The sequence below is a fragment of the Mauremys mutica genome, chromosome 4 (genome assembly GCF_020497125.1).
Source record: "Mauremys mutica isolate MM-2020 ecotype Southern chromosome 4, ASM2049712v1, whole genome shotgun sequence".
Lineage (NCBI taxonomy): Eukaryota > Metazoa > Chordata > Testudines > Geoemydidae > Mauremys > Mauremys mutica.
In genome coordinates this window covers 104229372-104806087 of record NC_059075.1, presented here as the reverse complement: position 1 = coordinate 104806087, position 576716 = coordinate 104229372, and the positions used below count along the sequence as shown (strand labels likewise).

Below are 576716 nucleotides of genomic sequence, written 5' to 3'. Positions count from 1 at the left end.
AATGATATCTCTTTTTGATGAGTTTACAAGTTTGGCTGATAAAGGTAATAATGTTGACATAATATACTTTGACTTCTGTACGGCAGTTCATGTGACATTTTGATTAAAACTAGGCTGATATAAAATTAACATGGCACACAGTAAATGTATTATAAGCTATCTAACTGATAGGTCCCAAATTGTAATTGTAAGTGGGGAATTGTCATTGAGCAGGTGTGTTTCCAGTGAGGTGCAACAGGCATCAGTTCTTGGCCCTAGGCCATTTAACATTTTTATCAATGACCTGGAATAAAACATAAAATCATCACTGATAAAGTTTGCAGAGTACCCAAATATTGGGGGACTTGTCAATACTGACGAGAACAGGTCACTAATTCAGAGCAATCAGGATCTCTTGGTAAACTGGGTGCAAGCAAACAATATGCATTTAAATATGGCTAAAGATAAATGTATTCATCTAGGAACAAAAAATATAGGCCATACTTACAGGTTGGGATGCTCTATCCTCAGAAGCAGTGACTCTGAAAAAGATTTGGGGATCATGGTGGATAATCAACTGAACATGAGCTCCCAATGCAAAACTGGCCAAAAGGGATGCAATCCTGGGATGCATAAACAGAGGAATCTCAAGTAAGGATAGAGAGATTATTTTACCTCTGTGTTTGGCGCTGATATGACTGCTACTGGAATACTGTCCAGTTCTGTTGCCCACAATTCATGAAGGATGTTGATAAATTGCAGATGGTTCAGAGAAGAGCTATGAGAATGGTTAAAGGATTAGAAAACATTATAGTGACTGAGCTCTTTGATTCTATTTATTTAGCTTAACAAAGAGAAGGTTAAGGGGTGACTTGATTAATCTATAAATACCTACACGGCGAACAAATATTTAATAATGACTCTTCAATCTAGCAGAGAAAGGCATAACATGATCTAATGGCTGGAAGTTGAAGCTAGACAAATTCAGACTGGAAACGAGTGACGTTAGTTAACCATTGGAACAATTTTCCATCACTGACAATTTTTAAATCAAGATTGGATGTTTTTTCCTAAAATATATACTCTAGGAATTAGGTTTGGTGGCCTCAGTAATACAGAAGGTCAGACTAGGTGATCACAAGGGGCCTTCTGGCCTTGGAATCTATGAACCTGTGCACTGACAGAAGAATAGACCTCAAATTACCCTCAGTAATATGCTTCAGAACATGGCTGTTAAATGCTTAAGGCTTCATACACAAACCAGTTCAAATCTACTTCATGACATTCAGGGCTCATTACAGCTCCAAGCATGCTGAACTCACGTCATCTTTCCACTTATTGTGACTGGTGCCTATTTTAAACTTTCTGTTTAACGGGATTTTTCAGAGTAAAATTGGAGACTGTCTATCTCCGACTTCATTTAGTAGATACTTTTCACAGTTTAGTTTGACTTAATGGACATTTTACCCTATATTTTGTATCTCTGAGACAACCACAAATTGTTTTTATTTGTATTTATTTTTTTAAATACTAAGCTTCATATTGGATTGACTGGCAAATAGTTGGGACTGTGCTCAGAACTCATGGAACAACCAGTCCTCTGCCTGCAGAGGAGATTGCCCAGCATAATTTAATGTACTTGAAGTAATATATTATTTTAATGGTTTGTGAATATGGATGGTGCTGGCAAGCCATAATACTTTCATTTGAAATACCTTGCCCAGTAGGTGTAATTTTATTGTGATAACATCTCCTGGGTCAAACCCTCAGCTGCTATAATTCAGATTACTTCAGTGGAGTTATGTAGTTTCTACCAGCTGAAAATCTACCCCACTGTTTGCAGAGAAGTTAACGGAGATGATGCCAGGTGGAAATGGTTGTCTCCTTTGAGGTTTTCTAATGACCCATTCACAACAAGCTGCTGTGAACACGCAGAATGAAACACACAGGAGAAATCATTAGAAACATGGGATTTTCCATAAATGGATCAGACCACTGGTCTGGTTCAGTGTTGGTCTTGAGGCCAAGAACATATCAAGATTCAAAAAGAGGTTGGACATCTATATGGATAACAAGAATTTCCAAATTTCTACTATTCATTTATTGCAAACAAAAACTCTACAAGTGACATTATAGCTCATGCTTCAGGATTAAGATAATCTCTAACTACTAGTATCAGAGGGGTAGCCGTGTTAGTCTGGATCTGTAAAAGCAACAAAGAATCCTGTGGCACCTTATAGACTAACAGACGTTTTGCAGCATGAGCTTTCGTGGGTGAATACCCACTTCTTCAGATGCAAGAAGTGGGTGCATCTGAAGAAGTGGGTATTCACCCACGAAAGCTCATGCTGCAAAACGTCTGTTAGTCTATAAGGTGCCACAGGATTCTTTGTTGCTCTAACTATTAGAGCTCAGATGAGCCCTAATGTGGGGAGGCAGGTTAACTTACAGATGCCTACTGCAGGGTTCTTACCCCTTCCTCTGAAGCATCTGGTGCTGATCACTGTCAGAGACAGGATACCAGAATGGATGGACCTTGGGTCTGATCCAGTATGGCAATTCCTGTACTCCTATGTCCATCTAGTCAAGTGTCCAGCCACCAACAGCAGCCAGACCTAACTGCTTCAGAGGAAGAATCTCTACAGGAAGCAGTTATGGGATAACTTGAGTATAAACAGAGATTGCTTAGCTTCTTGGGCAGGAGCCATGTTTCCTTCTCTTGCTTGTACAGTGGCAAGCACACTGTCAGTGCTTAACAATGACTAAATAATAATCACTTCTAGTTATTGCAAACAAGGGATAAAGTGCTTCACCATAACTCTGAGAGATTAACTTTGATGAACAAATCATCATTTTATTACATGTTGATGTAGGGTATGGAGGTGTCATAGTAAAATATGGCTAGTAAGATGTGTGAGAAAACTGTTGACAATTCAATTATTTATGAATTGCAGTTGCATAGTCAATGAAGAATTTTAATGGACCAGATCCTCAGCTGGTATAGGTCTGTCTAGCTCCATTGACTTATCCACAAAGTTATTAGAAATTATCTTATAGAATTTACATTTACCTGACATACATATTGAACCAGATCCTCAGATGGTGTAAACTGGCAGAGTTCCATTTCAATAAAGACTGTTTGAAACTCTAAGCTTTCAAGTTATAAAAGCATGCTAGATTCAGGATAAATTGCTGAGTGCTGAAGAATAGTCACCTTATCACCTTATTAAAAATACAAAGACCAAGAGGTAAATCAGGAAATCATTTCTTAAGGACCAATTCTTAGGTTCTTATGTTTCCTGCCCACATAAAAGCATGTGGAATAGAAGAAAATAATGAAAAACTCTGCACTGATTTTGGCACGCTGTGGTTGGGCCACATTCATTCCATTAGTAATAATAATATAATAATCCAAGGGATAAGTGGGAATGGATTGAACACAAGGCCTGAAAAAGTTATGGAGGCTGGGGAACCTGTGAGGAAAACCAGCTCCAAAAATGAGGCTCTCTGGCAAAGATGGTCCTTTCTGGCCCACCCTCAGTAATGGCAGCACTCCTGGTCTTGCCGCTATTGACTCTGTTAGTGCATGTTCTCTGTGATTCCTCTGATGGAGATCACATTGTGCAGAGGAAAACTCATTGCTGTTTCAGGCAGCATTAACTAATACCCTGCTTTATAAGTCATGGAAGAAAGGGAATATATTACGCAGAATGGTTGTTTGACTTCTGACCCCTGCCTTGCCATGTCACTTTATTCCACATAACCCATAGGTTTCATGGTGTTTTGGTAGAGGACAGAGTTGACTATGGAAGGAGAAGAGGGACATTTTGTGTCCCCTGTCATGCCACCCTCCATTTTCTCCTTGGCATCGTGCAGGAATGGGAAGAAGCTTAGCACCAGGACTTCAGAAATTATCTGAAAGGATATGTTGAGACACACACAATATGGTTAAAATTGCTTTCATGGACCCTGGCAGGGGAAGTCATGCTTAGGTGACCTGCAAGAATTCTTTGATGATACTGCTGCTATAATAAATAAGGGAATCTCAGTGGATATGATACATTTAGATTTTCAAAATGCATTTGCCAAGATTCCACATCAGAGATTAATGGGTGAGACAAAGAGTTGTGGAATGTGAAGCAAAATAGCTGCTGGATATGAAACACTCTCAGGAGTAATGTAAAAGTGTAGTTATAAGTGGAACATGTTCAATATAGACTATTTGTGTATGTTATTTTGATGCAGGTGTTGGGAAGAGATCCTTAAATTTGAAGCTTAATATTTCTTCCTCCTCTAACTTTGTAAAGAGGCAAGATCATATAACGAAGAATGTAGGCCATACTTACAGAAGGTGGTACTCTAGCCTGGAAACTAGAGACTCAACAAAAGAATGTGGGGGTCATGGTGGATAATCAGCTGAGCATGAGCTCCCAGGGAGATACTGTGGCCAAAAGGGCTCATGAAATCCTGGGATGCATAACCAGAGGAATCTGGAGTAGGAGTAGAGAGGTTATTTTACTGTTGTATTTGGCACTGGTGTGACTGCTGCTGGTATACTGTGTCCAGGTCTAGTGCCCATAATTCAAGAAGCATGTTGATTAAAATGGACAGGGTTCAGAGATGAGCCACGAGAATGATTAAAGGATTAGAAAACATGCCTTATTGTGATAGATTAAAAGAACTCCATCTATTTATCTTAACAAAGAGAAAGTGAAGGTGTGATTGATTAGTTTATTTATAAGTATCTATATGGGGGAACAGGTATATGGGGAACAAAGGCTCTTCAATCTAGCAGAGAAAGGGAGAACATGAGCCAATGGCTAGAAGTTAAAGCTAGACAAATTCAGACTGGAAATTAGGCGTAATTTTTTACAGTGAGGTTAGTTAGCCACTGGAACAATTTTTCCAAGGGTCGTAGTGGATTCTTCATCACTAGCAATTTTAAAATCAAGATTGGATGTTTTTCTAAAAGATCTGCTCTAGGAATTATTTTGGAGAAGTTCTATTGCCTCTGTTATATAGGAGGTTAGATTAGCTTATCACAATGGTCCCTTTTTCCAACCTTGGAATCAATGAATTCCTAGTACACTGGTCTGGGGGAACTGAATGACTTAGGCTATCTCCTTTGTGATTGTATACAAAGACTTTTGTTTGTACTGTAGGTCAGAGCTTGGGATTCAGTTCAGTTGGGTAGTGACTGACAGTGTTATCATCCAATGAGCATTTGGTGACATGTAAAATGAACATGTGGTGTCAGTCCAGTTGCTAGTGGACAGGTATCTGCATCACTAAAAGTTAACTTTAAACATGTGATTAAGTCCCATAGAAGTCAAAGGGACTATCATGGCTTAAAGTTAAGTACAGGTGTAGGTACTTTGCTGGATCAGGGCCTATTGCTGCCATTAGACTTGAAGGCCTCTTTGCGAGTCTCAGTGGAGAGCCACGAGATCAAAAGGGCATGAAGAATGAGCTACCCTCTCAGCCCTGTATGTGGTTCCTCCAGGAGAGCATTGGGGCATTAAAGGGAAGTTTGAGCTGCCTGCTTTGCTGAACCCTGAAGAAGACTTAATTCTTCTGGTCTGCTAACCCAGCATCTTTCACAATTTGTAAAATCATTTTTTAAAAATAAAATGATTGAGTTTGTGTTAGTGGCTGAGCCTCAAGATGACAAACATAAAAATTATAAGTGATGGAGCAAAGGAATAGTAGGGAATATGACCTAATGGAACAATTACCAAGCATGCTGATTAGAAAAATGATTCAGTGAAACAATCACTGACATTGTCAGCCAAAATATCAAAAATGTACCAGGTTGTATTAGTAGAGGAATAGACTATGAATCCAAGTGGTGATGCTATTACTGTGAACAGCATTTGTTAGAGCTCCATCTAGAATAGGGTTTATCTATCACAGGATATTATTCCCTTGGGGAGTTGAAACATAGGGCAACAAAGATGATACCAAGTCTCAAGATACAAAAGTGAACAAAGTGCTTACTCTTCCTGCTTCATCAGAACGTTGGAGACATGGAGGTGACTAACAGGACAAATTAGGTAACGCATTGACAACTTATTCTATTGTATAGAGGGTTTTTAATATTATGACAGAATCCAGGTATTAAAACTGAACTTGTCCAGTCATTAATGAGAATGTGCTTCAGCACAGCAATTAAGCACGTTTAGCATTAAGCACACAATCAGGTCCATTGAAGCCAAGGGGACTGATCAGATGCTTAAAGTTAAGCACATGTGTAAATCTTCTGTTGCATGGGGAGCCTAATTACATAGGGGGACACAGACAGATCTTAGATCTATGAACAGATCTAAACTCTACCAACTACTTTGTCCCGTCCCTCCTCCTCCTTTTAAGCATTGAAATTGTTGGATACAACAAAATGTCTCCTGAAATTAGAGAATCAACTCTCTGAAACTAAATCTTCTTCCAAGGTTAATGTATTTCTTTGTTTTGAGAGTTCCTGATGATATTACCTGGTGCTGTGTTACAATCCCACCTGCAAACAGATCATGAACTAAATCTGGCTCAACAAAAAAATGAAATAAGAATGGAATTCCACCACTCACAGAGGATTATCACTTCCAAAACTGCCTTTGCTCTATCTCGCCACCAGAGTGAAAAGGAACAGAGGAATCCACAGAAAAACTGGATATCCCCTGAGCAGAACCAGCTTACACTAAGTCCTCCCTGTCTAGCAAATTCAGGTTGTAGAGGAAAACAACAAATAAAGGTATATATATATATGGATATAAAGAAACAATTGCTAAAGGGACATAAATCTCCTCTCACTTATCTCAATGTACATCAAGAATAATGCATCTGAGTCAATGGAGTTATACTAATGTGAATGAAGGGAGAATCAGGCCCAAGACCTTGCTTCTGCATTTTACTGCCTTTTTCTCTGTCTAAAAGCTCCACAAGTATTAGAAGACACAAAAGAGGGACATCACTATTTCCAAACCACAAATACTGGAATTAGATATTTCCGAATGTAGCAAAGTCATTGAGCTGCACACTTCTAACCTCCATACACAATTATATCCCAAATTATTACACCCCTGAAAGGCTCCATAAAATGGGGACAGTTAGTTAAGACATGTGCTGGAGGCTTGCTGTGTGAGATGGCAGATCCTTAAGGGGTGCGGTTCTGAGGACAGAACACAGTCCTCTGAAATGTTCAGTGTGGAACCCAAACTAGATATTGCTGCAATTCCATTAGGGTTCAGTAGAGGGGGAAACAGGCCACTCTGCAACACAGGAGTTATTGAACTCTTTTTACCAGGTGGCCAAGTTATCAGTTTTTGTCCAAAACAAAACAAAATCTTTGACCAGCTCTATCAAATTAATTACAGCAGCAATGATATTCATGAGAGATGAGTTATTGAGAAGACAGAGACTTTATTTGCAATAAAAGTAAGAATGCAATAAAAGAACAAACTCAAAATATTTTGGAGTTAGCTGCACATGGTGGGAGAGAACAAGCTATGGATACAAGCTATAGAGTTGCTCTCTCTCTGAGTTATAATCTCAAAACAAAAGAGAGCCGGTCAGAACACTAGTCTTGCAAATGTGTTTATACTGTAATTCAATCTGTGTCCTACTTTACTGTTTGTCAATTACATCATGCTGAGAATTGCTGTTAATACTGATTCTTGTAACCATTCCGTTTAAGGTCTTGTGATGGAAGACTGTGATACACTTTAGCACATACTGTACTCTGTATATTCCTGAAACTATCATTTAAAACCAAACAAAGTCATTCTTTTATATACGGGAGTCCAAAAGGCTATTGCTTTTCTGAAAGGCTAGACATACCACTTCACACTGATCTTGTTAGATCTCACAAATTAAACAAGATGGGACCTACCCCTTGGCTGAGAGCTTTCTATGGATAAACCTAAGGTGCAAGGTGTTGGTGAGTCAGTAGGTGACACAAATCTTTAGGCAAGGCATTGAGCTACTTTGGGGTGTTGTCTTTCTGAAGAGATGTGAAGCTAAGCCTGATCTTTAGTGGTCATGTAAGTTTTTTACAAGGGCAGGCATGTGATCAAAAGTGCCCTAATCAAATTCCAGCTCCAATATTCTGCCTATCTAGGTTTCTCTTCTTTTCCTAATGGCCTAAGTTTTGATGGGCTATAGAATCCTTCACTTCCTGTCTTAAACTGTTGCATAGTGTTGCCGTGCACTGTTAAACATTTGCTACAATCTACCCTAGAGGGTTGCATATCATTCATTATATCACGCCATCCATTCATAATGGGCTGCATTCTTCGACTGTTGTTATCTATCTTGCAAAGCCCTTTTCTGCTTCTTCATGATGAATGGCAATATAGAACTGTTAGTGTTGTACAGATGCAAATTAAAATATCAGATAACAAAATTACTTTGGAAAAGGATGACCATAATAGTGTTTTATTAGGGAATCTCTAAGTACAGTTAGATAAATGCAGGCCACGGCATCTGATGCTTAAAAAAGCCCCAAAACAACCAAAAGCATATTTCCTGTGGGCCATATGCAGAGTTGTTTAGTTTTCGTTCAGTCCTGATTCAGGCAAACGCCCACTGAAGCCCATTCAGTAAATACATAGGGCCAGACTGGGAACTTTTTTTTTTTAAACTGATATAGTTACACTGGTGCTACCCCTAGAGCAGATGCATTTATGTTAGTAGAAAGGTGCCTTAGAGTACGTCTACAGTACAAAATTAATTCAAACTTATTTTATTTGAATTTTTGGAAGCGATTTTATACATTCGGTGTTGTGTGTCCCCACTAAAGCACGTGAATTCGGCGGAGTGCGTCCACAGTACCGAGGCTAGCATCGAATGTCGGAGCGGTGCACTGTGGTAGCTATCCCACAGTGCCCGCAGTCTCTGCCGCCCATTGGAATTGTGGGTTAAGCTCCCAGTGCATGATGAGGCAAAAACATTCTCATGGGTGTTTCTGGGTGTGTGCTGTCACTCGCTCCTCCCTCCATGAAAGCTACAGCAGACGCCATACTGCCAGCAGACGGTGCAGCACAGTGCGCCGCCTGTCTCCTGGTACTATGAATCCACCTCGCATGTCCTCTTGTCCTCTCGTCTTTCTATCTACTCTTTCATCTAACCATTTCCCACCTTTTTTCGGCTACCAGGAACAGAGCTGCACAGCTTCCGCCGCTTTTTCCATGTTGTCTGTCCTGGGCTCCCATGGAAGCTACAGAAGGCAACAATTCCCCGCCGTTTTTCGACCATTGTGAACAGAGCTGCACAGCTTCCGCCGCAAACTCTGCTCATGTTTCCGCCGCAAACTCTGCTCTCCCACTGTTGAAGCTCTAATGAGCTTCCCGACTCCGTGAAAGCTACAGAAGACAACCATTTACCGCCTTTTATCGGCCATCTTGAACCAAACAGCTTGTTTCGCGCCCTTTTTCCAGGATTACCTGTGCAGGCACCATAGTGCAGCAAGCATGGACCCTGCTCATATCTCTGCTGCAGTTTTGACCACTGTAAATACCTTGCGCATTATCCAGGACTATGTGCAGTACCTGCAAAACCGGGCAAGGAGGCGATGACAACGCAATTACTATACTGATGAGGACATGGACACAGAAATTCCTAGAAGCATGGCATGTGGCGATTGGGCAATCATGGTGGCATTGGGCCTGGTTCATGCTGTGGAACGCCGATTCTGGGCCCGGGAAACAAGCACAGACTGGTGGGACCACATAGTGTTGCAGGTCTGGGATAATTCCCAGTGGCTGCAAAACTTTTGTATGCGTAGGGCCACTTTCATGGAACTTTGTGATTTGCTGTCCCGTGCCCTGAAGCGCAAAGACACCAAAATGAGAGCAGCCCTCACAGTTGAGAAGCGAGTGGCCATAGCACTGTGGAAGCTTGCAATGCTTGACAGCTACCAGTCACTTGGGAATCAGTTTGGCGTGGGCAAACCTACTATGGGGGCTGCAGTGCTGCAAGTAGCCAACGCAATCATTGACCAGCTGCTATCAAGGGTAGTGACTCTGGTAAATGTGCAGACCATGGTGGATGGCTTTAATGCGCTGGGGTTCCCTAACTGCGGCGGGGCGATAGATGGAACGCATAGCCCTATCTTGGCCTCGGCACACCGTGGTGGCCAGTACATAAACCGCAAGGGGTACTTTTCCATGGTGCTGCAAACACTGGTAGATCACAAGGGACATTTCACCGACATCAGCATGGAATATCTGGGAAAGGTGCATGACGCTTGCATCTTCAGGAACTTTGGTCTGTTTGAACAGCTGCAGGAAGGGACTTACTTCCCAGACCAGAAAATAACTTTTGGGGATGTTGAAATGCCTATAGTTATCCTTGGGGACCCAGCCTACCCCTTAATGCCATGGCTCATGAAGCTGTTCACAGGCACCCTGGACAGTAGTAAGGAGCAGTTCAGCTATAGGCTAAGCAAGTGCAGAATGGTGGTAGAATGTGATTTTGGATGTTTGAAGTGAATTGGCGCAGTTTACTGACTCGGTTAGATCTCAGCACAACCAATATTCCAACTGTAATTGCTGCTTGTTGTGTGCGCCACAATCTCTGTGAGAGTAAGGGGGAGACATTTATGGCAGCGTGGGAGGTTGAGGCAACTCACCTGGCAGCCAATTTCGCACAGCCAGACAACAGGGCGATTAGAAGAGCGCAGCAGGGCACGCTGTGCATCAGAGAAGTTTTGAAAGCCAGTTTCATGACTGGCCAGGGTACGGTGTGACAGTTGTGTTTGTTTCTCTTGAAGTTACCCGCCCCCTATATATCTGAAAGGAAATAAAGTCAAAATTGTTTAAAAACTGTTCTTTATTATTTGTTGCACAACACATTGAGAGAAATCAGATTCGGGGAGGCAGGAGGTTGTGTTAGGGGGGTGGAGGAGGAGGGAAGGACAAGTCGAGAAACCAAATCAAAAGTTCGCATATCCCAGCTTTCTGGTGCTTGGGCGATCCTCTGGGGTTGAGTGTGTGGGCCCCCATAGCTACCCCACCTCGTGTTCTTGGGCATCTGGGTGAGGAGGCTATGGAACCTGGGGAGGAGGGAGGGCAGTTATACAGGGGCTGCAGCGGCAATCTGTGGTCTTGCTGCCTTCCCCGCATTAGATCCACCATACAGTGGAGCATGTCAGTTTGCTCCCGCCATGAGCTTGACCATAGCATCCTGCCTGCTCTCATCACGTGCATCCCTCCTCTCTTCGTGTTCCTGTAATGCTTTACAGGACTCCGCAATTGTTTGCCTCCACGCGTTCAGTGGGGCCCTATCAGTGCGGGAGGACTGCATGAGCTCAGCGAACATGTCATCCTGAGTTTGTTTTTTCCGCCTTTTAATCTGAACCAGCCTCTGGGACGGAGTAGATAGGGGCCATGTTGAAACATTTGCGCCTGCGGGAGGAGAAAAAGGGAGGGTAGTATTTTAAAATATACATTTCAGAGAATAAAGGGGACACTTTGGTGTGAGTAAGCCATCACACACGGCTGGGCAAAGAATTCAGTTTGAAGGCAGCTTAGGGCTCTGCTTCTTCTACATTCATTTCAACGCTTTCAAACTGCTGGGCCCCCTTTCCCATAGCAAGCAATGCCTGGTGGGTTTGCCATCAAGGAGGTCCTGCGGGCTCTCTGGGATGATCGCTTCACACAACACCCAACCCCCTACCCCACCCCCTGCACCCACCGCATGGCCCTGATGAGGCTCTGAGCAGCGATGAGCCCTTTAAACTATACAGGAATAGCCCAGCGCGGCTGGGTTCCCGCCCTGCCCCCCACCGCGTGGCTCCGTTCAGGCTCTCACTCCCCAGAAGTACCTTCTCCAGGGTCAAGGTCTGGGAGCCCACACTGGAAGTGGCGGGAGGCTATTGGCTCCAGCGTTAAGCATAGTTCCTGGCTAGGGGGGAAAACGGATTCCCCATTTGCTGCCTGTGCACTGTCCTCCTCCTCCTCTTTGTCCTCCAGTGACTCTTCCTCCTCGCTCCGTGCAACCTCCCCCTTGCAGATGTCCACGGACCGTGGTGGGGTAGTGGTGGCGTCACCCCCCATAATTGCATGGAGCTCGCAGTAGAAGCGGAATGTATGGGGCTCTGACCCAGAGCGCCCGTTCGCCTCCCTGGCTTTTTGGTACGCTTGCCTGAGCTTGATTTTTGTACGACACTGCTCTGTGTCCCTGGAGTAGCCTCTTTCCGTCATGGCCCTGGAGACTTTAGAGTACTTATTTGCATTCCTTTTTTTGGGAACGTAGTTCTCCCATCACAGACTCGTCTCCCCAACATGTGATGAGATCCAGTACCTCCCGTTTGGACCATGCTGGAGCTCGTCTGTGAATCCGTGACTGCGTGATTTCTTGTGATGGTGGACTCTGCATGGTCGCCTGTGATGGTGATGGTGGACTGTGCTGATAGTTACCTGTGCTGATGGTGACTAAACAGGAAATGAAATTCTAAAGTTCCTGGGGCTTTTCCTGCCCGCCTGGCTAATGCATTGGAGTTGAAAGTGTCATCCAGAGAGGTCACAAGGGAGCATTCTGGGATAGCTCCTGGAGGCCAATAAAGTTGAATTCCGCCCACAATACCTTTAACCCGGGATTGCGATCTCTATTTAAGCGCTACTCCACTTGCTGAGGTGGAGTACAGAAATTGATTTAAAGAGTCCTTTAAATCGAAAAAGCCGGTTTGGTCATGTGGACGGAATCATTTTTTTTTCGAATTAACTCGGCTTATACCATCATAGCTTATTTCCTTTCCCTTTATACATGCATGACTGCATCCATACTAGGGCAGTTGTACTGCTTTAACTATACCACTATAGTTAAAACAGTATAGCTTTCAGAGTGTTGACAAGGCCTTAGTAAGTTCCTCAGGGTTTGGCCCTGGATAAGCATTCCCAGACAGAGAAGTGATCATTCCCAGGAAATGTTGTAACTAAACACAGCAAAATATTAAAGAATCCAGTCAATTATCTGCAATACAGAGTACAATTTGTCTAAGACCTTGGTTTGCATTCAAGGGTGGACATAATGGTAATGCAGATTTTTAGCCCGTCTCCAGCTGTTCTGGATTTGATTTAAGTTCAGTGAGACAAGACAGGAAAAATTCAACATATAAAATTGGAGGCTTACTGCTGATACATAAAGAATTCATGCTGCTGAGATCCGACAAAGAAGTCATGGCACCACTAGCAAGGTATGAATATTTCTACGGCTTTAAAAAAGGGTCTTTGGAAAAGCATGCTGAGGAGCACATTGAATTAAGCCTTGGAGCTCCTATAGTGTATTATGGCCTAGATTTTCAAAAGTGACTAGTGATTTGGGGTTCCTCAGTTTTGAAGGTACCCACTTTGATTTACGTAAAGGGGCCTGATTTTTCAGAGGGTGAACGCTCAGCACTTTCTGAAAATCAGGACCCTTTAAGTTGTCTCAAGCTGGACACTCAAAAATTGAGGTAACCAAAATGATTAGTCACTTTTTAAAAAATCTTGTGTGTGTGTGTGTGATTATATACACACAACTGAACAGGGCCACTAATCGTTTCTTGACTTGTCCAGGCATTTATTTCAACCCTTCAAATATTTTCATTCATTTACGCATGGAAAAGTTTAGGGTCTATGTTTCTGGCTGTATACAGTGGAATATGTTATATTTTGTAAAATGGGGATGTTTGGCTATCGACTGAATATTTTTCTCGTAAATCAACATGATTAAATTTTTTCCCTCCTTGGTGTATTTATATTGCATCCAGAGCTGTATTTTTGTTGACTAAATCACCTCCTACAGCTGTTACTGTTCCACCAACCTACCCTGAGGTCGCAACAGTGATTGATATGTACTCAGACAAGCAGATGGGAAAACTACTTGTAAATCATTATAACTAAAACCGTATGCAGAACTTTGGACTTTGAAAGGCAAGAACACTGCGAGCAAATCTCAGCAATGTTGATTTAAATAATTAAAGCATTAAGAATAAACCTCTTGATTAATCCCGCTTCCCAATATGTGACAAATCAATAACTCTGTAATTTGTTTCCTGGGATCTACCTGAGTAAATATTTACCAAGCCAGTCACATGGAATGGGCCCATATTTAATCATGTTTAAGTAATTGTTTTGGACACTGCATATGAAGGGATATGAAGCATAATCGTTCCAGCAGAGGTAGCTAAATTGTTGGCATCGAAGGCAAAATCCATTTCTTTCACAAAGAGCCCAAGTAATGGGGGTTAATATGGGAGAAGGGGTGGGTTGGTAGGTGGGAAAGGCAAAATCTACCCCCTCTTTCCAGCCTGGGCCCAATTTCTGGGGGTGCAATGAAGACTCACTGGTTCCATACTGCTATTCCAGCCTATGGATCAGAAAGCACCAGTGGATCAGAAAGCACCAGCAGCTCCTTTGTACCACGTCAATTGGGTAGTTGGAGCGTCTCGATCTTGGTAAATATGGATAGTATAGCCCTTCCTCTAGCCTGTCCCTAACCTGTCCACACTGAAACCCTCTTCACTGTCCTATGCAGACTAATGGGCAGCTTGTTGAAGACTCTCTGCTGGTTCTGCACAGCATGGGAGAATTTCCTTCTAAGCTCTGAGGTTTGCAGGAGGCTTATATTTAAACAGTTCATTTGCTTGTGAAGCGCAGTGATATGCTTGTTCCTAAGACACCACATGTTTAGTCACTACTTACTGCTGTAGAGTCTGATTCATCTCTGGATTCTGCCAGATCCCACTCAGCTAGCACATGCCACTGGGCCTCCCAGCAGTAGAAAAAAGCCTCCCAGAGCAGCATGTGGGAGGCAGCTGCAGTGACACAAGGTGCCCAGAGTTGGCCAGTACAGCCACAAAAGTGGGTAGCATGAGCCAGGGAGTCCTGCTTGCAGGCATGATCCTGCCTGATTTCCCCCACCTGACAGATCCTTGGCCTGTGGGGAGGACTCTGGGAGAGTGTGCCATGGAGTGAAGACTAGGGGAAATGTGTGCACAGATGTCAAAGACACAGTCAGGGATTTCTCCTGGTGGAATACCACAGGAAACACTATAAAATGTAATTAAATGTCTCTAAGTTTTTAGAGCCATTCTCTAGAACTTAATAGAGAATTACATCTCTGCTATAGAATTCCACAGGATAGTATAAAGCATGGGGGGGGGTCTCATTCTCTGTTATATTTTTAGAATTATTTAGCACCTTATTTGCATCATCCCCACTAAATCCCAAAGGACTCTTCAATAAGGGAGAATAGTGCAGATGAATGTCTCCCAGGGGACAGTAAACCTCAGGGGTGCAGGGAGGCGTAATTTACATGTTCTTGCATAAGTGAGTGTGAATCCAGACAGTAACATTAATTCTGCCATCTTAGAACCTAGTTAACTGATTTATTCTGAATGTTATGAGGCACCTAGCTTTATTTTTTTAAATACATGGATTTCTGTAACACAAACAAACAAAATTGGCCTACTGAAAGCAGCCATTCCAAAAATCCATTGAAACAGGCAAAAAATAAAATAAAATAAATGGAGCCCCTTAGGAAGAATTAATGAAAAGGAGAAGTTAGAACTGGCAAGGATTGACTGATCCGAGAAGGTAGGCCTTACATTGAGCCTTGAATACAGCAACACAGCACCTCTGGCAGATATCCTTTAGGAAAGATTTCTGCACATTTGAGAATTGAAAAGACCTTGCTTTTCAAGAGGATTGAGATGGAATCTCAAAATAAACCGCAATGGCAGCCTTTATCTTGTAACTTGATTCATAAAGGAAAACGGTATTTATTTCTGATGTTAGATAACTGTATTCATAAGTGGAAAGACCCAAACTTGGATTTTCCTTTAATAAAACAGTGTAAGCTATTTCAAAAGAACATATGATTTACAACATGTTGGCTGGCAGCAACATACAACAAATCCGTGTTTCTGTGAATATACCCAAAGCAGTACTTCTATGAATATATGTAGATCAGTTCCAGTTCTATATGAGTCAAGCAGTGGAGCATATGTTCAAAAGGCTGGGCCCTAAATGCGAATGGTGATGTGACCAGTAGGAGGATACTCTGCACTGAAGTGCATGCATCTCTTTCCCCCAACTCTGCGCCGACGATTTTGTTTTTAGGTTTTGTGAAAATAAGAGACTAATAATCCTATTTAGAGTCAGTCAAATTGCAGGTATGTCCTTTGAACACTTCCTGCAGAGCTGGGCCAGGCCACCTCAGACTTGCAGCATCCCCATTATTCTAGTCCTGTGGATCTTCTGGTAAGTGACTGTCAATTGTGCAAAAGTATATGGTGATTTTTATCATGTGGACAGTCACAAGCATCTCCTGGAGGCTAAACCTCTAAACACACTACATTGAGGTACAAAACTGAAGTCCTAATGATAAACTTAAAAAGAATGCCCTGGCAGAGTTTGCAAAAGTACAGAGAGTCAGCCCTGTAGCTGGGACAAAATTGGGATAATTACTTGTGGTCATTTAAATTCATCTTGCAGCTTCCTTGGAATCTTCTTTTCCACATTATGTTGCTCTGCTTTGCTTATTGACTTCAATGAGATCCCCCCCCCACCCCCCGAGTTCAGACTGAGTCAGGACTGCAAAATTTGAGTCATAGTTAAAGATGTACATTGGGATCCTTTGGAATGAAAGACATTATATAAATATAAGGCTGTGAATGTTCACTTACACCCCTTTTAAGGCCTCTTTATATTGACACCACAGTGCAAAGGGGCCTTAGCTTAACTGAGAATCAGACCCAAAATATTATTATTAAATTTTATTTATTTTATTCTATATTTGCATCCAGACTTACCAGCGGTGAAAAGGTGAAAATGTATGTACTGCCCTACTTATTCCACTGAGCAAAATATTTTAATTAATTTCAACCTACTAGAACAGATGCATGTGACTTACTGGCCTATATTGGTTTTATACATCACTCGGGGATGTGAAAAAATCCACACCCCTGAGCACTGTATTTATACTGACCTAACCCCCTGCATAGACAGTGCTACGGACATGCGAGAGCTTCTCCCACAGCTACCGCCACTTGGGAAGGTGGATTAACTATGCTGATAGAAGAAGCTCTCCCACTGGTGTAGGAAGTCTTCACTAAAGCACCTCAGTGGCACAGCTGTACATGAAGACAAGCCCTTAGTTCACAGTGCATTTTGTGTGTGTGTGGGGGGGGAGGAATCTTCATGCACAGTAGATCTAGTAGCTCAGGGTATGTCTACACTTCGAAATTAGGTCAAATTTATAGAAGTCGTTTTTTTAGAAATTGTTTTTATAGTCGATTGTGCATGTCCTCACACAAAATGCTCTAAGTGCATTAAGTCAGCAGACTGCGTCCACAGTGCCGAGGCTCGTGTCGACTTCCAGAACGTTGCACTGTGGGTACCTGTGGGTAGCTATCCCACAATTCCTGCAGTCTCCGCTGCCCATTGGAATTCTGGGTTGAGATCCCAATGCCTGATGGGGCAAAAACAGTGTCACGAGTGGTTCTGGGTACATGTCGTCAGGCCTCCCTCACCGTCCCTCCCTCCCTCCGTGAAAGCAATGGCACACAATCATTTTGTGCCTTTTTTCCTGGGTTACCTGAGCAGACGCCATACCACGGCAAGCATGGAGCCCGCTCAGCTCACTGTCACCATACATCTCCTGGGTGCTGGCAGACGTGGGACTGCATTGCTACACAGCAGCAGTTCATTGCCTTTTGGCAGCAGATGGTGCATTATGATTGGTAGCCATCGTCGTCGTACTCATGGGTGCTCTTTTAGCCAACCTTGGTGACGTCGGTCAGGGGCGCCTGGGCAGACATGGGAGTGACTCAGCCAGGTCATTCCCATCTTCTGCTGAGCACCCAGGAGATGACGATGGCTAGCACTCGTACTGCATCGTCTGCTGCCAACCTAAGATGTAAAAGATAGATGGAGTGGATCAAAACAAGAAATTGACCCGGTTTTTTGTGTGAAATCAACGGCCTGCTAAACCCAGGATTCTGAGTTCAATCCTTGAGGGGGACATTCTGTGTGGCAGTTGTTTGTGTTTCTCCTTCATGCAAAGCCACCCCTTTTGTTGATTTTAATTCCCTGTAAGCCATGTCGTCAGTCACCCCTCCCTCCATCAGAGCAATGGCAGACAATTGTTTCGCGCCTTTTTTCAGCACAGAACCAGAAGCTGCAAAAGCAAAACCATGCAAGGAGGTGACGGCAGCGCGGTGATGAGAGTGATGAGGCCATAGACATGGACATAGACTTCTCACAAAGTACAGGCTGGGCAATGTGCCCCGGCAATGTGCACATTATGCTGATGAGCTCTGCGTGAGCTCTGCAAACACGCTGGCCAAACAGGAAATGAAATTCAAAAGTTCACGGGGCTTTTCCTGTCTACCTGGCCAGTGCATCTGAGTTGAGAGCGCTGTCCAGAGCGGTCACAATGGAGCACTCTGGGCTAGCTCCCAGAGGCCAATACCGTCGAATTGCATCCACACTACCCCAAATTCGACCCGGCAAGGCCAATTTTAGCACTAATCCCTTCGTTGGAGGTGGAGTAAAGAAATCGATTTAAAGAGCCCTTTAAGTCAAAAAAAGGGCTTCGTCATGTGGACGGGTCTAGGCTTCAATCGAGGTTAACGCTGCTAAATTCAACCTAAAATCGTAATGTAGATGAGGCCTCAGTTTCAGTCCACAACTGTGACAGTATTTCCTTCAAGAAGTTCTGCTAAGCTATTAAAGATTGTGCCGCTATTATTGAAGTATGGTTTTAGCTGCTGTGTGCCACTGAGGAACTGAATCCCTTGGAATTATGGGCATGTGTCCATGTCCAACATCCTCCAGAAGTAGTGAGCAGGATTTAGAGATTAATTTAACAGAGAATACATCTCATAACTGCAAAAATGAATGTATTTGGTGTAAACAAATCAGCGTGGCTTTGAATATGATATGAAATGAGCATACAAGGCTGCTGCAGCAGACTTCAAAATACAGGCTCTGGAGCAACTGTTTCTGCATGAAAAGCAGCACCAGGAGCTGGGAAATGGGAAACAATAAGAAATCCCCCTCATGAGCATTTCATCAAATCTTTCTTTTGGGGGTGGGTTGCACCCTGTGTTGAATGGGAAGGAGCTCTGTGCCAGAGCCCCCTGGATGCACAGAGTCATCTAGCTGGAGACCAGGTGCTCCTGCACCAGCTCTCAGAGCCTTATCATATTCCTGTTGCTGCCTAGCAAGGCTGCTACAATAGAGCTACGCTACCAGCGGTGTCCTTCTATCCTGGCCATTGGGGCCAGTGGCACCAGCAACCTCCCTTCATGGAGTTTCAAAAGCATACAGGGGAGCCATGGTAAATTTAGTACATGCTCAGGTTAAATTGGATATGCCCCACTTTGCTGACTCCCAGGTTCCTCCCTGCTCATAGATCCCTGGTGTGTGGAGGGCCTGTAGAGTACAGACCTGGAGAAATCAGAGTGCACACATATCCAGGGCACAATCAGGCCAACAGTTAGTTAATAATAAATACATTATTATCCTTTCCTAGTATAAACATTGGGGAACCCCTCTAGATGCAGAGTGATGTATAGGAAAAAACACAGGGTTCTGAGAGAGACAAAGTAGCTGAGAGAGACAAAGTAGCTGACGTAATAGCTCTCACCGGACCATCTACATAACAGGGTTAAGAGTCAGGAATTCCTGACACCTAATCCCAGCTCTGTCTCTGACTAAGGGTAAAACATTGGGAGCAACTTGTCTGCCTCTATTCCCCCATCTGTAAAATGGGGGTAATAATGCCTACCTCATAAAGGAATGATGGTGATTAATTTGTGACTATCTGGAAAGCTCTTTGACCATATAGAGAGCTATACATATCCTATGTACTGTTCTCTAGTGGCTACACTTGATATGAATGTTATAAGTTATTTCTGATGTGACATTGGTAATGGAATATGGATCTTTTCACCTCTAAGAGCTGGTTCAAATTCAACCTACTCAAGCAGAGATTAGAAGTTGTTATCATCAATCAAGGTCCTAGTGGCTGGATTTTTACAAGATAAAAGGTGTCATTAGTGTTTACATCCTTGCTGGTTGTCTAAGCTGCAGGGTCAAGTACTGTACAAAAATGGAGACTGAACTAATATATGGCTTCCAACTTCACTGATACAGTTTTGTTTGGAGAAATGGTGTATTGTTAACTTTGTGGTACAGTTCTTTGGCAGGGGGCAGGGGAGAGGGGAGCTGTTGAAAACAGCAGGAAATCTGGTGTCTGCCTTAATCACTCCATCCAGAGTTAATTCCTGAGGAGGAGTTGCTTCCTGGGAACCGAGCATTAGTATTTGGGCTGAGATTTCTGAAAGAAGGGATAACCTGGATGCTGTCTCTGCCCACTTCTGTTCAAATACTAGTGTATATAATGTAGATGAACAAGTTGCACTGGCTCCACATCACTGATTTATCCTCCCATCGGAAGCCAACCTGTTTTGGTTTCCCTGATATGTGTTACTGCTAGGTAGAGGGTAAGAATAGTATTAATTCCTTTGAGGCTCTCTTTTCTAAAGACACATCTGTATTTGTATGCCTCTGCTTTAGGTACCAGATTTTAGAGCCAATGAGCACCAGATATTTTTCTTGTTATTATTTCTATTGCTGTCATGCACAGGGTCTCATTGTACAAGATACAAAAAATAACACAATCACTCTCTCACTGGCTCCAAAAGCTTGCTATCTAGGAGTCAGATAATATGCAATAGGTTAATAAATAGGCAAATAGGGTTTGGTGGCTATGACCAGGGTAATAGTACAGACAGCTATGGCTACATAAGTTAATACTCAGAGGTGTCCGCCAGCCCAGCCAAAGTTCCTATTTGCTTCAATTGCAGTTGCAAGTGGTGAGCATGTCTGAAAATTAGTGTCTGAAGTTGGGGACCCAAACTGAGAGGCCATTTTTGAAAAGCTGATCCTTAATATATGTTTTACAATAACATGCAAATCCTTGGATACCAGTCAGAGTCACACACATTTTTAAATGGAATACTCCTTCTCTTATTGCTTATTTTAAAGCAGCAACATGTAGAAAATATCCAGTGTGAACAAGAAAACATATTGTAGAGAATACTGCACTGGCAGGTGGATGCACTTAATGACCTAATCAATCTTTTCCATCTCTAGTTTTAAGATCCCGTGTCTCTAAAAGATTAAGGAATAATGTGTCTCCATACGCATCCTTTAGTCCCTTACAAGGCAATAGAACACACAGCTCCTACTGCAAAAGGAGGCCACAGAACAGATGACACAGGGTGACAGATTCAGGTAAAACATGAACAGCCGGCTCACAACAAACAGGTCCAGTGTGTGACTATCTTCCTGCTCTTCCCCAGAGGTCATGCAGAATCATTCAGGAAGAATGGATAAGAACAGTTGCAGACGATGGGTACTAGAAAAGCTTCAAGACGGCTTCTTAATAGTACTTGAGAGGTTTGAAAGCCCTGGGTTCAACCAAAGTCTGTAATAAGGAAAGACGCCACCAGTCAGCTTCTAGGCATGAGCTATAGAAACAGCCACAGAACTAAAGAAGTGCTGTGGAGCATTCTCACTAATGTTTGCAATTTCCATGTGAGGAAATAAACTATGTCCTGAACCTTAACCCCACTGAACAAATGTACGGGAATGTCCAGCTTCAGGATAAAGATCTCATCATCAATATTAGTGGCCATCTCACCTGGGAATCTTCTTTTTATTCGTAGACGTATTAAATACATTAAATCCATGCTGGCAATCTGTGTGTCTTTGTCCCACCTGGATTGCATGGAGATTTAGGAGTCTGCTACTGCCACTAAACCAATTGACCTTAGCCCTTCATCTTAGACAGTAGGCACTCATGCCTTTAGGCTCAGAGGTCCAGGTTCAATCCATGCAGACAATCCAAGCAGAGGCATCGCATAGTCTGAGCTTCTTTTTAATTCAAATCCATCTCATGAGACAGAAGATGCATAATGCAGATGCAAGGTGCTCAGTTATGCCCTCACTTACACAGTTACAACTTCATTGAGCAGAACTGAGGGCACAAAAGAGCTATCTACTGAACATGTGCTGTTAACAGCTGTTTGCTCCCTTCATTGGCTTTCAACCTTAGGATAAAGGATAAAAGAGTTTCCAGATCTTCTGTTTGAATAAGATTATACATATAAGAAGCTTGTGAAGCAAGTAGGCTTCCCACCTCCAAACAACAGCAAAGCCACTCCAAAAGGCCAAGGTATAGAAGGCTTCCGCATGTGCACAAGAGATTTGCCTGAACAAATAGCGCTACATTTGGAGTCATCAGCAGAGAAGGCCTATGGTGGGAAGATTCTCCAGGACGTGGTTGCTCATGGTACTAAAAATAGTAAAACCTCACTAGTTTGTCCTTCATGCATCTGCCCACCTCATCACATATGCCCACAAAATGGCTGCCTCTCTAGATCGCTCAGCCAGGATCTAACAGCTGAGGGCACACAGCATTTAGAAGCAGCTCTCTAGTGTAGTAACATATGTTACTAAGACTTCGTGACTTGTATGAAACATGCTACAGCATGTTTTCTAGCATGCTATCGAGAATAATAAATGGCAAAAACTAAACTGTCCTTGTCAATCAAATAAACAAAACACCAGAGTGTAAGGCTTTACCTTTGCTTTTTTTCCACTGTTTGCTCACAGAGGACTAGATTGTAATGTTATGATCTGTCCTAGGTAGCTGCTCCGCCTCAGGAGCAGGCCAAGGAATGAATTGTGACATCTGGAGTGGGAGTAAGTTACCTTACATCTTGTTGTAGAGCAGCTTACTCCCACCTACGAGCCTAGGTGATAAGTAGGGAGCCAGGACTCACGTCCTTCTCTGCCTCCCACCTGCCCACTTACTTACAGATGAGAGCATTGGGGAGCAGCCCCTGGTCTCCAGCACTCTGTGCCTTGGAGTCCCAGTCTGAGCAAAGCCAAGCAGAGGAGTCTGTGGAGTCACGATCAGTGTTGTATAAGTATGTTGGGTGCAGGTTCAGAGACCAAAGGCCAGCTTCATTTCGGAAGGCAGGGCTCTAGACTGCAGGGCCATGCAGGCTTCAGTCAGCAGCAATTGCTGTTGTGTTTGTTACATAAAGTTTAAATACAAACAATATCACTGTTAAACACAAGCTCCCTGTGTTGTAAGAAGAACAATTCAGGGTAGCAGTGCTCTCCCCTTCCTCCTTACACACCTGTGTGGAAGCCTGTGATGATCTAACCCTTAGTCAATAATTTCCCAGGTGGGATTGAGTGAGATTCTATTATGCTGGCTGAGGTGCTGTGCCTTGTTTGGCTCCCTATGTTGCTAGCTCCTTCTCTGGAGTGGGGGGAAGATGTGAATGCTGAAAAGAGCATTAGCCTGCAAGTTAACTTCTTTTCTCAGAGTTGTCCTATTCTAACACCTCGCTAGGAAATATTTCAAACAAAGCTGCTGGTTTCATCATTAGTTGGACTCATTACGTTGATAGTTTGACATATTGTTAATGTAATGGGCATTTGTACAATTTTGGAAGAGCACATTTGGGGCTGAATTTTGTAGAGGTGGCTCTGATCAGAGGCCTATCTCCTAGTAAGAGTTTCAACCACCTCTGGATCTCCAATAAGGCAGACCGTGACAGAGCGCAGGGGCGGCTCCAGGCCCCAGCACGCCAAGCGTGTGCTTGGGGCGGCAAGCCGCGGGGGGCGCTCTGCCCGTCCCCGGGAGGGCAGCAGGCAGGCCGCCTTCTGCGCAGGGGCGGCTCTAGGAATTGCGCTGCCCGAAGCAGGGCGGCACGCTGCTGGGGGTGCTCTGGCAGTCGCCGGTCCCGCGGCTCCAGTGGACCTCCTGCAGACGTGCCTGCGGAGGGTCCGCTGGTCCCGCGGCTCCGGTGGACCTCCCGCAGACACGCCTGCGGATGCTCCACCAAAGCCACGGGACCAACGGACCCTCCGCAGGCACACCTGCGGGAGGTCCACCGAAGCCGCCTGCCGCCCTCCCGCGGCACACCGCCCCAAGCGCGCGCTTGGCACGCTGGGGTCTGGAGCCGGCCCTGCTTCTGCGGCATGCCTGCGGAGGGTCCTCTGGTCCCGTGGCTCCGGTGGACCTCCCGCAGGCATGCCTGTGGAGGGTCCACCGGAGCCACGGGACCGGCGGCCGGCAGAGTGCCCCCCACGGCATGCCACCGTGCTTGGGGCAGCAAACTGTCTAGAGCTGCCCCTGAGAGAGCGGGGCACTCATGCCCAGAGAATCCCTAAGAAAATTAATGAACAGGTAGGACAAATGTTCCTTCTTTTATCAGATTGCCATTATAATAGTGACATACATGTTATGGGCCAGATTAATCCCCGGTGCAACATCATCATCATTATTATTATTTTGTTTGCATTATTGTAGCACCTCAGCGCCTCAGTCGTGGATCAGGACCCCATTGTGTTAGGCCCTGTACAAACACAGAACAAAAAGGTGGTCCCCACCTCAAAAAGGTTAAAGTCACTCCTAGGAATAATTTCACATACATGCAAACACACACGTGAGTTCACATGCACAAACACTACTTCATGCACACTCACCAGCCAGAATGTTAATACCTATAGACAAGGTTGAAAACGTTGAGTCAAATTCCTCTCCGCCTTAATCGCTGAGGGGGTTACTCTATGGAGGAATTTGGCCCATTAACTTGAAGTAATTGTTTTGGAGTGAATGATATGTTATGGCTGAACAATGAAGACATACGATTAGGGTTAAATGAATATTTTTTTTAAAACTAAAGGGACGGGTCTAATACCTCTCTTTTTCATAGTAATACTGCCCTCTAGTGTTTTTTCTGAAAACAGCAATTGCATATACTATTATCAATGAACAGCGTAGAATTTATGCTCATATTACAGCATACAGCACCAGAATAGACCTCTGAGCAGCCTAAATCTTTTAACAGCACAGCCCTACAACCAGAATAAACATCTAAGCAGTGTGTTCACAGACCCTAGAATTGGCTCAGTTCCTTCTTCCAATGTGAGTAAGCTGTAAAAGTACATAGATGATAGCAATATTTGTATTACTTCAGTGCCTACGTGACCCAACAAGGATTGGGTCCCATTGCACTAGGTAAATAAATTCACATAGCAAGAGAGAGTCCTTGCCCTGCAGCATTTGCAGTCTAAATAGACAAGAGAGACAAGGGATGGGGAAAATGCAGTATTATTTTCTCTATTTTACAGATAGAGAACTGACACCCAGAGAGATTGAGTGATTTACCCAAGGTCATATAGGGAAGTCTGTGGCAGAGCTGGGAATTGTACCTAGATCTCTTGAGTCCCCATTCAGTGCCTCATTGCTCTAGGACTAAACATATTATGCTAAATGCTCTCCAAGAGTGAAATGCCGTCACCAAACAAGCAAAAATCTATGTTCCACACTATCAGAAACGTGTAACACTTCCAGACCAATGCTGTTATTGTTCTTTATTAGTTTATGTTTATTGCACTGGCACCTAGAGGCACCAACCAGGTTCAGGGTACTGTTGTGCTAGGTGCTGTACAGACACAAGCACACAGTCTCCACCCTAAAGAGCTCATCGTTCAGGCACTGGCTCACAGACTCTCATGTGACCCCCCCAAAACCCAAAGCAACATCACCACCAACAAAATCCAAACACCTCCCTCCCCCGACACACCCATCAAAGAAATGCACAGAAATGCCAGCCAATAATTCTGACCAGGAGATGTGACAACTGAAAAACCCAATAACTGCACAAAGGGGCAGAATGTGTCTCCCTGACTCACACTGGTGAGCAGTTATGCAGAACTGTAGCCCACTCACTTCAGTTAGGACCACTCAGCTGCGTAAATGCTCACCAATGTGAAGAAGGGGTTTGCAATCTGGCCAGACTATTTATGTCCCAAATAGCATCTCATTAGCAGAATAACATGTCACTCAGTATCCTAATCCCACCCACTAATCAAGAAAAAAACAAACCCATGTCCCAGACGTCACACATGCCAGTCTAACACAGAAGTCTGATTGCACCCACTTTGCTGACAGAGACATGACTGCATGTCAGTAAGGTGAGTTTGTCCCCAAGGTTTATGTATCCCAATCCACTAACAAAATCAAGTAAACGCACAGTTGTGCTGCAGTCAACAAAGTTCTGGCAACTGAATCCTTTTAGCTAATGATTAAGAAATCAAAGCAGGTATTTAAAAAGAAAGGACTGTTGTATTACAAAATATACACTCATGGGTGGTGTGGTAAGTGATACATCACTTATTAGGGATGACCTACCATAAACCTTCAGCATCTCTACTTAACTCTGGCTCCCGTGTCTTTAGGAAAGGTCATTCCTACCATTTGAAAATACTTCTCATACCACGCTGCTCGCTATTGTGATCCACATATAATATAACACATATCATATCCCACATATGTGGAGGCAATCTCCCTGTGACACATTGCTAAACTTTGTATCGGATTGCGGAACGTTGAATTTCAGTTGCCATGCATGTTTGACTGGTTCACCTGCACGCTTGCTCAGGAATCCATCTCCCCCAGGACCACAGCTCATGTCCCACATCCCTCAGCATCCTCATGCACATGCCCTTTTCTCTTTATAAATCAACCAGCCAGAGAAATGTAGAATGTGCCCCCTTCACAATTTACACACTAATAAAATAATACTAAATCCTTTTTACTGCTCTATGGCTACTTAGATGTAAAAAAATACTTCAGAGTAGTGCCTGGGTTGTCTTCATAGGTGTTTTTTTTTAACTGTGCCTAGCACAATAGGGTCCTGATCCCAATTGTGACCCCTGAACTGGACTCTAGTACAATAATGATAATACTCTTCCCCCCATCTAGCTATTTTTTTCACCAACAAAAACTGAGAGAGAAAAAAGAACGTTTGATTAAAAACACAGTGTATTTGGGGAAACAAATGCAGTTTACATTTTCTCCTGCAGATGCTGCTCTTGGACAGTTGTTCTCATCAGTCACAAAAAAATATTTCAAGGTCTGTTGAAATGGTCAGTGCTGATATCGGTAGCGTCATGCTCTAAGTCTTAGTTCAGTGTGCTAAACAACAGCATCTGTTCCTTCAGCGTGGGAGGGAGAAGGTGAGGGAGTATTGATTTTATAACGTAAAGTCTTATTACTAAAATAATACTTATACCAAGGATACAGAAATACAGTAGGGGAAATCCTGACCCTTCTGACATCAGTAGGAGTTTTACATTTGATTTCAGTAGGGCCAAGATTTCTTCCAGTATCTGCAGAGTCAGACACCTAGCTTGTGGTAATCTGAAGGCCCATTTTAACCACTGTGCACTGTTTTTCACCACTCTGGTTACACTACACAAACCGAGTGTACCAGTGATTCTGGCCCTGAGATTTTGAGAAAAGATCTAGTCTATTTACAAACCGGCTGGCTGACTTCTTTGATACATTTTGCTATTAATCTTGCAGAGCCTTAATTCATGTCTAGCATTTGGTAGCCTATTAGTGCTACATTTCAGCAACACTGGTCTAATTTGTTGAGGCTTACATAAAATAACCCATTAGTTTGGGCTGCTAACATGGCTATACAGAAAATTACAGCGTTATTATTGACCTTTTGTGAACATGTGAGCTAAAACCTATACTAATCCTGTTACCAGGAGAGCTCTGCGTGATACTGTGTTAAACACATAGGTCATTATTCAGAAATGACTCCATATACAGTGGGCCAGCTCCATCCCCTTTGTAGCACAAAGGAGCCACCTTAATAAGTAAATCTCCAGGTAGCATAAAACTGGCATAGAGGCGTCTACACCTCTCACTCAGCATAGGCGGCATTGCTGGGTAGACTGGGGGTGGGAAGAGACTGCCTCAGGTGGCATAATGTAGAGCTGCTTTGTTACACTTGGGTCCCATTCAGTCTCTGGTTAGCCCTAATATCAGGGGAGGTGAAAGGTTGCTTAGAAACACACTCCTGTCCCCTTACACCCCATGCCAGGTCCTGCACCAAATATTTTGAGGAGGGAACACAATTCACACTTAGGGGGAAAGAAAGTAATGTTTTTGTGACAGTTCCTCTCTCTGTTGTAAATAATATGGTGATTGTTGAAAAGCAACTAGTAGATTTGAAAGATTAGAAATAAATTAGCTCTGGCTGTGAAGCATTAGTGAGAAGAGTCCAGGTGAGGTAGGCAAATATATGACATAAATGTGATTTATCACAAGACTGTCACTGTGATGTGAGGAGGGGTGTGTGTGTGTGTGTGTGTGTGTGTGTAAGTAAAACACACACATACACACACACACATTTATGGAATACAGGATGGTGCTGTATAAACGACCATGTCATGAGTTTGGGAAGGCTGCTTTACTTACAACTAGCAAAGCCTTGAGAGGTTATTCCAAAAGACCTTTCTATCACCCACACCAACATGTATTCTGTAGATGCCACATATGTTTCAGAAAAAGTAGTTCAGAAATGTTTTAGATTGTGATAAACATTTTGATTGGAGCTATTTCTGTTTCCTGCATTTTTTTTCCAGGCATGTTGATCTTTAAAAAACAGCAGCTTGTTTGAAGTTGCAGAGGGATTTGGATTAGAGGCAGTCATGGTAAAGATGGATTAGTGAAGAGAGTGCAGGTAAAATAGGGAAAGGGGCATGATAAAGGCAGTTTATTACACGTCTCTGCAATTTATCCTATGGACATCACCATCACAAATGTGATCTATAGGAAATTACTGATTGTGCTTCCACTGAAGTTAAGAGGTTTGTCATTGCTGTCCAAGTAAGCAGGACCAAGTTAATAATGATGTATAGAGCAAAGCAGATACACATTATATTATTTCTCCTATTAGTAATGTCCAAATTGTACCCAATAACACATATTTGATTAGTTTACAACTTAATATTTCCTCCATGTACTCATATGTGTAGTCATATTGACGACTGTAGTACAACTTCACTGAGTAAAGTGAGCAGTATGTGCCCCTTAGTTTTTTCTGCAAAATGTTCAGAGCTTTACATATCTCCCCAGGAGCAGGATATATTATTTCCAAAGGTGTCATTTAAAACAAAAATGCTCTACAAGTTCAAATAGCCAGGGTCCAGCTTAATACATTTCTTATTTTCTATTTTTAGGAGTAACCACACACTATTCATATATCAGAGGGGTAGCCGTGTTAGTCTGGATCTGTAAAAGTAGCAAAGAGTCCTGTGGCACCTTATAGACTAACAGACATTTTGGAGCATGAGCTTTCATGAGTGAATACCCACTTCGTCGGATGCATGTCACTATTCATATATTTTTATATCTATAGTGGTCTTAATCATTTATTTCAAATGACAAGCCATTTTCCAAAAGGAGCATCTGTTATAAAACAGATTCTAAGTTGATAGTTTTGCGTTCTTTAATGTTTCTGATTAGAGCTGATTGAAATTTTTTCAAAAAAAATCTATACAAAATTTGGACATTAATATTTCACAGTACGAAATTGACCCATTTTTCTTTTTAATTTTTTGCATTTTAATTTAATTGGTTATTTACATTTTTTTACCCAAAATAATAGTTTTAGTAAGTGAAAATTTTCTATAACTATTTTGATTTAAAAAACAAGTCATGAAAATTTGTGTATGAAATCAAAAATTTTGAAAAAATCAACAGTTTTTGTGATCTGTTTTCATTTTCTAAACTGAATGAAAAAAATTCAACCAATTCTACTTCAGGTATTTGTTTACACTGTAAACATCATCACATCATACATACTTCAATGTCCAAAACACTGGGTGGGGATCTTAATAAATATAAATAAATAAAATATAGATTTGTTGTATTGTACTTTACCCATAACAACAATCTGAATAAAATAAACTATCATGTCACATTTGGCTTCAATATAACACTCATGGGTTATACAGTCAACCCTGATTCAAGAAAATGAAATGTTCCTGGTTCACATATTTATCTTTACATATCCTTAGGCCACTGAACAGCCAAAAACCACAGGCTTCCTTTAATTTTTCATATGTATGTGAGTTTCCTTAGAGGAGTTAAATTCCATGAGAAATGTTGGTGCTTTCTAAAATCCATGCCTGAAGTTAGCCTCTTAAATCTATATGCAAGCAGTTCAGATAATAGTTTGGCCTGCTTCCCACAAATCCCATGGAAGTCAATGGGAGCTACAAGTGCTCAACACCTTCGAAAAATCAGGTCATTTTTCTGTAGGGGGCTCAATCCTGCAAGATGCTGAACACGCTAACCTGATTGAGTGAAACAGTTGAGTTCATTTTTAACTTTAGGCATGTGAATAATCCCATTGACTTCAGTGGAACTAATCATGTGTTTAAGCATGTGCTTAAGTGATTCACTGGTTCAAGTGCTCTGTATATTACAAGATGCAGCCCTAAGATGTAGATTTAGGAGCCTAAATTTAGGCATTCACGTTTGAAAATGTTGGACCACATGTTTAATCTGTTTCACTTTTGCTTATGTCCCCTCTCTCATGGGCTAACTAAACCCTGAGACTTAAACAGCCATAACTTTGAGGTGTTTGAAATCCAGATCTGAAACCTCTGATAAAGTCTATTTCACTCAATTACACTGGTGACCCGATGTAACACGGAGCACTATTGGACCCATGAGCATTTTATTTAAGTGTATTACTGTTCAAAATGGAGAGGGAGAAATTACACTGTCTTCAACAGTCTTTATTTAAATTTAAAATTGAACATAAAATTAACCTTAGTGTGTATATTTACATGCGTCAGTGCCCTATTGACCTCATCCCAGCTCCCATTAAGTCGACTGGCCTTTCCCTATTGACGTCAGTGGAGAAAAAGATGGGGCCTTGCATAGTAAAGGTGTGAATAATTTTTCTTTTTTATCCGTCTGTCTATTTTGGGACGTGTTAAGTGCTTGTTCTCTGTTGTAACATTAACGTCAGTATGTGGAAACTTGGGTTACTAAAATAAATAAGTGAAATGTAATATACAAGACTAAACACAGAACTGTGTGCACACTGTCCAACACAAATGACCTGCTTCACCACTGTGCTGCTCCAGCTTTCCATCCGGGTAACTCTGTTGTGTTGAATGGACCCCGGTGTAAAGCTAGACCAACACAGTGGTGAATCAGGCCCAAACTTTATAACAATAATTTATGCAGTCCTGTATTTCCTGAGCAGGCAAAACATCCACTGGCCTCAATGTACATGAGCATAAAATTACATCCATGATACTTTTACCAGTGGGAAGAGATGAGACTATACCATCATGCAAGGTATCTTTATCGCTATGGGCCTGATCCATAGTCCAGTGAAGGCAATGTCTGATCATTGACTTCAGTGGGCATTGGATCAGTCCTTAAACCAATGTATTTGCTCTTTATAAATTAGGGCTTGATTCTGATCAAACTTACACTGGTGCCATTCTGCTGCTTAAATGGTTTATACCGATGTAAATGAGAGCAGTCTGAGGTCCATTTATTTTTAAAGGAAAAACTTATTAGATAGAGGGGCAGTATTAACTTCTGCGAGCTGGATCACCCTTTCCCACCGTAAAGCCAATGGGAGGCAGCAGTGTGGAGGAAAACTTCCTGAGGATCCTCTCCCAAAGTTGCTTTCTGATCGTTGGGTTATGGAACCGGGCCATAAGGCCTGAGAATCACCTAAGATCAGTGGGAGGCTAGGGCAATCCATGCAGAGGCTGTGCGCCTCCTCCCTGGTTTAATATCACCACTGTCTAAGCCATGCTTCCAGGAATTTCCCCTGGCTGCTGCTGTCCCCAGGAGTCCTTAAAGAGGGATCCCCACTTTAGGTGGGAGGCGGTTCCGAACACACCTCTTCTGGGTAGGCTCCACAGGGCTGGAGGGGGTGGGCGGTGGGGTGATGCAGCGCTCCATCCAACATGGGGCTACCCACTTCCCCGTCTGAGATGTGATCCCTACAGGGAACCCCTCAGTGGAGGTCAGGGGGGCAGGAAGTGGGAGGCAGTTAGTGGCAATGGCTGTTCCCCACATTCCTGCAGAAGAGATGAGGTCTGCACACTTCACCTTTATGCGATTCTCAGAGAATGTAATAGCTGCACCATTACCGAATTATTTGGAACATCAGTCACTTGCTTATGGGATTTTCTTAAGGTTTATTTTTTTAATGTTTAAATAAATGCATAAATCACAGTGATGTGAAAAGAATGGGCTGTTTCGTTGTGTCAGAGCAGCCAGTTATTCTCGCATAAACATTCACGTATGGACTAAGGGTAATTTATTGATGTAAATCTGTATTCAGGGCATACAAATTTCATGGCAAGATCACAAGATTACATATGTTGAAGGATATTTAGTTCGCTGGTTATTTTTAGAGAGGGCTCCAAACCAGACCAGATCCCTGGATTGTAGCACCTCCAAAAGACAGCGAAAGCTCAAATCCAAACTTCACTTCTTAGGCTTTTCTCTAATTGTGTGAAAGCTGGACCCTCAAACATGAACATCCCTGACCTTAGGGAAAGCTGAGGTGCAGGTCTGAACCTAGGCAGGGACCTGAACTCCATAGCTCTAACGGAGCTCCATTTATTTTCTGGTGTCCAGGAATATTCAAATACCGAATGTCAGTTTAGAGTTAGAACATAATTTCTTATCTAAACAGTCATTTGCTAATTTGGTTCCTGATCCTGCATGATGCTGAGCACCTCCAGCAGGGTGCTGAATGACCTTGACTCTCCATTAAGTGCAAGGGGAATTGAGGATTCTCATAATAATACTTAGCTCTTATGCAGTGCCTTATGAGATTGAACCATTATACTGTAAACTCCTTGGGACAGAGAACGAGTCTTTATGCTTGTAAAGTGCCAAGTATGTCTGGCTCTACATAGATTTCATAATAATCTCAGATTATTAAGACAGAAATAGGTAAGAAAGCACCTCAGAAGGATACCAAAAAAATGGACCCCACTTCAGCAAAGCACTTTAGCACAATAACTGGACTCTGCGAGACACGGCTGGATTGCTGTGCTGTATCAGAGCCTGAATCTTCCTCCTGCCAAGTGCAGCACTCGGAGCACCACTCCAAAATGTGGTAGTAATTCTAGAAGCCCTAAGGAAAGTCAGGGTAACACCACCGATTTTATAAATAAGGATCTTTATTTAGAATATTGTTGAAAACATTCTTGGCAACCACATTGTATAAATATATAAAGTTAAAGTTTGGCACAACAAACCAAGCAACATTAAATATTTAATTCCTTTTTTTTTGTATTTTTGTTTGGGTTTTTTTTTTTTTGCAAAGCAACTCTTATTTACAATTATACAAAAAAGTATTATAAAAAATGGTCCACAACCTTATTTTGGGCAGGATTGGGGGTAACAGTAAGGAAGTCGCATGACATTACTCCTGAGATTCATCTAGTTTTCTTCTTTTCAAAAGTGTTACCAGAACTCAAGAGCCAGGTTCCCATTCCCCAAAGCACAGATTATAAACATTGGCCATGTTGTGCTATGCAATTTTACCTCTAGACATGTTAAATAGCTTTAGTTCAACAACCAATAAATAAGTGTATTTTGAAGTAATATAGACTTGAAAAATTATATATTTGAAGGAATTTTCAAAGATATTTTAGAACTGGAAAAAGAAATACTTAGTCTTTTCAAGGCAGGTCTTTGAGCTTGCAGCATATAGCAGTTTGTGTTTGCATAACAGTGCAGCTGGACCTGACTTTATAACACTTGGTAGATGGGATTGCTGGTGTCATGGGGAATCTGGGTGCAGTTGGTAGGTGAGGGAATTTGGGCACCACTCTCACTCAGGGTAGCTCCTTCTTGGGGTGAGCAGGGGTTGCCCTCAGCTCCACCTTCCACTGTAGGCAGCACTGGGCAGGTGGAGTTATCTGTGGAAATCCTCTCCACAATGCTTGATAGACAGTCCAGGCTGGAGACAACTGAACTCTTCCCATGTTTTGGATCTAAGGATAGAGGGAAAAGGAGATCAATAAACCCAATGAGTAGTTGGGGAAGTAGTTCTTCTAGAGGACCCAAAAAAACAACCAGCCTTGCATGGCTCTGAGCACATAAAGGTTCAGTGGAAATGTATACGAAATAAATATTATTGAAAGATGCCAATCAGTCAAAATCAGAGACAATATTAGAACTTGCAAAGTAGCAAAGGGCCCAAGCATCAAAGTTTGGATGTGAACTACCACCAGTCTGAAGGAATTTGGAGCCAGGGTTTTGGTTCGATACAGAAAGGGGGTTAGTTGCTTTGGATTCAGCTGAGAACTTCTCCAAAGTTTGGATCCAAGGTTTTGGGTGGGTCAGTTTCTGTTGCAAAGCAGTTTAAAATCTGAAGCCTGTTTTCAGAGATGAATATGCATGCCAAAGCACAATGTAAGGAATATAATTGTTACATGAAATGCACGTACAAGATGTCCCCACATTTGCAAACAGAATCATGGAAACTATTGGGGGAGGGGGATGTCCTGTATCAGTGCCCACAGCTTGCTGGCTGAGCACAAGTGGTGACAGAAGGGGCAGGGGAAGTTTGCTCTGGTGACAGTCTCCACTTCCACACACTTGTCTTTGGCATTAAGGCAAATACTCACCATTTGGTGATTCTGTGTAGTAGTTGCTGTCATAGCTATTCCTCCTGCGAGAGCTGCAAGAGGGCCCACTGTACTCCATCTGGAAACCAAAAGAATGGATGCATATCACTAGCTCAGAAACAGAATTTTCACCAAGTCTTCAATAACCATCTAATTTCATATTCCAATCTCTGATCTGCACCATAGCCCCAGTCCTTGCTGAAATAGGGTAAATTTTTAGCTTCCCAGAATGAGGGGAAAAAACCTTCCTGGGAAGATATTAAATCCAGAATATTTTATATTACTGAATTATTCCAAGGATTTTTTGCCACACACAAAGAAAAATTTCTTTGTACACACAAAGATAAATTCATAACATTGTAATCAGTGATTATGCTGACTCTTTGAATTACAGTAGAGAACATTTGGGCCTTGATTTGTTAATGGAGTTGGTGGGGAAAGCACTTAATTGTCATAATATTTTAAAAGTGTTTCCCCCATCAGTAGTCTTTCTTCTTAGAGCTCTTTCTATTACCATTTCATACAGAAAAACAGCCTACCAGATATGGTTTATACTTTGATACTTTCACACCCAATAGCAGGGATTCTACCACCAAAAGAAAAGAGAATGCTGTCTTTTGAGGAGGGGTTAGTTACATAAAGCTTCCCTCAGCTCTGCTAACTCTATTATCCTCCCAAACATTCAGCTCCAGTAATGACCATCCCCTTCAGGGAACAGCCCTCTGTCCCAGTGGCTCTCAACCCTTTATTGTGCTTCCCATCTCAGAGGTACTCTGTGTTTGAGGAGTGGGGGCCAGGGACAGCGAGGCTGCAGCCCTAGCTGCACAATGAGATGAAGAGATTTCCCCTTGCTTCCTTACTCCAGGGGATCAGGAGCTCCCCTCCCCTCGGGTTCCCCTTATAAGGATCAGAGACTGTGGAACCCAAGCAAGACTTCTCCAGAGCTGCACTACAGGTGAGCTGGAACGTCAGTTCCCCTATTTAGCTGCACTATGATCGCAGAGGGAACCCCTTCCTAAGGGGTGCGGGCCCCAGCTCTCCTCACTGAAATCAAAGCGTGATAGCACCCACTGTAACTGAGGCAAGAAAACTAAGTGTATCTCTCACCAGCCCTCCTGTGACTCCCACGTTTATTTCAGGAGGATATAGCTAGGATCCCCTAGCTACTCTGCCCCAGGTCTGTCCTTGAAGGGTTCAGAGATAAGGGCAGCAGGCATATCGGAATGGGGATCCCTACCTTTCCTAGGGATCAGCCACTCCCCTCCTTACACGCAGGGGGGGTTCAAAGACGGGCTCCCCGATCAGGGTATGTAAGTGACCCCATCTCCCTTCACAGGCAGGGGCCAGGATACATAGGAGCCCACTCCCCGATCAGGGTAGAAATGGGGACCACATCTCCCATCCCAGGGTCCGGGAACACGCTGGGACTTCCAGTGTCTTTCCCAGGGATCATGATGGGGGGTAGCGGGGCTCCCCTCCTGCCTCCCGAGGATCAGGGTACAGGAGGGGGGCCTCATTTCCCATCTCATGGGCCGAAGACCCCGGAAGCCGCCCCGCACTCACCATGCCGTCGGAGCAGTTGGAGCTGGGGCTGGAGGCGTCCGACTCGCCGCTGTAGTGCTCCAGCCCCGGGTAGTAGCTGTCCTCCTGCTCCCGCAGCAGCGCCTGCAGGCTCTCGATGTAGCGGATGGCGTTGCGCAGGATCTCCACCTTGGGCAGGCGCTGGTTGGGGTTGGTGGAGGTGCAGCGCTTGAGCGTCTCGAACGCCTCGTTCACCTTGCTGAGCCGCCGCCGCTCCCGCATGGTGGCCGCCTTCCGCCGGTCGGCGTTGGTGGTCTTCCGCTTGCAGGCTTTGCAAGCCCACAGCAGGCAGCGGCCGGCCTGGTGGTGGCCGCTGGGCGCCCTGATGTGCTCGTCCTCGTGGTGGTGCGCGTGGTGGTGGGGGTGCTCCTCCGGCTTCAGCAAGCCACCCACGTGCACCAGCCGCGGGTCCAGGTCCTCGAAGAAGTGCATGTCCGAGGTGTTGAAGCAGGGGTCATCGTAAAAGTCATCGGCCGCCGAGAAGGAGCAGAGGGAGCCATCCGTTATCTCCATGGGGCCTAGCAAGTCCATGGGGGCAGCAAAGGGTGGGGTGGGCAGGAATAAAAGCAGGGGCAGAAGCCACAAGAGCCCAGCCGATCACTGCAAAGCAAAAATGCTTTAATCGGGGAGTTTATTTTCCAGACACCAGATTAATCTAGTTTAACTTTCCCCCCAGACTTTTAATGGAGTCGCTCTCACACTACTGGCTCCAATTAATTGGGAGAGAGACACTTTCCTAGGCTTAGACAAAATCGTTCTTTAGCTTTGGCTGGTGATTGTCTCTCTTCCCCAGTTCAGAGCTGTCTTGGCATGACACTGAAATACCCTCCCCTGATGCCCATGCAGATAGCACAATTTGTGACTCTATTTATCCCAAAACCTTGCTTGAGGGCGGGTGGGGATTCCTGCAGGACGAGCTCCCTTTCACCTGCCGGCCAATCCCTTAGTCCCAAGGAGGCAGCGGCTGGGGTCTTGGAGGGGGTGGGCAGGGAAGGGGTCGCGTCTGATTGGAGGGCAGCTGGAGCCCTTGTCAGGCAAAAGTTGTAGGAAACTTTTTGCAAATGTCAAACTGCAGCCAGAAAATAAGCGTCACAGTGGGATCATCTTTATTTTAACTCTTTTCTGCATGAGCGCTCCTGTTCTCACCCTTGTTCAAATGGTATTTTAGGCTTTTGTATTTATGTAAATGGTTTGGGATATTATTTTTATGTAAAGGCTTCCTGATTAATAATATTGCAAAGAAAATAAAAACAACTATATTCAGGTTGTGATCTGTGCTACTCCTACTGAGTCTTTTGCTACGTGCAAAAGATTTCTGCTGTTAAACTGAACTATTGGCTATTGCAGATGAGATAGAGCTAGCTAGCTAGCTAAAATAGATATTTCTTTTCTTTTATTGCACTTTGCAAAAGTTCTCTTCTGTTCAGCGATTAAGAAACAATAACATAAAACGATAGAATCAAATGATTCACAAAGATATGCATATACATTCCTTTAATGATAGCTTTAAAATGTTTCTTCACGGTGCTTGATATATTGAGTGGTATCGCTTGTAAGGGAACATTGGCCCTTCTTGTAAACATAGGAATCGCAACTTTTTCGTTCAGACGAAAATATAGCTTCGCATTGCAGGTTGATTTTTTCCCTTCCTATTGTAATTTGTCTTTTCAGGAAATGCGAGTGAGCTGGATGCTGTTTTTAGGATCACACAGATGCATTTTATGTTTTTTTCCCCTCTCTCCAGCTTTTAGTTTCTCTCCTAGGAACCTAACATTTTCTCATACAATGATTTGCAAAAGTGAAAAAAAATAATGCTGTGTAACTTTTGTAACTAGGAATAAGGTTCAGTTGATTTTCAAGGAGTCCGGGAAGCAGTCTGAAGGCGAAAAGGACTACTGTATTTTCGGTGTTTTCCCCTCTAAATCATTTTCTTTGATTGACTAAATCAGTTTGTGGTCTGATAGGAGAAAACATTGAATGGTTCGAAAACTTTCCACGTAGACTTCACATCACTTTGAATAGACGTGACTCCGTTGTAACAGTAATGCCATGTCTCTGGCCAGATAATAGTACTCTTGAGTTTGATTTGTAAAAGAAACCCCTAAAATAATTCGAAATCAAGCTGGAGAGCGTCCCAGCCTTTTCCTGCCCACTTGCCAGCTCCCCATTTGGAAAGGAGGGGACACTGACATTGATCGCCGGCTTCTCGATGAAGATGCGATTGATTTGTTTGTTATTATCTCTGGTTTGTTTTTTACTGTATGCAAAACTGTGAGAATAGGGACCAAGAAGAAAAGGGGGGGAAAGCGTGTTTAAGAGAAAACTGGAGAGGTGGCACCTTTAAATAAAGGAAATGAGTTTTAAAGTGGGTGTGGGGAGAATGGCTCCTGAAAAGCAATCATTGCCGTAGATTATCTAGAAATATATTCAACCTTCACGTCACGCGTCAGCCTTTCGGTTGACAGGGAAAGGTATTACGTGGGGTTTGTGGTAATGCTGAGTCTAAAATGAAAGAAGCAGCTTGTAATCACGTATCGCTGCAATTCTCTGCTGTGGACTTGCTTTGCAGAAAGAGGAGGAGGCCACCCAGCCATTTCTCCCCTTCCCGTCCTCCCAGTGGGTTTATTCCAGCACTCGTTGAGTTTTGGGCTGTCTCGGGCACAGAAATAGTGTTTGATCAGCCTGCCCGGATTTGTGCTCCTCTCTTCCAAATCTGTTCCAGGCTGATAACGTGTGGTGGCTGGGCTGGAGGGGTGGGGGTGGGGGGTCTTTCTAACACGACGGAGAAATCAGCTGTAAATCTAGACGAGGGAGGACATGTTGGGGTGGGGGGCAGGAGAGCGTGGCCTAGCGGTGTGTTCAAAGGGCATCCCGCGCGGCCCCCGCGTGGCAGCCCCCGTTAGAGCCCTCGGGGCTGGCGCATGGCGGGACGCAGCGCGAGCGATAGCAGCGGGCCCGAGCAACGAGCCCCTCACGAGTCCTGAGTAACGAACACGCCGCCCAAGGCCCACGGAAGCCGTCTGGACGCCGCCTCCTGGGGGACTGCTACGGGTCTCGGTAGCCGGGGCTGGGGAACGGGCTAGGTGGGGGCTGGGGGAAGAGGGGGAGGCAGGAGCAAGGGGCGGGCGGGGGGGAGAATACACGGGAGTCAGTCGCTAGCGAAGGTTACACAAGCGCGGGGCCAGTAGGGGGCGATAAAGCCTTGCCCAGCCGCTCTTCGCTGCTCCATAGGCGGCTGCGCGCGGCCGTGCAAGCTTAGCCGGTCCAGCCCCGCCCAGCGCGGCGCTGAGCCGCGGGGCGCCGCTGGAATCCCGCGGGGGGCTTTGGTTAGACACTTACACCGAGTCCCACCCGTCTAATATGGGAGGAGGGGGGCGGTATTTTAATCTTCTAAACGCGCCGAATCAGGAAAGCTAGACGCCCCCCCCCGCTCGCACACGTTGCACAACTCGCCCGCTAGGGGACGCCCCCTCACTCTCTAAAACTGCGTAGTTCACGCAGCTGACAGAGCTTCACAGAAACCCCGTTGGTCTCCGCCCGCCTCAGGCTCACGCTGTCTCTTTAACTATTACTCCGAAGGGTCTTATTGTAGTGGTGCCACCTGCTGCAAGGAGCACCTGGGGCAACTTCTTAGGTGAGCAAGTGTAATGAGGACTGGATTGAACCTGGAACCTCTGGAGCCTCTACCGCCTGAGCTAAAAGCCAACTGCCTGTTAGCTAAGGCTGTGGAGCAGACTCATTTTTACTCTCTCTTTAAGTGCTCTCTGTGCCACTAGATGGGCCAGAACACCACACCCAGGAGGTGTGGGGGTTACACAAGCAGCCTTACCTGGCTATTGCACCAATTTCACTGGGTTGGCGGGACTTGCGGTGCCTCAACCCTGCTGGAGCCAGGCAGCGGGAAAAGGTATGTGTTGAGGCTGGAGGAGGCGTGGCAAGCCCAAGCAGAGCTATTGCAAGCCTGGCCAGTTTGGGGCTACGTTTTGACCTTATAGAAAACAAGTGTGTGGGGGTGGGTGGCTACTGGAGCAGCACTTGTTGGTTTAGGAGACATGACCTAACACTGCTTAATTGCAGTCATGTATTTTGGGGACAAGTTGATTCCTCTAAAAAAACAATGGATTAATGCATTAGTAACGAAGCCCCGTAGGAGAACTGAGTTCACAACTATTTGTAGCTATCACCTCAGTGCAGCAGAGCAATAGCGGGTTTGATGTGGCCTACTATGTCATTTTGATTGAGAGTTACCCCTTCACGTAAGAGCATCTGTTTGTAAAACGCTTGAATGTTTCTTTTGTGGTCGCAGCACAAAACCCCCCACCTCAACAAGAGGCATAGCTACCAGTGCTGGTGCACTGTCTACACTGGTGCTTTACAGCGCTGAAACTTGCTGTGCTATTGGGGGGGGGGTGTTTTTTCACACCCCTGAGCCAGAAAGTTGCAGCACTGTAAGTTGCCAGTGTAGACAAGCCCTTAGAGATGGACTCTGACACCCGTCCTCACTCATCCTGAGTACTCTCTTGCTGTGCATGCACTCACATACATTTCAGCTTCTGGAGTAAGGGTGCTGTTGAAGTGAGCAGGGGAGACAGAATTTGTCCCTTAGAAAAAAAATGTCAGCACCAAACAAATGCCGGGACCCTCCCTTTACAGAGTTCACATATAATGTTTAGAAGGCTTTGCTCACGGTTTAGAATATCACTTATTTCCAGCGTTTTAGCTGATAATTCTCTTTGTTGCTGATTTAGAAGTGTTTGAACAATTTTTGCTTCTGTTTTAAAGGGGCCGATCCTGCAAAGACTTATGTATGCAATTAACTTCCCATGGATAAGATTACCCACAGGAGTAGGGATACTTGCATGTGTGTTTGCAGTTAGCATGAACTGGACTTTCATAACCTTTAATCCCAAATCTATGATCGGTGATTAGTTGTTTTAATAAATAAAACAAAACAATAATAATTAAATTATAAATGGGGTTTTAAAACTACTTAGAAGCTTCTGCTTGGAAGGGTGCAACAGTATATGTGTGTGTTTTCCAGCACTCTAACATTGTTCATGACATAAAGCAATAACAAATATTTGAAATGAACATCTCCCCAGTTCAACTCAGAACTTACTTTGCTAGTTTCATGGCACGGTTAGTTCTTTTCCTTCTGGGTACAAAAATCAAGTAAGAAATTGTTGAGTTTATGTTTGCACTAACAAACTCAGCAATGTTATGAGAGACGTTTTGCAGCATGAGCTTTCGTGGGTGAATACCCACTTCTTCGGATGCAAGTCACCCACGAAAGCTCATGCTTCAAAACGTCTGTTAGTCTATAAGGTGCCACAGGATTCTTTGCTGCTTTTACAGAACCAGACTAACACGGCTGCCCCTCTGATACTTGACACAATGTTATGAGAGACTGTTATATTTAATGTATCTGTGCCCATTTCAGAAGAATTGTAAGAATGTAAAAAAAAATCACAAAAAGGACAATCATTTTTTATCTAAGTAAATTGTTAATTTAATTCATCTGGTGTAGTGCTCACACCATAGTGGACCTGGTTGTGTACGCGGTGTACATCTGCAACTCCCATTGACTTCAATGGAGGTTCTGGGTGGCCAAGGTGTTCAGGGTTAGACCCACAGTGAGCACTGGAACAAGGATTGTAACTACAGGCAGGAGGTGCCACAATAGAGTAATAATCAAATAAAAATTTTTTTTTTAATCTAATCTGGCCTACAATTAGTTTCCCTGCTGCAGTTATAAACATGGTTTGAAATTCTGGCTCCATTGTAGTCAAGGGCAAAGCTCACGTTGACTTCACTGGGGGCCTCTATTTCATTCATAGTCCATAAAATTAAAATATTTACTGTGGTCCAATCCTGAATTCCTATTCATACAACAGTTCAATTAGATTATTTATTAATGATTAATTCTTTTAAATGGAAAATTGGGAACTGTTGAAAAATGAAATTACATCTAAAAAGTCCTTATGCCTTCTCTGATAGAGTCAAAGCTGAGCCCTGTTGGTCACATTATACCATTGCCCCCCCCCCCAATCAATTTTGTTTTAAACAGAAAACTGACTAGATTTAATATCATTCTGACTCTCCACTACCTCTTTCTTTCACTTTGTCCCCAGCGCTGAAAAGCGATATGTCCCAATGAGATCAGCTATTGACCACCCTAACACATTCATAATTATATATCCCAGCTGTTCCTGAGAGGTAAAGTAGCAAACTTGTGGAACTTTTCTTGTTTCAACCCTTTGCTATTCTAACAGTGATTCTTGAGCACAAAAAAGAAATAGACTTTCCTTTTTCCTTGTGAAGTATTTCCCTAGCAACTAAACAAAGTAAAATATATATTTTTAATATAAGATGTGTAATAAACCATATTTATGTTGAATGAGAAATTGTGAAGAACGGTGGCATATTACAATTGTTAAGAGCGTGAGATGGAGATAGGGCTGCTTGGTTCTACCTCTGGCTACGTCACAGGCTTACTATATGACCTTGTCAAGCCATTTAACTTTTCTTTAATTGTAGTTGTCCCATTTGCAGAATGGGAATAATTTATAACTATAAATAGCAGTGTTATCTGGCCCTTTAAGAGGGATTCTAAGATCAGCTCTAAACCTGTTCCTGAGTCAGCCTACAAATAAGGCATTCTGGAACTTGGGCAGCTAGACTATTGTAGTTGTAGGCTAGGCAGCAATGAATCCTGGGAAAGGGAGTAGAGCTATAAAGAGTTCCCTTTGCCCAGTAAGGCAGAAACTAGGGAGGTAGCAACTCTTTATGGGGTATTCCTCCTGAACAGATTTTACACTTGATCTCTCCAATCAAAAGGTCTTGAAGTATTTTGGAAGAATCTTGGGAAAAAGTATAAATGGAGTGCCAAGGAGCTGGTTAAAGTACTGCGCATTTGGTAGTGTTTGGGGTTATTGAGCCTGGGGGAAACCTGGAAAGAGCAGAAGCTACTTGTTGGTGGCTGCCAAAGACCTGTGGCAGAAGTCTAGTGGTAAAGGATGACATGAGAGTCCTTGCACTGTAAATATTGGATTCATTTTGGACTATTTGTTTTGTTGGACTTCCCTTTAGCCTGCAAGGGGAGAAGTTTTGGGAGTAGGCTAGGAGACTAAATTAGCCTTCCATGATGAAAACTGAGTGAGCCTACACCAGATTCTGGAAAGGTAAACAACTCAAATAGCATGGTGGAGAGGTATTGTGAGAATTGTTCGCAAACTACTTGAATGTGTTTGTTTTTTGTGTGTGTGTGTTTTTCTTTTTTTTTAACTGCAATGTGTTATTAGAGGAGTAGTTTGGTTGCATTCACAACTAACTACTGTACCAGCATTTTGGTATTTACAAAGGACTGAAGTCTGTAGAAGGAATTTCTGGTACACTGGTTCACTACTGATTCAGAGGGGGTTGAGCTATCTACCAAATAACCTTTCTGAGTGCAAGCAAAGCAGATAACTAGCCCAACAGTCAGAAACAGTGGAATGCCATGTTCATACAAATAAGCACTCATAACTGTGTACAAAAACATTAATATCCTTCATCTTTGAGAAGTGAAGAACTAGAAATAACTTGGATAGAAAAGTTTATTGAATTACTCTATTATAATTGCTACAAAATTTATAAGAATATCATGGAAGTCCTCCTCATTTTAAGAACAAGTCTCTTAAAAATATCCATGTAATATTTACCAAGACAGTAAAAATGTTTAAGAATGATTACATAGTACAATCTGTATTGATATAATATGGAACTAGGATACTGCCACATCCCTTGACTTGTAGTGGTAACAACCCAAATACATGGTTTCCATCTTCAGCACCCTCCACTATAAAAATAGTTCCAGCACCACTGTATATTATCTTATTTGTTTAATAATATAAAAAGCTATAGTTTCTCCATCATAGAAATTACTCTGTATTAAAAAGGTGTTTTCTTTAAAAAGCCTTATATACTTAAAAAACCTCTTTTGCACTAAATAATCCAATCAACCATTTAAGACAAGAAAGAAACCTAGAGGTCTGGTAGTTTCCAAATAAAGAAATGTTATTTATGGGTAAGAGACTCTGAAAGGTTAAATTAATGTTGACATTCTCTATATCTAGCAGCCTTAATACCTATGATACGAGGTGGTATATTACAGATTAGATACTGTGTTGCACTTTGGAGGAGGCACGGCACAGAAAGCACAGCCCAGGAGGAAGAGTGTAAAGGGGGAGGGAGGCGGAGTCATGGGGCTTTAAACCATCACTTCATCTCCTGGATTTCAGACTCAATTTGGAGCCAAAGCATCCTCAGGGCTGACAACTTACATCAGCCTCCCCTGTGGCTGCCTATAGGTTTCTCCATGGCCAAGAATGGGCATAGTGCTCCAACTATTCCTTCTCTTGCCTCCGTTTTGCCCCTGGCATATCCTTGCACAGAGACTGGGAGGAGGGACAGCACTGGTTTGCATGAATTGGCCCTATGCTACTGCTCTTCTGGGAGAATTCTTTTGGGGGCCGTTGCAACCCCTTTGCAGTCCCTCTACATTGCTGAAGAGATGTACAGGGGGTGCAGTGGTGCCTAGAATCGGTCTCTATGCCTGTTTTTAGCTCTTCCTGTAACCGTTCCATAAGGTAGTCTCCAAGGTTGTCTCTGCCATCTTGGGAACACACAAGCCTGTGAGCATTGGTAAGGAGGTCTCCCATCAACTTGATCTTCCGGATCTTGGGTTCAACAAATTGTTTCTTAATAGTACTTGCACTATGAGGGTCTGCATTTTCAATGCTCAGGGCATACAGCTCTTCAAAATATCCTGTCATTGTTTTCCATTGAACCAATGCAACTTCAAGGGCCTTCACCACATTGGATACATGTTCACAGTTTGGTCTCTGGAAACATAAAGCAAGATAGCAATGACTAACAATTCTATTTCCCTGAAACCCCTGGTCTTCCAAACAAGAAATGCATTGCAGAAGGATGCTAAGGTTTTGCAACAGCTCCTTCCATTTCTGTGCATTTACTAAATCTTTTCTGAGTCAGTGGTCAGATTCTGCCACTTCCAGTATACTTACTAACAACAAAATGTTTCAATTCAGACAGTAAGGATTCAGATAGCTGCAGCTATAACTGAGGTTCATTCTCAAAAAAACAACAAAAAACCCCAAACAAAATACCAGCCCCGCCAAAAACAAACAAACAAACAAAACAACCCTCTCTCTACAATATGGAAACTGAATGTGTTACAGTTACTTAAGGGCAACTTTTTTACTCATGGCTGCTATAAATGAATGCTGTGAAGGGCAGACAGTAGTATTACACATTTAACTGTTTATAGGACACTACTTTGATACAGAAGTCTGAGGAGCCTGATTCTCCTATAAGAGTTTACACACAATTTCACTGATTTCAAGTTACTCATGATTTATACTTGTGTAACGAGATTAAAATTTGGCTTAATCTCTGGGCCAAGTTCTATTATACCAGTGTAAAACTGAAGTAACTCTACTAAGATCAAGGGATTTGCACCACAGAGAACTGAGGCCAGAATCCGGCCCTCAGTATCAGAGTCCGTGGGCAAAAGTTCTGCATAGCTACCTCTACCATAGCAACAAACACCAGATTGACTAGGGTAGCAAAATGTTAGAGAAAAATATGAATGAGTGCCCTCATTTTATCTTTGGCTAGAAAAATGCAAACCCTAGAGTCAGGATTGCATGTCTAATAAAAAAAAAAGTCCCTAAAGAAGAACAAGTGAATATGATTGGGGAATTAAAGTATTTGGAAAGCTAACAGTGCATACACCCAAAGCTTGGAGTGATAGATGTGCACAACAGATGTTTAGATGAGTTTGCTGATTATGGAAGAGCATATTTGTCTGCTGCACACCTGGATGATTCTGGTACAGTAACGGCCTCCTCTCTCTTGTAGGTATTTCAGCATGGCCTCTGCAGCTTCCTTCTCTTCTTTAGCCTGCTGCCGGAAAAACTTTGAAAAGTTTGGTAGAGCCACATCAGACTGATCAAAAACTTCACCCTACATATTTAAACAACAAAAATTGCTGTTAAAGTATGAAAGCCTGGAGTTAGGAGGAAAGAAGGGAGAAATTAATATCCAGCAGAACACAGGTCAATCAGATCTAATATTTAAAGAACAAAGGAGAAAATTATTCTCAATAGTGCTTGTGCTTCTAACTGCCTTCGGAACCTCTAAAAACTTCTACCCCAATTATTACAAATGAAGTAAGTCAAATGTTCCTCCAGATCAGGGCCGCCGAGAGGCGGGGGCAAGTGGGGCAATTTGCCCCAGGCCCCGCAGAGGCCCCCACGAGAGTCTTTTGGGGCCCCTGGAGCAGGGTCCTTCACCTTCTCCTGGGGCCCCTGAAAACTCTCGCGGGGCATGGGCCCCCGGAGCTGCTTCTGCTCCAGGTCTTCAGCCGCAATTTGGCAGCAGGGGGTCCTTCTGCCCCGGAACCCGCCACCAAAGTGCTCTGAAGACCCGGCGCAGGGGGTCCTTCTGCCCCGGGACCTGCCGCCAAAATGCCGGGTCTTCGGCGGTGGGGCCCCCCTGCCGCCAAAGACCCCAGGCCCCCTGAATCCTCTGGGCAGCCCTGCTCCAGATCAGGTAGTTTGCATCTTTTTAAGAATACATACACACACCCCAGTCCACTGAACATTAGACATGAGACTATTGTATTGGTGATACTGTTTGCTTTGAGTGATAATCTCCTATGACTTCTAGCTTCAAATGGGTTTTTGATTTGGGGAAAAAATTAAACAGCTATCAGAAACTGATGACTGTCTTTATCTGTAGGGAAAAGTATCCAGATCCTTTTACCATCACCACTAGCAGACCCAGAGGGACCCACTTAGGGCACCAAAATCATCAGCTTCCTCTCCCTCTCCACCAGAGGCAACGTGTAGGGGGGAAAAGTGCCCCCCTTAGACTGGCCTGCCAGGGGTGGGGAGGGAGAGGAGCTCTGAGGGGTCGCCCCTGCCTCCCAAACAGGCTCTCTCAGTTAGAAGCGGCTCTGTCCTATTCCCCACCTAGCTGCCAGGGAGAACAGCCAAACATGGTGGGAGAGGGGCAGGTAGAGGAGGACAGACCTCACCCTGCCCCTCCCTGCAGGTAATGTGGGGCTGGGCACAGAGGGCAGTGGGGGGGGGGTCACTGGGCAGGGGAGACATGTGGGAAGTAACATGTCCTCCCCTTTAGATTGTGCCCCCAGTATCGGGAGGCACCAGTCATCTATGGTCTCCACAGATACCAGCAGCCAGGAAGAACCATCTCAGCCTCCTGACATCATTGTTCACTCCATTCTGAAACCGTAACTCTGGATTTTTTTCTCTCCTTTACTGCGTTGCTGTTGGTTGCTGATACACTTTCATCTCACCCCTTTCCTATCTACACTTTAGCTGCCCAGTCTCACTCTTCTTACCCTTATGTTTGACCCTACTTCTCTCCTTTCCCTTCTTCTGCCTAATCCTTCGTACTGAATGCCCTCACCCCCCCGACCCCAAATCAACTTACCCAGATTTCCATTTTGAAGAACAACTCCAAAAGACACAGGGTTATTTAAAAAAATAAAAATAAAAGTATATTGAAACTGCTAAGGGCCCAATCCTGCATTCCTTGCATACCCAAAATTCCTATTGACTTAACTGGAAATGCTGGGTGCATTAGGAATATAGGATTGGCCCCTTTAAGAGACAGGACTCAGCTAAAACTAACTTTAAGATGTGTAAATTTGGAAATATGAAAGAGATAAAAAAAGTTACAACAGATTTGGGTCACACAAGAAAAACAGACTGCCTCAGTTTAATCAACTTCCTTATAGACAATGCTGACTAGTTATTTTCCAAGGGAAATATTACTAGTAATACATAACTATACTATGTATACATACATATATACACCGCCCCCCACCTCAAGGGTACCACTTAGATCTATTATAAATATATTATAGGCAAAATTCTGCTCCTCTGAATTAATGGCTTTGCAGAGAAGTACAGTAACTTCAGACACTCCAAGATTTAAACCAGGGGTCCCCAACGCAGTGTCCACAGGTGCCATGGTGCCCGCGGGGGCATCTAAATGCGCCTGCATCCTGGCCGGCAGTGGAGCATCTGCCGAAATGCCGCTGAATTTCTCCGGCGTTTTGGCGTCACCGCCTCTCGATGACGTCACTTGTCGATGGCAAGTGACGTCATTGAGAGGTGTCGCCGCAGAAATTCGGCAGGTGCTCCACTGCTGTCCCGGTCCTTCGTCTGGCACCTGCCAGACAAAAAGGTTGGGGACCACTGATTTAAACTATGCTCAACTGTCAGTTTTATTCGTATTGTTTGGAATGCACCCAGGGTGTTGAAAACTAGTACCAAGATCTCTTCACCATTTAAGTTCCATAACAAGAAGGTGCAAGGTAGACCACAGCACATGAGGGCCTCTGCACTGCGGAAGAGGATTCTGCATTGGTCCTGCACAGGCTGATATGAAGAATGGTGAAAGGGTAGCATTGGGGGCCAGTCAGACAAGGAGACAAAGGATCTACAACTACATCGATCCAGTGGTTCTATCAGCCTACATAGGAGATGTAGAGTTGCCACTAGTGCAGACTATTCATTGGAGTAGTCTGCTGAGGGACTGTTGCAGCCCTATGACCTACCTATGTATTGTGGCAGAGAAAGGTGTATGTTTGGGGGTATGCATATTTCTTAGTGTTTTCTACCTTCTTCTGTTCCCCAACCTCTCATTTACAAATGTGCACAAACCCTAAGTAATTAAATTTGACACACAGTACCCATCTACCAAAACATGCCAAGAACTTATTCAATATAACATGTCCACCCCCCAAAAAGAACCAACCAAACCTGTAACACACTACTAAAGGACTGTAAAGAGTTTATAAGAAGTCAACCTATATTCCTCAGTAGCAATGTGCTATACCACTTCAAATAGAAACAGAATAATCAAATGCATAACAGCGTCTCTTGAATCACTAGAGCTCAAGAGAATAGAAAAGTATTAAAATTACATATTTTCTCATTATATGATTTAAGATTTTATCTGAATATCCGTGTGTAGGTTGTGAACTATATTATCAATCAAATTTATTAGAACTGACTTGTCTGCTACCAATTTGATAAAAAAAATTTCAACCAGCCCCAGTTATAAGTGCCAAGTATTATAATAAATCTACAAAAAACCCTCTGCCTTAACAGGTGGATGTTTATCAGTTATACTTTTTATTGGATTGATGCTTTACACCAAAGCTGATCAAAGGGTCTCACAGATACACTGAGGGTCAGATCCTGAAATCAATCAATGGACATTTTGTCTAAGGAATGCAGCATGGGGCATGAGATGTAGGGTGCTGATCATCCTTGTTCCCCAACAACTGATTAATAGCTTTTTTGTAAAGTGCACATTTAATATTTGCTATTTCAGCCTAATGTATTGTTATTGTTTGATCTGTCTGTTGTGGGCTTTTGTTACTCAGAGTAAAACTAAAGACTTGTCTGCTGAAATCCAAGCATTAGTGTAAACAGTTTTGTTTTGTCTTTTTAAGTCCATGTAAGATTAAGCTCTTGCTGGTCTTCACTTCAAATATCAGTGATGTTCATAGGAAAACAAACTGATCTTTCACTGATTCACAAACACAACTAGTTTTCACCACACACAACCTCCAATGCTTCCAAGCAACTTATCCCAAAGCTGCTAGGATTCCTTATTCTTGTCCCCTCTTGTAAACTGGTCTCATACACTCAGTTTTCCACACGAGCTTTACAGAATATACATGGCACTGATTTGTTACTGTGTTATTACAGTTTTGTCAGTGTATCTCTAGTGATTTTAGTGGAGTTGCACTAGTGTAAAATTGGAGTAACACAGTGGTGGAGCAGTCCCATGAATTTTTAAATTTAAGCATTCTCTCTTAAATCCCTTAGTACAAAAAGATCTATTCAAACTACTGCTTTGAAGCCTACAATCAGCCCTCGAACAGTTGTCAATATTAGGACAAATAACTAGTAAGATTAAATTAACAGAAGCTTCGAATTTATCATTCTTTTGCTTCTACTGATGGATTCGTTCTTCTGGGAATAATGTTAATTTCAGCTGAAACCACAGGGAGAGAGCAGATTCTGGCCTACTGTGAACATTCAAGGTATATATTTAACACTCACTCTAGTAATGAAAAATACCGAGCCAGATCCTCAGCTGCTGCAAACTGGTATACGCTGAATTGCAAAGTTAAACTGCTGTGAGAACATATAAATTGCATGTCTCTGGCCCAAAGTGGTCTTTCCATTCCCCACCCTCAACCAATCTTCATTCAAACTGGAAAGACAACCTAAACACTGATGTGCTGAAAAAAAAATTGGGGATTTTGATGCTACTACACATGCTAAAACTTGAACTCCATACTTCCATTATACCCCAGCAGTGAGATTGGTGCCTGAGTGAAACTGGGAGTGAGGAATTTAGGATCTGGTCCTATCAATGGAGTTTCATTATAACTGATCTCACTGTAAGTGGGTTTCCCATTTGTGTCTTTAAGACACAGGAGGGCAAACTATGGTCTGCGGGCTGAATCCATCTTGTCAGAGCTTTCAATTTGGCCCGCAGGATTGCCAGCTCTGGCGCAGCAGGGCTAAGGCAAGCTCCCTGCCTGTCCTGGCCCTGCACCACTCCCGGAAGCAGCCGGCACCACGTCCCTGTGGCCCCTGGGGGAAGGGAGGGCACCCTGTGCTGCCCTTGCCTGCAGGTACCACCCCCACAACTCCCATTGTCTAGGAACAGGGAACCATGGCCTATGGGAGCTTCGGGGTGATACCCATAGGCGAGGGAAGCACATGGTGGAGCCGCTTGCCCCAACCCACCCCACCCCCAGGAGCCACTACTGGACATGCTGGCCACTTCCAGGAGTGACATGGGGCCAAGGCAAGCAGGGAGCCTGCCTTAGCCCCACTGCCACCCTGGAGCCGCTCGAGGTAAACAGTGTTGGGCTGCACCCCACAACCCAACCCCCTGCCCTGAGCCTCCTAACCTCCTGCCTTGAGCCACCTGCCTCACCCCTCCTGCAGCCCAACCCTTTGCCCTGACCCCTTCCTGCACACCACACACCCTCCCCCTCCATTCATAGCCCTGCATACAATTTCCCCACTCAGATGTGGCCCCTGGGCCAAAAAGTTTGCCTACCCCTGTTTTAAGAGGGCTCTCATAAATTTAGCACAACACAGGGACTGCCAACTATAGCTCCAAGGCACTCATCACCTTGGTGCCTGGGCATGCTGTACAGCTGTTGGAACACACAGACTATCAGGGTTGGAAGGGACCTCAGGTGGTCATCTAGTCCAAAGCAGGGCCAACACCAACTAAATCATCCCAGCCAGGGCTTTGTCAAGCCTGACCTTAAAAACTGCTAAGGAAGGAGATTCCACCCCCCCCCCCCCAGGTAACCGGTTCCAGTGCTTCACCGCCCTCCTAGTGAAAAACTTTTTCCTAATATCCAACCTAACCCTCCCCCACTGCAACTGGAGACCATTGCTCCTTGTTCTGTCATCTGCCACGTGCCACCAGCCGAGCTCCATCCTCTTTGGAACCCCCTTCAGGTAGTTGAAAGCAGCTATCAAATCCCCCCTCCCTCTCCCTGTCCCCCCGCCCCGTGGACGCGAGGGAGGTGAACGGAAGCAGCCACGATATCTAGATTCAAGAGGTCGCTTCTGGGGGAGGGGGGATTTCTGAGGCCGGGCCTGGCCCTCTTTTGCGGGGGAAGGGGCGAGCCGGAGGGAAGCAGAGATGGGGGCCGCCGGGGGAAGGGCCGAGCGGGAGGGGAGGCAGAAGGCGGCATGAAAGCGGAGCCCGGCGGGAGGCGGGCAGGAGGCAGCAGCGGCGGGGCGGGCGGGAGCGCCCGCCGCCTTACCAGCGCCTGGAGGCGGTAGGCGAGCTCCAGCAGGGCGCTGGTGACCCCGCACAGGCCTTCCTCCACCGCCGCCGGGAAGTTCTGCCTCGCCCGGCTGCCAACCGCGAGCTGGTGGCCGGGGCACACGGGCAGGCTGCCCCGGCGCTTCTTCAGGCGGGGCTCGGCCATGGCGGCGGGAGGAGCCCCCCCGCCACGCGGCGAGACGAGGCGGGCGCTCCTCGCAGGGCTTCTGGCGCGGCCAAGTTCCCCTGCTACGACACAAAGAGCTGCGCGCCGCGGGCTGCCCCGGCTGCGCTCGCTCTATATAGCCGGCGCGCAGGGCCCGGCAGCAGCCGCTGGCCTCTGGGTGGGGCGCACCTTGCTGCACACCCACGGCGGTACCTGACACGCCTCATCGGCGGTTTTCTGCCCCCAATGCAACCCCTCCCGCTCCCTCCTTCGCCTGCAGCGCGGGGACCCGTCCAGACCTGCCGTAGCCCGGGGAGACGGTCACCGCTGCACCACGTTGGCCTGCATGAAGAATAAGGCGTTGCTGCAAGGCACCCAGAAGCGAGCCTGCTGGGCCTTACAGAGCAAAGAGACCAGCATGAGCCCCAGCTGCTCTGCTTGCTTTGTGGGGGGTAACAGACCCCAGCGTAAAGCCCGTGTGGGGTGCTACCCTTCCTGTTGGAGAGTGCTGTATTGCACTCCCGAGGATGGCTGCACAAGGTGCAAGGCAATGGATCAAAAGGCCTTGGCAACCCTGACCCAAGAGTTCGCAGTCTGAAAAGAGTTCTCCCTTTCCCGAATGCATGGTGCAAGTATTAATAACTTTTACAACGTTTGAACTCAAGATGGGGCCTGAACCAAATTCCCCAGATATGGGCTCAGTTTTGATTTTTTTTCCAGCTCAATCCTGTTTCTGTAATGGACCAGATGAAAACAGAACGTACATTAGGAAAGTTTGGATTCTGATGCATCCTTTGAATCTCCAAGTTTGACTACTTTTACACTAACCAGAATGTGAAGATTTTGACTGCAATATATTGACTCATTTGAGTTTGTTATAAAATGCACATTTTCTAACATGCTGAATATATATGTTTAAAATAAACTCCACAAATTTACAGTGATAAAATAAACAAGAAAACTGAACATCAAACAAACAAACCAAGAAACAAAACAAACAAATAAGGTTTTAATCAAGTGTGTGATAGATTTGGGCCGGATTTTCAAGTCGTGTAAACTGGCATGGTCTCACTGATCTCAACTGAGTTATGCTGATTTACACCAGTTGAATATCTGCCTCATTACATCTGAGGTTCTGGTTCAAGCCCATCTCCAACTCTTATACAATTGAAATAGTGTGCATGCTTATACCTACAGCTGTGAGTTTACAATAGCAAATGTTGCAAGAGTCAGCAGAATCAACATTCAAAATGTTCTCAGCTTCAAGTCATGCCAAGATCATGCACACACACATTTGTATTGGATATGTGTCTGTTAAACCATCTGCAGGATCCAGTCTATGTTTAATTACTTTACATTTAAAACTTTAGCAAAGTGGATAGCAGAATTGCTAAAGACAGCAGTGCCAACTGAAGAGACACTTTAGGACATTATCCTTTGTACATTCCTCCACTGAAGCACGCATGTACATGCTTCCCTTTAATATCAATGGATATTAAACACAGCATGTATTGCTAGAACTGAAAACAGCTGATCATAACTTGTGCAATCAAATATATTACCAGGGACAGAGGTGATTTCCAAAAATTCTGGGAACCAATTGATTTATTCCAATATGTGTTTTGTCATCAGAATTAGTCCTTTTGTCTTTGATAATTCTCAAACTATTGTCTGTTAAGGTAACCCTATCTGGCCAGATTAAAATATCACTGTTTTTTTAATAAAAGTCTAATCCTCTCCTTTCTAGAATAACTTTAAAATAGACTCATAAAGTTCTAGGGTAACTTCTTGAGTTACTTTATCATATATAATGATAACTGCATCTCTGTACATTATTAAAGGTAAACCCTTAATTAATAATGTGCAGAAATCAATGAACTTGAAGCACAGTTAATCCCAGCACCTTTCAAATTTGATAATTTTCTGTTCAGTGATTTTCTGTTCAGTAAGCTTAATGTCACATTTTATTCTATGGAATATTTTTTCAAGCAAATCAGGTGATAGATTAAATAAAATACTACTCCCCCAAAGTCTATTCATACATTTTCCATTGGTGTGAATCTTTATTCCATTGCACATTCTAATTGTTATTAGATGTGACTACATAAGGCAGATCAGACATAATTTGAGAATATTCACATAAAAAGGAAACGTGGGAAAAATGTGAATCTAAAACATATGCTGGTAGTTCAGTATTTACAGCTTTTTAAGATATTTAAATAGTCTTTATTCAGACTTCCAAGGGGTGACCTCAGATTCTTCAATTTTTATTTAAATTAAATAAAAGGTTCCAACAAGCAGAATGTGAATTAGTATGTCAGACCCTCATCCTGCAAACACTTAAGCACATACTTAATTATAAGCACTTGATTAGTCCTACTGAAGTCAATAGAACTATATACAAGTAAAGTAAGTATGTGTTTAAACGTTTGCTGAGTCTGAGTACAGCCTGGTACATACTTAAAAACTTTCTTCAATGTAGAAGCACCCCCCTGATTGCTGTAGCTATGGCGACCTGACCCCCAGTGTAGACGCAGTTAGATCGACAGAAGCATTGACCTAGCTACCGTCGCTCAGGGAGATGGTGTTCCTATAGCGACAGAAAAACCTCTTCCATCTCTGTAGGCTGTGTCTACACTATGGGATTATGCCAGCATGGCTGTGGTTCTGTAGTAAATACATTACTTAATAAGTTATAGTAATTTCAAAAGAAAAGTGGGTTTATGGCAAAAAAGAGAAATGTCACAGTATACCACAATTTTTAAAAGTTCCTGGTGGAGAAGTGCGTGTTCCCTCTAATGGTCAGAGCAGGGTTCTGAGAGTTAGGACTCTTAGGATCTATTCCAGGGTCTGCCACTGACTTTCTGTGGTACCTTGCGCAAGTCACTTGAGATCTCTGTGTTTCAGTCAAGGACTGAAATGGGATAGCAGGGAAGGGGGAGATGGGAGTGGTACTCTTCTAAATTCCTACATTAAGCCAATTTGACAGCACTTGCAGTAGACTCTGCATGCTCAGCTTGGTTTCTCAGACTGGCTCCCCTTTGGTAGTGTTCATTCCATTGGTCTTCCCTCTTCAGCTGTGAAATAAGTGTCAGTATTGCTATAGAATCATAGAAATGTAGGGCTGGGAGGGACCTTGAGAAGTCATCAAGTCCAGCCCCCTGTGCTGAGGCAGGACGAAGTAAAGCTAGACCATCCCTGACAGGTGTTTGTCTAACCCGTTCTTAAAAACCTCCAATGACGGAGATTCTACAACCTCTTTTGGAAGTGTGTTCCAGCGCTTAACTACCCTTCTAGTTAAAAAGTTTTTCTTAATAGCTAACCTTAATTTCTTTTGCTGTAAATTAAGCCCATTACTTCTTGACCTATGGTCAGTGAACATGAATGATAGATTGCCCTCCTCTTTATAACAGCTCTTAACATATTTGAAGACTATCATCAGGACCCTCTTCAGTCTTCTTTTCTCAAAACTAAACACGCTCAGTTTTTTTAGCCTTTCCTCATAGGTCAGGTTTTCTAAAACTTTTATCATTTTTTTATCTCCTTTGGACGCTGTTCACTTTGTCTATATCTCTCCTGAAGTTTGGCACCCAAAATTGGACACAGTACTTCAGCTGAGGCATCACCAGTGCAGAGCAGAGTGGAACAATTATCTTTTGTGTCTCACATACAGGACTCCCGTTGATACATTCCAGAATGCTATTAGCTTTTTTAGCCACTGCATCGCATTTTTGACATATTCAATTTGTGATCCACTATAGCCTCCAGATCATCTCATGATGAGCATTCAGAATATTTAAGGCCCCAGCTGCTGAATCTTATTATATGAGAAGCTTTTCTTCCATTTAAAAAAAAAAGTTTTTAGCCTTCCTGGTTGCAGAGAAAAGCCTATAAATGTGAACCCTAAAATCTTCAGAACCAGAAAGCAAATAAAAAGAACCAAAATATGTTATAAAATCTCATGATTTTCAAGTCAGGGTCATGATTTCTGGGGGACTCATACATGATTTTTAAATGCTTGGGATTGGTGGGAGAGTATTGCAATATGATCCCAAGTGTAAGCACCAGAATGAGATGTCACTAAAGTAGATTGTGCAGATCTTCCTGTTATGTTTGTCCCTATCCTTTCTAATCCGCTTTGATCAATAGTAAAATAATTAACAATGTTGATTCTTCAGCTATCATATTGTTAAATTGTATAGTCAATTGCTTGACCGCACTTTGGTTTGTTATGAAATATACTCAAGAGACAAAATAACCAATATCAGTTAGGTTTATTGCTGTGAGCCATTAATTATATAGTGTGGAAAAAACATTCTATACCAAGGGTGGGCAAACTATGGCCCGTGGGCTGGATCTGGCCTGCGAGCCATTTTAAGCCAACCCATGAGCTCCCGCTGGGGAGCCGGGTCGTGGGCCACACTGGTGCTCCAGCTGGGGCACCGGGTCGGTGGGCCGCATCATACAGCTCCCGGAAACTGTGACATGGCCCGGCTCTGAATGCTGGGGGCCACTCCATGCGTAGGAGCTGGAGAAGGGACATGCCACTGCTTCCAGGAGCCACTTGAGGTAGGTGCCGCTCGGACCCTGCACCCCGAGCCTCTCCCCACACCCCAACCCTTGCCCCAGCCCTGATCCCCCTCCCGCTCTCCAACCCCCTTGATCCCAGCATGGAGCACCCTCTCGCACCCCAAACCTCTCATCCCCAACCCCACCTCAGAGCCCGCACCCCCAGCCGGAACCTGCACCCCTGCCCCAGCCCTGATCCCCCTCCAAACCCCTTGGTCCCAACCCAGAGCACCCTCCTACACCCCAAACTCCTCATCCCCAGTCCCACCCTAGAGCACGCATCCCCAACCAAAGCCCTCACCCCCTCCCACAACCCAACCCCAATTGTGTGAACATTCATGGCCTGCCATACAATTTCTATTCCCCAGTGTGGCCCCAGGCCAAAAAGTTTGCCCACCCCTGTTCTATACGATACCAATCTCCAGGATGCCATCTTATGCAGTGTTGTTATATTCACCTCATGTGAAAGGTTGCTCCCAAAGTTACACTCCTAATGCATCTTTTTATATAGAACCTGTTTACAAGTGCAAGATTCTGTGTGCGCCATCTGAAACTACCTTTAATAAATCAGCTTTCTACCTTATTTTTCTGATTCCTAGGTCTACCCTTTGTGTCTTTGTTCTGAACACATGCATTCCAAATACCATGAGATGTGAAGGCACCTCCTAGGTTTGTACTAGGGTAGAGCAATCATGTTTTGTCCTCTTCCTTTGCAGGGGCGGTTCTAAGAATCCTGCCGCCCCAAGCAGGGCGGCGCACCGCGGGGCGCGCTCTGGCGGTGCCGGTCCCGCGGCTCCGGGATACCTCTGGCAGATGTGCCTGTGGAGGTTCCGCTGGTCCCGCGGCTCCGGTGGAGCTTCCGCAGGCATGACTGCGGGAGGTCCACCCGAGCTGCGGGACCAGCGAACCCTCCGCAGTCATGCCTGCGGGAGGTCCCCCGAAGCCGCTGCTCCGCTGGACCTCCCGCAGGCATGATTGCGGAAGGTCCGCCGGAGCCGGCTGCCGCCCTGCCGGCAAAATGCCGCCCCAAGCGCACGCTTGGCGCGCTGGGGTCTGGAGCCGGCCCTGTTCCTTTGGGACATTCCAGTACCAACCTATGAGAATAACTCCCTACCAGGTGCTATGGTAAAAGAATCATGTATCATGAGCCTGACAACTTTCCTCTCTACTTAAGCCAAAGCTTACTTCAGCTAATGCAAGGTGTTATGGGATACTTCATATAAATGAACAGGATTATAGAGAAAGTAAAGGCCAATTTAGGTTATATAACTGCTATAATATTTGTGCTAAATGCTATCTATGCTTAATGCATATTAGTGTGTGTGTGCGCGTGCATGCGTTAACCAGCATATATTGGTCAACAATATTTAAAACTGGTTGGCAAATGACTTTTCTCATGCAAAAAAAGTCCATGAAAATTTAAATTTTTTCATAGTTTTCATCTAAATATTTCTTTAAAAAATTAAAAGTTTTCATAGAAAAACCAAAAAAATTATTTTTAAAACAGTTTTTTGTTTTTTAAAACCCCAAGATATCTTGGTTTTTTTAACGAAAACCCAAATATTTTAAATGAGAGATTCCATTTAGTCAAAAAAGCCATTTTCCATTGCATGTTTCAGTGCAAATTACAATGAACAGGGGCAGCTTACACCTTTCAGTGCTCTTGTCTCAGGCAGACCTCACTACAAATTACATTCAGCTTATATTTTGAAATTTATCTTCATGACAAGATTTCTTTCCCCCTTCTTTTTTTAAAAATGGCAGCTGAAATTTTGGAGCACTAGACAGCAGCTAAGGAGATGTGGTATCACATGTACATGCTGCCTCCTCCAATTGAAGCTCCTCTGGTTACCTGTCTGTAAAATAGATATAACCATTTCACAATAATACTTTGAAATCTTCTGATAAAAGATATATACTCTGCATTTATATCAACGAAGCAGTGTTCCTTTAGGTCAGTAATACAGAGGGTTAAAATATAAAGTGTTGATATTACAGGATAATGCAACCTGGCTAGTTTCTCAGAAGAAAAGTCGCCCTTTCTTTCTTGGTCTTTTTTTATGGCAGTACGTTACATATATTAGTGAATTAATTATCCTACACCACTCCTGTGAGGAAGGGAAGTATTATTATCCCAATTTAATGATTGGGAACTGAGGCCCAATAAATTATATGACTTGCTCAGGGTCACCTAGAAAGCCTATGGCTGATCTGGACACAAATCCAGATTTCTTAAGTCCCAGTTCACTGTCTTAACAAGACCATCCTTTAGTAGAACTCCCAATACCTATTAAGAAAAGTTAAACCAAGTAAATTGCACTGCAATCAAAATCAATATGGAAAAAGCTCCATTTCAGAATAACCTCAGGACTAACTGCACAGGATGCTGTGGGTGTCAAAGAGTTGATGCTATTCATATCCGGAAGGGGGAAGAGAGAGCTTGCAACACTCCTCCAAACACTCTTATGATCTTATGGCTTGGTTTTCAAGTAGTGCTGTATCCTGTTTGTTTTCTTAGTTACAGTATTTCCACTTGGCACAAAATAAGTGCAGCTGTTCTGTGAAGTTGGGCTTTTAGAGGAAGAGAAAGTCCACCCTCCAAAATTGAAGGGAAGGATGAAAATCTTAGGAATCCCAATATCTGTATTCCTCACTTTGGGAAAGTTCCCATAATCTGGGGCTATTTACAGTCTCAAAATTAAGCACATGCCCAAGTGTTTTACTGAATTAGGGCCCTTGAGGCTAGATCCGCCCGTGCCCCGCCTTCCCAGAAAAACAAAACAAAACCAACAAAACTAAACAAAACACACCCAACCCCCCAGAACATAGGCTCAGTATTGCAATATCTAATTTTAAGCACTCTGCTGCCTACTAGAAACCACAGCCCATGGTTAGGTGCCCAGGCTTCCTATAAAATGCTTGGGGAGTGTTAAGTGCCCAAGAATGAGATTCACAAATGCCTTCATGTTGAGTGGGGAGCCACCCAAACTAGCCAAAAAAGAAATGTTGAAGCACTTGGTGTGGCCTAAGCCTCATCTCGCAAGGGAGTTAGGCGTCCATCTCTGGGCTGGAGGGAGATGCCTCCCTCTGCTCATGTTTACAGCCATGAATCCTCTGCTGGAGTTATGGCCAGTGTGATGGATTGGGTCACAGAAACCTCCTTGGGACTGCCACCTGATGTGCTGAGACTGCCTCTAAGCCCATTTTGCCTGGCAGCTTGGGACTTCAGTTCCTTGCCTGGTTGTTCCAGACACGTTAGCCTGCTACAAACACAGACCCAGGTCTGAACCACATCCCCCAAAAGCTTCAGGCTTAATTGAAAGCAGCTTAAGAAGTTCTCCTGTCTCCAACACCCAGATACCCAGTTCCTAATGGGATCCAAACCCCAAATAAATCCGTTTTACTCTGTATAAAGCTTATACAGGGTAAAATCATAAATTGTTCGCCCCCGCAAAAGTCACACACCCTTATTCCCACCACCTAGACTGTGGTGCAATACACAGGGAAACTGAGGCACACACCGCATTCATGCAAAATAGTGAGACTCACATAGGCTCACATACAGCATAACAAGGGAAAATCCCCACTATGTCACAGGTGGCATCCCCAGAAACCCTAGTTTCAGCACCTATGATGATAAGCTAATATGTACTCAAAAGGTATGCATATATAACCCACACACTTTCTGGGTGTGGTGTTCTGTCCCATCTAGTGGCACTGAGACCCCTTAGAGAGAGAGAAAATGAGTCTGCTCTACAGCTTTAGCTAACAGTGAGTTGGCTTTTAGTTCATGTGGTAAAGGCTTATGCACTACGCTCCAGAGGTCCCCGGTTCAATCCTACCCGCTGATGACTGGAGATGTGTCGGCGTTACACATACGCTATTCTTGCCCCATTTTCTCTGTGTTTGCTTTCCTTTGTGCAGCAGAGAATAAATTAACAGACTACACTTCCAAGTTGTTTCTTTAACTGATTACATTATATGTCATGACATGAAAAGCACCTTGGAATCTGAGGGGATTACTGCCTAGCAAAACATAAGGAAAGAATTTCAGTCCTCTTTAAAGTAAAAGTGGTCATCAGCAAAATATGGTATGATAATGAGATGACCAGACCGGTGTGACTAAGGCTTCAAGTGGAACCTACTGAGAAATATTTTTCTGTTGTGTCATCTAAACTTTTGGGAAATGCAAAAAGTTCAGAAAAGTTAACACCATATGTTTGGAATGCTGCAAACATCAGTATGTGTTAGCAATGGTAAAGAAAATTATGATGGCTTCTTTATGTTAGATCCTGATCCTTTTGAAACCAGTGCCTTTACTCTCATTGGATCAATGGAAGCTGGTTTGTGCCCCAACTTTTGGGCTGAAATTTGTTGAAACTCAGGGCTGATTGATTGTACGGGTGCAAACACACAAGTAGCCCTTACTTAAGTATGTTTAGAAGCTCTCAATTTCTTTATGATGGCATATAAAATATCTTTACTTTTCCCAGTCCTCCTCTGAAATTAGGCACAGATCTGTTACTGAAGGTCTTCATTAACCCTTCAAAAGTTTAATTTATCATATTTTCATCTCCTTTTCTAGAGGATGTTAGAAGTTCTTCTGTTCCCTGATGGTCATTGATTTTTTTGCATGCCCACAGCGTACATTGTCCTAGTAAGTAATGAGACTCAAGACTACATAAACATGTTCTTCTTTCGTCCTAAATTCTTCATTGTCATTATTAAAAACTGAGGCAAAGTATTTGTTTAGGTGTGGGGCCATGCCTAGATTATCTTTAATCTTCACCCCATCCTCAGTGCTTAGCAATTCCACTTCTTCTTTCTTTGTTTTCTTTTTATTTATATAGTTATAGAACCTTTTACTATTCATTAATTCCCTTTGCAACGTCCAACTCTGCTTGGTTTTTGGCAGTTCTCACTTTATCCTTATACTTTCTGACCTCCAAGAGGTAGCTTTCCTTGCTGACTTTCTGATTTCTCTTAATCACGTGTTTGAGATGCTTGGTCTGCAACCCTTCCCTCCAATTTTTTCCCCTTGCTTAGGATGCAGGCTTCAGACAGTTTATGCAACTTTGACTTAAAATAATTCCAAGCCTCCTCCACCTACGGATCTTTGAGTTCTTCAGTTCAGTCCACTTCCCTAACTAATTCCCTTAATTTTTTTAAGTTTGCTGTTTGGATATCAAGGGCCCTAGTTGCAGATCTATTTTTGTTTATCCTTCCATTTAGTTTAAACTGAATTAGCTCATGATAACGTGAATCAAGGTTCTTTTATGAGGTGCTCACTACTCACACTGACCTCTCCAGAGACTGATGCACATACTTCTCCTTGGGAGGTAGTGCATCCCTGCCTGCACAGGCTTTTGCACATGTATGATGGTGATTGCACAAGGGCCAGAGGAGCCTGTGGCCTGTGGGTGATTCTTGGGCATCCCAGGGACCAGTGTAAACCAGTGTAAAGCCAAACAGAGAATGGCCCACCATTTTTGCTTTCTGTTCAAAACATTTCTCTCAATCCATCCTTTGTGGTACATTATACTTTAAAGTTCAGGTATAGTGAATCCCAAATCCACCCTGTACTGGGATTATATACAGTGAGAGCAATACATTGTTAAGTGTTGATAACCAAGTTACTTCAATATGCTTTAAAGACAGCACCTGAAGGTGAACGCTGAGTTGTAAGTTCCAATTAAAGACCTCTGAGATACTCTGCCCAGTCAGAAACAGAATCACTGCCTTGACTTTGATGACTTCTACTGTAACCATGGGCCAAATTTTGCTCCTTTACATTGCATTGATTTCAGTGGAATTCCAAGGTACAACTGAGAGCAGACTTTGGCCTCATGTCTGTTGGGAAGTTGTCAGCTACTGTACTGTTGTCACTAGGACAATGTTTATTACATTTCACCACCCATAGTGGTACTGTATAATACTTTACTTTTTAATTTTTAAATTACTGACCTAGTCTAGAAAGCATCTATCTCTAAATCCTAAAAAGCTAAGAGTCTTTCTATCTGAGCCAGCAGCATTTGCACCACTTCGGAAGAACATATGTGTATTTAGATGCTTATTAAGTACTTGGAAAATATTTTTCTGGAGGCCTTGCATACAGTGCCTGTTGATAGTAGAGTTGGGAGATTAGCTAGATATCCACCTGTATTTTAGTCTAAGACTATGTCTACGTGGGGATGAAAAACCTATGGTTGGCCCAGGTCAGCAAACTCAGGCTCATAGGGCTCGGGTTCCGAGGCTGAAAAAATTGCTGTACAGAAGTTTAGGCTCAGGCTGGTGCCTGAGCTCTGGGATCCTGTGAGGGTGGAGCGTCCCAGAGCTTGGGCTCCAGCCTGAATCTGAGCTTCTACACAGCAAATTTTAACCCCCTAGCCTGAGTCCCGCAAGTCTGAGTCAGCTGACCTGGGCCAGTCGTGGCATGGCTGTGGGGCTTTTACCCTGGCCACCCTGTTTTGAAACTATCCCACCCAATCTGTGTGTGAGAAACCCATTTTTAACATGTAGTAATTTTGGGCAGATTTGCACAGGCATCTCACTGTCATTTGTGCCTTTGCAAATCTCCCTCTTGATCTTTTGCATTTTTCCCTCAAAACAGCAAAAGCAGTTTGTCCACACCATTTTTTGAAAGGCCTTTTGGAGTTGAGTGCAATAATAAAAGCATTTTAAACCACTAACTCCAGTTGTTAGCATTCTTATAACTCAAAAGTGGCCAAGCTGAGTCTTTGCAATACAAATCGCTCAGAGCAGTTTGCTCTCTGATTTAAACCTTGCATACCAAAGTCCACCTGGAGAGGAGGCAGAAGAGGAGAAGAAGAAGGGGAAAAAAGGTTGAATAACTCAGACACAACTGGTTTGCAGGAAGTGTGCATGTCAACTGGCAGTAGTAGGAAGAATTCTGCTAAGCAATTTTTGCTCTGTTGTCTTTATATTGTCTTCCAAATCAGAGTACTGCATTTCACAGACTGAACTTTCAACTGTGCGTACAACAGGTGCACCTGCAAACAATGCACACACACTTGTTGCTCACACAGAACCCTTGGGGCTAGGTTGTGCCTGTAGGCGTATGTGGCTCCAACAGTCCCTCATTGCCAGCCGGCAATAGGTTCGCTGTCATGTATAAGCAACTCTTATCAGGCCTGACCAACTCACAACACCTAACACATTATAGACAAATACTATGACAGCACATAGTGCCTTGTAAGGTATCAAATGAAACACAGTAACACACTGCTCATTAATATCATTATGAAATGTATGTATTAATACTATATGAGGAATTATGGATACTTACTGATATTATGCTTTAATGCCTGTAACCAAAGGGAGAAATCAGTTTTCTCCCAGAGAGGACGGAGGGTCGTTTTAAATGTAAATTGAGCATTTTGGAGCCAAATACAATGTGAGCTGCATTTGCACAGAAGTCAACAGGAAAAGCCAGGTTGATGGGTGGCATGTGAAATCAGCATGGAGTCTGAATCCCAGGGGTTCATCTTGTTTCTGGAAACAAAGACAATAAAGTTTGGGCAATATAAGAAGATGCAAAAGTCCATTTTGTTATCCATTTACTGAGGAGACCTCTGGCAGGGCATAGTGGAGTCATAAAAATCTGGATCCTGATTTGACTGAAAATTAGCAAGCTCTACACAAAAACTTTGAGGATGAGAAAACTGCTTTAGCCAAAGTAGTGTAGCTTGCTAAAGTTATGTTTAGTTTCTCTGAAGCAAGTTATACTTCTGTTTTTGTAACTGATTCTGTTTTCCCTAGCCTTATTCAATATCACTTAAAACTCTGTCTTTGTGAATAAGTGTCTCTTTATTTTATCATAGGTAGATCTTAGTGCTGTAATAATAAACAAAGTATGAATTCTTAGTTGAATCAAACAACCTTGTGTGTACACTGTCTCTTTGGACATAGTGGACTTGCTAGTTTCTGTGAGTATCCAATTACAGGGATGGATGTTTCAGAGGAATGCTCTTCCTGGTGGATCAGGAACTGGAGTGCCCCAAGTGCTATCTGCAAGGCAAAGTAAGGGCTGGCAGTGACCTGAGCAGTTTGTCTGAGGTGAGAGGGAGTTGTCACCCAATTTAGCAGGGGGGTAATACACTCATGTGAAGTTTTGGGCCTTGAGAAAGTGCCAGAGCAAAGCCCTGAGCAAGGGGCAGTGCATAAGGACTCCAGGCTAAGGGCTGCATTTTATTATATACTTGTATATCTATCAAAATGGAGCCCAAACTGGTCGTGGCCTACACATGCTACCTCAATATAAAGGTTTAATAATAATAAGCTTCACTGCCCCAACAGATACTGTGCCTCAGAGACACCCAAGTGACTCACAGTTCTCTCCCTGCTTCCCCCTTGCTCTAAGAACAGTAATCTAATGCTCTCTATGAGCTCAGTTGCACTGGCAGGCACACCTAAAGTCTGGATAGGCTGCTCAGGAGTGGAAAGGAGGGGACATGTAGTCCAAGTCACAACTTAATCCTTCATTTGGGCACAGATTGGATAACTGAAAACTCGTACTTGGGCTTGCAATCCTCCTGATGTGCATTTGCACAAATTTGGCGGTTTGTGGGCACAACAGGTGCATGACTAAACAATTTAGCCTTCTCTGTACATCTGCAAAATGCCACTTGCTGCTCTGATTCCTGACTTAGCACTGTGGTCAGCATTACAGTCAGAGCTTCCAATGGAATTCAGAAGTCTAGAGACGCTAAGGACAATCTCCCAACAGTTGTATTTATGAATTTGAAGAATCCTTGGGTTTCGTCAGCTGAGAAGCCTGCTAATGCACTCTGTACTCCTTCATCATGTTTGCTTGAGTTCCTCATTCATTCTGTAAAACTGAGCTCTATATTTTTAGAGAATACATTTATGCAACATTTTTGTGCCAAATTAGTTCTTCAGTTCTCTGAACCCCTCTGGTAAAGTATCAGGTCTTCCTAGTACATACCACAGAGTTTAGTAAATAAAATGCTTGAAGACACAGTATAATGGGAAAACAAATACAGTACAATTTCTGAATGTATGTACCTGTATGTAAAAATATCAGTGCTTTCTATGACTCTCATATTAAAATAGTGGTCCATAGCAATTTCACATTGTGTTAATTTGGCTGCAAACTTCACTAGTGCAAAACTCTTTGGTTTGCTTTCTTGCCTTTTCCTCTTATAGTTTTATAACTCAAATGATTGTAAGCAAAGCTAGGTTACACATAATCATTAAGGAAAAGATGAAGGGCCGGATGGCTGAGGATATTGGTACTGGAATGTGGGGCTAGATTTGCTGTTGTGGCCGAGATTGCGGCAGCAGAGAAAATAAGTTGGAAAGCTGGTTATGGCTTCCTGATTTTCTGTTTGTCTCCACTTTAATCCCCATCTTAGTGTATGTTAAAACAGTCTGGGGGCTGCTTTAACTTACACTAGCTGGTAATAGTCCTCAAAAGGCCATCCACCAGCTAGCGATAGCTGGGGCAGTGTACACTCTCTCCCCTACACTGGGGCTGCAGGGGGAGGTGTAAGAGCTGAACTACATCAGTTCTGTGCCTTTGAGTGGTGCAAAAGAAGAAGTGCAGGGCAGTGAATCTGGCTCATGCACCCTTTCAGCTCTGTGTAACTAAATCTGAATCCAGCACAGACAGGGCCGGCTCTACAGTTTTTGCCGCCCCAAGCAGTGCACCGAATTTCCGCCGCGGATGGCGGGGGAAATCCGTGTGCCCTAACGGCGGCAGGCGCGTTTCCATGGCGGCGACAATTCGGTGGCAGCTTCTATGTTTAGCTGAAGCCGCCGAGTTGCCGTCCGCAGTGGCAATTCGGCGCACTGCTTGGGGGCAAAACAACAGGGACTGCCGCCCCTTGCAGACTGCCGCCCCAAGCACCAGCTTGGAATGCTGGTGCCTGGAGCCGGCCCTGAGCACAGATCAGCTGTGGGCATCTGGAAGCAGATAAGTGGTGTATCTGAAATGAGCTGAAACCTCAGTCCACTTCTGAGAGTACAGGTGTCTGTGGCATTGCAGCCACCACCACATTTGGCACTTTTGTTAGAGGTCATGGTAGCAAGACAAGAAATTAAATGGGCATGAAGACTGGATTACCCACTTTCTCACCCTTAGAAGTGATCCCTCTGAAAGCAGGTTGAGGCAGATAGCCAGGAGTCTTGATCCTGCTGCTGTTTTTTTGCTGTGCCTATTCCACAGGTGTAGTTTCCAGTGCTCATAACCTGGTACTTTCCATGATCACGACATTTACTTTATTTAAACACAAAAATCTTTGTCTGCTGAGAGATGCAGGGGATGGAAGAAGAAAAGGAGCTAGGGCCCGACCTAAAGTCCATTGAAGTGAATGGAAAGACTCCTGTTGAGGTGAATGGATTTTGGATCAAGCCCCTAATTAACAGGTGTGTAAAGTGGATAGGATACATGGTGTAATACCACTCCCCTAGAGGGTCATTAGCAGCAGGGATTGAATCTGGGACCTGTGGATATAAAACCATGAGTCTGTACTGACTAAGCTAAAAGAGCAACTCTGTTACCCACCCATGCTACAGCCGTGGCTCTGTCTAGACTGCAAAGAAAAAGCAGTGGCACCAAGTCTCAAAACCCAGGTCAACTGACTCAGGCTTCTGGGCTCAGGCTGCAGGGTTAAAAATAGCATAGATATTCCCACCCAGGGCTCTGAAACCTGGCTCCAGTCAGAGCAGGAACATCTACACTGCTATTTTTAGCCCCAAGTCAATTGACGCAGGCTCTGACACTCAGCACTGCAGGTTTTTCTTTGCAGTGTGGACATGTCCTGAATGGCCTGTTCACCACTCCCGGGGGAGACAGAGCACCACAATGAGCGGGTGGATGTTACAATGGGATTGGAGGCAGGAGCACATTTCCTCCTGGCAATAAATGAGTGTGACAGGGTGGATTCTAATGGCTTATTCTGAATGTTCATCTTAGAGATGAGTGCTCTGGACAGATTCTAAACAATGAAATCTTTTTGAGCTAGGCTAGGCGTTCAGACACGGCAATGCTGACAGCTCTATAAGTACCTAGCTAGTTCCAGGTTGTGATATTCTGGTAGCCTATTGACGTGGAAAATTGCATAAGTGGAGGGTCTTGGATCAAATCTGTGGAATTAGACCAGTGGTTCTCAAACTATTGTACTGGTGACCCCTTTCACATACCAAGTCTCTGAGTCTGACCCCCCTTGTAAATTAAAAACACTTGTTTATATATTTAACACCATTATGAATGCTGGAGGCAAAGCGGGGTTTGGGGTGGAGGCTGACAGCTCATGACACCCCAATGTAAAACCTCATGATCCCCTGAGGGGTCTCAACCCCCAGTTTGAGAACCCCTGAATTAGACTGTGGAACTCAAGGTACCTGTGGGGCCAATAATTTAGCAGGATTAAAAAATACAGACAAAACAAACAAGCAAACAAAACCTGGAGGCTTCACTAGGTATTGGAAATATCCAGAGATGATATACCCATAGATAAAATATCCAAAGCAATGCCTGAATTGTCCAGAATAATTTCTCTTGAAGAGACATACCTCAGGGGACATCAACTGTGCTGGATTATAGAATGTTTACGAATGAGAAATTCTTTCCATCCCAAAGGATGAATATAAGCAAACAACACAGGAATGCAGGGGCAAGATTAGAAAGGCAAAGGCACAAAATGAGCTCAAACTAGCTATGGGAATAAAGGGAAACAAGAAGACTTTTTATCAATACATTAGAAGCAAGAGGAAGACCAAGGACAGGGTAGGCCCACTGCTCAGTGAGGAGGGAGAAACAGTAAGAGGAAACTTGGAAATGGCAGAGATGCTTAATGACTTCCTTGTTTCGGTCTTCAACAAGAAGTCTGAAGGATTGCCTAATATAGTGAATGCTAATGGGAAGGGGATAGGTTTAGAAGATGAAATAAAAAAAGAACAAGTTAAAAATCACTTAGAAAAGTTAAATGCCTGCAAGTCACCAGGGCCTGATGAAATGCATCCTAGAATACTCAAGGAACTATTAGAGGAGGTATCTGAGCCTCTAGCTATTATCTTTGGAAAATCATGGGAGACAGGAGAGATTCCAGAAGACTGGAAAAGGGCAAATATAGTGCCCATCTATAAAAAGGGAAATAAAAACAACCCAGGAAGCTACAGACCAGTTAGTTTAACTTCTGTGCCAGGGAAGATAATGGAGCAAGTAATTAAGGAAATCATCTGCAAACACTTGGAAGGTGGTAAGGTGATAGGGAATAGCCAGCATGGATTTGTAAAGAACAAATCGTGTCAAATCAATCTGATAGCTTTCTTTGATAGGATAATGAGTCTTGTGGATAAGGGAGAAGCGGTGGATGTCTAGGTATAGATGTCTATAGAAAGTACGCTTATTAAGTTTGCAGATGATACCAAACTGGGAGGGATTGTAACTGCTTTGGAGGACAGGGTCATAATTTAAAATGATCTGGACAAATTGGAGAAATGGTCTGAGGTAAACCGGATGAAGTTTAATAAAGACAAATGCAAAGTGCTCCTAAATCAGTTTCACACATACAGAATGGGAAGAGACTGTCTAGGAAGGAGTACGGCAGAAAGGGATTTAGGGGTTATAGTGGACCACAAGCTAAATATGAGTCAACAGTGTGATGCTGTTGCAAAAAAAGCAAACGTGATTCTGGGATGCATTAACAGGTGTGTTGTGAGCAAGACACGAGAAGTCATTCTTCTGCTCTACTCTGCGCTGGTTAGGCCTCAACTGGAGTATTGTGTCCAGTTCTGGGCACCGCATTTCAAGAAAGATGTGGAGAAATTGGAGAGGGTCCAGAGAAGAGCAACAAGAATGATTAAAGGTCTTGAGAACATGACCTACGAAGGAAGGCTGAAAGAATTGGGTTTGTTTAGTTTGGAAAAGAGAAGACTGAGAGGGGACATGATAGCAGTTTTTAGGTATCTAAAAGGGTGTCTTCAGGAGGAGGGAGAAAACTTGTTCACCTTAGCCTCTAAGGATAGAACAAGAAGCAATGGGCTTAAACTGCAGCAAGGGAGGTTTAGGTTGGACATTAGGAAAAAGTTCCTAACTGTCAGGGTGGTTAAACACTGGAATAAATTGCCTAGGGAGGTTGTGGAATCTCCATCTCTGGAGATATTTAAGGGTAGGTTAGATAAATATCTATCAGGGATAGTCTAGACAGTATTTGGTCCTGCCATGAGGGCAGGGGACTGGACTCGACCTCTCGAGGTCCCTTCCAGTCCTAGAGTCTATGAATCTATGAATCTATATCCAATTACCACACCATTGTGGTTTGTGCATCAGGGCACACCCGGTGGAATTGTGGGGGACATCCTGTGAGGGATGAGGAAAGGGGGCAACAGTAACAGAATTTAGTTGGTGGGAAGGAGGAGCTGACAATGTGACATGTATAGCCAATGACTCTGAGCCAGTAATTCTAAAGAAAAGGGTAGAAAGTTTAAAGAAAAAAAGTTTAGAAAAAAAAAACAAGTCAGAGTAAAAAGAAAAAAGAACAAGGAGGGAAAAAACCAGCAAACAAAAACTCCCCACAATCTCTTGGGAAAATGGAAAACCAAGAAAAGCACTATGAAGCGAGTGGACCGGACACACAGCTGGTGTAAATAGCTCCCTGGAAGTCAATTGCACTGTGCTGATTTACACCAGATGAGGATCTGGCCCATAGTGTCCTTTATAAAGCTATGCTTCTCCCCAGATATTTGTACCTCCTCTCTTCAAAGAGGCACCTGTTGTTGGTGGAGGTGGCAGTGGGGCTGGATTAATGCACATGCAGTCAGTCTGCTTGGCCCCAGCCCTTTGGACCCAAACTGAACCCCAGCTGCTGCTCACCACAGCAGGTGCTTCATGTAGGCCCGAACAGCTGTTTGAATGCACACTGTTATGACCAATAGGACAGAGGAAGACCCTGAAAAGTGTACATCACATTAGCTGTCTTTTGGCTACCTCACTGTTCAGCCCAGCCTGAGGGAAGAGACAAGGGTATGCAGAGGAGTTCAGATTTGGGAACCCGGCACACAGAATAGAACACAATATTCTAGCATCTCCTCATGGAAATGAATGCTAGAAGAAGATATAAATAGAGGCAGTCATACTGTTCAGAGCATGCCAGCTAGGCACAGCCTAGAGTAAGGGGCAGTGCAGAGCTGCACAACTCTGTGGAGAGCTTTAGGAGGCTTCCTATGAAACCCTCCTTGAACACCCTGGCCTGCAGGGGATGGGGTTTCCACTACACTCCATTCTAGTGTGCAGCCAGTTCCCCTATTTCCTCTTCTAATCCCCCCCTTCCCTTCCAGTCCACCCTAGATCCCCTGCGATTTGACTTCTACCCTCTTCATGCTACTGAAACAGCTCTCTCCTAAACTGCTCTGACCTCTTCATGCTCTATCCAGACTGTATCCAAACCTTGTTGCTTCTGATGCTTCCATCACATCGCCAAGAGCCAGGCTATTCTATCGGTTTGCACCACAAAACTCTCACATACTTCAAGTGCTTAGAGCTAAATCCTGAGGCCCTTACTTTTTTTTTGGTTCTGTGTATACTCAGTTCTTACTCAAGCCAGTTCCCGCTGAAGCCTCTATAAGGACTGAGGAAATGCTGAGCAAGGACTTTTCCCAGTGTCCTGATGGCAGATGATTGTAAGAGGTGATTATTCGGGCCATATTTCATTACAGCATGGCCCAGCCTGAATCAAGGAGAAAAACATTAATATTGGAGGCCGCTATTCATCAGGAAATAGGATTTCCGCAGGTGCCAAGTCGCAAATGCTCTGCGTGCCTTTCAGGCTTGGCACACAGCATTGCTAAATCCTGATTCAGGATGCAAGAATGTCTTGCGACCCCTGCCATGTAAACCACTGTTCGACTATGTTTGGATGTTGGCCGTCAGTGCTGACAGCATGCAAGCATGGATGAAATGAGCAGCTTCTCTTCCAGGCTAAATAAGCCATATTAAACATCCTAAGTATCCTAACTCAGTTCATATCTTCTGTAACAAATACAATAGGTTTTTTTGTAATGAGAGCTGACACGCAGTTGGTAAGAACCTGGACTTTCTTTTCTTGCCCCAGCCACAAGATCTAGGGTCTGGTGACAAAGGACTAGAGTCAGTAGCCTTATTCTTCATGTAGGATTACATAGAAATGTATCAATCTGAGATAATATCATATACCAGCAAGGCCACAACACACCCCATAAGGGGTAGACAGTGTTATCTCCATTTTGTTTGTTCCACCTCTTGTCCATAGTCTTATATTTGGATTATAAGATTTTTGAGGCAAGGACTGTCCCTTTGTTATGAGTCTGTACAGTGCACAATGCACCTTGGCCTCCAAACACAACAGCATTATTATTGGTATTGATGATGATATTATAAATAGGGAAACTGAGGTAGAGAAACTAAGGGAATTAATTGCTCAAGGCCTTTGAGGGAATCTGTGTCAGAGTCCAGATTGGCGCTCAGGAATTCTTGGCTCTCATACCTGTGCTCAGGCCTCTAGACCATACCACTCTTTATACAGTTATCCACCTGGAAGTGACACCACACACCTATCTGCTTCTTTATGTATCTACAAATCTTTGGTCCCTAAATATCTAAGACATGTTTGAAAATGGGACTTTAATGCCTAAATTACACAGGCACTTTTATCCATGGTCAAAAGGAGTGGGGGGAATGACAAATACACTTTCTGGTGAGGAACAAAAGAGAGGAGCATTTTTGGAATATCAGCTCACATGTTATTACTTACTGGTCTGAAGGTAGAAAATGCAGGACTCTGTAGCAGCTGCACATGTTTTCAGGGATCTGCACCAGAGAGACTTCTACTTTGTCTGAGATCCTTGTTAGGCTACGAGGAATTCCCAATCCAGTACCAAAAATATTAAAGGTGCCCTTTACTGTATTGCCTACAATTAGCTTGCTGCCACTTGCAAAAACAATCATTAAGTGGTGAGTAAAAGCCGTGTCAGAAATGGAACTTGACAAAGTGGTAACACATAATTACACCGAGTGACATTCTTCACACCTGCTGTGGAGCATAACAGTAGCTGGCTGACTTAACCCGTGGCACTACAAGCAAAGCATTGTACTGGGACACAGCCCGGACACCGATTAAATTACACACTGATTAGGTCTTCAGCTTCTCTCTGTCAGTGCGGACAATGAAGAATCAGAGAAGGACATTAGAGCTTTAGCAGACCTTGCGCTCTCCAACTAAGGAGGATTAGTTTGTAAATGGTAAATTGTGTTGGGGCCAACAGTCACAAAGCTGCTGTGTGCTTTGCCCTTCTGCTGGCTCGAAGTGGGAGGTTTTGTGAGGAAAGAAACTCACCGGCATGATCTGCATAGAAAATAAAGGTCAGCCCGTTTCTTTCTCGTACAAGAGTAGGAATAAAGCTGTGCTGATGTGCTTTTCGGAATCACTCTCAGCACTATATACCATTCTTTTATACCAGGGGTGGCCAACCTGAGCCCGAGAAGGAGCCAGAATTTACCAATGTACATTGCCAAAGAGCCACAGTAATACGTCAGCAGCCCCCCATCAGCTTCCCTGCCCTGCTCCCAGCGCCTCCTGCCCACCAGCAGCCCCCGCAATCAGCGCCTCTCCCTCCCTCCCTGCACCTCCCAATCAGCTGTTTTGTGGCGAGCAGGAGGCTCTGGGTGGAGGAGCGAGGGCACTGCAGGCTGAGGCAAGCGGGCAGGAAGGGGTGGCGTAGGGGCAGGGTCTGTGGCAGAGCCAGGGGTTGAGCAGTGAGCATCCCCCGGCACATTGGAAAGTTGATGCCTGTAGCTCCAGCCGCAGAGTCGGTGCCTATACAAGGAGACACATATTAACTTCTGAAGAGCCGCCATGTGGCTCCGGAGCTAGAGGTTGGCCATCTCTGTTTTATACAAAGGGTTTGGGGACAGATTCATCCCTGTGCAGCTGTTGACAGAGGGACAAAAGGGTTGCAGCTTTTGCCTCCCATATACTGGGGCTGCTGGAGGCTGGTCCAGTCCCTGGCATAGGCTAGGTCAGCCCTCAGGGCTACTCTAAATGGTACCCCTCCCACAACGGCTTCTGTGGGCCATTGGAAAGCTGCAGAATTATGTGGGTCCCATCAATTCCTGTCACACCAATGCTCTACCTGTACCCAGCCTGGAATACTCCCTGCAAAGGAGACTTGTTTGGTTACCCTGTGCTTGTGCTAGTCACTGGAGTTGGAGTGAGGGCTTTATTCCTGCCTAATATCCCATTTGGGACCAGCCTAACTGTGAAAAGGGAGTGTAGGGTGACAATGAATCTGTATCTTTCTGTGACACTCAATCTAAGGGGTACATCCCATTAAATATCCTTTGGGCTATTTTTTTATAGGGAGGTCAAATTCCAGGGGGAAGCACAATTGCGCTTGATTTCTTCCCTTGGTACATGAATGCAACACAGCTTCTTTGCTTGTACTATATATCCATTGTCTTTACATTTCCACTCCCTGCTCATTGGAAGTACAACAGTTGTTAAACAAGAATCTAGACCAAGGGCTGGACTAAGCCAGTACTCAATACCATCCATTGATCAGGTGGTCCCAACAGGTTCTATAGAATTGAAGCTTTCTTTAAAGTAAGGCTGAGATTTTCAAAGCAGCATGGGGAATGTGGACATCCAATTCCCATTAGGCTGAATTGGCCTTGGGAATTCAAATACTATTGCAGCTTTGAACAGCTCAGCCTAAAAAAGGCAAAGGCAACCATCTGAATGTGACCCAGTGTAATGTTGCCTTTCCAAATCTGCAAATACAAACAGAATCAATTGCCATGGGAGGTGTGACCACTCTCTATTCATCCTAATATATGTTGACTCTGAAACTTAACGCTAGCATTTACATTGACAGTATTCTTAGTTATCTCATTGGTGGCTATTTCAGCAGAAATATCTAGATACTGTAGGACTGTGGGTAGGGCTTGGTTAGAGTACCACTTTTTTTTTTTTAAATTCACCATGTTCTGACTCCTAATCTCAATTAAGAAAAAATTGCCTGCGTTCCTTACTCCTAAATGCCAGGTCAGTTTTGCTACAAAATACCGGTTATTAGCATAACTAGCACATAGTGTGTCATTTCTCCAAAAATACCAAGAGTTTCCAAAATCTAGTTTAATCCCTGCAGTTTCACAATGCTGTACAAGGTGTGACTTTTTACAAAAGTTCAGTTAAAAACGACTCAATTGCAAATAAATTTAGCAGCTGCTTGACATAAAGTAACTATGGCTTAGAGTGTGGTTGGTCCTAAACTGTGAAAAATTAGAACTACTTTGAACATCCAGTGCCATGTTTAATTCTGTGGATGCTTTCAAAAACATATTTTAAGAAAAAACGTTTAAAAATAGTTATCCACAGGTACCAATACAGGATTGACAGGGGTTAACATCACTGACATCATGTCAGAACTTCATATTGTTTTAATGGTTATTAATGCCCTGCTGTTGGAAGACAGACGGTGCCAGCTGTCAATTAGAATGCTACCTCTCCACTGGTGAGCCGAGGCCTACACTTGGAGTGGGGGGGCTGTTAGATTCTCCACCCTGCCTGAGCTCCAACTCAGATGCAGTGTGTGTGTGGGTGTGGGTGGGGAGTTGTATTGAGCCAGTTACAGTTCCCTGATCCCAGGCCACCTGGCCCCAGAATGAGCCAAGTAGCCATCTGCTCTAGAGCCATGTTCTGAAGACAAGGGCAGTTTCGCCTGAGCCTGATTTCCATACTAGGCCCACATAGTGAAAAGTTTGGAAGAAAACAGGACAGGAAATGCAAACAAACACATTCTCCCATTGACTTCAATGGGCTTTAGATCGGTCCCAGATCACTGTTAACAGCACCAGCCCTGAGTAGTACATGCTTTGCTTTCAATAGTGAGCGTCTCTGGGCACCAATAGGGGAAAGCAGAAATGGCAGACAGCAAAGAGGAAAACTGTTGAGAGGAGAGGGGGAGGCAAAGCAACTTTGCAATGTCAGGATGATGATGAATATGGAGCAGTTAATTAGCTTTGACTACATGATATTCATTATTCATCCAGATGTGCTTGTCCAGCGGCCCCACATGGGGATGGCTATTACTTTGCATAATACCCTTTGAGTTACATCCACCATTAAGGGAGTGAAACAGATACCCAAAGGTGCAACACATCAGTGTATTGTATCAAATTAAGAGAGGCACTTTTTGGCAGGCTGTGATAAACTCACGTTTAAGGTGGCATTAGATTAGGCTTTAAATGTATTATTGTTTTGAACAGAATAACACAACTAAAAAGCATTTCATCTGGTAAAAAAATAAAACAAAACTCTACTTCCTTTCCTGCAGCCTGGAACCAAAACAGGATTGCACATCCTGGATAAAATGGCATTGGCCCACAAGGGGAGGAATTGATTGGATCATGCCAGTACTGGAACATGCTGAGAACAGTTTTGATTCATTGGGCTTGGAATGGCTTTAGGCTCTCATTTGTCAAAGGGTATTTTTAAATGACCTATGTTGGTTGGGATTGGAAAATAGCTCTGGTCTCTTCACCAGAAGAACTCTCAACACCAATGATGTCTCTTATTGTGCTTGCTTTATGGAGAATAGTTTGTCTTGGCATAACAGGTATTCAAAGAAAACACCATATATATTCATCTAGCATCCTACAAAACCTGGTTAGTGATGTGATCTTGTCAAAGGAACAGGTTTATTTTTATCCATTCCCTTCTAGCAAAAAGACCCGGGAATATATTATATTCAGACAACTAACTGAAGTTTCCTGATGACAGGCCCTGGTTCTTGGGGCCTTCAATCACCCTGACATCTGCTGGGAGAGCAATACAGCAATACACAGACAATCCAGGAAGTTTTTTGAGAGTGTTGGGGACAACTTTCTGGTACAAGTGCTGGAGGAACCAACTAGGAGCCATGGTCTTTTTGACCTGCTGCTCATAAACAGAGAAGAATTGGTAGGGGAAGTAGAAGTGGATGGCAACCTAGGCAGCAGTGACCATGAGATGGTTGAGTTCAGGATCCTGACAAAAGGAAGAAAGGAGAGTAGAAAAATACTTCAGAAAAGCAGACTTTGTCTCCCTTAGGGAACTGATGGGCAGGATCCCCTGGGAGGTTAATATGAGGGGGAAAGGAATCCAGGAGAACTGGCTGTTTTTAAAGAAGCCTTATTGAGGGTGCAGGAACAAACCATCCTGATGTGCAGAAAGAATAGGTAATAATTGGAGATATACCAATCTAGAACTGGAAGGGACCTTAAAAGGTCATTGAGTCCAGCCCCCTGCCTTCACTAGCAGGACCAATTTTTGCCTCAGATCCCTAAGTGGCCTCCTCAAGGATTGAACTCACAACCCTGGGTTTAGCAGGCCAATGCTCAAACCACTGAGCTATCCCTCCCCCCCATAGCAAATATGGCAGGTGACCAGCTTGGCTTAACAGTGAAATCTTCAGTGAGCTTAAACTCAAAAAGGAAGCTTACAAGAAGTGGAAATTTGGACAGATGATTAGGGAGGAGCATAAAAATATTGCTAGAGTATGCAGGGGTGTAATCAGGAAGGCCAAGGCACAACTGGAGTTGCAGCTAGCAAGGGATGTGAAGTGTAACAAGAAGGGTTTCTACAGGTATATTAGTAACAAGAAGTTGTTCAGGGAAAGTGTAGGACCCCTACTGAATGGGGGAGGCAACATAGTGACAGATGATGTGGAAAAAGCTGAAGTACTCAATGGTTTTATTGCCTCGGTCTTCACAGACAAGGTCAGCTCCCAGTCTGCTGCACTAGGAAACACAGTATGGGGAGGAGGTGAACAGCTCTCAGTGGTGAAAGAACAGGTTAAGGACTATTAGGAAAACTGGACATGCACAAGTCCATGGGTCCCAATCAAATGCATCCAGGGGTGATGAGGGAGTTGGATGATGTGATTGCAAAGCCATTGTCCATTATCTTTGAAAATTCGTGGTGATCAGGGGAGGTCCTGGAGGATTGGAAAAAGGCAAATATAGTGCCTATATTTAAAAAAGGGAAGAAAGAGAACCTGGAGAACTACAGATGGGTCAGCCTCACTTCAGTCCCCGATAAAATCATGGAGCAGGTCCTCAAGGAATCCATGTTGAAGCAGTTGGAGGAGAGGAAGGTGATCAGGAACAGTCAACATGGATTCGCCAAGGGCAAGTCATGCCTGACCAACCTGATTGCCTTCTATGATGAGATAACTGGCTCTGTGGATATGGGGAAAGCAGTGGATGTGAAATATCTTGACTTTAGCAAAGCTTTTGATACGGTCTCCCAGAGTATTCTTGCCAGCAAGTTAAAGAGTATGGATTGGATGAATGGACTATAAGGTGGATAGAAAGCTGGCTAGATTGTCGGGCTCAACAGGTAGTGATCAACGGCTCGATGTCTAGTTGGCAGCAGGTATCAAGCGAAGTGCCCCAGGGGTTGGTCCTGGGGCTGGTTTTGTTCACTATCTTTATGAATGATCTGGAAGGTGGGATGAATTGCACCCTCAGCAAGTTCGCAGATGACACTAACCTGGGGCGAGAGGTAGATACGCTGGAGTGACCTAGACAAATTGGAGGATTGGGCCAAAAGAAATCTGATGAGTTTCAACAAGGACAAGTGCAGAGTCCTGAACTTAGGAAGGAAGAATCCCACACACTGCTACAGGCTGGGGACTGACTGGCTAAGCATCAGTTCTGAAGAAAAAGACCTGGGGATTACAGTGGGCGAGAAGCTGGATATGAGTCAGCAGTGTGCCCTTGTTGCCAAGAAGGCCAACAGCATATTGTGCTGAATTAGTAGGAACATTGAGGGAAGTGATTATTCCCCTCTATTCGGCACTGGTGAGGCCACACCTGGAGTATTGTGTCCAGTTTTGGTCCTCCCACTACAGAAGGGATGTGGACAAATTGGAGAGAGAGACCAGCGGAGGGCAATGAAAATGATTGGGGGCTGAGGCACATGACTTACAAGGAGAGGCTGATGGAACTGGGTTTATTTAGTCTGCAGAAGAGAAAAGTGAGGGGGGATTTGATATCAGCCTTCAACTACCTGAAGGGGCTTCCAAAGAGGATCGAACTAGACTGTTCTCAGTGGTGGCAGATGACAGAAGAAGCAGCAATGGTCTCATGTTGCAGTGGGAGAGGTCTAGGTTGGATATTAGCAGGGGTGAGCTGCAGACGGTTCGCAACGGTTCGCGCGAACCGTTTGCTAAAATTAGACGCCGGACAGAGAACCGGATGCTAAAGTTCTCTGTCCGGCGTCTAATTTTAGCAAACGGTTCGCACGAACCGTTGCGAATTCTGCCTCCACCTCCTGCCATGAAGCTCCTCCTTGCTTCTCCTCCCCCACGGCTTCCCGCGAATCAGATGTTCGCGCGGGAAGCCTGGGAGGGCTGAGAAGCAAGCAGGCTTCCCCGGCCCAGGAAGAGGACGCTGAGGTAGGAAACGGGGGGGGGGGGGGGCGTGTGCCCCGGCCGGTCCCCGGCCGCGACCGGTCCCCGCCTCCCCGGCCGCGACCCTGCCCGGCCACCCGTCCCCCCCCCGTCCCCGGGTCCCCCCACGTTCCCGGCCCCGCGTTCCCGGCCGCGACCCTGCCCGGCCCCCCCCCCGGCCCCGGGTCCCCGCCCGACCCTCACCGGCTGCGGCACGGCCCCGCGTCCCGTCCCCGGCCGCGACCCTCCCCGGCCCCGCGTCCCCGACTCCCCCCCTCCCCGTCGCCGGCCGGGGGGCTCGGGCCGCCCCCTCCCCGGGCCCCCGCCCAACCCGCCCGGGGCGCGCGCCCCCCCCCGCGTTCCCGGCCCCGCGTTCCTGGCCGCGACCCTGACCGCCCCCCCCCTGTCCCCGGGTCCCCGTCCGACCCTCACCGGCTGCGCCCCCCCCCCGCGTTCCCGGCCGCGACCCTGCCTGGCCCCCCCCGTCCCCGGGTCCCCGCCCGACCCTCACCGGCTGCGGCACGGCCCCGCGTCCCCGACCCCCCCTGAACCCCTCCCCGGCCGCCCGGCTCCGGCCGCAACCCCCCCCCCGGCCCTGCCGTGCCCCCACCTACCGGGATGCTCGGCTCTGGACACGGCCCCCCACCTCCAGCCCGGCCTGGTCCCGTGGCTCCAGCCGCCCCTGCTGTTTTGCCAGGGGGCCGGGCTCCGGCAGCGCGGGTCTGGGCGTGGCGGCGGCCCCGGCTGCCCGGCTCCAGCTCTGGCCGCAGCCCTCCCTGGCTCCACCCAGCCAGCCACCTGGCTCCGGCCGCTGGGCTCCCGCCGCATCCTCCGGCTCCGGCCGCGCGACTCCTGTCCCGGCCCAGCCACGTCCAGGCAGCGCGGTAAGGGGGCAGGGAGGGGGTGTTGGAGAGAGGGTAGGGGGTGGGGGGGGTCAGAGGGCAGGGAACAGGGGCATTGAATGGGGGCAAGGGTCCCGGGGAGCAGTCAGGAAAGAGCAGGGTTGGATGAGGTGGTGGGGGCACTCAGGGACAGAGAGAAGGGGTAGTTGTATGGGGTAGGGGTTCTGGGGGGCCATTGAGAATGAGAGGAGGGGTTGGGTGGGGCGGCAAGGGGCAGTCAGGGGACAGGGAAGGGGGGGATGGGTCAGGGGTCTCGGAGTGTGTGTGTCAAGGAACATGAGGGGTTGGATGGGGCACGACCCCCCCCCGGAGGGGGGGGGGAAGGAGGGAACCCGTTGTTAAAATTTTGGAGGGAGGAGGGAACCGGTTGTTAAAAATTTGGCAGCTCATCACTGGATATTAGGAAACACTATTTCACTAGGAGGGTGGTGAAACAGTGGAATGGGTTACCTAGGGAGGTGGTGGAATCTCCATCCTTGGAGGTTTTTAAGGCCCGGCTTGACAAAGCGCTGGCTGGGATGATTTAGTTGGGGTTGGTCCTGCTTTGAGCAGGGGGTTGGACTGGATGACCTCCTGAGGTCTCTTCCAACCCTGATATTCTGTGATTCTATATTGGTGATGGGCCATGGCAACTGTGGGCCTGGGTTTTACACAGTTTTTTTAATCAATGTAACTCAGTGGAGTTCTTCCTGATTTACACTTCAAAAGAGAATTGGATATTTTATATGGAAGCCAAGAATATCCAAAGTTATCATAATTACTTATAACAAGTTTTGGAAGGAGTGTTAAATCTCATGTTATAGTCAGTCTTTAAGTATTAGAGACCAGGAGGCAGATCATCCCACATCTGCCTACTGCAGAGTTCTCGTACATTCTTCTGAAGAATCTGGTGCTGGCCATAGTAAGATACAGGATATTGGAATAGATATCTGAGTCTGATTCCAGTCTTTAAATGGCTATGTTCCCATGTACGCTGGGGTAAACGAGAGTAGAATCAGGGCTTAGGTAGGCCAAGGCTTTGGTTTCTGTTTGGAGCTAAATCAGGGTCATTGTTCACGTTTAGATTTAAGATTTTGGCTGTTAGAAACTTGTACAGAAAAAGAAGCCCCTTTTGATTTTTGATATAACTTGCAACCCATGTCACGCAGATGGATTCTGATTCAGAGATTCAAATCACACTCCTCCAAAATTCAAGCAGTTTAAAATCTAGGTTACAGTGTTCACCCAACTGTATATATTTAATACTATTTACAATTTGATAGCATAACAATGAGAATAAATTAGTTATTTTCCACACATAAAACATATATACAATAGGAACTTATTGAGTTGGAGGTACCATGAAATGCCTGATAGTACTTTGTAATCACTCTGCAATAATAATTTTTCATAGTCGTAATTTTTAGTAACTTCAGACTGACTTGCCATATGGACTATTTTTTAAAATTATTTTGTGGTGGTGAGGCAAGTAATTTGTATCACTACTGAGGAATACATTTTAAAAGGGAAGACACAGCAGGTCTGGCCACATGAAGCCCACTAACTTTGGGACACTTTTAAAAAAAATGTGCACCCACAATTGTAATTTAATAATTAATGGAGATATCCTATCTCCTAGAACTGGAAGGGACTTTGAAAGGTCATCAAGTCCAGTCCCCTGCCTTCACTAGCAGGACCAAGTACTGATTTTGCCCCAGATCCCTAAGTGGCCCCCTCAAGGATTGAGCTCACAACCCTGGGTTTAACAGGCCAATGCTCAAACCACTGAGCTATCCCTCTCCCCAATAATAAAATAATAATAATAATAATAATAATAATAAATAACCATTATGACATCTAACATCATGACTGTACAGTCCGGGCAGGTGATTAGATGCCTTAGCTGAATTGTTTTCAGTCAGATTTTGTTAAGTTCTGGCGTGAAACACTGATTATGGAACCAGTACTACAAGTGGAGACAGTTAACTATCCTTTTATATTTAATTTTAGAAGTCTTTTTTTCAGCTGTTAAGCTTAAGTATCTTAAATATAATATACTTGGAACAGCAGAAATTTTAATTTAACCTTTTCTGTTCCCATAATGGTGAGATTTATAAGGTTTGAATATGGAGGATTTTTCAGGAATCATTTTAAAACTAACTAATCAAATTAACCTTCTTTATCGTCAATCTAGAAAAAAAGTATTTATTTCGCAACATTAACATTTGTTTTATTGACAAAACCTGTATTTGAAACTGAGTTATGACCCAAATGTATGCAATATAATTTTTTAATCCACATACATTAGTTCAGTTTCATGTGGTTTGCTACAAGACAGGAACGTGTTCTTTGTTTTGTTGAATCATTATTTGTGGATCTAGGTATTGCTACTAGGTACACTTCAAAAGGTTTATTATACTTTAATGAGATGTTGCTGCAGATTACCTGAAAATGAATTTTAAAGCTACCGGGTCAGATTGTATAAAAGTTGTTTTGGTTCTACTTTAGAAGAAATAATTTAGGATGTTCTAATTTAGAAGAAATAAATAACCACATACTTACTTTCTGGGTACATGCCATATACAGCAAGCTGTTACAAAAAACATGACATTATTATTTGTACCATGTCAAATAAAATGGTATGAAAAAAATCTTTTGAGCTATCATCTGATTTAGTTTTAAAATAAAATGAGCTATTTTTTATACCTTTTGATATAAATGCCAATATAATGAGAAATGATTTTCCGCCCATGTATATTGTATATCATGTTTTATAGGCAGGTGACACAGGTATTATTGGCATTTAAAGTTTGATAACTGATAATGAAAAAACTATACAACTTCATTTCCAAAACTTGTTTATATTCTTAGGGCCAAACTCAAGCCATAGGCTCAAAGAATGCACCTGCAAATGTGTACACATCCTATTGTGGCCTATTCCTGCAACTGCACCTCCAGACCCACATATTTACAGCTGCAAATAGACATCTGTGCTGTGCCAACATCTGTCTTGTTTGCACATGTGTTTGTCTGGGTTTGTATATGAATGAGTGTTCAACTGGGAATTTGGCCCTTAGTGTGTTTATTCAAGCACGAATATACTTGTGCTTATTTCTGACTAACTGTAATAGTCACAAAATTTACTTGAGTACCATCACATCTCCTCATATGTGCATGACTATGCCAGCCTCTTATACACAGTGTATAAGACGTAATACTACTACACACCACACAACAAAAACACTAACCCAGGAACCAATCCCTACAACAAAACCTGTTGCCAACTCTGTCCGCATATCTATTCAATGGACACCATCATAGGACCTAACCACATCAGCCACACCATCAGGGGCTTGTTCACTTGCACATCTACCAATGTGATATATGCCATCATGTGTCAGCAATGCCCCTCTGCCATGTACATTGGCCAAACCAGACAGTCTCTACACAAAAGAATAAATGGACACAAATCAGACATCAAGAATTGTAACATTCAAAAACCAGTCGGAGAACACGTCAATCTCCCTGGTCACTCAATAACAGACTTAAAAGTGGCAATTCTTCAACAGAAAAACTTCAAAAACAGACTTTAACGAGAAACTGCAGAACTGGAATTAATTTGTTCCACAACCTTTAATTTTTGATGAAATGGAAAAGTCAGAGCAAGACATCCAAGTAGCAACTTCTGCATCACACTTGGTTTTGATTAAAAGAGAAACCATTCAATTCATTTGAATATAATTAAAAATCTTTTAATCTGTATACATTTCCGATAAAATTGACTTTATCAGTCAAGTTAACCTTGCTGTTTTTACTAGTTTTGTCATGTTTAGAATAAAAAATAATCCTCTCCATTGTTTCTAATGGCATATTATGTTGTATAGCATTATTCAAGTTTAGATGTGACCCTTTTCTCTAAAGCTAGCCCTAAGGAAAAAAGAATTGTACATTGACAAAGGACTAACCAGTGTCATGTCCCCATTTATAATATGAGACCCAAGGAACTGGCTGAATCATACATTTGAAAGCTGAGTTAGTTTTCCAAATTGAATGGTCAAGTTGAAAAGCTTCAATCCCAAACCCTTCTCATTTGAACAGGAAAATGTGGATCAAGAAATACACCACTGGTGGCAGAAAGTCTACAGTTATCTAAGCAGGACTTCATGAAAACTACTAGTTGTAGTTTACAAGGTTCTGGTGAACTGAGCTGGTGGCAATTTTTATAACAAAGGGGTTTTTTGAAATCGCTTTTTTTTCTGTGCAAATTAATCACTTTTTGTGAAATATTTCATCTCCTTTTCAGGATTTTTATCAAAACATTATCCAGAGTTTCCTTTCCCTGAAAACTCTTTCAGGAAATGTCAATTTTATAAGGTTTTTGATTGCAAAAATCTAAAAATGTGTAAAATAATGAAAATTAGGTCCATTTCAAACACTTTGAAATGACAACTTTAGAATTGTGTGTTTTTTCAGGAAAATATGCTTTCATTTTTTGACCACATCTGCTAGTGAATAATACTTGGCAGGTTTGCATTGCAGGATCATGTGATCACAGGGCTTCACTTGGATTTTCACATTTGTAGGAGTTCCAAATGAAACCAGAATGAATTGCAGTGAAGCTCACTCACTGCCTAACAAAACCAGTGCATTTCTCCAGAACCTACCATCCCCCCACCAACTCCATGCTCACTGCTTACCTTTAAGTATCTTCAAGGATGAGGAGAGAATGTGGCAGCTTGCAAGCTCTCCCCTGCCTGTCTCTACTCTTCCTCCTGCAGCTTTTTTGAAGTCTGGCTGGTAACTCCATACCCCTCACATCCAACATCTTTTGGGTGATAGGCAGACTTTGTTTCACTGCTGACTTTACTTCATGCTGAGTCATGGAAATATGAATGAACTCTATTGTCACAGTGGATTCTGGGGTGTGTCAGCCCCAGAATGAGGGCAAAGAGCAGTAGCAATGAAACCAAAAGATCATCCCCTGGCTTCACTGCTGCAGAAGAGAGGATGAGTAAGCTTCAGGAAGATTCTTACTTTATTTGGATCAGTTTGCCCATTCCTAACTGAGTTAGAAATGAACATGTACCTGGCTCCTTATTGTAGTGAGATATCCTTTTCACTTTGAAAATGGCAACCATTGCTGCTTGGTCTGAGAGAGCATATATGGTCTCTTTTTAAGGAAGACATCAGTGGCTATTTTATTTTTAAATAATTGGCTGTAGACGATTCCTTCCTTTACCTCTCCCTGCTGTCCAAGTGAGTCATACCCATTGTGCACCTGAACCTCACTGGCCTGGGGAGCCAGAGTCTAGAGGCAATCCCCAAACCTAGTGTTTGTTATATCAACTGGCTGTGGTTCTGTAATGGTAGCAGTAAAGGACAGTGGACACATCAAGAGATACAAATTCAGCTCAGTGCTCTCTTACAAAGAACTCTAACGGATGTTTTATTCCTAACAGTTTATCTCATAATGCACTCTGCATGGGAAAGTATTATGAGCATGCTTAGTCTTGGAGCAGGGCCGGATTAAGACCTTTAGAGGCCCTAAGCACTGAAAAGATTATGGTGCCGCCCCCACCATATGTAATTAAAAATAAAAACAATACTATACCGTAAAATAAAATTGTATTTTTCGAAATGACACAAAACTTACATGTATGCTGAAATTAAAATAGTTTCTTTCTAGATTTTCTGATTGCAAAATTCTGGATAAGTTCATCAAAGCTGACTCAACGATGTCATACACAATAGGGAAAGTGAATCAAGTCTGCCCGACACGTTGTTCTCTGAGGGGTTTTTATTCTTTTCAGCTGAGAAAAAGAGTGTTCTGCAGAGCAGTTAGTAATCATCAATGTTAGAAAAATACATAGTGCGATCTCTACATTTGGAAATACACATTGTATTCCATCTTTCAATATTGTGTCATGAAGATCAATGTGACTGAATTTCATTTTTCCTGTTTCATTAAACTTTGCACGCATATAACAGTGGAACTGCCATACTTCTCCACAGAGATTCATGTTCAAGTCAACAAGGTATGAGTCAACTAGCTTTTGGGAACCTTGTGAATATTGTTCATCAGATAAGTCCATATTGTTTAGAAAAGAAAATCTACTTGATACTTCTTTGTACACTTCACCTCTCCTCTTCATATGAGCTTCAAGTGTATCAATTATAGCGTAGTAAGAAGATACGTGAAATTTGTCTCTAGGATTCAGTGCTGTTTCTGTTGCACTGCTATCATTTGCTTGTTTTTTTCCTGATTCACTTGCGGGACTGGGCTTCTTTGTAGTTAGTATCAGGCAAAATATCTTTTGATACGTCTTCAAATCTTTTGAAATCATTCCTCAAAGTGTGTAAGTGGTCTGCTAATGATTGACAGAGGTCTGCACATGTTTTCAAATCCAATTCTTTTTCTTGGAGAGCTTGACTTGTGTGGTAAAATTTCATTCCACATGGTCAACATGAATACAAACTCTAGTTCTTACATCTTGTTTGCAATGTTTTCTGCCTCTTGTATAGTTTCTCCCTTTTGTGATGATCTTCAGCTATACTTTCTAATGCATCCACAATCTTTGAGTAGGACTCCAGAATTGCACTTGTTGCCACTGCATGTGCCTCCCAGTGAGTATTAGAAAGAGATTTCAACACACGACCATTGCCCAAATATGTTTTAAGAACTGCCCATCGGTGTGTTGAGGCAGAGAAGAATGTATAAAGTAACTGGACTGTTGAGAAAAACCTTACCGCCACTGGACAACAATCAACAGCACTGCGGCCAACAAGATTGAGAGAGTGTGTAGCACATGGTATGAATATGGCATATTTGTTCTGTTCTAAAAGCTTCTTCTGCATTCCTTGATAACACCCTGACATGTTGGCAGCGTTGTCATAAGATTGACCTCTGCACTTTGAGAAATCTATTTTGCAAACTTGGCACAAATAATGCAGTACTTGATTTGCCATTTCTTCACCAGTGCGGCTTTTCAAATTGAGGAATGTTATAAATCGTTCAACTGGTTTTCCATCTGTGGGAGACACATATCTTAGTACAATACTCAACTGATCAATATGTGAAAGATCAAGTGTAGAGTCGACAGATAAACGGAAGTACCCAGCAGTACTTATTTCATCCAGAATAGCTGAACGAACTTTGTCACTCATTAGACCAATGAGTTCATCACATATTGTCTTGGATAAGTATGATGGGTTACTTTTGCCAGCATTCCCATATTTTGAGATATAGCCTGCTAAAAATGGGTCAAACTGAGCCACAAGCTCCAACAAATCCAAGAAATTTCCATTCTGCAATGATCCAAATGTGTCATTTGATCCCTGGAAAGGCAGACCACATTCAGCTAATGTTTGAATAATAGCTATAACATGCTGCAAGACATGTTGCCAGTATTCACGCTCCCCTTTAATTTGTTCTTCCAATTTTAAACCAGTGTTCCGCCAGTCACTAAAACCATCTGCAACAAACCCGGATGTTGAAGGTTTATATGCAAAAACTTTGCAAACAAAACAGTACACAGACCCTGTTGATGGTGAATACAGTAGCCATTCTTGAGTGTATTTCTCACCATTTGCTTTCATGCCAAAAATATTTTTTGTGGACAATATCTTGTTTGTTTGCCATTGGTAAAAGTCCGACGTGATTTCTCAAATGGCCCAGTGTGGTGTTGACGGTCATTTGGTCCACGATCTATCCAGTAAGCTACATCATCGGTACTGAAATCAACCCACATACCAGGATCTTTTCTCCTATTATTTACAGCATGAGCAGGTTCAATCTCTGACACATCCACACCTTCTAGAACAATGTCTGTTTTACCACCAGAAGTAGGATGATCAGTTAGTCTCTGATTTCCTCACATTATTTCGATCTACATTAGTACTAAACCCCCTGGTTTAGGTGGGGATAAGTAATAAAAAGAGAACAGAAAAATGGGGGAAGAGTGGGTAGTGGAGTGTAAGGAAGTCTAACAAAGTTCTGATTTTGCCCATGATGACTACTTCAATGCTTTTTTTTAAAATATAAAATATAATTTTTTTTTAAATCTCATTTTTTCGGTGCCCCCTGCTTTGCTGGTGCCCTAAGCACGTGCTTAGTCTGCCTATTGGGTAATCCAGCCCTGTTTGGAGGTAAGTTGTATGAGGTGTCACTCAGCAACAATGCCTCCTTCTAATTAAAGAGCAGTGTAGGCATGTGAGTACAATCCTCCTTGTGTGGAAAAATGATGGTTAGAGTAGATAGCTTTGGAGAAGAGGGCATAGGGGGACCCCACAGCTCTTCCAGGTATTTAGAAAGATGAATCCTCCTTATCCCAAGTAAAAAAAAAAAAGTAGCAGTTCATTTTAAGATAGAAAAATGGCAGTTAAGCCTTTAATTCTGAATTTAAGGAATTAAGGAAATAGTCTCAGATTCATTTTTCTTTCTTGTAATGGCTATTAACTAACTCCCAAGGCTTGATTTATTCTCTGAAATTGCATGTGGTGAAAGAAGAGATAAGAAAAAAAAATCCAAAATCCAATTTATAATATCTGGACTGTTCTTTTGTAATAGGTCCCTCTACATCTTAGCATACAGAAACTTTGATTTTTCTCCCATGAGTCTTGTCTGATAGATTCATTAAGCATTGAGTCTGTCTCAGGTTGCAGGCATGCTGGTATTTCTTTCCAAAACTAGAAAGCCACATGAACATTAATTAATAATCCTTTACTATGGTAAATATAAGCAGTTTGTCTAGAAATTTCAGTTAAGTGACCAAAATAATCTGGTTAGGATTTATTTAGCAGCATATGCAATACAAGTGCACATAAGAGATATGCTAGATCTTTTTTATATGTCTAGGGCTAAATCCTGAGGCCCTTAGTTACTGAATTTCAGTTCTTCAGCTGAAGATGGTGGAGTTTTCCTCAGTAAAGACTAAATAAAAATTGAGTAAGGATGTCATAATTTGACCTATTAGGAATATTCAAAGCAAGACAACAATCCAGTGATGTCATACAATAACAACGGCGTATTTCCAATACTCTATCCTCATTACCTATACACCAAGCAGAAGAGTATGTTTTTTCGAACAGTGAGGGTGGGATTTTCAAAAAGCACCTTAGTTAAGCTTGTCAAAAAAAATCAGTCAAATAAAAATTATCACGGAAAACTTTTTATTACTTTCTAAATTGAAAACTAAAAAAATAGTCTTTTCCCAAGGAAAATTTTTGAGAAAAAAATGTTTTTTCTTTCAAAAATTTTAATGGAAGAGACTCTAACTATTTTCCTTCCAGCTCTATGGGAGACTTGTGTTCCTCACTTACTATGGTGATTTTGAGAATGTCACCCAAAATGTCCATGCTTACTTATCAAATTATTGGGAAAAACTAAGAGTGGAGACAGGTATAAGTACCACCGGCTGGAAGTTAAAGCCAGACAAATTGAAATTAGAAATAAGGCTCAATTTTTTAACAGTGAGGGTGATTAACCATTTGGGTCAAACTACCAAGGGAAGCAGTGAATGCTCCATCTCTTGACACCTTCAAATCAAGACTTTCAGGAAGATATACTTCAGTCTCAATACAAGGTTGTGCTTTAAGATCAATGTTTTAGAATATGCTTTAGGTACAATACAGGGATAACTGAATGAAGTTCTATGGCTAACGTTGTACAGGAGGTCAGACTAGATGATCATAATGGTATCTTATGGCCTTAAATCTATTAATCTAATGATCCTGGAGGAACAGTTTCCTAATATATTGTGCACACAGCAAACTGCTACTGCTTTGTTTCAACACAGATCATGGCTAGCTTCCTTTCCCTGTTCTCAAGCATGTGCACACAACCTGTTCAACTTTTAAGTGTGCTCACTATCAGGAGAGGATCCTTTTGAAATGCTAACATACCCTCACTCACGTTTCCTTCCAATGACCACAGTATTAGGACCAATAACTTCTTAATAGGTGCCAATGAATCTTTAAGCATTTGATGTCTGTTGGCCAAATTCTGCTATATTGTAGGCATACTTGCTCTGTTGGCCTCTGTCTGTCTACATGCATCTGAGGACAGAATTTGACCCATAATTGATTACAAAATCATACATATCGTAGGAAATTTATCAAATGGGTTGGGTGAGGGAGAGAATCCCTTTTACAGTATTTCGAGCAAATGTCTTTGGAAAGACTGAATTGGACTTGAGAATTTCTGGCTACCTGTTTGGTTATGCCAAGACTGCCAGATTTGCGGGCCAGTATGAGTGTCTTCTGTTGTTGTTTTGAATCTGCATGTACTGGATTATCAGATGGCAGTAAAAGACTCATAAAACAGACAGTACGTGATCTTGGCTTGCAAAGGTCAAGGAGGAGGCGGCTCATATTCTTCAGAGACCTCTTTTTGATTTTAAGTCCTGGCAGCAGAAACTAAACCTTCTTTAACCACCCTCTAGCCAACAGTACCACTCCAGCCTGATCTATTGAACTTAAAACACATTTGATATGTATGATGGGGCTTACTACAAGGTCCTGCCACTCCACCTGAATAACTATAATGTGCTCATAAATCAGAGGAGAACATTCCTCTGTGACACTCTTCTGAATGGCCTACTGAGCTTACGCCTGTGTTAGCCATCAACGCCTCTTACATAAACACACATAGTACTCTAAAGTAGGGTCTTAGAAAAGCACAAACAATACATTGGCACGGAGAGGCCACACAAATTCAAGAGCTGCCAAGTGGAAACAAAAAAGCTCTTGCAGATAAAATATATTCCTAACAGATATATGCAGAGAGTAAATAATTCATCCTGGATTTCATTCCTCACAACATGCAAAGGCCAAATGCAGAAACAATTCCCTCTCTTCTCCCTCCCTCTGCCCCCACCCACCCAAAAAAAGAAAAGAAAAATGAAAATAAGGGACTTCAGCAAAATGATGGTGCAGGAAACTTCAAATTACGTGACATTCATTTTAAGCGTAACTAACATTTTGTATAAACCTCAGTTTGTACAGTTCAGCATTTCTAATTTAAGTAATTTAAAACCAAAGAACACCTCATTTGCATGCAACAGAGGTTATTGTTCATTTAAATTAAAAAATGGGGCAGTTGAGACTCCTGATGGAATTGATCCAAATGGAAGACCGGGGATCTAATCGAGCAAAGCACTTAAGCATGTGCTTAAAGTTAAGCATGTGCATAGACCCACAGAAGTCAACAGGGCTATTCAGATATTTAAAGTTAAATGTATGCTTTGGTGGATCAGGGGCCAGATGAATTAAGTCTTTATTCTTGAGTAGAAAAGCTTGTTACATTTATTGATCTATTTAAATCTGAGAGAAGGATGTGCATCTGATTATGTGATAATGATGGACCAGATGCACACAGCTTTTACTCTAAACTGTGTAAGGTTGCCATGACTTGGCCTTAAAATGATAAACATTCAAACTTACTTATGAAATAATCTCACTTACATAGTCACCTCTCAAAGGAGTTATAGTCCCTGCCTTTCCAGCTACCTGCTCTTTATTTTAAACGTAGGCTTGTGCGTGGGCTAGAGAAATGTAATACGAAGCTCAGCTCAGCAAGAGAGATGTTAAAGAGCATCCCCATCACACACATACTGGGCTGTCCCACTATTACTCTTATAAAATCAGTGTGCTCACACTGGCCTGGGCTTTGATCTTAGTCAATAAGGAAAATGCTCCAAACAATAGCAGATGGAACACACACAGTCAAAAGCGACAACAGGCCATGAACAACAGACGTGCCTGCTGTATCTTTCATGTGTGTTACAAATCACTGGAGACTGACAAAGTTAACAGGTGCCCTGAGAGATACGCCCCACCAGCCGAATATCGACATGTTGTAGAGGTGGCCAATGTTTGGAGGAGCAGGTAGGAAAAGAAACAAGGAACAACCTTTGTATGGTGGGTGGTCTGCTTGTTATCTTGTTACAAATGGCAATGTCTTAGTGCACAACTGGGTGCCATAACATAAGCATTTGAACACATGAAAATCGGGCCCACAGTTGAGACTAGCCAGTAGTAGGACTTGGCATTGCTGTGCACCTGCATTGCAAACCTTCTGACTCTCTACTCCCATTGAAGTCAATGTGCTCAGCACCTTGCAGGATCCAGCCCCAGATGACCAGTGATATTGTTCTGAATATAATTTTTGTACATGCAATGGATTGCAATGCCATTTTCCTCTAAGTACTTTCCCTAGTAAATATAACTGATCAAGTCCTGAGCTCCTTATTCAGATTTACTCAGTCCTTAGAGGTAAATTCCTATCAGTGTCAAACATTTTATGATAATTCAAAGTGACAGTATATTTCAGAGGATGATAAACTAAGCGGGGTGCAGAAGGAAATCTGGGTGTAGTATTTATTTACTTTTCAAAACTTATTTTGATTTTTTAAACCATTCGAAGAGTGCCCAACCTATGCTCAGGATGCCCCATCCAATGTTTAGATCAACAATTATAATGACCTCTAAAATGGACTGTTTACCACCTGATACAAGCATAATTCATTCCACTCCATTCTACCACATGTCATATACCCCCCGCATCTCTCACCTCCTCCCCTATGCTCACAAGAAAAGGAGATAATGGCATTGAGCTGAGCTCTCATAGATGGGTCTGATGTCTCTGAACTGAACTCTTATGGCCGACTACAAAATAGAGGCTTTTCATTCTTTGATGAAAATGTTGGCAACTTGGATTTAGGTCTTGTCATGGATATTTGCTTTCTACTTCTGTTGTGGTGTTTTGTTGTTGTTTTTTGTTCAATTTACCTCGCCAAAGAATGGGAATAGCATTCTTCCTGAATAAAATCTAAATAAGGACCTCAGGAGCTAATCCAAAGAAACCAATATGGATAGTTTCATTTTTAATTTCAGTAGTGTTACCTTTAGATTATGTTAATTGAAGGCAGCAGACATTTTAAACAAAAAGCAATGCAGCGGGCCTAGCACTGGGTTGCTGATTTGATGTCATGGTCTCTACTGCGGTGGACAAACCTTTGGTCTGAGTAAATATTACTAAAAGATTTTTACATCCACAAAAGCAAAGGCTGAAACAGCAACTTGAGACATGTGATGCCCTTGGTAGTGGCTCATCGCTGTGGTGCAGCTGTCACCTTACCAGTGACAGCATCTGCTGCAATAGAAAAGTGACATTTAGGCTTAGAAGCCTTTGAAAACTGACAATCCTGTTTATAAAAAAATCAACCTCTATTTACACAATGTTTTCCAAATAGTAATTTACTTAGAGTTCAATCCTGCAAGTGCTGAGCACTGTGGCTGATCTGGTAAAACACTTAAGCATGTGCTTAACCTTTTTTGTTAGTGGGACTGCTTATGTGCTTAAAGTTAAACACGTGCTTAAGTGCTTTGCTGGATTGGAACCAGTATGCTCAATACCGCATAGATTTTCTTAGTTTCTCAGTTCATAGCCAGTCTTCAAAATGGTTTAATTGCAGCTGTTGGATCTGCATAATCATTGAGCTCTGACAGATACACATGCATTAAAAATTTCTTAGAAATAAACTCTCCAGGAGCAATTTTAAAATAAGTAACTTCATGGGCATTTCCATAATTGCATGTTACATGGTTTACTTGTTATAGTCTACAGACTACAATGATCCTTGACTAGTTCTTTGGCAGAGGGGGAAAAAAAATCAACAGACAGTAGAAGCAAAATATCCACTACAAAACAAAAACAATTTGCTCGTCTTTTCTTTTCAGAATAAAAAGCCTCCCTACTTTAGACATTACCCTCAAAATGAAAAGTTCAATCCTACCTCACTCCAACTGGACTGCGCTCTCCAGGCCAGCACTCTGTTACAGGAAGCATACTGCTATTACCTTTAGTTACTGCTAAATGTTCCAGAAATAGAACTGGAATAATTTCTGTTAACAAGATCTGAAGGAATTCTACTTATTTATCTTGGACCTCTTTTACTTAACAAACAAATCAATAAATCTCAGTTTTACCCATAATGCCACTGTCCAGACTAATTGACACCTGCTGGGGTTGTGACAGTAGCATGCACCTGTCTCAATCAGCAGGGCACATTTTATTTTTCGCTGGAGATGATGGCCATGATAATCACCAAGAATGACTCTCCCCCTCATGCTTGTATGATAGACCTAGAAACCTACTACAGTGTCATGAGTTTAGATACACAGCTGGTTCTCAAATTATAACACTTAAGTTCAGGGGTCAGTGCAGTAAAAGCAGATGCAATTATGCTTTTAGCCGTCATGACTGCATCACAATGGCTATTTCTATGGCAAAAGAACTTTGTTCATTGTATACCAGGTCTGGCAATAATCTATTTCTCTGCTCTATAGTACACATGGGCTTTTTATCCCTTAAAGCCAACCTTGGATTAACAGTAGCCTCCTTAAAATCAGAAAGGATTTTCCCCTCCTTTAATTCAAACTTTGAGTAATTTTAAGCAGGCTTTTTGTCCCATCCAGTTGTCCACCACTTTCTCAGCACTATAAATAGAGAAATACAGAAACCATTTAGAGTTCATACAGAGTGGAGTAAAATCAAATTGGGACAAAGGAGATGCCACAATTCCGAGGTTTGGCTCCAAGAGTCCAATAGTATGGCTAAGGGTGTGTGTCCAGATTGCTACGCCCACACAGAGCCATTGACTTCATTTGCATTCTGCAGGGTGCAGCAGTCACATGCTATCCATTGCAGGGCTGGAACTTGAATCTCAGTTATGTACAGATGGTTCTACTACAATTTGTCTCCTTACAATAAGTTAACTATTTTAAACATAATAATGTGGCCAATGAAAATGTTGGCCATATTTTCTCTCTCTGTCTTTACATTTGGCTACTGCTTTCTCTCATTGCCCAGGTGAAATTATTTTTTATCGTAGATGCATCTTTTCATTTTTCCAATCTGAATTTCATTCCATTATTTTCTGCCTGTGTTTCCAGTCTCATTCAGTCTCTTTGTATTATTTCTTTGTCTTTGCTGGTGTTTGCAACTCTTTCTAGATTAATGGAATTTGCAGATAAACCTAATGTCTATTATCTTTCTCAAATTACTCATGAAGGAACTCATGATACTTTTATGCAAGTCAGGTAGCACTTTACTTGACAAGTCATCTTATTGATTCCACTGGGACTAATTGTGACGCGAGATAAAATTCAGCATAAGTAAGGGCATTAGAATGTGCCCTAAAGATGTTAAACAAGACCATATCTATCACCAATCTACAGTAGTTGTATCCAGCTAGACACCACTCTCAACACATTGCTGTTATTTATTACCCTTTTTTAAAGCTTTTAAAGCAACTGTTTATTCTTATGAGAGCGTGAGACCCATCTCAAATTCGTTACTGTATGTCGATATAGCGCCATTGTTCTGTGACCCTTGTATGCTATAGGCCATTCCTACTCAGCAAAGCATTTAAGCACGTGCCTATCTTTAGGAATGTGCTTAAGTACTCAACTGAATAGAGACGTTTAAAAGCTTTTCTGCATTGTGGCCTAATTTTGTAATTTTATTTTAAAACGAGACTTTTTAAAAAAAAACCTCTAATTTCTTTTTTGAAATATTATTAGGGTAATTACATTAAATAAATCCAACAACCTCTGTGACACTGGAAATAAACAATATGAATACGTCTTTAGGAATCTATTGTCCTTTTAACCTCTAAAAGTTTAATCAGCTATAAAGGTTTAAAGGTGCCACACAACTGGAAGACAATCTGTGTAACAATATTTACACAGTATTCACAAAGAATAGTGCAAATACGATGCAAGTTACAGGTATGGAAAGTCATTCTAGTGCAGCCCAGTGGCACAGCAGCAGCAAAATGCAATACCATAGACCAACTCTAAGTCTAGGTTTCCAGTCTGGATGAGAGAGAGATGACACACTCTAAAAAGAAGAATGAGATGAAGAGTATTAGCTGGTGGAAAACCAACCTGAAATTAACAGGCGTCTGAATGTTGATGGCAGGGTCAGAGAGAATAGGGGAGAAGGCAAGAGGAGTTTGAAATAATCAGATCAGAAGCAGGGAGCTGTGTTGACAGATTGTGAAAACTCAAGAATACCAAGAGGGAAAAGAAATTAGAAGTGAATTGGGTGGGAGGGGTCACTGACATCCATAATAAAGTTTCCAGTTATAAGAAAAATAGGGACCTGAATCAAAGCACATGGGATTCAATGGAAAGACTCCCAGTTGCTTCAGTGGGCTGTGGACAGGGCTTGGAAAAGCAAATCCAAATATAAGGAAATAAAATCAAGTAATTTGCATTACGTGGACTATAGATTCCCCACCATTCAGCCAGCACATTGGGATAGAAAGACAGACGTGTAGGAAGGATTCATTATTGTCTGCAAGGGGAAAATTTAAAATTAAGTTTGGTGATGCCACCTGCCCTTTCAAACTGTAGCAGCAAATGAGCGAGGAATTTTGAAAGATTCTTAAGCCATGGTTGGAGGAGAGATAGCAGCATGTGGGATGGAAGTGAACCCTCCTCAGATCGGGATCAGGGGAAAAAACCAAAGATGCCAGGATTCATGTCCCATGCTGCTAAATGTTTGGTGTTTTGTTGAGGTGATGACATTAGTCTGTAGTCTTAAAGAAGGCAGCTAGGGGACTTTGGTTCCCCTCACGTATGTCTACCACATGGTGGCCACAGATGAAGAAATGCTAGAACCATGACAAGCCTCTCATTATGTGCCTAGCACAGTGGGAAAATATAGAACATTTCAGTTTGGTCTTAAAGAGAATATTGTCTAGTAAAATGAACTTGAAAGACAGCAACAGAGCTATGTCCTATGTCTGTCATTTTCAATCATGTTTTTCCCCCAATATCTAATATTTTAATATACAGCTCAGTCATAAATTTCTGAATGGAAGATACCTCCAGCAAGTGATGATACTTACATGAAATTATATTTGGACTAATAGCTAAAACATGTTAGAAAAATACAAGAAATCAAATATGATTAGGGGTATACAATAGATTCTCCAAGTTTCTGGTTTTGTGATTTTTTTATTGAGCCACTTTTTTATTGTGAACTGCCAGTTAATTTTTTGTTGTTGTTAAATTCTTTGTTTAACCATAACTGTGACCAAAGAGAGGAATGCACTTGACAAGTGCAATAAAGCAACTGCTCAATGTTTATGGCAAGTGCTATACTTTTACACTATTAATTCAAATTGCCTGGAATCTTATAAAACTGTGAACAGTATAGGATTACCTACCTTGCTAGAACACACTTGAAATGGATCATACTACAAAGTAGCACACGTTTCCCTATCAAATTTTAGGGGAAATATTCTTGAGGATATTCTTGGAGCACAAATACTATACTTAAATTAATTCTGCATTGATCCTAAAACTATTTAGACAAAACAATGTAACAAAATGATGTTTTTAAGTGGAATATACAATATTTCAGAGATGGACTGAAGTGTCAAGTGCATAATAACCTTTTGTTCTGGAGTTCTTTTAAACTGATGAATTTATCCCACTGGATGTAGCAGCCTTTGCTATAGCATTAACCTTATCCTTAACACTTCTATAAGTGAACACAACCAAAGACACTTGAACCTATTAGAAGGTGTTGCAATGAGGAGGAAGTAATCCAGAACCAAAAAGGACTAATATTTTCTCAAGCTTATGAAAGATTGTATAGGAAATTTTACTACTCAAGGCTAATTGGTGAAAATTGCTTTGAGCTGGTTGTTCTACAGATTTTCGCTGAAAACTAACATTTTCATTTCACTATTCAAAGGGTTGCATCTGCAGATAAATTATTTATGTTGGTATTGCAAATTAAAGCCCAGATTCAGCAAAGTACTTAAACACATGCTTAAGTTTTATAGACTTCAGTGGGATTTAAGCATGCACTTAAGTGATTGCTGAGTAGGAGTGGACTGAAGCACATGCTTAACTGCTCTACTGAATCTGGGCCTAAAATTCCAATATTAATGCTGAGTACTAAAAATCAGTCCTAGACTTTAAACTATAGTTCAGTCAGTATTCTTTAACTGAGGTTCTGACATAAATAGTGGTTGTGTAATGGGGCATCTTTGTGTTCCATTTGTTTTTTTCTGCTCAGTGACTGCCATAGCAAATTTGGGGGCAAATTTTGCTCATCATCTTCTTGCAAGTAATTCAACTGAAAAACACCAGGAATAGTCACATGATAAGAATAGACTCTTAGGCGCTGAACTGGGACTGTGGAGATCTGTATTCCATAGGCTGCTTCCTATTTGACTCCTGGCAAGTTGCTTAATTACACTGTCCTTCACCTCCCCATCTATAAATGAGGATATGAGAACCTCCTTTGTCTGCCAACCTTATTTAGATAATTGTCTTTGTGGAGCAGGGACTGTCTTTCATTGTATATCTGCATAGTGTCTAGCACAGGGGTAGGCAACCTATGGCATGCGTGCCAAAGGCAGCACGTGAGCTGATTTTCAGTGGCACTCACACTGCCCGGGTCCTGGCCACCGGTCTGGGGGGCTCTGCATTTTAATTTCATTTTAAATGAAGCGTCTTAAACCTTATTTACTTTACATACAACAATAGTTTAGTTACATATTATAGATTTATAGAAAGAGACCTTCTAACAATGTTAAAATGTATGACTGACACGCAAAACCTTAGAGTGAATAAATAAAGACTCGTCTCAGCACTTCTGAAAGGTTGCCAACCCCTGGTCTAGCACATTGGGGTACCTATCTCAGCTGGAGCTTCTAGGCATTATTATGATACACATACTTAATAACAATGAGGGTGAATAAAATTAGTCTTTACTCAAGCTGAAACCTGATTTTTCTAAATGCAATCACAGCAAGTCAACTCAGATATTTGAAACATTTCCTTTTCTTTTAAGTTCTGCCCATCACCACCAAATTCATATTCTTCACTCAGAACTCATCCACTACTACAGGTATTCTAGACCCAAATAAGACTTTATTCTCTTCAATGGTATTGATTCTGCAGGGCTAACAATACTGAAAACTAGTGTTTTGTTAATAAACTAAGGAAATATGACTTGGATGACATGTGAGGCCAAATTTAATCCTTCTGTAGCTCTGTTGTCCTTATGGGATGGAGGTAAGAGTTCATTATAACAGAGGCAATTTTCTGACTATTCTCCCACATTAAATATTATTTGTTTTCATTCAGTGATTTAGGTAAAATTTGTAATTATCTAAGATACGACCACCATTCTACTTGCCATCAAGAGTCTGTGCCAGCCCCCATTGAAGCCAATTGGAGTTTTGCTTCTGACTTCAGTGGTAGAAGAATCTGGCCCATAGGTGCCTTCCAAAAATTGGTTGCCTTTGGTTTCACAGAAAGGTCATTGTGTTTTTGAATGCACTCTAGGGATGATGTTGACATTTTCCAGCTGTCTTGCTACATTATCCCCATGAATGTGGGAGGTAGATTTGTATTCTGGTTTTCAACTGCACTATTCTTCAAAAACAAATCACATCCCTAGTGAGGTTTGGTAACTTTCATCCTTTAAGCGGATCCAAACTATACTTTCATTTTTTAGAGGATTTCTTTTGGGAGGGTAGGGCTTGAAATTATATAAAAGAAAGAACTGTGTTTAAGTCTGAGTGCAGATTCCTTTACCTCTACATGTGCTTTTCCCCTTCCCAAGTTCATTGTAAGATGCTCTGCAGAGCGCAGGAGGAGAAGTTTATCACATGCTGTACATTATTCTGTGGCTAATGCCGGCTATAATTTCTTGCGCTCCGCTCACTAATCTCTTCCTCTCATGCATTATTTCCTGGTACAGCATTAGCAAACCACATGCTGATCCACTGGTCCTTCATGGATTTGGAAAATAATCCGTGAGCCCACAATGATGTAAAACATTAAATATTGTTTTAAGTATTGGAGGCGCCATCCTGCCTGCACGGTACTTAAGGTGGGCAGTGCGCCAGCATGTCTGCTGGCATACAGCTGAGAATCAGAGCATGCCCACTCGCAGCGAACAAAGCAAAGCCCAGGACAATAAGGCAAGCATGATGACAGACAGAAAGGGGCTGGTATGTTCATGTGCCGTTTGACCATTATATCAGCTTTGGAAATTATACTGTCTAGAGGGCTAAGAGTTTCTTTCTACACTCCTGCCTTACTGCCTGCACCTGCACATCTAAGGGGAGGCAAGAATGAAAGAACACTTTATTGCTCTTCCAAGGGCTCTTCAAAGTTATTTATCACATACCATTTTTGTACTAACTTTTTAATACTTTGCAGTTGCAAAGTGAAAAAGGAACAGAACCAAGAAAAGACACATACAACCTGGTGTTATTTGACAGGGCCATGAGGCAAAAAGCAAAGAGGTTTCAGCTCTGTGTGTGTGTGTGAGTTTAAAATGCCTTCTTACTGAATGGCTGCTGACTTTGATACAACAGAAGTGGCCAATAGAAACCAGAGGTGGTTTGATCACAGGACTGGGAGCTGGGAATTCCTGAATTCTAACCTTGCAACCTCGGTGACCTAGGGCAAGTCACTCAGGCCCAGATTGTGCTTTTACACCCAGCCCTGAGCAAGAGGTGGTGAGTAAGCTGCACCATCCTAGACCAGCCCCTGGGGACACTGTAAATCAGAGCCACTCCCATGAGTCACAACTTCTCCCTGTGCCCTGGAGGAAAAGTAAGTTACTTCATCTGTTCATCCCCATTGTGTACCTAGGCAGCTATTCTGTCTGGCAAACAGAGGCAGAGACAACACCCCTCCCCACCCACTTGCTTACAGAAAGGACTATTGGGAAAGTAGTCCTGACTCTCTCCACTATGGTAAGAGTCACAGTTTGAGTAGATGGGCCAACTAGGGACCTAAGGGAGGAGGGGATACGCCCTCTTCTGCATCCATGCTACAGAGTCAGGATTGTGACAATCTAGACCCTAGTCTCTCCACATGTAGGATGCAAGCTAGCAATTCTTAACTACCTCTCACGGGTGCTGTGATGATGAGCCTGAAAAGAGGCTTTGAAAATGATGTGTAGTGAGTGTTATTTCTTGAGGTGGGGCTGGGTACTATAGGTGTTTGCAGGATCAGACTGAGAATTTTTGAGCTCAAGGGATAATTGAGCTTCCTTGGCCCCGCTACTCCATCTGTTCATGTTCCTTGCTCTCTCCCTTATGTCCTTTTCCCTGCACACGGCATAAACCATATTTAAAGGACGTGTTGCACCCTTCTGGCAGCATTCTGTCAACTCAACCTCCTTCAAAGTCATCCTGATTGGTGAGACCACTGGTGGTGCTCCTTGGATGCCGACTGGCCAATGCTGCTGTTTGCCTCTTCTCTCTGGTGTACGTATTCTATATTCAGAGCATATACAGACAGCGGTGAGAATCAGCAGCTCAGCTCGGAAGCATCTCAAAATCTAGGCTTGAGAAATAGGAGCTCAAGGAGGCACTGTGGAGTATTTCCTGGGAAGCTAAAAGTGTTTCAGATTATAGTCATTTGTAAAGGGTAGCTCATCCAATCAGGGAATAGAAACAAAACCATGTAACTGACATTACCAGTCACTTAGCTCAAATACCAAATTGTGAATATTGATATTCAAAGGAGTACTTCCCGGGAACAGTTCTCAAGTAACCCACATCAAACAAAAATAGGTAAAATTACAATCTCTCTTTGCAGGAAAGGTCAGGAAAAGAGCTATATTCACAAAACTGTTTGTTGTGAATTTTGTCCACTTCTACTAAGTACTATAATTAACACAACAAAAGTCATCTACACCTATGTAGAGTTGATATCTTTGTGATAAACTGCAGAGATATAAGATGGATCATCTCACCTGCCCTAGACCACTGATTCATCTGTACCAGGATTCATTTCAACAGCTTCAAACAGCTATCATTGTTTAAAAATCCACCAATCATAAAAGTGTTTTCCCTTCCTCCTTCCCTTAAAATAGCCTGGCTCAGGGCCCTGGATGGACAAGATTCAGTGCTGGGCCAGTGACAGATTTTCAGGATATAAAGTAGTGTTGCAGTTTAAGGTGCAATATGTCAAGATCCACCTGGGCTAGAAACAGGATTTTAATCCCTTTGGGAATGGGAGATTTTTCAGTTTCCTAATGGGACTCAGCACCTGCTTCTAGCCCTGCAAGAGCTCTAGAGTAAGGAACATAAAAGTTATTACTAGTAATTGAGCCCCATTAAAGGCATATGCTCTTATTTCAGTTATGCCAACACTTAAGTGAATGTCACATCCCATGCCCTTGGGAAGTTATTTTGCCTTAACATGGCTGAGGTAACCCTTAAGGTTTTCTGTTGGAGTGCAAGTTTGATGAAGTTGGGCTATGTATTGCTCTTTTGCCAGAAGCTGGGAATGGGCGACAGGGGATGGATCACTTAATGATTCCCTGTTCTGTTCATTCTCTCTGGGGCACCTGGCATTGGTCACTGTCGGTAGACAGCACACTGGGCTAGATGGACCTTTGGTCTGACCCAGTAGGGCCGTTCTTATGTTGGCATCTGTTGGAGCTGGATGTGAGCCTGGTGTGGAGGGCATTATCAATAGCACTGTAGGCAATGTGAAGGAGAGAGAAATGCTGGTGTCTTTCCCTTTAACTTCCTATTTCCATACTGATGTAAGCTTAACTGTCACTAAATATAGGTTTTTGCCTGTTAATATTCATTATACGTGTCAACTCACCAGCATTTTGCAAGTAGCATGTGCAAATCAGTTGTCTCCTCCCTTCACACCTTGCTTGATCACTGCTGTTCAACCTGATTGGCTCAGCTTGCAGGTGAACAGGTTCAGGACCCCCTTTTAGCTTGATTGCTAAAAAAGGTAACACAGGTATGTGTCTGGTGGATGTATAACCCACTGGTCCTTGTGTGTTGTGTGTCCCCTTTTGCACCTGATCTATAGGGGATGTCAGTCTGTTACAGCTCCCAAATACAGGCTGGCAATTTAGCTTCAGCTGTGGAGATTTGTGCTTCTAGTTTTGGAGTTCCCTAGTGTTTTGTCCACAATGGCAGCTTTCATGTCTGTAGCTATCTAAAGGTAAGGGAGATAGTTATGATTCCATTTTCTGTGTATGTTACCTTTTAAATGTAAAGTATCAGTTTTGTCATCTCTGGGCTGTGAGTCATCTCAAGACAGATATTCTTGGGGAGTAAGAGACTCACATTATACCATTCCTTCTGGAGAGCTTGTACCTTTTTCTGGGCCCATTGTTTTTTCCAGACTGACAATACATTTTTGCCTTTGTTGTACTGGAAAACATGACAATGTGTATAACTTGAAATGATGTGGGAAAAATGTGAAGAAGGGTGAGATGATGAAATTCCACAGGGTCAATGTGCTGTATAATGTTAAATGAACCAGGGAAATTCTCATCAATAAATATCATTTTAATGTGGTTTAATTTTTTTCCATTGTTCATTGTAATAGGAAAGTACAGATTTCCCACATAACAACAGGAAACTTAGTTCCACCAACAGCAAGCAACCTTGAACTGGAGTGTGCTGGATTACTCACAGCAGAAACATGGCTGTTATGTGCTCATTTTTCTGTGTCCTGCCAAGGTCCGTTTGTGGGGGTGAGATGAAAATTTGTGTGTCAAACTATGAAAAAGATCTAGGGTGTACACAGTCTTATGGAATGTCTAGAGGTTTTATGGATTCCCTCTTCTCTGCTTTCAGTTCCCTGACTCCTCTATTAGGCAGTGAAAACAAGAGGCACGAATTAGTGGTTGTTTATGAACTGTGTCATTCTTGCAAGATTTACTCATTCTTTTTATAGGACTAGGTTTGTATGTGTGTGTGAGAGAGCAAGAGAGAGAGAGATTTTTTCCCCTTCACACAGAGAGAAAATCAATTTTTTACTGTTTTCCATTTTAAATTGATTTTGTTGTTTTTCCCCTTGTTTCTATTTTATTTGCTTTTCATCTGCCTCCAAAAGTGGCATTCTTACAGTGATGACATCAGCTCTGCTGGCAACTAGGATGTTAGGGAACAGAACCTATAGGTCTAATCCAATGCCCAATAGAGTCAATGTGAGTCTTTTAATGGGTGTTGGATAAAACCCACAGTGGATGTCAGGGGGCATGGAATAGGGTTAGTATCAGTTCTCATTAATATTTTCCTAGCTAGCATTGGCCTAAGTTTGGATCCATGAAGTCAATGGGAATTTTGCTGTTGACTTCATTGTATGCAGGTGTAAACTACATGTTTTTGTATACAGCATTTTATATTTAAGACCAAAGAGTGGCAGAGCACCAATCAGGGAGGAGAAAGGGATTTGTTTTAGTTAGGTGTGCAGAGCAGACCAGGGAGCCCGCTACAAGTGACCAGGAAAAAACCAACAAGAGGATATTGGTAATTACTGAGCAAAAAAGCAATAGCTGATTAAGTCAGTGTAGAAGCCATCGTTAATGGCAGGCAAATGTACATGTCTTGATATATTCTCAGCTCAGGGGCTGAGCCAATCGGAGTGGAGAGAAGTGTGATATAAGATCTGATGAGCATTCTCATTGGGCTCAGCTGGGTGATGGAAGATAGAAGGCCAGGAAATGTGGCTTCTGTCAGGATTAGCTCTCAAAACCTGCTTGGCAACAGGTGACTCTTATTCCCATCTTTACCTACTAGGAAAGCTCTTATTAAAACTAATGTCTAGGCCGTGCTGGAGTGCCATGTGGACCTAGAGAGTGCACTGGAAGGGAGGCTTCCAAGAGACTTATCAGAACAGAGAAACTAAAGAAAGTGAGTCTTCTGCATTTATGTAGGAGGCACGGCTACGGACTATAAAAGCATGCAGTTTCATTCCTGTTTCTGAAGATTCAGGTGATACACTCTATCTTTTAGGCCACACTACAGACTAAGAACAGTCTCTGGGGAAGATCTGTAGGAAACAAGGATGTGTACAGACATATGGATTAAGACAAAGAGTATAAGTGTTCTCCTGATGCACTACAGTGATGATGCAGATGTTCAGATCAAGCTAATGTTTCATGAATATCCTTAGCATAAGTGGCAGAGAGTGAAAGTTTGTATAAGAAGGATTATGCCGATCACCCTACCATCTCTAGCCAACAGATTTCAAGTGATGTTTAAAATGCTTTGCTTGCTGCTTGTATTAAATGTGAATATTTATATACTAAATAATTATGTGTTGTTTCTCTTGGACAGTTATTGGGAGCTATTAATAAGATCCAAGTTCAGGGTGTCAATACACCGGCCTGGGGTTTGACTCCCTCTTTAATGCTTTCTGAATAGTGCTGAAATGACAGAAATCTGGCTTTTGCTCCAGCTGAAAGTTCTGCTGAAGGGAAGGAGGTTGGTCAAGTAGACAAGGCACTACACTGGAACTGTGTTCTGTTCCTGACTCTGGTACTAATCTGCTGTGTAACCTTAGGTAAGTCACTCCTGCCCTCTGCGTGTTTTGTAAACTTTCAACTGTTAGCTTGTAAGTATCAACTGTTATCACATAGGGAATGAGAGGTCCTGGAGATCAAATTTAGGCTGCTAGGGAAGAGATTGAAGTCCAAACCTCCATGGTAACGTTCTGTGACATGCTTCCAATTCCATGCACAGAGCCAGTTAGACAGGCAGAACTGCAGGGTCTGAATGAATGGATGAGATAATGGTGTTCAGAGGAGAAATTTAGGGTTATCAGGAACTGGAGAAACTCTTGGGAAAGGAGGAGCCTGTACAGGAAGGATGGGCTCCACCTAAACCAAAACAGAACCAGACTGTTGGCTTGTAAAATTAAAAAGGTTGTAAAGGAGTTTTTAAACTAAGGGCTGGGGGAAAGCCAATAGATGCAAAGGAGCACGTGGTTTGGACACAGAAATCCCTGGAGAATTCTCTGCAGCTTGAGGTCTTCAAACCACAATTTGAGGACTTAAATAACTCAGACATAGGTTAGGGCAGGGGTCGGCAACCGGTGGCTCGCGGCTCGCCAGGGTAAGCACCCTGGTGGGCCAGCCTGGTTTGTTTATCTGCCGCGTTGGCAAGTTCGGCCGATCGCGGCTCCCACTGGCCGCGGTTCGTGGTCCCAGGCCAATGCGGGAGGCAGGAAGCGGCGCGAACCGAGGGATGTTCTGGCCGCGGCTTCCTGCCTCCCGCATTGGCCTGGGACCACGAACCGCAGCCAGTGGGAGCCGTGATCGGCCCAACTTGCCGACGCGGCAGATAAACAAACCGGGCCGGCCCGCCAGGGTGCTTACCCTGGCGAGCCATGAGCCACCGGTTGCCGACCCCTGGGTTAGGGGTTTGTTATAGAAGTGGATGGGTGAGATTCTGTGGCCTGCATTGTTCAGGAGGTCAGACTAGATGATCATAATGGTCCCTTCTGACCTTAAAGTCTATGAGTCTATAAAAGGGGATATTCTATATTCTAGTGAAAAGGAGAGAATAGACGTTGATAACCTATAGGTAGGAAATCAAGAGAAACAGTCAAATGAAAAAGAGTCTCATTCAATTTCATCACGCAAAGGCAAGCAACTGAATATTGACAAATTTTATAACTGCTTGTATACAAATGCAAGAAGTCTAAATACTAAGACAGGTGAACTTGAGTGCCTGAAATTAAATAATGATATTAATACAAGTAGGCATCACAGAAATTTGGTGGAATGATTATAATCAATAGGATACGATAATACTAGGGTACAAGATATATAGGAATGACAGAATAGGTCACACTGGTGGTGGAGTGGCACTGTATGAAAGAGAAAGCATAGAGTCAAATATAGTAAAAATCTTAAGATGAATCAAACAGTATCATAGAATCTCTATGAATAGAAATTCCATGCTTAAATGATAATAATAAGAGTATAGCAGTAGGAATATACTGTCAACCACCTGACCAGGATGCTGATAGTGATTTTGAAATGCTCAGGGAGATTAGACAGGCTACACAAACAGAAAACCCAATAATAATGGGGGATTTCAGCTATCCCCATATTGACTGTGAACATGTCTCCTTTCTCCTCAGGATGGGATGCAGAGATAAAATTTCTAGACACCATTAATGACTGCTTCTTGGAGCAGTTTGTCCTAAAACCCACAAGGGGACAGACAATTCTTGATTTAGTGGTAAGCGATGCACAGGAACTGTTCCAGGAGGTGATTATAGCTGAACTGTTCAGTAACAGCAACCATAATGTAATTAAATCTAACATCTTTGTAGGGGGGAAATACCAAAGAAACCCATTACAGTAGCATTTAACTTAAAAAAGGGGAACTACATAAATATGAGGAGGCTAGTTAAATGGAAATTAAAAAGGAACAGTCACAAGAGTGAAATGTCTGCAAGCTGCATGGAAACTTTTTAAAAACACCATAACAGAAGCTCAAACTATATGTGTGCCCCAAATAAAAAAATACCCAGAGGATCCAAAAAATGCTACCATGGCTAAACAAACAGGCAGAGACAAAAATACATTTTTTTAAAATTGGAGGTCAAATCCTATAGAAGAATATAGAAAGGAGCATAAACTCTGGCAAGTCAAGTGTAAAAATATAATTAGGCAGACCAAAGAAGAATTTGAAGACCAACTAGCAAAAGATACAAAAACGAGGTTCATTAGAAGCTGGACAAATACCAAACAATTGGTGGGGCTACTGGACGATCAAGGTGCTAAAGGAGCACTCAAGGAAGACAAGGCCAAGGTGGAGAAGCTAAATGAATTCATTCTATTGGATATGGGGGAGATCTCCACACCTGAGCCATTCTTTTAAAGTGACAGATCTGAGGGACAGTCCCAGATTGAGCTGTCAATAGAAGAGGTTTGGGAACAAGCTGATAAATTTACAGTAATAAGTCACCAGGACCAGATGGTATTCACCCAAGACTTCTGAAGGAACTCAAATATGAAATTTCAGAACTACTATTTGTGTTATGTAATCTATTGCTTAAATCAGCCTCTGTATCAGATGACATGTGGATTGTTGATGTAATGCCAATTTTTTAAAATGGCTCTACAGGTAATCCTGGCAACTACAGGCCAGTAAATTTAACTTCAGTACCAGGTAAATTGGTTGAAACTATAGCAAAGAACAGAATTATCAGACACACAGATAAACACAATTTGTTGGGGGAAGCATCAACACAGCTTTTGTAAAGGGAAACCATGCCTTACCAATCTATTAGAATTTTTGAGAGTCAACAAACATGAGGACAAGAGTGATCCAATGGATATAGTGTACTTGGACTTTCAGAAAGCCTTTGACTAGATCCCTCATCAAAATATCTTAAGCAAAGTAGGCAATCTTGGGATAAGAGGGAAGGTCTTCTTATAGATCAGTAACTAGTTAAAAATTAGTAAAGAAAGGGTAGGAATAAATGGTCAGTTCTCACAGTGGAGAGAGGTAAATAGCAGGGTTCCCCAAGGATCTGTGCTGCGACCAGTGCTGTTCAACATATTCATAAATGATCTTGAAAAAGGGGTAAACAAGGAGGTGGTAAAAGTTGCAGACGATACAAAATTCCTCGACATATTTAAGTCCAAAGCTGATGGCAGATGAAGTTCAATGCTGATAATGCACAAAGTAATGCACAATGGAAAACATAATTCCAACTATATATGCAAAATGAAGGAGTATAAATTAGCTGTTGCTACTCAAGAAAGAGATCTTGGAGTTATTGTGAAAATGTGCTCAATGTGCAGCAGCACTCAAAAAGGCTAATTGAATATTAGGAATCATTAGGAAAGGGATAGATAATGAGACAGAAAATATCATAATGCTACTCTGTAAATCCATTGTATGTCCACACCTTGAATACTGTGTGCCGTTCTAGTAGCCCTATCTCAAAAAAAATATAGGGAAAAAAGACAAAGAAAGGCAACAAAAATGATTAGGGGTATGGAACAGTTTTCATCTGAGGAGAAATTAAAAAGACTGGGAGTATTCATTTTAGAAAAGAGATGTCTAAATTGAGATATGATCAAATCATGAGTGAGTGGAGAAAGTGAGTAAGGAAGTGTTATTTACCCCTTCACATAACATAAGAACCAGGTGTTGCCCAATGAAATTAATGCTCAGCAAGTTTAAACCAAACAAAAGGAAGTACTTTCTCACAGAACATACAGTCAACCTGTGGAGGTCATTGCCAAGGGATGTTGTGAAGGCCAAAAGTATAACTGGGTTAAAAAAAGAATTAGATAAGTTCATGGAGGATAGATCGATCAATGGCTATTAGCCAAGATAGTCAGGGATGCAACCCCATGCTCTGGGTGACCCTAAACTGCTAGAAAGTTGGGACTTGACCATGGGGATGGATCACTCAATAAATTGCCTTGTTCTGTTCATTCCCTCTGAAGCATCTGGCACCAGCCACTGTTGGAAGACAGAATATTGGACTAGGTGGACCATTGCTCTGACCCAGTATGACCATTATTATGTTCTTAAGCTCGGTGGGGCCTGGACTGTCTCTTATCATGTGTTTGTACAATGACAAACACAATGGGGACCCAGTCACAGTAGCATTATGAGGGGTCACCTAAAATACAAATAAATAATAATGAAAGGAAGAGGAGTGTCATAGTAGTTGCACGTGACTTGCCTCAATATACTTTTACATAGGCTCAGATTCTTCGGGGCTGGCTGAAATGAGTGTTTCAAGAGAGAAAAACATAAAACTTCATGAACTCCTTTTAGTATGTAACTGTGAGCCCTAGTGATCTAAAATATGGCTGGAGTACATCTGTCTGGTGAATAGATACACAATAAATATATCTACCTGACATCTCAACAGAAGTCCTTTCTGAATTAACTGCCACTAGTCTGGGTCACACAGGCATTGGCCAAAATGAAAGACAGAAGAATAAAGATAGCCCAGAAGCATGGACTGATTTTTAACATCAGAAAAGTTCCCCATAATCTCTGTTCCATGATTCAGAATTTTGTAAGTGCAGTAAATTGATGAGAACACACCAGATTTCTGCAGATGGAAGAGGAAAGAACAGAGCATATACAATGTGTGCATTTACACAGTTTGGAGCTAAGAGGATTCAGCCAAAGGTTAATCATAACCCACCCTAAACTGTTGTGCTGTGTGGTGTTAAACAGCTGTTGTGTTCTACCCCAGAGTTGGTGGCTGGATTTTTGTGGTGGGTGACATGAGCCCATTTCTCTTACGAACTACAAGCAGGGTGTGATGAGGCGTATTTAGTTAATATTTGTAAAGTATGTTTAAGATCCTTGGATATAAGGTACAATGGCAGTGCCAAATAATAATAATCAATCAGCCATTCTGTCTCCTCACTTCTCATACACTGGGAGAAATGTAAAAAGAAATTAGTAGTACATTCTTGAAACATGAGTCAGTCTGTGCTGAGATGTCCAAGAAGAAAAGCTGTAAAAAAAAAAAAAGAGTAGATGTGGGGGAACAATGGACTCCTCCAAGAGGGGATGAATCTTTGGCCACCTGTCATATCCTATGGCAAGCCAGCCTGTTGTCCCTTTACCAACAAGCATCCACAAGAGTCTGGCTATACATAGGAAAAGAAGACAAAGCTTTGAGCACTAGCCTTAACTTGCAAAGACCCAGCTCAATGTACTCTTCACCTACACCCATTGAGAAAGAGTGAGGTAAGCAAGGGGGGATGTGAAGACAAGAGACCTATAACATTGGTGCTCTGCAAGGACTGCGAACTATAGCAGAAGACTAGAATCATGCTGGCCTAGAAGAGCTAGCTACTCAAGGGAAGGACGAGCAACCATAAAGCATTTTGAGTAAGCTATCAGTGAGTGAAAACAGGAAGCTTTGGGTGAAAGCTGACCTGAAACCTTAACTATAAACATTCCAAGCAGCATCCTGAGACATGTAGATATCTAATATACATACAGCATGACTGTGCTTACATAGCTTCATCACATGTATAGCATGAGGCTTCTCCTCTAATCACTGTCTCCCAGCAATGCAGGAAGGAAGCTGTGTACACTGTGAAGAATTTACTTTATTTTACTAGGGCTATGCATGTGACACTGTTTCTAATGATGTGCAAGGAACTCTTCATCCCTCCACCCACCCCTGTTTGCATGTAGTCTTTGGTTTCAATGATTCATCAGCCTGTTTTCTCATGGGCCTTTATTGGCTTGTCCACTCCATTATTTTATCTTCAGCTCTTACCCTTAATTCCTCCTAGGATGCAATGGGAAGGCATAGAGAATGACAGTCCAACAGAGATCCATACTGGAATATGCCAGTGAATGACAAGAATCATGGAAGGTGTGAAATATTGTTTTGTTTTTTACCCTGGGTAGTGGTGTAAGCCAAAGAGAATCCACACATCTGTAAAATGGCAGAAATTGTAAGGGATACTAAAACAATCCTCCAGGAGTAAAGTCCATCTGGTCTAACATTCCAAACTTTGTCAGGGTAGCAATTTTAAGTGGCATTTACATAAAGATTTGAGAATGATATGGCATATATTCTATACTTGCCTGCCCAACATGCTGAAAGATCATCAAGACCCATCTCTGAAATACCTACCCACCATGGCCCTGAGGATGAGCTTGCTGGCAGGCCCAGAAAACTTGGGATAGCTTTGGGTCCTTCTTGGAATCATCGCTTGATATGCTAGGGACTGCATCCTAAAAATATTTAAAGCTTTTCTTACATATATGGATTTCTTGGAAGTTCAGAGCCTAACAATTATGAGAGTGTCTCTTTAACTCATTAGAAACGATCACAAAATTTCTGAAGATGAAAACTTAAGAAAAATCTCTTGGCTTGTAGAAAATGAACATTGATGTTAGCTTTATTGTATGTGTACCATCTACACCCCTTTTCAGAGTGATTGGATCTATAGTTGTGGGTTTTTAAAAAAAAATGCATGTTTTTGGAATTATTCACTTCCCCAAAAGTTTCATTTAAAAGTAATTTATTTTAAATATTTTTTAAAAAGTATTGCTCCAGTGTAGATCATTGGGGTGTTACAGCACATTTGGAAGACTTTATTATCTATAAAAGTTCCTCATGGTTCATAATAGCTGCTCTTTGCATTAAACTATGGTCAACAGACCTGAAGATGAGAATCAAATGGTCAATGTGATCATAATCTTACCTTTGACTCTCAGCCAACACTCCTTGTGTGAACTTAGTTCTAATGCTCAAATCTGCTTCTTCCTAAGAGTCTATTTTTCCATGTTCAATCCCATCTGTCATGCAACTTTCACACTCTGCTTCCAACTACTTCCAACAATAAAATCATTTTCCACTGGATTAAGACTGTTGTGACAGCTTGGAAGCCTCCTGCTGGTTGGTGGGAAACCAAAACACTTAAAAAACCCAGGAAGGTGGACTCTGAAGAGAACATAGAGAGAAATTATGTTTCAAACAGATGTACAGACAAACAGCCACACCGTCTTGTGGTGTGGACTGTTTTCCTGCCCCAGGGTTTAACCTAGGGAAGAGAATCAAAATGTGCAAGTTTAGCGTGCAAAAGCAGAAGGAGATCCTCCGTTTGTGTATGAAGGGTTCAATCCTGCATCCACTGATGTCAGTCTCAGAGCTCCCATTGACTTCTGTGGTGTAGGATCAGATCCCAAGATGATAGACTATTTTGCAGAAGTCACTGCTACTAATGATTGGTGGGTATTTTCTGTGTCCTATCATTCTGGCCCATTCCTGTCCTGTTATTGCTGCTGATCTCTTCACTGGCTTGCACTTGCATTTCTAGCATCCAACAGCTCAAAACCCACAGTAATTAGAGTCTGCTGATGCTGTGTCAGTGGAGGCTCATTACATCTATAACTGATTAGGCAGAACTGACAGACGAAAGTGTTCGCTGAGCTCTGTTGCTGATCCAGAAACAGAGAAGGCAAGGCCTGAACACAGGGACGCCTTTTTGGAGCTGAGAGGTACCACCGGGTGCTGTAGCCAAGCCCCTGCCTCGTGCTCAGTGAAATGATAGGTCACCATTCTGCTTCCTGCATGGGGGTGGCAGTTAGATCAGAGACTCCCTGCATCTTCAAACTCTCTGTGAGTCTGATCCATGACCTATGTGACCTAATGGAGGTCTTTCCGTCGACTTATATGGGTTTAGGCTCAGGACCCTAATGTGCCCATTCAAAATGAAGTAGAATTTAGTCCATAGTGTGGGTAGGGCTTAAGAGCATCATGTTCACAATATTATATCCTCCATGCATGCAGGAAACAGAGCTAGCCTAGTCCTGCTCTCATTGGAGTCAGTAGCAGGCCCTATGTGGTAAGATACGTTTTTTCCAAAAGAGTTCCGCACTATGAAAAAACTGCTTCTTTGAGAACTTCCAGTGTGGACTATGGTTAATGCTTTGCCTTGAATAAAAAGAAGTATCATTGCAAAATTCTCTTTACGTCAAAATCTAGCTAGGCCTGCTAACAATGGATGCTTAAACATTATGCAGTCTCACTAGCATTTTTGTATGAAACTCGGTGCTAACAAAAGCACTCAGCCTAGTGCTAATTAGCCTGGCAAATAGTTGTTTCAAGACAATAAAAGCAATGAAGAGCTCAACTGTCTATCTCTATAGCTGTCACAGTACAGTGCTGGTAAGGTGGAGACTGGCTCTTCTTCAGCATTTCTCCTGTGAGTCTTATACTTAATGACAAGCTGGTCTGAGAAAGCCCTTAAGGTCTCACCATTGCCAACAACATTCTTCTTGTCTCATTTCATCTTTGACATGTATTCAGGGTTCATTCTGGAATGTTGCATACCTGGATTGGTTCTCCACCCGACTATAAGAAGGCAGTGTTAGGGATTCACCACGTTGGAAAGAGATTTAGCAAATATTTAGAATCAAATTTAGTCTGTGAAAAGGGTAAAAAAAAAAACAGGGCCCAACTACAGACAAAACATGCACAAGTGTATTCTGGAGCTATCAGACACTTGCCCTTCTTTGCAGGCTCAGTATAAGGTTTATTTTTGAAGTGTGCAGCCAGACAAGCTGCAAAGTAGGCCAAAACAGTGCATGGCTGCTCACACAGATTTTAGGCATACACATAGCAGTGAAATTCTCAAAAGAGGCTTCTGTGTATCATTCATGCCATCACTGATTAGAGCAGTGGTTCATCTACTCCAGTAGCTCTTCACTGACCAGAACCAGATGCTTCAGAGGCAAGTGCAAGAAACCCTGCAGTTGGCGGATATGGGATAATCTGCCCTTAGTGAATTTACCTGCTAACCCCCCAAAAAGCTTAGATTATGCTCTGAAGCATGATGGGTTTATATCCCTTCCACATTTTTAAAAGTATTTATTATTGTAATTCCTGGATATTAGCCATATAAATGTCTAATGTCTTGGTCTCAATGAGATCTTGTGGCAACGAGTTCCACTGGTTTGAATGTATCATCCTCAATCCATGAGCCCCAAGAATAGAATGATTTCCCAGTTTATTTGATGTTCAAGACAAGGTTAAACATATATGCAGCAAGGCTGTGGAGACACAACATTGTCTGGTGGCAAAGTTGGGTAATTAAGACTCAGGGTTAGAGGTATGTGAGACCTACAGAAGTAGTTTGTGACGGTTGCCCAACCTGAACCTTACAGATTTAGTTTGCAAAGGCTGAAAACTAATCCACCTCTGCATGGTCTCTTTGAGGTAGAGGGAATGACAGTTGGGGAGAAGGGAGATTTAACTGCCATTCATCAGGTGCAGCTGCAAACCTCAGGCCATGAACATGAACCACTGAACATGGACTGACATTGTTGACTCTTCAAACCTCATACCCAAGGTCATGTTTGAATGGATTCAGTATGAACACTTTGCACAGTTCTAGTCATGACTCATGGCTGTCACAAACTTGCTTTGCACCATTGGGCAAATCATGTATATTCTCTGGTTGAAATCCAGACCCCATTGAAGTCAATGGGAGTTTCACCATTGACTTCAAAAGGGCCAGGATTTCACTGTCTGTGCCTCAGTTTAACTGACTGTAAAGTGGGCATAACAACATCTACTCCCACTGGTATGATCATACTTAGTGATTATATTTGTAAAATGCATAGAAATCTTCTGAAGAAAGGCACAATATAACTGCAAAGTATTTTTAACACTACTGAATAATGTTCTTCCTGCTTTATGCGTGGACTTGTCGTGCATTATCCAGTTGGATATTTCCAACTCTATTATTTGGTAGAGAAGATGTTGGCTAAATCTTCTGGACTGCTTTGAAAATATCAGCTAATGTTTGCTGGTGTAAGTTGTTTTCCAAGAACAAAAAAAACTGAATCAGTTAAAAGTCTCTGCTAATGAGCAGCAAGATAGATGCCATTATATAAAATACAGGGATACTAAGCCTTTTTATAAAACACACACTTATACACACGCACACAGTGTGTGTAGAATATGTATATTCTAGGGTATGAACCAATTAAAGGAGCTGAAGCTAACATACTCACCAAATGAAACATTCATAGTCACTGGAGAATTTTCAGTATGATTTGGTCAGAAGAACAGCCATACTGGGTCAGACCAAATGTCTATCTAGCCGAGTACTTGTTTTCCGACAGTGGTCAATGCCAAGTGCCCCAGAGGAAGTGAACAGAACAGGTAATCATCAAGTGATCCAGGTGTGAATTTATTTGCATGGATTTCTTATTAGTGACATGTAGCTTTTCTCTTAGTAAGGGTGACACAGCCATCAATCAGGTAATTTCTATGTACCTGCAGTTACTGTGCAGTTCTTAAGTAATACTTTGAGATACTTCATGGTGGCAGTGCAAATAAAACAATGGGTATGTCCCCAAGCTCAACATTCACTGACGTTACTTAAAAGTATTGGATCTTGGCAATGGAATTTGTGGGAAATTTGAATGATTCTATAGGATTTGAGATAATTCTATAGCGTTGTGACAGAACTATGAATAATTTGCAAACTCTGTCACCTTAATTTCATGTGAAACCATTGCTCCCTTAAAGAAAACATGAATTCAAACCATAATTATAATTATCTATATGAAATTACGAAAAGCAAACATACACCCAACTGCCTAGTTAATTTATACTGGAAGTAATTGGACACACCCAATAGGAAGCGTAATGGAATTTTACCATGAATTGCAATGTTCTCTTCAAGTCAATAGTCTTTTCCATTAGATAATCCTCATAATAGAGTCGCTCAGGGGGGCAGGGGTTGGGAATTGGATTACTTAAAGTTTAAGAAAGTCATGAAATAAACCTTAGTAGCTTCTGTGTTTGCTTGTTCTTTACTGTTATTTACAACATGTTGAATGGCCTCTCACTAGCCTCTCACATGACTTGTCATTTACAGAATATACAGCAGGATCTCATTGGAATTATTAACTATTTATTACTTGTATAGGAATGGCTTCTAGAGGCCCCAGACAATTATTAGCGCCCCAATTGTGCCATGTGCTGTACACACATAATGAAAAGACTGTCCCTCCTCCAGAGAGCTTATCCATCTGGAATTTAAAAAAAAAAGAATAATTCAGGTGGGGGTACCTAGTTTTCCATCTTGTACAAAACAAACATGCCTCTGATTGAATAACAGACAATGGTGTATGCATGGACCTCCTCAGGCACTGTAATGGAGATATGGCCCTACCACTACCTTTTATTCTAATGGCAAGTCACTACGTTATTCAACCATAAAGACAACCACTGCCATCTACTGGATAGAATCACAAGTGCTCATCTGTACCTGCCTTTCAGGTCCTAATCCAGCAAATTGCTCTGCTATGCATTTACAGAGGGATCTGTCTGCATGGGGCAGGGTTCAGAATTGGGGCCATCTTTCTAACAGCTAGTGGAGGTTCTCCTCTAGTGGAAGTAGAAGGTGCTTGTACTCTTAGAAGTTCCAAGCAGCCAGGATATTCAGCACAGTGACAACCATGAATTCTATAGATAGCCGGCTGGGTTACAATACTTTGCATTACTCTAGGACTTTCCATTCAAGGATCTCAAAGTGCTTTACAAAGTTTAATTAATTAAGTCCCAGAGTGCCCCATGAGGTACAGCAGGGAAGTATTATCTCCATTTTACACATGGGAAAACTCAATCACAAAGTTATTGTGTTCGCGGCTGAGTCTATATGGGACTAAGACCCTACATCAGTCCACCTCACCTACATGGCTGCATTTGACCTGACTTAATCACAGCACTGAGTACAAGGGAAAAGCAAGGGCAGCACAGCTGGTGTTGGCTCCTGTGAACAAGCCGGTGGAACCACAGCTCTGCACCCGGAACATGTTACATGCCAATCAGGGGAGCTGGGTGGACACAGATGAAGAGTATTGGCTGGGCCCTGTAGTAATAGATCACTTCCCCACCCCCTGCCCCCAATCCAAGAGTGCACTGAAGCAATTGCATCTCAGAGGGCTGCCTTGTGGCACAATCTCTCCCAGGGCACCCTTGCAGCTTACACACTGCTCCTTACTCAGGCTTGTGCCTCAAGGCACAATCATTTGCAAATTTGACACCATCAGCTCAGGATTAAACACAAACTGTGAATGGCTATCCAACTACAAAAGCAGTTTCTCCTCCCTTGGTTTTCACACCTCAACTGCTAGAAAAGGGCCTCATCCTCCCTGATTGAACTGACCTCATTATCTCCAGACTGATTCTGGCCTGCATATTTATACCTGCCTCTGGAAATTTCCACCACATGCGTCTGATGAAGTGGGTATTCACCCACGAAAGCTTATGCTCCAATACGTCTGTTAGTCTATAAGATGCCACAGGACTCTTCGTTGCTTTTTACAGTTCCAACTCGGTCACTCAAGATGTTTGTGCATTTCTAGGACCAGAGCCTAGATCTTCTGACTCCCATGCTTTAAACATAACTAACTGTCTACTTACAAGGCATTCGAAATGATGAGTTATATCTTAAAAGGAAATACCTTAAAATCAGTTCCTCCCTCACTGATCTTACCGAGATGTGAGTTCAGAATCCTGTGTTTCCCTTCTAAAGGCTGCTAGTATGTCCCTGGCAAGGCATAAGTTTAGGATCTTCCCTCATAAGTGCTGACAGCTGAAAGAAGCTCATGCAGCATGGAGAAATAGCTTCATGGGTTTCTGATCTCATTACCCCAACTCCTGCAAAGGAAACAAAGAATGCTAAAATCAGCTCCTGACAGGCAAATATAGGGAGGAACTGAATTCCCTGAAACCTGCTTTAAACATCTACATATGTATTTTCATTAGATACATAAGGGCAACAATCTAATCAGCTGGTGTAAACTGAAGCCAATTTCCATGATCTCAGGATCTGGCCACAGAGGGGCATAGCTTGTAGGTATTCTGGCTGCCTCATTGCTGGGGCTACCTTCAGAAGCAGACCATGCCGAGGGGGAGCATTCCCACCTTCTGTCCCCCTGCTGGAACATGGTTCCTGGCCTACCTGTGTAAGAGCAACCACAGTGAAGCCCAGGCATTATTCCTGATGGAAATATTCGCAGTTGTACTTAATGGGCTTGCAGAAACTTTTCAGTGTTTGTTTTAGCAGGGATTCGGGGTGGAATTCTGTGCCAATAGCTTTCAGATTAGTAGTGTGCAATACATGAGTCCACTTCACAAGCTTTTACTTCACACTAACAGCTGCTGTAGCACTGCAGAAATAAACTTTACAGCTTTGGCACTGTTCAGCACATTATTAATATACCAGCAGCTTGCTGTGTTAGTTTCCCATGAAATGCTGGTTTAAAATACGGTTGGTTCTGGGTTGGATCCCTTTCCATTACATCCCATTCACCTGAAGCTCTCCTTCTCCCACACCCAGTACTTAAACTAAAATCTGCATCTCAAGGAGCTTTCTTTGCAAATGTCTAATGAAATATTAGCTGGCCCCACCAAAGAGAGAAATTGGATCAGATGTGAAAGAATCAAGTTGACGTTCACCAGGTATATTTAGCTGCTGTGTCATCTAACACAATTTTATTGGCGAGAACTAGTGTCTTTCTGCTTCCATAACAAACACCTGTAATGCTGGAAGTAATTTATTGCTTCCAAAGAAACAGCTGTTGAGAGGCTCTTCCCCTTTAGTGAGAAACTACATGGAGAGGGATAGATCTATCCTTAAATATTATTTATTCACTTTGCTAAAAAGGAGCACTGGGCACTGTTGGGCTTGACTGAAAATGTACCAGACCTTATGTTGTATCACAGCAAAGTCTGGCAAATACATATCTTCCTGGGTGAGAAACTACTGCGCAGCAAGTAGCAACAAGATAGATGCTTTATCAAATGGATATTTTAGTCGGTGACTCATTACACCATTCTCAGAACTACAAATTAACATATTGCCTAAGGAGGTTTTAGATTAATGAAACATTTAGCCTTTAAATTTCAGCTCATGCTAGTTGAGCTGCAAGTTCAATTGTACCTTAATACACTGGGGTTCAGGTCCATTTTTAGTATATTTGTTCTGATGAAACAGTTCTTTTAGAAAATCCCGTTCCTACTTACAGTAGTGCTATTTGCTGGGTGCTACATTTGGAGGAGGCTGTATGTCTAGGTTGTGTTCTGAAGTGTAGCTCTTAGATATGAGGAGCCAGAAGGCTCTTGCCTAGGCCAGTTTGCTGATGATTAGAACTGATGCAGAAAAGACCTGAACTCTAGCACTTGACCTGTTTTTTCAGCACAGCAAACTATTTTGTTGAGAAGTTACTTCCTGAAGCTCTGTCTTGATCAGACGCAGGCAATGCTGTTAAGTTGAGGAAAGCAACTGAAAGATCTGGTCAGGTATATATCTGCCCCTTTAATTGAGAGTGCATGTTTGTCATTTGCCTCTAGAATTAACAGTATGGGATACTGGCATCCAGGTGGAGCTGAAGGTGCTGATTTTGACTTAAAGCCCCAAATGGCTTGGATTTCAGACACACCTATCTAGCCACGACATCCTATCTGAGCTGTGATCAGCAGAAGCACTCATGCTATTTCTGTGCTATAATAGTGATGAGGCTGGTGGGAAGATGTTCTCTGTGAGGGCCCCAGGGCTCTGGAATGGCCTCCTGTCCCAGTCCAAAGTAGCCTGATTTTGTCAATCTTTATGGCACGTGACTGGCCTTTGAGGAGATCTAGGGGAGTCTGAGCTACTGTCTGGCAATATTGGGGTGTTAATATATTTATATTAAAGTTGCTGCTTTGTAGAACAGACAAGGCTGGCTGAGTGTGTGTTGATTTTTATTAGTTGTCAGGTCACTCAGAACTTGTGCATGGGCATCTTTGGTTACTAGAAATCAAAATAAGCAAACATAGAGGGAGATGGTAGCAGGGCATTTCCCATGAGGGGCCTTCAATTCTGGAATTTACTCCCTAACTCTTGGTATGAAATAGCCTGAATCTGTTGGCCTTCAGACCATGCTGCAAATCCTATGCATTCACATAGGAGTAGACATTCAAATACCCAGAGAGAAGTTAGGTCCCAAACTCCCATTGAAAGTCAATGAGAACTGAGTGCCTAATTTGCATTTTGTGCCTTTTGAAAATCTCCACCTGTTCCCCACCCCCCCAAACAAACAAACAAGCCTTTTTATATACCCTTCCCTAAGGGCTGATATTTGGGAGTGATTTCATATCTAGTTGGTTATTTTCTTATTTACTGGTTTTGGGGTGTGGGGCAGCTGCTGGCTTTACTTTTATGCCATTGTCCTTTGATTGTGTCAAATGCATCTAGAGCCCATGAGAGATGTTTCTTCAGAATTGGTTAGATATTGAAATAATAAATAAAAACTAAACATTAAACAACAGACTATGAGGGAGGGAACTTTAAGGAAGGCAAATTAGAAGGGGATGTGGAGTGGATCACTTCCAAAACCCATCCTTGTTTTTTCTTTGTGGAATGACAATAAAGAACCATAGATACAAGTTGGGTGAGGTAATATTTTTTACTGGATCAATTTCTGTTGGTAAGAGAGACAAGCTTTCAAGCTTACATAGAGCTCTTCTTCAGGTCTGGGCAACCTGATAGCATGTCACAGCTAAATAAAGGCTGGAACAGATTGTTCAGTAATAAGTAGTTACCACATATTTCAAGGGACTCTTCAAGGTGAAGTGGCCCATTAACATCCCTCCAGTTGGGGGGGGGGGGGGGAAGAGAAAGTGAGAGAGGAAAGTCAGTTGGGGTTGGGGAGTTATAGATTATTGTAATAAGCCATAAATCCAGTGTCTCTATTCCATCCATGAATGTTACTGTCTAGCACAGTTATGAATTTAAAGTCCCAGGTTCATCTTTTGAAAGTTTTGTGCAGGTTTCCTTTGAAGATGAGGACCAATAGGTTAGAGATAGTGATCACCCACAGGTGACAGGGTGTTTCTGTCCTTTATCATTTTCCTGTGCAAGTTCATTTGAGAGTGCAGTGATTGTCAGGTTTCACCCACATATCTATTATTGGAGCATTAGGTGCACTGGATGAGGCACACACATGTCGTAATAGACATTGTTAAGCATTTCTCAGGTAACCAGAGGATTACAAAGTCACATGGAAAACAGCCTAAGGCCCCAGTCCAATGGAAAATGCCTATCTAGACAACCCCTTGGAAACCATAGCTTCTGTGGCCTTGAGTAGGTCTCTGAGGTCCAGAAATCAGTCAACTGGTTCCAATTTGTGCCTCAAAATAGCAGAAGATAAGTGCTTCTTCAAGGGATGCTGGAACTAGGGTTGTCAGCTCTCTGGTTTTTGACCGGAACTCCAGTCAAAAAGGGACCCTGGCGACTCCGGTTAGCACCGCTGACTGGGCCATTAAACATCTGGTCGGCGGTGCACTGGGGCTAAGGCGGGCTCCCTGCCTCCCATGGCTCCGTGTGGCTCCCGGAAGCAACGGCATGTCCCCCCCTCTGGCTCCTAGGCCCAGGGATAGCCAGAGGACTCTTCATGCTGCCCTCGACCCAAGTGCCAGCTCCTCAGCTCCCACTGGCCAGGAACAGTGGCCAATGGAAGCTGCGGGAGCGGCACCTGCAGATGGGGAAGCGCACAGATCCAACTGTCTGTGCCTCCATGTAGGAGCTGGAGGGGGGACATGCCGCTGCTTCCAGGAGCTGCTTGAGGTAAGTGCCTCCTGGAGCCTGCATCCCTAACCCCCTCCTGCACCCCAACCCCCTGCCCCAGCCCTGATCCCCCTCCTGCCCTCCAAACCCCTCGATCCCAGCCCAGAGCACCATCCTGCACCCCAAACTCCTCATACCCAGCCCCACCCCAGACCCTGCACCCCCGGCTGGAGCCCTCCCACACCTCAACCCCCTGTTCCAGCCCTCCTGCACTCCAGAACCCTGAGCCCCAGCCTGGAGCCCCCTCCTGTACCCCAAATCTCTGGTTCCTGGCCCCACACCCCCAGACAGAGCCCTCACCCACCCACACCCCAACATGGAGACCCCTCCCACACCATGAACCCCTCAGCCCCAGCCCAGAACCCCCAGCCCAGAATCTGTACCACCTCCCACACCCCAACCCCCTGCCTATCCAGGAGTCCCCTCCCATACTCCAAACCCCTCGGCTCCACCCCTCAGCCTTCAGCCCTCTCCGGCACCCCAAACCTGTCATCCCCAGCCCCACCCCAGAGCCCGCACCCCCAGCTGGAGACCTCACCCCTCCCACATCCCAGAGCCCCCTCCCGCACCCTGAATGCCTCATTTCTGGTCCCACCCCAGACCTCATACCCCCAGCCAGAGCCCTCACCCCCAGCCGCATCCCAACCCACTGAGCTAGCCTGGTGAAAATGAGTGAGTGAGTGAGGGTGGGGAGAACGAGCGACAGAAAGATGGATGAAGTGAGTGGGGGCGAGGGCTCAGAGAAGAGGCATGGCCTCAGAGGAGGAGGGGTGAGGCAGGGAGCGGGGCAAGGGTGTTCGGTTTAGTGTGAGTAGAAAGTTGGCATCCCTGGCTGGAATTTATTTATCCCACTGAACTCAGTGGGAGCTGAGATGGCTCAACTTTTCTCAAGAGATGCCTGACACGTCATGGCATCAGGCCATAATAAAACTGATAGCTTTGTTCTACAATTAACAACTGCAGGCCAGATTCTGCAGTCAGGCCTGGTCTACACTAGGGAGGGGATCGATCTAAGATATGCAACTTCAGCTATGAGAATAGCATAGCTGAAGTCGACGTATCTTAGATTGACTTAGAATCACTTACTTCGCATCCTTGTGGCGCAGGATCAACAGCCGCCACTCCCCTGTTGACTTTGCTTCTGCCTCTTGCTGAGCTGGAGTCCAGCAGTCAACAGGAGAGCGATCGGGGATCGATTTATTGCATCTACACTACACTATACAGGATAAATCGATCCCCGATAGATCGATCGCTACCCATCGATTCAGTGGGTAGTGTAGACATACCCTCAGTTACATGTGGATAAATCCAGAGTAGCTCATTTTACTTTAATACAGATATTTCAGATTTACTCTGGTGTAACTGAGATCAGACTCTGTCTCCATTTTAAAAGTAGATAGTGTACATTAGTGCAGTATAATACTAGCTCCTGATTTCCTTTAGTGTTTGCTCTTTCACCCCGGGGAATTGTACACCCCCTTATCCCTCCCCAGTCCACTTTATGAACATTTATTTTAGGATTAGAATTGATTTAGGGCCCAGTCTTCACAACAAGCATCCACTGTGGCAAACAGGAGTGTTCTCTCTGTGAGGACTGCAGGATCAGAACTTGAATCCTTTAGCAATGAACTCTACACCTTTTTTGTCAATAATTTACTAATGCTATTTATTATGGGCCTTATTGTCATTGCCTTACAGTTGCTAACTCGTGCCTCCATTCAAGAGTTTGTACTTCAGAATATACTCCTTAGGTATGGGGCTTTCAACAGAGCCTAAGGAGCTGAATTTCAATGGGATTTGGGATCCTAACTCCCTAAGGCTCTGTTGAAAATCTTGGCTTAGTTTTACACCTTGTGCATTTTGCTTGTTCTACCATATTTTTTACATGCTTAACATTTTTTTTTTGGTGGCAAATCTTTCCATACCTTTTTTTGTTCTTAGTGTATTTATTGTTTGATCTAGATGCATATCCAGAGGCTTGGTCTACACTACACTAAAATGTTGCTCCTGCCAATGTAACTCGCCCGCTATGCTGACTTAACTCAACCTCCATGAGAGGCATACCACTTAGGCTGACATAGTTAGGTCAATGCAGTTTCTTACATTGATTGTTGCTGGCTCTCAGAAGCCTTCCCACAAAGCCCCACACTGACTGTTAAATTGGTGCAAGCGCTTGTGGTGAGGACACGCTGACACAGGGAACGTAGTGTAGACATGCAAAAGTGATTTAATTACTGCGGTGACTGTACGTCAACATAACTTAGGTTGCCTTAATTTTGTAGTGTAGACTTGCCCTTCGCTATACAGAAGTTTGCCCACCCATTCACCAATTTCTTTCCTTCTGTTATGTTTGCCCTCATTAATATTATGCAGACAGAGATGATTTTAGTGAAATGGTTTGATTTCAATATTTTCTTAGCAACAAGAAAATATTACCAATATTAACTTAAAAATCATAGAAATTACAGATAAGCCAAATTACAGATATCTCACTTTGACAATTCACTTGCCAGGTGTTGTAAGCGACCGCATCTCTATTCATTTCAGGAAAAAAATCCATAGATTGCAGTATCATTTTATTCGACTATATTATTATATAGACTGCAAAAGGAAAAGGAGAACTTCCCAGTCTGTATTGTCTCAAAGTCTTGAAGAGCCAGAATGTATAAGAAAATCCTAAAAGGTTACAGGAAAATAAAGATGAAGGAAAAATAGAAACTAAAGAAAAGTGTTTTAAAAGAAGAATTTGTCTTTTTAAACACATAAAAAAATACCTTTCTGTTACTGTCTTTTTCCAGAGCAGTATAATGTTCCTTTTATAAATCAAATCAGCATAGTGATAGGCAGATCATTATATATCTTTGGCGTGTGTTTTGTCTGTGTTTGATTTCCACCATGAGGAACAGGTGTAGAGATGCCTTAAGTAGCAAGGCAGCTAATATATGCAGCAAGTTCCTCACAGCCTCTAAATTACAATTTTGCTTCCTGTGCCATGACCTTAGGTCCCTGACCCACAACTGCAGCATATTTTCTGTGACTAACAGCTGTAATTCCCTAATTATCATGCTGTGGTCGCCTGCTGTGCTGTAGGTTTTGTTACCAAGGAAGCAAACCAGGTTTTCCCCCATTTTCCTACCCCTTGCTCTATACATTTCCAACTGCTGTAAATCCACCATTTGATGCAGCCCATAAAGACAATCAATTGTAACTCTTATTCCAAGGCTCCAAACTCTCTAAAACACACTATCAACACAAACATTTGTAGAGAGAGTGGAAAATAGATTACATTAAGATAGTTAATCTTTTTTTTTTAACCGTTAAGCATCTAGTTCAAAATTATCCAGGACTGGAAAGTGAATAATTATATAATGGAGTGAATTTCAAACTTTAGGCCTGAGTGATACTGCAGGCCTGATTGTGATGTAACTCATATGTAGTCTTACTGAACACAGTGTAACTAAGCACACACTATTTCTGAGACATTGGCTGTAGAACCACCTTCCTGGAAAAATAATCGGTACTCTCACATTAGGCAAGCAACAGCACATCTTGCAAGCTGTTAAGTAGGGGCATGTGGGTGGAGTGAGGGTATGAATGTAATTGTTCAGAGGATGATTGACAAGGTAATGGGATGGATGTGTCATTTCTCCTAGTCTTCTCAATTCTTTGAGCTCTATAAGAATGATCACTTTTCCAGATGGAGGTGAGAACAGATCGGCACTAATCTACAGGATTAGACTAATACAGTCAATCTATAAAGTGACAGATAACAGTAACTAATCAGAAACTGTCATGGAAATACTGTGAGCACTGCAGCAAAATGCTTCATAACCTGTCTGTTTTTAAGGAAAATATATCTTTAAATTATAATGCTTAACACTTATGTAACACACACACTTTCAGAGCCATTCACTAAGTAATCTTCACAACAGCCTTGTGAGATAGGCTCCCAGCTAGGCCCTGGTGCATTCAGAATTTGGTTCATAATGTGAATGTGTTTCTGAAGATTCCAGTGTGTCAGTAAATAACATAAAGGGTCTGACACTTACCCGAGGTCCTTGCTCAGGAAAAATTCCCATTGCACTCAGTGGGAGCTTTTAATGACTGTGCAGTTCTTCCAGCTGGCCCAAAGGAATTTGTGTCTCAGTTCTGCCTCCAGCAATTGACACCCATGTTTCTCCACCTCCTTAAAGCAAATATAGAGCTTTAAGTGATGTGATATTGGGAGGCCGGAGAACTATTTTCTACTCGATACTGTGCCATGGACTTGCTGCTTGACCTTGATCAAGTCACTTTAATCAACCTGTGCCTCAGTTTCTCTGGCTGTAAATTGGAGATAATAATGCTTACCCACGTGAGAACTATGGATGGAGAATGCTAAATAAGTGCTAAGTGTTATTATTACACTCAGTGCTATATATGTGCTGAGTATTATTATCATTACATTTAACACATGTGAGATATCTACAATCTGAGTACTATTAATGGTGCAATGGGTACTCACGCTCTTCTGATCTAAGTCAGTGAAGCTCTGATCACACTTTACAGAAGTTCAAATCCTGTTGTCTTTATAGTTAGTGGGGGTTTAGTCATTGCCTTCACTGGGGCCATGATGTGATTCAACACATTTGTGAAGATAAACCCATCATACTGGATGCAGTTACAGTTTCTGTTCTGTTCCTACATTGCCATGGTTTGTTTGAACATAATTTTAGTAGCACTTGTCAAAATCTTTTAAAATTTCAACCAAACTTTTGAAAATTCCTAAAAAACACAACCCTAATTGTTTTGCATTTTTTGTGAAAATTTAGTTTTTGTTTTTCAACTGGCTTTAGTTTCATGTTTTTATGATGATTAATACAAATATAGCATACATAAAAACATAAATATAATAAAGACCTGCACGTCAGTGTTGGATTTTGTAGAAGTCGTACTTGGAAAAAAAATTGGTTTAATCATAAACTGGATAATGCCTCTGATCCATGGTGTCCTGTGATATATTCCAATAATCTAAATCACTCTTTTGGTTTAACAACAGGATATGTGATGGATAGAAGAGATAAAAAAATCAGACCCCAATTCTGCAACTAGAATCATGTGCATGGACTTTTGCTGAGACCAGTTGGGTTATGCCTGGTTGCAGGGGTCTGTCTGCATAGTTCTCTTTGAAGGATGATGGCCTGATTAATTTCAGCTGCTGTTTCGCTAAAAGGGGAAATCCATTATGATCCTGCTACTTTTTTACACCTGAGCCAACAGAAACCAAAAGGGACTTCTTCATGAGTAAGAACCACTTGCATTAGTAAAGGCTGCAAGATCAGCCTTTCCTTAATTTCCTGTGGTCTTTCTTCTGGAGTAATCATATAGAGTATTTACTTAAAGAAAAATCTGAGGCTGTGTCCTCCTTTGATTCTTCATGAAAGGGGTTTTTTTTAAGTTGTTTGTAAAGAGTTTATTTTGCTTATTATTTATATTAGAAATTCAGGTTCTGTCTAGTTTGGAAAAGTCTATGATAATTGGAAAACTAGTGAAATAACAGCATCACAAGAGTTAAGAGAGTAAATGTTGAACTATTCAGAGGGAATTTTAAATAGACAATAACCCTGGGGTTTTGTGTTTATTTTTTTTAACACCTATTAACATCAATGACTAATTAACATGTTAGAGAAAGGGCAACTTTGGTGAAGATTCCTTCCACACTCTCTCCCCTTTAATCAAAGGTGTGAGAGATCACAGCCCACGTGCTCTGAGATTTCCAAAAAGTTCTCCAACACCACTAGGGAAGATGAGATGTGATGTTCCTGATATTTCTGAGGCAAAAAACAAGCAGGAAGAGGAAACCCTAACACCTTTTTAAAAAACAAAATCCCTTTAAGCACACTAAAGCAACAAAAATTGGGTGCATACCCAATTTTAAAAAAGCATTTGCAAGTCATCTTTACCTTGTATTGTATCTAAAAAAACAAAGAAAAAACCTATAGTGGAATTACTTCTATAGTGTTACAGTAATTAGCACTACTGGTCCTATGATAATAGTTCCTTCATAGAAATGTGTCAATACATAAGGTAGCTTCTTACGGCAGAATTTGCTATTTGATGACTTTTAGACTCACATTTCTTCTAATCACAATTGGAATGACATACATTTTTTAAAAAAATCCAAATTAATGAGACTTGTTTTGGTCACCAAGGTCTCCATGGATCAGTGCTGATGGGGCAGAAATGCTTGAAGATAGTTTGCCTGGATTACATCCAAAAAGATGTAAGTCATCACTTCCGCAGACCACTTTTGTTGCATCTGTTTGTCTAGATCAGGGGTCGGCAACCTGCGGCATGCGTGCCAAAGGCAGCACGATTTTTAGTGGCAGCCAGGGTCCCGGGCCCCACTCAGCCCGCTGCCTGCATGGATGAACAGAACCCCAGGCCAGCAGCGGGCTGAGCGGGGCCAGTGGACGGGATGCCAGCCGGCAGCGGACTCAGCAGCTCAGCCCGATGCTGGTCTGGGGTTCCATCTGCCGCCCCCGCTGCCGCCCCCACTGCCAGTCTGGGGTTCCATCTGCCGCCCCCACTGCTGCCCCCGCTGCCGGTCTGGGGTCCTGGCCACCGGCCCCGCTCAGCCCACCGCCAGTCTGGGGTTCCATCCACCGGCTCCTGTAAATGTAAAATGTATGACTGGCACACAAAACCTGAAATTACAGTAAATAAATGAAGACTTGGCACACCACTTCTCAAAGGTTGCTGACTCCTGGTCTAGATAAACTCGACAGGTGCGGGAGAAAATGTGAAGCACAATAGGAGAAAAGTTATTGCTGGGATGATGAATCGGACAATAAAATCCTTCACCCTAGCTATTGCCCACTGAGAGGGAAATGTAGTAACATGTTCAGACATAGAGGTAGAAGAGCTGAAGTAGTCAACGTTTTTTTTTATACACAACACAGAGAAAGGAATTAAACCCATTTTGCAAATATTTTTCCATAGGCATTAATAACTATGTACTGCTTAATGAGGACATGAATATTAGTTTAGAGGTAAGACTTTGCATTCTAGAGACCCTGGGCCAAATCCTGTAGTCTCTACTCAAGGACAGAGGCTACTCTTGTGTGGCTCTCACGGACTTCAAGGGGAGCCATGTACATACTTCTGAGGTCATAATTTGGCTCTTAGCTCTTAATCAAGGAAAACACCAGTTGGCTTTAATGACAGTTTTTCATGATGTCAGAACTGAAGCCCAGATCTGAGGGTCTTGCCAAACTGTGCTTGGTGCAGGACCTGGGGAGAGGTTTGGGGTAGAGGATGGCGACTCTAAAAGTTACCTTTCCTCTCCACTGAGCCTCAGCCTGACCATGGAAGGAACTCAGAATAGCCTAAGGGTTCTTTTAAATTACACCAGCTAATGCAGTCCCCTGTGGTGGTTAGGAATTGATGGGGAGCAGTGCACTCCAGTTCCACTCCAAACTCACCCAGGAATGGCCCCTGCACCTGAGACAGCTGGCTATGCTGTCTTTTTCACCACCAGACTTTCCCTCTGTATCCTGGGCTGCCCCCTCAGAGCAGCTCTCCATCCTCTTTGTATTAGTCTAGCAGTCCAAAGGAATAGAGCCAAGGGGTCAGGGTATATCCCTGAGTAAACACTTAGCAGGATTTTGCCCAATTTTTTTTATTACTGTACTGTAGAAAGCCCAGAACATATAACATTATAAAGTTCCTTCTGGGCAGGAGCTATGTAGGGGGTCATAATAATGTCTACATATTTTAAATAGTCTCTCATGTAAATTTCTCATAGAAAACAACCTTCATATATTGTCTTGTACAGATCAATAAGATTGACTCTATATTGTGAAATCTAAGCAAAACCTTGATATTATTGGCTGCTCCTGTATAGAAAGTTCTTTATCCACTGTCGTCTGACAAAATATGCTAAATGCCACGTAGCAGAACTAGTGATGGAGCTACCAACTTTATCTTGCATCCGAAGAAGTGGGTATTCACCCACGAAAGCTCATGCTGCAAAAACATCTGTTAGTCTATAAGGTGCCACAGGATTCTTTGCTGCTTCTACAGAACCAGACTAACACGGCTACCCCTCTGATACTTTATATTTTATGATCATACCTGACTCCTTACACTATATATCAGGAGCATGAAATTGATTTCAGTGAACATAGATGGATGTATTTAATGTCAGGGGTGAATTTAGCCATGGTATATTACCCCTTCCCTCCTGGGTAGTCTCTTTTCCTCCTCAGTACTGTGCTATCTTTTAGAGTGCACTGTACTCAAACACTAATTTCAGAATGCCTAGAGCAAGCATGTTACTGATGAAATGAGAGAGCTAGCAAACGTCTGTAGTTCTTGAGCTTCAAGGGGAATGAAGTCTTTAAAAATAATTAAAGATCATTCTGGGTAAGCAAACTCCCCTGCTGCTTTGAGAACAGTGTGGAGTTCTAACAGAGTAGCAGGTCGGTTTATTTGCTGTCCTGACTTAGCAATAATCAGGAAGCCCTAAGCCCCAAACTCATTTTTCTTACTCACACTGTAGAAATCCTGGGTTTGCCTTGAAGGGAACAGCAAAGATGCTTCATCCCACACCACATCAGGGAACTATTTTTCCTTTCTGACTGGTGCAAAGAGAGAGTGTACCAAAGACCATGACTTTCGAAGGAGCATGAATTTCAATAGGATTTGAAGTACCTAGCTCCCTTAAGCGTCTTGGAAAATTCCCACCAAAATGTAGCTGGTATTTACAGAACATGAGTCAATATACCTCACTGACCACTTAGAAGCTGTGCCTTGTAACCAGTCAAAAGCAGCCCAACTTGACAGGAGAAAAAGGTCATGTGAAAATCCTCTCTGAATTCTCAGGCATTCAGATGGACACCTCAGACATTGTCACTGATCAGTTTCCAGATTTCAGAAACTTACCTCCCATTGGTCCAAACTCCAAAAATAGACCCATTTTGATTTTTAAAAACATCTACATGAATGATTCACTCAAGTCTACTCAGCCCGAGTCTGCTCCCTCCTAAACTGTTCATGGATATCAAGGATGTAACATGGCTGTTAAGGAGACCACAATCAGGTCTTATTCTCCCGGTATTAGAGCAAGAGAACTGGGTGTTAGGTGCCTAAATGCCTCTGAGGATCTGGGCCTGAGTGCCTCAGCCTCAAATTGCCTGAACCCGTGCAGAGCTGCTAGTAGACCTAGGTGTCCCTTCCTTGCACTAAGAGCTTGCAAGCACTGTGGTTGCCTCCTGCTTGGGTGTTTTGATGTCTCCCCCCTAGCCTATGAGTACTCACGCAGGAACAGCTATAACTTGACTTCATTATTTTGTGAAATATTTTTTTTGTATCTCATTTAACTGGAGACAATACAAACAAAATGGACACACTCTCTCTTTCTTTCTCTCTCTCTCTCTGTTAGGAGACCTGCTGTATTCAGGTTTTCCATGGAGACTATTATTAGCAGGAATTGGAATGATGGAACTCATGGCTGGTAAGTTGTATTCATAACTGAGATATTCAAGCTGTGTCAGCTGGAGTAAAGTTACATGGGGATATTTTTACTTCTTAGTGGTTGGGCATCTGCTGCTCCACTAAAAAAGCACACAATCAACTGTTGTCTGGGTCCCCTTAGTTACTTCTCCTCCTCCTGCAAAGATGCTACATTAGTTTTGAACAAGTACATGATTATTACACACCTAAGTATCAGACATACTGCCTTTGTATGGCAACTAATATATTGACTGGACAGAAGATGAAAAGAAGTCCACACTTTAAAATGCAGGCATGTTGCTAGTCTGCTTTTTACTGCCTGCATCTCAGAAGTGTGGATTCATATGGTGTGGTACACAGAACAAAACTTTAATTGTGAAGATCATTGGCTTGGCCCATGAGTGATTTTGACCCTAACGTGGCATGGAATTTTTCCTAAGTTGGGATACACATTGCTAGTTGGTTCACATCTGGTACTCGGGGAAAAGACCTCATTACTTGAAGAAGACTACAGGTACTCATTTGTTACTTGCTACTGGATGACGGTAGTTCATATGAATTAATTTTCACTCATAAAAGATGACCCAAAATAACCACCTTATGGCTCTGTCAATCATGACTATTCCTAAACTCATGAAAATAAACTGATTATCCACTCCACTACCCTCATGTATTTATTGAATTTCTGCTATATACAACATGCCTATCAGGGTCTTCAGCTCCACGTACAAAATATAAAGTCACATATATTATTGTTGATTCAATGTATTTATCCAACATCCACTTCAAAATACTACAGCACATACATTTATAGAGTTTTATTGTTTCAGTGTGTTTTAATTTACTCTTTGATGTAATCAACAAATAGATGTCAATTTTAAATGTCTGACCCAGCATCTGCTTTAAGTGAATTTATTTGATTGTGTGGGGGGGGATACTTTGTTCTCATTTATGGTATCTTCTCTTGTTTGTGATGATAAAGACTGCATTGTGGTGAGACCTCATTGTTCAGGAAAAATGGGGAATAAATGAGAGAAGCCATTAGCTTACTTTCTGCATCATGGGATCCATGACCCAATAGTCAGGGGTAGCACTATAGAACATGCATGCAACCACAGATAACCATGTTCAAATATGTCACAAATCTGACTTAAGTACTAATATGAAAGGAAATTCAAAGGCCAAGTTGAAACTTATCTTTACATCTATTAGGGCTAGTTGAAAATTTGCCAGTGGAAACTTTTCTGCCACAAATGGCCAATTAGTCAAAAAGGACTCTTTTTGCAGAAATATATCACTTTTGATGAAGTTTTCTTTTATTTTATCTTAACTTTTTGATAAGGTCAAAATGTGCTCTTTCGACCTTTGCAAAATAGAATGGTTTGGTTTTTTTCAATTTTGAAACTACTTTTTGTTTCAATTTTTAAAAAAATATATAAATATAAAATTTTCAAAGTCAGAATTGAAATGAAACTTTTTTTATTCAGATTGAAGCATTTTGATCAACCTCAAACATTATTTTTCCAGAATTCTGTGGAAAATATCAAAAATGTTTGATTTTGTTCTGATTTGGAATGAAAATAAATCTTGAAATGTCAGAATTTCCTATGGAAAAGCAATTCTGAGTTTCATTCCGTTCTAACCTCTATTGAGGGCTTATAAGATTAACTATTGAAGCACGTACAGGATGCAAAATTGTCCATTATGTGTTCCCCACAATATCCTGTCACATTTAAATGGCTGTTTCTATAAGTATAGTAGAAGCCTCTCTAATTGGCACAGCAGGAAAAAGCAAAGAGGCCATTTAAAAAAAGTTTGAGAAGAGTTTTAAATGATGTAAAATACACAGCTGACCATTTTTATTATTATTTTCATTGTGGAAGAGTCTAGAGGCCCTGATCAGCAATCAGGGCACCATTGTACAAGCTCTGTATCCACATAACAAAAAAAAATCCCTTTCCCTAAAGAGCTTACTGTCTAACTACTGGTACAAGATAAAAAATGACACTCATTGCATTTCTTCTTTCTCTTTATTTAGTGCCTGATATATTAATAGAAGATCTTAGAATTTCTTTTCTATTTCTATTTACTGCCTGGTTAAACATCACTGAAACCCTTGGTACTGTCTGAATCAGGGGTAGGCAACCTATGGCACGCGAGCTGATTTTCAGTGGCACTCACACTGCCTGGGTCCTGGCCACCTGTCCATGGGCTCTGCATTTTAATTTAATTTTAAATGAAGCTTCTTAAACATTTAAAAAACCTTATTTACTTTACATTCAACAAAAGTTTAGTTATATATTATAGACTTATAGAAAGAGACTTTCTAAAAACGTTAAATGTATTACTGGCACGCAAAACCTTAAATTAGAGTGAATAAATGAAGACTCGGCAAACCACTTCTGAAAGGTTGCTGACCCCTGGTCTGAATGCATCCCCACCAAGCAGAATTTTTGCTAATCTTATACCTATTAAACAGTACAATCATTGGCCTTCACTATCATTAGGTTACAATAAGCCCCCTGGAAGGCAACCCAATAAATCAAACACTGTGTTTAAGCACAGAGCTGGCATGCAGTTGGAGCCAATGGGGAAAAAACTCCCACTGATTTCAATGGGAACAACATTGGACTCTGAAATCACCCTTTTAAAGGTACTGCATCACACTTGAGATAGTTTGGATCAACAGTAGGATAAAAATATAGGACCAAATCCTCAGTTAGTGTAACTTGTGCTAGTTCAACTGAAGTCAATGGATCTGTGACAGATTTACACCAGCTGAGGATCTGACCACAGAGCTCTTCCCTTTTCTGGAAAATTTGCTACGTCTCCCAGAGTGATACATTTTAGCTGTAAATCATTGTGACCAGTTGTGAGTCGGGTAAGAAAAGCCAGGGAATGAAAAAGTTCAGGATGTATTTACTCTCACTAAACAGGAAAGAGAAATGTTTTCCCTTTCAGAAACAGAAGCAGAAATGAACTTGGTCCCAAAGCTAAAAAAATTAATGACTGCACCAAGAGATAGGATGCTAATGCCATTTGTGTCAGTCTGCCCCAGTGGAAAACTACCCTTTTCTACTATTTCTGTGTTTTGCAATATTTGTCTTGCAAACGTAATGTTTTGATGCCATCTTCCTGGTGAACATTGAGTTTTTCCTAGACTTCATTGTGACTTTGAGATAAATGCCTAAAAGATCCTTTTTGCCTATAACTGATATCTGAATCTGGGTGAAAATGGTTAATATAATTTCTTACTTAGCTAGCACTGAAGATGTGCACGACACTTTACAAAATAGCCAAACATGCCCCAATGCCAAGTCAAGATCAGGTTCTAGGGCTTATCTAAACGGTGTTGTAGTCTGCCCCAGGGGTGTGTAAATTTTAGTATGTACTAATGTGTTGTGCACTAACTGGCCCTTGTGGACCCTGCTTGTGTGAACGAAGAGTTCCCTAGAGCGCATTAATGTAGTGCTATGTTAATGCGCACTGTGTTCAAACAGTACTATGTTTGCAGGCCACACTATTGGGCACTAAAACGTACATGTCTCTGGGGCGGACTAAAACACTTCTTTGACAAGCTGCTAGTGTTATGGTTGGTCAGATTCAGACCTTACACTTTAAAGGACAGATTTTCAGCATCTGGTTTTGTACCTGTAAATTATTTATTTGCAGATGCAAATTAGGTCACTTGAACATCTAAGCATCTGAGTGTCACCCCAAAATCAGGGATATAGATGAACAACTGGCCTAAATTGTGGGTGCAAATAATTCCAGGTGAAAACTGGTGTAAGTTACAGGCACAAAAATGGGGACTTGGTTAGAGTAACACTCAATGTTTGGCCCTTATGGTGAAACCTTGCTCCTGTCGTGGTTCTAACTTTTTGCACAAGGAATTACTGCAGTTATAGTGTATGCTAATTTATCCCGGGAACACTGCTTATATAAGGCTGGAGTGCGCATCCTTTTTCTGAAAGGGGTTTTAAGTCCATTGTATTCTTTTAAAAATTGTATGTACTGTTTTCTAATTTTACATTAACTTAAGGGCTGATCCAAAGCCCTCTGAAGCCATCAGGTCCTCATTGATTATAGATGATGTCAGATTTATAAAACTGAAAATGCAATGGGCAAGAACCTCATCTAATGTAAATCAGCATTGCTCAAATGAAGTCAATGGAATGAAACAGGTTTATACCAGTGGATGATCTGGCCCAAGCTCTCTATAGTCTAGCTTTTGAAAATAGCTCAGCATCCACTATCAAAGTCAAATTTTCAAGAGAGTTCAGCTCCTGTTTATACAACCAGTGTGTGGCCAGTTTTTTTCTATAGAAATCAGCAACAAATCTGGCCACAAGTGTCACAAAGAGAGCTGGTTAGGGCTGAGCACTATTGAGAATCTGGCCCTTATTTACAGATGCCTACATGGGAGATGAGATCTTGAAAATCTAGCCCCAGTTGTGGGTGCTGAGCTTTTGAAAATCTGACTCTGTTTGTCTATGAAACAGGCACAGCACAGGTAGCAAAAGCGTACACTTGCCCCATGCTGCTGCACCAATGTGCTTCAGTCCTGACATGGAGAGACCACCTCTAGGGTCAAACAGTAAATCAGCCAGCAAGAGTTCCTGTTATGATAGTAAGCTTTTCTTAAATATAGGAACCTGTCCACTTGGAACTGAACTGACACCAAGACAGACAACAGACAGTAACAAATTTCAGCCACTAGGAACCTGCTCTGTATTGTAACTAGTGACTTAGGGAATATCAGCACAGAAATCGGAGGGGTGATTGTAGCAGTGGAAACATACCTGGGCTAGCTTTGATTTAGCTAGCTTGAATAACAATGGCAGTGAGCTAGCTGCTTGAGTACTTACCCAGAGTCCTGGGCAGGTTTGTATAGTCCATGCTGCCACCCAGGCTGCGCTGACTGTTACATCCTTGGGGGCAGCCGGTTTAGGAAGAAATCACTTGAGGCCAGAGAGCAGACAGCTAACAAAACCACCATTTTATTTACAGACACAGAGAGCTCACTCAGCCGGCTGAAGCTGGCTGAGCTAACCCATAATAATCTAACTCAGTTGCCATAGCAACAAAAACCATGACAACCAAATACACAACATATTCCTCCCCCCCTTATAAGAACATCCCCTAAATAAAACACACACTAGACTAGAGAAGGAGGGTAGACTGCCTCCATTCCCGGCTAAACCCTGGGGATTATTTTGCCCCATAACCGTGGGTTCGCCCTAGCTAAAGATCCAGCCGATGAGGAGGCAATCTGTCTCTAGGTGGATTATGGCGAACTTCTGGTGTTATTGCACCTGAAAGCACTAGGGGCTCAGGGTCCGCAGCACGAACGGGTGAGGAGGTGGTATCAGCTCGTGCTGGGCAAAGGGGTATCTCAGCCGCCGGCAGTAATGGAGGAGAACAGTCAGGAACAGGTGACTCGTGATTCGGTGCCTCACCAGAAGAGGTGAAGTCAGACCCCTCAACTGCAGATGGGTCCTGAGAACTGGCAACAGCTGATCTACATGTCGCTGCCAGGTAAGATTCTCTGCAGTCCGGACTGTGTAGGAAACAGGTCCTGTTTGAGTGATGACTGTGGCCGGGACCCATTTAGCTCTGGAAGTATAATTCCGAGCCAAAACTGGCTGTCCTGGGCTAAAGGTTCGGTCTTTTGCTCTGGGTGCCCATCTGATGACTTGATATTGCTGCTGATGTTGCACAGTTTGTCGGGGTTCAGAAGGTTTCAGCAGATCAAAGCAAGTGCACAGCTGTCGTCCCAACATTAGAAAGGCTGGGGATGCCTGGGTCGTAGCATGAGGTGTGTTTCTGTAGGAAAGTAAGAAGGTATCCAGACGCTTTTGAATCGAGTGTTGTCCCCTTGCCGATTTCAAAGCGTTTTTCATTGTCTGCACAAATCTTTCAGCTAATCCGTTGGTGGACGGATGATATGGTGCTGACGTGATGTGGTGTATCCCATTTGCCTTCATAAAATTTTGAAACTCCTGAGAAACGAACTGCGGTCTGTTGTTGCTCACAAGTTGTTCTGGCAGACCAAAACGACTAAAGAGTCCTCGTAGTTTTTGGATAGTACTCTCTGCAGAAGTGGACTGCATTATAGAAACTTCTGGCCATTTAGAATGGGCATCTATTGCCACCAAGAACATGCTTCCTTCAAGGGGGCCAGCAAAGTCAACGTGAATATGTTGCCACGGGTTTTCAGGCCAGTCCCATGGGTGTAGGGGTGCCCACTGGGGTGCATTCCTCACACCCTGACATGACATACAAGCTTTTGCCTTCTCTTCAATAGCGCTGTCCAATCCAGGCCACCATAAATAGCTTCGTGCAATTTCCTTCATGCGCACTATTCCACAGTGACCGGAATGTAGCTGTTCTAACATCTGTGATCTCAGTGGTGGTGGAATAATGACACGTCTCCCCCACAACAAACAACCAGATTGGACCGATAACTCCGTCCGCTTGGACATGTAGGGAACAAGGTCGGATGAGACCGGAGAGGTTTGTCGAGATTTTCCATGCATCACCAGGTCCATAACTTGGGACAATACTGGGTCAACGCGAGTTGCCTTCTTTATCTGAGTAGCAGTGATGGGTGTATTCTCTACCTGTTCAAAGTAGAAGATTTCCTTTTGGGCACTATCTTGATGTTTGACCGGCAAAGGCAGCCTTGAGAGGCCATCTGCATTGCCGTGCAGAGTGGATTTCCGATATTTGATTTCATATGTGTGTGCTGAAAGTAACAATGCCCAACGTTGCATACGACTAGCAGCTAATGGGGGAATGCCTGTGTAGGGTCCAAAAATTGACGTCAGAGGTCGATGGTCTGTAAGAAGAGTAAACTTTCGCCCAAACAGGTACTGATGAAACTTCCGAATTCCAAAAGCAATTCCTAATGCCTCACGTTCGATTTGGGCGTAGTTAGTTTCTGCTTTGCTTAGAGTGCGTGAAGCAAAAGCAATAGGTCTCTCTTCTCCCGAAGGCATAATGTGTGACACAACTGCTCCCACTCCATAAGGGGAAGCATCGCGGCCAATTGCAGGGGTAAGGATGGATCAAAGTGCGTTAGAACTTCAGAATTTAACAATGCATCCTTAGCTTTGTTAAATGCAACATCACAGGCTTCAGTCCACTTCCAGGCCTTGTTCTGCCCAAGGAGCTCGTGAAGTGGTTTTAGCAGTGTGGCTAACTGTGAGATGAACTTTCCATAATAGTTCAGTAGTCCTAGAAACGAGCGCAGCTGGCTTACATTTCGTGGTGGTGGAGCCTCCACAATAGCTTTAACTTTTGCAGGGGCCTTATGAAGACCTGCAGAATCGATGATGTGTCCCAAATATTCAACAGAGGGCTTGAAGAATTCACACTTGTCTTTGCGAACTCGTAGGCCATACTCTTCCAATCTTTGTAGGGTAGCCTCTAAATTCTTTAAGTGATCCTCTTCATTTCTTCCAGTGACCAGGATATCATCCAGATAGCACTGAACTCCTGGCAAGCCACACAAGATCTGGTCCATAGCTCTCTGGAACAGGGCGGGAGCCGATGTTATTCCGAAGGGTAGGCGACAGTATCGATAAAGCCCCTTATGAGTCACAATAGTCAACAGCTCTTGGGACTTTTCATCGACGTGCATCTGTAAATATGCTTGACTCAGATCAATCTTACTGAACTTTTGTCCCCCAGCCAGGCCTGCGAAGAGGTCATCGATGCGGGGAAGCGGGTATTGCTCTGCACACAACACTGGGTTGACAGTGACTTTAAAATCACCGCAAATCCGGAGAGAGCCATCTTTCTTCACTATTGGAACGATAGGAGTGGCCCATGAGCTATGGGTAACTGGTATTAGGACTCCATTGGTGACCAGGTGCTCCAGGTCTGCTTCAACCTTTGGCCTGATGGCATATGGCACAGTTTGGGCTTTCAGATATTTTGGTGGACTGTCAGGTTTAATGTTCAATGTCACAGTGATTCCCTTCATACTTCCCAAATCATCTCCAAAAACAGCAGCATGTTTCCTTAATATAGGGGTTAGACTGGTTTCTTCTTTAGTCATCCGGTGCACTTCTGCCCAGTTCAGTTGAATCTTCCCAAGCCAAGACCTACCCATTAAGGCTGGGTAGTTACCTCTCACCACAAACAGTGGCAATCTAGCCGCCTGTCCATTGAGCTCCACCTTAACATCAATAGTGCCCACCATGGGCACAGCTTCTCCCGTATACGTCTTCAGAACAGTTTTTGTTGCCTTAAGCGGAAGATGCTGTAGCTTTTCTTTATACACAGTCTCAGAGACCAGCGAGACAGCTGCACCGGTGTCCAGTTCCATGCGTATAGGTTTGCCCTCCAATAAGGGGGTTACCCAGTAGTCATGTGAGCCCGCTGCCAAAGACAAAACATGCAGTGGCACTTCCTCTTGCGATGAGGTGTCTCCTTGATCATCCTGGGTCTGCTCTAGGATATGCAAGGTTCCTCTTTTTGTCGGCCAGACCACAGGCCTCTTTTTCTTTTGTTTACAGGCACACTCAATGTGTCCCTTTTTGCCACAGTGTCGACACACCAGGTCCTTACACCAGCATTCTGATGCCTGGTGACCCGGCTTACCACAGCGGTAACATTCTTGACTCTGCACAGTTTTGTGGGTCGGTTCTTGTGACACTTTTTGCACCCTAGGGGATGCACCGATGTATTGCGCCTCCCTTGTAGCCACTTCCATGGAGAGAGCCATATCAACAGCCTTCTGTAAGGTAAGCTGAGTCTCTGTCAGTAGGCGCTTCCGTATAGCTTCACTGTAGAGGCCACACACTAACCTGTCACGCAGGGCATCATTTAACATTTCTTTAAATTCACAGTGTTCTGCTAGCTTTTTTAAAATGGCTACAAATTGTACAACCGTTTCATCTTCCTTTTGGTCTCTTTTGTGGAACCTATATCTTTCAGCAATTACCAGTGGTTTGGGGGAAAAATGGGACCCCAGGATTTCCACAATGTCACTGTAAGATTTAGTTGCTGGCTTAATAGGGTGTAGTAAGCTGCGTAGCAGGGAGTAGGTTTTAGCCCCTACAACACTTAAGAATATTGGCACCTTCTTCGCTTCTGTAATGTCATTTGCAATAAAAAAAAGCTCAAAACGCTCAGTATACACATGCCATTGCTCTATATTCTCATCAAAAGGTTCCAGTGGCCTGGTCAGAGTAGCCATGATTTTAGTTTCACTTTCACAGTCAGTGCAAACAAGCAGCTTTTTTGTTTGTTTGTTCTTTACCTTGACTTCTACTTCCTTCTATTACTGGAGCAGCACCGGAATCTCACCCTCGTCGCCACTTGTTATATCCTTGGGGGCAGCCGGTTTAGGAAGAAATCACTTGAGCCCAGAGAGCAGACAGCTAACAAAACCACCATTTTATTTACAGACACAGAGAGCTCACTCAGCCGGCTGAAGCTGGCTGAGCTAACCCATAATAATCTAACTCAGTTGCCATAGCAACAAAAACCATGACAACCAAATACACAACACTGACTTCATTGTAATTCAAACTAGCTAAATCCAAGCTAGCTCAGGTATGTCCACACATTTCTACATGTGCTGCAATCACACCTCTGGCTGCAGTGTTGACATACTCTTAGACATGAAAGGGTTTTCATCCCCTGTATCAGCCAATGTTTCTGCCTTTTTACCCACCAAATTCCTTCTGAGTTTTGGCTCCTTTTATAGAAGGGGTTTTGAGCTTATATATTTTACACCATGAATCCATCATAGCTATCGAGTTTCTTACTTTTAAAAACATCTACTTTCCTCCCCTATCATAGCTGATACTAGATAATGCATTTCTTGTTGGAGATGTTTGAGCACCCAACAGAGTTACATTAATGGACTCAAACAGTCTATAAAAAAAACCAAACAAACAGAAGTGTTGACATTAAAAAAATCTTAAACCCAATTATTAGGTGCCTGAAGACCCTTGAGGAGCTTGGCCGTTATCCCTATTTTACAAATGGGGAAACTGAGGCATGGAGCAGTGATGTGTTTTGCCCAAGGTCACCCAGCAAGTCAGCAGCAGAACTGGGAATAGAACTCAAGTTTCCTGCATTGCAGGCCCTATCCACTAGACCACACTGCCTCCTATAAGCACATCCTCATCCAGTATAATGCAGTTTTTAAAAATCTCCCTCATTACAATGGGCCAAATTTGAACCCCTTTACTCACATTGAACTGCGTCGTATTAGTTTCAATGAGATTTCTTAAACATCAACTAATAAGCACAAGTCTGGATATCAGAATCTTGTCCCAAATAATGGTTTTCCCTGCATCATTTAATGCCATCCATGTTTAACTAGAGTTCCTCATTGACTTCAGTGGGAAGTTCTGCTTAAAAACTGATAGAAAAAGAGGATAACATGCTAACAAATGCAATCAGAATATTTCTCAGCCCCAGGTATAAAGTTCCCATATCATCTATTTGGAAAATTTAGAGGCATTCAATTGAAGTTTCATCTCTGGGCTTTGAATACCCTGATCATCATGCAATCTCCTGTAACGCCTGGAACAAGCTGTACTCTGCATAATGTTTTTGGACTTTGGCTGCAGTCTCATCATTCCAGACTGGCTCAATGAGAGATGGGAATGGCAGGAATCTGGTGAAAGGATATGTGCTCTCCACCAGACTTCTTGCTGGCATCTCTGCAGGGACATTGTTTCTGAATGTTTCATGAGGATAAACAGAGCTTAACTAATATTTTTCGATGATGTACAAGATAAGCAAAGAACATATTTAATGTAACAGCTATTTGCATATAGTAACTAGAGTGCTGGTGTCGAGGTGAGTCAAATAATAGCGAGAAGATTACCTAGACCAGGCCTGCACAACTCGTAAAGAAAACAGCTGAGGGCCGAACCTCCACCCAGTGCCGCCGAAACACCACCCCTCCAGCCCCCCACAAACACAACACTCCCCTGCCCCTGAACTCCCCTGGAGAGTGCACAGCCCCCCCGTGAGTCCTCCTCACCCCATCTCGGCAGCCCCAGCCCCGAGTTCAATCACTGGCTTTGCAGGGCTTGGGCTGCTGCAGCAGTTCGGCAGGAAGGAGCTGCCTTCCAGAGGCACCAGAGAGTCCCACTTGTGGTGGCAGTGAGCGCCAGCCATGGAGGAGTCGGCGCGGTGCAGGGGGGCAGCAGCCCTGCAAAGGCGGCGGCGTGGCTAGTGGGGAGCAGCCCCGCCCCCTGCCCCACCTGCCTAGGCTGCGGCCCAGCACCTCCCCCCAACAGGGGCTCCTGCAAGCTGCAATGGATGCCTGTGGGCGCCAGCCCCCCATGCGCTCCCCCACCGTGCTTGGGCTCTGCAGCTCCTGGGAGTGTGAAGCACCGCCGCCGCTGCCCCTTCCGGAGCAGGCTCAGGGCCCCGCGTCCCAGTGGCTCACATGCCCGGAAGCTGCAAAGCCCAAGCGTAGTGAGGGGGGACCTGGGGGGTGCACAGGGGCCGCTGACCGCATGTATCTGCTGCAGCCAGCAGGAGCCCCTGGGGGGGGGCGTGGATGCTCCCCACTGGCAGTGCTGTCACCTTTGCAGGGCTGCTGCCCCCCTGTGCCACACTGGCTCCTCCATGGCTGGGGCTCGCTGCCCCTGCAAGTCAACGCTTTGGCTCTCCAGTGCCTCCGGAAGGCGGCTCCTCCCTGCCAAGCCAGGGCACTGCTTTTTTAGGGTTACCATATTTCAGCAATCAAAAAAGAGGATGGGCCGAGAGCCCCGCCCCCATCCACTCCCTCCCACTTCCCACGCCCCCCAGAATCCCCACCCCCCCACGCTCCTTGTCCCCTGACTGCTCCCTCCTGAGACCCCCCCCACCCTAACTGCCCCCCTAGGACCTTACCCTCTACCTGTCCCCTGGCTGCCCCAACCCTTATCCACACCCCCACACCCAGACAGACCCCTGGGACTCCCACGCCCCATCCAACCACTCCCCACCCCCTGACAGAACTCCCAACCCATCCAACCTTCCCCCTGCTCCCTGTCCCCTGACTGCTCCCATCCCTCTCCACACCCCCGCCCCCTGACAGCCCTCCCAGAACTCCCAACCCATCCAACCATCCCCCTGTCCCCTGACAGCCCCCCCAGGACTCCCACCCCATCCAACCCTCCCCCCCACCCCCAGAACTCCGGACCCATCCAACCATCCTCCTGCTCCCTGACTGCTCCCCAGGACTCCCCTTACCCCACGCCGCTCCAGCCGCTGGCTCCATGTGGAGCCAGCCAAGCTGCCGAGCACCTAACCCCTCCCCTGCAGAGTGCTGCGACATGACTCTGAGGTGGGGGGGGCGGGGGAGGGACTCTGCCTGCTGGAGGCCAATGGGAGCAGCTAAATCAGACCCCGGCGCCCAATAAGCCATGCCACACTCTGTGTGAGGGGAAGGGAGGGGAGGGAGGAAAAATCCCAGATGGTTGCACTGGCCCTGGGTGAACCCGACAGCCCCACCCCACCGCTTGCCCACGGGCCGCACAGTGAGCCCACGCAGACCATACTTGGGACCACAATGTGGAAATAGTGCAAGTAGCCTCTCCCTCATGCCCTTGCATGGCTCAGATCATAGATACATACTCCTGAGAATTGGAGGCAGGGCACTGTGAGTGATGGGACCTAGACTACAGAACCTGCTGTTCTGGCACTCTAGTAGAGCCCGATTGTTAACTTTAATAGCAAAGTGCAAGGGTCATGTTTTTAATTGCACCTTTGCTGCGTCTTTTCTTACTTTTCCAGTTTCCCAATTATAAACTGATGTTTGTTTTCACCTTTGCCGTGGCCAGGCACACTGTGGATTAATGACACAAATAAGGTTTAAATAAATTTTAACTTTAAAATGAACAAACTCTTCATCTTCCATTTCAAATTCACAAAACTTCACTTGCAGAATATACGGTAACTGCAATTCGTGGAGCCCTAGAGATCAAAACTCAGAGGCTAAAATATGGCATCCCCGGCACTGATGGCTACTTTACACCATGGAAAAATAAAACATTATAATTAGAACGAGGGCCCCATCAAACACATGTGGCCAAACAATTGCTATAGAGAGGTAGTGGCATTGGAATAACTTAACCAATGTTTTAATGTGTCCTGATTTAGCATGTCCATCTTGTTGTTTTTGTATTCTGCAGTCAGAAGCTATCTTAAGAATGTGTGTTAATTCAATTTGTTTCTTTCATGTAGAAACATGGTAAAACTAGCAAAATACTGCTTCTTTCTTTTCTTCTGAGTTACATTTGTGCTTAGCCATACCTTTAGACACATTACAAAATCAATTGCTAGCCTATCAAAAAGATGGCCTTGATAGCATGCCTGGAAGGCTAATAAATCCACACTGTTGAACTACAGGGAGAAAGTAAATTTGAGAGCCAAAAACCTTTAATAGGCATTGCCCCTTCCCAGTGAATACAAAGTGCCTCCATTGGAGCAGTATTTCAGAGGGAGAAAGCTGTATTATACACTAAACCCATTATTTGCCACGCAAAGAAAGAAGGTGAATTGATATGCCAACAGCAGTTTTGCCAACTCTTGCAATTTTATTCCAAATATCTTGCTATTTGGTGTTCTCCTTAAGGTCCCAACTCCTGGAGTCATGTGATTATGTGAGAATCTCAGCTTTCATTCTAAAGACAAAATAAGTTTCTAGCCCTCCTGGTTGTAAAGAAAAGCTTGAAAAAATGTGTCCCCAAGGCCCCCAAACACAGAAGATAAATAAAAAGAACTATATCTCTCTATATAAATGATTTTAAGCCAATCATGATTTTTAAATACCTGGGGTTGGCAATATTGCATCAGAGTTAGAAATTATGATATTTAATGGCCTACATATGCCTAATGAAAAATGTTGAAAATCACTAGTCAAAGACACAGTTAAAGATATAGAGGGCTTGATTCTTAGACCTGTCATGGCCCCTTTATGCCATGGCTGTACAGCTGACCTAGCTGGCCTCTGAGGGCTCCTTTGGGATAGAGGAATCCCCAGTGGCACGATGGTTGTATATGCAGCCAACAACAACTCAGCCTCCAGCCTAGGGGACATGGCAAAGGAAAGCAGTGTGCAATACACAGTGGCTTCAATGTACCATCAGCTAGCCCCAGAATAACAGAGCAAAGGCATTTTACAGCCACCTTTACAAACCCTTCTTCCCCTTGGGTCCTGCACCCAGGGCAGCCAGTATGACCCAAACATAGGACCCATATTTCCTGATTTCTCATCCATCAACTTTTATTACTCAGGTTATTTACATGAAAACAGGATTGTTTTTAGCTGAAGAGATGATACCTATCTACTTGCTGTTCTTCCTCATTAATTGCCATTTCTCTGTGACATCACTTAGTGGTTGATCTGGGGATTATTATGATGACACAATGAGGAAGTTCTGTGCTCTTTAGTTTCGCGATGGGGAGCTTTAAGAAAGGATCAGGCCTAGTTAGTAATTTAAATAGTATTTTGGGGTCTTAATGGAAATGTTTTAACTTAAATGGAGGAGGCAAACAAAAATACACAGTTTGTATAGTTACACAGTGTGTATGCATATAAAAGTGTATGTATGGCAGCATGTGTTGCGATAAACTGCATTTAGGGATTAATCTTCATCCATTTTATACCTCAGATTTGAAAACTCCCTAAACTGCCAGGACCCAAGTCTAACTAGCTAACCAGCAGAGCTGGTTATGTGAACAATATTTCCTTGCCCCACAATCACACTCATTCCTCATAAATCCTAAAAGACAATGAAGGCATAATGAGCATAAATTAAAGTCATGTTAACTGACTCTTTTAGAAGGAGAAGGATGAATTAGTGACCTTTCAGATCTCTCTGACTCATGACTGATGTATTAGTGACCTTTCAGATCTCTCCATTGATGGCCAAGAGTGTTTAAAGTGACTGTTGTCCACCTTTTTCTTTTACTTGACCTGTAATAATATCTGACAATAGTAAGAAACTATTAGATTTTGTTGCCAAGTGATGCATGGTAGATAAAGTAATCTGAAGGGTCATTGGAGTTGTAACCAGAGCTTTCATACTTTCTGTATGATTTGCAACTGTATTTGTAGCTTTTAGAAAGTGTTGCAATTATTGTTCCAGTCATGGTCTATAATCTAGATGGTGAGTCATGTAAATGCCTTTCCATTCTGTTTTGAAGTAGCATACTCTATAAAATGGAACAAAAATGAACAGGGGGCTAATAAATAGCCATTTACATGGTGCGCCTCCATATTGCACTCCCTATTATAGAGCTTTTAACACTTGGCAGAAAAGGCTAAAGAATTACTTTGCAAATAAGTCTGGTTGCCTTTTTTTTTGTTTTTTAAAAAGGTCCTCTGGATCTCTTCAAATGGGATACAGCCTGATATTTTTGACAGTATGTCTGTGAATTCCACTTCATTTCTCTTTTGCAAGGCTTCCGGATCTGAAGGTAGAAAGGGAGAGGCTGAGGATACAGATTTTGTCAATGAAAGTCTGGGAAGCGTGTTATTTTCCCCAAAAAGTCTTAGTGTATATTTTTATTCTATTTTTTTTACTTACCGTAACAAAAGGCATATAATCTTCAATTTTTTTAAGTGTTGGGATGTTAATACATTTTCAAATGTACAGCTATTTGGTAATGTTTTTTTCCCCATGCGTTTCAGAACATAGATCTGACTCTCTGATGTAGCAAGGGAAGTTAAAAATGTACAGTAGTTGTTACCAGTGAGGTATCTGAGCATTGTACATCAAGAAGCTCAGATGTGCATACATTGACTTGTCTATCACCATACACAGGGTTTCAGCCCTCTGCTACTGTTTAAAATTAATTATGATCATAAGTGGAAATACTGTAATGATTAGCACCTGGCTTATCAGTGACTGTCAAGAAGCTGAAGTACCTTTGGATTTCCAAACCATTTGGATTTAGTAATAGTAATAATTGGAGATATACCAATCTCCTAGAACTGGAAGGGACCTTGAAAGATCATTGAGTCCAGCCCTCTGCCTTCACTAGCAGGACCAAGTACTGATTTTTGCCCCAGATCCCTAAGTGGCCCCCTCAAGGATTGAACTCACAAGCCTGGGTTTAGCAGGCCAATGCTCAAACCACTGAGCTATCCCTTCCCCCATCAGAACAACCCAACATCCATTGGAACAACACATTTCTGCCTAATGTAAACCATTTTCTAAGTGTAATTTTAAATAGATTTTAAGGACTTCCTCTCCACAGATCCAACAGTAAACAAGGACAATGTCCATTAGTCAAAAGAGAGTAAAGAACGAAAACAGTGAGAGTCTAATTCTTGGACAGGTTCCATGCTAGTGGAAATCCACCAAAGGTAGTGGAATCACGCCAGTGTTAAAAGGTGTAATAATTGAGTGGTTAAATCAGGCCTACAATGTTTTTATAACATTCTTCCATTTTTTCTTTTAATTTTGACTCAGTTATCAACTTGTAAAAGTATAAAGGGTACCATTCCTCTGGGGTTAGAGGCCTGCAGCTGGCTGATTAGCCACACCACCTGCACCTGAGAAACAGCTGGAACTTAATTAATGATCTTTATTAAAAAGGGCAACAGGAAGTAGAGAAGGGGACTGCAACACTCCCCAAAAAGCTGAGGGGTGATGGAGCCTGCTCCCAATGGACTGTTACTTGGACTACTGCAGAGAGGAATTGCTGCAGAAACTGAATGGATAGAAGAGAGACTGTGTGAAGTCCTTTATTACTGAGGCTCTGAGTTAAGAGCCAGGGCATTTTGGTTACTGGCATGAGGGACAGACTTGGAAAAGGGGCTACTGGGTGTGCACAGACTTTCAGGGAAAAGTATGCAAGATTTTGATTGATTGTTAAAAAGGGTCAAAATAAAACAATTATCCATGCTGGAAACTGCTTCTCTGGATTCCTTGAGAAAGCTCAAACAGAATAACCCAGTGAGTGAGCTGACTCAGTAAGAGCAAAACCTGCTCCTGTAGGAGAAGGGTGCTATAAGATAGTAGTGTAAAAGGAGTTGCCCCCCCCCCTTTTTTTAAGTCCTCTTACATCTGAATTTTGGTTGAGGTTGAGATGCTTATACCCTATTTTCCAGTATTCTAATTTTTTTATTTAGCATAGCCAGTCTTAAAAACAAACACTTCCCAGTGTCTATTTATTAATATTAGCACTGAAGAATCTATACAACCTGCTCCAAATGAATGGTCTGATGTTGCACAGAACCACCAGAAAGATGGGCTGTGACCAGGGCCGGCTCTACAGTTTTCGCCGCCCCAAACAGCGCACCGAATTGCCGCCGCGGGCAGTGGGGGCAGTCCGTGCGCTGTTAGGGCAGCAGGCGCGTTTCCGCGGCGGTGGCAATTCGGCGTCAGCTTCTATGTTTAGCGGCAGCCGCCGCGGACAGCTAAACAGAGAAGCTGCTGCTGAACTGCCGCCAGCATGGAAACGCGCCTGCCATCCTAATGGCACACGGACTGCCCCTGTTGTCTGCGGCAGCAATTCGGCGCGCTGCTTGGGGGCAAAACAACAGGGACTGCCGCCCCTTGCAGGTTGCCACCCCAAGCACCAGCTTGGAATGCTGGTGCCTGGAGCCGGCCCTGGCTGTGACAAGGGGCGGAGGTGCTAGGCAGAGTTCCTGACTGAGGGCAATCAACAACTATGAGCACAAAATACCCTTGGGAAAGGGGGTGGGGAAGAGGCTAAGAAGGTGGCTTTATATCATCTTTGAGTCCTCTGGATTCTGGACTTCTGTGGCCCTAAAATGGGCCCCAGCCTATGTTGGTGCAACCAAGAGCCAAGTTAGAGCAAGAGAAGATGTTCTAACCTAAGGCAGTCTTTTCAGGGCTGCTTGTGGGCTGTGCAGCAGTCCAATATCCCAGGAATATCTGGTTTCTGGACACATATCCTTCCACTTCTTCTTGTTTCACCCTGGCACTCTGCTTATACTGTCATTTGCATTGGGGAGCAGCAGAAGGCACCTTACATTGGGGTGACATTGCTCCTGCACTGGGAAAATTCTTCCCCAGCCCTTTGTTTTTCTAACAGCCTCTATATGTCACCACCACAGCAGCATATAGGTAAAGAGAGTTTGGTGGAGGAGGAGTAGAATCAGCCTCTAAATGCTTATTTTAGGAAACCATGTAAATATACTGTAGTTCACTGATGGACAGAGAAGTAACCTCCCTGTTTAGGAAGGAACTGACTAAGCTATTAGTCTGAGGAGTAAAATTGCTGTCCCTGATTATAAGGGAATAATTATAGTTGTAGTTCATAGAGGGCCTTTTGGCATCTCTGTTTAAATTAAAAAAATTTAAACTCAAGCTCTTGAAAATATATGAGAGAGAAAATCCCTCTGTGAAAGACACCTGCTGATGAAACTTAATGGCTAACTCTCCCATTTGACATGGACTTTAAAAATTTAAAATAAAATCTCTCTTATACCTCATTGGTGTCCAACAATATAACTTTGTTGGGTTTTATGCTGGACTTTGACTTTCATGATTATATTCCTTAATATTCTGTTATGTTGATCTGTACTGCTTTATGTTAGGGAACAGTAAAACCTAATGCAATACAATAAAGATGGCTTTGCATATACTGATAAGTTGCAGCAAACAGCAAAGCAAACATTTGAGGATGTTGTTTGGGCCAGGCAATAGGCCCCTGACTTTTCAGCCTGAAGGTGAGTGACTTACTTGAAAATAAATTCTCTTGAATACACTAGTAAGGGAAAAAAACAATATCACACATTGGAAAAATTGGACCTTTCTACTTTAGATTTTTTTCCTCGCTGTTCTCATGTACCTGTCTGCTCTGCTGATATTTTTTCACTTGTGTATGTTTCAGCAGGAGTGGCAGCTCAGGCTAGCCATGCAAGTTCAAGCCTGCCTCACCCATTGCATCCAAGCCCATGCTGCCCCCCATGCTGCAACAGCCACCACGCTATTTTTAGTGTGCTGCCTCAAGCAGAGCTAACGTGAGTCTGTCTACCCAAGCTGGGAGGCATGCCAATGTAGACCTAGAGGGTCCTCTTGCAGTGGAATGAATTTGGTCGCACATTACAAGGACAGGATTTGGCTAGACGTGCAAACTTCCAGTGCACTGAGTGGTGCAGAGTATAGCTCCACAAGAGGCAGGAGAGAATCAGGCTCCAGGGTAGAGTTGAGACCAAAGAACCTGCCAGTGCATAGAATCTTCAGTTGCTTGCCCTCAGCAGGGGTACGTAAGAAACACACCGAGCCACTTCAGCCAATAGACTGATGCAATCCTCACAGAATGGCTCTGTAACGGTTGTATAGCTATGGAAGGGGGTAATCCCTCCTTCCATCCCTCCCATGCACCTGCCTGTTGCCTAACCTAGTTCAACTACTGTTCAGACTAAACCAAAAGACATGTAGCAAGTCCCTGGCAGAGCTATGTAGAGAACTGATTTACAACATCTTAAGTTAGCCAAAGAAAATTTATGAGAAAATCTATTAAAAGAATAAAAGAAAATGGTACATTAAAAAACAAGAAAACTAATTTTCAGTATTTTCAATAGAAGATCCCAGCACACTTCCAACTAGTTTTTGTTTATTTAGTATTCAGGGCCATGGGGATTTGAGAACATGGATTGTATCTTCCTGGTGAGAGAATTATTATGAAATGATGGACATCCATGTGAATTCAGTTTTGTGTTACCCATAGATAATCTCTACTGAGGGCACATTATGAATGGTTCAGACAGCCTGATAAATAGCAAAAAAAGTTATAATAACAGGAGTCATATTAACTCCCTCCAACTATAAGACAGTGATACTTCAGAAAGTGGTGAATCAGAGGTTACAAGTGACTTGGGAAGGTCAGACTGTCAGTCAAAATACAGACTCCAGGAACCAAGCAGAAGATCTGGACTATACAACAGCATAGCCAAAAGCCACTAGCCCTCAGTTTGATACATGATCAAGCTGCTTGACTTATATAAGAAGCGCAAATTATACAGATGTCTTAAAATTATTTAGTTTGCTCAAGCTTGTGAGAAATTAAGGAAGGATTTAGCTAAAACAGATGATTAGGAAACATGGTAGCTGGATTTTAATTTGCAAAAATGCAGCATGCTGTAAGGAGCAATTTTAATTATATATATATATATAAATCAGCTCTAAATTTACTGCAGTATTTATGAAAATAATTGTCGAAGAAAAACTTAGTTCTCGCTTTTTGTTTGGGTGCAGCAAGATTAAATACTTTATTATTTCTCCAGTAATTACCATGGAGGGAGAGAGTGCCATAGGACACAGGGTCCTGGACAGGTCTCTCAACTGGTAAACAATTACATCAAGCCTTTATACCTTTGTTACAGACAATTTCTAGCAATCATGGAGACAGTAAAAAGCAGCAAATACATTTTGTTTATACATAAGCTTTTCTGATATCTCACTAGAAAAACAAGACTGCAAGACTGCATATTGCAAGGTCGTAATAACTTTCACACAATTCACTCTGTCTTACATTATCTTGCTTCCTCACGTCACCAGGGTCACAGTTAGCCTAACTCATGCTAACTAACATTCATTAAGGTCTCTTCAAAACCTTGTTAATTATTTACTGGCTTCCACATTATCTAGGTTTCACTGTGCATGGCCCTATGAACATTTTTGCTCAATGTCTAGTGGGTCTTTAGAAAAAATATATTAGATTGTGTTAAAGGGATAAAAAATAACACTGGAGTATTATAGTCCAAGTTATAGAGTTTAAAGCCAGAAAGGCAAACCAGATTATCTAGTCTGACCTCCCGTATATTATAGGCCACCACCTCCACCCAGCATCTGCACACTAAACCCAACAAAGTATTACAGCCCATGAGAGACAGAGGGATGGAGCTGCACCAGTGCCTAAGGCCCCCACGATAGCAGGGAAATGACTAAATGAGAGAGCTCGATAATCCTGGCAAGTGCCCTGCACCCCCATGCTGCGGAGAAAGGTGAACTGCACTGTCCCACACCACCTCCAAGGGCACTGCGAATGTGATCTGGGGGGAAATTCCTTCCTGACCCCACATATGTTGATCAGTTAGACCCTGCATGTGAGCAAGAACCAGCCAGCCAAGCACCTAAGAGAGAGAATGATCTTTGCTACCTCAGAGCCTGCCCTTCCTTGTCCAACGTCCTATCTCCAGCCAGGGCCCATCCTTCCTGCTTCATAGGAAGGAGATAAAACCCTCTCCCAGAATACAGTGGAAGGGAGAGTCCCTTCCTGACCCCTGCAGGTGGCCAGCTGAAACCCTGAAGTTTGGGCATTTAGGAGCATAGATGCAAATTAGAAGCAAGACCCAGGGCTGTTGAGCCATGTCCCCTATTATCACAAGCAACCCCATCAGACCATCACACTCATAAATTTGTCCAGTTCTCTCAAAACTAATTTAGCTGTTTCCCCCGACAACTCCTAGCTGTACCAGATCCTCACTTCTCTGATGGCTAGAAAAACTTTCTTCAAATTTCCAAGTCTGAATTTGTTTATATCCTTTTGTTCGTGTGCCAACATTGTCCATTAGCTTAACTAGCTCTTTACCTTACCTGGTATTTACCTCCCTAATGTGTTGATAAAGAGTAATCATATCCCATCAGCCTAAGCAAGCTGAGCTCTTCCAGTGTCCTCTCATGATATAGGCCCTTACAATGGGGTGGATGAGCTCCACACTGGTGAACAGCTCTGGGCTCAGAAGACCCTGGCCAGCCATACTTGCAAAGCATGCTCACATTAGAGGAGGGGGCTCCAAAGGGAGCAGCTCAGCTCAGTCTGGGTTGATGGAGCAGGGGAGCAGTCGAACTCTGCAAACTCTGCAGAGAAGCTGCTGGGGCCAGGCCCACTGCCAAATTACCAAAGGCCCTTCACTCCATGGGGGCCGGGAATGACAGGCCATGGCTGATAGAGGAAGACCCTCCCCCTGAGCACAATCAGAGAGAACTGAATTAAAAAAAACTGACCAGTGGCACTGACGGAGGTGCCGAAGATGGGATAGGAAGTGGCCCAAGGGACAAGCATAAGTGCACCTGCAGGTCCTGGGCTGAAACCCAATGGTGCAGGGAGGGACCTAGGTCCCCTTATCCCCAGCCACTGACTCTCACCACTGGGTACTATGGCCATTGACTCTTGCCACTGGGTGGAGCTGCCAGGTTCAGACTTCAACCCCCCAACAGCCCTCCAGTTCCCTGATCATCCCAGTAGTTCTTCCCTGCACCTGTTTATTTACATTCCTCTTTCTTGTACATGGGTGACCAGCACTGTACACAGTATTCCAAATGAGGTCCTACCAGTGCCTTGCACATTGGCATTAATACTTCTCTATCTTTACTGGAAATGCTTCACCTAATATATCCTAGGTTCCCATTTGCCTTTTTTCACAGCCACCTCACACTGGTGGTGCACAGTCTTCCTGTGATTGACCCACACACCCATGTCTCTCTCCTCCTCTGTCTCTTCCAAATGATGAGCACCCAGCTTATAGCAGAAATTCTTATGGTTAGTAAGTGCATGACCTTGCACTTTGTGCTATTGAATTTTATCCTATTTCTATCACTCCAATCTTCAAGGTCATCCAGATCTTCCTGTATACTCTTCCAATCCTCTTCTGTATTGACTGTCTCCCATCTTTGTATTATCAGCAAATTTAATTAGCACACTTAGATTTTATGCCAAGGTCATTAATAAAAATACTCAGTCAGATTTGGTCCCAAGACTGATCCTTGAGGAACTCCACTAATAACCTCCCTCCACTCTGATAATTCACCTTTCAGCACAACAATTTGCCTTCTCCCCCTTAGCCATACCTTATTCACTGTACAATGCTTGTACTAGTACCCATCTTCCCTCATTTAACTAATAATTTCCCATGTGGTACTATGTCAAATGCTTTACTGAAGTCCAAGTATATTAGATCTACTGCACTTCCCTTATCTAAAAAATCAGTTATTTTCTCAAAAAAGGAAATCGGATTAGTCTGGCATGATTAGTCTACCTTTGGTACACCCATATTGCATTAAAATCCCTTTTACCACTTTCCTCTATGAACTTAATTATTCTTTCCTTCACCATTTGTTCTAAAGCCTTGCATACTACTGAGGAGAAACTAATGGGTCTGTAGTTACCCAGATCACTTTCCCCCCTCGTTTCTTAAATATAGGTATGACATTAACTATTCTCCAGTCAACTATTCTCAGTACAACCCCTGAATTCCTTGCTACTGGACTAGCACTCACATGCCAATTGTTTCAGTATTCTAGGATAGAAATGATCTGGTCCCTCTGATTTGAGCATATTAAGCTCTTTAAATTATTCTTTCACCTCAGATGTGGTAGCTTCCATTTCTAGACACTCATTTCCATCAGCCATACTGCCTTCATGCACAGGTTCCATATTTTCATCCTTATTGAAAATTGAGGCAAAGTATTCATTTAATTTTTGGACCATGCCTAGATTAGCTTTAATCTCCTTCCCATCCACATTGTATAGCGGCCCGACCTCATCCTTTCTCATTCTTTTTTTTTTATATAACTAAAATATCTCCTTATTTTAATTTCCTTGGCAAGAGCTAATTCAACTTGACTCTTAGCAATTCTCACTTTATTCCTATATTATCGGACCTCTATGATGTAGCTTTCTTTGCTAACCAGACCCTTTAATGCACTCCCCATAGGTTCTCTACTTACTCCTAATAACTTTTTTGAGGTGGTTATTCATCCAACTGTGTCTGGAGCCTTTCCCTACAAGTTGTTTCCCCTTGCTTGGGATGCAAATTTCAGACAATTTTCATACAGTTGAGGAAATCCAAGCCTCCTCTGCATTTAAATCCTTGAGCTCTTCAGTCCAGTTGCCTGCTTTAAATAATTCCCTTAATTTCCCCAAGTGTGCCCTTTTGAAATAAAATATCATAGTTGCCAGCCTAGTTTTGATTATCTTTCCATTTCATTTAAACTGAAATCAAGTCATGATCATTTGATCCAAGGTCACTTCCTAGGACTAGCTCTTTTATGACGTCCTCACTACTTACCAAAACCAAATCTAAATTTGCTTCGCCTCTTGTTGGTTCAGTTGGTTTGATGAAGAAAACTGTCATTTATCACATCTAGGAGTAAGTGGACCTTATCAGTATTAGTAGAATTTATTCTCCAATCTATATCCAGGAAGTTAGTCTCCCATTATGACAATTCCCAAAAATGATTTCTCTAACAGAGATCACTATCCATATCAGAGTCAGACTCTGGGAGCCTATATCAGACCCCCTAGCCCTATCCCAACAGAACCTCTTTTACAATCCTTCCCCAAAGTGATTTTGGCCCAGACAGATTCTGTTTTGTCCATACAAAATTATAGTGTTTCTCTACAGTTTACCAATTCATTGGTGTACAAAGCAATCCCACTACCTTTCTTTTATTCCCATCTCTCCTGAATAGCACTTACCCTTCAATACCTCTAGTCCAGTCATGAGTGCTATTTCACTATGTTACTGTAATATTGTACCTGCTTTGACCTGGAATTCCACCAGTTCCTCCATTTTAATGCCCAGGTTCCTTGCATTATGTACAAGCATTTCAGCTGTATCCCTCCGATCCCAACCAGTTTTCTATCCAGATTAGGTATAGTCTTTTCACTAAGTGTAACACATACCTGACTACTACTACAACCAATGTTTGTATTTTCTTCTCCTTTCTGTCCATATTCTCATCTTGTGGTGTTCCATTTTCCTTCCTATATCTTAATTTAGCTGATTTTCCTCCTCCTGTGTATTGAAGCCAGGCATGGTGATTTCAGGAGTCTCTCACAACCTTCTCCCCTCATTTCCTAGTTCAAACCCTTATCATGACAGCCTTGATCCCAGAAAATTAATATCCCAGGTACTCAAGTCAAGTTTATCAGTTGAGAAGAATCTTTTCTGTGAATGCTTCCCAGTGGTTGATTATCCCAAAACCTTCCTCATAGTATCAATCTTTGAGCCATCTTATGATCTTCATAGTCCTGTCACACCTTCACACCCTTTCTCTAGGGACTGTAAGTATTCCACTGAAATAACATTATATGAACTGATTGTGCGGCCTCACCCTGAATAATATGTTCTGGTCAGCCCACCTCAGAAAGAATGTATCGGGGGAGAAAGGGGTGGGGGTCCAGAGAAGGGCAACAAAAATATTAGAGGCACGGAAGGATTTCAATATGAGAAGTGGAAAAAGATTAGGATTTAGAGAGGAGACAAATCAGAGGTGACATGGAAGAGGTCAATAAAATAAAATAGGGAATGTATATCAAGAGGTTCTATTTATCTTTTTTAGGACAAGGGGAGTCCCAATTAAATGAAAAGAAAACAAAATATATATTTTAAAAGGAAATAATTTTCAAACCATGTGAAATTAACTTGTGGAACACTTTGCCACATGAAACTGAACCCAAGGGTGTAATCCATATTTATATTAAATAGGATAAAAATGTACAAGGGCAATAAACCCTTATGCTCAGGGGAAGGGAATAATTACTAACTTCCTGAGGTTAGGAAGAACCTTCCCATATTGCAAATGTATTCTATAATTGTCCAATGTGGGGTTTCCTGTACCTTTCCTTGAAGCCTCTGGCCTTCAGCCCCTTCCTTCCTATTTCTGGACTAGATGGCCCACTGATATGATCCAGTGTGATAATTCCTATGATTGCAACAATAATGCTTAACAAATAACAATATGCCACTTCACATAATTTGGTGCCTATTACAATTTTACTTATTAAGATGATTAAACCACTCATAGTGCAACAATTCTGCAAGTGCATATAAGATCACATGAGCTATGAATTTATTCCTTAAAACCAGTATTAAAGTGACCTACTGTGTTGGGACACTTGAACTAAAAGGTTTCTTACTAAGCTTTTCACAAAGGCAGCAAAAGAAGTTCATAAGGCCGAAATGGATATGTGGTCAGGCAAACTCATATATTTACCCAACTGCTGGAGTTAAACTTAATGCTGATAGATAGGCTCAGTGGATGAACCATGTAAATGTGGATTAATGGTTTTAAAACAAGGAACCTAGAGATTTAGGAAGGCAGTCAAAATATGTAATTTAACCATGAAGAATATTTATTTTTAATGATGTGATCTGTGGGAAGGAGAGAGACAATGTTCGTCTTAGAGTTCATGTTCAGTGGGAGGCAGTGACATGTCATGTGCATGTTCATGAACGTGACAATATGCCATCCACATATTTCAGGGATAAAACTCCCAGTGCAAGACACTCCAGGGCACTAAATAATGGACAACTTCCAACAGTCTGCCGTCTCCAAGAACACACACTTTATGATTGAGAAACCTGCTTTTTACTTGCTGCACCCCATATGTTGCACAGCTATCTGAAGGATTGCATTTCTGGTTACTCTTCAAATATCCAACCAATACAAAACACTAGTTCTTCTAGTTCTCATTTAGGGTCTGATCGAACTCCCGTTCAAGTCACATTGATTTTAGGGAGGGGGAGGGGTGAATTGGATCCCTATTTGCCCAGAGTTAAATTCACCCTTCTGCAGACAGCCGGCTCAAGGCAAGCACTACTTAAGCCCTCAAAAAATAGAAGTAGGGATTAACTAGTGCATAGGTTTTGTGACAGTCCCTCTGCACAGAGGTGAATTTCCCTTATTGACTAGAGCTAGGAGGAAATTTGGCAATTCAGGAAGACATTCCAGGGGAGGAAGAATTGTCTGTTTGTGTGGTTGAAAGGCATAGGGTTAGTAGGTGGAAGAATGGTGAAACAGGCCTGAATTTTGACAATGCAGTGAAAAATCAGATTCAGGTTTGCTGCACACATTGACATCCTGAGGGCCTAATCTTACCCCTGGGTCCCAGTGTGCAGATTTTGCTTCCGTCCTTGCCCCACCACCCCACAAAGCTCGGCGAATGACGTATAGCCTTTGGGAATCCCATTGACTTCAACAGGATTGTGTGAGGTGTAAATCAGCACTGCCTTTGGCCCTGTTTTTTAAATAACAGGGATTGGAGTGGCAACCATGTAGCTGCTGGATGTAGACAAATATTCACATTGCACTCTCTCATTAAGGAACAAATCCAGAAGAGATTTGTGTGCATGGTTGGTATGTTTTAACAGAGCTTAAAAAAAAAATCTGAGCAGTTTTTAAGACTTTTCCTCTCCCCATGGAATGGAGATGTTTTCATAGTTCTAAGCCGCTTTCAGACATTGTTATTCATGCTGCTGAAAGCTAAGGTTACACAGATGAATTGTCAGAACCAAAGCATTTCCACAGCACACAAGCTGGGAACAGCGAAAATTTTTACAAGTTTTGTTTTGTTTTTTAAATGGAAAACACTAGTTTTCCTGTGGATGTTGCCTTTATTTAATGGAAATTAAGTCACTGAATAGTTCTAACTACCAAAACTGATTATGTACAATTGATTTGTTTCACGGGCCCCATTAAATGGTTTTAATGGAGACATAAACGGCCATTTGAGGCATAATTCCGCCTGAATAAACTTCATAGCACAAATTTATAAAACATTGTGGCTAATTCTTTGGCAACGTAAGAAAGTACTATTACTAATCTTGCATACTACACAACTGCTAGATTTATCCATTGGCCAAGTAACCCATCTTTGTTTATTTCCCTCTGGGAAGTTCCTGAGCATGGTTAGCCAATCACTGTTTTTTAACAACCAGAGATGAACACTGAATCTCAATCTCTCTCTCTCTCTCTCTCTCCAGCTTTACTTAGAGGATTTTACATCCCTGTAAAGTAGTAGTCCGGACAAATAAACTAGCTGTGCTCCCTGGCCCAAACTCATGCTGGCCCAAGGCCCTCCACAACACCCGACCCTAATGTAGGGGTTACGTGAGGGCACAGCTGTTTAGGCAGTTGCACAGGGGTGCATGTGCACAACAGAAGTGTCTTCTGCAAGCCTGTTGCAGCAGGTCTATTTTGGGGTGAGCCAGGGTAGTCCAGAGACAGGTCAGAAGAGGGGCCATGGAACTGTACTTATGCACATCCATTGCCTTATGCAACCAACACAAGAGAGCTGCAGATGCTACTACATCCTGGAGAAATAAAAGCCTCAACTGGGGAGAGAGCTGGTCTGTGAAGTAGCCCCACACCCTGATGCTGGATTGAGGGGGTGAATTCATATCAAGCCTCAGACTCTCTGTACTCAGGCACTATGTGGGTGGTGCATTTCACCCTCTGTACCCAATTTTGTTCAAGAAAACTTTTTTTGTTCAAGATCTGTTTCTGAGAACAGAAGCCTTTCTGCAAACTTATCCAATTCCTACTTTTACTTTCCAAAACTTGTTCTTATTAGAACAAACAAACCTGCAGCTGATTACAGTGACAGCACAAAGCACTATAATAACCTATCCTATCCTGCAGTATTTGGGGCTTTTACAGCAGTTTTCAAATAAAAGAGTTGTTTAAACAATGGTTTTTGAGGTTGCAGGCAGCACAAGTGATTGATTGAGATTTGGTTCACTACTAGCTGTCCCAGATTCTCTCTAGACCGAGCTCTGCTTTGAATTCATAACCCTGCCATTTGAGTAATTTTGACTTTGCACCAATGCCCTTGAGTCCTTTTATTGTGTATTTATGCTCACCCCAGCTCCTCCATATCATACCTTCCCCCACTCTCAAAAAGCAAGTTACTATTGCTAATAAAAAGTAGTGGTGCTCATCTCCATATTTTGGGGATAAGTTACATTCCAGTCTGGAACATGGATATCCCAGAGCATAGCTGGATGTGCTGACTGCACAGCTGATCTGTATACCACCAGGAGGGGCTTTCATTGATTAAATTGTATATAATTGGACTGAGATTTTCAAAGGGGTCCATGGGAGTAAGGTGCTCAGTTCCCATTAAATAACAATATAAGTTGTGTACCTAACTTCTTTAAGCCCCTTTGAAAATACTAGCCCTGATAGCAAGAGTTTCCCATTATCTGCCCATCGTTTCTGTTGCTGCACCTACCAGACATGTTCAGTAGAAGGATTTTCCATGGGACAACAGATAAGTAAATTGCACTCCTTTTCCCATGCATTATGTGCATCGGCTTTTCCTGGACAGCCTTATGGGATGACTGGGTCTGCATGCTGTTGTTGGTTTCTCTTCAGTCATTCACCCAGTATTCAAGGTTCTCATTCTTACCCTCTTCTCACGGCCATTCTGTGCTTCGGGTCACCCTCCAACTATTGCTGCTACTTTTTCCTTCTGCTGATTCTAGAGAGCTACTGCTGACTTTGAATAGCTGCTACCATTCACCCATACAGCTCTGCACATTCTTGCTGTTCCCCATTTATCTCCTTTCCTGTGCTCTGTGGTTTCCCAGCTTTCCATCTTATTAGCCACCCGTGGGGAGGGAAATTGTGACTTATTTTAATACCTAATTCTTGTATTGCCTTTTTCATTAGTACACCCCAAATCACTTCCCATAATACATTAATAACCCCCACAACACCCCTCAGAGGTAGGGATGTGCTATTCTCCCCCATTTTGCAGATAGGAACTAAGGCATGGAAAGGCTGAATGACTTGCCCAGGGTCACATAGGAAATCTGTAGCTGAGTTTGGAGTTAAACCTGGGTCTCCCATTGCCCTAACCACTGGACCATCCTTCCTTTCTGAACATTCCTTCTGTGTGTTCTTGGCTCACCTTGGATTAGGGAGAAGAACCAATCCAGCTTTTTTTTTTTGGTGGGGCTGGGGTGAGATGACTTTGATTATCAGACCCAAAGTTGCTTACACAGCCTCTGTTTACTTTGATGTTAAGATGTCCTCAGCTCAGAATGCAATAGGTTGGATTTCTCCACTTCTCCTGGGTGTTTCATTCATATTTACATGTTTCAAAGGGTTTTGTTAGGTCACATGGCTTTACACTCTGCCTCACCTCAAGGACACCAGATATGTAGTAAATCTTCCAAACAGAGAGGTAAGTAATACTTTCTATATGGACACTCCCTACACTTACTGGATTTCCTCTGAGATATGTTTAATAAAACTGTTGATGGATATGGCCCAAATAATTGGACTGAAATTTACCACCTTTCTCTCAACAAAAGTTTTCATACCTAATTAAGATTTTTTATGCTTCTTTTTGGACAGTCTAAAACACTGCAGTGGTTCAATGGTTACTTTGATCTATAACAAACAATTCAAAGTGAGAATTATGGAATGCTAAGAATGTCAGGCACCCTGTGTTTATTATGACACTTTAGAGATGTCCAGTACTTTCCTCCCCCAAGTCCCCAATGGCTAAATTAGGCTTTGTACAAGTCTTTAAGAGTTGCCATGCTTCTGCAGACAACAGTGTGCATCAGGTTTCACATAATAACTTGCAAGAGGCATTGTGACTGCCCACTGTGTGCCTGATTCACCACTGTTAATCTAGTTTTACACCAGGTGTTAACTCTCTCTATTCACGGTTGTGGGGAACAAAAAATCTTCCAACTGGAGGTTTATGAAGTTCTATCTTTCTGAGTCTATGGACAGCGCTAGTGTCCGCCCTTTTATTCATACTTTTTGCCAAGCTTTTGCAGAAGGAAATGAGTAGAAACAGGGTAAGTTTCTAATTCAGCAAACAGGTGTTCACATCATTTAACCAGCAAGGGGAAAATTACATTTTAAAACCTGTTTTAAATAGAAAATTGATTGACAGTGTTAATTATACAATATGCAGTGCACAAAAAATAGCTTGCAATGTTTTATTCCTTTAAAATGCAGGCGCTGTGCCTTGTGGACAATTCAGGGAGCATGACAGAACAAATGGTTTTCACCCTGGGTAGTACTCTTAGTCCTTGTGCTAATAGGGACTTATCAGGGTTCTACACTGTGCTTGCAGTGCTGGAATTTCCCCCCAGTCCCTTGTGGTGCATTAATGTCCCATAAACATTGCCAGACCAGTGTATTGAGGCAGTATCAGGGGACAAAATTTGTCCCTGGTTTGTTAAGGAGAAACATCTCTATCAATAGTGAGAGCAATGGATATAGAGAAAGTCACCAGCCAAGTCAATTTATTTTTGAATAAACATTCCCTTCTTCAAGTTTGCTCTGCTGTGATAGACCGTTACATCTCTTGGATACACTGTTTTCATGAGGTCCACATGAGGCAGTTGGTGTTATGAAGTCGTGAGTTTGTAGACAAATGCACTGGCATTCTTTTCAATCCTAAGAAGGAAGCACACTTTAGGAGCCCTACCAAGTGGCTGTATTTTTCTGCCCTGGTTGTTTAGGATATTTGGCTAGCAGATTATTATATATCTATATATCACAACAGCATCTTTACAACAGGAGAACGCACAGTGGAAGAGAGTTGGTGCAACAAAAGATTAGTGTTCTGCTGTTGCTACAGAACTTGTCTAAATTCAAGAGATGAAATTGAAAATGTTCACAATTTCAAATACTACTTTGTTTCAGCAGAGAACAATCATCCACTGTAAAGAACATGCAAGAATAGATAGGCTTGGAGTGTGTTCTGTACACTTGAGAAGTTCTGGAGGACAGTCGATACTTCATTGGTCTTAAAGCTAAACATTTTCAAGGCATCTTGCCTAGATGTACTTTTGTATGGTTATGAGTCATGGATTTTAACCAGAGCACTCTGAGAGATTAAACAGCTTTGCAACCAGCTGCTATAGGCTGATACTTGGCATAAAGAAAGAGGATAAAGTTACAGTCTTAGAAGTTTATAGGAAAGCCAATAAATGCCCTCTAACAACAATGATGCAATGGCAACTGAGATGCTTAGAACATGCCTTTAAGAAAGGATTCAGAAGGGGCTATAAACAAATATGCTTTGTATACTGCTATTCATACAAAATGCTGGAGGGGGATACCCTGCTTATTTTACTGGCATTACACTGCATCTGTCATCAAGCTGGAATGTCCACCATTTGTGCAACAGATCAAAGGAACTGCTACCAACAAAGAACATGGAGAATTGTTGCCTTCTCTAAATAACCTGTAGTTTGGTATATAACTAATGTGAATACTAAATATATAGTATAACAATGGCTGGGCGGGCAGAGGATCAGCATGAAGGATTAATATAAAGAGGATTACTATAACCCATGATATATACAGCATCGGGGAATTATGTATAATCAGATCCCTATCCTAAAATTTCAAAAAAACACAGTTACAAGAAATCCATTAATGAAGGTAACATTTTTAAAAATCCCCCAGGACCGCAGAAGTGATCCACATGTTCCCCACCACTATTAAATGGCACATTGTTGAGGAAAATGTCCAAGGTACCTGAAGATAGGGAGGACAACCCTGTACATAATTACTGTACCTGAAATTTTGCACAAGTAGGCAGCAGATGTTTGGTCTCAATCTTTCGCTGTGTGTTTTTACAGGGTCATATATCTTCCTCCCCCCCAGCAGTTACTGGTTTTCAGAATCCAAACCTGGAAGAATAGGGAGACTTATCATATATAGCAAAAAGAGCAAAATGTTGATTTTTGCTGAACTCCTTTGTCCTCATAACTGATCGCTCAGTTAAGAAAATAAGAACTTTTCTAATTATGTTCAGGATCTTTTATCTCTGGATCAAGGGAGGTTTCCATTCAAAGACGACATGTGTTTGCATTCGGTGCCTGAAGGATAAAAGGATTTTTGTGAAATATTGGCTCTATTTATAGTCTTTGTAATATAAGAGCTAGAGGAATCCTACATTATGCCCATCATCCCAGTATCAGAGTATTGTATTGTTTTAAACACTATATTTGTCTCAATTGAAATATTAGAACTAAAGGCAACATACACCCAGTATTGCCAAACACAAACATTCAAAAACTACGAGTTAGGACCAAAAAAACCAAACCAAAACCAAAAACAAAAAGCATATGTGACTGACTGGCTTAAAAAGTGTGACAATTTAAAAAACAAATTTGGGGTTCTTTCTGTTTTCTTGCTGGTTTGAGTATTTGGGGATCATGTTTTTAAACTTTCTCCAAAATCATGACAGCTAGATGTTCCCATAATCACCTGACTCCAGGATATGGGCCTTTAAGAAAGACACCAAATAATATTAGGCTTGCAATAAAATTTCTTTTTTCACACACTTTCTTTTTTAAAGACAGGAAATGTAATAAGTGGTTCATGCTTGTCTACTTCTCCACAGAGTTCCTAATTTTAGTTTCCTTGAGGACAAGATATGTTATTGCCTGAATTACTGATTTCCTGTTCTTTTTGGAGTTCAGGTACAATACTATCCTTTTTCTCTCTTCTTTCTGGTTAGCATTGCATCCTACACAAGCCCCTTCCTGCTATCACTGATCATTCAGAAAAATATTTTATAAACAATGAAATTTAAATTCCAAACATGATTGATTTAGGGCATGAAATAAATGTAATCTATTCAATAGCACTGGGGTGAGGGGGAGAGAAAGTCTTATATCAGGGTGTAATCCTCGCAACTTCAATAGTGTGGAAAAGAATTCCTCATGTCTTTAGTTGTATGCTTGAATTTTAATATACCTCACATCAAACCTAGGGCATTAACTCCCATTGACTTCAGTGGGCTTTGGATCATGGTCCAAGTTGGTGCATAATGTTCAATGTTCTGTGGATACAAGATCCATTAAAATATAATGGAAGGAGAGGACTCTTTAGCATCAATCTCCAGTATGATTAAGGATGCTTAAATGAATTGTTGTGCTGTGGCAAACTGAAATCTCAGCTGCAAAGCAGTCTCTGCAGAAGGCATTGAAGTTCAGACAAGTTAATTCAAGCAGCCTTAGTTGCATTTGGTATTTATACAGGGATTTTTCACATACAGTAGCTCACAGAGAAGGAATGAATGGCAGCCTTTACCTGAGTAAGTTACAGACAATCAATATGCATCTGTAGTAAATGGGCTACTTAATTTTTAATGCCTCAGTTTTTGGGTGCCCAACTTGAGACAAATAATAAGAGTCTGGTTTTCAGGAAGCATCTGACCCCATTATCTGACAATTGTGCCCCTTTAAAATGTTTCAAGTTGGGCACCTGTAACTTTATGGCTTATCCATTCCTAACAGAGGTTTGGGAAACCAAAATATGACCCACCACCCAGTGCACCAATAGCACAGGATGGTGAATAAGTACAAGTGCAGCATCTGCATGGCAGACCCTTAAGACTGTTCTCTTGCACCCTAATACACATGAAGCAAAAAGTAGTTCTCCAGGCTGCTCTTGATGGTCCCACCCTGGAGAAGTACCAGACCCAGGACTGACTCCTGCAGGACCCCACTAGAGACACACTCCCAGTTTGTCAGGCAATCATTGATAACTACTCTTCGAATATAATCTTTCAATCAGTTGAACATCCACCTTATAATTTCATTTAAATTACTTTTCCCTAATTGGTGTCTGAGAATATCATGTGGGACTGTGTCAAAGCCTTACTAAAATCAAGATATCACATCGACTGCTTCCCCCCATCCACTAGGCCAGTGAACCTGTCAAAGAAGGAAATTAGGTTGGTTTGGCATGATTTGATCTTGACAAATCCATATTGGCTATTACTTATAACCCTATTCTCCTTAAAGTGATTGTTTAAGGAATTAGTTCCAATAGTTTACCAAGTATTGAAGTTAGGCTAGTCTATAATTCCCTGGGTCTTCTTATTCCCTTTTTTTAAGATAGGTGCTATATTTGCTCTTCTCCAGTCCTTTAAGACCTGACCTGTCCTCCATGTGTTCTCAAAGATAACTGGCAATGGTTCTGAGATTTCTTCAGGTAGTTCCCCAGGTACCCTAGCATTAATTTCATCAGGCCCTCTTGACTTGAATACATCTAACTTATCCAAATGTTTCGACTTGTTCTTTTTCTATCCTGGATTGCATTCCTTCCCCCTTGTTGTTAATGTTAATTGTGTTGTGTATCTGGTCACCAACAACCTTTTTAGCAAAGGCATTAAACACCTCATCTTTTGTGACATCATCTGTTATTAGCTCTCCTTCCTTGCTAAGTAGGGGACCCACAGTTTACTTTGTCTCTCTAGCTCCTAATGTATTTAAAGAATATCTCATTGCCTCTTATGACCCTTTCTAGGTGTAGCTAATTTTGTGCCTTAGCCTTTCTGATCCTGTCCCTACATGTTTGCACTAGTCTTTTGCACTCCTTAGCAATTTGTCCATGTTTCTGCTTTTTGTGGATTCCTTTCCTTTCAGTCATTAAAGAGCTCCTGATGGTGCCATATTGGCCTCTTCTGACGGACAGTGAGGAAGAATAATATCCGGATAATATTAGAGACACAATTGTAAACTGGCTCCTTGAGAAAATGCCAGTGCCCCTGAACTCCTTTATCCCTTAGGATTTTCTCCCCATGGGACCTTATCTAGGAGTTCTGAGTCTGTTATCCAACATTATTATTATTATTTACAGTTGTGGCTGCTACTACTGCACAAACTTCTAGTTGCAGATAGAGTTCTAGAATCACAAAGAAACAATTTCCATTTTTCCTTTTTTTTTAAAAACTACCTTGTCCAATACCCCTTAATAAATAAACAAAAAATTGGCAAAAAGTGGCCCAGATTTTGCCATCCATCGAAACCAGTGGAACTATTCAGAGTGAGATACTAGACAACATGAGTAAAGGTGTCAGAATCTAACCTAATTAGTTCTGTCATCTGTGCTTATATGAACAGAAAGTGCTACATAGCAGTTCTACACAGAAGAGGGAAGGGAGTGGATAGTGCAGAGAATTGGTTATGGGCAACAGAGCCTGTAACTCACAGGTCACTTTGAAACTGGCTCAGGTCATTAATGACTGAAAGATGTTGCCATCTGACAACCGTCTAAAGGGCTATGTGAAATTAATTGTTTTCCCACTGAAAGTTGTAGTGGACAGGTGTCCACATCACAAAAATTACCACCACCACTGGCACTGATACCCTTGCTGGTGGTCTCATTACTGCAGAGAAGTGTAGACTAGAATGGTCGTGGAGACTGCAACACCCTCTCAGTCTTAGTAATAGACTGGTGTGAGAAAGCGCCCATTGCTATCAGGCTGCTTATCCCCATTTTGTGGTTAAAAGATAAATGTATTTGCCTCTCCCATCAATTTAACACCTAACCTCACTAACAAATGACTTTTCAATAGAAAACTGAGGCAACAGTGTTCACCAAAGTTGAAAACCAGCAAACTTTGATATCAGAGAGAGAAGAAACAGCAGGATGCTGAAGAGAGAAGAGAGAATGTATTAGGGAATTGGGCAGAGGACAAGTTTTTGATCTTTTGGAAAGTGACCATTTGAAATGATGCTGAACTTGCTGAGAAGATGAGACAGTCTAATGCATGAACGTTAGAAAGAATGACAGGTTTCAGAGGGGTAGCCGTGTTAATCTGTATCAGTAAAAACAACGAGGAGTTGTTTTCATGTGCTGTATATTTATACCTTCTTACTGTATTTTCTACTCCATGCATCTGATAAAGTGGATTATATCCCACAAAAGCTTATGCCCAAATACATTTGTTAATCTCTAAGGTGCCACAAGGACTCCTCGTTGTTAGCATGAATGATTGTTTGGCCAGAGATTTATACCTGAAGTGCATTGTTTGTCTCTGTCTATAGTTCCACTCATCCACTCAGGCAGCAGAAACTATTGCATGACTGGAAGGTGCTCATATGCCACGCTGGTAAACAGAATAGGAAGGACAGTTTTAGGATTAAGGCACTGGGTTGAGTTCAGGAAATCTATGCTATGCTGAAGACTTCCTGTGTAACATCGGACAAATCACTTAGGGCTATATCCTTGAAACTGGATCTGTGTGGGTTCTCCCCTTCACAGGGAGGCTGCAGCAGGAAATGGAGCTAGTGGGAGACAGATTGGGAAATTACAGTCTCCCCTTGGGCTCAGATTCACAAAAGTATTTTGGTGCCTAACTCAGATTGACTTTAATGGCAGTTGGGGCCTAAGAATCTTTGTTAATTTGGGCCTTGGTGCCTGGCCTGGCCCTAGTCCAGCTTCTTAACCAGCCAACCATCCTTTTCTCTCCTACACACTATTGTACTGACAAAGTGGTCACACATCTCATTTCAAAACTGCATGTATAATAAAGTGAATTTTAAATTCTAGCACCAAGTATTCATGCCCAGAATCCTTGCATATTCATCGGAACAAAGAACAGAATCAGTTCTATGCAATTGACATGACCAGTTACGGTGAAGCAACACAGTTTTGTTTGAATATTTGTGACTAATCCATAGAATGAATAATTCAAAACCATATTCATTGAATAAATGCAAACAGGGTGAAATTCATACCTGTCCAAAGCCCAGAGAACTAGTGTAAAGTCTGTGCATCATTTAAATATGGGATGAGGTTCTATATTTGTTAAAATATGGAGGAAGAGGCAGGGGGAGAGATTCTGAAGGTAATGTCAGCCAAACCTCCCACCTGAGAGACAGATTTGAAATTATTAGATAGGTAACTAACTCAACACTAAATGAAATAAATTGGGGAGGGTTTGTCATCATCAGAAGCTTGCATTTACTCATGTAAATTTTTTGCTGCCTCTTTAGTTTTCAGTCACACAAGTAGGTATGGAAGCACAACAATAATTTGCTTTCTTTTATAGTGAGTTCATCATGGTGATGTTTCCTCTTGGCTCTTTCTCTGTCATGTATCATCTTCTTATGTACAGTATTTAAAATACAGGCCCAAATTCTGGGTGGAATGTTGCACCTGCTCAGAGCTTCACTGAAATATTTTTTTTTAAAGACTTCTCAATCATAGTAGCCATTGATATCAGAGAAAGGAGAAACAGAAATTAAAGTCTGTGAGTCTCTGTGCATGGACAGCCGTCTGCCCATCCATTATCAATTGATGGACCAGAGCCCTTAATGTGATAAAGAGAAGTTCAAGATCTAAAATACCACTGCTAGTGCTATGTATCAGAACTAGATGAACTTCTTGTCACTGAAAAAAGGCTTGGGAATCTTATATAAAACAGGCTTCTTGTGAAATTTATATGGTGTCTGCTTCTAGATGGACCAGAATCAGAAGATGCAAAGGAGCACAGAAATGAGAAATACTGCAGGGGTGAGAGAAAATCAAACCTTTCTGAGCATCCAAAACAGTGGTTCAAATGTTAAGCAGTGTCAATGTCAATGTTATTGCCTCCAGAATGGATCATCCATTTCCAGCTAAGATCTTATAAGGGCAAAGCAGAAGAAAATACAATGGACATCAGTGACTGCTAAGGATTCTTAGCACAGCTTCAGTCTTTTCAACAGGATTTACTACTGCATGGTTTTCTGCACAGAAGGGGGTTAATTTGAAGAAGGAGAGCATGATGCCTTTAACTATTCAATAGTGGCTACTCTAGTTACACTCTGAATATTGCAGCTATTTGCTAGTGTGGATGCCTCTCAGATATCTGGGTGGCATAGGACCTCTTAACCTGTCAAAGGTCACTAAACCCATAGATTTATGAGACTGGAGTAGTAAAAGCTTGTTACAGGGGAAGATAACATGTGCACAACTGGTATGTCTATTTTTTTTCCCTCGATCAGTCCCAAACCCCAGGTTCTTAATATTGTAAATGTTGTCATGTTCAAGATTTATTTTATGTGTGGAACTAATCTGATAGATGAGAAATGTTCATAATTCATACTATATGTCTAGTTTAGAAAACTGTTGTAAAGAAACATATGTAAAAATGTTGCTTAATATCTACAATATGGTATAGGGAAATAGAAGCTGCCATTGGTCCATTTAGACCAATATTTGATAGTGGCAGTACCAGTTACTTCACAGGAAGTTACAAGAAACCTTGTATTGGTCAGCTCTCTCTAAGACTTATATGGCTCTCATCACTGCTTCTGTACAGTCCTGCTTCTGTACAGGTTGTCTCCCACACTCGTGACCCTCTCTTTATTGGCCAATAGTTCCCTTGTTCTAGTGCACTATGGTTTGGGGCAGTTCCTGGGTCTCTGGGTCATCTTGTTACCTTCCACTGAGGGAGACTTGCTGGTGCTTAACTGGCTGTCAGCTCCCTGACACCACCAGTCCTCGCTTTTACACATGATGGGCAGCTGAGGCACAGGCACATTAAGTGTCTTGCCCAAGGTCACACAAGAAATCTGTGGCAGAGCCAGGAATTGAACCCATATTTCTTGAGGTCTTACCAAGTGCCTTAACAAACAAGACCATACATCCTCTTATAACTCGTTGGCCATTTCTGAACTACTTCTGGTTTTGCTTCTGGTATCTCTTTTCTGAGCTAACATAACCATGACTGAAAACAATACTACAGGTGAGCATGAATGTATAGAATGTCGTAATATTTTTGTTGGCCCATACTTTATACATCCTCACATTTTGTTTGCAACTGGGCAAATATTTTCATTAAGCCTCCTTAATGAGTCAAGGCCTTTTTCCTTGGTGGTTACAGCTAATGCAGAATGTTGTACAAGTAGTTCAGATTATTCCTTCAAATGTGCATTACCTTGCAATTTTAGCACTGATTTCCATTTGCCATTGTGCTGCCCAGTCACTGTAGTTGTGTTATATGCCTCAGTCTTCTCTAGTCTTGAAAAAACAAAATAATTGTTTTCCACTTCTCTGATTCCCTTTTCCAAATAATTAATTCCAGTATAGGACCTTGGGATACCCCACTGTTCACCTTTGTCCCAGCCTTGAGATTGCTCCAAGGAGAAACAGTTACCCACAGCCCCATACACGGGGCAGGAAAGGGGCTGTGTAGGAGCCACTACCCTGCTCCTTCACCAGCTGGGGATTCCCTCCCACCTCAGGCAAATAGGTCCATTGGCTTTGCAGCTGCTTTTACACCCAGTAGACCAGCACAAAGTGCCTGCAGTGTGGGTTTAGCATTTACTAAGAAAATCTCCAAATATCCTATTGGCTATTTTAAAGAATGAGCTAAGAGAACTTGAAGACACCTGCAGCAAGCAGGTCTATCTTCTCAGAATTCTCCCAAATTTTAGAACCTAAAAATGTAATTCAAATGACCTATTCCTTAGAAATATGCCAGATCCTCCTCTGATAAGCTCATGATGCAGAATCTGTTTATAAACTCTGAGCTGAACTTAGCTATCGCCTTTATGATTTTTTTTAAATGTAGCTATAATTATAGCAATAGGTACATCCAAGGTTTTCCTCAAGGGAATTCATGTTTCACTTTTGTACGAGGGTGTGTGTATTCACCTGTTATCTGTGACCTGAAGAAAGCAGCAGGCCATTGGGTTCACAGAATCACTGGTATGTAGAGCAGATGGTCAAAACAGTGGATTTCATGGACCAGATTTTGCTCTTACACTGTTTAACTCCAGAACAACTCCCTTGAAATCAATGAGGTTATTCTGAATTTATACAAGTGTAACTAAGATCAGAGTTCGTCCCCGTGTCTACAACACAGTACCTCAATAGACAATGATAAGATTTGGTGCACAGCTAAATGCCAAGCCTCAGACAACGGAAGCCACATCTCACAGTAAAAGATAAATATGCACACTTACTATAAGTGATGGAATTCAGCTGCCTCTTTAAATTAGATTTACCACCCATTGTGAAAGCTATTGTGCCTTGTTGAACACCTGGGGTTCAGCATGTCAAGCTGTCCTGCACAGGGCCGGTGTCAGGGGGTGGAAAGCAGGACAATTGCCTTGGGCCCCATGCCACAGGGGGCCCCCCAAAGCTAAATTACATACTTCAGCCCCAGGGCGACAGCCCTGGGGCTTCGGCTTCAGCCCCAGAGCTCAGGGAGGGATCGCCACCTCTTGCACCTGACTCATCTCAGCAGGCTGGCCAGCCTACTGTTAGCGTCAATGCCTCTGTGCCCAACACTGGCTTCGCCCCCAGCAACCATTGCATGTGCCTTCCTTGGGGGCCCACTCCTTAGTTTCTGCCCTGGCCCCCAGAAAGTCTAATGCTAATCCTGATCCTGCAGTGGCTCAATAATGTGGCTACCAACCTCAGGGCAGGCTTTTAGGAAATGGGGTACAAACCTCCAGTTGGCAGTAAGTTCTATACTTAGATTTCATCAACCATTTTGTGACACTGCTTCCCATATTTTTCATAATAATATTATGATTGTGTCATAATCATAATGTATTTTATGCAAGATAGGTCATGTGAGGTATCATTGGAAAGGTTATGATTTCCTAAATATGATTATCCTATTTGTATGCATATCTCATTTTTGTATCTAAAGTTAGGAATATTGACTATACAACTGTACGACAAAAGTGTTTGCACCTGGGGAATGTCCACCAGACAGAATGCAATCAGTCTGGCTGGCTAGCTGGGAACAAGTCAAGAACCTCTGCAAGCTGCCTAAAGCAACATTTAGGGTGAGAAATTACTATTTGTAACCAGTTTCTTTAGTGTCTTAAGCTTAGCTTGCGTGTTTGTTTAATTTGCTAGGTAATCTGCTTTGATCTGTTTGCTAACCCTTATAGTCACTTAAAATCTATCTTTGTAGTCAATAAACTTGTTTTTGTTTTCTCTAAAACCAGTTTGTGGAATTCATAATGGGCTGGGGCGGGGGAAGCTATGCATAGCTTCCTCCATATTGAGGGCGGGAGCGGATTTAATGAGCTTACACTGTACAGTTCTCTGTGTGGCACAAGGCAATACAATTGTGGGTTTACACTCCAGAGGGGGTGTGCATTTTGAGTGCTGAGCAATTCCTTAGCTGAAGCCTTCCCATGCAGAGCTGATTTCAGTGTCTGTGTCTTTCTGCAGCTCTGTGTGTGTGTGTGTGTGTGCGCGAGGAGGCTTGCGGGTCTGGCTCAGCAGGACAGCATAAGGGATTCCAGGCTAGTGGAACAGGCAGTACCCCAGTACATCAGGTGGCACCCCAGATGGGGTGGAGGATTACCCATCACACATTTATCAAGTGTAAACTCCTCCTGTACCAGGACATCCTTAACATGGAATCAGACAGTCCCCTGGGGCACTTCAATTTGTCTTGCCAACCAGGTAAGTTTACCTTTGTGATAGACGATTCCTTACACCAAAGATCACAGCAATATTCTGGTTATTCCCAGTCCCAAAAAGCCAGTCACTTACTCACCCCCAAGATTAATTGTACCTTAGATCTTGCACCAAAGACAACACTTCTAGCCAATACTATAATAAATGATCTGAAGATTTATTATATAGGAAAAGGAAACAAGAATTATTTATAAGGTTAAAGCAGGTACACATAGAATATCAGGATTGGATGGGACCTCAGAAGGTCATCTAGTCTAACCCACTGCTCAAAGCAAGACCAATCCCAATACAGATTTCTATCCCAGTTCCCTAAATGACCCCCTGAAAGATTGAACTCACAACCCTGAGTTTAGCAGGCCAGTGCTCAAACCACTGAGCTATCGCACAAGTTCTGATCTTAAATTCCAAAATGTAATAGAAGCTTCTAAAATAGGCAAGCTCCATGTGTCGTTTAAGACTAACACAGTCTAAGCACTGTGGATCTTTTGTGTATTCTTAGTAATTCCTGCCCCACAGGGTATGTCTACACTGCAATTCAACACCTGTGGCTGGACAATGCCAGCTGACTCGGGCTCATGGGGTTCAGGCTGCAGGGCTGTTTAATTGCTGTGTAGACTTCGGGGCTGGCTGGAGCCCAGGCTCTAGGACTCTACAGCCCAGCCTGGAATTCTACAGTGAAAAAAGGACTGTCAACTATTTACAGAAATTCACCAAAATAACAGCTAATTTAACTGTGTTACACCCAAGAAAACTTTGATATTGGAATTCCCAAAATCCTGCAGTCATACTGACCATTTCTTCACTGATGACTAATCTGCATACAGGAGAGTCTGGTAACACAATATTTTAAGTTTCTGAATGCACACGAGATGCTCAGCGCACAAGTAATGGAGTATGTTATTCACACACTGATAAATCTAGTGGGGTATCATTTGCTAGTCATGTTCTCAAAAGCTAATTTCTAAAGCTCAGAGACACCGACTGGTAGTATTTCAGCACTCTGTGCTGTAGTTCAGCCACAATTTGTTCTCATGATAGTCTGTCCAGATGTGCTACTTGGGAGTTCTAACTGCCTTTTCTGGTCAGACACCTTCACTTCCTCTCTGAACTGACAGCCTCTTCACAGGGCTCTCAGCACCCTTTAATGCTATTATATGGTCTTCTCTAATAGGCATAGACTCTAGGAACTAGATTTGAAAAAAAGTTACAAGCTACTGTATTTACATGTGTAAGACTTGAGGATGCCCCAAAAACAAACCTGGGAATTGAATACAGGTGCCATGCACAGACACAGGGTGCACATGAGATTTTGAAATGAGGCATAAATACATATGAACATATTTTCTGTACCATGCAAAAAAAATAATCGGAGAGAGTGGAACTATGCATATTGTCAACCATTGGAAATTTCAAATAATATTAATGAAAACATATATTTGCATAATGTATTTTATCCCAATGGCTTTACAAGCTATACTATATAGTTTGTAAAGTCATATTATATGTTTTATATATATATATATATATATATATATATATATATATATATATATTAATTATATAAAATAGGGATCACTTCACCACCACTGGAGTAAAACATAATGGATGTGGTACTCTTGCATACTGTTACAGTTTGGATAAGTAGAGAAGAAATGGATGGAAGTGCATCCATAGGGCTGGCTGAACAATTTCCATTGAAACTGTTTCTCAGTAGAAAATTGGGCTTTTAATCAATCAGAGAACTTGCTTTCTGCAGAAAATATCCAGGTTGTCAAAAGCTTTCAGGATGAAAATTGAAAACATTTGATAAAGCTCAGTTTTTCAATTAAAGAGTCAACATTTTCAATAAAAAAGTCCTGTTTTCCAACCAACTCTAAGGGTATGTCTACACCACAATAAAACACCTGTGGCTGGCCCATGTTAGCTGACTTGGGCTCGTGGGGCTATAAAATGGCAGTATAGATGTTTGGCCTCCAGCTGGAGCCCAAGCCCTGGAAGCCTCCCCCCTTGTGGGATCCCAGGGCTTGACTCCAGCTGGAGCCAGAACATCTATATGCAATATTATAGCCCTGCAGCCCAGCCCTATGAGTCCAAGTCAGCTGACCTGGACCAGCCACAGGTGTTTTATTGCAGTGTAGACGTAACCTAAAGCCCTGATTAGTGGAATGTAATTACCCATGCTGGAATTTGGCTTTAATATACCCACTTGTGAGAGAAGTGTCACATTACCCTGAGTGATCAGGAACCAAATAATAGTCTGAGTCCCAACTTTTAAACTAATAGAATTGCTGTATACCAACATACTGAAGTCAGCTATTAATTATATTTGCTGTAGCATCTAGAGTCGCAATCACGGTGAGAAACTCATTGTTTTAGGTGCTGTGCAAAATCATAGTATGCGACAGTCCCTGACCTGGACACCTCTGGGATGAGTTATATTTCTGATATCACTATCATACCACCAAACAACACACTAGCTAGTAACCAAACTGTAGCTTCAGTTTTCAAACTTGGATGCTGGCATTAGAGGAATCATTTCCTCAGGAGCTTGACTAGCCATACACTTTTTGTAACTTTATCACAATTATCAGTTCCTGCACATGTACCTAAAGGGACTGCATGCACATCCCTTTTTTTTTTCAAATATGAGAAAAGAACTCCTGCCACATGTTGGCACTTTGACACAATGGTTGACGTTAGGTCTTATATGAAACATCCTGCTTCTTTTCTCTGATCCCTTTCAGATTGCTGGGATTGTCATTGTTTCTTTGGAAAATCATCGAGCAGCCATTGAGGAAGCTGACTGATTTATTACCAAGCTCTTTTACCCATCTTCATCTGAAATAATTCATATCCCCTCCCTGCCACTGTGCACGTTGCATATTGCAGTTATCACACAGTATCTTTACAACAAGCCTCTGGGGCTGAGTTGTAGTGCAGGTGTGATTTATAATGCACCTCTGCCTGGTGCTAGACAGTAAGTTCTTGCTTGAATTGAGAGAGGGTATTTCCCTCCCCCAATCCTACTGCTCCTGGAATGGTGTTTACTGCCATCAGGCAGCTGGCCCCCTGGCTCTGGCATTTGACTGCTCTGGGCGTGCTCTGACAGATTTCAGCCAGCTCTCTCCTGACTGGCAAAGTGTGTCGTCATGCACACACTGCAGCTGTCTTTGGGATGAAGAAGCTACTTTTGGGGTGCCAGCCAGTCTGACTGCTTTGCAACAAGAGATTGTCAGGATCCCCATGGCTCTTTCGGAGACTGGAACTTTTTTCCAAGTTACTGTAAAGCAAAGTTCTCATCTCATACCATCTCATCTTGTCTCTGTGCTGACTATGGCCCCGTTGTTGGAAGCAGCGTTCTTGTCAAATCTAGTCCAGTAAATGAAAGGCATTAAATGCTTGATACTATCACCCTTCTCACCGTGAGTAGTACCTTACTCCACTGAAATAGATGGGACCACCTGAGGAGCAAAATACTTCCCAGTGAGAGTGAAGGTGGCAGAATCTGAACTTCAGTGTTTTCGCTTTCTGACAAAGAACAGAGCATCTGCACCAGATCATAGGCCTGATTCTGTACTCTGTTAGAATGAAGTCATTAGATTTTTTTTATACAGGTATAACTAATTCTAAAAACCAAACACCTATGACTAATGGATAGAATTACATCACTAAAACCACCAATGTAACTGGTAATCTCTTCACTATGGCGATACCAACAATAGAAATTGATACAGACATTGAAATATCCCACCCTACAGACATTGAAATATCCCTCAATAGGATTAAGGCATGCTGATGGGATGAACTTGCTCCTTTGTTATCCTTTCTATATCTAGTCTATATAAAAACACACCTAAAGAATCCGGTGTAGTCATAACCACTGCATTCACTCAATTTGTATCTTCTATTTTAAACAGAATATTAAAAAAAAACATTTTGAAAATCCAGTGCCTTGCTTAGTAAAGATAGTATGTGTGGACGCACTGGTGTAACCTAGAATGGCTAGGAGTTTCAGAAGCACCTAGGGTATCTCTACACTGGGATAAAAAAGTCTACATCACTGAATCTCAGAGACCAGATCAGCTGATTCAGGCTTGGGCTGCAGGGCTATAATACTGCAGTGTAGACATTGGGGCTTGGACTGGAGAGCGGGTTCTGAGACCCTGCAAGAGGGGAGGGTTTTAAAACCCTGGCTCCAGCCAGAGCTTCTACGCTGCAATTTTATAGCCCCACAGCCCGAGTACCATGAGCCTGAGTCAGCTGACTTGAACCATCTGTGGCCATGCCATGGTCTTTTATCACAGTGTAGACATACTCTTAAGAGCCTAAAACCTATTGAAAGTCAATGGGACTTTGGCTCCTAAGTTACTTAAGTGCTTTTGAAGATTTACCTTCTTTGATTATGATTTGATAATAGCATATAAAAATACAGGGCCATCTCTTCAGGAGGTGTAAACTGTTGTAGCTCCAGTAACTTCAGTGGAGCTACTCCCAGATTGAAACCAGCTGAAGAAATGGTCTACAAATGATTTAAAAAAACATATGCAATTTTTACTTTAGTGTATGGGAGTCAGCGGCACATAGACTTTGTACTATACTGTATCTTTTTTTTTTTATGATTTGCAAAAGCACCTCTCTCAAGTCCTTGGTGCTGATATACATATTTAAACTGCACCCAATTAACCCAGAAGCAAACAGATTAACTAAATTAGATTGACTTTAAACAGCCATCACTTACAAAGCAACAACAATGAACCAGCTGATAATGGAATTTGCCTCAATTTTTCTCAGTGTTCTTCAAGCCAAAAAGAAAACAAATATGCCTTGCAGTGTATCCGGAAGGTCAACAGGTTTGGGGTATTCTGGACCAAGAGTGCAGTCCTTCACAGACCATGCTCTGCCATTGACCCTACATTTAAATCCAGGGGACTAACAACTCAGTTGCCTCGTTGATTGCAACTGTACAGTATTGCATACTAGGAGAGGTGTGCCACTCAGGTTACCAGGGACCAACTCATTTAGAACATTATAAGTCAAAACTAACAGCTTATGCTCCATAAACTAACCATGGTTGGTGTCATGCACTATTGACCTAGCATTCATTAGAGGAGGGATGGTCTATTGGTTAAAGTACTGGGATTAGACTTTATTCCACAGACTTCCTGGGGCCAACCACATAATCTGTCTGTGCCTCAGCTCCCCATCTGCAAAAAGTACAATATCCTCTTCCTTTCTCCCAATCTTTGTCTGCCTTGTCCATTTAGCTTGTAAGCTCTTCGAGGAAAGGCCTGCATCTTATGATGTTTATAACCACCTACCTCAAATGGGCCCCCAATCTCAGTTGTGCTACTGTAATATAAATATCAGACGGGTAGCCATGTTAGTCTGGATCTGTAAAAGCAGCAAAGAATCTTGTGGCACCTTATAGACTAACAGACGTTTTGGAGTATGAGCTTTCATGGGTGAATACCCACTTCGTCGGATGCAAGAGTAATATAAATAATAGTAATAATAATCCTGGAATGAGGTGCTAATTAATGAACAAGCAGCTGCATTCTGCACAAACTGAAGTCTCTGAATCATCTTGAGGTTTAGCCCCATAGGAAGGCTATTACATTAGTGTAATCTCAAGGTGACAGATCAACTATAGTAAAGCCCTCCTCAGAGGGGAAATATAATGATGTTGGTGCCCCCTTCCCTTTTCCTTCTTCTTGACAGGTGCATAGGGTTGGTGGGGAAAGGGGGAACAAGAATCACTGGACCACAGCTGCTATCTACGCATCAAGAAGCAGCTTAGTGACTAATACGATATCAAGATTGTGAATGCTGAGTAACAAATGACAAGCACATTTCACTTCAGGCAGTATATTATGCCCATCATTTCTTCTTGTTCCTTGCTCCAACCTACCAATATTATCTCCCTCTCATCTGTCAGTTAGTTTTCATCCAAGGCACACTCTTAATCAGACACTGGGTAAACTCTAAACTGCACCAGCTGGGTGGGTTGATGTACAGAGTAAGTGTCATCAGACTAGAGAAGACACTGCAATCCCTTTTCACCTCAGCTCTGGCATCATCAGTACACTGACTAGTGGACAAGTAGATAGTGCCCCATGAGAGAGTAACTGTGAGGTAACTAAGCATCCACCCAACACTGCTCTTTTAATAGGGAGAATTTGAGCCACTTGAGCCATTTCAACCCCAGATAAGACCAACAAGCTGTCACCAAACCCCGTCATGGTCAAATGCATCTAAAAGAGCTGCTAGAGTTAAAAGAACCATCTGATCTTTGTAGTAAGTGAGGATAGTAGTGTATGCAGGGTAGTCACAATGGATCGTGTGTATATTCTCTCAGTATATGAACAGTCACACCAAAACTATGATAATCTATTTCTTGGAACTGCAAACATAGTGCATTATATCTAACACGTGTTTTTCTATGTGAGGGGTAAGCATGTGTTACATACATCATATGTAGAGATCTTACTGCTATCTGTGGCAGACTGTGTCTTTCTGGGCCCTTCACATGCTGCGCTTTACATTGTTCTTATTTTTGCTAACAATTAGTATTGAACAGAGACTCCCTTTTGTCAGAAGGAAAAAAGGGGCAAATCTTTGTATCCGTGCCAAGGGAAGAGCGTATCTGCCTTATTTACTTTGCTGAAACCACTGGCATTCATGGGGCCTTAACAGCTGGCTCTGATAATTTGCTTTAATTGAACAGGTTTACAGTCTTTCTTCACTGAAACAATTCTCCACATCACAAGAGCTTGCATACCAAGGGAAAAAATGAAAATTTAAGAGTGTTGGCTAACAAGACCAATAAGCTCATTGTTTAAACAAGAGGCCAGTTGTTTGGGTCCCTGAGTATTGTGTTCATAGAACATTAGACCCACATTAGGGACATCAGCCTAATCCATAGCTTGCTGCCAGGTGGTATAGAAATTAATCTTCTGCTTCACCCAGGGTATTAGTTGCGGTATTTTTAAAGGTTTACAACCAAGTGAGGCAAACAAGTGAAAGATTCTCCTTGCTGCTGAGGCTTGGGGCAGTGTGGCGATATGAATGTTCAGACATGTACATGTTTTTTTTCTAAACATGTACTCTGCAGGGATGAAAGGGCAAATGCTCTGAGTACAGATTGGAACAGAAGAGACCACACTCAGCCCTCCCATGACTCCAGACACCAGGGAGGAATTTAATCCACTGTTCAAATGTGGATTAAAAGTGCTAAGGGCCAGATTCTCAAAACAGAGGGGCAGGAAAGGGAAAGGTGGCTTTAAATCACTGCTACCACCACCTTTAATCCTGGGGCTAGGTAGCAACTGGGCTGATCCCCGAAGTTAGTGGAGTTTAAGTGCTGCTCTGATTTGTGCTCAACTGGCTGTGGCCCAAAGGGGCTGTTCTACCAGCTCAGCCTGGCTGCAGTGTAGATGTACCTTGGCCATCACCACAAATGCTAAATGAGGGTGCCGTAGAGCTGCCAAAAATTTCCCTTCACCAGCCAGTGAAGTTGACTATTTGCGCTACCAGCACAGGGTTCAAAGAGACAGGAGTGAGTGCCAGAATCTGGCCCTTTATGTGTAACCATATAATGCTGTTCTCTTTGCTTAAATACACTTAAGTAAATCAACACAGAGCTTGGCAACACCTTCACAAGTGTCCAGCTTCCAGCGCCATTCTCAGCAGGGACAAAGGGCCAGATTTAAGTAATATTTTTTTATTAGTACCTAGCACGCAGAGAGGTACCTACTTGACTTTACAATGTCCCTAAGCAGGTTAAGTGCCTAACTCTCACTGGGATTAAATGTAGTTAGAAGCCTAAATGGCTTATGCACTTTTGTATATCCCACTAGGTGCTTATCTGCACTTTAGTCAATTAGGCCACAATCATTAAAGGTATTTAGGCACTTAACGCCCACTGAACTTTAGTAAATCTTTCCCAGAATCTCATGTGCCTGTATTCAGTTGTTAGAAATAGCATCTTAGTGCCAGTGTCAGAGGTCTGAGCGATAAATGAGGACCATATTCTATGCTCAGTAGGAGTTCTGATGGACTAAGGACTTCAGAATTTTGTCCTTAGACATTAGAACAGGAATTAAAAAGGAGCTGAGATTGAAGAGCTACCTGGCTTGTGTAGAAGCAGCCCTGTTCAGTTACGGTTAAAATTGGTCCCTGTGCAGAGGGTCCAGCAGGAGGCCTGTTCACCACTGCAGCATAGGGTTTATGTGGGCCTCATCCTTGCCTTCTCTATAGGGGGTGAATTTCATCTCAGCTGAGCAAATTTTGACATTATAAAAAAGTGATGAGTCATATCTGATGCAGCTTTGAAACTTTTGTCACAAGGAAAACTTCCATTTTCACTAGCAAAAATGTATTCTTTTAGAATTGTCCAAAAGGACAGAGAATCACATTAATTCATTCAATGACTGTTCCTCCATCTGATCAATGGCCCTGAGCGCACACTAGCCAAGGCACAGTTGAACAAGAGACCATACTTTAATGGCACAGATGTTAAAAACCCAGATGTGCTGCTGGTCATGGGACTGCACATATGGACCTGCACAGTCAGTGACAGAACTTCAACCCAGGACAATGTGTGCAAGAAGGGAAGGGAGGTGGGAACCAGAAGAAGCAAGGAATATCAATGAGAAGACGTTTAAGAACTTTACCATGATCTCCTCGCCTTCCTCTCCCTGCACGAACACCCTCTAAACACTCAAAGTTGCTTTTTTATTTGTATTATAACCTCCATCATTACTTAGTATTTTCCTTCAAGCCTCCATAGATCCAGTCCAGTAGTAGCCAACCCCTGTACCCTATCCCAGCTGCTCTACGCATCTACTGCTCCCATAGGTGAAGTGGAACATAAACCTGGCGCTGGTTGCTTTAGATGTGTTCAAACACAGCCTGCTTGATGTCCTGCATACAGGACACAGCCTGTGGTGCCTTTCTGTCAGGCCTTGGAGACTGTGTTCAGGACAGTCCTGTACCCCACTCCTGCGCCCACGTGGGGAAATGGACATTGATACATGGAGCAACCGGCATTGCTGCTCGCTCCCCTCGCCCCCTCTGACGCTGCTCCTTCACACAGCCCTAGGGGGCTGTGAGGGGGCAGGAAAGTGAGGAGCGACATCAGGGCTCCCTGCTTCCCAGTCACTTTCCCAAGCTGGGCTGCATATGGGGTGGGCAGGAGAGCAGCAGCTTCTGATGCTCACCTTACAGCACAGCAGCACAGCTGGGGAAAGTGACCTGGATACACAGAGCTCTTGGTGTTGCTCCTCGCTCCCTACCTCACAGCCCCGTAGGGGGGCATAGAGGAATGTTGGGGGGAGGGGAAGGGATGGGGCACAGGTGGGAGGGGCAGGGTTTACGGGCAAAGGGGGGAGTGCAGGGATTATGGGTGAAGGGGGCACAGCACCGGCATTAGAGGTGCAGGGAAGCAGATTTAGGGCACAGAAGGGGCTGCTGGGATTGGGGCAAAGGCGGCACAATGCAGGGTTGGGAGTCTGGGGGCCCCACAAAGGCTAGGGGCAATGGGAGGGGAACACTATGCCCATGTCCTTCCCCCTGGACTGGCTCGGGTTGGTGTGGGGAGAAGGCAGAACCATGACCCTCAACTCTCTCCAGGCCCCAGTGTTACCGATGCTGGACTCTCCTCATCCTTGCATCAGGGAGTTCAAGAGCAGGGATTGTGACTAGCCCACACACAGGGAGTCAAGGCATGTGGAGCAAACACTTTTTGCACCCTCCCCATTTCTCACATGCCAGGGCTAGCCACAATCTAGCCACACTGCCAAAAATTTTCGTGCAGTGATAGAAGTGCTCTGGCACTCTGAGTCATGACATTGGATGAGGGAAATGGAATGTAGCATCAGGGCCGCCCAGAGGGGGGGGCAAAGGGGGCAATTTGCCCCGGGCTCCGCAGGGGCCCCCAAGAGAACAGCGGAGGCTCCCGCCTCCGCCCCTCTCCTGAAGCCTCAGCGCATCAAGAGACGTGTCTCCGGCAGGGCCCCTGAGCCCTGCCCCGCTCAGAGCCGTGTGGTCAGGGGGCGGGGCTGGGAGCTCCAGGCTGAGCTCAGCTCCCTCCGCTCGGTGTGGAGCTCCCAGCCCCGCCCCCTCACCACGCGGCTCTGAGCGGGACGTAGCTCAGGCCCCGCCGGCCACACGCTGCAGCTGTTCCGGCGAGGCGCTGAGACTCCGGGTGAGGAGGGAGCCGGGGGTAAGAGGCTGGGGCCGGGGCGGGGGGGAAGCAGGACCCGCCGCCGAAGCGCAGCCCGGTCTTCGGCGGTGGGGGTCCCCTTCCGTTCTGGGACCCGCCACCGAAGTGCCCCGAAGACCCGCGGCAGGGACCCGCCCCCCAGCCGAATTACCGCCGAAGACCGGGCTGCGCTTCGGCGGCGGGTCCCGCTTCGGCGGTAATTCGGCGGCGGGGGGCTCCCGCCGCAGGTCTTCGGGGCACTTCGGCGGCGGGTCCCGGAACAGAAGGGCCCCCCGCCGCCGAAGACCCCGGGACCCCGGAATCCTCTGGGCGGCCCTGTGTAGCATGGAGAAAACCAATGAGATCCCAAGCAAAGCTGAAGTGGGGGTCAACTGCTTCCTTGTTTCTCTCTTCCAGTGGCCCTTTTGCCACTGCTGCTTAGCCACAGCATGTTAATGGGACATTGGGACATTAGCACATTAGTGAAGTTAGAGAATCTAGTGCTTTATCGGCCCCCAGGGGAAAATGATTGGCTGAGCTTATTGCTGTCATCAGAGAATGCAATAGGCAATACTGTGAGACGTGTATGACCAATAAAATCGGCACAGCTCAAAATCTGAAAAAGTAACATGAAGATTTAGCATAAATTGTTTTCAGTTTTCACACCAATTTTTATTGCAGAACTTCAGATTTTTGTAAAAATTGTCTCCACCTTTGCCAGTTTTTGTGAATCCACAAACAGGCATAGTTTGATGTGGGAGGAAAAATATTTTGCCTCGTCTTACGTAGTATCTTTTATGAAAACTAACTCCACGGGCTACAATTTTACTAACTTTCTCCACAAAAATAAAGCTTCTTTGGTTCCCTGTTGTCTCTCTTAATTAGCAGGATCAAGCCACAATAACATAGCAGAAGGACATGTGACCTATTAATATGTCTAGCCTATGGATAACATTCGTGGGGTGTGAATTGAAAAGTGAAGGACAGGGTGAAGCCAGGTGCAAGTTAGACTGGTCAATATCCAGGTCCTTGGCACCTGTTTGCCACATGACTCTGAGCAGATGACCAATTTATTTCTTGCCAAGGCATCCTAGTTCAAGCCCAAATATACCTGCTGTAAGAGTTACAGCCTTCTCCAAATGGCAATACCACAAAAGCCTTGTGACCCACACGCCTCCTGTCAGCATCTTGAAATGATGGATGATTAACTACATTGTTTATCTACATTCCTCTTCCATGTCTACCCCTCCTGTCTGCAGTGTCTTTTGCAGTGAATTCCTGCAAGGCATTTTAGCCATTTAGCTTTCACATTTTGAGGTAGAAGTTTAGGGTTGCCAATTTTGGTTGGACGTATTCCTGGAGGTTTCTTCACATGACATAATCTTTAATTAAAAAGATTAATCTTTAATTTCTGGAGACTGCAGGACAATCCTGGAGGGTTGGCAACCCTATGGAAGGTGTAGTTCCCCAGGAAACTTCTCTTTCCTTATTCAGACACAGGCACCCACACATTCACAGCATCTAACCTAGAAACCAGCAAAATACCAGTGACCTGCATCACATAACTTTAGAAACATAAAAAACAAAGCTAAGACTAATGCAGATTCTGTATTTCCCCCCGTATTTTAGGTAGGTTCTAGGCTCAGATACCCCTTCATAATAAGAAAGGTACTGCAAAGGCCTGGAAGGTTCTACGCCACTCAAGTCTTTGCAAAAAGGGATCCTTACATTGACGGATGAAATATTACTTCATAGCTGAGAGGAATTTGTCTCAGATCCACCCAAGCTGCTATATTTTTAAGAGTACATTTCCACAAAGCTCAAATTATGTGCTCTGAAAAGTTTTTTGTAAAAATGTATAGGCCCTGTTTGTGTGCGCCTCTCATAAAGGGATACTCGTTTATTTAAATATAAATAGTTATCTGTAAGTTTTCACTGTCCACCCTTTTACTTCTCCAACTGTATGCTGGAGAGGGATATCAGTATTTCTGCAGCCTGTTTGGATCTGACAGCTTTTTAACAGGAGATTAATTAACTGATGGCCAGCTTCTGGGGGCAAGGGCAGACTCTTACTTGGTGTTCAGCACTTAGCACACAGGGGCTTCAGTTCTTGTTGAGGCCGTCGGGTGCTAGTGTAATACAAATGCTACACTTAGAGTACACGTTTGGATGAATAATCACTGATTAGAGCAAACATGCTATTTATAGAGATTTATACAGAGAAGACATTTGAGCGGATATGTTAAAATTCATGAAGCTATCAGAATTCACCAATACGTTAACCAGTGTCCAGTGGTCACCAAATATTCACAGGTAAGACGCCATGAGTAGCAACAGATCAAACTCGGGGCTCAGATCCATGAGTAAGGGTTTTTTTGGTTAGCTTTTTCAACTATTTGACCCTGTGACCACACACGCTTCAGGCCACCAGACAAGCCACCGGGCAGGCTCCAGCAGGGTGCAAAAAGCCCACCGAGTTCATTGAGGCAGCTCCCCATATCAATCCTTGGTCAGGGTTCCTTGAAACTGTCTTAGCAGGTACCTCAGGCTGTTCCCAGGCAGGCCAACCTCAGCCAATAGTGTTTTATAATCAAGCACAGAAAAATAGTCTTAAAGCAAACTTGCCTGGCCTGCCTTCCTCCAGTTGGGCTCTGGCAGCTCACACTCCCTGCAGAAGTGCAGGGTTGGGCCTTTCCTCTGAGAGCAAAGGAAATGGGGTTTGCTCTCTACTCAGGTCAGCCAGCACCTGAGCTGTCCTCCCCTTTTTAATTGCCCCTTCGTTACCTGACAGCGAGTGCAAACGTAACAGGGCAGGGCAAAGTAGGCCCACAGCAGCTCATTAACCCTTTTTTGTATACCCCATCACAGACTAGCTCTAAACACCAGCTAATTCTGGTTGGTTCCATTTAGCACGTTAATCACACAAAGTCATTCTCGAAAAGAAATGTGAAGAGCTACATTAAAGGGTCAAATGTTGTCCTCAGATATTCTCACACAGCTCCCACTGCAGGGGGCTTAACTGAATTTCACCTTGCATTTCAGAGGTGCTTGAACCCAAACTGCCAAGCAAAATCCCAGAAGTGCAAACATAGGTGAACTGACACTGAAGTTCACTGGCAGAGCTGATTGAGTTACTTGCCTTTGCCTAGTTCTACCAAAAGCCAAATACCTCATTTCTAGGAGAACTAAAATCATTCAGAGATTTAGAAAAGCAAAGTCCAGTAAAACCAAAAGAGGTTGGTTTTGCCAGGGTTTGATAATTTAGGAACCTAGGTATAGCCAGAGTGGATTAGCCCTAGTCTAATATCCTGCCTCTGACAGGAGCAAAAACTAGATACTTCAGAGGAAGGTAGAAGATCCCCCACTAAATAGATCTGTGATCTCTCCCCCATCCCTGCCCCCGGTCTCCGCCTGTTCTCTAACAATTAGATATTGGCTTAAGCCCTGAAGCCTGAGTTTTAACGTTCTTTCCAAAATTTGTTGTAAAGGAGAGTACTACCAGAAGTCAGTTTTGAACCTACATCTATTGCATCTTCTTACAAACCAACAACTTAAACCTTCAACTATTCTGGTATCTAATATTGAATGGCTGGCAAGTTAGATGTACAATGCTTGGTTACTGTATTCTGATTAATAATACATTCAGGAACAAAAGGATGTTGAAATGACTTCTCAAAATATCAAATAGTTTTCTTTACAAAGCTTCTTGAACATATTGCTCAATGGATGAGGTGGAAGGAAGGAACACAGACTACAGAGGGAGATTAAATGGACTAAAAATGATTAGATGAAACAGCTGTAGGGATCTCACTTTTGGCAACTGCGACACAGTTCTAATACCTAAGTTCTAAACACTCTTTAGCAAGAATAAAGGAGAGCCATCTCTGATTTTTCAGCAAACGTTAAATGCACGGTGATTAGTCTAGTAGGATGAATGTTTTTTTAGAATGGCATCCTCTAGAAATGCCACTAAGAGTCTGCCAACATTTCCATCATATAACCCCAGTTTTCAATAGATTATAACATCACTGGAAAGGTTTGCGCTGGGAGAAAGTTTGCCATACTATGTTGGGAAGCAATGTTGTTTGGTATTAAAATTTTTGCTTGAATCTGTCTGGCTATTTTATTGCTGTTGAATCATTCAAAGAAAATTAGATTTCTTCTCTTGATAGCTAAAAATACATGCTTTCTAAATGAAATTTTGCAGTCAACTCAATTGTTAATCTACGTGCACAGGATGTACTTTTAACAACATTTTATACATGTTGTTTAAGAAACTTGGTAAGGGCCTGGCCTTAGACTGGTGTCACTACAGTAGGACTTCTGAAGTAGAAATCTGTGTAAGATGCTCCTCTCTTGTAAACCCACTACATACAGCTATGTCAGAAGCTCTTGTGGGTTTTCTGAAATCAGCTGGTTAACCAGTACATTTGAGCAGTGTGCTACCTGATCTAAACATGGTGCATTTTTCACACAGTGGGTAAGACAAACTCTTATGACTGCTGCAGGGTTCACAGTCTGGAAGAAAGAATTTTAGCCAAATTTTGTTTTTTGAGGATCCCCTTATGTGAAATTTGTATGGACATCTGTGCAGCACAAGAGCATAATGTCCTAGGTGTGCTGCCTCTACTCTTTGGAAGACCCATGTTGGCGGGGCTTCCGTCTTTGTGCCGTTTAGTTCCCGTTTCCAACTTTTTAAACTCATACTTACCCTTGTGTGGCTCTGCACATTCAGGCTTTTGTTCCTAAAATGCATTTTATTTTGACTTTCAAATTACAAACTGGGGCTTTCTAGTCCTCCCTGCCCTTTCATAACAATGACCATCTTCCAAACGATGGCTCTGATCCTGAAACACATGCCTAGTTTTACTGATGTGAGCTGTGCCATTGAGTTTATTAAGACTGGACAAGGTTCTCGTCATAGAACTTATTCCAGATCCTCCCTTTATTTGAAGGGGTTTCCATGTTCACAGAGGGGGCAAGTTGAAAAACCACCAGACTGCTAAACTCCCTGGAGAAACCAGCCTCTAGCCCTGCAAATCCTGGGTCCCCTTTGCACTTGCTAGTCTCCTTCCAAGCAGCTACATTACCATGAGTTATCTCCACATATAACCCATACCTTGTTTTGGAGAGCCAGTGTAGTCTACTGGATACGGCATTAGACCAGGACACCTGGGTTCTATTCCTGACTCTGCCCTTGATCTGCTCTGTGACTTTGGACAAGTCACTTAACCATTGCCTATTTAGATCATAAGTTTTCTGGGGCAGGGACTAGTTCTGACTGTGTAATCCTGCAGTGCCTAGCATAGTGGGAACTCTAACCACTGGTGTAAAGGAGGAGGCGGCCAGGAACCAGCACTAACTCTTCTTCATCTTTCCAGGACTATGCAAATCCACAAAGTATGCAGCCAAGAATGGTTGTTCCTGGACCCCACACACTTTCACCTTTTCCTGACGTGCAGAATTACTGTGCAGAGGCTCCACAGACTCCCATCATGGGGGAAAAGAGGAGGAGCAGTCACTGGAGATGGCTCCTTCCACACTCTTTACCTCCTTCACAGGTCACGCACGCATAAAGGATATAGATCTGAGTCATCTGGGCAAACCTAATGCTAGCTGTCAGAGGGCATGCTCCACTTTGTGTTTAAAAAACAGCAAAACCTCCAAATGAATTTAAGCAACATTATGCTTAATGTAAAGGATGTGAGTCAGAAGGAGAAAGTAAAGCTAAATGATGGACTGGCAACACTGATAAAAGTGCAAAGTAATGTCCTTTGGAAAGAATAACTCAAACTGCTCATACACACAGGCAGATTCCAAATTAACGGTACCCATTCGGGAAAAAGAGATGAGTCTCATTGTGGGAGGCTCAATTAGGACCTCTACTCAGTGTGCAGCAATGTTTTTAACAAAAGAGGTAAACATGTTAGGCTCCATCAGGAAAGGATTAGATAACTCTGAAAATATTGAAATGTCATTGTACAAATCAATGGTGTGCCCTTACCTGGAGTACAGTGTTCAGTTCTGGACAGCCCATCTGAAAAAAGCTATAGAAGAAATAGAGGTGGTTCAGAGATAGATGACTAGAGTGATAAAAGGCATGGAAACACTTCTTTATAGAAAGTGACGGTTTAGTTCATTGGAGCGTTGAATAGGAGGGAATATGGTTGTAAGCTCTATGGTAGCGGTCTTGCTCCATGACTGGTGCTATCACAATGCAAATAATAAGAAGGAAGAAGAATACAGAAGAAAAGGTAAGTTGGGCACCTCTATTTACTTCCTCATGCTACAAGAATAAATGGATATTTAATGAGCATTAAACTGGGAGCAAGGTATGTATCTCAGTACTTATCACAAGCATGTTATCCTGGTAGCGGAGCACCTTACAAAGTCTAAATATATACACCCCCCAAAGGGGTGGGGACTATAATACCTGGGGCAGAAGAGGAAAGAGGGTCATATGGTGGCTAGGTTCCTAGCCTAGGACCTGGTTCAAGTCCTTGCTCTGTCATAGATGTCTGATATGACTATTAGCAAGTCATGTAGCCTCTCTGTGCCTCAGATCCCCACCAGCAAAATGGGAATAATAGTATCTCACAGGGGTAGAAACTGTGAAGTGCTCAGATACTACAGTGCCAGAGGCCATATACTTACCTAATCCTCCCTGGGGCCCTTTGGTGCTACCCTAATGTAAACGTTACTTAATTTTAGTAGCTGGGGAAATGTCCCTGGGTGAGAGGAGGGGAGCACTTGCTATGGGATGGCACCATGAGAATCAGGGAGCTCCTTTATGGTGCTAGCTGGCTTCTTGTTTCCAGATTTATTTTGTAATGTACAGTGAGGCTTTGGGGTTTTCTGAACACACACATTTGAGAATACTAGGAAAGACAAGAAAAGACATCAGCTTTGGCAATGCTAGTCCTATCCTTCTTTGCAGCCTTCCCATGAAAAGGCATTACATCTGTTATTAGGGAAAATGTCAACAATTGACTGCTAAATAGTAATTGTTTCTTAAAGTGCAGCAGAGTCCATGAAAGCCTCTATGGAGGATCCTTTTATCTATTGGCAGCTGGTCTGGTGGGTTCCTAGCAGTACGTTTCTAGAGAGACAAATACTGATGCTCAGAATACCACATGATAAAGGAAGAAATAAAAACAATAAATACAAATGAAATATAATCTTGGCCTTTTCTGATTTTGGTGCCTTGCAACTTCCCGTTCAGTCACTCTCCATTGCAGAATATTCTTTATGTCCTTCATCAATCTTGTACTTGGTTGCAGATGGAAAATATTATCTCTGGTTTACAAAACATGGCCTGGTTTCCTGTAATACAGCACAGGTTGGACAAATCTGTCATTTGAGCAGTGTGTCTATTCTGTGGCCAATTCTGTAATCTACAAGCAATGTGATCCTAAACAAGGAATCTCATGTTAGCAGCCAAGCTTGGAAAATCCCTGTTTAGCACAATTGCTGCCAAAACTATCTCACTTGTTAGAGACAAGCTCATTTGAGATCTGCAATTCTAGTCATTTTTTCATTTCAGCTTTTGTAAAATTTCTCGCTCAGCCATTGTAGTGATTGCAAGATTGAGTTTGGTTATGAGGTGTAAGACACTGATTTAAACAGAGCAACTTCTGAGATGCACATGAATGTGCTATGAGGAGTGCTGTGCAGAGTCTTTTTGTTTTTATTTTGAAAACCGTGGTCTGTGCAAATGCTTTGTTTTGCAGATTTGAAAGAGCCAGAGCCTTGAACCATATAAACATTTAAACACAGATACACCAAATTTGTAATCCCATTTCAGATCATTAGTCCATCAAGTCTGTATCTTGCCTCAGCAACAGCCTTCACAGGGAGATTAACCCGTGCTCTGCCACACTTGTTACACAATGCTGTGCAGCTGGAGGGAAAAAATTCCTTCCTGACCCCTGAGATGATCAGCTTCTGCCATTACCATGACATTTGTTTACCCTTATCAAGCATGCATAATTACATCTCAAAACTGTCTATCAATAAAATAAACTGCAAATGTTAAATGAGTCATAGGACTAACCAGCATTTCTTCAAACCTGGCTGTGTTACTTCCTCCGCCATTTAATTGGCTAGGCTGCCTACACACTGGTCCCATTGTGTGCTGTGCCTCTTGGAGGTGCAGCACACAAGTGCAAACTGGAGGAGCGGAGCTAAGTTAGCTGTAAGCCACTGGTGCACCTGATTCTATATTGTTTCAAGGGCTTGTCTGCCTTCCTAACCCCCAAGCAATTTAGACAGGCCTGTGAAGCAAACTAAGTTACAGCAGTGATCCCCGGCTGTCTATGGGTGTCAGTTTTGCCCAGAATCTCTACAGTACTATGTGCTTTGGCTCTACTCCAATCATGTTTCTCCAGCCCCAGATCTGCCCCCAGCATTCTCCCCACACTTGGGCTTGCAAGGGGTCCTGCATACAGCTTCTACAGGAGTTTATGCACTGTGGGATTCTCCCCTAGTCAGCCAAATGATTTTTTCCATGCCTTTTTTATGCTGCCACAGCAGGGTACAGGAGCTGGGCCAGGCCAGTATGGAAGGAGACTTCCTCCAGTTATGCTTAGTAGTATTTGTTTTCATTTATCTTAAATGTACCTGCCATTAATATTGCCAACTGCCCCTTTGCTTTTGTAACATAGGAAACGGTTAAAAGACAGAACTGATCAGCTTCTACTCTGTTCATGATATTAAATTGATTCCTACTCGTGTGCTATGAGGAACTTTTTAAAAAATATAAGGAGGAAAGTGGGCCCTGTAACTTGGAATCATAGAACTGGAAGGGACCTCAAGAGATCATCTAGTCCAGTCCCCTGCACTCAAGGCAGGGCTAAGTATTATCTAGACCATCTCTGACAAGTGTTTGTCCAACCTACTCTTAGAAATCCCCTATGATGAAGATTCTACAACCTCCCTAGGCAATTTATTCCAGTGCTAAACCACTCTGACAGTTAGGAAGTTTTTCCTAATGTCCAACCTAAACCGCCCTTGCTGCAATTTAAGCCCATTGCTTCTTGTCCTAGCCTCAGAGGCTAAGAACAACAATTTTTCTGCCTCCTCCTTGTAACAACCTTTTTATGTACTTGAAAACTGTTATGTCCCCTCTCAGTCTTCTCTTCTCCAGAGTAAACAAACCCAATTTTTTCAATCTTCCCTCATAGGTCATGTTTTCTAGACCTTTAATAATTTTTGTTGCTTTTCTCTGGACTTTCTCCAATTTATCCACATGTTTCCTGAAATGTGGCACCCAGAACTGGACACAATACTCCAATTGAGGCCTTATCAGCGCAGAGTAGGGCGGAAGAATTAGTTCTCATGTCTTGCTTACGATACTCCTGCTAATACACCTTAGAAGGATGTTTGCTTTTTTTGCAACAGTGTTACACTGTTGACTCGTATTTAGTCACACATAAGGGGCCAGATCTGCAGCTTCAGTGGAGTTAAATTAATTTATATCAGCTGGGGCTCTGGCCATGAAAGCTACATTTGAGGGGATTGTTAAGAAAACAGACAGAAAGAGGGGAGCACATTGATTGACCTCCCAAGCAACCTTTTTGCTTTGTTTTGAATAATTATTTTTACTGAACAAAGCAGCCCTATTGGCTCAGACCAAAGGTCCATCTAGCCCTGTATCCTGTCTTCAGACAGTGGCCAATGCCAGGTGCCCCAGAGGGAATGAACACAACAGGCAATCATCAAGTGATCCATCCCCTGTTGCCCACTCCCAGCTTCTGGCAAACAGAGGCTAGGGACACCATCCCTGCTCATCCTGGCTAATAGCCATTGATGGCCCTATCCTCCATGAACTGATCTAGTTCTTTTTTTAACCTGTTATAGTGTTGGCTTTCACAACATTCTCTGGCAAGGAGTTCCACAGGTTGACTGTGTTGTGTGAAAAAAAACCCTCTTTTGTTTGTTTTAAACCTGCTGCTATTAATTTCATTTGGTGACCTCTAGTTTTTGTGTTTTGAGAAGGAGTAAATAACACTTCCTTATTTACTTTCTCCACATCAGTCATGATTTTAATAGGCCTCTATCATATCCCCCCTTAGTTGTCTCTTTTCCAAGCTGAAAAGTCCCAGTCTTATTAATCTCTCCTCCTATGGCAGCCCGTTCCATACCCCTAATAATTTTTGTTGCCCTTTTCTGAACCTTTTCCAATATATCTTTTTTGAGATGGGGCAACCACATCTTCATGCAGTATTCAAGATGTGGGCATACCCTGGATGTATATAGAGGCAATATGATATTTTCTGTCTTATTATCTATCCCTTTCTTAATGATTCCCAACATTCTGTTCACTTTTTTGACTGCCACTGCACATTGAGTGGATGTTTTCAGAGAACTATCCACAATGACTCTAAGATCTTTCAGACCCCAGTCATCAGGTGGGATCAAACTTGGGACCTCTGGAGCTTAATGCGTGAGCCTCTACTGGATGACCTAAAAGCCATATACCTATTAGCTAAGGTGTAGAGAAGACTCATTAATGTCTCTCTCTAAGTGGTATCGGTGACAATATATGGGACAGAACACCACACCCAGGAGGTGTGTGGGTTACATACTTCCCCTACCTGAGGAAGGGCGTCCCAAGGTTCAGAGACTTCCCATTTGAAATCTCAGACAAGCCCCCACTTGTAACACCAACAAACCCCAATTGTTGGGCAGGATTGAATCTGAGACCTCTGGAGCTTAGTTCGTGACCCTCTATTGTATGAGCTAACAGCCATATAGGTATTAGCTAAGGCTGTAGAGCAGACTAGTTAATCTCTCTCTCTCTCTCTCTCTCTCTCTCTCTAAGTGGTCTCGGTGACACTAGATGGGACAGAACACCACATCCATGAGGTGTGTGGGTTACATAGGCACTGCTGAATTGACAGAAGAATTCTTCCGTTGACCCAGCTACCACCTCTCAAGGGAGTGGATTAACTATGGCAATGGAAAAACTCCTTCTGTTGTTGTAACAGGGTCTACACCATTGGCATGCGGCTCGCCAGGGTAAGCACCCTGGCGGGCTGGGCTGGTTTGTTTACCTGCTGCGTCTGCAGGTTCAGCCGATTGCGGCTCCCACTGGCTGCGGTTCACCGTCTCTGGCCAATGGGGGCAGCAGGAAGCAGCACGGGCCGAGGGATGTGCTGGCCGCTGCTTCCTGCTGCCCCCATTGGCCTGGAGCGATGAACTGTGGCCAGTGGGAGCTGCAATCGGCTGAACCTGCGGAAGTGGCAGGTAAACAAACTGGCCCGGCCTGCAGGGTGCTTACCCTGGCAGGCCACGGGCCAAAGGTTACTGATCCCTGGTCTACGCTATGGTGCTACAGTAACACAGCTGCAGTCACATAGCTGTGCCACTGTAGCATCTGTATGTAGACAAGTCCTAAGTTTGGCTATGGCCCACAGAGTGGACTAATCAGATTTGCAGCCACAGCACAACTTTAGCAAAATGGTTCTCACGGCCCATTTGGGAACCATGTAAGTCTCTTAGATTAAAGGGGAAAACAAACTTAACTATGGCAAATTAATGCCACCTATGGTATATGAGAATCAAAATGAAACTGACCCAGGTATCTTATGGAATCATATAGACTTGAATTAAGTTAAATAAATAAACAAATTGCATAAACTGGAGACAGTAAAATGAATGATCTAATTTAAGATCTTTTTTAAAATTTTCATTTGTTTTAATTTAAATCATAACTAGAAACATAGCTCATTTGTTTTCTTAAGTATGATTTTTAACTCATGGGTTCCTTCAATTATATTTTTGTTCAGTGGATTAAAACACATTTTTTACAAGCAGAAACACGATTCCACATTACCATTAAAAGAAACAAAACACCAACCAAAAAGCCAACCTGTACAATCCATATTAAAATAAATGAAGACTCACAAAATTTTAATTGTTTGCAAAGTCATTCCACGTCTATTTTAGATAATGAAACAACTTCTCAAAGAAGCTTATCCATAGACAGCACATCTTTCACTTATCACATATTCTACCTACCGCATTTGTTTCCAGTCCTGCCATATGTTTTTTGCTAAATAAATGTACCATAGATTTGTTCCTTTTTTAAGTAGATATTAATTGCTTTAATTGTTTGGAATTCCATATGCTATGCAGGTGTGAAAGGGGCTAGTGATTTTATTTCTGAACATGGTGTATATTTCAGTGCTAAAACACCGTTAATTACATGGGCATAAATTACATTTTTGCCTTATACTTGCAAAAGAAATCCCACTTCAGTTTTATGTAACATTGGTACTTCTGACATTTTATATGGCAAGATTTTTTTTTAAGGAAAACTTTACAAGTCACTTTTCCCCTGTAATTACTTCTTCCAGACAATCTCATATGCTATACATCTATTCCTCAACAACTAAGGGGCGTAAATAAACCATAACCATTAGGATTGTGAAAATATGGCACAAAGCACCACTTTAAAGTAATAGTTTAGCTGCAGTGCAGTTATCCCTCTCAAAACAACAAAGTAACACAAATGTTTCCATTAAGATTATCTTTCGTAATGTATGCATCTCTTAGTAATACTAAAATAGAGTTTCACTTACCAATGCTTTATTGGTGTTAATGAATGTAATTGCCTTGTGCAATCACTTAACAAAATAATTATAAATCCATTTAGAAAATCCACTGCTATATTAATAGTTTTAAGAAATTATTATTAATAATGCCAGACTTTCTACTGCAGGTGGGACTTAGAGCATGAGCTGGCTATAAAGAACACTATAAAGATACAGAGGTACTTCCACTATGTTTGCCCTTCTCCTGTCCACTGAGCTCTCACCCATTCTCCATGAGTTCTCAAAGATAAATGCCAGTGGTTCTGAGATTGCTTCAGCTAGTTCCTTAAGTACCCTAGGATAACTTGGAAGACCAAAGGTCAGTTTCCTGCTTTGCCACAGTCTTCCTGTGTGATCTTGGGCAAGTTGCTTAGGGTATGTCTACACTACCAGATTAGTTCGATATAAGTTAATTCGAATTTGTAGAATCGACCTTACAAAGTCGAATTTGTGTATCCACACTAAGGACACTAATTCGACTTTGTGAGTCCACACTAACGGGGCAAGCGTCGAAATTGGAAGCGGTGCACTGTGGGAAGCTATCCCACAGTTCCCGCACTCCCCGCTGCCCATTGGAATTCTGGGATTTCCCCCCAATGCATGCTGGGGGAAAACTGTGTCGAGGGTGGTCTTGGGTAACTGTCAGCATTCAACCGTCACTCCCGCCGGCGGGAAATCAGTTCGCACACTTTTTCCTGTTAGTGACAGCGCGGACGCCACAGCACTCCACTCCACTGCGATCATGGAGCCCGCTGCGATCATCACTGCACTTATGGCCGTTGTCAACTCCTCGCACCTTATCGTACACCTCTTCAACAGTCAGATGCTGAGAAATCGGGCGAGGAGGCTCCGGCAGTGCGGTGAGGACATGAAGTCTCAGAAAGCACGGTACGCCGCGCCGTGGAGATCATGGTGGCAATGGGTCATGTTCATGCTATGGGACGGCGATTCTGGGCCCGGGAAACAAGCACGGACTGGTGGGACCGCATAGTGCTGCAGGTCTGGGATGAATCACAGTGGCTGCGAAACTTCAGGATGCGTAAGGGCACTTTCCTTGAACTCTGACTTGCTGTCCCCTACCCTGAAGCGCAAGGACACCCGCATGCGAGCAGCCCTGACTGTGCAGAAGCGAGTGGCCATAGCCCTCTGGAAACTTGCCACGCCAGACAGCTACCGGTCAGTAGCAAACCACTTTGGCGTGGGCAAATCTACCGTGGGGCTTGCTGTGATGCAAGTAGCCCACGCAATCGTTGAGCTCCTGCTCTCGAAGGTAGTGGCCCTGGGAAACGTCCAGGTCGTCATAGATGGCTTCGCCGCGATGGGATTCCCAAACTGCGGTGGGGCTATAGATGGGACTCACATCCCTATCCTGGGACCAGCCCACCAGGCCAGCCAGTATATTAACCGAAAGGGCTACTTTTCAATGGTGCTGCAAGCACTGGTGGACCATAGGGGACGCTTTACCAACATCAACATCGGGTGGCCGGGCAAGGTTCATGACGCGCGTGTTTTCAGGAACTCTGGTCTGTTTAGACGCCTGCAGGAAGGTAGTTTCTTCCCGGACCACAAAATAACTGTTGGGGATGTGGAGATGCCTATAGTGATCCTCAGGGACCCAGCCTACCCGCTAATGCCCTGGCTCATGAAGCCCTATACAGGCGCCTTGAACAGCGACAAGGAACTCTTCAACTACCCGGCTGAGCAAGTGCAAAATGGTGGTGGAGTGTGCTTTCAGACGTCTCAAGGGGAGATGGCGAAGCTTACTGACTCACTCGGATCTCAGCGAAACCAATATCCCCATTGTTATTGCTGCTTGCTGTGTGCTCCACAATCTCTGTGAGAGCAAGGGGGAGACCTTTATGGCGGGATGGGAGGTTGAGGCAAATCGCCTGGCTGCTGATTACGCTCAGCCAGACACCCGTGCAATTAGAAGAGCCCAGCGGGAAGCGCTGTGCATCCGGGAGGCTTTGAAAGCTAGGTTCCTCAGGTTGCAGGGTAACCTGTGACTGTTCAGGTTCTTTACAGAGAAGCTGAACCTGCCCCTCTTTCAGCTACTGTTGACTTTCTTTTGCGGTTACATAGCCCGTTCACCACGTTTCCCCCCTTCCAACACACGTTTAAAAATAAAGTTAATGGAATATTGTTAATTAACAACATTTTCTTTACTAATGAATTCGCGTTAAAGGGTTGAAACAGGGACACAGACTGTGGTGGGTAGGGTGTGCAGTGATGTACAGACCGCTTCTACACTCGAGGAATGACAGCCTCCTGCTCCTAGAGCAGTCTGCACTGCCGGGCTGGTTGTTTCAACTAAGCCTGCCATCCCTCTGTTTCGGGACTCTGTGTGCGGGGGCTATGTGGCCTTGTGGCGGGGGAGGACTGGGGGGAGGACGTTTACAGGTCGGTGTGAAGGAAGGGGTGAGGGGTGCAGGCTCTGGGCTGGGGGTGGGGGCATAGGAAGGGGTGAGGGGTGTGTAGGAAGGGGGAGGAGGTGTAGGGGGATGAGGGCTCTGGCTGGGGATGAGGGTTTGGGGCATTGGAGAGGCTCAGGGCTATGGTGGAAGGGCAGGGTAAGGGCAGCCTGCCTTGCCATTTGTGTATGGCAGGTGCTAGGACCCTGGGGCACTAGACAGCATTTCTGCGGGGAGCCGCTCTACTGTCAGGCAGGTACGCAGCGCGGCGGGGCGGGGGGAGACCCGTGGGGGCCAGGGCCCGATCCAGGCAGGGCCGGGGGAGAGACCCAGCTCCAAATATAGCTGGAACAGGGCATCTGCCGCCTATGCACAGAACATGAAAAACACCTCCCAGACTGACCAGGGTGCCTAGTGACTGCACTGTGTGTGTGACCTGCTGTAGATCCTGCCCCCGTGTCTGTACCCAGGTAATGGTGACCATCCTATGCAATTACCAAACCCCTCCCCCCCCTTCACACAAAGTCTTCTGTAAAGAAACATGATGGAAACAGTAATGAACAGCAAACTACTTTTAATAATCAACTACACAGTGAGGGGATGAAACTGGGATTTGGGCTTGGGTGATCCAGGAAGGGAGGGACTTCTCAAAATTTAGCGAATGAGAGCTTTTTGGTACTTGAGCACTCTGCTGGGGTGGAGTGACAGTTTTCACGGCCCCTGGCGCACCTCCTTCTTGTTATTTTGGGTGAGGGGGGTATTGGACTTTGTGGCGGGGGAGGGCGGTTGCAGATACAATGCAGGGGGGCTCTGTCCTCCTGCCTGCGGTCCTGCAGAACATCCACAAGGCGCCTGAGCGTGTCCGTTTGCTCCCTCATTAGTCCAAGCAGCGTTTGAGTCGCCTGCTGGTCCTCCAGACGCCATCTGTCCTCCCGTTCGCTGTGTGAGCGCTGCTGCTGAGAGAGGTTCTCCCTCCACTGGCTCTGCTGGGCCGCCTCGGCTCGGGAGCAGCCCATAAGTTCAGCGAACATCTCATCCCGTGTCTTTTTCTTGCGCCACCTAATCTGCGCCAGCCTCTGTTAGGGGCATGCTGGAGCAGGTCGGGATACAGTTGCAGCTGTGTGATGGGAAAAAGGGATTGACTTCCTTATAAAGATACATTTTTGCAAAGAAAAAACATAGCCTAGTCAGTCTCTGTGAACAAGACCATGCACAGCACTCACTCAGGGAAAGTTCGAAAGCATAAACTCTGCCCCTGTTGCACCCCCTCGCGTCTGTTCCCTGGGAAAGATCCCTGTATGCTGCCACTCTGCAGCCTCCACCACGTGGCTGTAAAGTGACGCTCATTGTTATGCAAAGGAACAGCGAAGCACTCCCAATACTAATAGTACACAAATTACTGTAATTAAATGCAGGAGTCTCCGAGCGAGATCACCCTGAGGAGGGTCACTGAGGCAGATAGAGAGCGCATGCTGCGTGAAAGCCAGCACAAACCAGGGGCCTATGCTGCCATGCTCGTGGAGGCAATGCTCCCGGAGTACCTAATGATAGCCTGGCGCGGAAAAGTGTGCTACCACGGAGCACCCAATAAGGCAGCTCTCCCCAGGAACCTCAGGCGGAGGCTTTTCGATTACCTGCAGGAGAGCTTCTCGGAAATCTCCCAAGAGGATTTCTGTTCTATCCCCATATATATTGACCTTCTTTTCAACTAGTAACTATTCCTGCTCCATTAAAAATAAATGTTAACATGTTTAAAGCACTTACAGACTGATCCTTCCCCTGATTCAGGGTCCGGGGTAATGGCTGGGGGGGGTTGGTAGGGGATCTCAGTGAGGGTGATGAAGAGATCCTGGCTGTCTGGAAAATCAGTGTTGTAAGCGCTGTCGACTGCCCCCCCGTCCTCATCTCCTTCCTCATCTTCCCCGTCCGCGAACATTGCCGAGGAACTGGCCGTCGACACTATCCCATCGTCGGAGTCCACGCACACTGGTGGGGCAGTGGTGGCAGACCCACCGAGAATGGCATGCAGTGCCTCGTAGAACCGGCATGTCTGGGGCTGGGCTCCGGAGCGTCCGTTTGCCGCTCTGATTTTTTGGTAGCCTTGTCTCAGCTCCTTGACTTTCACGCGGCACTGCATTGCATCCCGGCTGTATCCTCTGAGTGCCATGGCTTTGGAGACCTTCTCATAGGTCTTCGCATTCCGTTTGTTGGAGCGCAGCTCCGAAAGCACAGACACATCGCCCCACACAGCAATGAGATCCAAGACTTCCTGGTCAGTCCATGCTGGGTCCCTCTTTCTAGTCTGAGATTCCCTGGACTCCTCTGCTGGAGAGCTCTGCATCGTTGCCAGTGCTGCTGAGCTCGCCACGACGTCCACACAGGAAATGAGATTCAAACTGGCCAGACAGGAAAAGGAATTCAAATTTCCCCGGGGCTTTTCCTGTGTGGCTGGTCAGAGCATCCAAGCTCGGACTGCTGTCCAGAGCGTCAACAGAGTGGTGCACTGTGGGATAGCTCCCGGAGCTACTAAGGTCGATTTGCATCCACACCTAGCCTAATTCGACATAGCCATGTCGAATTTAGCGCTACACCCCTCGTCAGGGAGGAGTACAGAATTCGAACTAAAGAGCCCTCTAGGTCGAACTAATTAGCTTCCTGGTGTGGACGGGTGCACGGTTAAGTCGAATTAACGCTGCTAAATTCGAATTAAAGTCCTAGTGTGGACCAGGCCTTAGTCTCTGGGTGCTTCAGATAAAAGCATTTCACCTCACAATATCCTGATGAGGTAGGGCTCAGATAGGCATCATATAAGTACTTTTGATAATTATTGTTGTGAAATGAGTCTGTACACACTAAGATGCGTTACAACCACTGTGCTGGTCCTCATGTACCAAAAAGCAAGTAATAAAAATAAAATAAAATAAAATATAAATTCAAGAATGGCATTCTTGTAAGTTTACAAACTAGTATTTGAATATCTTTGCTTAATGTTTACGTATTTGTAAGCACATGATACTGAGTTTAGAGATGTGTATTAGAGCTAATTGAAAAACTTTAAAAATTGGAAAAGAAGATTTCAACATTTCTAATTTGTTTCCATTCTGTAAAGTTTGAAATGGACTGGGTTTTATTTTTATTATTTTTAATCAGAAACATCAAAATGCTTTCCAAAATTTGTCAGTAATCCCACCACCCCCTTTCCCCGCAAAAAAACCCAACCAGATTTGAATCAGTTTTTTTGTGAACATTTATGTTTAAGGGCCATTTTGTTTTATGAAAACCAATTTGTTCAACATTTTGACCAACTCTGTGTATATTGCCAATCTGTGGTTTTGCATGTGCAAAAATTGCACATACAAAATTATCTATCCAAACTCTGTAGCTGTTCGGCCAATGTCTTATGCCATGAATCAATGCCATAGTATTTCTAGCTATGCAGGAGGCAAACTGTACCAGTCAGGTTGAAATGGACTTTGAGCATTCTGACACTCCAGAGACTTTACCATTGTGGAAAGCTGATAAGATTTCAGAGCACACAATGAGATGGAGATTTGAATCTTTGGAACAAATAGCAGATAAAGACGGAGGAAGTAAAACCAGGTTGATTTGAAATAGCTATATTACTTCAGAGGCAAACTGTTGCCTCTTATCTTCAATGTGACACTCAATTACATGTTAAGAGGGCTGGAGAAAGGAAGAGAAGGAAAAAAAACCCACAGGATATTCAGGTGACCTGGCAATCTTCACAAACAATGTGCAAGAATGAACAAAGATGCTTTGGATAGGTAAAGGAATGCTGGAGTATTCACTGGCAGGTTAATATCTCAAATGTTAAATAGATGAAACTGCATCAGGAGATGAAAAGACAGAGAAATGCTAGGAAAACACTCCTTTAAAAAAGATAAAAAAAGAAAGATTTCTTGGAGCAAATTTTTCTTGGAGTGTGCTGGAAATAGATACTTGACCATGTTGTTAGAATCATGCTTTATGTACCAAATTAGATTCTGATCTAAAGCCCATTTGAAACAATGGAAAGATTATCATTGACTTCACTGGGTTTTTTGGATCAAGGTCTGGGAAAACTAAACCTCTCTCAGTGGAGTTCAAAGCTTGATTCCCGCAGCCAATTGACAAGATATTTTCTAGTGAACATAGTAGTTTTACAAAAAACGGTGTTGCTCTTGTCAGAGGGAACATTTGCTTTGTAACATTTTCTTACTGTGCTATTGTCATAATTTTCATTGGTAATCAATACAGGATGTGATAATTTCATATTTTAAGTTAAATAAGGGAAGAATTAAGACTATGTATGGATACAAGAGCAAAAATAAAGGTGAATATTTTCACTTTTTAAATTAAAGAAAAACTTCACTTTAAGACTGGATCTAGCCCTAACTAATAATAGATTTAATGAAATCTATTGCTTGTCTAAAATAAACCTCCCTTTGAGCACACGCCCTCAGCCCTTCCAAGAAGGCAAAATAGGAAGGATCTTAATCCAGCCAAGGAATGGAATTCCTGTGAGAAAGGTCACTGCTGGCATATAACATATAATATAGCTTGCTGCCTACATTATTTCCAGGAGCATGTGAAACATTAGGCTGCAATACTACAAAGGCCGCATACCTTTACTCAAAAGTAATCCCATGGAGGTAATAATTTCCCAAGAACATCAATCATGTTTGTTGAAGACATTATAAAATTATAGACAAATATCTTTAAATTATATAAAAGCTGTTTTCTCTTTAGAGAGTCACAGCTAATTTTCTAATGCTGTGGACTAGAGGAGAAATGTTTGCAAGGCTTATCTTCCTGGAAAAATACTGCACTTTTCCACGCGCGTTTGAGAACAAGGGTGTTCAAACTACAAGTTGAACCTCTCTGGTCCGGCACTCTCAGGACCTGACCAGTGCCAAATCAAAGAATTTTCCAAATCATGGGAGGTCAATGCAGAGTGCCAGTGGGTCTCCATAGGCATGGGAAGTAGAGGTGTGGGGGGGTGCTGCAGCAGCCCCAGGCTTTGTGCCTAGTGCGGCCCCCAGCCCGGGGGCTCCAATGCCGGCCCCAGGTCCCAGCCACTGGCCTCTCGCCCGGGGTCCCAGCCGCCAGCCCCAGGTCCTCCCCTCCCTCCCAGAGTTTGATAGCCACAAATCAGCTGTTTGCGGCACTCTGGAAGTGCTGGGAGGGAGGAGGAGGAGGAGTTGGTAAGTGCAGGGCTGCCGGCACCTGAGAGGCGCAGGGGTAGGAGGGCACAGTGGGGGAGCTTGGCACCGGTGGATGCTCCACACCCACTAATTTTTCCCATGGGTGCTCCAGCCCCAGAGCATCCATGGAGTCGGCGCCTATGCCAGACCACGGATGTTGCCAGACCAGGGAGTGCTGGATTAGAGAGGTTCAACCTGTAGCAGCTTCTTTCTTTCTCAGTGGTCATAACCTTGGTCATGAGTGAAGTGCATTCTTCAAATTCACATGTGCATTGCTTCAGGATGTCTTCTCTAGGAAAAAACTGCTAGTAGTTTGTAGTGATCACACATGAAGGTTTAGATAAAGTCTACAAGGGAGACTCGATCTGCTAACACACATTAAAATTTCAACTCCCTTCTTCACTAGGAGTTTGCCTACTGCAAGTGACCATGTTAGCTAAGGCTAGTGTGCTGCAGCTGTGCTACCATAGCATAGACACTTGCTCCGGCAACAGAAGGGTTTTTTCATGACTAGGGCCGGCTCCAGGCACCAGCCCAGCAAGCAGGTGCTTGGGGTGGCCACGGAGAAGGGGTGGCATGTCCTGCTTTTCAGCGGCAATTTGGTGGTGGATCCCTATCTCCCACTCGGAGCGAAGGACCAGCCGCCGAATTGCCCCCGAAGACTGAAGCAGTGGCGGTAGAGCTCCCGCAGATCGCGATCGCGGCTTTATTTTTTTTTCTCTTCCTGCTTGGAGCAGCAAAAACCCTGGAGCCAGCCCTGTGCATGACTGTAGTTATTCTCCCCTCTGAGAGATGGTAATTAGATCAATGGAAGAATTCTTCCATTGACCGAGCAGTGTCTATACCAGGTCTTAGGTCAGCTTCACTGTATGTCTCAGGGGTATGAATTTTTTACATCCATAGTGACATACCTAGGTCAACCCAAGTTTTAGGTGCAGACCAGGCCCAATATGAGGTAAAAACACACCTTTTTTTCCTAATGAAGACAAGGCTATAGAGAATCACCAGGGAAGAGTTCACCCCTGATTAGTTGTTAAATAAATCTCACTCAGCTGTTGTCCAGTAGGTTCATCCCACTAGACAGTGGTCCAGACTGGAAACAAAAGTCATGGAACTTTATGGTTGTATCCTTCTCCTGTTTGGCTTGAAGATTCTCTCCTTCTCTCTCTCTTCAACATTGTGACTGTCCTCTCTACCTCTTTTTTAATTTATCTCTTTAGAAGTTCTCTTCTTAAACTGTGAATTGAAGACACTACCATGTAAAAATTACTGGGCTTTGAACGGGTATAAAATATTTCTCCATCCACCCCAAATATACTCCCATGACACAGGAAAGCTTTTTTTTTTTTCTCTAACTTGACTCATATGAGGCCTGATTCTCATTTGCCAGCCAACAGAAGTGCAAAAGAGGATTTAGTGTCAATGAGAATCAGTCTTTTTATAGCCAAATCTCTTTCCGCATAAATATCTGGCACTTTCATCTTCTAGTTCCAGGGAGCAAGTTCCCTGAGAGCCAGGTTTCCGATTTCCGAGTACACTATTCCTGATACAAACTGCTCTGATCCTTCCAAAATCTTCCTTAAGACCCAGAGGGCTGCTCCTGCACTGCTGAAATCATTTGAAGCTTTTTGTTATTGCTTTCAATGGACACAGGATCAGGTCCCAGAAGAGGACTGTGCAAGGTTAATTACATGCACCATAACTCTCCCAAAGGGGACAGTGGCAAATACCATGGAATCATTTGCAGCCTGCTGGATCATTAGGACTAGCTTAAATATACTGTACTTGCCTATGTTTCCCATTCAGTTCTATCTGCCAATAAATTTCTTCTTTTTTCTGTTTTAAATGTTTGTGGAACATTACAGTTTGCTCTTAAACAGTTGCAATTTCTCTCAGAGGTAGCTACATTTCAACGATGGGTGGAATTATCCCAGTGTCTCTGTTTATCTAAGAAGTTTGTTAAGATAAAGGATCCTTTGTGACTAGACATTATAAAAGACGATAAATAGAAAAAAAGAAAAGATGTTAAATAGAAAAAAAGTGCAGTCTCCAAGTAGGCTGGTTTCAAATGAAGAAATTTGCCACAGTTTTAAACATCTGGGGAGCAAAAACCAATTTCTGACTCCAAAATTAGATTTAATCCAATGGATCAGATTCTCCTTTCATTTCCACCATTGTAATTCAGGAGTATTTCAGTTGAAATCAGTGTCTTTGCACTGGTGTAAGACAGGATTAGATAAAAAGAACACACCCCACTATACAAATTGTTCCAGCACTCCTGCCATCAGCCAACAGTGAGCATATCTCAGCTCCTTTTTAGCACAGTCTCTGACATCAAAAACTATTTTCCTTGTCAAATTGAAAGTACCATAGAGCAGCAAGAGATGTCATTCACCTAAGTGCTCATTTGTTTGTGGATTCCTGTAGCCTCAGCCTGTTTAAACTAAACAATTACTACAAGGTAATGGACCTTTCTGATTAAGATGGCAACAGAACCAAGATCACTGCATCAGCATAGCGTCCTTTGTATTTGGGGGGCAGGTGGGTATGAATCATTACAGCATGACCCTAAACTTTTCTGCCCACTTCACCCTGCCCGTGCTTTCTTCCTGACATCCCAGGCTCCTTGACTAATCTCCTTCCTCTTGTTTCTGATCCTGGGTTCTTACGGGCAAAATTCGCTCTTCAGTGTCTAGCCTGAGCCACTTGGCTGAATGCTGGGGATGTGTGTGCGCGCGCGGGGGAGTTGTGGTGGGGAGTCCTCCCATCAGTTAGTGAAAAGTCACCAGCATTGCTCAGTGGCCATTACTCCATCCTAAATCTGGTGTAGGCTCCACATCCATCAGAGCATCTCCTCCATCTCTTCGGGAGGTGGTGATGGGAAGAGCTGGAGGATCCATGCAGCCACAGATACTGATTAATGTGAGTTAGGTTTCCATAAAAACTCAGTCCTGCAAGGTGTTGAGCATCCTGAATTTCCACTGATATCAGTGGAGGATGATGGCACTTAGCATCTTGTGAGAGTGCTCAGCACCTTGCAGGGTTAAGCCCCAGCATTAGATCACCTGAAACTCTCTCTTCACAGGGCGTAGTAGATAGAGTTTCTTTTGGGATGAATATTATTTCTTTCTTCAGATGTACAGTTGATAATGTTGCTATAGGAACAGAATAGACTGAACACTTCTCTTGGAGACCATGGGTAATGCTTCCATGATGCACCTGGTCTGGACAGGTCAAAGGAGTAAGCGACCCCCAGGTGCTCTTAATGCTTCCAGGACAGCGCTTACTGATATTCTCTATTTAGGCTTCAATTTTCAATGTTGCCTAAAGGATTTGGATGCTCGCAGGTGGCTTTGAAATTCCAGACTGCAATGTTCTGGTGCCCTACTCCATAGCAGAATCTTCAGCCCTAAGTTAGGCATCCATAGGAAAGGAAAGGCACACACAGAAGGGAACCTTAGAAACCAGCAAGCTAGCCAAGAAAGAAGCCAGCAAGCAAGCCAAGAAAGAAATGCAGAAGCTTAGGGCCCAGATTCACAACGGTACTTAGGTGCCTGACTCCCATAGATCTGGGCCTTAGGTCCCAGACTGACAAGTCAGGCATAGGTGCCTCCTTCTGCTTGGGATTCTCAACCATGAGCCATTTCCTGGGATTAGGCACCTAAGCCAGTCAGCTTCTTAGGTAGCTCAGACCCTCTGTAGCCAATGGCTCAGCAGTTAAGGAACTCACTGGGAGAACTGGATTCAAATTCCTGCTCTGCCTGATTTGGAGTAGGGACTTGAAGCCAGGTCTCCCATGTCCCAGGTGAATGCCTGAACCACTGAGCTATTGGGTATTTTGCAGACATGCCTGGCACCTGAGCTGAAAAATTTCCAACCTGCTTCTCTAGGACTGTCGCAATCCTGTAGGCATGCTCTGAGAACACTTAATGGACTGGACCCACAGGTGAGAGAAGCAGGGACTGCCTAGTCTGAGAATGCCACCAGGGCTTAGCATTAGCAAGGGCTCAAAGCTGCTCATTAGCTGTGAGGTGGGATCTGGATTTAAGTGCCTTGTGCATGCCTACTGGTGGAAATATATGCATTACATGATATGTTTACAGACTGCCTAGCACAATGGGGCCCAGCCTAGTTTTGGCCTTCAGGTGCTACTGCAATATAAATAACGTGAAGAACCTCCAAGTATGGAGGAATGTATAAATGAAAAGAGAAAATATGAAAATGCCAATTTTCATATATAAATCTGTACATAATAAAGCATGGACTGGTCGTATAGAAATAAGGGGCATTTATTGTGTCTCGTCTAGACGCGATAAATCCATCCGCGAACGCGCTCCCATCGGCTCCGAAACTCCACCAAGGCGAGATGCGGAAGCGGAGTCAACGGGGGAGCTGTGGCTGTCGATCCTGCGCCGTGAGGACGGGAGGTAAGTCGAAATAAGATATGTTGACTTCAGCTACGCTATTCCCGTAGCCAGGGGCGGCTCTAGGATTTGCGCCGCCCCAAGCAGGGAGGCATGCCGCGGGGGGCGCTCTGGCGGTCGCCGGTCCCGCGGCTCCGGTGGACCTCCCGCAGGCATGCCTGCGGATGCTCCACCGAAGCCATGGGAGCAGCGGACCCTCCGCAGGCACATCTGCGGGAGGTCCACCGGAGCCGCGGGACCAGCGGACCCTCCGCAGGCATGCCTGCGGGAGGTCCACCGGAGCCACCTGCTGCCCTCCCGCAGGACGCCGCCCCAAGCGCACGCTTGGCGCGCTGGGGTCTGGAGCTGGCCCTGCCCATAGCTGAAGTTGCATATCCTACATCCCTCCCCCACACCTCCCAGTGTAGACCAGACCTAAATGTAAAATGCTTGGGCCATATCCTCAGCTTGTGTAAACTGGCACAGCTCCATTGATTTCAGTGGGGCTATCCTGATTTACACCAACTACTGTCTCATCTAAATACAAAATTTCCAGTATAGTTAAAGTGGGTACAAGCTCCCTAGTGTGGACACAATTATGCTGGTATAAAAGTGCTTTGGTATAGCTTATTTCCATAGAGGTAGGGGAATAATCTATACTGCTATAATAATAATACCTAGCTCTTACACAGCTTCAGAAGAGGCGGCCAGTATCATTATTTGCATATCACAGATGGAGAAACTGAGGTACAGAGTAGTGAAATGACTTGCTCAAGGTCACCCTGCAGACCAGTGATAAAGCTGGGAATAGGACCCATATCTTCTGAGTTCTATTCCAGTGGTCTGTCCGCTAGGCAACTCTGCCTCCCGCTTTGTTCTGGTATAATTGTGTCATCCTAGGAGGCTGAACTGGTATAACTATTTCAGTAAACAAATGACTCCTCTGACTGGAATAGTCAAAACAGTACAAAATCTGCATGTGGACCAGGCCTAAGGAACTGACCCATTATCTCTAGTCTCTGGAAGATCCCTGTCCCTATGCCAAACAGTGTCAGCAGCACGTATCTATAGTATTGGTAACCTGTATTGATGTGTATTTGGGTGAGGGGGAAAAATCTCAAGCTGCAAACCATCAGGAGCTGTCAACAACCTCAACAAATCTCAGAGACATCTGTGGCTTATCAAGCAAGCAGCATTTTTTCCTACATTAATCTCCACTAGGCCTGCCCCAGCTTTCATTTCAAAAGGCTTGGCATTATATCTTTTTAAAAAAATGCTTGATTTCTTCAGATGCAGCTGGTTCAGAGAACTGTCTTTGAAATCCGAGCATGGAGATGTTGACATGCTTGTTGCAAGCAGCTTGCAAAGCAAGGGACAGTGCTAATTACTAAAAAAAGGTTTTCTTTGGTTCCCTTAAATGAGCTAGGCTGGGAGGGGTTTTTCATCATCTTCCTTTTCCTTTGTAAACCAATTGAAGCGGGGAGGGCTGCTTCTAAGTGGCTGTTAAAGAGGTTTGATCTGGATGCAGCATGCACGTGCCAACCACCCTCCACCCATCAATTCACTCTGCAGAGCTTGTAAAACAATGACATTATTTTGTCAGAGGTCTTTGTTTTGTCTCCAAGGATGTCATCTCATTTTGCAAACCAGCCCCACACTGTCAAACAGGCAAAGTGACTGGAGTCGGGCACCATTCTCAGTAGCATCCAGAGCCTCGAGCTGACTTGGATATTGCTCTTCCAGGCCTACGCTACACAAGTGCATTTTAAGAATAAGGTCAGTATTCAAGGGGCTCTTGATCACTGTCAGTACTGAATGCTACAGCCTCTTCCTGCTCCCTGGCCTCCCCAACTTCACTCTCCAGTCCATGCATGATGTGGCAGCTAAAACCATCTTCCTAACCTAACCACCTCAGTCTGTCCATAATGGCTCCTCCTTGTCCACTGCATCAAGGTTAAACTTCTAAGGTGACATCGGGAACCCAGATCCAGCCTCTTTATGCAGGTAAAAGGGCCCTAAAAGCCTAAGTTCCAGCTGAGTTAAGAAAAATCCTCCCTCCCCTCCAGTGGAGGTGCTGTGGAACATGCTAGAGCCATAAAGCCGTGTTCTAAGGACTCCTTTGCACACCCTGCCATGTCTGGCAGCAGCATACAGTACTGTGGAGATTCCAGGCAAGGCTGTAGCCTGTAGGCAGGGGTCTCTGCAACCCTTGAAACAGCCTAGGATCAGGAAGGCACAAAGGTAGCTTATCCCACCTTAGTTGTCCCACCAACCCTGCCTGGGCTATAAATTCTGTGCTGTATCTTTAAGACTCTCAGTACAAAAGTCTGACCCTTTGTCTTCTAAGGCTCTACATAATTCTGCCCTCGCCTGCATGTGTGACCTAGGGCCAGATCCCCAGCTGCTGTAAACGGGCAGCTCCATTGAAATAACGGAAGCTAAACCCTTTCCCACCAGCTGAAGATCAGGTTTGTTGTGTGATTTCCTGCTGCTTCCAGACACATCCTCTGGCTTTTTCCTGTGCTAGCAATGCTCTCCTACCTGTAGACCACTAGACTATTACTCCTCAGCTCACTGGGATTCTTCCCCTTGAGACTGATCTCATCTATGCTGCCTGCAAGAAGCAAGGCAATAACCACCATTATGCATATAATAAAATAAGTGCTCAACGGACTGAACCACAAAGCTGTGTGTATCCTTGCTGAACACCACTGTTGCTGTGTCCTTGAAATCTTCCTTCACCCCATCCCTTCCTGCTGTTTGTTACCTCCCATTCAGCATGTCATATATACATAAGCTTGCAAGCACCTCAGGGCAGGGACCAAGTCTTCCTATTTATGCAGTTAAGAGCCTAGCATTCCCAGACACCGCATTACATGATTATTTATTAATAAATGATAAATTGACAGAATATTTTAGTCAGGCCATTAACCAGCCAGCTTTCCAGTTTTGAACTACAGTTACTATAAACAGTTCTACATTTTCCCCTTGTTTTCCCACATTATTTGTATCTTTCTTCTATACATAGATTTGGTGATCACTCAAATAAGGTAACCCAAAAGCAATGGTGCAAGCTGAGTGAGCCTTAAACAAGCTTCCCTACACAGTACAGACAAGGCAACTCTCTAGCTTGAACCAGCGCTGCTACTCCAGTCTTGGGCCTCTGTGGATGTATTTCCCCCTTCTTCTCCCAGATTCTTGCATTAACATTACATGTGAACTCATTTCACTCCACTCAGACTTTTCCCTAGCCAGGGGTGCTGGAACAATTTGTATAGTGTGGGCGCGGAGAGTAATCAAACCAAACTGTAAACCCTGTATATGATGGAAACCACTTCAAGCCAGGGGTGGCAGCACCCCCAGCACCCCTAGTTCCAGCACCTCTGTCCCTAACTTTGAGATCCATCTTTCGCTACTTCATATGAATTATCCTGGGCTCAGCTACTGTAGTTTCATAGATTTTAGGGACTAATCTGATCTTCCATATACCACAAGCTATAGATGGCATCCAGTGATTCCTGCATCTTTCCCAACAACTTGTGTCTGAACCAAAGATTCTCTTTTCAGAAAGACATTTAGGGCTTTATTCTGATTTACACTAAGATGCCTTTAAGGATCATTTACATTGCTAGAGTGGTTTAAAACAAATGTAAATGTAATTTATGCTCAGGTTCAGGCATCGTTTACACAGCCAGAGCAGTGTAAAGTAGTGTGGATGAAAATCAGGTCCCCAAGGTCTTAGTTCGGCTGGTAGCTTTCAATTTGCCCTTTGTTAGTACATAGAGCAGGTTGCCACCCTCCGGTATAGATTTAAAGTACAAGAAAAAGGATGGCAGTGATCAGCACAGATGAAAGAAAAAGGCTAATGGTGTTTATAGTTATAGCCCTTCTTCCAAGTCTGTTCCAGCTGTCTCGAAATAGAGTGATATAAAACACATAAGTTCATTGTATTTCACAAGAGCGTCTCCATATGGTTTCATATCACATTAAAAATGTCAAAATATATTTATGTCCGAAGTATGCATGCCACAAAAGGGTCAGAATGTATTTCCAAAGCTCAAAATGCACAGTCCTTCACTACATTAAATCCGGTTTGTCACAAGTATGTCAGATGCAGAGTTACAAATATGTCAGACCAAGTCATCCTCCTTACTTAGCACAGTGGAGCCCCGCACTTCAAATTAACTTTGATTAAAGAAATGGACATAGAATCATAGCAATGTAGGACTGGCAGGGACATCAAGAGATCATCTAGACCAGTCCCTTTCACCAAGGGAGGACTAAGTATTATCTAGACCATCTCTGACAGATGTTTTTCTAACCTGTTCTTTAAAACTTCCAATGATGGAGATTCCATAACTTCTCTTGGCAATTTGTTCCAGTGCTCAACTATCCTTACAGGTAGGAAGTTTTTCCTAATGTCCAACCTAAGTCTCTCTTTCTGCATTTTAAGTCCAGTACTACTTCTCCTGTCCTCAGTAGTTAAGAAGAACAATTTATCACCCTCCTCTTTATAACAACCTTTGACCTACTTGAAGTCATATGTCCCCTAGTCTTCTCTTCTCCAGATTAAACAAACCCATTTTTTTCAATCTTTCCTCATAGGTCATGTTTTCTAGACCTTTAATCATTTTTGTTCCTCTCCTCTGGACTTTCTCCAGTTTGTCCACATCTTTCCCGAAGTGTGGCACCCAGAACTGAACACAGTACTCCAGTTGAGCTCTTATCAGTACTGCATAGAGTGGAAGAATTAATTCTTGTGTCTTGCTTACAACACTTCTGCTAATGCATCCCAGAATAACATGTTTTGTTTTTGGTTTTTTTTTTGCAACAGTATTATATTGTTCACTCATGTCTGGTTTGTGATCCACTATAACTCCCAGATACATTTCTGCAGTACACATTTCTTGGTAGTCATTTCCCATTTTTCATTTGTACAACTGGTTATTCCTTCCTGAGTGTCCTTACTGAATTTCACCCTATTTATTTCAGACCATTTCTCCAGTTTATCATTTTAAATTCTAGTCCTGTCTTCCAAAGTGTTTTCTACCTCTCCCAGCTTGACATCATCCACAAACTTTATAAATGTACTTCTTATGCTATTATCCAAATCATTTATGAAGACATTGAACAAAACCAGACCAAAGACAGATTCCTGAGGAACCTCATTTGACATGCCCTTCCAGCTTGATAGTGAACCATTGATAACTACTCTGAGTACACTTTTCCAACTGGTTGTGCACCCACCTTCTGTGTTTTTTGTCCTTTAAAAAATTAGGCCATAGATTTAGGTACCTAATTAAGAGGTTTAAAACCTAACTTTAGATACCCATTTTTGAATTTTTTGACCAAAAACTAATTAGTCCTATGAAGTATGTAAGTATTAGCCCCATTTTTCAGCTTGGCAGAGGTGATTTACCCATTGGACAGAGGAAGCCAGTCTCGGAGTGGAAGTCAGAACTAAAAAGCTTGTGCACTTGATGTAGCAGCAAATTACAAAAAACCCCACCACTTTGCATGGGGGCTCAGGAGAAAAACAATTGATGAACCAGAGGAATTCTGGAACAGAATCAACTCAACAAAAAACTTAAATCTGCACCTGTCACCTGCCATCCAATAAAAAATGGTACATGGGGTTTACTGCCTGCCATTCACATTGTGTAAAATGGTTGGAAGTGAGTCAAACTTCTTCTAGTGAGAATGCAGGGAGACGGGGAGCTTCAGACATGTGTGATGGACTTGCTGAAGAGCCAGACTATTCTAGGTAAAGGTTCAGAGACATGAGAATGCCCTCTATAATCAGGATTGTGATTTGGACATGTCAGAGGCAAATCCTTGGCTAAATAGAATGCCATCTGAATTGCTGAATTTACTATTGCTGGATGCAAGAATCACAGCAGCACAATGGAAAGTCCAGCTCAGTCCCAATATCTCTTAGTGGTTCCACAAATCCCTTTACTATAGTTAGGCCAAAGGACTCTGGAACTCAACAGAGAAGACTGTTCAATGGTTACAGTTTTAGGGCCTGATCCAATTCCCACTGAAGTCAATAGGAATTGGATCAGGCACAGCCTCTACATTTTCACAAATACCAACAAGCTGACTGTGGATTGTTATCTCTATGAGACATCATCTTTAACCACAGCTATGAAGGATCATCCACTAGAGCTACGAGTGCCATCTCCATACCCTCCTCCTGTGAAGGGTTGAGGATACTGGTGGAGATCAGATACCTTTTCAGTTCATCAGTCACCAGCTTCTCAATAACCTTGCTTAAGAAGGGAAGGCTAGCAACAGGGCAGTGGCTGGTGACGTCACCTGTACCAGGTGATGTCATTTTGAGAATCAGCTGGACAAGAGCATGTTTTAGGGTAGAGAACTACACTGAAGTATCAGAGGTAGATAAGTATAATCTTAGTCTGTGGGGTAAATTAGATAAAGTATTATGCAGTATAGGAAATTAAATATCACTTCAAAGTAAAAGTAGAGACATACATTGCCGAGCGCAATTTTTAAAACACACTCCTATTGCACTTATTTTTTTTTCACTAGCACTTAGATACCACAATGATAGGTATCTGAAATATTACACATTCTTCTGTAGGTTTTATAACCCAAAACAAAACCAGCAAATTAACCATAAATCTCTTTAGGTATTGTGCTTTTACTTATGCCTGGTGACTATATGAGATTGTTGCTTTTGTGCTGTACAAAGTTTGCCCCTCTTTCATAAAGTATACAGTAAAATGAAACCTGATAATAGGCAGGCGGTTGGAGAGTTATGATCACTTCCCTTAATTGGCTAAGGATTACATTTTATTATTTTTGTTACCTAGTCTCCCCTGTCATCTCCACCTCAGTCAGTTTCTTTATCTCATCCACCTGTTATGTCTTGTCTGCTAGACTAATATCATTGGGGTGGGGACTGGTACTTCCTAAACATTTATCAAGCACCTTGAGCAATGGTGTCTGATCTACTTGCCCACTAACATAAAATGTTATTTTTTTAATTAAAAATAGTAATCTGAGTAGACAAACTTACATTCTGTTCTTCAGAGATGTTTCTACCACATCACTGAGTGCTGTGTGGATTTTCATCAGGATTTATTGAGTAGGTAAACTCTCACAGGTAGCATTGTATTCTTCATTCAGTTTTATATTTTTCAGTTTTGATGATGCTCTGAGAAGTTCAGCTTCTCCTCATGGACCTTGATCCAGAACCCACTGAAGTCAATCAGAATCTTTCCACTGATTTCAGCTGGCTTTGGATCAGGCCCATGTTGCATAAGCTGCATACAATGTGATTAATCAAGTCATCAAGATGCGGCAGTGGAGAGTCTCAGGAGCACAAGTTTGTCCAAGATACGAAACAACAAATTAGTTCTAAATTAACTGTTAATATAGCTAAATATATTTGTCAATTGGCACAGCTACCATTGCATTGCAGCACCTATGAGTATAACATCAAGCAGGTTTGTTTGCACTTGAGTAACCAGAGATGTCATCCTAACACTGATGGTAACAGGTGATAAACATTATGGCTATCCCAGAAACCAGGGGTTACAGACAGGCAATGCAGTTTACTGAAAGCCATTTTAATTTCCCTTTTGAAAGATACTATCCACATAACTAGGGGACACTGTTCAGATATGCTTCCACCGCTTTATTATTGACTTAAAAGACATTTTTAAAAATTCATACATTTGGTCACATCACCCAGACTTTACTTTACGTGTTTCTATGCTACTGGCTGATTTAAAGATCAAAATGTCATGGAATGTTTTAGCTTTTAAAAAGCCTTCTCAGTTAACAGCTTTTCTTTCCCAACACTCATGCTACCGAACAGTAGCACAGCTACACTCGGGCAAATTTTCCACCTCTGCTACTTCCACAAGAGAGTTTGTGGGTAAACCACAGAAAAATAAACATGTTTCATCCACATTTCATATGTTAGCAGACTTGCAGCGAGAACAGCTCTCAGTAGGTCTGTTTCTAGTTCATGACAGCCTCCTCACACCCATTGGCAGCCTCACCAACCAGATTTGTAAGCTGACAGAGTAACACTTTCTTCAGCCTTCAAGCTGCCTGCTTGATAGTGCCTAGTTTCAGAATGCTGCTACTCTACCCTGTTTTGCTATTACCGGTATTTTATTTTGTAGCAATTACAGATAAGGAACGTTCTTTAACTTTACAAGATTTAAACTGCTCATGCACAGCTCCATCAATGTCACTGTTCTAAGCCTCGTACCATCAAGACTTTTTTACCACTCACAGCAAATAACCTCCTTTTTTCTTTACTTGCCTAGATCTGCGTACAGGCACAAGGAAACTCCTCTACTGTTCTTACCAGACTCATGTATGTGGCATGTCTGCTTGCCCTTTCCACATGTGCCCCTTTGTCTGTGTCTGTTAAAGCCCTTTCCATGCCACGTGACTATTCCAAAAGAGGGAAAGGTGTTTAGAAATTTGGGGAAAATTTGCCAGTCAGAGTTTATTCTGTGCCTCCATATTACTACTGCTGGAGAAATGCCCCATTATGTATTGAAATTTGCTGTTCAACTCCTACCAATGCCTGCAGAACTGGAGTGCTGAAGAATTCCAAAGGACTTGTACCAACACAGGATTTTACTGCCATTTTCATTTTGAAAAGTCGTCCTTCTAAGGAATCAGCATCAACCTTGTATAGCTAATACAGCCGAAGAACACCGAAATCTTCATGTATCTTTAAAATACGTGTGTGTGTGTGTGTGTGTGTTCAGTTGGAATCACCTCAGTTTGTGGTCTGTATTTCACAAATTTTATAGGCACCATGATTCAGTGTCTATATGTGCCAAATAGTAGAAAGCAAGACAGTTTCACAAATTAGACCTTTCTTCAAAGTGTTCTTTCCCTGATATTATAACCCAAAGGGCTTGAAATGCCTGACACAGTCAAGAAAAGCGTGGGTCAACTTCAAAGGGGCTCGCTATTGACATACAAATTCCATATCACCTCAGAGATTCTATGTGCCAATTTCTTCAATAATTAGGCTCTACAAGCAGAGATGTGAAATTATTATTTTAATATTAGGCTTCCTTTTATCTTTGAATGAGACCATTTGTTTTGGCACTGGCAAGGCAAACCTTAATAAACTGATTGGCAAACAGTATGTTTAGCAATGAAAATGATACCCGGGCAGGGATTAGAATATAAGCAATAAGAGGGAATCGAGAGATTTAGGAAAGGATATGATTTATAATGACTTTAAGGAAGATAAGCTTCTACATCTGTGATTGCCTGATTGTATAATATTTTTAATTGATTATCAGAGCTAATAGGTTTATTGTTTCATGTGAATAAAAGCTGTTTTATTTTGGTTTTCATTTGCTTTTATTTTACAGTCTATATTGGCATGGATACTCTTTGTAGGTTTTGGCCTTATCGTGTTGTATTCATTCCATGATCTGAGACACCTAAATTAGCTTAGGAGCCAGGCGGGGGTTGGGGGAGAATCTGAAGATACACCTGTTATTCTCCACAGTAGTGTTGTTTTTTTCCCGCTTGAGTTTTAGGAGGAAAACTGTGTAATTGTTTATACTCAGCCTCCTCCTCCCATGCCCCTGTTAATGTTTGCTGACAAGGTCCCCCAGCAGTTGGCCACCCCTTAATTCCACTGTCTTCCACTTCCTATTCCACTTCCCGCTGGGCTCTGCTGCAGTTTCTCTTCAAAGTTAATGTGTTGCCCTCCTTTTCTGAGCTTTCAACCCAGGAATCAATTATTTGTGGGTAATGAAAGCAGAGCACAAGCTAGTATCAAGAGGTACATGGGAACAGCATCCTTTGACCCACCAGAAACCAAGCACATACCACTGGGGCAGGCCTGATATTTTAGCAGAGCTGGTCAAATACATTGCAAAGAATATCTGTTGCAAAGTTAGGCTGCAATTCAGGAAAACACTTAAGCATGAGGTTAAAACTCATGCGTATTTTGAAAGCACTTAAGTCAATGGGTCTTAAGTGCCTTAATGAATATGAATGGACTTACTAAACGGCTTTGGTGAAGCACCTTTGTCCTTCTTTCCATATGTTAATCATTTACAAACCAACCCTAATTTCAGTGAATGGATTAGTTATTTGTAGGACTGGTCAAAAAACAAAATCTAAATTCTTTGGGAAATTCTGACATTTCAAAAAGAAAATCATTTTAACTCAGAACAAAAGGCCAAAATTTCCCACAAAACAACATTTTTGAAAAATTTGATTTGGGATCAAGAAAACTTGTTAGTTCAATAAGGAAAAAATGTGCTGTACTAAAATATTAAATATACTTTGTAACTAAAGATAATATTAAATTAAATTGTAATATAATTATATTTATATTTATATGTATATACTCCAAAATGCTTAATATTTTAATACAATATAAACATCCAAATGAAATTAATCAAAATGATAAAGTAAAAATGAAACTTTTTTTTTACCTAATCAAAATTGTTTCTACTTTTTTCTATTGTCTATTGCAATACAATTTTCATGTTTCCACAAATCATTTAAATTTTGACAAAACTGCATTGTTCAAGGGAACATTCTTCTATCCAAAGTTTTCCAACCAGCTCTAATTATGTACCATTTATTATAGGAAATACTTATGTTTTCACTGGGCCAGAGACATAGAGGTTAGGGTACTCCCTTAGGTTCAAGTCCCTGCTCCAAACCAGGCAGAATGAGGATTTGAACCTGAGTCTCCATATCTAGTGTGAGTGCTCCAACCACTGGGATCTATGAGGAGGCTTTTAGGGTGCAGGAGAAGGGGAGAGAAGGGCTGATCTGGTTAAGCCACCTACTCCAGGAGCAAGTTCATGGTTGTGAATCCTGAGTGGAGGGAAATGCCTCTTTCTGGCCCAGAGTTAGGCACTTAACTCCCTTTGAGGGGCAGGACTTAAGGCATACCCCTCTCCTATTGGCTAGTTTAGGCAGCTCCCCCTAGTGCTCAGCTGTCTGCTTTTTGTGAATTCCATTCTTTCTAGGGCGCCTAACTCTCCCCACGCACTGTATTGGGAGTGTGGGTACCTAACTTGGGGCTGAAGAGTCCACTAGGCAGTACGGCACCTAAACATTAGGCATTGCAACACTCTGTCTATGCTACAAGTATTACAGCAGCTCAGGCTGCACTGCTGCCACTATGCCGCTGTAGCATAGACACTTCCCTTCCGTCGCTGTAGTATTTCTCCATCACTGTGGTAAATTCCCGCCCCCCCTTGAGAAGAACTCTCCTATTCCCCCCCTTGAGAAGAACTCTCCTGTCAACCAAACTGCATCTACAGCAGCGGGTTAGGTCAACCTACGTCACATTGCCTTCTATGGGATTTAAGCACACGCCTAGAGTGCTTCCTGAATAAGACCAGATGACAGAGCGGGTTTGTGTGTTTTCCGGAACAGTAGCCTTACTTTGTTTTAGCAGCATCATATTCCATGAGAAATTCCACTGACTGCAATGGGACTCCACGTGAAGCAAAGTACCGCTGAATGTGAGTAAGGGTATCAGAATCTGGAACCTAATAACTTGCTAGTGTTACACAGGAAAGCTATGACATCGCCTGTTATTTTAGCATACCACCATCCTTCTTCCCTTGAGCCACTGCAGAGTAATCATTTAAGAACTGGAATAGAGGTGCTGTATTGCTTAACCTGGTTCCAATTCAGCATAGCATGTAAACACATACTTAAGTTCCATTGACTTCAACAGGACATGCTAAAAATCCTTGCTGAATTAGAGTGTTATTAATTATTCTAAAGCTAAATCAAGCATCTGTATATTTTATAAGCAGCTTGCTCACTGATATTCACCCAGCCTCAGACTCATAATTATAGCACCTGACTGGCAAAGTCATCAGTTTTAGTATGAGTAGTACAGCCATCTAAAATAGCACAAGTCAAAAAGTTCACTGTGTACTTCCCGTGGATTGACAGAGGTTTTAAGTTATACAATAAGAGTCTGACCCAAGTCCATTGACTTAATGGAAGTTTTTCTATTGAATCTGATGGACTTTTGATTAGACCCTAAGTGAGCATATACAGTAATCGCCCTTCAGAACTTTGCAGTTTTCTCTTGAATAAGACTATATCTCTGTGAACAAGTTATAGGGAATATCTTGGAAAGACTGCAAATTCAACAGTAATGTTATCCAAAGCAATTGAAAAGTTTAAGGGTAACCACAGTTTCACTTTTTAAAATAAAATGGTCTAAACCAATGGTTCTCAAACTGTGGCTCAGGGCCCCAAAGTGGGTTGAGGGCTGGCTTAGATTTGCTAGGGTCTGGAACTGAAGCTGAAGCCTGAGCATCACCACCCGGGGCCAAAGCCTGAGGGCTTTAGCCCTGGGCATCAGGACTCAGTTTACAGGTCCCTGCCTGGGACTGAAGCCCTTGGGATTCAGCTTTGGCCTCCCCGCTCTCGCCCCTCACCTGGGGCTCGGGCTGGCTCAGGCTTCAGTCCCCACTCTTAGGATCATGTAGTAATTTTTATTGTTGAAAGGGGGTCGCAATGCAGTGAAGTTTGAGAAGCCCTGGTCTAAACTGATCTTGACACTAAGAATCACTTCATTTATTTTATTTTATTTTTCATTGCTATACAGTTTCCTAAGATCCATTTAATTAAGCCCCAAGATGAAGTGATGATTGTGATCTTATTGTATAAGTCCAGAGAACCATTCTGCTCCAGCCACTAACTGGTGGCAGATTTGCAGCTCAATTAGTATGCACCTGTCACGAAGGCTTAAAAGAAAATTTGGCATTTCCCACTTTAAGTCAACAGACTTTAGTATTGGGGAGGAAAAGGCAGAATATATCCACAGGTCCACTGACAGCAATTCTGGGCCCCAGGGAAGAACAGTCAATGGGCGCCCTTCTGGCATGGCCAGGGCTTCCACATGCCTACCCAGCTGCCTTTGCCACTGCCGGTACCACTCCACTTGTGCCTAGGAGCCCTGCAGCCTGCCCAGGTGATTTAAAAGGGTCCAAGGCTCCCAGCCAGCGGCGGTGGTTCCCAGACCCTTTTAAATTGCCCGGGCTCCTGGGCAATTGCCCCCTCCCGCTGCGTTGGCAGGTCTGTATATCAATACTGCCTTGGTTCGACTGATGAAATAGACAAAGATCCACATGAAATAAGAACCTGGCTGGTTCTCATGAAGTTGTTACAAGTAAAGAAAAAACTGTTCTATTGCAAATTACAAGTAGAAGCCATCAAATCTTGTTTACTCATAAGTGTTAAAGATTTAGGGCTTGATCATTGAAGTCAATGAGAATCTTTTGAGCAACTTCAGTGGGCTTTGGATCATGACCTCATTGTGTTTATCCAGTAGAAACAGAGAATTCATTCTCCTCCCCACTTTTCTCATTTCACCCTATTTCCCTTCCTACCCAACACACACCTTCATCGCAATGGAATTCTGTTGTTTCTACAAAATGTCCAAAACAGAAGAGATGCTTCAGGAATGAAAGGAAATGCAGGTAAAATGGAAAAAGTTCCCTCCATTTCAAACTTCTCAACCTCAAATCTTGAAATGCACAGCTAAAGAAAGCCCCAGTAGAGGGTCTGCTCCTGCTCCCATTGAAGTCAATGGCAAAACACCCACTGACTTCTGAGAGAACATGAAAACAAGCAGACTGAAGTAACTGCTGGGATAAAGAGAAATATTTGGATTAATATTCATAAATCCCCCAGATGAACCTGGTTGCCAAGAAACATTTCAGCTATTTCCCTATATATCAGTTAGTTTAAACACATATTCAAGCCTATGCAATTCCACTTGTCACCCTGCATGTATGTGATGCTGTGTTGATCATTTTTAAAGTTGCTTGTATTGCTATAATACTTCCAAGCCCATCTCATTCTGGAATTCTCATCGATAGTCCCCAGCCATGGTGATGAAAATAGAAGTCACAACAGAACTGAATGGGCTCTGTGTAGCACCTCTGTACAGTCCCTCAGTCTCACGTGTCCACAAGCATTTCAAAAGCTTGCTACATTAAAAGAAATGAAATTTCATGTAACTGTCATAGGCAGAGTCTTGTGCTCCCAGAACCAAGCTTATGAGTTTAGGTCCAGCTTGATTGTAAACAAGATTTGATGGCTTCTACTTGTAAGAGATGGAGATTTTGGTAGGGGCAGCTAATCACAATGAAATAATTTGTTTGTAGTGTTGACCATACATCGCCACCAGGTAAGCCCTGATTCAGGAAAGTACCCCTATTCAGGACAGTGCTTGAGCAGTTGCTTAACATTAAGCATGTGCTTAGGTACTTTCCTGAAACAGGGCATAACGTTTCAGAGTTAATATCCCAGCAGGAGGAACAGAATAGCTCACTCCTCTCAAAACAATTGTTTCAGGCTGTTTGCAGACTCAGGCACAAATCACCACATGATTTATGCTCAGTTTGAGTAGGGGTCTATCTGCAGCTATAAACGGGTAGACATGTTTAATGAACATTTAGATTCTGGAGGACAATTCTGTGGCAAGATGAGTATTCTGTGTCATATTCTGAAGCCAAGGAGCCATTGATCTATGGAGTAACATGAGATGGCAAGTCAGCTTTTAAAGATAACTTTTTGGAATATATTTGTGGTTTTAAAAATAATGTGCGGTTTTAAGAGGAAAAAGAAAGAAGAAGAAGAAGAGAAGATGCTATATGGATGTTCTATAAAAATGTGATTACTGGTGGCATGGTATTTTGATAAACTTGTCTCACATTTATTCTGAGAAATTTTAGCTGTGGATTTGCTGGTTTCTTTGCCAGAATGAGTGAGTGACTTCTCAGGCAGTTAGGCAACTGTTCCTGGAACAAATGGAAGCTGAGCATTTTCGAAATCTGGAACCAGTTGTGGATGCTGCACACTTCTGAAATTTGGATTCTACAAAAATACTAAACAAGAGGGATGGAAATAGGGGCTGAGAGCAGAATGATTTTCTCAAATCTTTGTTCCTGATTTTCATTGTGGCAGAGAAGCCAAGGAGTCACCAGCTTAGGGCTTTCCTACACTTCAGGTTTTGCCACTTTAACTATATCGATACAATTTTATTTTACATGCATAAAGTTAAATGTTGACCAGCCCTTCGATTTCTCAGGTTTTTAAAAGGTGATAATCAAATCCAGTGTTGTTAAAATGGTGTTAATGAGAGTTTTAAGTCTGATGAAAGTATACCTTTTTCCCTCTTCACAAATCTTGTGACACATTTCAGGGTTTTTAAAAAAGCAAACAAATCTTTGTATGCTCAGGTTAAAAAACTCCTAAGTACTAGCTGCTCTCATTTAAACTGGCTAAGAAGGGAGACTTTGGTTTGGCATCTGCAAGGTGATGAATTCTCTGATGAAGAGTGAAATTTCACAGTGCTCACCTTTCACACACTAGTGCTGATACACTGCTTTGTGACACTCTATTTCAGTCACAGACGTCACACAGGGAACCTATGCCATCAGAAACCCAGTCGGATCAAACATCTGACCTTTTAGGTATTCAATTCCATGCACCACAAAACTAAAGTAAGTGAAATCTTTGGCCTCGCTCATTATGTTACTCTGTGCAAAACCATTATCATTAAACACACCCAGAACAAACTTCATACACTGAATACTGCTTATCCTTTCACCTCCTCAAAATGGCACTTCAGCAAGATATACAGAAAAATTAAAATGTTGGAAATAAAGACTGTGAAAAGCATGTACTAAATATACACTTAGGAAAAAACAGATACAAAAGGGCAAACTCTGCCTTCAAATGTGGACACATACTGCTCATTGGCCCCAAGAGCAGGCAACATGTAGAGGCTTCAAAGCTGATTTTATTACTACTACTGCTGGTCAACACTTTTTTGACTTTAGACACTTTTTCATGAAAAATTTCCAAAGAAATTGTGCATCTTTGTTGCTTTTTTAAAAAATCACTCCTAATGATTATTAATAATTATTATTTCTACGAGTAAGTCTCAACAGGGTGACCTGTATAAGACAGAAGAAGACAGTTCCTGCCTCAAGGATCTTACAATCTAAAGTTCAGAGAAGTTAAGTGCCAAATTCTGGATTCATTTATACGTTGTACAATCTCATTTACTGCACTGGGAGTTTGTATGGGCAAACTTTAAATTAGAGGATGATGGCCCAAAGAACTGAATCTGAATATAATACTCCTTTTCAAATGCTTTACAAATAGCAACTAATTAATCCACCTTCTCTAGTGAAGAATTGTTTTCTAACCTATATGGATGAAACATAACTATAGTCCAATGCATCCTTTTTCTTTTCTGAGATGAGTACATCTCCTTATGCATGGACTTTGCTTTTCTCCATTTCTTCACCTTAGACCAGTTAATATGGATGCTTATATATAAAACCATGAGCATTCAAAAGTGAGGAAATGTGCATATTAAAGAGTGCAGAGTTTTTAGAGGGTTTATATGACCATTGGAGTTACAATAGTGAGGATACAGAAGAATGAGCTGTGTAGCTTGATATTATTATTCCAAGACATGGGATAATTACCTACTTTTGATGGTTCCCTAGGACTACCTCACACACCATTAGGTCTGGGAGATTTCCTCCAGTAATTGTCTGAATCTGTGGCATATAGGCCCTAATTTAGCAAAACAGTTAAGTGCATGTGCTTAAATGATTTTGAATAGTCCTATTGAAGTCAATGTGCTGAAGTGCTGGATCAGGACATTATAGATTCAAATAGCAGCAAAGGAAGTTTAGAATGATTCTGAATTACTTTTGAGTTTTCTAAGAGATTACTTCATCATTAGAACCATCTTCTGTAGCGTCAGCTTCATGTTCTTGCCATTTTTGTGTAAGAGAGAGTTTTAAAAGTGTAAATGGAGATCAAATATAGACTAAGAATGAAGGATGTCCTTTATAATGATGGATTGATCAGCGGGAAACTGTTGGCTCTACTAAAGCTAGTGGGAGTTTTGCTGTTTACTTCAGCAGGGCCAGAATTTCTAATCTCATACACCTTGGGCTGGGATCACAGAGGAGCTGTAACTTTATTATCTTGCAGTGCAAGTCTTACCTTTCAACACTGGATGGAGCAGTTCCCCTGGACTTCTTTTAGAATAAACCACATGTGAATATACAATTATGATGTAGAAAGCTGGAGAAAGCTACAGTTTATCATCATTTTGCTCTTTGATGCATTACAAAAATTCATCACTTTGGAAGATCAGGCAGATTTCTATACAAGGATTCAGGAGCCTAAGATTAGGATCCTGTTTTTGAAAATCTTGGCCCTAAATACTAAAAATGGATTAAACTCAGACATGTCACTGTACTTCTACTATCCTTATGAAGGCATTGGAATTGAAGAGTGATGGAGCATGATTCTTCCCTCACACCAATTCTACCCTGGGGCATTTCCATTTCCTGCTGTATCCCAGAGATTCGTGAGAAGAGAATCAGGTTCGGGGTTCTTTACTTGCAGTAACATTTTGAAAAGGGCTGTTCCACTTCAGCATGTTTGAGAAAATCACAAACACTGTGGGGGGGAAAAAAAGAGGAAGGGTTCAAATTTACATGGGCATCTATCAGAACCTGAGTGGTCTAAAGGATCAGCAATGGGACATTTAACACTTTTCATGTGAAATATTGCCTCCGTCTTATTCAAGTTACAGAGTTACAGGTTACCAGGGAAATGTTCAGGCCACTGTTTCAGAGGCTTTTAAAAAGATTCCACTGTAATCAATATACTGGCGAGTTATAACTATGGAAGCAGCAGTTGGGTAGCTGGCTTACTTTCCAATCCTTTAATCTTGGCTTGGTTATATCAGACAATGCTGCCAACAAATGCCGTGCCATAAAAGGTGGGTATTCTCACTTTCCATGATTAGAGCTTAAGCCTACTCATCATCGACTTCCTGAGCGATAATCAGAGTTGGGCAAATAGTCAAGTTTTCGTGGTGACATTTTGTAAACTGCAGTCAAAGCTTCTGCAATATAGTGTACCACATGGGTGTGAGAGACTGAAAATTCACCATCATCTGGCAAATATCATCCACCCTGATCCTGAAGGCAAGGCCATTCTGCTAAGAGAAAAAATATTTTTGCTTGTGAGAGGAGATTTTCCCCCCAGCACTCCTTTTGGTACAGTGGCAGAATCCCTTTTCATAAGAGAAAGGTTTGGTATGGTCCTAGTGATGATTACATGGTACATAACACCATAAACGACCCAATATTTCTGGCTCAACATCCAAAGAACCTGTAGGAGTTACTTACAGGGATGCAGAGTGTTTAAATAGGGAATGTTATGTCAAGCTAAAGGAGCTATTTCAGAGAAAAAACATCCTAAAAAGGGGGCTGTCATCTCAGCTCACATCTCATCAGTGGAAACAAAAGGCTCCTGTTCAGTAAAACTCTTTGTAGTAACATCCACACAACTGATTTAGGGATAAAGACTACTCTCATTTAATCTCATGCACCTTCATAGTGCACACGCTAAATATACATTTGAGCGGCAGGTAGATTTAAAAAAAAAAAGATTTTTTTAAAAAAGTGATAAGTGCTAGTTGTTGAATTTGGGATCCTTGAAAATAAAATCGGAAGAGCCTTCCTGTAAATGCATCACCCCTGTCAAACGCCATTGGCTCGATTCTCAGCTGGTGTAAATCAGGGTAGCTTCACTGAAGCCACCCGGGGATCTAGCCCTATAGTCACACTATAGAAACTAATGAAGCTGGTGTGCACATGCAACTTCCACTGAGTTAACTGGAAGTGGGATGTGTATATTTGAGGGGGAAAATTGGTCTTTCAGCAGCCAAGCTGTTCAAGCCATTCCAGACAAAATGCCCTGTGTCCTGCTTATCATAGAATCTCAGGGTTGGAAGGGACCTCAGGAGGTCATCTAGTCCAACCCCTAAAGGACTTTGGCACCCATCTCCACAGAGGAACAATTTCCCAATTTAAATGAAAGCTACAATTCATTCTTGCCCATGAGGAGGAGATTGTTTCTCCATCTTATGCCATATATTCTTCAATTAGGTGTTCAAATGTCCATCTTTCCTCATGCAGAGATTTTGCCGTGCACTGAACATATTGTGTCCTAACTTGGGGAATTTTCCCCACTAAAATTTCTTCTGAAGTCCTTACACGTGTTTGAAGAGAACGTTCATTCATCAATTTAAAACAAAAATCTGTCACCATTTGAAGGTTCAGTTTAAGCAAACAGACTCCTTTACTTTACTATTTGGCTTAAATTACCCAAACTCCCCCTGTTTGGGAAAAAAGTTCAGTAAAACATACACCAAGCAAGTTTATCTATTGTTCATATCTCCCATCAGTACTGAATCAGTGTCCCCAGAGGACGCTAAGCTTCTGAATGTATAGTCATCTGGATGAGACATACAACTGAGGTCCTGACCACTTATCTTTTAAAGATCCATGAGGAGTGTTAGCCCCAGTGTCCTGGTTTCATCACAGTTGCCATTATTTCCTGCCATCCTAACTTTTCTCTATAGTTATAACTGAAATGAATTATGTTTCACTTTTCATCCTAAATTGTTACATAGTGTTGCTATGTGCTGCTAATTGGCTTCTGCCTTCGACCCCAGAAACCTACACTTCAGTGGGTGATGAAGTGGTCCCTGGATATGAAAGGCCAGATTCCTGCTATAGGGAAGTGTGCAATGGGAATTTGATTTTGGAAATCACTAGAAGCTTTACACTGGGTGGGTGAGCTGAAGCAAACTGTCGTTATGGGAAATAGGCTATTCTTGTCTAGCTGCAGCCCTGGCACATTTTCTTTTCCAGAAACCAAGCTCCATGTTACAGTGTAACAAAAGTAAATAATGACTCATTAAGTCTCCATATGAAGAAAAGCTGAAGGCTTGCTCCTCTGAAAAGAATCTGCATTAGGAAACTTGATAATGTCACCAACTCCAACAACAAACGTTACTTGCAGAATTTATGGAACTACTCTCTACATCAAACAGCCAGCAGTGTGCTGAAGGCATGGCCTCAAAGCTCTTTGATTTTGATAGGTAGATTTCTGTCTGAAGAAAAGGGAATCCCAACATTATCTGTCCAGAAAGATTGCCCAAAGGTACAAACAGAACATGTCTTCTTACTGTAAAGCAGGGGTCAGCAACCTCTGGCACATAGCTCACCAGGGTAAGCACCCTGGCTGGCTGGGCCAGTTTGTTTATCTGCTGCGTCGGCAGGTTCGGCGGACTGCAGCTCCCACTGGCCGCGGTTCGCCGTCCTAGGCCAATGCGGGAGGTAGGAAGCCGCAGCCAGCACATCCCTCGGCCTGCGGCGCTTCCCGCTGCCCCCATTGGCCTGGGACGGCGAACCGTGGCCAGTGGGAGCCGTGGTCTGCCGAACTTGCCGACGCAGCAAATAAACAAACTGGCGCGGCCCGCCAGGGTGCTTACGCAGGCGAGCTGCGTGCCACAGGTTGCCGACCCTGCTGTATATGATACTATATTTTAAAGATTGGTTCAGTCTCAGAAGGTCTCATTTTAATGTTGCCTGGACTTGACTAACAAATGAGAAACTGAGGCACAGAAAGGCTATGTGACTCGCTCAAGGTAACAGAGGAAGTCTGTTGTGGAGCAGGACTTGAATCCAGACCCTAGGCTAGTTCCTTAACAGACCATATTCCTGTCTGCAACTCCACTGGAGTTAATTTCTACAAACCACTACCATCTGGCATTGGTTAAGCAAGCAATAAGCTGAGACTTATTTCTGCTAAACTCTCTTAATTCTGTTAACTCTCATCCACCCATCCATCCCTACCTCATCTGTCCATTTTGTCCTCCACTTGTATTCTGCCATATTTCAAGCTCTCTGGGGTAGGGACAGTTTTCTTTGTTTGTAAAGAGTCTAGCATGATGGAGCCTTGATTCTTGACTGGGATTCCCAAGTGCTACTCTAATAGAAATATTAAGTAATAATATAAACAAGCGTGAGAACAGAATCAGGCCTTTTTATGCATTCCTACCACAAACTGAATGTTTAACTTCATATCCACACTACCGTAAGTTCGTTATCTTGAAATAAGCCTGTGTGTGTTGTGAAGTATTGTCACAATTGTGACAACATGCAATCTCTATTTATAGAGAGGCTTGGGCTAGATCAATCCTGGAGAAGCTCCTGTCACCATCTAATGAGGCAAATATAGTCTATTCTAGGTAAAGGATATTGATTCACTTGCAGTACCAACAGCCCCATTCTTTGGCATCACTGGCCCTGTGGGTCCTCCATTCACTCCAGCTAAACTTGGATATAATTCCAGAATCCTGTAAGTGCTGAAGTTCTGCCTCTATTTTTAACTGTAATGCTAAAGGTACCAGAAAAGCTTTGCTAAATTTAAGAATTTCTCCTTCTTCAAGCATAATTTTTGCTTTCATATATTTTCAGGACCATCCTGAAAGACACGAGCTGCCTTGTCCAAAAATTCAGCTAATTTTAGTTTTGCAGTTGAGTTCATAATTTCTTTTTAAACTTGCAGGCATTTTATGCTTTGTCAGTGTAGCTGAATCCCAGTCATGCATGATCCCATTGCTAGAGATTTAGCATATGATATGCTGTTTACTGTTACAGGTTACCTTCACTGTAAACCCTCACTCCCAAAGAGTGAGAAGAGTGAGGATTTCCCCTGTATGTTTTAGGAACAATGAATTTCTATGCAGTTTCACCTCTTTAAGCCGTCTCCGACAATCCTGCTGTGAAATTACGGAAACAGCAGACCGTGTATCAAGCCTCATTTTAAGTCTTACTCCTTCCACTTGTAAAAAAAAAAATCCAAACATTTGTTTGTTGTTTAAATTAAACTAAAGAGCTGTAGAGAGGCTATAGCAATTTCAGTAGACTCCACGTTGTCAGCTACATACTGATGAATCTGCAATCCTGCATTGGTATATGCTTCAATTTCTTCCCATTTCTACAAGGTTTGTCCTTGAACCAAGAGTCATTTGCATTGTGAGACCCCCACAACGAAAGCACACTGTGAGTGTTGCCCAGGCTGTGCTTTTGGCTTGACCCTCGGTTTATTTATTGCACAGATCACATCATGCGGTTGCAGATTCCTGGCGTCTTAAATAGCTGTCTCCATTGATACAGCAATTTCTAGTGAACGTGTTAGGGTTAAATCAGTCTCAGTCAACAGCTAGTTTTGGATTGCTTCATTTTGCAACCTACACACTAACTAGGGTCCCTTAATCCATCACAAACTCTCTCCAAACTGGCAATGATCTGTTAATTTCCCCACTTCAGGCACACAGAAATTGTTTCTTTTTCTTTTTTATTCTGTTTATAGAGGGAGAAACACTTTGCAATCTCCAGTGGCTTTGGAGATGGGTGATTTTGTATAATTTCCACAATCTCAGCAAAATCTTTGTATGAGAGTTTAATAGGAGCTGTTAGCCAGTGCAACAGGTTGTATGTTTTAGCCCCTGTTACACTCAGTAAAGCCACCACATTTCCCCATCATTTATGCACCATTCCGTTCTCTAGTACAGGTGGGCCAGTCCTCCATTTTCCTCAAACGGCCAGACATTTGTAACTGTTTTTTAAGTTCTCTAAATGAGCAGGTTACTCACAGTCCTAGTGGCTGCAGTTTTCTTTTCAATTTCATTAGGCCTCTGCAGTCACTCTCTGTACCACTGTTTTCTGTGATTAGGATCCTAGCTTTGTCGCCCACTGTTTGCGTCTTTTGCACTTTACATTATACACATGTAAAGAAGGAACAAGATGGGCATGGGAGGGTGTGTTCCAAATAATTATGTTTGCTAACGATACACACAATACAAGGCTTAGCTGCTGCTAGCTCTGGCAAGGTTCTGGTGCAGGGGTCGGCAACCTTTCAGAAGTGGTGTGCCGAGTCTTCATTTATTCACTCTACTTTACAGTTTTGCGTGCCAGTAATACATTGTAATGTTTTTAGAAGGTCTTTCTATAAGTCTATAATACATAACTAAACTATTGTTGTATGTAAAGTAAATAAGGTTTTTTAAATGTTTAAGCATCTTCTTTTAAAATTAAATTAAAATGCAGAGCCCCCTGCATTGGTGGCCAGGACCTAGGCAGTGTGAGTGCCACTGAAAATCAGCTCATGTGCCGCCTTCGGCACACGTGCCATAGGTTGCCTACCCCTGTTCTGGTGGCTTCTGAAACGTAGAAGACAGTGAGTGCCACTAGAGAGCTCACAAAATATTTAGAGAGATACTATCTCATTCCTATTTACTACACTAGCCAAGAACCTTCCATAGATGAAAAACCTATAACTGCAATGGCCTGGAGACCTAGTAACTTCAAGTCTGAGGATTCATAATAACTGGCAAAAATCTGTCAACTGAGTTAAAGAGTTGATTGTAAGTGGTGGATGAAGTAGTGACTATCTGAAAGTGTTTTACACAAGGGTTATTTTGGGGGGGAAGAGGAGGAATAAGCTTTACAGTGTGGAAAGATGATTCATAGATTACATTGGGTGATAATTTGGGGTGTCTGAGATCAAGATACAGATCCAAATTTTGCAGGTTAAAACCATCTATAAATTAATAACATGGACTCAAATCACGCTTGAGAGTGGTGCACTGTTAAAACGGAAGACTGCTGTGTGAACAGTCCAGCAGGTCCCTACTAATGGACACTGCCGGACAGAAATGGTTTATATGTGATGGCTACTAATGGTTTGTTTTCAAAGACAACCTCTTCTGAATACATTAGACTACAATCCAGTTCATTACAGTATAATCCTGCTTTATGACACACTGAAAGGAAAGCAGGACCAGGGAGCACCAGTCTGAAATACAGTGTACCTCAAGACATACCTTTCTTGGTTAGCAAAGAAACATTCATGCGTTGATGATTAAGACATGAAATAGCAGAGAGCCCAACTAAGGACTCAGTCGTGTAACCCTTATTCACACATGTAGTGCTTATTCATGTGAATAATCCTGTTGATTTCTACCCATGAGGACTTCTCGCATAAGAAAAACTTGCATGATTCAGGGTCTCAGGATCAGGACTTCACATGTTCTCCAATTCAGTTTGCCTTCCGCGTACCCCCTCTTTCTTAGACATGGCCCAGAACATTTTTGTAGCAAAAACTGGCTATTAAAAATTGCCCAGGTACAATGTACTGACAGTTGGCATATGATTCTCCTGCTATATGCTGTCTGTATCCGTAGGTTTAATTTTTCCATTGAATACAAAATATATGGAAGAATTAGAAAACTGTGCCCATGTTACACAATTCTGGTCTTTCATTTTTATGTTTTAACCTCAGTGCTTGGGTCACTGTTTCCATTCAGTTTCACTAAATTACAGAGTATGCTTTCCCTCAGCACACAGGCACATGGAAACTATGCCTAGTATCCCAAGCTCATTCTTTTTTACTGAGATCATATTAAACCTGTTTCCCAAAACAATCCAGCTTTGTTAGAATGTAACTTGTATACAGAATAAAGAAGTTTGTTGTTTGTGTCCTGCCTTTGCTGTCATACATCCTACCACTTGGGCACAGAGGTAAAGGAAGGTACCTAAGCACTAAATGCCCTTCTAAAGTTACCTTTTCATTGAAGTGAATGAAGCAATAGCAATTTACTCCAGCTGAGGCTCTGCTTCATAGCATAATCTGCTGGTGTAAATTGATTGATTTCAGAGGAGTTGTGCCAATTTATCCTAGCAGAGAAGTTGACCCATTGGGGATCTACTGAAGAAAGGCACTTAACATAGTTGATATGGACAGCTATGAATGTCAATCTTCGCAATGTTAAAAAACATGATCAGTTATCATGCAAATATCTCTATCAAGGATCCCATCAAAGGTTGAATGATCGATCTTTGTAACAGACAATCCCTAACTTTCATCTGTAGGTTGCTATTTAAGTCTAGTAAATCTTTCTTGAAAAATGTAGGTATGTAGTATATACCTTAGGTATGTATCTATATACATAGATGCAGAAAGAGCCTCCAACCCCCAGGAATCCTGCATTCCTCTTCTTTCAGTAAGCTATCACTCACTTAAAGTGTAAGAGAAACCAGCTAAGCCCACATGGGGGATGGAACTATTTTAAGTAATAGTGTCTGACACCAGAGGAGCATGAAATTCAGTCCTGCCATAGCTGAAATACCTAACCTCCTCCTAAAAGAAAAAAAAAGTTTATAATCTGAACTTTCCCAATGGCTTTAAAGCTGTAAACCAGTAACGACTGTGAGGTGGAGGACCTGGCTTGCTACTGTAAAGCTCAATAAATTAGCCACAGAGACAAGTATAAACAAGTCAATTTGTTTAAATTATATTTTGCCTAAGGTTATAATGGTGACATGAGTTATTTCATCTCTTTGCAGGACCATCTCAGTGGGCATGAAATTACCTGATTTACCACTGCATGGTGGGTGGGTACTGTTGCTGAATGTTTCATACAGAGTTACAGGAGCACCAGGAGGAGATGCCTCAGTGTTCTGATATTTGCAGAGATTACAGCTGCCTCACAGCCATGTGGGCATGTATGCACGTGTGTGCATGTCACACACACACAGATCTGGGTCCAACATTTAAATGAAATATGGAGAAAGGGGAAATAACAATTATAATAATTCTTAGCACTCAATCTTCAAGGCACCATACAAACGTTGGGCCAAGCCTAACTCCTACTAAAACCACTTTGTATCACTCCAGTGGCACAAAGCTACCTTAAAGGACATTTAACCAGCTGTGTGGGGATTCACCTGCCCTTGGCTCTACATCACCCCTCCCCCCATCCCCAGTGGCTCAGGGAAGGTGGTTGCTCCAGAGGATCTGGACTGTTATTTATTACTTTAGTTTTTTCTTTTTCCAGCACCACCCCAAGCTCTGAAGAACAACTGGAACAAACTATACTTGAAATAAAAACTAAAAAGTCAGCCTCACACTTGACAGATAACCAAGAGCAAAATAGCCAGTCCTTTAATAAGAATAGCCCATCAGAAGACCCTCCTGATCAACCCACCTCCTGCCCAAGGGCACGAACAAATGGACTTTTTTCTAATCAATTACTTCTCAGAACAGCCCTTTGAGGTGGGAGAGTAAAAATTATTAACTGGAACTGGTGCAAAGAGTTAGCCCCTAACTCAGTCCAGTACTAGAGTTAGAGTCAAAGCAAAGGAATAGCACCCCAAAGTAAAAGCACTCTGTCTGAGACAGGAACACGGAGATCACAGCCACCGATACATTCTGAAAGGATGCAACATGCACTTCCTCCTGCACCAAGCCAGCCCAGTGCTAAGGGAGACAGCACCACAACCCCATCTCTTCCTCCCCACCCGTCTAGAATAGAGCACCAGGACTAGACTCAAGATAGGGTGCAAACAGTGTGATTGTACTTGGCTCCTGAGGTTCTGGGCCTCTTGTACTATTCAAGTCAATAGATATGTTGCTGTTGGAACTTCAGTGGAAGCAGGATCAAGCCCAAGGTCACAGGGCAAGTTAGTGTCAAAGCCAGGAAGTGAAACCACGTGTCCTTACACCTAGCCCTGCCCTTTAACCACTTGTGCTATTCTTCCCAGTTTAACATATAATATTCACTCAATGTCTGGGGGAATATATTCAGACTGATGCACAAGGTACAAATTAAACACACTGTTTAACATTGGAAGTGATCTTTATACTTCATACTAGGCGTGTCAAAGATAGAAACCATGTTAAAAATGCTCCCCATTATACAGAAAATAGTACTTATTAGACATGCAGCTAGAGTAAAATTGTAGCCTACTTCAGAGCTATATTCAGCTGATGTAGAGGTCAGGAGTCACTGAACTTACTTTTATAAACTAAATGTGCAGCCCATACATTTTATTACTTGAAGACAAAGGGGCAGACCCTCAGATGGTGTATATTGTCATAACTCTATTGAGGTAAATGGCACTGTGACAAGTGATACAAGCTGGGAATGGGTATGATGCTATTCATAAAAGTATCATGTAAAATCACTGTAATGAATTTTTCCCTTGTATGTAATTGTCCCCAAACTACAGCTGTTCATACTCGAGAGAGACTAATCTGGGTGCAAAAATAGACAGCGTTAAGCATGTTTGAAAAGTATTTCCCCCCAAATGAAGAAATGTGCTGGGGCAGTATTAATTTTGCTATCCTTAAATACTGTTCAACAGATCTATAAACAACAGAATTCGGAGTGCAGGGAGGGTCAACATATATGCACATTGGGAGTCACCACCCATACCCTAAAAACTCCATTGCCAATCCGTGAAAGAACAGATCTCAAAAAATATAACCTTATCAATAAAACCACATTATAGTTATTGGGCCAGATCCTCTGCTGCTGTACATTGGCACAGCTCCATTGATTTCATTTTGGCACATTCTCTATGCTTATCTGTTTATCTAACAAGGGATTCCTGCATTTTCTGCATATACTGTTTTCTTTCTTTCTTAGACAATGTTCAGCTTTTATACCTATCATGAATCACTCACTCTACAACCAAAAATGGAATATGGCACTACATGTTTACACATGAAAGATTAGTGAAAACATAATCTTATCATACTTTCAGTCCATAATACATTTATTCCAAAATACAGGCAGTAATGCATCTGTTCCAGGCATATGTGTTTGGTCTCTCTTACCAAGATCTCAAATGTCTCAGCTTAAGCCTTATTATCCATGTAGGTACTACCATAATAGGCACCACATAAATGCGTATAATAAGCAGTACAATATATACACAATGAGTGAAGGTATTTTGTTAGTGGAATGATGAAAATAGAGCTAAGCAGCACAAAGTTATGGGTCAATATTATTTCCTTCAATGGAGCGACGCTGAACTACAGCAGCTGAGGAGATGCTCAATATATTCAGTTTTTAACAAATTTTGGCTAATTTTTCTTCAGCCTTTCTTGCTTGTGAATGCTGGACATTGGGTCACCTTAGCAGACTACTGCTCTAATACCCAACGTCCAACCCCACCACCACATTCACATGTCAGTCAAACGGCTAATGTGATTACTGCTGCCAATAGGAAACAGTACAGTGCTGAAGACAGATGTTTAGCACAATCGGAAATGTTTATTTTGCTGTCTCTGTGCTGTGTGTAATTCACTGGGATTTCTACCACTGCCTTCCAAATGAGACTTGAAAGCTTCATGTTTAACAGGTGAAATAATGGATAAAAGCATCCAGAAAGGGAAAGGAAAAGAAAGATCCTTCTACTTGGTAGGGACAAAAAAGGCCGTGTTGCATTCATATTGCCATGCACATGTCTTTCAAAGTATGCTGTAAATTCAAGTGGACATTATTATTTGTATTACGATAGCCCCTAAATGCACCATCAGGGATCAGGGCACCACTTTGTCGGGCACTGTACAGACATACTGAAGACAGTCACTGCCCCAAAGTTACTTATCAATGAAGAAGCTCTGCATGGAAGAATAAAACAGGTGCTAAGCTGAATATTCACCGCTTTGAAAGTTATGTGACAACATCAAAAGAAAAGACATTTCACTCAAACCACAGATATGTAGAAATTAGTGATAAAACAGCCCAAAAGTCTACACCACAATTAAACAGCCCCTTAGCCTGAGCCCCACGAGCCCATCAGCTGATATGGGCCAGCCAGGGATTATAATTGCACTGTAGACATAGTGGGACCAATTTACTCACTCTCTGTTCTTTTGAATTTCCAAAAATGCAAAGAAAGGGGAGAAGCAAAGCAGGGTTTCTCTTTCTGGGGAGCTCTTTTTAACCATCTCTTTTTCTTTCCAAAGCCCCCTTTTTTATACCTGTGTTTTGTTCCCTTAAACTCTCTAAACTTGCCCATAGATAGGAATAACTTCAGATGGCAGGTTGTATAATGGGAAACGCTCTTGGGGTTTTTACATGGATGTAACTAGAGTTGGGTTCTTTAAGAAAAACAACAAACAAAAAAACCCAACCCCTTTTGTCCAAGAGGCAATCAGAAGAAATCTCCACTTCTGGTAAACGCTCTGGCAGACAGAAAAGTTTGTGGGGTTTTTTTTTTAATTGGTTGCTTTTGCTTTCGCCTGTTCTATGTAATTGAAGTGAGAAATTATATAGATTAAAATAAATCATGATGGTTTTGCATTTGTGGAAAGAATTTAACAGTTCTTTTGCTGGGAAGAACAATATGGTCTTGTCCTCTATCTGACAAATTATTTTAAGTGAGGGCCTTTAGGCCTGTGGCACTGGAACAGTACCTCTGCTCTGGAACACAGAAGCCATTAGAAAAGTGCAGACCAGTTAGTCAGCATCATGTGCATAAAATAGTATGTACAGTAATATGCAAACACTAACATAAGATGAAGGTCAGTCATGGTCAGCAAGGCTGGCATTGAATACACAGAAACTCACTTATTGTCAAGTCTCTCCTCCTGGCCCCTCTACATTTATGAGCAGAGGTTCTCTCTAACAAGAGTTGTATTTGCAAGACCCCAAAACAATTTGGGGCTTTTATTTTGCTTCTCTAAACCAAGTTTTGCTCTGTCTGTATTTGCTCCAAGCAGTCTTGTGATAGGAATGCATTCATCAGTCCCTGGCAGGTATAGACTGGCTTACCTCTGTAGGGGCAAATTCTGCCTGCAATTACATCCATCTTTATGATCTTCTAGAATGATACAGCCTTTTGGTGGAATTTATAAACATACCATACAAAATTCCACTGCAATGATATAACTCCTTAACTGCTACTGGATGGTTTAATAGTTCTAAGGAAGGAACATTCTCTATTATAGTCTATAGGATTTTTTGAGCAATTTCTATAGAATTATTGGCCTCATCCCAGTTGAATGCTAGAATACTTTCCCATGCAACCTCATTGATATCAGTAGGGTTGCATGGGTGGAAATGAGACCAGTTTGTGGCCTGTATTGTGCTAATCAATACTCCTGTGGTTAAAGTATAACACAAAATTGCTACTTACAAGAAGATATCAAAGAAAACCAACAAATATGGTTAAGGTTTCTCCTTCTAAACCCTTCGATACTTTCAAATGAAACCTGTTTCTCTGTCTCAGGACTCAAAAGAAAAGCACCTCTCCCCTACCCCTTGCCTTTTATACATCCTTCCTGATGAGGGAAATTGCCATTAGTAGGACTCAATCACATTTTTCCATGTCACGGTTTCACTGTAATCCCTGCAGGGGAGGCAAACATGTCACAGATCCAGATTTAACCCTTCCACCACCAAACCTGGGGCAGGATGATTACCACCCATCCCGTGGTTCCACTTTATTTTGGCTGTTGTGCAGTATTCCAGAGCAGGTTGAGTGTAGACAATCTGATGGGGATATTATTTTAAGGATCATACAATGGTGTGAGTATGGAAAGGATTTTTAAGCACCTAGTGAAGTATGGTGCACTCTAGGTTCCATGCTGCCAAATAGTCTTGCAATAGGAAAGTGTGGTTTTGGTAGCTTGCCGTTTTCAGATAAGTGTTACTTGCTGATTAGCAATGGTCTTAGAGGTGGGACTAAACATCACTAGCACTGTAGCTCTTAAGTGTTCTTCCTTTAGTTCCTATTCAAAGCAGCAGTTCTCTTTCCATGGATAATGAATCAGGAACACAGTCAATGGGACTAAAAAAGAGAGTCAATATTTATGCTGACTTGCCAAATGTTACTGCCCTAACTTTATCTGTACAGTTGAGGAGCATGAAAATCAAAATAAACTCTAATGTTATTGAAGCTAGAATTTACAATGCTAGGGCCTGATTCTGCACACAGTGAAATCAACGGCAAAACTCCCACTCATTTCAATAGGAGCAGGCTCAGAGCCCTACCTTCCCAAGTTAAGTCTCAAAATTAACTGACTTTCCTTCCCAGGATTTAACCCAAGGTCGGTGCTTTGAAACTGCCAGTTTCAAATAAATTAACTGGTATTTGAGTTTCTAAAGTTTTCATTGGAGTTACAACACCAGATTTTAACCCTAGAGCAACATTTCCCAAACAATTGAAAGCTGAAGCTCCCTTTAGTAAGTGAAGCCTATAGTAACTCCTTTCCGTCCTGCCATGCATAGTTAAAGGCCTCCTCATATTTTGAAATTTTAAAACTTTTTCCTTGTACATCTTCATAATATAGGGTGACCAGACAGCAAGTATGAAAAATCGGGATGGGGGGGGGGTAATAGGCGCTTATATAAGAAAAAGCCCCAAATATCAGGATTTCCCTATAAATTGGGACATCTGGTCACCCTATCGTAATATGATGTTTTCACTTCTATTTTACATTGTTAGATGAATGGTGAAATAGTTAGCATAAATTACCGGGCAGCAGTCAGAACAACAGCTGTAGGAGGGGACTCCTTGATAGACAAGGTGTGACCTTGGGAGCCCCTCAATACCAGCTGGCAGAGGACCCACCGTACTGTAACTCATATCAGACCTGACACACACTCTATTCTGTTGTTATAATATGTATCTAAAAGGTGTCCTTTAAGTTATCAGATGTAAACTAGCAACATGCTGGTCCTGAAAATCATTGCATGATGTATTGGTTGTGCACAGAGTTAATATGTGTGTCATACATATGTTTGGGAGGCAGCAACATTTTTACTACAAAGCTTGCGCAATTTTCCACATTCACCCAGAAAGGAAAACTCACTATGTTTTTGTCTGTTTTGCAAATTGTTAATATTGATTTTTTGTAAACACTGCTCAGCAAATTTCACTGTACACCAATTATATTAAAAGAACTGCTATTAAACAGGATTGATCAAAAACACATTTCAGTGATACAGTATTACATTCATCAAATTGATATGTATGTGTGTCTGCGAAGGCAAGAGGCAAAGGATAAACATAAGGATGAGATAGTTTTCTATATTGTCGTCAATCAGGGCTGGGCCCACTTACACCAGTGATGAATATGGCTGAGAGTTGGTATCACTTACAGTATTTCTGATGCTTCAATAGAATCAAAGGGTTACATCAAACTTTGATCACCATTTTTCCATTTCCTATTGCAGTCAATTTTTCCCAGTCCAATATGCTACCGAGATTCAATGAAATAAATGTGATTTTAGTTTTTGAAGAAACTCTGGCAACAGTTTCACAGGACTGGTGCACCCCTCAGGTCGACAGTCATTATCAGTTTCATGAAATATGTTCACGTTAGCTACTATCAGTTTTAAAAAAGAATGGGTGCGACTCTGATGCAAGGCAGATCCTATGAGGAACTGCACATGGATAATGCAGAAGGTGGGGGTGGGGCATGACCCAAGGATGCACTGCCATATAAATCATCCTGTATGTACTTTATAGCGGAAGCTAGTTCAACATCCCCCTTTCTAAACATACCTCTGCCCACCACCCAGACCAGCTACTCAGGCTGAGTTCTAGGCTAATGGTTTGGACCAGTGACTTACAGCGATCAACTTCATTAAACAAAACCGTGCCTTTCTCTGTTAATAAAAGGAGATGAAATATTATACCTCAATAAGTGGAGGCACTCTCATTTAACAATTTGCAAGCTCCTGCATTTGCCCCCAGGGCCTGCTTCAGACTAACTCACTGTCACACTGGAGGGAAAAGCTGTAGCCTTATTTACACACCACAAGGTTACAAGGCATCTTGTTAGGGGAACTCCTAATAGCCATGAACTCTCTAGTCATTCACAAATCATTTCCACCTTATTGTGCTACCAGTAAATCCATGGCTACAAGACACTGCCACACATGACGCAGCATGGGTATTAATTAGTTCTACCTCGTACCCCAGTTGCCAACAGCACAGCCTGGCTTCCTAGAGTGGAATAGCCAGATGTTTTATTTAACACACATTAGAATTCCACAGAGCCAGACTGTATCTTCTCCAAATCCATACTGTCCGGCTTGTAGGGAACAAAACCAGAATGACTTTGCCATGACCCAACTCCATTGTACTGCTCTGCAGGTGGCCTGATAATGATCCCTGAATCTATCAGAATGCCATCTGCCAATTACACTAATTCCACACTTTGGAAAGCCAACTGTGTCACAGCTGAGATGGCTGCCGCTTGCTACAGGAATGTGTGACAATCTGACCAAATCCTGCCTACTACAGACCTCTCTCCAATATTTTAACCAAAATGATTGCACTGATAATGTATATTAAAACTTTGTGGCATCAGTGGGTCTGAGTCTTCCATGCTCTGTACACTGGAGTGTCATTTATATCTGAGCAAAGTGAATGCCAGAGCGGTACAAAATATTACCACTGCCATGAGTGAGTGGAGAATTGTGATTTGATAGTTTTTTACACCTACTTTATATTAGGTGCAAATGACTACATCAGGTACAAGGTACTCCAGGACCAAACCCAGTTTGTTTGCTCTCATGGAAAAGTGGAGGTTTATTTCTGTTGAATTATATCTAGGGATTATGCGAAACACTGTGGAATTAATTAGAGAATTCTAACCTTTCTATAGATTTTTGAATCCTTCTATAAAAATTATATAAAGCAATATAATTTTCTGTCAAATTATATACGAGAGTTGAAAAATCCTATCGAAAGATTATTTTCTATCAGTTCTCTAAGAGTTTTACACAAAGAAAAATTGAACTGAGAATTTTCCCTACCAGCCCCCTTTTCCAAAGTGATCCTCACATGTATATGACACACAAATGGCTTTAATGATTGCTGTAACTTTTAAAAGTCCCAGGCTAAATAATACAGTCCTTGATCAGGTGAAACTCACACTAAAATCAATAGGGGTTTGCCTGGCTAAGTCTAAATCAAAAGAGCAGAATTTGGCCCTTCATCGCTATATATGGAAACTGCCATTAAAATAAATAAATAAAAGTCAGCATTTACAAGAGATTCTACAGCGTTATCAACATTATTTCCTGTTCTAAGTATGGAGGGGGAAGGGGGGCATTTCAAATGTCAGAAACTTGTCAGATGATGGCTTTTTAAGAGTAACCACTTTATTTGCTTCCTTTGTTATTGAAAAATGTATTGCACTAATACCTTTCATTTTACTATAAGACCTTTACTTGATCATAAACCTAAGTCACTTCAGTAATGTGGAATGGGCACTTGTGCACACAAATTGGGCAAGGGAGCTTGATGTCTGCCTGTTTGTGCAGTTACCCAAATGTGGAGTCTTGTATTCACCACACAATGTGTGTGCATTTGTAGAGACCAGCTGAAAATGGACCAACATGTGTTTATGGAATCAGGAGATCTGAATTCAATTTCTGTCTCTGCCACAGACTTCCTGTGTACCCATAGGCAAGTCACTTAATGTATGTGTCTCAATTTCTCATTTGTAAAATGTGGGCAATAATACATATAAGCTCTTCAGGGCAGAAACTGACTCTTTTATATGGTTGTTCAGTGCCTAGCACATTGGGTTCTCTAGACCCTGCTATAAAAATAATATATATAATGTGCAGTGTTAACTCACCAGGTGGATGTTCGTATAACACAGAACTGCCACCGTACCATTGTTACCTTGTTCATTAGCTCAATTAACAGACTTCATATTTCCCCCCTCACTAGTGTTGTACCAGTTGTGGTCCTGAACGCAGATGAAACAATGTAATTAGTTTCAACAGAACATCAACAGCACAGTGAATTGACATGTGTAGGTTTTCCCAATAGCAAGCTCCAAGGCTTGCCAGATTAGTAGCCATTTTTAAAGCCACAGAGAAGGTGTTCCACTTAATTGCTGCTGTGAAAGCAAATGCTTTATTTTTATTTGACCTCATGTTATGGAATTAAGTTATTACTGTCTTCAGATCTTGATGTATAAACACCAGCTTAAGTCTTTACTTAAAAAAAAGTTCAGGTAAGGTTGAAGATAACCTTTTATACCTTTCTAAGTAAATTGAAACCAATGTTGTTAGAACCCGTTCCCTTGAGACCACAAATTAATCTTTCCACATAGGTCATAGTGATAAGTTAACATTTGCCTCCTGTTAAAATGACCAATTTTTATTTTAAGAAATAAGTTTAAGTGTAAATAGACTGTCCTGAAAATACTCCCCTGGCTTGGATTTACTGCAAATATTTATGTGGAAGAGTTTCAAAGGTACAAATGGTTACTTAGGCACCCAGCTCCCACCGATGTCTTTTGCCTTTGAAAGACTCCCCCTCACTATTAAAATAACCCGGAATACACCCTATTATAGACTGTAGGTCATATTCTGCACTCAGATGCACGTGTACGGCTCCCACTGAATCCAAGGACAAAATCTGATCTTCCTTTTTATTAATATCTGTCTGTGTAGAATAGCATTCTAAATTCTTGCTCCTTTTATACACCTGAATACATAGTACTACAACCCAAAAGTTAGCCTTGCTCTAGAACAGGTGCATCAAATTCATTCTGGGGAGGGGGCCTAATTATATTTCTAGTTCTGATCTGTGCACTAGGTCTACCGCATTAAGGCTATATATGTTCTCAACACACAGTGGAGCTCCCATTTATAACAACAGTTGTTTGTGAGAGTATGAAGTATAAAAAGCAGCCTTTAAGTAGTTACCAACTTATACAGCAGTAGGTTTCAACCTGTGGCCCGCAGACTATACCTAAGGGGTCTGCAAAAGGGGATTATGAAAATCAAGTTTCAGATACTAGAAAAGACATTCCACTTTTCTGATCAATCAAAAGTATGTGAATACCCCCACCTACAGGTCAAAACCTGGAAGTGTTGTCTTTACCATAGACAGGTTAGCCCCTTTACTCACGCAACGTCACATGTCGTGCCGAGCATGTGCAGCATTTATAGTTGAATTCTGTTCAGTCCATTATTTGTCTACAATATCTGTGATAGGGGTCTGCAGACCACAGGTTGAATTTCCAAAGGGGTGCACACCTCCATTTGAAATTTTTAAGGGGTCCACAAAGGAAAAAAGGTTGAAAACCATTGTTATAGATGGTGCAGTAGGAAATAATATGCTGGCCACTTTTAGGTCCACTGCTATTTCTGGCCTTTGTTTGCCTAGTTGCACAAGCAGTTACTAATTTGTGTACACTATTGTGCTGTGTACAATTTTGGTGTATGAAAAAAATGGTATATGTGTAATATGACTTTAGATGCGAGTTTTCACTTCTCTTAGACCTGTTGTTTAAGACTGTCTGCAGACTCAGGAAGAAAACACTGTATTAGTTACGCTTGGAAGGTTATCGTCATAAGCACAAGGACTAGAAACTTATTTTCTTTCTTTAAATGACAGAATTTGAATCTATCATGGAGCAGAATGAATACTATCCCAAATGAGACACATCTTACACCTAGGCAAGGTGACTGAAATCATTGTTTTCAAGAGACTGTTTTAGGCTGGGAGGTGTCCAAAACAGATTTGGAAGCCTAAATCTCTGAAGCCCCTTTGAAAATCCCAACCATAATAACTGGGGGTCCAATTCTGCTAGTCCCAAGAGGGGCTGATCACAGAGAAAGGTACTTCTCAATGTGACTAATGCTGGCAGGACTTGGCGCCAAATGTAATTGCATGTATTGAGTTTATCAGATACTCATGTGTTCTCTTATTAAAATTAGCCCACTACCTTCATATTCATTTTTTTAAAATCAGCCTGTATTTCTATCACTACATCAGTTATCTACATTCCAGCATAGATGACTGTCTCCTATGTACAAAGGGACATGAATCATATCACATACAGGTTCTACCTACAATAATGAAAGAATCACACTGGATTGTTGTTGAACTATGTTAAAACCACAGCACTTTCTAGCAGAATGCTAGCACAGCCTCTCCGGCCAGCATAAACAATGGTGAACTATATTATTTCTGTGATAAAGGCATTATCAGCTACAGTTGTGGCCCTGACAGTAGACATATTGTTGTATTTCAAGTGGCTTTAAGAAGCAGCAAATGTTGAAAGACCGGACTGTATTTATGGGAATGGAGCCATTGAAATAATCAGGCATGTGTGCGCGCAAGGCTGTGAAATGCACAGCGAAGATGGGAGTTGCATTGTCATGGTATATCTTGAGCTGTGATCAAACCACCCAAGTGGAATTCACATGCCAATGTCTGCGAAGTCATGCATTAGAAATAATTAGGTAAGTTAGGGATGTGCTCCAAAGCTCATTGAAGTCAATGGAAAGTCAATTGACTTCAATGGGATTTTTTTATTAGGCCCTACATTTGAGTCTTCTGGTCAGGTAGCTAGCTTCTGCATTTGAATGGCGGTATTTGGAAACTATACTTCATAACAAATTAGGTAGTTCTGTCAGCTCCAAGGTGCTCTATTAGTTCTCTTTCACTGTATGACACGAGAGCTGCATATAACCCAGGTCCTTCAAGACATATGTTTATCGTGGGACTTTTACCAACTTGGGACAAAATTATCCCTGCTTTAAACTCTGTTAATGTAATGGAGCTGACCTCAATGGAGTTACACCAGGGGTGAATTTGGCCCATCATCTTTTACACACACACACACAAAAAGCAATTGCCTTTACTATTGTGGTACTTGAAAATTCAGCAGTAAAGAAAATTCCTCAGGAAGGCTGCTCTCTTGAAAAGTATCTTTGCTTCTTAATCCAGTTCAAACTGATTATTAAAATACAAGAGAAATTAACATAACCCTGAGGTGGGGGATGTTGCAAAAGAATCTGACAGTGTGATGAATATATTCCCCTCCCGCATCTAAGCCACATTTACTGCTACTGTCTGGGTCATTAACGTACTTCAAAGAGACCACAAAATACATTCATAAGGCTTGTTACAAAGCAATTTTTAAGGAGTAGCTACATGGTAGCTGTGCTGCACCAGTAATGGACATTGAATTGAATGGGACAAACAACTTGATTTGTTCAATTGTAGCTAAGTATTGTTTATTGTTACTGATTTTTCCCCCTAGGAATTTATTATATCCTCTTCTGCTTGGAGCAATTCAGGCTTTCTCAGGGTTTTATCTTCAGCCATGTTCCCTTCAGAGAAAAGCGGATATAAAAACATTGCACCCCAATCCCAGGCTACATCTGAGCAGTAGAGGTAGGTGGGCAAAGGTGGCTCAGGCCAGTTTCCAGCATAAGTCAGAGAAGCCTCACAGCTGCTCTAATTTATACCTGGCTACATATGACCTAAGAAGCTGTTCAGCGGTTAGGGATCCCCCAGGAAGTCAACCACTGTCTGTTTACAGAACGAGGATTACTTGTGACACTTAGAGACTAACATATTTATTTGAGCATAAGCTTTTGTGGGCTACAGCCCACTTCATCAGATGCATGCAGTGGAAAATACAGTAGGAAGATATATATACACACAGAGAACATGAAAAAATGGGTGTTGCCATACCAACTCTAATGAGACTAATCAATTACGGTGGGCTATTATCAGCAAGAGAAAAAAATATTTTGTAGTGATAATCAGGATGGCCCAGTTGACAAGGTGTGAGTAACAGTAGGGGAAAAATTAGCATGGGGAAACAGTTTTTACTTTGTGCAATGACCCATCCATTCCCAGTCGTTATTCAAGCCTAATTTAATGGTGTCCAGTTTGCAAGTTAATTCCAGTTCTGCAGTTTCTCATTGGAGACTCAAGTACTCCTCATTCTTTTTGCGGATACAGACTAACATGGCTACCACTCTGAAACCTGTCTGTTTAAACTGTCATTTCAGCTCAATGCTGCCTGGGCTGTGCAAAGCAGCCATAGTAGGCCTAAACATGTGAATCACTAAAATGTCTTCTGCTGATTGAAGTAACTGAAGAACAGGTGTGCTCAGTTAGCATGGAATTAACCACAGCATCTTGTGAGTATTACCATGAAATAATGTGAGGTTTTATAGAGTGAATGGAATTGTAGGGGATTATTACGTCTGCATGTGCCACAAGTAGCTGCTGCCTATTTTAAAGCTGTGCACAAAGCAATAGCTATCATAGTGTTGTTCTAAACAAGTTCTGCTATCCAAATCTATACTGATAGGTAGCAGCTAGGCAGCATAGCAATTAGCTGGCTAATCAACAAGTAGAAGTTTCATTCTCAGAAGCCAATGAATATTTTACTTATACAATTTCCAATTAAATATGAAAGAGCAGAAACAGAGAATTGGTTTAGTAACCAAGTACAGTGAGCACTATTAAATCTCAGCATTTGCTACTGCAGAGAATAGAAAGTACCGTTGTACTGTAATCAAAGTATAGGAAGAAACAAAGTGCCTTTGGCAGGGTATGTTGAGTTTTAATGGTGCCCATTTTACCTAAATATTTCCAGCGTATCAACCTTGGTTTAGTTCTCCTTCCAATTCTTTAAGAATTACTTGTCAAAATGTCAAAGGGAAATGCACCCGTGTGCACAGAAACACCACAAAGTTGGAGCAAATCAGATTCAGATCAGTATGGCCCATCCTGATGTACAGAATGCTAATAGCAAAGGGAATCAGGTGCAGATAGCGGGGAGGAGTTAATATTGCTACTACAGTGCAACATGGTTATTTTATCTTCTGTGTTATAAAAAGTTTGATTAGTTTTCCCATTAATGTTAAACCTTAGGATATTGACTATCATGTATTAATTAAATATAAAGGAAGGATATTAAACATTAGTTAACTAAAAGATCTGAAGTAGTATTTTTCTTGAAAATAAAATCTGTATTAACCTTAATTAAATTTACCAAGATAATAAAATCCAAAGAGCTTTATTTTGGCAGAATGGCATAGTTTGGAATAATTTAATTAATCTGATTTTAATAAAATTCAGAATCAAAAGTACAGCTGTTGAACCATAATGTTTCTTGAATCCCAGGAATCACATTGAAAACTCTTCCTTTCTCCCATTATAATGGGATTATCTATCATTTGGGGAAAAAAAATATTTTAAAACCCAGTAAATTACTAATTGCCAAAAATCTCTCAGTATTTTTTAAAGCACAGATTGTTTGTGCTGAAATTCACACCTTCACTTTCACAAGCAGTCTCTGATTTGTCTCTTTGCTATTTAAAAAGAATATGGGTCATAAACTGTAAGAGGGGAGAGTACAAAAGAATGAATGTTGCTAAGGAGAAGTTTTATTCAACTCATTCATAGAATTTTCCTTTGAGTTAATACATTCAGAATCGATTGTTTTTGTTTCTTGTGGAGGGCCAAAATACGCACACAGAGTGATAAATACCAAATATAAAAAGCTAAAATACACACAACACATATATCTAATTATACGCTTTTGCTTTATATGCCTTCACTTCTCTCTGCACAATCCCCATGTTACAACTGCATGCAGAAATGCATTTCCTTTATAGCAGCTTTGAAACAGTCTTCACAGTTTATCTTTATGCTTAATTCTTTGCAGCTGTTGGTGACTGCAGACTGTACATGCAAGTAACAGTATGAGGGACTCCAACTGTACAACCAGAATACTATAGAATCATTTTGTCATTTCTGCCTCTCTCCACTTAATCCCCTCTTCTGGCCACGATCCAATGAGTGCCTCCTGAAAAACAGATGGCAGTAACTGATATGTTTCGTAACTGTGGCCAGTTAATAGCTCAGGATAACAGTGAGATAAGGACCAGGCAAGCCAGAGTTCTTGAGACCAGCTGCTGCTGTTTTAACCCTTTGTAGGACTGAACAGGGTGGGGTTCAGAAGTTGCATAAATCAAGTTGTTTGCAAGGCTTTTGTGATAAATGTGAATTATTTCAGTTCTCTGTCTTTTTACCATTTCATTTTTCCAGGGCATTGTTATATATAACTAGAATGATTATAGTACTTAACTCTTCCTTAGCACCTTCCATCCAAGGATCTCAAAGTCTCTATAAACAGGCATTAATTAAGCCTCAAGTCACCCCATGAGGTAGGCAATTGTTGTTCCCAATTTACAGATGGGTAAATTGAACAATAAAGAAGTTAAATGACTTGGCCCATGTCACACAGAAGTTTAGGACCAGATTCTGATATCAGTTACTGGTGTAAATCCAGAATGACCTGAATTAAGTCAAAGGAGTTACCTCAGCAACAGAGAGGAATTTGGCCTTCTGCAACTAATTTAGACATATAAGCTAAACTTTTCCATTCCCAGAGCTCTGTCCTGTGCATCTCAGAATTTCAGGGTTGATGAAGAACAGCTGAAAAATAAACTAGTAATATATTTGCATCACATATTTACAACCATTAGTGCAATTTACTGAAATACAAGGGCCTGATGGCTTAAAAAAAAGCAGAGTACAAGTGTTACTGAGAGAAAGTCATTTCAAGTAGGACTGGTGAGAAAACAAGAATTCCATTTTATGGAAAATGTCAAGATTTTGAAATTTGTTTTCATTTCACATTGGAACAAAAATAAGACCTTTCAAAAATTTGGATGAAGAGTGTATGAGACCCACCAATGCCCCCCAACCCCACTGCAGAATAGCCAATAGCCCAGTGGTTAGATGCTCACCTGGGATGCAGGAGACCCAGGTTCTCTCTTGTCTCCAGAGAAGAAATTCCATGCTGGATCTGAGAAGCCTTTCCAACAAGTGTCCGGTTTTCAACCAGAACATCCAGCCTAAAAGGGATCCTCCCCAGCCCGGTGAAAATGAGTGCATGAGTGAGGATGGGGGAGAGTGAGTGACAGAGGGAGGTGGGATGGAGTGAGCAGGGCAGGGTCTCAGAGAAGGGGCGGGAAAAGGTGTTCAGTTTTGTGCAATTAGAAAGTTGGCAACCCTAAGAAAGATTCCTGACCAGTTCTAATTCAAAGTGAAAAAGATAGGGACTGTATCTGGCTGGTGCACACCATCCATATATAAGTTTAAGTGTTGTCAGTATCTTCTCATGATAGGGATAAGAAGAATGAGTTTGGAGACTAAAGTCTCAATACTTTAAATATGAGTAACTTTACTCAGGTTAGTTGTCAGTTAAAGTCAACGGGACTCTGAAGACGCCAAGGTACTACAGAGACAAAGGCCATATATTTAAGTAGAGATTCAGACATAGTGTTCACCTGAGTAAAGTTATTCCCAAGTCTAAACCTTTGCCAGATCTGGCTCTGAAGGACTTCACACCATTTGAGACTATAGTTGAGAGCTTGTGAGAAAAAACTCTGATGGGACCCTTTTCAGTCAGAAAACGCAACACTTCCATGGGGAAAAAAAATGAAAAGTTCTGACAAGGTTGAAACATCCTCCATGCAGCTCTACCATAGTCCTTCCTGTGAAGGGACAGCAGTGACAAGGTTCAAGGGGAAGCCTGTCTCTCCAAGCAAAGGTCACCATGATCGTAAACATTCATTACTAGCTAACACATTCAGTGTTTATTCTAATTAGGGATAAAAATACATCTATTAAGACAAAAAAGATGAAGGAATAAATATGAAAGACTATCACAGGTTTAGTCCAAAGAAGGTTTCTTGCTAAGTTATTCTACCTATTTTAGTGGCTTGGGTTGAATCATCACCTTCTCACTTGTAAGTAGCCTTGGAGAAATCACAGCATAGACGTTCCTATTGCAAATGTACATTTTTTAATGTGTGCGTGGATTTCTCTCTGTCATCCAGCAGCTATTTTCTAACATGCATTCTCACTCCAATTACTATTGTTGTTTTCAGGAGCTCCTGCTCAGAGATGTTATGACCTCACAACTGCAGAATCTGCTGTACAAGAAAGGTCTGATAGAAATATGATGGGACAGACATTTCCAGGAAATCTTGCCAACATTATTGAATAATGCTGAGATTTTTTGTTTTCAACCAGTGTAGCTAGCTTGAGTAGTTTGGGATGTATTGTAGGTAGTTGTCTGACAATTACTGTAGCTCTCGTGTATTCAAGGCTTTCTTGATGATAAACTCAGCTTTCGTAGTATATTTAAAAGAAGACATGTTTATGTTTTAGATGGTTTATGTTTATGTTTTATGTTTTATGTTTATGTTTTAGATGTTTTAGACCAATTGTTTTAGTCCAATTTTTTCGGTAAAATATCTTAGTACATGAAGGCCTGTTGGCCTTGTTAGTAGTAAGAGAAATTCAGTTCCAGTTCCTTTCTCCCAAGCAAGACCAAACCTAGCTGACACATATTTGCCACAAATAGGCCATTTGTAGCAGAGTATACATAAATTATTTCTATTTTTTCCTCTCATCTATCTTTCTTGTCACCTATCCTTGTCCACCTGTTCCCTTCAGCCATGGTGGTGAACAAACTGAATGGTGGGTGCAAAAATAAGGATGTCAGTTTTACAGGAGCTAGCCAACCCGCAGAAGGAGAGCTGCCTTTCTCAAAATATGTCCCTGCATGTCAGTAAACTCAGCATTAAAACCTTTTTTTGCAGCAGCATCAGTTAAGATAGAGAACTTGTATACTTTTATAGGATCAGCTGTCAAAAGATGGCTTATTAATAGCAAAGGTAGCTGTGTCTGAAAACACTAAAATGTGAATCCTGGTGCTCTGGTCAATTATCAGTTAGTATGGTGCATTCTGGGATTTTTTTCCCCCCGCCTTCTGAGGCATCTGGGATAGGTCACTACAGAAGACAGGATTCTGGATGAGATATTTCATTGTTCTCTCTTGGCAGTTCCCTATAGTCTTATAACTAACAAACTTATTTTTAAATATACCAATATATGTAAATATATGCTGCAGAATCAACTGTAATGAAATTTCTATGCTTAAACTCATTATGCTGTCTAAGGAAATAAATTAGGTGTCTGTCAACAGTTAACAAATACAGTACACTCCATTCAGTGTGGAGAGCCACTTTATCGGGATGTTTTCCTGGGAACCAGTTTAGCCCAAGGAAAATGACTGCTGCTTTACTCAGACAATATTGGTAGAAATTCCAGGTAACGAGGGCACATTTGGCAGTGCCAAGGTGTTAAATGGTGTTAATCACATGTGCAGTTCCATTCTTTTAACATAGATGTTGCCAAATAAAGACAGAAAGAAAAAAAATGAAATCGAGTGATAACATTTTATAGATTCATAGATTTGAAGGCCTCCTGCATAACACAAGGCAAAGAACCTCACTGAAAACATTTATATTTGTATGTGGTAACCCTTTAAGTCCTTTCAGACTCTTTTTCTTTTTAAAAAATGGCTTCTCAAAGGGAAGAGTCCCCAGAATGAACATTATTGCTATTTAGGGCCATTTTACTACACATTCATATCCATTTTTGTTACATAAACTCTTGGTAGGAAACCAGCAAAAGTCAGCCGAGTGGCAAAAACACATTTACAAAAGTCAAGCACTAAGAGTCAAAGAAACCAAGTTAAGATAAATATCTACAAGTTCGGGTGATGATGAAAACTGTCCAAACCTGTTTATCCATGCAGCTCTCCATCCTTCAAGGCCTGACCTGGTGCTCTGAGCTGCGTGGCGGCAGTGGTGACATGGTGGCCCGGCTGCAGCTCCAGGCAGCTCAGTAAGGGGGCAGGGAGTGGGGGTTGGATAGAGGGCAGAGGAGTTCAGGGTGGTGGTGAGGGGGTGGGGGCGTGGATAGGGGTCAAGGCAGTCTTGGGGGGGGAACAGGGGGTTGAATGGGGACAGGGGTCCCGGGGGGAGCAGTCAGGAAGGAGGGGGGTTTGGACGGGGCGGCAGGGGGCAGTCAGGTGCAGGGGCAGTCAGGGGACAGGGAGAAGGGGTAGTTGGATGGGGCAGGAGTCCCAGGGGGCACAGATAGGAGGTGGGGGCAGGGACACAACCCCCTCCCCTAACCGGCCCTCCATACAATTTACGAAACCCGATGCAGCCCTCAGGCCAAAAAGTTTGCTTGCCCCTGATCTAGACCATCCCTGACAGGTGTTTGTCTAACCTGCTCTTAAAAATCTCCAATGATGGGGATTCTACAACCCCTGTAGGCAATTTATTCCAGTGCTTAACCACCTTGACAGTTAGGAAATTTTTCCTAATGTCCAGCCTAAACCTCCCTTGCTGCAATTTAAACCCACTGCTTCTTGTCCTATTCTCATAGTTTAAGGAGAACAATTTTTCCCCTTCCTCCTGGTAACAACCTTTTATGTACTTGAAAACTGTTATATCCCCTCTCCGTCTTCTCTTCTCCAGACTAAACAAACCCATTTTTTTTAGTCTTCCCTCATAGGACTTTCTCCAATTTGTCCACTTCTTTCCTGAAATGTGGCCCCCAGAACTGGACACAATACTCCAGTTGAGGCCTAATCAGCATGGAGTATAGTGGAAGAATTACTTCTGGTGTCTTGCTTACAACACTTCCCAGAATGATGGTTGCTTTTTTTGCAACAGTGTTACACTGTTGACTCATATTTAGCTTGTGATCCACTATGACCCCCAGATCCCTTGCTGCAGTACTCCATCCGAGGCAGTCATTTCCCAAACATACTTTATCAAACATCTCATATCAACATTTTCATTGATGTTGTTGAAAGGTTTGAAAACATTTTTAAAGAATTCAGCCCCCACTCCTTTTCTGGCATGAACAATGGAGACACTCACGCAGGGCCGGCTTTAGGCCGATTCCCCCAAATCAGGCCCTGCACCTAAGAGGGCCCCACGCCTAGGAGGGTACCACACCCTAAAGAGGAGCCCCTAACTTAGGCACCTTTTTAATTTTTACTCACCCAGAGTTCTGGGTCTTCGGCGGCACTTCTGCGGCGGGTCTTTCAGTGCCGTGGAAGACCCGGAGCAAAGACCCGGAGCGCTGCCGGTTGAGTCATCCCTGCCAGGGCCCCGTCGAAACTATTCAAATTGGGCCCTGCACTCCCTAAAGCCGGCCCCATGAGTCACTAGTATTCCACTGGTTAAAATTCTTTTCAGATGGGGGACTCTCTTTTTTGCTGTGGCAATGTACTGTGTACAGGCATGGGACATTAAAATTCCTCCTGCCTGGCATGAAAGGAGGTTGTGTTTTGTTCTACAGTAACTCAGCATTATTCAGTTGGAATCATCCTGTAGGACTAGTAGAATGTTGGGGCTCTAGAACTCCACATTTGTGGCAATATATAAATAAATATAAAAGCAGCTAAGTGTCTTTGCTAAGAAGAGGTGTTAAAATATCTAGCAGCCTGATTTAGCTGATTGTCAAAATATGCATCCCAGTACCTAACTCAGGGTATATCTACACAGCAATCAGACACCTGCTGCTGGCCCCGTCCAGCTGACTCAGGCTCGCAAGGCTTAGATTTCTTGACTCAGGCTGCAGCCCAAGCTCTGGGACCCTCCCACCTTTAAGGATCCTACAGCCCAGGCTGCAGCCCAAGCCTGGAGGTCCACACAGCAATTAAACAGCCCCACAGCCCAAGCCCAGACAGCCTGAGTCAGCTGGCATGGGCCAGCAGCGTGTGTCTGATTGCCGTGTAGACAAATCCTCAGAGGACATCACTGTTCTATGAAACACCTTTCTTGCAACAGATTTCAATATGTGGAGCCAAATTCAGGCCTGGTGTAAGAGAGAGCACACCCACTTCAAAGCAGTTAGATCAGGATTGAATTTGGCCTCTGATTTCTGATGAAATCCCCACTTGACTAGTCTCATTCTTCATTTTCAAGACATAAAAGAAAATGATTCTCATAAGGTTGAATCCTGCTTCTATTGAAGTACATCGGAATTCTGCCATTAACTTTAATGGGAACAAGATGAGACTCTTAGACAAGAACTCTAACTCTAAAAATAAAGGAACATGACATGGAGACTGAAGCCTGGGATCTTAAAAGTCTGAGATGTACCATAGTTTTCTCCTCTATCACCTTGCTTTAGTTTGTACATTAACTGCAGCAAAGGTTCTGCCCTCAAGTATAGCAGACAACTTGGCTCATTAAAATTACCGAGCTAAATTCCGCAGGTCTTACTCAGGTACAATGTCCATGGACTACAGTTTCAGTCAGATGAAGCCAATGGGAGTGTTGCCTGAGTACAGACTGCAGAATTAGGCCCATTAAGACCCACATCAGCAATGGGAGAACGACCATGATCTGATGCTTTATCGTGCAGGGATTGTAATGATTATACGTTTTCTAATCCTCCTTCCTTCTGGCGAAACAATAGATTTACTATGACTTTATAGCCACTGTATGTCAATCAGTTGGGTTTCTATCACCAACATTCTTTCCTTACCACTGACACGTTGCTTCCACTTGGCCATAAGCCGTGCAGTAAACCCCTCCGTGCTGTGTAGTTTGATTCAGACCATACAAACACCCTGCTCACGTGCCCTTCTTGCATGAGCAGAAGGCTGCGGTTGAACATCTTGTTTTTTCATTTGCTATAGACATTTGTTCTTGCAGCTGACCATATGCAGGAGAATTTGCTTGTGTTCCAGAAAAGGACAGCTGCACCACAAATTACCTTAAACCTCCTTGCTCCAGGGATTAGCTGGGTACAGTGAAGTGTGTGTATCTGAGGGCAGGGGTCTTTTCTAACCATAAACACAGTTATTAACCTTTTATTTACCAGATACATTTATAAACTCAGGCGTGTAGACAGTTTTGCTATCAATCAATCACTTCTGGCTGGTAATACATATTTTAAGATGGCACCCTCAGTCCAAATGTGAGGCCCTTTTCCTGGTGTATTTCTTTAGCCTCTGTCTTCCTGGTGGATTAACTCTTTCCCAGTAGAGATTGTCACAGGCTTCCCGTATTTGGAGGGAACACACAAGTCTTTGAGGCTCTGGCTATGGAAGACTGAGAACTTTTAACCTCCCTCCTCACCTTCAAGCCTTCATGAAAAGGTACCAATTTCTTCATTTTAGGGCCTAACCCAACCATCATTGGGAGCCTTTCCACTGGCATCATTGAGCATTGATCACTCCCTGTAGGTCTCCCAACCCCACCAAGAAGCACTCTTGCCTGTCAGAGCACTTTTCCAGTGCAGCATCCTCAGGCCTCATCACATATACAGCACTGTGCATCTTCTCACAGATCTCACTGCCTGGAGGATGAGTCCTCTAGACTCACATATAAATGGTAGGGAATGTTGGTAGAGTGGAAGCACCCCATTCCTCTCCTGATGAGTATCACTCCAGAAGCAAAGAATTAACCTCAGACACTCACTCTGGGTAGGTAGAACATTATCCAATCTCAAAGAGAAAGCCTGTGGCACAGCCAAGAATTGAACTCAGAACACTTGAATCCTAACCCAGTGCCTTAAGCACCAGACCAACCTTCTTCTCAGGAATCAATCTAACAAGGGGGAGAGAGCACAAAAGCAAAAAAAGTATAAGGGGTCTCAGGAAGGAGAAATACCTTTTGACAATTTGAAGATAAAACCACTTTCTTGCCTCTCTGTAACACACTCTCCCATGAAAAGCCCTATGCAGGTGTCCCACTCTTTACATAAAGATGTCTTTTCTTTGGATTTATTTAGCTTTGTGTAGTACCCTTTGCACCGTCTCATCTCCTCTGGTGCAAAATTCATGGCACAGTGAAACACTGGACCACATGGCTTCAGTGGTGTTCCATCTAGCAGTGGTATTGCCCATTATTTTGACTACTCAAAGTTCTAGACAGTCTATTGTATGTTAGTTGGAGCTTCACAGCAAATAGCATTTTGAAACGTGCTAACGCATTTTGAGAGACATCCATCTGCAAATCAATCAAGCAAAAACGAAAAGGAAAAGTTGGAAAATGGAATAGAATTACTCTCCATGTGTGGAATCCATCCTTTTGGATAGCAATTTTTAAAGTGTTTGGCAGATTGAAACAATGTATTTCTACCTAGTTTCTGGCAGGATTAACCAGTCACAGGTGGAGTTTTCATAACCCTGTCAACTTTTCCATTTATGGCTGGATGCCTGCTTAAAAGTTTAAACACCTGCTAGCCAACTAGAATTGGGCATTCAAAGATAACTTGTATGATAAGAAATAAAAATTCAGTGCAGCTAATTGTGATTTTCTCCAGTTCACTCTAATGAGTTACTACTTTGGTAAGCACCAGTCTCATTGTCTCATTGTCATGGTGCAAAAATTAGCACCCCAGCCAGATGTGCGAAGTGGCTGAAAGAGCTGACAGCTGAACATCCTCATGCCCAGCAATTAAAGGCCAGATTGTGATTTTAAGAGTTTTGACCTTGAGAAGGTGCAGCACTATCCTCCTCCTGACCTCCCTAGCTAAGGGTGTGTGTGCACGCACATGTGCACTGCATCTCCTCCCTGCCACCTCTGGATGCACAGAGGGAGCAGTCTCTATGCTCCCTTGAGTCCTGCAATTGTGTGTGGCCCTTATGAGCCCTCTGCAATGGGCACATGAATTCAGACACCAGCTGGTCCTACACCTCTACAGTTCCCAACAGTTTCACATTTTCAGATGTTTTTGATCTCTGCCTCTCTGCCAGGCCCATGACCATTGTACCTAGGCTAGCTGGGAGAAACATAAGTGCTTCAGTGGCTCCTGAATCAGTTATATAGTGTTTTCTTTATTCAATTCAATTTGTGGTAAAATTATTCTTCCTTTTTCTAATGCAGTGTTTAAGGGAAGCATCAATTTGTCCCTATTCTACCCTCCTGAACAATGACAAGTCCCAGAAAGATGGTTCAGTCTACTCGTACTTTTGTTGTATAGTTAATAAGGGTGCCAAATAATATGGATGAGTCAGGTGGCACTGATCATTCTAGATGATTTTAAACATAAGGATGAACTGAAAAATCCGATTCATTCAGACATCACAGAGTGCTGCCAAATTATCCATCTGGTACATGAAAGTATACACCTGGGGCCAGATTCCCATCCAGTGGCAAAAGCAACTGCAGACCCCTGGCACCAGAGTCTGTCTAGAGAACCTATGACATCCACTACATCTGGAGCCCAGAGCAGCTAGCACACCCCATATAATGGGTGGTCTTAAAACAGAGGGTGCTGGGCTAGGACACACAGGACGGAAGCTCAAGACAAGAGCAAGTTTTTCACCTGTGCCTAATGAAGTGAGAGTAACCAATGTTTTGGATGCAAACGTCACTACAGTTACCCAGATGCTTCTATAGCAAAGTGTTCCTGGCTAGCTGAATGTCTGGGAGTCTGAAGGATATTTCAGGGACTCCAATGGGTGCTGCGTATTTCTTTTATCATCTCCCAAACTGAGCTCCATGTTCCACGTACCCCTATTATTAGCATCATCATAAATGTAATGCTTTCCATGGGACTCAGGAGCTCTGAGATTGGTGCCCCCTTTGCATTAGGTACTATGCAAACAAATAGCAAGAGACAGCCCCTGTCCAGAAGACCTTATAGTCTATACAGACAACAGACACAAGAGCAGCAAAGAGACTTATCCAACATCACACAGAGAGTCAGTAGCAGAACCAAGCACAGAACTCAGGTCTTATGGAGCCCGGTCCAGTGCCTTAGCCATTTGACCACACACACTTCTTTATTGGGCACTGATGACTGCAATATACTACTGTCTCTGGGACACATGACCACCTTCCCTGCTCCACTGTTCAAAATGTGGTTCCAAATAGGAACCCCTGCAAGCTGTGCAATGTGCCTGTACTATCCTCCCTTGTTTCTGTCTGGCATTACCTTCCGGAGGTACTCCAGTAACCTTCTCTCACTTGCTGTGTAATGTGGTACATTGGACAGACGGGGTTTCCCTGGAGCTGAATGATGGAGAGCTGCAGATGGATTGAAAAGGACTGGAATATAGTAAAAAAATAACCTAACGGAATTATGCGAGATAACGATAACCAAATCCCATCTCTCAGGGCAAAATCTGATCTTTGCATTGGTCAAGAAGCCTTTTTCCAGCATATACAGCTTTGAACTATTGGTAAGACGTATTACCACTGGTTTTCACCTTCCTTTGACACAATCCGATATTGCCACTGACAAAAGCAACTGCTGTACCTGATGGCCAATGGTATGATCTGGCAATGCAGTGCCAATAGTCTCAAAATAAACATATTACATACCTAACTATTCAGATATTTTTATTCTTTTACCGCTGCACAGTACTGTGCACAGTACTATAATTGGTAATGGCAAGGAAATATTAAATGTATGATTATTTCAAGATCCTTTTTCTCAAATAAACCTAAGTAGGATATCATCAGATACCTTAGCTTCTTGAGTCCTCAAATGCATATTACAACTTCTGTCTAGGAAATGTTCCCATTTGTTTTGAAACTTGTACTCTAAATCAAATATTATCATCACTTTTAGTCTCATGTCTAGGTCACATACTGTGTTACACTCTTGAGAAGCCAAGGGTTAGATATTACTAGTAAAACTATGTAATATAAGTTCCTAAACTGCAACCAAACCAGGAACAAATCTAAAAATAAGTCACTATGAACATGAGCAGATTATCCCCTGTATCTTAAAAAGTAACGCAAAAAGACACCAAACGGTTGAAAGGAAAACAAAACCACACAGCTCAAGCAATCTGCTAGGCACCATAACCAAAGGGTAAGAATCCTCCTTCAAAATGAGTATTGGATAAATGTAAAAGGAAATATGAATCACTACAGAGATTGTCTACTACATCCATGGAGAAAAAGTAATATAATTAAACAGTTGGTTTTTAGGAGTACTTTGCAAGTACACTGTCAAGACTGCTAATCCTGAAATTAAATCAAGCAGCTTTTGTTTTGGTTGGTCACATCACATTAAAAACCTTCTCGGCCAGTTTCTGGAATATTCAGTTATAATATTAAGTGCAGGATGATTGTAAATGTCAATAAACACCTTGAGCTCACAAGAATAGAGCTGGGAAGCAGAGAGGAGGTATAGACCCTGACAGAAAAGCATGGCATGCACACATTTGCAATCAAGCCTAGTATTCTGTGTTTGTTCTTGTGGGTTATTTCAGCAGAAAAACTGGGATTGTAACCATTTTGAAGGGTGATATTTTTCTAATCTGGAGGGATTGCTTTTGATTACAATGTTTAGAGGAAGCATGGGAATTAAATTTGTGACCTCTTAACTTTGCCAGTATCCCTTTAAAATGTAGTTTTGTTTCAAGAAAGGACTGCATAAAATCAGCACCTTACTCAACGCATTTGCTTCCTAATCAGAGCTGTCTACTTTAGATTTGGGTTGCGGGGCCGTTACTACTTTTTACTCCCATTAGCACTGCAGAATGCACACTGCTACGAGAGAGGGAGTTGGATCCAATTCTGGCTCTTGCATCACTAACAACATTGTTGACAAAGTTCTATGGGGGGGCTAAATTCTGTCTTTAAATCACCTGGACAAATCATGAGGGCACAACTGGAAGACAATGGGGTTTGCATCAATCTAACTGAGGACAATATTTTTTCTGCATAATTTTTATGACTAGTGATGCTGCACAAGCTGTCCCTGAAAAGGCAAAACAAACCCCTATAAACCTGACTTTAGGTTACATCTGCAGGGCTGTCGATTAGAAAAAAAATCCTTATTACTGTATAGTGGATACATTTGAACTGGAATCAGTGAGACACTATAAACAATGATATTTTTACAGTCACATGCCAGACTATCACTGCACCTTAATATTAAGCTAAACAAAGACACAGCTTTTTCATAAGAAACCACTGAACAGGACACTATAGATTTTTGTCAATCTAATTTCTTCCCATGCCTGGTATGCAAAGTTAAAGGGAGAGTTTCAGTAAATAGGAAGCAGTCAGCATAACTACAGTAGAACGTCAGAGTTACGAACACCTCGGGAATGGAGGTTGATCGTAACTCTGAAATGTTTATAACTCTGAACAAAACATTATGGGTGCTTCTTTCAAAAGTTTACAACTGAACATTGACTTAGTACAGCTTTGAGACTTTACTATGCAGAAGAAAAATGCTGCTTTTAACCATCTAAATTTAAATGAAGCAAACACAGAAACAGTTTCCCTACCCTGTCAAATCTTCTTTTAAACGATCCTTTTATTTTTTTAGTTTACATTTAATGCAGTACAGTACAGTATTTGCATTTTGCCTTTTTTTTTTTCATTTTTGGTCACTGATTCCTGACTGCATACTTCCGGGTCCAAATGAGGTGTGTGGTTGACCAGTCAGTTCATAACTCTGGTGTTTGTAACTCTGAGGTTCTTCTGTATAGAGAGGAAAGCAGTACACAGACACTTCTATGACCTTCTTCATGGGACAGGGCTCCCCCTAATGGTATGCTATAGAATTTCCTTTACAGGTTTGCGCATTTTCTTTTGGGTGTTCCAGAAAGATGGAAAGGATGGGAAGTTCCTAATCTTTCTGTAACATCATAAAATAAGATTGTAGCTTTATGCTTCAGCAGGGAGCACTACATTTTCCCCACTCACTGGTGAAAGGGAGAAGGCAGCTTAGAGCAGATGGAGGGATATGGAGATACCAACACTGATTCAAAAGGAACCTCTGGGAAGCAAAGGAAAGTTGTTGGATATATTTTTTAATATATCCAGCAGTCTGGTTTTGATTTTTCTTTTGTTAAACATTTGGAAAGAAAAAGGGAAACAGCCGGGGATGGTCTTCAAGCATCTTGGGGTGTGGATCTCACTGGACACTGGAAAAGCCTTTGCAGGGTTGATATTTCAGATGTGTTTATTTCATTAATAAGCCACATGGTGGTAGCAGAGCTTGGGGACATATATGATGCATGTGTTTATCTCTGTACCCTATAGATCTGGATACTGTGACTTATCCTCTCCATAGTTAAGATCACAAATGGCTTCCATTATAAAGCTCTATTTTAGCCCTTCTTCCCATAGATTTGGCTTGGAAAATTGGTTTGGCCTGAAAATTTCCATATTTAGTCTAAAGGCAAAGAAAAATGTTTCTACAAAGTTTAGAGAAAGTTCATCAAACTAAGTCACGGGTCACAATTTTTTTTTTTTTAAATCGCTCAAATGTGAAATGAAGACTTTAGTTGGTTTCTACCTCTGCTGGCAGACAGCAGGAAATGTCCACTCCCAAGGGGAGGAAAGCCTCTTTTCTCTTCCTCTCCCCTACCCTCGCAGGCACTGAAAGAGTCACCCCCAAGGCCCAGCACTCTCTCCCCATCCCTCATCCCCTGGAGATATAGCCCTTCCTTATCACTGACTCTGAGGCACTGGGCTTCACTCTGGCCATTCACAGCTTTGTCTCAAGGGGCTCCCCTCAAAGGCAGCAGAGTGTAGCTACTGCTTTACTTCTCCACTGCTGCAATCTGCAATCACCACCAAGGGGCACATAGTGTTCTAATTTTCAGCTCCTTGCAGCAGTATCACCCCTACATCATTACCCTCAGCACTGAGGAGGAGGAGGAGCTGGTGGCAGTATAATTGTTCACGTTCTCCTGTGCATGGGGGAACAGGCAGGATTTTCACACCTGTCAGAGCTTCATCTGGTATCATCCTCTACCATGGCAATAGCACTTATTTGATCCCAGTGTGGGGAAGGGAGAAGTCATCAGGAACAAGAAAAAAGGATGGAGAATCCTGGTGCTTATTACTTGTTTTCAAATGGTACCTGTAGAAGTCACAAGTGCCAGAATTATCCATCCTTAGGATCAAGCCCCCTCCCCTCCCCCCCAAAAAACATTTATAACATTATTTTCTCTATTTCTAAATCCAAACAGTTCACCTAAAATGTGTTTGTGGCACAGGCATTGTTTATGTATAAAACAGCTCCACCAGCAAGTGATCTGACTGCCAGAAAAAAAAAAGTGTTGAAAGAGTTAAAGAGTTTATTGTGCTCCTACACATTTTAAGAGATCATCTTTCAACAATGGCAGTAAAATCAGCATGTAGCCTTAATTTTCTATGGTTGAACCTTGAATGTGAATCATTATATTACAATGTAGTTATTGATTTCAACAGGAAGAGGATTAAACCCAGAAAATCAGGTTAGGAACCTGAAACTGGACTGAGGAAAATGGAATTTTTCTGGTGCTAAAAACCTTTTAGGTTATGCAAAATACATTAAAATTTTAGACACAACATTTCACCATTTAGAAAATATTCTTAGTATCTCAGAAAATAGCAGTCGAGACAAGATAGAGGAACTGAAGAATCTGACTCATATCTAGTCCTTTCTGAGTCAAAAATTGTATCATATTATATACACAGTACATAGTTATACTGTCTATCTATACACACATATATAGTGGCTGCCATTCAAAAGTCCTTATTTGTCAACAGTTATCACTCAATGTTCTTAGAAGTACCACTTTTCTCCCTGGTCTTACAATAGGAAATAACTGTGATTGAGTGCTAGCTGGTGGGCAAATGTTGACTTTTTCATGGCAATCATTGTAGATAGTAATTATATGTAAAAAGTTATAACCAGTTGAAAACAGGGTCTTCTAATGGAAATGTCAGGCAAACTTAACTATAGGTGTTGGTATCTACTCTGCCTGTCATAGGAGGATATCATATGGCAACGAGTTGAGTGTACACATATAGGTCCTACCTTCATCTACTGTATCAGTTCTAATTATTCTTCATTCATTATTACAGATAGAGCTGGTAGAACCACCTATAGTTAAGGTTGCTTGACACTTTCCACTATATGTAGAGTTGAATGAATCACTTTTTTGTTGTTTGCTGACGGAACAGAAATAAATGTAAAAATATTCAGGACTTTTTATTTTTTCAGCAAACCAAGAAAGTTAAAAAAAAATTTTTTGCCTTGACCAAAACATTTTGTTCTACCCTAAATGAATCATTTCATTTAGCTTCTGGATTTTTTTTTAAATTTTAAATGAAACTGAAGTAAATTTCAATATGAAAAGTCATTTCTAATTGAAGTGTTTGAATATTTTCCTGAACTTGTTGGGTTCCCCACCCCAGCTGAAAAAATTTGGCTAAAGTTCAGCTGAAAAACACTTAATCCAGTTTTAATTAAAAGACCCTGTTTTCAGTGACTTATAACTGTGGCCAAACCTGGGCTGAAGTTGTCCGGGCTGGGTGTCTGCCTCACTCTGGCAATCTAAATGTTTCTGCTTGTTGAAAGTTTCAGCTAACACGGTTCAGCTGTTTCTGAGAATATGATTAAGAAAAATGCATTATTTTGCCCATGTTAGAAAAAATTCTCACAACCATTTCACTGAGAAGCTCTAGTGCCTCAGTGCTTTGGATCAGGGATGTGGCTTGTGCTGTTCCCTGTAAAAATTCACCCAATTTTGGCCAAGTTATAGATCTCTGAAAAATCTCAGCTTGCACATGCTCTGTCCTGCTCAGCTCCTACATGCCAAGTAGACTGCACATGATCTATTCCTACAGAGCAACTGACCATACTCCAGCAGAGAGCTACAAGGACTGGGTAGGATTTTTCTTGCAATTGCTCCGCCCAGCTTTTAGGAGCCACTGTGGTGCCAGGCACCTGAACAAATAGCAAAGAGGCTGTCTCTCCTGTACTCTCAATGCTCATCCTGCTGGCACCCAGGCAGCACGAAGGAGAAGGAACAACTTGATCTGAATGCAGTAGGAGTGAGAAATGAGAGGAGTGGGTGTGGACTGCAGGAGCCAGAGGGTGAGGAGGTTGGATAAGGAGCAGCAGGGAGAGAGCAAGGGCCCTGGAAGAGAGAGAGTTGGGTAGGAGAAGAAAGGGAGAGTAGCAGGGTGACTAGATATCCCATTTTTTTTCTTTCTTTTTTTTTGCTCCACTGGCAACTCCCCCCCCCGTGTGTCCTGATATTTTCTTCCTCTCATCTGGTCACCCTAAGGGCAGGGCCGGATTATGACATTCTGAGGCCCTCAGCTATGTCAAGTGTAAGAGGCCCCATACCATAAAAAAAAATATTATTTTCACAGAAAGGACATTGAATATATAAACATGAACACTTTATATTTGCATATATACAAAGGTGAAGTTGTAAAAATAGAATAATAATCTAACTAAAGCATGTCTTGCAATATGCCTGTTTGCACAATAACAGTTTCAAACTAACATATTTTCATCTATAATTTCTAAATTAGTAGATATGAAAACTTTATATCTACAGCAGTTACAGTTACACAGACCAGCTTACTTGATGGCAGCAGTACAACCTGCAGTATGTCTGTTTGCACATCACATTAATTTTCACACTGACATTTAAAACATTTTCTTCCATGATTTTTGGAGAGCAAAGTCATTGATGACTTGCAGCATTTTCTAGGCAGACATCTCTCTTCACATTCACTTCTCTAGCCTCTGTCTTCCCCAGGACCACCAATTAATCTCAAGTAAACACCTCAGACACACAGAGTATCAACAAGCTATATGTGTGAAAGAGGAAGAAAGAGTTTACCAGAAAAAAAGACTGGTAATCTCTAGACAGGCATTGAGAAAGTGAGAAAAACTAGCCTATATTCAAGCAAATATAATGAATATTCTAGGCTTTAATAACCTATAAATCATATATGCACATAGTTTGAAATGACTTGCTCACCAAGTACTCAGAATATTTTGATATATGTGTATATCTTCCTTCACTTCTCTCAAACCCTCTATTTATCCTTTCATCAGCACTCTGATATTTACTGTGAAGGTTCCCAAAACTGACAAAGGGAAGCCAACACAAATTTATCCTCCTCAAGATCCACTCGACGCAAATCCATAAGACAGTCACCTGCAAACTCAATCATGGATAGCACATGAAGCAGAAAGTGGTGTGTGCACTAAAATACACAACCGTATATATGTACAGATCAAAGGAAGAAAGAACACACTAACACTTAAAAAGAAGAAAAAACAGGAGTGAAGGCACTATATGACTGAGCGTGCTGGATCTTAAACAAAAGATGGCAGCCTTCTGGCTATTACAAGCCAAGGGAGATGCTATACATGATGTCACTCCTAGGACGAGTCCCATTCGAGTATGAGCTTGGCAGGATTGCTTCATGACACCACCATCTCTGACCTCATATTTTTTCCAATGTTATCAGCAGTGAGATTATTTATTTATTTGAATAGGTTATGAAGGCACACTCGGAATTTTACCAGTAGTAGCTGGCCAACAAAATGCTGCCTTAAGAGACCGATAGCAGACTTACTCGTAGAAACACTAATTGTACAAGTGCAATTATTGTTTTTTTCTCAGCCCTGGCCTCCTGCCCGTCAATAATGAACAATTAGTGAAGGGTAAGGATATTTGTGTAGCCAGATGTGTATATTTTTGTCAAATTTGAATGAAAATGTCTATATTTAGAGGGAATCTTCTTTTCTCCATCTCTCCTTTATTTATCAACCAATTTTGATAAAATTTGAAATGGAGTCACCTTTTCCTTTTTTAGAAGCGCCTCATATTGCAAGGCCCTAAGCTGTAGTTTAGTTATCATATGCCTTAATCCAGCCCTGGAGCCAGGACATGGGGGTTTGTAGCTATGCTCAGAGTGGGAGATGGCAGCAGATTGGATGTAGATAGGTGCAATGTGGGAAGGAGCAGAAACCATGGTGGAGGATGGTGGACAGAAGCAGAGAGAAGGGGATTGAATTGGACCAGAAGGCAAGTTTGGCAGGAACTGGGATGAGGGGGTGGATAGGAGTAGAAGGGAAACAAAAGCTAGTGAAGCAGCAAAGAATCCTGTGGCACCTTATAGACTAACAGACGTTTTGCAGCATGAGCTTTCGTGGGTGAATACCCACTTCTTCGGATGCAAGTGGTGGAAATTTCCTGGGGCAGGTATATATAAGCAAGCAAGAAGCAAGCTAGAGATAACGAGGTTAGATCAATCAGGGTGGATGAGGCCCTGTTCTAGCAGTTGAGGTGTGAAAACCAAGGGAGGAGAAACTGGTTCTGTAATTGGCAAGCCATTCACAGTCTTTGTTTAGTCCTGAGCTGATGGTGTCAAATTTGTTAGGGTTAGGGTTAGGGTTAACAAAGACTGTGAATGGCTTGCCAATTACAGAACCAGTTTCTCCTCCCTTGGTTTTCACACCTCAACTGCTAGAACAGGGCCTCATCCACCCTGATTGATCTAACCTCGTTATCTCTAGCTTGCTTCTTGCTTGCTTATATATACCTGCCCCAGGAAATTTCCACCACTTGCATCCGAAGAAGTGGGTATTCACCCACGAAAGCTCATGCTGCAAAACGTCTGTTAGTCTATAAGGTGCCACAGGATTCTTTGCTGCTTTTACAGAACCAGACTAACACGGCTACCCCTCTGATACTAAAAGCCAGTGAGGGGCAGATAGGAACAGAGGAGGAGAGAGACAGGATGGGGTCATAAAGGAAGAACAGCCTTTAACTACTAGAGCACACCCACCTCAAAAACCTGGAATTGAACCCAGGAGTCCTGAGTCGCTACATTCCGCTCCTGTCTGCAAATAGCAGTGATAGCAATTGGCAAAGTGTGTGTCTGATCACCCTCTAGTTGTTGATTCACATAGAAGATAAGAGCATCCGTTAACTCTGCTGTGGATCTAAAGGTCAAAACCCTGCTGATGATCCAACTTGGGGGTCAAGATGGTTCCATGTGATGGAATTAGTTTTTGCAAAAAAAAATTTTAAAAAAAAATTCTTAGGAAGTTATATCTGAAAAACTACTAAGCGAATGTTAAGGTTGCAAGTTCAAGCACTCAAAAATTAGTAAGTGCCAGACATAAGGTTGCCTGGTGCAACCTTAATTTGGCCCCTTTGTGCATATGCACTATGATACAGTTCTTTCCTAGAAACCCAGCCTCTTGTAGAGAATCAATATTTCTTTGTATCCTCTTCCTCCACTGTCAGTTTGCTGGGTTTGGATGGTATGCATTAGTCAAGACCTGGGGGCCACACACTGAGGGGGCAACTTGCTTGACTTTGCAACTTTAATTTTCTTTTAGCAGCTTTTAAAATGTAATTGTTTATATTGCAGTAGCTCCCAGAGGCCCCAGTAAGGATTGTAGCCCCATTACATTTTGTGTTTTATAAACACTTAATTAAAAAGCAAGTCTAATCCTGAAGAGCTTACAGCCTAGGCCTTTGAAAGACAAGGTGGTACTGTGGTGTGTAATAAGCAAGAGGAACAAAGAAGGAGAAAAGTAACAGTAAAAAGAATGCAATTACAAAAGCTAACAATGTGCATGACTAGATTGTTCCAAAACACGTACGTACACACACACTTCAATAACCACTATTTTTGTATTTGTGTGTGTTTGAGAGAGAGAACCACTGCTTGCTTCTGTTTTTGTTTTGTATTTTAAATCTCTGCTGTGTGTGTGCGTATATAATTTCTTTTGGAATCTCCATTGGCTGGCTATGATGATGTTGGACATGGTTACATGAACCTGTGACTTAAAACAAAGATCTGTAAGCTGGCTCTGGTGCTGGATATGCACCTGGCACCACTTCCCAATCTGTCCCCAGGCACCTCTCGCTCAAGTAATTAAGGTAGGATTTTGACATAATTCCACATATTAGATGCACATCTTAAATGTTCTTGATGAGGATTTTCTTAAAAGGGAGAACAGCAGTATCTTATTTTAAATAATATATTGTAAACATCTTCAATTATTTTGAACTTCAAATGACATTATTAAAAATAGACTGGGTGAGCAATGAGTGAGTCACGTACTTGGTAAACATGTAACTCATCTAGGTTTCTAGCCTACTGCAGCTATCAAGATCTTAAGTTAACTGTATCGGAGAAGAGGAGAGGGAATTCACAAAACTGTAACAAGAGACCAGGGTCTTTGGTGACATGGGCAAAAATAGCGTCGCTGACAAAACGATCTGGCTTTTATTTGATTTGAAGAAGACTTTAGATAAATGGAGGTTGATTTCACAACTGTTCACACCACCACTTGAAGGAATAGCCACTGCATCTGTTTAATCATTTAAAGTCTTGTTGGATGCTTCCATTTTACTGGCAAGTGTAACGGTCCCAAATGTAGTATTTGCCATACATTACTGTTGTTTTTCTTATGACTTGTGTTATGCTATCACCTCCAAAACTCAGCTAATATCAGGATCCCACAGTGGCAGGTGCTGTGCACATGCATAAAAACAGTCCTTGCCTCAAAGAGCTTGCAAGCTAAACAGACAGAGGATGGAGGAAAGGCAGTATCACCCTTCAGTTTTATAGATGAAGAGCTAAGGTAAAAAGAGATTAAATGATTTGCCCAAAGTCATGTGGAATTTATCCCAGATCTTTTGAATCTCCATCCAGTGCCTTTACTGCAACACATCTCCTCTCATTCTAACAAATCCAGTATTTACAGCCATCTCTGATAATTAAGATAATTCCCCCACCCCCCTTTTGACCACCATCTCTAGTCAAACTAAAGGCCAAATTATAGTTCCCCTGTGCAGGAGATGTAGGTTATGTCTACACATCAACTAGACACCCACAGCTGGTCTCTGCTCATGGGACTGTTTCATTGCTGTGTAGACTCCAGAACCCGCCCACCTCATAGGGTCCTGGAGCCCAGGCTGTAGCCCAAACCTGGAAGTCTATGAAACAGCCCCACAGCCCCAGCCTGAGTCAGCTGGTATGGACCAGCCACAGGTGTCTAGTTGCTGTGTAGACATACCCTTAGGGAGCAGGTAGAGGCCTTTGCTCCAGTGCATCTGTGGAAGAGGCAGCCATTATATGGCGGCTTAAAATTCAGAGGCCTAATGTTCAGCTCAAAGGTAGGAATAACTGCCATTGAAGTTAATGGGAGTCACTTGTACCAGGCAGACAGATAATCAGGTTCCTAAATGGCCAGGAAGGAGGTGGGATAGCACCATCTGCTGTAAGCATCTTACCTGTATTCTGTTTCACTGAACTCCCTTTTCTTGATTTTGCAGCTCAAACCTCTAGTGAAATAATTATGGTGGCAATGAGTTCCTTGTGGAGCTCTTGATCTATTTGGACAAGGATTCTAGTCTGAAGAGAAAAGCTGACACTAAACTCTTCCCTTGGGCTGCAATCCCTCACCAGCTGATCACTAACCTAACAAGAATTTTAATATTTTTTGAAATTCTATTTACTATATAGAGATGGACCCAAAACAACTCCCTGGAGTTGGGCACAGATTTGGGCACAAGGGGACATTTGCAGAAATCTGATCTGTCTTTACAACAGCCAACGCACCTCAGCTCCTCCCAGACCTAGACACCAGCTTCACCCAGGTATACCCTTTCCAAAGGTCACCAGGCTCCAGCAGAAACATCCCCCTCCCAACCACGTGGGTAGCAACTCTCAGGGGCAGAGGCATCCTCAGAAACACCACAGACTCTCTGGCATTCACCAGACACAGTGGTAAAGCAGGATGAGGCTCAGTCTGGATCCCCCTGATCCTGAGATACAGACACCAGCAGAGAGCCTTTCTCTGAGGGCATGTCCATCTGCTCTGGCCTCTGGGCATTTTCCCTTCCCCCCCACCTCCCCCAGGCCCATGGCCATAAAAAAAAGTACCTCAGGATGCCAGTGATGACAAAAAATTCTTCCCTCTATAAATTCATCCGTGAACATTCTTCTCCCTCTGCTGACTGCCTTCCCCCCAACCCCCTTTCTCATCTCACCTTCCAACTCAAGTCCTTCACCTGTCAGCCTGAATCCCTCTGCTTTCTCTGCACCCCACCTTCCTCCTCCTTCTCTCTCTACCTGCACACCTCTCTACCCTTTCTTCCTCGCTACCTTTTATCCTACCCCCTGCTAACTCATCCCCTTTTGTCATTCCCTCCAGATGTTCCTATTACTGCTGCCAGGACTATGCCTTTTTACACAACCCTTTCACATCCCACCCTTCACCTGTTTTTGGTAAGCTCTTCTGGGCAGGGCGTCTTCCTAAATGTCTGTATCGCACTTTTGGGCATTACTATTCTAAATAAATAGTAATAGATAAATCCAGTTAAGAGCTAGAATTTTCTCCCCTTTCTTACATTGTGCAGGTCCTTGTTCAATGAACACTTCATCAATGGGTCTATTTATCAGTAGGACTATTCACGGAGTAACATGCAACTGAACATGAGAAAGGGTAGCAGAATTGTTGCCTTTAACAAGGAACTACTATAGAATTCTTGGTTTTCTTTCAACATTTGATTCCAAGGCGATTGGTAGGATCTTGGATTCAAAGTTTTAGGCAGCTTCCATTTTGTGCATGTGTGAAATTTTTCTGTACTAGGTCTAGCTTTAGCCCCCAGCATTCATGAGCAGCTAATATAATTTAGAAAGAAAAAAAGGATAGGGATACTACTTGGTGAGATTTCAGATAGATACAAGACTCAGCTAATCTGCAATGTCCTCCCAGAAATAATAATGATTAACCACATCATATAATGCAAATATTTCAGGCAGTTATTAAAATAAACATAACAGAAGAAAAATTTCTGCCCAGAGAAAAATATGTTCATATCCAGTAGCAGATTTGATTTATAAAGATTGTAATAATAATTCCTTTGTTTTTAAGTCAAGGAATTTCTACTTGACAAAACCCAGAGACCAAGACAAACATTTCAGTTTGATATGTACAGTGTATTAAAAATACAATGGGAGAAATTGCAAAGCCAGAGAAAACATCTTTGTTAGAGCGCTCCAGACTCCCTAGGGCACTGGAAGATTTCTTAACCTCAGTAGTGTTGTTTAACAGTGGACTTGATTGTGCGTTGGGCCAGATGGCATTTTTTCCCTTCTACTTGTTCATAGCAAACATCATCCCAAGAGGGAAAGTTTCAGGCAAATCAATATTACATAAAAAAGTCCAGCAGAAATTCCACCCTACTGTCAGTCTGGACAAATATGTCTAATTCTATAGGGTTATGAGATGTCACTCACTAACTATTTCCACAATTAAATGGATTAAATTATTTGATTAAAAACTTATTTCCATTGCCTAGCTAATAATTCCAATAACTGTTTCCCATAGACTATATCAGAGATCACTGACTTTAATTTGTTAAATAACATTATCACAAGCCAGGAAGGTTATGAGCCCTCAGACCCATCAAATTGCATAGACATTTGGGAAGAAATCCTGCCCCATTGAAGTCAGTGGTAAAACTCCCTTGTAGAGATTAACAGCAGATTCTGCCAGGCAAAGTTCTAAGGTCTTTCCAAAGATAAACTACAATGAAAATCTTATTTTCTTTGGATTTTGGTTATCATAGTATGACATGGTGTTATTTACCAGGAGCAGGAGGCTGTCAAAAGCCCACCTGCCCCTCTTAAGTGGTGTATCTTTGAAGTGGAGCTGTGTATGGGGGCCATTGAGGTAGGCCTGGGAGCCACCTGCATATCATCGATAAGGACACCTCTGTGACAGCTCCAAACGGTGGGGACAAGGAAATTGTGGATCCAGGACAGCCTCCAGGTAAGTGAATTCCACTCCCTCCAGCCCGTGGAGCTCCACTCACAAAGCCCAAACATCTGGGCTTCATGCAGGGAGGGGTGAATTGTGCCCAGAAAGTGTACTCTTAAGCATGAGTAGCAGTGCACTGTCCTTAAATTATATGGCTCCAATTAAATATTAAAGCTAAAGGAGGCACCGTGGAGTTTGCCAATAGTTACTTAATAAAGTGTGAAGTGGAGCATCTGAAAAACATTGCCACATTCTGGAAACACAGTGCCCTTATTTGATATCACCATATAAGCATCAAACTATTTTGTTTTAAAAGCCATGGTAAATTTGTGAATGAAACTGTGCAAGAAGGATTTAATAAGAGATCCACAGCAAGTGTTCCGTGGTCTAGATGTTGCCTGCCACCAGGGTAGCATGAAATCATTTGATAATTACACCATAGCCATGCAGGATTAGTGTACCATAAAAATATAGGGCTGCATTATTTTTATTTATATAACAGATGGATCTGAGAGAGGGATTTTTTTTTAAATGAATGCAACGTCATGACAGTGTTGACAGATGATTTAAAAGTGCTACAAGATGATCAAGCCAAAAACCTAAGAATGTTTCCATTTCCCCTTTTCTTGTGTCAAGGAGAAGAAAGCAGAGAAACAAATGTTGACTAATGATATGAATTCAATCCTGGGAATTGGATGAGGTACAGTATTTGGGGCGCTTTTTGTACACAGATCTGTATGTTTTCTTCTACTTCCTATCTGTCTATCTTAGCTATTACCTAAGATGGCCCCTATTTTCATAACACCTGATTCCCTCAATCTTTAGTGTGTTTATCTTCACAACACACCAGTGAGTTAGGGAAGTAAAAATACTGAATGCTTCTCGAAGTGCAGTAAATGCTAAAAGTACATTCTGGGAGTAGAACGGCAATATTTCAAGAAATCTCTGTAAAAACACAGAGGCTCAAGGCGTGTGTTAAAGCAATTGTATTTTAACAATTACATTATTTTATTCATAAGCTATTTAGCTGTCATATTGCAGAAATCAGAGCTGCAGTCGTCTGTTCTCTTGTGAAGCCAAATAGCCACAACTTCCAATATGAAGGCTAACCTGTTTGACCCCTGCAGTCATACACCACAACAGCTCCTCCACACACAAGCCCCAAATTTCATTTTTAACTGTATCTGAACTTTCTGGACATTCAGGTGCATTCAGCTCTATCAATATGTTGAGCCACAGGTCTTCATAAACAGGCATTTATCAGGGAAAACAGCACTAATTTACAAACCAGCCTGACTCCATTTTGGTTTATTTCTAGTGACCCCACCCTTTTCTATAGCTGCCCACAGAGCATAGCAACATCTACTGGTTGAACTGCATAACTGCACATAAATATTACTACCAGATCCAGGGTTTGACTCAGACTTATTACTAAAGATATAGTTTTAGCATTAGTTTCTTTCTACATTCAGGAAGTTTTACTGAGGACTGTCTAAAGCTGAAATTCAGAGTTTTCTGAAATCCCAATTCCCACTTGCTCTCTGAAAATGCTGTTTAAGTGATGCCTAAGTAGCATCTAGGACTTGTGCTGGTTCTCCCTCCACGAGGGTGGGAGTGTAAACTGCACACACAGAGGCACACACATGGCATAGCAAATGCAACAAAATATCTGCACACCCGATAAGCTGACTAGGTCATTTTTTTGAGGAAAAATGGATTTTTGAATTATATGAACTTTTTTTGCAACATTTTTGTATTGCTTAATTTTTTTGAGAAATAAAACCAACATTTTTTTCAGTTTTTCTCTTTCTTTGTTTTAATCTCCTCCACTGTCTCCTTTCTTGTCTCCCTCCAGTGGAAAGAGAAAAAAAAAGTCTCCTTTTTCTCCCAATTGAAACAAAATTGAGGGTTTAATAAAAAAATAAAAATAAAAATAATTTAAAGGTAAGAGAAAGGGTTTCTTTCCTTTCCAATATTTTCCCAGTAAATACAAAATACTTCTAGCCCTACTATTAAGACTCCCATATTCTCATGAAGATGCCCAGTTCCAGCTACTGTCTCATGGGCTCCCAGGGAAACAAACTGGCAGTAGCCAAGACACACTGTACCCACACACTTTTAGTCTCTATCCTCTCAGTCAGGTTGTTTGAATCTATGCCTGAAGGAATTTTGCTGAGACCATAGTGATTAGAAGTTGTGGGCAGGACATCCTGCCCTCTCACTTGTAGTGAGACTTAGGAACATAGACATTATCAGGGTGTGTTGGCAGTTGAGTGTCTCAGACTCCCTCTGGGCAGCAAGAGGGAGGCTCCCAAAGGGCAGAACAAGGCTGAGAGATGGCTTCTATGATCCAGCTCTTAGTGAGCTGGGCAAGCCCCTCAGAAGATAGAAGGAGGCTCTGTCTCTAAAACAATCACAAAGCTTAGTAGGTTTATTAATGGAGTTAATGCGATTTTTCTTTGGATCCTTAAGAGAGCATTTCCCTCCTCTCACTGTGGTATCTGGGCTTCCTTTAGTGGCTGTTGGTGTTTTGATTCCTAGGCCAGAAGGAACCATTGCGATCATCTCATCTGACCTCCTGTATACCACGGGCCATGGAACCAGCCCTCTGAGAGACTCCATTAGATTGTCAGGCAATAATACTTTTAATATTATAAACCCAAGCTTTTAACTTAGTTTATATTTAATGCTCCAGTTTCACTAGAACTTAAAGGCACCCAGATGTCTAGTAAAAAGATGTCGATTTGTTGATTTTTATAGCATATTTATGACTGAGGCTGCAGTAAGGGAAAAGAGTAAATGATAAATGAATGGAAAATAATAAATGTCATAGATAGGTGAATGGCATCTACCTTTTCTCACAATACCAGATAAGGAGGCATGCAATTAAATGGGAAGGCAGCTAATTTCAGACTGATAAAAGGAACTATAGTTTCACACAACATGCAATTAGCCTGTGGAACTCATTGCCACAAGATGTAATTTAAGTCAAGAGCTTAGCACAATGCAAAAACTGACAGGATGTTTATTCTGAGAGCAAAAATGTGCACAGTAATAATAGTAATAATTTTTAAATAAACAAGAGCTTTGAAAGGGATATAAACCCTCAATGTTCCAGGGTAGAAAGGCAGTTTATTCCATAACTGCCTACTGCAGGTTTTCTTGAATTTTTCTCTGAAGCAACTGGCTGGAGCCAGGGTACTGGACTATATGGACCACTAGTCTGATCCAGTATGGCAATTCCTGTGTCCCTTTAATTGGACTAACTGATATCTCATAGATTCTATTAAGGCTAAGGCTAAGGCTAATGGTCATCTATTACATTAATGGCTAGCTGGCAAATGATTTACTTTCATGGCTGACTGATAATGTGCTAAATAATTAGCTTTTTAAAAAGTTCTCTCTACTTGTTTCACAATGACAGTTGCAGGTTTTATTTAGCTATGATTCCTGTACTAGTCAGCACATTGGTAACAACATAAACCAAGAAAGCAGGGGCAATACATGGTTATCAAACTAAACTAAAGTCAGACTTCGGCAATACACACCCATGTCCCACTGAAGCTGATGTTAATTTCAGGGGTGTAACTGAGGGCAGAATTTGATGTTTGATCATGACATGAAAAATGACCAGAAAAGTAAAGGCCAACATGTTGAAAAGTTTCTATGCTACTGCATGGTCAACTTGAAACACCTTTAAAAGGGCTTGATTTTTAGAGGGCAGGTGCTCAGCTTTTTCTGCCCTTTTGGGCATCCAAGCCCTTTTGGGCATCCAAAAACTAAAGCACACAAAATCACTAATTGCCTTTCAAGATTTAGGCCACAGTCTGTATAATGAAGGCCTAAATCCACACATCTTCAAAACCTCTCTAAGCTTACATGCCACAGTGCTTTGACACTAAATTGACCATGGTCATCTCAGATTTTTCCGTTGGAGGAGGATATACATTGGCTAGAGCTGGTTGAGAGCAATTCACTAGGATTACTCAAAAATGTTGGCTTTTCTTCAAATTCATTGTTTGTGAATAACTATTTTTGTTCTTCAGACAGCTCTAGACACACTGGGACTGGTTTTGACAAGTAATTTAAGTTTTTTCCTGTCATTCATTCAATAATTCTCAAATACATTTTTTCCATTGTTCTCCTCGTAGTTAGTGAAAACAGACCATGTGATATTAATTCATATACATTTGGATCAGGTGCATGGTGTAGTCAAATACTAGAATATAGTCAACTGTTCTATTAACACATAGGGTGTGAGTGTTTAACTAACCCCCACCATAGATTCATTCAACTAGATCATGTCTGTGGTAGGCAGTGGGACATGGGCTGTTGGCTGGAGCAGGAGTCAAGAGCAGGGAATCAGACCAAATGACAGAGGTAGAAATCAGAGCCAAAGATCAGCACCAGAATCAGAAGTCAAATGCCAGAGCCAAGAGTCAAGCCAGAAAACAGAGCTAAAGATCAGAACTGAGTTACCTGGAGTCAGGGAAGACAAAAGCAGGGCTGGGTCAAAGGCTTGGATGGGCTAGATTAAGGCAGAAGTAGAAACTAACACAGCTGCACTTCCATACTCTGGGCAACCAGCACCCTATTGCTGCTCTTTAGAGCAGGTCTTATGATCCCCTAAGCCAATCAGGTGGTTTAGCCAATCAGGTGGCTCATTTGGGTCCCAGCTGCACTCAGACTGCCTGTGGGTTAAGATCGCAAGTAAGCAGGATACCAGGGGGTCCATGCTCTTAACAATAAGTGGTCAAATGTTTTGCAAGGTCCCCAGAACAGCTGTATCTATTACACAGTGAGCCCTCTTGAACAGATGCCAGATAGATTACATCACAGCCAGATCTGAGAGATTTAAAAAATGCCCTGGGTGAATCAGCATATAGGAAAGGCTAAATAACATGCAAAAGAAACAAAATCTCTACAATATACTTCATGAATGGTAGTTACTCAAATCTCCACCCTCTACCTGTGCTATGTCAATGAGTATTTTAGTCTTGGGCCAATCTACATAAAATGCTACATGAAGATTGACAGTCTGTTAGGTACTGGGCCATTTGGGAGACTATGACTGGGGTTATTTTTAGCTATCACCATCTGAGTAACAGCTGCCATCTTTTTTAAATTACTCATGGTTAGCCACTTGAACAAGGGGGAGGGATGCTGCTGGTGAGGTGAGGGTGGGGAAAGAGTGAATGTTATTTGTATGACTGCATAGAATGCATGCCACAGAAGCTGTCAGGGAGATACGGGATGTTTAACAATGAAAAACTGTTGACTGGTAATTCATGTTAGCTGGTGGACTCACCAGTACCATAGTTTTTAGATTAGTCAACATGTTAACTCAGCAGATTGCAAAAATACAGATCAGGAAAGATCTGTCCTCCAAATGCCTGATCCAGAGGATGAGAAGCTAGATGGCACAATTCATCAGATATATTTGTTTTTAATAGACCTCTTTGAATTACCAAAATTCATCATGTTCTAGGTTCTAGATCAAGGGTGGGCAAACCACGGCCCACGGGCCGGATCCGGCCCCTCAGGGCTTTGGATCCGGCCCGTGGGATTGCCCCCCGTGGTGCTGCAGGCCCCACACCGGTCTCAGAAGCGGCTGGCACCACTTCTCTGCAGCCCCCCAGGGGCGGGGGGGCAGAGGGCTCCATGTGTTGCCCTTGCCGCCAGGCACTGCCTCCCGCAGCTCCCATTGGTTGGGAACGGGGAACCATGGCCAATGGGAGCTTTGGAGGAGGTACCTGGAGGCGCGGCAAGGGCAGCGCATGCGGAGCCCTCCACCCCCCCTTCCCCCAGGGGCCACAGCGCTTTCCGGAACGGCACAGCGTGGGGCCAGGGCAGGCATGCAGGGAGCCTACCCTGGCCCCAGTTCGCACTGCTGCCACCCCAGAGCCGCTTTAGGTAAGTGGCACGGGCCGGAGCCCGAACCCCTCCTGCACCCCGCCCCCCAACTCCTTGTCCTAAGCCCTCTGCCTGCACCTCCCACCCCTCCTGCACCCCTACCCCCTGCCCTGAGCCCCCTCTCGCACTCGGCACCCCTCCTGCACGCCAACCCCCTTCCGAGCTCCCTCATATGCCCTGCACCCCTCCTCTGCCCCAATCCCTTGCCCTGAGCCCCTTCCTGCACACCACACCCCCTGCCACATCCCATACTCCCTCTTGCACCCCAACCCCCACCCCGGCCCTGCATACAATTTCCCCACCCAGATGTGGCCCTCGGCCCAAAAAGTTTGCCCACCCCTGTTCTAGATGAAAGATCACACATATAATTCCTGGGAATCACTGTCTTCTAAGCACCTAGGATTCACTGAAATAATTCAAATAAGAAAAGAAATATAATGAATGATGAGCAATCAATAACTAATTGAAGATTCAACAATTCTGTATTCAAATAATTCATTAAATGTTTCACTCCTACCTAGAAAACTGGAAGACAATTCAGCAATGAGAGAGCTATTCACTGTACCTCTTAATTCTAAATAAGATAAAAGGACCAAATTCTGTTCTCAGTTACATTGCCATAAACCTAGAAGAACTCCTTTAATAGGAATAGATACAGCTGTGACCAGAATCAGACCCACCGTCTGCAAAACCGGGATGAAATCCTGGCTCTGTTTAACTCTAAAACAAAATTCCCATTGACTTCCATAGGGTCATGATTTCACCCTCAAAGAATATTTTCCATATTAAAGAGGAGTTCTTTGATTGGGCTCAAGAAATCAATGAGAAGGATGAGAAAATTGCTCCCCATATTTTATCATGTGCACATGATCCTTGAAGGTTATCATGAGAATTACCTACTCTTGTCTCATTGTTCCCATCAAAAGATCTAGATCAAGTGTTCTCAAACTTCATTGCACCGCAACCCCCTTCTGACAACAAAAATTACTACACAACCCCAGGAGTGGGGACCAAAGCCTGAGCCCATCTGAACCCCACTGCCCTGAGGGAGGGGGGTAAAGCCCAAGCTTCACCATTCTGATGGGGGTGGCAAAGCTGAAACTCAAGGGCTTCAGCCCCAGGCCACAACTCTGTAACCTGAGCTCCGCCACCCAGCAAGTCTAAGCCAACCCTGACTACCCCATTAAAATGAGGTCACGCCCCACTGTGGGGTCCTGACCCACAGTTTGAGAACCACTGATCTAGATATTGGTCTTGTTTGATAAGTTTAAAGAGTTTCACTAAATTTACTATGTGTGGTAGCACTGCATAAATGCAGTATTGACAGATCTACTTGAAAAACAAATAGGAAGAAAAGTAAGTGAAACAATGTTGTCTGTGCTTGGAAGAAACATTTGTGTGTCAACATATAAGTTACTCAAAAAACAAACAAACCCTAGAATCTAAATGTACAGTGTTCACAACTGAAGTCAATATTGCCCCACTATTATCACAGATATCTCCTAAATTTAAAGGAAGATGATGTCAGATATCAGAGTGTAATCAATATTTGGCTATAAATGACAAATAATAGTCACTATCGTTTATATTTTACAGTAAGGGGAAAAGTCTATCAGTTTTCCATGCACAACCCGCCTTTCCTAGTGATGTTAATGTGTCAGGCTGGCACCAGACTTTTTTGCAAAATTGGCCATTTCTTCTTCTGTTATTTTGTACAAATGTAGGGTATGGTAAATGCAGTGTAGGGGCCTGGATTGCTTTGAACTAACCAGAAAAGGAGAGAGAAGCATCTGTGGAGGGATTTAGTGCTGACAATAGGATAAAGGTGGCTTCCGATGTCAAGCCACTGCTACCATGGATCTTTCCTTTTGCTTTTCTCAGTGTAAGCCCCATGTTTACAAAATCAGAAGTAGGAACTTAACACAACATTTATTACTTTGCTTTGTCTAAACAAGTGGAAGAGATGACAAAGTTCGATTCCTGTTTACAGATGTGCTCAGATTTCTAGCTTTTACTGCAGCTGTAGCATCTCAGATTTTAACTCCCTTTTCCAATATCTTTAACTGCAGACTTTTAGACAGCTCAGTGCTGCTCCAGTTCCTGTAATGTTTTCAAAGTGTTTTATGGCTTTGTCCTGCACTACTGAAGGCAATGGGTGTTTCGGCATTGAATTCAATGGCAACCAAAGTGGGCCTTCAGTCACCCCACCTTTTTAACACTTTAGGCTTAGTGATCACTATTTCATATCTGGTGGATGTGTCCCTTGATGGAAAAAGGAAAATTTCCTTTACCTGTCAATGTCTCTTTGTCACTAGATGTCAATTGGGATGTATGATCTTCTGGTGGAGGCACTGGACTGGAACTTTAGAGAGCTTAGCTGTGCAAAGGCTTTTCTGGGAAAGTCACTTAGCTCACCTGTGTCTCAATTCCCAGTTTTCTGCTTGTCTGTTGTATTCTGCTTGTCTGTCTTATCTATTTAGAAAGTAGCTCTTTAGGACCGGAAATGTCCCTTTGTGTGTCTGTTTGGTTCCTACCACAATGCAGCCTAAAAATAATTTCTCCATCCCTAATAAGTGAAGTGTTAAAGGAATTGACTGTACAACTGTTGTACTATAAGAAAGTTGCTCTGTTTGTTTAGGATACAGTTTATTCATTACAATAATTCTATACTGTTTCACAGTTTGGGAACAAATTGTTTCTGAAGGAAAGATTCAGAGATAGATCCATAACTGATAACTTTGTCTCTCCAGAATACGGGATTGTCGGTTGGTGAGGATCAGGAGACAAGCCATCTTGTGATATCGGTGAGAAGCAGGGATTTATTTTTATTTTATTTTGACTAAAATGTGAAAATTTTGAAATCTGAATTTTTGGGGATGAAAATATGTTTGAAAGATTCAGAACAAAAATGTACACATTTATATGGGAGTGTTTTTAAACCTTAGTGCTTAAACTCTTTTCTTCTACAGCTTAGTATCAGACGCTTGGACTATTAATACTAATTACAGTAAAAAACAAATGAATAAATAGTGACTACTTCTGAAACAAAATGTTAGTAAATATGACAAAGGTAAGCAGTTGTTAATATTAATAAGAAAACAAATTGTAACAAAATAAGCCTTCCTGTTGTTTTTATTAGATGTTATAGGAATGACATGTACAGTATATAAAAAACGTTAATAGCAAAAATGTTCATGTGATTGATTTTAACAAAACATTCTTCTTTGGATTAACTGAACCTTCCCCCCCCCCCTCAGCTTTTTTACAATTTATTAGGCAACAATACACTTCTATTTTTTAGGTTCCTAAGTTTAAAATCTTAGATGCTCATAAAATTCTACTTCTTAAAATTAAAGCAATTGGAATTTTGCTGCATTCATATGGCATGGTTGTGGTGAGGGTTGGTTAACAAAATATTTGGTTTCATAATATGGTCAGTTGTTACAAGTTTAAAAAGTAATTGTGTGTGTGAACATTGTACTTTACAATTTGAACATTTTGCAACATAAAACATTCATTGGACATAGGAGGTTACAATTTTTATTGATTTAGCTATTTATCTTTATTAAAATATACATGAGACCAAATATAATTTTGATTTTCTTTTGTCTTTATGAAAATAATTTAACATGTTCTTTAAAAAGTTAAGGTTCAATGTAAAATTCATTCTCCTAAACAAACAGTACAAGTCACATTTAACATGTGGTGCACTTTAGAAGGCAAGGGTTTGTTTAGATAAAGTGCATCTATATAACTGTAATGGGAAATGTGTTTTTCATTTGATAAACTTGTATGTTTTCAGTTTACATCATACAGTTTATATGTTGGATAAATCTATTACCAATATCTAATCTGGATAACCTAAAAGAAAAAAAAAATCTATATTTCCTATACATTACACATTTGACATAATGGTTTTACACTACGATGTAAAATACATTGGAAAAATCAAACCTATTATCAGGGAATATTATATACAATTATCAATATTGAAAATGTTTCTCTGGTAAAAATGTCTATAATTTAATTCCTCATGAGTGCCTTATTTTGCAATATCAATTTGATTTTAACTGGATATTCTAATATTTTCCATGTAATTTTCTTTCATATGCATCAAGTGTATTTTCACTATTGTAACACATTCAAGATCTTAGACCACTGCCAGATCATCTTATGTATCAGGTATTTAAAATACCATTGGGTGGCTTTCAAAGAATGGATCGAACCTCCAGAAATAAAATATAAAACATTATTCCTCTGATTGTCTCTTTCAAAGGAAACCCCTTTCCTTTTTATGTTGGCACATATCACGAGAACTCTTGAGATGATTCCTAGGAAGTGAACATTAAGATAACTTAAAATGGGTGATGCAAATCCTTTCTTTCAAAATTTAGAAGAGTCCAAAATAGCAGTGTTTTTTTAATATTAAACAATGATACTATTCAGTGGATGGATAACTGTATTTTCTAAGAACAAGATATAAAAAATATCTTTATCATACTGAGAATAATTGTATATCTTCCATAGTCGGACTCACTGGCTGCTTTTTTATGAAATGTTGTTTCAAGACCATTGGCAAGAACAGTCGGTAGGTTCTTGGATTGAATAGTTGACCCATGTCGAGTTGCCACTGCAGTACAATTGCACAGTTCGTCTTTGTAACCCAAGTTCCCTGCAACATTTGCAGAATCTTGCATATGTGTTGATGTTGTAGTTATAAATGCTAGCAGAAGGGCATTTTCCATCACATGAAACAATGTTTACCTGTTAATGAACATTTTAAATGATCATTGCATTTAAATGATTTGAAAAATCTCAAACTCAGGTTTTTTAAAGAAACCTTAAGGAGTTAGACACCCAAATCTCACTGAAATTCAATGCAAGCTGGGCAGCAAACTACCTTATGCCTCTTTCAAAATCTCAGCCTATGTGAATAAAAAATTGACTCAGCTAGGCCCACGTTTTGAGGACCTGTCAAATGGAATTTTTCCACTGATTTCAATGAGACTAAGATTTGGCCACTATGCAACACACTCAGCTCTAACAAAATGTTTTCTGAGATTTAATTGTAAAGAATACATAATATTACTTTGGCTAATGCACAATATTCAGTGTCACTGGCTGGCTGTAGTACATGATGAGGCCTTTGGAGTTTCTTTGCTTTATCAAGGAGGAATGTTCAGGTACAGAAACACTCCCTAGGAAAACTGAAGAACTTTACTCCAATAACACGGTAACAGTTGCTTACAGTAACTTCAGCTGGTAGCTCCTTTATATCCATGGGGTATCCCTTCCATTCAGAACACTTCTTAACCTTACAGATGGGCTCCTCCAACTGCTCAACCATTAACTCGGGGAGGGGGGTGGAGGAGAGAGGCGGAAGTCCTGTGGCCATGTTGAAAGTCTCAGTTGTCTCTCCATACCCTCAGACTAGTGCTTGCTTCCCACATACCCTGCCTTTCTGGGTCTGCTTTCCTGCCCACTCCCCATCCCTGACACACACCTCACTGCCATGCTGCTCGGTAAGGCACTGCTGGTCTCGCAGGAGAGCAGCAATGAACAGTTCCACCCCAAGGGCCAATTTGGAACTATACTTCCCATGTTCATTTACTCTTGGAACAAAACATTCAGTTTAACATTGTCTTAGTAAGTGTCATTATAGTCTACGTAGTGAAACACCAGCACCGAGATTATGGCCTCATTCTTCCTACAGATAGTGCCACGGGTGAGCATTATGCTTTTGAAGAATTTAAGGACACATGATCCCTATCCTGTGGCATTTACAGGCTAAATACACTGTTTACTGTCATCACTATTAAAAAGACAGTTCTTTCCAGGGACAAATCCTGTAAGGCACTGGGTATCACCCGTAAAGTGGTAAACACCCTCAATTCCCATTGACTTCAGTGGTAGACAAGTGCTCATTGCTTTGAAGGTCTGGATCTGTATTTCCAATTATAAATGTACGGTATAACGTGGTATTTGAGATACTACGGCATTGTAACTATTAGTAAATGTTGACTTTTTAAAATGATGACCACTGCATGTGAGCCACTACAGATCGATCTGTGGTACATGTCAATTTTTGCCCTGAGGCCAAATCAGAAATAGAATGCATACAACAGCAGAGTTAAACTCCCACCACATCTTTTCTCATTTCCACCTTTCCTTATTTTCCCCCCTTTCCCGGAAACAAATGATGATAGTTACTTACCGGTGTGTTACTCCTGCAGTCATTCTTGCGGATAGTCATCCTAACAGTCACCTTTTTACAAAATTTCCCATCTTCCTTACCTGCAAAGTATGCATTGATTGAAAAACATCAGCTCACAATTCTGAACATTTCAGAAATAGCAATGTTCCTATATGTGTTATAAGCTAAAGGGATACAAAAGAAGATAATAAATAATACATCACAGCATATACCAAAACCTCTTTGATAAAGAGGCAATTTGTATTTAAATCTTCACTTTTCAAATGTGTAATTATTCCTTGTATCAATGACAGTGTCCACTGTCTCTTATGTATTCAATTATATTTCTAATGTATTTATTCCAGATCTATAAATTTTTTAAGGACAAAATCCATAAGCCACTTACACAGTATTGTAGCCGCTGTCATTCTGAAAATGCGTTACCTATAATACAATGTTTTCTGAAGGCAAAATGAAGTAACCATTCCTGGGAGAAGACTATTGATAGTACATACATTTCCTGCCATAACACTATCAAACGATTGTATTTAATAAATTTTTGGTAATAAACACCTTACAACACATGGATTTGCCAACTATGTAAGGCAGGTTTGGGGGAAGGTTTGTGTTTTCATACTTTCTGTGTAAAAAGACAAAGAAACAACCCCTAATAAAAAGAGAAAATACTTAATTCCAATTTTTATTTGTACTACCTGTATTTTTTATTTTTACAAGAAAAAAAGATACAAAACATATAGATAAAACACATTCTAAAATATCTGTTTATATATAAAATGAACAAAGGGGTAAACATAATTAAAGGGGGAAATATTGAATATTTGAAGAAGAGAGATCATACAGAAAGTTCAGTGGTTGCAGGAGTGAAAGAATTGTGTCTGATTGCAAAGGAAATGATCTTCTTCCTGCTGGAGAACCCACATCACAAAGGAGATCTAAAAGAGAAAGTCCATTCTATTAGTTGAATTACTGCAGTTCTACTGCAGATCCCATACTGCATCATACTGTAGAATGCTGAGGTCTAGATCCACAAATGGATTTTGGTACCTAATTGCCACTTTAGGTGCCTAAGTCCAAAATGTAGATCCTCAGAACCCCAGCCCAGCAGTCACATAATTCTGTAGACACCTAATTCCCATTATATTTAAGTTTCCATTGAAAAGTCCCCTAGGCACCTAAAAATCTGCCAATGAGCATATGCACAGCCACATAAATCCTGACACCTATCTCATTCCTAAACCCTGGAGAGAGTCTCAAATAAGGCGTTCCCCAGGCCTAATCCAGGGGACAGTCTCAGGGATCAGGCCCTACACAAAACACAACAGACAGAGGAGGAGGTGGTTGGTGCACCTCTTATAACCATTAGCCCAGTGGTGAGGGCACTCACCTTGAATGCAGGAGACCCAAGCTCAATTCCCAGTTAAACTATTTTGTTATTGAATACCTTCAACAAGAGAGACTGCGACAGCACCACCTCAGAATATCCAAAAGCCCAGTAGTAAAGGCATTTGCTGGAGAGGTAGGAGACATGGATTCAAATCCCTACTCCACAATAGGGAGAGGGGGGATCTGAACCCCAGTGTTCCACATCCTGGTTGAGTGCTCTAGCTTCGACTAAAGGTTCAAATGAAGGGGGAGGAATAGCTGTTGGGGGGGGGGTTGGGGGCGGGGAGAGAAGATGCTTAACCACTTAATTCTAGGAGAGGGTTCATGGCTGAGAATCTTGAGCAGAAATAGTTGCCTTCCTCCAGTCCCCAGTTAGGTGCGTAACTCCATTTGAGAGGCAGGGCTTCGGTCCTGCCCCACTCCTTGGCATTTCCTGTGAACTAGCTTAGGCAGCTCTCCACTTGGAGTGTTGGCTTTTGTGGACTGCATTCTTAGGCACTGATCTCTCTCCATGTATTATATAGGGAGCCTGGGTGGCTAACTCAGGCCTACAGATTCCAATAGGTGTCACAACACCTAAAGTTAGGTTTTGTAACTCTGAGCCTAAGTCATCTTTGTGGATCTAGCCCTTAGGGCCTCACAATACTTTCCACCTATACATTGGTAGTACCTTTCATCCAAGAAACTCAAAACTCTATACAAAAGGTGGATATTAATATCCCCAAGGAAACCAAGACAAATCGGTTTGCCCAAAGTCACATATTAAATCATGGCAAAGACTGGATTAGCACATGAGCCCCAATGCTTAGTTCCTTGCTCTAACCACTAGGAAATGCTGCTTCTCTAAGAAAAGCAAATGTAAGTTTTGACAAACAACTGACTCCAAGTACAGTAGAGATTTTTAGAACGTGACTTTTTTTCTAAAAGGATTATTTCCTTCCCTTACTTTTCCAATAAAAAAATAGTTAGCTACTGACTATGGCAAAAGTATCAATGAATTATATCTTGGATAGGATAAAAGCACATTGAATAGGCAAGCAATAAGATAAAAGATAAAATAACATTTTTTAAAAGAAACAACTCACCATTGTTTCTTTTGTCTCCAAGGAAGTGGTCCCTGGCCAACTGAACCATATCTGAAAATGGTCAGTTGTATTCCTGCTCTTTGCTTCTCTTACCACACTGTAGATGATGCCTGGGGTAGGGAATTCTTCAGGTACAATTATGGCTCTGAGTTAATCTTGGCTGCACTGCAAATGTGTCACTTCTCAGAAACAAGTGCAGAATGCAAAGTATTTGCATGTGTGTGTTGATGATTCTTAGTAACACTTACTGACAGACATGCATAGTTTGCCTTAGAACAACTTTCATATAGATAGCATATGACATTGTAGGTAACTATATGTACTGTAATGAGATTCTTCTGTACATTCTGTTTGGTTCAAACACGTTATATGAGTGCCTCCAATAGAGACATGGGTACCGTGTAACTATATACACAATAATATGTGCTGTAACATTACTGATGGTCAAATTCTGTTCTCATTTACCTGGGTGTCAATAAGGATGAATGACACAGAAATCAATGGAGTTCTTCCAGACTGACATTTGTACAAATGAATGCAGAATCTGGACTTCAGTGATGTTGCAGCACAGATAGTTTATATAGTTACAGTCAATATCACTTGCTATGTAGCAAAGTGTACTTGTGTTTTCACATGATTAATGTAGTGAAGGTTAGCATTCATACCATGTGTTGTAAGGCAGATACTTGTCTGTCTCCAATTATTTTGGTATATATTTCCAGTATACTGTCCTGATTTCAATAGATTAGAAAATATGGACTGCTTCTTGTACATATGCCACTGAATGCCTTATAATATTTTAAAGAGTTATTTGAACAGTAAGCTTTAATGAGCAAAGCAATTAGTCTCTACGTTCTACAGCACTATAAACATAAAGCGATTAGCCAACTTTCTAAACGTAGCAAATACACATGCAGCAAACTAAATACTATGCAAATGCATACTACTAACAGTACATTGTTGGCTAACAACAATGCACTGCCCATACAGTGCAAAATGAAAAGAAAAAAACCCCAAACATATCTGAGCTGTTCTGAACAATGAGAAGTTAATACTACAATGCAGCTTTCAAACATGATTTGATGACATGAGGCCTGATGCTCCTATCAGGGAGTACATTGTTGGAAATCAACAATGGTGCTGGTTGATTTGTTCCTACTGATTTCCAAGAAAATGTACCTGAGTTACAGTTAGCGCTAGCTGTAGGTGTGACTGGGCTAACGGGAAATGGGAACAACAATGACATTCCGGAACCTGGTAAGAATATTACATTTTGAACATGTTACACATAACACAAAAGGGTCACTATCACTAGTCAACATTTTATGGTCAGACACACCCATGTTTGAAAAGGAAACTTAAAAAAAGGAAATTGACTTAAAATTTCATTGTGTTATGATGAAGTAGTTATTAAATATAAAATATCTAGAAAACAATAGCAAGAATAGGAGGAAATCAAACAATATTGCTTAGATACTTGTGATGTATTTTGAGCCTATTCTCCCCCTCACTTACACCAGTTTTACCTTAATTTTAACTCTGATGACTTCAATGAAGTTACTCCTGATTTACGCTGGTGTAAGTGAGTGGTGAATCTGACCCTCAAAGTTACTGTTAGACTTAGGGCCAAGAGATGGAAGGAATGTAATTTCCCACAAGAGTTATTTTTTAAAGTTCTCAATGTTTTTGTGAAATTCCTGTAGATTTCATTGCAGGACAATGTTTTAAACTGCAGTTTTACTGCAAAAATTAGAGAGAAAAATCATAGTGATTCATGAGGATAAGGTATTTCAAATGAAGACAAGATGCTAGTGATCCTATTCATAAAATGTCTTATGCAGTTACTATTTATCATGAAAATCTTATTGCCACAGGTTTTTTTATATTCAGTCTGGGCCATATGATTCATCCAATAAATGCTGGATCTACAAGGTTATACAGATATACAATCAGTTGTATTAGGAATATGAATTCTGAATTTATTTTTATTCATTGAAAAATATGAATAGGTATTACACATTGCAAATGCAAATTTTAAAAGTTCTGGCTCTAATTTGCTGGTTCGATTTTGTTTTGGAAAATGACGCCCAAAAGAAATGGTCCTGTTTTGTCTAAATCCACAAAAAGGTTCTAATTTTGGCCCTTCTGGAAGTATAATATCAAATTATTTTACCAGCTGACAAGAAAGTACACGGCTTTTTTTAAGGCTCTTGGAGAGATTGTTTGTCCACTAGCTGACTTAAATGGCTGTCAGTGCCCTGAGATATAATGTCAGGGGAGGCCATGGCAGCTGGGACAATTGAATGGAGTGCACAGTTATGGGAAAAATGCATTTCAGAACCAGGGACAAGTGTCAAACAGATTTCTGGCATGCAAAGGACAGAGCCCACCAGGACAAAGGACCCCAAAATCCTTTCTCCTCTTCCCCTAGTTAACAAGAGTATTGGCAGAGGAAATTGATCTCCCTACTGTGATTTCCAGCCACTACTACCCCAAAAATGTAATTCTTAAATAAAAACATGAGGAACCCTTATCCTGGCTACCCATCTCCCATTGTAGCAGTCTTCAGGTGGTAACCCCAGTGCAGGAAGACAGGAGGACTGGAATCCAAGGAGGGCAGCCCAGGGAGGTAATGAAGTCCCCTCCCACCACTACCAAAGATCCCTGTGCTTCTCTTCCATGGAGCAGGTATGTAGCATCGTCATTTCCCCCACCAGCACCACCGCCCCGCACTGAATCCCTACCATCATCAGAACTGGTTAGGCTATTATTCCACCTGCTTATACTGATGTGTGGGAATTCATCTATCTTCTTATATGTGGGTCTGGTAGTACCATCAACCACTGTGGTTGGCTGACACAGCCCATTAAAATACCTTGTTTTCAGTTGCCTATAGCTTTGCCAAAAGTTAATCATTTGTGCTGAATTTTGCCATGCCAGGTATCTGCCTCAGAGTGAAGTTTTTTGGAAATTTTCAGTCAAAACATTCAGTGATTTCTGAGAATGAGGCTAAGGAAAAATACACTGTTTTGCTCATGTTACAAAGTTCTGGCGACCTTTTCTCTTAAAAGCTCTGGAGCCCCCGGCTTTAGATGAGAGGCTCAAAATTTGGCAGGGCAGTGGCCTTTTTGCTGTTCCCATGAAAATCCATCCACATTTGGCTAAATTATAAGCCTTTGAAAAACTGCAGTTCTCACATTGTTAACACAGCTTTCTTAGGCTTTTGTAGCTAAATTCCCTGAGGATTCCATCCAAACTAAGCATGCTGAAGCCTGGGGCTGTGCAGGACTTTCCTTGCAATTGCGGCTCTGGGCTGCTACAGGCCATGCTGGATCTGGGTGCAGCCACCAAATCTGAGGGCAGGGAGGCTCTCTCTCCTGTGCTCTCAATGGCCTCCCTGCTAGGCCCAGGCAGTGTAGAGGAAGAAGCTGCCTGATTTTAATGCAGCAAGGACAAGAACCAAACCTGCAGGAGGAGGCAGGAGAAGTGGATTAGGGCAAGGATCCTTTCGGGGATGGGAGTGGAAACTGGGACTGGAGGGTAGCAGGGATGGGGAGAGGGAAACAGACTGAGAATTGGAATAGTAAGAGAGACCATGACTGGCATTTGGAGCCTGCAGTGAAGACTGGGCTTAGGATGGTAGAATGGAACTGAGATCCAGGGTGGAGGGGCTGGATCTGTCTGGGCCAGGAAACTGGGACAAGGAGTTGGGGAGGGACTAGGGGCAGGGAAACTGGGAACCAGTGTGTGTGTGGAGGGGAATGAGATCAGATGAGTAGCCAAGGAGGATGACTGGAACTGAGAACTAGTGGAGTGTGAGGAAGGAGCTGAGAGGGGGAATGGAGATAGATCTGACAAGGAGACAAGGTGTAAGGGGAGAACTGGATCTGCCTGGGCAAAGAGACTAGGACAAGAAGCTGGGGGAATGGACACTGAGATTGAATGAGGAGCCAGGGATGGATACTAGGACTGAGAGAAGGGTGACCAGAGAGCAAGTGTGAAAAATCGGGATGGGGGTGAGGGACAGTAGGAGCCCATATAAAAAAGAAGCCCCAAATATCAGGACTGTCCCTATAAAATCAGGACATCTGGTCACCCTAACTGAGAGTCAGTGGTGATGGAAAATATGGGCAACATCTGCTAGAGGTCAGGATGGGAGAGAGAGACAGACAGACAGATCAGATGAGGAGTCAGGAAAGGAGTAGAGTGGAGACTAGGACTGGCTAGGCAAAGATACTGGGGACTAGGAGCTGGAAATTAGAAATGGCTGGGCAAGGAGACTGGGACTGAAGGTCAGAGACTGAATGGGGAGCCCAGATGGATGAGACTAGGACTTGCTGGGCAAGGAGACTGAGACTGGAATGACAATCTTGGGGAGTGGAGAGAGGGACTGCCAAGGTGAGGAGAATGGGACTGGGAGGGGCAGCCTAGTGTGGGGAAAAAGACAAGACTGTGACAGGTTGAATGGGATAGGGTAGAAGCGATCAAGCTTGGGGGAATGGTCAGAAGAGTCTGTGCCCACTAGAGCACATCTCCAATCCTGGAATGGAACCCAGGATTCCCGAGGCTCATCATTGTTTTGCTATCAGCAAATATCTCTGAAACCCACTGGCAAAGCATCTCATCCCCCTCTAGTGACGGTCCACATAGAAGATGACAATCTACTGTATCAGTTACTCCACTAGCTCAAAAGGCAGAGATCTGTGGGGTGGATCTAAAGGTTCAAAACCTGCTGATGGCCCAGGTGTGTCTTAATATGATGCCACATGATGAAATTTCTGATGAGCCTCAGGAATCCTGGCTTCCATTCCAGGCTCTGGAGGAGAGTGTGCTCTAGTGGGCACAGACTCTTCTGCGCTGTTGCTGGGAGTACCTTTCCCAGATCTGAGGAAGAGCTCTGTGTGGCTCAAAAACTTGTCTCTCTGGCCAACAGAAATTGGTCCAATGAAACATATTACCTCACGTACCCTGTAAAGATCCTGTGGTATTCTTCATAATGCTAACTTCAGTATCCTGGCCAACCTGGGTAATTACTCTGTTTAGTTAAAATTCAACTACTTCAAAATTTGGAGAATTTACAAGTTCCATTACATTTTAAAATGTTTCCCAACAAATTCTGGTATGAAATGAGATGCTTCGCAATAAATGTGTGGTATTGCTATATTATAATGTGCAGTTCTGCATTTAAGAAAGACGACTTGAGAATTCTCAGATAATATGTTGATCTATGAGATCATGTGAGCATAATTAGCCTATAGTATTGTTACATGGAATCATGGAAAAACCTCTCTTTATTGCCTTAACTCAAGGCTAGAATTAATTGTATTTAACCAATATCCTGTAAAGTATAAATAGCCACCAGATTTCCCTCCTCCTCCTCTTAATCAACAATTTTCCTCCTCAGAAAAAAAAAAAGATCATTAGTTTCTAGTTTAAAAAAAAAAAAAGCAAAATAAGGATAGAGGAAAAGAGACCAAATATTTATGTCTATATAGTAGAATCTTAAAAAACCCTAAATAATATAAATCAGGGGAAATTATTGCTTATTGTAATATTTGTTATGTCCCTTTAAACCAATTACATGTGATAGCTAATGTTTGTGCAGCACCTTGCACATGTAAAGTACTATAGAAATGAAAGAGATGTTCTATATCTTAGAAGTCACTCCCATAAGTTTCATGATTTTATTATACCTCCCAGGCAACTGGGAAACTTTACTGAAGCAGAAAGAAAAAGGGTGGTTCTTCAGAATAAAGATTAAAACTAGTAGCAGTGACTTCTAAGATATGGAACATCTCTTTCACTTCTATAGCACTTTATATGTGCAAGGTGCTGCACAAATATTAGCTAACTGAGCCCCTCAATCCTCTGGGAAGTTTAAACATAAGAACATAAGAATGGCCATACTGGGTCAGATCAAAGGTCCATCTAGCCCAGTATCCTGTCTACCGACAGTGGCCAATGCCAGGTGCCCCAGAGGGAGTGAACCTAACAGGCAATGATCAAGTGATCTCTCTCCTGCTATCCATCTCCACCCTCTGACAAACAGAGGCTAGGGACACCATTCCTTATCCATCCTGGCTAATAGCCATTAATGGACTTAAGTTTGCTTGCTCCTGTGAGCCTCAACACAACTGTGAGGAAGAGCATCTCCATTTTACAGATGAAAAACCAGAGACAGAGAAGGCAATGGCCATATTCTGCCAACCTGGCTCATATTGAGTAGTCCAATACCTGACTCCACAAGTAGTTCCATTCCTTTCTGTGGAGCTACTAGATGAGTAAGGCACAGCACAGCATCAGTAAGGTGACAGAACCTGGCCCAAAGAGACTTGCCAATTCCTCACAGCACATCACTAGGCAAGCTGGGGGCAGAGTTTAGGACTTGCTATCTCCTAACCTGTTGGTCAGTCTCCCAGAACATGCTGCCTCTCATAAAGGTAGTCTGCACAACATTTGACTCCTCAAACTCCATTTTACTTCAGTCAATTGCATATGAGTTTAAGTAATGTTTGCCATAAACATCTATTTATTTTCATTCAAATTTATATTCATTTAAATTTTTACTGGTATGAAGATAAATTTTTAAATCCTATGTTAAAGGAAATACAAATAATTTTATTAAATTGTTGTGACTTACGACAAGAATACCTGAACAGATAAAACACTGATCTTGAAGGATTAAAGTAGAATTAAACACTCATTTGCAGGTTAATTTGGAGAGGATAGGTGCACTTCAAAGCCATCAGGCCAAATACTGACCTCATAAGAGTCGATGGCAAAAACTCTAACTTTAATGGAGAGTTTGTCTCACTGGATTTTGGAAGTATCATATTAGACCATAAAAAGGACCCTGGATCTGATCCCACACCAGTTTTATTCTAGTCTAACTCCATTAGCTCCACTCAATATACTTCTGACAAGTATTAGTAAAGGCCATCCTTCGTCTCGTGTCAATGAGGTCAGAATCAAGCCCTCATGCAACCGTAAGCCAGTCTTGCTCCTATTATAATCACATGCTAAATGGACTTTTCTGATTCCTGAAGTCTCATTAGTCACTCACATGTTTTGCAGCATCCCTCTAGAAAGGGCACAGCATAACCTCCAATCTAAACAAAAAAGAAAAACATAAACATTAGAATAATTTCTTAATCATAACACCTACATACCAGTGCTATTAGAGGTGACTTCCCTTATTCTATTCTGACCTACAATTCCATGCAACCTCATTAACGTCAGTGGTTTGGATCAGGGAAGAAATTGGCCTTAAATGATTTAACTTGAGCTTATTAACACATGTGAATATTCAGTAGTTGTCATTAATCATTATCATCCACCAACACTTATCACAGTGGTACCTGAACAGAACTTAGAACAGATTCTCAGATTCTACCATGTGATTCTGGAAAGTAAATGTTGATGCTTTGCAGACCAGAGTTATGGTAACAAAAACTGATCTTGAGTTAATTCTCATAAAAAGAAATCTCTGCTCAGCAAAATGCCCATTCTAGCCACGGCTCACTGTCTTTGACATTGTAAGATGGAGCACCAACTGGAGTAAAGTAGACAGAATAATTACAGTCCATGTCAAAGCATTCTTAAATAATTTCACCGTGGTACTGGGTCAGTTACAGTGTCCCATTTCACTCCTACAAGCCAAAGTGATCTCTTCAACTTTGTTTCATCAGGTCTCTCACATGATGATCACCAAAAAAGTACTGAAACTTTCTTGCTTTCTCAAAAACTCCAAAAGATGAAAGAAGGAGAAGACTTTTCTACTAACTTTACTTTTGCTAAACCCTTTTTGCTCTTCCACGTCTGCCATTTTAGGGGCTAGAATGGAAAATATCTTCTACCTAACTGGGCCTCTGTTTTCTGACGGACTACTCCATTCCTGTCATCTAGGAAGGGGTATTACAGAAGTATAGTTCCTTTAAGACTGTTCCCTGGTTTAGTACCCTCACATGCACACCCCACCACAGAATTGAGAGAGAACTATACAAAATAATTCCATAGAGTACATTTTCTGGTTACTTTGTCCAGACTAATTTTATGCATTCAGACCAATGGAAGTTTCATGACCTCCCCTCCTCTGCAAGACTATACCACAGTCTCATATATCTTACTATTGGGAAGATTTTCCTGATATTCAGCTTAAATTTTCCATCTTTTTATGAGTTAAATTGCCATATACAGTAAGTAAGTTAGAAAAGAGAAGTCTATGATTGTCATGACCCAGTGCCCCCAGCAGGCACACTCCAACCCTCCATCTGGCAGTAGGGTTGTCAGGCATCCAGTTTTCTTCTGGAATGGCTGGTCAAAAAGAGACCCTGGTGGCTCTGGTCAGCACTGCTAACCGGGGCATTAAAAGTCCAGTTGGTGGTGCAGCAGGGCTAAGGCAGGATCCCTGGAAGTGGCTGGCATATTCAGCCCATAGGTTCAGGGGTGATAAAGGGAAGCTCTGCATACTGTCCCCACCCCTAGTGCCGCCTCTCCAGCTCCCATTGGCCGGGAACCAATGGGAGCTGCGGGGGCGGCACCTGCAGGCGTGAGGGCAGCACACAGAGCCTCCCATCCACCTATGGGCCAGACATAGCTTCTGGGAGCAGCATGGAGCCAAGGCCTTAGCTCCGCTGCACCATCGACTGGGAACTGACTGAATTAAGTGCCACCTGGCCAAAGTTCGGAGTTTGCACCCCAACCCCCTGCCTCAGTTGGAACACCCTCCTGCACCCAACCCCCTCCCAAACCCTGCACGCCCACCCTCACCACAACCCCCTGTCCCAGGTTGGAACCCCCTCCTGCACCCAAACTCCCAGAGCCCGCACCCCTTCCCACACTCCAAACCCCTCGGCCCTAGCCCAGAGCCCCTTCCTGTGCCCCAAACCCCTCATCCCCGGCCCCACCCCAGAGCCTGCACTCCCAGGGCGGGGAACAGGAGGGTTGAATGGGGGCAGGGATTGGAGGGGCACTCAGGAATGAGAGGAGGGGTTGGATGGGCAGGGGCGGCTCTAGAAATCAGGCTGCCCCAAGCAGCGCGGCGGCAGAGGACGCCCCCTACATTTTGCCACCCTAGGCACCAGCTTGTTTTGCTGGTGCCTAGAGCCGCCCCTGTGGATGGGGTGGTGTGGGGCAGTCAGGGGCAGGGGGTCCAGGTGCAGTCAGAGAACAGGGAGGGGTGAATGGGGCAGGGGTCCCGGAGGAGCACTCAGGAATGATAGGTGTTGTAGTATGGGGTAGCGGGGGGCAGTCGGGGGTCTGGGTGTGGTCAGGGGACAGGGAGGGTTGGATGGGGCAGGGGTCCCAGGAGCATAATGGGGCAAGAAGCAGGTGGGGGGGTCAGATATGGGGCCGGGGCTGGACCACACCTGGATGTTTGGGGAGGCACAGCCTCCCCTAACCGGCCCTCCATACAATTTTGGAACCCCAATGTGGCCCTCAGGCCAAAAAGTTTGCCCACCCCTGCTATACTCTGACTCTGACTACTAGGTCTAGTCACTCACGACCCAGCTGTGACAATGATCAAACCCAGAAGTGCTTGCAGGTTTGGACAGCTGCATCAGGCTAAGCTTGGCATTACAAACCTGCTTGAAAGGGGGACGTATCCTCTCAGAATATGGAGTGTCCTTTACAGTTTTGTAGCCCAGGAAGCTTGCTGATCCAGCAAATGTGTAGGCAAAAGTTTTGTATAGTTAGAGTACTTAGAGCAGTCAACATTTTGCTTTTAAAGATCTAAGCAGACACTATAATTTTTCCCCTTCTTGAGATGATTGGAAGACTTTAGAACAGTCAAAAATAAAATTTCAAATGCAAATATAAACTATAACAATGAAATAAACTGTCTAAAAAACACTGACCTTCACACATTCAGTTTCATTAAAGGGTGGGCAGCTGATGGAAGATGTAATTAAAACTGGTCCTACTGCTGTGGTTGTGCAGTCATACTTGACACAGTTTGAAATCCAAGTAATACCGGGCTGTTTAAAAATTGTAAAATATTACCCTCATCAGAACTTGGGACAAGACGTCACTAGTTGTTATTTTTATTTCTGAAAACAATGCAATTAAACACAGCCCTATCTGAATTAGTACAAGATACCTCCTGAAAAATACAATTTAGATGGAACTTTTAAAGCATAAAATTATAGTGAGGATCACTAAAAAGCATAATCAAGATGTAATCTATTTCAGTGATACAGCAAGAGAGCCTATTTCTCGGTTTGGTTTTACATATTTTTTTTTAAAAGAGGCATCAGTTCAATTATTATTGTTGAAACATAAATGCATTGCTAACATAAGGACAAATACGTCCTTCAGTGCACATGCAATGGGAACCATGCCCAAGTCAGATGTCAGAATTTACATATAGCATCTAGTTAAGTTTTGGGTCACTTCTCGGTATTTTCAAAAGGTAAGTTTTTTATTAAATAAATAAATAACTTACCTTAAAATTGGAGACTGTCCCATTGCGGAAAGTGTGGAGACAAGATACATTCTTACAGTGACCACAGCAGGTTGTTAAATCTTTTGGAGGCTCGTATACTTGATTCTGCAAAAATCAATCGTGTTAGTCCTGCTAGATAACAAGACAGAGAATAGATATTATAATTGTTTTTAATATATTGATACCATGTTAGTTTCATGGGTTAGATTTTTCAGGCTGGTGTGAAGCTTTTAGAATTATTATTTTACATTTCACTCTACAGCTTATACACTCACTTTTTATAAGATGTTACTGAGCTTGATCCAGCTTTCACTGCCATCAATGCGAAGAGACTGACTTTGAGAGATGAATTGGGCCCTTTGCAATTTTTAAATAGTGCATGTGACTGCTTATCCAACAATCAATGTGCTTTTGAATTCTGATGTATTACACATTGTAATCAATATGTATTCAGGAAAATTCATACACTAAAGACAGAGAAAAAGACTTTTGCTGTGGATTAATTCTCAGTATTTTGTACGGAGACAAGATGACACTTCGGCTGTGTGGGGGATGGGGGTTATATAGTTCATTTTTTTACAGGATTTCTAGTAAAGTTTTTCTTCATTTTTACAAATATTCAGCTAGAGCCAATTTCTAGTTGGTATTTGCGCACCAAAGAAGCTGAGGCTAGAGGGGAAAGTGGGGTAGAAGTGTTCTATTTCTTCTCTAGGAATTTATACCTCTCATCATGATATCTTAGTATCAGAGGGGTAGCCGTGTTAGTCTGGTTCTGTAGAAGCAGCAAAGAATCCTGTGGCACCTTATAGACTAACAGACGTTTTGCAGCATGAGCTTTCGTGGGTGAATACCCACTTCATCCGAAGAAGTGGGTATTCACCCACGAAAGCTCATGCTGCAAAACGTCTGTTAGTCTATAAGGTGCCACAGGATTCTTTGCTGCTTCTACATGATATCTTAGTGTTACACACCAGTACTGGCTCTTCTAAAACCAGAGATGGGCCCCAGTTCTGAGCCCCCTTGCATTCTCTGGACGCTCAGATCATCATCTGGACTTTCAAGCTAGGTCCTACTTCTATAATGGGCCAACGTAAAAACCCTATTTAAGCAGCCCTGAGGAAGTTCAGCTCCAAATGTGGATCTGAATTTTGTGGCAAAGGCTAATCCCAACGCGTAGAGTGGCTGATCCACATGTCCTCCATGAGTAGAGCTGAACAGGGGTTATTCTGGGGTGAAGTCTAGGGTTCAAAAGTTAAGTTTGTTTAGTTTACCATGCATGTTCTATGATCCAGCCAGCCACAGCCTCCTATACCCCCAACTCATGCAGATACTTTTGCAAAATAATTTGCACAGGAAAGCACCGAATAGGTCTAGGCCAGCCAGCATACAGAAGCATTAAAGTTTACTGCATTAATGGGGGCCAGGGTTTGACCTTAAGTTTACATTATTATTAACAGCGCACAATTTTAATCAGAAGAGCTACAATAGATCATTAAGGAAGGAGCTCATAGTTGGTTAATCTCAGCACCCAGTTCCTATGAATATAATCAATGAAAGTCATAGTTTAATCAAGATTACTAAACACAATATGAATGTCTAAAATTGTGAATTTCTTACAGCTTCACACTTGATGACACAGTTTGTCCAGGAGATATTTATCCGGTAGTATTTGGTGGAGGGATCAATCATGTTTGTGCAATAAGCAGTATAGCAAATGCCATCAGGTGTGTGTTCCATAATTGTCTGTCCAGGACGCAGTACTCCTCTCTCGTTACTCAGACACACCTTGTCTCTCACTGCAACAATATATAAAAATATACAACACACTCACACAAATCACTTTGGCTTTACAACAGCTAAACAAAAGGTAATGTTTATTACAGAGTGACTAGGAAGACAAAAGCTAATGTCGTGTTTAATATATCTTTAAAAAAAATGGGGTCAGAGCCTCAACTGAAGGTTCCATTGACTTCAATACAGCGACACCAGTTTACTCCAGCTGAGCACCTAGCCCTATGGCTTTAATAAGAATGTTTAATTGCATTCACTACAGCCCCAAAATTGTTCCTACCATAACAATGCCAGATATGTAGCAGTGGATAGAATATTCCATTATTAGGAGCCTTACAATGACTGTAGGCAAAAGGCCGTACAATCAGTGCTTAATTTGTGCTGGGGCTTGCCAGGACTGAGCCCCAGCACCTCTAGGCTTGGCAGTTCATAGCCCCAGCACCTCTGGTTTGCTGCATCAGTTATGAAAGCAAAAAAAATTGCTTGAGCCCGGCACCTCTTTCATTCCAAATTAAGCCCTGTATACACTCCTCTGGCTGTGTACATCTGGGTGAAAGGGAAACACGTGTATATTTATATAATGGAGAAGAATTACTGACATACAATCATACATACATATCAGGGTACAACATAAGAGTTTGAGGCCACACCCAAAAAACTTCACACATGCTGCAGTCTGGAGATCTGCAGGAACTGAAAGTGGAGACCTAACAGATTGCATTTCATGTGCAGGACTGGATCAAAGCGAGTTAACCAACAGTTAATGTGTGTCAGCAGGGTGAATGCAGCAGTAGAGCATGGCAGGCTAGCGCAGGATAAAATCACACCCCAGCTTTCCAAGAACTAAAATGTTTGTGTATACAAGCCCCTAAACCAGAAACAACAACATGTCTTTGCAGCAGGTGCCACTGACTCCATCCAACCTGCAACCCTTAATATGGCTTACTGAGTACCTTGTGTGAATTCCTGCTCCACAGAGCAGCACAAGTCTGAGGCTCTTCTGGCCTCATTCTGTACTTTCTGAGATATGATTCTGCACAGCATTGAGCATTGGGACTTCCATCCTACAAAGCACTTGAGCACATACTTAACTTGCAGCACCTGTGCCGCAGTCTCATAATGGATCAATGGAACTACTCAAGGGCTAGAAGTTAAGCATATCCTTTACATGCTTTGCTGGGCTGGGGCTAGTGCTCAGTACTGCAGGACTGAGCCCCGTGAAGAGAAACATGCTGCTTGAATTAGCTGTTCATCAGCATCTCAGCACTGCCTCCAACTCATGTCCCCAATTGCCCTGCCCTGCTCTCCTGCAGTGGGAATTATTTCCAGGTATGCAGGGGGAGGCTGTACACAACTATGCAGTTAATGAGAGAGCCTAACATGTACCCTCCTTTTTCTCTGCTCCATCCCACAACCCTATGTGTGGGTATTTCAATGAATTCTTGCCCCTCGGTGCCAGGCTTCAGAAGTGAATGCATGGTCCACAGCAGGTGATCCACCCTTAGCACTGTAGGGGATATGTCTTTGACACAAACTCTTCTCCGACTTACCACACTTGTACTTAGTACAGCCACAAACATTTTCTGTGCTGTTTTGAAACTGTTCATCTATCTGCAGTTTCTCTCCCTATCCACACAAAAGAAAAAAAGATAATGTGATGTCACAAACAAGTGTTTGCCTGTTTGATTTTTCTCCCTTAAACTTTCACTTCAGGACTAAGTGGCATAGTTAATACACTAGTCCAGGGGTAGGCAACCTATAGCACGAAGGCGGCACACAAGCTGATTTTCAGTGGCACTCACACTGCCCGGGTCCTAGCCACTGGTCCAGTGGGCTCTGCATTTTAATTTAAATTTTAAATGAAGCTTCTTAAATATTTTAAAAACTTTATTTACTTTACATACAACATTAGTTTAGTTATATATTATAGACTTCTAGAAAGAGACCTTCTAAAAACATTAAAATGTATTACTGGCACACGAAACCTTAAATTAGAGTGAATAAATGAAGACTCGGCCCACCACTTCTGAAAGGTTGCCGACCCCTGCACTAGTCTTTTACCTCTGAAGCCTTGACTGGAATCTGACTTTGGTCACCCACAAGTGAAAATTAGTTTAGTAGCTGTGACTTATCGGACATTTGTTTATGCCTCCAAAGTGAGAATGATTACAGTATAAGAAGAGTTTGAAACTGAAGTGGAAGGCCACGGCAGGTCAAGACTGAAATCCAGTGGCACACCCATTAATGGAAATCTGCCTACTGTATGGGCCATGTCATTTGCTGGGATAACTCCACTGATGTGAATGGAATTATACAAGCAGAGAATATGATCCTGCATTTTACATTGGCCAATTTTCTTTCATATGCACTAAGATTAATCAAATTCATCCCTTCCTCCCCCTCTCCAGCTCCAAACAAACCTCTAAAAACCTATTAATAACAGCTTTATTGTTAGCTTTTTCTAAACAGTTAGACTATAATATTTCATGGAGAGAAAAATACTATTTGTTCATTAAGATGTTAAATTACATTTGTTATTGATTATTCCAAGGATAGTACATTTTTCTGGATAAAATAATCACAATGAATTCAAATCCCGCAAAGTAATGAAGCATGTGCCGAACCTTAAGCGCGTGAGAAGAATGCATGTAAGCAGTCCCATTGAAACATGACTAAGTGTTTTACTGAATCAGAGCCTGATGTTTAAAAAACACTGACATATTCATCATGACAGGATAGTATTAAATTAATGATAATGTAAGTGTTTAATTTCTGACAGAATAAATGCTAAATCCTGTCCTCTGATGTGTGCATGCAGTTCCTGTGTCTGTATTTTTCAGGGCGGGATTTGATCCTAAAAGAGAAAAGCAAATTGATACCTGCTAGTCATTTTAGTCTGCATGATATTTTTTTCTTAGGTTTTAAACCATGTTCATGACTAACATTTCAGCTTTATTATTCCATAATTATCTAATCTATCCACTAAAGCAATGTAAAAAGAGGAGAAAGATAAAGAAGTTCATCATAATTTACTGACACTTTAAATATTTTTGCTAAGAAAATTCTAAAATAATTCATTTTAACAAGACGGATTCCATACCAGTTTGCACTGAGGTTTAGCGATTGTATCACATGCACATTCTAAAATAAAACAAAAACGGAAATTGTCATTCAGAAAAGTATCTTGCCATTTGCATTAAAACAAAAAAGTGTCAAACAGCACCAAGTAGTCACTACAGAAGCCCTGCTGGCTTTTGAAATATCTCCTGCTGAGCCCAATACTGTGGAGACAAATTGCACCTGACTTCTGTTCCAGCCTGACCCCCAATCCCAAATAAATGGATCCCATAGACCACTTTGCCCTGTAGCTATTAGAACTATTTATTTTACGATCTCTCTGAAAAAAGAAAAAATCTGGTAGATTAAGAGATTCCTTGCTTTGAGCTGGCTACTCCCTATTTCATCTGCGCACCAGCACCTCTCCATGGGAGACATATCCAAAACAGCCTGCACCCTGGGCAAGTTAACAGCTGAATAACTCTGATAATTTTGTAGCCTTCAGGCTAAAAGGCCACAGAGATCTTACCAGCTCAACAGGATCTAACATAGTTAAAATGAACACAGATCATTTTACCACATGTACGATAGGGACAACACTTTTCTGGGCTCCAAACTTCCACCAAAGACATTCCTAGTGTGCACTGGAATTCATGGCAACGATAAGTTTCACAAACTAAAAGAAAGAAAAAAATACCTTCAACATGTGGTTCTAAATATTTTAATTTTAATTTTAATTTTTTTTTTATGAACAGAAACACAAAGCACAGGCAATGAATTGCTCACTCATGAAAAGCTCCAGCCGGGGTGGGGTGTGAGGAGTTGCATTTAAAATTGTTTTACAATGCTCCATGTTGATCTCGGTTAATCTCCACTATTTAGTGCCAGGAATGACCAGTACCCAGGCATGACACAGATGTATAGATGTTGCTTTATGAACATGATATTTTAAACATTATAAGAGTATAGGTTCAGCACTAGAGAGGACAGAATTATATGCCCAACAGGAGAGAGATATCCATTCCACTATAGCACTGAACATTTATTACTAGGAAATTCAGTTCAGTGACTCTATTATTTTCATTTAAGAATCACAAAAAAAAAAAATCAAATCAACTTACCACACTGGTATGCAGGGCAACATCTATCCGTAGTGTTGCCATCCACGGTAAGCACTTCTCCTTCCTGACATTTTGGTATCTGATCAGAGCAAACCCCACATGCTGAAGAAAATAAAGATTTAAATACAAGAAAGGAAGGGAACTGAAAATGTTATTGAGACATAGCACACAAGATCTTGCTAATTGTAACTGTATTTTGCCTGCTGAGTTACTCAGCTGTCTTACAGCACCCTCAGTCTGCCTGAACATAAACACAGTACACCCTCGCCATAATGAACCCCTGGGAATCCAAGCCATTTGTTTGTTATAGCCAGGGGTTCGCTATACTGAAAGAGCACTGCTGGACTGATATCTCAAGCCCTGCAGCAGGAGCTAAGAACTCCTCCAGCCCTGGGCCACAGCCTGAGCAGACAGCTCTGTGCTCCCTGCCGTAGCCCCGGGGCCAGAGAAGCTTACCAAAAATTCAATACTGTGTTTTTGCTGCATCACAAGCATTTCTAGTTGAAAGATTTATGACATCAAACACAGGCAAAAGGACAACGGGTTGTGCAGGAAAAAGCTCCACACTCAACACACAACTTCCATGCTAACAGAGTGAGCATAGAAAGCTGTCAGCAATGAAAATTCCTTTGGTACAAATGCATTTAAGGTTTGTCCCAAGTGGAAGTCTTTACTGAAACCCCAGCTATTTGACAGTTTTTCTTTAATGCCTTAAAGGTTGCATGCGTGCCAGGAAGATTCACCCTGTGCTCCACTGAAATCAATAGAGTGCAAAAACAAAGGGTATACTCGAGGGACACATACAGGACAGTTTATTGGCTGTACGGCAAAGATCTATACTGCAGCAAGTGGAAATCTTGCATGATGCCAAGAGTGTTATTTTATTATTGATCTACACCAACAGTTCTCAAGCTTATTTGATCAGGCCCCCCTTCTTTGTGTCTGTAGTCATTTTTGCGCCCCCACCCCCAATACACAAGTACATATACCGCAACCCAGTTCTGAAGGCAGCACCATGCCAGCAGCAGCACAGAAGTAAGGGTGGCAATGTGAAAAGTGATATTCATCGATATCACTTTCCACAGCAGACTTAGTGCCACATTGCCACTCCTGCACTGCTGCTGCCACGCTGGGGCTGACAGCCGGAGCCCTGCCACCTCCAGGTGAAGAATTGGGGTGGGAGGAGCCTGAGCCCAGGCTGCCTCTTGGTGAGGGAATGGGGGGGGAAGGAAAGCCTGAGCCTGGGTGATGAGGCTCCAGCTGTCCCCTTTATCTCTGCCTCACAGGTGTGCACAGCCCTTCTGCATGAGCCCCAGCCACCCAGGGCTGACAGCCATAGCTCTAAAAAAAAGGCACACTGCTTACGCCTCCCTTGAGAGCCCCCTCCCCCATAGTTTGAGAGCTGCTGATCTACACTGTGCATGGACCTCACTGGCCCAGCCCTCAATCCCCCTTCCATGGAATCCCCAGCTCTGCTACAACATCATGCAGGGCTGTTTTGAAGCTCCCCAAAAACCACACATGGGATGGTGTGTTCTGTTTCCCTTGTCCTATACACGCAACAAACAGTTTTTAAATGGCATCTGGGCTTTAAACAGCTGTGTTGGGTGCTCCAGTGTGGCCTTAAATGATACATGATTATCCAGTTATCCTTGCCTATATGCTAACATGCACAGTCACATTAAGTGAAGATATCATACCACATATATAAGATATGCAGCAGGTCCCCTCCACACGAGCAGCAATCAGAGTTTGGTCTTCTCGGCAGTTCTGACTCTGCTCCACTGGTTCACACTTGGATGGGTCACATTCTAAAACAAGCACAAAACATTTTTTGTTAAATGTCAATCTTTGGGCAAAAGTATGGTGCCCCCCCTGTGTGCAAGAGCAAAGGGGGGAGGCACTATAGCATCACCAAGGTCAAGCCAATCTCAGAACAACGTATCTATGTATTTAGATTTATGAAATAATAAACCAAAAGGCACCTACATCCCAGACACTGGACTCTTGTGTAAATAACATTCTCCATAAGCACTCATTTTCATCCCTTCAACTAAATACACCACAGAGGAAGGTAAGTAGACAACATCATCATGCAAACTGCATGCAGAAAATAAAACGAAGGGAAGAGCACAGGAGGAATTTCTGTCTCTTCTTACCTAAGACTGGGAGGAGGAGAGCAGCTGAGTGGGGCTTCCTGAGCCGTCTGGGTTGTGCAGGACAGTCACAGACAGAACAGCTCAGGAGGTAGCAAACTCATCAGCACTCTTTACATCTGAACTGAAGAAGGAGCTGCATGTGCTAACTTCCAGGCACCAGCAGGCAGAGAGGAGACCATAGTCTTGCAACCCCAAGTCACTGGGACAGAGCCCTTTAGAGCAGAGGAACACAGCTAGGCATGTTAGTCATGCCCTTGCTCAGCACTCCACAGAGTGCTAGGTCACATTTCTGCCTGATCCTAGCACAGAAGGCTACTTTGCCAGTGCACCTGCACAAGATGCACTAGAATCCAGCCCTGGGTTTACAAGTGAAAGAGAGCTCTGTATACAGGCATAATGATGTCTGCACTGACATTTTTTTCCTGTGAAACTCAACCCATTTTTGCAAATGGTTTATAGTTTCACTCCAAAATTTTCACACTATGAAATTCTGCAAGAACTTCTAATCTGTAGCACATCAGAATAAGTTTGAATATTGCAAAATGCTGGTATAATACAGACATTTCTGCCAAAAATAGTTCTCTGTTTTTACTTCTTCATAAAAATACCTACCACAAGTGTAATTGGGACAACAGGAATCTTCACGATAGTAAGTGACTAGCTTTTCCAGGCCCTTACATTCAGGGATAAAGGATTCACAAAAGCTCTGATTACAAACTATTAAAAAAAAACATACAAAAAAGAAATGATGAACTTCTACAATATTCAGTACAGGTCTGTTATGTTAAATGGAAAACATCAAGTTGTGTTTCTGGTTCATTTTTTTTTAAACAAACAATAAAACACATGCAAAAAGATTAATAGTGGGATTTTCAAAAGCACTCAGCATTAGCCGAACTCTCACTGGAAGCAGAGTTAGGCTAAAGCTGAGCACTTCGTAGAGTGACCAGATGTCCCGATTTTATAGGGACAGTCCCAATTTTGGGGTCTTTGTCTTATATAGGGTCCTATTACCCCCCACTCTCATCCTGATTTTTCACATTTGCTGTCTGGTCACCCTAAACACTTGTGAAAATCCAACTTTAAAAATCTATTCCCCCTGGAGAACTCTTTGCAACAATCTGATCTCAATCTGTCATAGGCATGAACAATGATAGTAACTTGTAACATTTGCTTTTGAATGTGGGATCTTCAAGAAACATTTGCATATAAAGTTTCCCTAATTCTGATATGATTTTTTGCTACCAATTTACTTTGCAAAGAGGCTAAATGATCTCTATATTTCTTCCAAATTAGGGATTATTCTGTTGATTTATTTTTATTGACCAATTAAAAGAATCTATAGACTCTAGCCTGTAACTGCTTTCAATAGTTGCTAGATGTAAGATTCATTCAAAAAAGCAACAAATCCAGCTGCAAATTCAGATCCACATAAAGAAGCCAGGCAGCCACTATAAGAATTTTACTGCATAACAAATCAGCTTTCACCATTCTGACCTCCAAAATAGCATGTGTAGTATAGAAACAAACCATAGCACAAAGGAAGTGGGATATGCCAGAAAGGACACGTCATATTTTCATATACTTTGTTAAGGATACTTACTACATATCTTTTGAGGACAACAGGTCTGATCATCAGGAACAATCAGAGCCACTTCCCCAAAGCGCTGACAGTCTAAGTCGTGAATATCTGAGCAGTTGTATTCCACAGGAATAATGGTCTCATTGTCAACACATTTGTGCATGCAGCATCCGCTAAGGGAGGTTTTCCAAATCTCCCCTACTGCGTGGGGTGCTCCCGAACTGTCTGTGCAGGCTAAATTATTGCAATAGAAGACAGAAATTTTTAATGCTGTTTCAGAGTTGATCATCTTGTTGTTCTATGGCATGTTTGTGATTGCAAACTAGTGTCTGGATCTGGGCTAATGGCCAATGCTGACCACTCCAAATGGAAGAGGGAGGATGGATGTGAGTCAGCATTGCTGGGAGGACATGCTGCAATGTTGGAGCTGTAACTCCAGAGTACCCCTGAGTTAGGCATCATCAGCCCAGCCATCAGATAGGGAACTCCACTAATTAGTGAGGCCTGCTCAAGAATGTGGTCATCACTTGACAGATGGCAAAAATCAAAAAGGGGAGATGAATACATACCACACTTCTCTTCAGGAATGCAGAGAGCGGAGTGAGCACGGTGAAGAATGGTCCCCTCAGAACAGACACAGCCCTCTGTTAGCACTGAGCAGGACTCTGAATCCTGAGGAATGGGTTCACCATTCTGACAAGTTCTTGGAATGTCACAGGCAGCTATACAGGCCTGGTAGGAGGTGTCTTCTGAGCAGGGAAAAGCTAACAAGGAAATAAAACACTTAAAATAGACCACATTTTGAAGATCTATAACACATAAGGGTATTGTCTGATACAGAAGGGTACAAACAGGGCTGTGTGAAATTCCCCTCCGTTACATTGATATGCATTGTTCAGCTCCTATATGCAATCAGAAGTGATCCACAAATCTACACAAAATTGTCAAGAGCAAACTTTGTAAACAATTTAACTCACTTTCCCTCCCACATAACATATTTTCCCCAGGCAATAGCTAGCCTTTTTGGAAGCAGTGGGGAGAGGGCCAGAGAAACCATCTCAACACACAATTTCTTCTCCCTCACAAACTGGTTCAGATTTTTAAAACATTTAAACATGTAGGTTTATCTTTAAATATATTTTTATTGAAATAGTTTGAATATTTCCCAGAGGAAATGAAATGACAAATATCTTGATTACTGTAGCATCTGGCACAGGGGTGGCAAACCTGTGTCTCCAGAGCCACATGCGGCTCTTCAGAAGTTAATATGCGGCTCCTTGTATAGGCACCGACTCCAGGGCTGGAGCTACAGGTGCCAACTTTCCGACATGCTGGGGGGGTGCCGGCTCTGCCACAGGCCCTGCCCCCATTACATCCCTTCCTGCCCCCTCACCTGAGCCTGCTGTGCCCTTGCTCCTCCAGAGCCTCCTGCATGCCATGAAACAGCTGATCAGGAGGTGCAGGGAGGCACTGATTGGCGGGGCTGCCAGTGGGCGGGAGGTGCTGGTGCGGGGAGCTAATGGGGGACTGTTGATGTATTATTGTGGCTCTTTGGCAATGTACATCAGTAAATTCTGGTTCCTTCTCATGGTCAGGTTGGCCACCCCTGGCTCTGGCAAATCTTTATCAACTACACCAAGTTGCATATGCAGGCAACAAAACTCAACACCTTTTCACCCAAATGATTATGAATGGAACTACTGATATGCTGCCATACTTAGTAGCTATTGGCATTAATGATTCTGTTGGATGATACATATTGGTGCTGTCTTTTGTATCCAGTACAAACTGCTTTTGCACATTCTTCTCTTCTAACAGCTTCAAATATGGTTATATGAGGCACGTGAATGGGTAGTCGGTTTAAATGACAATATCTAGTCTCTAGTTTACAGCAACTCACTTTGATGTAGTTTTGTCTGCAGAACACGTAAGATGAGATCCTCAGCTGGTGAAAATCAGTGCTTCAATTTTTACAAAATTTACAGCAGCTGGGGATCACTCTTCTTTTAAAATCTCAAATCTTCTATTTTCACTTGCAGTACAAAACAATGTGCTTGCTTTAATCATACTTCTTGAAAACCTTAGGAGAATGTCACTCTTCTTTCATATATGGTAGCTCTTTACAGGTTTATCTGTGCTAACGAATAAGTGAGAAATTTTATTAAATGAATGTTGTGGAAGGCCATTGTCCTGCAACGACCAGCTCATAGCATTCAAGGGAGAGATTTTTAGTTTTAATAATGGTCAGTCTCCTTACTCTAATGACTTCTACAATTATTATGAGTACATATTTCCTAAAGAATCTACAATGCCAAGGCTACTAATGTTAGCCAAAAATGGATCATCATCTTCTTGGTCTGAGAGCTGTGGGGAAAGTTGTGTTGAGGCCCTGCAAGTCTGCAGTCTGGTCAGCACAGAGTGCAGCATGCTCACTACACCCCTCGATGTGATGATGCCTAACCCACACAAAGTTGCTAACTGGAATGATGGTCATGATGGGAGGTCAAAACTCAGTTTACAAAGGGAGTGCTTGCTCAGGAATGGGGAAGGCTCAAGTTAAAACAAATACCCTAAGGGTTAGTTTGAAGAGGGAGTTGATCTTACTCAGCTCATCACTACCAAAAATACTCATGATACCCCACAGGAAATATCCATCATGCCCCTATAATCACAGGATTCTGGGCTCTTAAAAACTGGATCACAACACATCTCCATCTAGCGACCAGAAAATATGAAGACTTCAGTGTTTTTGCCTACTATGTACCCCCAGCAGAGGTCACTATGGTATAACAATAAAAGAGGGTGATGTCTCTTCAACAAGTTTCTAATACTTGACTATATTTCCAGACTTATTTTGTGAGCTCTATAGTAAAATAATAATTTGTGAGTAAGAGCAGTATCAGTTGAGAAAGTTACCAACCTTACAATCTGCTTTGTAGTTCACACAGTTTTCTATACTCGGACTGTATTTTTACTTAAAAATCCTTGCCCTCAAAAAAAAAAAGTCTTTTTTATTTACAAAGATATCACATATGCCTGTATGAAACATTTTTTATTTGATTTCCAAATATTGTGTGGCTGGTGTGTGTGTGTGTGTGTGTGTGTGCGCGCATATATATACACTGTATATAAAAATATCATATATGTCATGATTTTAAAGTACTGTTTCCCACAGAACTTTCCCTGTTCCATTTCTATTATACCATTCTCCTGAGCCACGCACTCCTTCATCTACAGCACTTACAGATGGTAGCTGTAATCCATGTATATTCATACTGGTACGTACAGACCATGTGTGTCTGTAAGACATTCTTTAATACTATTTATGAAGAAGTATTCATCCAAGATCCTCTTCTCTCTGTCCAGTTAGTGCTCTTTACTTTCCAAACACTCTCTTATTGCTGTAGTCCTTCCTCCAGCCAAAGAAGGCTGGGTGCAGCTTTTTTCAAAGCTCTTTAGTGTGAATCTGAGCATGGGCCAGAGAGGATCACTCCAGAGCAACAAGAAAAAAAAATCCTTTCCATTGTTCACTCTCTCCTGCAGCTATCTTAGCATGCTACCACCTGTCTTTGTTCTAGTTATCTGTCTAGATTCTAGGTGATAGATCATTTATCACCATGCCATCTGAGCACTTATTAAGCAAGAACTCTGAATCTAAATGTATTGTGATGCTGCAAAGCAGGCAGATCAGCTGTGATTTATTTCTATAAATACACCACACTAAAACACATTGCATTATCTTTGACTTGCAATAACTCATGCTTTAAAGAAACCTCACGCAATACACCTTAGAACACAGTACTTACAGCAGTAATCTGAACTTCTCCACTTTATGCAGATATTAAATTTGTTACACATGGCCACATAGGCAGCCAGTGCTACACAAGGATTCCGAATGTATTCCACATCTTGAACCCACAGGTCACAGAATAATTCAGGTGGAACCTAATAAATAATAAATACATGGATTAATGTTGCACAGTGAATGTACCTTCATATCGTGATGCAATAGGGTGAACATCTCCACTACTTTGGGGATACTATCATGCAATTATATGAGCTAGTGACAGGGAAATCACAAGGTCTGCCAGGCTGGACTGAAGATACAGAAGAGGCATTGGGCACCCAGCCTTCCCGAGTAAATGAAGAGGATTTATTTTTCAAGGGCATCTGAAAATGAAGGTTCCTGAATGTAAAAAGAATGCAGGGAACTCTTATTTTCCCTGAACCAAGTAATTTGGGATGCTTAGGGCAAAAAACTAATACTATTCTTCCCAGTGGGAGGCACAATCATTCTTGTCATGAAATACCTCATTCTCTGTTTTTCTTCCTTTTCCCCCTGTACTTCCATCTAGACTTTAGCCTCTCATCTAGCGTTACCCTCCTATTTCATGTGTGAGAATGCAGGGTATCTAGGTGTAGTCTCCTTTGGAGAGAAACACCTAGAAGCAATGATAAGTTTCCAATGCCTGCTCTGGATGGTTGGGAGAGAATCCAGCCTAATCCAGAAGACAGCTGAAAAGAATGGCAGCTGGGGACACAAACCAGCATGTTACCTACAGCTCTCATTGGTTTTCCAATATGTTTCTACCTCGTAAATGATTTCCCTCCACAGTTTGTCAAAAATATGTTTTTGTCTAACATTATGTGTTTGTTATTCGCTTTAAGGTGGTGCCATGTGGGGCTATTATGGGATAGATAGATTGGATGGCAGATGGAGTTCAGCTACCAACCTTGAGCATACAAAATCCAATTCACCACTGTGTTACTCAATTTTTTACATAACTAATGATTTCAGTGGAGTCTCACTGATGTAGAAGTAGAGTAAGACTGCATTGAACCAGGCTCACCCATTAAAATGAGACAAAGCCTGGAGGTGGCAGAAGGTACCTCATAGGTTTGTTCCTACAACAAGGCTCCTTGGCTTCCATTGAGGAATGCTCAGCCAACGTGGAATGGAGAGCTCAGGTTGCTCTAAGTGCTGGATGTGTCATAAAAGTGTTTAAATTGCATAGTTGGATAGGTAACATTTTTAAAAGCGCCTATGTCCCATTTTCACTTAGAACTCTAAGTTTCATTGAAAGTCAATAGGACTTAGGCTCCTAAATCGGTTTTGAAAATGGGACTTAAGTGACTGGGAAAATTGTACCTTATGTCATTATGTATCCCATGACTGCTTTACATGCCACCTTGACCAAGAGTATTGATTATTATGCTTGTCCATGGCCTGCAGCTCAGTCAAAATGTACCAGCACATTTGTTCATGAGTCTAAACAATCATGAGCATATTTCTCTCTGTGCAATCAGTAAATTGGGTACAAAAAGGGCTGTGTGAAATTCCCCTCCATTACATTGATATGCATTGCTCAGCTCCTATATGCAATCAGAAGTGATCCACAAATCTACACAAAATTGTCAATGTTGGTCTTTAAAACCCATTAAAGCTTAACTGCTGGCTACATCTGAGACCTATTTGAACCTCAAACCTTTTTTCCTTTGTCTATATATATTGTATTCATAGAATTACCATTATAGGACCCAGACTTATTGTCTTTCCCTCTCATACCTTTCCAGCACTTTTCGTCATAATCTACTGTCATCTGTTTGATTTTAAGTGGACTGTTTTTGTCTTATATGATGCAGAAACATGAGTGCCTTTACTGGGGCCACTTTCAAATAAAACTGTATTATTCATATTAAACCAATATGGCAGCCACCGATTTTGAATGTCAGCTGCTGTAATGCAAGTCTCATACTGATCAGCTCCAGTCTTCAGTTAATTTTCAACAACAAATGTAAAGCTATAACAAGATGCACAGATATCACTCATGAAATTTATGATGCATTATTGCATTTAGCTACATTAAAAACATCATATCAAATAAATAAAAATCTATCAAAATTAAATCTCTAATACAGTAAACCGCTGAAATAATTAACGTACATAAAGATGACAGCTACTGAAGGTCTGGTTCAACACCAAGCTGAAACATCTGGAACAGTCCATGACTGAACAATTAGTTTCCTGGTGCCTGTCTTCTCCAACATACTTTAATGTGCTTGGCACCTGCCAGCTGTCTATAAAATTCGATGGAGCATCAGTTTTGCTTAAAACTGTTCTGTTGGGTAGCATCAGGTCATTTGCTGAGCTTCCATCACAGAAACCTGCATATGATCATAGTAAACAATATGTTAGCACTGCTGTGGGTTGTGCACCTTTTTATCTTGATCTTGAAGTTCAAATAAATTAGCTAGCTTTTCTGATTAAAATCAATAAGCACAGGGTTTGTCTACACTCAGTAAAAGACATGCGGCACTGCCATGGCTGGCCCAGGTCAGCTGACTCAGGCTCACAGGGCTCAGGCTTCCACATGGAGAAAAGTCTCAGATCTTGGGCTCCAGTCTGAGCCCAAAAGTCTACCCTGCAATTTTATAGCCCAGCAGCCTGAGCCTACAAGCCCAAGTCAAGACCGGGGCTCTAAGACCCATTGCTGTGGGTCTTTTATAACAATGTAGACATACTCCAAGTATTGAACTATATACACAGCATATTAGTATCAGAGTCTAACAAAATGTGGCAGATTGCTAGTAAGACCAAAATGCACAACTATTCATCCACAAACAAGTTAAGCAAAGTGAAAGTAAGGAAAAGAAATATTATTTTTGAAATGTAAAAGATGGAAGAAAGAAGGGGCACAAAGTAAGAGAAGGCAGAATTCTGCTCTTTGTACCAAAGGTGGGTGAAAGCAGATGTATTGCATCTAGAGCCTCCAGAAGGAATTCTCTACCTATGAGTTCTTAGGTACTAAGGAACTTAATATGGCCCCCATTAACATAATAACTTTGTGCCTCAAAATCTTTGATGTATATAATCTCACAAACCTCTATGAAGTAAGAAAGTACTATAAGAATTCCTCATGGATGCTCCTGGCATGGACTTCAGAGCAGGAATTATGTCACCACACCCACACAGAAGGTGGAACATGTACCCTGCTCTGCAGCCAGTGAACTCTACCACCATTTGCTGGCACTTAACTCTATTGCCACGCACGTGAGAACTTCCATAAGGATGTTAGTAGAGAGCTGGGACTAACACCCCACAGCCCCATGCATTTTGTCAGCCTCTGTGTAAAGGTGAAAGAGGAGGAGCCCTCTACAGTCCATCCAGTTTGCCATAATGTACTGTAGCCCAAAGGGGGCATCTGCCTATAGCATAAACCATCCATCCTCAACATAAACTGGTATAACTGGTAGTCTCTGCTCAGGAGAGACTCACATCTGGAATGGCATGAAGATTGAATGGAGGGATGCACTGATCCATTGGAAGAGCTGTTTAGGGCAGCTCAGAGAGTGACTGCCCATTCTCTGAGCACTGTTTCACAAGCACTAAACAAAAACTCATTAAAAAACTTAAAAGGACATAGAAGCAGCTCTTTGTTTAACCAACAATGCAAGAAGAGTAAATGTCATTGTGATAAGGAGTTCCCGTGAAATGTCTAGATGTACTTATCTGACACTGTATTAAGTTTTACACACACACCCCCAAACATGCTGCTACCTCTGGGCTGAGTTGAACACCTATAAGCTTAAGAAATAGCATACTGAAGTGTAGCTTTTGGCACCCAGAGAGACATTAATATCAGTCCTCAGCTGAAAAGAACCAGTCTTTTCTACATTCATTGCTCAGAAAGCAGCATCACATTTCATCTCTGTTTTAAACTAAAATAGTTGGGAACCTTGAAAGATCTTGGAACAGGGGCAATATTGTGGCAAGGCGGGAAAGATTATGGCAAGACATCTGGTCAATGTAAAGTGGTGGAGTGCTCCATCAATCACCTCTGGAAGCTATTTTCGGGGCCATCAACTGTAAAAGCAACATGATGGACAAATCCACTATCCTTTTTTTCTAGGAAGCACTGTTTGTTGCAAAGGGCTTTTAGAAAGTTCCTTTTTCTCACAGTCTCTGTACTTATATGGACTACTTCCAAAGATATTTGTCCAGTAATTCAAGAGGGATCTAATCGTCTCTCAATGAAAGGAGAATTGGCTCAATTTTATCATTTTTCACCCATACATGGGGCCAGATCCTTCTCCCATTGGAGCCACTGGCAAAACACCTATTGATTTCATTGGTAAGAACAGGCCTTTGGAGAGAAGAAATCTTTTGGAAGCTGCAAATAGTTCATGGGGGAAACTTATTTCTGGCTCACGCTTTTGTCAGCATAAGGAGGCCTTGTGAGGAGATGGAGTTTATGAAACAAAATGGGATGAATATGATGAGACTCACAAAGAGTTACTTTCCACAGGACTGTTGCAAGTCTCTCCCACCTTCATATCTTGCACAGGTGGGGAGTAACTCCCACTGTAAAAGAGATTTATCAAACAAAAGGCTGAAGCCAAACTGAGGTGCTCAGTAGGCATTTAGTTTCACCACAGTTCTGCAGCTTGGCCAGGCTGTGTGGCTATGAAACACTAGTGTAATTCAGACTCAGCCTTGCTCCTCATCCCACAGCCAGCAGTCTGTGTTTGGGAGGGTCAGGGATGAAAGTGGGTCCTCTGTATCCTGTTTTGGGATGTAGTCTCCCTGCTTCCAAAGTAGTATTGGAAATGCAGCTTTCAGCAGCAAACAGACCGAAAGATCTTCCCTCTTAGGAAATTAAGGTATGGGGGCAGCTCATCCCATTGTGTCCCCTCCAATTCTGAAACACGTTATTGAAAGGCTCCTATTGAGGCACCCAGGTTCCCACTATCTTCCTGTCTCCTTCAGGCAATGACCCTCATGATCCTCCCCAAACCCATGATGCCTCAACAGCTACCATTTGTTAGGGGGGGGACGGGGGCAGAGGGTTCTCTATCTGAGCCCCCTATTGGCCAATTCCCTATTGTCTATGCTAGAGCTTGTTCCAAGACAGATACTTGTTGCCATCAAGCAGGAGCACCAAATAGCTCCCTCATGTGGATGAAGTGGAGAAATCAGGAGCCATAGGGGCAAATCTGCCAGGAAAATATGGAGCAACCCTCTGCAGAAGAAGGGCTTGATGCACCAGCCTAGAAAGAACACGCAAATGTCTTGTAACATTGTTAACAGGTAATGTGCATTGGAAATGTATTACTGATTGCTATCTCAGAGAGAATCCTGGAAATCAGGCTAGTAAAACAAAGAAATCCTGCAGGCTAAATATAATCCTAGGCTTAACGAAACATTTTATCTTTATCTTCTTGATTCTGTTTATTCTAAGTAAGATGGACATTAAAAAGGATTAGGACTAAGTCAGAAAAAAGAAAGAAAAAAAACTCAGAATAAAGTGAACATAATAATCAATTTTATACTGATATTAATTTCAAGCTCTCCTTCTCTGGGGCATGTTACTGTCTGTAGGACATGGAACTTGACTGAACTATCACTGGTATTTAATACTGTGCTACATATATTTGCCCTTTCTGAAATTAGCAAGATAGAGTAATGATGAACTTTGTATTCCTGATTTCAAGCTCCACTTTACAGCAGAGGATAATTCAAATGTCAGAGTGGAGATTTATATCAATGAATATAGCGCTATAGACCTAACATCTCATCCATACAACTTCCAGAAACAATGAAACCATGTGTACATACCATAGAAACCCAACAGTGATCATAATTTAAAAGTTATTGGCATACACACACACACACACACCTCTGAACTAATTCAGCAACAAGATCAATGTAGACTGCTTCTATAAAGTTAATAGCTATCGTTATCCCTCCCATTAAATAAATACAGGCCTTTGGAAAGTGAAAATAGCAGATTGTATTTCCTATCTGATGGATAGCAAACACTAAATCTATTAATGACCTCATTTGATGCCAAGGGTGGCATAACGTAAGACACATTTCATCCTTATGACTAGGCTATCTATTTGGACATTACTTCAGTGTTTGTGCCTGTGATTCAAATAGCCTAAATCCAAAGGCATAATTCCAAGAAAAAATAATTGCACTTCAACAGCTGGGCATCAATCAGCATTTCAACAATTAACATGGTTAACAACAGTTCTATATTTGCACTATTTTAACATTCACAACTATCTAAATTGTTCTATGATCATCCTTTTAGGTTCCATACTGACACGTGTAAGCCTGAACCTGCTCATGATATTATTTGTAACCAGGAAAAAGCTTCTCCCTTCTTCAGCAAAGCATTTGAACATTTGAATGCTTACAGAACTCTCTACTTACCACATAGTCCCAAGACTTTTGGTTCACTGGTTGTATTTGACTCTATGATCATCATACCAGTGCTGTGAAACCACTGAATCCTGATATTTGTTGGTGTTTCAATTACGTACATGAAGCCAGTGTCCTCAATTTTAAATCCATATTTTCTAACTGTAGGCCAGGCATATCTTGAATTTACAGTTATCTAAAAAGATGGTATAAACAAAGGCACAGCAGTAATCTGAACACCTCATTATACTGGAAGCTATTCTTCTACTTTATGTGATCAATATATGTCCATGAAACTTTTGGAATGAAACATGAATTGGTTTTTGTTATTCATTGGAAACACAGTCCAGGTTTTCCAAAATGCTCTGTGAACATGGTCTGACTTTTGAACCAGCCTAGCCCAAATTATGGTTTCAAGACACAGGCATGCAAAACCTAGTCAACTCTTCTACCATGCAAAACTCAGCTGTTGCCATAACAAACTTTGACCATTTGTACAAAAGCACTTGATGAGGGGGCTAAAATGAAAACATTTGATTCTTTTCAAACAACTTTAAAGTCACTGATCGTTTGAGACTATCCCTATGATTTCTTCATACAACACTGGCAACATATTTGGCTGTAGTACAGGGTGAGTCACAACTGAGTTTCTTCTTTTTAAAAATATACTTTGAATATATACACACAAGAAAAAAAGCTCTCAGTTAGTTGCTGTTGAAATGACCATCCTATCACTAAGGGGGATCACCCATCTAGGATCAAACTACTGGAAGAACTGAACGTTTCAGATAATAAAAAGCTATGGTTTTATGGAAATATTTTCTGTAATAAGTACAAAACCAGGGAAATGATAGATAAAATTGTTTCTAAATGAAATAAATCTATTCAAAATTTCTCACACACTTCTTTTTAAGGGGAGATGATTGGAGCTATAAGGGTACCCCCAGGACAGTGAGGTATGTCCGGCATGATTGTAAATGGGAAGCATTGTACAGGATACATGAATGAATTAAGAGCCTTACTAAAGATTCATGACTCTCATTTGTTGTGTGCTCTGGTTCATAAATGGACCCACCCATTTCAATCTGTTGCTTCAATTTTATGAGTTACTTTCTCAAATTTCAAACTGTTAGTATTACAGAAACTCCATTGTGCATGCAGAGAAAAAGACCAATGAGCAAGTGTGTAATCCCTATTTGGAGGCACCGGAAAATTTCTGACAATGTATAATGTTAATAATTAAAACAGTATATAACAGGTTTATTATGCACCTTACACTGCTATCTATAATGTGTAGGAGAAAAAAAACTGTGTGATCATGGGAGACTTCAGTTTGAACAACATATGCTTGGGGTGCTCATGCTGCCAGTACTAAAACATCCTGGGGATTTCTAAACATTACAGATGACAATTTCCTAACTCCAAAAGTGTTGCAGCCAGCATGGGGGAAACTATACAGTAGACCTTCTTCTAACAGAAAAAGAGGAACTGATCACAGAACTAAAAGTTAATGGTAGCTTAGGTGCAAGTGATCATGGCTTGATCACATTTATAATGTGCAAGCAGAATAAAGTCTAGAACCATAATATATATACACTTGGTGGTTTAATAGGGCCAATTTCACAAAGGTGAAAACAATTCTGAGCCAAATCAGCTGGAAGGAAGACTTTAAACAGAAAAATGTGAATGATAATTGGGAAACATTTAAGGACACTTTATCAGATGCCTGTAATGGGGTCTACAAACCTCATGCTGAGCTGAGTCAGAAGGGGGAGAAGGCAAGAAGCTTGACCCCCCCCCACAACTTCCTGTCATGGAGGCAGGCACCCACAGCTGCAACCAATAGGGAAAACAAAGCCTGCCATAAAAAGAGAGATCTCAGAGAAGGAAAGGAAGATAGAAAGGTCTGGGACAGTGAAGGGGTAACAGCCCTGCACTAGGCTGCCTCCAGAGAGGCAAAGAGACTGAAGCAGACCATTAATTAGAGGCCAGGGGCCAAGAACTCTCCTGACCAAGAGCTAACCAAAGAAAGCCAGTCAGGGGCAGTAGAAACCCTTGTGCTGGCTAAAAAAAACCAACCTGGTTTACAGAAGTGAAAGTAAAAAATATATAAATCATTTACAACAAATAGAGGAAAGCGGGGATCGATAGTAATTAATATAAATCAAAAGTTAGGAATTGTAGAAATTGATAAGGGAAGCTAAGAGACACAAAGAGAAAGCTATGGCCAGCAGAGTTCAGGAGAATAAGAAGTTATGAAAATATATTAGGAAGAAAAAGAATCTTAACAATGGTATTGGTCCATTATTACATGGAAAAGGTAGAATTATCAATAATAATGCAAAAATGTTTCAATAAATATTTCTATTCTATATTAGAGGGAAAAGAGATGATATAGTCTCATCATACGGTGATAACACTCTTTCCATCCCACTAGTATCTCTGGAGGATATTAAACAGAAGCAATTAGTTAGGCATTTTTAAATCAGCAGGTCCAGATAACTTGCATCCAAGTGATTTAAAAGAGCTGGCTGAGGAGCTCGCTGGACCAATAACTCTGATTTTCATTATGTCTTGGAGCACCGAGGAAGTTCTAGAAGACCGGAGAAAAACTAATGCTATGCCAATTTTTTAAAAATGTAAACGGAATGATCCAGGTAATTTTAGGCCTGTCAGTCTGACATGGATCCTAAGCAAGATAATGGAGCAGCTGATATTGGACCCGATTAGTAAAAAACTAAAGGAAGGTAATATAATTTAGAAAATCAGCATGGGTTTTTGAAAAATAGATTCTGTCAGACTAACTTGATATTTTTTTCCCCCATGAAATTACAAGTTTTGTTGATAAATATAATAGCATTGACATACTATATTTGGACTTCTGTAAGGCATTTAACTCGGTACTTCATGACATTTTGGTTAAAAAACTAAAACAATACAAAATTTACATGGCACACATTAAATGCATTAAAAGCTGGCTAAGTCATAGGTCTCAAAATATAAATGTAAATGGCGATTTGTTATCAAGTGGGTTTGTTTCCAGTGTGGTCCTGTGGGGATCAATTCTTGGCCCTACTGTATTTAACATTTTTATCAATGATCTGGAAGAGAACATCAAATCATCACTGATAAAGTTTGTGGATGACACAAAAATTGGGGAGTTGTAAATAATAAAGAGGACAGGTCACTGATTCAGAACAATCTACAATCACTTGGGAAACTGGGTGCAAGCAAACAATATGAATTTTAATATGGCTAAATGTAAATATGTACATCTGTGAACAAAGAAATTAAGCCATACTTAGAGGATGGGGAATTCTATCCTGGGAAGCAAAGACTCTGAAAAGGATTTTTGGGGGGTTGTTCTGGATAATCAGCTGAGTATGAGCTCCCACCAGGGCCAAAAGAGCTAATATGATCCTGGGATGCACAAACGGGACTCTTGAGTAGGAGTTGAGGGGTTATTTTACCTCTGTATTTGACAATGGTGTGACCACTGCTGGAATACTGTGTCCAGTTCTGATGCCCACAATACAAGAAGCATGTTGATAAACTGGAGAGGGTTTGGTGAAGAATCACAAGAATAATTAAAAGATTAGAAAACATGCCCTATAGTGATATAGAGTCAAGGAGCTCAATGTATTTAATTTAACAAAGAGAAATTTAAGGGGTGAGTTGATCAGTCTGTAAGTACCTACATGGGGAACAACTATTCATAATGAACTCATCAATCTAGCAGAGAAAGGTATAACACTATCCAAGGTCTAGAAGTTGAAACTAGACCCAGACTGGAAATAAGACAATTTTTTAATGGTATGAGTAATTAACTTTTGCACAATTTACCAAGGATAGTGGTGGATTCTTCATCACTGGCAATTTTTAAATCAAGATTGGATGTTTTTTCTAAAAGACACGAATTATTGTGGGGATGTTCTATGACCTGTGGTGTACAGCAGGTCAGACTAGATCACAATGGCCCTAGAATCTCTTATTCTATTAAGGGGAAAGTAAAATACTATGTAAATAGCAAGAGAGAACCAAATAAACAAAAACAAAATCCCCAAGAACTTACTTTTCTGTTTAAACGATCAACGATGATTTGGTTTGACAAATATGTTAAATTCAGCATTGCCAGGCACAGTGAAGTCAAGTTTAAGTGACCCTGCAGAGAAAGCAAAAATTTTGAAAGTTAGTTAAGATGTGAATATTTTTACATGCTAATTATTTAGTATTTTTAAGTAATGGGACATTAGGGGCATTTTTGTATGTTCAGTTTTTGAAAGAGGAACACATCTGCTGAATGAAGTTTATACAGATTAACTAAGAAGTCTTTCTTTCTTTGTATGAGCTATGTTGTGGAATAATGTTCATTTAAATAACATTCCTTCAGGATGTCTACATTAAATGTGTCAATTTATTATCTTCTGGAAAACTGTGTTAAACCATCACATTTCAAAAGCTGAAATACAAGGAGTTCATACACAGCAACACCACTGATTAGGGGCATGGAAAAGAATCACATGAAGAGAAATTGAAAAGATTCAAACTGTTTTCCTTAGGGTAGACACAAATATGAGGGGGAAAGATAAACGTACACAAAACAAGAAGTTTTCTAGGAAAGTCGTATCAGGAATGTATGCATAATTCTATTCACCCTCTTGTAACACAAAAATTAGGGACATTCAATGCAATTGATAGGTAGCAAATTCAAACATCATAAATGAAAATACTTTTTCACACACTGCATAATTAGCCACTGGAACTCATTGCCACAAGATATCATTGAGGCCAAATACTTAGAAGGGTTTATAAATGAGCCAGATATTTATATGGGTAACAAGAATGTCCATTTATAATAGTAAAGATTGGGGAGGAAACAAAGAGTTTGGGAAGTACAAACTCCCATTTTCAGGTCATAAGCCAATGTCTAAACTACTGGGGATCAGGACAGAACTATCCCGGGGGGCAAGTTCTCCTGTAACTGCTTCCTTCGGGGTTTCTTGCACTCTTCTGTAAAACAGCTGGCACTGGTCTCTTTTAGAGATTAGATACTGGGCTAGATGGACTGCTGGTCTGATCCAGTCTGGCAATTTCTATGAACCTTTGTCTTTGAAGTTTGAGTTTGGCAATTTGCGATGCAGAAGTCTCTGCATTAAGCTGTTGAGATTCATATATTGTAAGATGCAGGTAGCCTGCAAATATATGATAGGGTGAGAGCCCCGAGGGAGTTCACGTGTTAATTATCACCCTGCAGACTTCATACAACAGAATGTAGAGGGGATCACTATAGTCTGTTTAATTCTAAATACAGGAGTTTCCCACAGTAAAGCCATATAAAGAAAGATACACAAAGTTGGCATTTACTCTACTGAAGTATTTAACACATTATTATAGACCTGGATATTTGTGTATGACACACATATGTAATCATTTAACCTCTCAATATTTCAGTTCTGCCATCTGTACTATGAGGTTAACACTGACTAACCATTAACCCTGCAGTAATGTCATGAGGAATTATGCTTATGCAATAAGGTGAAAAAAGAAAAGCACTGTATTCTTTTAAACAGAGATATTTAAAATGTATTTTAATAATTTGTAATTTTAAAATCCCATATTACTTTATGTATAAGGATATGCAATAAAAACTTCGTAGAGTATACTTTTATTCACTGTACTGTTTAACCTTGTTTAGCAAGCGAGGGTATAAAGAATAAAAACAGAGTTAGTTACCATGTTGGTATTTTGGCAGTCAAGAATATGGATGGTTATAGTTTCATCCTGAGTTTGGCTAATAATGTAGGCTGCCTCTTTAAATAAAGCCAAATGATTCCCATCAAAGGTTACAAAGCTCAGATCAAAGAAAAATGTGCAACGACCTGGTTAAAAAATAAATAAAATAAAGGCATTTCCCAACTTATTTCCTTGTTTTGGTGAGCAATATAAAGCATGCAAATAAAATTGCATAAATGTATGATTTAATCTTATTTCCTCTAAGGGTTTACTAACTTGGCAAAACATTTTCAGCTTTTTTTTGTATTTTTGTGCTATTTTTTGGACAGTAAAGAACTAAATTCTGCATGTTTCAATAGGAGCCTCTTGCAGGCATCCAAGAATAGAATTTGACTCATGTGACTAATACAGGTATAGTTTGTGGATTTTCATGGACCACAAGCTACTAAAAGTTACGGAGTCACTACAGGTAGGAGTCACACTGGACCTTGAGTTGCTTCCCCTTCTAGTTTTGCTCCTGGACTGGGAGCTCTAGTGGAAAGTTAGCTTCCTTTCCAGCCCTACTGCTAAAGTATTTGTGCTTCAAAGGGCCCAGAGTTCTACTCCCAGTCATTACAAATCAAAAGACCCTGAGTAGTTACTTGCATTGCTTGTCCTTGCACCAGTTGTTTGCTACTATGGATCTAATGCTGTTCTCACTTAAGTCAACAGAAGTTTTGCCTTTGACTGAAGCAGAATTATGCTTCTATGCTGTATTAAGCAATGAGTAACCTAGAGAAGATGTATATAAACTCTATCTTCTATTCCTACTCCAGAGTCCAGAAAATAGAAACTTTAATTCTTAATCTGCTTATAAATTCAACAATTTGTTATAAAACTGAATTAATGTAAGTACTGCATAAGTAAAACTTACATGCACATTCCCATTTTGGGCAGCATTTGTCACCATTGATCTGAACAGCGAGCCCTAGAACTCCACAGCTGGGCTGAGTTGCATTGTAAGGGCAGTTCTGTGACTTGTTAACTTGGATTAGTTGTCCATCCAAGCAAATGTGTTTTATGCACTCATTCTCTGTAATTGGCTAAGGCATATTTAAAAGACATAGGTTACCATTCTTATCAAACTAAAGACACAACTTTGCAGAATGCTTACTGAAAAGACAAGTAGGCCTGATTTTCAGGGACATTGAACACTTGCAAACCCCAGTGAAGGCAATGGAAGCTGTAGGTGCTCAGCACCACTGAAAATTACACAATTTGTGAAAATGGTACAAAACCACGGTTCTGTTCTAAATTCCAGAACAATATTATTGATTTAGACAATACATCAGGCAGAAATACAGAAGAGAAGTATGCAAGGATCATAGAGATGGCAAAGATGGCTGAGTAAGTTTAGGGAATAGTCATGACAGAAAACAATCCGCCAGAAAGTTGTAGATTGTGGTTCAAAGGATCCCTTCTACTGAGGAACATAAATGGCACATGGTGCCAAAGGTATTCCATGAAAAATCACCCCATTTGGAAACTGAGGTCCAAAGCAGCATTACATTGCAGTAATTATGAAATCCACTAATTGCAATGGAGTTCCTCCAGATTTACCCACATGTAATTGAGATAGGTATCTGGCCTCATAGTTTGATAGATTTTTTAATACTGAATACAAAAATATATGGCACATAAATAATTATTTCAGCACTAGTGGTAAGGGAACTTATCCATACATAAATCTACATTCCCGTCTATTTACAGATGGGCAGAGAGATAACCATGAACAACGTTACTCACTACACAAGTTTGGAGCGTTGCTGTTTCTCTAGCTGGCATGAAAACTGATGCTGTGACTCCTGAGATACCTTCAGCTGTTGTTAGTCCATCAGAATACTCTGTAGCAGACTCATAAAGGGGTTTGGTAGATAAATAGGCAAATGAAGGAACTGATGCAGCCATTGTAGCATTTGAGTGGGTTGGCATCATTAACAACGAACTCTTTGAGGGTGTGTGGACCTCAGTTACAGACAGTGTTCCAAGTTTTGGGGGTTGAATAGTGGTGCCCGATGGTGCAGCACTAGAAGAGGCAGTTTTTTGCTCAGAGGATGAATATATGGTGGACAAAACCGATACACCTAGTTTAGGAGGAGGTATAGCAGTTATATTTGTGAAATATGGAGAATGAAACGTCTGTGTTGTTTTTAAGGTGGGGGTAATCAAATCTGTGACGCCTGGCGTATGAAGAGACTGTGGTTTTGTAACCAGTACCGGCCCTGCAGGCTCTGCTGTTTCAGAGGTGATGGCTTTTTCTGAAGCAACAGAAAAATATATGGGTTTCCCTGAAAACAATGAGGTGGTGAGGGCTTCTCTTATTGCTGCTGTTTTCCCTGAAGTAGCTGATGCTGTAGTGATGTTTTCCGCTGTTACACTAGTTACTGATGAAGGTGCTAAAACAGTGGCTGTAGTCGAAGAACGTGTGGTAGCTGGTAACACTGTTCCTGGTTGGAATGTGGAACTGTAGGAAGTAGTTGAAAGTGGCACATGCTTAGACAACACTACAGTCTTCTCTGTAGCACTTTTGCCCATTGACGTGGATGCTGTTGAGATCACTGGTGTTAAAAGGGCACCTGCTAATGACTCCTCCTCCATTGTGATGGGAGTTTCTGATGTTTCTGGTAGAATAAGTGATGGAGATGTTAACTTTGATAAAGGAAATATGGCTATAGAGACTGTAGGTGTCTGACTAGAAACTATTGGTTCAGTAACTGCTGTCTGCTTTGTGGACTCAAAACTGGAATCTGACTTTTGGGTAGGAAGTGATGGAAATTCTTTTTTCATTGTAGCTAATGGTGATGAAGTTGTAATTACTTTTGATGAAAAAGAGAGGGGTCTTGTGCTGACAGTCAAATCCATTTTTTTTCTGGTTGAAGTTGGGAGTTTTGTCTGCAAAGCTGAGGCAGTTCCTGGTATGTAAGTCTGTAAGACAGTATCAATTAAGGATGACTCTTTTTCAGTAGTCAAAAGAACTTTAGCTGGAACTACTGAGGTAGGAGATAACGTTGAAAGAGCCACTGCAGGTCGGGAGGTAGTTAGGAATGGGTACAAGGTGGTGAATTCTCCTATAGATTCTGTTGTACTAAAGAGAGCTTTTGGATGAATAGTGGTGGTCAAAATTTCTGTTGGAGGCTGGTAAATTGTGGTACTTTTTTTGCTTTCCAAATAAGGTTTGGGAGTTGAAGGAATATGTTCTATTGTCAATTTGGTAGTGAAATGTGGTATAGCAGATTCCTCTCTGATCTGTGGAGAAACCATCACTGCTGATGAAGTTTGAACAGAGGAAGTACCTACTAAAGTTGTAGCAAAGGAGGCATAATCTTTGATTAATGATATTTGAGTTGTAGATGCTGTTTGTTTTACTGTTTCTTTGATGGTTTTAACTGTAGGCTTTGAGACTGTGGAAACTGTTTCAGTCTGTACTGGATGCTTTGTAGTGGCTGGCTCCTTAGGTATTTTTTGTGTTAAAGTGTATGGGGAAACTGATGTCCCTGCCAGATACTGAGCGGTAGGGAATATGTGAGGTGACTTTGTTAATGGAGGTGTAACAGAAGTGGGCAAAGTTGACCTTTCTTTGACTGCTGTCACTTTTTTACTAGTTATTAGTCTGCTGCTGAATTCAGAGTATGGGGATACTGTGGCATCAGTAATATTCAAAGTGACTTTTGCTGGCAGTTCCGCAGGTGATGGTGATGTTAATGAACTTGGTTGCTCTTCTATAGTGGATATGGTTGAGGCAGTCAAATGAGGAGTCTTTCCTTCTGTTGGAAAAGTAGATTTTACTACTGATGTTCTTGGGTATAAAGTTATGGTCATTGTAACAGTAGCTTCAGATGATGTGTGCATAGAACTAGTGGCTGTCGTTGATATCTCTTTTCTAAATGTGGATAGTGGAAGCAGAGTAATGAAAGGTGGTTGGGAGCTTGCTGGTGGTGATGAAAACGTAGCTGGCTTTCTGGTATGTACACTAGTAATTTTTTCTGTTTGTGCTTCATCTGGATGGACAATGATCCTTGTTGTTTTAGTCTCATTAAGAAGAGTATATGGAGATTCAGTGATGAATGTTGTTTGCATTGTTTCCAATTGTTTAGTTACCAATGGAATTGTAGGGACCAAATCCATGATTTCTTTTGCTAAAGCAGATGTTTTTGTTGCTGATGTCATTCTAATAGTGTAGGGTGCAATGCTCATCTTTGTTGTATTAAGAAATAGAGGTGATTTGTATTCAGTAGATGTTCTTTGTGAGAATGTAGTTGGCTTTGCTGATAATTCATAGGGGCCTGTTATTTTAGATGTTACTTTTGTGGACAAAGGAATAGCTCTGGCAGTAGGAGATGAAACAGGATATTTAGTGTATAAAGTAGTCGGGGTTTCTGTCATATTTAGAACTATGAATGGTGGATATTCAGTAGTTGATGCTGTTTGCAAAGTTTCTTTTGATTCTGTTAAAGCTGGAGAAGCAGCACTTATATCGGACAATGAAGGCCTTTTTGTAGGAAGGGTGCTGGGTTTTGCAGTTGTAGTTGAACTAGAATACAGTGAATATGGAGAAAAATATGAACTTGATGGCTGCTCCACACTTGTGGTTGCTTGTATTATTTCTTTTTCACCCGTTGTAAATAGGAAGCCAGTTATTCCTGAGGATGATGACGACAACAACGGTGACATCTCTTTAGTTTGCAGAGTTGCTGTCTTTGCACCATGAGTTGTGGCAAGGAATACCCCTGCACTACCTGTCAAGTTTTGAACCAGATATGTAGGAGTTTCAGTAACTGACAGTGTTACATGTAATAATGGAACAGGGTGTGTAGATAGTTGGGGAAACGTGGTTTTTATTTCTTCTTTGGTTAAAGCAACTGTTCCTTTTGTTGTTTCTGAAGTCATTGGTGACTTCAGTGTAAATAATGTAGTAATCAGAGGAGAAAATGAAGTTTCAGTGACATTAGCTATTATGGAAAAAGTTTGTTCAGTACTTGGTTTTGTTCCTTCTGAAGTTCTTGTTTGATTTGCTGTTGGTGCATAAGAAGAGGTTTCCAAAGATGGTGACATAGTGTATTTGGTGAAATATGTGGTGGTTTGTTCTGTGGCTGATACCAAGTAAGGGGCTATAGTTTTTTCTGGTTTTAGTTTTGTTTCCACTGTGGGACGTATCCCTATTTCTGATGTTTCTGATATTGCAGTAGTTGTGACTGGTGATTCTGTTACTCTTATTATTGACGATGTCCCAGTTAAAATAAAAGTAGAAGTTGGTTTGCCTTCTGTTTCAGTGATTTTAGTCATTGCATGTGTTGTAGTTACAGTCTCAGGCTCTGTAGCACTCAATACCTTAGCAGTGGTACTACTCATTGCTTGTATACCTGTAGAGATTTCTGTAGTGGCAGGAGTTGTCAATGGAAAAACATCAAGTACTGAAGGGAAGCTTACATTAGATTTTGGTGATACAGACATTGCAATAGTGCTTTTGCCAGATGATGTAGCTCCAGTTGAATATGCCGAAACATTTGGTGATATAGTTGTGGTTAAAATGGTTGTATTAGGAATAAGAACAGTTGAAAATTTAGTTTTTTCTATGGTTGCACTGAATTGCCACTTTGATGCACGTGTTGTTTTTGTGTCTTTTGTTTCAGGTATAGGAGATGAAGTTACTACTTTACTCAGGACTGCTGCAGCTGAGACATTGAAAGAACTGGAAGTTACATGTGAAAGAGTTGGTGTTCTCATAGTGGACGGTGAAGGTCGAACATCAAATGAAGGCTCAATGCCTAAAACCAGGCAAAAATAGATGTTAGTTTGTGAATCATTATACTAGAATCATTAAGCTATTAGAGGTGGAAGGGATCCATATTAAGTCAACTAGTCCTATCTTTTTTTTTTTTCCCCTTTCTTCAGGTTTCTAATATTTTTTAGAGCTTCTAAGAAAAAAGAGTTAGGGAAGGCATTGACTATATATTTAATGTTACTGAAAGTTTTATGGAAAAAGAACCTCTTAATTTTCTTCATAATTTGTCTTATATTTTAAGAAAGAAATTTGTTTCAACTGTAAAGCATGTTAAATGATAACTCAAAATTTATGAACTTGGGCATCTAAAGTTAGAAATGTAAAAACTGCATTGGGTCACTTAAGTAAGAGGCCTAATTTTCACTGATATATTGCCAGGACTCAAAATCTCTGAAAAATCAGGCCATTTATGTAGGTCCCTAAATATGGACTTAGATGTCTAACTTTGGACACCCATGTTTGAAAATTCTGGCTATACTACTTTAGGTATCTAGTAATGTCATAAGTTAAATATCAAATTAAACATAACGAAGTGAAAATTTTTGAACATACAATCTTCAAAATACACGCATCTTTGAGTGACTTCATCCAACACCATATGAAGAGGACACATGGGGACACATCCTTCCACTCTAAAAGAGAAACATAGTATTAAGTATTCAAGCAGTCGGTTATAGACAAAGTATTAAATTTTAAGACAGCATTCTACATTTCTAAATAATTTAAGGCACAGGACCCTGATAATGGACCTTTCTAGTTCTCATCAGCTCAGGACATTTCTTCAAGATGCAGCTGACCATGTTTCCATTCTTGCAGATCTGAGCTAACATGTGAACTATGTAACTCTCTATCTTTGGAATGATTGTTTGTCCTTCCAATAATAAAGACTTTCATTTAGAAATACCAGAGAGCCATTGCCCTCTGGAATAAAATTTTGTTCAATAGTTTTGTTAGGGACAGATATGGTTGCTGCAATGCCTCATGAGAGGAGCAGGGCCAGAACTATTTGACATTAGCTGACTACCACATCTTTTCAAAGATGCTCTTAATTTAGGATACCCACTATCTTGAAAGATTACTGCCATTCAAGGGCATTACTTTAATGTAGCTACCACAATGGCTACAATTTCACTACTTCCTCCTTCACTGAATTTTGATTAATGAATATGGTGCCATGGCACTGAACTATATCCAGTGCCATATGTACTTACCATTATATACTTTTATTCTAGAAAAATGCAGATACTTACTTTGGTACATCCTGACAGTTTTGTCCCAAAGGGTTTCTGCATGTTTTGAAACAGGGGCTTGTACAGGCATCATAACGCCATTCACATGTAGAATGGGCTGGAAACTCAAATTTGGCATCTGGAAGAATACACGATTTATTATACAGAGACATATATACACACAACAATATGCATATGCACACATATATTTACATGCGTGTGTGTGTGTGTTATACACACACACACGTACACACTATAGTGATCACACTTAAAAGGTTCATTTTGGTTTTAGAAATATTACTATTTCTATTAACTGTATTTAAAATGGGGGATATCTTTGAAGCTTTTAGTATCTCTGAAACTGGAATGAACATTAAGTGTATCCACTGTATATTACACATGCAGAGTAATGCATATGCAAACTGTTTTACACTATGCAGTAGAAAATGTGACATTGTATTCTAGTTGACATCTATTTTCTAGTGCATACTAAAACAATTTGAAGACTGACAGTGCAGCAAGAATTACAGACAATTCAGCAATATTTTTAAAACAATCTTCATAAAAGAATAAACTATATAACTTTTCTGATAACTCTGGCTGAACTGTTGTGAATTTTCAGCAGGGAAAGAACATGAAACCAATGTGAGTAATGTTGATTCAGTAAGATCATTACTATGAAAGCCTTAGAAGAACATGCTACTTTATTTAATGTGCTACTTTAATGATGTTTTTTAAAAGAGGTTGCATCAGCAAGAGTAGTTTATTTGGTGTGCAAAATTAGGCAACACAAGGAGACTTTCCAAAAGGTTTGTACAGTGCAACAGCTTTTACTTTAGAGGAAAACTGAAACACCATTTCAAACAAGCAAATAATCAGAAATCATTACATTTAAAAAATACATTCTTAATGGTTGATCGTTTCAGAAACAGTAAAAAGGCAGTATAGAAACAGTAAAAGTAGTATAGATATCTCCTATTTATCATGACCAAGCACCACTCCAAGTCTTGGAAAACTACAATCACAGTTCACACGTTACTTTAAAAAAGGGTGTCCTGTTAAATGAAATCAATACTATGGTGAATTTAAAAATCACCTGCATCACCTTAGTAGCATCTTTGTGGAACAGTGTTTATTAAAAAGGTATTAAAATCACAAAATTGAAATACAAATAGCAAAAGCAGTTAGGGAAAGTGTGAAATTCTTGTGCATGGACCAGAGAAGAAAATTGGTAAATTTTCATTAATAAGTAGTGTCTTCACAGATTTATTAAATAATGATGCCATTTCATAGAGGAAGTGTTAAGAAGAAAAACAACACACACACACAGATAATTGAAGGCCAGTGCTTAATTTGTGCCAGGGCTGCGTCCCAGCACCTCTAAGCCTGGCAGTTCATAGCCCGGCACCTCTGGCTTTGCTGCATCAGTTCTGAAAATAAAACAATTGCTTGAGCCCCAGCATCTCTTTCATTACAAACCTAGCATTGCTTGAAGTTCTCCTTTGCGCTAGCCTGATCCTGCGCTATCTGTTTGCACGCAAGTCCCCCTGTGCCATGTTAGATGAGCCTCAGGGCTTCTCAAAGATCTGCTAGACTTCAACAACTATAGGGAACCAAAAATGTATCCAGGGGTCACCATATCATTCTGGTGTCCTAGCCCAAGCCCCTTTTCTCTGGTCGCACTGGCAGTGGGAGCAAGGAAAGAGTGCATTATATGAGCCTTCCTTAGCAGGTTAAACTGGACACCAGGCCAGATTATGCTACCTGGGCAACCTGACGCAGAGCAGTTGCACCACACAACGTTTGAGTTAGAGATTGGGGAGCAGTGTTTATTACTTGAAAATATGTTTTGCTACCATGTATGATTCTATTTTTAGGGTGGTATTCAAGACTTCTGTCCTGAAAAAGCTCCCACTGATTTTCACTTCAGTGAGGAGTGTGAAGTATCAGGCTCTTTAATTCACTGCTATTTTACACTTGTTTAGAGACACGTGACTCTTTTCCAGGGCCGGCTCCAGACCCCAGCGCGCCAAGCGCGTGCTTGGGGCGGCATGTCACGGGGGGCGCTCTGCCAGTTGCCAGGAGGGCAGCAGGCGGCTCTGGTGGACCTCCCGCAGGCATGCCTGTGGAGGGTCTGCCGGTCCCGCGGCTCCAGTGGGGCATCCGCAGGCATGCCTGCGGGAGGTCCACTGGAGCCGCGGGACCGGCGAGCGGCAGAGCGCTCCCTGCGGCGTGCCGCCATGCTTGGGGCAGCGAAATTGCTAGAGCCGGCCCTGCTCTTTTCCAAAAGATGTCAGAAATTTGTCTCTTCAGCCTAGGTACATCTGCACTTATGGGTAGTTGTTATAATATTACTAGTAATACAAGTCCCCTTTTGCTTGATAAAAATAATAATTCTCATAGAGCAGAAAAGAATGTGTAAATCAAGTTTTAATATCTTCCCCATTTTGTATATTAAAAGAGTGTACCTGTTGCCACCTAGTGTTATCCTTTAACAATGCCAGTCTGTATAATATCCCTGAATTGTTATTTCTATGAGAAACACTGGTTTTATGGTAGTAGCAAGTGAATTTACTAAATTACATTTGCTATAAATTATTAAGCATGTGTATCCTGTTCCAGTGGGAGAATCTGCAGTTGCTTAAATCTGATAGCGACGGGAGGAGGGAATACTTTACATACCATTTTCAATAAATGCACAAGTTTTTATATTCTGTGTAAAAGAGTTGATATGCAGGCAGAGCCATGCGTTATATATTCTACATTCAAAATTAGATAAAAACCAAACAGATTGGGTCTGATGAGCACCTACATATCCCAGTAACTTCAAACAGAGTTGCAAGCATTCAACACTTTTAAAAAATCAAGCCCAAAGTTCTTTAGAAAGCATATACTTCTAACCAAGTAATGTATGGGTTTCATAGCTGTGTAGTAAACTCAATGTCCCCGGTTCATAACTGTGGTTGCTATATAACTAGGCTTGGCAGAACTCAATTTTTATTTTATAATCTTGACAGATAATATAGATGTATTGTAAGCAATATTTTTAAATGTTTATGTATTTAAATGTTCACAGGAAATTATGGAAGAGGTGTGTGTCAGACAATAATTATTTAATGACAGCAGATGTTGAGATCCAAACAGTTACAGCTTTATAACCATTAAAACACAAAATTGTCAACATCAACTTGTCAAAATAAACAAAGTAAATATCCTTAAGTTCTCAAGCAGCATTTTTCTTACCTTGCCTATGTGTTAATTTCAATTATCAATGGAAATATTTTCTCATTGATTTGCGTGTACAGTGAAATCCATATTTACTGCCATTTACCAATAAAAATCTAATTCTTCCAAGCCTATATATAATCCAGACATGCTCACATAAAAAAAACAAAACATCCTGACTGAATTCCCAGGATGTTTTACATAATAGAAAGCCCTGAATTATATCCCACCAATCTCAGCAAAAGACATACCAACATACTAAGCAACAACCAAAAAAAAGATGTTATTTCCTGTTTTAAGATGTTCATGAGCAAAGTAGACAATGTGTGTGCTTGAAATATTCTAGTAATACAGGGGTGCATGTCTGTTCTCCATTTCTCAGAAAACATGGGTAGGTAGTGGGTGAAATTATGAATGTTGCTGAGTAAACACTTAGCAAATTAAAATTGTGTGGCCACTGGAGATCTCCCATTCCAGTCAGGGAATTTCAGACAAATGAGAATGTTAAACTGAGCAAAGCTGGATTTTCGTAAGTGTGTAAATTACAAAAGGAATGCACCTAATCACTCATGTCAGCTACTAAAATGCCTCCAGAGGGATGGATTAGAAGAAGGATATACCTTCCAGTGATCAGAAAGCAATATTATAGTTATCCCTTGGGAGAAAACTAGATTAACCCCAAAAGCTGTATGAGAGTAGAGTACCGAAGGAGATTATGTGCCAAAATATCTGACTCGGGCAACCTGCACTGAAAAATTATGGGAAAATACACAGACAGTTAGGGCCAGATTGTGACTAGCACTTGTGCAGAAGTGTTGAGGGGAAGCATGTATCTATTGTGACAAAGTTCCTCCTCTATCTTGGTGGGTCCTGTGCTTATTGGCGGATGTGTTCACCTCAGAGATTCACCATGTGGGTCAGGGAACAGCCCAGAGACCTTCCCCTCAATTCCTCCTGTGTCTGATCAGGAGTTGGGAGGTTTGTGGGGAACCCGGGCCCGCCCTCTACTCCGGGTTCCAGCCCAGGGCCCTGTGGACTGCAGCTGTCTAGAGTGCCTCCTGGAACAGCTGTGCGACAACTATAACTCCCTGGGCTACTTCCCCATGGCCTCCTCCCAACACCTTCTTCATCCTCACCACAGGACCTTTCTCCTGGTGTCTGATAATGCTTGTACTCTTCAATCCTCCAGCAATATGCCTTCTCACTCTCAGCTCCTAGTGCCTCTTGCTCCTAGCTCCTTGCATGCACGCTACAAACTGAAGTGAGGTCCTTTTTAAACTCAGGTGCACGGATTAGCCAGCCTGTCCTAATTGATTCTAGCAGTTTCTTCTTAATTGGCTCCAGGTGTCTTAATTAGCCTGCCTGCCTTAATTGATTCCAGTAAGTTCCTGCTTCTTCTGGAACTGCCCCTGTTACCTTACCCAGGGAAAAGGGATCTACTGAATCTGGGACTAATATATCTACCTTCTAACACTCTCCTGTAGCCATCTGGCCTGACACTGTCACACTATCTACGTACTTGTACTGGGTCCTAACAATGTAATATGTGAGCCTTCCCCTTTCACTGTGCACACCAGACAAAGGCCAGTCATAACTGCAGTCCTGTGCACACATTAATAGGGGACAAGTCTTTTCCCACCTATAACACAATCCATATAATGGGCCAGTCACATCAGGGAAAAGCAGGGTACATCATCCTAACGGATGGTGAAGCCTGCGCATCCCTTGTCCCCTGCACACCCTGAAGCTCAGAGAAGGATTAGGACTCCTTGAGGCTCTAGCCTTCTTGGGCTCCAGCTGGGGTGGTGTGAATTCACCACTTCCCTTATTCATTGTAATATTATCAGATGTGACTCCTACCTGTCTAGTGCATTATCCAGATCAAATGACTTCTAAATACAACATTGCTGCAGCCAATTTGTGTAATAAGCTATAAGTCATATTTTGGGAGCCCTTGTGCCTTAAGATTCATTAGCACTAGGGCTGTCGATTAATCATGGTTAACTCATGCAATTAACTCAAAAAAATTAATCACAGTTAAAAAAATTAATTGTGATAATCACAGTTTTAATGACACTGTTAAACAATAGAATACCAATTGAAATGTATTAAATATTTTAGATGGTTTTCTACATTTTGAAATATAATTATTTCAATTAAATCACAGAATACAAAGTGTACAGTACTCACTTTATATTATTTTTATTATAAATATTTGGACCGTAAAAATAAGAAATCGTATTTTTTCAATTCATCTCATAAAGAGATTGAAATACAGTACTTGTATCATGAAAGTACAACTTATAAGGATAGATTTTTTTTTGTTACATAACTGCACTCAAAAACAAAACAATGTAAAACTTTAGAGCCTGCAAGTCCACTCAGCCCTACTTCTTGTTCAGCCAATCGCTAAGACAAACAAGTTTGTTTACATTTACGGGAGATAATGCTGCCTGCTTCTTATTAACAATGACCCCTGAAAATAAGAACAGACATTCGCATGGCACTTTTGTAGCTGGCATTGCAAAGTATTTTCGTATGCCCCTTCATGGTTTTGCCATCATTCCAGAAGACATGCTTCCATGCTGATGATGCTCATTAAAAAAAAATGCATTAATTAAATTTGTGACTGAACTCCTTGGGGGAGAACTGTATGTCTCCTCCTCTGTGTTTTACCTACATTCTGACATATATTTCATATATAGCAGTCTCGGATGATGTCCCAGCATGTTGTTCATTTTAAGAACACTTTCATGGCAGATTTGACAAAATGCAAAGAAGGTACCAATGTGATATTTCTAAAGGTAGCTACAGCACTCAACCCAAGATTTAAGAATCTGAAGTGCCTTCCAAAATCTGAGAAGGATGAGGTGTGAAACATGCTTTCAGAAGTCTTAAAAGTGCAACACTACAATGTGGAAACTACAGAACCCAAACCACCAAAAAAGAAAATCAACCTTCTGCTGGTGACATCTGACTCAGATGATGAAAATGAACATGCATTGGTCTGCATTGCTTTGGATTTTTAATCGAGAAGAACCCATCATCAGCATGGAAGCATGTCCTCTGGAATGGTGGCTGAAGCATGAAGGGACATATGAATCTTTAGCGCATCTGGCACAAATATCTTGCAACGCCGGCTACAACAGTGCCATGCGAATGCCTGTTCTCACTTTCAGGGGACATTGTAAACAAGAAAAGTGGGCAGCATTATCTCTGGCAAATGTAAACAAACTTTTTGTCTTAGCAATTGGCTGAATAAGAAGTAGGACTGAGTGGACTTGTAGGCTCTAAAGTTTTACATTGTTTTATTTTTGAATTCAGTTATTTTTTGTACATAACTCTACATTTGTAAGTCCAACTTTCATGATAAAGAGATTGCACTACAGTACTTGTATTAATTGAATTGAAATATACTATTTTTCATTTTTACAGTGCAAATATTTATTATAAAAATAAATATAAAGTGAGCACTGTACACTTCGTATTCTGTATTGTAATTGAAATCAATATATTTTAAAATGTGGAAAACATCCAAAAATATTTATATAAATGGTATTCTATTATTGTTTAGCAGTGTGATTAATCAAGATTAATTTTTTAATCACTTGACAGCCCTAATTAGCACCATTTCCCTACCAGGTTTTATCCCTGAGCAGCTAATGTTGCAATTTGAGATGCTACATGTTTTCTTGCCAGGCAAATCATGCTAATTTTCTCTGGGGTTTTGATCACTGCATTGCATTATACAGTTTTTGACATCTTACTCCTATGTCTACAAACTGATGGCCAGAAACTAGAGCAGACTGAAGCAACTGGTGGAGTCCTTCCACCCAGTAAGCACAGAGCACCTTCAGTTACCACTGACTGCAACAGGAGATCAGCGCATTCTACCAGTTGCTCAACAGCACCTCATAAGACTAAAGCACAGGGACAATGAGCCCACCTACTATATCCACACCCTGTATGTTACCACAGCAGTAATTCATGCTGTGCTTAAGCCAGCATGGAACTGTGTTAACTGTGTCTCAGTTGTAAGTCACATATGGCCAATTAAATTTCTACTTTTGTTTATTATTAATTATTATTATTATTATTTGGAGTGTCTAGAAGCCCCAAATCAGATTAGTGATCCATTATGCCAGGCACCATACAAACACAGTAAAAAGACAGTCCCTGCCCCAAAGAGTTTCCAGTCTAAATAGACCAAATGTGGGAGGGGAAACAGAGGCACATAGAGGTGAAGTGACTTGCCTGAGATCACACAGCAGAACTCAGATCTCCTGACTCCTAACCCAGTGCCCTCTTCACTAGACCCCTCCGCCTCTCCATTTTGCCACTGCTCTATACAGTTTATGAACAGTAATATTGTATAAGTAGGGGCATTTCCAGCAGATTGAGGGATGTGATCATTCCCCTCTACTCAGCACTGGTGAGGCCTCATTTGGAGTACTGTGTCCAGTTTTGGGCCCCACACTACAAGAAGGATGTGGATAAATTGGAGAGAGTCCAGTGGAGGGCAACAAAAATGATTAGGGGGCTGGAGCACATGACTTATGAGGAGAGGCTGAGGGAACTGGGATTGTTTAGTCTGCAGAAGAGAAGAATGAGGGGGGATTTGATAGCTGCTTTCAACTACCTGAAAGGGGGTGTCATAGGTCTTCTCCCCCACTTGGAGCTGTTGGGTTCCAAGATGGGGACCTGCATGGACTCCTCTAAACTAAAATCCTAGTTTAGATCTGGTTTTCGCTGCCACCAGTCAGTTTAAAGTGTCTGACACACTGCCTGTCCCCCAAGCTTCCCCTGGGAAACCCAGATTCAAACCCCTTGAATCTCACCAGAGAGAGAGAGAAACAGCCAGTTCCCCTCCCCCCCCCTTCCCTCTCTCCAGCCTGCTCCGGAGAGAGAGATACCTTGATTCAAACTCCTTGAATCTCTACACACGGGGAAGCAGCCCACTTCCCTCCTCCCTCTCTCCTAGCCACTCTGGAGAGATACACACGGATTCAACTCTGTGAATCACCCTCAGGAGGAACTCACTCTTCCCCCCTCCCCTTCCCTTGAATCTCCACAAGAGAAGGAATTAACCAAGTCCAAAGAAAAGAAAAGAATTTATTAAAAGAACAAAAAAAGAAAGTACACTATCTCTGTCATACCAGGATGCAAAAATACAGGGTCTAACTTATAAAAACTGGAGAGACTTCCCCTCCCTCCTCCTCAGCATAATCAAAGTAACAGCAAACAGGAATAAAGAATTTTCTCCAGCAAACACACAATTGCAAATATAGAAAGCAACTCAAAAGACTATTCCGCCTTTCTAATTAATACTCACTATTGGATAGTAGGAACTACTCCAGGAGAACTTGGAGACATTTCTGGCCTCTCTTAGATCCAAAGAGAGCACACAGAGCAAACAAGGAACACAGACAAAGCCTTCCCTCCACAGAGATTTGAAATTATCCTGTCCCTTGATTGGTCCTCTGGTCAGGTGTTTCTCAGGTTACTGAGCTTGTTAACCCTTTCCAGGTAAAAGAGACCTTAACCCTTAACTATCTGTTTATGACAGGGGGTTCCAAAGAGGATGGATCTAGACTGTTCTCAGTGGTAGAAGATGACAGAACAAGGAGTAATGGTCTCAAGTTGCAGAGGGGGAGGTTTAGGTTGGATATTAGGAAAAACTTTTTCACTAGTAGGGTGGTGAAGCACTGGAATGGGTTACCTAGGGAGGTGGTGGAATCTCCTTCCTTAGAGGTTTTTAAGGTCAGGCTTGACAAAGCCCTGGCTGGGATGATTTAGTTGGGTTTGGTCCTGCTTTGAGCAGGGGGTTGGACTAGATGACCTCCTGAGGTCCCTTCCAACCCTGAGATTCTATGATTCTATGATAAGGATTAAGGAACACCAGGGGAAAAAAAAATCAATAAAGTCACTTATGCACCCATTTCTGCAGCCTGGTACAGAAACTTTTCTCTCTCCTATATCAATTATAGAAATTAAATTCCACAGTGGACCTAGACTTTTATTGTCACTATAGCTACTGTTCCCCCATAATAGAAAATGTAACTTCTTTATATGTGCTTCTGATACTGTGGATTTCATCTGTGTCACGGTACCTGCACTTTATGTTGCCATATGACACTAATCAGCCATTTCCATGTCATGCTTCCCATGTTTACAGTGCTTACAGTCTTCCTCTAACATCTAGCAGTTGATTGTATTTTGGGTGATACTGCAGTTCACTCACAACAAAGTAGTGATGTTCATTTTACTGACAATGAGCTAAGCTTTTTACATCAGAGTTTTTATATGTTTCTCTATCAAGGATTTGTCATGGCATTTGAAGGAATCCACATATCTTCTGATGAAGTCTATCATAATTTGCTTTCTATCCAGTGAAATGATATATCCTTAACAGAAAAAGGAGTTATTCTCTGGATGACAATCATTCCAGTTTACATGCCAACCAAACCCATGAGGAAGAGCTGAGCACCTTAGTATGTCAGTCACAGCTGATGAACATGTTAGTACAGAAATGTCTAATGTGAATTGGGGCATATACTTTGCAATATTTGTATATATTTTATCAAACACCATATTTAGCTCTGTCACAGCTGTTTGGATATTGGAGAAATACTGTGTTCTCTATACACAACGCCCTAGGTTTTAACATATTAATTCCCTTTTTCCTGACGTCTGAAATTAATTCTCTGATAATAAGTATCCTACTATTTTTTTATATTCTGACCTAGAGAATAAATAATGACACTGAGATCCCGGTTCTCCTGAGTCCTAATCCTATCACTGATGCACTTGGTGTTCTCTTGAGTCATTTAGACCCACATTTTTCAGTGTTCATTAATTCTGAATATCCAGCTTAAGTCAAGTAGAGACTGATGTTCAGAGGTGCTGTGGAACCAACATTCTCGTTGGCTTCAACCAGAATTTGGGGTTCTCAGTACTTCTTCAAATCAGGCCCTAGGTGTTCAGTACTGGGCACCTAAAAACTGAAACACTCAAAATAGATATCCTCTTTTGAAAATTTGACCCTAGTCTCTGGGCCTCTATTTCCCATTTGAAATGGGGATAGTAATAATTTACCTACCTCATAGGAGGCATTGAAATAATTAGGGAGAGGAGGCAGCACACAGGAGTGATTGAAAGTCAGACAAAACTTGGATCTAAATGTGCCTATAGCAATCCATACACCAGTTATATGCCTGCTCTCTTGATCTGCTTCTATTACAATTTTTCTGTTACACACATAAGAAGGTAAAATATAGTCAGAATTAGTCAGCAATTGACTACACTGTGTGACTTTATAAATATGCATCTAATGCAGTGTCTCGCTTTACAGAGGAGCCCATATCTGATGCAAATGCACTCATATGAAACTACAGCATTTCCTTGCTTTGCTAAACACTGGCTTAGCCTAAGCAAAATCCAAATCCAAAAAGCCCACAAAGTGCAAAAGTACATAGGAAAGGATACTGAGGATCAGGCAGCATCTGAAAGAACTGAACAGGCAGGCAGGAAGACTGGAGGAATATTGGAGGTAGTCGGAAAGCAGCCAGAAAACCTCACAGGAGGCACATGCCTAATTGTTTTAATGATAATTATTTTTCCATTAGTCTAGGACTCACTGATTCACATCCCTGCCCCTCTTTTTACATGTGTAGATAATGCCTTCACTTTGTTTTCAAACTCTTTCCTTATTTCTTTTGCTTTAGATTTTCCATTGTGCAAGGATACAATTTGCTACTGTTAGTTTTCATTTTCTTCTCAGAATCCAAGCAGTGCTAGTCATGACTATCAATTTATAACAGCAGCTCAACACTGCTCCACCACTTAGCATGTATCTGAGGCGCTAGCCAATCTAAGGAGCATGAAACTCTATCTACTCACTCACATGCAAGCACCAACAACCTGTGCTCATGTACTTTAAACTCCTGCACTGAAGCATGTAGGCAAATAATATTGGCAGAATGAACTGCTTCCCCAGTCAAAATATAATCAAAACCAAAACATAGATATCTAGCTCTCAGGTATAATTGCCTTAGCTACCTCACAGCTATTGATGTGATTTTGAGGCATATACTGTTGCTATCACAACAGATTAATCTCTTCTTGCTTATTCATACAAATACAGGAGGTCAAATGCCCATTTGTGATATAAATAGCAGAAAGTTCTGATGCCACTGTGAAGACAGCTTGATGCTGAGAACCTGTAGTTCTCATTGACTTACTTGGGATTTGCAGGTACACAGTAGTTCCTCAGCATCAGCCCCAGAATAATGATCACTTGGACTTAAACAAAACAGAAGAGCTCAGTGTAAACTCAAGAGCACCTCATTATAACTAAAAAAGGACATTTAAAAGTATGCCCTATACAGAGGGATATCTTCCATTGTTGTGTGACACTGAGTATGTTTCCAAGACCTGAAGAAGAGCTCTGTGTAAGCACAAAAGCTTGCCTCTTTCACCAACAGAAGTTGGCCCAATAAAAGATAATACTTCACCCATCTTGTCTCTCAGAGGGAAACAGACAAAGATAAACTAAATAAAAACTGATAAACTGTATGTACATTTTGATAAAACATGAAAGATGCTTTTATCAAAAAAAGTAATTTTATATCTTAAAAATCAATTTAATTTCCAGTTTTTTAACATCCTTTCTTGATGTATAAGATACAATCATTAAAATTAACTAAGAAAGATCCAGTTCTTGTCTCAAACAGAAATACACACGACCCTCATTAACTACATTCCATGCATATGTCTGAGTAATTATTCAAATTATTATTTGCAAAAATAACAAATTATCAAAGTAAAGTCTTGTGCACTTGGCAAAAGTCTAGCACTCAGTTCTTCTGAGTTCTATTCTGGAATTTCCTTGTGAGCTAGACAAGTCACTTAAATTCTCTGTGCCTCAGTTCCCTCATAGTAAAATGAGGATATTACTGCTTTCCTCACAGAGGTATTAGATAGTTAAACACCTAAATTAGTAAAATGCTTTAAGATACTCAGATGAAAAGCTATTGTAAGAAATTGCAGTGTTTTATTAAGAACAAAAGTTTGCAGAACACAATAGATATATCTATGAAAAGATTGTGATTTCCTCACATTTATTTGTTATTCAAAAGATTCAAATGTATTATTCTATGGATTGACTGCTATTATTTGTCATTTGATCTGTGCACTTAGATGTGATTTGTCAGGTAAATCTCAAAGATTTCTTTTTGACAGGTTTCAGAGTAGCAGCCATGTTAGTCTGTATCCGCAAGAAGAACAGGAGTACTTCTTCGGATGCGGGCTATAGCCCACGAAAGCTTATGCTCAAATAAAGTTGTTAGTTTCTAAGGTGCCACAAGTACTCCTGTTCTTTTTAAAGATTTTTCTTTTACTCAATTGGATGAGCATGCATCCACTGCTAGTGCAAATTCTGGCACATGCAAATTTAAAATTTGTTTTCCTGTGAACATGTGTGCACAGAATATTAAAATTCAATGAACAACATGACCACTCAAAACATTTTCAGGAACAGGAGCAGCAGACAAATACGAGCATGGTTGAAACAACTTCATTTAAAAATTCATGTGGTCATTTGTGAAAAATGTATTGCAGTATTCCATCACAGCTGTTTAATTTATATCTAATGCATTTCAATACTACAGTATTTATTGCTATGAAACTAGAAAGAGTGACTCTTCAGCAGACTTCAGACAAATATGTATGCGTCTATTGCTGTGGCAATTGGATCATTACAAATTCTTCCTTCTGAACGTGCGTCATAGAACATGAAGAGGACTCATGAAGAGTTTTCTGGCCAAGGGATTTAGAGGGCCTATTATTCTCCTCCCAGTATTTACCCTCTGGTTCCTCAGGAATAGCAGTTCCCAGTTGGAAAGTTTCTGATCTAATATGCAAAGCATTTACAATAGTCAGCAGGAAACTCAATCTGCCTTTGCCTCTGCACTCTGGAGCCAGTGTAACTTTTCCATTAACTTAAACAAATGCTGCTGTATTTTTAGACCATGTAATTACCCTACATCAGCAGACTGAGCCCTGTGAAAGTACGCTGGAGAAAGATTCGAGCTCTATGTTTCTCTGCTTATAAAACTCTGAAACCCAAACCTTCGGATGTGGTGATTAATGAAATGCCTCTTGATCATTCGATCTGATACCACTTGGTGAGGTAAATTGTTTCAGTTTTCCATGAGCATAGATAGGATTTTTTGGCATAATGACTGGAGGGCAAAGACTTCACACTTGAAAAGACATACCACTCTGCGTTAATGCATGACCACTGAGAATTGTAGCACTTTTTAACTTTCTCCATTCCCCCCCAAAGATAAAAGACCAAGGAAACATTTTTGTTATGTCCAAAAAGAGGCCTTTGCTTGAGATGTTTTACGAACATTCTGGTAATAGCATTAGCTCCATATACTCTGCCATTCAAAACTTCAGCAGCTCTGTGATTAAAGGCATTTGTCAGGAGGCAACAGGCATTTGGCAATGACAAAATCTGTCATTTTTCATGAAGTTGGAGTGTGCCAGTCAACAGCTGCATTAGGCTGTCATCATAATGCACCGCAAAACATGGGCAGATTCACAATGCCACCATTAACACTTTAATTCAATGTTTTGATAACAGGGTGCTCCATAAGGCATACAGTTGGTCTCTTCTGTCATATAAGTGAGTGCCTGTTTCAGATTTGTCTGTGCCTAACAGTAGAGGTTTATAATGGTAACTGTACAACACAGCCAAATGATGCCTCATTTGTTGCAATATTTCATTTTCCTCCTTTGCTTGCAAAAGCTATTTCAGAGACAGAATATGAAGGACTGATATAACATATTTGCACTTCAGGGCTATCTATGAACATACTCCTACAGCAGCAGTAAACAAGTTACTGATCCATTTAAAATTATAGAATAAAAATCCTTACCATATAAAAAATAATGTACATTTTGTAAATGACTTTAGAATACCACACAAGCCATCACGTTGAGGAAGCAATAATTGCCACTGAGGTCCACAAAAATTTTTTGGATTAAGCATATTCAATATAACTGATTTGGACAAAGGCAAGTTGATGTTAAACTAAATGTTACTTCATGAACATTGTTTTATTTTATTTTGCAGGCCAATATAGCTTATTATATCTTGGTAAGTTGTTATAAGGTCCCCTGTATGTAATAGCAGCTCCCAAGTATTTTAAAACAGTTAACAATAATGATCTTTCTTTCCCTTCCAAATCTACATGAGAAATAGATTAATTAGTTTATAGGGGTTTTTGTTTGTTTTTTATCAGTTCTAGTGGAAGTAATTTCCATAGTCTAGATCCAGCTCCTAAGGTCTCACATCTCCTGTATTCATGGTCACTACTATTCAAGAATTCCATTCTTCCATTGCAATATAAATGTAATTGGAGGGTATGGTCATAGAGGAAGAGGTGACCTCTCAGGTAGCTAGGGCCAGTTCAATGGAAAGCTTTGAATATCAGAGCAGAGACCTTAAACTGGATTCTGTACAGTGGGGAGCTGGTGCAGAGAGCACAACACCAGGTGGATGTCTTCACAGAAACCTGTATTGATGAGAAGACAGGCAACTGCATTTTGTACCTGCTGAAACTTTTTTCAGGGTGTGTAACTGAAAGGACTTTGTGACTTTGACTAATCAGTTTGTAAATTAGGTCTGATTAAGGAAGTTAATAGTTACTAATGTAAAGTGAACCATATTTTCAAAATAAAAACCAGGACACTGATAGCTGCAACCACAGAGGGAAGAAGTGGGTGTTGGTCGGTGAGGAGGAGGGTAGCAACTACAGGAAGCAGAATTATATTTCACATAAAAAAGTCAGAATCAAGAGACAAACATCATAACCAGCCAGGGCTGAACCTAACTGAATGCTGTCCCATCCATTAAAAAAAAATTACAACACATTATTTATTACATCTATTTTTATATGAAGTACAAATATTTAAAAATACTTTGCCTACCTTGCATTGTTCTTTTGCCTTTCCCTTCACTCTGTTTTTCACTTTTCTTTCCCTATGTATTTTACCATCTTTTCCTGTGTCTTTCACTCTATTTTCCACTCATTATAATTTTCTATAGTACGTAATCTTTGTTCTCTCAATCTTCTTTTTCCTATATTGTGTTCTCTTCCACCTCCTGAGTTTCCAGGCTCTCTCCCCAATACTCCTTCCCTCCCACTTCCCCTTCCCAATCTCTCTGTACTATCCCCACCATCATCTTCTCTCATCTACCTTCTTCCTGTCTCTCTCTCTCTAAAAACTCTCTCTCATACATTTTGCACCCTCAAAATCTCAAGATCTCAAAAATCTGTTCCTGGTATTTCAGCATCAAATCCAGGCCCTACACACGTATGCAGCATAGAGATTGCAACAGTTTACAGTATCAACAAGATCTGTAACTGCCTAAGAATCACCTACAGAAACAGACACATGGGCCCCAAATGAGAAATCTGTGTCTCTATCCCTCCCCTTCCCTGTCCCAATTGCCATGTAGGGCAGCTGAAGACTGAGGGATGACATCACAAAAGGCAGAGCCTCTCTGAGATCCCAGGGGGTGGGGAAGGGGATAGAGGGACAGGTTCTCCTTCAGGGCAGTCATAGCTGGTGATAATGAATGGGCTGCGTGATCCATAGCCAGTGTCCATAGCGCTGCCTGGCTGACCCTTCTAAAATGGAATGGTCGCCAGGGACTGAAGGATGGGAACAACTGGGCAGAAGATTCACCATCCCCTATGGCGATTACAGGACAGCAGAAAGGGAGAGACCTCCAAACACTGTTCTCTCAGTGACACATTCAGCCTCTCTCTCACTCTCCTGAAGCAGTTCCATGGGGTTTACAGGATTTATGTATTGTTATCCATCTGCATGAGCTCCCTATACCCCTGAGCAGCTGCACACAATCCAAGGAGCAGATACCCTCCACAATTCCTTGTGCACTAGGCTGAACAGCCTCAGAACTAGTTGATGTGGCATACAGCTAGATCATGCAAGAGGTTACTGCCACATAACACAGAGCCAGGGTTTAGCTTTCAATGCACAGCTCTGTGAAAAAGCATTTGGGCCTGATTTTTAGGGAGCCTAAGTATCTGTAGCTACCAATGACTTCAATGGGAGTTAAGGGCACTCAGCCTCTATCAGAAAATCAGGCCCATTAAGCTAACAGCTCAGAGTTTAAGTGATCAATAAATAACTCCTGCAGAGAAAATCTTGGCAGAGGGGGAAATCAAACTTTTACTCTATCACATATTTCTTTATAAGGACCCTCTTTGTAAGGACCCTCTAGCTTTTTCAGAGGAATCCCCTCTGTATTACAAGTGCTGCTTCATTCTTTACTCCTACCTTTCCACAGAAATAAAATCATTATAGGTACATTTGATATGGGCCTGAACCAAAGCTCTGGATCCAAACACCCTTGAATCTTTTGGGTAATGGGGGGGTGGAGGTTGAATTCAGGATCTGAATTTTACAGTTGAGGCCCATCTATAATTAACAAAATGGCAGTACAGATCAACAGAGACAAATGCAGGGTGATTATCTTCTTCCTCTTCTGAAGTATCTAGCACACAAGCTGATGAAATACTGTCTGTTCTTTAAAATGGCATAGTTGTGTACTTGAGTCTTGGCCAGCAGCAGTCCCTTCACAAGTTACTCCTACAAGTGTGAATACGCCCTGCATGAGTGCTATTGCTGAGACGGGTGCCCAACTGGTCCCACTGGAGCTCCTGTTCTGCATGGCCTGTGGAAATGCCTCACCATAAGTTCTGCAAGGAGCCAAAACCAGTGTGGAATAAATTCTTTGGTGTCCATGGGATTTTGGTAGGTGTCTAGGCACAGGACCGTACCAGAATTGGGCTAATAATGTCATTATCTCTACCAATTTTTAGTCTCATTGCTGGGTGTGGATTGCTCCCATGAGGAATGTGCACTTGAGTTCAGAGAGTCACCCAACTCATAGAAGGATATTAAACTAGGCTCCTTCATCTAAAGCTAAAATCCATAGGCCAGATCACCCCCTTCCCAGAGAAATTTCCTGTGGAAGGAGAGGGACAGAGTTTCACCTCACAGAATTTACTAGGAAGTACCCCCCCCCCCACACACACACACACACAGTGAGGGATTTGGGAACCATTAAAGTGTGCAGGAGGAAAAATACTTCCCAGACTCACAAATCTGTAGAGACAGGAGCTTACCAAACAAACATCCAACCCTCCACATGGCTCCACTGACTTTCTGCTCCCTTGGCAACATAGCTTCTATTGACTGGTGCCTGCTTGTGCCTGCTTAATGGCAGCCACTGTGGGGACCCAGAGACAGTTAATACAGTTCCAAGTCACATTAACTCCTGACTGAATTTCTGCATAGGCAGGGTCTGTAGGAAACAATTCAGCAGAGTGTAGCCAGTCCTTTGCTCTGCCCCACTTATTCCTTGCCCACTTTGAACAGAAGCCTTTTTGTCCCAGGAATAGGAGGAATGCTGCAGAGATCTATCTTGAGAGAGTCCCCTCACTGACATACATGAAAAAGACACGAACCACTACAATGTTAAAGCCCAGACTTTCCTTTAGACCTACTACTCTTCTTTATCAATTCAGGTTGTATTGATTTAAGCTTCATGAATGAGGTTGTACTTCAACCTCTACTATGATATTAGAGTCATGTCAGCCTAAACAACTTTCCTCAAAAATCTATTCAGGAATCTTTATGCAAAAAATTAAATAAGAAGATTCCTGAACCTAGAAGGAAATGGAAAAGACACGAAAAATGTTTTCTCCAGGGAAACTCAACATGGTGTCTCTTCACTTCATCCTTCTACATTCATCTTCACTGTAATCATTATCACAATTTGGTTCACATTACTTCAGCTGCTTTATTTTCACATGTATTTTTTAATCTGTATGTCTATGTGTGTTTTATTATACCCCACTCTGAAAATGGTTTTCTTTATTCCACTTCTCTCCATAGCAAGTGTGACTCTATAAAATAATCTGTATTTTACAAGCTGTTGGACGTAAACAAAATAATCTTCCTCACTGTTATCATTACTACACCACATCCTCCCTTAAATTTCAATTTACTGTATGTTTCCCCATTGTTTCTAATGTCAAACAACCCCTGATTTTCATATTTCTTACACTGGTTTTATACACGTGTAACTCCATTAATTTCAACTGAGTTATTCCTAATTTGCAATGGTGAGGAAGAAGAATCAGACCACAAATTCTCAGTTATACCAGTGATAATCTAGAGTAATTCCAGTCAAAAGAGTAATGCTGGATGATGCAAATGAGGGCAGAATGTGGCCCACAAAGCTCCCACACTTTTAAAATGTGGTTAAAGTAGTAAATTATAGTTCATAAAATATTAATTTTAGTACCTACCTACAAGTTTAAAAAGAGTCGACAGTCTGAATTTCTCTGAATGCTTATATTTCAAAAGATCAACTGAAGAAGCTGAAATGTGGATGAAGAATCCTGGGTTTGCAAATGACTCAAAGGAACTGTATCCTGGGAGCCATGTGTTCTTGTGGATGGCAAAGGTTGATCTGTTATGGAACTCTTCACTTTCTTCCCATTTGGAAAGAAGCAGGGTATCATTGGAAGCCAAATGAAGAAAATAATTTGGTCGGTCAGCTGCTTCAAATGAAACCAAGTTGGGATCTGAAAAAACAACACAACATATTCACTGGACTAAGCAGAGTGGGCCAGATTTATCTTTGGTGTAACATCACTAAAGTCAATAGCACAGTAAGGATGAACTTGGCCCAGCTCTTTTAAGGAAAAATATTAAATATGCATACCTGTTGCTGGCTTTACTCATATTGAGTACCTGGTAATCCCAATGATTTCAACGGGACTATAATGCATGGTATGGTACTTGTCAACATGAGGGTGCAATAATCTAGCCCACAGTGAACATATAACTTCAGTTCACTACCTTTGTTAGCCTTATTTTTATCCAAAATTAAAATACAGTCTCACCAGTTTTACAAAGTTATGCTTGCCCATTTGGAAGTTATAGCTCAAAAGCTCAATTATTCATTTAAAATGAAGTAACTAAAATGCATTTTACATTCAGCTTGTAGGGTCATGTTTTTCAGTTTCCAAGCAGTCAGCTCTCCAGCCATCCTCAGGACAAATAATGTTAAAAACAGATTTGGAATATGCCTACCCTTATACTAGTAACGGCTCTATTATCGCATCCTTATACATGCTGACCATTACTTTACCACTAAAACAGTCCCACTGATTTCACGCAAACTTCTGTGGGACCACTTGCAGAGTAAGGTACTGCTCAATGAAAGAACCTAGTCCATTATGAGCACCTGTTGCTCACAGAATTACTTCATTTTATTTTTCTGTAAACTGTGGTATTCTGTTTAAAATAACCATAGAACAACTGTAAAATCAACTATCCCCTGAGGACTGGATAATATTTCTTTTAAAAGAGGGCACAGAGAACAAATAATCTCCATTAAACAGATGTTTTATTATGCTCTGTACCATATTTCTGGAGCACCACTTATCTTCCAAGTATGACAACATTTATTTATTTGAAACATAGAATTGCATGGAAGAGAGTATCTTTTCTATTACTGGCTGTAGCGGGTACATTGGCAATGCAATTTGTATCACCTACTCTGTATACAACAGTTACTTTATTACCAAAAACTCCCAGTCTTCTTTTATCACTGGTCTGAAGCTAATAAAATTTATCCATTTTTCTGGGATACAGTTTACTATCTAATTTATAAAACTACAAATTACATATCTATATGGCTGCTGTGGATAATCATGAAGGAAATTCCAATATAATTGGGCTGATGATGCAAAGAAATTGTTATACAGATTTTGTAGACTCCTCCAAGGCCAGATGACTAAATGACATCCTCTTAATGTTATAATGGAGTCTGCAAATCCTGGTAGGCAGGGTAAAGCCTGAGTAGAAGAGGTCTGTGCATGGCTGGAAAAGGAGACAAAACCTTTCTGCCCAAATCAAAGGCAGGATATAGGGCACTAGTATAGAAAAATTGAGATTCCTGCTACAGTCTAAGAGCAGAAGCAACAGCCCTGTCCCTCTGCACTCTCCTACATGTAATTTTGGGCCAGTTCTACAGTGGGACCAGACTCACTAGTTAGAGCCCTGCAATTCCCTCAGCCAACCCACAATGACCCATTCTATGGTCCCACACATTGCTCTAGGGCAGGTCGGAGGTGCAGAGTCTACTCCTTACAGGCTCTCTAGGGACCTGATCAGCAGGATCAGACATTTCTGGTGCATGTTGGGTTAAGGATCAATATTTATTATAACAAATTTTCCCCCTGGCAGTGAAATTGGATGCACAAATAACAGCAATATTTCATCAGCATCACAAATGTGGAGGTTACAATGTTGTTTTGAAAACTAAAAGTATTTATTTATAAAGCTGGAATCACCTAATTAAAACCCATGGTGCAGAGGTTGGCGGACATTGTTAAAGTTTAGAATCAGCTGATAGCTGCAGAGGAAAGGTCTGTGAGCAATTCTGTCCTCAGGTGCAGGACTGTATTTCAAGGGCAGAATTTGCTGTGTGTGTTCATTCCCCACTTTGTCTTTGTCTTTATCTATGTTTATTTTCAGGTTGCAGTGACTTTACCATGTGCTTTGGGCTTATACCATCCTGAAGTCAGCATAAAGCTCACGGCATCTCCCGGAACAAAATCTTCTGCTCTCACTGGGAAAACATAGCCACCCAACAGCTTGGCTGCCATTGTAACTTCTCCATCCAAGTAGCTGACCAGTTTGTAGGGACCCTTTCCCAGAACTGTTGAGAGAGAAGCCAAAATTAACATTCATGTTGAGTGTCACAAATGCTTGAGCTCTCATATTATCTTAGGCAACCATGTAGAAGCAAATTAAACAAGAACAACTCCAGCCTGAAAACTATTCCTGGCTTCATGTGCTAAAATGAAATGGCAGTGCCTTTTGAAGCAACCCCTACCCCGCAAAAAACCAAAACCAAACAACACTTCCACCTACTAGCTGTAATTAGACTGCACAGAATTTCCAACTTCATTTCACAAAGATTTGTGAGAACTTTCCCCTTTCCTCCTTACCTCCATATCCCTCTAGGTTTCATTTTTAATTGGGTTCAATTAACATAAAATGTAGCTGACACCTCAGTTGTGCTCCTGGTTATGTGCCCAAACAGCAAAATTTGCATGTGGACAATAATCTTGCAGGAGGCCAGACTAGATAATTACAGTGATCCCTTCAGGCCTTAGAATCTATGGCTAGATATGGATAATAAGAATGAACATATAATATTTAGGCTTGGAAGGATTAGATTTCTACCAGTAAATGTTGGTAAACATCGATTTTACTGTATACACACAAACCTCAGAAAAAATATTTCTACTAATAATCAAAATTTACAGATAAGCAAATTAAGAAAAAAGCTGCTTAAGAACTTATTACAGTCAAAATCTAATGATTTAGACTAGACTTGTTACAAATGGATTAGTAAATGAATACTAAACATAGGCATGATTTGTTGATTGAAGGATATTTCTTTGGCATATTTTGACATGTAGTTTTGACAGTTTGTGTGTTAACCATTTATAAAGCTTTTTATAACTTTTTGCATCTCAATGTCTACTGTTACTGAATAATTGTCTGACTTCCCCACACACCATAATTTCCCTCAACTATGAAAATTTAAAGGTCAATAAAAATCTAAACAGGCATAAAAATAAATATTAATATTATCCATCAAAATTACAAAAAATATAAAAATTGAATTCTGCCAAGCCTAATTATATTACCTGTATCTACATAGACTCAGTGCTGAAGTAGTGCGGTATAAAAGAGTCTTATCAGCCTGAATTTGAAATGGGTGTATTATCCATATACATATGATCTGAGGTTTTGTAAAAATTCACACAGCTTCCTCTACATTTGAAAATTAAACTATTTGACATGCAAAAATAATACAAACATTTTTTGCAACTGATGTGATTTATTTAGCAGATGTCTGGTAGTACTTTATAGCAAATATATATTTAAATGCTAAATAGCTATTCTGAAATATAGTGAACATTTATTAGATGATTTTCAGCTATAGGATTAATATATTTTTGTATTATAAGGATGCTACCAGTAGCTCACAGTAGCTCACAGCATTATATAAATGCCTATGTTTAACAATACTCACTCTGAGTACCTTTCTCAGAGCTGAAGAGCAGCTCTTTGTAATATAAAAAATGTGTCTCTTTCACCAACAGAAATTGGTCCAATAAAAGATATTACCTCGTCCATCTTGTCTCCATTTAACAGTAGTCATAATATATGAAGATATACCTATCTCATAGAGCTGGAAGGGACCTCAAGGCTTGAACTTACAAACTGGGGCTTAGCAAGCCAATGCTCAAACCACTCAGCTATCCCTCCCCCTAAGAAATACCTTACACCCAAGATTACCTGCAAAGCCAGGATCAGAACCTAGAACTTCAGACTTCCAGGCTAGATAGCCTAAGGCACTGGTCCATGCTGCCTAATGTCATCATGTATAAATGAACTTCTTGGATAGTAAGAGTGCATGTGTAATGTTATCTTTTTGTATACATGTGCACACAGTGGTGTAGTAGTGTGATATAAAGGTATTATCAGCGTGAATTTGAAATTGGGTGTCTTATTCACATGTGATAAAGCCGAAGGGTGAGTTACACTGTGATCTCAAACACATGCTGATAAATACTTCCTATGATGTCACATCATCACCTATTTTGCTTATACGAATAATACTGTAGAAAAACATATTTTTAGGATTATTTTTTAAAAAATTAACTGGGACTATTTTTTTGTATCCTTTTGCCTTAAAGCCAGGTCTCTTAGTTCCCCTGCATGCAAAGTACAGGGGTCAGAAAAAGCCATAAAATGTCCTGAAATGGCATTTCTATAACTAATAATTATCATGAATTAAAGTCTGATATCTCAGGCTCTTTCAAGGCATGAATTATGTACTGAATCCCATTAATAAATTGGCAACATAAAAAGCATCTGTTTCCAGCTTTGGAGGAATGTGAGATATACAGCTGTAAGTCAGGACATTGTTATGCACAAAAAGCCCATCACTGGCCCAGGACTGAATCTTAGCCTTCTTGAGCCTTAGGCCAGGCTAATATTTTGGGGAGAAGGAGGATGTGTTTTTGTGGCAGGACGATTTTTTTTTATATGGCAGCTGTTTGGCCTATTATAACAAGTCCTGATGAAATAGATTAGCAGGTAAAAAGAAGGTGAAGGGGGTGAAAGGTTTTTGATAAATGTACTTATCACATGGCTATTACTAACACAAATGTGGTGGATATATAGGCATATAGATATACACATATGCATACTCACACTTACAGTAATTATCTGCCCACAGCTTTTAAAACAGCTAAAACTAACCTCACAATTTGAAAATGTACCCCTTATTATCTAATTTTACTTTGCTACATCCAGGGATCATTAGAATAATTTTTCATAGATTATAAAGCCAGAAGGAACCATTGTGATAATTGAGTTTTGCCTCTGGTGTAAATCGGACTATCAGGCTTCCCCCAAAATAATTCCTGTTTGAACTATAACATGCCTTTTGGAAAGACATCCAATCTGGATTTAAAAAATTTCCAGTGATGGAGAATCTACCACAATGCTTGGTCAATTGTTCCAAAAATTTGGAGAAAAAGAAAAATCAGGTCAGACCAAAAACAGCCTTTTTCAAAATTTTTGGCAAATTGAAAGAAAAAAAATTAATTTTAAGCTGAACAAATCATTTAATTTCAGCAAAACCTATATGTTTTATTTCAATTTGGATTATTTTCAAACATTTATGATTGATTTCTAATACAATTAAAGGTAATTTTGAAACCACAACATGTCAAATATTTAGAATTTTTGTTTTAAGATTTTTTCAACTGAAAATTCAAATGACACTGATATGAATTTATACAATGCTTCAGAGTGACTGAATCTGCATTTTTCACTGAAAAAAGTTGCAGACAAAAATTTCACCCAGCTCTAGTTAACTATCTTCACAATTAAAAATGTGTACCCTATTTCCAGTCAGAATTTCTCTAGCTTCAACTTCCATACATTAGATCTTGTTATACTGTTGTCTGCTAGACTCTGCTAACAAAGTTCTGTTCCCCATTTCAGTACTTATAGACTGTGATCAAATTACCCTTTAACCTTCACTTTCTTAAATTAAACAAATTGAGCTCCTTGATTTTATCACTGTAAAGTGTGTTTCCAGTCCTTAAATTTTGAACATTATACTTTCAAACTTCCAGTATCAGAGGGGTAGCCGTGTTAGTCTGGATCTGTAAAAGCAGCAAAGAGTCCTGTGGCACCTTATAGACTAACAGACATATTGGAACATGAGCTTTCGTGGGTGAATACCCACTTCGTCAGATGTAGTCTATAAGGTGCCACAGGACTCTTTGCTGCTTTCAAACTTCCAGTCATTCAGTCATATGGTACTTCATTTGTGGAAAAAATACAGAAAAGAAATTATAAATGGCAATAATCCCTTATTACTGCATTTTCCAGTATTTAAATTAAAATGTTGAAATAGCAATTTATCCGTTAAAAACCTACTATATAACACTTGTATGAGCAATTCAGCTCAAATTTAAAATGCTTTAAAAAATCCCTATCACCAGGCAAGGCAAATCCTTTAGTCAGATTTTCTCTGGCCCTTTCGTATGGTGAGCAAAGAGTGTAGAGAGGCACAAGTAGCCTCTTCTACTGGAGGCCCCATCCAATCTCCCTCTGGAGAACTGGCTCCATTACAAGCCCAATGCAGTGTCTGGAGACTATCCAAAAACAAACAAATATCTTCATAGGTTCAACAGGCAGATTTACAAGGTACACTGAATCCTGAAAATTGTTCAGATCAGACTGTCTTAGTTAGTTAGTTTCTTGTTTGTGGCTATCTCTTGAAAGATAGCCACACCATCAGCTCAGGATTAAACAAAGACTGTGAATGGCTTGCCAACTACAAAAGCAGTTTCTCCTCCCTTGGTGTTCACACCTCAACTGCTAGAAGAAGGCCTCATCCTCCCTGATTGAACTAACCTCATTATCTCCAGACTGATTCTGGCCTCCATATTTATACCTGCCTCTGGAAATTTCCATTACATGTGTCTGATGAAATGGGTATTCACCCACGAAAGCTTATGCTTCAATACATCTGTTAGTCTATAAGGTGCCACAGGACTCTTTGCTGCTTTTACTAATGTGATTGGCTGGCACAAATTCTATTGGCTAAAATATGCCATTAGTTACTTAATGAACAGTTATTTATTTATGATCTTCAAACTTTTACATTAATTGTAAATAAGTTATATATTAGTGAAGTAGGTCTATGTTCAATATGAAGTAGATTCCATGATTACTAGCTCTTGGAAACAGCAAAGCAAACCTGCAATACAGTAACCTGAATATTAAAACAATATAGTGTCTGCAACTTCCATTTCTCTTCATGAAGATGGATCCAAAGTTTCTACTTTTATTCAAAATGATAATAATTATACACCATAACAAAATGTTTTCTTGCTTTCTTATCAGCTCTTCATCATTACTGTAGGACTTACCTTTATTGAAATATTCACAGTCATACGCTAAAAAAATAAGGGAAAGAAACACTTAGCTACAGACATTTTGCAGATTTGAAATTTAGAGAAAAACAAGTTTTCCTTTAACCCACTAATGAATGGACAAACAAAAGCTGCTCAAAACCAAATGCCAACTAAGTTAGATTTTGCACAAAATTTTATTAATTGGCAAAGCATTTATTACAACATTTGAGTAAAAATGCACTAAACTCAGAGCACACATTCACTGCAAACACATAAGGTTATCTGTTTGTGACCTCTAGTGGTCAAGACTCAGCTTTACAATCTTTCCTTGCTGACATTAAAATACACCTCTACCCCAATATAATGCAACCCTATATAAAACACGAATTCGGATATAATGCGGTAAAGCAGTGCTCCGGGAGGGCAGGGCTGCGTAATCCGGTGGATCAAAGTAAGTTAGATATAACACGGTTTCACCTGTAACACGGTAAGATTTTTTGGCTCCCAAGGACAGTGTTATATCGAGGTAGAGGTGAACCTGCGTATAATCCACAATGTCAGAAGCTATTATGTAGCTTCCCCACTCTACCAGGCTCCCTGTGCAACCTTAGGCTACTCACGTAATCTCTCTGTGCCTCCCTTCTCAACTGTAATGTACAAATACTTCCCTTCTGCCACCCTTTGCCTGTCTTGCATTCTTAGACCATAAACTCCTTGCAGTTAGGACTATCTTTTACTATGTGTTTGTGATAGACGCTGTACAATTGTGCCTCAATCTCAGCTGCAGCCTCTTGTCAAAACTGTATTCATAATAACAAACGATAATATAGCAATATTTTAAATCTTGAATTACACTTTGTTCAGAACAGTCTTTAATCCTTCCCCACCTCCACATTGCAGGTGCAGTGTTGTAAAGCATGTAAAGGTGTTGTCTCCTGCAGGGGGACTCTAAGATTTGACCCTTGCAGCTCCTCTTATCTCTTGCACCCAAAATAATTGAGTTTGGATTTGGCCTATGCTCTGATTATATGCTGTACAGCTAGCTTCATATCAGCTATGTTGGGGACACTTCACATTTCGAGAGCAGTGAAAAATCCACACAAGTGACTCCATCCATCCATCCACATCCCATGGGATATCTTGTGCTGGGTCTCCAGAAGGTAATGGGAAAAGAAGAAAATGTGGGTGTGTCACCCACAAACATAGAAGTGACCAGCAATTCTCACACAGATTGGGAATAGAAACCAAGCAGAGGGCTGCATCTACTTCAATTTTGAAACTGGGGACTCCAACCAACAGCTCTGCGGCCGTTGCTCTGACTTTAAAAGGGATGTGCTCATGTGACTCAAACTTTGGTTACTTTTTCAGAACTTGATCCAGTGTATAGACTGGCAATGTGCTGGGCCCAGTACTTGGTTGAGAAAACTTACGACACACTCTGGGGGACCTCCAATCTACTACGACTCCATGCTGACAGCACTGATGTGCATATGCCGATACACTTGTACAGAAACATTCACAATCACCTCCTTGGTTACAACCACATGTGTCTGTCAAGCAGTTTGAATAAAACCAGGTGACGTCAACCTGAAGAATATAAATGTTATTGTAATAACATAAAATAATTCACATAGACTTTGACGAGTGATCTCAATACAGAGCTATCAGACTTTGACAATTTAACAAGTAAGGACTTCAAAATATGATAGGTGTTAGTTTAAGTGTCTGCTTAAAACACAAAGCGTCATCATAGTCATGAGAAACTTGTACACTGTTTAGTAGTACAATTGAATTAAATCAAATGATACATAGAAATCAGTGCAGTAATATGATGTTTATGTTGACTTGAAGTATGGGACAGGGTAACAGTGTTTACTTGTAATTTAAACTTTAATAAGCTAAAAATTAGAAATATTAATTTCCTCAAATTAACCATAAATAAATAAACTTAGCAAGCTTGTTAAGAACCACTGGACACACATCATCATTTAATAAGTGATCAAACGTGGTGAAATTAGTGATGAACTGTTCTCCATATAGACAATTTCATAAAAATAATTCTGTGATTTTTTTCCTCTTATTGTCATGAAGTCTTGTTGTGTGTGACCAAACTTAAAAGAAAAATCAATTATTACCAGTGCTAAGTTTTCTCATTGAAATATTGTAAAGTGCTCTCTACATGGGTCTACACTGTAAGAGTTGCACAATCAGACCCTAAAGTATATCAAGTTAGTTAAAATGTGTCTAGATGAACTGGAGATCAGCTGAGAGCACGTGATTGTTATGAAACATGTAAATGAGCAAGTGCTAATGGATCGGAATCAGAACAGATATGGGTCACATTTTCTCTCTCACTCTGTCATGTTAGATAGGACTGGGATTTAAAGTGATGCAAGGTTTCTTTTTAATCGTATACACAGAACTTCACATCATTTTATTTGTCATCACTACTCACCACTGGATGGCAAGCTTCAAACACTTCACTTAACAGTATCCCACATTCTTTCTTGGCAAATGGCTCTCTAAGTGGGTTCAAACTGCATGGATTTCGAATGTCAGAGCTGTCAACACACTAAACCAGAAAGCAAAATTGTCACCCCCCAGAAACTTGTTTCACAACCACTGTGCTATCTGAACTTTCAAAACCTAACCTTTTTTTTTTAAAAAAAAAATCAGCTTTCAAATAATTCATGTGAGCACAAATTAAATGCATCATTTCTAAAGCACTCATCGTAGGAGTCAAGACAACCTAAGACTTATTATTAAATAGAGGAAGGTAAATCTGCGAAGACGGAACAGCCCATTGTGGAAAAAGGACGACTTTTGGGGGGTCCAAGCCTTACTCACACATGTAGTCCTGCTTGTATGAATAATAAAGATTACTCATATAAGCAAGCCTTGAGTTTTTTCATTATTTAATGTTTTATTTTAAAAAGTTTCAATTGGACTTTTGAATAGCAATCTCAGAAGTGCATATGGATTTGGTAAAGCATTGTTTCCTTCTGCTAAGCTAAATACTCAACATTAATTCATTTAAAATAAATATTTATATAGATACTGCATATAAAATATTTAAAAATACACAATTTTTTTAATTACAGCATTCTAGTGCAAAAGATGGGAATATTTTAGAGGGTTGACTCTCTAAACGTTTCTATTACTCTTTGAGCAATGTACTAAAATTAATGAAAAAGCACAGTACATTTAGAAGAAACATAAAACAGAATACTGCACATCAATCCTCCATATATCAGTGCTTTAGGAAGAAAAAACTTCCTGTCCTTTTTTTCCCACTTCACTTTAATTACTTATTATAGTAAGGTCAGTAGATATTGTAAATACAGTTGAACCCTGTTATGTCGCCGGCCTAGGGGTTTGCCAAAAAGCGTCGAGATAACCGATGATCGAGATAAACCCCTATCCACCCCCCCACCCCTGAACTCCCCTGCCCTCTCTCCAACACCCCCTCCCTGCCCCCTTACCACGCTGCCTGCACGTGGCTGGATCCGGCGAAGCGGGACGGGGAAGCGGGGCCGGGCGGCCGTGGACGGGGACCCGGAGCCGGGCAGCCAAAGAAGCGGGACCCGGTAAGCGGGCCAGGCGGGTGGCGAAGCGGGGACTGGCGAAGCGGGGCGGGTGGGCGGCGAAGCGGGGCCGGCCGGCCGGGGACCAGGGAAGCGGGGCCGGGCGGACGGGCGGGCGGCGAAGCGGGGACCGGGGAAGCGGGGCTGGGCGGGCGGGCACGCGGGGAACCGCGGGGCTGGGGAGCCGGGGAGCGGGCGGCCGGGGAAGCGGGGCGGGCGGGCGGCAGGCGAAGCGGGGACCGGGTATGCGGGGCCGGGCGGGCGGGCGGGGACCGGGGCCGGGCGGGGACCGGGGAAGCGGGGCCGGGCGGGCGGGTACGCGGGGAACCGCGGGGCTGGGGAGCCGGGGAGCGGGCGGCCGGGGAAGCGGGGCGGGCGGCAGGCGAAGCGGGGACCGGGTATGTGGGGCCGGGCGGGCGGCAGGCGAAGCGGGGACCGGGTATGCGGGGCCGGGCGGGGGCGGGGGACGCGGGGCCGGGCGGGCGGGCGGCGAAGCGGGGACCGGCGAAGCGGGGCCGGGCGGACGGGCGGCGGCGAAGCGGGGACGCGGGGAGCCGGGCGGCTGGGGACGCGGGGAGCCGGGCGGCGGGGGACGCGGTGGGTCGGGGACAGGGGGAGCCGGGGCCGGGGGGCCGGCGGCTGGGGACACAGGGCGGGGCGGCCGGTGAGCGGGCGGCTGGGGACGCGGGGAGCTGGGCGGCTGGGGACGCGGGGCCAGGGCAGGAGCCGGGCGGCCGGGGACGTGGGGCCAGGGCAGGAGCCGGGCGGCCGGGGACGCGGGGCCAGGGCAGGAGCTGGGCGGCTGGGGACGCGGGGCCAGGGCAGGAGCCGGGCGGCCGGGGACGCGGGGCCAGGGCAGGAGCCGGGCGGCCGGGGACGCATGCGGCAGGAGCCGGGCAGGGCCGCCGCCGGAATTAGTAGTTTACCGGTAAGTGGCAAATTCGGCGCTCTTCTGTGCTCGAGATATTAGGGTTCGGCGAGATTAAAGAATCGACATAACCGATGAGAAACCGATAAGACAAAGAGGGAGTTTGGCGGTTCCACTTCTAAAACGTCGACTTAATACGATTGGCAAGTTAACCGAGGTCGAGATAAATGGGTTCGACTGTACTATTTGCAACTGAGGGGAGATTCCAGGAATGGAATTATTGGTTCTGAGGCTGATGAGCTATAAAAGTGTTACACAACAAGGATTTACTAGGAAAGCCATTTTTGTTATTATTTACCTCTACAGCTGACCAGCTACTTCCAAACTCTTGGGAGTTTGTTAACTCAAAATTTTCTGGAGTCCTCATTTCATTTATTGTTTTCATGTCAAAATTTCCACATAATCCAGTTAGTTCACCCTAAAAAAATTATATGTATTAGTCAGTGCTACTAGCCTTACCCATTCTTAAGGTTGCCTGTCATATCCCATTATAAGCACCCATTTTCAGTTGCTTATAATTTTGATCATTTACTTCTTATTAATTCAATTACTATAGAACTGTTTGAGTCCGCACATGTGTTTGATAGATCTTCTAGTCTATTCTCTGAACCAAGGTCAGATAGTTATGTTAGTCTTTCAATACTGTACAAATGACTTTAGGTGTGTTGATCTCTGCTTACCTGCCACCGAGGTCCAGTCTGTATATGAATAGTTGTTCTCTGATCCCACAGAATGGTGATGTGTTCATTAGGAAAATGAACAAGTGTGAAAAATCCAGCTTTCCATAAGTGTATTTTTTGTAGTTTGTCTATGTAACTAGATGGACTCTGTTCAAAACAAAATAAGCCATCACATAATATAAGTAAAGTCTTTAAAAGCTGTCTGCTTGTCAGGAAACAAACTACATCAATAAAATGAACGATGGGAATGATTTAAAAATTTGTCCCAATACTGAGTGATTGCCACAGAGGAATAAATGTACGGGGGATTTTTGCCATGATTAATGCTGGAGTTGTTGTGGATTACCTGCCTTATATGTTTTTTTGAGTGTTTGGGTTTTTTTTAAAACAAACATCTATGACTTTTCACATTTTCAGGGTCGATAAGGAGAGTATGAGTGGGTAGGATACTAAAATGCTGAACAGGTGCCTGAGAGCTGCAAAACTAAACTGAATTTCCATTGAACCGAGCAAGACTTAAGCATGTGCTTAAGTACTTTCCTGAATATAGATTAATGTAATTATATATTTGAGTGCTTTCTTGAACTATATAGGGACAGAGTCTGCCATCCTTTCTCACACTGAGAAAAAAAACTTTTATATACACTGCTACCTCGATATAACACCACCCAATATAACATGAATTTGGATATAACATGAATTTGGATATAACACGGCAAAGCAGCGCTCCGGGGGGTGGGGTGCATCAGTGCACTCTGGTGGATCAAAGCAAGTTCAATATAACGCAGTTTCTCCTATAACACGGTAAGATTTTTTGGCTCCCAAGGACAGCGTTATATCGAGGTAGAGGTGTATTGTAATTAATTATATTATATTATATGTTATATTATAAACAACATTCTGTATGAAGATAGCAGAATCTGATCTAGAGTAATGAAAAATCAACCCAAACCATGGAGCACACTAGAAACTGGCACATATTTTATGCAATTGTATGGAAGTATTCTGAAATCCAGATTCATAGGATGAATTGCCACTTTAATGGGTGGGAGACTTGACTGGATCAACAAAGCACCAGACAGCTTTAGAATTAAAGGAGAAGAGTACACATAGGTAGGCCTCTCCTCTCCCTGGGTGTAGTGTTGCCTGTTGGCTGGCCAGAGAGAAATGGGCACCAACTCCGCACAATCATTAATGGAAACCATTTCCTGGGACCTCTCAATCTCCTTGACCCACTTTAGCTGAACCCACCCTCCCTCCCCATAGTGCAGGAACAGTGTTTTTTAGGATACTGTGGGTCCAACTGACTTTCTGTTTTAGGGGTCAGGAGGGAATTAGTATATAGTTTTAAAGTATTTGTATATAGACAAGACCATTCAGTCCCAAATATACATTTTCCCTTTTTTCGGGGCTAAAAAATGAAACTTACTGGATTTCCAGTGTCATCATCAAATGTTATAAAAGATTTTCCAACATTAATGGAAATATACTTTCTGCAAATTATTCCAGTATTAAAGCAGTTAACGTTTTCTGTAATGACTGAAAAACTAGTAATTGAAGTGCTCTGCAGAAAAAAAAAATATGTAAACTGAATCAATAATACACTGCTATAGTTATGCATGATCATTTTTTTCTTTTCCGTAGCAGTAACCTCAATGTGCTATAAGTATATTTCACCCTAGGCACTCCTGTATTCACACCCTACACATGACAGCAAAATTTGTACAAAATATGCCTTGTGACGTATCATATGAAAGCTAATAACATGTTGGTTATTAATATAACTGTAAAATGCAAGTGTTAACCTTATATGTGAAGTTATTAGTTCCTTTCTGTATGATGTTACAAGAACATGTTTAAGACAAAGACAGCCTAGGCTAGGTAAAGGTAATAAACAGGTCTGTCATACACAAAGGAATGTGGGTTTACCTCAATTTACATATTAGCAGTAAACAAAGCCATCAAGTTAAACCAGCAGGGGTTATCTAGAGTCTGAACTCAAGAGTCAGAGAATTAACATGGATCCTGTGCCCCAGAGAGACACAGGAGACTGAATCCTCAAGAGGCTTTCCTGACTTGTAAGGTAAAGACAATTCCTTTGGTAATATAAGGGACAGAGAGAGAGACTCCATCTTTATCCTTCACTGTAAGGAAACAAAGGAACCAACCAATTTGATCTCTGTGATGGATCCTGGCCAGGTCAACCAGTGAAGAACTGGAAGGGAGGCTGTGGGTGAGAGAAACCATTTTGAACAAAAAGACTGGATCTTGCTAGATTATGTTTTAGACTTTTAGATGCGTGTTTTTCACTTTTATGTGCTTGTGTCTCTACCTTTATCTCTTTTACTTGGTATCACTTAAGCCATGCCCCTTTGTTAATATACTCATCTGATTTAATTATAAATCAGTGATGCTGCATAAATTCAGTAAAGCGTGTGCTTCTAGTAAGCTCACAAGTTGGAATGTTACACTAATACTTTTTCTGTGAGGTTCTAGTGAGAGGGACTGGTCCCTGCAGTAGGATGATTTTGGGGCAAATTCAAGGCTAGAAGGTACTAAGGTCAGCCTGCAAGAAGTAAACAAGTTGGGCAAAGCCAGGTTGAGGCTTGTGGGCTGTTGGTAGGTTGTTGGGGTAAGAGTTCTGGACCAAAGCTGCACAGCCACAAGATACCCAGGATTATAAGGCAGATGTTGACTGAACACCTTACTGGCCTGGGTGAACCTCAAACCATTTTAACTAATTAATGGTCCAAAGTTTTAGCAGCGACAAAGTTCATAAAGTGACAGGTGAAACATCAACATAATGTACAGGTAAGCAGGAGGTGGAATGGAAGCTGAATTGTACTCTGCATGTCATAGAAGCCTGGAGATCCTCAGGCCCTGTCAGCTTCATTTGTTTCCCTAGATGTGACTGTACATTTTGTCTTTTTTCCTGCTGCTATGTTTTGTTCAACATTAGCGTATAACACAAAAATAAATTATTTACATTATAATGTTAATCATACAAATGAAACAATATGATATTAAATAAAGTGAAGATTTTTGAAAAAGTAGCAAAAAATCTTTACAAGACTTGCAAGTTGCAGATATTTCACCTATTTAATTTTTTTATCTGGATTTGGGGAGACTTTAAAAAAAAATTCTCACCTTAACTAGATGAACCTTACAAGCTCCAATGAAGTCAAATGTGAGTCCATCAAATGTCCTGTAATGCCGATCCCCATATGCAGTACACATTGATGGGCAGGGATGGAAGGTGCATTGAAATGACCCATGCTGGCAGATACTGAAAAAGTATGATCAATAGTGAAATATCAAGTGTAGAAACAGACAAATAATCACCATTATTTTATGGATCATTTTTCAAAGATTAGAAATATTAATAAAAAAGCAAACCCAGTAAAATATAGTTCTACAAAGTGTTAGGAGTATGGATAGGTTGCAGACTGAAATGTTATGTAGTAATGATATCAATAAAACCCACCCTGAAAAAAAATATTACATGTTGAATTTATACAGTTTGAAATGACATCCATTGAACTGTATGTTGAATCTGTAGGTTCCATAATGTACCAGACACCAGCATTTCTTATATTGAACCAGTAAAAAGAAAATGGCCTCACTATCAAATTTAATACATTACGTAGTAGTTCACATCAATAAAAAAAATCAAATACATGTAACAAGGAATAGCTTGCATACAATATAGTAGTTTGAACAGAGGCTGAATCTTGGAATCAGGTAGTGATACATTAGTAGTAAGTCCAGTTCCAGCAGTCCTTACTCCATCCTTAATTTAAGGGAGTTTTGCATGATAGAAAAAATTCAGATTTGCTTAAGTGATTTAGGCCCAGATCCTCAAAGGTATTTAGGTGCCTAACTGAAGATAGGCACCTAAGAATTCAATTATGTGAGCCTTAGAACCTAAATTCCATTTTCAAAGGCAACTTAAGCATACGGAAAGCTTTCAATAAGACTTAGGAGCTAGAATCCCCAAAGTCTCTTTTGAAAATGGAACTTAGGCACTTTGGGAAATTTTTCCCCCCCAAAAAAGGCCTTTGAGACTCAGCCCCTTGATATAATTGTAGCATAGCAGTAACAGTTACACTAAATATAGTATGTTATATATTTTCTTTTTCTTAATATGTATCTATGCCACATGTAATATATTTTGTTTGAAAATGAATAACTATGATATACCTGTTGATTAAATGAATGGAAGTCTCATTTCATGAATAAACTATGGGTTGGATTCATCCTGTGAAATACCTGATACAATGGATATTACTGTACATGGTGACTAATCATATTGAATTATACTGATTCATATATTATGAACTGAAGGAGTAGAAGTGAATGGTTTTAACAGGAGAAGCAGTTGTCAGGAAGGTAGAAGTGGGTACAAATGAAAGCAGGCTCCATTTCTCCTTTATTTTGCATGCTTATTAGTTCCAATACAGTCTCCTTTTCTGATCCCTTGGCATGTAACTTATACCAATATATACCCATGTAGGCTGTCTTACCAACGTGCAACTTATCCTGCCATTTACCGCACCTCTCAATTTGGCCCTATGTGTTTGTGTTTTATACAATGATATCTAATTACCTTTGGATACTGATAGTCAAGATTATGATTCTTCTAACTCCTGCCTATAATGCGACTCCCTTTTTCCAAATAATATGCTGTTATTCAGTCACTTGGGAGTCTCTTGTGATAATGTTCCAGTTCTAAATAAAAGTTCTATTTTTAACATTTATTTGAACCCAAATGTAAAAATAAAATTACTGGAGATGGAATACTAGAAACTGGTTTGAAAAATATAATCAAGAACAGTAAACAGCCAGATAGATTTCTGCTTACCAGGTATGACAGGAAGAAATGACTTTGTCACCTGGGAAGTACTCCTTTCCTTTCCATGAACATGGGCATTCATCTGGCTCAAAGCATGCATCACCATGTTTAACAAGGCTGTCAAAAAAACATCAAGTATGCATTCAATGCAAATATATTTTTTAGATCTATACATTTATAAATCTTTTCACCGCTCTTTTAAATAATTTGTAATTAACGCCACAACATTTTTCTTTAAAAAGCAACTGCAGTATTTTAAATCCTTTTGGGAACTCAAAAATATATTTTTTGTTCCTAATACAAGTTTTTTACCAGTACTTACACATTTCCATTCACAGGTATCTGAATATTCCACCCTTAATTAAAGTTAAACAGTGGAATAGAACACTAAGCTCTAACTCTGTAAGAGTTATTCGTAGATGCATAGGATTTTAAAGCCAGAAGGGACCATTAAACCAATCATCTAGAATGACCTCCTGTACATCACAGGCCATAAATTTCATCCAGTTACCTTTGTAACTTGTGTTTGACTAAAGCATATCTTCCAGAAAAGAATCCAGTCTTGTTTTGAAGATATCAAGAGATGGGGAATCCACTACTTCCTTTGGCAGTTTGTTCCAATGGTTAAAACCCTCACTGTTAAAAAAAATTGTCCCTTATTTCTAACTTGAATTTGTCTGACTTTAACTTTGATCCACTGTTTCTTATTTCTTTTTTTGCTAAATTAAAGAGCTCTTTGATACCAGTGTTTTCTCCTCACGCATGCTTAACCTCCTGAGTGGCTCCAGTGCCTTCAATGGTAAAGTTAACCATATGCATACATATTTACAGAATCAGGACTTACATTTCTTATTCATGATTATAAAGGTAATAACTGATGTAATAGATAAAAAAATTGGAACTTCAAGAAGCATACAGGAAAATATCTGGGGATTCCAACAACATATGAAAAAAAGGGAGAATTCTTGTTCACCAGCACAAAATATAGCAACAAATACAACATTTAAAATAAAACCCTGAAACCAACACACTAGGGATAAATAAATGGAGATGTGAAACAGGAAAGATGGACTTAATACATAAATGCATGGAATTATTTAAATTTACACAAATACTTGGAAAATACACAGCAAATGATAAATGAACTGTTAAAACAGAGTAACAATTCTCCAATGAATCCACCATAAGTTCTGTGTCAATTTTTTTTCTTGTGCAATTTGATGTACCATTTGATGATGGGAATTCAAAATGGTCTCAAAGACACATTAATGGATTTCAGAAGTTTCAGCTGCCACCAGTGAAAAACAGATTTATAGAATGAGAAATGAGAATTGAGAATTTTTAAAAAATGTGAATCCTTAGTTAGATACAATAGTAGGAAGTAGATCCTTCATTGTAAGCCTTATGACTCCAGCTTGCACTGTGTTCTACTAGTGCAAACTCCTACTCCTGTGCAGAAATTGTGGAGAAAAACATGCTAATTGGATAGAAAAGGGGAGAGGGATCCCTTGAAGGCCCCATAACATCTAAAATGATCTTAATTAAAAAAAAACCCAAGTTTTGACATTTACTCCCTCTAGTCAAGAAATAATCATAAGTATTGCTGCCAGGCTGATGTTGGTTTCTTTGAAAAGTAATTAGATTTTAAGAATAAAAGTTCTTCTCTGCTACATGCATGCAGAGAATTTCCCTGAGACAATCCACTAGACTAGTCCAATTTGCTCAGAAAAGTCATATCTGTTGCTCACCATTGTAATATATGTGTGCTAGATTATGAGAGTCAGGGGAGCATCTCATCATTGACAGTCATATCCTGGACAAACTGGTTGGTGTCACCATATTTTTCTCTGCAGGAACGCAGAGGAAAAATTAAATTATTGCATCAAATGCATTCAGCACAGCACTTATTCTTTGTGTACACTAGGAATTAGTGTTTTGTAAACCAAGTTCTGTGATTATAACCTAGACCCCAATTCAGTATGAATTAAAACAAAAAACAACAAGAACTTTTCCACTCTGGGGCTTTTACTGGGAACACGGTAACACCACCAGGAAAACAAGAAAACACTAAACTGAAAGACTAATTTTCTTTAGAGTATTTGAAATGTCCTTTGTAAGTTATACCCATTTCAAGTTTTCTGTCACTTATTGGACAGTTTAACTACAAGACCAAAATTCCCACTGGTTTAAGCTACAAACTGAATAGGCCACATTCAGAGACAAAGAACATCACATTGACAAGCTAAGACCAAATGCAACTTCCATCTCTGTAATATTACACTTGATAAAATAAGTGATAACAGCTCTCTCTCTTGTAAAGCCAAAGAACTAGGTTGATTTCAACAATCTAAGAATTCATAACAATATGCCATCTAGAGATGCCCAGAACTCTCCCTTTTCTTCTGAAGTATCAGACATTATTTCTACCACCTATTTACGTGCAACCTAAAGATCAGTGCTAAGGGTACACTTATTTCTACCTTCCTTCATCAAACTCAACCTGTACTGAATCAAATTCATTGCCACCTTATTAGGCTCCTGCATTCATTTAAATAATGTCCATGGGGGTGGAGCAGAGAATTATTAGAAGCAAAAATGGCATTTTTGAGTGAATAAAAGCCTAAGGGATAAATGTTTCTCACTTTTGCCAAGCTTAGGTACCTGGGCTTGAGAAGTAAAGAATCATCTCCACAGGCTGCACCAGCAAAAGAGTCACTCCATGGTCACTACCACAGTGCTGGCCTTTCTGCAGGCTCAGTGCATGGTTCACTCACTTCCCTCCATTATGCAAAGTCATATGGCCAGTGAAATTCCCTGGTCCCACCCACAAACTTGCCTCTGAGGCTTCTCTCACCCCCTCTGCAAACTCCTCAGATTTTGCCCACAATGATACACCCATGATGCAAGGGAGGTAACAGGCGGGAGGGAAACTGCAAATACCAGTTATTGTGAGTGTACTCCAATGCCATGAATAACATCCTTACTAGCTGACGGGAGAAACAGAGGCACAACAAAACTGCTGTACCCTGTGCTTATTATTAGTATTACTGTAGCATCTAGTGGCCCCATTGGAGAGGATTCACTGGCTGGCCTAGTGGAGTTAATTTGTTCCTGGAGAATGTTCTTGCTGGCAGAATTATGCTGTTGTAACATTAATTAATTGTCAGGGCACTTTAGAGCTCTTGAATAGTCAACTGTTTACTATTGGTTGACAGGGTTGCCAAGTGGCGTCTCACGCAACATTCCCATTTTGTATCTGTCATGGGGGGGACTCACCTCTTGAGTACTTCCTAGGCGCTGGGTGTGGTACCACCATCCTTTTTTCACCCCTAGCGCCCCCTGTGGGCTACTATACAACCTTGGTGGGTTTTGAGTGGCTTGGCTTGGTTCTTCTTTTTAGCAGAGGTCAGGTTGTGGCTTTCCCTTGCAGCTTTGTTTTGATCCCATATCATTAGACCTAGAGCAGGGCAGCTCTGAATTTCATCAGCCTGTGGTCCCTGCTGGCTCAATCCATCTTTATGGTGCAGTGACTGCACTCCGCATGAGTCCAAGCCTTTTTTCAGGATGGCTACTTCAGCCTTTCCAGGTCTTTAACTTTAGCCATGCTGGACTTCAGCACCAGCTGGACCTTAAGCAAGTTCAAAAGCTTAGTCAGGTTCTTCTGCAGCAACAAACACTGCTGTTCCATGGTGTCTTTTTCAATTCTGAGATGGGCCAGGTCCTGTTCTGCAGTATACCTTGGGCTAAGATTTGCTCCCTTGAGGAGCGCTTTATTTGTGTTCTTGCAAGGCCTTAACCTTTTGGACCTGTAGCATGTGCATTTGTGCCATTTCCTCTTTGACCCTATCCACTGCCACAATCCTATCTTTTACCTTTTTCTATTCCAGTAGGAGTTGGGTTTGTTGGGTAGCCATACAAGCTACTACAAATACTGCAGCCTCCATAGTAGACACAACTGTTGTAATGGTGGCTGTCAATACCAAGTCCTTCACTGGATGGTGAATCCACACCCTTAACACCATCTTCTTGGGTGCTTGAATCCTTACTCCAATCTTCTGTGGGGATTTAAGTTTCCTGGTCAGCAGTCACTATGCTTTATACTTCAAATGTCCATGCTTTTACGCTTGTCATACCTCTCTGCCCTCTCCTGGACCATCAACCTCAGTCCCCTTGGTTCCTCCATTTGCTCCAGGAGATGGTTTTTGGCTTGGACAGACTGATCCCACTGTCCTATGAGCATCTCTTTGCTCTGCTAGTATGCTCCAAATTTACACCCCAGCTTGCTGTGCACTAACTGTTCATCCAGACAAGCTCTCAGAAAGTTAGTGACTGCTCAGGAGTGTTTCTTGTGTAGAAATTGTGTTGATTAAACACATTGAACTAAATTCTGGCTTTACACACCAGCCACACTATCACCTTGTGTGAGTTGCATGTATTTAAACTGAGGGCAGAATTCAGCCCAGACTTTAGACAGTGTCAGGATTTCAGTGAGGGTAAGGTGTGTGAGAGAAAAAAAATGAAAAAATTGCTGTCATTCATGTCTGACTGAGAGGATAATATTAGATTTTCCTGAGCTGTGGTTGTCGGAACTTTCTATTCACATATAATTAATCAAAAAATGAATCATGCTTTTCTTTGTATGAATGTGTATATATGTATATGTGCCAGATGAAATATTATTGGATTGTGTAGTTTTTACCTGTAGCATAGCAGAACAACAAGTTATCTGCTAAATGACCAACCTCACTTTATGGTTGAAGTAGTTTTCAACAAGGAGGACAATTCAACCAAAGTTAGCAGATCAGTAGATTCATGCATCTTTGCCAGTTAATAAATAGCAGCTGCTTTCTGGATTCAGATCAAACAGCTGCCTGCTTTGTACTTTGTACAATGTTAGCATAAGAACTATCTGAATTGAACTCAACTACGCTCACAGAGGGGAAAAAAGTAAAACAACTGTAACTATAATAACTGTAATATAATATATATGTTTCCTGCTGTTAGGAACTACCTTCAACAAAATGAAATGTGTCACTTCTGAAGTAAAATGAACTTTAGAAGATTGTAGAGGTGATATTGTTATGCTAGGGCTGGAAGCAACCTCATTGAAGCTGGTGGATATAACAGCTATCTTCCATTTAGGTTAAATGAAGGAACATTAAATGCCCCTTCATTTAGAGAGAGCTGAAAAAATAGGCCATCCAAAATATATGCTATATGTAAGGCCACTCAAAAATCAAACTGTGTGGGTAGAAGGGTTTCACTGCATGCCGAATGTAAATCCTGAGGTAGGGGATTGATTTGATTGCAGCTGTGTGTCTGTGTGTGAGAGAAAAGGGGCAGATGCACCACAGAAACACACAGAGAAGGCAGGAGAAAGCCAAGGACTGGCAGAGAACAGCTTGTAGCATTATCCTGAGAAAAAGCTGAGAGCTTTTTGCTGAAGTGCTGGCTGGAAAGACACTTGGAACGGTGAGCAGAGAAACTGCCTCCTGCCATTTGATCCTTCTGTGTTCAGGAAACAAGACAGTTTCTTTGTAAATAAAACAGGACTGAACCAAAGAAATAACTGACCATGTCATCAATTTCTCCTCCTAATAGAAATAACTTGCTAGACCCTGAATTTTGGCTAAATGCTGGGGTCAAAAGAGGTAACAATATAATACATTGTAACAATAATATAAAGCACTGTAGTGGTGGACGTTAAAAAGTCAACATTTACAATCAATTATCAATCAGTAACACAGATATAATATGTTCCTACGCTCACAATAGGAAAGAAATGTGACTTCTCAAATTTCTGTGTGGTAAGTGTTGGCAAATGTTGACTTAAATGGTGATCACTGCAATAAGTTTTTTAAAAGTGTAACCTGAAAATGCAACCAATTTATTTCTAAGTCTCAAAACGTCATTAGAACAGGATACAATGTAATGGTAAGTCTATCTTTGATATATTACAAGCATTTTCTGGAATTCATTAGTACCCCTTCAGCATGACTAGTGGGGAAGAGGTGCTTAGAAAATAAACAGACCTGGCATTTGGGGGAGATCTAGAAGCATTGCAGCATGTTAGAGAGCAGCAAATAAATACAGCAAACGGTAAGAGAAACAAAGTATTTACTTTTGCTTCTTTAAATATAGCCCTAGAGGCACATTCAGTCTCGAGGAAACAAAACAAAGTCTCCTTATGTCTCCTTCCTTGTCTCAATAGCGTACTATCCCTTCAGTCATCCTATAACAATACTTTTAAAAAACCGAAGTCAACACCAGCAAACAGCACTTCACCAGTATGAATATCAGATCTGGAAGCACCCAACTGGAGGTGGTACTTCAACAGATGTTGATTCAGCATATATAATAGCATAATGCTTGAATGGGCAGGTAATGGAGTACAGAGCCAAACACGCCTCCAACACTTAGACAAACAGGTATCCACTTATCCTGAGGAATTCAAGTATTTATGAGTGACCATCCCACATCTCTGTTTAACCTAAAAGAACAATGAGGGGGAAAAGGTTAATAAGGGTGAATCATGTGGGAGTTTGGGGGGTACCCGTTAAAGACGTAGAGTGCATATTGTTTTTAGTTTTTTTGCATTAAAAATGTAAAATTAATGCTCTTTCCTTAAATCCTGTGTAAATAAAAAACATGAATAAGTCATTGGGAAAAGAAGATTTTGACATGTACCAACAGGAGAGGACTTACAACTGAGTTTTGAGGATTTATATCTTATGCCTGGTGCAGGGGATATGATCACCGTGACACCACTCAAAAGTATATTTGTCATAAAAGGTGGCTTTATAAAATGTTGGAGACAAAATTACATTCCTCCTACATTGTTAAATTTATCTGGCCACAGACAGATATTTTTAAGATTACATTAAATGCATTGTTTACTTTGTGCAAATTAAAAAGTGATGATTTTTCTTTTTTAAAAACCTTTCAGGAATTCATTTAAGCTTCTTACGTGTTATTTGATCTGGTATGCGACCTGTTTATTACAAAAATACAATAAGAAGCAATTCTCATTTTGGGGGATGGGAGGGAAGCAGGCACAATATTTCTGGATGGATTACAGCATCCCATTACACTTGGAATGCTGAAATTTTCAGTTTACTTAATATCATCTTTTTTGTGGTTCTAATTTATAAGAGCAAGCCTAAGCCTAAGCCTAAGCAAAAAATGCCCCAATTGGTCAACTTAGTATATATGGCTAACATTGGGCAAAGAAAGACCATTTTAAAATATATAGCTCTCCAAAGGTGCAGAGCAGGCCTAGCCATAGTAGAAAGCATTTCATGAACTGCATTCTAGTCTAAAGTGGAAAAAACAAAAACAACCCCCTCACTACTATTTAATAAATGGAAAAGTGTGATCTGGAAACACTAATGTCAAAGCATAGTACCATGAAACTACATAATATCTTATTGATTTTATGGCTAAGTGCACCGCAAGTCAGAAAATAATTGTTTGGGGATTTATACTACCAAGAAAAATATATTCCAAGTTTGCTTCTTGTACTGTGCAAGTGCTAAGCATTGTCACCTGCATTAAGGCTGGTTTTAACCAACATTTGACTAAAACATTTTGTCGATTATTCCTTGAGGACATCCTTGAATGGTCATTGGGCACACTGGTCCTGGTTTTTAATCTCTTTTACACTGGTGTGAAACTGATGGGCAAAACAGCTACTTTCCATTTAGGTTAAATGAGGGAACATTAAATACACCTTCATTTAGAGAAAGCTGAAAAAATTGGCCACCCAAAACACAGGCTACACGTAAGGCTCTCTTAGTATAAATCTGAAGCAAATCTGTGGAAGTCAAGAGCAGGTAAAAGGTGTGACAGCCTGTCCTATGGCCTGTCAGGACCCTGTTGCTGCAGCCAATGTGATAAGGACCTTTAAAGGGGGAAATGTCATGGACCAGCAGCAGTACCATCTTATCCATCTCTGTGTGTGAGGTTCCTTAAAATAGACACCTAACTAGAGGGCCATAGCACAATATATTTAGAATACAAATATAAATACCTAACAGACTTATCTCTTGCATGTTTAAAAATATGATTTATTTTAGTCTTACGGGTTATTATATATATCAATGGGGGGTTGTTTCCAAACATAAACATGGATAGTCTGTTGTATGTTCCTAGAAATAACATTAGTGAGGTCTCTGTCCATTAAATAAAGTCAGCTAGAGCAGTGCTGGGATCAGACAATGAAAGGCCCTTCTTTCCCCCTAATGTACTCTGTAAGAACTAAGACTAGTGCAACCACCAGGTCCATAGTAGTTAGTCTATGCTTACTACAGAGAGACAGAGATTAGTAGTGACATTATGTTCTATAACGCTACATACCTATTATAATAATGATACCTAGCTCTTATATAGTGCTTTGCATTGGTAGGTCTTAAAGTGCTTTACAAAGGAGGTCAGTATCATTATCTACATTTTATAAAGCGGAAAACCGAGGTAGAGAGAGATGAAGTAACTTGCCAAAAGACACACAGCAGGCCAGTCACAGAGCTGGGAGTAGAAGTCAGTTCTCCTGAGTCCCAGCCCAGTGCTCCATCTATTAGGCCACATACATTTGTTTAGATTTTTAGGATTATTTCTGCATAAGAAAGAGCTATGCCTCTTAACCAAAGAGGATCACAGTAACAAGGCCATTCTTAGAAGGTGAGCACAGCAAGAAAAGCAAAAGAATCACAGGCAGACTGAGCTTTTTAACTGTATATAATGACACAATTTATCCAGAATATTCAGGTGTTATATCAAGTAATAGCATGTCCAGGACACAAAAATGACACAGATTCTAGAACCGGATGTTTCACCTTCCTTTTCTGATATATTTCAGAGTGGTAGCCGTGTTAGTCTGTAACAGCAAAAAAAACAAGGAGTCCTTATGGCACCTTAGAGACTATTTGTTAGTCTCTAAAGTGCCACAAGGACTCCTCATTGTTTTTTCTGATATAGAATCCGAGCTTCCTTTCCAGTACTCTTTTGTAGTATCTCACTCAAAGAGGTCACTCCTACTAATCCTTCCAGCTAAATTTTAGTAACATAGTAGACCACTAGATGGTCAGCAAATAGCATGGAACTAAGAAAGAGCCAATTACATATCTTATGATTGGAAACACAGAAGTCCTATGAGAAAGGGATAAGTAGCAGGACTACCGGGTGGTAGTTGTGAAGAAGGTGACACACACCTTTGTATGAACATAGATCACAATTTGCCTCCAACTTCCAAGACCAAGGGCTGAAGTTTTTCACTTGCATTGCTTAGTTGTGACATGGTAGATGATGATCCTATCAGGATCCATTGATAACACAATCACTAGTAGCAGCAGTTGTGTGACCGTTCATTTTTTTAAAAAAAAGATTGATCCCAAGATTAGTGGCATGAAGAAATAAGGGATCAAATATCATTACAATGGAAAAAGTGACAGCTAACTTTATACAAGGATCAAGCAGATTTCATGATGTCTGGTTACCATTTTTGGAGCTTGAACAAAATAAACCGATAACGATGAGGTTGATCAAACACAAATGGATGTTGTAAAGGTGACAAATATTCAGCAGAAGCTGAGCAGGGCAAATGATTCCCATATGATGGGACATATACACCAGCTGATTATGACTTAAATGATGTAGAGAGGGAAATATAACAGAAGGGAAAAGCTTCTGGAAGATCTAATAAATAGGTACAGCCAAGCAAAGGAGATGGAGTGATGTTATCGATGCTGCAAACTATTGACTACACCTTCTCAATTGTGTTTGTGTTATTGCTATCAGAAGGTCCAAGGTCCTCTTGATTCTTAGCAGGTTAAATAAAATGAAATTAGCATGCAAGGTATATGGAATTGTGTTATGGCTGTGGATAAGATTCATTATACTGCATGGAAATGTGAATTTACTAGATTAAAGCTATAAGAATAAACACCTGTATAAAGTCAATTATTAGATTTTCCCAGCTCATCTGTGTTAATAATGATAAAAGTTAAAGTAACTTTAAAAAAAAAAGATTACCGTTATTCTTGCTCTTTGTTGATCTTTCCAATATGAAGTACTAAAAAATGAATAGTCAAAAAGGAATATGCATTGGGAATATCCTGATAGTCAATTCGCTCTCCTGGAAGACATGAGCATGCGTTCTCTCCTATGAGCACATGCTTATTTAAAATACTGAAATATCTACAAAGTGTTCCTCAAAGCTCACCTGTAAGGAAGAGTGAAAGCTCTCTTTATAAAGGAATACTCATCTATTTGTCTTCTTTTCATAGTGTCAGCAGGGATCAGAAAACAAAGACCAGAGAATATCTTGGCTGTTCCCAGTCTTTTTGTTCAGTTTATAATAGTGGAGGTATGTTTATCCTCTATTTAAATCTTTAAGCACTGACAGCATCTGACATATTTAATCAAGAATAAAACATTGAGAAGAAATATTTAATTGGCACAGGTATCTTGAATACCCGGGTAAAATGATTTGGGGTATGCAGCTTATCCATAATCATGTACCCAACACTGCTTGGAGCATGCATAAAATCCTGCTGGCTATACTGCACAAGTATATGGCAAAGTCATTCAGGTTTAGTGGAGAAGTTAGAAATTTCATGAGGTACAGAAGTTATGATCATGCCTCCAAATAAGTTTGGATCTACAGTCCCAAGTAAAATAATTGTGCCTCCTCTGACATGTTTACATGTTAAAAACAAAACAAAAAAATATCCCACACACTACAACTTCCCTTTGCTTCATCCCAAGGCCCCTCTATTAAGATGTGGAAAAGGAGCTTCTTAGACAACGTGGAGATTCTCTTCACCTGAAGCTGTTTTCATTATTTTCCCCTTGTAGTACCAGTTAAATCTGCATGTTATACACCAAGGTGCATAAGACTGATCACAACCCCATAAGTCAGTGGTGTTCATCCTTTTTGACCTACGGGCCAAACATGTTATTTCAAAAAGATCGAGGAGCTACAAATCAATATTTTGATGCAGATTTTCTCTCCTGTTCCACTCTCTTGTGTTGCTTGAGCAACACAAAAAGCAGAAAACATCTACAAGTCTATTGACAGGGATTCCCCTAGCATGGGGGAAGCCCCAACAGGTGCAAAGGCAGAGTAGACAGTTCCTCCATTGCCCCACAGCTCACAGTGCAGTGGGGCACAGTGGGAGTGTGATGGGACATGTCAGGGACCAGGACAGGGGGCTGGAGCTTGCTGCATTGCTATTGCCATCTGGTGTATGGGTCCTACAACATTGTTTTCAGCTGGCACAAGTTAGAGGAGCCCCCTCGTTACTCTAATCTATGCTGTGTCGGGGAAGCAGGCAGCCATCACATTGCTGATTCTTGGCTTCTCCTCTAGTCTCCCTTCTCTCAGGCCGCCTTGGGTAGCTGTATGAGGGAGGGAAATCATCCTTTCTTAGATCCTTCCTTAGGCTCAGGCAGAGCCTGATGAGTCTCTATCCTTGCCCCACTGGAGCACCAACAACCAAGCAGGCAATGAACAAGCCAGAGCTATTCATTAATTAAAGGGGTGGTGCGTTTATGTAAAAATATGTACAACAAGTTCACAGAGAAACTGGAGAAACAGAATATATGCACATGCACACAGAGCAAGGGGAAGCTTCCTTTCTGTTCCACAGATCTCATATCAGTGAGCTGAACTTCCCTTACATATTCTGTACATGAAGCTTCTACTTGCATGAGTTGAAATTCTGCCTGAGAAATGACTTAAGAATGTACACAGTATAGACTGGAAAGGAGAATTCTGCTCTTCTGAAGTCATAACGCAGATATCCATAGAGGTACTTTCTATTCAGAATCTTTAAGAAGGAGTTGAGAGAACTGAAGGAACACACATCTCTAACAAAGAGGAGCAAAAAATTACTGTAAAAGTAAAAATACAATTTACCTTTAGTTAAGTCTGCTGTGTGCCATATGGGAAAATTAATAGGAAGATTAAACTATTGCTGTGTACAAAAAGCTGCTTTAGGGGAAAATGAAGGACTAAACTAGGTCAAGTTTCTTTGCAAACTTTGGAATACAAAGGCTGTCTGTCTAAGAAAGGGGAAATAATTGCATGCAAAGCATGATGATGGCCTCTTTGTTGCATTAATATCATTAGCCAATTCCTGGGCACGCACACACAGAAGTTTCCCTCTCATATTTTTTAAACTACTTAAAATAGGCACTGAAATTCCAGTTAATCCTCAGGTATCATTCTGACAAAATCCGCTTATAAATAGTTATTCATGCTTTAAGACCCATATCTCCTGCTCCCACTGAAGCTAAAGCCTTGATACTAGAGGGGGGAAAAGGGAAAGTTCTTTTAATAAACCAGATGATAACTTATCTCAAGGGCAATAGGAAGAATAGGTTTGAAGTCATAATAAATGAGAGCTTCCCTTTTCCAGTGATGATTATGGATCTGGCCCATCCAATGCCTGTTCAACAAAAAGGAAAGCTTGCAATGGATCAGGGTCAAAATTGTATTATGTTAAACTGGGACACTAAGCAACTGAGGAGTACAGAAACATACTATTGCTTTCTGCCTCTATGTTCTGATTAAAGACCATATAAAACTGTTGGGTTATGCTGAGTTATATCTGTTCTTTAGCAAACAATTGGAGTTTTAGTTTGAAGAATCACAACTAATTGTGTTATGAACAGGTCATTATTTTCCCTCTTTCTTGTGACAGAGCATGGATGTACAGAAATATTCAAATAATCAGAGAGAGAGAAAATCTTGATGTTAAAAATTCTGAGAAGATACTGGGTCATGAAAACTATGGATGAAATATTTCTTATAAAAGGAGCAGGACCTAAGTTTGTCAGTGAAGCACAAGCTATGGCAACATTACATAGACTATATTCCTGGAACAATTTTCCTCCTGCAGTCATACTTTAAAAAAATGGGGGGAGAAGTGTTATTTCATATTGTCCTAACAGTACAAAATTTCATATTGTCCTAACACTAACTGATGTAAACTGATTGAGATACTGAAAATACAGGTACTTTATACTATCAGATATAATAAACCACTCATTTTATATGCATCTTAGATTTCATGTGGTACTATTTGATCAAGAGCTCTAACAAAATGTACTCTGAGCTCAAGAAAGAAAGAATCCTAGAACAAATGATGTGAAGTTCTTGCCTGTCTGCTAGGATCTAAAATTGTTTTTATATATATTTCCAACTCTTCACATACTGCATCAAGACAGTCTCTGTGTTAGATGAAGCCAAGTTTAATGTTTTGGCCAATTGTATTAGTGAAAAAACTGGAAGCAGCTTCAACCTACAATATACTTGCTTTAAGTAATACCAGAACTTGTTTATGCTAAGAAAGTTGTACCAGTTTACTAAATCAACTCAAGAATATCAATCTAGTTAAACTGATACAAACTCCTAATACAGACACATTTAAATTAATTTAACCCTTGTTTCAATCATGTTAGTTTTTAACAGTAAATTACCAAATTAATCTAAACCAATTTAAGTGAAACCTCACAAAGATGATGTCATGGCTTGAGTAAAAGTAAATGTACATCTTGGATCGTAATAGAAGAGTTTTAAGAACAACCCACTTCCTTCCTAAATTGACTTCAATTATGAACATCATATGTATGTAATATATGATCATTTTAGAAGAATATGCAAATTGTCAGCATGCAAATAGCCCTATATAATAAGCAGAACTAAAGACATACCTCAGATAATTCAGTTTGTGCATGGGAATGATTGATACTGGGATTACTGTTCAAAATCCCAAACCATGATACTTGAGATCACATTACTATTTCATCTTTAAATTTCATATATTTTATTAATTTTGTAAAGCAATAGCCACACAAACATACACAGCAACCATAAATCACAACAAATAAATGCCAGTGGGGAGCTGAATAATGGCTTTATGAAGAAACCAAACATATATGAAAGAAATTTTAACTAAGTAAATAAATCTGGTGTCATGTAAAATTCTATATATGTACTGTGAAAACCATAACACAACTCTGCATTCATATAAAAAGAGATGAGTGATACTGAATCAATTAACAGATTACCTATTTAATGGAAGATATTTACTATATCTCCCTTATTTTTTCAACCTTGCAATGTCTCCTTCCTTTTTGCATCGTAACTTTTTCATATTTAAATGATGAAAAACTACATTCAGACAAAGTATGCAGGAGCTTTGGGAGAAAATCCTACCAATTATTTAGCATTAACTTGGTTTGTCAATACAGTAAAGGCTGACATATTTACCATTGTCAGACTGGTAATATGTATGGATTCACTTAATTCTTGGACTGACACAATATCATCATGTCATAAGACACGCAGTTGTAAATTAAAAAAAACAATTCATACTGATTCCTCCTTGGTGTCAGAGCTCTTACTTAATTTTTTTGTTCAATAAACCCCTTGTTTGAAGGCTTTGAATTATGTGTTTTTTTCTTTTTTTCAGGTAAAAGGTATACAATTCCCATCTATTTGCCCCGTCCGAGTTTTAATTGCTTAATAAGGCTCAAGGTCTGTGTCACACATTTAATATTCATCTGCTCCCTCTACAAGGTCAGAAGAGGATGATTGCTTTTTTACTAGTATTTACTCTAATTTATCCCCATGACATCTTGTCTCCTAATCTCTGCTCGTTGCACTAGAGGAAACTCAATGTTCAGTGCATGTTCCAAAAGGTCCCTACCAGTATGGAGAAAAATTACTCTGACCCCAAATGTAGTGATCAGTCTATATATTGTAATTCTACTATTGCAGGGAAAGAACATTCCAAAAATTGATATTTCTCTGAGAAAAAAATAGTTTTAAATTTTGTGTATTTATCTTTGATTTTCAGGTGTGTGCATTTGTTCTCATTATATTATTAGGTAAACTAGATCTTCTCTATATTCTATAAAATTAAGCTCATCTGGCTGTCATTGTAGCTAAGACTGCATGTCTTTATAAGATCAGTAGGTCTTGTCTTAAAGATATTTATAACTCATGTCTACAAATCTTTATTTTTTCATTTTTGATTTATGACCAATATTTTTCTGCATCAACTTTATCTGCTTGAATGTTTGGACTTTAGGAAACAACTGTTATGGAAAAGCTAATCAGGATTTCTAAGTCAGAGCACTCATTTAAAATGTTGGAGTATTAGCAGAAGGAATTATAACATAAAATCATTTTGGGGGCTGTATTCAGACCAACATTCAATTTCATAGTTAAGAACAAATGTTCTGGCTCAGTTTATATAAAGTATAATACAAATTTAAGAATGTTACATCAGTACGTCTCCCAAAAAATAAGAATATTAGAAACACTATTTTGTCTAATTCACAGAACAATGTTCACTCTCCAGCTATCCTGGTCAACTCAGTTGGCACCAGTAGAGATACTGGGCCAAATTTTCAAAAGTGGCCTATTATTTTTGGTACCCAACTTTACATGCTACAGCTTAGTATTCAGAACTGGCGATAACCCACTGCTCCAAATGACTTCATCTGGAAATATTTCTACATCTAGGGGGATACACCTAGGGGAAGAACACGACTGCATCAAGCAATCACTTTTAAAGCAAGTGTCAAGATTCTTCCTGAACTCCACAGAAAATAATATTCCAACTGTAGCTCATGACAACCGCAATCTATTATATAGATCTAGTTTTAATGACTGATTCACTGAGGCAAGACAGCAGAATTAATGTCCTGTCAGCTTTCATTTATGTTTACTGTATGCTCCACTAAATCAGAGATGTTTCTCTGGCACAAAGAATGAAGGTAAAAATCTCTCCTTAGCTTTTCTCCACACAAAAAAAAGAGGTGTCAACATTCTTAATTGTTGATGAGTCAAAGTTATTCTCATTTATCAGAATATAGAGTTTTGGGGAAAAAATATACTATTAACATATTGAGTACTAATGTGGTTCAGATGGTCCCATTTCCTGTCATGGAAATAACTGCAGAAAACTTCCCTGTGCATAAATAATTTGACACCTTAGATGGACTTCACATCCACCTGCTGCAGTAATGTGTCTTGCTGACAGACAGAATTGCCAATGAAGTCTAAGTCTTCCTATCTGCCCAAGTATTCATTTTTGGCACCTAAGAGACATTAGATATGATCAAGTGCAAAGTAGGATTTTGTGCCCATATTTCAGTTCAAATGACTTCTTGCAGACAGAGAGCACTTGCATTTGCCAACTTCCCATCTCAAACCATTTCCCTCCCTCCCACCTCTTCCCCATCCAAATGCTACATGGTAGGCTAATAGGCAGACGCCGTAAAAAGCTTCTATTTTAACAGACAGGGAGGAATGTAAATGGAGACCACATATATACATCAATTATGGATACAGAGGGCACAACTTAGTGCAAGAAGTGTTGACATTGCAGTGTGTCTTGACTTTACACACCTATAATTTGCAGAATGTGTCACTTCTTACAGAGATTAAAGATAGATTAACTTTAAAAAACAAAACCTAGTTTCCAAGGCTGTGTAACCTGAGATTTTGGCCCCACATTGAGTCAGCTGAAGTGACACAAGGCAGTGAGAGCATTATAAATGAGGTGTCCACTTCATTTTGGCTATTTATAGAAATGCCCCATGTGGAAGGGGCCAAAACACAAGCCTTTGCAGCCAGGTTGAATTTCATAAGAAAAGATTACCAGGGCGCAGAAACCTGTTTTGCTGCCCCACAGGGGGTTTCACAGAAATAGTATGAATGTAACCTAAGGGATTGTAACAGGTTGGCAGTGTTTGCCTGAAACATCCAAGCCATTAACCAGGATCTAGCACTACATTTTTGACAGAGAAAATATTTAAATATTTTCTGTCAATTCTGTCTTATCAGTAGAGCTTGATATTTTCAACGCAAATCCTACTCCTGTGGTTTCATTTCATAACTCTGTCCCTTGTGAGCCCATCCTGTGCACTGAATGAGGCAGGAGTCCTGTGGAAAAAATACTGTGTGATTATGCATTTTCATTTTCACCCCAACTAAGCCCCCCAAATCTACTGTGGGGAAGGCAAAAACACCCCACTTCAACTTGGTCAAATTCCTTCACAGCTCCCCAGAAAAGGAGCAATCAGCACAGTGTTCACAGCAGATCCTGACAAAACCCAGTATTCTACCATTTCCATGGGTGGGAGAGTGGCTGCTGCTCCTCTTAGTCCACATAAAAAGAGTGCTTTTCCTGCACCAGCATGGGCCTGTATAGTCCCCACCATCTTCCAGTCACCTGGGGGAATGGGTCATCTCCTCCAGACCTGATCTGCAGCAGAAAGTCACTTCCTAGCTCTCTAGCCCTTAAAGGGGCGCACACCTTTCCCAACAAGCCAGACAATGGTCCCCATCGCTTAATGTGCGGTGAGGTCATTTCAAGTTTAGACAAGCCCTAATTCCCATTGAAAGCAAATGGAATTTGGCCACCTAACTGCTAATCGTGCCTGTGAGAATCTCCTTCTTTGTCTTTTATAACAACTTTCACTTACACACCAATATGCCATATTTGATGCCAAAACGGTTCAACACATTTGCTGGTGCAGTATCAGAATAAGCCCCGGCTATGTTTGCTAACCCCTCTGGCCTCGTCCTTATTATGAGGTATTAGAGATTTGACATCACCCGTCCATCTTAGGCCTCCAGAAGATCGTGCCTTTTGTCTGGTGAGTCCTTAAGAACAGAACTTGCTCCTCCTTGACATCACAAGTTCTCTAAGTAGTAAGTGCTGTGTCTTTCACCACTATAAAGGCAACCCAAAGCAATAAGCTATTCAACTGTCACTACAGAGAGTACAGCCATCTTTGCTGGTGCAATGAAAGGCGTGGGTGCTTTGGACTTACCCTTGTGGACAAACACATCCTGAAAGACAAGGAAGATGTGCTGAGAAGGTGAGATTTAGCAGCTGATTCTCACAGGTTCTCTCTCTGCTAAACTCCATGTTAGCTTGTGGATTACTACAGTTAACATAAATCTGGCCCGCTGGGCAATTGTGTACTGGAAAACAAAATATTGCAGACGTTCATCATTCCTGAAATTTCAGATTTGGTAGAAAGCTTTGAAAATTAATATGTGCTGATTTAACCCAGAGATTAATTTGACCAATCATGGGGGTGGGTTCATCTATAACTCCTGGTCAGACAGTTAACCCCATACAGCCACTATGAATCTGATCCAGCTGGAAAAGAAGAAAAAAGATAAATGTAGTCTAGTGAACCTATTTGCTAATTACTGTGCACTGTTCCCTCCAAGTTTAACCACCAGCCTGGGGAAGGTTCCATAATCCCCCAAGCACAGGAAAGGGCAGTACTACCTGGCTCAGGAGGGAGCCAGAGGCTGCATGTGAGCAGCAGCTGGGAGCTGGCTGTGGAGGGAATAATGGATAACAGGTAGCCTGAGAGCTGGACCTGAAGGCCCTAACAGCTGGGCTGAGATTCCCCTGTTGCTGGCAGGGGTCCAGTGGCAGTCAGAGCACGAACACAAGGCTCTTGACTGCAGGCAAGTGATTGGTGCAGCCGGGTTACACAGCAGCCTTTTGCTTTGTATACCCCTCGACCAGCCTGCTCCTGGGCACTGGGTTGGAAACTGTTGGTTTTATCTCTTTTTTGTTTTAACCACTAAGGAAATTTTTGTGCCTTGGGTATTTCCCTTGTTTATTTCTGGCAGCCCTAACAATAGAATTCTCCATTACTTGAACTGTGCAAGTGTTTTGGGGAACTGAAGGATAGAGCCTGGAGATTCCAGTGCTTGGAGCATCTACAGTGCTTGCCCTTGGACTCTGAATGTGGTATCAGACATCAAGGAGACTGCTGTACCCCAACACTACTTGCAGTGACACCCTGCAATGTGATCAGTTACAGTATTCATAAGAGAGTCAAGGACCCACAGTTTCAAAATAAACTGAAACATCCTGCACCTCACAGCAAGTTAGATTTTTTTTTTATCGGAAATGAAAGGTAACATTTTCATAAAGTCCAGCCCTTAACCCCTCGGGATCTGCTAGTCAGAGTAAAGATACTATAATACAAGAAGCAATTGTTATAATGTTTTCCTTTTACTTATGCACCCGCACAACATTATAATTCTTATACCACTCTGGGGAGAAAGTAAAAACCGATAGTACAGAAATAGTACTTAGCTAGAACTGGGAGGGGAACAAAATCTCAGTTTGTAAAAATATTGGAAATGTCCAGTTTTTCCAACATTTTGAGAGACAAAACTGGCCTATGTTTGCTTCATGTGAAGATCTGCTGTTTACATTACATAATAAACTTAGGTTGCATTATCAATCTGAAAACATTTCATGATACTAAAATATTGATAAAAAGCATTTTCTCACAGGTAGCCAGTACTTTCAACAGAGCTTCTATTGTTTTACTCTAACCCTACTTTTAGTTATACCATAGGTTAAATTTCTAATTTAAGGCTCCAGTCCTGCCAAGTGATGATTGTATGGACCTTTATGCCCTCACAGAGTCCCACTATAATCAATGAGACATCATGGAAGAAGCAGGGTCTGTCTACACCATCTCTTTTCCATACCTTAATGAGTCTTTCACTTACCAATGTTGTTCTCACAGCTCATCATTCCATCTTTGCAATGGCTGCAACAAAAATATATAAGCTGTAATTAAAACCAGGAAGGTCTGAAATGTTACCATTCATCTATACTTGGAAAAAATGTGTAAAATATTACTCAAAATAAAAGAATTATATAAATGTGTATGCATGAAGATAACCAATAAGGGAGTTTGTGTTGTCTTGTTCAGAAGGTTCTTAATATATAATGTATTAAGAAAGTAGCCTATATTGCTGCTTACATATACACATTAAAAGAATAGAAAAGTCCTTGTAATAAACAAACATTACATAATACAAATGCTAAGTTTAAAGAATAGAGCCCATGGAGGACTGACACAAAAATATTATTAAATTACTAGGTTGAGTCCTGTTACCACTGATATCAATGGGAGTTTTATCATTGACTGCAATGGTAGCAAAAGCAGACCCGGTTGTGAAACAGTATCATATGTATCTTACATTAAGCATTCAAATATGTAACTACAGTAAAAAAAAAAGCCACATACACAGCTATAGCAAGCTATTCATTAGACTTCAACTCTGCATAAGAGAAAGCCCCTTCTAAATAAACAAAGTAAACTATTACTCTTCACAAAAAATATTTTGGTTGACTATTGTAAATATTCAGCTGATTGATTTTTCTCATTAGAAGCCCAAAAAGCTGCAGAAGAGTGAACTGGCGAGTCAAATGAAAATCCAAATGACTCCAAAGATAGCTCAAAACATTATCAATTCTGTAAGATAAAATGCTGTGCTGTACAAAATAAAATCACTGGACTTCACTTCCCCAGCCCTGCCACTATAAGCTACTAAAGCAAAATTTAGTCAAGGCTGAAACACAATGAAAAAGTCACAGTGAGAGCTTCTCCCATACTATTGAGCTAATACGGTGGGGTTAAAGGAGGGGAGGCACGATTTGTTTCATGCCTCTACCAATAAAACCAGTGCAAAGAAAACCAATGAACTGCTTAAACCCAAAACATAATTGCAGCAAACATTATGCAAAGCAGCACTGAATACTGTAAAAAGAACAGAAGTACTTGTGGCACCTTAGAGACTAACAAATTTATTTGAGCATAAGCTTTCGTGGGCTACAGCCCATTTCATCGGGTGGCACTTTCTGTACCTGTCTAACTCCAGCCAAAATAGTCTATTACTTTATAGAACAGTAGCAAATTTGGTAGTCACTCAGTCTCCGGGAAGAAAATAATAGTATTGGCTCTAATTCAGATTCTATGCTATACTGAAGGAGAATTTCAGCCAGTGAACTTTAGTCCTAGTCACTTATTCTTCTGTGACAGTTGTGGTCTCCCCAGTTCACCTCTGCTAGAGAGCCAGTAAATAAAATATCAAAAATGCCTCTGTCTGTGCTATTGCGGATTTAATATTGTATTTAGAGCAACATATATTTTACACAACTATCCAAATTCACTAAAGGTGGGGGGGCTCTGTCTTATGGAGCTTGCAATCTAATTCAGAGAGAAAAATATGGAAAAACAATACAGGACAAAAATGGTGAGGGAGAGAGCTGTTGTGGATGTGGGACAGCATCACAGTGTAAGTGGGGTTTTAAGGAGGTGGTTGAAAAAAAGATAGCTAGAGCTCTTGGCAGAAAGTTAACAATAAGAGGCTGTTTCAAGTATGAAAGGAACTCAAATCTAAAAGTGAGAGGAGACTAAGGGAACAATTAGGACAAAGGATTGGATGAGCCTGATAAAGGCCCTAACCGTTTTTAACAAGTACATAGCAATGGGCAAATACATTCTGTTACGTTCCGCAGTTTTTTAGTGATCTCCCATATACATTGATATTATTACCCTAAAATGTCTCTTAGATCTGACTAGTTCATCTAGACCCACTGTCCATACAGTAAATCGTATGTAAAACAGGCTCTATATCAATTGACCTGCATAATCCATGTTAAAGTGTGGCCAGAGAAAATCATGACTAACCAGAAGGTAAGCAAGATAATCTTACAACTGTCTAAGAGGTCTACTCACAATGTAGACCAGTGTAACTCCACTGAAGTCAAGGAAGAGATGAATTTGGCCTTAGAATTTAAAACATGTCAGTCAGTGGATCTCAACCATCTGATAATTCCAATATATTCACAAAGAGGCAAATCCTCAGTAGGAAATATTAATGTCCAAAAAGCTCTCATAAAACCAGGGCTCTGCACCCCTCCACTAAATTCTGGGCACTTCTTTCTTTTGCATGCACAGTAGAACTGCCCCAGCTCCATTGCCAGGGTACACGCCCCATGGGCATGAAGTCAGAGACAGTATTGACCCCAAAGTGAAGACAGACTTAATCAAAGAACAGTTTATATATTTTACTGGGTCAGTGTACTTGTTGGTGCAAGGGTGCATGAGAAGGACTGGCATGATTCACACTATACCATTGGGTTTCTGCCAATACTGATGCCTAGTCAGGTAAATGGGAAATCAGACTTTAAAGATTAACTGATGTATTTTATTAACTAGCCAGATTTTTCCAGAGTCAAAGCCATCTGTTCTGCGTGTAAATAAATGCAGGGAAAGTAAAATAGGATGTTTGATACAGGGGAACGGGGTTGAAATTTGACCCATCCCCTAATTTACCTTTGCCAGGCAAAATTAATGGGTGAAAAGGATGCATTTGGCAGCATTCAGAATAGTTTAACAAGTTTTCTTCTTTAATGTTGTGAGTATAATGGGAAACAAAGGGCAACTGTGAAAAATAACATGCATCTTGCCAGTGAGAGGCACTCATTGCTCATTATGGTTATCCATCTTCAGTGGCTCAGGAATATAGGCCCCCAGCTCCCTGGCCCTCATCTGTGCCTGGATTGGAGTTCTGCCTCCCTGATCTCAGTGGGGTTCAACAAGGTTCTAGTCTTGCCGAGTTGGAAGAGGAAGGCCAGGGAAGGGGTTGGGCATGCCAGGGAAGTCCTCAAGGTTCTCTGCACCATTAACTTGCATGCCTATCTACTCAGTGTTGTGGAGCCCATTTGCAGGAGGCTCTGAGGGTAACCACAGCAGAAGAAATTTCCGGAAGCATGCATTTCACAGCAACAGTGCTGTCCAAAGAGAGGCAGAAAGTCTGGACGTTTTAAAGACAGTTTACAGAATTCTCAGTAAAAGATAAAACAGGATAGTGCAAACGACTTGACAGAGCACAGGGGGGAAAAACCCAAACAAGGTGCATGCCCTACCATTTGCCCAAAGAGGTGATAATATTTTCTCCGGGTAGATATTCAATTCCTTGCAAATAACAAGGGCACTCATTCCTGCAGAGGAGAAAAACAAATAATTTTGATCATATGGGAACATGTACATCATGAATTAGAAGACAGACATGAGGAAGAAAAAAAAATTCACATTAACCATTAATTATTGCCATTCAAAAAGTTGATGATCTTGTTCTGCATGGTGTATTGGTCTGGATCCTTAGCATGGTATTGTTACCATCAGGGCATCAAGATGTGTCTCCATGAAGGTAAGGTCAGGAGCTTTTTGACACTATCTATTATGCAAAGGATTAGTTCATATAATAGCAATATGAAAGAAATCTGGAGTAGCTACTTCAGACAGTAATAGAAGAGTGATAATAATCCATCATCATTACTTTAACATACTAGTATTTTTAAAAATATATATATATATAGTTTATACTCTACTTTAAAAAAAAACCAGCAGCAGCAAAGCAAGTCTCTACAGCCTACGGCATAGAAAAGAGGGAACACAGCCACAGGGAATGCCATGAGAGTAACAAATGAGACCACCACTTTTCCTTCCATATAAAATCTGTACAGCTGGTTGAGCTGTATGGAAAGAGATACAGCTAGAGCATAGAGGAGAGGCATTCTGCACTGCATGTTCCCTCTCCTAACTCCATATTCATCAGGAATTAGTTTAAAATGTATTAAGTGAAATTATGAATCCCCTTAGTTCTGTGAGACTCCCATCTGCAGACAGACTCTAGGGTTCTCATGTGGTCACTGTTTGTTGGTGAAAGAACTAGAAGGCATGGAGGGTAAGACTCTCTACACATCCAGACAGAGATCCATGAAAACCTATGACTGCAATCATGTAAATTCCTGGCTTCCATTTGCATTTTTATGGTCCTGATTCCCCAACCTCTGAATGTTCTACATCTCTGTTGGTCCCACAGTAGAGAAGCATGAATGTTGCACTAGCTCTCAGAAGCCACCTGGATTATTTTATTCCACTCCATAGGTGAAATCCTGACTCTACTGACATCAATGGCAGTTTTGCCATTGACTTTAATGGGGCTAGGATTTTATCCAATATGTTTTTTTATGCTGAAAGAAACATATGGCAGTATGATCCCGGCTGCATCTGTGTAAATCCCGAGTAACTCACTGGAAGGCAAGGGAGTTATTCCAAATTTACACCAGTGTAATTGAGGATCTGGCCCAGTGTCTCCAAGTATTGTCAGCAGTCATTTATTTAGAAGATTAAAAGAACTCATGCTAATGTTTGTAGGAGTGCGTGTGGTCTCAGGACTGAAAATGCACAATTTTGGTAAAGCTGATAGATAAAAACAGGGCACAGCACTGCATTGCTTACCTATTTGTCTATCTAGGTTTCATACTGATACCCCTCACCATTGTATGAGTGCTTTCCACATAAAATCAATAGCACTAGCAAAGTCCCTACCCTTTTTACCTCTCCGATATTCAAAAACAGCTAGCATGTAAAGACTGATCATCATCAATACCACGTAATAAGACCTGGAGCCTTACAATTTCAGCTTTCCAGGGGACTGTCTGCTCTGCAGGGGGAACTCTACTGAATAACAAAAAGGCCCCATAAATAAGGCATTCCCTTCCTGCAGGACAGGTAAAATGTTAAGGCACCAGAACTGTATGTGGAATTCATTGATAAAGCAATGATGAAATTCAGTGGAGACTATAATAAAAAACTGTCTTTGGAAATGAAAGAACATCTTTATCCCTGCTTTTTGCACTGCTAAGAATTGGCCTTTCAAAACAGCACACCAAATTGTGAAGGCTGAGTTTAAGAATCAAAGGACTGCAAAACCTCATGATTAACATGATTCTGTGTGATACTAAAAACCTGCCAGATCTAGAGGAGATGTATATTGATCTACAGAATACACAAAGCACTCAGTTTCTAAACTCTCTTTGATTTGAAAATATAAATGTACACATTTAAAGTGGTACTTAGACTCACTGTCAACGCTGCAAGTTATACCTACCTCTGTACACATCTTTCAGTCTTGCTGTTCAAATACATTCCAAGAGGACAAGCACAACCTTCAACACAATCACCGTTGCATGTCTCTGGCATAGAAAATGTTTGGCAAGTTTGGCCACAGGTAGATACACAGGTACTGTACTCCTTTGTGTCTTCACATGAAAGAGCTATCCAAATGAAATAGATCTCTCTAATTACAGTGCAAGAGATTCAAGTACACTCCAATCTCATAAATCTTTTTAGGGCAACACGTTTTCTGATAAAACATCATTATTTCTTGGATCCTAGTTACATTAGAATTGCTATTATAACACCATGGGATATAAATTACACAGATTTAAATCCAGTGTCAATCCAATGAAGTCAGTGCAGTTAATCCAGATTTACACTGGTGTATCTGAGATCAGACTCTGGCCTTTTGTCTTTATAACTCTCAACATGCTTGGCTCTCTAGTGAGTGCTTTGAACAGTGCTTAATATCTTAAAAACACAATGAAGAAACTGATTAAGATGTTGGTGCTTTACAGCTGTTGAATCACAGAATCTGAAATTTTGTTTGCATGCCACATAAAACAACAGTCAATAACACATGCAGTTTAGCGTAGTTCCACTAACTGAGGGATTGACCACAATTGCCACATATCAATGGGGAAAAGAAGAGACTCGGGTTCTTGAAGAATTGTTGGAGGATTTCAAATCTTTCAAATGTAGATTTCTGCTACCTTACATTAGCTATGATATCAACACATTAATTCATCAATGAACTAGTTTTAAAAAAATCCACAGAGCCCTACTATGATAGAGAAAAACAGAAGCTATTTATCCATCCCATGAACTGCACCAAAACAGACATTTGGAATGAGATATTCAAAGTAGCCTAGGAGATTTAGACACACAGAAATAGTGGAAGATGTGTCATCCCTAGTCTGTTTTGAAAAAAATTCATCCTTGATTCTCAGATTAAGATAATTATGTTATGATATGTGAGTGGGAGAACAGAGAAAGAGCTATTAGAAATGACCTTCTGATAAATGACAGCATTTATTCTGATTTGGTGAGAAAAGCAACCACATCCTAGTACCGTGTATAAAAAGAATGAACTATAATTCATTGGTCCCATATATGGAGTATGCAACATCCCATTTAGTTTGCTCACCACCATGCATAAAAGCTATGACATTAAGATATTAGACCTGAACTGAAAGACAACTTACCACAGTCTGGGATGCTAGATCTGAAATCTATCATCACTCCATGTCTTTGGCATTGATGAGCATAATTGGCTAAAGCAGAGCACAAACAAATCTGGCCACATTTGCAGGTGTCCCTTCTGCACTGCTCAAAATAGGAAACAGGACTCAGATAGGTGTGGCAAGGGGCAAAGAGTTCTTTTGTAACGATGCTACAAGCTTCTGCTGCATAAGAGGCTGTTAAGGCAACACATTAAAACAAACATATTTTAGCTCCAAAACTATTAACACTTGGTACAGTTCTTAGAGGAGGAAGTAGTACTGTTTATTGAAGATAACCATAGCAAAAGATTTATGAACATATTTTACTCTATAGTAGATCTGTATGTGCAACTTCAATGCAATTTCTATTGATAGCAATGGATGACTGGAGAAGCAGTCAGGTCCAAATCCATAAAGGGATTTCAGCATTGTGATGCTGAGCCTAGAAAAACACAGGAATAACACTGCAATCCACAAAGCCTAAACTAGCCAATGGAAGGTGCCGACAAGAGGGATGTGTCCTAAGCCCTGCCCCTCTCACAGAGATAGGCACTAAGCCCAGGCTGCAGGAAGATGCCTATTTCTGCTAATCATCCACAAAAGGGAACCCCTCTCCTGGAGTCAAGCAGCTTACACACCTACGTCATTTCTTGTGAGAATGCGTTAGGCACCTGCCTCACTCCACATCAAATGATAGGAGGAGGAGAAGGTGGTAGTGATACCTGCCTAACACCACACAAAATGGGTGGTGCTGATGGTACCCAGTTTATAACTTTTAACCCAGTGGTTAGAGCACTCACCTGGGAGGTGGGAGACCCAGGTCCCCCCTTCTGCCTGAAGCTTGGAAGGATTTGAACAGCAGTTTCCCACCACTGAGGAGTGTGCTGTAACCACTGAACTACAGGATATTCTGGTGTGAGGCTCCCACAATCTCTCCTGTTGAAGCTATTCTGCTTTGGATAAACAATTAGATAGTCATTGGAGATGGGGAATTGGACCCTGGCTTTGCCACCTCCCAGATGAAAGTTCTTACCACTGTGCTAAAAGTTATAGGGTCAGCATCATCATCACAACAATTTCGAATGGGACCCAATCCAGAAGGCAGCCTCTGAGTACACCTACTGGATCATCCCCTGTACCTGAGTTAGGCAGACAAATGTCTCTTCTCCTGCAATTTACAAATTGCTCTGGGGCATAGGTATGAGAGAGGTACCTGGTGGCCTAGAGTAAGGCAGCAGTGCACATGCCCAGAGAAAGAAACACATGTGCCTACAGGATTAGACAATAGCCAAGCAGGAGTTCTATGGATCACAGTGGAGCCCAAAACTGGAACTTAGACACTTTGTGGATCTGGGCCTTAATGGGTATGTCTATACTGCATCTGGGACCAAGCCTCCCAGCCTGGATTCACACACTTGTGCTAGTGGGGCTCGTACTAGTGCTCTGAAAATAGTTGTTTAGCTGTTGTGGCTTGGGCTCAGAGATACAGCAGGATGTAACATTTTGGTGTCAAATCAATAATGATTGATCCTTACTGCTCACCTGCCTGTAGATGGACATCACATGGGTCCATTGGTGAATGGTCATACCCAGAGGCACATGCCGATGAAGTTTTCCAGGAGTTTCCGAACAGCTGTGGGGTGCTTTCAGGTACTCCTACTGGAGATCTTTTGCAAGACAAAGGTCAGTCACTGACAACGTCACAAATTTACAACATAACTGCTCAACTGCATCACATCCCGCAATGGAGTTGGTCAGCATCCCTGTCTCACTGCTCTCAGGCAGAGCTCCAACAGGAGGGTATGTCTACACAGCAGTTAAACACCCGCAGCTGGCCTGTGTCAGCAGACTCGGGCTCAAGGGGTTCAGATTGAGGGACTGTAAAATGTAGTGTAGGGGGTAGTCTGGGCCAGAACCCCACTGCCATAGGCATGCACATACCCACTCTCACTCGAGCCTCACCTCTGTATGATACCTGTATGTTTTTCTGGATGTCCTGCCATAAATGACAAATTAGAATGGTTTTTAAGGCGCTTTCATCACTGTGTAAAGCAAAACAACCAGGTTTGTAACTGGTTACAGGTTAATTGAGGATGGGCAGGAGGTTGTGGGTACATCTATGCTGCAATAAAAAACCCATGGCACCAAGCCTCAGAGCCTGGATCAACTGACTCAGGCTCTCAGGGATCAAGCTGCTGGACTAAAAATTGTGACATCTGGGCTTGGGCTGGAGCCCAGGTTCTGAGACCAACTCCCTTCGCTGGATTTCAGAGCACAGGATCCAATCCGAGCACCTACACAGCAACTTTTAGTCCCACAGCTAGAGCCCCGCAAGCGCAAGTCAGCTGGCCCGGGCCAGCCATGGCTGTGTCACAGGTCTTTTATTGCCATGTAGATGTACCCTAAGAGATTGCATAACCAGATCATGTGCTTCACACAGTGAGAAAAAACCCTTAATACCATTATAATTTGTCAATTATGGCATTAGATCTCAATTATGGTTTTATACTTAAACGCTGTAATCTTCCAGTTATGGTGCAGCTGTCACATTTCACTCATTTGTCACCCATTTGGATGGCCTGTGTTACAGATGGGCAGGTTTGGCGATTGAGAAGTGTGTTGCAAACATCTGATGACTGAGAATTAAACTTTTAAGAATGTAAGACTATCTTGGCATCTTGTAAATACCGTTGGCAAATTAATGGCACATCCCAGTATAATCTAGGCAGTTTTACCTGATGATTCTTTGTATCTTTAAAATAAAAAGTAGAGCTAATTGGCGGGAGGGGAATAGTTCTAAAACTTTTCAAATAAATTAGGAACATTTTTTTGTGAAAAATGTTCCCATTTTTCTACCAGCTTTAATAAAAAGAATTCAGTTTAATTTAAAAATTAACACTTCTTTTCTTTCCTTCTGACAGGTCAGAAGAATGTCCCTCAACTCCTTTCTGCTCTGTTAATTCCCCTTTATCCTTTTTCACTCCTTTCCCTTTACTTTCTCCCTTCTTAGTTGACTGTTTCTTCATCCTGAAGCCACTTCACTGTGCTGGGTCGGCAAGACTGCAAACAGACTTCAGAGCGAAATGGTCCAGATTTAATATATTTCACTGGGTTGCTCATGCAGCTCTAACTGTGTTCCAATGCATTCACAGCAAAGTGAAGCTCAAACAACAGGCAAATTCATTTTGAAATCTACTGCTGGGCTGCAAGATTCAGCACAATGGGGACTCTGTTGGAGAAAGGAGATTAGAATGGTAGTGGAGACTAGGATCTGGAAAGAGATAAGGACAGGCTTGCAAGGAAGCAGAAAGTCCTTCAGGAAGGAGAAGTTTTCAGGCACAAATCTCCAAATAAACTAGGTCTGGGAGCTACTAGGACTTGTTTATATTCTAGTGTACTTTTATATGATGATTTTCATTAAAAAAAAAGACATCAACATCAATGCTGTTTTCAGTTTCTTAAAGGTTTCCCCTTCTAGCAAACCAAAACCAACTTCTCAGTTCCAGCATTCTGAGGGGGGAAAGTGGGAAATATGAAGTCAAACTCTTGGTATCTGTCCAAGAGTCTTTAGCATGTATATTTTCTATACAACTCTAAATATATGAAAAAAGATAGTAGTCATTCGTACAAAAAGTCATCCTGCATGTTCCCATTGAAGGTTCCACAAAGGCCCACAGTATCATCCTTCCATCGGTCGTCAACTTGAAGATAGAGCCTTAGCCCCTGCCTGTCATACAGTATCTGTAGTCCAATGTTGGTCTTTACTTGCAAAAATACAGAGGAGAGCTTCCTGATTTCAAAAGAATCTGGTGGGGAGGGGAAGGGGGGGAAAAGGTAAATTGAAAAAAAAATGGTTAAGAACCTTGTTCTAATTTATGTCAGTTACAGTTTCCGTATTCTGAACCCCCCAAAAAACAATGCTGATGTATCATAAGAGGATAGGATGTATTTTACTGTCTCATAAGGCAAACTAAATGTTTGATACGTTCTCTCAAGTTGTGTAAAAACACAATGGATCACTGGCAATTTCATAAAGAGTAAGTAGAATCAAATAGTTTTAAAAACACAATTTTTTCAGATTATCAGCTGTAGGCAGGCAACATCATCATGATCGTGGCAAAATACTGCATGAAGCATAGACATTTTGGACAGTTCCCACAGAGCCTGATCCTGAAAGATGCCGAGTGCCCTTAAGCTCTCACTGAAGCCAACACAGATCCTTGCAGGATGGGGCTATGGTTTAATATGCAATATATACCCGTCTCTCCCAACAATGATATATTAAAAATGCACTGAGAAAATATGAAACCCAAACTTAAGGCAGAACTCCTCTGGTGGATCCCAACACCATTATGCTATGTAAGTAGAGCAAGAACTCCCACTGACATTGCTGTGAGTTCTGTATGAGTAAGGAGAGGAGAAAAGTCAGAGTCAAGACATACAATGATGATTGGAGAGAATTTTGCTTTTAGGACAGAACTAAACGACCTTGTAGTCTGAGTAATAGACTATGGGCCTGTCAAAAGTACAATTTACATTATCTTCATGTAAGAGGCTTCTGGCATAATACTAATAATGAATATTTTTGCCATCAAGGCATTAAATACCACTGCAGTTAGTTAGTGAAACACCAATTGGTGCCATCCTATGGGGAATTAGCAATGTGTCAATGGCAACAATATAATTCATACACATAGTTTTAAAAATACTGCTTTGCTGCTTGATACGCATTATTTACTTATATATTTATTATTCCTTACCATCCGAATAGGGCAGGCTAATTTTGTACTGATCATATATCAAAACATCTCCTGAATGAGTCATAGTCACTTGCCTCTTGGGATCCTGATTCAGAATCAGATTGACTGATTTGATACATGATCCATCTTGGTTCTGCAAATAGGAGTAAGAGAAACATTTTGAGTTGGGTTAAATGTTAAAGCAGAAGTATGGAGGGGGGGAAACTGTAAATAATTTTCAATTGTATCTTGCCCCTTCAGAAAAACATATTTGTAAAATATGTGGCTTCAAAGTTCAATTTAAAACAAAGTTAATATTGAGATATTTAAATATAGATGTTTGAATACACTTGTAACATATTAGACAAATACAGCTCAAAAGTAAGAGACATAAAAACAAATACAGCAAAATCTTTTTATAGGGCCTGGTACAAAGCCCTGTGCAATCAATGGGACATTACATTAACTTCAGTAGGCTTTGGATCAGGCTCACTTATTTCCAGAAAAACTTCATTGAAAGTTGATGCTGTAAATAAAATTACATTCTGCACGTTATAATGCACAGAAACAATTTGAGTCAGTCGTTCCATTTAAATGGAAATGGATTTTTGCCATATCTAAGTTATTTCTAAACATTTTAAACCTAGAATGCTTTTGAAAGCAAATAGTAATATATGATATATATAAAAAGAGGTTCCACTGTGTATATGATTTTAAAGTATATTTGGGCTCATTCTTGTCCAGGCAAGAGATCTGAAATCCACTGGCCTACACCCTATTTGCCATGTGTTACAAGCAGTCCTCTTATCTAGCTGGTTAAAGCTCATCTCAGAACCACTCTGCAGACTCACTGGCAACAGGACTTTGATGACACATGCCTGCTGTGCCACTGTATCCAACCACATACTTATTGAGCTAAGACAGTGATAAGAATGATGCAGCCAGGATAACATATAGGAGGATACTTGGGAGTTGTATTGGTTCCCTATGAACACTAGCTAAATCTTACACCAAAGGAAGGAACAAAATCATTCTAATGGACCCCTGGTAGTTCCTTGCAATCAGGTCAGTGACACCCAGTGATCAATGGCATAAAAGGCAACCAAGACATCTAAATAATCAGACTTTGCATTGTAAGTGATCACCAGGACTCTGCAGCAGAAACCTGATTCAGAGAATTGCGTTAAATCTAATCTAGGAATGTGCCATACATGGTAAAACCAACCAACACCATTCGAAGTTCATAAATTGAATACTTGAATTGCAGAAAACTAAGTGATCTGAAATTGAAAGACCAATAATTATTCAATGAAAATGTTGCACAAATAATTTCAAATAACTAATAAATATGACTACATTGTAGGCAGCTCATGAATACTCTGTGAACAGAACAAAAGAGGCAAAATGCATCAAGTAAATTATTTACTGAATATTATTCTCATGATTCTATTGTGTAATGTTGTAACAGGTTGGGCTTTGTTAAAAAATAATGTTTGATTCTGTCACTTTTTCAGGGTTTCTAGTAAGCTTCTTTTGGAGCTGTAGCATGCATGGATAGTCAGAAAACTTTTCCCAGACCTGCAGCCTTTCATTTTGGACTTCAAAATATGTGCTTTTGGCATAAAAATTGTCAAAAGAAGGCAGTTCTATACTCATACAGTGTACACCTGTGGCTTGTTAGCAATAGCCTTTGCAACGTGAAAGATTCCCATGATCCAAGCTAGACATGCAAAACCTTCCTGGCCCATATTTTGTAAATTTGCACAAAGAAACGTAGCCAGATAAAGAAACTAGATGGTGTAAGAAAAAACCTAAAGTAAGTAGTGAAACCACTTGGTACCTCAATCAAGTATTGAGCACTTAATATTCCAGCATGTTTTATATTACAGTAGAGTGAACTACAACTAGATACCACACCAAACAGGTGGAAGGCAGCATGAGTTCAAGATTCATTGAACATTGAATTTTTCCAATGTATCACAGTTACAGACACATGTGCTAAATAACCTGGCAACTATCCACACAGATGATTCAATAGCTATCAGAGTTTCCAGACAAGTACCTCTGTCTTTGTGAGTAGTTGAACCCATTTAGCCTCCCATTCAAAGAAATAGCGCTGGGAAAGGGAAAAGAAATGCTTGATAAGTCAAATAGAACTAACAGACTTTACTTGTTAGAATAAAATTCAGCAATTGGTACTTTTGTAAGCAGGTAAAACCCTAGAAAATGTGCAGTAGGGGCCAATCCCACACTGGAAGTGAAATGGAACAGATGACCTGCAAAGGCTTTTCCATCTTTGAATTGTGGTAACAAAGTTGTTTGTTACATTTTTAAGTACATATCTGAGCAGCACGGGAACCAGACTGTGAAGCAGGGTCGCAATTTGGTTTCTGCTGTTTCTTTGCTCCAGAATGGGAGTCATCTGTATCACACCTTTTGCCAGCACAGATAATTTCACTTTCTGCACTGGCTCCAGTGAACAGGCTGGGGTGTTTGGGGACCAGCACAGCTAAGATTTTGCCCATTCCCCACCATCCTCACAGGAAGGGAAGTTGCAGCCCACAGGTGCTGCTCTCCCCCAGTGCAAACTCTGACAATGCAAGTAACCCACTCAGGAGAGTAAGTGGACTCTTTGCATCCTCTTACTCTCCTATGTAGGCAAGTAGGAGGACTCACAAATGACCCCAAAGTGACCAGGTCTATCATGTTTGTTCAGTTTTTTTCTTAATAAATTATGTATATATGTATATATTTTCATAGACATTTCTTCTTCTACAACAGAACACAATACCAAAGAGAGATGTTTGAAATCTTTACCATTGGCCTTAGGTTCAAGTAACTTGGTTAAACTTCAAGTATTGAAGATACAGCACAAGCATGATGATGCAACAGAAATCTGGCAAATCATATTAAAAACCTTCAGTGTGAGGCAGGCATTGCCTCAATAGCCGGTGAAAGTGTCTCACTTGAAGTGGTTATAAGAGACCACTTATAGGAAGGCAAGGGAAATGTCCCACTGTCACAAGAGTTGGGGGATTGAGAGACAGCCGCTGGATCAGCCACTGACCACATCCCAGAAGCTAGAGTGGCAGCCATAGAGAAGCTCTCCAGTTTCTCTATCACTAGAGTAAGAAGTATTCTGTCCCACCAACACTTCCTACACATTTTCCATGGAAAAACCCAGCATCCAACCTGGCTACTTAGGCGGGGCACAGGGAAAGGATTTGGGTCAATCTGCAAGCAAAAAGTGAATGAGTATACACATAACACTTTAAGTGCTGACCTCTAGTGGATCATGGCCCAATTAAACTTGAAATTCGGTGCAGATGTAGGAGCAAATCTGATGACCTCCATAAATCCACTGAGAGGTTGAAAGACAAACTGAAAACCATATAAGAAGAGGTTGCATTCAAGACATACCTGTGGCTAAGCAAATGAAATCAAGAGTATGTAGGCTGAATAGTACATAGTATTTTGTTGTTCATCGAGAGTTCTATGGTACTGTCTGACTCATTTAAGATTTTTACTATACTTGACTCTATGCTTTCTTTCACAGATAGAGCCACTTCCCCACCATTACAATCTGCTCTGCCATATATATTTTGTAGCCTGGCATTACCATGTCCCATTGATTATCATTGTTCCACCAAGTTTCTGTGATGCCTATTATAGCAATATCCTCATTTAATACCAGGCACTCAAGTTCACCCATCTTAGTATTTAGACTTCTTGCATTTGTATACAGCACTTATAATTTTTGTCAATATTTAGCTGTCTGCCTTCACATAATGTAACCGACTCATTTTTGTTTGACTAGCTCATGAAGAAGCTTATTAACCAAACATGAACAGATGCTGAAAAGATGATTATAAAGTTGAAGTCATGAACCAGGACCCCATTGTACTAAGAACTGTACAAACACAGAAATAATTACAACAAATCTAAGGAGCCAATGATATCAGAAATAGTGCATGAAAACCAGTGCAGAAAAGAAAGTTTGCCTAGACATCATTTAAATGGACAGAACTATTTGCAAAGTTTGTTGCAACTATTATTCCACCAAGTACACATTAATGCACATGGAATTCATATTTTCTAGATATACAATCCAGTAATTTCCACTACTTGCATCTTTGCTGCTTTTACAAATCCAGACAATGTTCATTGCAGACATTATTCAGTAAATGAACTTAAAATATTTACACCAGTGCCTAGGTGTCCACTGTTTCCTCCTACAAATAGCAAGGCAGAAGTCAGAGTACTGAATGTTAAGAGGTTACTAGAAAAAGCAACTGACAGTAACTCGCATACATAATTTGTTTTATGGGGTCATGCAGCACCATTAAAGTGTAGATTTGCAACAGACTCATATGGAACACCAATTGCATTCAAGGACTTCCCTGTATCACTAAAAAGCACCAGCAGTGATATTTTACCTAAAAGAGGCAGTTAAAAAAAAAACTGCTGAAATATTTTCTCAGATCTACCAACTATTTGGATTACTGATAGAGACATATACTGGACACGTATTTGTACACACAAAAACATGCCTCTGCACAAGCAAATTAAATACCTGTGCACATAATAGCTGATTTTCCAAACACAGTTCAGTATTTGTACATGTTATTTCAAAGCCTGACTGGCTTCTTCATGTCCTCTTGTTTATAAGAGTGACTCTCATCCAGTCAAGAAACTGAAACAATACCATATTGCTTATGTGACTAATCAACTAACCAACATGGCTAGAATCCCGAATATCAAGTACTGAATTATCATAGCTAATTGTCTGATACCCATCCAGAATTTACAAATAATAGCAAAAACTTTATCAAGTTATTTCAAAACACAAAAATTTTTCTCAACCAGCAGAAAAAGAGGCTCAGTTCATCAAATAATGATTTGCTGTATATTGTTTGTTCAGCTGTGAATGTGTAACCTAACATAATATCTTCTTAGAATCCAATCTGCAGTTAGATCCTAGCACCCATCTGGAGTCCCAGTGATTTCACTGAAATTCTGCATGGGTATTGGGCCCATCCATACAGAGCTCATTGCAGGGGCCATGATTTGTAAACAGAACAAAGAGAGTCATTTGAAAACAATATGTTTTAAACATTCTTCCTTGAAAGGATGGACCTATGTAACGTGCTGCAGAAAACTACTGGTGGAAAGAAATGAATGGGATATTCCAGCTAGTGCAGTACTGGTAAGCATGTTTAAATGATAGTTAAGCAGTCTTTCCCTTTTAAATTATACTGACTTGGCCTCTCAGAATTCTATCGTCCTACTTTTAAACTTAAATTTAACATGTTTTAATAAAAATAGATTTCATGACTGAGTTATCTAACTTCTTCTTTTATAAAGAGGTTCAGAATGGGCTACATTTTGTAGAAACCCCTTTTTAAGCCAATATAGATGGTTTGCACTGGATACAAAGTGTTTCAATAGCATGGTCATGGTGACAGCACTAACAATTAATATTATTGATGTTGACTTATTGGCAATATTAACTGAATTAATAAAAATGTATTCAATAATTTTTATGCTAAGATCATGTCATTTAATGATTTTGTGTTATTTACTCCTTTACATAACACAAGAACCAAGGGTCACCCAATGAAACTAACAGGCAGCAGGTTTAAAACAAACAAAAGGAAGTATTTCTTTACGCAATGCACAGCCAACCTACAGAACTCATTACCAGGGGATATTGTGAAGGCCTAAAGTATAACTGGGTTCAAAAAAGAATTAGATAAGTGCATGGAGGATAGGTCCATCAATAGCTATTATCCAAGATCAGTGGTGGGCAGCCTGTGGCCCATCAGGATAATCCGCTGGCGGGCCGCCAGACAGTTTGTTTACATTGACCGTCCGCAAGCACGCCCCCCCGCAGAGCCCAGTGGCTGCGGTTCACCGTTCCCAGCTAATGGGAGCTGCGGGAAGCGGCGCGGGCCAAAGGGACGTGCTGGCCGCCACTTCCTGCAGCTCCCATTGGCCAAACTGCGGCCACTGAGAGCTGCGGGCGGCCGTGCCTGCAGATGGTCAATGTAAATAAACTGTCTCGCGGCCCGCCAGCAGATTACCCTCACAGACTGTGTGTGGCCCAGGAGCCACAGGTTGCCCACCATTGCCCAAGATGGTCAGCAATGCAACCGCACGCTCTGGGTTTCCTTCACCTCTGACTGCCAGAAGCTGCAAGTGGATGAGAGGGAATGGATCACTCAATGATTGCCTGTTCTGTTCATTCACTCTGAGTGGCATTGGCCACTGTCGGAAGACAGGATACTGGGCTAGATGGATCATTGGGCCGACCCAGTACAGCCATTCTTATTTGTGAATGTAAAGAATGTTGCACATGAAAATGGCTGTGCCATAAAATCTTCAGGCATATTTTCAGAGACTGACTGAACACTTGGCCCTAAACTTGCAAATAATGCCTTCCAGCTTCTACGTACAACAAACTGTAGCCATATAATGGGTTAATATTTATTAACTATCGAACATTGTTCTGCAGAAGGTTTGCTATCTCCACCAAGGATTCTATAGAAGAAACTTTACCTGACAATAATTCTCTGTTTCAGTGAATTGTTTCTTTCATAACATTGCCTCAGCCAACTATCAGCAGGTGTTTTCACATGAACTGCTTTCTCTCTCACTAGACACTTAACAAAAATTCTTATATTCAGAATCCCTCATCATACAAACTACAAAGCCAGTGATGTTGTCACTTGAAACTCAGATAAGGTTAAGCTGTGCTGATCACTTTCCTGAGTCGCTTTCCAAAAAGTGCTTAAACAAAATTTCACATCATTCTGAAACCACTTGTTGCCTGATGACTATTTATGTCACCAGCTCTAAGGCGCTAGCTGACTAGTGTCTTTGTGATTCAAAGGTCTGGAATCTCTTCAGGTATTTTCTTTCTTCATTTTTTAATCTGCTTGAATGTGATGGGACTGATCAGTAAAAAAAAAAAATGTAATAGTCATTAAAAAAAAAGAACCAAAAATCTCAGGCCACTGAGCTTCTGTAACACACAGCTTTTAGATTACAATTCAGATTTATTTCTTACAAGGGAAACATATGCTGGATGTTCCCTAGTGTAAAGCAGTTTATCTGCCAAACAGGGGCCACATATTTAAGCAAATTAATGGATGTTTCACACCCCTACTCCAGTGGTGTCTGGATTAACTTCAAGCTACTCTTGATTTACACCACATATGTTCTGATTTTCCAGGGGCCTACATCTTCAGAACACTCCACTCACTTATACCTGCTGTAGAGTTTACACTCACTTTGGATTTATGGAAACAGATCCTCTGGTCTAGACTCAGCACAAGACACAAGTATGTGGGAGTGATCCTGATCTTGGGTCTGGTTCTGGGTCCCAACATATACTAGAATGGCCTGATGGCTGCTCCAACTTATGCCTGGCTGCTTACTGCCCCAAGAGGCTATTCTGGCACCTAGAAATCACCAGGCCACAGAGATAAATTAGGCACGACCCCTGTGTCTGCAGTCAAGAAGAGGGTGAGAACAGCTCCCCCGTCTGTATGCAGTCTGATGATTACCCCAAAAGGAGAGACACAAACATTATGGTAACATTACAAAGCAGATGCAGCACAAAGCCACCAAAGCAAGCAAGGCCCAAGTTCTTGCTTATTTTGCACAGAGGCAAGGGAGTGCTGAAAGGGAGTGGAGAATAAGGCCCATAATGAGCATCTTGCATATTATCATAACAGAAACTTGAACCAAGGCCTTCATTGTCTATTGGCAACATCTTTAGAAACAGCTCCCTCTAGCCAAGACAGCATAAACTGACCAAATCTTGCGTCAGCCTCTGAAACCCACTGATGAGCGAGTATTATGAGTTTCCTTCTCTGTCCCATTACACAGAGGATGAGAGTTGTTTCACCCCCACCCCCAAATTATAGAGCTCAAGCTCTAGCAGTTTATGACCTGATGAGCCAGCCAAGAGGGAGGCCATCACATCTCAATTTGCTTAACTGAACTGCTGACAGTGTTTCTTCAGGAGATCCCATTTTGCTAGCCATTAGTCCAGCAACACAGGACACAACTGAAATATATCCCTCTTTCTCAAGTTTGGCCGATTTTACAAACCCTGTAGAAGCAGACGTATGTATTCTTTAATGTTTATGTTCCTATTTTTTGTTACACTCCCTTTTTTAATTGCACTAAAAATGAGGATTGAGCTTTTTTCAGACTATAATACTGGAGTCAGCAACATCTCAGGATTTACAGAACGTAATCAATGCAGCCCTCTCAGGGGTGAAACACAGTGACTATTTAGAAATGCACGTCAGTTTTGAATAGAAAGTGAAGGAGAATGCTATAGGCAAATGGAATTAAAAGGAAAATAGAGGGCAGTCTGTGCAGTTTATATAAACTTCAGAGTCATCAGTAGAGTTGCTACTGATTTAAACTAGTTAAGTGAGATCAAAATCAGACTCCGAATGTAATTACCCAAGTTGGAATCTGGCCAGGACACAAAGTTTAACCTGTTCTACTCTTAGAACAGGTGGCCAGCAGTTCAGTTTTTTATCTTGTCTCAAACATGGCAACTGCCATAGCACTGTGACCCTGACATAATATTGGAGCATTAGTTCAGAATAGATGCTAAGAACTGGACAAATTCTGCCCTTGGGTGTACATATATAGCACCTACTGAAGTAAATAAAAAGGCAACCATCCAAAAAAAAGGAAGTTGGACACTCAGAAATGTGGTGCATTGAGGACTGTGTTGGAATTACAAGCTATCACTTGAAGAATGTGTGGTGGGGGCAAGGGATTCATGATCCCATTTGCAGGCTAGAGGGCTCTGTAGTAAAGTGTGTGACTGGAGTCAGTCTGAAAAGAGCCAGCCTAAAGCAAGGTGGGGTGAGTTGTGACTCTGCCTTAAGGAACAGCCTTTTTTCTCTCTCTCTCTTGTGTGTTATTGTCATAAATTCTAAGCAATAAAGTACCATTATGTTGCACCCTTCCAGCAAGAGTATGTTTTTATCTAATATCTTTTATGTGTGCTGTGACCACTTCCCATAGCAACTAGGTATTCCCTGGAAGACTAGTATAGACCTGACCCAACTTTGCTTATGTTGCAAGGTCTAACAAGACCACAACACAAGGTTAAATGCTACAGCTGACTATATCAATCAGGATTGTGTAAGATATCATGAAGGTAATAAAAACCTTGTCCAATATACTGTATTCATCAGCACAAGTAATGTTACAATGATATACATACCCACAGGACTGGCTTCACACATGTAGAACAGACACGCAACTTTTGTATGTGACTACAGACTGATGGGCAGTTGTTTGCCCATTTGCCTAAGACAGCAGAACTCCTAGACTCAGCCATACTTTCCATACACACACACACACACACACTTAGAGAGAGTTCACCACCATCAACACTCTCGACAGGTGTACCCAAAACTTTATGCAGCTTTCCAAGCACCACAGCTAAAATTGTTTACAAGTTATATGAAGCAAAATGAGAAGCCCCTGCACTGAGAATGGTAACAGTGTTCTGTGACTGCTATGTTATTTGCGCTATGTGCTTACGGCAGTCCCAAAGAGAGAGAAGAGCCCACCACACCCAGAAGCCTCCAGGACAATCTGATACCAACATTTATATTTCAGAGTAAGCTCATCTTTTCTATTTTTCCCTCCTCACCCAGGGCCTGATCCAATGTCCATTGAAGTCAATGGGAGGCTTTTGATTAAACTTTAATGGATCTGAGATCAAGATCCCAAGACACAGCTCTTCTTCTCTCTGGATGCAGATGTATGAGGCTCTCTCTACAATACTCCTAAAAAAAAATCTATTTAAATGCCTTTAAACATAAATTAAAGAAAATCATTGCTACAGTCTTATTTTTAAAGTGTTACATTGTACAGGTTGTTGGTTGTGGATTTCCCCCCCCCCCACTTACTGAATGCATTTTTCTAACTCGGGTAACAGAAAATAGAAGATACAAGATATAATTAGAAAGCATTAAGCCTTACCGGTCCACAAGGAGCATTTTGCAGAGACACTGTAAACTTGCCAGATTTGTGGCTTTTTGCCAGAATATATTGGCAGGTAGCTTGGAAAGTGTATTTGCGCCCATCAAATGTCATGAAGTTAATGTCTCCTGAGACAGAGCATTCAGCTGATATTAAAAAAAGGATAAAGTCCTTTATTACAGAGCAAAAAAGTGTTTGTTGTAAACACTCTACAACTTTTATTATTACTATAAGATTAAAATACTCTGGTATGGATCGAACAACTTTAATGACTGATTAATAATGATATTCATGTGCTGTACTCAAGTGTTAGTGACAGGGAGGGAATGCATTAACCAAGCCCACATAAAGCAGTTAGAATATGAACACTTGATCTTAGAAATTCTCCTGGAATCCACTGCAAACTAACACTCTGAATATTAATAATCACTGCTCTATAGGTTTGTAAGGCTATTAACTGTTGGGACTTAGATACCACAGTGGTGAGCATTACAGAAAACCCTAAGACAGGTGGATAATTGGATGTGTCAAATTTGGATTCTTGATTATTTTTATTTCTTTATATATTATTGTACACAAAAAACGGTGTTAAAGGCCCATTAACGGTGACCAGACAGCAAATGTGAAAAATTGGGAGGGGGGTGAGGGTAATAGGAGCCTATATAAGAAAAAGACCCCAAAATCAGGACTGTCCCTATAAAATTGGGACATCTGGTCACCCTAAGCCCATTAAGGTTGTAAAGTCAAGCATTCAAAAGTTAAATACCAGCATTAAGATAAGGTTATCTGTTTATAACTCAGCTAGATTTGGGGTTTTTTTTTTTCTTTCACAGGAACAAAAATTTAATTCCTGATATCAGGGCAAGCCCCACTGCCAAATTTCAAGTCTTTTCTCCAAAGTAAGCAGTGCTAGAGATTGACAATGAAACAGCTATAAGAATGTGTTCAACACAATGTATTTTTCCCTACTCTTGTTTTTGGAAAAAACAAATCATTTGAGGAAGACATCTGGCATGAAAAATTTCAGCTCAAACAGTTCAAATTATAATGGGAAGTGTTCGTCAACATAAACTAAAGATTGTGCCACCAGTTCTGCCTATAACACCACTCAACTAACATAGTGTGAAGGGCGTTATCTAGCTGAATAAATGAAGATGGCTGTTATGAAGGCCATTGTAATACCTATTACAATGTGTGTATAGGTGTGTATGTGTATATGTAGTTATATAAAGAGACACACATGCTGTACAATAGGAAATCTTGTTAAAATATGTCTCAGGGCAGAATTTGGCCTTAAGTAACAATTGGCTATTATAAACTAACATAATGATTTGGAATCTCTGAGGTACCTGACCCCAGGTCCTTTACACATACCTGGACAGGTAAGATTTGTGCAGGTCCACTTTCCTCCAATACAAGTACTGAAAGAAAAATCAAAAGTTGCATATTAAAAAAAATTCAAACATTGTCCATCAGCTCCACCTCCTGGTTTTCTGCTCCATGAAGACATCACCAAAAGTGTAAGTGGGATGGAGGGGTGCGGCAATAGCAGAAGATGGCCAGACCCAGATATTGTGGGCAATGGTTGGACTCGATTATAAGTGGGGAGGTTGCGGAAAGATGTGCCATCTGTTAGTTTGCACAGAGGCCCACAAAATCTAGGATTAGTCTTGCTTTTTTCTCATTAGTGATCAGTATAAAAACTAATGATGAATGAACCTTAAAAGGTCAGGGAGCTTTAGTTTGGATCAAATCACTTGAAAATGTGGATGTTTATCCAAACTTTATTTGAACCTGTTGGATGTGCTTGATATAGAAGTTCATGTCAATTCCTTTTTTTTTTTTTTTTAAATCTGAACTTGATCACCTCTCCTTAGTAAAAGAAAAAACAACATGGAACAATTCTGTTAATTAAAGGACTGTATTGTAGAGGGCTGAGTTTTAGGGAAGTCTCACTTTCTAAGATTTTTGTTCAGACTCACAAGATGTTTCTCTGCAGCATCAGAACCCCTTAAATATTTACATGGTTAGACTTTTCTGAATATGTAATGAGTCTGAAGAAAAAATGGAAAGTATCAAATACTTGTTTGTCCTGCAACATGCCTTCTACTCTTCATAAAATAGGAAGCCTTGCATCTTAAATGCTATTGCTATCATGGTGCATGGTGTATCCAGCATCATTAATCTCTCCCTTAGCAATTTTTTTTCAGTACAGAAAGCAATAGCTGGTGCAGTTATGGAATGCCCACATCAGAATAGCATTTTTATTATTACAGTTCAGAACCATCCTGTTTTTAACTCATGAAGAAGTGGGGTGGAGGAGAGTCACTTTGCAAGGCCTATGGTATGCAAGAACATGACCAAACACATTTAAGTACTATTGAAATAGAAGTTCTAACAACATTTTTAAGGACAGCAATTTGTAATAACACTAAGCAATAATATTAAGGCAAAGACTGAAGGTGTCTATTTTCTGTAGCAGAGGTTTATAAAAAAATTGAAAGCTGTTCAATTTTTCATTTTATTGAAATGAAACCTGTATCTATCCTGCTCAGCAGAACAATTTGATCTTGTCAAAGAGAGAACATCTTCTCTTTGGCCTTGAAGGTAAGATATGCAGTCTACTTAATGCTTCTTTGTGGAAAAGCATATTCAGGGTGTACTGTAACTGTAAGAGTGGTGTGGCTTATATCTCAAAAACTACATCTCTACAAGAATGAAAGGAGGAAGAGATCCTTGAGCACAGATCTCATTATACATCACCACTTTGTATTGTCTGCTCACCAGACATGTCTTTAAGACTCTTTCACCTTCCAGACTACAGCACCCATAAAAAGACAATGGTTTGATTTAGTGTTGTTGCTTTCAAAGTGTGTCAAATGTAATTCCCACAGGACCCATGAAATCCGGCTATCCCAGAGCATCCAGAACAGCAGAAACAAGCTTCTCTAATCAGCCTTATTAAAATGCAGTCTCATATTTTTGCGCTCAACACCACAGAATGATCTATTTTATTGGTGTTGAATCTGTGGCTCTTGAAGCTCTAAATTGTGGCCCTCAGGATTCACAATGTTAAAATATGGTCTTGATTATAAACTGAAAATGCATTTCCCCAAGCCATGCCTTGCAATTATTTAAATGAAACATTTGAATCAGCTTGGTCACTACAGGAAGGAGCTAGGGGACACTGCCTGCTCAGCTGTCTTCCACTCCTCCCCTGCATCCCAGAAGCAGCTCCATTATGAGCCAGAACTTCATGAGCAGCTCCTGTCCCTTCCCTGCTGCAGCTGTTCAGCAGTTCCCCCACTTGCTGCCTACTGGATTGCAGGGGGAGGGGAGTAGCTCTGGTTGTGTCACAGTGGGGGTAGTGGGCAGCCCCAGACCTAGTGGTCAGAGACAGAGTCCACAGTCATGAGACAGAAGTCAAGTATCAGATAGGTCAGGAGGTAAGAAGCAGGAGACAAACTGGAGATCAGAACCACAAGTCAGACACCAGGAGTCAAGCCAGGGGAACAGGAAGCAGGGGCAGCTCTAGGAATTTGGCCGCCCCAAGCACGGCGGCATGCCGCAGGGGGCGCGCTGCTGGTCGCCGGTCCCGCGGCTCCGGGAGACCTCTTGCAGACGTGCCTGTGGAGGGTGCACTGGTCCCGCAGCTCCGGTGGAGCCAGCGAACCCTCCGCAGTGGACCTCCCGCAGGCATGACTGCGGAAGGTCCGCCGGAGCCGGCTGCCGCCCTCCCGGCAAAATGCCGCCCCAAGCGCGCGCTTGGCACGCTGGGGTCTGGAGCCAGCCCTGACAGGAAGCACAAGGTACAGAGTCCAGAACAGGGTGAATTCCAGTTGTTCAGACAGCTTCCTGTTCCTGCTGCTGGCTTAAGTAGGACCAGCAGGCCAATCAGCTACTCTGTCACCCCACCAATAGGACCTCAGGGGAGGCGCCTCAAACTGGAGTTCATGGGTCCCGGGTAAGCAGCTGTCAGCAGGCTACCAAGTGGTGGGTTGGAGCATGGCTACTCCTGTCCTACAGACCCAGATTTGAGGCCCATGGGTTGCTCCATTGCTTATTTACCTCCCAGGTTGTGGGAGCCTGATGAGGAGCTGACAGAAGCTGAGTTGGCTCTGCCTGAGCCTAAAGGAATATTTAGCGAAGTGTGGTTCCCTTCCTATACACAGCCTTGGCTGGGGAGAGGATGAAAAACTGAGAACCAAAAATAGTTCTGGCTCCAGTTATGGGTCCGACTCCAGGTTAGAGTAGCCTGGGGGCTGCTTTATCTTGTTCCAGCTGGCTACATTCCCCAAAGGACTATACACTAAACGGAGATGACCAGAGCGCAGCCTGCTCCAGCCATAATCCTTCCCCACAAAGAACACATACCAGTTGCACCAGAGGCTGTAGGGAGAAAGAGGTGAAGGAACCAACTATACCCAATGAGTGTCCAAGGAGGACTCCTCCGTACCTAGAAAGCCCCTGCAGGAGACCTGATTTCCACTCCATTTGTGCTTCCTGAGTACACAAAGGGAAGAGAACATTAGTGACATAGGAATTTGGGGGGAGTTGAGCAACTGGAGCTTTCATTGACTTCATTTGGAGGCATAGGTACTGAGCAGCTCTGAAAAATCCAGCCTTGTGTAGCTGATTAATAAATCACCAAGTACAGGTCATGCAATTGGTAAATGCAGAGGGCAGCTGCAAAATGAATTAATGATCACAGTAAAGAATGGTGAGCCCAGAATACGTGTCTGTGAAACTTTAAGGATTCTATAATTGTATAAATTTCTCCATCTAAGATTAACATCTGACCCTATAAGTAGACTCTTTCTAATATTATCCTAGCAGTTTCACTATCCTAATATTTGATCTACCATCCAAATTCAGATTCTGCCTGTCCCTAGGGAATTTCTAGATTCAAAGAAGTGTTGACAACACCATGGAAATTAAACAAGGATACCTGAGAAGAAGATTATTTTAGAGATTAAAACAAGATGTCTGATACTTATCTTGAGTTTCCACAGTTTATCTGAATTTGGGTTTGAGCTAAATTTTATCCCAGTATAAATTGGTACAACTCCACTGAAGCCCTTGAACTGTGCCAATTTACACCAACAGAAAATCAGATGCAATTATGTAAAAATTTCTACGTTTATTTAATTTAACAACATTTATCTGCTTTATTTTTCTGATTTGCCTTTCATAAGTGGAAAGAAAAGTGCATTCATTGCCCCTCCGTAATCAGACAAAATATGTTATATACAAATTGATTGTATTTTCATAAAAGTAGGGGATGTAAGAAAGGGCTTTTTGTCTCATGATCAAATGATTAATCAAAGTATGCAGTACAAAAAGGGAAGTTACTAACCAGTTGTTGCACTCCTCATGAACCAGAGAGCCCGTTCTATAGGAATTTCCATGATAATCACATGGACATTCTGTAGGCTTGACACATAATTCATTTTCATAAATTAGACCTAGAAGGAATAATCCAACATGAAATAAATGTGAATGAGCTTCATTAATGGTGGCTGGAGCTTTGTCTACCTAACTAGTACTTCTAATAATAAAACTAATGGCCCTATGGAGTAAATATCTTCCATCTTGCAGAAAAAAATATATCTAATTAAATATTAGATTTAATCCCTTTATTGTTGGAGATACACTGAAGTCACTGGGAGCTGCTGGTTAAAGTTTAGTATCTTTGAAAGTCACACTGCTTTATTTAAGTGTCTTATGGATCTGGGAGCTTAACGTCAAGCACTCATCGTTTGACACTCTTGGCCTTTGGCCATACATTTTATAGCACAATAGCTCACTGGAAACTAAGCAGAGAACAGAGATGATTACACTTACATACCAGCAGAGAATTACTGAGGGGCACCACTTTTAAGACTCATGGAACATCACTACTCTGTTTGATCCGTCCCCTTCCGGACAGTTATATATCCAATAACTGGCAGTAGCAAATGGAGAATAGGGACAAGATTTTGCATTTACGTATATGCACAAGGCTAAGTTAAAGTTAGATGTGTCCCTCTATACAAATAGGGACACATCTAGGACCCCAGCTCCCAGCATAAGCAGAATCTCAGCTTTCATTTAAAAAAAAACCCATAACTATGTATGTTTCTAGGCTTCATGGTTGCAAAAGAGAGCTTGAACATGTAACCAGTGCCATAATGTCTGCCTGAGTCTGCAGACAGCCTCTAGCAGAGAGATGAGCAGCAGTCACTAGAACTAGGGAGGAAACTGCCTAACCCCAAAACCAACACCAGAGCAAATCAGTTCCTCTTGCGCAGGGGGTAGACCTCTGTTGCTTCTGCGGTGGTTCCACCTGACTACTGGTTGCAAGAGTAGGAAAGGCTCACTCAGTGCTCGAAGGGCCCCCCCGCGTTGAGGCAGCAGCCATGATGAGTCCCCCTTGCAAATGTGTGCCTCGATCCCCAGATTGCCTCCCCAGCCTCGTCCCCATTAGTTTCACCAAGGCTCATGCACATATCTGAAGGCCAAATTTAGCCATAGGGTAAGTTTAGCCATAGATAAAACAAGTTTGAGAAATAAGGCTGTGTTACCATCTGGACAGTAGCATCCATCGACACAGGGAAGTTCACTGTCAATACACTGTGTTTTTTGCTGACATGAAACCGGGCAACAGTCGATACATTCATTGTAGATTAAATGTTCTTCACAGGTAATAACTGAAAAATGAAACAAGCTGAGAAATGAAAAGGCATTATGCTACCACCTCAGTGGAAGTTAATACTATTCACACAGTTTTCATATATTTTACTTTTTTTTAATCCATGTATCAAATCTGACGTATTGAATTGTGAAGGTTTATGCAAGTGCAACTTGAATAAAACATTTTTAAGTCCTTGCAAATTTTATATTTCAGAAATCAAAGGAGTATAATCAATATCTCAGACAGCACATTTACAATAGATAACCCGCAATGTTTCTAACAGGATGATTTATTTTAAGGCATTTTTAAGTAGGACCGCCCAGAGGATTCAGGGGGCCTGGGGCAAAGCAATTTCAGGGGCCCCTTCCATAAAAAAAAAGTTGCAATACTATGAAATACTATATTCTCGTGGGGGTCCCTGCAGGGCCCGGGGCAAATTGCCCCACTAGCCCCCCCACTCTGGGCAGCCTTGTTTTTAAGTTATTAAAAAACATAGGCTTCATAATTTGTGACAGTCTTACATTTATATAGAACCTTTCATAATGAAAGTTTCCCAAGTACAGACTAAATGTGCAAAGATTAGACATAGTGAAGTTCATCCAGCACTGAAGTGCAGTCAGCTCTATGTTGTCTGTGGAAAGCACATTGAACCACAATAGAAAGAAAGATGTGCAGAACTGTCTCATCAAAGTTCAGCTACTGGGTAATATTTTCAAGTGTGTGAGTAGCCAACATACCACATTGCTGAAAGTGCGTCCGCCATCCATGAAGGGGTTTTCCTGCTTGAGCACAGGTCCTGGCATATTCAGTTAATGCTCGACACCAAGTTGCATTATCAGCTGCTGACCTTATACAAATAAAAATTGGCATGACCTTACTTTCTCCCTATAATCATATAAATATGCATCCATAACTTCATAAATATTTTGCTAAGTCTTTCATTATTTCAACAATATGTATGTTCTGGTATTTGAATTTATATTAGTAAGTAATAACATTTTGAAATACTGTCTTGGTTAAATAACCTAAAGTTCTTAAATGAATAAAACATTCTACCCTGCTTGGGAGACTACTTATCAATATACATGGTGCCTGATTCTGATCTTAATTATACTGGTATAAATGAAGAACAACTCCATTACAATCAATGGTCTTTTATAGCAATGTAAAAGTAATGAGAGTGAGATTAGAATCAGGTTCTTGATTTTTAACAAAGAGAAGAAATTATCTCAGAAAAGTTATTAAGCTCAAGGGAACAAGAGGAAAGCATTAAGAGTGCCATCAATGTGCTCAGCATGGTACAGGATGCAAAAGGCTGTCTTTGCTCCAGCAATCTTACATTTTAAATCACAGTCAGAACAGTTCAGACAAACAGTGGATCAGGTTGCCAGATGACAGAATAATCTTCAAGGAGTGTAGATTTTTTAAAAAATCATTGATTGTCTCTCTTTGTCAGACTAACATATGTTTTGTGGAAGATTTTTTTTTGTTTGTTGATGCAGCAATCCTGCACCATTAGAATAGAACATACTGATTATAGCATAGCATATACAGTAAAATTCATACACACTAAAGGACAGATAAATTGGATAATTTAAAACTCATTGAAAGTTACTGGGCCTGAGGCTTTTCTCACTTAAACCAGAGAAATTGAGAATAACTCCATTGAATCTGTGATGGTATCTGGGTATAAAGCCAGGCCCATTTATTACATCACAAGAACTGTTAGATACAAAGTGTTATGCAGAAAAGACATGCATTGAAGGGTCAGATATATTTTCTGAAAAGATGAAGAAAATGTTGTTGTTATCTACCAGCTTTTGAATTATCAAAAAATGATTACTTACATGCAGAGGTCATTGGTGCAACTGGCCATGAAAGGAAGAGGACTCACATAATCATGACATTGTTCAAATGGGGGCCATAGTAGTGTATTACACAGAGCATATGCCTTCTAAAAAGAAAGAGATTGCTGTTGTGAAAGGAATGTTCTTAAAAACATAAGCAGCATAGCATACGGTGCAAAAGCAAAACATGTGGCATGCTCATTAAGTAACCTCAGGCTAGGAAACAGTTTCTGGATGACTAGAGAAGGAAGAAGGGAGTGAGGTGTCTATTGTTCCAAGGCTTTAGTTCAGAGTCCCCCCCAAAATTGCCTGTAACTGAGGTGAAATGGGATGGGGTCAGCAAACATGATGTACTGGGAGCCCAAATTTCTCTCAACAGGACTGCTTTCCATCCTAAGCTTGTCACAACATTGACTCCTCAGTGCTGTCTGTTACTGTCTGTACAATCACTGGATATGGACCAAGATGAGAACCTTAGACTCTGTGTTAGAGCTCAATCTGAATGCACTCAAAGTTGTAGTCTGTGTTCTGGTAGGGCCCATTCTAAGCTCAGTGCACGTACCACCACAAAAAAACTTCTGCACGCTTTAAACATTTACCTGTCATCAATAAAGGCTTCAAACCCCTCCTGCCCTGAATTGAGAGGACCAGACAACCTCTCTCAAATATACCTTCAGGCTTCACAACATGCCCAAGGGTCAATACACTCTGGTTCTGTCAGCCTAGTGGGCAAGTTCCAGCATCCCCTGGCTGCAGACACCCAGCGTGTAGGTCAATTAAACTATACAATAAAATGCATCACAACAAAATGTAACCTCTCAAGTCATCTGTCACTGGCTTCAGTACAAAATATTTCATCTTGGGGGCTTCCCCAAAGCACATCATGTAGAGGGGAAAAATATTGGAACTGGGGTGGGCAAAAGGGGTAATAGCTAAACCCTTGTTGCTGCCACTTATGATGCATTCTGTCCTTTCTCTGAAAAAAAAAATAGCTTTGCCTAAGGATGGATTCCAGGATTGGCCCTTTGGTTTGCAGCATTTCACTGGTACAACTTGAAAAAATATTGCTCAAGAATGTCACCGGAGTTTTTCTTCCTTGGTTACAGAGATGAAATTTTGGTCCCCAGTAGCAAGAAAAGTGCTTTAATCTCTTTAAGCAGCTGTTTTGGCACCAGATCTAGAAGAAGCCACTGGCCTGGTTTCCAGGCTGCACCTTTTCTTATGATGAGACAGTAGAATGTGCCAAAAGATCAAGGACTACATTACAAATTTAAAAAAGAGAAGGCACATGAAAAAAGCGCAAGAATGAACCACTCCAAACCCCTTTCTAACTAAGCATAGTCTATGTCTTTGAGGCAGTGTAAGGAAAAAATATGCACCTTGGAACTAGATGACACTAACATAAACATCATACCCAATACTAAAAGTTTTTGACTAAATCCTGCACTCTGAGTATTAAGTGAGAGAAAGAAGATGGCAGGAGAAGCAATTCTCCCTCAACCCAGTATTATCCCCCACCCCTCCCATAGAAGTAGGAAGGCAGAATCTCGCTATAACACTTGAGTTGAGAAAGGCAGACATTTAAACCCACCAGCCTGCACTGCACACCATATCCCTGAAAAAACATATCTAGCCCCTCAGCCAGCTAGTACATAGGCTGCAGTGAGCAATAAGCAGGAATAGCAAATAGCGATTTGCAGTTTGCTCCTGCTTCACAGTCTCTCTTCATCTCCTTCTTCACAGCCTGCGGGGAGGAGTCCTGCTCTGCACCACAGCATTCCTGTAGCAAAGGACACACTGGGCAGCATCTTTATTCTCCCTCGATGCACTGACCAAGACTCTATAAGAATTACAGACTGTTAATTTCTCTTGTTAATTTTGATTCACACCTGTAAAGAGTCTTGGCTTTGGGTCAAACAGGGTGGCTCATAGTTAAAAGACTTATCCCAGTCAGGTGAGCCCTGTGGACGGTTTTCCCTCCAGCTCTCTACAAACTCTGCAATGTCTTCAGTCAATTTTCCTAAGAAATACACACAAATATTAAAGCATCAATTTGACACAGAACAACAATAACCGCATTTGTATAGCCTCTTCCATCCGAGTACCTCAGATCTTAACAACCATGTCAAAGAATGACAGTCTCTTTAAGAGTTGGGTCAGCCCAGGGGCCTCCCATCCGAGGCTGCAAGGTGAGGTCGATAGCCTGAAAGTCCGTATCATGACCAGCAAGGTCTCAGCTTGTTAGGGAGGCCCTGTGGTAGGCCCTGGAGCTCTGGAAATAGCCCAACTGGTTGGTGTCTCCCAGGCAAATGACCTGGAAAGTGAGAGCTGCAGGGAGCAGAAAGGCTTCTACAGAAGACCATGGATTAAGGGAAAGAACCCAGTTATATGAAACTCCCAGGAAGGGGCCTGGAGAATGAGAACAACAAGGAGTCCCTGGGTCAGGGCAAGGGCTTGAAATGTCAGAGAGGTGAGGGAAACACCTGTGGGAACTATAGCCCATGTTCGGCACAGGAAGTGTTTTTTGCCTACGTTTTTGGTTTAACCAATAAAGTGTGCCTTGAGGCAAGGACTGAAACTGACTATAGTATAGCATTCATCCTTCGTCGAGCTGGGTGAGGGTAATTTAAAGGACCAGCTGGGAGAAGGCAGCTAAGGGCTGCACTCTGCAAGAAGCCATTAAACTTGAAAGCCCACTTCAAAAAGGTATAGAAATAGTATCATTTTTATTTTTGGAGAAAATGAGACAGAAAAAGCTTAAGGGCAAGAATTTAAAAAATGACTAGTGATTTGGGGATTTCAGCTTGAGATACTTTAAAAAAGCCTGATTTTCAAATCGTACCAACCAACCACCCTCTCAAAATCTGGACCATCTCGTGCCTCAGGTTGGGTGCCCAGAAACTGAGGGTCTGAAATCACTAGTAGAAATCTTGGTTGAAATGAAATGACACATTGCTTGAATTTTTGGTGGTTTTCTTTAATTACAAGTTAAAGTTTAATTATATACTGACTTATCCTCCCAAAATAGTAGTGGTATTTTCAGGTTGCCAGAGACTCCTTGGGCACTTAGAGAGAGAGGAGGGAACACTGTCAAGTGTAAAGAAAAAACCAAAATTAATTAAAAAATCCACCTATCTACTTTTTAGGTTCCTAGAACCCAAAGTATGAGTACAGTTCTAGCCGAGTGCTGAGCTGAGTTTATTTTGAAAGGCATCCCTAACCATAACCCTGGAGCCAATATTGAACCCAGATATCCTTACAGATAACACCTGACAGAAGGGTTACAATACCTTATTTTAATTTCAAATACAGATCTACTTTTAAAGACAAATTAAGATTACCATAAAAACTACATTGAAGGGAGTTATTTTTTGACCAAGAAAATTAAAGTGAACTGAAGCAAACCTATATTAACATCATAACAAATATGTAAAAATACTCACCATAACTAGTCTCAAGCTCATCCTGCAGTATAGCATTGTTGTTTCCACATAACCCATGTGTTTTGCCCAAGTAGTCTGGTGTCAACTTTATATAGACTGCAGATGTACCATCCCAAGCCAGAGTGAATGCATACCGGTGTCTAACTAGGATGTATCCAGCTAGTTTTTGGATGTGTACATTTCCTATAGCACGAGGTAACTGAACTCTATGAAGCAAACATAATTAAAGACAAAAGAGCAAAGAATTTTTATATTTTTAAATGAAAAAAATCTCCATGTAAAGGAATTATTACTCAGTGATTTAATGACTTCCCTATAAACTTGAGGGAAACTGCGCTTTGAGTAACACTGATATAAATCTAGAGTAACTCAATTGAAGCCAACGGAGTTATATCAGATTCACATCCAGCTCCAAACATGAATGCAGAAATGTTATTGTCTAATACCACAACATAGTTTAAATATCATTCTCCTAGTGCGCTACTTTGTAAACTGCAGAAATGTTACCATCAATATGGATGGCATATTTGCTTTTTAGCTGCCAATAAGTGATGCTGCTTATATGTAAGCTGATGTAAACAATGTCATGAGAATTGATTCAATGTGAAAACAAAACATACCACAATAAATGTGAATGTAATTACCCAAATCCTTTGTAGATGACCTCACTGCTCAACTTTATTTCTTCATCTCCAGAAAAAAATAGGCTAACAGACCTTTTGCAGGAATAGGGTGAAGATTTGCATTCTGGATCATTATGAACCTGCCAAATGATATTATTGGGGAGAAGTTACATTTTAATAACATTCTCAACATTCCCTATGCTGCCCAACTAATACGTTCTGTCCCAATCATGACTTTTAGCAATGATCTCAAGGGGCAACAGGATAGTTTGGTCACCATGGCTTCAGTCCTGGGTTTCTCCAAGACTGCCAAAAATTGTGATATGCTGCACTACAGCTATGCCGCTGTAGTGTAGATACCTGCTATGGAGCTAGAAAGAGTTTTTCCATCAACCTAGCTGCAACTACAGCTACATGTAACTATGTTGCATAGGGTGTGAAATTTTTCAGTTTAAGATATAGGGGTAGACCTGGCCTAATTTGGCCATCATCTTCTCTCCAGACTCTGAGCCTGATCATATCCTCCCAGTTTTGCAGTGTACAAAGCAAATTCTATTTAAGATACAATGCTACTAACAGGAACTGGTGACTATATGAGTTGCAGTTGACAAAATGATGCAATGAAAGTTACTGCTTTCCCTCGAGTTTAGCCATTGGAAACAATGGCAATACACTAACACAGAAAAATAAGTACACAGCAGTGGCATGCTTGTGGGAGAAGGAGATCAAAGGTTGGCTTCATTGGCAGAGCATAAAGGACAGGAGAAAAAATAAGGAAGACCAATCAAAGATGCAGGAAAAAGCAGAATGAAGTAAGGTGCTGCGTGCAAGGACAAGAAGTTTGAGCTTGCTGGGCAGTGCAGTGGGAAGCTGTTGAGGTGACTCAGCAAAGGGCAAGGGATTAGAGAGCTGAAATAATGTGTGGGAAAGACTATTTAAATTTTTAATGTATAAAAATAATGCACCTGTGTAGCGGGGTGGTTACCTGCTCCTGCCCTGAGGGTTTAAAACAGCCCTGGAGGAGGGCTGTGGAAGGGCAAGACACCTGGGCTGATTGGGAGAAAGCAGGCTCAGCTGGGGCCATGCCCCAATCAGGGCCCTGCTGGCCCTATAAAGGCTTTTGAGCCAGGAGCTCAAGCAGACAGTCTCTCTCTGCATTCAGAGAGAGAAGGGTCTGGCTGTAGGGAGCTTAACCAGGTGTCTGGAGTGAAGCAGGGCTGGGGAAAGGCCAAGGGGGCTGGGGAGCTCCAGCCTAGGAAAGCCCCAGGCTGCAGGCCTGGTAAGGCCTATTAGGTACTGGGTTGCAGGGGGCAGCCCACGTATAGCCAGAGGCAACAGGTCCAAATCCCTTGCCTGTGATGAGTGGATTATACTGCAGTCTGCCCCAGTGAACAGGGGCTAGATGGAGACTGGGCAGTAGCCAAGACTGAGGCAAAGTGGGGATAGTGGGTGGAGGTTCCCCTGGGAGGGGGAAACACAGAACTGTGGGGTACTTCCAGGGGGCAGCACCCAGTTAAAGGGGCACTAGGGTCCTGGAAGGGACATGTGGGGGGGGTAGCAGCAGCAGGACACCAGCCTGCAGAGGGTGCTCCAGAGGCTGGATGAGCTAATTCCTTGAATGAGACCAGCAGCAGGCGCCGCAGCAATGAGGCCTGCATGTTTACAACCTGATAATTTAACAGTCTCTTAATTTATGTATTTGATGGAACTATTTTTGAAAGATGGTCTGTCTCAGCTTCTTCTGTATTATCAGTAGTAGCTCTATTTCTATTAAAGATGAGTTAATATTCAAAATTTGATATTTTAAAAATGCATTTCATAGTTATGAAACTATGCTGCTTACATACTGCAATGACAGGCACTACAGAAACTCTAATACAGATATATAGTAGAATTTAAAATGAGTTTGATTATCTGGTATTACATGGCCAAGTCCCAAGAGGTGCTGAGTACTGCAACTGGGAGTTGTGGGAATTCACTGAGCTTGGCCAAATATGAGTGAGTGGAATTGTGACCAGGCACTTTAGCTATGGTTCATATGTTCAATTGCACCCACAGAAATCATGAAACCACAGCTGCCAAACCTGAGTGGCACTGCGAGCCCATGCACCAGGTCACAATACCCAGAGTGGGAAGCCAGGCCCAGCCCCACAAGACAGAAGCTGCCACTGTGGGATGAGTGCAGGGTGGGCTCACTATCCAGCTCCCCAATCCTTCCACACTGGACTTGGTTGGGATTAGGATTGTGGTGATAGGGCAGAGGGTGCTGCTGCAGGTAGTTGGTGCCCCTCTTGACTATAACTCAATATGTCCCAGAAAAGTTTAGTATAGTGCCCCCATTGAATTGGGTGCTGCATCCACCTCTGGTGCTCAGCACCTCACCTGATCATGCCTATATGTTAATACCATTGATAGGGGGAGGGATAGTTCAGTGGTTTGAGCATTGGCCTGCTAAACCCAGGGTTGTGAGTTCAATCCTTGAAGGGGCCACTTAGGGATCTGGGTCAAAAATTGGTCCTGCTAGTGAAGGCAGGGGGCTGGAATCGATGACCTTTCAAAGTCCCTTCCAGTTCTAGGAGATTGGTATAGCTCCACTTATTACCTTTTTTTTTTAACCCTTGTAACTTGTCTACAGATCATTTTTCCCACTTACAGATAACTTGTGAGTTTAATGCCCTGTGATAGTATGAAACTGACTTTAAAATGCAGTCTCCCACCTGTATAGAGAAACTCTGTTCATCTATTTCATTCTGTCTCACAAGTACATATGTGGATTTCCCGGAGAAATAATAGTAGAGCCCATCAAAGGTTTCAAAATGGTATTGGCCCCATGTTCGGCATATGTTATCCCTTTCAGCACCTGTGTTGTGCACTAGGCAGACAAAAGGAGAGCAATTTGAAAAGCATTAACCTTTCATTTTTTGAAAGAACAGGAAAGTTTAAGAAACACAATGCATTTGTGCTTGGGCTTGCAGTCCCACTACAGGATACGTGCAACACTCAGGGCGGAGGAGATACGAGCTAACACTTCCAACTCTTTGGGTATCTCTCTGCATAACTCAAGGCCAGAAGGACAGCAAGCAGTGACTGGGAGTTGTGCAACTCCAGCTCTGCTAGTGTACGGGCTGTTCCCAGGGCAGGGAGTGACGATGAGCTTTGTCTTTTGGCAAAGGATGTCCATGTGGCTGTGGGGCCTGTATACTCTTAACCCATCCCTGGACAGATTGCATTGTAATAAAGAATCTTTTTTTTTCCCCTACACACCTGTCTGGCATCTTGATCCACTTGCATTAAATCGACTGCAGTCACAAAACTCTCTGTGCACACATTCACCTCCATTAAAACACATGACTCCATCTAAGTGAAGAAACAAGGCTTATTACAAACTAAGTGTGATAATAACTTACATTAACAAGGCCCAATTCTGCCACTGAATATAACTTGCATGTGAGCCAATGGGTATTAGCTGTGCATCTGAAGACTGGATAGGCTGACATCTTTCAACCTGAAGGATCCCAAGAGCTTCACAAACAGTATTCTAAGGCCTGGTCTACACTGGTGGGGGGGTCAAACTAAGGTACACGACTTCAGCTACGTGAATAGCGTAGCTGAAGTCGAACTACCTTAGTTCGACTGACTTACCCATCCTGATGCCGCGGGATCGAAGTCCGCGGTTCCCCCGTCGACTCCGCCACCGCCGTTCGCGGTGGTGGAGTTCCGGAGTCTACGGGAGCGCGTCCGGAGTTCGAACTATCACGTCTAGATTAGACGCGATAGTTCGAACTCCGAGAAGTCGAACTCTCCACGTCGACCCGGTGGGTAAGTATGGACCTACCCATACAGGAATAACTTCACTATTGGAATGCAGACACACATGGCATGGAGGACTGCAGCCAAATGAACAGTGCAATACACTACAATTCAGGCTTGGAAATTCACCAGAGAAGATTTATATTCGATAAAAAGGCTATGGCATATCAAGGCACTCGTAACCCACCTATCACTGGAGTATCTGGGAGTCAACACAAGGATGGGAGGATATCTTAGCATCTAAAAGACCCCGAACACTAAAATGGATGAAGAGCTAAGTCAGCCCTGCCAAAATTCAAACCTGTTAGTCCATGGAGTCTAGATATGTCTAACTGCTAGGCCACTAGTAATTCCCATTCCTTCTGATAACTGGTACGTGTACCAGTCACAAATCAATCTTACAAATATGGACCTGAATCAAAGCAGAGATTGATGCTTTAGTTTCCCTAGCTACTCTCCAACTTTTCAATGTAAAATATTTCTATTCATAAAAGTACAATGAACCTAGAGTATAGAAAGCAGAAACATTTTGATTTGTAATGGCAACTTTGGTTTATCCAGAGCAGATCTCTATCAGAATCTTTTGGGCCAAATTTTCAAAGTACGGCATATGATGTATGACCAGCAGAAATATGCATTTAACTACCAAATTAGCACCTTGAATTGCAACATTGGGGGCCAAAATATCTGCATGGGCATTTTGATGGGTTTGCCTGTTTTGCCCATCTTTATCCTTTAAAGTTTGAGCTTACATGGAAAATCACTGACTTTTAGTAACCATACATAACTCCAGTTACAAATCTGTCAATTTTATCTCCACAAGTATACAAAAGTAGAAAGATAGTTTATAATATCCAGAGAAGAAAAGCTTGAACATCATTTGTATGAAAATAAATGCATCATTATCATTTTAAGACTGGAGCCCTAACCAGGCAAGTTGAACTTTGAAAAAAGTAGCCTCAGGTAGGTACAGCTTTTGGATTTGGCCTTTTTTGTTTTTACTTATTTTTCCCTCTAAAAATACTTCAGTCTTTAGATAGAAGCATATTTTTGCTCATACAATTCTTATAACTCACAAGTTGTGTACAGAAACACAATATAAGGTCCAGGTTTCAGTGGAAACAGGTACTGTTTTCTTCTACTTCTAGGGAACATTTCAAACATTAATGTCAAATCACAATCAATAGTGTGTGCCGTCAGGGAAGGCTCCATGTATTTTGCCACCCCAAGCACAGCAGTCAGGCTGCTTTCGGTGGCATGCCTATGGGAGGTCTGCCGGTCCTGTGCCTTTGGCGTACCTGAAGCCGCGGGACCGGCGGACCTCCCACAGGCATGCCGCCGAAGGCAGCCTGACTGCCACCCTCACAGTGACTGGCAGGCTGCCTCCCACAGCTTTCTGCCCCAGGCACACGCTTGGTACGCTGGTGCCTGGAGCCACCCCTGTGTACAGTGACATCATGAAGTGTCCTGATTCACTTCAGCTTTTGAAAGGGATGACTGTGTTATTTAAAGTTTGAACTTTCTCTACCCTTAGAGATACTAATATGAAGCCCAACCCTGAAAACCTACATGCAAGTACTGTGATTGGTTTCAATGGGCTTGGGCTCGGGCTCGTGAGTGAGGCTTCAAGGATTTGCACCCATGTTTTATGATGCAAAGTCATCTCCCATGCATTGTTTTCTTCCAAATATTGGCATTCCCTGCACACAAATACAAAAAACACAAGGACCACCATAAACTCATTCTGACCTATTTTACTAGAATGGATGAATTCTATTTCCTGTAGACTAATTTTAAGATCACAAATCAAAATGTTTTGACAAGTCAGGAAAGGATGCATTCCTATTGCTTTACTGTGGCTGTCTTTAGCAAGATAGCAGCTAAAGACTTCAACAAGAGTAATTTACCAGTAAACTTAATTTCAAATGCTATTTTCCTGCTTCATTTCCTGTCCTCAGCTAGAAGTTCATTTTATTGATATTTTTCATTACCAATTTTATACAAACACCTGCTATAGCAGGTGCCTAGTTTATGCCAGCACTAGAGAACTTCAGTAAAAAATACCATTATAGATAGAACTATATGGCTCATTTTTTCTTCTTAAAACTTTAATTCTACTAATAAAAAATAATCTGAAGTAAAGCTGAGCATTGAAAGGTATCCTGTGAGAGTGATCCAGCCAAAAGTAACTGCAGCTTCAACAACAAAGAGAAATTAAGAAATTTCAAGTTTAATGAAAAGACTATAACGTCCATATTAATTTTAAAACTCTTACTGGAGTTTGATCTGATTTTCAAATGGGCCTCAAAAATGACACCCAGAAGTTTTGCATGGGCACCCATTTGCACAACTGCCTTTAAATGCATACACTGGGTAACTGCATCACCCACTACAATTTCCATGAATAACCCTTCTAAATAATGGGCTAAATGTGGGACAAACTGAACTATGGCTATACAGGAATTGTCCTATGAGAGCATAACCACTCTGAATCCCGCCTTTTAAAACTACATGGAGTTGGTTTATTGATCACAGTACAAGTTTCACTATAAAATGCTCACACTTAAAATCTTACAAAACAGAAGAAATTTGATCTTCTTAAGAATTACTCCCTTTCCTTAAAATTGCACCTATGCTGGCACCAGTAAGATTTCTCAGAAGAGGAGAAACTTTTTGTCCAAGATTTTTAAAAATAGGTGCCTAAATCCATACTTGGTAACCTAAGTAAGTGGTCTGATATGCAAAACCTGCTGAGGACCTAGCACCTCCCATGAACTATAATTGACTTCAATGGGTGCTGCTAGATACTCAGCACTTTTGCTAATTAGACACCTAAATCTATGCTTAGGAGGCTAATTTAGGATGCTATTTATGAAAATTTTCACATTCAACTGCAAGTGTTTCCACTGTCTTCACAATTAGTCTACAGAAAGAAGCTGTGCTTTTTCCATATTAGGCACACTGACTTTCATGAAGGGGACTCTGACATTTCAGCCTACCTGTATGTAAGGTAAATGTCACCTTATCTAGAAGTTCTCATCTGGGGAATTAATTTTAATATAATAAATGTTATATTTATATAATATTTATATTGTTTCACAGTACAAGTTTCACTATAAAATGCTCACACTTAAAATCTTACAAAACAGAAGAAATTTGATCTTCTTAAGAATTACTCCCTTGTAATATGGGGTGTATGGGGTGTTGGGGGAGGGGTAGCACCTCTGGTGTAGGGGCATGTCGTGTCCTTTCAGGGCAGCTCGTCCACCTTTGGTCCCCACCTGTCACTCAGCTCTCACCTGTGGCTCCCTGTAGCTGTAGCATGCGCAGCGGCCACACCCCGGGCAACAGCTTCGACAGGCTGGCTAAACCAGGTTGAGGGTAGCCGTTGGGCTTAGACCTCCGGTGAGATAGGGCCTTGTCTATCCCGAGCATGTGAAGACAGACTCCGGCGGATTGAGCGGATGAGACCTTCTAGAATAGGACCAATGGTCATGAAGGCGGTTTCTGCAAGCGGTGTGGTACGCTAAGAGCACGGCAAGACGCGAAAGATGCCCTGGTCAACCACTGCGCCCAGCCCATCTCCAACCATCTCGACTCTTGTCCTGCCATTGGAGCAAGATGGGATCTGGGAAGAGAGAGTGAGGCTGACTATGCGCACCTCTCCCTCACTTTAATCCAATCCACGCGCAAGTCTTGACATTTCCTAACTTCCATAAATTTCAGAGTCCTGTGGCGATGGGCGAGCGACGAAGCAGCAGGTGTGGATACACTGGGAGCTGTAGCCACGGACCTGCACACAGGCGGCTCAGGTCTAATGGTCGTCTTCTTGCTGATCGAAGCAACAGCTGGATTCGGCGTCTACCTGAGTGACTGAGCAGCCCTTTTTAGGACCGCACTGCTCACCTCCATAGCAAGAGGAAGGGGCTAGAAAAGGTGCCCTAAACATTGTTTGCTTCACAGAACCCTGGCCAGCTTACCGCGGCTGGAGGGGATCCCATCTTATGCGGTCGAACAACAAAACTTCAAATAACAAACCGCAAGGTGACACCACTCATTATTGGTACATGGAATGTACGCACGCTTCAAGATAACCCCTCTGCAGATCGACCAGAAAGAAGAACAGCCCTGGTCGCTAGAGAGCTCGCAAGATTTAACATCGATATTGCAGCCTTGTGTGAAACTCATCTAGCCAACGAAGGTCAGCTCACAGAAATAGGGGGTGGTTACACATTCTTCTGGTGTGGACGTAGCAGTGACGAACGTCGTGAATCTGGAGTTGGCTTTGCGGTTAAGAATCAACTTGTCCGCAAATTTGCCAGTCTTCCCAAGGGTGTGAACGACCGACTCATGACACTGCATCTTCCACTACCAAGAGGAAAGCAAGCTATACTAATCAGCGCTTACGCACCCACAATGACGAATCCGGATGAAGTAAAGGACAAGTTTTATGAAGATCTTGATGCCCTACTCTCATCCATGAAGCGTACCGACAGGCTGATTCTACTTGGCGATTTTAACGCAAGAGTAGAATCTGATCACTCTATCTGGGATGGCGTCATTGGAAAAAATGGAATCGGCAAATGTAACAGCAATGGCCTACTACTCCTGAAGACATGAGTGGCTCATGATCTGATCATTACCAATACCATCTTCCGCCTGCCCACTCGCAAAAAGATGTCCTGGATGCATCCACGCTCCAAGCACTGGCATCTCATTGATTATGTCATTGTGCGGAGGAAAGACAGACAGGATGTAAGGGTGACTAAGTCCATGCCGAGTGCTGACTGTTGGACTCATCATAGACTCATCTCTAAATTAAGCCTTTACATCAAGCCAAAGAGACGTCCGCAGGGAAACAGAGCTGTGGTGAAAAAGATTAACGTCAGTAAACTGAGGAACCCCAATACAGCAGCTTTACTAGCAGAAGATCTTGACAACCAACTCTTAGAGCTGCAATTAGAGGAAAATGCTGAGAAGGACTGGGAACGCTTCCGGAATATTGTGCACTCTTCTGCACTAAAGGTTCTTGGACCCTCACACAGGAAACAGCAGGACTGGTTTGATGAAAACGATGAAGAGATCAAGGCCTTACTTGCTGAAAAGCACCGCCTTTACCGTGCTCATCAGAACGACCCGTCGTCATCAGCTAAGAAAAATGCCTTTAACAACACTCGCAGGACCGTACAGAGCAAGCTTCGCAAGATGCAGGACTCCTGGTTGAGTGCCAAGGCAGGTGAAATCCAGATATTTGCTGATAGAAACGATGCCAAACGGTTCTACGAAGCCCTCAGATCCTTGTACGGACCTCGGCCCTCAGGGAGCTCTCCTTTACTGGATTTAGATGGTGTAACTCTCATTACTGAGAAGACTCTGATTCTACAGCGTTGGGCTGAGCATTTTCAATCCGTACTGAACCGCCCATCTTCCATTAATAACAAGGCGATTGATAGAATGCCCCAGGCGGATATCAACCACAGTCTGGACGTTCCACCATCAGAGACTGAAATCCTACAGGCCATCAGCCAGCTGTCCAGTGGCAAGGCCTCAGGATCTGATGCGATCCCAGCAGAAGTTTATAAGGATGGTGGTGCAGTGCTTGTTGACAAACTCACTCAACTGTTTCAGTCCTTCTGGAATCAAGGGTCTATTCCTCAGGAACTGAAAGACGCGTCCATCGTACACCTCTATAAGAGGAAAGGAAATCGAAAAGTCTGCGACAATCATAGAGGAATATCATTGCTTTCCAGCGCAGGCAAGATCCTTGCACGAGTATTGCTGAATCGCCTGATTGACCACCTGGAACAGGGTCTATTACCCGAGACACAGTGCTGCTTTCGTAAAGAGCGTGGCACTGTGGACATGATCTTCGCAGTCCGACAGCTCCAAGAGAAGTGTCAAGAGCAGAATCATGAACTGTACACCATCTTTGTGGATCTCACTAAGGCTTTTGACACTGTCAGTCGTGAAGGTCTGTGGCATATCATGTCGAAGTTTGGGTGCCCTGATAGATTCATCCTGATGGTACGTCAGTTCCACAACGGCATGACGGCTCGTGTTCTGGACGACGGAGAAGCTTCAGAGGCCTTTCCCGTCACAAATGGCGTCAAACAAGGGTGTGTGTTGGCACCGACGCTGTTCAGCATGATGTTTTCAGCCATGCTGTCAGACGCCTTTCAGAACAGTTCCTTGGGAGTCAGCCTGAGATACAGGACTGATGGGAAACTGTTCAACCTGTGAAGACTCCAGGCTGTCACCAAGATAAAGGAGGCTGTGCTACGAGACCTCCTTTTTGCTGACGATTGTGCCCTGAATGCTGGATCAGAGCAGGAAATGCAAACCAGCATGGACAAATTCGCAGCAGCATGCGATAACTTCGGCCTTCTTATCAACATAAAGAAAACCGAAGTGATGCACCAGCCAGCTCCGAAAGCCCAACGCCAAGAGCCCACCATCACAGTGAAGGGGCAAAAGCTGCAAGCAGTGGACCAATTTACATACCTTGGCAGCACCCGATCCCGCGCAGTGACAATTGACATCGAGGTCAACTGCAGAATCGCCAAGGCAAGCTCTGCATTTGGCGGACTGCTGACCAACGTGTGGGACCGCCATGGAATAAGCCTTGCTACAAAGCTTAAAGTCTACCGAGCAGTAGTGCTAACTACCCTGATGTATGCCAGTGAGACCTGGACTGTATACAGGAAGCACGCTAGGCAATTGAACCACTTCCACACGACTTGCCTCCGCAGACTTCTGAGGATTCGGTGGCAGGATAAGGTGCCTGACACAGAAGTTCTTTCCAGAGCAGGCCTGCCGTCAGTTTACACTCTGCTTATGAAAGCCCAGACACGCTGGGCAGGCCATGTTGCAAGGATGCCAGACCACCGCATCCCCAAACAGCTCTTCTATGGTGAGCTGTCTCAAGGAAAGCGATCGCACGGGGGACAAAAGAAGCGATACAAAGATACGCTGAAAGCCTCTCTTAAGTCCCTGGATATCGACATCACCTCCTGGGAAACCCTGGCACAAGACCAATCGACATGGCGTACGCTGATCCACCAAGGCTGCCAGACATCTGAAGCCAGAAGGATAACCCTAGCACAAGAGGAGCGAGCACTCCATAAAGCCAGAGCTGCAAATGTTGTAACAGTGGTGCCCACACATGTCTGCCCGACATGTGGCAGAACATTCCGTGCCCGTATTGGCCTTACCAGCCATTTGCGGACGCACCGTGGACAGCTCACAACCTGATAGATAGGTCTTCTTCGAAAACGATGGACGAACACCATCATATTGTTTCAACAATATCTGAAAGCAACATTTTGACATTTCCAAAGTGAACTATTTAATTCCATGGGGGGGCGGGGGGGAAAAAATCAAGATTTTGACTTTTTGTTCCAAACTGGGACAAATACAAATTTCAAAATTTCAAATGTTTTTACAGGACAGAAATTCCATTTTCCAACCAGATCTAGAGACAAGAGACAGTGATTAAGAGGGATTGTCTGAGAGCATAACCAATAACCACCTAATCACTGTCTCTTGTCTCTAGATCTGGTTGGAAAATGGAATTTCTGTCCTGCAAACATATGAGATTTTGAAATTTGTGTGTGTGTGTGTGTACACACACACTTACATGGAACTATTTCAGTTACAAATTTATTTGAGATGTATATTAAGTGGCAAGGCAGAACAATGGATCAGCTCCCTATTCTCCCATTTCTGGATAGCTAGATTCAAGCCCTGGTTAAAGTTTCCTGGGATGCTGCTTCTGCATAATACAGCTGCCCTTGTCACAAAGGTACCACTCAACAGGGCACAGAGTTCAGCATGACTGGAACACTGGGATGTAACCAGTCAGAGTTGAGAGGGATTGGGAGAGCTTTTTGGGGGGTGGAAGGCAAGCTCTGCAGGCTGTGTATTGTGCTGCACTCCAACCTACATTAATAGTTGGTCTTCCACTTTATCAAGCGGCAAAATTAACAATCATTTGGAGAAAGGGGTAGTTATGGGTCACCAGCTTGCCTAGATATATAACCTGCCTTAAAACTGTTTGCAAATGAACATCTGGCTGCTGGGTCAGAATTATCTTACAGCTCCCAGTAACTTGCCCCGTCAAGCTCACTTTTTTCCAGTCAAATTGACAAAAAAGAAGGCTGACAAGGCGGAGTGCTCAGCCTCCCCACTTTGTTTCAAAGCCCGAGAACTTGGTTGCTCCTCTTCTTCTCCACCTTCTTTGGAGCTGCTTGCGGAGGATGAGCAGCTGGGCTGAAAGGATCTTGTCAATTTTACCTGTGAAATTGACAAGAGCCTTCCCGGGGGAAGCCAAAACATTCTGTTATGGTTCTCCCCATACGGATTTTTTTTCCCCTGAAAACCTCCTATTTTTTATCTTTCATCCTGGCCAGGGATGATTCTCCCACCCAAAAATATAAGCTTTTTCACCATTTTCCACCACTTTGTCCATTAGGAGTGAGTAAAGACCACTGAAAATACTCTCCAGGCTGCAAGCATGACTGTGGCAGGACAAATGCAGCAGGTAAATTGTTTGTTTGCTCATTATCATGACATACGTTTCTAACAAAGACAGAGGCCCCGATTTTCCATTGTGTATGATCAGCCATTGTGGACCGTGGCAGGCACAGGAAGCTGCTTGCAACTCACCAAACTGTGAATGCCCAGCCCCTGCCAAACTTAGAGCAGCAGGTGGCCTAATCTAATTTCCCCAGTGGAAACTCCATAGGGAGTTTCCAATAGCAGAAGATCAGCTGTAGTGGAGCTCATCTCCATTACGCCCCCTCCTGCCCCCAGCTTACATCTTTCTCCCCCTTACACTGGTGATAGGGTGAGCATCAATCATAGGTAGTAACTACACCACCTCTGCTAGCTTTACCATAGTGGACAATCCCCCGCCCTGTACAAGAGGAATTCTCCTGTGAGCATTTTCGCAAAGAGCAATTTGGCACTGGAAAATACAACCCAGATTATTGAAAATGCACATAAATCAAGAATGATTTAGATAATGACATAATTAATCCCTTTTGCACTCTACAGCTGCCTTCCTCAATCCCTCCATGTGAAAATTCACCCCTTTGCATAGAGCCTGTGAAACACCGACATACCCCGGTTGTCAGCAGGCGGGATCAAATCTGGGACCTCTGGAGCACAGTGCATGAGCCTCCACTGCATGAGCTAAAAGACAACTGGCTGTTAGCTAAAGCTGCAGAGCAGACTCACTTTATCTTTCTCTCTAAGTGGTCTCTGTGCCACTAGATAGGACAGAACACCACACCCAGAATGTTTGCAGGTTACACCTGTACAAGACTTTTGTACCACATACCCCTTTTTGGAGAACGTAAGTGATGCATAAGCCTACTAATGGGTCTCTGAAGTAGGATAAATTTTATGCATAATAGCCTAGCACCTTTCATTCCTGGTCCTGCCCACTGTCTCCCAAGATTGGGAATAGAACTCAGGAATCTTGACTCCCAGCATGTTACACTAGCCAGTGCCTTTAGCAAAGTGGTGAGATACCACCTTTAACAAGAGTAATTTAGCCTTCAGTGTGAAGGTCATTAGGCATCTGTCCTTCTAGATAAGCTAAATGAAATGCAAATGTCCACTTTGATTGGGTTGTCTGAATTGGTTGAGGTGCTGCTGTGTTCTGAAAATTGAGTGAATCCCCAGATAATAGTTTATACTGATAACAAAATTAGTCAGGTGATCTGACAGTCTTCAGGTTGTCCTTCCTTTCACAAGAAGGTGTGTCAGTGTAAAACAATTAAGTATTACTAGTGCAGTACAGCCTGATTTCAGTCCTGCTTCACTGGGTAGTCACTCAGAAGGCCTCAGATAATGTGCAAGTGGAAACCTGGGTTACTTTAATTTTGTTGCACCTATCAAGTAGCTCTTTAGGCTTTCACTGAACAACCTCTCATGCCAGCATTCAGCTTCCTTTCAATTTGTAATCATCTTAAAAAACCCAACATGTTCTCAAGCCAAATGAATCTTTTCAAACTGGAGTTGAGGGTGTCCTCTCAGCATGTATTTAAGTGTTTCTGACTCTCTCTGAAATCCGGTGCTAGAAATTGCACAGAATGGGATAAATTCGGTTTAGATTTTGCCAGCATTCAAGTGACACAAGTGTGTCACTCTGATTTCTCAATAGCAATGCAATTTTCAAAATAGCCCATGGCAAGCCTTTCAAGACAAAGCAACCTCCTGCATTTGGCAAGCAACTTTTTGATTGCGTGTGCCTGGAAGAGCATTATACAACATGGAACAGAAAGATGGGAGACACTACAAAAGAAATTACCTCTCCCTCTTCCCCACACACATTACACATACCCACATGATTCATCAGTCAACAGTGCTTACTAACAAAACTCTGTATCTTTGGGATATTCTCTTTGAATAAGTGGAAGGATTTTCTTGCCAAGCAGGAGGTTCTGTGCTACAGGATTCAACAACTAAATCTCATATGGTATTGTGTTGTGAGCTGCATATTCTCCCAGGGTATGGAGTACCTCTGAATAAAGCAGGTGAAGCACCATCACGTTGAACATCACAGGTGACATCCACTCCTGTGCAGAGGGCTATGGTATGCAGCACTTAAGTCCCACTTGTAGATCTAAAGTGAAACTTAAGTGGTGCATAGACTCTGTGTTGGCTCTCTCCTCTCCACAAGAGTGAATTTCATCCTGTTTAGACTATTCATTCTCTGGAGCAAGGATCTTGTCTGTATATTTGTGTATAAAGCATCCATATTACTATACTTCATGCTCTGTATAAGTAACTGGCTTCATTAAGACGGCAAAAGTAATCACAATGAGGGTTGAAAGAGAATTCAATTGAACTACACTGATTTATGCCAGCTGAGGACCTGGCCCATAGTTTTCACATGCTAAATGAACAGTTCATCCTCAATGAGATGCTACCTTGCTTATGTGTTTCTCCAGAGTTTCAAGACACAACAATATCTTGTAACTCAGTCATTAGCTAACAGTACTGACCAAAAAGTAATGGGTCATGGTGCTTTATACACAATCAGAGAGGTGTGCAATGGTGAATGGTGACATGCTATTTTTGTTACCTACATATTTATGCAAAATGTTATGATAATGAGCCAAGTCCTGCTCTATCTTATGCTGGTTTAAATTTAGAGGAACTCCACTCAGTTCAACAGAATCCCTCCAGATTTACATTACTAAATATGGGAATAGAATATGGTACCACTGTGTTTGAGAAAACAAATATAATTGAGAAGTAAATATTCTATTAAAAAAAAGCATATGGTAACATTAGATATTGCATAATAAAATATATACATTGCCCATAATGGGAATGGAACTATAACAAGGTTTGGAGAATTAAAACAAAACTGTAACTAGGGATTATAAATACAATATAATTTAATAACTGGGTAATCATTATTTTGAGAATTACTATGCAACTACCTCAACTTAGCCCTAGTGCTCAGTTACAAAGCACAAACCCTGAAAGCCAAAGCCTTTTTAGAATATCAATTTGTGAAAAGCATAATAGAAAAAGCTATAGACACATGCTATTCAAAGCAATAATGTCCCTTTGACCTAATATGCCTATTTAATTTGTAGACTGTTCTTAGGCACTCTGGCACTGTGATAGATTGTGTTCTCTCATCTATTAATCTCAGCACAATAAAAAGTGAAGCCATTGAACATTTGATTTTTATGTGATAGAAATGTGCTGAATCATATATTATTGTTATACCCCATGTGTTTTGGGAACATTTATAAAGCAATGGAGCTAAATCAAAACATACACGGTACATGAAAGATAAATGTCTGCAGAAGGAATCGGAGAGTCTCCAAAATAGATCCTGCATGGAAAAACAAGCAGACCAGAACAACAACCGAAACATAAAATGGAAGACCAACGGGTGTTACAAAAAGACTCAAAGTAGTATCAGAAAGAAGAACATGACCTCAAATTAAAATAATGTTGCTTATAATGTGCAAATAAATTACAAATATATACCATTATGAGAACAGTTTAGCCACTGGTATAAACAGGCAGATTAATCAGGTGAGGCCCTATTATGGTAAGTGCTGTAAAAACATTTTTTTTCCATATGTTGTTCTAATTCCCTGTGTAGGACTTAATACTCATATCAAACTATTTCATGAGTTGTCTATTACTCTTCTTATTTAAAAAAAAAAAAGTAGCTTACTGGATTCTTCACATTTCATACTACGAAAGCTTCTTTCCCAGGATGAGGATGTTGTAGTAGATGAAGAGATATAAACTGAAGTTCCAGGCTCCTTTACAAAAACAAGAAAAAAACCAAACTCATTTAAACAAATTATATTATTGTTTGTTCAAGCTATTTTTCACCTCATAAAATCCAATAGTAAATTCTGACCTTTTTACTAGGATTCATACCTAGATAATGACTCGGAGTAGTCAAATAGATTATGGCCATATTGTGCCATCAACTTTTTAGCAGGGATTAGGATTGTAAATAGATTGGAATAAAGGATTCTTATAAACGAGCCCAGAGCACATTATGTTCCAGATAGTAACAACTTCCAAAATACCAATATGAGCTACAAAAACTGTATCCACACACTCCCCTTTCCCCCACCTCCTAAAAATTACAGCCTCTACACCTTCATGCTTTTATTTAACAAAGGGAATCAGTGCAAACAATTTCCTGTTTTGGACATTCTCATCACCAAATGAAATAGTCCAAGAAATGAACAGCTAGGAATTTACTACTGCAAACTCATTTACCATTGTGTGTTTTCTGTACTCCTGAAACAAAATAACCGTTACTAACAGGATACAGTTATGCAAGGTCTTTTCTTAAAGTAAACATATATTCCATTTTTAAGGTCATGGCCTGATCTAAAGTCCATTGAAGTTAATGGGAGCCTTTCAATCAACTTCAATAAACTCTGGGTTAGGCCCTAAAAGCTTCTTGTCATCTGTGTCTCATTCCCTCTCCCGCACTCTGTAAATTTCCATCATGTATTGCTCAAAAATATAGTCAGGTTCTCCTCTTATGTTCCCTTTTTCCTGAAAACTTCTGCTGTCATCTCCACTAGGCAGCTAAGCTTTCTAATTTGTCTTGTTGTTTTCCCCCATTCCATGTTTGCAAAGTTACTATGGAGTTAGATACCTCTAGATCCAGTTTCCTTCCTTTTCTCAAATTACCTTTTTGGCTTTCATTGTTTCTAGTCCATTTCACATGTGTTCTTCTTTGTTGGCATTCCCATTGCTCTACAATTCTCTTATTTTGAGATTCCTTTTACTCTTTCAATTCCTTTTTTTGGGGGGGGGGGAGGAGGAGCATTCTTTCAATATTAATCTCTTCAGTTTCTTTCTTTCCCCAGGTTGCATTCTGTCCTCCCATCAAGTAACTTAACTATTCACAATGCAAACAACCCCCGGCTCCCAGCTTCCATACTGGGCATCTGTATCACATATCTTTGAATTTGAAATGGAGTTGGTCTAGTCCTAATCTAACAATAGAAGCTCGTGCCAGCACTTTAAAAACAGTTTAGGAGTACAGTCTAACCTTTCAGCCCTGGCCATCATTAATCTAACAGTCTCCAGAAAATTTAAAGAGACAACTTTCTTTAGGACCATTTAATCAAAGGGGCGGCTTCAACCCACAGTCCTATATTATGCATTTCATTATTTTGATAACTTCTTCAAAGTACAAAGCCTTGGAGATGTACAGGCAAATATAATTTGCATATGTTGTGGTTTGGTATTTGCCCAATTTATAGGAAAAAAATGTAGCTTGCATGTACAACTAATATTTTTGTATATATAGATATGAAAAAACTGCAGATACAATTTTATCCATTTGCTTTTGAAGATGTGGCTTCTAGTATCTAGATTCCAATGTAATATATGGTCAGGGCTGGCTCTAGGTTTTTTGCCGCCCCAAGCAAAAAAAATGTTGGCTGCCCCCCCATCCCAGCCCTGGGCTCTCCCCCCCACCCATGCCCCTGCCCACAGCACCCCCCTGCTGCCCCAGCCCTGGGCTCTCCCCCGTCTCCCGAGCCCCTGCCACCCCAGCGCTGGGCTCCTCCCTTCCCCCACCACCAGTGCCCCCCACATACACCTCCTGCCGCCCCAGCCCTGGGCTCTCCTCCCCCCACCTGCACCCTCCTTCCGCCGCAGCCCTGGGTCACTGGTAACTCACTCCCAGGGCGGGTCATTCAGCAGGAATTTTGGATGTGCACAGAACACAGACAGGATTGGTTCCCATGTGGTTACAGAGCTGCAGTAAAGTGGAACAATTTTCAACTTGTGTGATTGGAGGATATCTGGATGACTATTATAAGACTGTCCTCCATACATGGAGGAAAAGTTGAGGTGCCTTTATTATTCTTTTGTTCCACTCTTTCTTTCTATGGGGAATTTGCCAATGCAATATCACTGTCTTCTTTTTAAACAAACAAACAAACAAGGCAATGGCTGTTGAAAATAGCAATTCCAGTCCTAATAACCACTGGGAAGCATTTCTTGCTCAATTTTATCCTACTTTTTCTACAGCAAGTTACAGTGGATCACTATATTTGATTTGGGAGAAATGAAGTAACAGCTGCCCAAACTGAGCTTGAGCACTCCTGAATTTTGAGGTGTTCAAATCTGGAAGGCAGGTGCTGGGTGGGGGGGGGGGGACGACTGTGGGCTCTGCGGGGGAACATGGCAGCATGTATGCAGCAGGGTGTCTGGAGCTGCGCGGAGCCAGACACGCTGGTCTGAGTGGCACGGTAAGGAGTAGGGGATTCTGGGGGGGCAATCAAGGGGCAGGGGGGGTAGATGGGTCAGAGGTTCAGGGGGCAGTCAGGGGACAGGCAGCGGTTGGATAGGCATGGGAGTCCCAGGGGTTTGTCAGGGGACAGGTAGGGAGTGGGGTCCTGGGGGGAAGTTGGGGGGGGTCTCAGGAGGGGGCAGTTGGGGACAAGGAGAAGGGAGGCTTAGATAGGGGGTGGGGTCCTGGGGGGCAGTTAGGGGCAGTGGTCCTGGGAGGGGGCAATCAGGGGACAAGGACCAGCGGCGCTTAGATGGGGGTGGGGTCCTGGGGGGCAGTTAGGGGCAGGGGTCCTGGGAGGGGGCAATCAGGGGACAAGGACCAGCAGCACTTAGATAAGGGGTGAGGTCCCAGGAGGGGGTGATCAGGGGACAAGGAGTGGGGGGGGAGTTGGATGGGTTGGGGTTTCTGTGGGGGGCAGTGGAGGGAGTGGATGCTGGCAGGATGGGGCTTCCCTCCCCCTGGAGTGTCCTGTTTTTTGAATGTTAAAATATGGTCTCCCTACCATTCACAGTGCAACTCTCCACTCTCAGCACACTGCCGCATGAGGTCTCCCTCCTTCCTTTCCCATTGGTAGTGGCCAATGGAATGCTGGGAAATGTAGTTCTTTCCCTGCTCCAGGACTGGCTCTACAGGCAGGGAGCTAACCAAGGAACTACAGCTCCCAGAGCCGCCTGTTGGTTCTTAGCTCCCATGCCGCCCCTGCAAATGGGCTGCCCCAAGCAGGTGCTTGCTTAGCTGGTGCCTAGAGCCGCCCCTGTATATAGTTAACAAGAGACTGTCTATATTAAATGGGATAGTCAGATAACATAGTAACAGATGAGGTATCGGTGCTTGTAATGTAATAAAACAAAACACCCATTTTCAGAACCACTAGTTAAAGACTATTTTCTGTAGAATTTTGTATAGGAAACAAAGTTCAAAATGACCAACCATTTTTTTCTATTTTCTTTTGCAACCCCGTTATAAATAGGGAATATTTTTATATCAGCTCTTGTAAAAAGTGTGCTTTAATGCACCCATGGTCATTAAGTTTTGTTCAAAATCCATTGATATACAAAAGGCATCAAACCTTGTAAAAATGTATCAAACACTACATTTCGAGGCTAGTATGAACATCAAACAAAGGTGTTCACAAAGTAGAAAATGTTCCAAATGCCAAGTCACTTCTGTCTTAATTGCGAACAATTAAGAGCAATACAGAAGGAAGGCCAGTAACAGCATAAAACTATGATTGAGGTTTTAAAAAGTCCTTCAGAACTGTTAAGAGTTCCATCACCCCTCCTACTCAAAGTATCAAATTGCAACCATCAACCCAGCTTTAGTCTTATACTTAACAGAAGAGCAGAGTTTCCTATATATAAGAATTCAAGTGATTATTTTTATTTCACACAGTGCCAGTTACATTGCAGTGTACAGAATGTGCTCATCTGAAGTATAAAATCTAGTTAACCATTCATTTGACATAAAGACACCTGGTATGTCATCTTAACAATTCCCAGTTTCTTTGTTCCAGTACTAACAAGAAGTAATGCTAGTTAACATTTTTTCACATTGGCTCATCAAAAGCAGAAACTTATAAATATAAATTATCAGGAGGTAGCCGTGTTAGTCTGTAGCCACAAAAACAACAAGAAGTCCGGTGGCACCTTAAAGACTAACAGATTTCTTTGGGCATAAGCTTTCGTGGATAAAAAAAACCTCACTTCTTCAGATGCATGGAGTGAAAATTATCTGAAGTGAGGTTTTTTTACCCACGAAAGCTTATGCCCAAATAAATCTTAGTCAGTCTTTAAGGTGCCACTGGACCCCTTGTTGTTTTTATAAATATAATAAGTGGCCACTCCAGAGTCAGATCCAGCTACATTTACCTCTAGTAACTTTTACTCAGTCTCTGTCTTAAAAAGATTATTTTGCAATAGCATCTATTCTAAATATACATTACCACCCTAAACAGTATCATTCAATTCACTCATTTATTCCAGATCTGAAACAGCAGTTCCTACAGTTTTCTCAATTCAGTGATCTTTTACATATAAACATTGTACAATTTTAATAAAAGTAAACAGCTTTTCAATGTCTATGCATATTATACACCAGTTTACAACATGAGTAATCTTTTTGGAAACTATAGTTAAGAAGTGTTGCCAAATTTGTAAAAATTATATTATTCATGAATGTAATGAAAGAGTGACTGGGCAACAAAATGTCATTCAATATTGATGAATGCAAAGTAATGCACATTGGAAAACATAATCCCACTATATATATGAAATTATGGGGTGTAAATTAGCTATAACTGCTCAAGAAAAATCTTAGCATCATCATGGATAGTTCTCTGTAAATATCTGCTCAATGTGCAGCGGCAGTCAAAAAAGCTAACATGTTAGGAATCATTAGGAAAGAGATAGATAAAATAGAAAATATCAGAATGCCACTATATAAATCCATGGAATGGCCAAACCTTGAATATTGCATATAGTTCTGGTCACCCCATCATAAAAAGTGTACATCAGGATTGGAAATGGAGAAGGGCAACAAAAATGATTATGGTTGTTTAAAAAGACTGGGCATGCTCAATTTAGAAAAGAGATGACTAAGGCAGGATATGAGCAAGATCCATAAAATCATGAACAGTGTGGAGAAAGTGAATGAGGAAGAGAGTTATTTATCTCTTCACATAACACAAGTACCAGGGGTCACCCAATGAAATTAACAGGCAGCAGATTTAAAACAAATATAAATCAGTAATTCTTCACACAAGGCAGAGTCAACCTGTGGAACTTGTTGCTGGGGATATGTGAAGGCCAAAAGTATAGCTGGTTTCAAAAAAGAATGAGATAAGTTCATGGAGGATAGGTCCCCCAACGGCTACTTGCCAAGATGGTCAGGGTGTGACCCCATGCTTTGAGTGTCCCTAAACCTCTGACTGCCAGAAGCTGGAATTTGATGACAGGGGATGGATCACTTGATTAATTGCCCTGTTCTGTTCACTTCCTCTGAAGCATCTGACAACAGCCACTGTTGGAAGTCAGGATACTGGGCTAGATGGAACATTGGTCTGACCCAGTATGGACATTCTTAAATTCTTAAATATAGTTAGTTAAACCATAACAACTATGTCCACAAAAATGACCTTAAAATTTGGTTAACTTTATTATTTACAATATTTCATGCTCAAGAGCTTTAACATTCAAGTCCTTTTTACAGTTTTGTAACACACTTTTAGAAGACTCAAAAGGAGGTAGGATAACTACTGTTAATATTACACGTTAATCAGTATCCCATCTCAATAATTAAGTGCTGACTTTAGCTAACTTTTTTTAATCTACCAGATATACACAGTATTTCCCACAAAAGGTTGTGCTGAGTGATTTAGGATCAGTAGTCTAACATAGAAGGAACAAAGAGCCAGTTACTGTTCCCTGAATACCTTTTTAAAGAAAGCCTTTGACTTTATCTGTGGTCGACTTAATTACCTGGTTGTGGCTGTGTAGCATATTTTTCTCTCCACTGAACTTTTCCAGAAACAAACAGTGGAGAGAAAGAGGAGACAGAACCAGATTCCCTTCTGGGAACCTAATTAAAGGGTGCAAAATGGGATTTTCTTTCTCTAATCAAAGACAGAAAAGCATACAAAGTAATAAGGGAAATTGCATTTCAGAAGCAAGCTGAATAGGATAGTATTCTGTTGCCAAAGTAAAATACATACAAAAAATGAACATCCAAGCTGGAGAGAAGCCGTTGCCCCACACCTGCTGTGGACAGTGAGCACCGGCACCCGCAGCCTCAGAGTTCTCTGTCCCTGGCAGGCACGGGGCCGCAGCTTCTCTCCCCTGCTGGGCACTAGGCGGGGGCACATCAATGTCCCAGCGGGCGCCATGGCGTTGGGGACCACTGTTATTAGGTCTTAAAGGGGAGCCAACTTATGATTGCATTATATGTGATTTCGCGTTATGGCGAGGCGCATTATTGCGAAGTTTGACTGTATATATATATATATATATATATATATATATATATATATATATATATATATATATATATTTCCCAAGGCTGGCATCATTTGTGGAAAGCAATGATAACACTCTTCCCTATGCACTGCTCATTAATCCTTGAAATACTGCCCTGTATGAAATGTTGCTAAAGACCATCAATTCAATATGCTTAGTGGAAGAAATATAAAATGTAATCGTTTGAGCACACATTACTGATTCACTTTTCAAAAAAAAAATCTATTTTCATCTACAGTTCCCATTAATTTGCACCTTCTAAAATCTTAGTTTGACATGGCTAGCTAGATTGTCAATGTGCTAAGGAAACACAGCAGGATTTCCCATCATTTCAGATTAGAAACACAACCAGAAATGTTTCAGAGTGGTCGCTGTGTTAGTCTGTATCAGCAAAAAGAACTAGGAGTACTTGTGGCACCTTACAGACTAAGAAATTTATTTGAGCATAAGCTTTTGTAGGCAAAAACACACTTCACTGGATGCATGCAGTGGAAAATACAGTAAGAAGATATATATACACAGAGGACATGAAAAAATGCGTGTTGCCATACCTAACTATAACGAGAGTAACCAGTTAAGGTGGGCTATTATCAGTAGGAGAAAAAAAAACGTTTGTAGTGATAATCAGGATGGCCCATTTCCAACAGTTGACAAGAAGGTGTGAGTAACAGTAGGGGGGAAATTAGCATGGGGAGAAACAGTACTCTTAAATGTCATTTTAAGGATGTCTAACATTTAAGCACATTAGTCGATATACCTGTTCTCTTCCTGATAGGGTTCATGCACAATTCCTCCCCCATCGACTAATCTTTCGATAAATAATAAAGGCAAAGGACCACCCACGGCTAAAGACAACCAGAGCTCATTGGAGGCCTGTGAGAGCGCAACTTGTCTAACACAGTTAGCTGCCACAGGCGGACAAGAAAACGGAGTTTGTCTCCCAGATCGGGAGAACATGATGGAATATAAACGCTGCCCAAGCTCTCAGCGGGTGGACTCCCTCCTCTGACACGTAAGTAAGTAGCTAACTGGTGGCCCGAGCTGCAGCTGTGCACTAGCACGCCCTGCATAGAAGGGCTCCCCCAGGTGAGTGGCTGCGCCTCGCCTACCTGCCTTGCCGGCGCAGCGGGATCCTCTTTCCGCGGCCCTGCACGGCTGCCGTTCCTGGGGAAGAGAAGAACAAGGCTGGGTCTGTTCGGCGGAGGTAATCCGCACCTTTACTACTCAGGCGTAACCGTCACACAGCGAGTTTGCGCTTCAAACCTACACGGCTGCGGGCGGCGGCCGCTCTCAGGCGCCAAAGGCGACCCCGGGGGGGGGGGTCACACCGATGTCCCTGCCACAGCGCCCGCCACCAGCTCCCGGGGGCTCCTCCGGCGCCTGAGTCCACAGGCCCGGCCCGCCTAAGCCACTGCCCCCCCGACGGCTGCTCAGCGTGAGGAGCGCGCAGGTCAGATCACAGAGAGTCCAGGCTGTTCCCTGACCAGGGGCTCCACTTCTAGGGGCTTTTGTGACCTCTCGCCCCCCAACGTGCCATGCAAGACGGGGGGAGAATCCCATCTGCTCTTCAGACCAGGCTCCGGAGGTCCCTGGAGGGGCAGCAGGGAGGGATGGAACGGGGGTCCCCAAGGACCCCCCGCCCCCCAGGGCAACTGAAGCAGCTCTGGTGGGCGCTGGGCGCTAATAGACCCATCGCATCACCCCCCCCCCCATTGGGGATGATAACGAGCCAATCCATTGAAGCCTCTTACCTGGGAGGCAGAGGGTCCCCGCTGGGCGCGGGCTGCGCCCCGGCGCTCCATGCAGACAGGCCTGTAAGACAGTCGCCAGGGTTAGCGTGACAGCTGCTTCCCCCCGAGCTCTAGCTCGGCCCCTTCCCCCCCAGGCGCGCGGCTCCATCCTCTGTCCACCTGCCGCGTGCGCCCGGGGGCTGCCCTGCGGCTCCTCTCCCCCACCGGAGAAAGGCAGCGGGGAGTGCGCTAACCAAGGGGTCGGGGGACAAAGCCACCCCTCTCCCAGCAGAGCGCTCCCCCCCTTTCCCGAGGCGCAGCTCACCTTGGGAGATCCAGACGCAGGAGAGCCCAACATAGAGAAGCCACTGGGGCTGGAAGCGGGGCTCCATCCGCTTGGACTGAGCGGGAGGCCGAACTCCCCCGGAGAAGGAGGCAGGCGCTCTCCGGCGGAAAGCGAAGTAACGCCGGCCCGCCTGCTCCCTACCTGCACGCTGGGCACATCTCAGCGCGGCTGGGCGCACAGCACTGCAGAACGGAGGGAAGAGCGGGGCGGACAAGCCCTCGCTTGCTCTACCTACGTCTGGCTTTTCTTTTTCCCCTTGTCCCTTCTCCAGCGCTCAGCCCTCTCCGCAGCACCCCACGCCTGGGGCGCCGGGACTCCTCCTCTGATTACCATAATTCGGCCGCTATCAAAGGCCCCCAATTGGTCCCACCCCCTCCTTCCCTTCGGTGACTCCCTCACAATCAAGGCAGTGCTAGTCTGCACAGTGACTCGGTAACATGGGATTCTACCTTCATCCAGTGTCAGTGACTCCAGACTACAGTGGCCTTATTTACCAGTAAAACTACCTTATTTTGTTTTCTAACTACCAGCCAGACAAACACACCGGGGGGGCTGAAAAATATTTTTTCTGGCTTGTGCATTATCAGTAATAAAGGGTCTGCCCCTGTAACTTGAGTATGGGGGAGTTCATTCTCACATCACTTCATTGGCTGTGCAGTTCTAACAGGACTAAAACATTTATTTTTGCTACCAAGGTCAGCAGATAAGATTCCAAACAATCATAGAAAAGTAGGAGTAGCTGGAAGGGAGTTAGAGAGGTCATCTAGTCCAGCCCCCAAAATAATGGTGTTGGGGTTACATTGTAATATTAAGTACTGTACACATTGCAGTGTCTAGAGCTGTGTAGGGGCATCTTCATTATTTAAATCAAAGACATAAAACAGTTGCATAAGATGTTCTTTTATATATCACTGTGACCATAACTGCACTGTATGAAAAGATTCAGAGAAGGGCAACAAAATGATCAAGGGTATGGGATGGCTTCCATATGAGGGGAGACTAGGGTGACCAGACAGCAAGTGTGAAAAATCGGGACGGGGTGGGGGGTAATAGGAGCTTATATAAGAAAAAGACCCCAAAATCGGGACTGTCCCTATAAAATCGGGACATCTGGTCACCCTAGGGCTGTCATCTTAGAAAAGGGACAACTGGGGGGATATGGTAAGAGGTCTGTTAAATCAGGAATGGTATGGAAAAAGTTAATAGAACAGTGTTAGATGAAATTGATAGCCAGCAGGTTTAACAAGAACAAGAGGAAGTACTGTGTCACACAGCTCAAATTACCCTGTGGAACTCATTGGCATGGGACGTTGTGATGGCCAAACATGTAACTGGGTTCAAAAAAAGAAATAAAGTTTGTGGAGGATAGGTCTATTAGCCACGATGGTCAGGAATGCAACCCCATGTTCAGGGCAAGCTTAAACCTCTGACTTCCAGAAGCCAGGGGGAAAGACAGGGATGGATCACTCCAACTTCCCCGTTGCGTATACTCCGTCTGCAGCTCTGGTACTGCACACTGTCAGGAGACAGGATACTGGGCTAGATGGAACATTGGTCTGACCTAGTATGGCAGTTCTTATGTTCTGAGATTTTTCCATCTTCTATATGTTATTTTAAAACATTATGGGATGCTTTGGTTCCAGCAGTACAGAGGGAGACTTCACTAAATCTTTTCAGAAACTTCCTTGTATAAATTGTATCAGAGAGGGAGTATAGTCTAGTGGTCAAACAGGATTAGAAGTCCAGTGGTATAAATTCTCTTCTCTGTTTTGCTATAGATTTACTCTGTGACCCTCAGCCAGGGGCGGCTCCAGGCACCAGCGCATCAAGCACGTGCCTGAGGTGGCAAGTCAGGGGGCGGGGTGGCATCAGGCAGCCTTTGGCGGCGTTTCTGCGGGAGGTCCCCCAGTCCCACAGCTTCGGTGTCAATTCGGCGGCGGGTACACCAAAAGTGCAGGACCGGTAGATCACCTGCAGAGCCGCCACTGAATCCGCATGACCGGCAGACCACCCACAGAAACGCTGCCAAAGGCTGCCTGACTGCCGTGCTTGGGGCAGCAAAAAACATCTGCTCTCAGCACATCATTTAGGACCTGATTTTGCACCTGGAACCATGCAGATGCCAGGGCTTGGGCACTAGGAGTTCATTGCAAGAATTGGTGCTTTTAGGGCTCACTCCTGCTCCTACTGAAATCAATTATAGTTTTGCCACTGACTTCAATGGGAGCAGAAGTAGGCCCTTAGTTACACCTCCCAGAGGAATGCAGAGTTTAAATTAATGAATACCTGTAAAGTACATTAAGATCCTCTGATCTGGCACTAGAGATACAAGCTACTGGAGAAGTGGAAAGTATGATTAAAGACAAATACATGGAAATATTAAAAGCTTCCGTGTTTTATGTTATCAAGTCCATGATAAAAACTTCCATTCCTTATATGCATGCGTTCAAGGGTTTCTATGTACCTTTGAAATTAGTAAAAACTTTAACTTGGCCATAGATATCCAATAGCAGGAGCAAAACCAACTAAACAACACCAACAACCCACTCCAATATATAATACATGTTTATAAATGTATACTCTACATGTAACCATGAGCAATGAGGGCCCAAGCCTACAGCTGCACTGAATGCAGAATTCTGGGATAAGAATCTTACATACCAATTTCAGGAGCTACTTAAAGACCTTGCACTGTGCCCTGAAGATCACCTGATACTAAAAAAGTGCAAAACAGCATAAATTAAAATGAGACTTTGAGTCTTACTTGGAAGGATATCACAATTGTATTCTGGCAAGCAGTGGGAAATGCATTCCAGAATCACTGAGAATGGTGAGTGAAAGGAGATGTCTCTGCTGCCCATCCTTTTTAGATTACACCAAGGGTTGGTCAGCTGTTCTAATCCTACTGATGTCAGATGCCATATGTAAAGGCACGTACTGTACAAATAGAAGAACACATAGAGAAGTCTTTCTACAAGAGAGTCCAATCACCCGAGCTTTCCTTCATTTCACAGTAAGGACCTGTTGTACAGTCCTAACCCAAGCACAACTCCCATTGAAGGCAACAGCCATATCAGGACTCCGAGATCAAATTCCGTCAGAGGAGACGGAAAAGTTACATGAAAAATTTTAACACTAGAATCCATCAAAAAACAATAGCTATTTCAGAAGAGATGGATTCAGGCAAAAGTAAATCATATTTGTATATACGTGGCTAAGTAGTCAGATAAATCCACTATGAATAAAGGGTTGTGTTCAGGAAGCTTTCTATAAAGCTCACAGTTAAGAGAACTGATAACATATCAGTACATTATTCAAATACAAATATACCAGTTTCTCAGAAACATTTTTTTAAAAAGTAGAGAGAAAGACACAACAAGCATCTAGGTACTAAATGGCTACTTAAATCTGGAGCTGTTTAGCTCTGCCAAATTTAAAAGGCCAGACGCAGGAAGGCATAATGGGAGGGGGAAAAGTTCCTATAAGAGGGAAACCCCATACTAAAGAAAGAGAATAAACGGTGAGAATAAATGAAAATATGGTGGGTTTTGTGTTTTATTCATCAACCTCCAATTCCTCCCCCTTTACCCTGTGGTAAATTCAAGAAAATGGTTTCTGCTGATGAATTTTCTTTCAGGTTATTCACATTCATTATCTGTTTCATGCTGAGAAATTCCTAATATCTCAGAAATACTTAGCAGTATCATAATTCTGAAATAAGAATGTAAGCCTCTGCTGCCCTTCCCCTCTGCACCCTATAAGGGCATACAGCCACACAAACAATTCACAGAAGCTAGAGCTTGTCATGGCTAAACTCAAGCACCAGACCCAGCTGCTGAGAATTTTGAAGGATCTGCCACTATCACCTTCAAGCAATTGTCACCAGCTTCCAGCAAGTATTCCTCAGGGCTTAATAGAAGGATTACTTATGCTAGCATCCGTATAAAAGTTTCATAGCTGCAAATTTGTCATTAAACATCAAAGTGAGAGAGGTGCAAAGAGAACAGAGTATAGATAGGTCTAGGCTGATAGTGACTTCCACAGCTTCTGGTAACCCTAATCCTTTTTCATTGCAAACTCACACTCCTGAGCTCCATCTCTCTCATTGCCTCTGTGTGGAAATACTTTTCACACCCATCTTCCCCTCTCTCCTACCTCTTTCTACTTCTTACTCCTCTCTTCCCTCTATCATTCCTCCATTTGATCCCTTCTCCTTTATTCCATCCCTCTTCCATCTGCTGTCCCCCCACTCCCCTTCATTCTTCAGGTTTGCATATCTTATAACAGAAGCTTTAGAGGCTGCCAGTGCCAGGTGATAACTGTCTCAAATGAAAAGAGTCCTTTTCTGACTGCTTTAGGAAGTCTGTTAACAGTAAGTCATTAAAAAGATTTTTTTTCTCCCTTTGTAATTTGTCCCTGTGGATTGTGTTTCTTGCTTCAACAAGTATTTCATTTCTACTGAAATGATGGAATTCTTGATGAAAATATCAATCTCTAAACATTGGGGAGATTGAAAGTGAGAAAGACAGACATTAAAAGGTTTCTCCTCTTTAATTTCTACGCAATTATTTCTGAATAATCCCAAACAGGTATTTTAGGCTGTACGCAGCCTTCAGTCCAAGGCAGGACTCCTATTCACCATCTCCTCTCACTGGCCCACAAGGTATACTGACTTTGATTGTATTGACATCAACGGGAATTATGAAAACAGATCAAAAGCAACAGGATGCAGCTGACACAGATAAAATAGATAATGCAATACATTTTTGGGACCAACTATAAAAGTATGCAAGGTAGTTGTTTTTCACTGAAACCTTTCTATTGGTTGCAGGTTTCAAAGGGGTAGCTGTGTTAGTCTGTATCAGCAAAAACAACAAGGAGTCCTTGTGGCACCTTAGAGACTAACAAATTTATTTGGGCATAAGCTTTTGTGGGCTATAACTCACTTCATCAGATGCATGGAGTGGAAAATACAGCAGGCAGGTATGAATATACTGCACATGCACATCCATGCATCTGATGAAGTGGGTTATAGCCCACAAAAGCTTATGCCCAAATAAATTTGTTAGTCTCTAAGGTGCCACAAGGACTCCTTGTTGTTTTTGCATTCCACTGGTTGTAAGTAATAAGGGTTGCATTGTCTACCCTTTCCACTTTCTTAATGATCAAAAAAACAACCTCTGAAACCAACAGCAAGCCCATTTAGATGTCTGTGTGTGCTATATTTGTTATTAAGCAGGAATTTCTGCCCCAAAGCTAACAAGGAAAAAGAGTTGCATCAAATTTTAATATGATTTATATTTGAAATAATGTAACCTTCAGAACTATCACATAGCTTACCAGATCTCTAGCATGCTGTTTTAGAAGGTGGGATGTGTTTGTGGACCTGTATACTCTGTGTGTGTGTCTGTATATATTTGTGCTTATGCACAGAGTAACGTGACATGTCTTACCAGAACAGACCAATAGTACATCAAATCCATTATCCTGTCTCCAGTAAGTTCTATACCAGATGCTCCAGAGGAGGTATAAAATCTCCATAATACACCTAACACTGCATTACCACTACTACAGGGAGGAAGCTCTTTCTGACTTCACTTGACCAATTTATTACCTGAAGCATGAAAAAAAATAGCTATTTTATCTTTCAAACTTATATGTCTAATCCTCTTACAAAAAGATTTGCCTCCATAATATCTTACAGCTGTGGGTTCTGCAGATAAGTTATACATTATGTCTAACTGGCCTTCTTGGTACCTTTCATGTTATTTTATCTATGTAGGAGACAAGGGCAAGATAAGATCATGCATCTAGTGCTTGGAAGAAGTAGCCTTTAAGTGCCCCTTGGTGTTGGGGTTGCTACAGGGAGAAGATAAGGGGTTTATATGATGGAGTTACCTCTGCTCTAACAATGATTTCTGAAATGGTGCTGAATACAGTTTTCTCCTTGTCTGCACTTAAAACTAAAACATCTTCAGCTGCTCCCCTTGCTGACATGCAGTGTCAGTGCTGGGTAATTTTTTGTAGCATTGACAAGGCTTTGAGGGCATTAGCACAGTCTAATAACATACAGAAGGAAGTAGATTTGGCTAGCATTGATCTACCAATAGGCAATTTGGCATTATCAGCTGGAAGAACTTAAGGCAATTTCTAAAGGAGTTGAGTAAAGGCATTGCCCACAGAATGAATTTGACTGATTCTCATTCATTCCAGCTTGTGTACGGTGGTATTTGTTTTATCACATCTATATTTTTATGCAAACTGCTATTCTGTCTACAGGAAGAAGCAAGTGGGCTATAAGTTTTGTTCTCTTTGCATTTACATGTGTCCATCAGGAGTAGCTCTGTTATAGGGTTACCATATGTCCGTATTTTCCCAGACATGCCTGGCTTTTTAGTCCTTAAATCACTGTCTGTGAGGAATTTTTAAATATCTAAAAATGTCCGGGAAAATACGGACATATGGTAACCTAACTCTGTTAAAGTTATTGGAGTTACCCTGTTGTAGTACCAGTGCAAGTGAGAAGAGAATAAACCCTAAATCTGGGTTTCTCAAACTTTATTGCACCATGACCCCCTTCTGACAACAAAAATTACTACATGACCCCAAGAGTGGGGACCAAAGCCGGAGCCTACTTGAGCCCTGCTGCACTGGGGCCAAAGCCTAAGCCCCAGGGCTTCATCTCTGGGTGGGTGGGCCTGTAACCTAAGCCCCACCGCCCAGGGCTGAAGCAGAAGCCTAAACCCCGGGCAGTGGGGCTCAGGGCTTCAGCGGTGGGCAGTGGGGCTTGGGCTTTGGTCCTGGGCCCAGCCAGTCTAACACCAGCCCTGGAAACCCCCTTAAAATGGGGTGGCAACCCACACTTTGAGAACAGCTCCTCTAAATGATACTAGCAAGGGAAATTACCTAAGACGAGATCAGCCTGAGAGGACTGAAGCAGATTTGGGTTAGGACACACTGGCCTGATTCTGATCCCCATTAGGTAATGGAGCTATGCTAATTGGGGGGGGGGCAAGGGAGAGACTGGTGCATGCAATATTGAAATCAGGCCTTGTGTGGTTTGAGCATTGGCCTGCTAAACCCAGGGTTGTGAGTTCAATCCTTGAGGAGGCCACTTAGGGATCTGGGGCAAAAATTGGTCCTGCTAGTGAAGGCAGGGGGCTGGACTCAATGACCTTTCAAGGTCCCTTCCAGCTCTAGGAGATATCTCCAATTATTACCTTTATATACCGTGTTTAAAAATACTATCATAATTATTTCACTTTTAATTGACTATTACTTTGTGGACTGTGTCACATTTGAATGAGATTGAATTAAAATATATTGCATATCTATTTCTGCATTCTGCAATGAAAATGTCTGGCATGAAAGTTTTCGTACTGAAATACCGTATTAATCACTTCTCTACTTAGAAGGTACTTGCCAGTGTGTTGCAATGCATGCTATCAGTTTACTTGGGAGTAGCTTTTCAAAAGTATTTAGGCACCCAAAGATGCACAGTGGCACCTAGTGGGATGTATAAAGGTGCCTAAGCTGGTTAAGCATCTAATTCCCACTAAAATCATTTATCTGGCACAATCCCATGTTAATACCCTGGTCCTGCATACATGAGTAGTTTCACTGAAGGCACTGGGCCTACTCATGTGACTGAAGTTAAGTATGAGACAGACAAGGTGGGTGAGTTAAAACCTTTTATTGAACCAGCTTCTGTTGGTGGAAGGTACAAATTCTGAGCTACATCAAGCCTTTCTTCATGTTTGGAGAAGTAAGCAGAGTGCCTAAGCTAAATACAAGTTGGGACAGATTGTTAAGGAGAAGGGACAACACATATTGGAAGCAGTCACTTCAAATGAAGCAAGCAGTTGGGATCCCTGTATAGCTCAAAAACTTGTACCTTTCACCCAGTTCCTCCAGAGAAGTTGGTCCAATAAAGGATCTTACTCACCTCTCTTACTTTCTAAGACTAATGAAGATACAACCTGCAATAAAGTTAAGGATGTGCATTTGTTTGATTGTTTCACCCCAGGTTTTGGCAGGGAATATTCTCTAATGCTTAGAGACCCTTCAACTCCTGTGCTTCCCAAGCCTGGCCCTGTCCCAGTCCTCTTCCTTCTCCTCCCTATGCTCCAAATTCCTGTCTTAAACTCTCTCTTCAGGCACCAGGTCTATCCCAATCTTCCTCTCACTTTGCCTGCCAGACTCCCTCTCCAGGATCCTCATCCAACTTCAGCCTTACCCCAAACTCTTCACCCCAGTCTCCTAGGTTTCTTAACCCAGGCTCCCCTGCACCTCCACCTCCAACTTCTTGTCTTATCTCAGCCCTCTAGGGCTTCCAGTCCTAGTCTCCCCTGCCTAGCTCCTTGTCTGGTCTCAGTAGCTCCCAATCTGGTCTCTGTTTACCCCCACCCCTGGCTCCCAGGCTCTTCCGCCCAGCCCCACCCACTCATGAAATCCCCTTCCCAGTCTCTCCACTCCAAGTTCTGTCTCATCTACTCCCTCCACCAGGTCCACTTCTTGTCCCTTCTGCATTCAATTCAGGCAGCTTTCTTCTCCACAGTGGCTGGGTGCCAGCAGGGCACAAGACAGATGTGGTACTGGGCATAGGACTGAGAGCAGCCTATCAGCTCCCACTAGCTGAGAAAAGTAATTGCAGGGAAGTTCTTCTCAGCACCTACTGCTGTGAGATGGTGCATGCTCAGTACAAGGAGAATCTTCACAGGATTTAGCCATCAAACTCCCAAAGCCTCTAATAAGCGTGTGAGAATTGAGGTTTTCAAAAGCTTATAACTTGCCCTAATTTGGATGAATTTTCATGGGAACAGTACAAGGTGCAACCTTTCTTGCTCAGTGTAAAGTCCTTGCTCCAAAGCATGGAGGTGCTGGAGCATTTCAAACAGTTGTAAGGATTTTTTTTAACTTGGACTAAACAGCATACTTTCCACTAATCTCATTTTTTGAAACAGCTGAATTGTTTTATCTGAAACTTAAAAAATCAGCTTGAGGCACTGAAAATTACAGCATCAATTGTCCAAGTTTGGTAAATTTATAAGCAACTGAAAACAGGGTCTTATAGTGGAAAATGTAAGGCAACTTTGACTATAAGCAGTGCCACCAGTTCCATCTATAACATAAACTGCACCAAATATTTTGTCAACTATTTGTGTGCATTTACTCTTCATTCAGCTGTGTGTTGGCTTTCATTCCGGTCAGGCTCTTGTCTATGTTTCAGGAAAATACTATGTGTCTCTACTAGAGATCTGTGGATATACTGAATCTGTCATTCTTGTCCTCTTAAATATAATTAGTAAGAGTCCTAGATCCACATCCTCTGCAGTGCCTGTGTTTTGCTGGTGTGGTGAGGCAGAAGAGAGGGAGCCAGTTACAGGTTTTACTCCAGTCAGGTTTAAACTCAGACAACTTTTAACATCTCCAATAAATTATCTGCCAGCTACATACACACACTGAATACAGAGGAGATGGTGCAGGAGCCAACTCTTTGAGATGTGGTCAGTTTCCAACTCCATTTGTCCTTCCAGAATAGTGCAAAGATAGTGCAGTGGGGACCAGAATTTTGACCCTAGTCTTCCCTTGGTCTGCAATTTATTCCTGTTAGATAAACACCGCCACATGGGAAACCTTCGCACTGAACTGTCCAGCATGGCACAGCCTCATTCACACAGGCAGTAATACCCCTGAGGCGAGGCGTACTGCTGAGGCTGAAAGAAAGTGTGAGCTGCACAAGTCCAGAGTTGCCCGCCATTGACAGTGCCATCAAACGTCTGTCCGACGTGTGACAGGACGTTCCATGCCCGAATCGGACTGATCAGTCATCCTTGGATGCACAGAGTCCGGTCATTGAACGAATGAGTTGTGGAGGTCTTTATCGACAACGATGGACAAACATCATCATCATTCCTGTTAGTACAGTATACATTATAATTGCACAATTTATATGCATACAGCACATTTCATAATGTATAAGTATACAGTTTGTTTTTAACAAAATGTATTTTGGAGACCATCTAAGATGGGCTTTTATTTATTTGCATTGCTGTAATGCCCCAATCAGAATCTCACACCACCACCCCTGCTGTCCTGGTGGCTAACATATTTATAATAATGTAACTTCCCTGTAACATTGTTTTATACAAATGCATATTATTAGGTACTATTTATTAAATAAATGAATGTGTATTGCTGGAAAAGCATAAAAACTGGGTTTTTTTAAGTGGGACCAGGTTGAAAGCAAAGGCTGCAGAGGTGAGGCTGCTATCATATCTGCCTCAATTCTTCCCATTGTATTTAGGAATTGCATCTGGGGCCTGATCCAAAGCCTGCTGAAATCAATGGAGAACTTCCTATTGACTTCAATGAGCCTCAAATTGGGCTCCTGACCAGGGACCCAATCTTGCTTTTCTTTTCAGAAGCTCTAGGCCCCAGTCCTATACACATTTAAGCATGTATGTAACTTTACTCACATGAGTAACCATTGTTTTCGGTGGGACTGCTCATCTGAATAAGGATTGCTCTCATAATTAAGATCAGGCCCATGTCAGCTGCAGGTACTAGGTACTAAAGGAGGGACTGAAAAATAGCAAACAAACATATCTAAATTCCCTTATTTTGGCAGACTTCTTTTTATAGTTGGTCATAACTTTGCATCTGATTTGTATTGAGAGGATGCAAGAAAAGTCATTCAAATTACGCCACAGTGTTTATGACTTGCTCTTTTCAGTTGAAAAGTTATTTTATGGCCCAAAATATTTTGCATTTTAAATAATATTGCTTGATGTCACCAGTGCTTTACAGACTGTCAACCAGATTGTGCAAGGTGCTGATCCTCTTCACTCTGGTGTGGTCAAAGAGCAGCATACCAAGAACACCATGATTTAAAACTCAAATGGGAAATTGCCAAGGGTTTTAGTTCAATAAACTCTCATTTGATTCTTCATGCCCTCAGCCTCACCCAAGAGAATTATCAGTGTTGCCAACTCTAGTCATTTTTATCACTAGTCTGGCAATATTTGTTGGTTTTATTAAAGCCTCGGCCCCAGGAAAGATGGGCTTATGAGACACTCTCAACATCCATTTAAAAAAAAATCTTTATTCTTGTGGCAGTACTGACAACCCCAAGCATTCAGAAATCATGAATCAATGCAGCTTTAAGAAACAAACAAAAAACTACTTTGAGTTCTCTTTTCTTTTCCTCCTGGTGCTGGAGCGTTGGAGCTTCAGGTATTTAAGTTTTTCTTTATAAGTACAAAGGCTAAAAACTTCTTGTTTTTTATGAAAGCTGAAATGTCTTGACTATTCACCTAGGGCTTTAAGAAAAACATCAAATATTACAAGACTTGTGATCAAATCCTGAGAGCTGGCAATGCTGTCAAGGAGGCAGACAAATGCATGAAAACCTGGCTGAGTGTACCCTAAAGCAGGGGTTGGCAACCTATGGCATGCGTGCCAAAGACGGCACACAAGCCGATTTTTAATGGCACGCTGCTGCCTACTGGGACTCTAGAGTGCCATTAAATATCCTGTCCAGCCTGGCCAGCTCTCCTCTGCCCTCCGCTCCCCCAGCAGGGGCAGGGAGCAGAAGCATATGCGTGCACACAGGGTGGGCAAATAGTCCCACTATCCTGGCACGGCAAGCCGTGGGGTCCGTGCTCCCGGGCTGGAGTGGCATGCCGAGCGCAGCAAGCCGCCGGCCCCTACCCCATCTTCCCCCCGTCCTCTGGAGCCCTGCCGCCACGCGCACAGCGCTCTGAGGGGTGGGGCTGTCTGCTCCCGCGGGGCAGCGTGTCTGGCTCTGCTTGGAGCCTCATGATAAGGGGTCCAGGGCTGGGGGGGTTGGATAAGGGGTGGGGGCAGTCAGAGGACAGGGAGCAGAGTGGGTTGGATAGGGGGTGGGATCCCGGGCGGGGTGGTTAGGGGCGGGAGGTCTCTGGAGGGGGCAGTCAGGGAGCGGGGGGTTTGGATGGGGTATGGGAGTCCTGGGGTCTGTCGGGGGCTGGGGGTGGATAGGGGTCAGGGCAGTCAGTGGACAGGGAGCAAGGAGGGCCCTGGGGGGGGGGGCAGTTAGCATGGGGGAGTCTTTGGAGGGGGTGGTCAGGGGACAAAGAGCTGGGGGGGGGGGTTGGATGAGTCAGGAGTTCTGGGAGTCCTGTCAGGAGGCAGGCGTGTGGAGAGGGGTTGGGGCAGGCAGGGAGCGGGGTGGGGTTGTATGGGTCAGGAGTTCTGGGTCCTTTTAAGGGGTGGGGAGTGGTTGGATAGGCATGGGAGTTCTGGGGGTCTGTCTGGGGGCAGGGGTGTGGATAAGGGTCGGGGCAATCAGGGGACAGGTAGGGGGTAGAGTTCTAGGGGGGTAGTCAGGGGACAAGGAGCAGGGAGGCTTAGATAGGAGGTGCAGTCCTGGGGGGGCAGTTAAGGGCAGGGGTCCCAGGAGGGGGTAGTCAGGGGACAAGGAGCAGAGGGGTTGGGGGTTCTGAGGGGGGCAGTCACCCAGCCCTCTGCCCTGAGCCTTGATGCCCCCCACACACACCCAGCCCTCTGCCCTGAGCCCTGACCCCCCCCCACACACACACCCAAGCCCTCTGCTTGACTCTTTCACCCTCCCTCCATGACCCCAGCCCTGACTCTGGCACCCCCACACATCCCCACCACCCACTCTGCCCTGACACCTGCACCCCCTCACATGTCCCCAGCCCTCTGCCCTGACTCTTGCATCCCCCACATCCCCAGCCCTCTCACACCCCATGCACCCTCCACATCCCCACCCCCACTCTGAGCACCAAACAGGAGCTCCTGCACCCCCCCCCACACATTCCCACCTGCACCCCTCGCACCAAATGGGAGATGCCCAAGTAAGTGCCCCACACCCAAATCTCCTGCCCCAACCCTGAGCCCCCTCTCTTATTCTAGCTCCTGGCCAGACCCTTCACCCCCAGCCCTGTGCTCAGTGCACTCCCACCCTCAGCTCAGTGCAGAGAGAGGAAGAGAATGGTCCAGAACCAGGGAGAAGGTAGGTGCCCACTGTATGTGGGCAGGGCCGGGACCCCAGACCGGCAGCGGGCTGAGTGAGTCCGGCAGCCGGGATCCCGGCTGGCAGGATCCGGTGGATGGAACCCCTGAGCGGCAGTGGGCTGAGGGGCTCAACCCACTGCTGGTCTGGGGTCCCAGCCACCGGCCCTGCACAGCCTGCTGCTGGTCTGGGGTTCTGGCTGCTGGACCCTTGCCAGCTGGAGTCCCGGCGGCAGGCCCCGCTCAGCTCACTGCCAGCCTAGGTGAACAGAACCCCAGACCGGCAGCTGGCTGAGCGGGCCGGCAGCGTAAGATCAACATTTTAAATTTAATTTTAAATGAAGCTTCTTAAACATTTTGAAAACCTTGTTTGTTTTACAATGAAACACTCGTTTAGTTATAGACATAGGGCTTGGCTACACTTACAAGTTGCAGCGCTGGTGGAGGCTTTCCAGCGCTGCAACAACACCCCGTCCACACTTGCAGGGCACAACCAGCGCTGCAACTCCCTGGTTGCAGCGCTGGCTGAAAACCCATCCCGGCAGGGGTATAAGGAGTGCAGCGCTGGTGATCCAGCGCTGCCCAGCAGGTGTGGACACTCACCAGCGCTTTACCTGTCCTCCAGGGAATAAGGAGGTATCCCAGAATTCCTGTTCAGCCACTCTGCACATCAGTTTGCACTCTACTGCTCTTGGCTCAGGTGACCCGCCCTGTAAATGCCCCGGGAAATTTAAAAATCTCCTTCCTGTTTGCTGCAGCCAGGTGTGGAGTGCAATCAGTTTTAATCAGTTACAGGTGACCATGCCTCCACGCGGCAAACGAGCCCCAGCATGGAGCACTGGTGAATTGCAGGACCTCATCAGTGTTTGGGGTGAGGCATCTGTTCAGGCACAGCTGCGCTCCGACCGTAGGAATTACGATATCTTTGAGCAGATATCAAGGGCCATGCTGGATCGGGGCCATGATCGGGACGCAGTACAATGCAGGGTGAAAATTAAAGAGCTGCGGAGTGCCTATTACAAAGCCCGAGAGGGGAATCGACGATCCGGAGCTGCTCCCACGACCTGCCGTTTTTACAGGGAGATGGATGAGATACTTGGGGGTGACCCCACTGCCAATCCCAGGATAACGATGGACACTTCTGAGCAGGCTGGGGGACAGGAGGAGGAGGCGGAGGAGGCGGCGGAGGCGGAGGCGTGGGGGGGGGAGGAAACCGCGAGTGAAGCTCCTGGCATGGGGGAAGAAACCGCAGATTCCCTGGAGGCATGCAGCCAGGAGCTCTTCTCAAGCCAGGAGGAAAGCACCCAATCGCAGCAGCCAGCAGTTGCAGAAGGACAAGCAGAGGAGCGTGTTACCGGTAAGCGGCTTTTATTTTCTGGGTGAAATGTTTCTGGAGAGGAGGGGGGGTTATGGATGCATGCATGCCAGCCTCTAGATGTGGAATAGCCCGTTGATGTGGTCTATCACGTCGCGGTAATCTGCCTCAGTTATCTCAGCAAAAGCTTCATCCAGAGCGTGGGCAATATGCCTGCGCAGGTTTATAGGCAGAGCCACTGTGTCCCTTGTCCCAGTGACGGTGACGCGTCCGCGCCACTCTTCTGCCAGTGGTGGGGGGACCATTTCTGAACACAGGCAAGCCGCATAGGGTCCCGGGCGGAATCCACATTGCTCTAAAAGAGCCCCCCGCTGTTCCCTAGTGACTCGCAGTAGGGAAACATCTTCCAGGATTAAGTCCTGTGAAAAATGTTGGGAGACTCTTTAGTGAAGAGATAGGGAGATAAGATCACCCCTGCATCTGCATTTCACTCAACCCCTCTAGCACTCCAGATTACCCGAAGCAACCAGCTCCCCTCTTACACCCAAGCCCCACTTCTCCCCATATAAGCACTGCTCACTCACCATGTCGTGGCTTCTGTAGTGTTATGCGTGTGGGTAAAAGAATGCTTAAATAAGAACTCACTCCCTCAGTGTAACAATTCATGTCTGGAGATAGTGGATACAATGCTGCCCGTGTTAAATGTTGTCATTTCTGTTTCTACAGTGACCTTGACTACTGGACTGCCCAGATGTTCAACATCACAGAGGCTTCAAAATTTGAGAAAAAATCCCCGAAAGAGCAAAGAAGACATGCTGAAAACTGTTCTTAATCAGTCTGCTCGAGAGAGTAAGGACTTGAAGGATTGGCGAGAGAAAGAAAGCAGGACACGCAAGAGAAATGCAGTGGCCAAGAGGAAAACCACGGAGCGGCTGCTAAGCATCCTGGAGCGCCAAGCGGAGTCTATAGAGTCACTCGTTGCCATGCAAGCAGAGCACTACCGTGCTACTCCCCCACCCGCCCCGTCCTTTGTGCCTTGTGCCCCAATGTCAGCTCAAACCACCTTTCCCCAGCATCCAGGTTCTTACCACCACCAGCTGCCTCCAACACCTGTATGTTCCCCAACCAGCCCTGATACCTACCACCACCCTTACCCTCTGCATTCAACCCCCATCACCATGCAGTATATGAACCCTGAAGTGCAGGATTCATTAAACAGCAATCCAGACAGGGCATATGCAAACTTGTGACTGTACAGTTCACCAACCCACACCCCTGCCCTCTTGTGTTCATGAAATGTTGTGTGTCTGTCTGTCTGTCAAGGAAGTTTTTTTCTTTTCAATAAAACAATTCTTGGCTTTGAAAACAGTCTTTATTATAGCAGATAGTGAAAGATACCTTAGCCCAGTAAAGAAAGAGGCACTACAAATCATATTATTATTATGGATAATAGAATAACAGTGTAAGCAGTGCAATTCACTCCCATGCAAGGCAGCAAACATTATTGTTGGCTTTCAGCCTCAAATTCTTCCCTCAAGGCATCCCTAATCCTTGTAGCCCTGTGCTGGGCCTCTCTATTAGCCCTGCTCTCTGGCTGTGCATATTCAGCCTCCAGGACTTGAACCTCGGTGGTCCATGCCTCACTGAATGTTTCACCCTTCCCTTCACAAATATTATGGAGGGTACAGCAAGCGCATATAACCGCGGGGATGCTGCTTTCCCCCAAGTCTAGCTTCCCATACAAGCAACGCCAGCGGGCTTTTAAACGCCCAAAAGCACACTCCACAGTCATTCTGCACCGGCTCAGCCTGTAGTTGAACCGGTCCTTGCTCCTGTCAAGCTTCCCTGTATAGGGTTTCATGAGCCAAGGCAGTAACGGGTACGCGGGGTCTCCAAGGATCACAGTGGGCATTTCGACATCCCCTACTGTGATCTTCCTGTCTGGGAAAAAAGTCCCTGCCTGCATCTTCCTGAACAGGCCACTGTTCCGAAAGATGCGTGCATCATGCACCTTTCCAGGCCAGCCTGTGTAAATGTCAATGAAACGCCCGCGGTGATCCACAAGCGCCTGGAGAACCATAGAGAAATACCCCTTCCGATTAACGTACTCTGATGCCAGGTGGGGGGGGGGCCAGAATAGGAATATGCGTCCCATCTATCGCCCCTCCACAGTTAGGGAAACCCATGTGTGCAAAGCCATCCACAATGTCCTGCACGCTCCCCAGAGTCACGGTCTTTCTTAGCAGGATGCGATTAATTGCCTTGCAAACTTGCATCAAAACGATTCCCACGGTCGACTTTCCCACACCAAACTGGTTCCCGACCGACCGGTAGCTGTCTGGAGTTGCCAGCTTCCAGATTGCAATAGCCACTCGCTTTTCCACCGTCAGGGCAGCTCTCAATCTTGTGTCCTTGCGCCGCAGAGTGGGGGCGAGCTCAGCACACAGTCCCATGAAAGTGGCTTTTCTCATACGAAAGTTCTGCAGCCACTGCTCATCATCCCAGACTTCCATGACGATGTGATCCCACCACTCAGTGCTTGTTTCCCGAGCCCAAAAGCGGCGTTCAACGGTGCTGAGCATTTCCGTAAATGCCGCAAGCACTTTAGTGTCACACGCGGCAGGCAAATCCATATTGATATCATCGTCGGAATCCTCACTGTCACTTTGGAGCTGAAGGAATAGCTGGACTGCCAAACGTGTTGTGCTGGTGACACTCATCAGCAGAGTCCTCAGCAGATCGGGCTCCATTTGCCACAGAAATCGCGATTCACACAGAGAGTAACAGAAAGACACTCACAATGGCGCCAAACGCTGCTGGAAAGAGTGAATGCTGGGATGTGAAGCGATGCACCACGGGGCGCTGGCAAACAGGAAGCGGAATGACCCGCACACTTCCTTCCCCTTCCCACAATACTCAGCGCCAAAACGGCGCCAAAACGGGACGAGGTGCTCTGTGGGATAGCTGCCCACAATGCACCTCTCAATACAGCGCTGGAAAGTGCTGCAAGTGTGGCCACACTGCAGCGCTGGTAGCTGTCAGTGTGGCCACACTCCAGCGCTGGCCCTTCCACAGCTGCATGACCAGCGCTGTAACTCCCAGCGCTGCAACTTGTAAGTGTAGCCAAGCCCATAGAGAGACACCTTCTAAAAAACGTTAAAATGTATTACCGGCACGTGAAAACTTAAATTAGAGTGAATAAATGAAGACTTGGCACACCACTTCTGAAAGGTTGCCCACCCCTGCCCTAAAGGTTCAAATCTGCACACCCCCAAAAAAACCCTTTCAAAATGTATTTTTTCAAAAGAAAACTCATGATTTGTAAGTCAATATCACGGTTTTAGGAGCCCGGTTCCTGTTTTGTTAAATGATTCGTGCTGACCATAGGGCAGTGACCAATTTGCAACAAGCAGCTGCAAGGGAGCAAGTAGAGTCGGTGACTCCCCTAGCCTGGGAAAAGGAAAAGAGAGTTACAGAAATGGGTTAACAGGGGAGGAGGGGAGCTGAGCTGGGTTCAGCAGCTATGTGTTTGTCAGGACTCTCTCTGCTCCTTGAGTGTCAGTGGTTACCTGCAGGAGAGGGGGGAGACGGAACAGAAGCGGAGGCGAGCCCGGAGGAACTGGCGGTGGAGAGGGGACTGAAAGTGCTGAGCACTCTGCTGAGCTGCAGGTGCCCTGTCGCCGCACCCAGCCCTTCCAGCAGAGCCGCGCCGCGCCGCTCCCTCTAGCGCACGGCCTGGGCTCTGCCGGGGACCAGGAGGAGCCGCAGGAGCAGCTGCCCGTGAGCAGGAAACAAGCCCGAGGAAAGCCGCCGGCCCGGGGCCCCCCATTGTCATGGAGCGGAAGGTAGCCAGGGAGTTCAGGCACAAGGTAAGAGAGCAGCGCCCTTTGCAATCGGTAACTTTCTCACCACGCTGCCCGGCTCGGTGGCTGCCGCTCGCTGGGAGAGGCGAGGGGACATTTTGCTGGGACTATGGACTCTTGGTATCAATTAACCCGGATCCTGGGGAAGGGGGTGAACGTGAAGTGCCTGTAGCAGAACAAAGCTTTTCTCCCTGAGCCGTGGGGAGAAAACCTCTCCCGGGAGGACTGGGACTTCACTCCCGGGCAGGGCTTCTAGTTCAAGGCACAGAAAGTTGATGGCTTGATTGAAACGTACCGGATAAGTTGGCTGGCTCCATCTTCTAGCTCTTGAATTTGACCTGAATTACAAGGCTCCCAAACCGGGGCGGTGTAAAACAAACAGGAACTCTACCGTTAATTTGATAAATGTCACAGAAAAAAACACACAGTATACTCCCTCAAAAGAAGAGGAGACTTTTAAAGTTGATTTAAAAACCCTTCAGAAAAAATAAGTGTCTCTTGGAAGAAGTGAGACTTGGCAGTTGGCAGGGCTGCGTTTATTAAACAAAAGCTATTTTGTTTCTTCCATCTGAGTCAAATCAAATCAATACTAGCCAGTTCACAATGGAGAAAGTAAACCCAGACCCGAAAGCTCAAGGCCAAATAATCACCATTTGCAGTAACCAGCATTAATGGCCAATGATGAAGAAGAATTCTGTTTGGTCTTTACTTTTATGTGTCCAGTCCACCATGCGCAATCATGTGCAAATATTCTTTATGTATCTAGCAACCCAATTTGCATGACATGTAAGGTTGTAATCTGCCCACACAAATGTTCATTCAGTGAGGCCCAAACGTCTGTTTCTGAGAAATTGAGTCTTGCATCAGAGCTCAGCCTTAAGCAACTACTTAAAATATCTTTCAAGTTTCCAATGCAGTCCAACCTTTAAAGAGCTTCTCTGTCAGGCATCTGATTTTTGCAGTTCCCCTCTGTGGCTTTTTAAGAGAGGATACATGTATTTTATGTATTAAATATAAAATTGTAATAAAAGCTTTCATAAATAAATTGGCTAGACTGAGGTAGATGGACCCAGAAGAAGCACCTACAGGGAAACATAAATTAAGGCTCTGGATATGTTTTGATATTAAAATATCCAAATGATTACAAATGTCTCATAAAATGTCTGCCTTGCTAACCATCACTGTCTCTAACTCTGGGTTGGGCTGGGCAACAGATCTGATAGGCCTGTGTCTCTGAGGCAATAATTATGGTCTTGGACGTTGGACCTATTCCTTTTCATGTTGGCAATAATTTATAAATCAACCTGGGTCCAGTTCTGCTAACAGATATTCATGCAAGTAATCTTTACTCTCAACAGACTTCCATGAAAGTAACTAGGATGAATGTAAGAGTAACGACTACCCACCTAAATAAAGAGTTTCAGGATAAGGCCTCTTGCTTAAACTGTTAAACTGCATGGTTTTAGTGATGCAGTAATATTAATTTTAGTCTGTTTTGCATCCATAACTTCAAATATTTATCCTTTTGAGTTAGAACAGTAAAATATGCCCTTACACAGGTTCTTTGTCTCCTATCAATTAAATGACATTTGTATTTCATTTTGTAATGTTAATCAGTTCTTCCTTTCTACCAAGCAGAAGCTCTAAGTATAAATTATATCTTAACATTGCCTAGTGCTTCAGTCTCCTCTAACTCTTCTCAAAGGCCAGGGAAAACAAATGGACCCTGCAGTATGCCTTGAAAGTTTAATTATACTGTGTTTCAGTTGCATTACAGTTTTTGAGATCACATACCTCTGATATTTTTCATAATCTTTTTTCTATAGAATAAATAAATCTTGGCTGAATATCAGATTACTATGCACATATAATTAAATTATGTTGTGAGTGATAAATTTTATTAATATTGTAAATTAAAAGCAAAAAAAGTCATGGATTTAAATAGAGTGAAAACAATCCACAAGGAAATGATTTACTTAGTGGTATCCTAGGATTCAAAATTATACAACTGTAGTAAGTATTCCCTGAAATAATGAGTGTATGGTATCTCCGTATTAACAGACCCTATTTTGTGACTCTGTCAATAATGTTTTATTTCTTAATAAAAGTGTCTGCATTTAGTTTTCAAAGCATTCTCTGTAACTGCAGCAAGATAATATAAACTCTAAGACATGTGATCCTGTGACATTTGAACCCTTCAAGTAATAGTTTATATATATCCTTATGCAAAGGACAGTTCTAATTAACTTATGTTAAACAACCAGGCCACAGATGTTCATTGTACCAAGACTTCTTAGAATTTATTTGTTTTCCAGTTTGTCAGAATTTAGAAAGGGCAGAAAATGTCACTGTTCATTATTGGTTTCTTTGCATCCCTTCTAGGTTTAATGGTGCATTTATTGAAGTTCATTTAGGAAAAAGACAAATTTTCATATGCCATGGCATGTTCATACTTTCATAAAGTATCTTTTTGTTTCTGCATCACTCTACTAATAATGCATTTGATTTTTAAACCTGTAATGCCTGCACTGATAGTAACAGGAATTGCTAGAATGAATTATTCCAATGGTCAAAAATCCTGTTTCGGACAGTGGCCAGTACTAGATGCTTCTGAGGAAAGAAACTCCAATTATGGAACAACTTGCTCCTAGGGGAAGTTTTTTCCTGGTGCCTGCCAGAGGTTGGCCTACTCCCTGAAATACAAGGGTTTACATTCCTTTTGTTTTTTAGCATCTAATGTAACTGTGGATGTTCTCTTTATCCATATAAACGTCCGATACTCTTTAATCCTACAGGGTTTTGGCCTCAGTGATATCTTGTGGTAGCAAGTTCCACTGATTAATTATGCAATGTGACAACACCGTTTTCTTTTATCAGTTTTAAATTTGCTTCCTTTTAATTGCATGGAATTATTTCTTGGTTTTTGTACAGTATTTTAAGGGTGTAAATTGAAGTACTCAGCTGATCTTCTCTGTAATATTCATTATTCTCTATAACTCTGTCCTAAATCTCTGACTTGGACTCCTAAGTAAGTTAACCAATTCCAATCTGTCCAATCTCTTTTCATATGGAAGTTTTTCCATGCCTCGGGTTTCGTCATCTGTCTCTGAATGCCTTCTATATCTGCGATATCCTTTTGAGATAGGGTAAGCATATAAATACATTGATTTATACAATGACATTATAATATTTTCAGTATTTTCCTTATGCATCCTGACATGTTGTTTGGTTGGGTTTGTTGACTGCACTTGTTTTCACTGAGCTAATTCTTATATCAATAAATACTATAGGTTGAGTAAGCGTGACATCCTACCAGGGCCAGCTCTAGGTTTTTTGCCGCCCATTGCTCTGAGAGTTCAAATGTCCAAGCAAAAAAAAAAAGGGGTGGTGGTGGGCGGAACTCCACCCAATGAAAAACCTCCTCTCATGGATTGGCAACAGGCTAAAAGATAGGAAACAAAGGGTAAGAATAAATAGTGAGTTTTCAGAGTGAAGATAGGTAAATAGTGGTGTCCTCCATGGGTCTGTACAGGGACCAGTTCTATTCAAATATTCATAAATCATCTGGAAAAGGGGGTATAACGTGCGGGCAAAATTTGCAGATGATGATACAACAATGTTGCATCGCAGAGGAGCAGGGACAGAGTCTGACAACCCATGTGATCATAAGCAGAGAGTTCTTTATTCATTTTCAACATGCTCTTATATCCCATTATGGCCAGCAATCAGACAGTTGCTAATTGGTTAATTAAATATACACAGCCGCAGCTGTAACCCCATCCTAATTAACATCCTACACACCTGTTTGACTTATCATCCTATTTACAGTTAGCTGGCCGATGAGAGCGCGCCCAAGGTCAGCCCTTTATACACAATTTCCAGCATTATCGGCTCGTCCCAGAAGCCTAAACAATCTCAGCATTTCACATTCTATTCCCAACACTTCCCCCCTCCACCCAAAATCAAAAAGGAGGGGAAAAAAAAAGGGATAAAAACATTAGCAAAACATTTCCAACTTATAACAACATAACACCACAATCTATCACAAACCAAAATTAAAACTTTATAAAGCCAACCTATATAACCATGCAATTCTTAACATAACCCCAACAACACCAAACAAAAACAAAGCACAACAAATAAATGGTGTAAATTCTACAGGATTCCCCCCTTCTCTATTGCACACCAACTTGTGGCAACCTTCTATTACCAAATCATCCCTCAGATGTCAGGCGATCAAACTGACACTGAGGGAGGGGGGGTCCTAGAAAAAACACAACATAAACCACATAAAACGCAAAAAACAATTCTGGCCAGAGAGAAAAAACAAACAAACAAACACCACAAAACAAAACAAAAAACACATAACATAAATTTAACTCTGTAAATAAATGCATGGTACATAAAATGCTATGCAGCTAACACCAATTTTCTTAATATCTAAAAAACAAAACAAAACTACCCCTACTGGGCAAGCAATCATTACATACAATATACAAATACCCTTAGTACCATCAGGCAAAAAAAAAGAAAAATTACATCATCAATTAAATCATTTACAGTAATACAATTGCATCCTGACTTACTTCTAAATTCAACTGCTATTCCCTCCAGCAACCACAGAGTTAACTTTGTACTCTGCCTAACATTACTCGCTAGTAGTTAATTACCTTTTCTATCAACTACACCCTCAAGGTTATCAACCAGTATTCCAAGCTTGTTGTCTGTTGCCCGCCGCCTGGGCCCGATCCTTTTTTCTTCTTCAAGTTCTCTATCTATTGCGTGCCTGCCTGGGCCCGATCCAAAGCACTTTACATAAAGGTATTTTGGGTCACATAAATTCAAAGCCATTCTCCCAAATTTCCTAGATTTATGCCTACAACTCCCGCTTTAAGAATACTCAACAAACCTTTAGGCCGAATTTTCTCAAACTTTAAAAACAAAAAACAAATAGGCTCTAAAAAACAGGGGTTAGTAATGGGGAGGGGTAATATCATTTACAATCCAATTAGGGAGGGCAATACATGCTAAAAAAAAATTCCACAACACAGGGCGCAGCCTGCAAAATAAACCCCAAAATCCAATCAATACCACAGTTTTTAGCAGGAGTCCCAAATTTTTTCCTGCCAGTGTGCAATTCTTTGCTTCTTTACCAGGGTCAGTTCTCAATGTCTTTTTAGTCAGGAATTTCTAGACACTGGCAATATCAATGATGTGAGTGTTTTTTCTCCTGTTCCACCACCATCGTGGTTCAAGTTCTACGGGGAAAATTATCAGGACATCATCCTATACATTCAGGCAAAGCAAAAATTATCTCAATCAATTAAATCATTCAGGGAGGATCAAACAAAAAGAATCCTGGCATAGCAAACAAGCAACTTTCCTCCAGGGGCCCAGGTTGTGTACATCGTGTGGCTCTTTCAGACATTCCATCCACCACTGCAGCAGACATCTCTGATACTAACACAGTTGCAATTGCTTCACTGCTACTGCTTGCAGCCTCAAATCCCGAATGAGCAGTGGTAATATCTTGGACTAGTTCAGGAAATAGTTTTCCAGGCACTGCTTCTAAAGGCTTTAAAGTTTCAGCTGAGGTTTCCATAGATGTTACAGTTTCTGCAATGATTTGTTCTTCAATTGCTGCAGCTGTAACAGGCACAAATGTTTTTTGAGCCCCAGAGCTTTCAATACTAAAAATGGGTGAGCCAGTATCTGCCAGCTGCACAGCTAAATTCCCTTGCTCCTCTTCGTCTCCCTTTCCACACACAGGCAGTTCTTGAGGACACATGTCGCTCTGTAGAGGGGCCCCATTTACAACTGCCCCTGGGCATTCTGATACTAGGTTAGATGGCGCATCTCCTACATCATTCTGCATGGGGGCCTCAGCTGCAACCGCTTCAGTGTGCTCTGATTCCAAGGTAAACACAGTATCTTCTACCTCTGTCGTCCCAGGTGCCTCAGTTACCCCACTCTGCATTGCATCCCCAATAAAAGCTTCCTGAGTGATTTGCCGCCCATCGGATCCCTGAAGCCGAGCAGTTCGGGTGGGCTTGTCCATAGCAAAGGCAGTTTGGGGAGGGCCAGTGGATCCAAACCCTCGAGACCCGCGGTCAATTGGGGTCGATCGGGGCACACATCCCTTGAAAGGTATTAACTGAGCAAGACGTGTACCAGCAGTTATAGTCACAGGGGGACAGAGGGCACGTACCATTATCCCAATATTCCCCGTATAGTCGGCATCAATAAGGCCAGGCAAAACAAAAATACCTTGTTTCGATGTTGACGAACGGCCAATCAAAAGGGCACTCAGTCCAAATCCCAATGGACCATCGATGTTGGAAAGAAGAACTTGAACCTCGTCAGTCTCTAAAACTACATCTGTCGCTGTGGCCAAGTCCACTCCGGCACTGCCACGGGTTGCTCCGGTGAGGTGTTCCAGGCAGCTGGGTTGGCGGGTGGAGGCACTTGTGTCGTCGCGCTCCTCCAAGGGGCGCTCCGTGATCCGTTTCCCGGCAGCGGTGTTCCATCCTTCGTGTAACGCGCCCAACAGTCGGCGGCGCGATGTCCAAACTTATCACATCGTGTGCAAGCGCCAGTTGCAGCTTCAGGTGACACATCAGAGGCCCGCTGCCCATTTTGCATAGGGCAGTTCCGCCGGAAATGCCCGGGTTTTCCACAACCAAAACAGGGGCCGGCTGGCCGGGTTGGTCTTCTAGCCCCCCGCTGTCCCCCGAGCAGGGGTTGTAACGCCACGGCCAGTGCAGAGGCCTGTGCCTTAGCATGAATTGCCGCCTTATCCGTCTCCTCAAGCATAGCGGCCCTACCACATGCCTCGATCATTTCCATCAGGGTCGCAGTCTTGGGCAAGGTGGCTAATATACGGCGGCAAGTGGGATTTGCATTCTGGGTTGCAAGATCAAGTCCAACTGCAGTTCTGGCCTCTGGCGTCAGATTAGGAGATCTATCAATAGCCTCTCGAAGGCGATCCAAAAAGGTGGAATACGGTTCCGATGGGCCTTGTGTAATTTTAGCATAGGAGGGTCGGCTTTCCCATCTGGGGCACCGCTTTAAAGGCAGCCAAAGCTAGTTCCTGTGATTGCTGCAGGATCCGGGGCTCAAGGCGAGCTTGCAAGTGCGGGTCAACAAAGCGACCGGCTCCCAAAAACATATCAGCAGTGGCCAGGCGCCGAGGATCATCATCCGGTAAATCCAAATTGCGGACAAGAGCCAAGTCAACTCTCTTAGCCCAATCATCTTTCCACAACAGTTTCTGTGTAGGTGTAAGAAGCATATCAGCTAGCTTAATCGCATCGTACGGACACATTGCTTGGCCAACAAATACCTGTTCAATGATAGACTGTACATACGGATTATCTAGTCCATAAGCCATGATCGATTTCTGTCGGGGGGGCGAGTTGAATGAAAGCACTTGTGAAGATGCGACCGCGATGATCCAGGTGGAAAACTTTCCAATTGGTCCAACTTATCACACATATGCTGCAGCTGTCGACCCTGGCGCTCCATCTCCTTATAGAAGGCATCAAACTGAGTAAACTGAGTAAACGTAGTCAAATCGGGATATGGGTTTGATGGCACACGTTCCACCCGAGCCTCCTCTGTCCCCCCGCAATCGAGGCACCCCCAGGCCCCGTGGACACGGCATGGCTTTGGAGGGGGTGCATACGGCAAGGCTGTCTCCATAGGCTCGGGCGTATCGGGGGGTAACGGGACCGTAGCAGGATCAATCATGTCGGGGCCGATAGCCACATTGGAGGGTAGTGGGGCCGTAGCAGGGGCAACATCATCCATAAGCCAAAGGTATCACCGTGTCCTCACCACCGAAAAACTCTCTGGCTCCAACCGGCAACACAGAAGGCATTCCGGGCGTTGGGCGGCAAAGCTCAGAAAGGGCCGCCTGCACTCCTGCCTCGGCCGCGAGAGTTTCTACTATCTCCTTCGCCTCATTCCATACTGGACTCAGGGAGAAGGCCTCCTTATCGCCCCGAGCCACCGACTTCCAAAGCTCGGAGCCTAGCCGCTCCCAAACAGTTTTATCAAAAATTGTACTTGGTTGAACAGAAAGTCCCCTTCTCCGTCCCCACCACAGCAGACGGGATAACTTATCAGAGGGGAGCTTCTCTCCCTGCCGCTCCGCGATGCGCATCAAATATTCATGCACCGTCCTTTCTTCCGCTGATGCAGCGGTTCCCATGTTAGAGCCGCGTGGTGAGGGGGCGGGGCTGTGAGCTCCACGCCGAGCGGAGGCAGCTGCCCCGCCCCCTCCCCACGCCGCTCTGAGCGGGGCGGGGCTCAGGCCCCTTTGGAGCTCCCAGCCCCGCCCCGCTCACCACGCTCAGGCCCCGTTGGAGCTCCCAGCCCCGCCCCGCTCACCACGCGGCTCTGAGCGGGATGGAGCTCAGGCCCCGCCAGAGACGTGCTCGGTAAGAGGCTGGGGCTGGGGCTGGGGCCGGGGCGGGACCGTCTCTGAGCGGGGCGGTGCTCAGGGGCCCCGCCGGAGACGCTGAGGCTCCAGGAGAGGGGCGGAGGCGGGAGCCTCCGCTCTTCTCTTGGGGGCCCCTGCGGAGCCCGGGGCCCGGGGCAAATTGCCCCCTTTGCTCCCCCCTCTGGGCGGCCCTGGGGATAGATAATAAGACAGTATATATCATATTGCCTCTATAAATCCATGGTACACGCACATCTTCAATACTGCATGCAGATGTGGTCACCCCATCTCAAAAAGATGTATTGGAATTGAAAAAGACTCAGAAAAGGGTAACAAAAATGATTAGGGATATGGAACAGTTTCCATATGAGGAGAGATTAATAAAATTGGGACTTTTCATCTTGGAAAAGAGACAACTAAGGGGGGATATGATAGAGATCTATAATATCATGACTGGTGTGGAGAAAGTAAATAACTAAGTGTTATTTATTCCTTCTCACAACACAAAAACTAGGAATCCCCAAATGAAATTAATAAGCAGCAGGTTTAAAACAAACAAAAAGAAGTATTTCTTCACACAACGAACAGTCAACCTGTAGAACTCTTTGCCAGAGGATGTTGTGAAGGCCAAGTCCATAACAGGGTTCAAAAAAGAACTAGATAAATTCATGGAGGATAGGTCCATCAATGGCTATTAGCCAGGATGGGCTGGGATGGTGTCCCTGGCCTCTGTTTGCCACAAGCTGGGAATGGGCGACAAGGGATGGATCACTTGATGATTACCTGTTCTGTTCATTCCCTCTGGGGCACCTAGCATTGACCGCTGTCGGAGGACAGGATACTGGGCTAGATGGAGCTTTGGTCTGACCCAGTATGGCCGTTCTTATGTTCTTAAAAGCAAGGAAATGTCAATTTATGGGGCATCTCTTCACCATGACCTAACACCCACACAATACATTTTCCACTTATAGTGTTCACATCTTTTACCTCCAACAGATAAGGAAACATACTAATCTCCCTTACAATATATGTAATAGAAAACATTAATTACAATCTCAGCAACATTAGCAAATATGCTAGACAATTGTGCACAAGTATGCAGTGTGTGTTGTGTGATTGTGGGGGAAGTCTGAGTTGAACACTGTACTGAGGAAGATGAACATGTAGTGTGTTTCTTTCTCCATTGAAGTAGAAGGAGGTTCTTTGTGACCGTGCAAAATCCATGACGGTCAGTGAAAACATGATATGTGGGAATTAGGGTAGTAAAAAGATTAAAAACTGTATGTAGCAAAATCTGTATGACCAGACAGTGTAGCCTTAAGTGTGTGTGGGGGATCTTTTCCTAAAAGTTTTTTTTTTTAGGCTGATGTTGTCTTTTGCTGCTTCTTATGTCTGTTTTTGTTTGCAATAAAATGTTGCTTTACAGCTGCAAATAAAAGCAAATAATCTATTTAATGTTCTTAACAGATTTAGAGCAGATATGCTGTACCTAAGCCAAAAAGCAGTCAACCATCCATAATAGTCTCACATTTAAAGAACCACCAGCAGAACTACAGTTTTCTTTAATTTTTGTAGTACTAGGCAAGTCAGAAACATAGTTGCTGTTTTCTTTTGATTCTGCATCACCTTTAGCATTCCAGCATCTCTTTATTACCCATATTAATGCAGTTGAAGTATAATCTATTGGAATCAGTCAAAATATACAATATCTTGCCATCTGGTACACAATAAACCAAAAGATCTAATTTATCTCACACTGAAGTTAATCATTACCATAAATCAGCAGAGTTTCAACAGTGTAAAACTGGGTTAAGTGTGATTAGAATGTGGCCCATAAGGTCTATTAAACCATATAAATTACAATGTTTCATATAACAAATCATAAGAAATTAAAGGAAATGGGGAATCATCATCCAGTGGGGTCGTTTCTAGTCAGAATCTGTTCTTGGCCCAATGCTATTCAATATATTTATCAATAATCTGGAAGAAAACATAAAATCGTTACTGGTAAAGTTTGCAGATGACAAAACTTGGTGGAGGAGGCAGCTCAGTTCTGCAGAGGTGTCTAGATCAGTGGTTCTCAAACTAGGGCCGCCGCTTGTTCCAGGGAAAGCCGCTGGCGGGCCGGGCCTGTTTGTTTACCTGCCGCGTCTGCAGGTTCGGCTGATTGCAGCTCCCACTGGCCACAGTTTGCCACTCCAGGCCAATGGGGGCTATAGGAAGCGGCGCGTGCCTTAGTTTGAGAACCACTGGTCTAGATCACATGGTAAGCTGGATTTACTTGAACAAAATATGTTTTTAATACAGCTAATGCCAGGTCAAATAGCTAGGAATCTAAAATTTAGGGGACTGTATTTTTCAAAGCAGTGACTCAGAAAATGAATAAAGGTCATGGTGGATAACCAGCTGAATATGAGCTTGTAATGCAGTGTGGTGGCTATAAGAGAGCAGGTGCTATCCTTGGACATATAATCAGGGGAGTATCTAGTAGAAGTAGAAAAGTGGGAAGTGTTATTACCACTGGATATAGCATCAGGGACACCGTTAGTGGAATGCCATGCCCAGTTGTGGTGTCCACACTTTTTAAAAAGAATATTGGCAAATTGGAAAGGATTCAGAAAAGAACTAAAGGAATTATTTGAATTCTGGAAAAAGTGCATGTATAGCGTGAGGCTAAAGGTCAATCTCTTTAGCTTATTAAGGAGGCTGTTAGGGTGGAGACTTCATCATAGTTTATAATACCTACATGGAGAAGAAGTTTCTGTTAGTAGAGGGCTCTTTAAGTTAACAAACAAAGACATAACGAGCCAATGGACAGAAGCTGAAGCTAGACAAGTTCAGATGAGAAATAAGGAACAGATTTTTAAGAGCGAGAGTAATTAATTAACCATTGGAACACTTTACTAATGGCTGTGGTGAATTCATCATCGCTTGAAGTCTTGGATTTTTCTTATAAAAAAAGAAAAGAGAAAAAAAAAAAATGCTGGAGCTCAACCAGAAGTTATGGGTTTGATGCAGGAATCTCTGGGTGAAATTATATTGCCTGTGTTATGCAGGAAGTCAGAGTAGATGATCATAGTGGATCCTTCTGGCCTTAAAATCTATGGAACGGTATATCCCTATTCCTCCTCTCAAGTGTCTTCCATGTTTTTATTTCTCAAGGATTAGATTGGTATAAAATGCTGATATTTTGTGTTATTAGGCTAAATCCATTCTGGGAAGAGTCCCTAGCAGGAACCCATTGTGATAGGCAAAATGCACATGTAACAAAAGAGTGGCTGTTACGAAGAGCTTACAACATAAGCAAATGACAAGAGACAACAGATGGATACAACAGTCCAGTGAGTGGGGGAGACAAAGCTGCTGAAAAATGGTAATGTTGAATGGAAAACCCTGCAGTTGCAGCACACAAACTGCCTAGTTTTCATCAAGTGTTTTGTAGGTATCACAGGAGAGAGAAATTTTAAAGATGATACCAGGGGTGGCTTTGCAGATTTTTATGGGGAGTTTCTTCCATGCATAAGAGGTAGTATATGACAGAGCAGAAAGGTGTTGGAGGGGAAAATTTGATGAGCAGGCACTAGAGGCTGGTATTGTTGGGAGGGTTTAGAGTTTATTGGTAGAGTTTCATAGATTGAAGGCCAGAATGGATCATTAAGGTAGGGCAGGCCCCAGCCATGAAAATCTTAAAGGTGAAGAAAAAGTGGTGTATGTTTGCAGTGCAAAAGTGAAAGCCAGTGGAGGGTTGTAAATTGGGAGGGGGTGCGGGATACAGTCAGAGCAACAGGCCAAGAAAATGATCCTAAAAGCAGCATTTTGAATGGACTGGAGTACCTTTTTGTCAAGCATGCCTTTGTCAAGGCCAGAAAGAAGGATCTAGGGGTCATCAAGTCATGAAATGATGAAGGTTTTGATGAGAATTTTGGTGGAATGGACAGAGAGAAAAGGCTGGATGTTGTGTTAGAAGAAACAGCAAGATTTAGACACTGTTCTTCCCTCCCACTACTGAAAACTAGGAGGAGTGGGGAACATGCTACCCCCACCTAAAACTAAACATATGGCAGCTACAGCCCCATGACTAGACATGGTAGAATTCAGTTTTGGGGGGTTTTTTATTTGTAATTTTGATGGATAATATTAATGTTTATTTGTAAAGATTTTTTTTCAATTCTTACCAATTTAAAATTTTCATAGTTTTGGAAAATTATGGAGGTGGGAAAATGTGTGGGTCAGACAATAATTATTTAATGACATTTGATGTTGAGGTTCAAAAAGTTAAAGCTTTGTCACTGCTAAAACACAAATTGTCAACATCGTATGTCAAAATATACAACATAAATATCCTTAAATCAAACTCTAGTAACCAGCATTTTTCTTTCTTTGCCTATCTATAAATTTCTATTATTGTCAATGGAAATATATTTTCCTCAGTTTGTATGTACGATGAAATTGACATTTACTAACAATCTTTCCAAGCCTACCCTTGATGCACAGCATATTGTGTAAGTAGTGTACCATTTCTACAGGGTCTGTCCTCCAGTCAGACAGGGAGAAGGGTTGCTGTTTTGGGTCCGAGGACTGTAGGGAGAATTTATTAGTGGTTTGGACATATTTCTCAAGACTCTTAAGCACCCGTCTGTGGCACCTTAGCTAGAAGCAGTGCTTAGATCCATTGTACCAGATTTTGTGTTGTATTTACACCCAATGTGAAAACCCTTGGAGGTCTGTTGATCAATGGAGAATTTGGCTCATTGTATATCACCAAGTTATGAGTGCAACCATGTTGTTAGATTTTTACACACATTTTCTTTCCTGGATTCTGAAGTTCACTGTTGCAATTTGCTCATTTATACTATCAGTCAAACAATCGTGCCAGTGCATAAGTGTCTAACTTTTAATTGTGCAGTAAGCGTTTTGTTGCAGGGAGAAAAAGTCACAGACAATCAATTATATGTGGAATCATGCTGGTTTTGGAGGGCAGGAAGAGATTTATAATGCAAAGTGAAGCATTAATTTAACTTAAAATGTAATGCAAAGATATTGTAAACCTAGAATAAAAGGAATATGCTTAAACATTCACATTTGTCCTTGGACTTTTTGTCACAGTAACTTTACCTTAGATGTAAATTATGTTTTCATAAACATTAATCTTGTCTAAAAGCAAAATTTCTGTGATGTAATAATCTGCTATTGCAAAGGAGGCCAGTGGGCTTTCATGGGTCTCCCAGAAGGCAGAAATTGACATGCGACAGATCTGAACTTTTTTATTTTGTTTTAGTGCAGCTAAAAGTGGAAGCCTTGTAATCTGACACTAGTTTAAGTGAATGCACTGTTACAGAGTGAGGAAGTAATGAATAGCAAGCAGCCAGCTCTATCAGAGTACCAGAGCCAAGAGGAAGAATCTAGGCTAGTGGGTAGTTTACCTAACAGTATATGAGAGATGTGAAAATCAGAACTTTAAAGCCACTTAACATATAGTATAGTTATCTTGATTGTGACGTTTCTGGTTGTGAAAGCATGTGCTATATTAATGAATGGCCAAAAAGGTTTCTGAAAATATTTATTCAACAATACAGTCGTTATAAGGTAAGATGAGCTTGTGATATTACAGCATGCTGTACTAAATGGAATGGTAGCTCTCAAAATATGTGGTGACAAGTTTTGGACATGGTCGTCAATCCGTTAGTATTAAAAAGAAAAAAAATCAGCATTGCCTTAGGTTTCAAATTCTGAAGTAATATTGCCTTTCAAAGATCTTATTTGTGTATTAGATGACTTTTCCCATTGAAATCATTGTCCCTTTGCTCAGGAATTTGTGAATGTCTTATACTTTCAATATTTGTGGTTATTAAGTCATAGAATTACAATGATGTTCTTGTGTTTTCAGGTTGACTTGCTTATTGACAATGAAGCAGAGAAGGATTACCTTTATGATGTGCTACGGATGTACCACCAGTAAGCTCTAACTTCAGACTATTAAAAGCAGTTATAGATCCATTGCATTTTTATTTAAAGATTAAACAGCTAAAAACTAATTTAAACAATAATCTTAAATGTAGTCTGTAGAAAACTAGCTGAAGTAATAATTCCTAGTTTTATTTTAAAGAGTCATCATACTTCTGCAATTCAGTACATAAGAAATGAGCATGGTTTTAAGTTTGATCATAAAGTTATTTTGTTTGTGATGACTTACCAGTTACATAAATAAATGGAAACTTGATAGTTTATAATAGGAAAAAAATCATGAGCATCTTTTATAGGAAAGAGCAAAATTGTTTGACTAGTCAGTTTGCTTATTTTATTCGATTTTTAGATTCATTCTTTTTATAAATCTCTCCAACATGCAAAAATACTTTGGACTGTTTTAGCAGAAAGACTATTAATAAATTCAACCTGGAAATCTTTGCCCTGCACATTGCAGCATTTTGTTTTTCTATAACAAAAAAGACAAAAACATCAGTTACAAGATATCAGGTCAATTATTCATTCCAGATACACCTGTGTAAATCAATGGAATTACTGTGCATTAACGTCAGTGCAACTGAGATCGGCATCTGGGCCACTGTTTCTTAAAAAAGATGAGAATATTTTTTCCACACTTCATAGCTGAATGGTTCTGATGGACATTGTTTCCATTCATATCTTAATTAATGGCATCTCAGTGAAGTGAAATGTAGAAGTTTCCAAATTTCCATGTGGTCTTTGTACTGAGCTACCGTTTTGTATGGCCTCAGCTGCATATCCGATTCAGTTTCACTGAGGTCTGTCTAATTGCTTCTCCATTCATAAAGCATTGCCTGTTGCTTGTGAAACCAGTATGAAACAGTAGCTGTTAATTATTTAAAACTTCCTTACAGTTACAAAATTAACAAATATCCCCCCATTAACTTTTCCCTACAAGTTCAGAAATTGTACTGAGTTTTAAGTAAAATATCAAATGCTGCTATTGAGGTTTATTGAATGATCTTACCTTTCTTGCTACCGTACTTCATAATAAATAAAAAAGTTAAGACAAATACATATTGTGGCCAACAGCTAGGATTTGTTTCACTCTGAATATGCTTTTCAAATAAGTTTAAATATTTGGGGGTATAATCTCATTATGATGTGTATTAGTTTCTATTAATATTAATGGGTTACATGCACATCAAGAAAAGTAATATGCAGGGTACCTAAATGCTGTGATGACAGTGAATAGATAGATATGGGCCAAGTTCTGCGGTCTGTTGTGCTTCACTCAAGCCAAAGGAGTTGTTCCAGATTCACACTGGTGTGACGTGACAACATAATCTGGCCCTATGACTATGTCTCAAAATTGATAAAGTTAGTAACAAGGACTCTTAGAACTCAAAGAAAATAAGCAGTTTTCTGTTCATGCTGGTTCCAACTGTATTTATATAGTTGGTTTATGTGATTTCACCACCACTGAATTTCACTTTGTTTTGAGTTCAAGTGAGCTGGAAATTCAAACATACTTAGCTGCAACCACTCAGTGCCATGTGGCTTTTGGGGATTGCAACTATACATCTATCTCCTGAATCCATGGAGAGAAGAAATTTGCTGAAAACATGACCCAGGTTCACTAAAAAGGTTTGCAAATATGGGCACAGTTTCAGGCTTGAAATAAAATCTAAAACCTGGTGAAGAAGTTTACCTGGTTTTAAATGTTATGACCAAAGATGTACATAGGTCTACTGTTGGTATTTCTGAGAATAAAACTAAATAAAGCCGTCTTCCTTACCATATTGACAAGACATTTGTGGATTAAAGAATTACATAGACAATGTGAACGTGAGTTTACTTGAATTAGAAAAATATCTTTATACTAGTTTTATTTTTAAATTGTATAGGAAAAATATATCCCTTGTTTATTCTTGGCCTTGAACTACATAAAGAACCATTTAAACAAATCTCTCTCTCTCTCTCTCTCTCTCACACACACACACACACACACACACACACACACACACACACACACACACACACACACACACACACACACACACACACACACACACACACACACACACACACACACACACACACACACAAATATATCCAGTTTTAGTATGAGTTACAAACAGAAAATATAATCTTTTTAGTATTTTGATCACCCAGTCCTGTTTCCTCAATGTATTTTTATAGATCCATGAATCTCCCAGTACTGGTAGGGGACCTAAAGCTTGTGATTAATGAACCAAGTAGATTGCCGTTGTTTGATGCCATCCGTCCCCTTATCCCATTAAAACATCAGGTGGAATATGATCAGCTGACGCCTAAACGATCAAGGTACGTGTAGAACAGGGGTTCTCAAACTGGGGGTCGGGACCCCTCAGGGGGCCATGAGATTATTACATCGGGGGTTGTGAGCTGTCAACCTCCACCCCAAACCCCTCTTGCCTCCAGCATTTATAAAGGTGTTAAATATATTTAAAAGTGTGTTTAATTTATTAGATGGGTCGCACTCATTGCCTTGCTGTGTGAAAGGGGTTGCTAGTAAAAAAAAGTTTGAGACCCATTGGTGTAGAACAATGTAGGTCACATGAACACAAGCAGGAATTCTTGATTGAAAAGTAATTTATTCAGCCATGTTTTGATGAATAAAATATCTATATCCTGTGCATGCTATCACAGACACTGAAGTTGTCTTAGATGTAGTTCTTTGGGGACTAAATTTATTGTTTGGACTGAAATGTGTCTTGAAAATATTAGTCACATATTTTCTTTTCAAGTCTAAGCATGACAACTGAAAATATTTTAAGCAGTAACTAAAAATGCTTAAAATGAAGCTTCAGTTGTCACAACTTATGATGTTGTTCATTAAGTAATGTTCATTAATGATACATTAATACGTTTACAGAAAGCTGAAGGAAGTGAGACTGGATCGTTTGCATCCTGAAGGGCTTGGAATAAGTGTGCGAGGAGGACTGGAATTTACTTGTGGCCTCTTTATCTCCCAACTAATTAAAGGTGGACAAGCAGACAGTGTTGGGCTTCAGGTAAGAAAACACATTCTTGGTCATACTGCTGCAATAAACCCTCTTATGATCTGAGTAAAGAATCCAGTCAGAAATGTTATTTAATCTCCTTATGTAACTGTCACTAAGGAACTTGCGCTTTTAAATCTTTTTTCCTTTTTAATCAAATTCATGAAATGTGGTAAATCAGCCAGTGCTATTAAAATTTTCCTCTTCCTCACAACCCCTTATTATTATGTAAACCAAAAATTCTTTTTCATGTTTGATTGTATATGCCAATTCTGAAGAATGGCATAAAAGGAGGATTATGCATGGCACCAGCATTCACGCTTTATACCCAGCAATATTGAAATGTAAAATACATTCAACAGAAGATCTTCTCTAACTGGAAAACATAAGAACCTTTCAAGTTGCCAAAAGCCTAATAAATACAGGACACAGCACTTAAAATAAAGGATAAACAATGAAAATCAGGAATAACAAAAATGTAAATTTTGCCTAATAGGGAAATAATTTCTTGAGTGCAATTAGATTTTAATTTTAAATTCCATTGATATCTTACTATTGTTTAATATTTATATTGTGGAAATGTCTAAAAGCAACAACCAGGTTAGAACCCAAGTGCACTAGATACTATAAAAACACATAATCATAGCTTCCTCTGTGGATAAATTCTTGGGATAAATAATGCAGTAAGACCAGTTCTTTTGACAACATAAAATATGGATGTGGTGATTTACAAAGAAAAAGGGGATAATACTGTGACAGGTTGGATTACAGAAACCCCCTTGGGACCTGCCAACTGATGTGCCAAGGCTACTTCTGCCCCTGCTTTCCTGCCCTGGCAGCTTAGGACTCCAGCACCCTGTCTTGCTGAGCCAGACACACCAATTTGCTCCAACACAGACCCAGGGCCTGAAACAAATGCCCCAAAGCTGCAGACTTAACTGAAAGCAACTTACAGAAGTGTTCCTGTCTTTAACACTCAGATGCCCAACTCCCAATGGGGTCTAAACCCCAAATACATCCGTTTTACCCTGTATAAAGCTTATACAGGGTAAACTCATAAATTGTTCGCCCTCTATAACACTGATAGAGAGAGATGCACAGCTGTTTGCCCCCCCACCCCAGGTATTAATACATATTCTGGGTTAATTAATAAGTAAAAAGTGATTTTATTAAATACAGAAAGTAGGGTTTAAGTGGTTCCAAGTAGTAACAGACAGAACAAAATGAATTACCAAGTAAAATAAAATAGAACACACAAGTCTGAGTCTAATACAGTAAGACAACTGAGCACAGATAAAAACCTCACCAGTTCCAGTAAGTTTCCTTTTACAGACTAGTCTTCTTCTAGTCAGGGTCCAGCAATTACGCACACCCCCTGTAGTTACTGTCCTTTGTTCCAGTCTCTTTCAGGTATCCTTGGGGGTGGAGAGGCTCTTTAGCCAGCTGAAGACCAAATGGAGGGGTCTCCCAGGGGTTTAAATAGACATTCTCTTATGAGTGGAGACCCCCTCTTCTCTCCTATGCACAGTCCAGCTCCAAGATGGAGTTTTGGAGTCACATGGGCAAGTCACATGTCCATGCATGACTGAGTTTCTTACCTGCCAAACCACATTCCTGGGAAGGCTCCGATGTGGATTGGCATCTTCAAGTTCATTGTTGGCCTAAGTAGTTCTTGATGGGGCACTTAATTTGCACACCCCTTTCTCAAGAAGCTGACCAAGTGCTTTACTAAGGCTATCAAGCAAGTATATAGCTGATATTCCTAACTTCAAGTACAAAAATGATACATGCAAAGAAATAGGATTAATAGACTCAGTAGATCATAACATTTACATAGATATGTTACATGACATATGTAGCAAAAAAACATATTCTGGTTATGTCATATATACATTCATAAGCATATTTCCATAAAGCCTTATGGGGCACACCATCACAAATACCAAATGAAGAGTAGAAAAATGTGCATCATTTCTTGTTCCTCCTCCTTGTTCACACACACATCTTAACTGGGTGAAAAAGAGAAAATTATGAATGAAAATGTCTATCAAGCCATATGCTGGACCTCTCTTTATCAGAAATAAGAATGCTTAAACTATCTAACTGGAGGGGAGTGCAGTAAGGGTTGATGTTTGTGAGTAGGATGATTTATTTTGTCTGGCTAATTTTGATTATGTGGGGAATAAGTTGCTGGACATGCTGGCTTCTATGGATTGTATTTAATATTTTCCCAAAATGCATCAGATTAGGTACTTCTTAATTTTATGTTTAAATTGAATAAAATAAAAAGTGCACCTTCTTACTATCCCCTTCCGCTCCTGAAGATTCATGTGCATCACAGGCTAAGTAGTCACAATTGGCCTGCCCAATTCAGGTAACTCACCCAGACTTTTGTTTAAATCTTAAAAAAAAAAAAAAAAATGTTCATGTGTACATATATAGCCATCTACTAAATCAGAGTCACTGTTAGATTAGTCCCATCTACTGATACAGAGAAAGTGATTCTGCACCAAGATCTTAATTTTGTAGCTCTCCTTCATGCCAGGTGTCAAAGGAAAATTCACCAAGAGATACAAGCCTGAGGCACACTTCTTGTGGACTGTGGTCAATCAACAACTCCCTTCTCCATCAGGAATTTGCTAGGAGAGAAACACCAGACGCAGATCTTAATGTATCATTCAGGAGCTAGCTGTATGAGCTGTTCTAGACATTTGGAAAGGGGAGCATGGACAGCTGATGCATTCTCAACCTGGGTTCAGTTCATTAGAGGTGTTCTCTTCATTCATTGCAAGAACAGGGAAAGCAAGACAGAGGACAGTCACATCTGGAAGATAATAATGTGATTGAACAGTAATGAACTTAATGGCAACTGTATAAGCTGTCGCACTAGAACATTCATATAGTACTACTAATCATCTGTCTCCTATTCACCAGTTGTCTCAAACCAATGCCAATCATTTGATGCAGTCTAGGTAAGGTTATTTTCAGTCAACCTTGATTCAGAAATGCACTCAGATGCTGTGCTCTTGGAAGATCGAAGCTTGTTAAGGCAACCCATTCATTCTTCTTGGTGAAAGTACAAGTGGGAAGGGCAGCGAGAGCTTCACTTCATATTCAATTGCCATAGTATTTCACATTGATTCATTGTCTCTTGTGAGTCTTCACAGGAGCTCTGAGCCAGGGACACACTAATTCAGAACTCCATTTGTGTTTCTCAGACAAAGGCAAAGTGTGAATAATAAAAAAAAATAAATCCCTGAATATGTTACTGTGAATGTGTTAGACTTTGATTATCAGGGCCGGCTCCAGACCCCAGTGCGCCAAGCGCACGCTTGGGGCGGCGTCCCGCGGAAGGGCGGCAGGCGGCGCCGGTGGACTTCCTGCAGAAGTGCCTGCGGAGGGGCCGCTGGTCCCGTGGCTCTGGTGGAGCATCCGCAGGCATGCCTGCAGGAGGTCCACCGGCGCCGCGGGACCGGCGACCGGCAGAGCACCCCCCACGGCATGCCGCCCTGCTTGGGGCGGCGGAAATCCTAGATCCGCCCCTGTTGATTATATGTATTAATATGAACAGATGGTGTTTTGCTGCTAATCTAACTGTCTGGCTTGGGTTTGTTGATATTATGTGGTAAGGATCAGCTTAAGGTGCCTCCATAATAGGCGGCACTAGACACTTTCTGAAACCAAGTGAATAAGGAGAATTGACAGGCTGTTCATTGTTCTAAATTGCTGTCTCATGGCAAAGCCAACTGCTTCTGAAATTTCACCCATCTGCATTATTTAGCTAAATCTCTACACTTTTTTATTCCAAAAATGCAGTCTGAGAAAAGGTTTAATGATCTTTTATCATAAAATCAGTTTTAGCCCGTTGTTTTTTTTATCCTAATTCATTTCTCATGATGATTATTCCTTGAAGTGGTTTCTGCCTTTCTAAATGTTTGTATAGTCAAGGAATTTGACTGAAATATTTGAAGTTTTGACCTTTTTACTATGACTTCATGATTTTTCTGAATGAAGAGCAATTATCCTTTTCATGTTTTATTGTTTCTTCTCTGTTTTGTGCTGCTTTCTCAGATACTCATATCTATGAGGATTCTCTTGAAAAGAAAGGGTTTGAGATTAGTATGAATAATGAAAGGGGAAAAAATATACAAAAACAGACATTTGAAACAGTCAAAACGACTATCTTATTTTAATCATGATGCAAGTTCTCTTTCTTGAAATGTAAAGGCAAAATAAAGGTATTATCTAACTTAATGCTGTTACAGCCTTTATTAAGAATTTTTCTACTATGCATTGGTTGTGTTGACAAATACATAGAATGCACTATATAGCCTAATTCTCCATTGATTTGCACCTTGAAAGAACACTGTCACTCCATTTTACACACAGAGCACTCTCACTTTGCAAGATGTAAGGTAATGGAGAAGGAAACTGATTGAAAACTGAAAACCTGGCCAGATATTACTTATTTAATGAGAGATGCTACATGCTGTGTGTTTGTAATAATTGGGCTCAATGGGACAAAAAAACATGGTGGTATCAGTCTTAATTCTGAACTTCCTTGGTTTTGTAAGTTTAAGTCAGGGCTTTAGTATTACTACTAGAATGGCAAGAGCCATTTTGAGACAACCTAGAAGGAACTATTGTTTTTGGATTCACCTGAGTGTGACTTAACCCCAGAAAGAAGTAGGCTAACCCTTCAGTATCCTGAAACTGTGCTAATGATCTCAAACATGTAAGGATTCAAAATAGATTGGAAGGAAGTTGAATTAAAACAAAAGAAAATAGCAAACTAACATAACGACACAAAGTAAAGGAATGCTGAAATGAGGGCATCTTCCCAGCGTTCAACATATGTTCACCCTTTCAAAAAAGCATTTAAATAGTTCCTCTTTATGTGTCCTCTCTGTGTGCAGACATGACTTCCACTAACGTTAAGAATACTGTCCATGTTTTGACAGGATGCTATTCATAGATTTTTAAGGTCAGAAGGGACCAATATCATGGTTTGGTCTGACCTTTTGAATAGCACAGGCTATAGGAATTTACCCATCACTCCTGCACTGAGCCACATATCTTGTGGAGGAACTAGTGCATATCTTTTAAAAAATACATCCAATCTTGATTTGAAGCCTTTAATTCATGAAACAAACAAAGCACAGCAATGGTTTGGCCATTCCCGCTTTTTCCAGGCCATAACGACTACCCTGGAGTAAGGCCACTATATGCCTATGCATCTCCTAACACAGCATTAGATTTCACTGGAGCAGATTATCTAACTAATAATGTACATTAGAACTGCTAGTTACAATCTATTAAAGAGATTGCTTACACCAATGCTGAAATTGAGCCAATTGACTGAAAAGTTTTTAATATGTTAACTAATAACTGGTTAAATATGTACAATAATCAGGAGGTGCTAAAATATGGATCCTGAAGCATATCTTTCAGGGCCGTTACCTTAAACTCAGTGAAAAGGCCTGCATTATTGTTTTTTGTTTTGTTTTAAGACCATGAATCAATTAAAATGAGGTCTTGTTGACTCGGGATTTGTAATGGGATAATGAAGACTTTAATCTCTAGGTCACTGATCTTGATTTGACTGGTGACTGAAAATTGTTACAGTCAGATGGTGGTTTTGTGGTCTATGTGAAAAAGAGTTGGTGATTCTGATTCCAGTTTGAAGCCTCTATGTCAGGGGTTTTCAATTGGGGGTCATGACTCCTCAGGGGGTCACAAGCTGTCAGCTCCATGGGGCTGTCAGCCTTCAGCATGGCCATATGTGGGGGCTGACAGCTTCAAGCCCCGGTTAAATTAAAATTAAATTAAAACCCCCGTTTTTAATTTATAAGGAGGGTCACACTCAGAGGCTTGCTGTGTGAAAGGAGTCATCAGTACAAAAAGTTTGAGAATCACTGCTCTAGGTCATGAAAACCATCATCAAAATTGGGAATGCAGAGCTTTGTTTACAATCTGGTCAGAGATGCCAAGGGCAGAATATGCATGGAAAGTGAACGATTTTCACCCTTACAATTGGTCCTTGTAAATCAGGGTTGAAACACACGAAGATCAGGTTATCCCTCTTCTTGAGTTAAGCACAACAGAGGGCTCAAGGAGAAGTGACTTTACATCACCTCTGCACCTCTACTGGTCTCGGAGCAGCTAGGGCCATTTTGGCCCCTAATGCAGATTGAAGTAGCCTGAAGGTTGCCCTAATTTGGCCAGTCCAGCAGCCAGGAATAGCCAGAACATAGGGAGTCCCCAGCTACTGCCCTACATCCCCTCCCTTAGGAACACCCCCAATATTGTGCATTGTGTGAAGAGGCTGAGGATCTGAAAATGCAACTGGAGACAAGGAGGACCCTTTCTCCTAGCTACCTTTACCAGGGATGGTAGCTAAATAGGAGGAAAATAAACTAGTGTGGCCCTTGGGGATTTGATGCACCAGTAGAATTGGAGCTGCAAAGCCAGAAGTGGCAGGGGACTGATGAAAGCAGCACGTCAGACAACATGTCCAGGAAAGCAAGAGTAGAAAAAGATTAAGTGGCTGGTCAGTGTGTCCAGCAGAGAAGGAAACCTAATAACAAGGATGTACAGTAGGAGAGGAAAAACAGGCAAGTGTGTAGAATGTTCAGAAGAGAAGAGGAAAAGGAGACCAGGCAGCATAGAAGTGAGTGCAGAGGAAGACAGAGGAGCAGAACAAACAGGAAGGGGAGATAGTGTGATTAACTTTTTCCCAAAACAGATATTAGTTATACCAATACAAAACCTGCATGTAAACCACGTGTCCCATTAAAAACAGCTAAAAATGCATGCTTCCCTTTCCTTTTAATGCAGTGGTTCCCAAACTTGGTTCACGGCTCATTGAAGGCAAGCCCCTGGCAGGCCACATGACGCTTTGTTTACCTGGAGCGTCTGCAGGTACGTCTGCTTGCAGCTCCCAGTGGTCGCAGTTCACCGTTCCCAGCCAATGGGAGCTGCAGGAAGCAGCGTGGGCCGGGCCACCGCTTCCTGAAGTTCCCATTGGCCGGGAATGGTGAACCGTGGCCACTGGGAGCTGCGAGCAGACGTACCTGCAGACGCTCAGGTAAACAAAGCATCTCGGCTTAACCAGAACGAGCCGTGAACCAAGTTTGGGAATCCCTATTTTAATGTAAGCAACTGTGAAAAGGAGAGAAGGTGACCCACATGATCTCAAACAGGAAAGGAGGTGAGCTCTCAGACAATTCCTTTATTATTGGAGCTGGTCGAAATTTTTCATTTTAAATTTGTTGTAAGCAAACAATGGCTATGGGACAGGGTGACCTGCCTCTTTAAGAACCAGGAGGCCTTGGACTAATCAGCCCTTGGAGTGCCATAATTAGCAGCCTCTGAACTTAAGGGGCAGGACTAATTGGGGTCAGGTGACAGTGTGAATAACACCAGGGCCTCATGAAAGGGTAGAGAACTCAGTTTCTGGGAAGTACCACAGGGAGAAAATTGGGTCCTGTAATAGGGTCGGAAAGTCTCCTGTCGGTCAATGGCCTATCCCAGAGTAGGGAGACTTAAAAAGCCCAGAGGGGCAACTGAGAAAAAAACCCAAGTGGGATGGAAGTACCTTTTCTTTGGATTTTTGTTACCCTGGAAAGGGCCTGAACTCTGAGAGTGACCCAGCCAGAGGGCTGAGCCACATGAATTTCTGGGAGAGACAGAAAACCTATGTGAGGAGAAACAGGTAGAGAGCACCTGCTGTGCTCATCCAGCAGGGGACAGTGCAAGGCAAGCATACTCTGTGACAGGCTGTTTCATCAAAGTGGAAACTTCTGTAAGAAATGTTGCATTTTGATGGGATTTTTCAAGTTTTCATTTAAAAAAGGAACTTTTTGTTTTCACATTTTAGTTCATATTTTAACAATTTTCATATTTTAATTGCTGAAAACTGACATATTTGGGGCTTTCAGCTGCCAAAAACCAAGGTGTGACAGGATGGACTGCCCCTTTTGGGCCCAGGAGACTTGGGGCCAGCTAGACCCATTTGGTTAGCCGTGCCCTGCCACACCTGGACAAGGTGTGGGACTCAAGCAGTAGGATGGTGACTGCGGAGGTGTGCAGGCTGACTGCTCCTTCCTGAGGGCTCGAGTCTTCTGTGACAGGCTGGCTGAGGAGATCCACAGAGTTTCTCCACTGGAAGAGGTGAAGGAAAGCAGGTGTGGCTGTTAGGTCTCTTATGGCAAGGGTCTGAAGAAAGAGCCTGAGTGAGCCTGGGACCAAAGGCCAGTGAAAAGGCTAGGATTTGCCTGAGAATATGGAGGACACCCAGAACTGAGGAGGGAACAAAGAGGACTTTTCAGAGATTTTAGTGAGAAGGCTCTTAGAGGAACCTTGGAGGCAAAGCGAAGAAGGAGAGGAAGAAGTGTTTACAGGCCTGAGTGTGGGACTAAATGTGACTTAGACAAAGGGCACACTCACCAAAACAGCCCGGAAGGCATGGGTGATTGGGTAGAGTCATGGAAATCCAAGGGGAAACTGAGGCAAAGCTGTTGCAATGCTCCACTGCATTGCAAGGGAGCACTCTGTGACAGAAAGTTGTGTAACACAAGGTTTTCAGTTTTAAAATGACAAAAATTGATGTTTTTGTTGGAACAAAAAGCAGCTATTAGAGCTATCTACTAGGATATGTTTCACCCCATGAAAAAATCTTAGAATCCCTGCTTCGGTTATTTTTTAGCATGATGCAGCAGCACACTGGCGAAATAGTGAAAGCAAATCTTCTGTGTTTCAGATAATATGCAACTTAGATGTGGCTTAAGCGTATTTTAAAAATATACAGCTGAGAGCTGAGCTCTGCATGTGATAGGTACGATAGGAGTTATACAGCTGTGTCATATTGATTAAAGAGAGGGATTTAGGTCTTTGAAAGAATTATCAGGGCACAATTACTGGATAAATTTCTAATTATCCAAAGTTAGGTATGAACTCATGTTGTATATAACAACTGTAATGTAAGCCTGTATGATTGCTAATATTATCAATACGTTTGCACTCAGGACTACACAGAATATGAAAAATGCTCTCTAGAACCAAAATAAAAATTATTTTTCCTTTATCTTATTCTGCTTGATCTGGCAGAGTTCTGCCTCTGGTGCTTTTGACTCTCAGGCCTCACTCATACTTGCACGAAAATAACAAAAGGGGTGAATTAAAATCAGTTTAGTTATTTTGGTACAAGTCTGTGCGGGTAGCGATCGATCTATCGGGGATCAATATATCGCGTCTCGTCTAGACGTGATATATCGATCCCCGAATACGCTCCCATCGACTCCATAAGTCCACCAGGGCGATTGGCGGAAGTGGAGTCGACGGGGGAGCCGCAGCCGTCGATCCCGCGCCATGAGGATGGGAGGTAAGTCGAAATAAGATAAGTCAACTTCAGCTATGCTATTCCTGTAGCTGAAGTTGCATATCTTACATCGACACCCCGCCCCCGCACCCTGGAAGACCAGGCCGAAGAGGAGAATAAGCTATACCAGCATAAGGTACCTTTATGCCAGTATAACTATGTTAGTTTAAACATAAATCACGCCCCTAATTGACATGAGTTATACTAGTGCAAAAATTCTGTTTAACCCAGACCTAACTGAAATCGGCTCTGCAGAACTGAGATTTTTTCAATGTGGCATTGCACTCCATCACACTAGGTTCATCCTTTCTCTGAATACACTGGATTTCTATGAACTACAGTTTTCTGCAACTTGCAAGGCTCACAAGCCTGTGAGGATATTTTGTGTAGCACTAGGCTTGAAATTATTTTATTTTGGATTGATTTATCTTGAGTCTCACCAAGGCTCCATTTAACCCAATGGGAAATAACTTATTCTAAATGGAAATTGTTTATTTTGTACAGATTATACATGGGATAAACACAAAAGTGCAAAGAGATTAAAATTCCATGTTGATGGTTAAATAGTTACACACTGAGGCCTGGACCTATAAAAAATAGTCATGGGAGGCAGGACTGATATGAGTGAAAACCTTGCAAAGATTCTATTACTGAGTTTTCCTAGAGTCATTCCATTGGGGGGCGGGAATCACTCACCTATCCCACCTGCCTAAAACAAGCAGTGGTTCCCTGCAGATTCCTTAGACCCTTCCCAAAGGATCTGCATGGACTCTGGAGGATCTGCACAAGTCCAGCTCCCTTTGCACAGAAGCCCTGTGCCTTCACACCATCTCTGAGCCCTCCTGCTGCGCTTCCCAGCAGCTCCATTGCAGTCATGCTGCCAGAACTAATAGAAGCCACTGCTACCCCAAAAGCCTCCTTTATTTTCCAGAGTGAAGGAGACCACATGAGTTAATGCCACTTCAAATGTATCTCTTAGGCTTTAAGGAGGATAATGATCATCACTCCCTGGCCCATTCCTCTATAGCTTTTGCATCTGTGGTGAGCAATGGTGCCACAGAGCATCTGCCATGTATGCTAAGCTGCCATGTACACCTCCACAACTCTAGTGTGGGTCAGATTATTTAAGAACAGGTCAAGTAGACAGTAGTGGGAACCATGTAGTGAGTAGTCCTGCAAAAATTTAGGTGATCAGACTGGAGGCTCCACCTATTTTAATTTTTTTTGACAGCAAATGGGATTTCCAAAGCGCTGTGTGCTGACCTAGCTCTGTTCCTATTAAAGCCCATAGGAAAACTCCCACTGACTTCAGTGAAAGCATCATTAAGCCAGTTCTGATCCTTTTGAAAACTCTACCCCATATCTTCCCCTGGATGATGATTTTGTTTGCCCAGTAGGTGGAGCAAACACATCAGTTAATAATTGTGAACGGACAGGATTTGTTCCATTCTGTGTGTGAAAACATCTTTATTTCCCTCAGGAATCCTATACTTTTATGCGTATCATCCAATCAGTGTTTTTAAAAAAACAATAATGAGACGATTGAGGTAATTACACTCAAGCTATCAGTGTATGCTATTGTTATTGTACAGTGTCATAGGTATGCATGGCACTTTACAGGCAAAATAAAATGTTATTTGCCCCCATAGGAAGACATGATAAAGTGACACAAGGAGTCCCATTAATGAAAACAAGTGAGCATGTCCTCACCCATGACTCAGGGGCGGCTCTCCGTTTTTTGCCGCCTCAAGCACAGCAGTCAGGCGGCCTTCGGTGGCCCACGTGCGGGCGGTCCGCTGGTCACACAGATTCGGCGGTGTATCTGCGGGTGATCTGCCGGTCCCGCGCCTTCGGCGTACCTGCCGCCAAAGGCTGCCTGACTGCCGCCCTCACAGCGATCAGCAGGCTGCCCTCCGCGGCTTGCCACCCCAGGCACGTGCTTGCTGCGCTGGTGCCTGGAACCACCCCTGACTGCACTAGAGGAAGGGTTGCACCGTTAAGTCTTTATAGCCATATCAGACCAGAGTTTCAACATGAGTAAGCATGGCAGTAGTACCTTACTCTAGTCCCAGTGAAATCAGGAATAATTCTCAGTATGAGTAAAAGTGGTAGAATCTGTCCCATTGAATAGAATGACATGTATTATTTTAAAAAAAAAAAAACCTCCCTACATTAAAAAGAAAGCTAAGGGTGTAAAGTCAAGCTTTCAAAAGTTAGGAAATGCCAGCGTTAAGGTTGCCTGTGGAACTTTAATGTGGCCTCCTCATGTATGTGCATTATGATACAATCTTTATTTACAGGATTGCATAGTATTTTTTCCACAGGATCCTTCCCTCATTCACTGTGCAAGACGGATGATGCTCCTCCCACCCCTCACTCCTGTCTGTCTTCCTGACCTGTAAACTCCTTATATTTCTGTACTGCAGACAGGCTGCTGCCTTCTCCACCCTGCCTGGGCATCAGCTGAAGAAGCACTTAAAATTGCCCTCAGTTCCAGGGCCTGGCACCAGTGCAGCCTCAGGCAGCTGGGAAGAACAATTCCAGGCAAAGTCCTGCTTAGTCTCTGCAGCCCTGTGATGGAGCATGTCTGGTACAGATAGAATCAGGGTGACAAACCTCAACTAAGCATCTGGGCAACACCCCTGTTCCATCGCCAAAGTTCAATACCTGCTCCAAGTCATAGGTGTGCAAGAGCCTCTAAAATGAAACAGTTGTATGTCTGTTTTAAACATTGACGAAATAACATATTTTCCCCTAATTTTGTTCTCTGAACCAGCTGAGCCATTTTTACTGAAGCTTTAAAAAAAAAAAAAAATCAGCCTCAGGTAGACACCTGGCATGGAAAATTTCAGCTCAAGCAGTTGCTGTTTGTCAAAGTTACATGCAACTGAAAATAGGATCTTAAAATGGAAGGTGTGAAGCAAACTTATAGGTGATGCTACAAACAATATCCATATGTGAATGTCTTTTCTGTAAAATGCCACACAAAGTTTTGATGGTAAGAGCACCGTCTTGCTCCATTGAAGTCAATGGCAAAATTTCCATTGACTTCAATAGCGCATTTTATATAAATGTTCATTATCAACAGTAATACAAATTAGAGCAGTTTGTGGGGACAGCCATGGAAGATGAAACAAGAAATAGACCCAAGGAATTTAGTTGTGTAGCTTGTAGAGATCAGGCAAAATACATTGGAAGTAGGGAGTAATGTTTGTAGTTTGTTGTGAAAGAATTTCTTGATGGTCACTTGCATGCCCTCCTATACTGAGGACTAGTTTGTAGTTGCCTAAGGGGAGAGTGTTAATGGGAGCATGGGTAGAAATGGTACTGGAATCAAGCAGAGGAAAATTCTTTATGCCCCATTATGGTTGATGTTAGCCATATCAGACAAGAGTTTCAACATGAATAAGCATGGAGAAACGCATGTTTGGATGCATGAGCAAGGAAGGCAAAGAATTGTGCAGGACTCTTTCTGCAGGATCTGGAGATTTGAGAACCAAAAAAAGTGGGTGGTGATCCAGGAAAGTGAAGACTAGATGAAGGATGCACTGAAATTTGAAATAGTACAGTACATAATAGCCACAATACAGACAAGGGAATTTGATGACTGCTTAAATTCAGAAAAGAGGTGGATGCGACACAGTAGCAACTGATCATTTTCACATAGTTCTGCATTAGTGATGCTGAATATTTTTCAACGTAATGGTTTTCTGTTGGAAAATGCTGTTTAACTGGAACTAGAACTTTTTGTGGGGACATGTTGATTCAGATCAAAATTTGGTTTTGAAAAAAATTTCAAAAGAAGTTTTCCGATAAGGTCAAAATGTTCTGTTTTGACCTTATTAGAACAAGACATTTTGACTTATTTATTCTAAACAACTTTATTTTAAAATTTATTTTATTATATTATAAAATTCTTATATATTACATTATAATATAAAAAGTTGAAATCAGAACAAAACATTTTTAATTTTGTGAGAACAAACTGTTTCAACTGATCCAAAACAAACAGAAAGCCTTTGAGGAGGTCCCTCACCAAAGGCTCTTAAGCAAATAAAGCTGTCATGGGATAAGAGGGAAGGTCCTCTAATGGATTGTTAACTGGTTAAAAGATAGGAAACAAAGGGTAGGAATAAATGGTCAGCTTTCAAAATGGAGAGAGGTAAATAGTGGTGTCCCCAAGGGGTCTGTACTGGGACCAGTTCTATTCAACATATTCATAAATGATCTGGAAAAAGGGGTAAACAGTGAGGTTGCAATTTGCAGATGGTACAAAACTCTCAAGATAGTTAAGTCCCAGGCAGACTGCGAAGAGCTACAAAAGGATCTCTCAAAACTGGGAGACTGGGCAACAAAATGGCAGATGAAATTCAATGTTGATAAATGCAAAGTAATGCACATTGGAAAACATAATCCCAACTATACATATAAAATGATGGGGTCTAGATTAGCTGTTACCACTCAAGAAAGAGATCGTGGAGTGATTGTGGATAGTTCTCTGAAAACATCCTCTCAATGTGAAGTGGCAGTCAAAAAAGCAAACAGAATGTTGGGAATCATTAAGAAAGAGATAGATAATAAGACAGAAAATATCAGATTGCCTCTATATAAGTCCATGGTATGCCCACATCTTGAATACTGCGTGCAGATATGGTAACCCCATCTCAAAAAAAGATGTATTGGAATTGGAAAAGGTTCAGAAAAGGGCAACAAAAATGACTAGGGGTATGGAATGGCTCCCATATGAGGAGAGATTAATATGACTGGAACTGTTCAGCTTGGAAAAGCAATAACTAAGGGGGGTATGATAGAGGTCTATAAAATCATGACTGGTGTGAAGAAAGTAAATAAGGAAGTGTTATTTACTCCTCCTCATAACACAAGAACTAGGGGTCACCAAATGAAATTAATAGGTGGCAGGTTTAAAACAAACAAAAGGAAGTATTTTTTCACACATCTCGCAGTCAACCTGTGGAACTCCTTGCCAGAATATGTTGTGAAGGCCGACACTATAACAGGGTAAAAAACTAGATAAGTTAATGGAGGATAGGGTCCATCAATGGCTATTAGCTAGGATGGACAGGGATGGTGTTCGTAGCCTTTGTTTGCCAGAAGCTGGGAATGGGTGACAAGGGATGGATCACTTGATGATTAACTGTTCTGTTCATTCCCTCTGGGCACCTGACATTGGCCACTGTCAGAAGTCAGGATACTGGGCTAGGTAGACCTTTGGTCTGACCTAGTATGGCTGTTCTTATGTTAAATCTCACTCTGTACTTTACTTGAGATTCTAGAGGTCTTCAAGGTATTCTGCTATCTATCCAAAACGGTGCTTGTTCCAGTCACATGACCTCTGCATCAAAGAGATTGTCAGTTTATACAAGTTGCTTAGAGACTTTTCTACACTGATTCCTTTTTTAAACAAATCATATAACAGATTTTCCTTCTATTTCTTATTTCTAAGATTGGAGATGAGATAGTTCGGATAAATGGATACTCCATCTCTTCATGCACTCATGAGGAAGTAATAAATCTCATCCGCACAAAGAAAATAGTGTCCATAAAAGTAAGACGTAAGTAATGCAAAATTCACATGAGTTGCTACAATTCCCACACTGACAGAGAGAATGTCATGTAGCTAATTCATAATCTGCAGGAAGATTTACCTGACATATTTTTCTCTTGCAGATGTCGGCATGATACCTGTCAAAAGGTAAACACACTCAGTCCCTTTCCTAAATTCATATACAACATACAAATTAGATTCTTCATTTCCTCTGCAATCTCCTATCTACCATTGATACTCTAGAAAGTTGATAATGGCCAACTTTATCATTGATTAAAATGATACACCTTGGCTGATTTGGCAGGGTACTGCCTCATTTGATGGATCTGATTCCCTGTCTTAAATAAGCAAGCTTATCTTTCTGCATTATCAGTGGAATCAGTCTGGAACTCGGACAAATTCATCACCAAATTCACTTAGCAGAATGCTCCAAAGTTCTTGCATCTTCCTAACTTTCAGAGTTGTTTTTTAGAAGCAGCCTCTGACTAAAGCTGGCTGAAGTTTTGAAAATCATGATTGGTCTATGATGACTTTTGTTGAAAAATTGAATTTCAATGGTGGTGGTGGGGAAATAACTGAAATGTTCTGATAAAAAAAATCTTTTAGATTTTTGAGGGATGTTTTGACTAGCTGTATAAACTGGTTGAGATTTTTTGACTTTTGAAAAAAGTTTCCAAAAACCAGAAATTTTTCAAAAAGTTTGCTAAATTATATACAGGTTTGTTTTGGTTTTTTTACCAGCTCTACCTCCACCTTTACTGATGTAAATTATTGCGTGTTTACCTGTTGCCCTTTAGACATCTAAGTACTTGATTACAAAATCAATATAATTCTTTATCAATAGTACCTACATTTATGTGTGGATGAAAAATACAAGGCTGGATTGAAGCCACATTCAATATACTGATCATTTTTAAACTATTTTCCTCATCATATTTAACCATTTTGGTTTTTTTACTTCTAGCTCTCCAGATGAGCCTCTTAAGTGGCAATTTGTGGATCAGTTTGTGTCAGATTCTGGGGTAAGACACCTAATATCTTATTTTAGTAATATGCCCTCTGGGAACACTTAGCGATATTTAATTCGCTCCTCCCCCACCCCGTACTTAACTTTTTAGTGATTGCATTTATTTTGATGGTACAAAAACCTGTTAAGTGAAATCTGAAACAAACAGCTATTAATGTCCTACCAGTGTGTTCCTATGTGGCCTTATCCACCTCTTCCTAAAATCAATAGAAAAAGCTTCCATTAACTTCAATGGGAGTTGGATGAGGTTGATAGTTAGAAAACATAACTAAATAGCATCACCTACATTTTCAAAAGTAACTTGTGTTTTTGAGTGCCTTCGTTTTTGGGTGTCTGAACTGAGAGGGCTTTTAAAGGGGCCTGATTTTTCAGAAGGCAGATGCTCAATCTTTCTGAAAATCAGCCCCTTCAGGGGGTCTGAGCTAGAACACTCAATATCACTAACTACTCCTGGAAAATTTAGACTTTTGTATATTTTTGCTCTGATGCCCGGGTGATGAGCAGATGGTAAATAAACTGCAAACGTTTAGTAGACAAATATGAAAATGAAAAGCTCTAGAAGCAGTAATACAGAAAATGTGTGTTAGAAATGAAATGTTTCTACCAATATAAATAAAAGAATCAATAACTTCTGTTGAGTTTGGTGACTCAGCAAGCCAATGCTTTATGTTGCAAGAAGCAATTTTTAATAGATTATTTGACATACCTTAACTGTGTTATTAGAGGTTAAAATTCCTAGAGTGTGGGAGATTAATGGAAGAACAAATACGTCTATGAATGACATCCACGGGTTACAGCAGTGCTAAGAGAGCCCATGACTTGCTTTCCCTAGGTTTATATCAGGGAAGGGTCCATTAAAATAATAGGTAATGAGGGCTATCAATATATTTTAGGCAACTCTTGTCATAATATGCACAAGCTAATCATTTTTCTCTTATGCTCTTGCTTTAACTTTTTTTCTACTTTCCTCCTGAGATGTATCTTGACTGTTGTGATAATCCTCTCCGAATAGATAAAAAGTCAAATTCAGTCCTGGCACAGCTCCATTGAAGTTAATGTATTTGCTCCTCCTTACACTGGGGCTGAATTTGGACTATATAGCAATGTAAACTGTAAATATGTAGGGTGAAATCCAGACACATTGAAATCAATGGGAGTTTTACTATTGGCTTCACTGGAGCCAGGATTTCACCTGCAGTCTTTTTCCCCTTCTTTCTTTTACTATAGGAGGGAAAAGGCAGCGTTGCTGGGCTCATTTCATCTGGAGGAAGGGACAATAAAGAGAAGAAAGTCTTCATTAGTTTGATTGGTTCAAAGGGCATGGGATGCAGGTATGTAGATGAGTCCCAATTAATATGGTTTGCAAGAAACATTTGTAATTTGTGGAGTGAAAAATGCAGAACAGTCTTTGTGTAGTATCAGCAAAATATACATACAATCTAATATTTTGACAAAGGTGTGGGAATACCTTTGTACAATGTGTTATTTAAACACTTAATACTGCAGCATAAATGTCTACTTGCCAAATTCTGCACCTCCATTTAGGAGCATCTTTAAGTCAGTACAAAAGAACTACTATCTTTGTTTTAACCATGTTCAAAATGGAAAATGTGATCAGCTTATTTCATAAAAGACACCTAGAACATGGTATAGGAACTTTTTTCCTTTTAGTTACTTATAAATCAAAAGAAACGAATTATTTATTTTTATTGACAATGTATGTGTCTAAGGGTAACATTTTAAAAAGCACTTAAGTAACTTAGGAGCCTAAGTCCAAATTTCAAATGCAAATAAATCATTTAGGTGTCTAAAGGCTAAATTTTTAAAGGGTATTTAGATACCTAAATATGCAGATAGGTGCCTAGTGGAATTTTCAAAAGTGCCTGAGTGCCATTGATTTAATTTATCAGAAGGGTAGCCATGTTAGTCTGGATCTGTAAAAAGCAACAAAGAGTCTTGTGGCACCTTATAGACTAACAGACGTAGTGGAGCATAAGCTTTCATGGGTGAATACCCACTTCATCAGATGCATTTCCATCACAACTGCAACTTTAACAAACTGTGGCTGCAACTTTTGAACAAAAAAAAAAAATCACAACTTTCTTATGGCCTTAGTTATAATGTTATTCACTCTTTCCAAAGCTCTCCATCCTACTTTTGGCACCAAAATTACTCAATTGGTCTTAATTCACACTTTTTTTTTTTAAATCGACTTAAGCAAAATTAAAATAGGACACTTTTAATGGGAGTTCGGCACCTAACTGAGGCACTTTTGAAATTCCCACTAGGTCCCTATCTGCATCTAAATACCTTTAGTAAATCTGACCCTTTATTTCTTATACTTACCTTTATTCAGATGGTCTCTGTATCTTTGGTTAGCCAGCGCTGTAAGATGAAATACCATTTCTATGCAATGTGCATTCACGTTGTACCAACCAGCATTATATTTCTGTGCACTCTTCATGTTTTCATTTGTTACCCAGCCGCTGAACAACTTGAAGCAAATAATTAAGGGAATAAAGCTGGTTGCAAACTTAGAAAGATGGATAGTGCATCTGCCTGATGCAGGAAAAGCAGCAGTCAGTTAGCATACTTCAGAAATCTTTGCCATATTTGGTCTACATGTTTTCTTAGCTGCAGTTTTAGGATTTTTACCCCAGAAGTATGGGGTATAGAGGGTTTCCTGCCTGTTACTTCCCTCTTGGTGTGGTCCATAGTTCTGAAGAATATTATGTTATACATAACTGAGTGATAGTGTAGATCTCCTCAGCACCCTGAATGAACATGCAAGCAATTACTCACTCACTAACATGTTTTATATGGAATAGTTGCTCAGCTGGCGTAGATGGATTAGCTCCATTGACTTCAGTGCCAATTTACATCAGCAAAGGATCTGGCCAAAAATGTTTTTATCATAGTATTACTCTCCTATCAGCTTATTGTGATAAGTGTCATGCATAGGCATTGTGATCAACTGGAAAAACAATATTGGCTGTGACAGGATATGCTGTAATGATAATGTTAAATCCAGTGGATCACATCCTTAGCTGAGGTAAATTAACATAGTTCCATTGATTTCAGTGGAGCTATGGTGAGTTTCATCAGCTGAGGATATGGCCCAGTGTGTTTTTCAAAAATCAGTGAGAAATACAGGAAGCAAATATCAAGAAATACCTAACCCAGAAGCAGGCACTAGTTCAGCAGGTATGATGCCTTCTTTGTATTGTGTTATCCTATATCATTTGTTTTCTCTGCTTACTCCAGCATTTCCAGTGGTCCAACACAAAAACCAGGCATTTTTATCAGCAATATTAAACCAGGTTCTCTTTCTGCTGAGGTGGGGCTGGAGGTGAGTATGTTGTGCTCCAAGTGAGATGTTACAGGGTAATTTTATTTTGTAGTAATTTCATACAGTGGTCTGGGATCCATTGATTAAGTCATGTTCTGTGACCTTTTTCAGGAGAAGGGGAAAAAAGTGTAAGGATACCCATAACAAAGAAAGTCGTATGCTATGTTTTAATTATTTCTTATAGATTGGTGATCAGATTGTTGAAGTAAATGGAGTGGATTTTTCTAATGTGGACCACAAAGAGGTGGGAAAAGGAGTTTTTATTTAGCCCCATTATTATATTTATATTAAGTGTTATGTGTATGGAAAGTTCCCAGCAGTTGTGTAAATTCTGCCTTAGCTTCATCGCCAAAAGTGCTGGTGCCCAGGTGATGCCACCTAAACGGGGTTGGTCGTATATATTCAGGTTAGGATTTTCAAAAGGATTTAGGGAAGATTTAGGCACCCAACTCTCACTGATTTTCAGTAGGCCGCTTGAAAATTCCAGCCTTTATCACTTCCCAACACTCCTGTATTCACTATGCAGCTCTTTATCTGATCAAAAAGATCAAGAGATGACTTGATTATGGTGTATAAGTACCGTCATGATGAGAAAATACTGGGTACTAAAGAACTTTTTAATTTAGTGGAGAAAAGCATAACGAGCCAATGGCTTCAGGGTAAAACCAGAGAAATTAGAGTTAGGAATAAGACACAATTTTTTTACAATGGTGGTGATTAACCATTGGAACAAATTTCCCAAGGGAACTGGTGAATTCTTGATCTCCTGATGTCTTCAAATCAGGACTTGGATGCCTTTCTGGAAGATACGCTTTAGCCAAACAAGTCATTTGGCTTAATACAAGTGGAATTGGATGGAATTTTATGGCCTGTGTTGTGCATGAGGTCGGAATAGATGATCTAATAGTCCCTTCTGACCTTAAAATCTATAAAACTCTGAGTAGGAAAACTATCTTACTTCTTTCTCTTTCTTCCTTTCATATGTAACGTTTTTACACTGAAACTGACTTTTTCACTTTGTTTTTGTAGGCTGTGAGAGTGTTAAAAAGCAGTCGAACCCTAACTATCTCTGTTGTATCAGGAGCCGTAAGTAATGAACCTATAAAAGCAGAAAGCATATGAAAAAACTGTAGGCAATAATAAATAATACAATAGTCTTTGTTTCAACATAAATTCATGTTCCCTTTTTGAATGCCCTGATCCAAAGCCCATTAAAGTCAACAGGAATCTTTCCATATACTTCAATAGGCTTTGGCTTGAAGTCACTAAAAGGGCCTGATACAAAAATCAAATCCAATTTTGCCAGCAAAGAATGTAGCTAAAATGCTAACTCGAGTTAATAGCAAGACAATGGGTCAAATTCTGCACTCACTTGCACCAGTGTAAATCTACTGAAGTCAGGGAGCCAGATGCTACTCTCACACTGGTGTAGATCACAAGTAAATCCATTGAAGTCAGTGGTATAAAACTAGTGTGTGTGACCTGATGGTCCACATTTTCTAGTCTACTAAGGATGCTTTGGAATGCTTTGGTGGTATGAAGCAGCCTTTGAGCCAGCTTCATTGGTCCATGAAAGAGTCTCTCTGTCTAGGAAATCCTCTGCTGGTGCAGAATTGCAATAGTACTCCTATGTTACTTCTCTGTTCCTAGGAGAAAGCGGATGCAACCAATATCCCCTCTGCCTGGTAATCCCTGGCTGTTGGGATAGCCCTTAATGGCTATGTAGCCAATGTAAAACAGAGCAAGCCACAGGCTTTTCTATCTTATACTGAGGACCAGACCAGTGGCTTGACAGCCCCAAGATCAGGGTAGCTGAAAGCCACATTTGCACTCTCAGCTCCTGAGCTGTGCTGAGCTCTGCTTGGATGCAGACAGGAGTTGGGATAGTGCACATCTAACCATCTGTATGGTCTCAAAATTTGCTTTGCACTGCCAAGCTAGTATAGTTTGGATTCATTTTTTAATTATTTGTTTGAGAATTATTCTAAGTGTACTCTAGCAGAGTAACACTGAGACTAAGAGCCTGTTCCCATATATTTACCAATGGCCAAAACGCCTGTTGATTTAAGTGAGAGCAGGACTGAGCCTCAATAAAGTCCTAGGCCAATTAATTCCTATTGTAAATGTTAATTCCTGTGGCATTGCATCAGAAATGAATTTGGTCCTTTGTCTCAACTAATAAACATAATGTGCCACTTCTAATGTTTTGTACGATGATAGTGTGCCCTTTTAGGGCCTGATCTACTGAAGTAGGTCAGAATATTTTCATTGACGTCAATGGGATTTGAATAATTGTTTTATTGTTTAAACCCTCTTAGAGTAAACTTTAGGGCCCCATACAATAAAATACTGAAGTAACATGTGCAGATCACAGGCAGTATATGAACCTTAATATTTACTTGTTACCAGTTCTTGTATAGCTGAAATTAATAGGGGAAACAACATCTAGTATAGTATCTAAGGGCTAATGTTCATGGCATAAGCATATAAAACAATAAATAGTATTCTTTGGCTGACTAAATGCCTTTGTTAACAGCAGAAACCAGTTATTGCTGACATTCTCCATTCCCAAGAGCATTATTACCTTTGCACAGTTATACAAAAGAACATTCAACAAATCAGAGTGCCAAACTAAAATGTTTTTCTTGCCATTTGAGGATTTGAAAGGTCTGTTCTGCTGTTTTCTCAGTCTCTCTATTAATGCAGTTTTGAAGGACAGAGCACTTAGGTGAATGATGGTTTGAGGGAGGGTTCTAAAAGAGGATACTCTGAGGGCAGAGCCAAAAGGAAATGAAATGATGTGGCCAAAGACGTCAAAGGGCAGCTGTGCATGGACAGTACCCAACTGAACAAACAGATGTGCATGAAGAAATGCAAATTTTTGCAAACACAAACAGATGCAGATATTATTAACATTTGGCCCATAGCATAATAAGAATTTCACTATCACTTGTCATAAAATCATAGATTATTAGAAATTAGAGATGGTGAAAAGCTATTAGATTAGTCATCTCAATCCCCTACCAGAATAATCATTTAAACAATTAAAATGCAGGCTACTTAGGAGTGGGATAATGTGTGATGCTTTCTGGAGTATAGTTGGGTGAAATCCATCTGTTGTATAACTACTCTATGAACATAGTTCCAATACTTAGCCATTAGTATTTGGTCATGCACAGTGGGTAATAGTCTTCATCCCCTGCTTCATGCACAATGATTTTACATAAGTGACTCATGAAAGCTAAAAAGCTATTTTAGATGTACACTTCTAAACTCCCTGATGTTTTAAGCACTAGAAATATTTATGAATGACCAGAATGTACATGCCATTGGTAGGAGAACCAAATACTCCATCTACTGTATCTTAGGGTTTTATACTGGTCTCCAGCACCAATGTATCTGAGCACTTAGCACATATCTGATCACTTTTCCTCAAGAGTCTATCCATTTAAAAGTCAATGCACTTAGCCCAATGTAAATATTTGCACATCATACATTTCTAGCAGCATCTGGAAAGCATATGTGGAAATTAAAAAAAAAAATCAGCATGCAAAGACCAGCATTTTATCCCCTGGATGACTTTGGACAGCTGCTTGTTGAAGACAAGAAGTGTCATGCACACCTGGGTGTGTGTGTGGAATTTTGCCCTTAATTTCTGTTTACGTTACCTGGGGCAACAAGTATTAAATGCAGTCTTTTTGGTTTGGGAATCTATTTTGTGCGTGTGTATGTATTTATCCATTACAGCCACACGTACTATAAATACAATCTTTTAATATTAAAATACTAAAGGTTTCAGTCACTATGGAGATCCAAGTGCATAATAGATTTGTTGTTGTTTATTTGTATTGTGTCTAGGGCCGCAGTGGTAAATCTGTGTCCCTTTGTGCTAGGCACTGTACAAACACACACAAAAAAAGATGATCTCTGGCCCAAAGTATAAGACGAGACAATAGGTAGATACAATGGACAGACAAGCGGATCACAAAGTAGCAATGAGACATAACAGATCCTTATGAATGGCAGTGTTCACAGCATACTTCTCCTCTGTTATCGCTAGTTATTAATTAAATGCTATAACCAGTTACAGATGTCTGGCTTGGTTATGGTGCATAAGTTCTATTTCATCTTTCCACATATATAAGGAAGCACATAATCCTTATTTCAAACATTGGGCCAGCCAACATTCATGGGAAGTAGCCTCATCCGAAGACATGGAGATTTATACATATAAGTCACTTTTGTCCTACTAAAATATAATTGTCCACAGGCCTTGTAAACTTCATTTAAATAAACATTCCAGGCTGGATTCTCAACAGCAGACACGGGGGCTTAAGGAGCTAGTTACGTCCAGTGCTAATCAGCATCAGTAGACGCTGGAGGTGCTGGGGACCTATTCTGACTTTAATGCCATTGGCATTAGGTCCTTTCTGGAGTGGAACTCTGCTATGCCACACCTTACCCCTGCCGCTGGCATGCCCCCTCTGTCTCCTGACAGACACCCTATTCTAGGGATGAGGGGAGGCTGCCATAGGAGCTATGGTGAGTTCTCTTCTGACTGTTTCTTCTCCAGATCCATACACTTTGAGCCTGAGCGAAGTGGAGAATCCAGCCCTCCTAATTAACACACGTTTTTCATTGAAGCAATCCCAGTCACATGGTAACAGGGTTTGAGTATTCAAGAGCATCACAGTTTTAAGGCAACTGCACCTGTATTTTCTTCTGTGGTCCACCAAGGGTACTCACTTTAGGCTTCCTGCTCCTAACCATCACCTCTCCTGGGTGGAGACTCATGTCTCACTCTTTTCTGACCAAGATTTTTAAGGCTGCACAGCTCTGTGGTTTACAATGCACTATCCCCAGCAAGCCAGACTGCCTAAACAGGCCAGTACCTGTGCTTTGATTTCTCTCTTAAGGCTATAACTAGCATACTTGCCAGCAGTCACAAGTTACCATACAGAGCAAGCATAATTATTCTTAAAGTGAAAGCATTACAGAGAAGGCATATTAAAAACAGAGGTCACCCATCAGACTTATGGGGCAAAAGTAAGTCAAGTCCGTCCAACCCTTCTGCAAGGATTGGGTGGCCCTCCTGGGACAGAAGGCCCTATCTGTTTGCTGGATCAGAAAGAAGGCCCTGAATCAGTTTAAACTCAGGCTACTTATCCAAAAGTCCTTTCCTTGTCTGTTGGTGTCTGGAGAATCGACTTTGAACTAGTATAGGTGAGCCTTCCCAGGGGGCTGATTTGCCTTAATCACCACCTACTCTTTCTAGTTCCTGGAGGAGCTGTAGTAGCCCTCCCCCATGGAGTAGAACACAATCAGATGTAACCTGTTCGTTTAAAAAACAATGGACCCAAAAGGCAGTGCTTGGGGTTGCAATATGTGTCACATCTCCCCCAGAGAGGTTACATACAATCCTCATAACACATAAATTTAATACAAGGAGGTTTTGCAAGGGCATTGAAGGAAATTGCCCTATCAGTCACAAAGGGTCCCCATCAAATATCTCCATTATGTTATCTCTGCTGGTTTTTAGATGAAAGTATTCCATATGTTTTAATTGAACTGTAAATTCAAACTAGAAGAGAAGAAAGAAACAGACAAGATGATGTGACTAGCTTTGTTTCCCACTCCCGCTGCCTTTGGATCCTTATTCACTCATACTGAAATAGTGATGCTTGCACATCCACCCAGGCATAACTCCTCTGGCACTGCCTTCACACCACTTGGATGGGCAGGAATAGAAAACAGGTGTGAGAATGGATGTGTTTCTTCACACTGTGTGCATGCTCCTATTATAAATTACAATGAGTGGTATTGAAGAAAGCGAGGGGGGGAGGCTTTCTCCTGGGAGATGCTGAACACTTCTCTACTCCCTTTGACTTTAACAGGAACTGAGGGTGCACAGCACCGTATAGGAGGTGCTCAGCACATCACAGATTGGGACCCAAGTTGCTCACAGACCTGACATGTTTGATCATTGCTATTTGGAAACAGTGTTATAGAAGGTGTTACTTGGTAGAAGTGATAGGAGGAAGCATTTTAATGTACATTTATGGTATCCGCTTTGGAGGTTGGTTTTTTGGGGGGCTTTTTTAGGGGAAATAAGTTAACTCAGATTTTTAATGATGAATTTGTTTTTATGCTGTGATTGCAGGGGAGAGAGCTGTTCATGACTGAGGATGAGAGGCAGCGAGAGGCGAGTCTTCGTGAACAGGAGCGCCAGGAGTTAATGCATCAGAAGCGGCTTGCATTAGAGACTAACAAACTCCTCAAAGAGCAGCAAGAGAAAGAGAGACAGTAAGTGCTTTAGATGGAAGGAGATCTGTTCAACTTTCCTTTCACTTGGAACTGGCAATAATAATTGTGAAATAATGGTGAGGACACTCTCTAATAATGTTAACTCTTTTGCTGCTGAGAGGCTCTTCTTCAATTCCCTTTTCTGTTGATGTTGTGGGCACTTTGGAACTTCAGACTAAGATCCTTCTGGATTCATCATCTCAAGGAATGTGCCAGTGACAGACAGACAGACAGACACACACACACACACACACACACTCTCTCTCTCTCTCTCTCTCTCTCTCTCTCTCTCTCTCTCTCTCTCTCTCTCTCTCTCTCTCTCTCTCTCTCTCTCTCTCTCTCTCTCTCTCTCTCTCTCTCTCTCTCTCTCTCTCTCTCTCTCTCTCTCTCTCTCTCTCTCTCTCTCTCTCTATATATATATATATAACCCCCCCCCCACAGTATATATATAAAACCGGAGGGTAACAAATGAAGGCTATCAGTATTTTGCAGATACCAAACCTGGAGGGAGGGAACCAACAGCCACAGGTGATAGTGGGTCTGAAGACTCTCTGGCTCCTCTCCCTTCCTGACAATAGGAAACCAAAGTGGGAGAGGCTGGGAAAGGATTGTCATCTGACCAGCAGGAGAATGAGTGTGCAGGGGCCTGGTAGGATCAGAAGAGATGGAAGGCGAGAGCCACAGCAGGTGGGATGGAACTGTGTTGGAGAGCAGTGATAGGGTGAAGAGTGATATCTGGACCATACTCAAGTGCCCACTACCACACAAAGCAGGCTGCCCGAGTACTTGAAGCCCTGCCTTTTTTCAAGGGGATATGTCATTGTGACAGGGTTGGGCCAGATGGCTACAGGAGAGTGATCGAATTGGAATCCAGGAAGTGGGCGGGCAGAAGCTACTAAAGGACCTTCCCCCAAGCCTAAGGGGAGTATCCACAGGACTTGGATACCAAGCGAGTACAGGGAACAACTAAAGATTAAAAAAGGACAGGAGTGAGGTCAGAGGGCTAAACCAAGGGACCTGACGGAGACACCGAGCAGAGAACCCCGGACAGCCCCCACTGCTCCTTGAAGGTATCAAGGGAGCCAGTGGATGCTGCCCAGAGGAACTCTGCCCAGATGCGTGAGCAGACGGAGGATCGGAAATAGGCCCCACAGTCACAGGAGACCCCGTCGGCCAACCTCCTCTCCCTGGTTTTATAGATGGCCATTTTGGCCAGGGCTAGGAGGAGGCTGACAAGGAAGTCCCGCGACTTCATGGGGCCATGGATAGGGAGTGCGTAGATGAGAACATGATGTTCAAGAGGAACCAGAATAGGGGCTGCAACCTGGCACACTCCAGGTAAACATGCACCAGGGTCTCGCTCACACCGCAAAGGGGCAGGTGTCTGGGACGGGGGTGAACCACACCAAGTACACACCCATGCTCACGGCTCCATGAAGGAGCCACCAGCTGATGTCCCCAGTGGGCCTCGGGAGCAGGGCGGAATATAGGCTGGCCCACCGGAGCTCCTCATCTTCCAGAGGTGGCAGGAGGTCCCACCACTTCATGTCGGGGCAGGACGCGAGAGTGAGGACATGAAGTGTGTGGAGCACGAGTGTGTACAGATGTTGCCTTGGCATGGTCCAGAACAGAACCAGCTGCAAATCATGCAGCCAGCTCGCGGTAAAGGGGTGGGACAGCCGGGTAGGTCCACGGGGAAGGGGCCCGATGAAAATGTCCAGAGGGCCTGAGGTGGAAGGTGGGTGGAGCATTCCCTCTCACAGGACCCGGTTGAGGAAACCTTGAGCACTGGGCAGTAAAGTGGCCCTCACCTCCTGAAGTGCTGGAGAGTACGAGGCCTGGAGAGCCCCATGCACCAAGCGAGCATCAGAGAATCCAGCCAGCCTCCCCAGTTGTAGTCCAGGAGGTCTCTGACTCTGGTGACTTCCGCCAGGACCAACCTCTGCACATGGAGCTGGGAGTTGTGTAGCATGCCGGACTATCTGCACCATAAAGGAACCTCTGGAGGGAGAAGACATGGACCTGAGTGCGCAGGCACTTCAGGCCCTGTCCTCCTCCTCCAGGGGTAGGCGGAGGACCCCTGCAGAGACCAAGTGCAGTCCAGGTCAGAACAACTCCAGGAGAATGATGCTTTCTTCAGCTAATGCTAAAACTTTTTGATTAAGAGTCTTCTGACTTTAAAGCCTTTATATCTCACATTTAACAGGATGTTCAAAGCTTTGACCAAGGTAACTATTGGCTCCCAAACTCATCTAGGCTGCCTATTTATTAAAAGGAAGCCAATTCATTTGTGAGTAAACAGGTCAAGAATACAGAAAGAAAGCCATTGGCCTGAGTGGGTGTGGTTGTCTCTGGGTATGTCTACACTACCCACCGGATCGGTGGGTAGTGATCGATCTATTGGGGATCGATTTATCGCGTCTAGTGTAGATGCGATAAAATCGATCCCTGATCGCTCTGCCGTCGACTCCGGAACTCCACCATGGCGAGAGGCGGAATCAGAGTCGATGGGGGAGCGGCAGCAGTTCACTCGCCACTGTCCTCACGGCCAGGTAAATTGACCTAAGATAAGCCGACTTCAGCTATGCTATTCGCATAGCTGAAGTTGCGTATCTTAGGTCGACTCCCCCGACTAGTGTAGACCTAGCCTCTGTTGTGGCAAGTACTCACCTAGAAAGACATGGAGGCCTGGGTTCTATGCTCCCTGTTGATCTCTTTCCATACCTTGATGTATCATCAGTCACCTTTCTCCCCTTGTCTAGAGACAAATGTCCTGTCCACTTCCAGTTGTGCATGTTTGCCTAGAAAATTTCACACAAGTAAGTAGGGAGAGCAACTTGGATGTGGATGATTTGCTGAGGCTTTACCAATGAAAAAAAGTTGTCCTAAAGTTGTCTCATTCTGTGGAATTAGAATTTCTTCATCAGATATCATGTGCAAAATCACCTGTCTCTAAAGTGAATGGCTTTTATTACTCATTGGATGATAAAAGATATTCCTATATTATTAACAATGATTTGGCAATAGAAAGGTTGAACCTAAAATGTCAGTGCTGATGCTTTTTGCATTAGTTTACCTAGTTACCTTTGTTTTATCTTTGTTTATTGAGAAGTGGAGGGGAGAAGCAGCACATATGCCTATATTATTTTTTTTACATATTTCCTTGAAAACCCCTCATCATATCTCTCTCATTTTAATTTTGTGGCAAACCATATAGTCCATGAGCTTGCCTTTTTCCTTAGAGTTAGCAAAGTTACCATGTGAATTCAATCTCTACCTACACTTCAGAGCCATCATCGGAGACATCTGTCTTGGGCCTGGTGGGCCTTTCTGTTTCCCTGGCTGTCAGTTAGCTGGGACAGAAACCATCCCTCCACGCTTGAAGTGGGACATCAGTAAACCCCATCACCTCCAATATCATTACCCAATGCGCGATTGTCATTGAGCTGGGCAGTCAGACTCCATCCCATCACAGAGAACATGGTTGGACAGCTGCAGAATGCACTAAAAAGTTATCTTTGAGGGTCAGAGTGGCTTCAGAATTTAGAGAAGTGATGTGCTGTGTTGGTCAGGTGGGCTATGGAGACCATCGGGAATCATCGAGCAGGTGTGATGAGGGCTAGGAATGTTAATGAACCCTTTTTTAAATGTTGGAAACTCGTGTCATGTTCTCCCCATGCATATTTGTTCTCATTTTTATATATATATATATTTGTTTTACACTAGCATACACATGACAACTTAATTTTCTCTAAATGTTCTAAATGCAAATTTCTCTGTATTGCAGAAGGAAACTGGAGATTTCTCAAAAGGCTGCAGAAGAAGAAGAAAGATACCGTAAAGAAATTGAACAGTAAGTAATCATTTTCCTCCTGTGCTATATATATGTTGCATAATACACATGTAAAGAGAAATTAAATACTAGAGTTTGTAAAAAATAAATAAATAAATAAATAAAAATTGTCCACATTTTTTTTCCAGCAAAACATGGCAATTTTGTCAAAATGGAATTTTTCACAGGAAATGTCTGTTTTCAATGAAAAAATTGGGGTTCAGTGAAAATTGAATTTTTTCACGTTTGAGTGACCAAAAACTGAAAAAAAAATTGTATAGTCAAGTGAAAAAGTTCAGTAAAACTTCATATTTTTGCCCAAGCATCTCAAATTTTTCAGTTTTCAACAAAACCTCCAAAATCTTCATAGAAAATTTTTGATGAAAAGGAAACAGTTTTCCATTTTCATCAAGTAATAAATGGGTAAGGAAAAAAAAGATCAAGCTTTCCTTACCTGCTCTACTATATACATTTCATATCTGAATGAAATTTCTCTTCAGGACTGCGAAGGTACTGTTTTAAAGCAGCTTATGATAATTCCAAATGTAGGGCATACAAAAATGTTTTTTCTGAGTGACATCTGCTGGAAATCTCTGCCAATTCTACAACATCCTGGTGATTTCTCAAAATTGTAGATGACAATTTCCTAACTCAAGAAGTGTTGCATCCAATATAGGGGAATTCTCTATTAGACCTCACCTTGATAGATAAAGAGGAATTGATCGCAGAACTTAAACGTGGTTTGTAAGGTCCAGTGACCATGACTTGATTGTATTTGTTTATGCAAACAATAAAGTCCAAAGCAGTGACATTATGTACTAGGTTCTTTATAAGGGCCTGTTTTATAAAGCTGAAAATAACTGTGAGCCACAGCAGATGGGAGAAAAAACTTAAACACAAAAATGTTAATGATCATTCGGAACTGTTTTAGAATATTTTATTAGATGCTCCAAAAGCCACAACTGAGAGTTAAGGTTACCCGGGTTAGAAAAACAGCGTGGCTTAGAGGGGTAGTTGAAAGAAGCAATAAAAATAAAAAGATAATGTATAACACATGGGTGAGGGAGAAAGGGAAAGATGATAATATATATGTCAGAAGCTAGAAATTGTAGAAAATTGGTAAGGGAATCAAAAGAACTCAAAGAAAAATCCATGGCCAGCAGAGTGAAGGACAATAAGGAAGAGTCTTTATGATAACAAGAACAAAAGAAACCCTAACTATGGTGTTAATGTATTACTAGATGTAAATGGCAGAATCGTCAATAATAATGCAAAAAAGGCACAAATGTTCAATACATTTCTGGTTTGTACATTGAAAAAAGCAAGGTGATGATGAATTCATATCATAAGAGGTGGCAGTGGAGGACAAAATAGTTTCCATTTTTAATGTGACTAAGAAGGATGTTAAACAGCAGCTACTAAAACATGTCTAGATAACTTGTATCCAAGACTTTTAAAAGAGCTGGTCAAGGGACTCTCTGGACTGGACTGTTGACTTTTAATAAATCTTGAAGCAGCGGGGAAGTTCCAGAGGTCTCGAAGAAATCTAATGTTGTGCCATTATATAATAAAAGGCTAAATAGGCTGAGCCAAGTAACTATAGGCCTGTCAACTTGACTTCCATCCAATGCAAAACAATAGAGTGGCTGATACAGGACTTGATTCATACACAATTAAAGGAAGGTAATATAACTAATGCCAACACTGATTTGTGAAAAATATCTTGTTAAATTAACTCTCACTTTTTGAAGAGATTACAAATTTGGCTGGCAAAGGTGACAGTGTTAAGAACATAAGAATGGCCATACTGGTCAGACCAAAGGTCCATCCAGCCCAGTATCCTGTCTGCCAACAGTGACCAATGCTAGGTGTCCCAGAAGGAGTGAACCTAACAGGTAATGATCAAGTGATCTCACTCCTGGCATCCATCTCCACCCTCTGACAAATGGAGGCTAGGGACACCTGGCTAATTACCCATCCTGGCTAATAGCCATTAATGGACTTAACCATGAATTTATCTAGTTCTCTTTTAAACCCTGTTATAGTCCTAGCCTTCACAACCTCGTCAGGTAAAGAGTTCCACAGGTTGACTGTGCACTGTGTGAAGAAGAACTTCCTTTTATTTGTTTTAAACCTGCTGCCCATTGATTTCATTTGGTGGCCCCTAGTTCTTATGGGAACAAATAAATAACTTTTCTTTATTCGCTTTCTCCACACCACTTGTGATTTTATATACCTCTATCATATCCACCCTTAGTCTCCTCGTTCCCATGCTGAAAAGTCCTAGCCTCTTCAATCTTTCCTCATATGGGACCCATTCCAAACCCCTAATCATTTTAGTTGCCCTTCTCTGAACCTTTTCTAATGCCAGTATATCTTTTTTGAGATGAGGAGATCACATCTGTATGCAGTATTCAAGATGTGGGTGTACCATGGATTTATATAAAGGCAATAAGATATTCTCCATCTTATTCTCTATCCCCTTTTTAATGATTTCTAACATCCTGTTTGCTTTTTTGACTGCCGCTGCACACTGCGTAGACGTCTTCAGAGAACTGTCCACAATTACTCCAAGATCTCTTTCCTGATTAGTTGTAGCTAAATTAGCGCCCATCATATTGTATGTGTAGTTGGGGTTATTTTTCCAGTGTGCATTACTTTACATTTATCCACATTAAATTTAATGGAATATAGTTAGACTTCTGTAAAGCATTTGACTTGATACCACATGAAATTTTGATTAGGAAACTACAATGATATAAAATCGACACGGAACAGATTAGATCGATTAAAAACTGACTCACTGAGAGGTCTGAAAATATAATTGTAAATAGGGAATCATCGAGCAGGTATGTTTCTAGCAAAGCCCTACCGGGGTCAGTTCTTGGCCCTATGCTATTTAACATTTTGTATCAGTGATCTGGAAGAAAACATAAAGTCATTGCTAGTAAAGTTTGTAGATGACACTAAGATTGGGAGAGTAGTAAATAATAAGAGAACAGGTCACTGAGCAATCTGGAACACTTGGTAAACTGAGCACAATCAAAATATATGAAGCCTGGTCTACACTAGGCGTTTAAACCGGTTTTAGGAGCGTAAAACCGATTTAATGCCACACCCGTCCACACTGAGAGGCCCTTTATATCGGTATAAAGGGCTCTTTAAACCGGTTTCTGTACTCCTCCCTAACGAGAGGAGTAGCGCTAATATCGGTATTACCATATCGGATTAGGGTTAGTGTGGCCGCAGATCGACGGTATTGGCCTCCGGGCGGTATCCCACAGTGCACCACTGACCGCTCTGGACAGCAATCTGAACTCGGATGCAGTGGCCAGGTAGACAGGAAAAGCCCCGCGAACTTTTGAATATTTCCTGTTTGCCCAGCGTGGAGCTCCGATCAGCACGTGTGGCGATGCAGTTAAAAATCAAAATAAAGAAAGAGCTCCCGCATGGACCATGCGGATGTGATCGCTGTAAGGGCAGGCAAATCTGTTCTATCAGCGCTCCGTTACAGAAGATGAAATTCAAAAGCATTTTAAAAAAATCTCCAGACAGACGCCATAGCAGGGGCTCAGCGCACTGCTGCGTGACAAGCGTAACGGAAAGCCAAAGAATCAAATGGACACTCATGGACTGGAGGACTCAAGCTATCCCACAGTTCCTGCAGTCTCCGAAAAGTATTTGCATTCTTGGCTGAGCTCCAAATGCTTCTAGGGTCAAACACAGTGTCCGCGGTGGGTCAGGGCATAGCTCGGCAATCTACGCACCCCCTCACCCACCCCCAGAAGTGAAAGGGAAAACAATCCTCTGTTGACTCTTTTACATGTCACCCTATCTTTACTGAATGCTGCAGATAGATGCGATGCTGCAGCACTCAACGCCAATATCCTTGCTCCCCCCCCCCCCGCCATGGGTGGCTGATGGTACAAAACGACTGGTACCCGTCCTCATCATCAGCCTATTGGCACATGGGGCAGTGCAAAAGGACTGGTAACCATGCCGACTAGCATCGGTAAGGTCAATCAAGGGCGCCTGGTCCTAATTTTTCCTGGTAGATGGTACAGTATGGCTGGTAACCATCGTCATCATAGCAACAGGGGGCTGAGCTCCATCAGCCCCCACCCTTCATGTGTAAAGAAAAGATTCAATTGCCCCTGGACTAGCAGAGGGATGCTGGGCTCCTCTCCTCCACACTCCTTACTGTCCTGTCTGGACTATCATAGCAGCTGGAGGCTGCCTTCCACTCATTTCTCACTAACAAGTCACCGTGTCTTATTCCTGCATTCTTTATTACTTCATCACACAAGTGGGGGTACAATGCTATGGTAGCCCTGAAAGGCTGGGGGAAGAACGGAATCAACAGGTGGGGTTGTTGCAGGAGCACCCCCTGTGAATAGCATACAGCTCATAATTTCTGTGGGATCTGACACAGAGGAGCTGTGCTCTCTGGTTCTATGATACAGTGGTTCTCTAGTACACTTGCCCATATTCTAGGCAGGACTGATTCTATTTTTAGATACCAAAAAGGAGGGATTGACTCAGGGAGTCATTCCCAATTTTGGCTTTTGTGCCCCTGGCTGATCAGCCAGGGGCACTTACGGCAGCAGCAAATGGCAGAGTGCAAAAGGACTGGTAACCATGATCATCTTATTACCAATTTATGGTATGGTAGATGGTACAGTATGGCTAGTAACCATCTCTGCTGTCATGCAAAAGCAAAAGCATGCTTCTGTGTAGCGCTGCTGAATCGCCTCTGTGAGCGGCATCTAGTACACATACGGCGATAGTCACAAAAGGCAAAACAGGCTCCATGATTGCCATTCTATGGCATCTGCCAGGGCAATCCAGGGAAAAAAGGCACGAAATGCTTGTCTGCCGTTGCTTTCCCAGAGGAAGGAGTGACTGACGACATTTACCCAGAACCACCCGCGACAATGATTTTTGCCCCATCAGGCACTGGGATCTCAACCCGGAAATTCCAAGGGGCGGGGGAGGCTGCGGGAACTATGGGATAGCTACAGAATAGCTACCCACAGTGCAACGCTCCAGAAATCGATGCTAGCCTCGGACCGTGGACGCACACCACCGATTTAATGTGTTTAGTGTGGCCGCGCGCACTCGATTTTATTCAATCTGTTTTGCAAAACCGGTTTATGAAAATTCAGAATAATCCCGTAGTGTAGACGTACCCTGAGAATCAATACAACCAAAGGTAAGGTTGTACGTCTAGGAACAAAGAACATAGGCCAGCCATACAGCATGGGAAACTCTATTCTGGAAAGCAGTGACTGAAAAAGACTTGGGGGCCCTGGGGATAATGAGATGAACATGAGCTTGCAGCGCAACGCTGTGGCTAAAAGGGCTAATGCAATCCTTGGATGTCAACACAGGGGGCTTTCAGTAGGAGTAGGGAAATTAGCTATGTATTTGTCAACTGTTAGTGGTATACCTTGTCTTGTTCTGGTGTCTGCACTTCAAGAAGGATACTGAAAAATTGGAGAGAAGAGCCATGAGAATGATTAAAGGAAAAGAAAATATGCCTTATAATGAGACACTCGAGCTCAACCTGTTTAGATTATCAAAATGGTAAGGGGTGATTCTGATCAGTCTAAAGTAACTACATGGCAAACAAAAATTTGATGATAGAGCGCTCATTGTTCTAGCAGACAAAAATATAACTAGATTAAGTGACTGGAATTTGAATCTAGACACATTCAGACTAGCAATAAGATGCAAATTTATAACAGTGAAGGTAATTAATCATTGGAGCAACATATCAAGGACTGTGATGCATCCTTCATCACTGGAAATTTGTAAATCATGAGCGGAGGCTTTTCTAAAAGAGTTGATCTACTTATAACCACAGCTATTGCACTTGAACCAGGAATTAATTCAAGGAAGTCCTGTGGTTTGCGTTATGCAAGAGGTTAGACTAGATGATCATAATGGTCCCTTATGGCCTTAAAATCTATGAAGGCTTTCTGGCAGCCCATCCATCAACAGTACTAAAAAGCAAGTTGGATGCAACTATCAATGTAATTTAAATATTGCTGTACATTTAGAACTGGAGGAGGAAAAAACAACCAATCACTATGTGGTTCACTGTTTTAATGTACGTTATCACTTTCTCTTCTGAACAATTTTGACAAATTATATGATAGTATAAAATTGGAAAATGAGTGTTGGAGATTTCATATTCTATAATTGTTCTGATGCAGCTTTCTGTAACTGTAATTTACTCTGAAATATTCAGACATGCCTCTCCTGTCACATTAAACAGCTTTCCACCTGCGTCATTTCATTTGACTGCTTTTGATCTATCTATATTAGAATCTGAAATCCTGCACAACAGACAGGGCATGCACAGGGCTCTCTGAATCAGTGATGGCATGTTGGATGCAGAACAGAGTATATTTCCCCAGCTGCCACGACAGATATCGGGGACAAGAGCAGTTTCTGGCAACCCCAACTTTCACTCCCTTTTTAAAGACTTAAGACCCTTTTCCCTGAAACTCTTTCCTTAAAATTGCTGCAGTTATCAGATTCTGCTGCCTAAATTATTGTGAAGCTGATGTATCGCCATATCTGAAGTTCTTTAAGTAACCTCAGTAGCTTTATTTCAGCACTTCACGAATGCAACATCAGCAAGTGGAGTTTGCAGCTTACAAGCTCTACTATCATTAGTGTTCATGCACATGATAGGTAACATTTTCAAAAGCACCTAAGTGACTTATGGTATGTCTACACAGCATTTTGGAGAGAGCCTCCCAGCCCAGGTCAACAGACTGGAGCTATCCGGGCTTGTACAAAATAGCTGTATAGACAGCACTCTGAAGTTTCAACTCACACTGAAGCTCAGGCTCTGAACTTATACTCCCAAGTCACCTGGGTTCTTTAGAGCATGTTACCCACAATAACTATTTCAGGCCATGTGGTTGGTTTCAATGAAGAGTTTCAAAGGCTTCAGCAAGCAGTGCCACCAATACTCTCACTTCAGTGAGGTGCTACTTTGAAAATCTCTTATCAATCCTTGTATTCACGTTCAGAACACAAGTCTTTGCCTTAGCATTTCTGTAGCTTGCAGCCTTTCCTGGCGGAGCAAACTCTATTTAACAAAAATCCGTAACTGTACAGAATGAGTTATGCCCTGTAGGTTGCAATTTCTTTACAGGAACTAGGAAGATGGATCTTCCAAGGAAACTGTTGGCTCTGTGTCATATGTTAGTAGTACTATTTTATGAATCACCCTTCCGGACCTATTGGCATATTGTTTTATATAAAAGTCTACTCTACTAGCAATTACATTAGCCAGAACATGCAGGGCAACCTCTAAGTTATTGGTCTTGACTCTGTTGCTACCAAATAATTTAATTACTAGACTAACCTCCTCTGACGTATATTCAGTAGAGTCCTCTGCGTATGTGTGGGGCTTTTTTAAATCTTTTTTTTTCTTTTAGTCTTTTAACTAACTCCAAACATTGTTTATTTGTCATGTAATGCAAATAGCAGCAACAGCAGTGGCTATATGAGATTCAAATGCAAAGTCCATAAATTAGGGTTATCATATGGATCTGTGACACTGGAGGACTTTGCTACCATAAACCAGTGAATTACACTATGACATGACACAATTGAAAATATATCTTTTACATCACTGAGAGGTGTGCTCTATGGTACAAAATTCAGCAACAGCAGAAATGCTGCATTATATTATTGGATTATGTGTCACTTGTGATTGCAGCAATCTTTAACAAGTTATGAGAAATGGGAGGAAATGTTATATGCAGTTATTCCTTGTTCAAACATTTTTATTTTACTATCTATTTTTATTTATTAGCAAAATGCCCAAGAATATGCTTGGCATGTTGCCGTACATAATCTCCATCTCAGTGGTTTTACAATCTGTTTGCAGATGTGACCCAAAACAACAGAGCTGATAAAACAGTAGTAAGTGGGAGGATGGAAGGAGTTAAATCAAGAGGATTAGAGGGTTACTCAGCTAAAGCTCTGGACAGCTTGGCGGAGCAAAAATTGTTTTCAGAGATATGAAGAAAGTGGAATCCTTATGATTCATTTCTTGTAATTGCCATGGAGGATGCAGCTCCTGAGGAAGGATATGTCAGATATATTGTAGACTCTGCAGTTTCAGTCAAACTTTGTTTATTTGTCATGTAATGCCAATATCAGCAATAGTAGGGGCTATCCTGTGTTAAATTCTCCATCATCAATCTAGCTGTTTTTGCCTCTAGGCACCGAATACGTGGCTGGTCCTGACCTAGTTCAGGTCAGTAGGCAGCCTCCCCCACACACCTGATGTAAATCCCCATTTAGCTCTCCAATCGCCATTTTACTGCCATAGCTCACGCACTTTTGTGTTGAGCTGGATTTCCATTTTCAGAAGAATATCGGCTTGCCGTGAATAACCACTCAAACCTTGACATTTAACCATATTGCGTTCCTGTTTCCTTTTATTGTTTAGGTTTTTTGTAGGAAGAGTGGGGGGATGGTTATGTGTACACCAGCGTGGACTTTTGTTGTTGTGTGCTGTAAGTAATCTCCACCGGGGGTGGGTGGAGTCTAAGGATTTTAAGCAGGGTTTTTGCAAAGGGCATTAAAAAGTTAGGCACCCAACTCCCACTGAAGGTTAGTGGGACATGAGATCCTAAGTCCCATTTGTGCCAATATTTCCCCTATTTCCCCCAAATCTCCTTATTTCTGATCATGGTGTGACAGGTTCCCCTGGGGTGCCACCTGGAATTAGGGTACCACTGAGCCCTCTGACCCACGAGCCTGGGTTCCCTCTCACACTGTGCTGCTGCGACAAGTTGCAAAGCCCTCCAAGCTTGCACTTTCATCAGCATTCACACAGGTAGAGACACACCCAGCTGCAGTTACATGCAGGCTCTCTAACCACCAGCCTTGGACCCCAGAGCACTACTGTCCTGCCCTGGTCAAATCTGGCCAGTATATAGGTTTAGCACCCAGTCCACCTCTCCCTCAATGTGAAGAGGACCATGCACACTTGTGGTAACCAAGCTGAGATTTCCCCCAGACACCTTAGTCAAATGCACACTGGTTTGGATTAAAACATAAAATAAGTTTATTAACTGCAAAAGGATAGATTATAAGTGATAGCAAACAGATTAAAGCAGATAACCTAGTAAATAAACAAAACCGCAAACTGAGCTTAACATACTAGATAGGTAGGATATGTATTAGCAGATTCTCACTCTGAGTGATAAACAGACTGGCGGATTCTTAAGGCACAAGCTGCCTTGGCTCTGTAGCTTGGGTTGCCCGGGTTTTCAAAAAACAGGCTAGAAATTACTTTAGCCTGGGACCATCCATTCCCTCCTGTTCAGTCTTTATTCCTCAGGTGTTTCCAGGTGTGGTGTTGTATGGAGAGTGAGGTCCCATCAGGATGTAATTTCTCCCTTTTATATCTTCTTCCCACTTGCTGGAAAGCTCTTTTGCTGTGACCTGGGTCAAACAATTCCCATTGTGTAGTGTTATCTCTGAGAGGTTTCTATTGTATACAGTTCCTGGGGTAATCCTTGTGCCTGTGTGCATTTCCCCAATAAGCCATTAACATTGTTTGGCCTTTTTACTGTTGTACCTGAAAAGCTGCTTGTGGATGTTTTCAACCTCACAACATGTTTCAGTAACACATATGTAGCCAAGCTTCATAACTTCGCATACAACGATAGCACACACAATCCAACGAGATATTAATGTCTAGCAGTTTAAGACTTATAGAATGATACCTCACAAAGTAGAACTGGAATGGGTTACCTAGGGAGGTAGTGGAATCTCCTTCCTTAGAGGTTTTTAAGGTCAGGCTTGACAAAGCCCTGGCTGGGATGATTTAGTTGGGTTTGGTCCTGCTTTGAGCAGGGGGTTGGACTAGATGACCTCCTGAGGTCCCTTCCAACCCTGAGATTCTATGATTCTAAGGCATTCTTTGTACAAAACATATCCTAATTACATGACAGTGGTGAATATTGTGATGCCAGGGTGTCATACATGGATTCTTTGTAACTAGTTTCTTCATTTTTCTGAACTCTCCCTTTCTAGAGTGTCACAGTGTTCGTTTTTGTTAGAAGTCCTTCTCCAGACATGATGAATTTAATTATACAGTGGTGTCACTGTTTAGTTGTCTCAGCTATAGTTATTTCTTGAGCCAACTCCTGTCAGGGTGTAGCTACACTTTTGTGTGCTCTAGCTATGCCAAGAAACAATAATTTAAATGGAAAAAAATCATGTAGAAATAAGACACACGTTTTTAACAGTGGGGACAGGTAAATATTGGAATAACTTATCTAGGGATGTAATGGAATCTCTGTCACTTGAAGTCTTTAAGTCATAACAGGTTGTCTTTCCAAAAGATACGCTATAGCTCAGACAGAAGTTACGGCCTCAGTGTAGAAATTATTTGGTGAGGTAGGTTCCCTGTTCTGGTTTATTCAGGCAGGCAGACTAGATGATCATCATAATCCCTTCTGGTCTTAAAAATCATTGATTCTATAAAGTGCTCAGAATTGGCTTCTCCAAGCCTTACCCCAGTGTGCAATTCAACCAGTTTATATGTGGGTCTGTCATGTGTGTATAAAGGCAGTGACTTGCATTTTGCATGCATTACCTCCGTATCTCATTAGTATTGAAACACAAAAAAGTATATGCTTTCATGGGTGAATACCCACTTCGTTGGATGCATGTAGTGGAAATTTCCAGAGGCAAGTATAAATATGCAAGCAAGAATCAGGCTAGAGATAATGAGGTTAGTTCAATCAGGGAGGATGAGGCCCTCTTCTAGCAGTTGAGGTGTGAACACCAAGGGAGAAGAAACTGCTTTTGTAGTTAGCAAGCCATTCACTCTCTTTGTTTAATCCTGAGCTGATGGTGTCAAATTTTCAGATGAACTGAAGCTCAGCAGTTTCTCTTTGAAGTCTGGTCCTGAAGTTTTTTTGCTGCAGGATGGCTACCTTTAAATCTGCTATTGTGTGTCCAGGGAGATTGAAGTGTTCTCCTACAGGTTTTTGTATATTGCCATTCCTAATATCTGATCTGCTACAAGAGGGCCTCATGCTCCCTGATTGAACTAACCTCATTATCTCTAGCCTGATTCTTGCTTGCATATTTATTGCTGTCTCTGGAAATCTCCACTACATGCATCCGACGAAGTGGGTATTCACCCACGAAAGCTCATGCTCCAATATGTCTGTTAGTCTATAAGGTGCCACAGTATCTGTAAAAGCAGCAAAGAGTCCAGACTAACGTGGCTACCCCTCTGATACTTGAAAAAAGTATATATTATCATTAGAAAACAAACAAGAAGTTTGTTTATTATTTCAGTGTGTTTTCTGTTCAGTTGAATATATTAGTTGGACCAGAAGTGAAATAGCAGCCATTTCTATATGTTTAAAATTTGGGTTTTTAGCTGAGTTGGAAGGAAATGGTTTGTATTTCAAATTAAGAAAAATAAATAATTTGTAGTTTACAAAGTTATATTTTTAAATGAGAATTTCAAGAAATAATATTCTTCTATATATATTTAGGATAACAGCAGAAGAAGAGAAATTTAAAAAGGAATGGGAAGAAGATTGGAGGCCTAAAGAGCCACCTAAGCCTGTAAAAACTGTAACTGCAGATGTACATCCAGCCCCTACTCCTAAACACAGAAGTAAGTGACTGGTTCCATCCTAGTCAGTGGGGAAAACAGTTGTGTTTGAGGAACAATATTATGACTCAACAATGGTCATGGAGATGGAGTGTTTTCACCAGTTCAAATCTAACCTATGGCAGCCATGACTAAAACTTAACACCTGATGGCTGTTTGGAGGTCTATGAGAGATGAGTTTAGTTGTATCCATCCAGTTCCCACTTAATAGACATCTATCACAAAACTCACTGCCACACTTACTGTCAGCCATGTTCACAGTCTCAGCCAAGAAATGTGTTGACATGGAGACTGAACTTCCTACCATGATGATAAGCCCTCTAGGTCAGGGTTGAGGTGCATCGTGGGGGGGGGGTGTATTTTGCTGTTTCTATTCAGGGAGCCTCAGTCTCCAGAGATGTCAACCTGGCACATTTCATGTGCACTAAAAGCAAGATTTTCTTTGAGCTGTTCTCAATCAGAGTTGCTATGTGCTTACTCTGAACACTTTTGAAAGTCTAGCCACTTCATTTAGGTGCCTAAAAAAACCTCGGCTCCCATTTGAAAATCTACCCAAAATTCTTATATACCGTATGTGTATACATGTCTGTGAATGACTGAGGTGGAAATATGTTGCATTCGTAGTCTTATTTTAATCTCTTGGCATAAAATGTCAGTGCATAATGGATTACAGGAGTTACTGGCATTTGGCTACTTGGGTCACATTTCAAAGTTTTTCTGATCTCTTACTTTAAATGAGTGTTGAGCTTTCTGTATCCAGTAGATAATCAGAAAAATACTGTGGGTGACTTGGTTTCATTTCCCTATTTGACATCTTTGACTTGGGAGAGATCTTGAGAGATGGAGGGATAGGATGCAGAGATGCAATGCTGTACTTACAGCTGGAGACACAGTGGCTTGGTGCTCTGGCTTTATTACTGGGAGAAAAGGGGAGGGTGTTCGCTTTTTTTAAAAAGGAGAAATCTATATAGAACTTCCTGCTTTTGGCGAAGAGGGACTGGAGCTACCACTAGAGCTGAGGGCAACGTGCAGGTTTCAGCTCATCTGAGCTTTACCAACTGAAACATGTGGATCACCGGGGTCCACGTCCACATGAAGTATCCAGTTTGTGTAAACCACTGCCAACCCTTCCCCTCAACTAGGACCCAGAGTCCTTACTTTTTAAGGATGTGGGGATGGCTGCCTGGTGTCCTGTAAACTCCTTCCTGCTACTTATCTTTGAGGAGAGAGTGGTTATCCATCTTCCAGCACCTTCAGGTGATGCCTGGTAGGAAGATAATAAATTAACACCTTGTCCCCATCCAGGCCCACTGTGAGGCTGCTTGCCTCCTGACCCCTGTCTGCTGACTCTGACATGGTTCTCAGCCCCGCAGAGCACCATTTGCAGAAAGGGCATATTGCCTACTTACTGTACATAGAGGGCTGAATTAGTTATAGAGCTTTGTTCAGCACGTTGATGGGTATTTGTGCATGCAAATAGGCTAACAATGATTACTATGGAGAGGCAATGTGGGCTAATGGGTAGACCACTGGACTGGGAGTCTATTCCCAGCTCTGCCACTGGCCAGCTGGGGTGACCTTGGGCAATTCATCGCACCGCTGTGCCTAGTTTCCCTTTCTTTAAAATGGAGATAATGATATTCCTCTCCTTGTGTAAAGTGTTTTGAGATGACGATCACTATATAAGAGCTAGGTATTAGTACTATTATTTATTGTTATTACCATTTTGCATGTGCAAATATGGGTCTTTTGTGTCTAATGCATGATCATTCTTGGGGACACACTCATCATGTCCTATGTTTAAGCATTTGTCCCCTAAATAAATCAAGGGATCTGGTGGGTACTGTGACACACTTGTGCAAATATGCATCACAGGCTCTAGCAAATATTTATTTCTTTAGAAATTATAACAAAACTCTGAAAAAAGCCCCAGTCTCCTGTACAGTCTTGCAAATCACACTGTAAAGATCCAACACCTTTTAACTGCAGCAATAAACCTCTGAGCAAGCTGATCTTTTTTTAAAAACCTACAGTATTCCTACTCTGCTTGACAAATCAAATACAGATCCGTTTTAAATTTTCAACTTTGTGAAATACAGATATATTCAGGGATGGTTGAATTTCTCCAACAGTTGTAGAAAATATCTGTTTTGAGCAAATTATTCCCTTCAGTTTTTATACTTTACGGAAATCTGTTCTGAGTTTTATAGAAAGCGTGACTTAAATTTTCATTCTTCATGTGAAGAATGACTTTTGGAAGTCAGGATTTTGACTTATTTGCTGACTGTTTGCTGTTGGCATTCTGATGATTTTGCAAGTGGTATGAAAAATGAGACTGAAAAATGAGGATTGAGCTTAGGCCCTTCTGTGCTAAGGCCCAGATAAAGCAAAGCACTTAAGAATCTGCTTAACTTTAAGCATGTGAGCAGATCTACTTAGTTCTCATGGGACCACTCACATGGTTAAATTTATGCATGCTCATAAGTGTGTACTGATTTGGGGCCTAAGACCTTTGTCTGGCACATAAAGCAAATACATTAATATCTTATGTGGACCAGACACTAGAAGGAGACAAACACTCACATCTCCTACTGTGGATTCCATAAGGCTTGGATACACGTGTTCTTCACTTTTCAGTTGTTCTAATCCATTCACACTGTGGTGTCCTTCCCCCGCACCTTTTCTGCTCCCGTTCCATCCTTTCTCCGTCTCTTATTCCTCATTCCTCCTTTTCCCTCCCCAGAAAATAATTAGTGCAAATGTTGTAGTCCTAAGACAAAACTCCCTTGAAGTCAGAGGGCATTTTGCCTCAGTAGGATTTATCACAGGGAATGGATCTGTTCAGTAAGAAGCTGCTGTTTGTGCACTCTAACTTTTCATAGAAGTGCCCATTAACAGTAAGCCTGTCTGCTGGACTGAGCTTTTCAAAGGCAATTAGGATGGTTTGAAGCTTAACTTCTAGATAAAAGGCTAAATTAGGAACTGGTTAAACTAAAAAAGCCCAGATGCTTTGAAACACTATTATGCACAACAGGAAGTAGGAAAGTAGTACTGGTAAGACACTAGACTGGAGCTCAGGAGATCTAGGTTCAATTCCTGACTCTGCCCCAGTATTCCAACTTGTGCAAGTTGCTTAATCTTTCTGTGCCTCAGTTTCCGAGTCATAAAATGCAGGAGATGATGTTTCCTTTCTCCCACTGTTCATTTCTCTTGTCTATTTAAATTGGAAGCTCTTTAGGGCAGAGATTTGTTCTTACTGTGTTTGTGCAGTGCCTCCCGCAGTGGGGCCACAATCTAGGGGCTACTATAGAATAAGGAAAAGAGGTGACGTTTCTCTCTGAAGTTAGACCCGAGATAACTGTTGATGGTCAAACTTCAGAGTAGCCCCCAGGTTCCTCACCCAGCCTAGCTACAGTGCATTGCAGGCCATGGTACTATATGAAGACCTTATTTTCTTCAGGGTAAATCAGGAATTGATTATACATTGGTTATTTCATGATACTACAGATCTCAGTGAGGTTCCCTTTTTACCTTGTGGAAACCTCAGTTACCCTATCACTTCTGTCTCCTCATTTCCTCCCACCTTTGTTTCTTTAGTAGATTTAAAGGGAATTGCACATGACCAACTTGCAGCAGATGACATGGATGGAGTGATCACGAAGCAGAACAAACAGGTTTGCTCTTCAGCCTTGGCTTCCTATCCTGATTCAGAGTCTTCCTACATTTCGTTTCCTCCTGACAGTCAGTCTTGACACTAGATTGAACACTTTCTATTCTTGCTGCTTTCAGCTGCTAGGGCAGGACCCACAGTCCATTGGCTGGTAAATGCTAGCAAAATTACAGAGCTCAGAATATGTATTGCTGCTATTGTGCTCTAGAGACACCTAAATGAAACAGGCTCTGTCAGTAAATTTAAAAAAAGTGGATGCTATTAATTAAGCTTTGTATCATCAGCAGATTTATATATAAAAATAGAGTTACTATATGTCCTGTGCATTACCCGACAGTATGGTTTTAAACTTCATGAACTTGGCTTTAAGAAAATCTTTTTTTTTTTTTCCTAAACAAAAATACTTCATATAGGGAATGAAGGGGTTTGTTGTTTCCCTAAATGTTGGATGTTTTTGAATCGTTTATTTGATTTCATTCAATATGTTATTGCTAACAAATTGTTACACTGAATATAAAGCAATAGGCATGACAATGTGCATCTAATAACAATGAGAATGACTGTCAGGTTTTGTATAAAAGCTGGCTGTTGCATCTGTTTGTTTCACATAAAAAGTATATCAATAAGGTAAACATGTTAGTAAATGTACTGCTTTTTGATCAAATTTGATAAAGGAACTGTCATTTAATACCATCATTTAATACAGTGCAACACTGCAGACATTTAATACCATCATTATTTTGCCTTCAAATAGCTTTTAACCAGTTACATATGGGCCCAGATTGATCTAAACCAGTTCAGGACTTTTCTCCAGCAAATATTTTTCCTTTGTTTTTTTTTATAGCTTTTGGTTGGTTTTATCGATATGAAGGGAAATTTCCCACAATTCGCAAGGTACAAAGTGTGTAGAGATATAAGTGAAAATTTGCTGTGGGTTTTGCATTTGAAATTACTTCTTTCTCTCCTCTGTATTTTTTTTAAATAAATTGTACAGCAGTGTACATTTATTTCTAAGTGTGGCAATATGTGACCGACTATCTTACTTCATATGGATTCAGTATATTCAAATGCTTTCTCATTTAACATGTGCATGTACAAGCACGTTTCTTTGGAGTGCAGCTAGAGGGGCTGATCTTTGAAGTACTGAGTGCTCTCAACTCCCACGGCTTGCAATGGGAATTGATAGCTAGCCATACCTTTCAGGAGGTGCTCAAAACATTGGAAAACTGGATCAATAGGGTGCTCCCCTTTGGAAATTTTATGTTCCCCATAAGCCTTTGAAATAGTGCTTTCCAGGGAGATTTTCAGAGGGAAATAATAAATGGGAATTGAGTGCCTCGCTCCCATTTGTGCCTTTGGAAATTTACCAGTAAGTGGGAGCTTATGTGGTGAATAGATCTTTAACAGAAATGAATTTGACTCATAATGGAAGAAAACAATCAATACATACTCTTAAAATTTGGTAAACAGGGTAGTATATTTTAAGTATCATCTCTAAAGCATGCAGTAGTGTTTCAAATAATATTCTGTCCTCTTGATACATTCGTCTTCTTTTATTTTTCAGTAACTTTTGACACTATTATAAACAGTATATTACTGATGTCTACCAGGTTCATGATCAAAACCAATTAGGGACTTAATGGTGGAGCCATCATAGAGCCAGAGCCAGATCCTGCATTGCTCCTCCATCAATTCATTTATAGTTTTGGGTGTGCAAGGAAATCAAGATCACAGCCTGGACTCGTCAGCTGTATTTACCATAGTCACCATTTAAAAGGTCATCTTTTACTACAAGCCACAATTATTTCTGTATGAGTAGGATAGGAAACATCTGCAACATCTCAGATACCACTTTGTGCTGTTGGTTAACGTTAAAATATCAGTGCTGACCACCATCTCATACTCTAGCCAACATCAGTACCGTAGGTTATGTGGCAGAAAAACATAAGGTGTGCTGTAAAAGTGCAAATTGGTTTTACTGCCCAAGTTATTCTGTATAATTATATGCTTTGCACCTCTATATGTTTAGAAGTTCTCAAAGCACTTGGAAAAATATTAAAGGGCGAAACTACCCACTATTCAAATCTACGCACACGATAGACTAAAAACTTGAAAACATGTATTTTTAATCTAAACTATTTTTATTTTGTTTGTTTTTAAAATGTTTCAGCCCACACAAAAACAACAAACCAATTTTTGTAAAAGAAATTCACTTCTTATTAAAGATATTTTTAGTACAGAGCAAATTGCAAACAGTGAATTATGAATCCATTAAAAATGATCTATGGAAAGGATGACTCAGGCTCTGTAGAGTTTGACTTGAGCTATGGTAGTTCGTTCAGCTAAGATTAATGGGAACACATTGCTATTCTACAGCACCAGTATCATACAGAGAGCTCAGTGTGAGTCTTCATCTACAGGTACAAAATGTTACTATCTATCACACGAACCCCCATGCTATATTTACCATTCTTTGTAAAGAATAAAGTAATGTCCCCATGAATGGTATGAACAGTAACTAGCTCCAAACAAAACATGAAAACATTTGTAATACAAACTAAACATCATGGCTAAAACATGGAGATTAGAAATTAGGTGTTTGATGCTACTAAATCATTTTCACAACATAGTCATTTTACCTGTTAAGGTTAATCTTTGCAACAATAGCCAAATTAATTGTGAAGCCAATACAATACAACCTCACTGATCGCAGTAATGCCAAGTTCTAATCACTCACATATCAGGGCAGGTCTTTTTTACCAGCAAGAAGAATCCTTGTCCATTTTTTTTTAATCCTCCAAATGGTTATTGCCTAGATTAGAGGTGTGAGCTGCTACATTTCACTGCAGTATCGCAGGGCTGATAAAATAATCCTGTTATGCAGAGAATGATTGTAGCATGATTGTCACTGTGCCCTGGGTTCCCCAAGCCACAGTGAAGAGCTATTGGCTGAAAAGAGGAACAGCTCATGCTTCTTCACTGTGCTGTGTCTCCTCTAACAACCAAGCCTGGAGCACAGCCTCTCACTGCAGTGGCAGTGGCAGGAACCAGCCAGCTCCTCTTCACTGTGCAAAACTGGAGTATGCAGTCTATCCTCTTGCACTACTACTTGGCCTCAGGGAACCCAGCAGATGGTCACTGTAATCAAGGGAGCAGGTTTTCTTTCCCTGACCAGCTAGAGCACAGACTCAAAGTCTCTATCCAGAAGTTTCAGGGGCCTTTAGTTGCACTGTTTTAAAGCCAAAAAAAATAATCATCATACATGTAACTCTTATGATTGCTTTGTGCAGTGTTAGCTCATCTTTAAGTGGCCAGTGCATGTGAGAACATTTAACCCTGTAGCTCCCATGAATGCCCATTTGCCATCCCTAAAATTCAGACACACTGCCTCCTTAGTACACCACACTGATCTAAGCCTTTTCTTTGCAATTGCTTGCTCTGTCTTTCCTAATGCATGTTATGTGGTGCTTTGGATGTGTGATGCAATAAAGGCTTTTTACAGGCTAAAAGGGAAGGGTTCACTCCTACATGTAAATACATGAGCACTTATGTGAAAGCCATCATGAAATTAATGACAAGCAGAAGGGTGAGAAATGATGACTTTATGGTAACTATTTATGAATATCATAACTCTCACTTACTACCTCAGCATACCCACATGCTGAAATGTTATAGAAGAGGAAAGTATGTAATAGTACCAACATTGTATGATCCTTAAGTGATGCATAGGCCTTCTGTTTGCCTTCTGAATAAGAATGAATTTCACCCAATATGATGGGGACTGGGTTTTAGAATTGTTTTAAAAACAGCCACCACACTTATGCACACATACAGAAAGTGGCTAATTTTCCAAGACAGGTTTTCATGTATCTAAAGGCTCAATTGAGCTCAAAGTTTTGCAGTGTTCTAAGCCATTGTAAAGTATACACACTACTATTTTGTGTAATAAAAAAACCCTCCCAGAAAGGGAAAGAGAGAAAGAAGTTGAAGAGTGACAGTCTGTGTGAACAGAAAAAGTGTAAAAAGGAACTGGAGTTTGAGCAAAAACTTGCCAAAGAAAAAGAAGGGATGTTGGAAAAAGAAAAACAGCTGAAAATCAACCGGCTTGTACAAGAGGTATGTTGTGATAAGCGTTGGACTATATATCTGTATAATTTGATTATTTCCTTCTATTTTATCCTGCTTTCCCTCTGCAGGCAAAACTCTTTGACTCTCATGGGTGTCTGGGACCCAGTTCAGCAAGATATTTGAGCATGTGTCTAACTCAAAACATGTGTAGTCTCACTAACTTAGAAGGTACCTTATGGCACTTGCTGAGGTGGGCCCTTGGCTTGTCTGCAGATGTGGGTTATTTAAAATAACAAATTCTGGATCTTGTTCAGTATACCTGGCAACAAGTGAAGAATACTAAGCTTATGTTGAGATCAGTGCCCACCTTTTTCCTTTTCTTAGCTTGCTTTTTTGGGTAATAAAAATATGAATATCTGTAAAAATGAAAAGCAGGAAGTCAGTGCAAGACAAACAGAGAAAAAAAAAGAACTACTAAAAATCAGAAACAATATGAGGAAATGAAGAAGATGTTTAAATTGAGCTAACAAAGCATAGTAGTATGTTGGATGTAAAATTAAAGGGAGGACTGAGTTCTTTTCAAACAAGGCATCACTTAAAAATAGAGAGGAGAAATTCAGGGCTGCCCAGAAGATTCAGGGGGCCTGGGGTTTTCGGTGGCGAGGGGCCCCGCACTTTGGTGGCGGGTCCCGGGGCGGAAGGACCCCGTGCCATGGGTCTTGGGGGCACTTCGGCGGCGGGTCCCGGAGCAGAAGAAGCTCAGGGGGCCCGGGCCCCGCGAGAGTTTTCCAGGGCCCCCGGAGCAAGTGAAGGACCCTGCTCCAGGGGCCCCCAAAAACTCTCGTGGGGGCCCCTGCGGGGCCTGGGGCAAATTGCCCCACTTGCCCCCCTCTCTGGGCAGCCCTGGAGAAATTATAGCAAACTGCAATAAAAGGAAATAGGAGGAAAGTAGAATATGGTGTGGGTTTGGGGGTATTTTGTAGAAAGTTTATTAAATCTTTGCACGTCAAAAAGACAGTGGGCCAAATTATCTCCTAGCATAACGCTATTGGTTTCCGTGGAGAATTTGTTCCAATGTGTCAGATACTTAAAAAACACAGGATAACAAAATACACTGTTCTGTTGCTAACGGATGAGAAACTGTATCCTGAGCTTTCTTATTCACAAGAGCACTTCTTCCTCAGATGGGTAGTCCTACTGGTTTAAAGACTACAGTACTCTCGCATGGGATATTTAGGGGGTTTCAAGGACAGGCCTAATGGAAGGTAATGAAATAGAAAATGACTCACAAGAGCATGATTGTTTTTACAGAAAGTGTTTTAAAGTCAAATACATGTTGTATCTTCTAATTTTGTGTGTGGTGTAAACCTATTAACCTTTTTTTATGCCACGGTGATATGACTAAGGTATCTGAGACAGAGCGAGAAGATCTGGAGGAATCAGAAAAGGTTCAGCACTGGGTGGAAAGACTTTGTCAGACACGGTTAGAACAAATCTCCTCTGTGGAGAATGATTCTCCTGAGGTAAAAGAAAGCTCTTGCTTATCCCTCCACTGTGATATCTAAATGACTTTTGTATGTTTCTTAGGCAGGCAGGGAGGTTTTGCAGTGAGAAGAACCTCTCCCGTTCTTTCCCTTTTCAGCCTTTAAGATTGACATAGACAGTATTTAGCATTTGACATCTGCATGTTTTTCAGGGCTCTATCTTCTTTGGGAAATGCATTGTCATTGGTAAATGTGATCACATGACATCCACTGAAAAGCAGCATGACCACTTCATAGTTCTGTATCCTGTTAGCTGACCCTGCTAGACTGGCTAGGATGGCTTTTGCTAGCCATATTCAAACTCAAGGCTATGAGGACTTTACCACCTGTAATAATGATGCTTTCCAGGCAAGAATGCTATGATAGTCAGGATCTTGAATGCATCCTAGTACCATGGAGAGATAGGGATAACAAAGGGCCAAATCATATCCTCACTTGAAAATATGTAAAGGAAAGAGAGAAAAGCTAAGAGAACTCTACAAGAGTCACTTAATAAACTTTCATTCAAATCTTCCCCTTAAATGGGAGGAGTTTGAGAAGAGGGGGCATATAGAGAAAGGTTTATGGCCTTATAAATCCATATCCATAGAGATGTTTTCCCACCATCCTGCTGCTCTGGCTCCCCTCCCAGCCCAGCTGCTTCAGGATGACTTCCCTTGGGAATGAACAATAGCAGCTGCACAGGGGACCCGTGGTGATCTCCCACTTGGATAATTCTAAAGTCAGCAGAGAGCAGCTGGTCCTGTGTTCCTCCTGGCCCAGTGCCCAAAGCCATGTGGCTCTCCAATGGAAGAGACTCTTGAGGAGAGAGATATGTTTCTGCAGACATTCCCCACACCTTCTGCACTCACTAGCTGCAATCTGGTGGATTGTAGTCCTCTTTGGTGGTGGAAATGAAGGAGGCATGATATTAGGGCCAAACTCCTTGACATATTTTCAGAGCTTTGCTGCTCGGAACTATTTACTAGCACACTACTGTATTTAGGCTGCCACTAATTACTTTATTACCGTAAAACTATCTGAGGAGAGTAAACCAGTATAAATCAAGAGAACAGGTTGGTTCTGAGAGATTAACCTGTCTGAGCTATTAACAGCCATTATATATTATTATTTGTTATTAATTGTAATATATCCTTAAAACAAGCAGCAGTTCCCAAGGGTTGAAAAGCAGCCTCTTAGATGGTGGAGCCATTCTATGGTACTTAATTGAGACTATCATTATGGACAGAGCAGTAATCCAGATGAAGAAGTAAAGTAAAATAAGACTAGGATAAATATCTTTGCTTTCTCTAGGGGTAACTTATGCCTCTTTAATCATTCCTCCAGGGAGTGGGCAAAATAGTGGATAAGAGAATACCGATTAAGTGAACTTTCACAAACATTTTAATATGATCCATGACAAATGACTACCGGAAACATTTAGACCTCATTCGTATAGAACTCCTTCTCCACTCCCCCAAATCCGGATTAATGTACTCACTTCTTCAGAACATCTAGTTCCTGTATTGACTCCTGTGGAGTTAATAAGCCCAATAAGGACTCAAGCTCTGCATGGGCTACTCTGCATTGTCTAAGCTCTGCAGAGATTTGCTTGGACAACACCAAACTCATTGAGACTAAATCAAGCACTTCCCCTCCTCCCACATATGTGCTCCACCATCATGCATATAGCTTCCACCCACCAGGACATCATCCCTATCACATACACAATCCAGGTGGATATACTTCCAGAACTGCTTATCAGACACTCAGGACTCTGGGGTGGTGGTAGGTTGGTTGGGGTATTTTAACTGTGAATTCCCTAGCACTCTATTTTTTCTCTTTAAACTTCAGTGCTGTTTAAGGATTTTACCCTTATTGATATGTATTTACAACCTTTACTCCAGATTCATGGCTTTTTTTTTTCATCTGGTCTGGAAATCCTTTTAAATGACTTTCGAATTTCAGGAGCTGCTTGAAAAGTGCATCAGCCACTTTTGCAATGAGTATTTTTTCCTGTTAGTTTTGCTTTTTGTGTCTGCTCTTTTTATTTCCCCAGCACAGCAATTGTGTACTGTATTTCTATTAACTGTATTTTTAAAAAACTGGAGCTCTTTGTACACAAAAAGGCTTCAGGAAAAAGTTGTGTACAGGTGTTTTTAGTAAGAACCCAAGACCTTACAGTACTGCATTAATTATAGCTTGTGGTGTCCTGCTACTTGCCTTTAGTTTCTTCTGGTCCATTATAGGCAAGTGTACAGTTAAGGCAGATCTCTGTTGTCATTACACTAGCTGACAAGTGGACATACTTCTGCTTCTCCTTCTGCTACATCAATGCGGAGGTTTGCAGGTGGTCTGCAGCTTCACACCACAGACCTTGATGATATTAACCTGGATGAAGTTGACAAGCCTACAAAACACATAGCACCTCTCCCTCCAACACCTCACACAACTTCTGCAACATCGGCAGCTCATCCACTTTCTTCATCAAATGTCCCATCTTCAAGAGGTCCAGCCCCTTCACCTTCTGCAGCTTCACGGGTGACTTTATCATCATCCACTGGGATGCATTCTCCCCCACCTCCTCCCCCTGCCTCCTTATCCAGTCAAACCACTGGATCTCTCTGTCTGCCACCCACCCTCTTAGAAGAAAGAATGGGAAACCACAGTTACCATTCTTCTGGCCCTACAGAGTCCTTGAATGGCTGGGAAGCAAAAAGTTACAGAGGAAGATCTACGTTTGGACCCATTAGCTCTCAGAATAATGAAAAGACCTACTTATCAAGTCCAAAGGTATAATTTAATTATATTCTCCTCTCATTGCATATACATCACTCTCATTAGTGATGTGTACAAATAGCAGATGGAGAATATTTGTGTGTTTGCTCTGCATAATGTTCCAAATCTTCTGCATGCAAATATCTTTTGCAGAATGCATTAGTTAATAGCATCTTTTGTGCTTGACCATTATTACCTATAGCCCATCATATTTTAAATACAAAGAAATCATGTGTCCTATTTAACTATATCTGCACAGAAAAACAAAAAGTAGATTATTTTGTAGTTGAATGAGATATAAAGTATCTATAAAGTAGAAATATTAGTATTCAGCTAATATGGTTTAAATATGACCCTGAATTGTTTTACTCAGGGAAAGTAGTGGACAGAGAACATTAGGTTGAAGTCGCATGTTCAGAAACTTTTGACCTCTTAAATGAGCATCAATAGTAATCCTTTGATGGGAACAAAACTAAACATTCTTACTACAAATCTGAGGGGTTTGTCATTTTAGTAGTTAGTTTTCTGGGGAAATACTCTGATTGTCCCTTATTACAAACTCACTAGGTTTATTCAAAAAAAGGATCTATACTGAATATTTCAAAAAATGCATATATTAAATACTATTATCCAGGGGAAAATATTTCTGTGACTTCATCATACGAATATTTTTCTTTACTAAGGACTATAACATCAGGCACATACTCAAATCTTTGTAATAAAAGATCTTTCTGCAGATATTTTACAATAGTTTCAAACAGTTCAGCTGGGACCCTTTGTGGTAGTTTTTCTGCATGTTTTTCTGCATGGATTTGCTGCATTGTATGCTGTGGTTTTCTGCAAGATCATTTGGAATAACAATGACTGTGTTGTGGGTATTGCAGCTGAACAGGGGAAGGACAAATGGGCAAAGGATTGAAATGACTTCTTAGGTCTCTATGAAAATGTGCAGATTATTTCTATTGAAAGGATAGTTTTAGAAGAATGAATTATGAATCTTTGTTTTGTTATAAACATAGTCTGATTATTGAGGGGACTCCATAAACATAGTTTATAATCACATTTCAAGAACACTTTAGCTTCTCTGGAATTAGAACAACTGCTACATCTTTTTATGGAAGATGGGTTTTCTAAACGTGGTTCTCAACCTTTTTGTGCTCAGGAACCATTTATAAATCTTTATGGCCTGTCGTAACCCAATAAATATTCTGGGGGTGAAGGCCCTGGGTGGTTTCTAATCCACATTAGGCAGCTAAATAAGTGACCTAATCTTCAAAAGTTCTAAGCACCCACCAGCTGCCACCAAACTCAATCAAGGGTAGGTCTGAGAGGAGATTTTAGCTCTTAATCAATAAAATATTAATATTGGGCCAAACTTATTCTATTATATGCATATAAACCCATTGTTTTGTCTTTGGTGGGGTTTCACATCAGAATCTGGCCTAGTTGTATAGCTCAAATACGAAAGACAGGTAGATTATCCACTCTGCCTATTGTGGGTTTTTTTACACCTTCCTCTTACATGTCTGATACTAGACACTGTCAGAGACATGACAGTGAAACACATGGACCGTGGGTTTGGTCCAGCTGAGTTCCGAATCTGGCCTGGTGTGCCTGTTTCCTTCTTAAATAGCTTAGTTTATATTATTTGGGCGAAACACAAACATTTGATGTTCCCAAAGAAGTAACTGGTTTCCTTCCTTGTATCTCATCCTCGGAAAATATTAACTGACTCAGTTACTCCCAATCAACTGAATAAATCTATCTGATTTTAAATATGAAACCCTGTTGTTAGACCAGCCAAAGTTGAAGTAAACAAAGATTTATTATTCTGGTTTCATAAACATCCTTTCCTAATGTTATACAAATAGGTTTCTAAATCTTTTCAGCATCAATCATTTTCTTCACCGTCGCCATTTAATTGCAAGTTCTGCCAGGTGCTTGCCAGTGCTGAAGGAGTGAAATTACCTGTCAAATATTATTGGCTATGAACTGTTCATAGATGTGGCATGAATTGATTTGAGCATCATAAGTATGATTAGTAGATATGCAGTAATGAAGCTATTATTGTTTAGGGTTTACGAAACACTTCTCATGTTGGCAAAATATCATCTGCATCAAGCAATCCACTGGTATGTCATAAACTTTTAATAATTAATATAGGGTTTTTTAATGAACTTTCAATGTAATGCTAGTGTCAAGGAATTTTAAAAGGGGATGATTTCAGATGGGTGCAGGATATGATTTCCCCCCTTGAAAAATGGCCATCATATCTTTGGATTCTGGTGTGTAAGGCAATCATTGCATTTACAAGATGCTGGGTAATATCGCCCTTCAAGTACCAATTAGCAGTGCTAAGCTCTAAGAATATAAAAGACTTTCTCAACAATGAGTCTTCACATTTCAACAGTCTCAGAAATATAAGCTTGAAGCATGCATGTTGCATGTACAATATTTTTTCTGTGTACTGTGTATTTGTGTTTCTGTCAGGGAAACATACAACATAGTTACAATCCTATGTACTTTAAATGCAGTTTGGGATAGCATCACAGCTGAAAAATATAGCCCAATATAAGCAGTCTTCGATTGTTTTACTGAAAGTGTATGTAGACATTGGGTCATATTAGAAGAGAGATGTGTGCTAAGAAAGGGTGTAGCCCCCAATTTCCAGTAGAATGCAAGTATTATGTTAGTAGAAGCTATTTTTAAATTTCTTCCTATAATAAATTCACAAACATCACAAACTGCTACCATAACATGGGTCTGTTGATTCCCCCTTTATGTTCCATGATACAATAGAAACATATACACTGCATCTAGAAAATAACACTTGAAAAAGTATGTGTCCAGTTTGATAGACTGGCATATAGGGAAAAGTCTTTGGAGTCCATTTCTTAAAGGTTGTTATGGGCTTACCCATGCACTGTATAGCACTGGTGTGGAGAATGTGTAGAAAGGAAAAAGACAATGGAGAACCTTTTCACCTTCCTGTGGGACAGCAGGACAGGATCCCTCTTTTATGCACAGGAGTGAGATGGGAGAAGACCAAGCTGATGCATTGGCCCTTATAATATATCTGCAGGAAGCATGATCTGAGGGTTATGGGTGTATCTTGTCCACTAGGTGGGTTAATGCATATGCCACCCACAGAAGCACGTGCCAGCTGGCAGATGTTCGGATACACATGGTTCCTTGTTTAGAGAAGCGGTAATTTTTACCTCCTTCTTGAGATGGCCATTCCACCTTTCGTCAATCCCACTTGTCCGATAGGGAATATACCAGTCTACATCCCCACTTCCCAATGCTGCACTGGCCAGGGCTAGATTTGTCGCCTGTGTGTAGAATAAGAACAAACTACAAAAAGATGCTTCAGGAAGGTGTGCCTTTAAAGAAGGAAACCACATATGAAACTATAGTATTTTGTAAACATATGAAATTGAGTTTAACAGTGATCATAGTTTAATGGATATCAGGAACTTATTTGATTGGAAAATAGTTTCTCTATACTATGGCTATTAGATTAGACCAGTGGTGGGCAACCTGTGGTCCGCGGGCCGCACGCAGACCATCAGGGTAATTCACTGGCGGGCCGCCGGACAGTTTGACATTTGCACAGCCGCCCGTAGCTCCGTAGTTTTGTGGCCGTGGTTCGCCATTCGTCAGGTGGCCTGCCAGAGGATGACCCTGATGGGCAAATTGCCCACCACTAGATTAGACTGTTTCACAAAGTTCAGTACACCTGTCATGTTCATTTTCTCACAAGGGATGACATTCACTCCTGTGCAGAGGGCCAACACAAGGCTCAGGCAACACTTAATCCTGAAATGGATAATGGGGAAGTTCATTATTGGTTTAAAAGTCCTCAGGTAGTTTTTATTCCATGATAACTAATCTAAAACTTCAGACTCATTTCCTGGTAAGCTGTAAAAAATGGACATTTTTGAAGATGTGAAAGGGACTTGCATAGCGAATATTTTAAAGTCATTTTAAGAGTCTGTAAGCTAGCACCAGAGATATTCCAAGATTCCTATATTTGGGAAAGGTCTATCAGTGATAAGCAACTTGTGGTTCCAAGTATCAGACCAGTATCTCTTCATATCCCCTTGATGTCTTCAAATGTGAAAACACCACTAGTTTGTCATAGAAAGGAAATAAAGAAAAAGAAATAAAGGAAAAAGAAATTCACTTTGGTCCCTCCAAAATAGTGATGGTTCATACAGCTACTCATATTCCTAAGCGAGTGTGATAGAGAGCTATTTTTCAGAACACCCATTTGCCTGAAAACAGCTCATATTGGTTTTGATTCCAGACTGGCCAGATCCAAGTTTCTTCCACTAGGCCACTCTGTAGAGCCAGGTTTCTGGAAGTAAGTGAGACTTCTGGAGATATTATCCTGATCCAGAGTAACTTCAGAGAGTTGATCACTATGAACCCTCAGATTCTTCTGAGATCATTTAATCAATGTTAGCAATAGATTTTGTGTGGGTAAACACTACGCCACTCCAGGGAATTCCCTGGTGATTTTCAAAGACCTGACTCCAAAACTTTTCTCTAAATTCTAAAAAATACTCCTTTTTGCTGTAAAAATGGGATTGTGTAACCAATTTACTGGAAATTATTCCAATCATTTCCATAGTAACAGCTTGTACTACATGCATGATATCTGGAATACATCATGTTTCCTATGAGAAATGTCAACTGGAGTGCTGGAACTGAGTCAGAATCTAAACCCATAGGGCTCAGTCCTGAACTCTTTATTCAGACAAGACTCTCATTGACGTCAGTGGGAGTTTTGCCTGAGTAAGGAGTGTAGGATCAGGCACCTAATTTGTACATGTCAGATGATTAACTCTGAAATTCCTCAGAGTATCTACTGTATTTCATAGAGTAAAGGGACTAATACTGTGACTAACTCTTGATCTTAGCCCAAGATGAGTGATTTTTAATACGTTTCTAATGGAATAATAATAATAAATTACAGACCTGGTGAATTTCACTTTAGAAGATCAGTTTAGCCACCTGACTGCAGTATATCTTTAACAGTATCACAATTCCAATTCAGGTTCGCTGTCTCATTACATTCATTGTTTTAACATTACTTCTTTAGCTCTTAAATCAGTTCACTGCCTCTATGGGATAAGTGCCAAATGCAGGGATAAAATTTTCCATCATCCCTCTGAAGTAATGGTTTAAAGAAAAGAAGTCATTATTTAGATCTACCGGGAATTACATTATGTTTTGTCTTATTATCATTATAGATCAGTTAATAAAATACTTCTGACAGCTTTTTGTTATACTAGTGGCAATAAGATCTTAGCAATGAAATGATGTATATTGTGGTGCTCCTGCAATATGATTGGTTTGCACAAATTGCATTATCTGTAATTTTCTTAAATTGAACCCTGATAGCAATTTGCTCCAAGCCCACCTACCCAGCGTCAGCCAGTGGTACATATAGTCTCTAAGCCAGTCATGCTGCATCCTGATCCTAATTTTATGGTCAGGCCAACAATCAAACTGGAGGCCCTGGTAAGCCTTTTCTAATATTCTTCATTGAGTGTGGTAAAGTTGTAGGAATCTTTCTTGTTGAATTGTCTTTAAAGGTTCAAAGTTTGTCCTTGTGTTCTCCTAACCATAAACCACGTTGAATTGTTCTGAATAATCAGATGGTAAGTGTTAAAGGTCTCAGTGTGGCTTTGTGAATAACAGTCACTCTTTCTCACAGCAAGGAGTTTGGAGGGGGGGTTTATATTTTTATTTCATACATTGTTTTGATTTCATCATTTTTGTATTCATTCAAAAAGTCCAATTTGCCATAAGTGGCAAGATTGCCAATGTTAATTTTTGCCTTTACAAGGAAACAAAAGTTATATGATTTATACACATTTCAAATTATTCCCTTCCCAAGGAAAAGATGTACATTGTTAATATTAAATTGGACCATATAGTAGACTGGTGTTGTGGTTGTCCTGTTAAGTGTTACACAAGTAGATTCTTTTTCACATCTGTTTCCAGTGTATATAAAGATGTATTGTGCTCTGACCAAAATCTTAGACTAAAAGTGTCTGGGCTAAATCTTGCAGTGGTGCCTGGAATTTTGTTGTGTTAGGGACTACAAGGTTTGGCGTTTTGAGAGCAGAAGAGATCATGAGTAATTTGGGAAGTAAGGACTCAATCTTGAAGTCTCTAATCTGGAAAAACTACCATTTAAGTCAATGGAAGTTCTGTCTGAGTAAGAATCGATGGCCCAGAGCTGCGACCATTACTGGCAATTATTCATGAGAACAATCATATTGACTAAATTTCTTAAATGGATGCATAAGAACGGCCATACTGGGTCAGCCCAAAGGTCCATCTACCCAGTATCCTGTCTTCCAACAGCAGCCAATGCCAGGTGCCCCAGAGGGAATGAACAGAACAGGTAATCCTCAAGTGAACCATCCCTGGTTGCCCATTTCCCAGCTTCTGGCAAACAGAGGTCAGGGACACCATCCCTGCCATCCTGGCTAATAGCCATTGATGGACCTTTCCTCCATGAACTTATCTAGTTCTTTTCTGAACCTTGTTATAGTCTTGGCCTTCACAACATCCTCTGGCAAAGAGTTCCACAGGTTGCCTGTGTATTGTGTGAAAAAATACTTACTTTTGTTTGTTTTAAACCTGCTGCATATTAATTTCATTTGGTGACCCCTAGTTTTTGTGTTATGGGAAGCAGTAAATAACACGTCCTTATTTACTTTCTCCACACCAGTCATGATTTTATAGACCTCTATCATATCCCCCCATTAGTTGTCTCTTTTCCAGGCTGAAAAGTCCCAGTCTTATTAATCTCTCCTCATACGGTAGCTGTTCCATATCCCTAATCATTTGTGTTGCCCTTTTCTGAAACTTTTCCAATTTTAATATATCTTTTTTTGAGATGGGGTGACCAGATCTGCACATAATATTCAAGGTGTGGGCATACCATGGATTTATATAGAGGCAATATGATATTTTCTGTCTATCCCTTTCTTAATGATTCCCATCATTCTGTTTGCTTTTTTGACTGCTGCTGCACATTGAGTGGATGTTTTCAGAGAATTATCCACAATGACTCCAAGATCTTTTTCTTGAGTGGTAACAGCTAATTTAGACCCCATCATTTTATATGTATAGTTTTATTGCAATTTTGCCTATTATCTCATGAGTGATGCTAGTATGATAGGCCTTGATCCAATCCCCATTGAGATCAGTAGAAAGCCTCCTTTATGATGAAAAATAAATCACATTGGCACTTAAAATTCTTGAATTACAGGGTTGTGTTATGAATTCTGAACTCTAAAAATTAACTTGCATATTATCCGTAATTGCCATTTATTAAAATATTCAGAACGTTCTGCTTTAATAATGTAGTGATTCTTGTTCCTCTGTTTTCAACACTACAATTAAAACAGATACAGTAGCTGTTTAATGATCATTTTTATCAAAAACACGCAGTCCAGAACTGCTATGTTATACACGTTCTCAAGCCACTATGTGCATAAGAGAGCTGATTTTTACAAGATAAATATTAATTCCTGCCCATGCATCAAGTGGCAGGACCATAATTATGTAATGGTAAAAAGACTGTGAATATAGATATTCCATTCAATTGTATACATGGAAATTTCATTTTAGTTTGCAATGTGTGGAATAACTAATAATTCAATAATTTACCAGCATCCCAAGCAATTTGAAATTGCTCAGAAAAAAAGACCAAAATGATAATCCAGAGTTAATATAATTTAACATCTGGAAAAAAAGTGTGAGATGCATTGTAAAACTGTCTGTTTGCAAAAGCACCACTGATCTAAGTTCAACATATTTCATGTATACTGTAGCCACTCCTTGAAAAATTGGAAACTAGATTCTCCCTCAGAAGGAACCTTGTCATTACTTGTTATGCATGTACACATGTTTTCCAAATCACAAGGCTATTATAATGTTGCAGGTGTCAATCTCCTTTATTGCCAAATTGCTTTATATTATTAGTTGGGAATTCATGGATATGGGGAGAAAATATTCTTCTGACATGATTATCAAAGCAAATTACTTTGTAAATTATATTTGTAATTCCACTTTCTAGCTTCCTACTGTCACTTAGTCTTTTATGCTTGTTTGTACTGTCCGCAGGTAAGGTCGCAGTACATTGTGAACTGGGGTTTAATATTTAAATAATATAAACAAGACGGAACAGTTTTTTTTATTACCCAGGAAAAATGCAGGCTACCGCATGCTTAACAGACAGAGTTTATACAGGATCTCTCCTGAAAAGTCTAAAAATAAATTTGTTTCTCATAGAGGGAATAATGTTTGTCATCATTTCTGATTTATGTAAATGTTTAGAAATAGGAGTAATTCAGTAGCTTCTTCAATTTAATATGTGAAATCACCAAAGGCAAAATAGTTTTCCTTTGTTAATGCCTTTCCTTGCACATGACCTGTAAAGATACTCCTGTCCTGATTCTGTATCTGGTACAAACAACCTACATAGTTCCTCCCACCTTGTTTCTATATATGGTAAAAAGTTGTGTTTATCAGTCATTGGAGACTGATTTTTGAGGAATTCATTGAATTGTGTTCTGACAGTCAAAAAGAGGGTTGGATTTTAGTCAAGCAAACTATTAGCTAGGCTGCCCAACGGGGGCAAGAAAATAATAAGAAGTCTTCCAAGCAGAAGAAGTGGTCTCTCTATCGATTCTTATTTAAGTCTTCAGCTGTGTCTACACTACTATAAAAAAACCTGCAGCACCAAGGTCAATTGACTTGGGCTTGGGCTTGGAGGCTACAAATTGCATTGTAGACGTTTGGGCTCAGGCTGGTTTCCGAGCCTGGGCTCGAGCCCTAACATCTACACAGCAAGTTTTAAGCCTCGTAGCCTGAGCCCCATGAGCCCAAGTCAGCTGATCCAAGCCAGCCACAGCAGTGCCACAGGTCTTTAGTGCAGTGTAGCCGTATCTTTCATATTAATTGGATTCAGCCCAGTAAACCCAAGTCTTCCATCTACTCAAGTACAGATACATTCAATTTTGGGGTGGAGAAATACATGTGAAGTTAAACCCTGAGAGTGCCTATATATGGCCAAATGCAGAGGGAATGCTCTGCTTGTGCTGTGCTATAGAGAATACAGCAGCAACTCATGGAGGAGCTGCACACAGTTTGGCACAGATAACTTGGTGTATCGCTGCAATGAAATAGTGCTGGGGATGTGGGGATTTCCAAAGGCAAAACCTCATCTTTGAAGGGAGCTGCAGGCCAGGTCTGTTACAATTATTAGAAAGCTCTGATGCGTTTGTTAGTGCTAATGAGTCCTACCTTCAAATCCCCTGTGGTTTAACACAGTTTTCCTGAAGGAAAGATTTATTACTTGAGTTTTGCTCCAGTTTTCAGGATTTGAGGCTTGATTCTGCACTTCTGAAGTCGATGGGAGTGAAGCAGATCCTTGGCTGTTAGCCTTTACACAGCCTACACTAAAGCATGTAGGTGTCTTTCACCACCTCAGTTGCTCAGCTGCACTGATGTTGGTGCCCTGGTTTTGCCCACAACACTAATGCTGAAAATGAATGAACATTTTCCTAAGTGGCCATGTTTATTTTCAATCTCGTTGAAAAGCTGCCTAGACAGGGACAATAAACTTATACACCTTCTGAATTTAGAAATGTATAACGCCTTCAGTTAGCCTGTGCTTGGAAAGTTCTTAAAAGAAGACCCCAATCTCTTCCCCTAATTGGGTAGATTTTTTTCATTGTTTTATCACAGTCTTTATCAATTTAATGTGATACTCAGTATGAAATTATTCCAAACTGTAGCATATCTATTTTATTAGCATGCAGGTAGTAGTCTGAGGATAACAAAATCTATTCAGGATTGTATTGGGTTCAGGAAAATATAGTAAAGTATAGTTTCTTTAAATACATTAGGAGCAAGAGAAAGATGAAGGAAAATGTAAGTCCTCTATTTAATGGGGGAAGGAGCACTAATAATTCATGACATCAAAAAAGCTGAAATGCTTAATGCGTAGTTTGCCTCAGTCTTCACTGAAAAGGTTAATGATGACCAGATTCTCAACACAATTAATTTAGACAACCATGGAGAAGGAATGCAAGCCAAAATAGGGAAAGTTAAAGAATATTTAAATAAGTTAGATATATTCAAGTCATCAGAGCCTGATGAAATTTATCATAGAGTATTTAAGGAAATAGGTAAAACAGTCTCGGCGCCATTAGTAGTTATCTTTAAGAACATAAGAACACCCATACAGGGCCAGACCAAAGGTTCTTCTAGCCCAGTATCCTGTCTTCTGACAGTGGCCAATGCCAGGAGCCCCAGAGGGAATGAACAGGTAATCATCAAGTGATCCATTCCCTGTTGCTTATTCCCAGCTTCTAGCAAACAGAGGCTAGGGACACCATCCCTGCCAATCCTGGCTAATAGCCACTGATGGACCTAGCCTCCATGAATTTATCCAGTTCTTTTTTGAACCCTGTTATAGGACTCGTGGAGGATGAGAGAAGTCCCAGAAGACTGGAGAGGGGCAAACATAATACCTGTCTTTAAAAAGGGAAAGGAGGAGGACCCAGGGAATTATGGACCAGTCAGCCTAACCTCAATAACTGGAAAGATACTGGAGCAAATTATTAAACTATCCATTTGTAAGCACCTGGAGGATAATAGGGTTACAAGGAATAGTCAGTATGGATTTGTCAACTTAATTTCCTTCGTTGATAGGCTTACTGACCTAGTGAATCGGGGGAAGCAGTAGATGAGATATACCTTGATTTTAATAAGGCTGTTGACAGAGTTCTGTGTGACATTCTCCTAAGCAAACTAAGGAAATGTGGTCTAGATGAAATTACTATAAAGTGGGTGCACAACTGCTTGAAAGACCGTTCTCCAAGAGTAGTTGCAATAGCTTGATGTCAAATTGGGAGGGTGTATCTAATGGGATCCCGCAGGTGTCAGTCCTGAGTCTGGTACTATTCACTATTTTCATTATTGACTTGGATAATGGAGTAGAGAGTATGCTTATAAAATGTGCAGATGACACCAAGCTAGGTGGAGTTGCAAGCACTTTGGAGAGCAGGTTTAAAATTCAAAATGACATTGACAAATTGGAGAATTGGGCTGAATTCAACAAGATGAATTTCAATAAAGACAAGTGCAAAGTACTTCACTTAGTAAGGAAAACTCGAATGCACAGCTTCAAAATGAGGAATAACTGTCTAGGTGGTAGTACTGCTGAAAAGGTACCTGGGGGTTATAGTGGACCACAAACTGAATATGAGTCATCAATGTGCTGCAGCTGCAAAAAAAGGCTAATATGATTCTGGGGTGTATTAACAGGAGTGTTGTATATAAGACACCTGAGGTAATTGTCCAACTCTACTCGATGCTGGTGAGGCCCCAGCTGGAGTACTGTGTCCAAGTCTGGGCACCACAATTTAGGGAAGATGTGGACAATTTGGAAGGAGTTCAGAGGAGAGCGACAAAAATAATAAAAGGTTTATGAGGAAATGTTAAAAATCTGGGCATGTTGAGTCTTGAAAAAAGAAGACTCGGGGGACGACCCGATAAGAGTCTTCCAAAATATTAAGGCCTGTTATAAAGAAGACAGTGATCAATTTTTCTCCATGTCCACTGAAGGTAAGATAAGAAATAATGGGCTTAATCTGCAGCAAGGAGATTGAGGTTAGATGTTAGGAAAATCTTTGTAAAGTAGGTAAGCTCTGGAATTGGCTTCCAAGCAAGGTCATGGAGTCCCCATCATTGGAAGATTTTAATAAAAAGTTGGAAAAATATCTGTCAGAGATGGTCTAGGTTTACTTGGTCCTGGCACAATGCAAGGCGCTGAACTTAATGACTTCTCGAGGTCCCTTCCAGCCCTACATTTCTATGATTCTCTGAAAAAACACAACAGGTACGATGAGAAAACCAACGTGGAAAGATGGACCTCATCCTAGTTTGAGAATTCTTAATGTATGAAAAAGCACATATTTAGCATGAAAATTTGTGTTTACATTTTTGTGCACATTGGAGTCAGATAGACCCTAAAAATTAGGAGGTTGAATCTCATGTAAGTGTTACTAACCAATACTTTGAAAGTGCTGCTAGACAATCAAATGGAGGCTTGACTTGTTCCTGTGAATAATCCCAAGCAAGTCAATGGGACTCTCATTTAAGTTAAATGAGTAGCATTTGATCCTTATTCAACAGAACTATTCCTCCAAAACAGATCTCAGAATTCCACAATCAAATTGAACTAATTTATCAAGCAGAGACATTTGAAGAATGCCCCCATCCAGGACCAAATCCTGATGTCCTTATAGCTTACCCATTCCTTAGAAGAATTCTCTGTTATTCAGTGGAATTCACCCTGCAAGATGGGGAGTAGCCTGATGGGAAAGAGGAATCTTAAAATAACTCTGTTGTCATTCATCCATACGTTTTCAAAACATTGGCCAAGTTTTTTGCATTAAAGTTTCCATTGACTTGAGTGGGAATTGTATAACAGACTGAGCAGAGCTCGCGTTGAAAATTGAGGGGTGAAATGAAGCCTGATAAAATGATTTTAAGAAATCTCATTAAATAGAAATGTGCATTAATTATCTAGGGCCTGATTCTTTCTCCCTCTACTCACATTCAGTAATACTTGACTCCATGATTACTCCCCATTGAAAGTACTCAATGGAATTAGTACTACTAAATCTCAGAGTGAACCAGGCCCTTTATAAGTAACAAGGATGAAGAGAAATTAGATAGGTTGGTTGATTTTTATTTACAGGGAAAAAATTAATGTCTGCTTTGGCACTTTTCTTTCTTTTTTTTTTTTAATTCTTTTATTTTTTGCAGCCACAAGAGATGTTTAAAAGGATGGTGGTTTACAATTCATCATTTAGATCTAACAAAAAACAAGTAAAATAACACTTTCCCTCTTCATTTGTGTGGTACTTTTTTTGTTTTGACTGTTCATAAATGATAACCGTGTCTTTTTCTCTCTTCTTTTTTGTTGACCAACTTTTCAGACCAAAGATGCACTACTGCCCTAATGCATGGAAACTATTAGTCTTTATAATCTTTCAATGTGTGCATGTGTTCACCTAAACAGACGCTAAATATAGGGAATAAGAAGAGAGTAGATACCATAGGACAAATTCTCTCTTCAGCTACTCATGTACTCACTGCTAGTTTTAGGGTAGTTGGGCATCTATAACCAAGGTCAGAATATAAAAAAAAAAATCAATTGTCTGATCAGTGCTGGTTGTTTCTCTTTGTTTCGCACTCTGCTTGTTGTGCCATCTGTTGTAATAGGTGTATTATTTTCCAGAGCAAATAGCTAACTGGTATAGCATTATTATTGATTGACGAGTTTTTTTTAACTGAAATCACAGGAACTGGAGATAGAAAAGAGCTGTTAAATCATCTAGTCAAACCCTTTTCCAATACAGGATTGGTCCCCATGATACTACTTCTAGTGCTTCTGTCCAGTTTCAAATAAACCAAGTGATGAGGTTCCCTTGGAAAGCTATTGCATGGTGTAGTACAGCTTGGTCACATTTCACCATGATGAAATAATCCCTGGTCATTGCTTAACATGAGGGGAAAAAAAATTCTTTGCTGTTAAATGTGACAGGTCATGTACAAAGCACCTTTACTATTGCCAGTTATATTGGATTCGTTACCATGTTCTATGGAACATCAGTAGAGCATGACCGTGCAATTGTTTGAATTCAGAGCCAGCAGTGAAGACCAAATCATAACTGTTTTCTCTGATTTTATTAGTTTTGTGCCTTTCATGACATTTTATTTTAACATGGGCTTTTTTAAAAAGTGAAGGGTTTAATAGATTTTTTTTTAAAGAACAATCCAGTTTCAATGCAATATACTAGATATCGGGAAACTAAAAATTATTGATTATGGAAAATTTTACGCTATACATAATATATTCTCAGATAAATGGAGACTTAGTATTGTATGCATTAGATTCAGAGCTGCTGTATTTTTGTAAGTGCTCTCAAATTAATAAACAATTTGAATAGCTGTGAAATGTGACAAATCCCTTCAGTCCACACAGCCAGCAGGACAATCATGCCCTTTTCTGTTTTATTACTCCTCTCCAGATATGATATTGACTAGAAAAATGGAGAATGAATTAGAATTAAACAGCATATTCTTTGGGGGTGAACATGTTTTAATCATTAGTATTTTCCCTTGTGATTTTTAAGATTCTCTGATCATCAGATTAGTAACACGTGAAACATTGGCCCAGATCCTGCAATTGGATCCATATGGATGGACCTCTGCAGCCATGCAGAGCACCAGTGACTTGAGTGGGGCTCCACAAGGTTGCAAAGATCTACTTGTAAAAATACAGTTTTGGATGAGCAAGAAATACTGGATTGGTCTCAGACAACAAAAAGTGGGATTCTGCTTCTGAATGATGATATATTCTGCTTGTATAACATTAGCATATTCAGAAAACCTACTCATTTATTTTTACTTCATTTTAGTTCTCCCTGGTTGTTTTGGGTTTTTTTATTTATTTGTTGTTTTTTTAAATTGCTTGGTTGCTGCTAAATATGTAGGATGGGATTTCAGTGGCCAACTCCCATTGGTTTGCAACTTTTAACCTTATGCTTCATCTAGAAAGTCTATGCAAATGGCTGCTTGGGCTACCAAATATACAGCATTACTGGAGTCATTCTGTTCACAGTGACATGCATTCAGTCCCAAGAACCCAAAGTGGGGTTGCGTGGTTAGTAAATGAACAGACTTTGACCACCTACCCTACAGTAGAGCTGGGCAGCATTTTTGGACTAATAATTTATTCACTGAGAAATGCAGTTTTGGGTCATCACAGCTATTTGCAAATTGTGTCAAGTTTGCAGAATAGTTTTGAGAGAACCAAAAAAAGTCCAACTTAGTAACGTTGAAGTGAAACTTTTCATTTTGATTTTCAGACATTTTGATGAAAAGAAAGGAGGATTAGATTCAGCAAATGTGAGTGGTGGGAATGAATGATTATAAATTGCGACTGTGAATAGCAGTGGATAGTCAATGGGCTAGGCAAAGAGAGTGAGAATAATTCTACAGGCTGGTGGTTAAGGGATTCACCTAGGCTGTGGGAGGCACAGGTGTAGGGGGAGGAGGAGAATTGAACCCAGGTGTCCCACATCTGAGGTGAGTGCCCCAATTGCCAGGCCTATAAAGAAGGCACCACCACCACCTCCTCCTTATCCAGCAATCTTGTGAATCTACTCCTCCTTTTCTCTCTTTTTTTGGTCAAAATGCCTGAAATTGAAACAATTGGTTTTGAATGAAGCATTTTGTTTTGACTTGAGGTATTTTTGACTTTTCAGCTGACCTAGAATTTTTGAAAAATGTCTGTTTCAGTTGACCCAAAACAAAACTTTTAAAATAGTTTTTTTGGAATTGCCTATGAACCAAAAAAATCCATGCTTTATTCACTCTACCTTCTAGTCCCATGAGAGGTGATGAGCCTCTTCCCCAGAGAGGCACTCCTGTAACCTGAGGGCAAGATTGGGCCTTTGGTTTCTTTTTCATCTTTTGCATTGAAATCTATGGCAAATCTATGACTTGCATCTGAAGAAGTGGGTATTCACCCACGAAAGCTCATGCTGCAAAACGTCTGTTAGTCTATAAGGTGCCACAGGATTCTTTGCTGCTTTTTCATCTGGTTTTGCCACGTGACTGAAATATTAGCCCTCTCCTGAATGTGCAGTGTTTAGAGCACTGAATACACTGTAAATGACTGTGGTGCCATTTTTCCTGGAAAAAATTAATATATTTCAAAGAATGTATGGCATTTGTGTGCTTATTGGATCCAGATTGTGTTCTCTTTTGTTTGAAGGTATCTATCTACCTACTTATTTATGCTGTTGTTTAAAATATATTTTCCCAAGACATTTTTCTTCAGGGGCAACATCTGGTTTTCATGAGGTTGACCTTTGACTATGGAAGGTCAAGTGACTTGACCTCGGTTACATAATGAAGCAGTGGTTCTGACCAAATTAGAATTCCTTGCTCAAGGGTGTTTGCTCCAACACTATGGTTGCCTAGACCAACGTTACCTCCTAAAATCAGATACATAAATCAACTATTTAAAATCAGTTGTTCACCTGGATCAGTTTGTTTTCCATTTTCATTGTAAAATTTACAATAATAATTAAAATATAATCATAATGTTAAATTTATCTAGCATCTAACATGCTGTCTAGGTGCATGAATACAATTTTAAGGGTGAAATCCTAGCTGCATTGAAATCTATGGCAAATCTCCCATTGACTTCAGTGGGGTCAGGATTTTATCTCCTAAGATTTTAATTGAACATGGTTAGTACTGAGTGAGCTGACTAATTGTTAACTAAAAGATTTATCAAGACCTCCCCATAGCCCGTTCACCAAAAGGGGTCTTGAACCCCTACGCATCATCCTGTCAGGGAAAAGGTATAATAATGGACAGGGTCTGAAGGGCTAACTCTCTTAGAGCAGTGGGAGCAGAGTCAAGTGCTGGAATTGCAGAGTGAGAAGCACTGGTGCCATGGGCTGTGTGTGAGAAGCACTGCTAAACAAGAGAGCAGTCGCAGTAGCTGAGACTGGAGTATTCTTCAGATGCAGCCCTGAGCATAGCGCACTGCAGTAATTCACGGTGGGGGTGAAAAAGGCCTGTAAGACTCGGGTAAAGTCCATGCCCCAGAGGAAAGATCACAATTGCTTTGGCAGATTCAGATGGACAAAAGCACTTTTAGTTACTGCTGCAACTTGGGCATTTAAGAGCAGCCAAGAAGACAATGGGCACAACATAGCGCTCCTCTTGTTAACAAAAGGTGGAGAAACCTTTGCTTCTGCTAGACAAGAGACTCTGTCACCTGTATTCAGTGAAACAGAGACTGAGTCTGAGGGTAGATGGAGAGGCCAAGCCAGACCAATGAGACTGATATTAAGCATGGCACCCCTGGCGTGTGCCTAGTATCCCTTCACCTACCGTGTCAATGATTGAAGGACCCAGACTCCCACAATCGATCTTTCTATCCCCAAGTGTCCATAGCCCCAAATTACGGCAGCTTAAAGTGGCCACAGAAGTGTTGCCACTGCCAGAGCTGGGTGCACATGCAAGGCTCTCAAAGCTGCAAAAGTTATTAATACAGCAACAAACAGAATTAATGCCAAACTTTCATAAACCTCAAAACCCTACCCACGCTGCTCACCCAGCAGCTCCCAGGATACCCCAAAGAATGTCTCACCTTCTTTAGATGAGATAATCACAAACAACCACGTGCCCACACATGTTTCTTACCCCCCTAATGCTGTGCTTAAGGTAATGGGCTTGGGCCTGAAAGCTAAAAAGGCAGCGGATCCCCTAAAAATTTAAAATAAACCCATCTCAATATAACTCACTCCACCACCACATCCAACATAAACAAACCCAGAATCAGACCCATCTCCAATCCCACAGCATCTTCTTCCATACTTTAATACCATCCCCACCAATGTATCATGCACATAAAACCAAAAATTAGCACAACATGTGGTGTACCTCATCCAGTGCATGAAATTCCCCAGTAATAACTGTGTGTGCAAAAAGATATTACCTCACCCACCTGGACTAACATCCTATAATAAGGATATTAAATATCTATGTCAGGAGGAATATCAGATACCTGCATGTCTTTCTCCATGTTATGTTCTAACCATCTTTTGTAGTTTAGAGTAGTTTTCTCACTAGTAATTTTGGTGGAATTTTGTGTGTGTGATCTGAATATAACTAAACAATTATTTATTTTCAGGGCTTCCAGAAGTATGTGGAAGATTTTGACCCCTATACAATGGTAAGGAGAAGATTTAATTATGCCACAGAGGTTAAGATTAAATGATGTGAGGAAACATAGGGTTACATACTATCCTTGGTTTGTGATGCAGGGCCGCCCCGGGGGGGAGGGGGGCAAGTGGGGCAATTTGCCCTGGGCCCAGCAGGGGCCCCCATGAGAGTTTTTCGGGGCCCCTGGAGCGGGGTCCTTCACTCTCTCCGGGGGCTCCAGAAAACTCTCGCGGGGCCCGGGCCCCCGGAGCTTCTTCGCTCCCGGTCTTCGCTGGCGGGGGGTCCTTCCTCTCTGGGATAGAAGGACCCCCTGCCGTCGAATTACCGCCGAAGCGGGACCCGCTGCCGGAGTGCAGCCGGGTCTTCGGCGGTAATTCGGCGGTGGGGGGCCCTTCCGTTCCGGGACCCGCCGCCGAAGTGCCCCGAAGACCCACGGTGGGGGCTGCACTTCGGCAGCGGGTCCCGCTTCGGCGGTAGTTCGGCAGAGGGGGGGTCCCCGCCGTGAGTCTTTGGGGCACTTTGGTGGCGGGTCCCAGAATGGAAGGACCCCCCGCCGCCGACTTACCACCGAAGCAGGGGCCCCCCGCCGCCGAAGACCCTGGGACCCCAGAATCCTCTGGGCGGCCCTGTTGTGATGTGCCTGTAGAACTCCCTTTGAGACCAGAGGTAGTTCTGCTAAGGAAGCAGATTGTCCTCAATGGACTAGCATTCTGTTCTTCCCATAACTCTGATTTAGAAGAGGTGCACACCTTCCCTTGTAAACTATATGCTTCATCTGAATGATTTCATGCAGCTGCTTTGTAAAGGTGGAAATGACTAACTGATGTGTCCTTTTGATAGTTTTCAGCAGATCAGATCATGGGAAAAGATGTGCGGCTGTTACGTATTAAAAAGGTAACCCCTGTAATTGGGTTGAGACATTTTGTGGATCTGGTGAGCTCTTGATTTTTCAGAGTACGTGGGGCACATGATTATATTGTTACTGTGTACCCTTGCTGATTCTCCTGTCCATCACAGCATTGGGATTCCCCTCCGACAAATGACAGGAGATTTGGGTGGTGAAGGGAGGGAAACACTAGTGCTTCCCCACCGCAACCTCCTCCTGCACCTGCTCCCTGCTAGCTCTCCCCACTCCTCATGACTTCTTCAATAGCATTATGTTTTCATGTTTCTCCCAAACCCCTAGGACTCAGAGGGGTATACAGAACAAAGCCCACACACAGGTCAGGGAACCCCTACAAGCCTAGTCTTTATTAAGGGCCCAATTCTGCCCAGTACATCCAATTCTGAGTGTACTCACCACAAAGTTGCTGCTCACCACCTTGCAGAGTCAAGCCCTGTGACTAATCCAGATGCTAACACAGAGTTGGTATGTTTCCCTAGCCCATCTTCATGCACCCAGATCGTGAAATGAGAAGACCTGAGTGGAAAGAGCGAACAGTGGTCACAAAGTGATCACAAAGCAGCACACTTACTATTGGAGACATGTACCTATGAAAACAATGCTAAAACCAATCTTGTGTAATACACAAAGGAACGGTGTGTACAAATGACAAGTTAGAAAGCAGTCAGTACTGATTCCAGCTCCCTCATGCTAACACTAGGGAGAACATTTTCAAAAGTGAGTGAGTTTTGAAAATGGGACTTACGCATCTAAGTGACTCAGGGTATGTCTACACTATAAGAATAGTTCGATTTAACTTAGGTCGAATTTGTGGATTCGACCTTATGAATTCGAATTTGTGTATCCACACTAAGGACACTAATTCGACTTTGTGAGTCCACACTAATGGGACAAGCGTCGACATTGGAAGTGGTGCATTCTGGGCAGCTATCCCACAGTTCCCGCAGTCCCCGCTTCCCATTGGAATGCTGGGTAGAGCCCCCAATGCCTGCTGGGGGAAAAATGTGTCGAGGGCGGTTTTGGGTAACTGTTGTCATTCAACCGTCACTCCCGCCCTCTCTCCCTGAAAGCGCCGGCGAGAAATCTGTTACCGCACTTTTCTGGTCAGTGACAGCGCGGACGCCACAGCACTGCGAGCATGGAGCCCGCTGCGATCACCGCTGCACTTATGGCCGTTGTCAACTCCTCGCACCTTATCGTCCACCTCTTCCACAGTCAGCTGCTGAGAAATCGGGCAAGGAGGCTCTGGCAGCGCGGTGAGGACATGAAGTGTCAGAGTGGCACAAACCTCTCACAAAGCACGGGATCCCGCGCCGCGGAGATCATGGTGGCAATGGGTCACGTTCATGCTATGGGACGGCGATTCTGGGCCCGGGAAACAAGCACGGACTGGTGGGACCGCATAGTGCTGCAGGTCTGGGATGAATCACAGTGGCTGCGAAACTTCAGGATGCGTAAGGGCACTTTCCTTGAACTGTGTGACTTGCTGGCCCCTGCCTTGAAGCACCAGGACACCCGGATGCGAGCAGCCCTGACTGTGCAGAAGCGAATGGCCATAGCCCTCTGGAAACTTGCAACGCCAGACAGCTACTGGTCAGTAGCGAACCACTTTGGCGTGGGCAAATCTACCGTGGGGGTTGCTGTGATGCAAGTAGCCCACGCAATCGTTGACCTACTGCTCTCAAAGGTGGTGACCCTGGGAAACGTCCAGGTCGTCATAGATGGCTTCGCCGCGATGGGATTCCCAAACTGCGGTGGGGCTATAGATGGCACTCACATCCCTATCCTGGGACCGGCCCACCAGGCCAGCCAGTATATTAACTGAAAGGGCTACTTTTCAATGGTGCTGCAAGCACTGGTGGACCATAGGGGACGTTTTACCAACATCTACATCGGGTGGCCGGGCAAGGTTCATGACGCGCGTGTTTTCAGGAACTCTGGTCTGTTTAGACACCTGCAGGAAGGTAGTTTCTTCCCGGACCACCATATAAGTGTTGGAGATGCCTACAGTGATCCTCGGGGACCCAGCCTACTCGCTAATGCCCTGGCTCATGAAGCCCTATACAGGCGCCCTGGACAGTGACAAGGAGCTCTTCAACTACCGGCTGAGCAAGTGCAGAATGGTGGTGGAGTGTGCTTTCGGACGTCTCAAGGGGAGATGGAGGAGCTTACTGACTCGCTCGGATCTCAGTGAAACCAATATCCCCATTGTTATTGCAGCTTGCTGTGTGCTCCACAATCTCTGTGAGAGCAAGGGGGAGACCTTTATGGCGGGATGGGAGGTTGAGGCAAATCGCCTGGCTGCTGATTACGCTCAGCCAGACACCCGTGCGATTAGAAGAGCCCAGCGGGAAGCGCTGTGCATCCGGGAGGCTTTGAAAGCTAGGTTCCTGAGAGAGCAGGGTAACCTATGACTGTCCAGTCTCTTTACAGAGAAGCTGAACCTGCCCCTGTTTCACTTACTATTCACTTTTTTCAGCGGTTACATACCCCGTTCCCCAGGTTTCCCCCCTTCCAACAGACATTTAAAAATAAATTTATTGTAACATCTTTAATTCACAAAGTTTTCTTTACTAACGAATTCGCGTTAAAGGGTTCCAACAGGGACGCAGACTGTGGTGGGTACGGTGTGCAGTGATGTACAGACCGCTTCTACACTCGAGGACTGACAGGCTCCTGCTCCTACAGCGGTCTCTGGGGGGAGGACGGTTACAGGAGGGTGTGCAGGAAGGGGTGGGTTTGCAGGAAGGGGTGAGGGGTGTGTGGGAAGGGTGAGTAGGTGTAGGGGGATGATGGCTCTGGCTGGGGCTCAGGGCATCGGAGAGGTTCATGGCTAGGGTGGAAGGGCATGGTACGGGCAGCCTGCCTTGCCATTTGTGGATGCCAGGCGCTCGGACCCTGGGGCAGCATACACCTCCCAGACTGACCTGGGGCAGCAGACACCTCCCACAGTGACCCGGGTGCCTAGTGACTGCACTCTGTGTGTGACCTGCTGTTGATCCTGCCCCCATGTCTGTACCCTGTTAATGGTGGCTGTCCTATGCAATTAACAAACCCCTCCCCCCCTTTCACACAAAGTCTTCTGCAAAGAAACATGACGGAAACAGTAATGAACAGCAAACTATTTTTAATACTCAAGTACACAATTGGGGGATGAAACTGGGATTTGGGATCGGGTGAGCCAGGAAGGGAAGCAATTCTCATACTTTAGGGAATGAGAGCTGTTTGGTACATGAGCGCTCTGCTGGGGTGGAGTGACAGTTTTCACGGCCCCTAGCGCTCCTCCTTCTTGTGATTTTGGGTGAGGGGGGGACAGGACTTTGTGGCGGGGGAGGGCGGTTGCAGATACAGTTCAGGGGGGCTCTCTGCTCCTGCCTGTGGTCCTGCAGAACATCCACAAGGCGCCGGAGCGTGTCCATTTGCTCCCTCATTAGTCCAAGCAGCGTTTGAGTCGCCTGCTGGTCTTCCTGCCGCCACCTGTCCTCCCGTTCGCTGTGTGAGCGCTGCTGCTGAGAGAGGGTCTCCCTCCACTGGCTCTGCTGTGCCGCCTCGGCTCTGGAGCAGGCCATCAGTTCAGCGAACATCTCGTCCCAAGTCTTTTTCTTTCGCCGCCTAATCTGCGCCAGCCTCTGTGAGGGGGATGCCGGGGCAGTTCGGGAAAGAGCCGCAGCTGTGTGATGGGAAAAAGGAAGTGATTTCCTTGCAAAGATACATGTTTGCGAACACTGAACACAGTCTACTCAGTTTCTGTGAACAAGACCATACAGGGCACCTAATCTCATGTGCTCTCAGGACAAGTTTGAATTTTCGGCATTTGCTTTCATTGCCTGGGGTCTTGCACTGGAGATCGGACAAGCGGGGCAGGACAGCAGAATCCGTGTAGCAGCCAGGCCTGGTAAGCCGTAAACTTTAGGCTGCTTAACAGTTAATGGATAGCAGTGCCCTCCTGCTGCAGGCAATCTGGAAAGCATAAAGTCTGACCCTGTTCCAGCCCCTCGCGGCTGTCCCCGGGAAAGATCCCTGTATGCTTTTCCTCTGCAGCCTCCACCACGTGGGTGTTAAACGACGGTCATTGTTATGCAAAGGAAAAGTCAAGCATTCACAATAGTAACATTAAAGTAATTCCCCTAATTAGATGCAGCAGTCGCCGAGCGAGATCACCCTGAGGCGGGTCACCAGGAGAAACAGAGAGCGCATGCTGCGTGAATCCCTGCACAGACCAGGGCCCTATGCTGCCATGCTGGTCGAGGCAATGCTCCCACTATACCTCAGGATGGCCTGGCGCGGAAGAGTGTGCTTCCACGGAGCACCCAATAAGGCACCTCTCCCCAGGAACCTCCTGCGGAGGCTTTTCGAGTACCTAGAATCATAGAATCATAGAATCGTAGAATTCAAGATCAGAAGGGACCATTATGATCATCTAGTCTGACCTCCTGCAAGATGCAGGCCACATAAACCGATCCACCCACTCCTTTAGCAAGCGACCCCTGCCCCATGCTTCGGAGGAAGGCGAAAAACCTCCAGGGCCACTGCCAATCTACCCTGGAGGAAAATTCCTTCCCGACCCCAAATATGGCGGTCAGCTGAACCCCGAGCATGCGGGCAAGACTCTCCAGCCATACCCTCTGGAAAAAGGTTAAGAATATCATATCATTGACCCATTGTACTATTTACCAGTGTGGCACTTTTGACCTATTGACTAAGCCCGGTATCCTATCATACCATCTCCTCCATAAATTTATCTAGCTTAATCTTAAAGTCATGGAGGTCCTTTGCCCCCACTGTTTCCCTCGGTAGGCTGTTCCAGTATTGCACTCCCCTGATGGTTAGAAACCTTCGTCTAATTTCAAACCTAAATTTCCTGACTGACCATTTATATCCGTTTGTCCTCGTGTCCACATTAGCACTGAGCTGAAATAATTCCTCTCCTTCCCTGGTATTTATCCCTCTGATATATTTAAAGAGTGCAATCATATCTCCTCTTATCCTTCTTTTGGTTAAGGAAAACAAACCGAGCTCCTCAAGTCTCCTTTCATACGACAGGCCTTCCATTCCTCGGATCATTCTAGTGGCCCTTCTTTGTACCCGTTCCAGTTTGAATTCATCCTTCTTAAACATGGGAGACCAAAACTGCACACAATACTCCAGATGAGGTCTCACCAACGCCTTATATAACGGGACTAGCACCTCCTTATCCCTACTAGAAATTCCTCGCCTAATGCATCCCAAGACCGCATTAGCTTTTTTAACGGCCACATCACATTGCCTACTCATAGTCATCCTACGATCAACCAGGACTCCTAGGTCCTTCTCCTCCTCCGTTACTTCCAACTGGTGCGTCCCCAGCTTATAACTAAAATTCTTGTTAGTCATCCCTAAATGCATAACCTTACACTTCTCACTATTGAATTTCATCCTGTTAATAATACTCCAGTTTACAAGGTCATCCAAATCTCCCTGGAGGATATCCCGATCCTTTTCCGAATTGGCAATACCTCCCAACTTGGTGTCATCCGCAAACTTTATCAGCCCACTCCTACTCTTGGTACCCAGGTCAGCAATAAATAGATTGAATAAAATCGGACCCAAAATCGGATAACCTGGAGGAACTCCACTGGTAACCCCCCTCCAACCCGACAGTTCCCCCTTCAATACTACCCTCTGCAGTCTCCCCTTTAACCAGCTCCTTATCCACCTCTGGATTTTCATTTCGATCCCCATCTTTTCCAATTTAACCAGTAATTCCTCATGCGGTACCGTATCAAACGCCTTACTGAAATCCAGATATATTAGATCCACCGCATTTCCCTTGTCTAAAAAATCTGTTACTTTCTCAAAGAAGGAGATCAGGTTGGTTTGGCACGATCTACCTTTCGTAAATCCATGCTGTAAACTATCCCAGTTGCCATTGGCCTCATGCTCCTTAACCACTCTCTCTCTTAAAATTTTTTCCATGATTTTGCATACTACAGATGTTAAACTAACAGGCCTGTAGTTACCCGGGTCACTTTTTTTCCCCTTCTTGAATATAGGAACTACATTAGCTAATCTCCAGTCAAATGGTACAATCCCCGAATTTAGAGATTTATTAAAAATCATCGCTAACGGGCTAGCAATATCACTCGCCAATTCCCTTAATATTCTAGGATGAAGATTATCCGGGCCCCCCGATTTACTTCCGTTAAGCTGTTCAAGTTTGGCTTCCACCTCAGATACCGTAATGTCTACCCCCATATCTTCATTCCCATCGGTCCCTCTATCACTATTCCTTAGCCCTTCATTAGCCTCAGTAAAGACCGAGGCAAAATATTCATTCAGATATTGTGCCATTCCCAGATTATCCCTAATCTCCACTCCGTTTAAAGTTTTAAGCGGTCCCACTTCTTCTTTCCTGGTTTTCTTCCTACTTATATGGCTAAAAAACCTTTTGCTATTGGTTTTAATCCCCTTCGCTAGGTCCATCTCCACCCGTCGCTTTGCCTTTCTCACTGCTTCCCTACACCCTCTGACCTCAATAAGGTAGGTTTCTTTGCTGATCCCTCCCATTTTCCACTCCTGGTACGCTTTCTGTTTTTTCTTAATGACCCCTCTAAGACGCTTGCTCATCCAGCTCGGTCTAAAACTGCTACCTACGAGCCGTTTTCCCTTTCTCGGGATACATGCCTCTGACAACTCCTGCAACTTTAACCTGAAGTAGCCCCAGGCGTCATCTGCCTTTAGATCCCTAAATATCTTAGTCCAGTCCACTTCCCTAACTAGTCGCCTTAATTTAGTAAAGTTAGCCCTTTTGAAATCGTAAACCCTAGTCTCAGATGCAATATTGATTATCCTCTCATTTATTTTGAAACGAATTAGCTCATGATCACTCGAGCCAAGGTTGTCCCCTACAACTATTTCCTCAACAAGGTCCTCGTTACTCACCAAAATCAGATCTAAAATGGCGTCCCCCCTCGTCGGTTCAGCAACCACTTGATGAAGGAATTCATCAGCTATCACGTCTAGGAAAAGCTGAGCCCTATTATTATTACTAGCATTTGTTTCCCAATCTATATCCGGGAAGTTAAAGTCCCCCATGATCAAGCAGTTCCTATTAGTGTTTACCTCCTTAAAAACATTAAAGAGCTCTCTATCCGTCTCCAAGCTAGATACCTCTACGAGAGCTTCGTGGAACTGTCCCAAGAGGATTTCTGTTCGATCCCTATATGCATTGACCTTCTTTTCATATAGTTTTTATTCCTGTTTTTTAAAAAATAAATGTTTACATGTTTATAGCACTTACCGACTGATCCTTCCCCTGATTCAGAGTCCGGGTTAACGGCCGGGGAGGGTTGGTAGGGGATCTCTGTGAGGGTGATGAAGAGATCCTGGCTGTCGGGGAAAGCAGTATTGTAAGCGCTGTCGCCTGCCTCGTCCTCCACAAACCCTTCCTCATCTTCCCCATCGGCGAACATCGCCGAGGAACTGCCCCTCGACACTATCCCATCCTCAGAGTCCACGGTCACTGGTGGGGCAGTGGTGGCAGACCCACCGAGAATGGCATGCAGTGCCTCGTAGAAGCGGCATGTCTGGGGCTGGGCTCCGGAGCGTCCGTTTGCCGCTTTGATTTTTTGGTAGCCTTGTCTCAGGTCCTTGATTTTCACGCGGCACTGCGTTGCATCCCGGCTATATCTTCTGAGTGCCATGGCTTTGGAGACCTTCTCGTAGGTCTTTGCATTCCGTTTTTTGGAGCGCAGCTCCGAAAGCACAGACTCATCGCCCCACACAGCGATCAGATCCAAGACTTCCCGGTCAGTCCATGCTGGGGCCCTCTTTCTACTCTGAGATTGCATGGATTCCTCTGCTGGAGAGCTCTGCATCGCTGCCAGTGCTGCTGAGCTCGCCACGATGTCCAACCAGGAATTGAGATTCAAACTGGCCAGACAGGAAAAGGAATTCAAATTTTCCCGGGGCTTTTCCTGTATGGCTGATCAGAACATCTGAGCTCGGACTGCTGTCCAGAGCGTCAACACAGTGGTGCACTGTGGGATAGCTCCCGGAGCTACTAAGTTCGATTTGCATCCACACCTAGCCTAATTCGACATAGCCATGTCGAATTTAGCGCTACTCCCCTCGTCGGGGTGGAGTACCGAATTCGAACTAAAGAGCCCTCTAGGTCAAATTAAATGGCTTCCTGGTGTGGACGGGTGCACGGTTAATTCGAATTAACGCTGCTAAATTCGAATTAAAGTCCTAGTGTAGACCAGGCCTTAGAAGCCTCTGAAACTTTTATTTCTGAGCTAACCAAAAGCATGGACCCCAGTTTGGTAAGTTGCTTAAGTGTGTGCCTAATTTTAAGCACGACTAGTTCCATTTCCTTGGAACTACACTTGTGCTTATAATTAGGTGCATGCTGAAGGATGTTCCTTGCTGAATCAGGGCCATAAGGAGGTTGAAAACTCAAATTCCTCAAGCCACACTCCCATTCCTGTGCCCCCACTTTACAGTTCACACCAGACGAATTCTGAATCAGGAAAAACATTAATGTCTACTGAATAAGAGTTAAGGAAACTAATGGTAACGTCTAGACAATGTAATTATAGGATCTTAGGCCCAGTCTACACTAGAATTAGATCGACATAAGGAAGCTTACGTCGACCTGACTCTCTAAGTCTCTACACTACAATGTTCCTCCCACCAATTTAACTCACCTGCTATGCCAACCTAATAACTCCACGAGAGGCGTAGCGCTTAGGTCGATGTAGTTACATTGATGCTGCCTTTGATGGCGGGGCTCCAGCTGTCAGTGCCCCACAATGCCCCATGTCAGTCAGTGCAAGCACTCTTGGTGACGTGCACCACCAATAGAAGGACTAGAGTATGGACATGAACAGCCAATTGAATTATTGCGCTCAACCTAAGTTGAATTAATTGTGTGGTATAGTCATGCCCTTAGATAGCAGTGGGGTTGGCATACTATAAAATCTATGAATCACTGCAGGTTTGCATCTCCTTCTCCCAGCTACCTCTTCTTCCCACTTCAAAACTTCATGTTTTTTACACTTCATGTAAAAAGTCACCACAGTATTTAATGCTAACAAAAATAAATCTGAATTTGTTGATTATTTAGTTGTAACACTAGATTTTAAGTCAATCTAGGTAACTTGCACAGTTCAAACTCTCTAAAAAGACAAACTATTTTTTTCCTGATTTTCTTCTTTTGCTAAAAGCATGTTCAAATTGTAATGAATCATACATTTTTATTTCAATAATGTGACATTGTTTTGTTTTATTACTGTTATTTCACCATTTCAGCATAACAGTGGTCATTCGTGGACCTCTTTGATTGAAATAACATGGAAGAATTATGTCCATTATCTTATATTAACTAGTTTGATGCTGACCAAGATTATCAAAAGGGATTAAGTGATTTTGGGTGCTGAACTTCAGACACCTTAAAGAGGCCTGAGTTTCCAAAGATGCTAAAAATCAAGCCTTTCCTATATGACTCAAAGTGCCCACTCGAAGAATGAGACACTCAAAATCACTGAGCACTTATTAAAACCTTGATCACTGATACTACCACAGAATACACCACGGACCTGATCCTGCAACTATTATGTGTATAGTCCTATTCACTGTAAGGGTGGAAGGATCAGGCCCCTACTGATTGTGCTATCTGTCTGCAGCATATTCTGAACTAAAACGTTTTCTTTAATAGGAAGGACCATTAGATCTTGCAGTAGAGGGAGGCATTGATTCCCCAATTGGAAAAATAGTAGTGTCTGCTATCTATGAGGGTGGTGCCGCAGACAAACACGGTGAGTACCCTGGGGAAAGTCAGCAGGATTTTGAACCTGTTTCTAAAGCACTTCATCTGTTAGCCTCCCAAGTTTACGCTTTCTTCCTGACTGGCTGATGCCTATAAGCACCAGAGAAATATCTGAGGCAGATTAAGTCCCCAAGAGTTTCATGTTCAGAGCCGCTTCAGAACTAGGCCCTTCATTTGGGAGCTGGTGTGGTTTACAGTAAAAAATAATTGGAATTGGCCAGATTTTCTGGCAGGTTTCCACTAAATATAAAGAAAAAGCCACAGCTGTTGTCATTTTAGCAGCAGCAGCCGAAGGCCACTAATTGGGAAGAGGAGAAAGATGGAGAGCTACTTTATTATTAACAGCCCAGTTCTGTCACCCTTGCAGTGTAAGTCATCACCATTCAAATCAAGGGTGACAGAGTCTGGCCTCGTATGATTATTTCGAAAATGATGTTAATGCGAGTTCTGTGTGCAAAGGAAGACAGACAAAGACTAACCGAAAAATATTATCATCTCCATTTTAGAGAACAGGGACTGAAGCACAGAACAATTGTGACTTACCCAGCATCACACAGGAAGTCTGTGGCCTTAGCTACAATATGCTGGGCTGGGTGCATGGCAGTGGCAGATCACTGCTGGGAGAGTTCCTTGAGTGGGAAATTAAATTTACAAAATCTCTGGGTTGTTTTTTTTTAATTCTTGTGAGGATCAGAGAACACGGCAGTTCAGAGATAACACTTAGGACTTGTCTTCACTATCATGCTGCAGTGGCACTGATGTAGCGCATTTGGGGAAGATGCTCTCCATCGACGGGAGCGCGCTCTCCCTTCAACGTAATTACTCCACCTCAGTGAGAGGCGGAAGCGATGTTGGCGGGAGAGCGTCTCCCACCGACACAGCACAATGTAGACACCACTTTTATGTCAATGTAACTTACGTCATTTGGGTGTGGGGGTTACACCCCTGAGCGACATGTGTTATAGCAACTTAAACAGTAGTGTAGACAAGCCCTTAGTCTTCTATTCCATATGTAATTCACTCTCTAGTTCCTAAGGATGCCCCTGATCCTGCAAAACAATCCTGCAGGCATGAGAATCTGGGTGTAAATGAGGGGAAAATGTAGCTAAGTACCTGTAATACCTTTGGCTTCCTTATTTAAGAGAGTTCACTGTCAGCAAGTTTCAAAGCCACTGTGGTGGCTAGGAACCCATCTCCATAGTTAAGGACCTACCTGCCATCTGTACCTTTGAAACTTTCCCCCTTAATATTACCATAGTGTGTTCATAACCAGAGACTGATTAGCCCTTATTGGCCACAACCAACAGAAGAATGTTATACTCACTGCCCCAGCACTTAAAGCTTCCACTTATTTTCATTTACAACAAGCCACCTTCTCTGCACTACTGCAGTGTACATCTAGGAAAGGCTTCAGGCTAATTTACATAGGGATGTTTGTTGAATGTGTGTGAAGAAGCAGCATCTGGGAGAGAAGTCTGTGACAGAAATGATGTTGCTGATATGGTATTTTTGCTTCACCAGGAGGCATCGTGAAAGGGGATGAAATAATGGCCGTGAATGGCAAGATTTTAGTTGATGTGACGCTGACAGAAGCCCAGACAACTCTAGCCAAAGCCTGGAATGTGGGTGGGGTAAGTGAATGGGTGTTTTCCCCCTGAGAAGTACACAGCAGCCACACAAGTTGTTTGGTTTAAATGTATTCTGCTCTGGGCAGTTCATGGTAAGTCTTTCCAAGATGTAAACATTGAAAATGAATTGGGAATTGTCAAGGACTTTATCACAGCATCATAGTTTTATCTAATCCTTCACAACGGATGCACAAAAAACTACTGTTTTGGCTACAGTGAGAATCTTCTAAACAAGAATGATATCACGTAATAAAATTGCCCAGTGCAGGATATAAATGATCATCCTAAGAGTCTGATACACAGCAGTGGAGAAAATATTTGTTGATTTTGGGATGTAATTCAGAATTAACCAGCTTGTTAAAACACTCCTTAGACTTTTGAGACTGACTTCAGCCAGTATCAAATAGATCTTTTTCCTGTTGCCCTTTTCCCTCCTAGCAATGGATTCCTCCATGACTCTTCTCATGATATTGCCATGTTGGTACAGTAGCCTTCCCTCTGCACCTCCTGCTATGTGGAGTAGCCTCTCAATAGATCTCTGACTCATCAACTTTCCACCTATAAGGTTGCTTGGAGGTGTCTGAGGGCAGAGTTTGTCCCTTTTATGTTTAATCCTGATCTGGTTGAAGCTGTCTGTGAAAGTTCTTTCAAAGGGTCATGTAACGAGAGAGAGAATTACCTGGCTGCTTAAGTCTCTAACGATAATACATTCTTTTTACAGGATTGGATTGACTTAGTCATTGCAGTGTCTCCTCCAAAGGAATATGATGATGAAATGTAAGTGTATATGTTCTGTTTCCTCAGCAGTAGTTAAACAGCTAGTAACAACAGACTGGCTAGTTTGCCGTTTAACATACAGATAACATTACTAAGGAATGTTTGTCTATTTTAACAGTTACTGTAATCCACATGCCCTTCTGTATTCATGGTCATTAATTGCCTTCCTCATAGATGTTGTTATACACTATAACAGTGGTTCCCAAACTTGTTCCGCTACTTGTGCAGGGAAAGCCCCTGCCAGGCCTGTACAGTTTGTTTACGTGCCATGTCCACAGATTCGGCTGATCGCGGCTCCCACTGGCCGCAGTTCGCTGCTCCAGGCCAATGGGAGCTGCTGGAAGCGGCGGCCAGTACGTCCCTCTGCCCGCGCGGCTTCCCACAGCTCCTATTGGCCTGGAGCAGCGAACTGTGGCCACTGGGAGCTGTGATAGGCCAAACCTGCGGACACGGCAGGTACACAAACCGGCCCAGCCTGCCAGGGGCTTTCTCTGCACAAGCGGCAGAACACGTTTGGGAACCACTGCACTATAAACTTCCTTCTTCAAGCCTGAAGATTTAATTATTTCTTTTTGGACTGCAACTACTATACTTGGCTAATTAAATAAATTAGTCACTTGGGGGGAATTTTCAGAAGTGCCTTAATCCCATTTTCAAAAGCAACTGGGGCATTCACTGAGACTAAGGGAGGTATGTCTACATTTTGAGCTGGAAGGTATAAATGCCACCTTGAGGAGACATAGTGCGCTAGCGCTAATCGAGCTTGTGCACTCAAAACAGAGTGTAGGCAGAGCAGCGTAAGTGGCAGGAAGGACTAGCTGCCCCAAATACATGCCTAGCACCTTGGACGGGTACGCACTCACGGTGGCTAGCCCCTCTCACCGCTTTGGCTGTGCTCTATTTTTAATACACTAACTCAATCAGAGCTAGGGTGGGTCACTCTCCTTGAGCTGGAATTTGACCTCCATTATATGCCAGGTCTTAGAACAAATTTTGAAAGAGAGAGTACCGGTAATTAAAGACGTAGAGGTCAATGGTAACTGGGATAAAATACAACATGGTTTTACAAAAGGTAGATCATGCCAGATCAACCTGATCGCCTTCTTTGAGAAGAGAACTGATTTTTTTAGATAAAGGAAACGCAAGAGATCTAATCTACCCGGACTTCAGTAAAGCATTTGATACGGTTCAGAGTGTAGACATTCCCTTAGGCTTCCAAGTACCTTAGTGAATATTACAAATATCTAAAGCAATGACATCATGCAAAACTAATCGGTAGATTCAATTAAGCAAAGGACCAGGTGAGTTAAAACCAAATGGGCACATTATATTGATACCAGTTGTTTTATTTCAGACAGATATTTTCAAAAACAGAGCCTTGTTTTCTAACTTGCCCCAGGGAGACATATTTGCAGACGTACTTATGCCAAATGCACTGGTAATTGGAAGTTTCCCATTGCCTACAGGGATCCAGATCCTCAGATGGTGTAAATCACAGTAGTTGCACTGACTTAAGTGGAACTACACTGCTTTACACCAGCTGGTTTCTGGATCTGACCCAGAAACGGTAGTAAAAATGTTTAATACCTATACACATACCAGTAAGCAATGAAATAACTTTCATCATTATTGTGTGTTTTCATATCCTGTACATTTAGCCCTACTATTCCCTCATCAACAATCAGTCCCAACACAAACAGAAAGGGTTTTGAAGGCAGTGCAGCTGTGTACAGACAAGGGTATCTCCTGCAGCTGTAGCCACTGCAGTGGTGAATAGCCAGATCTGGGTTGATACATACTGTTTCATTGTGAGGATGCATTTTTTCCAAAGCATGTGCATGCCTGTGCATTGCATGCCTCAGCCTGTCTTCTTACCTGGATCTCGCATGGTGTATTGGTGTGTCCTTTGCGCTTTTGCCTTGTCTGATTTTGCTGAGAGCACAAGGACTTACAGTTTAGAATTATAACATTTAAACTATGTTTTTTAATAAATTATATTAGTGATCATAATTGAATTAATAATTATTATTATTATTTATATTACAGTAGCAACTAAAGGCAATAACAAGGATCAGGGCCACACTGTAGAGATATAGTAAAAGACAGTATCACACACATTTGAGCCTTTCTCTGGGAGGGGATTAGAATTAACTTGTCAAAGTAACAAAAAAATTATATTGCTTTAGCTCCTTTTTGATATGCTAAGCAAAACATGTCTGGTTACATGTATCTGATTTAGGCACTTGTGGAGCACCAATCACTGTACTATCTTCCAAAAACTAGTAGGACATTTTTAAAAAATGTTTTACATTAAAGGTGTAGGACAAAAGATTACATGTTGTTTACACGTGTGAATAGTTACACATTACTAGTTTACACAAGATAAGACAAATTGTACAGCACCACTGACTTGGAGATGCTCATGAATATCTGGGAGCAGAATTTGGCCCTATCCCTTGACCAGATTCTCATCTGATGTAGATCAGCATGGGTCCATTGACTTCAGTGGAGCTACACTGGTTTACGCCAGCTGTAGATTTGGCCCTGGGTAGGTGACTGGCAGTTTTCACTGTTCTTGCCTGACATGCATTTTGTCAGCTCAACACGATCAGCACATTTAGAGGGCCAAACTTTCAGATGTGCTGAGCATCCCAACTCCAGCTGAAGTCAGTGGGAGCTGTAGGTGCTTTGAAGCTATAAAAATCAGATCCTTAATCTATATTGAAAACTGACAGTGTTTAAGTGCATAACTTCAAGATTTGCATAGTTATCAGCATTTATGAGCATGTGCATGTTTTATGGGAAAACAGATCAAGAAGTGTAGGGATAAAAGGAGAACAGCTGAAAGCCCAGCAGAACAAAGAACCATGCAAAGAAAATTAAAATCAATAGTAAAAGGCTCTTTAGCCATATAAGAAAAAAGAAAACCTGGAAAGAAATGGGACCACTAAGCACTGAGGACAGGATGGAGATTGAAGATAATCTCTGGGTGGCCTAATATTCAGTGGGAGTTAGGCACCTAAATACCTTTTGAGGGTCTGGGCCGAGGTCACTACAGAGACCCAGGAGTCAGTAACTGCCTGAATCTAAGGGGAAGCTGAGTCACTAGCAGGGTCCACTGCCTGGTCTGGAGGGGCCTAGTTACCCTTGCTCAGGGTTGTTCCTAAAGACACACTCTAGCCCTATGCAGATTTAGTTTTTATCTGAGATTATGGGTGTGACAGTCCATTTAACTGACTAATAGTAATATCCGAGATAGTGGCTTATCTAGCATCCCATAAAATAACGTATCTAAGTAAGCCTGTTAAAAGCAGGTTCATTTGCCAGAGGCAGGTATAGTGGGATTTGATGGAGCTACGGTTCTTTCCATCAGAAAAATTCTACCTTACCTAAACAAAGAGTTGCATTCTATGTGTATTGATGGCAGCAAACAAGTTCCCTCAGCAAACAGACATAATGCTTCCTGCTGAAGGAAACTATTTTTCTATCTAAAAATAGTTGGTCACCCTAGTTAAATGCCTGTTGTACAATCAGACCCTCCAGGGTTCTGTTACAGTAAACTGGAGCTGATATTTGTTTGGCATCAGTGTGATCCCATGCACATTTGATTGTTGTTTGTGTATCATGGTGCCTCTCCTGATTTTTTTTTCTCTTGGTCTTTGGAATAGTTACATTCTTTCCACCACAAAACAAATACTTGTACATATGCACACACACGTATAGCTTGATCCTGTCAGTTCTGAGTGCTCTCATGCCCCAGTGGTCTCCTCAGAAGAGGCACACTTGCTTGTAGGATTGGATCCTCACCCACATAGACATGGGAGAGCCTACTGTTACATAGGCAGTTGTGAAAACAATTACATGAATAATATCTCAGCCCCACTTTTCTTATTTTAGGAATTTATAGTTATTTAGGCAACTAAAATTACCCATAAGTCCAAAGAACAAGAGTTACTATTAGGGCTGTTGATTAATTGCAGTTAACTCGTGATTAAATCAAAAAAAGTAATCATGTTTAATCACAGTTTTAATCACACTGTTAAACAATAGAATACCAATAGGAATGTATGAAATATTTTTGGCTGTTTTTCTACATTTTCAAATATATTGATTTCAATTGCAACACGGTATACAAAAGTTGACAATGCTCACTTCATATTGTTATATTTTAGTACAAATATTTGCACTGTAAAAATGGCAAACAAAATAAACAGTATTTTTCAGTTCACCTCATACAAGTACTGTAGTGCAATCTCTTTATTGGGAAAGTAAAATTTACAAATGTAGATGTTTTTGGTTTGTTTGTTAAATAACTGCACTTAAAAAGACAATAATGCAGAACTTTAGAGCCTACAAACTTTAGAGTCCACTCAGTCCTACTTCTCATTCAGCCAATCACTGAGACAAACAAGTTTGTTTACATTTACGGGAGATAATGCTGCCCACTTCTTATTTACAATGTCATCCGAAAGTGAGAACAGGTGTTTGCATGGGACTTCTGTAGCCGGCATTGCAAAGTATTTATGTGCCAGATATGCTAAACAATGCTAAACATTCGTATGCCCCTTCATTCTTCGGCCACCATTCTAGAGGACATGCTTCCATGCTGATGACGCTCATTAAAAAAATAATGCCTTAATTAAATTTGTGACTGAACTCCTTAAGGAAGAATTATATGTCTCCAGCTCTATTTTACCCACATTCTGCCATACATTTCATGTTATAGCAGTCTCAGATGATGACTCAGAACATGTTGTTCATTTTAAGAACACTTTCACTGCAGATTTGACAAAACGCAAAGAAGGTACCAATATGAGATTTCTAAGGAGAGATACAGCACCCGACCCAAGGTTTAAGAATCTGAAGTGCTTTCCAAAATCTGAGTGGGATGAGGTGTGGAGCATCCTTTCAGATGCCTTAAAAGAGCAACACACTGATGTGGAAACTACAGAATCTGAACCACCAAAAAAGAAAACCAACCTTCTGCTGGTGGCATCTGACTCAGATTATGGAAATGAACAAGTGTCAGTCCGCACTGCTTTGGACTGTTATCAATCAGAACCTGTTATCAGCATGGACGCATGTCCTCTGGAATGGTGGTTGAAGAATGAAGGAACATATGAATCTTAAGCGCAACTGGCATGTAAATATCTTCTGACGCCGGCTAAAACAGTGCCATGCAAACACCTGTTGTCACTTTCAGGTAACATTGTGAACAAGAAGCAGGTAGCATTATCTCCTGCAAATGTAAACTTGTTTGTGTGAGCGATTGGCTGAACAAGTAGTAGGACTGAGTGGACTTGTAGGCTCTAAAGTTTTATATTGTTTAATTTTTGAATGCATTTATTTTTGTACACAATTCTACAATTGAAAAACACTATTTCTTTTGTTTTTTTACAGTGCAAATATTTTATAATACAAAATAAATAGAAGTGAGCACTGAAGTGAGCACTGTACACTTTGTATTCTGTATTATAATTGAAATCAATATATTTGAAAATGTAGAAAACATCCAAAAATATTTAAATAAATGGTATTCTATTATTGTTTAACAGTGTGATTAATCATGATTAATTAATTTTTTAATTGCTTGACAGCCCTAGTTATGATTCATATTATACCTTGGTGTGCCTGTCAACAACTATTCATGTCTCTTTGCCATTTTATTGTGGGCCTGTTTCTATTACTCTGCTGTCATTCAGTGATTGTCCCAAGAATTATCCTTAACTGATTCTCAAACTCAGTTTATAGTGTAAACTTTCTGTATGCTTTTCATTCATGGTTTCTCTAAATATGATTACAGGCCCCTAGAAGGACTAAGGTAAGACTTCTCATGTAGGTCTGCATGAAGATTTTGTGGTCGTTCTCTCCGTGGTTAGATAAAATGCAAACCAAAATCAACCAGTTGTGATTTCATTATTTTATATGGTGCTTATCACAAAGTCCTAAAGATACATTCTAGCTAATTGTTTCTTTTCTATTGCAGGACATTTTTTTAAAGTAAAGAAGGTAAAGCTGAAGAAACTAAGTCTGTGCCCTGAAGAAAGCTGCCGATTAATAAATATCAAATCAATAGCTTTGCAAAATCTACTTTTATATGAGAGATATATGATTTTAGACTGTACTGAGAATTCAACTGGACTAGAGAGAAACCTCATATTTAGACTCTTTGGGCAATTTATGTAATTTCATGATCTTCCCATAGATCCAAAGCAACATGTGGTTATAGGAGAAAGATAATTCCTGAGAAATGTTGCCAATGCAAAATAGTTTATTCTATAAAATCTATTTTTCTATAAGGTTTAGGGGCCAAATTTTGAAAACCAGCCTCCAAAAGTGCACCCGCAGTTTTCTGGAAATGTACATCAGTATGCACAGATGGGAGGTTGAAAATCATATACTTTCTCTCAAGCAGTTTCATAAGTCAGCTTGGAGGGGGGTGTCTGGCATTTGTACCCTATATATTGTATTTTTCTACTGAGGTGTCAGTGTTTGTAACTCCTGTTAACATTAATAGAGATTATCCTTGTAAATCAATCAGAGCCCAATTCTGCCTCCCTTACACACACTGAGTGAAATTCACCGCTGTGCAGAAGACCTAGACCAGTGGTGCGCGAACCACAGCCACTGGGAGCTGCGGGCGGCCGTGCAAATGTAAACAAATTGGCAGCCTGCCAGTGGATTACCCTGACAGGCCGCATGTGGCCTGTGGGCCACAGGTTGCCTACCACTGACCTAAACTGATTTTGAATGCTTGGGGGGAGCTTAAATGGTGCAAAGGATTTATGCTGATTCTCTGTACAGAGGCGAGTTTCATCCATTGCATAATACCTTAGTCAGCAAGGCTTCCCACTGAGGTTAATGCAATTGTTCAGAGTGAGGTACAACAGCCTGAGTATTGGTAGCAAATCAGTTCCCCAGGTATCAATGGGTGAAGAGACCCAGTTAAGGATACCCTTACTCATGCGATTAGTTCCCAATGAGACTATTAATGTTAAGGTGCAGGATCACACCCAAAATACAACCTCATAGTATCAATGAGTCAATGTCTTACAGTTAACTAATATTAGATTATAGTAACTAATCTGGTTTTAAAAGAAATTGTCTGATAAAATTGTACTTTTTAGAACTTGTTCTGAATCTCTTTTAAAGCCATTGAACATTTCGTGCAGTAAAAGTTCATCTTGCCTTCCTTAGATTACCCTAAATAACAACATGCACAGATCTAAGCAGTTTTTAATTTCACAGACATTTTAACAACTAGAAAATCAAGCAGAAACTAACAGATTTTATTTCTCAATCAAATACTTTCTTAAATAAGTGCAAAATCTTGTCATATTCAAGCACCCGGTAGATGTTAATAACACAGAGGGCCTGATCCTTGGCAGGGTAAATTGGTTTAGCTCTCTTACAGAATCAGCCCCTATATCATCTAAATATTCCATTACATCAGATTTCAAAAGACACCTAACATAAAGACATTACATATATTCCTATCTGTATATTGCATGTCATGTTGTCTTTAGGTTTTTCCTTTCTAATTTACTAAGAGCTGAAGCCCATAGTTCACACACACTAGAAATTTTATCTGCTCGAGGCATATGGGATTGGGCCCTAAATCTATAACATGACAAAATAACAAAGTATTAATTTCAAATTGAATCATAATGGCGTACCACTATGTGCACTGATTATCTTTAAGTGTGAGCTGATCTCTTTGGTTTCACATGCAGTAATCTATCAATAAACCAGTTTATGTATCTGGGTAGGATACATGTTAAAATCACTCTCTTACAAATAAATAGCGCAAGAATAAAATTGTTTGTGCCAAACACAAGAACTCCTGTTTCTTTCTTTTTTTGCACACATGTATTGGGGGTATAATAGCAGATAATAGCAATTTGCTGAGGATACAGTTTTTCCAAGCCAATCTGGAATAACAAGCTTCTTTGCAGCAAAACAAAAACACTTTTGGGGGGCTGGAGGGATAGTTGTTGATGGATAGATGGAGCTATTGCTGGTCTGAGCAGCAGTAACCCCCCCCCAGATTTTCAGATATTCCCAGTTGCTTGGGGACATGCTACAGAGTTCAGCTGCTCCCTTCCCAGAGATGTAGAGTCCCTACCAAATGGAATAACCTAAGCACATCAGAATAGGGCCAAGGGGGGAGAATGCAGCACAGCATGCTCCCTCTTCTGCTCTGGCTCCCCACTTGCCACATGTTGCTTCCCTCTGCACTGTCTAGTGAAAAGTATCATGCAGCCTAGTGATCCTATCAAAAGTAGAACATTCAATATACCCTCAGTGTATCCTGTGACACACCTGCAGCAGATAAAGTAGTAGTATACTGAGATTGAGGCCCCAACTGTGATTAGTGCCTTAGGCACTGTACGGACATATAAAAGAGAGACCCAAAGAACTTACAATCTAAGTAGACAGGACTAGACACGGTGTGAGAGAGAGGAAATATCTCCATTTTTTATTTCAGATGGGCGACTGAGGCATAGAGAATTAGTGAACAAGATTACCTGGGAAGTCTGTGGTGCAGGGACAGCTTTAGGCCTGTTCTACCAATTCTCTCGAATCAGGCCCCGCGCCTAAGAGGGTCCTGCACCCAGTGAGAATCCCTTCCCTGGCTAGAGGTGCCTTTTTAATTTTTACTCACCTGGCAGCACTCCGGGTCTTCGGCAGCACTTCGGCGGTGGGTCCTTCAATGCCACCGAAGACCTGGAGCGAGTGAAGGACCCGCCGCCAAAGTGCTGCCAAAGACTCAGAGCACCGCCTGGTGAGTACAAGCCCCATGTGTTTTTTTACATGTTTTTTTTTTTTAGTCATCCCAGCCGGGGCCCTGTCGAAACTGTTCGACTTGGGCCCCGCACTTCCTAAAGCCGGCCCTGGGTGGAACTATACATTGAACGCAAAGCATAGTTCCTTAGCATAAGACCATACTTCCTCTCCACTTCTACCTAACCAGCTGATTTATTCAGACATCACTTACAATGCATAAGAGGCAGCTGAGAAAACAGTATTTCTCTGAGGGGTGTTATATTGCCATCCATCACTGATGTTTGAGCGCTGGTTTCTTGGAGGAGGAGTTGTATCCATTAGTTCTGATTCAATACCTTGGTGGCAAACATGGGAGCACTCAAAAGAAGCTGCTGAAACTTCTGGAACCTCAAGTCTGTTTTTAACAATTGGACATACAGTGTTTTCTTCTTGTTCATTCTAGCTATCACAAATCTAGGAGCTGAGTCATTTCTTCACCTCTTCTAGCCATTCATGCTAAAGATCCTAAGCTAGAAATAAATTCAGTTTTCAAGCAATTTTTTCACTGGATACATCTTTATGCAGAATTTTCCAAGGTGTTTAAATGAGTCAAAGGCACCATTTGAACTGCCATCATATTGTTTCCTGGCTGCTGTAATAGGTTTTCCATGATTACATAGCTCATATTAGGGGATTCCTGTACTTTTGTAGGTGAATCAAACCAGCTACTAGACGACTGCAGTAAGTTAAATGGGACTTTCTCTTTTATCCAATTGAGATATGGTGTCTTCTTTCAGAGTATGGAAATTCTGATCAGATACACTAAATAGCAACAGGTCTGAGTGCCACACGAACAATATCACGTGTGTGTCTAACTGCCTTTAGCATAAACTTCTCTTTTTTTTTCTCCTCTACTCAAATCTCAGAGGGAATATTTCTAGTTTCTCAGAGCTGTTTGTTTGGTTAAGGCCACTATCACTCTCTGGGATAAATAGTCCAAGGAAGATTTTCTCAGAACTGTTAGCAATCATTCTTACTCTCTCAGGAATTTCCTGGCCCTGTTAGTCACAGTTGTCTTCAGCTCATCCTCGCACTCTCTGAGCTGAAGCACGAATTGTAGGAGTGACTTGTGGCTTCTCCCTCTGCTTTGTGTGTGTTTGTCACAGGCAAAGTACGTGAAGTCTTACGGATAGAAGGCATAAAATTTCGTTATGTGTTTGTACAGCACGCAGCACTAAGGAGCCCTGATCAGGGCCCTGAGGCCCCACCACAACACAAATAATATTTTTTTAAAAGCACAGTTTAGTTATAGCTTTTGCATATGATACATATTTTCCTCTGAATATGCTTTTTAAAGAGGTCATGCCTCTTTAAAAGCAGTATTTTATATATATATATATATATATATATTATATACACACACACACCCCTTGTGGGGGGGCTGTGCACACATCAATATGGTAGGCTCCTTTAAATTGGTTGCATTCATTCATAATACTTTGAATTAAGTAGCATTTTCCTTCCAAGAATCTCAGCACTTTGCAAACGGTGGGCTAGACTGTCAGTTTATACCGTTGCCCTGAACAAGGGTTGTGTCACCTCAGAGGCCAGTTATGGCTTCCTGATTCTCAAAGCAGCCACACTGGGGCTATGACAGTTTAATGTATGACACCTGATGTATGTGGGTCCCTAAGAGACTGTCAGCTGTGAATATGAGATGTCAGCTGTGAATTGGCAACGCTGTGCCAGGGCAGTTACTACAGAAACCAGCTCTAGCCACTTTACATTAAAGGAGAGTTCCCCACCACCTGGGAAATTGTCAGCTGGGTTGACATAGCCCAATTCTGACCCCTTTGCACCACTCAGGCAGCAAAAAGGGGCTAGCACCAGGCCTGAGAATCTGACCCACTGAAACGCTATTTTTCTTTTTCAGAAGGAACTGGTCTTCAGACTCACCAGGTTTGTAACCCTAAAGTCCGCCTTTTGTCACCATAGGTCAATCTTGGTAGAATTTGGTCCCAGTGTCTAAATGTTCTTTCAGTGTTTATCTGCCCACTTTATCCTATACAATTGTTCCTGTTGTCAGTTGATTTCTGTGTGTCTTCTCTTTTTACATTAAGGATTTTCTGTTTGCCAGAATCCTCATGTGGAGGTTTGCATTCTGGAGAAACTTTGAGCGGGCTATTTGCTACATACACATGTGCAGGGGATGCATATTCACAGGGGATCATTGCTCATTTTTGTGCAGAAGACTCTGAAATTATAGTGTGGCTGTTTTAATGAATTGTGTTTTTCACTAACAGCTTTGGATCCCCAGGAAATGCCCTTCCCACTCTGTTTCCATTTATTTTTATTCTCTATTTTCCCTTTTTTTTTCTTTTGTGCTTCTCTTCTTTCTCATGCCCCCCGCCCCTTCTGTTTTCTTCTCTCCCTTTCTTTTCTTATTTCCTTTACGATGTTTATTCCTTGGTTACTAGGTGAAGATTTGTTCCTGCTCCTAACAAAGTCAATGGGAGTTTAGCCATTGACTTCAGTAGGACCAGAGCAGATAGTTAGAACCAGACTCATAAAACCCAGACTCCCTTACAACACCTCAAATCACAAACCTGGATGGGATTTTCAAAATCTAAGTCATTTAAGAGCAAAAGTCCTATTGACTTTCAGTGGAATTTGTGCTCCTAAATCATGTTAGGTGCTTTTGAAAATCCCAAGCCCATTAGCTTTTTGTTTATTTCAGGTCTGCCACAACAAGGAATTAACATAAGAAAAATAGTATCTGTCTTTGAGAGACCTGCAAAAATATTTTGCATTCTTGTGTGCCCTCTGCTGGAACACTTGGGGCAAAAAACTCTGTTCCTAGAGTTCTGTTAACTTTATGATTTCAGAGAAAAAAGATATAGTAGCTTGGTGTGGTCAGGAACTATGCACATTTGTAGTAAGTTATCTGAAATAGTCGTGGCCTTTTCAGCTTTCATTGAAACATGACTGGAGTAGAAGGGAAACTGCTAACTGGAAAAGGAGATGGGAAAGCCGTTCACAAGATTCTAAATAAAATGAAGGGAGGCAAAAAGGAAAAAGTATAAAAAACACCTCTTTGAAAAGTAAATTGTGTTCAGTACTGAGAGGCTCGAGAGACCAGAGGCAAAACATAAATATGTCCTTAGATGTGTCCTAAAATACTGCTAGTGCATCAAACAAAGAAAATAAGTTTTATAAGGTATTAACTTGTAATAGGTGCACTGCAGACTGACAGCTGCTGGATAGCTAAATGCTGGCATTAAATGTTGACTATTTAGCTATTTGGAGAAAATACAGCATCTGATCCACTGCAGTTCTATATAGATTTTCCAGCACTGGAAAAACTCAACACATAGTTACTAATATAGTGGATATCACTTGTGGGTGATGCAGATTTGAAAGGTTATTTACATTGGTACATAATCATGGCTAGAAGCTGCTTCCTGTTTACCAGGCAATGACCATATCGTGTGACTAATAAGGCCCTGATCCTGCAAAGAACTTAACCACATGCTTAACTTTAGGCCCATCAACCATCAATCAGTTGAAGTCAATTGATTTCAGTAGGACTGTGCACATGCTTAAGTGCTTTACTGGATCAGGGCCTAAAGTCCAAGGCCAAGGTCTATTAGGCCAGCAAGTGCTTATTATAAAGAGTTGTTATGGTTACACTTAATTCTAAATATTTGAATTTTAAGTGAAAGCAGAAAATGAGCTGAATTTAAATTGAATGTTTTAAAAAAAAAGTTTCTTCCTCCTTCCCCCATCTTCTATTTCCTCTAACTACTTCCCTTCTCACAAGTCAGCAAAACTCTTCAGCCTCAAGCAGCTGCAAAGGGATTTTGTTTACACAGTGCTTAAAAGTGAATTTAGGAGGGAGAGAGTGGGTCAAAGAGCATAGATACAAATCTGACAGTTGTTCTGTGGACAAGTACTTTGCTGACCTGTAGGGGAAGGGAGCAGGAGAGAAATCAAGAGTTAAACTCCTTTTTAAAACAAAGTTTCTCTTGCAGTACCTTTGAGAGGGGCTTTTTGTTCTGTCCTTTCTGGAAGTTTTGGAAGGGAAGGTGAGCCTGCGTCTTTGTTTCTGGCAAACAGCTTGCGAGTTCTGAGCACAGGTGCCAGCCAGAGCAGGTGGATTTTAACTAGGGCTGTGTGA

General features: G+C 41.8%; 4 protein-coding genes and 2 long non-coding RNA genes across 11 annotated transcripts; 2 read left to right on the top strand and 4 right to left on the bottom strand.

Moving 5' to 3' along the window:
• Window positions 1–33174: 33174 nt before the first annotated feature.
• On the bottom strand, window positions 33175–40068 carry MYOD1 (myogenic differentiation 1). 2 transcript variants are annotated; one of them, XM_045016412.1, is made up of 4 exons: window positions 39946–40068; window positions 36099–36716; window positions 34536–34614; window positions 33175–33899 (listed from the first exon to the last, which is right to left on the bottom strand). In XM_045016412.1, exons 2-4 carry the CDS (start codon window positions 36645–36647, stop codon window positions 33655–33657), a joined length of 873 nt encoding a protein of 290 aa, XP_044872347.1. In that variant the 5' UTR covers window positions 36648–36716; window positions 39946–40068; the 3' UTR covers window positions 33175–33654. The 2 variants fall into 2 exon arrangements, with proteins under 2 accessions (XP_044872347.1, XP_044872346.1); XM_045016411.1 differs by lacking the exon at window positions 39946–40068 and having other exon boundaries at window positions 36099–37000.
• Window positions 39047–46429, top strand: LOC123370148. 2 transcript variants are annotated; one of them, XR_006579293.1, is made up of 4 exons: window positions 39047–39173; window positions 42248–42332; window positions 43206–43297; window positions 46038–46429. It is a non-coding gene; the product is annotated as an uncharacterized LOC123370148 (long non-coding RNA). The 2 variants fall into 2 exon arrangements; XR_006579292.1 differs by lacking the exon at window positions 43206–43297.
• On the bottom strand, window positions 43698–52295 carry LOC123370147 (ferritin light chain-like). Its single transcript, XM_045016413.1, has 3 exons — window positions 52027–52295; window positions 45996–46142; window positions 43698–44998 (listed from the first exon to the last, which is right to left on the bottom strand). Exons 1-3 carry the CDS (start codon window positions 52192–52194, stop codon window positions 44501–44503), a joined length of 813 nt encoding a protein of 270 aa, XP_044872348.1. The 5' UTR covers window positions 52195–52295; the 3' UTR covers window positions 43698–44500.
• A 63442-nt stretch (window positions 52296–115737) lies between these two features.
• LOC123370099 lies at window positions 115738–276851 on the bottom strand. The gene is made up of 4 exons (XR_006579271.1): window positions 276740–276851; window positions 163840–163954; window positions 117943–118106; window positions 115738–116473 (listed from the first exon to the last, which is right to left on the bottom strand). It is a non-coding gene; the product is annotated as an uncharacterized LOC123370099 (long non-coding RNA).
• Window positions 276852–281426: 4575 nt separating this feature from the next.
• On the bottom strand, window positions 281427–435395 carry OTOG (otogelin). The gene is made up of 55 exons (XM_045012732.1): window positions 435317–435395; window positions 422560–422652; window positions 422013–422167; window positions 419317–419435; window positions 418673–418878; window positions 417119–417249; window positions 415230–415336; window positions 414120–414229; window positions 413273–413398; window positions 412066–412174; window positions 408084–408130; window positions 406710–406855; window positions 396705–396837; window positions 395573–395750; window positions 393487–393611; window positions 391927–392139; window positions 390714–390879; window positions 388684–388758; window positions 385473–385513; window positions 383753–383906; window positions 365912–366019; window positions 364198–364336; window positions 362480–362614; window positions 361051–361197; window positions 360669–360788; window positions 358314–358430; window positions 357289–357445; window positions 355874–355900; window positions 350893–351060; window positions 348638–348916; window positions 330021–330138; window positions 329323–329402; window positions 328599–328753; window positions 327291–328502; window positions 324735–327248; window positions 323863–324031; window positions 322950–323095; window positions 321289–321378; window positions 317229–317412; window positions 312954–313174; window positions 310816–310954; window positions 307579–307773; window positions 307031–307243; window positions 306040–306144; window positions 304969–305079; window positions 303269–303370; window positions 302725–302823; window positions 302191–302231; window positions 300641–300716; window positions 298917–299095; window positions 297300–297404; window positions 296713–296832; window positions 293919–293964; window positions 284388–284467; window positions 281427–282937 (listed from the first exon to the last, which is right to left on the bottom strand). Exons 1-55 carry the CDS (start codon window positions 435333–435335, stop codon window positions 282737–282739), a joined length of 10551 nt encoding a protein of 3516 aa, XP_044868667.1. The 5' UTR covers window positions 435336–435395; the 3' UTR covers window positions 281427–282736.
• Window positions 435396–448114: 12719 nt separating this feature from the next.
• USH1C (USH1 protein network component harmonin) lies at window positions 448115–571595 on the top strand. Of its 4 annotated transcripts, none has more exons than XM_045012324.1 (21): window positions 448115–448318; window positions 476532–476599; window positions 478790–478933; window positions 479505–479643; window positions 494475–494583; window positions 494699–494723; window positions 495541–495598; window positions 496831–496934; window positions 498868–498952; window positions 499137–499196; window positions 499982–500038; window positions 505113–505255; window positions 509043–509108; window positions 520643–520767; window positions 524362–524438; window positions 550625–550666; window positions 551497–551550; window positions 561258–561357; window positions 562890–562999; window positions 563718–563773; window positions 569760–571595. In XM_045012324.1, exons 2-21 carry the CDS (start codon window positions 476589–476591, stop codon window positions 569770–569772), a joined length of 1578 nt encoding a protein of 525 aa, XP_044868259.1. In that variant the 5' UTR covers window positions 448115–448318; window positions 476532–476588; the 3' UTR covers window positions 569773–571595. The 4 variants fall into 4 exon arrangements, with proteins under 4 accessions (XP_044868259.1, XP_044868258.1, XP_044868257.1 ...); XM_045012323.1 differs by lacking the exon at window positions 448115–448318 and adding an exon at window positions 448319–448378; XM_045012322.1 differs by lacking the exon at window positions 448115–448318 and adding an exon at window positions 461824–462207 and having other exon boundaries at window positions 524365–524438.
• Window positions 571596–576716: the final 5121 nt, after the last annotated feature.

Bases quoted from the DNA above. Each gene is read 5' to 3' on its own strand.
- MYOD1 (XM_045016412.1), bottom strand. From the start codon at position 36,647: ATGGACTTGCTAGGCCCCATGGAGATAACGGATGGCTCCCTCTGCTCC. The intron at 34,615-36,098 runs GTGAGTGCGGGG...TTTGGTTTCCAG, and splicing joins CCAACTGCTCCGACGGCATG to ATGGAGTACAGTGGGCCCTC. The intron at 33,900-34,535 runs GTGAGTATTTGC...CTCTATCCTTAG, and splicing joins CTACACAGAATCACCAAATG to ATCCAAAACATGGGAAGAGT.
- LOC123370147 (XM_045016413.1), bottom strand. From the start codon at position 52,194: ATGGCCGAGCCCCGCCTGAAGAAGCGCCGGGGCAGCCTGCCCGTGTGC. The intron at 46,143-52,026 runs GTAAGGCGGCGG...TTAAATATGTAG, and splicing joins CCTACCGCCTCCAGGCGCTG to GGTGAAGTTTTTGATCAGTC. The intron at 44,999-45,995 runs GTGTGCAGCAGA...TTATGTTTCCAG, and splicing joins ACTGTACCAGAATCATCCAG to AGACCAAACTGTGAACATGT.
- OTOG (XM_045012732.1), bottom strand. The intron at 329,403-330,020 runs GTAAGTATCTGC...TTTCTCTTTTAG, and splicing joins AACTGTCAGGATGTACCAAA to AGTGGAAGGATGTGTCCCCA. The intron at 307,244-307,578 runs GTATGTATTCAT...GCAATAATTTAG, and splicing joins CATTCCTGAAGAGAAGTGTG to CCTGCACAGACAGTTCGGGA.
- USH1C (XM_045012321.1), top strand. From the start codon at position 462,172: ATGGAGCGGAAGGTAGCCAGGGAGTTCAGGCACAAG. The intron at 479,644-494,474 runs GTAAGAAAACAC...CTTATTTCTAAG, and splicing joins CAGACAGTGTTGGGCTTCAG to ATTGGAGATGAGATAGTTCG. The intron at 524,439-550,624 runs GTTTGCTCTTCA...ATTTATTTTCAG, and splicing joins TCACGAAGCAGAACAAACAG to GGCTTCCAGAAGTATGTGGA.